The 576,716-nt window shown below is 35.8% G+C and overlaps 2 protein-coding genes and 2 pseudogenes across 27 annotated transcripts; 3 read left to right on the forward strand and 1 right to left on the reverse strand.

Annotated features, from left to right (window-relative positions):
• The first annotated feature begins 2,038 nt into the window (after positions 1–2,038).
• Positions 2,039–463,910, forward strand: RIMS1 (regulating synaptic membrane exocytosis 1). 26 transcript variants are annotated; one of them, XM_054698919.1, is made up of 34 exons: positions 2,039–2,208; positions 81,246–81,326; positions 205,368–205,581; positions 250,302–250,642; positions 253,846–254,705; positions 296,232–296,299; positions 296,779–296,889; positions 298,487–298,586; positions 302,648–302,771; positions 305,977–306,023; positions 309,124–309,236; positions 311,049–311,179; positions 312,012–312,183; positions 312,308–312,461; positions 313,586–313,657; positions 318,743–318,899; positions 319,635–319,760; positions 321,389–321,451; positions 322,751–322,759; positions 325,145–325,219; positions 325,516–325,629; positions 326,084–326,173; positions 332,793–332,876; positions 342,117–342,188; positions 347,817–347,999; positions 349,024–349,136; positions 364,157–364,269; positions 369,564–369,730; positions 395,726–395,961; positions 454,522–454,660; positions 457,037–457,149; positions 459,298–459,399; positions 459,878–460,017; positions 461,309–463,910. In XM_054698919.1, the coding sequence occupies exons 1-34, from the start codon at positions 2,045–2,047 to the stop codon at positions 461,525–461,527; spliced, it is 5,067 nt and encodes a 1,688-aa protein (XP_054554894.1). In that variant the 5' UTR covers positions 2,039–2,044; the 3' UTR covers positions 461,528–463,910. The 26 variants fall into 26 exon arrangements, with proteins under 26 accessions (XP_054554894.1, XP_054554890.1, XP_054554896.1 ...); XM_054698915.1 differs by lacking the exons at positions 81,246–81,326; positions 322,751–322,759; positions 325,145–325,219; positions 325,516–325,629; positions 347,817–347,999 and adding an exon at positions 352,830–352,859; XM_037519961.2 differs by lacking the exons at positions 2,039–2,208; positions 81,246–81,326; positions 205,368–205,581; ... (2 more) ...; positions 332,793–332,876; positions 347,817–347,999 and adding an exon at positions 274,234–274,423 and having other exon boundaries at positions 318,746–318,899.
• On the reverse strand, positions 284,725–285,010 carry LOC119252618 (ATP synthase subunit g, mitochondrial-like; annotated as a pseudogene).
• Positions 323,743–324,134, forward strand: LOC129146477 (cytochrome c oxidase subunit 7C, mitochondrial-like). Its single transcript, XM_054698931.1, has one exon. The coding sequence runs from the start codon at positions 323,795–323,797 to the stop codon at positions 323,984–323,986; it is 192 nt and encodes a 63-aa protein (XP_054554906.1). The 5' UTR covers positions 323,743–323,794; the 3' UTR covers positions 323,987–324,134.
• On the forward strand, positions 397,895–400,843 carry LOC119253118 (protein SPT2 homolog; annotated as a pseudogene).
• Positions 463,911–576,716: the final 112,806 nt, after the last annotated feature.

The following is a 576,716-nucleotide window of genomic DNA, read 5'->3' on the forward strand; positions in this document are numbered from 1 at the left end:
GTGTCAGGCACTGTTCTTGGTTCTTTACATGTACTCTTAAACACTGCTAATCAGAAAACCTAGTGAAAACACGTGAGTGTGTCCAGAAGCAGGTAACCAGAGTCACCAGACTTTGAAATCATGATGCACAACTACGGACTGACAACTGGGAAGGTTTACTCTGGAGAAAATTGCAGATGATGTGATAGCCATCATAAATATTTGAGACTTTTTTCAGGTAGAATAGGGTTTTAGACAAAAGACAGACATAAGAGGTAGTGAGTCCTCCACTATTGGAGTAGTCAAATAAATGTATTTATATGAAAACAGCACCTGTATTCAATGGGAGATCAAGCAGTTAAATCTTAGCTTCCTTAAACTTGAAGATTTTAGAATTAATAAATAGTATCTTCATTAATGAAGTTAGGTTTGGAGGGAAAAAATTAAGCTAATTCCCTTCTGGAACTATAGAAAGCGTTTGCCAGCAGAGAAACATATCAATTCTCTCATCACCATTATTACTCTTACCCCAGTGAAGGATGTCAGTGTTATTAAAGGAGATAGTCACTAGGAAATTGTTCAATTTGATTCATTCTCTATATTGATTCTTACATAATTTTATTAACAACGTGCTGTCTCCAGGTTTCAAAGCGGAGGGCATTTACCTGTTTGAAAGACTTCTTTATTTATTTCTGCCTTTATCAGCATGAGAAAATCATCTTTAATGGCTATTATTGGGCCAGGCATTTGGGCAGTAGCTTCTTACAGCAGGATATGGCCGGGTGTTTCATTATCTGGGTTTTCTTGAGAAGTACCTAGAGGTTAGGAAGTGAGTACTCTATGATGATACCAAGCACCATTAGAGGAATTAGAGTAGATAATCCATTTGTAAGTACCAGAAAAGTGTGATTATGTGATGTGATGGAGCTACCTAGATCCCAGAATGACACATTAAAGAGTTGCCTTACTGTGGGGCATCTCGACGAAAAACGAGGATAAATTGCACAACAGTCCTAACTGAGGATGAGTCAAGAAAGACTGCATACAATGCACCCTGAAAATCCAAGCTGTTGGAGGTGTGTGTATGTGTACGCGTGCACGCGCGCGCGTGTGTAAGCCTGTGTGTGTATCAAAATCATCTAAAAAATCATTGCTTTGGCTCCCAACACTTGCCTAATAAATGAGAAAGAAATGGTCACAGGAAAATCCAATAATGCATCCAAAGGGTGTTCCAGCCTACTGTTCCGAACACTGTGGGTGCTCAGATAATATTCACGCTCACCGATGAAGATGGTAGCGAGGATGATGGTGATTAATGCAACCCATGGAAAAATAGGGCTGGGGAGGATGACACAGGCGAGGGACCAGGAGAGGGAGGATGACTCACGGGTGAGGGGTACCTGGGGATAGAGCGGTGTGGTGTGCACGCTGGCGAGCGTGGGGGGAGCGGCTGGGGCGCGCGTGGCTCGGACCCGGGGAGTGGGCGGGTGGGCGCCCGGGGGCGGAGCGGCTGGGGACTGAGTGGCTGGCAGCTGGGTCTGCGAGAGCAGCAGCAGCAGCAGCGCCCGGGAGCGAAGCCTCGGAGACTCCGCCTAACTGACACCCCAACTCTCCCTCTCCCTCCCGCAGCCCCAAACTGGAGGCAGCGAGCCGGGGAGCAGCCTCCGCGGCGGCGGCCCCAGCCCCGCCCCCGCCCCGCGCGCCCAGCCCGCGACGCCCGGGTCGGCCGAGCCCCGCGCGAGCCCTCGCCCGCCTCGCCGCGCCCGCCGCGCCCCCGCCCGCCCGCCCGCCCCCGCCGGCCGAGGCTGGGCTGCGGGAGGCGGCCGGGCGGCCCCGCGCCTCGCCAGGGCGACCAAAACAAAGGCAGCATCCGGGACTGGGTGGATGCAAACAACCATGAGAGACTGGGTTCTCGCTCTCCCCGGCTCCGCTGCTGCCGCTGCGCCTCCTCCCGCCGCCGGGAGGGCTCCGCTGTGAGGGGAAGCAGGGGCGCCGCTGCCGGGCGTGCATCCGAAAGGTGAGCAGGAGCCCGCGAGCCCGAGGAGGGGGCGGGCAGGCCACGAAAATGTCCTCGGCCGTGGGGCCCCGCGGTCCTCGCCCACCCACGGTGCCTCCCCCGATGCAAGAGCTGCCCGACCTGAGCCACCTGACCGAGGAGGAGAGGAACATCATCATGGCAGTGATGGACCGGCAGAAGGAAGAGGAGGAAAAAGAAGAAGCCATGCTCAAGTAAGCCACCTCCAGCCGCGCCATCCGTGCGCCGAGCCTCCATCGGTCCATCCACCGCCCGCCCGCCCGGTCCTCGCGGCTGGGTGTGGGGGAGGGGCGGGCGGAGGCGCCCGCCTGGGGGCCAGGGGCGCCGGGCTGGAGCGGGGAAGGGTGAGGGGGTCAGGAGCGAGGCGGGGATCCCACCCCGCCGGGAACCTCGGAGCCCGAGAGGATGGAGGCGGCAGTGCAGAGGCAGATTGGGTGGACGGGGGCCGCCCTGGGGGTGGGATGAGCAGAAGCTGGGAAGGACTGATCCCACCCAAGTGGAAGGGCCCGGGGCCGGGAGCAGGTTAGGGGCCAGGGGCTGAGTGGAGGGACGAGGAGGTGGGTGAAGACATGCCAAGAAGGGCGCCTCTTCGCTTCTTGGAGTTGTTTAGCAGGCTGGGCTTACCCCAGTGAAGGATGCCAGTATTTATGTAAGAAAAATGCTTATTTTTAGTGTTCATTTTGGTACTCATTCATCAGATCAAGGTTGGGTCTTTTTTGGGCAGTTGCCATCTTTGGTAACCTGCCTCCCCAGCTTCTCCTTAACCTTTCATTCAGTTTTCTATACCCAATACCCGTGTGAAGACACATGTTCTCACCACATATCATACCATTGGCAATGCAAAGTTTGTAATAATGGGAGAAGCTGATGGGGACTCTGGCCAGAATAAAATAGAGCTTCCTCTTTACTGGTTTTCAGGAGATCTCAGGGGCCTGCTCAGTTCCTGCTGAAATCACTGTAATAGAGGGCTGGATATTTGTACACATCCCCCCTTTAAAACTCATCAGTCCTGCAAGAGATCTCTCTGCCCAGTGTCCCATTTTCAGTGACCTGAGGAGGGGATGGGTTTCAGAGCTGCTGGAGCAGGAGTGTGTGACACTGTGCTGTTGCTTGCTTTAGTCTCAGACAAAACTGCTTACAAGGTGCTGGCATCCAGACTGGGCTTTCGTTGTTCCTTATCAGCAGCCTTAGAGTGGAGCTGGAGGAGACCTCCCAAGGGAGGTCTCCTTGTATTCAGGAAACTTTTCAACTAGGGGTGAAGGAATGGAGAGACCTTGGCTGGGACTAAGACCTTGGTGTCCCTAGTTTAGGCCAGAAGGTATATTTGGGGGCAGAGGATTGACATGAAGAATCAAAGGGAACCTGTTGCATCTGGAGTTAGTTGATAGCAAGGAAGGGACAGGGCGGGAACAGGGATGACACCCAGACGCGGAGCACAACCAGGGTGGCCTCAGACTCCCTCCCTAGGTTTGCCTCCTAAAGAGAAGATGCTGCCATGGAAGGTTTCTTCCACCTCCCCTCAGTGCAGCAGAACCTCACAGGAGAAGTGAGGGAGGCTGCATTCACAGACTGCTGGGTCCCCACCAGTGTAACTGCCACCCAGATGGGAGAAGGGGTTATTAAGGGAGAGCTGTGGGTACGGGGTTACAGCAAAAGAGTAAGAATCCAGTCATTCCTGCCTTTAATTGTAGACTCAGAAAGGAGCCATTAACTTGGAAGGCCAGAGCTGGCCTGGTTCTATAAAGAGCAGCAGGTTTCTGAATTCCCTGCTCCTTCCAATCCAAAAAACAAATACTTTAAGCCTGCCAGCTTGAGGGAGGCAGCACCCTCGTTAATCTGCTGCCTGTCCCTAGTGGAATGATGATGTCCCTGGTGCTGCAGGCTTCCCCTCTTCTGAGATTGGAAGTAATGGATGGTGTCTGATGGTGCTGCTGTCTGTCTGTCTGTCTGGATGTCAGTCTGTCTGTCCTCACTGGTTGCAGCCCCTGCCACCTGTCCTGGACACCTTTTCTACTGGTCAGGATTTACAGGTTTCCTACTGTTTCATTTGGCATTTGGCCTCAGACAGCAGGTGGATGGAGGCCCCCAACAGCAGTGTAGAAAATTGGGGCTGCTGCTTCACAAGGTCCAAATAGGAAGGGGGAGGCACAGTGCAAGTAGTGGCCCTGGTGCCTCTTCCCTCTTCATTGGCTGTTTCAGGGATGGTGGAGAGTGAGAGATTTTAAGTGGGGGACAGTGACTTTTAGGATGGAATCCCAAACCTGCTAACTGCCTAAGGGTAACAATGATGAGCTCGTATGGGCTTATGTAGACGAATAAAAATGAAGATCACCAGCCAATTGCTCATGTCTAAAGCATCTTTCCTGCTGCTGTTCCTGTGACTGCTTTCCACTAGCTTGCAAATATTGTTCTTTTATTGCAAGGATTCGCAGAATATCACAGTATGTGAAGCTGTTATACAACAGCCTTCTATAATCCCGGACCTCTGCATTAACTTTATCAATCAGCCTCCTCTGCTAATGTCCTGGCCTTTTGTGCAGTAGCAGATTGGTGAATGCCTTGACACCCTACTTCACTTCCCTGTAAGCATGCCATATTGTCTGCAATTAGTGGAACAGTTCTGGACTTTTTTTTTTTCCCCCCAGGGCACTTTATGTCTGAAAAGCTGGGTAATGTAGGGGTATTTAAAATGACACGTGTATGGAAACTTAATGACACATAGTTATAGGTGGTGACCTTTTCTAAACTTTGCATAAAAAATAGATTGGAAACAGGATGTTTTTCACTGAACTTTGAAGTATTTGTTAAATAAGAGATAAGTTTTTGTGGTAATGCTTACTTGGTTCATCATATCACATATCTGAGAAATCACTTTCACAGCAAGCCTGACAAAGCTCAATATCTGGTAACAAATCTCTTCAACTTAAAATTCACTTTTGTCACTATTGCAGAACCATTACCATGAGCTATAGACTGTGCCACACTCTTTTCACAATGCATAAAAATGGGCATTAATAGAAGATAGGAAACTAATTGGTAAATATGCCAAAGAGACATTATAAAATAATAATTAAAATTCATTTGTGTAGTTTCATCAGTCTTGATTATAAGTTACTATTTGAATTTGAGCTTGATAATTTCTTTAAATATATATATATATATATATATGGAAGAAATAATCAAGGTTACTTTCAACTCCAGATTTAAGAAAATTTTTAATTCAAAATTGTAAGTGCTTTTTCAAAAAAATAATTCTTTTTTGTTGGCAAAGTACACCAATTTTAAATACCATTGCCATGTGACTAGATTTAGTTGACTCCTGCAAATAATTTTTTGGGGATGTGTATGTGCATGTGTGTGTGTTCTGGAAGCTTTGTAAAACCTAACTTTCTCAATGAATACTTCACTCCTGGTAACTCTCTCTAGACACCATAAGTCAATCAATAGATTACATGGGTTGAATACTGTGTTATCTGAGACCTAAATCAGAGAAGATCTTGGAAGACCTAAACTCTTAATTTCTTTATTATAAAGTCTTCATAGAGAAAGGAACTGCAGAATAGAAGAAAAAAATAGGAGAGTTAAACAGATAGTTTGAGTATGGGAATTTAGAACCGTATCAAAATATTTAATAAACCTAACACTTATTGAACAGTTGCCTTATGGTGGCCCTTATTCTTAGCTGTTATTGAATCCGATGCCAAATAGTTGAACTATGCTCAAGTTTGACATATTTGGATCCTCACAATAGACTATGTGGAAGGTATGTCAGCTCTATAATCCTCAAATCCTCATCCTACACAGTGAGTTCCAGTAATATGCTAAGCTGACTCATGCAACATGGCCTAACTAGAATAAAACCCAGATCTTTCATTCTAAATCCCAGTATTTTCTCACATACTATGCTGTTCTTCTACCAAGAAGAAGCTTTGATTTCATCTACTTTCTTCTTAAATTAATTTCTGCTCTTATCTTAGTTTTAGAAAAGTGGTTTAATAAAAAGTTACACTGATTCAGAAGATCAGCTATTGATTATAGACAGCCTGGAGCTTCACCTAGATCCTTCACAGAGTTTTCCTGTGGATGTAAAATTGTCTCCAGTTCAGGGATAACAAAAGGCATCATGCTGTATATAACATCCACCATGTTATGGTAGAAAGACTATTAACATTGGATCCAAGAAAATTTTGTTCTAGCTCTGTCACTTCCCCTGTAAATGCAGGCAAGGAAATTACATTTGGATTTAATAGGCTCTGTCTTTCTTAGAAATCCTGCAATTCATGATGTCAATTGATTAATAAAGAATATTTCTAGGGGGCCTCCGGGTGGCACAACAGTTTGAGCGCAGTGCTGTGAAACTGTCCGCAGCCTCTGCAGCACCAGTTCGATTCCCGGCCAGCCGGGGAGATTCCCAGGCAGACCTCTCCTGTCTGGCCTGCTGTACTTCTCAGCAGTGTACTTGGGTCCTTCTGCCTGCTCGGCTCCCTGCTCTGTCTCTGGTGAATTCTCTCACCCTCCGGTGCCTCTGGCCTGTACCCCAGTGCTTGTATAAATAAATAATAAAAAAAAAACCTATTTCTAGGAAGCTAATGTTAACTTTTCAAACATCCATAATAAACTACCTTCCTTCATGAGAAAAGAAAGGAGTAGAAATCATGTAACCTTAGCTTTTCTTTCTTCATTCTTATCTCCAACATTTATAACATTGTGGCCTGAAATGTATCCATGAGGTTCTATATGAGAAACCTCATTAACAACTGGGAAAAGAAGAGAAATGGAGGCAACAGGAGAGTAGTATGCATAGTTGCCCGAGTATGCAGGTATCATGTTTTGTGTTTTTTTTTTTTTTACAATATTTCCTTCCCCCCACCCCATCAGATTGAGTCCCCATAGAATTTCCTTCCCCAAGGCACCTGTGCACCATCACCACAGTCCCCTGTGCTCCTCCCTCCCTCCCTCTGATCCCTATGCCTCCTCCTCCCCTGCAGTATGTCTCTGATTATAATTGTCTGTTGTTGCTTTGTTGTGTTTTGTACTGTTATTATTTTTTTACACTGATGTCTTATTTGGTTCCCTTATATTCTTGCTATAAGTGAAGCCATCCGATATTTTTCTTTTTTCCTTCTGGCTTATTTCATTGAGCATAATTCCTTCTAGCTCCATCCACCTTGCTGCGAATGGCATGAGTTTATCTTTTTTGATTGTTGAATAATATTCCATTGTGTATATATGCCACATCTTCTTGATCCAGTCATCTATTTTTGGACATTTTGGTTGTTTCCAGGTTTTACCTTTTGTAAATAGTGCTACAATATACACAGGTGTATAGGTGCTCTTTTGAATCACTGTTTTTGTGTCCTTTGGATAGATCCCTAGTACTAAAAATGGAGCTACCATACGATCTGGCAATTCCACTAGTAGGGATCTACCCAAAGGTATCATGTTTTCATTGGGGTTTGCAAAGATTTTCACGTATTACACCCAAAAGTATCAAATTATATTGTTGAAGCAGACAATGGTGATAAGGAATGGGAAAAAATTGCATAGAGTAACAAGAAAAAGCAACTAAATCATGAGCACATGGCTTACCTGTTCTAGGATGCCGTGTCAAGTACAAAAGACTGGATGAGAAAAGTCACTGTTTTACACCAGGTCTAGTCTCCATACAGTTAAAGGATACTATTATATTTAGGGAAGTTTAACCCTGAATTCTGTAGTTTTCTACTTCAGCCAAAATTTATCTTAGTAAATGTGCATGGCCAATACTGAATTTCTAAATGCTCATGAAGAAAACAGAGAAAAGAGAAACCTAAGATGACATATGTGAAGAGGTATTAAAGAGAATATATACTAAGAGATATAATAATCATAGTTCACATTTATGCCAACTGTCTTGACTTTCTTTTAACTTGCATGCATACTTCTTAGCCAGAAGTGAGGGGGCACCATTGTTTAAGTAAATAGATTGCTAAATTTAAAGTTGAATGTGGATACCAGTGTGGGCTATATGTGCAGCTGCTGACTTGAATAGAAACACATCTTTGGAGTGTTATTTGCTTACCTTTTAAAATGAAGAGAACAATTTGTGTTAAACTTGTGCAGTAAACTTCCTGAAATGATATCAAAGATAAACTCCTGAAATAATATTCTCCTGTAATATACAGATGGATCAAGGTTGCTGTACTATGGATTATAAAATCCATTGTGTTGTACTTCTTTGATATTTGTGAGCTATTTTGTATTTTAAAACTCTTTTTTACATAAATTTTGTCTTGTGATATAACTGGGATATTTTAGAGCTGATCCTGAGAGTGGAAGTAAATTTTCCTGACGCACATGGCAACTAAAGTAATAGAATCCAAAACTCACATACACTGATTCCAAATCTTCAGAGTTCCTGAAGTCTTTAAAAGCACATCAATCTGTGGGGATTATGGTTTGTTTCTCTCTTTTGTTGGGGAAAAGAGAATAACATTTCTGCTTTTTATGTGTCAGGCTTTTGGCTGGGTACTTTATGTATTTTACTCTACCCTGAAGTTAGTGCTTGAAGAGAAGTCCATCTTGTTAGTATTTTATTAGTTTTCTAGTATTAGTGAAATTCCCATAATGGTTAGATACCATCCTGACACTTTGCTCGTGACATTTGACCCTGAAGTCCAGATAAAAAAACTTAAAAGGAACAAGAGAAGAATTTTACATGCCTTACTGGCATTTTCTACACCTTTCCAAGGATTCCTATCTCCAGTCTCTAGTTGACCACAGTAAAGACTCACCAAATCCATATGTGCCTGAGACTTTTCAGATCTATTTGCTCTTTTGCTGATGGGATTTGCTGCTTTTATTTTTCCACTTTTCTCCTGTGCCATGAGGTTTTCTCATTTCCAAACTATTGTTTTGAGTTTTATTTGCTAAGAAGGCTGTTTCTTAGAAAGCGTCATAAGCTATTCAATAATAAGATCATTGTTTCAGGTGTTAAAATTGGGTCAGGCATCAGGCTGTTTGGCTTAGTTCTTACCACTTTAAAACTGTGACGGCCGGAAAGAGAGGTGAACATCAGAGAGTCAGATAAAGCAATAGACTAGATTCTGGTTCTAACACTGCCACTTTCTATAGGTATGAACCTCAATAAGGTAACCCATCCAAGCCTCAGTTTCTTATGTTATAAAGTAGAATTGATAAAGCCTGCCCTTATAACATATAAGGCTTTTATGTGATAGTGGAGATATTTTTAAAACTTCAAATGCTGCCCCAAAGAAAGGTGTCATTGTTATTTGTACTTTGTAAAACTGTAGAAGAATTGCAAAATCATTTTTCCCATATTTATCATAGCAACTCAGAATCTCATGGGATGAGTTCTTGCAGAAGGATCCATCCATTCTATCATGCTGGCAGTGCAGTGTGGCCATTGCTGCATCTGCCAGTGTGAGATGCAAGGAGATGATAAAAGATAAAATGAATCCAAGGCTTGACCTAAGGTTATATTTTCCTTCTTAATTTTTTTTCTTATTAAATCGGTCATAAATGTCATTAGCACAAAAAGCAATGTGGGCAAAATGATAAAGTTCAAAGTGGCTAAAAGGCAACCCTAATTCAAAAATGAGAGGAGAAATTAGTGTTGGGTAATTTCCTCTTCTTTTATTAGAAAAAAAATTGGAGAAACTAACTAATGAATTTAGTGACATTGAACTTAATAAATTATTCATTTTATGAATTAGCTGTCAAGTAGTAGTTTATCTTTTATGTCATTCTACTTTTGGGTGACATGTTTAAGAAGTTCTTGAAGTTCTGTATTTTGTATGCCTAGGTTTTTGTATACACAATCTCACACTATTACATCAAGTTTATGTACATTTATTTTGATTTAGGTCAATTTTCTGTGGATTACAAAACAGGACTATACTGCAGAATTGACTTCAGATTTTCCTGCCTCTTTTGCTATTGTGTGAAAAATTCTCATACACATGAACATTTAATTAAAGACAAAATAGGATTGTTTAAAAGAAATGTGGCTGTTTGCCCAGGACACTATCTGTTTATGTCCCTTTGTGCTATAATTATGGGTAGCACACCTTCTTCTCAACTTTGAGTTTCAATCTGGATGATAAATTTTATTGTCTTCCTCTTTGTAAGTTTTTCTTATTGTTGCCCAAAGCATTTATTTAAAACTTCAAAAATCAAGCCATTAACAGTCAAAATATACCAATGTAAGTACTGTAAGCAAGTTGTAGACATAGAATCTTGAAAATCACTGTTTGGTAAATGAAAAGGCTTTTGCTGAGAATAAGGTGTTTTTTTTTATGGAGTCTCATTGGAATCCTACCTTTTACAACAAATTTGAATTTAAAATTTCAAAACATTTTTCAAATAACAGCAGCTCTGAGTTACAATTGCATACAGGACTCTATGAAAATTCTCCTTTGGGTCTTGCAAAGAGCAGCCTGCAGTTTAGAGAATATATTTTAATAGATTTTAGAATGCAGTGCCTCGATAATCTTCTGAAGCTTAGATAGTTAAAATAAGGTAATGTTATAGAAAATAATTTCATGCAATTTGAAAATAATGTGCGTAACTAAAATACTAGCCATTTTAAAGAACCATAATAAACCACAGATATTTTATATAACATGAAAGATAATATCTTGCTAATAATTTACATATTATTTAGTGTATATTTCTTGTACTCCCATCATTATACCAGGCGATTATTTTCTAGAAGATGGCATTATATTTACATAGCGAAATTATATAACTTGAAAAGCAATGAAGGTATCTGTGCCGTCATATAAATGTTTTATACAGTTTAACTTTTAACAGACTTTCATGCATGATAAACATATTCAGAAATGGGGAATAGTGTAGTAGTAATATTTTTGATGAAGTTTACTGACTGTATTTGCTGGACTTAATGTAGTCTATTTGATTGATTTCCAGCTTACATTTCTGTGCTTAAAGCATTCTAGATTGGTATTTATGCAGTAATGTTATTGTCAAGAATATCAAGTTATTATAAAGTGTGAGTAATCAGTACACAAGCATCATGTGCTGCATTATTGTTCTTGTTTAAAAGTAGCTCTTAAAAATGTAATAAGAAGCTCTTTATTTAGGTTACTGTCTCTTATGTTTTCAATTTATGGGGTTTACCTTTTAGGAAAAATTAGGCAGATGGTATATGAAATACCTAAGGTGTATATAAATCTATCAGGTTTTTGAAATATAGCATAGTGTGCATATATATATCCACATTTAGAAGTTGCATCCAGGTCAGAAAGATTATTTAGTAGAAAGAGATGAAAACAAAGGAAAGGTAACCAAATGGCTTTTCCTTTTATATTTCACACAGCTTAGCAGATTTGTCTTCCTTAGCTATCTCTGTCTTGTAATATATTAGAGCTTACGTTGTTTTCCCAACTCTTTTTTTTCTGGGGAAAAATGAATATATTTTACATCCTGGTTTTGAAATAAAGGGGAGAGATAGTGAAGTGAGATGCCTCACTTATTTTGGATATTAAAATTTTAGTAAAAGTAAAGATTGTAAAGACCTTTTACTTGGATAATCTTCATGATCATCATGACTATTTTCATAATGAATAATTTGGAACAGTAAAATACAGTAAAAATTTCATAACTAGGCTGGATATTTCAATTTGCAGATGTCTTCATGTTCTAGACTGATTCTTGCACCTAATAAATAGCAACCAGTAGTGAAAACTTGATACTAGTCTGGAAAAGATACTATTGTCTGAGTAGTGTTCCAGACACAAGCATTAGGAAGGTATTCCATGGTATTTGGAGCTCCAAAGGCTGAAGCTGTAATAGTTTCTATTGAGCAGAACTATGATGGATGATTAGTCAAGGGGTTATCTAGACCTTGCCTACCATAGAGACAGCATGGTTTAAGCTTTTTGAAGGCCCAAATGCAATAATAAAAAAGCCAACATAATGCCAGGCTACAAGGAGCAGATACTTTCCATGGTAAGCTAGTGCATATTAGTGTGTGTGTGTGTGTGTGTGTGTGCACGCATGCACGTGTGCATGAGAGAGAGAAAGAGAGAGAGAGAGAGAGAGACACTAGTACTTTGGGAAAAGATTAACATGTTAACAGTGCAAAATAGTGTAACATGCATGATGGTTATAGTAAGAATTGGAGGAACTTTTTGGAAATTTCCCTTATACTTCTAAAATTCCATTTCCTTTTGATTTGTCTTTTCTGATTCACTCTATTTAGTTTTCTCTTTACTCTCAAATATTGACCTCCCCATGGGCCCTACTGTCATTCTTCTACTCCTCCCGTTTTATATGTATTTTCTGGTCAGTCTCAAACACAGTCATAGTTTCAGTCATACTTACACATTAATGATACCTAAATCTATATCACTGCATTAGATTTTTCTACCAAATTCTGAATTCTTGTACCTAACCACCTTCTAAGTAATGTGTACCTGGTTGTCCCATAGGCACTACAGAGTACTTGTAACTGATCATAAATTTCTCGTCTTTCTGCTTAAACTTGATGTTTTTTTTGTAATTCTTATCTTTATGAGTAGCATCCATATTGAACTCCTTACTCAAGTCATTGTCTGATACTTCAGATTCAGTCTCCTTAAAATTTTTTGAATTTCTCCTTTATATCCTCTTCCATTGTCTTTACCTTAATGTAGGTTCTCATAACTGCTCATGTGGATGCTTGCAATAACCTTCTATTTCATTGTCATGACACCAGTCAGATTTCCTCCCATCTGTTTAGCACACTGCTGTCATAGTAATCTTTCTAAAATCCATCTAATCCTCTCTCTTCTTTGCTTCCAGAGTAAAGTTTAAATTTTATAACCTGTACCCCACTTGCTCACCCCTTTTGCTGGTCCCTGCTCATCTTCCTATAATAGCCATCCTGTACTAGTTCTCAAGATATCATCACTGCGCCACAGCTTGTTGACTCCAACTTGTGCGTTTCCCTCTGCCAGGAATTTCCTTCTTAGTCTTCCTAGTTTTTATGAAGTCTTTCAAATTAGTTCAAGTGATACCTCATCTGGTACATTTTCCCATACTTCCCAGATTAGCTTTGATATTTGACATCTGTGTTCATCTTTTGTGTAGCCTTCACTCAGTGGTCTCACTTCAGTATAGTATAAACTCCCATGGCAGGATAGTTCTTATTTGTGTTCCTCATATACATGTCACATAATGGATGTCTAAATTTTTAAAATTATGTGTAAGAATGAATAGATTCAGAGGATGTGGAGTGGAAGAGTCACCTAAGGCTGCTACATGGATTAGCAGGGTATGAGTAGGTGGATGGAGTGGGAAGATTATTCTAACCGTGGGAATTCTATCAGCAAATTCTGAAAACAAAGAATAAGCTGAGTGTTTTTGGCTATTAAGAGAACCAGGTTGGTCAGAACTTATGAGGAGTACGTACTGGACAGTGGCTATTACAGGGTGAAATTGAAATAACATTTTCATATGGCCAGTTTTACTCTTAATTTATCATTCATAGTTTTTTTTTTTTAAAGATTTATTTATTTATACAAGCACTGGGTACAGTCAGAAGCATGAGAGGGTGAGAGGATTCACCAGAGCCAGAGCGGGGAGCATAACAGGCAGACCGACGAAGTACACTGCTGAGGGGAGCAGTGGGCAGCAGGAGAGGTCTGCGCACCAGAGCAGAACAGGCAGACTGACAAAATACACTGCTGAGGGGAGCAGCGGGCATGGCAGGAGAGGTCTGGGCGCCATGTGGGGCCTTTGCCTGGCGCCTGGGGATCAAACTGGCGCTGCAGAGGTTGCGGGCATCCTCGCAACCCAGCGCTCAACCACTGCGCCACTGGGGAGGCCCTACATTCATAGTTTTTTAAGAGCAACGTTCTTTTTTGTGTGGTTCTGTTCAAGTATTTCCTTTTTTTTTTAATTTTTATAAAATTTATTTTATTTTATATATTTTTACATCATTTTCCATTTTTGTACAATGTATGCATTTTCATCTTGGTTATATTCCCCATACAATTCCTGACCCCCTTATTTTGACCCGAATCCCTCCTACACTCCCTCCCCCCCACCATTGTGTCTCTGGTTTAGAGTTAAGGGCAACATTATTAAAGTGTTTGAATGTCAGTGTGGGAGAACATAAATGATACATATTATTTTAATTTTTTTGTTTTTTAAATTGTTATTTTTGAGGAACATTGCATTATAACATTATATAAGTTTCAGGTGTGCATTGTTAAGAATCAGCATGTGTATATACTACTTTGAGGTCACTGCTAATAGTCCAAATCTAATACATTTTAAAAGTAATCCTCTAAACAGATATGCTTAATGAAAACATTTCCTTTGAGTTAAAACATCACTAACTTCAGTAAAAGTTTAAACCATAAGTTTACTGATTGGATACTTAGATCAGATGCATGTGATGATAAAGTACTGATTATATTTACAATTAAAAATATTCCCCTCAGTGAAGTCATCTTGTAGACTTAAACTCCTCAAAGGCAGGTATTTTCTCTTTATCATCTTCATATTTCCATTCCTTGACTCTATGACTGAAACATAGCAGGGCCTCTATGTGTGCTTGCTGACTTGAATTGCATAGTCGCTGTACCCAGGACATAAGAACTCTGGTCTTTGACACGAGGCAGCTTTAACATAACCAAGTACAGTTGAAGCATGGAATGCAGCATAGGGATAGTCTAGTGCCAGGCTGGCAAGTACTCTGAGTACAAAACTTCCTATAAATAGGGTAGCATCACTGATAAATGTTGTCTTCCTCAGAACCTTACTCAATGAAGTGCTCCAGGCCATGCACTGATCCACTGATGAGAGTTAGCAACCAAGATAAAACATTTCAGACCATGAAGATTTATTCCAAATACACTTTTAAGAAGAGAAAATGGAGGCCCATAGACTTTGAGGTTTTCATTTTTAATTAGTGAGAGACCTAGGTGTAGGACTTTGGGTATTTTGTCTCCTGGTCCAATATTGTTTTAGCTGTCACAGTCAATATGGTTTCATTTTAACTACCATCAAAAACAAACAATATTTTTCCAATTTTGGTTTGATTTATCTGCTCTATAAAATTATATCTTGTGATAGAAAACTCTAAGGAGTCCTCTAATTACTTTGTTTTTGAATTTGGTTATATTGAGTATTATTCAAAATACATGGATCATTGCCAGGGATTAAGAAATACTTAAAGATTCTCTTTGCAGTGATATTGGTTGCAAATATATTTAAACTATATCAATACTTCTTAATTGTGATAATTAAACATATTTTAATAGTTTTCTGAAAAATGTGTTTTTAATATTCAGTAACTTATGTATGATTCCAAATGGCTTTTGGAATTATGTATATATTAAAATCATATTTATTTTTTCATTTAGAAAAACTTGTTGATTTTTGTTCACTGTGAGAAGAAGAGCTTTTCTTGGTTCCCCCTTATTTGAAGTTTGGATTCAGCTAGACTGTTGGCCTGTGGATTAGTGTGATGGAAAGAAAAAGGAAGCTCACATTGATAGCCATGAACATTCTTGTCTCACCCATTCATCTACACATATAAACACTCATACCCACAGACCTGGAAACTTATTCTTTCTATAAAGTATAATAAGTCAGTTTTATCTCATTTATAGAATCTTCACAATCTAGATATGTCTGTCATTACTTTTTGTAACAATCTTCCTCTATAAATTTTGCCTCAGTGATCATTGTGGAAGATGTAGTCCTACATCATTATGATTCCACATTGGGCATAGATGATTGGATCAAAGATGGACATTTGATCCAATGCCAGAGGATTCATTGACTGGCCAAAATCTAACGAGATCCTCTTTCAAATTGAAGATAAGAAATGATCAGAGGGTCAGGGAAATGAATGATACCCCAGTCATTGTTTTCCTGGAACAAAAATGGATTGAACATTTATGACATGTCAGGCATTGTGCTAGAATTAATAGAACCACCTATCCCTTGACCTTTGTAGGATGAGGTACATTTATTTTAATAAAATTAAAATAGATGCATCGCAGGACAATATATGATATTTTCATAATATAAGCCAGGGATTTTTATTAAGAGGAGCCATTCCATTCCATTCCATTCCAGGAATGACTCTCCATGGAAATGACAGACCTGAGCTAAGATCTAAGGATTAGTAGAAGTTAATTGGACAAATAGGGAGTGAAATACTTTGTAGGAAGGAGATCAGAGAGCCTCTAGTGGGAGGAAGAATGGTGATCCTGAAGACATATTAAGACAACTAGCATTGTAGAAGAGGAGAAAGTTAAGAGAAAACCAAGAGGAACATGATTTAAGAGGAATTTGTAGAGTAGGCAGAGGCCTGACAATGCAGGATTTTCCAGGTCATGTTACGTTTTATCTTTATCCAAAGAACCAAAAGGCTTTCAAGAGAGATGTGATAAATTCCTGTTAGTATTTTTGAAATTCTGGCTGGAGTATCAGTATCAAGAACTGAGTGGATGAGACTGAGGGCATGTATGTGTATTGACCAACTGGGAGAAACTGCACAAGTCAGTTTGAAGCAAGGACTTTGGTGGTGATGGCAAAATGTTAAGATTTGAGAGCATTTGGGGAAAGAAAAGCTACACTTTTTTTCTTTTAATGTATTGAATATGAGTTGACTTCTGACTTGCATACCAGGTTGTAGGAGTATCTGGAGGAACTGAAGGGAAATCATCAGTTTCGGATTAGCCATTTGGCTTTAATAGGTGATAGGTTAGGAACTCAAAATAGAGGAATAGGTTGGAAATGAAAATTTACTGGCTCATCTATACACAGGTGGCACTAAAAGTAAAAGTGAAGCTGAGATGTTAGATTCAGAGAAGGAGAAAACCTAGGAAAGAACTCGAAGGAAACTTTGGTTTTTTGTATGGGCCAGGACCAGGGTTAAGCTGGGACTAATGTGAGGTGGCTCATGCTGTCTGACCTCCATGAGGAAACTTTACTCTAAAAAGTTGAAAGAGGACAACAAGCTTATAAAAGTATTAAAGAGAACAGTACTATAAAAACTGGGAGATCTTTATCACACCAAGTAAAAGGAAAGGAATATAAGCACTTTGACGATGATGTTTTAAACAAACAAAAAACTCACAACATCAGATACTGGTGAACTATGAACAATTATAATGCTTATAATGGTTTGGGAATGTATAATTATACATCCACTTTAGATAAACAATCATTTCTTAAAAAGTTAAATGTGCATCTATGCTATGACCTAGCATTCTCATTCGTTGCTATTTATAGTGGAAAAATGAAAGTATGTATTCGCAAAAACTTTTGTATAAGAATATTTATAGCAGTACTCTTCATGATAACCCCAAACTGGAAATAGCTCAGATGCTCATCAGCAGAAGAAAAACTGTAGTATATTCATCAAATGAGGTACTACCCAGCAATATGTAGGAATAAAGCCTGATATATGGACAACATAAAAAACACAATCTTGAAGTAAAATGTCAGACACAATAGTGTAGATAGTATGATTTCATTTATATAAAGATCCAGAATTGTCACAGCTAATCCATGTTTTTAGAAATCAGATTGATGTTCTTTTTTTATGGTAGCAGGTATGAATGGTTTACAGAACAGGACAGAAGACAATTTTCTGAAGAGATAGAAGCATTCTATATTTTGATAAGGATGTGTATTATACATGTATATGCATTTGTCAAAACTGATGAAACATCACTTAAAATCTGTGCATTTAACTCTATGTAAATTATATCTGAGTTAACAAACAAAGGTGATGTAATGCATACTGAAAAATAGCTATTGGATTCAGTGATAAGAGGATCACTAGTGACTTCAGAAAAAATCTTTGCTATGAAGCGATGGGGGCCAGAACTAGGTTGGAGTGGTTGGATCTAGTGAGAAGGAAGTGAATAAATACCTATATTAATATGGGTGAAGTTTTCAAGAAGTTTGGGAAGAGAGACATGAGGAGATAGATAGAGAAGAATGAGAGTAGGTTTGATGTGGACCTCTATTTAACTATAATTTAAATAGAATACAATTTAGAATGTTAAAAAATTTTTGGAAAAATATAGCGAAGATGGCTTGAATGAAAAAGAAAAGTACAAGTTTGTGGCTGGAAAGTTGAGAGATCTTTGCTCTAATGGTTTCATTTTTTTTTTTAAAGTAGGAATTGAATCATTTTCTGAAAGTAAGGGGAGATGGAAAAGGTATGTTGGGCCATGTGCAAATTGTGTCAACAGAGAAGGAAAGACAAAGACATATAGATGACAGAGGCCCATGAGACATCGAGGCATGAGTCTTTGAGCATGATCTACTAGCTTGAGCCACTGTGAGACATAACTGAACACTTTGCTGTGTAATCCTGATCTAAGCAAGTTTGAGTAGGTTTCTGTATCTTCTAACCAAAGAGGACCCTGAGTAGGACTTTGTGGTTATTATTTTCCCTACATATTACACAGACATTCTCAAGTTTGCATCTTGAATTTTCATGTTTAAAGTGAGAATATTTTCAATTCAATAATGAACACAGACACACACACATATACACACATATGGCTGCATGTCATAGATAACATGAATGCACATCTGTATACAGGAATGTGTACATACGCAAACACATATGAAATCTACATAAATTAGCACTTTGTTATCAAGTAAATTGTCCTCCCTCTTTCACATCTTTTCAGTTCACAAGTTTCTGTCCTCTCTTCCAGGATGCCCATGTTTATTTTAACTTGAAAGTGTTGGAGAATACAGAATAAAGAATGACACAATTTGCTTCAGGTCCTTTACCATGAGAGACAGTCTGGGATAAGCAATGTGATAGAAACCGCTCTGACCACTCTAGTTGACTTATTTCTCATCCTCATGATTGGGCATTGATTAAGATTTGTTGTAGATCAGATTTCCCAGAAGCAGACTCAGACTCTGAGATGGAGATTATTGTGCAAGAAGCTTATTAGGGAGTGCTTTCAGGAGTAATATTTGTGTGGAAAGGGAAGCAGACAGATTGGGAAATGGAAGAAGTTGAGCTATAGTGCAGGAGTAATAAGGCCTCAGTCAGCCCTTAGGACCGTGAAATAGTACTTGTGTTGAGCAGTCATTTCCTTCATGTTATTGGGGAAACAGGATCTCACCATTGGAGGGGTGGCTTTCCTCACCAGGGGAAGATTTCAGAGGTAGGGTGGAGAGCTAGGATTACCCCACATGAGTGGGGAAATAAGTCCCACAGTCTTAAAAGGAACATTTAAACAGCATCACAGGGCATCCACTTATTAATTTTAGTTGAAAAATACAATGATAGAATTGGAAATGTTAAGTAATAATGTTTTAAAAATTAAAGAAAGTCACAGGTTAAATATGAAGTCAACTAATAGGATGAGGGTAAATCTAAGATTTTTGTACAAAATTGTACAACAGTTGTTAAGTGTCCACATTGTAGGCCTCTTTTGGGGGTTGGAATTATCCCCCACAAACTAAATTATAAATTTGGCTGTAAAATATTTGCACAGGGCTGTGGGGCAAATAAATATGATTTGTAGAGTAGTGGCTTTACTTACTAACTGATTTATCATTTTTCCCTTTATTTAGTGGGAAAGGTAAGCTGTCGTGAAACCATTTGCTTTATAAGATTTCTTCCTAACAATTTTTTGTAAATAAGACAATGTAACCAGATTTCACAGTGTGAATGATATATAATAATGGATTTTAATTCATTCAGTGACTTAAGTTTCAGAGCAAGTACAGCATATAGTATTTAGAACATCTGTCATTGGGATCATATTACCCAACAGCCTTTACCTTCCCCCTTGGAGAGTGTGCACTAAATTCTGTAGACTCCTTGTAATGTTGGAAAATAGACGAGTAAAATTTCTTCATTAATATTATGTGTTTGTCAGAAAAATTAACACATGAAGCTTTAAATGATAATGGCTTAACATAATAAAAAATTTATTTCTTAGCTGCATTGTTCCATGTGGATTGAGAGGTCTCCTTATTTTCTCTATCTCAAACATAAAACTGGCTAAGAATGGGGGGGATGGTAGAATTTACATGTGTCACTACTGCTTTTGGACCATTGGCCAGGGCCAGTCAACCTTAAGAATGATTTGACATGTAGGAGAGCACATAGGATATTTGGAGAGCAATAATTTAGGAAATTTAAATTAGAATAATTTAAAAGTGAATGTTAACTAATTGTTTCCTAAAAGGACCTGTTTTCCTTTCTTTTATATAGAAATGATTAACTTATTGAATATTGAAGTCAGTATTTACATTCCTGGAATCTTATTTATTAATTCAATTTTTTTAAAGATTTATTTATTTATACAAGCACTGGGTACAGTCAGAAGCGCGGGAGGGTGAGAAAATTCACCAGAGCCAGAGCGGGGAGCAGAGCAGGCAGACTGAAGTACACTGCTGAGGGGAGCAGCAGGCGGCAGGAGAGGTCTGTGCGCCGTGTGGGACTCTCACCCGGCGGCCAGGTATTGAACCGGCGCTGCAGAGGCTGCGGGCAGCTTCGCAACCCAGCGCTCAACCGCTGCGCCTCCAGGGAGGCCCATTAATTCAATTTTTTTACACACCATAAGTAGATTTATTTTATTTTAAGAATTGGTTCATGCAGTCATAGATTCAGAAGAGGCATTAGCATCTAGATCAGGGGTTTCCACAGTGTATCTGATGGCACTGTCTTGGAGGGTTGGAAGGAATGTTGATGGGAGAAGAAGATATGATGGGCAGGGTGTAGGTATTTAGGTGCTGCACTGCTACTTCATTCTCAGCTCACTGCCTTTATCTGTTTTATATTTTGTAATTTTGGGATATCACTGGAAAAAAATGAGTTCTGCAGCAAAAGGCAATGTCTTAAAACGACTCATCTATCCCTGTACCCTTTTTTTAGAGCTATGAAGGTATGTACATTCATTTAGTCATTATTTTTAATGACCTGCTATATAGCAGGTCCTGCTTTAGATGCTAGGACCAGAGTCCCTATACTCCTAAAGCCTACACTCAGGTATGTCCCAGAGAGCTCTAGTGACTTCCCAGCATCAGTGTCCATCCAACCCATTTCCCTCTCAGTCCTGCCTGAATTGACAAGAAGATTGTTAACTGAGACTATTCTGATGACAACTAGAAAATCCTGGTGTGGAAATGACTGTCTAGGGAGTGTCTTCACTTTCATGGAGAATGATTTGGAGAAAAAGCACAGACCTCCTTGAAGTGTAAATGTTGGCATTGTTTGGACTTCCCTTTCACACTTCTGGTGTCTAATTGGACAATAAATTCTCCTCTCAGAGTATTGCATGTTTTCTTTATGCAAAGTATTATCACCAGTAACTAACATTTGCCCCATAGTGAAAGTGTTCATATGTGCACTACTTATTTATTCTTACTGTGACTGTATGAAGTCAGTAAGGCAGTCATTATTACTAGACACACCTTGCATAAGAGAAAATAAAGAAAAAAGTGATTTAGGTCAAGATTACTCAGCATGAGTTCTAAAAGTTCCATGGAAGTGATAAATGAGTATTATACACAGATACTAAAATACAGGTAATAAACAAGAATTTCTTTCATAATGCACAATTCTTTATAGTCCACTAGTAGTAATAGTAACTATTATGGAACGTAGGGAATGGTGTGCCTGAGCGTCTGATTGTAGAATCAAAGAGACCTAGGCTTGAATCCATGGCTACACCATTTACTATATAGTCTTGATTAAATCATTTTGCCTTTGAGTTGTTTGATCTGTGAGCAGGGATGGGTGGGAGGAGTAAATGAGGTAACAGTGGTTATGTAATACACTTGGCACAGCGCTTCATACATGGGCAGCATTAACAACTTTTGGATCTAATAATTGTTATTGTATAATACTATGAATTTAAATAGTACTATGTACTAACTATTCACTGTCTCTTTGAGTATAAAGACAGGTGCATCTACTCTATGTGAGCACTGTTCCATCTCAAAAGTACAGTACTTGCTGTGTTGATACTATATAAAGGAATTTTGAATCACAATTGAAGCTTTGGTTCTGACATTGTGTTAAGCCAGAATACTCCTATTCATTGTAGTGATTTTAGCACAGTGCAGTTACCTGAGCTTTAAGAACACAGAAGTGGGTGCTTTTTTTCTGTTGAACTAGGGTAATATCCCTATTTTAGCAGCACTTTGGAATAGATTTACCCTGCATTATGCTTACAGATTTAATTCTTTATATTGTTGTTTCACTGAGAAAACATTTTGACTCCCCTCTTTAGTTTGTAATCTTAGGTGAATGCCTAATTAAATTGTATATGTGACTCATGTGGTCTGTATTCAATCGAAAAGCATTCCCCATATTGAGTTTATAGCATGGAAGAATACCTGTAAATGGAAATATTCTCTTGATATAGGAATGTCTTATGAAAAAATTAACCATTTCCACATTGAATCAGTGGCATTTCTGAGTAAATAAACATAATAAATGCTAAATGAAATATAAAAAATTATCTTCAAAAACATTACATGTAAGTATAAACTAGACTTACAGTGGTGAACAGTTGATATAATGAAGACATTTTCACACAAAATTAGGGTTGATGAGGATAATTTTCTAATACTTTCAAAAGCCATGCACAACATAGCTCTGTACCTTGACTGAAATTAAATGTGTGATGAAAAAACTAAAAATTATCAAGGATATAATAGAAACATAGAACCATCACTACCAGGTTTTACCTCACAGCATGTATATCTTCATAATAGCATATATATATGTAAAAATTGTTGCCTTTAACTGATAAGAAAGTCAATGTGTACATAATAAAAACCTGTATTTTTCTGATGAAACTCTGATAATTTGGATGTATGTGAATATATATATTCCATAGTTTTTAATACTATTTTTTATAAGATAAAGTCCCTTCCTTTCCTTCCACAATTTTCTTTATAGCTTGGCTGTCAGTGACTTATAAGGATCAATGTAACTGAGGATTAGTCTTTAACGTTTTCCTTCAAATTTGAAATTAAGAAGCTGATGTATCATAACAGGCACTGCTAAATCACACCACATGGTTGGCAAGAGGGCTTGGTGTGATAAGAAAGGAAGGTGATTATGTTTGCATTTGCTTTTTTTGACTCTTGATTCAAGTGGGACTACTGTTCCTCCCCCAGCCCCTCACCACATGGTGCCCCCCAAAAGAGGGCACTCTTTGACTTTTAGTTTCTTTTTTTTTATTTCTTTAGTAGAGAAATAATGAGTAATTTGGGAAGAAATGTAGGTACTTTATCTTCTTTCTTCCCTTCTTCATTCTTACTTCTCTTCATTATAGGAGATAGAAATATACGGGCCTCAGTGGGGAGTTTTCCAGAAGAAAGAGACGAAGTATCCATTTCTTTATAGTGCCAGTCATTTCCTATTTCCAGGGAGAAGTGATTTTCCTTGTTTGGCTCTTGCACTCCACCCTGCTGGGTAAATCCAACTCTCTTCGATCTTCCTAAGCGTTGCTCTAAGGCAGAACTTCTAGAGGAGGTTGCTGGGCAGATAGCAGGGAGGCACTACTTCCTAAGAGCAGCTTCTCTTTGACCTCATCTTTTAGGTGAGTCAGCTGCTCAGGGTGAAGCCAGTATCTCTAACTATATGGGTGGCTGCATATGGGGTATTTAATTTACTTGTAGGCTCTGAGGCATTACAGACAAAACAGAAACTGTGGATGAGAGAGAACAACGCCTTTAAAAAGGAAGAGGATGCTGTGTTGGCTGCACAGTCATTGGTAAAGTTTGAGCACCCCTATTATTTTCCCTTCAGCATGATGTTACAATATGTTTTGTTCAAGCCTAAATGAACCTTTTCATCTGGTAATTAACATTTTTACAGTGTTTTTCCTACCACCATATATTTTTGTTTAGAAAATTAAGACCCACGAGCCAAAGTCATTGAGTAAAATGTCTGCTTTACGAAGAGTGTATATTTAAATCCTTGAGATGATTAGAGGCTGGAATGAGCTTAAAAATAATTTAATCTCAACTTGTTTGATTTCCCCAAATACCAATATTTTGATCCTACTGTGTTTTCAGTTTATTTCATACTTACATTTTTTAAAAAAAAAAGTTTCTGAATATTAAGTGATAACTATGTACAGCCACTAAGTGAATTTAGTGGCATGCTTTTTGTGAACTGCATTTTAGCGTATGTGAAATGTTAACTCTGAGTTTGTGAAATCTCTAGGGCAAACTGATATCCTAATCACAAGTTAACTGAGGAATTCCTGGATTCTCTTCTTGATTCAACTTACTCTAATCCTCTAGGGTCTCCGAGTTTTCAAGAATATTTCATTCATTTTAATTAATTAATTGCTTAATTAAAATAATGTTTTAGCTCTGCTTGTAGCAGGAAATACGGAGGTACACTAAAATTAACAACATTTATGTGATTGTGTAAGTTACTGCCGAGCTTATTAAACTTTCAGGAAGCTCTTTTTTTTTATGTACATGTCAGAGCTAGTTTTTAATTTACCCGAAGTGGCTTGTAATTATTGGTAATGCTGATAATAAAACTTATAGTATTTGGATCAGAAAAAAATTAGTATAGACTCAGTGTTTAATTAAATGCAATTTGGACTCTAAAGTGTATTTCCCGGCGCTCTTTGGATTATACGTGTCTTGCTTCCTACCTTCTCTTATAGAACACAAAAGCAGCCATGATGAAGAGTTGACTCATATTTTTCTAAACACTGATTATTTGCTGTAAGTTGGATGTTCAGAGAATTTCAACATTGCCATGTAGGTCTGTCTTTTGGAGTGCTAAACTGTGGCAGAGGGGAGTTAGTTTGTGCACAAAACAGAAGTTTTAAGTAGTAAGACTACTTAGAATAAATCAGAGAGAGGCATTTCTCTGCACACACATTTTCCTTGTTCAGAAGAAAATTAAAAATAAGTGTTCTTTTGATAGACTTTTAGACTGTCTGACAATTCAAGACTGGGTCATTTGAACATTTTATATTTTTAAAATAAATAATTTTAGAAGGACAAAGAAATAAGTAAAATAAGGTTTTCAGTGTATTTGTTTTACTGTGGAAGCAATAGAATATGGTGAAATATTGTGCCTTCTTTAACTGGACATATTTTAGTCAATGTGCTGACTGTGAGATTCCTGGACTGACAACAGGGTCTTGGCACAGTCACTGTTGGCCAGTTGGTGCACAATGTCCAGCCCATGAATGCATACTGGGCCACATTATGCTTACTAAACTCTTGGGATACTGTAACTTTTAAATCTGGCATGCAGTCTTATATTCTATATTGATAATATGCAGTTATCAATGCTATGGCATTTTCATATCCATTTCGAGTTTTTTATAAAATAGACTTTTAAGATTGTGAGATGGATTTATAATTATTAGTACCATGTTGGCAAAAATTCAACTAAATGCCTGCTACTGCCATTTGACTATCACCCAGATTTTATGACGTGTGCTTATTTTTGCCTGCTTACTTCCTCCACTTCATTCTGTAACTTTTGCAATTCAGGATTTCTTGTGAAGATACTTCATATGTGTTGATGATATACGGTGCATACAAAATTATTTTTGCATACATGCTCTGTGCCTTAGGTGATAGAATGCAGATATGGGGAACAAAGGATATTAATTGAATTTACTTCTAAGTGAATTGTATTTTCTAGGGATGTTGTGTAAAAGGTGCCCTCTGTGATAACTTGACAGTTTGCCTTCAGCCAAAGGTTAATTTTTTTTTTTTTTTACTATCTTTTGGTAAAAAGGATAGAACTTGGGAAGAACTATTAGCTTCAAAAGATGAAATGAATCTGTCAATCTGGTTCCAGGAGCCAGATCAGGATGAGAATTTTCCTCTAAAGCTCTGCAAGGGTGAATTTGACAATGGAATCAAATCTAATTCGGGCTTTAGCTTCTAAAGGTGGTACAGTAGGTAGGTGAAAATTTGTGTGTTGTTGACATTACTTTTCCAAACTCCTTTGGAAGCAGCCACACTGTAGGCAAACACACATCATGTCTGTTACACCCCACACAGGCAGTTTACCCTCTAGGATAGGAAGAGACAGCTCTTTTCAACACCAGATTATGTAGTTGGCTTGTATTTTTAGGTCCATGTTGGATAAAAAATAGTGTGTCTGTGTCATTGATTCATTGAATACCACACTTTCTCTCAATTGGAGAGGTCTTCTATGGAGGAGAGTCACACAGGAGCTGAGACTGCCCAGAGTCTCATGCTCACTTAGGGTAAATGCTTATAGAGAGAACTGGAATGGTGAGTGGATTACTGCCCACTATTTAAATGATTTTCTTATCTAACTCTCTGGCACATGCATATGGCTAAATTCTCATGAGTTAGATGTTTGCATGATGCAAATGAACTATCTTTGTGGTCAACTAGAAATAGCAACAGAAAGAAGCTTCCCCAGATCCTCACACTGTTTCAAACTGGTAACAAAAATAGTTATTGTAAAGATTTCTCTCTTTCTGTAGATTACCTACATAGAAATAGGCTAGACTTGTTCTCACAAAAATCTCATCATATCTTTGAAATTTGCAGAACTCTTGAAACCTTTGATTCCTAATATACGTCAATCTAAGGGTGAAGGATTGAAGGGCACTTATTTTTCAAAAATTTGTTGGCTCTTGAAAAAGTACAAGGCACCATCTGGATCTGGTGAGTCAGTATATGGGAAGAGACACATGTGACAGGCTTTTATGGGATACCCATTTGAATTTGGCCTTGCTATTTCTCTTACATTTAATATCTTAAATTTGACCTCATCATCTCTCTGTTTTAGACCCTTGGGAGTGGACTCCTGTCAGTGGTGCTCCTACTGAAAGGAAGAAATCCTTTCACTTCACTGGTATCAGAACTCTTGTTTTCACTTTCAAAAAGAGTGGCTGTATGTTCCCAAATTTTTTCTGCTCTCTCAGAGATAGAAGAATTTTTATTAAATCTTCAAATTCATATCCTGAAAGTAATCATATGATTCCAGAGAAGAATTTGGAATTAGGTATAGAAAAAAATCTAAGGATGAAAAAGTAGGCTTAAGAACAAGCACTCACCCTTGCCATTATATCAGAAGGAATATAAGAATGTTTTGAAGAGCAGGGACATGTAATTAGTTATGGAAATATTTGAAAAGAAGATATCTGATACTGAAAGTAATTATTTTCTTTCACCATTTCTTCTTTTCTCACACACTTTATTTCTTGCACCTTTGTGTCTCCAACAAAATAAGCATAAAACTCTGATATGTAAGAATTTAAATAGTCTAGCATTTAATTTCTGTCATCATAAATTCTATTAAATTGTAGTAAATAATATATTTGTTTAGTTTGAATAACTTATTTTTAATGACTCTTGTTTAATATGTTGACATATTTATTAAAATGTCATAGCATTATTCCCAAGGATGGTCCCTTAATCTTCCCTCAACAATGACTTGTTGCAATATCAGAAAACCTCTTTAATGGTATAAAGAAGATACTCAAGAGGTCTTGATGAAATAATTGTCAAATATTAGACCTGAGAAATGAACACAAACTTAAACATTCAATTTAATTGAACAAATATTTATTAAGTATTAAGTGTAGGTACTGAATCATACTGCCTGACAGAACAATCTATTAAAAAAATAAATAGAATTTTAAAGGAGAAATGTATTTGCTGTCTCTTGTGAACCCAGTGACATGGGAAAGAAGGATTTGCTGTTTTGGTATTATTTGGCAAACAAAAAGCAAATACCTTTATTACAAAATCCTAGGTAAAAAAAACAATGTGAAAATAGACTTTTTTCAAGCTTCTTGCAATGCGTTCAACATCCTTTATTCTGAAAACAATTGACTGCAATCACATATAGTTTGAAAATTTTAAAGGACATGGACTCAGACCCACTTTTTTTTTTTATTTAACCAAAAGCGACTTGATCTGATTACAGTCTACTATGTGTGAATGCCTTAAAGTAGCCACAAAATTTCTAACTTTGTATTATCTTTTTCATTAAAAAACATACTTATTTGAAATATGTGAACAATGTTATCATTTAAAAGATTAGTAATATAATTTTATATTGTGGTTGCAAAATATTTGTAACTAGGGTCTTATAATAAAATGTTCCCAGGAGAGTTAGGCCTGGGTCATCATCAATCTATAAGACAGATTGATATGGATGCTAAGGGGAGAGGTAGGAAGGAATGTTAGTTGGTAGACCACCAAGTTTATTTTGATAAACACTGACTTTTTAGTCCACGATATTGTTTTTGAGAAATCAGTTTATCTTTTTTATAATCTATTTAAATGTGCTTGAAGGATATATTCCACATCCTCTCCCCACTCCCACCCCAGTCTGTCTCTGTCTATACTGGGATTTTTATAATATAACACCTTTAAATAGAGAACAGTTGCAGCTAATCCTATTTAAATGGTTGCTAAGGGACTATTCATAGGAGCTTAGAAATGACTCAAGATCTCCCTGTAAGGAGTAAAGGAGAAAAAGTAAAGAAAATAAAATTTATAGAAAGAGTTCTGACATATGGGTTTATGTCATGTGGTTTCTGGTATTTAGGATGTTGGCATCCTTTCCCAATCTGTGAAGTACTGGGGCTTCACTGAGCCCTGAACTTTCTCCTAACATGCTGTTCTGAACTCCTGAGAATTCCACTGGGAAAATAACCTTTACACAGCTGAGTGTGTATGAGAGGGATACTTTCTTTCTTCATAGCTCAGGTATTAAGGCAAATGACCTTGTGGTAGCTTAAGTTTTGAGTCAAAACTCTAATTACCAACTTCTTTAGAAGAGGAGAGAAGAGTTACTGCTAGAGGTGGAGGGGTGGGTTTGGATAATCAGGTGAGCTCACCAACTATACTCAATTCTTTAAAACATTTTTTAGAAAACACAGATTCCTGTTTTATGGTGCTCTGTATTTCCTGATTCAGGATGAATGTGCAATATATATTTTTCCTTTCATCTGTGAGAGTGATTTTTTTATTACTTTTTGACTAGGAAAATATGAACCCCAGGGCTTGCAATAAACCAGGTAGATTATAGTTCCACTATAAGTATTCTCTTTCATTTTTTTTGCCAGTTGCAAATATTCAGGAGCTTATAAGAAATAATTTTGAATGTCAAACCAACTATTTTTTTTCCTAATAAACAGAAAGCTAATGATCTCTTTTGCCCACAAAACATTTCAGAGTAGCTACTTTGGGTAAATTAAAAACTACTGGCCAGATATTTAGAGCAAAGAGCATAGTGAGAAAGTTCTAATTGTATGTAAAAGGTTAGAGTGAATTATTTCTCAAAATTGAAAATGGAAATAAGATTAGGTCAAATATGAAACTGTAATAAGAATGGTGTCCATTTGTCCTTAGCTGTTTGTATTTAAAGTAAGAATAAATAGATCTGTTCATAATCCAATGCTAGCTAATATTTAGTGATTGTAAAATACATACCTGCTCTATAAAATGACTAAAACCAAGTGGGAAATTATAGTCTCCATTTTATTTTGTCAAACAGCTTTGCGATCTATCTCAGGCTTTATGATTCATTATTTGTTCACGAGGGAAAATCCTGACTTTTTAGGGAGAAATGGTCTCTTCTTCCTAGCCTCTCAAATCCAAACAAATATTAGAAACATAAACCATGCTACACATTTAGAGCCTCATTTGCTTGATTTAGGTTGCATGAGGGGCAGGGCCACCTAAATTGATATTCTTGGTGCTTCCTGTAGCACCTCAGACGGCATACCTTCAGTATAGAGGGCACTTAGCAAATATTTGTTGTTCAAGTAAGTTTAAGTATATAGCATTTGATTTAATCCTATTTGAGCTTGTTTTTTAATAATGGCAATACCAGTTACCACCAGGCAAAAATATTGCTAAATTATGCACATAGATACAAGGCTTCTTCCTCTTAGGTGTATTATTTCCTATTACTCTGAACCTCTGTCCACTTGTATATTCATAATGTCTCTATATTCAAGATATGTTGACTAGCATACTTGCAGATAATTTTTCCTTTCAGGACTTATTCTTTGATTTTCCTCAACCCAGTCACTTACGCTTTCATCTTTACCTCCACTTTCTCTCCAGACTATGGTCAAGCTGCTCCAGAAAAAAAAATCAGTCAAGTGACATATGAAGTAATCCGTTTTTTTAAAAACACAATTATGAACATGAAAGGTCAACATCATGGAATATGTTTGCTCTGTGTAGGTGGTCCAAGCTTTTCTCCAATTGTCCACATGCTTTCTTTTCCAACACCTGTGTCTTTCACTCAGGAATACCCAAGTCCTTTGCTCTACAAACACTGTTTCTTCTCCCTCACACAGTAGGACAGGGTGTAGTTACTGAGAATGTCAAAGGTGTAGCAGAAGTGGACAAGTCACTAAACCTATTTTTGCATTTTCTCTTCTCACATAATTTTAAGAGAATTGAAAATAATATTATAAACACTTAAAACAGAGTCAAGCACATAGTAAGCATTATTAAATTATTTGCTAACTAAAAATGGAAGAAAATTAGAAATGAGAAAAATTGTGATATTTGAAAAGGTAATAGAGATTCCTCACTTCTATTGCAAAGGGTATAAAATTCTCTGGGTTTGTGCCTATAGAAACTGGAGTGAACAACAGTTTTGCAAACTGATAGTCAAGTTGTTTTCTAGTAAAAGTCAGATTAATTAGCTTTCAAAAAAGTCATTTCATGTATTAGCATATTTGAGGGAGATTTTACAAACTGTTCGCAAAATTATAGATTATTTTCTCTCTCTTTTTTATTTTTTTTTTTTTTGTGGGACCCTCGCCGGTGGCGGGGGAACGAACCGGCCCTACAGAGGCTGCGGGCAGCCTCGCAGCCCAGCACTCAACTGCTGCGTCACCAGGGGAGGCCCTATAGATTGTTTTCTAATATTCTTCTTAACTGAACCCATCATCCCACTGAGCAATAATTAAAATTTATTTTTTCCGTATTTCTCCTAAAAATGTATTGCTCTTTTTCTAGGAGCCACTGGAACCAATTGATATTTGTATTTGTAAGAATTCACGCTGCCTTTGAATAATTCTAGCCTGATTCTTACTGCTTTGACTTCTGAACACATCGGTAATTCACTTCTGGCATCAGTCATTTATAGCATAACGAGGAATTCATTTAAAAAAAAAACTGAATCCAAAAAAAATTTTTTGGATTCTCATCCAAAAAAGAATGCTACTCAGCAAATTACACTTACGGATTTTACTCATAGGCAAACCCTTCGTGGTCTAGACAGAGTCTGTTGACTCTAACTTATTTAGGTTGTGATTTAATGAAGTAAATATAGGTTAGTTAATTTGCTATGTATTGCCAATTAGGATGGGAAAGAGGACATACTCATTTTTTTCATCCATTCACTAAGTATTTGCTGAGTGCCTACAGTTCAGGGAATATTACAAACCAAAGATAACTGGACTTAAGTTTTTGTCCTCAGGAGTTTATATTCTAGGAGTACAAATAAATTATTGGTGGAGTTGGAAGCAATTATATTCCAGTGATTGAGTAGAGTATAGACTTACATTATCATTCTGTTACTGCGTGACCATACCAAGTTTTTTTTAACCTCTATACTTCCATTTTTCCATATGTGAATTGAGAATAATAAAAATATTCTTTTATATTCTGAAGGTAAATGAATTAATATAGGTAAAGTAATTAAAATAATCCCTGGCACATAATAAATATTATGTGAGGATTTGATATTAAGTAGTTACACAGCACTGTATCAAGTAAGGGTATCAGCAGACCAAAGGAGGCCATTCAGCAGTCTATTGCTGAAATCCAAGTAAGAGGTGATTATAGTTTGAATTAGAAAGTAGTGAATAGTAGTAGATGAGTAAATTGAGTACAAGATATTTATCAAAGTTGGAGTTGACAAAAGCATCTTATAGATTTGTGGGTGTGAGTAAATGAAAGGAGTCAAGAATGATTCTAGTATTTTTTTTTGCTCTTTTTTACTCTGTTTTTTTTAGCTAAGGATAGGTGGAGAATTGCCTCATAATCTTTAACATTTAATGATTAGGAAATCTTCAAAATGTAGTTCTAATGGTTTCAGGGTATTTTTTTAAATAAATTATTTTATTTTATATAATTCTTACATCATTTTTCATTTTTGCATTATGTATGCATTTTCATTTTGGTTATATTCCCCATACAATTCCCACTCCCCTTTTCTGACCCTAATCCCTCTTTTCCTCCTCTTGCCCCACCACTGTAGTGTGTTTCTGATCTATAGTTGCTTGTTGATTTTGATTTTTACTTTATTGCAATTAGTCTTTTTTCCTGCTCTCTTATTCAGGTTTTCTAAATTCCTGCTATGAGTGAGACCATCCAGTATTTTTCTTTTTCTTTCTGGCTTATTTCATTGAGCATGATCTCTTCCAGCTCCATCCATGTTGCTGCAAATTGCATGAGTTTATCTTTTTTGATTGCTGACTAATATTCCCTGGTGTATATGTACCACATCCTCTTGATCCACTCATTTATTTTTGGGCATTTGGGTTGTTTCCATAGCTTAGCTATTGCAAATAGTGCTGCTATATACATAGGGGCGCAGGTGTCCTTTTGAATTAGTGTTTCTGTGTCCTTTGGTTAAATACCTATGTGTGGAGTTGCTGGGTCATATGGAAGTTCTATCTTTAGTAGGTTAAGAAATCTCCACACAGCTTTCCATAGTGGTTGGACCATTTTGCACTCCCATCAGCAGTACAGGAGAGTTCCTTTTTCTCCACATCCTCGCCAACATTTGTTCTTGCTAGTTTTTTTTTTTTTTTAATATGTGCCATTCTCGCTGGTGTAAGATGGTATCTCATTGTAGTTTTGATTTGCATTTCCCTGATTACAAGTGATGTTGAACATTTCTTCATATGCCTGTTGGCCATTTGCATTTCCTCTTTGGAGAAGTTTATTTTTAGCTCTTCTGCCCATTTTTTGACTGGATTATTTTCTTTGTTTTTTCTTTTTTTTGAGTCTCAAGAATGATTCTAGTTTTAAGCCTAAGCATTCAAATAGCTGAGAAGCTGTTTATTGGTTTAATGGTGGGGTATACTTGGAGAAGAAGTCTAATTGGATGAGTTCAGTTTGGAACATGATAACTTTGAGTTATTGACTACATATGCTGTTGTAGTACTGTTGCTATTACATGTGTCAAGAGAAGTCTCCTTGGAATGGTTAGGACCAAGACATAATTTGAATGGATTCAAGAGAGAATGGAAAATTGCAAAGGTGGATAAAGATTCTTTTAAAGAGTTTTGATATAAAGGACAGATAAATTGGATATTATTTCAAGAGGATGTGTAATTAAATTTCTCTTTTTTAAAGGGGGGTATCATCACAAATCTATATGTTATAGAGAATGGTCCAACCAAGAATTTAAAAGAGAAGTCTTGATGATATAGAGGAGAGGAGGGGCTAATTACTGGATCAAAGTCCTTGAGTAGGCGAGGAAGCATTCTTAGCTTGAGCCAAAATGAGGAGTAGACTATAGTTATGAGCCAGGACAGGTTTATCCATTGTAACTTAGAAGAAGTATATCAAATGGTTCAGACTCAGAAGATAGAGTGTGTGCAAGTTATGAGAGGATCTGAAGTTCACTTTTGACCACTTCTCTCTCAGAATCTGAGCACACTATGCATGTAGTGGGTATTGGAGAAGAAAGGAGACAGTGCAAGAGTAGTGTCAAAACTGGGTGAAAATATTTGTCAGAAAAAAAAAGAGTTGCCAACAATACTAAAAATTTATTTGAAGTCTGTGATCATAAACTTAATGTGAATTCAGTTAGCATGGGTATCAGATTTTTCTCCAGCCATGTTCAGCTGTTGTTCAAATGTTTGGTTGTAAGCATAGGCTAAGAGGAGAGTTGGATTTTTATCAGGGCTGGATTTATGACAAATGAGTGTGAACATTTAACCAAAGGGCAAATTTACTGAGGGTGGAAATTGCTCTGTGACTCTAGTGAATTATGCTCCATGAAATCTTAAGTGGATAAAGGATAGAATCAATTAGTTGTAGGTACTTCTAAGCTAAAGTATTGTGAAGAGGGATTTCTAGAGCAAATGAACACAAGGGAAAGTGATGAGCAGAAAAGAAAATTAGCAGGAGTAGAGAGTCATGGAAAGTTTTAAGTTGAGACTTGGTAATAGCAAGGTCTAGCATGTAATTGTGATAGTAGACAGTTGAGTTGTGGAAGAGAAACAGATAACTGGAGAGGTTGTGTGTCTGGTGACCGCTTAAAACACCTACATGTACATTGAAATTACTAAGACTGGTGTCTTAGTTTGGGCTGCTAGAAGAAAGTGATATAGACTGATAAATAAATGATAAATAACAGAGATTTATTTTTCACAGTTTTGGAGACTGGAAGTCTGATGTCATGGTGCCAGTATCATTAGGTCCTGCTGAGAGCACTCATCTAGATTGCGGACAGCCATCTTTTCATTATACCCTTAAACAATGGAAAGAAGGCAAGAGAACTTCTGGATTCCCTTTTATAAGCACATTAATCCCTTTCTTGAAGTCTCCATTTTCATGATTTAATTATATCTTCAGGCACCACCTCCTACTACCATTACATACAGGGTTAGGATATCAACATATAAATTTTGGGAGCACACAAGCATTTAGTCCATTGCAACTGGTGTCAGAAGTGATGATAAAGAAAAGACAGTTAAATCACTAGAGAATTCTTCAGTGATTGGGGATTTGTCCCAGGAAACACAGTAAGAGACCAAAGCCTATATAGGTTCATGGCATGTGCTTTGACGTTTTTAAGACCTTTCTTTTTTTTTTAATATTTTATTTTATTTTATTTTTTTAGATTTATTTATTTATACAAGCACTGGGTACAGTCAGAAAAACGGGAAGGTGAGAGAATTCACCAGAGCCAGAGCAGGGAGCAGAGCAGGCAGAAGGACCCAAGTACACTGCTGAGGGGAGCAGCAGGCGCAGGAGAGGTCTGCGCACCATGTGGGACCCTCCTCCGGTGGCCGGGGAGCAGCCGGGGATCAAACCGGCGCCGCAGAGGCTGCGTGCAGCTTCGCAACCCAGCGCTCAACCGCTGCACCACCGGGGAGGCCCATTTGAGACTTTTCTTTAAAAAAAAAAAAAAAGATTTATTTTTATTTATTTATGCATACAAGAACTGGTGTGTAGGCCAGAGGTGCACGGGATGAGAGGATTCACCAGAAACAGAGTGGGGAGCAGAACAGGCACGTCTGCTGATGGGAGCAGCGGGAGAGACAGGAGAGGTCTGTTGAGCCATGTGGGTTTGCTCCCTGGCAGGGGATCAAACTCATGATGCAGTGACTGGGGATAGCTTGATAGTGCTGAGACTTAACCCCTTGCACCTCCAGGCAGGCCTTAAGAGACCTTTCTTTAACACCTGTGATAGTAAGATACCTCAGGAGCTCAAAGATGAGCCAGACATTCATTTGAAGGAGTTTGAATTAATTTTTTTTTTGGGGGGTGGGGATGGGAAATATGCTGCAGTAATTTAAAATGAGGGATAAATGTGATATACAAAACAATAGAAGTATACCTGAAGCAAAGTATATTTAAGACAAAAGTTTACTTTCAGATGGTTCATAAAGGGAGCTTTTTTTGTAAGAAGTGTCTTTCAGGTAGACTTTGAATGCTGGAAAGGATTTGAACTTGGAGATAGAAAGTACTTCACACTCAGGGAGGAATGGAAACAAATGTGCGGAAATATGGAATTACAGGAAAGCAGCTTCCAGGATGTATGAAGAGGATGCCAAAGTGAGGGCTGGAAAGTTTTATCGGGGCCAAATGAAAGGAATCTAATGCCAAGCAAGGCCTTTCATTCCACAGGAGCCAGGAATGGAGCAAACTGTAAGTCACACTAAAGGCTTATGAGCAAAAGAATGATGTGGTCCAATGTGGATTTCAATAAGGAAAATTAAACAGTTCTATGTAACCTAGAGGGGAAAGTATCTTAGCTTAATAGCATTGGCAGGGAGTAGTAAAAAATAAAGTAATGAATTATTTAAAAATAATATAAAGTATTTGAACTAATTTAAAGAAATGATTTAAAAAATAAATTTATATTTGTTTTACAACTTATGAACAACTCATTTTGTGGTAATAGTGATAGTAGCATTGTAAAAGATGGGTGGGGATAAATTAAAAAAATCGAATAGAGATGAAGTCAGTAAATGTTGACAACAGGTTGCCTATAGTAAGAGGAGGAGAGACAAAAGTCAGGAAAATGATAAGGTTCTGGACTTTGGGTAATGTGAAGAAACATAATATCATAAGGAAAAACAGATATGAATTAACTATTTTTTATGAAGAATGGCGAAATACAAAAATACAATTTCATTTGTGTAAACCAGTTCACTTAGAACTTGGCTACTTAAGCTAAGATCTCAAAGTCATCTGGAAAAGGGAGGTGGCTTGAAGGATATTTTGTTCAGTATTACTGTGTAGTTTTACAACAACACCCCTTCATTTATACAAAACAACTGTGTAATAAGTTCATCCTCATAAATAAAATGTTGTAACTATAACTTACCTACATAAACAACAAGAGTTTATTCATTTACTATTGGGTTGAGAATCTTTTTGTATTGCCTGTAACATGCATAATTTGAGTTCACATTTTTAAAAAGTAAACTTTTATTTTGAAATAATTTTAGATTTTCAAGATGTTGCAAGCATAGTAAAGAGACTTTCTATTATCCTTCATGCAGTTTTAATATTCCATATTGCACTGCATTTTACATTAAGAAATTAACATTGGCATGTAACGTTTAAGCAAATGATGGGCTCTTTTTGCATTTCACCATTTTTTTTTACTAATATTCTTTTATTATTACCAGATCCTGTTCAGGACACTATCTTGTATTTAGTATCAGTTATTTTTAAACCAGTTTTTTAAAATGTGAATTGATCTCTTCTTAAAGACACGTTTCAGTATTATAAATATTAATTATGCTATAGTGCCTTGGGAGTTGTAATCTTTGGATCTTATACTAACTGGCTCCACAAAAGCTACAAATTTCAGAAATAGTCATGCTCATAGTGTTTTTTTCTATCTGTTCTCTCACCTTATTGCAAAATATTGCTCTTGTTTTGAACATTGTCAGCGTTGAAGCTTGTGATAGTGGTTATTTTCATTGAGGGTTTTTTGCTATTGTCCATCAGTTGTTATTTCCTAGTACAATATACAAGCGAATATTTTATTTTTCTTAACCTCTTTGGACCCTTCAATATAATGATATAGTTATTTCATTCTTTTAATGAATTTTATAGATTTTTTTTCAACTGCCAAAAAATATCAGAGCAATAGTTGCATCTTAACTTTACATACCACGTGAAACTCAGGGCCATACGCTATGTATACTTATCTGTTTTCCTATTCTTATTTCACTTTCATTCTCTCTCTATCTCTCTCACACACACACTCATACCACTGTTGCATCTATCTGTTTTTCCTCAAATTATTTTTCTTATTGTGGTAAAATAGGCATAACAATATTTATCATTGTAACTATTTGTAAGTGTATGATTCAATGACATTAAATACATGCATGTTGTATAATCACCATTACTGTCTATATCTAATACTTTTCCCCATCCTTAGAAAAACATTATACCCCGTAAGCAATAATTCTTCCTCACTTCTCTTTCCATCCCCTGGTGATCGATACTCTCTTTTTTGTCTCTATGAATTTGCCTATTTCAGGTGCCGTGTATAAGTCAAATAGTGTTTTCAAAGTTCATCCAAGCTGTAACATATTTCAAAATTTCATTCCTTTTTATAGATGAATAATGATCCCTCAAACCCATATTGCTACAAAACTGGATTAAAAGGAGAAGGAGGAAGAGGAGGGAAGATGGAGGGAAAAGAGGATGGGTAATTACATAAAATCTACTATGGGAATGTGCCTAAGCTAGAGTAGTAAGTGCACCACAAAAATAACAGATTGGAAAAGTATTGTTACTTTGCTGGAAACCAAGATCTATCCTTGGGGTCATTTGTGAGATATTGAGTTACCATTTAGGACTTTTTTCCCTCCTCTCTCAGGGCCTCTCTCCCCATCTCAACAACTTCTACTCTACCCTGCCACATTTCAGGACACCCCGGCCCCACTCTTACAATGCCCCACACCATTTCCATGATCAGCTTCCCATAGCTCTAAATGCTTGTGAACTGTTCATCCCTTCTTCAGGATTCAGTTCCTAGTCATCTTTTACAGGCTACCATGTGATTAGTTAATGCAATGGCATAAAACAATAACAACAACAACAATAATAATAGTTTAAACTAGTTTAAAAATTAATTTTTTTAATAGATTGAAAAAAATTTTTAAAAGATTTATTTATTTATTTATACAAGCACTGGGTACAGTCAGAAGCGCGGGAGGGTGAGAGAATTCACCAGAGCCAGAGCGGGGAGCAGAGCAGGCAGAAGGACCGAAGTACACTGCTGAGGGGAGCAGCGGGCAGCAAGAGAGGTCTGCGCGCCATGTGGGACCCTCCTCTGGTGGCCGGGGAGCAGCTGGGGGATCGAACCGGCACTGCAGAGGCTGCGGGCAGCTTCGCAATCCAGCGCTCAACCGCTGCGCCACCGGGGAGGCCCAAAAATTAAATTCTTTTTGTTTAATTCAAATTATTAGAGTTGTAATACTGGAATTACAGATCTCACAAATGTCCAGAGTGGTGTTGATGAGGTTGGGCACAGTAGTTCTCAATCTCCTCAAGCCATATGAAATGGGGCACTGTGTGATAGTGAGTCATCTTCATCCTGTGCTAAGGACAGCCCTGTCTTGTTCTTAATGGTCAGGGCAAGTTCCAACGCAGAACTTTGCACTGTACCTCTTTCTATGACTACTTAAAATGAGACTTGGGGATTCACATTACCTAGAAATACTTTCATGCTTTTTCAGCATAAAAATGGGAGACTAATTATACTCTTCACTCACTTGTATATGTTCTCCTTAAAAGAATTTCCTAACCTGCCTTTTTTCTTTTTTTTTTTTTTGGTTATAGTATCATTTGTTCCCTCACTTTCTGCAAAATTGTTGGGTTGTAGATTTGTCCTGTTAAGCACTTGTACCGTTCATACTTGAAGCAATTTTATTTTACTGCTGGACACATTCTACCATCAGGTAGCTGGGTGTTGAGAACTAGCTTAGAGTTGTAATATGAAAAGAAATACAGAACACTTACAATGTCCTCAGAGCTTTACAAAACATTTAGTGGACTGGGGCTCTAAGAACATTCATCATAAACAGACAATTTTCTGTCTTTGCCTCTAAGGAAAACAGTTGTTGGTGTCTGACCCAGTAACCACTTTGGCAATATGGTCTTCAGGGATCTGTTCTCAGGTTAGTTTGTTCCCATGAAGCGGCTTGGGGACTTAAAGTTTGTGAACGGATCATTTATTGCAAGTCAATAAAATACAGAGTTTGCTCCTGCTTCTGCATTTTCCCCTTTATTTGTTTCATAAACAAGAAAGTATTGGTAGAAATTTTTCTGTGGTTATTACCTTCAATAATGACATGGGTTCTTATTTTTTCATGCTAAATTTTCTCTTTTTGAAGAATGCTGTTCTAAGAAAGTCTGAGTTCCTCAATGACAGGGACTGTGCAGTTTTGCCCTGGCATGTGTGACCAGAACCTAGTAAGTGCTTAATGAACATTCTTGAGTGGGTGCATTAGTGTATGAATAACTGCTTATGGAAAATTTTAATGCACAGTATGTTTTTTACAACATTAATAGGTCAATTTGGAATAATTTGGGAAGATTACCCATTCCACTTTTGAGTTTTCTCTGATATCTTTCATTTTGGGATTATACATGTCAATAATTTGATGTATCACTAATTGGATGTGTCAATTTGGACAAGTTTTCATCTGTTTGAGCTTACCCTCTACTTATTTTCCCTCCCTGGCTGCTATGTTATGAAATAAGTGTGATAACTTCTAGATTAGGGCTCCATTTAAATTTTTTGTAAAATGAGATTTCATAGAGTTTCTATGAGTAAAGAAATCGGGAGAGGATTGGGCATCTGATAAGTTAAATGCTATTTTCCTTCTCTTTGTTTAAATGGAGAGTTATGGAGGGAAGATGTATAGGGCAGATGGTTGTCAAAATGCTGCAAGTAAGGAAATTAAGATTAAATGCAATTGACAAAAATGGTTTAATAAAGAATTGTTTTATTAAGTTGGAATATTTGTTTGAAGTGGCATATGAAAAATGAGTACTTAGATGAAATATTTAATAACTGCTGGTTTATATTATAAATTATAGTATCTTACATCAGAATTTCTGTATGATGAAAAGACACAAAATGGTCCAGTTGTTTATGACAATAACTGCACTTCTATATAATATAGTTAGAACAAATGGAGAAAAAATTAGATTCAAAAATAAAGTTAGGACTGTAAAAAAAAAATCTCAAAACTAAAGAATTAGCATTAGTTTGAGCAGTTATGACATTGGTTAGCCATATCATTTTTGTGCTTCTAATATTATTTTATAGGTTTATTTCTGTGGTTTTAAATCATATTTCTGAAGCATCCCTAAAGCAATGATAGGCTCCATTTTATGTTTAATCATTGACATGGAGAATTGGTAAAATGTTCAGTTAATTTAGCCAGCTTAGACATCTAACTTCAGATTATCCAAAACAAAATGTATTTCCCCTCTAAAGAATTCTTCCATATATATTGATATAAATGTCATTCTCAGTTTCACATTAATAATGTAGATGCAAATTTAAAGATCCCAATATCAAGTATGAAAGGATAAAACACACATTAAAAACACAACAGTAAGTCATGTACGTCAAGATAATGCAGTTTCCATATGTCCATCAGTCTCTGCTCAGCATTGGACAAACAAATCTGAACAGTTTTCTCATGTCATCAACAGAATCAGATACCAAATATTATTAGCACTTTAAGAATATATTTGAGGGGCCTCCTCGGTGGCGCAGCAGTTGAGCGCTGGGTTGCAAAGCTGTCCGCGGGCCTTTGCAGCACCGGTTCTATCCCCGGCTGCTCCCCGGCCACCAGAGGAAGGTCCCACATGGTGCGCAGACTTCTCCTGCCGCCCGCTGCTCCCCTCAGCAGTGTACTTGGGTCCTTCTGCCTGCTCTGCTCCCCACTCTGGCTCTGGTGAATTCTCTCACCCTCCCGCACTTCTGACTGTACCCAGTGCATGTATAAACAAACAAACAAATAAATAAATAAAACATGCCTCTATAAAAAAAAAAGAATATATTTTATATTCTTCAACTAAGTTCATGAGTAAACTTTTAAAGAATTGAAGATATAGCAGAATCTCAAGTTATTTTTAAGTTTAGAATCTGGCAACTTGTGTATTATTCATGGCCTGAACCTAACAACATAGATATACTTCATGTCATCATTTGACAAATGCAAAATATTAATATCAATTAAATACCACCTGGACCACCGAAGATCATAGACATTGTGCTGGATATATAATAAAATGATAAGTAAGCTTAGATTCATAATTTTAAATTATTAAATTTATTTCAAATATTAGAAAATTGGGTAATGCTCAAACACTCAACAAGTGGCAAACCAAGATATGGCCTATTCATCTACTTACAAAGTCAGTGTTCTATTTATTTTGCCATATTGTTATTCTAAGATATTCTCATTCCAGGATGAACTTTATCTAAACAGATGAGAGGTGAAAGAAGGAAGAGGAAATTTAAATTTAATGAATCACAATAAATAATTTATTTCTTTATATGTTCTACTTCTAAGATGGAGCAATGGGGGGAAAATACGAGTTTCTGTCACTCATTTATGTTCTGCTGTAGCCTTCCTTTCAGTAACCTTGTCTTTTAAACAAATAAGCATTGCTACTTATATATAAACATAGCAGAGTTACTCTCTTGGATAAAGACATTTAGAGTATTTAAATCTGACTGACTCACAATTTCTTGTTACTGTGCGATTTTGTGCAATGGTTTGTAAAATTATTACAACTAACTGCATAACATAATAAACTCAAACAATGTTGAATATGTATTAATGTATCCTGTGATGAATAAAGAGTCACAGTAAATTAGAATTGAAAGGTAGCTTGGGATGAATAAAGGCAGATGTTATTAATTGACTGACTAGACAAAATTCAGCAGAATTCTTAGGGCCTGCAGTGTGGTATACGTGACTGTGAGTGTATACCTATCTGGTGGACTTTTTTCTTTGATTGCATTGTAACAAAATATGTTGTTGAATAGTATTGGATAGTGTTTAATTGCTAGAGAAATCTCTATTTGTAATGACTGGCTCTATACCAATTAATACAGTTAGCTCTTATTTTTTGCACTAATGGAGAAATAGTTTATTATCACAGTCATGAAATCACACATAGTAAAATAAAAAATAGAAACCAATTTATTATATTAGGAAAATAGTAGATTACATAGCCAGATAAGCAGAACGAATTTATAAGTTGCCACTTGGCCAATTTTCTTTCTGAAACTATGTGGTCTTCCATAAAATTCTACGGTTTTCTTATGATTGAAGTTGTAGAAGTTTTTTCCATATCATTCATGAGTGAACAAGTTAGTGTACTGTGTAGAAATTGTTGAAATCAGAATCTTGAAGTTTTCAAATAAAAGAATACAAACTTATTCTTTTGAAAAGCTGACCATTGGGTAAGTATGTGAATAAAAAGTGGACCATATTGTGCAGTATATGATGTTTCTAGACATGGCTCTTTGTATATATATAAGCAAATTTACAGGTATGTATATACACACATCATTATAATGGAGAAATTATTTAATTCAAATTGTTCTGAAGTCTGATTTTTCTCCCATTTAACAGTGTATCCTGGACACCTTTGGATTTAGAATGTATACAATGACATTATTTTTTAATGTTATTATTTAAAATGTATACGTATAACAATGTTTACTTAACCAATTCCTTATTGATAGTTTCTTCTTTTCATTATTGGAAATAATGTTTAAAGTACGTATTTTCAACATATAACCCCTAAAGTGATTATAATTGGAATTGATTTTCTTCAACTTTTATCTAATTATCCTATGGAAGGTATATTAAAATCAATATGAATTTACTGAATTATGGAAAATTAGAAGAAATATCATATATAAACTAAAATATCTCCAGTGAATAACATTTACCTCTCCATATTCCTTATTAATCAAACATATATAATAAACCACTTAATATAGTTTTTTTCTTCATCAGGTCCTTGGAATTTTTTTGGAAGCACTGCATAGAACATAAAGCATTGCTTCTCAATCTTGGCTGCACATAAGATTTAAAATCTTTATTCCTAGGCTGCACCAATTAAATTAGGATCTCTAGGGGTGCAACCCATACTTCCTAAAGCCCTCCAGATGATTCCACCATGCAGCCACTGTTGAAAACCACTGAATCAGAGAGTAACTTGTTTTGTTTTGTTTAAATTTGTTTTGTTTTTGTTTTTTTAAAGATTTATTTATTTATTTGTAGAAGCACTGGCTACAGTCAGAGTGGGGGGAGGGTGAGAGAATGCACCAGAGCCAGAGTGGAGAGTAGAACAGTCAGAGTGACGAAGTACACTGCTGAGGGGAGCAATGGGCCACAGGAGAGGTCTGCGCGCCATGTGGGACCCTCGCCCGGCAGCTAGGGATTGAACCGGCGCTGCAGAGGCTGCGGGCAGCTTCGCAGCCCAGCGCTCAACCCCTGCGCCACCGGGAAAGCCTCAAAGAGTAACTTGTTTTGAATGAAATGTTTTTTGGACATAAATAGAAAGGAAGGAAGAAAATTTCCAACAAAGCAGTCTGTCCTGAAGCAGAGAAAAATCTTAGAAAAATGAGCCCACATAATACTAATTTTTAATAAGAAACTGAATGTCTCCATTTTCTGATTTAGTTTGGTTAGTGGAAGTGAAAGAGGAAATTACATCATCTTACTATGTACAGAACTAGTCCTATAGCAAGTTATAACTGATCCATATTTGTCACATTATTTATCTGAGTTGCATTTATATTTATTTTCATCACTCTTTAATTCATGTTTCTTTCACCTGGTAGAGGATAGTCTGGTAGAGAGCAGGGCATCCGGCTGTTTCAATTTAGGGCTACATTCCTAGGTTCAGTTGTGGTGCGGACACAGTTGGCACTTGATCAGTTAATGACTCTCACTTTGGTGCGACAGAGGAAGGTGAAAAGTTGTCAGAGTACAGGTGATAGTCATGGAGCAGACTGCTTTTGTTTTCACCCTTTAAAAGTCATATATGCCACATTGAGGACAAAGTACAGTTTACTTGAAGAGATATCAAATTGCATTTCCTTAAAAATGGATCTTCTTTAAGAAAAATGGTTTTGGAAAAAGGGGATTTTGCATCACATTCAAATGGAAAGTAAGAAAATGGTAATAAAAAAGACCACTAGCATGAAAAAAAAAAAAAACAAACATTGTAATGAATACCTTCTTCAGGAAGGCAGAAAACTGTCATGCTTTTCTACAAAGCTTGCCTTTTTAAAAAAAGATTTATTTATGCATACAAGAACTGGGGTGCAGGCCAGAGATGCGGGGGTTAAGAGGATTCACCAGAGACAGAGTGGGGAACAGAACAGGGCAGATCTACTGAAACACACTGCTGAGGGGAGCAGCGGGTGAGCCAGGAGAGGTCTGCTGCGCCACGTAGCTCCCTGGCCGGGGATTGAACTCATGCTGCAGAGACTGTGGACAGCTCCACAGACTGTGTCTTAATCTCTTGTGCCACAAGGGAGACCCCTTGCCTTGGTTTTTTAAGCAAGAAATAATTTAAAGGAGACTTGATATCCATGAAAATCCATTTCATCCAGAGGGAGATTTGGAATGGAATGAAGATGGCATCTAATGAGATTTGGAAGGGTCAGTTCAGCACTGGAGGATGGTTCTGAACTCCTAAATTACAAGAAAATGTTCTAAAAGTTCAGTTGAGACAAGATAGGAAAGTTATAGTGTTTAATGTCTAATATTAAAATTAATGGAGTAGACCTGGCACAGGAAAGAATAAGGAAGATTCTCTTGTGCTACAGGATTCTCTAAAATCTTGGTATGAAATATGTAATTCAATTGTTGGAGAAAAGAATGGAATAGGTCAGCTTTCCTTTGCAGATTTTTATTTATATATTTGAGAAATTTGAATAATATTTTATTGGACTCATTTTGTAGATGATAGCAAGATATTGTCAAATTAAGATAGACTTGATTTCACTGCTGTGTAAGTTCATAAATACACATGGAAATAAAAGTTTGAGTACATGAGGTTATAGATGTGTAACACAGGAAAGGGTTTTTGTATATTTTCTCTCATAATTTTGTTCAATAAATCATTTATTGCCTGTATTTATTTCTTAAACTTATATATCTGTACTTCCCAGAGCGGTTTGAAATTTGTCATCAGAATAAATGTGATGGTAGATTGAACTTACATTTACAACTTTTCCTGACCATTTCCCCCACAAAACCCAGGCCAATTTTATGCCACTACTTTTTTATTCTCATTTATTATTTTTATTATAAACATTTTCAGTTGTCTTTGTACTACTATTTCTCCATGTTATCAGTGTGATATAGAGGCCTCACTAATGTCTTTTCTCACAAAGGGGCACTGGTGGCTTCGGGTGACCACTTTATAACAGAATTTAAAGAGTGATACTGATTTGTTAAAAGTAATTGCCTTAATAAGAGAAAAATAAGCTAGATTGTCTATTGAAACACATGTGTTCATTATTGTTGTGTTTCTACTTCTAATACTTTTTCTCATCTTACTTAGAAGAGGACAGAAGATTTGCATTTGATAATCCTAAGTGATGGCATTAAGAAAAGTTGTAATTGCTATTTAGAGATATCTAAATATATATCAGATATCTAAAGATATATTAAATATATCTTTGTCTTTATTTAAGGGTACTTAGAAATTAACATAAGCCTATCATTAACACGAGAAAATTTTTGCAATAAAAAACAGGAACCCAATGAAACATGTTATGTTGGATATGATAGTTTGCCAGATTTTAGGGGGTATGAACATTTCATAGAATCAGAATTGTGTGACTGGTGGTTAACCCTAGAGATCAGCATCCACTGCCCTCTTTTAGAGATGAAAAATTAAGGTCCAATAGGTAGTTATGTGACTAGCTGTGAACAATGGCTACAATCAAAGCTCCCTTTGAGTCTTAATTTTTCCATGTCATAATTTACTAATTGTTAAGTTAGCAAGGCCCAGTATTTGCCCTCCACAACTTCCCTTTTCCTTGAAAACTCAGTTCAAAATTATCATCTTCCTCTACTTTATAACTTGCCTGAAAATGTATAAATGGAAATGATGTTAGCATAGTCCAAAATGTAAGATGTCTGCTGTAAGCCTTTAGATTATATTAAGGTAAAGGTCAGGATTGGAAAAGTCAGAATGGATTAGAAGCAAAACCAGTGTAAACACAAAGACCAGCATCCAGTAAATATATAATGCAAAGATTGGACACTTATGGGCCCTTTTTTTATTATGAAGCCACTAAAAGTGGAAAATCCCTCCCTATACAGTTGAATTGCATATTGTTGACGCTAATATTTTTGACATTTGGAATAGATTTCTGCAAAGATAGTTTCGTATATTCATGTATAACTCACATTCAAAATACCAAGCTCAAGTGCCTTGACCCTGAGGAACTTAATTTTCTCTATTTCAAATATTGGAAGTTCTGAATAATTTCTTCAGAAGGTTACTATGCTTGCATGAAAGGGCCATGTAAGACCTCAGGAGAAATACTTGCTAAATGTTGTATATTTAAATATAAGGAATTTGCATCAAAACTCTGGCTTGCATATGCTTATGAAATATAAAAGAAAGCAGAAAGTCTGACTGGAATGTATAAAGAATTGGTCTAAAGAAACTAAACCTTCTTTTACAATCAATAGGTCATACTATGTATAAAGGAATTTAAGGATAGCCATTCACAGGTAGGTTAGATAATCTGTCCTTTTCTAATGAAAATCATGAATTTATTATCAGTATATTTTACTCTAGGATACATATCTTGACATAAAAGCGTTCTGCAACATGCCTGAGTTTTTTTTAATCATTTATAGCTGGGAAGATTCTTAGAATAAAATGTTACAGGTTGTGATTGGGAAGTAAGTTAATTTTGTGAAATAAACTTGATAGAAGTTACATGTTTGAATAAAATAATGAAAAAAGGATCTAGGGCATACAAAGACTTTATTGGGCTCCTAATATTCCTTTTTAAAAATTAGTTACCAGGCACATATTTATGTATACACACTATTCTAGGCATTGGGAGATATAACAATGATCCAAACGCACAATAATTGCTGTCCTCAAGGATCTTCCATTCTAGTGATAGGCACTTATGGTCATAGACAGATCATTGGTACTCTAAATACTCAAAGAATGGGATAGGAGAGAGTAAGGTGAAGGGTAGAAAGGGGATAGAACAGAAAATTTGTTGAAGAGAAGTAGACTAAATTCTGGGCTGGTTCCACTGTATTCTTCTCTGACTCCATTTCTACATAAGATGTCTTCTCAAGTACCCTAGCAATGTCTGTTTTCACCTCTGCACTAATTGCCTCATTCTGTTTCTCCATATGTTTTCTTGCTTGTTCTCTCCACTTGACTCTGAACTGCTTTGACTCATTGATCTTTGTATCCCAGAACCAACCATGGTACCTGGCACACAGTGAGTGTTCTATATTTGTTCGATGAATATTTATAGCAGTTATCTTACTGAATAGTTGTTAGAGAAATTTTATAATGACCATCTGTGTTACATTGGAAATGGAAATAATTCTTTTTGACTAATAAATGCTGATTGAAAATGTCTTTACCTTTGAATTTTATAAGTCCAAATACTAGTGGCAAGGAAAAAAGGTACTCTGGGGAGATTTTAGCTCCCCACTTTCCCCAAGTAATGTCTGTCAGCTATTCCTCAATTACAGACAATTGGATTTTTAAAAATTATGTGAACTTAGCTTCAACACAGCTCCATAGGCCTAACTTCCAATAAGATTTCCATCCAATATAGTTATTCCTAGAGCTGCTATCATCAAGTTACTATTAGTAACAATCATAAATCTTAGGAACACTTTAATATGTCATTTAATTATCTAATAATATTTTTTTATTTTATATGTTTCTACATCATTTTTTTTCATTTTTGGACAATTTATGCATTTTCTAATAATATTTTAAAAACAATCTGAAAAACAAAAATCCCACCCAAACCTCTCACCTTGTGGACTTTCCAAGACATTTAAGGGACTGTCAGGTGTATTACGTTTGAAAATGTACTTGAATTTGTACCTGAAGAACTCTCCCGCCTCCTCAGGTTGCCATGACAAGCACTGCTTTAAGTTCTCTCTCAACTCTGTGCAGACAATCTGGGATGTGGGAGTAAAAGGGTGAGCAACAGTGTGTGTGTATTTCAAACAGTTAAAATTAAATTCCAAGAGTTCCCTAGAAGAAATTTGTTTCAACCTGACCCAGCATTACCTCTCGCGTTTGATTTGGCAAATCACTTAAAACATAGCTGTTGTCTTTGGTTTCAAGTTTATAGTCAGAGTGATTTGAAAAATACTGGCACTGAACATAAAATCCAGAGACAAAAATGGTATATTTTAACACTTAATATAGGTTGTGGTGAATCATAGTTTGTCAGCTTTCAAGTATTGCAGTTATCTACCTAAAAATACCCTACTGTACTCAATAACCTTCCTGAGCTGTTTACCCTGCTTGCCACTTGAAAAATTTCTAGTACTGTTGTGTATTTGTTTTTAGATTGTAATGTTAGCACTCTTCCATATTTTTCACTGAACTATTATCTTTTAATTGCTACATATTTATCTTTTGAGATAACTGTATTAGAGCAGTAATCTCACTAATTATGGGTGGACCTTGGTAGAATTACTGGGATTTATAGATTAGTCTCTGTGGGGTGGAGGGGGAGTTGATGTTAATTGGATTATATTAGTGCAGCTAATGGAAGAGAAAAAAAAAAAAATGTAGACTTTAATCCTGGTCTCTGAGTCTTTGGGATAACTATCAAATGACAGCAGATTTCTTCTATTTAATATTAAACATCCCAAACATAGTGCTGTTTTACACTCGTAATATCTGTCTGATTATTGGAGCTCAAAAGAATATGTGCTATTATTATGTTTACCCACAAAGGTCCTGTATTGTATTTGCACAAAAACAACCTTTCCTTTCAGAACTAGTTTGTGTTTGTTTGTTTGTTTGTTTGTGTGTAAATGTGTGATTGTGCCTAAGAAAAGGGTGAGATGGAACTAAAAGCTATGTAAAATTAAACTTGGTTTTCTAGGGCATTTTCTTGTAGTGCTGGTGAAACAAGAAATAACATAAAGAATGAACTTTTTAACCTCATTTCTCAGATAAACACTTCATTTTGTATATACTGAAAACTTTTGAATTCAAATAAATGTGAGGGGTGTATATTATATCAAATGAAATGGACTGACTGGATAAGTGGATTTCATCTCTACCAACTCTATGTCTTTTTCTATAAAATAAAAAAAAGATAATTTTTGTGCCATAAAAATATGTTGTACACAATTTTACCTGATTTAAATATTTTGCATTCTTTTACTAGTAATATATATTTTCACATACATGCTGTCATCATTTTCATTATATATAATATATATAATATATGTAATATATATAATGAATATATAATATATATATTATATATATATATATATAGAGAGAGAGAGAGAGAGAGAGACATAATTCACCTTTGGGGAAAATTGCCTTAAAGGGCATGTAGGTTTATAAATAATGTGCTTTGGTCTAGAAATACACAGCAAATGGGTAAACTATTGTGGCAAAACAGCTTACTCTTGCTGGGAAGAGAGAAGAACCACTTGGTAACATTCAGGTTACCGCTTTGGCCTCTTTGTATTGTCCTTCTCCTCCAGTTTATTGTTATATCTGTCCCATCTGACTTAAAACTCAGCCTGAATGCCATTAAAAATGTAAAGAGGTAGAAATTATGTCTTGGGGCTGCAAGAATTGACTTGATTTTCTTGTCCTTTTAAAGCCATCATACAAGTCTAAAGTAGATTCTAACTAACTGTAACAGAATTTTGAACTGTCCCTCTAATCATTTCTGCCCTTTCCTGTTTTAAATATTACAAAGGGGCAGTTCTTGTAGTAATGTCATAGTGAGCACCGATGAATAATAATACAAAGCATGAAATATTGAAAAATTAGTCTTTTTTATTATGCTGGAGACTGACCATGTAACCCTCCAATTTAAATCTCAGAAAGAAAATATTCCAGTGACAGTATCCTTTGGGATCCAATGGAACACTATCCAAAGTTTGAAAGGAAGGAAATTGTTTGGAATGGTTATAAGAGGCTAATAACTGAAGTATGAGTGAAAGAGTTTTGTGTGTATGAATTAACTGACTGCCTACCTATATTACCTAATGCAAAAATAATCAACAAGCAAGACCACAAAACACCCACACAAAGCAGGATATTTGGTTCAATTCTTCCCTTTGGAAATAGTAAAGTAGAACAATGAACAGAATTATCTTGAGAAGGAAAGCAGCATTTCCTCTATGGAAGCTGCCCTAGATTTTGTAGTTTGAATGAAGCTCAAGAACAGCTGAATATATAGAATTATACAGATTGGATAAGATCTGGAATGGTGTCTTTGACTTTGGGAAAGAAAATGCCTCCCAGCGGACACTCTTTTATCCAGTGTTATGTCCATTTCATATGACAGACTCATAATAGTGAGGCACCTTTGCTGAAGAAGAACTAACATATGCACAACAGATTTAGAAGTCACCCCCTAAACCTCCAGTTTGTGGCTCTCAGCTGGAAAGTTTGTAGTCTACTGACTGATGGCCAGAGAAAATTGAAGTTCCAGCTTTTGCCAAGTTCTGCCTTGGATTCTTGAATTTGGGGGATTCTGAGAAGAGATCTTGTTCTTTATATCACCTCTTTGTCCTCACCAGCTGATAATGGCTACTTCCTATCAGTTGATATAGTTCTTAGCTCCTTTGTTAGTTTATCTGCCCATGCTTAATGGAGGCAAGAACTTCACAAAGCATAGCAAAATGGTTAATAATGCTAACTATAATTTAATCTTCTGAAATAAACAACTCAGTTAAAATAATCACATAATGACAAACAGAACTATTGGGCCTGGGTTTAAATACCATTATCTGCTATTAACTCTGTGAATTTGCAAAGTTACTGAACTTCTCTCATTTTTAGTTTTCTCATCTAAATGGTGGTAATCACCATATTAACTGTGTTGCTATAAACATTTAATGAGGCAGTTTGTATGAATTATGGTGTCTATTCCTTAATAAGCACTCAAGTTATAGGTATCATTATTAATAGCTAAGAATTACAGTGGTGTAGGGTTTATGGGATAGCATTATAACAGGTTTTGGAATTCTCAATTTTAGTCACATCCATATTTCTGTTCTCCCTCCTTTTATAAGTATTTTTACAGAAGCATTCATAAAGTAAAATGTTACTTTACTACCAGCTGGGAGCATTTTTGGTATTTTGTTGGGAACTCTGGTAAATGGGACATTGGCACAGATTCCACTAAAATTCTGAACTCCCTGCAAACATGTAAATCATAGGAACTTACTACATCAGTTTGATTGCTTGGAGGGAAAAGTGAAGGAGAACATTTGCTTGCTAGTCCCAAGTCTGCTGAAGCACCCAATTTCAAGACTTGGGACAAAGCGAGTGCTTATTAAAGCAAATTAACTTGCCTATAAATTGTGATCTGCTGAAGAAAAGGTGCATTGGATGGGGTTGAGCAGGTCAGGAATACTTTACTCAAGACTAAGAGGTCAAGACTACAGCTGTAGTGGGGAGAGAGGGAACTAAAGTTCACTGAGACAGAAGGCAGGGCATTTTTAAACACTGGGATGAACTAATGGAAAAGTATTAGAGTACTTTAGAAGGAGGTTGGTCAATGTGTTTAGGCCATCTGTTTGTTAATTGACTCATCTGGAAGTTAGGCTCCTGTCTTACCACAGAGACTGGAAGAAAGAGCCTTCTTTGAGAATTATATTTGAGAGGAATAGCCCACCATCTTTCCCAAGGCCCTTGAAAAAGATCAAACTAGGGTGTAAAACTGACAAAAGCAGAAAAAATATTTACATCTCAAAGGGGCAGAGAAACAACTTTTACTGCATTGCTTATGAAGTACATACTCTAAGGAAAGGGAAATCAGAGGCCCTTAGCCAGGGAAAAATCTTTCTAAAAATCAGTCAAGCTGAGAATAACATGAAGGATGTCTTGGTCAGGCCAGTGATGCTGATGCTCATTCTTCTCATAGCACTACATGTCAATGTACCTGTTTTTTCTACCTCCAATACAAATTTGAGCTGTACTTTACTGGTTCAATAAAATTGTGTAATTACCCATTTATTTGTTTATGAATAAATGTATTTGTTTTCCTAGCTGCAAATATAATACCTACTGTAGAAAAATATCATCCCTAAACCAAGAAAAGGAAAATAAAATTCACCCACTATTCAGATATTACCACAGCTTGCATTTTGATTATATTCCCACCTTTTCCTAGTTATATACATTTTAACACAAATTTCCCTTATAATGTAAATTCATTGTCATCTGTTTTTTTTCATAAGAGTATATTGCAGTTATTTTACTATACAGTCTATGTTTTATTAAATATCTACACTTGTGCCTTATTCTGATTAATGCAGCCTTGCAAATAGGAGCAGTCAGTCAATACTCAGTGACTGGATTACTGATTATCAAGTTCAACTTTTAAAAACAGTTTTAATAATTTTATATAAATTATTGTTTAAGAAGTGTGCATTTTCTCTCATTTCCTCAGTTGGTAATAGAAGTCTTTGTGGAATTCGTTGCCATAACTGCAATCACAGCACATGGCAGACGTCTACTCTGTCTGTTTGCAGGCCCATGCAGCTTACTCCATGTCTGCTCAAAACTGTCAGACAACTTATTTTGTGTTTATTGCACTGATACTAACACAAGGGTTAGTAATAACCTTTTAAATTCTCCCTTGGCTAGAGTCCATAAGCAAGTTATAAATGATACCAAAAATTCATCACTCTAAAGTTATGATATATAATTTTTAATAGATGTTGCTCATCTTAGTTTATATATACTGTGCATGTATTTTGACAGTTTCAGTTTTTAAAGTTGAATGTGAACATTTTCAAACAGATAGTAAAATACTTCATTATTTTTCTGCAACATATTTTGTGTATGTACTATATATTTTATATTTATATATTTATGTTAAATTTAATTACAACATAAACAACAAACAGATACAGGTAACTCATAAGCTTGAAGGGCTTTTATATGTATATGTTGCTATATTATCAGAAATAATATGGTATTTTGTAAGGAGACATCAAAAATGACAAAGAAATACAGCTTAGACTCAACAATATGAACAGAATAGCAATTATAAAAATGAAATGCATATGAAGTATAATATTTTCTTAATCTCCATCTGAATATTAACATTATCAAAGGACAACTTATTTTAACATGCTTCCACTAATTTAGAGCACTACATTAAAATAATAAGTGTAGGCTAATAGTAAGTATAAATTTAGGTAAGTATTAAACTTGGTATTTAAAGATTTGTTTATTAAAAAGAAAAAGGTATACTAAAAGGAAAAAATATATGTATATAGATCAGAGGTGAACTTAAATCTTTATCCAAAAAGTAAATATAACTAGTATTTTATAATCTAGATATAATCCAGGTTATTTGTACATGTTCTCATATACTATAGTTACTGCAAAAAAAAAAATAGTATTGACATTGTTTATAAAATACAACAACAAAAGTAACCTACCTCTGAGTTGTAAATAATTAATTTTCACTGACAGCTGGAGCAAGTTATAGAGGGGCCATTGACCCTCAAATTTTAAACATAAATTTTGTAAATTTTAACTGTAAATTTTGAATTTCTGGCAATGTGTAGCTCTTTGAAATCTGATATTTGTGACCAAGCAGACAGAACGTGATTCCTTTAGGAATGATGTTGATTTGCCTTCTTTTCAAGGGCATGTAATAGGAATCACTTTATATATTTCTCATTGGATCACTCCAGATGATTTTTTGCCCACAGATTCAGCACTCGTGGAGGGTCAATTTCTGAGAAAAAAAATTTTCACAAAGATTAGTAGCCAGCCAGTCTTTTGAAAGGATAAACCTTCCTCTTTAATTTGCTTGAATTTTACCTGTGCTTAAAATCCTCACTGATGTAATAATCAATAATTTTAATTATGTAATGACTCTGTATCAAAAAACTAGTTGTTAATGTGGACACAGTATAATGGAAACTGGCTACTTAAGGGCAGTTCAACTTTTTTCAACGTGTACCATAGAATATAGGTAACAAGCAATTTTTTTTCCTTTTGAAAAACAGTAGCTTTATTATTATAAATATCAAAATTACAGTTGTCATAATTATTTTCTTCCAAATTGTTTGAGCATATCAACTTTCTGATGGAGTATTTGAACACCAAATATGTGATCCATTCTCTGAGTTGTAGCCCTCAGATGTAAAATTGCTAATTCAAATTTTTAAATGGCTTAGGTCTATTAAGGGGTCAAAAGTTGCAAACTTGTAGGCTTAAAATATTATACATTGCTTAACACATGGAAATAGACTATATGATTACTAATTTTAATGTATAATATAGGAGGACAAATTACTTAAAATATTTTAATTAATTTAAAAAAATTCTTGCAACCATGCCTTCATAAAATACAATGCATTAAAAAAAAAATTGATGCCTTTTAACCCTTTCAGCATAATATATTTAAGCATATATTACTTGGTAAAGTCTTATGATGAATACAAATTTATAGAGACATTGAGGTTTATTTTCATATTTACAAGGTATTTTATACAAAAAATTACCAAGTGAGACATTTCATATTTAAAAATAGGTCATAGGTGTGTGTGTAAGAGAGAGATTCTGCACTAAGACTTTTATGTGAATACTATATTAATATTTTAAAAAAGAAAGCATTGCTAGGGAAGAGATGCATGAGCATAGGACTGAGCAGACAAGAAAGGCACCCTTTCCTCTGTGGGCACAGCCTCCCACCTGGTCGATAGCGTAGGCAGGGAAGGCAAGCTGGCTTTCAGCCCCCACACTCTTCCTGGGCCCACACTTCAGGCAGGGTGCATACAGGCAGCTCAGCTGTTCAGGGAGGCCTTTAGCAAGGGTTGAGTTTATAGAAGATGTTGTGGAAGACATTGTCATTTAGGAAAGGTGTACTTAGTGTGGTAGTAGAAGAAAGATAAGCAAGGAAGGCCACCAGCCTGTGAGGGTCAAAAGAGCAATGAGACCAGTGTAAAGGGCTTCAAGTAGAGATAACAATGGGAAATAAAGTGGATAGTTTCTCTGAAAAACAGGTGAGAGGTTTAGTAACCATAGCAATATAAGCATACTGGACACACTGGACTTTCTCTATTTGAGTTACATCTAACACATACTGAACTTTTTCTATTTGAGTTACATAGAAGTCATGGGAGATGTATGGCCTGGTGATATTCAGCTAACATATAAAGTCTGTACTGGAATTCAGGTACTCAGATGATAAGTGACGTTCTTTTTCTATGATGTTCCATTGGCTGCTGCTGATGCATGTAAATGGCAACTTGTCACTACCTATAGAGAGAATCCTGCAGAGATTTTATTACTTACAGAAAAATCTAACACCTATGTTTTCTTTATTATCTGAGCATGGTGTGAGTTAATATTTAAGACTTCTACCTAAATTGTCTCCTATAACAGACAGCATGATAAAATAGGTAATTTGGAAAGAGTAATAAAAGGACTAAGTACTAAGATGCAGGCAGTGATTAGGACAGGCAGCAAGAGATGGTGAAGTAACTGATCCAGTAACTGTGTATGTTTGGGGGGGAGGCTTGGGCTCGGGGGTTTAGCTTCCATAGAGCTGAAGGAATAAGAAGAGAGACAGAGACAGAGCGAGTGCTTGCACTTTGTGGAAAAGGACAGATGTGGTGGAGTGCAGCACAGGGATGCTATCTGATGGGGAGGGTGCTGGAGAGATAAAGACCTCATCCAAATTCACTCCCCACCTTCCAACCCAGCACCAGAGAGGAAGGGATCACATTATGTAGTTCCAATATCTGAGCCTCCCAGAACATTATGGACAGGGGTAGACATTGGATCAGAAGGATCAAACAAGAGACATCCAGCACTCAGTTTATCCACCAATCACGCCTTTACAAAAATCTGACTTTATTCTCTTTTTCCTTTATGGCTCTTCTGCCCATTTTCCGTTTTCTTCCTATGAGAACAAGGATCTTGTCATTCTCATTCTCCCTTCTGCCTCAGTTCTTAGAGCAAAGCCCTGCCTGTGATAAGTGCTCTGTAATTTTTAGTTGAATAAGGAATAATCATGTATTATGTATACATTATATATCAATATTTTTGTATATATGAATAATATGTTCTTATAAATACTCTAAATTTCTTAGTAGATATGCATTATGTTCTATTAGTTTTAAACTAAATAATACCTGACACACTGGTTTTATAAGTAGTCTCATAAAAAACTTGTTATAAAATTATAAGAGGACATATTTAAGATGGCTCAATGACTAGATCAAGATTTTATGGTAAATAATGGGATTAATTTCATAAGATATAAATGGAAACCAGTATTAGCATATGGTCACAATTTGTGTTTTTGTAGATCATATGTTAAAAATATCCATTTAGTTCATTTATTCAGCATATATATTTTGATAATGCCTCAGAATATCAGAGGTGATCATTTGCGTTCATCAGATATTTCTCATTTTCTGTCTTTTGGGCACTAGCTAGGATTTTACACTCCATTCCCTTACGTTAAGCATGAACATCCAACTTGCATTGGCCAGTGAAATATGACATTTAGCACTCTGAATTCAAGTACTTAATAACCAGTGTTCAACATGCCATCTGTCCTGGAAAATTATGGTGCTAGTAATGGTAGTAGAGCTTGTTGGAATAGTACAATGTAATTTGGAGTAGCACCCTTACTCACTTGAGATAAACTTGCAAAATCAATGGGAAATAAACCTTTGTTATTTTAATTTTTTTAGTACTTCTTTTTTTAAAAAAGATTTAGTTATGCATACAAGAGTGGGGTACAGGCCAGATATGTGGGGGTTGAAAAGATTCACCAGAGACAGAGTGGGGAACAGAACAGGCAGATTGACCCAAGTACACTGCGGACGGGAGCAGCAGGTGAGTCAGGAGAGGTCTGCCATGCCATGTGGGTTGCTCCCTGGCTGGGGATCTAACTCATGCAGTGGCAGCTGCTGACAGCTTCATAGGTTGTGTCTTAACCTCTTGAGCCACCAGGGAGGCCCACCTTCGTTATTTTTAAACCACTAAGATGTAAGAGCTATGTGTCATGCAGCATAACTTAATTATTTTGGAATGATACAGCAAGGTAAATGAGATTAAGCTTTAGCTCTCAGTGATTTCATAGTTTAATGAAGGAGATGCTCTTAGAAGCAAATTGTAACCAGTAAATTCTAGCTAGAGACCACAGGAATATGGAAAATGAATCTTCTGTGTGAATTTGGGAAGGATTGAAGACATTGAGAAGCTAGAATTTGGCCTAGAGAAATTTATTTCTCAGGCCGACAAAATTAGAGAAGCATTCCAAGATGGGAAGCAAGTTAAGATGTAGTGGGTTTGTAGAATGACTAGAAACCTTAACTTCTGGGTCACACATATCTGTACTACAACTCTCAGATCAGATCCAAAGCTTAGCACCATGTAGCAAAGTAGTGGGAAGTTTAGCCTTTGGTATAAAATTGCCTAGTGGACCTTGATTGTTAAATGTTTCCTTTATGGTGCTGCGCAGCTTCTTTAAGATTCACTGTCCCCCATGAAAGTTAGAGATAATAAAGGATGCTATGAAGATTAAATGACATGATATTTTAGACACATTTAATGAATTGCTTGACACGTAAGTGTGCAAAATGTGTTTTGTAATCACTATTAGCAATGATATAGGCACCATAATAACCTCATGAATGGAGATGAGTGAAAGCTGAATAGTAGATTAGGCAGCTGACCTAAAGGAAAAAGTAGGTAAGAACACTGCAGACTGGCATAATCTGGGAACTCCTCAGGGATGTCAGAGTAGGGATGCCCTGGGAATGTGCAAAGATGCTGGATGTGGACCTTGTCAAATCATCTTCCCTTATATTTTTTTCTCTTTATACAAAAATGTAAGTTTACTCATCAAACATATAAATAGAGAGAGGGTATGAGCTAATTTAGGTCTGCAAGGCAGAAACCAGGAGCAATTATCAGGGCCGCCAGTACACCCATTATATGATCCCTGGTGAGACTTCTCCATGATGATGTACTTAGACAAGTACATTTCAAACTGTGCTAGAAACTTCTTTGTAGTATGAAAATTTGTCCACTTAAGTGCTTATGGGTATATTATTATGCCTTCCAATGCAATATCTTAATGCAGATTCAGGGTATATATAGAATAGAAATGAAAGAATGAGTATGACTTGCAGCTTTAATCGCAGTGCCCTATATTAGGATATAAGGTCATCTAAAGATTAGGCTATTAAATATATCCTCCTCACAGAAATACAGGGAGAATGAAAGGAAATAGGCAAAATCCCAGTCTCCAAAAATTTTAAATCATCAACTGAGATGGCTATGACTTCTCAAGTCATCAGCTGGTATTATATACAGTGAGTAATTATAAGGTTTCTGTTGAATAGTTAAGGAGTAACTGGAACCTTCCTTTACTGGTGGCAGGAATGTAAAGTGGTTTAGAAAAAACTGTCAGTTTCTTATAAAATGAACATATACTTGTCATCTAACTCAACAATTCCACTCCTAGGTATTTACCCAGCAGAAATGAAGATCTATAACTTCATAAGGAAGTTATACATCAATAGTCAAAGCAGTATTATTCATAGCTGGCAAAAACACTGGACACAATAAAATGGCTGTCAACTGGTGAGTGAATAAACAAGCCATATAGTACATCTGTAAGATGGAGTGCTAGTCAGCAGTAAAAAGGAACCAACTAGTGGTACATGTAACAATATATATGAATCTCAGAAAAATACTAAGTGAAAGAAGTTAGGCAGAAAGGGCTACATGTTAGATCATTCCATTTATTTAGCATTCTGGTAATGGCAAAAGTGTAGATATAAAAAATACATCACTGGTTATGGCATGAGGAGTTTGCAGGGGAGAAGAAGGGATGATATTGACTATTAGGAGACAGAAATTTTTCAGTGATAGGTATCTGCCAGAGTATATAAAACTACACATTAAATGAGTGGATATTATTTTATATAGATTGCATTGCAATTTTTGAAAACCTAAGGAAGTAGTTATAATGCAGATCTCTAGATATGGAGAACATCAAGTACTTGTTGAGAATTTACAGCCCAGGAGGAGAAACCAGGAATTTCCTTACCTATTATTTAGCCTCCCTAAAAGTGGAGACTTTTATATCTGTGCCTATCATCTAGATTTGCTAATGAATTAGGTCAAAATGTGAATTAGAAAACAACCTCTGAGAAAGCCGATATTTTCAAGTGTATTAGAATAATTCTAGAATTCCCACCCATAATTTGCATATGATGTTTAAGAATTATGATTTTACAAAAGTTTCAAGATTTGTTAAAAAAAAAAGAATTTGCTATCTAAGCTTTCAAAAAAATTTTCCCCTAAGATAACATCTACATTTATAGCCAGTTTTTAAGTGCTATAATCTGATGCATTTTAATCCAAAGTGATGAAATAACATACATTTCTTCTTTAAAAAAGAAAGTACAAAAGGGAAAAAAAGAAGAATGCCTGAAACATTGTTTTTGGGCATGCTTATTTTTGATGTTTGCGTATTTTATTATACTGCCTTTACAAAGAAAGGCAGAAGTATAACATTTAAAATGTGGAAACATACTGTAAGTAGCTGTCAAAATTGGCATTTAAATTCTTTCTTAAAATTAGCATGCAAATACCAGATATACCGTTGGTTATTTGACTGTGGTAAGATTGGAAGACCAATTCATTCTTGGATTGGGGACACCAAAATAATCATACATGAAGATTAGGATACTTTTTGTACTTTCTTCCCCATCTTGATCTGTAAGGGACTGTTTAGATCATGCTTCCTTCAGCAAATTGTTAACATGGTAATTGGATACTTTCTTCCTACCTAAGTGCTTTTTTGACTTCAGCCTATTTAGTTCCTTATTGTAGAGAGTTTTTTTTTTCCCTCCTGCTTTTAGAACCAGCTAGCACTGACCACATTAACATATCAGAAATGCTGTTGAGATTTAGTCAGTTAACATATTTAAATACAACAATTCTTATAACCTTTTAAGAAAAAAAGATTAATATTAAAATAGAGATTCATGGAAATTGCAGAAATAATACAGAGTGGTCCAGTTTCTGATTTCATCCAGTTTCACTTGATGATTATATTATAGTATATCAAAATGAGGAAATTGACATTGCTACAGCATGTATGAAGTAACCTTGGAGACTTAATTTTTTTTTTTCATTCAGATATCTGTCCAAGTTGTTGGGCTTATCAGTATTTCATTCCTATATAATATTCCATGGTGTGGCTACACCACAATTTGTTTAACCAGTCATCTATTGAGAGGTATTCACAAATGATGCTGCTCTGAACTTTTGTGTAGATGTTATTGTATGGACATACATTTTCATGCCTCTGGGATAAATTCCAAGGAATGTGTCATCGTTTCAAATATAAAGACTGAAAATATTGCAACATAACAGTACAACAAATAGAATAATGGTGATATTCATTAGCTTGCTAGATTACTACAAATGGCATTTGCCCTATACAATTCCAATTTCTAGCTATGACCCCTATAACCTCTTTATATTTACTCTATATGAATTTCTTGAGCAGAAACAATTTTGAAGTGCCTATATTGCCAATATAATATTTAGAGTAGGGTAAATAGTACTTTTTAAAAAAACCCTGTACAATTTATAGTAATTGAGTGTCTTAAATGCATTTTTACTTATTTATTTATCCTTAATTTTAAAAATTTATTTATGCATACAAGAGCTAGGGTATAAGCCAGAGGTGTGGGGTGTGTGAAAGGATTCCCCAGAGACAGAGTAAGGAGCAGAACAGGTGGACTGGCTGACATACACTGCTGAGGGGAGCAGCGGGTGAGGCAGGAGAGGTCTGCTGTGCCATGTGGGTAAGCTCCCTGGCTAGATATTGAACTCATGCTGCAGTGGCTGTGGATTGCTTCATAGTGCTGAGATTTAACCCCTTGTGCCACCATGGAGGCCCTACTCATCTTCAAATTTTAAATTATATTTTAGTGACGTAATAATACTTTACAACATTGAATAGGTTTCAGATGTATAGTTTCTCATCTCATTTATCACACCACATCTACCACCAAATGTCTAGTTACCATACACTACCAACCAATCATAGTACTTTATTTGCAGCTGCTAAGGAACCCTTCCAGATAGGGTCCAGCAATGTTATTATGCTCACTATGTTTGGTTATAATGAGGTGTAGAGATTTATTTGCCTAATAGTTTTCTAGTCAGAAAGTGACATGCCACGCCTAGAACTGTTCTTCTGACTGCTTGACCTGCTGCCCCACCATATTACTTTTCTAAGACAGTAATCTTTCTCCCAACTAAGATGAAAATTGGACAATTAGATTTGGGTATCTGGTTATGTTCTTCCATGTAGGTCTCATAGGGCGAGATCAGATGGAGCTAAGATTAATGGTCACATGGAAGTTCCATCATATGCAGAACTGATCCTTTAGTAATGATTATGTTCAATGCTATATACTGCCATGTGGAGTTGGGGGAAACCTATGTGAGATGATCTATGGAAGTCTAAGAGAATTGTGTGACCCTACTAGTTTTCTTCCATTGTCACCCAGAATTCCTTAGTAACTGTCTTTTGAGTGAATATACTAAAGATCCCTGTTCAATACAGTCATTATCTATACCAGAAAACAATGTTTCAATACATGTATTTGTATATTCAACAGGTATATATTCAACAGATATATATTGATTACCTATCATTTACCATTTAGGAACTAGAGATATAGCAATGAATAAATGAAGAAAATCATGGCCTTCGTAAGGATTTTGATCATTCTCATTGATATTATTATAATTTAGCTTTACCTAAAATCAGGAAAAGTTTTAGAGCCTTGGGAAACCATACTGAATGAGTATCAGTAGTTGACAGGGGAGGTAGGGTCCTATCCTCAGAGAATACCCTAGGCTAATTCCTAATAGGAAATTACCCGGATGCCTCAAAATGTGTATCATGGTAGGCAGAGGTTGACTTGCTAGTGTAGGAGGGATGTCTATCTTGAACTGTATATAAAGATATTACTCATGGGGTCTAGTAGTAATTCTGGAAGAAAGACGATGAATCAGGTATAAATATTAATCGGGATAAATATTAATACAGTAAAAGTTTATTTTTTCAGATGTCTATAAGTTTACTGGAGTGCCCCCACTGACATCACATGTTACTCAGGTTTCTACAGGTTGACTGGATAGAAGCGACTGATATTGGCCTTCACAATGGACTGCCTTCAGGCTGCATGTTGGGTCCATATTTGTTCCACGGGTTTCAGGTTTATCATGGTTTTGGAAGTTGAACAGGGCAATTCCTGATGGACAAATGGAGGAGCACATTTCAAGCTCTTCCTTGTTACATCTCAAACATACTATTGGCCAATGCAAGTCATGTGGCCATGCTCCAAAATCAATGGTTCCAAAGTACGCTTTGGTTACCATGATGCTAAACAAGTGACATAACTAAATGTAAAAAAAATAAAATAGTAGTAGTATGAGAGTGGGGAAGTGAGTATTTTTAAACATTCATTTAATCAACAGCAGATGAAAAAAGATCTTTAAGGACAGGGAAGTGGATCTGTTGATGTAAATTGTCTATGAAAGCATGTTAACACTAATGTGTTTCTCTTTTTTTATTATTTAATACATTGCCATTATACTGCTTTTTTCACTTTCAAATTAGTTTCTTTCCTTAATGTAAAAACACACTTATCTCTTAGAATAAAGGTACATTGAATAGCTTAAATTAGTGAGTTCAAGCTGACTCTCCAGGATTCCTGAACCATTTGGGGCTGAATTTTAGGAGTAAAACCAAAGAATGTGCACTTCTTGTTGAGTTGCAGCAACTCTAATAAGGACACAAGAATTACAGCTATGAGTCTGTGTTCATGCTTCTCTTCAACCAGATAGACTGAAGTTATAGGAGTACACTTTTACAGTATTTCCTTTGGAATCTTAAGCTATTTATGCCTATAGAAGAGGTCAATTAAAGAGGTTTGGTATATAATAATTTTTAACTAGGTTTCACATATGATTTTTTTTTTTTTTTAAACGCTGGCAGCCTGTGCACTTCATTTTTTGTTTGGCCTGAGGGGCCATTTCCATCAGCTGAGGTGCCAACTGCCCCTCTGCCATGGCAGAGCTCATTAAATGCACGGGCTGTCCTGGCCAGGTGCTTGCAGAGGCCAGAGAGCTCGGTGCTTCCAGAGTGGCCTGGCTCCAGCCCAGTCCGGGTGTGTGGGGAGGGTCCACCAGTCGTGCTTGTGCTTAATCACAGTATTTCACAGCTACACCTCCAGTGGGATTTAGTCAAGATGTGTCATGTGTTTTCAGAAAGTTTAACAAAAATCCAAAGTAATTGCTTGCCTAATTGGGTTGAAGTGAAAAATACGTAGGTTTCAGATCAAGACACACCTACGTAGATTTGAAAATGGTTCTGAGACACACTGGCTATGAGATCTTGGGTAAGATTTCTTTTTTTTTTCTTTTTTTTTTTTTTAATAAATTTTATTGTTATATTCCCCATACAATTGCAGCCCCCCCATTCTGACCCCAATCCCTCCCCTCCCACACCCGCCCCCCTAAAAGTGTCTCTGGTTCATAGTTTTTTGTTGATTTTGATTTTCACTTTCTTATAGTTATTCATTTTCCTGGTCCCTTATTTAAGTTTTCTAGATTCCTGCTATGAGTGAGACCATCCGGTATTTTTCTTTTTCTTTTTGGCTTATTTCGCTGAGCATGATCCCTTCCAGCGCCATCCATGTTGCTGCAAATTGCATGTGTTTATCTTTTTTGAATGCTGAGTAATATTCCATGGTATATATGTACCACATCTTCTTGATCCAGTCATCTATTTTTGGGCATTTGGGTTGTTTCCAAAGCTTAGCTATTGTAAACAGTGCTGCTATAAACATAGGGGTGCAGGTGTTCTTTGGAATTGATGTTTCTGTGTCCTTTGGGTAAATACCTAGGAGTGGAATTGCTGGATCATATGGAAGCTCTATGTTTAGTAGGTCCAGAAATCTCCATACAGCTTTCCACAGTGGTTGGACCAGTTTGCACTCCCACCAACAGTGCAGAAGAGTTCCTTTTTCTCCACACCCTCGCCAACATTTGTTGTTGCTAGTTTTTTTAATATGTGCCATTCTCACTGGTGTAAGATGGTATCTCATGGTAGTTTTGATTTGCATTTCCCTGATGACAAGTGATGTTGAACATTTTTTCATATGCCTGTTGGCCATTTGCATTTCCTCTTCAGAGAAGTTTCTTTTAAGCTTGACCACCACCTCACACCATACACAAAAATCAACTCAAAATGGATTAAAGAACTAGACATAAGACCTGAAACCATAAAATATATAGAAGGAAATATAGGCGAAACACTACGTGATTTGCACATCAAAGACATCTTTACAGACACATCACCCAAAGCAGTGATAGTGAAGGCAAAGATAAACAGCTGGGACTACATCAAATTAAAGAGCTTTTGCACAGCAAAAGAGACAATAACAAAAACAAAGAGAAACCCCACCAACTGGGAGAACATTTTTGCACCCAACACTAATGATAAAGGACTGATCACAAAAATCTGCAAAGAGCTGATGAGACTCAACAACAACAAAGAAAATAATCCAGTCAAAAAATGGGTTTCACATATGATTTTTAAAGTTTTAAGATTATATGTGTTCATGATTTTTTGCATTTTTCAAATGAATTTTAATAAACCTATAATATACAATGTTGAATTTAGAAATTGCAATTAATGCTCAGATTTTCTTAGAAAATAAATGTCATTTGTCTTATCATAGGCATATGGCATCAGACATATTTTCAGCTCTACATAGAATGCAGACCAAGTTTTTCAAAATGCCAATTTTAAGATATTTCCTGTTGTAAAAGTTAGTACAATTCTTAAGTAATATCCTTAAGAAATGTTGAAAGCAAATTCACCTTCTAAAGTCTACAAATAATTTATAACTAGTAATATTTTAAACATATATATTTCCATGGTTTGTCCTTTACCTGAACTCTATTTTAAAAGCTTCTTTAATATAGTCATATATATGTGATAATTCATATAGATGAAAAATATTCCTATACAAAACAAATTTAACTTTTACTGTATTAATATTTATCCCGATTCTGACATGATGTAAAGGAGTGAATTGTTTGCTCTGAACACACATGTATTAATTGTTTGACTTCCACAGTTATTTGTTTGAATTATTGTTTTCTGAAGTACATTAAATTGTATTGTTCTTGCATGAAAGATGACATATCTTTAAATTATGAGAATTTTACCTTCTTTCTTTTAGCTATCAGTTATTTTTCTTATTAGTTTTTACATTTTATTGAGCTATAATTGATGTATACAATAAAATATACAGCTCTGAAGTACTCAGTTTGATGAGTGCTGGCAATTGTGTATAGCTATGTTACCACATCTTAAAACAAGATATAATAGGATCCCATTATCCACCCAATCCTTCAAACACACACCACCTAGAGGCACTTATTTTCTGAATCTTGTCACTGTTGATTCCTTTTGTCCCTCCCTGAACTTGATCACAAATGAAGAACTCTTTTTGGTTTGTTTGACTTCTTTGCTCAGCGAGTTGTTTTTGAGATCTATTCATATTGTTGTACACATGATTCTATTCAATCAGTTCTTCTATTGATGACCACCTGGATTGCTTCCAGTTTTAGGCTATTATGAAAAGGACACTGAACATTCTTGAATAAGTCATTTTATGGACATATGCCTTGTTTTCTCTTGGGAAATTAGCTAGGAATAGATTTCTGGATCATAGGATAAGTTGATTTCTTATTGATTTTAAGAATTCTTTATATATTCTGGATACAAGCCTGTATATATACATCTATATGATATATAATGCAAATATTTCCTCTCAGTCTGTGACTTGAATATTTATAATTTTACTAGTGTCTTTGATAGGGAATAATTGTTAATTTTGAAAAAACTCCTATCTAAAATTTTGTCAGTGGTGAAGAATTGTTAATTTTTAACTATTTAGTGTCAAAACCTAAAATATTATTTCCAAAGTGGGTGGGTCATTTTGGGTTATATGCCAATACAGTTATTTTGTTATTAATTTGATTATATGAAGACATTGTCACATTTATATTTTCTTGCTAATCTCATATCTCTTTGGTTTACTTGGTACTTAATTTCATACAAAAAGGAAAACTAGAAAATTTTCACTAAAGTAATTACATGGCTTTAGAGAAAATGCCTCGTTGTCCCTTGAAATTTCTCTGTAGAAATAAGACAAAATAATATATATGATTATTTGCCTGAAAAAACTAATATGTATATGTATATATTAATAGTTGATAGGTTAAGAATTTATAACATTTCCTCTCTGGTATTAGGGTGACAGATACATACACTAATTACGTTTTTATTTCCCATATATTTAACTTTAGAGTTGCAAGAAGTTGATTAGGTTTTCTTTTCCTTCTTAGTTATTTCTATTAAAGTTTATGTGGGTACATTGCATGCTACTCATGTAAAAAACAAGCAAAATTTCTAGCCTTGCACCAAGAACTAAAAGTTTTTGGTGAGTTTATATTGGATTCTAAGTCATGAAAAACGTTTTAATATGTAATTCCTTTGTATGTTCTCTCTGAAATTAATGTGTAAGGTGTGAAAAAATATGTTCTCTAAAATTTTATTTTCTTACTTAGAAGATCTAAGAGTTGGATGTTAGACTAACATGTGAGGTACATGCCTATGTTAAGGAAAATATATTAATACTTTTAGACTGAAAGGCGAACAATTGAAAATAATTCTTACTGAAGCATATTATATCCTGTTCTGTGGAATCAGCTTGGATGACATAGCCCTTGGAGGATGCATATTTCCCATGATACAGCCATTTAGTGACACCACATCATTTTCCAAACTGAATACTATTTCTTGGAAAATGGTGTATATTATGCTCCTGTTTTAGAGGTGAACAATGAACACTAGCATTTTAATGAATTTGAAAAGCTATGCAGAAAAAAAAACTTTTTCACTTAATGTTTCCCTATTTTATGTAACCATGAAACCATGTCCTTTCCTGTGCCTTAACACTCATTTAATACCCATGGAGTGTTTCAATGAAACATTTTTTCTGAAATACTCATTTTTATAGCATTTCAACTTTAGAGAGATGTCATCATTGTAATAATTACCACTCACTATATGTCAATTAGATGCTAGGGGTATTTAAGACATATAGAACAATTAAGAACAATTGAGTCTCTCAAGATGTAAGGCTATAACTTTTCTTTCTATGTTACATTTTTCTCCTTTCAAAATAATTAGAGAAAATAACATAAAACCTTAGTAACTTTAAGTTGAAACATGTAGCCAAGAAAAAAATATCATAAGAGTTATTATGGTAAACTTTGTTTTCCTCCAAATTTCCTTGGAGGCTTGATCTCAAAAATCATGAAAAGTGTTTGTAATAGATAGGAATGACATTTTTGAGGGGTGCTGAATTAAAAAGTGGTGTGAAATGAATGTGAAGTTATATAGAAAGGACTCAAACCGATGTAATAGATAGTGACCTCACCATTATTTTATTCTAAAGGCAGAACAGGTTTCATACAGCTATTTCTTTTATCGACCTTTCATAAAAGCTGAGGGTGTAACATTAAAATGCATCTCAGGGAAAGATATTTAATGAGGGATTACGGTAATGTGGTCCAAGTTATGGAGACTCCTTGTGGTTTAGCTTCCCTAAAGGAAAAGACTCAAGACTGTCCAGTGGAGTGAATGAATGGCTCATTGCTCATCAGCAGTCCCTGATTACCTGCCTGGACATATTAGAATGACCTAGAGAAACTAATCATATGAAAACCCCTGGACCCAAACTCTAATTCTGCAGATCTGAACTGGGCCTCAATGAATTTTTCCCTTTAAAAATCTCTTTAAATGATTCTGATGTTTGACCATAGTTGGGAGCTATTCATAGATAATTTCCCTTGAATATCACTTCTGCCACTTGAACTTTTTACATGACGTGTTTATAAAGTTTGAGTTTGTATTCCTTAGTTGACCTAGAGTGAAAATACTGAAGGGAGTCGGTCTTTAAGCAGAGTTGTTAACAAAAAGAAGTGCAGCTAGAATGGACAGATCTCTGAAACACTTCCCTGATGAGAGCAAATTGAGGGATGACTGATGATAAAGAGAAAAAGAAGAGAGGATAAAGAGGACATAGGACCACTGAATTGAAATATATAAAGAGATAGTATTTTTAAAAGGAAGCAAGCTGTTCCATGCAGCTTTACAAGAACTGAGTTAGGATCAATATGTGGAAGTTACATAGAGGCAGATTTATATACACGCACACACACACACACACACACACGATTATGTATTCTATCCACTTTTTTTCATTAAGGCATTATTGGTTTATAACACTGTGTAATTGAAAGTTGTAAGTTCACACCTCACCAAATCTATGTTTTCACACCACTTGTACCAACAATGGTACCCATAGTCCTCCACCCATAGTACTCCATAGACTATGTAGTCTATATTTCCACCCACTTCCTCCCTATCTAGTAGTCTCAATTCTGAAGTCATAATCCTAGGGTTTTTGTTACAAAAAGAATATTTCAATAGTTATAAATAAATTAGCCATCTCATGGCTACTGAATTTTCTATGCCTTTAGGTTTGTCTACAGCAGAAATGTGAATTCTATAGAAGGAGCTAGGATGGAAGGGGTTACATATTCCAGTCTAAGAGTTTGAAACATCTAATGTCTTTTTATATCCATGGAACTACAAATAAGATATATATCTCTAGGCATGACAAGTTGGAGGGCTGAAAATGACACTGAAGGGCAAGGCAAAATTTAGTAATATACGGTAATGTAATTACATTTATTTTATGACCTCTGAGAACACTAAGTGACAGGCATGACAGTAGACATACACTTATTTATTTATTTATTTATTTATTTATTTATTTATTTATTTATTTATACAAGCACTGGGTATAGTCAGAAGCGTGGGAGAGTGAGAGACTTCACCAGAGCCAGAGCGGGGAGCAGAACAGGAAGACTGATGAAATACACTGCTGAGGGGAGCAGCGGCCACGGCAGGAGAGATCTGCATGCCATGTGGGACCCTTGCCAGCCGGGAATCGAACCGGCACTGCAGAGGCTGTGGACAGCTTCACAGTGTGGCACTCAGCCGCTGCGCCACCAGGGAGGCCCAGTATACATATACTTTAAAAGCAAATAGACTAGAATTTTATTCTTGAAAATTTCTATATATAACATTTGGAGGAGCAGACTTTCTTGCATTACTGATCTAGATTCCTACTCTTAATCTTGTTGTTTTTACCTGTATTTGAAGATTATTTATTTTCACATTTAAAAAGGAATAGCAATTTCTAAGAAACAAATTGGTATATCAATAGAGTCTAGGTTGTGAAAATAATATTGTGGAAACTTACACAGAATAGGTTTTGTAAATGTTAAGTAGTTTTCATTTAACTCCTACCACATGGATTTCTGAGCATCAAATGAGTTAATGCATATAAAGAGATTACAAGGGTCTCTGCCATGTCAATAAGTATAAGTTATCATAATTATTACTACCCTTATTAATAAATGGATCAATTTTCTTTCAGGGCTTGCTTCATGACACAAAGCAGGTGTCTTGTATTTTTTCATTGACGAAAAGATGTCATAAACATCAGGGCTTCCCAGCTGGGGTTTTGAAACTGCCTTCCATTTCATGTCCTGTTTCCCAAGCAGACACACCTTGAACTTTCCCCAGTATTTGAGCTGCTGCTATTGAATAATGTCTCTCCGCCTGTTTAAGGACCTATTTTTTAAGAGATGCTGGTGAAGGATTAATGAGTTCTTAGCCTGGAAGACTTCCTGGGTATCAGTGCATTTGAGTTGAATTTTGAAAGAACTAAACATTAATGGAGAGGGAAAGAAGGGAGGCAATTTGAAGTAAGAAAAATGGCCTGTGGAATGGTGATGAAAATGACAAAAAAGTCTCCTAAAAATTTGAAATAGATTTATGTGACTTGGGAAATGGGCTATGTTAAGAATTAAGAGAACGAGATTAGTAAATGAGGGAACATGTAGATGAAACACCGTGGAACTAGGTAGCTATGTGTATATTTGATATGATAGGGAATATTAAACCCTTGTAGAATCTGCGAATAGGAGAAAATAGAACTTGAGAAAGAGTACTCAAGCAGTTCATTCAAAAGAAAAAAAAATGAATTTAGAGTTATAGGCTAAATTAAAGAGGACAGTTTTAAGAGCTCCTTCAAAGGACGAGCCCAAGGACTAAATGAATTATTAGCCATTAGGAAGAGTGAGAGGTCGCTGTAGCATAGATATTGTGAACATCAATGATGAGAAGATATAATTGATTACTTTGTAATATTTGCAAGGTGTTTAGAGAGAAGGGATATTGAGTTCTGTATTATAATCTATTGAAGATCAGTTGTTACGAAGGCTTTAAAATAGATGCAGATTTAAAATCTGGTAGATGATGGAAAGTGAGGTCTTGAAATTAAAGTTCAAGAATCTGGCCCATTTGAAGCCACAAGAATGATAGTCTTGTCAAATTAGGAGAAAGAGCAATGGGTTTGAAGAATGTTCATGTGGTCAATGGAGGAATAAAATACCCTGTTCATTGGATTATCTTTCCATATATCATTACTTTCATCAATGTTTTCCTACATGTATGCTCAAATCATCATCAATTTAAATGAAGGAAATAAAAGAGCTTATTTTATAAGATTAATTTGTTTTTTTCTTGCTAAATATTACCAAATAAAGTAAAAAAATTATATGCAAGTATTAAAGTTCCCATTGATATGTCTAATTCATTTATTTTTAAATTTATTTATATATATATATTTTACATCATTGTTCATTTTTAAACATTGTTTGCTTCCCCCCCCAACCAGGTGTAGTTCCTATAAAATTTCCTTCACTAATGCACCTGTGCACCATCACCATAGTCCCCTGTGCTCCTCCCTCCCTCCCTTTGATCCCTCTCCCTCCTCCTCCCCTGCAGGATGTCTCTGGTTCATAATTGTCAGTCTGTTTTGTTTTGTTGTGTTGTGTTTTGTATTATTATTTTTTTGAAATGTCAAATTTGTTTTTATTCTTTTGTCATATTTCAGATAAAATAAGCATCTTGGTCTTTTAATGAAATAAATATGTATTTGCAGTATAAAATGAATGGTGCATATTTATTATATAGTATAATATTTATGAACAATTTATAGTCCACATATGACATATTTTCATATCTGATTGACTCTAGTTTCTGTTTAACTTTCTAAGCAGGTGAATCAATTGAGAAAGTAGTTCAATTAATTGAAAGCAATGCCTGAAATATTTCATTAATGCTTTTCTAAGTTTCATTTTCCCAGTTTATCTTATCTATTTAAAATCCATTTAATCCCACCAAGGAACTGTTATGGACCTCTTATTAGGTATTTATTTAGCTATCTGAATCCCAGATGAGGAAGGAGAATGAATGCTTTGTGGAGAAATGGCATACTTAGATACTACCCTAAAATCATTCTTCAAAGAGCTATGGTTTTGTGTTACAAATAAAGAAAAGAAAATCATTGGTTATAAAAAAAAACTGCAATCTTTACAAATCTTTACTATTTCTCTCTCTCCACTACCAAATTGTATCTTTACCTGGACATTTACATTATATAAAATCCTTTTCTGACCATTATCTGATGCTCTTGATGCTCTTCTACAACATATGATGAGGGAATCTGAGGTCCTTAAAACTTAAAAAAAGGTTCAGTTACAGTTGTATTTCTCTTGCTAATACTTGAATTACAGTGAAATAATTTATATGATAAAAATCAAGTACATCATGGCATTATGTGATTCTTGAGTGATGAATTATGCTTCTAAGAAGAAATTGTGGTATTTCACAAATAAGTGTGTACATTGGGTAGCACCATGCACAATGGATGACATATAACTGGATGACATGGATAAAGGCATGTGTGATGCTTACTTAGCACAGCCCCTGAACTGCTGTAGGCACTCAGAAATTATAGCTGATATGTTTAACTGTTATTTTCCTGTTTTCTTATAACAGTTCTCATATCTAAATATGTTTAAATTTCTTGGAATTCATTTTGTTTTGCTGAAATACTTTTTTGAATTACTATAAATTTTACTTATATTATTCTCTTGCAAGTATTAATATCCCTGTGTAATTTGTGTTATTACTGACAAAACCGTCTGCGACATTCTTACTCACATCAGTGATTGCTAAGATAAAGGGAGCATCAAGCAGACTTTGGACAGAGTCAACAGTTGAGGCCAACAGTCTTCAGGCAGGAAGACTCACGAGTTAGCTGTGAGGGATACTGGGAACTATTAATAAAATAGAAGTACTGAAAGCTGTAAATGGTTTCCTCTTTCAGATAGCCTTATGTTAGTCCCAAGATTATCCCCATAATTCTATCATTCTCACAATTTTAGACCAATATGTTTTATTCAGTGGAAAAGAAATGGGTAAGGTTTTGGTTTGTGCAAATTGGAACTGATGGTGATGTGTTCTGCACAGTGGCTGGACATGGACACGAGAGGAACAGATATGCTGAATTTACTTATCCTGGCTCTGTTTCCTTCTTTGACTAGAAAAGAATCAAACGTTTACTTTGTCTGATGTTCCCCCTAATTATTGTGTGTTATCATTCTCAGGTAAGATTGTGTTGTTGTTTTAACTCACTCTAATTCTAAAAAACTAAGTCTTCTGAATAGTCTTCAAAAGTATTTTACCTAAATAACTTGATCAGGCCGGAGTGAGAAAGAGACAGAGAGGCAGATAGTATTAGGGTTACGGCAGAACCACCCCACCCATGTAGGCCCTGTGCCTACTGTGCAGTGGATGATGACGGTGAGGAGGTGAATGTGTCCAATATTACCCCACCCTGGCACAGGCAGCAGTAGGGAAGAAGATTGAGCAAAACGTTCCACCTATAGGAGCTGAGTTAGAAGTATGAGAAAGAGAGAGATGATTTTCATTCTTCAAAATCCTTCCCAAAATGAATCTCACAGAAGATTATCCTGCAAGAATCTTTTGGGGAGAAAATGGAGATGGAAGTTAAGGGCAAATGAAAGAAGACATTTTGGGGAACTAATTTCCTACCTGTCTCTTGCCTCCCTTTCCATCTCACAGCAACTTTGCCTCCACACTAAACTCTTTCATTCCTCCTCTCTTCTGTCCCCATAATCTCTTCCTTTCCAACAGGCTTATTGCCTCCCCTAGAATTGTGCATGTAAGTACAAAGAAGACCATCTTATCGCTCCTCTTTTCCCCAAATTAGCTTTTGTCTATGTGGGCAGCCATGGTTTACATTCTTAATCTCTATTTGCATATTCCTTTCCCCTCATCAGCCCACTGCAATCCCACATGAGCCCCATCTCTTCTTACTCATGGAGAGCTCAAAACCTGATGTCAGGTCTCCCTTTATTTGAGGCCTTGCTACATTGCCTATATCGATTTTTTCCTCCCTCTGACAGTTTCTTACTTCTTACTAGAGAGGATTTTCCACCTCTGTGGAATAAACAGAAGTTCTGTCTTGCAGTCTTAGGAACAGGGAATGTCTGTTACTCTTGACATTTCTAAAGCTGTGTTGTGTTTTTCAGGAAGCAGGTAGCTTTTGGAGAAATCTAAACAGCTTAGTAAGTAGAAAATGTAAACGGGACACGTGGAGGGTGGTAGCAGTTATATATGCATAGGTTTGTGTACTATTTCAAAAATTGAAAAATGCAGAATGAAACTGTGTTTACAGAAGACAGGAGCTTGGATAAAAAGAGGTTGATTGCTTATATTGCTGTAACATTGGAAACAATGTTAGGACCTTGTCTGAACCAAGCATGTTAGCATTCTGGAGAGATAAAGGGTGATAAACTGGGGAGGATTGAATCATCCACAACACCAGAGGCTTGACTTCTTACCTATTATTTTCATTCTTATCAGCCCTTGAAAAATTTGCTTTTTCAAAATTTAAAATCACCCATTAAGCCCAATAGTGATTCTTTATCTTGTTATCACCTCTATTTTAGAATCCTATGCGTTTTTGTCTGGTTTTGTGAATAATTTCCTGGCCTCTTATGTGAGATACAGCAGCCCTCTCACTAATTGTGGAATATGACCAGCTGGCTTCCCTTTTCTTATAATTAGGATCCTTTATTGCCTGTCCTCCATGTTTTTTGTTTTTGTTTTTAATAAAAATTACTTTCATGTATCTTCTGAGGTGTCCCAGAATGTACATCAGAGATATAACACTCCGATGATTTGTAATTAGTACATCTGTTTTATCAAATACCAACTTTCACTTTCCCCTTCTGGTGTAGAATTTTCACTGCTCCATCTTCATCTTATGTGTGACATTATACTTATTTGTTCACTGTTAAATTGGCATGAATATGCATTTTTAATTTTTTAAAGATTTATTTATGCATACAAGAACTGGGGTGTAGGCTAGAGGTGCAGGGGGTGAGAGAACTCACCATAGACAGAGTGGGGAGCAGAACAGGCAGATCTACTGAAATACACTGCCAAGGGGAGCAGTGGATGAGACAAGAGAGGTCTGCTGCGCCATGTGGGTTAGCTCCCTGGTGGGGGATTGAACACTGGTTTATAAGATCTCTTCAGATCTATATACCATGCCCACCACCAGGTGCCCATAGTCCTCAAATAGTCCATTTGATCACCTCTGCACTTTGTTCCCAAACATCTGCCTCCCCCTCTGGTAGCTTCAGTTTAGTAGTCCGATTTCTACTAAAAGAAATTAGAAATATGACTACTATCTGAGGTTTAGTTTTGTTCATTCTCTTGTTTGTTTCTCTTTAATACACATGAGTGAAATCATTTGGCATTTGTCTTTCTCTTTCACACTTACCTCACTTAGCATAATCCCTTCTATTCATAAATGGCAAGAATGTATATATATATATATATATATATAAAATATATAAAATGTGTGTGTGTGTGTATATATATATATATATATATATATGAAGAGGTGTTATAAACTAGTGTTACCTCAATTTAAAAACACAATAAATTAAAAAATGAGGCAGTTTCTTAATAGCAAAAAGAAGTAATACCTTTTGATTTTTCTAAATAGACTAGAAAATAAGCCCTTCTGTTTCTTAAATATCACATACCCAAATATGCATAGCATGCCTCATTTAATTTTCATTGCAGTGAGATATGAATGTCCCATATGAATATATATATATATATATATATGAATGTAGCTAAGTATAATTTAATGAGATAGATGGATAGATCTCACATCTTTGTAATCCATTTATTTGTCTTTGGGCTTTTAGGTTGTTTCCATAACTTGTCTATTGTAAGTAGGGCTGCAATGAGTAGGGGGCAATGAGAGTGCATTTTCCTTAAAATTAGTGTTTTTGCATTCTTCTAGTAGACTTGCTGGATCATAGGGTAGCTCTATTTTTTTAATATTTTGAAAACCTCAATGCTGTTTTCCATAGGAAACCAGTCTGCATTCCTACCAACAGTGCACATGGGTTCCTTTTTCCCCACATCCTCACTGACATTTGCTGTTTCTGGACTTAATGATATGGGCCATTATCACAGGTCTGAGATATTACCTTGTGGTTTTGTTTGCATTTCTCTGGTGATAAGCGTGATGATGTGTATTTTTTTCAAGTTCTTGTTATCTGTCATAAATGATTATTTTGAAGTGTTATTTGATTGAAAAATCAGTACACCAGATGTTAAATATTATCTCACTGTTTAAAGCAATGGTTTGCCATTAAAAAAGAGTTTTTATTAACTAAGTAAGTCATTTGCTAAGATATACCTATTTTCTTGTTCAACAAGACAATGAATGCCAGTCAAAACATAAAAACAAATTCACTAGAGTTTATTCAAGTCATATTTTATAGAAATATGCTGAAAAAAGTATTATCTAGGTTCTACACTAAGTCATTGTTTTAATGTTTAGATTAGTTATGCAAGATTGAAGTCTACAAAATTTTCGCCTGTTCATTCATTTAGCAGATATATATTCATTAACTCTTGTGTCAAGCACTGGTTTTGACTCTTAGCATATGTCAGTGGACCAAATAGACAAATATCTTTTCTTGGACAGCTCATAGTTCAGTAGTGGGAGTCAGTCAATTTTAGTAGTATAGAAAGACAGAGGGGCTTAGAAGTATGTAGATGTGATGGGGGAAAGCATTTGTAGCAGCAAATAGAATGATCAAAGTAGGCATCATAAATAGAATAATCAGAGTAGGAGCAAAGACTAAAAGGAGGTGAAGGGATTGTTCATACCAGCATCAAGAACATTTCAGATAGAAGGAAAGGTTGGTACAAAGGTCCCAAGGCAAGATAATGCCTGGTGTGTTTGAGAAAGACCAGCACCGAGGCCACTGTGGCTGGGAAAGAGTTAGTTAGGTAAAGGGGAGAGAGTAGCAGGGGATGAACTCAGAGGTATGGGAAGCCAGATTGTATTCCAAGGACCTCCAGCATTTTGTTGTGTGTAAAGTGGGGAATCTTTGCAGGGCTTTGGGGAAAAGAGTCATGATGTAATTTTCTTTCCCAAGAGTCAATCTTGCTGTTGTGTTGAGAACAGACTAAAGGAGGAGGGCAAGGGTACATGCCTGGTTGGAAATCTATTGTGGGAATCTAAGTAAAAGATTATTTTGACCTGGACAGTATGGCAATTAGTGCAGGAGGTGAGAGATGGTCAGGTTTTGCATGTATTTTAAAAATAGAAACAAACTGGTGAATTGGAAACAAGGTATGAGGAAAAGAAGGCTTTGTCACAAATAGCTAGAGAATTGTTTAAAATCTGCTAAATTGAAAGTGGCTGCTGAGGATCAGGTTTGAGAGAAAAAAGATGAAGAATTCTGTTTTTGGAAATTGTAATTTTTTAGAGGTCCGTTAGAAATCCATGAAGATGTTGAGGGCGCATTTTGCTGTCTGGATAAAGAGGGGATCACTATGGGGGCAGGAATTTTGCATTTATTTAGGTACTTTTGACTAATAATTTGTGTATGAGGGCCTGGAAACACTAAACAAAGATTAGAAGAAAATGTCTAGCTACTGAACCCTTGAAATTTATTCTTGTCTATTTTCCCTTGCTTATGTGTATTTTTAATCAGTGATCAGCAAATCAGAAGACTGTGCTTTTGAAAAATATTTTATTTTCTTAAACTTATGTTATTTTAACTGCCTTTAATTTCTCTTATGACAATAGCAGATTAGTACAGTAACACTGGGGAAGTAAGCACACATATACTTTCCCCAGCACTGTTTGGATGTAAGTTGTCTCTACAATAGGAGAATCCTCAGTCAAATTCAAAAACCTTAAGATTGAGTAAAAAATTTAAGGGTGTTATAATATATATGGCAGCTTTAGTGCACAGTAACTAGTTTCCTGGAATTAGTTATAAAAGATAAAGCAATTTAGATAAAATGCAAATTGATCAAGTTTCACAAATGGTGTTTTTTTTTTTTCCCCTGCAGGTGGGGGGGTGGGGTGAGGGCAGGAGGGCTAGTGATGTAGTCACCAAAATGAAAACTCAAAAGAGAGAAAGTAATTATGTAAATTGTTTTTTGAAGGCTTTTATAATTTTTAATTCACATACTCTAAGTATCTGGAAGCATATTTAGTTCCTGTTTGGGGAGATGAAAGCCTTACCAGCCTCATCGGCAGGCTTGTGGCAATTCGAGTTTCTCCCGTGTGTACGTGCGCGGAAGAGAAGAGGCTGAGTGGGCAGTTGGCAGCCATTCATCGCATTGATTGCAGTCATTCATAAAACCCAGCAGCGCGGAGGGCGGAGTCAGGAGGAGCTTTCCCCTGAGGTGGTTGCAGAATGTCTTATTTGCATAAATCTTCAGAGTTGCTTGAGTGATGAGGGATTGCTCACTTGCAGCTTGCAGGCTATTAAGAGTTCATGTCTGATAAATCCTAGAGTAATTTAAGATCTTGCAAAGAATAGAAGGTCAAGCTCCTTGAAACTCCTAGCTTCGCAGTCCATAGTAATTCTGGGAAGTCGGTATTGTGGCAGCAATTGTGGTTTCCCTATGTCTGGCTGAAGGACTACTCCATGTATAGAGAAACACCCTGAAGAGTCACAGCATGCTGACATATCATTGCTGTGTTTATTAAAGGATTAAAGTCATATACTACAATAATTTTAATGTGTGGAAGATGGTAGAAAGTGCCACTTTCCCCTTTCCACACATTAGAACTGTCAAAAGTTATTAAGGTTTATCTCTCCGAACTGGGAAGATATGGCAGACACAAATTTTCAATTGTAATTTTAAAGAAATGTTATTCCACACAAACCAAAAATCTTATATATTTTTATGTACCTGAACTAAGTTTTTCTTATATCTAAAAGAAATTTCAGCTAAAAAGAAGTCAAATTAGGAAATGCAGGAATAGATATCACCATAGCGTAGATCCCCCTGAAATTGGTTGCATAGTTAGCAGTCTGAACCAATAGATTTTTCCTCTCAAAGCCCAGATTCAATAGGTACTTATTGTTGGTCAGAATATACAATATGAAAAATGTTTTCCTGTATTTTTAAATAACTAGAGTAATCAAGTATATTTTAAGTTAATTAAATATACATAGACTCTAAATGGTATTTTTGATTATTAATGTATTTTCATTATCCCATAAAACTTCAAGTTCAGAAATTCAGAGTTTTATTTGAACAATTCTATAACATGTGCAAAATTCCAACTATTGAAATTTTAAGCGCAAACCACTGGGTACTTGAGATTACATCAGAGTTTTCTTACAAACATGTGGTTTTCACTCAGAAGAAAAAAATATTTTGTTTAGAGACATCCCCTTAGTGCTGTGTGATCATCTATCCTTATTAGAAAAGTATCAGCTCAAAACATTTCAGGAAAACTCTTAGTGGCAGATTTGTTTTATTTCAAAACTCTGTACAGATACCTGAAACTTTAAAACGGAAATTAACTGAAGCAGAAGGTTACATATGGTTTCTCGTAGATATAATTCTTCAAACATTTTTCCAAAGTTGGTGATATTTCTGATATTTTCACAAACCAGCACATGTAGAATAAATATTCTGCATGTGCTATTTTCAGTGGAATGAGAATTGCTAAGGATTCTCCAGTGCTATGGAATTCAACTTCCTGGGCATTGTACCTTGCATAAGTTAGATTAAAATTTCAGAGTTGAGAAATCTAGTGTATTACTTCTCCCTAACTGTTACCTTCTTGAGGGTCCACTTAATCCCAATGCCTGAACAGAAGGGTTGGTGGTTCCAGTGGATGTTTTTAATTCATGTATCTTGACCATTCCATTAAGGGCTTAGCATAAAATTTTGACAAATACCACATTTCATTACCTTTATTCCAGGAGGGAAGTGTGTTGAGGCCTTGAAACAGCACCGTTTTCTTTTCTCGTCACATTACATATTGATTTCTCAGTCTTAGTTGACCTTGCTTGGAATGAGCAGTGTGTGTGTGTATGTGTGTGTGTGTGCACGTTTCTGTGCGTTGTGTCCACGTTTTCCTGTATCATTTCTTTCAGAAGTGGAGAATTTTGCCATGCAGCCTTTAACTCTGGGAAGACAGTTTACTACTGCTTCTCCATGATCCACTTCTGGAATAACATGACTGGCCTTAAGTATTAGCACTATAGTCATACCTCCAAGAAGTTTCCATGAAGGTTCAGAACCAGATTTGTATTTGAGAATTCTGGGTCTTAAGGGACATTTCCATTTATCAAATATAGGGGTCTCAGATTTGTAACAAAACTTCCCTATTGAGAGTAGTGTTTTAAAGCATTTGAAATGAAGGAATATCTGAGTCATATAAGTATAGCCTCAGATGGGGATATTTTCTAAGTTTTGCCAACAAATCTTTCCATCATTCTATAAGCCCTGTGACTTGAGGATAAGAGTAACTCCACCTGCTGCCCTTTGGAGCTACTTATATTATCCACTCTGCCTTTATTTATTCTATGATGGAGAATTTAAGGCACAAAAAACTTTTACTATTTTTTTTCACATCTTAGACATACAGACATACTTTATATATATATATATATATATATATATATATATATATACATATATATATGTATATATATATATATATATATATATATATAAGCATTTCCTTCTAACTCTTCCTCTTTTCTTATTTTGAAGGGGAATTTGAACAAGGGGAAATCTTGAGGCCTCTTACAGAAAAGACCTGTGTGGTGATGAATGGCATGGAATAAGTGTCTAAATCTTTCAGTAAAATAGATAAAGGCTGCACTGTAGATATAACAATAAAATTTATTAAAAATAGATAAAGCCATAGAAAATCCTGCCTATCTTTTAACATAATCAACGCAACAGCTGTTCTTATTTCTAATTTTTCAGATGTCTTCATATGATGAGGCCAAAGCTTTCAGTAGCATTTCTTCTGTGGGGAAAGAAAACTGCTGATAATCATTTTATTGGTACTAAGAGTAAAATCAAATACAGAGGCTAGCACAGATTTTTATCTGGGTGTAAGTGAGCTCTTGGAAGCCTGAGTCCAAGATTTTCAACTCTGAGGGCTTTTCCATGACCTCAAAGTTAATATTGAAGGGGCTTTAAAGACATTCCCTTAGACTGTTTTCAGTACCATGTTTAATTTCCAGATGTGTTCTACCCTTTTTATAATTAATAGTGCGTTGTGCTGTCTATCATGCGCCCCAGGTGTGTTGTCAGGGACATGGCGAAGCCTGCTGCCTGCAAAACACCAAGAAATGCTGAAAGCCAGCCCCACCAACCTTCACCGTGAGTATGGCATTGGTTTTATTGACTGAAAATGTCGTCTCTTATACACATCAATGGTTACAAGTTTATTATTCCCATTGCATGTGGAAGTAGATACTCTGGTGTATGTGTAATAAAAAGACTACTATTGCATTAGAAAATATTATCTGGACACATGGTTTTGTATTAAGTATCTTTTTAAAGTGATATTTCTAATGCCATATTGGAAATAGAAAACTAATTAGAGAAAATGGGACATATTCTAAAGGATCTAGAGTAGCAACAACTCTGTCTCTTATGAATCTAGAATGTATGTGGGCTAGCACCTAAGATTTGGGGGAAATAGGGAGGTGGTATGCAGTTGAATAAGGGTTGAATTTAAGGGAAATGCAAAGGTAGTCCATTATTCACTAATGCTATGTTATTTAAAGGTAACTACTTCATTTTGCTATTGTAACCTTAAGCGTAGATCCTAGCAAAGAGTTAAATGACCTACAAAAAAAGGAAGCAGGAGGTAGAGAAGAAACTAAATAAGTAAATTCTGACTTTCAAATATGAATTTTGATGAGATAAAAATGTGAAGAGTTTTAAAATTTTGCAGAGTAGCAGGATATATTCAGTCCTCTGAATAGATTATGCTCCTGCTAAGAAAAATTAAACATTTCCTTAAAATGTCTCAGTTGCAACAATACTCAGCATAACTATTACAGCCAAGTAGTTAACTAGTTGCAGAAATACCTTCATCCAAGGTTCTTAACAGAAGTCTTTGTAGAAATGTGCCCTAAGAATGATTTTCCATAGTTTTATTTAGCTATCTGAGAATTCTTTGAAATAAAACCAAAATAAAGTGAAAATTATAAAAATTCTATAAGAATAAAAGTAAAAATTTTTAACTCTTTCTATGATATTTTAACACTGGCAAAGACTGAAATTTTTTTGTTGTTGTATTTTGTATATTACACTTGTATTTTGTATTTTAAAGCACTTGTATTTTGTATATTACAAATAGCGATGTGACAAAATTATTTGTATTTTAGGATACAAAATTTTGGTAAATCTCAAAAATCTCCATAGGTGAGCTGTAGATTTAATTCAATATACATATTCCTGACTACCACATTCTACATTTAGTCGCTATTTTTAGCGGGAATAAAAATAATTTTATTTTAACTGTGGTAAGAATGACTTATAAGTACATTTAAAAAGTAAAAACTTGAAGGAAATATTCTTAATTATATTGCCATCTTTTTCTTTTTTTGGTTTTGTGTAAATGCTCTTACTGTAAAGCCATGTTCCTGTGATGGAACTTTTCTTGATAATTCATAGAAAGCCTATGTCCCTACTTCCCGTCTTATGTTCTAGGATTAGAAAACACTTATATTAAGATGCAAGAAATTTCTGGAAAAGTTATTTGAGGAATTAATATTGATTTGAAAATGTTATATTCCATTGAGTTTCCAAATCTAGTTTCCATTTTAATTGGCACCACTCATTAAAGTGTCCATTTTCATTTGGAATTATCAGATATGAAGAAGCCATTGTCATCCTTCTCAGTAAGGATTTAGATCATTTTTTCTTAGTTTGTTTTTACTTCCTGTTGACTTAAAGTTGTAGGAATATGTGGATCTTTCCCGGGTACCCCTCTTTGAGTATAGTGGCTACGAATAAGCAATTGTGGGTTCTTTGGGTCCTCCTTTCCAAAAACTCTTTGGTCAGCCTGTACATGAAAATTAAAATAGCAAATCTTTCTCTAGGTGTCTTCAAGAATTTCAAATTTGTAATTCATTATTTATTTTTACTGATTCTTAATAGAGAGTGGTGTTTGTTGATTGAGTGCTCCATAGCTACATAAATGTCTTTCTAGGTTGAGATGAAAAGGACAACAATAAATTGGTGGTAGTTATGAAGGATTTAACCTTTAAGTCAGTGTTTTTAAATTTGTAAGTCACACTCTATCACTGGGTCTAAAAATCTATAAAGGGTTGTTTTTTGTTGTTGTTGTTGATTTTGTTTTTTTTTTAAATAATAAATTTTATTTTTATATTCCCCATACAATTGCAACCCCCCCATTCTGACCCCAATCGCTCCCCTCCCCCCCAAAAAAAGTGTCTCTGGTTCATAGTTTTTTTGTTGATTTTGATTTTCACTTTCTTATAGTTATTCATTTTCCTGGTCCCTTATTTAAGTTTTCTAGATTCCTGCTATGAGTGAGACCATCCGGTATTTTTCTTTTTCTTTTTGGCTTATTTCGCTGAGCATGATCCCTTCCAGCGCCATCCATGTTGCTGCAAATTGCATGTGTTTATCTTTTTTGAATGCTGAGTAATATTCCATGGTATATATGTACCACATCTTCTTGATCCAGTCATCTGTTTTTGTTGTTGTTGACTTTGAATGGAATAGAAGAAAATAAAAAATGGAAGAATGTATCCCAGCTTAGTATTGTTGGATGAACTTAGGTTCCTATATGATAACTGGATCAAAATAAAAAAGATATGTTTTATTAATTTTTCAGTAATTTGTTTATCTATATAACTATATATGTAACTCTATTACATTTTACTCTTTCATATGTGGATCAAAATAAAAACTTTAATAATTACTACATTTAGTTGTAAGGATGCACTGATGGTATCAACAAAACTGTCTTCAATGATTCTGAGAAGTTTTAAAAAAGTAAAAGGAGTACACTAAGAGACTTTAATTGGCAGAAATGGAGTGAATGTGATATGGGAAAAAGTAAAGACAAGCAAATCAATGAAGAGAGTATTGCAGTAGCCCAGGGAGGAATGATAAGGTCTTGACCTGTTGGGATAATAAAATGTGTAGGAAGGAAATATTTCAACAGCTAAATAAGAAATGATATGGGTAGTGCTTAGTTTTTAGTTTAATATGGTTTGTAAGGATAGAGTTTAGGGAAACCATCATATTAGTGGCTTGGATGATTAAGGACCATCAACTGAGAAGCGGAAAGAATTAAATGAGCAAAACAGGTCTAGTGATAGGTAGACTGTGAAGAATTCAAATTTCATTATAAAGATTTTGTGGTACTTGAGTTTTACTCAAAGATTTAGGCCCAAAATAGTGCAGAAGAACCAGAGGCCAAAATAATAAAGGGATTCAAGAGGAATACTCAGCAGTATCAAATGGAATAGAAAAATCAATATATAATTAACAAGGACATAAGAAAAAGGTAATTCATTAAAAAATAAATTAATAAAAAAGAAAATCAATATATAATTTAAAGGATAAAAAGTCCTTTGGATTTGGCAATGTAGAGGTGATTGGTGGCACTTGCTATCGCAATTTAATATATTAGTGGAAATACTCTATTTCTATAGATTTTGAAGAGGAAAAGTGGGGTGGGTGTTTATATATCACATTTTCAAAATGCTTGATAAATTAGGGAAAGAGAGACAGAGAGACAGGAAGTAGGGTGACTGTACTTCTATTGCTTGGTGCATTCTATTTTGCAAGTCTAGATCATGTGTCAATATGCGTTATATTTTTTGATAATTGTATATATAAACTATCCAAAGATTCCCTTTCAGTTATTATTAAAATGTCACTCAATCATATTTTAAGCATGCTGCAAAAGTTGTCATCACTGAATCAAAGAAATAAACCTATCAAAATATTAGTGAGCTTGACAAACTAAATCTTATTCCTGTTATTCCTCAGTATAAGATATGTAGATAAATGAGTTTGAATTCTTGTCTGAGTATTCCCTCTCAAGTTAGGGTCTGTAGTTAGGTAATTGAAAAAGCTATAATGCTACATGATAAGTGCAACACTACAGTATGTTTAAAAAGAAAAAGATGATGTATTCTGTCTGGGGCTTACGTGTTGAGGGAATGGTTTATAGAGCATGTAGTAGTTAATGTGTATTTGAAAGATGACTGGTTCAATAGGTAGGCAAGTTAGGAGTAGTCTTATAGAAGACAATAGTTGCCCTGAAGTTCAGAACATTAGTTTATGGTGGGGTTATTTAAAGCTTGCACTCATTCTGGAAAATGAAAAAGAGAGGGAGGGTTGGGGAGATGAAGAGAGAGAAAATGGATGTGCATGTGTGTGTGTGGTTGTATTGGTGGGTAGGTGTTTATATGTGTGTGTGGGTGTACTGTGGAAAAGGAGGCAGGAAGTGGTACATCAGAATTTCTTAAAATTCACTTGTCTAATTTGGAAAAATGAAGCAACACATTTTGCCTAGTCCTTGGTTTTATGTTGAATACTGTATTTTGGAATTTGATACAATGTGAAATTTTTGTGCAATCATATATGTAAAAGTCTGTGAAAGGTGTAAAACGATGTAAAAATCTCGTCTATTAACCACTCTCAATTATTGATGGTCAAGGGAATAAGTAGAAGAGGGAGGGAGTTAAGGCAAATTTGAGAAAATTTTATATACAATATAATTAAGAGTTCAGTGATTTGTTAGATATGATAATATAGCAAAGACAGTAGATATCTCACTTTTGCACAAGAGATTAAGTAGATGTGATAAAATCAAGAAGCGAATTAGACCCTAAAGTAAGTTTAGATTTACTATTCAACTTGTACATCATTGACCAAAGAGATCTCCAATTAAATGATCCAGAAGACCATGACTGCCCATATCTCAAACTCAGTAGACTCAGATGAGATAGGCCTGTTTGAGAGCAATTTTTTATAATAACAATCATTAAGATGAATGAAATAGTGTAGGAAGAGGGTGTGGAGTTAGAAGGAAAGAATGTAAAAGGCAGGATAGAGGGTATTACCAGCACTTAAACAATGAACAGAGGAAATAAATTATGAAAGATCATATATAGATAAACTTGTTCCAGTTCTCCTGGGACTTTCCATGTTTCAGCAAAAGAATTTCTATGTTCTGAGATCCTCCCTCAATACTGGTAAACTGGCATATTGCTTTTGTGATAGTTGTTAAACTTTGGATTTAAAGATGAAAAATCCAGAAGATTGGAATAATTTACCTTTTTAACATGTATAATTTAGTGCTTTCCACAAAATTATGCAACCATCACCACTACGTAATTTCAGAACATTTTGATCATTCTATAAAAGAAATTTAATACCATTAGTAGACATACCCCTGCTCCCCTCAAAACCCAGTCCTTAATAACCACTAATCTTTATTTTGCCTCTATGGGTTTGTCTATTCTGGATATTCTTATAAATGGAATCATATAATATGTGAATGTTTGTTTTGTATCATTTAACCTGATAATAAATAGGCTCATTCTTGTTGTAGAGTGATTTGGTATTTAATTCCTAATATTTCTGAATCATATTCCATTACACACCACACACACACACGCCCCTATATATAAGGCTTTCTGTTTATACATCCATCAGTTAATAGACATTTGGATTGTATCTACTTTTTTGGATGTTATATATCAAGCTCCTTTTAACATCACTGAACATGTGTTTGAGTGGATATATGTTTTCAGTTTTCTTGAATGTAAACCTAGGAATGAAATTGCTGGGTCATGTGTGTTAACTGTATATTGACGAATTGTAAGATCTGTCAAGTTGTGTTTCAAAGTAATGCCGTCATTTTACGGTTCTACCAGCTGTGTGAGAGGATTTCACTTTTTCTACATCATTGCCAACATTGTTATTGTCAGTTATTATTATTTTTTATTATGATCACTTTTGTGTGTGTGAAGTATATGAATGACTATTTTGTTGTAGTTCTGATTTATATTTCCTTAGTGATGATGGTGAGCATATTTCATGTGCTCACTGGATATTTGTATAGCTTCTTTGGAAAAATATCTATTAAAATCTTTTGCCCATTTGTAATTGAGTTATTTGACCTGTTTTGTTGAGTTATAAGACTTCCTTATATAAAATGGATATTATATCCTTGTTAGATAAGTGATTTGAAAATATTTTCTCCCATTCGCTGCTTCATTGTTTTCTATGTGCATCTACACATTTACTTAATAAAGTGTATATATAAGTAGATAGATATTTGATCTATGTATAGATAAGATTAAGGTAATTTAAAGTATATTGCATGTACTTTGAAGTACAAGTTCTTAATTTTGATGAAGTGCAATTTATTAAATTTTCCTTTACTTGTGTTTGGTCTCATATTCTTACTAGTTTATTGTAAAATACAAATTTATGAAAATATACTCCTGTATTTTACGTGTTTTATAATTTTAGCTCTTACTTTTAGGTCTTTGATTCATGTTGAGTTAATCTTTATATATGGGGTATATTAAGGGTATGATTTCATTATTTTGCATGTGGTGTTTTTTTTAAAGATTTATTTATTTGTGCATACAAGAACTGGGGTACAGGCCAGAGGTGTGGGGGGTGAGAGGATTCACCAGAGACAGAGTGGGGAGCAGAACGGGCAGATTGATTGAAATACACTGCTGAGGGGAGGACTGGGTGAGTCAGGAGAGATCTGCTGCTCCATGTGGGTAGCTCCCTGGTCAGGTATTGAACTCATGCTGCAGTGGCTGTGGATAGCTTCATAGCTTGCGTCTTAATCCCTTGTACCACCAGGGAGGCCCACATGTGGTGTTTTAGTGGATGTTCGTTATTAGGTTTGGGTAGTTCTCTTCCATTTCTCATTTGTTGAGTACTCATGTCATGAAAGGGTGTTAAAAATAACTTTTCTGCCTCCATTGATGGGTTAATGTTATTTTTTGTTCTTTATTCTATTAATAGGGTATGTTGCTTTGATTGATTTTCTTTTTTTTTTTTTTTAAAGATTTATTTATTTATTTATGCAAGCACTGGGTACAGCAGAAGTGCGGGAGGGTGAGAGAATTCACCAGAGCCAGAGGGGAGAGCAGAGCAGGCAGAAGGACCGAAGTACACTGCTGAGGGGAGCAGCGGGCGGCAAGAGAGGTCTGCGCGCCATGCGGGACCCTCCTCTGGTGGTCGGGGAGCAGCCGGGGATCGAACCGGTGCTGCACAGGCTGCGGGCAGCTTCGCAACCCAGCACTCAACCACTGCGCCATCGGGGAGGCCCGTGATTGATTTTCATATATTGAACCATTGTTACCTTCCTGAGACAAATATCATATGGTTATTCATTTTATATGTTGCTTTATTTGATTAACTAATATTTTTGATGGTTTTGCACATGTATTTATAAGAGACATTAGTCTATAATTTTCTTGTGCTATCTCTGACTTTTTTTGATGTGAGGGTAATAGTGGTTTATAGAAATTTTTAAAGCATTCCCTGCTCTTATATTTTGGAAGAGTTTGTGAAGTATTACTGTAAATGTTTCTTCAAATATTTGATAGAATTCATCAGTACAGTCATCATTCATTTTTTCTTGGTGATGTTTTTTAATTAATTTCTATCTTGTTTGAACACATGTAGTGGTTCTATATGAACATGTATGCATGTTTTGGTAATTGTATCATATGGAATCCCTACATTTTCAGAAAATCTCATATTCAGATGTCAATTCTATATAGCTGTATCATGCATGATTTGGGGTTATTGATATCTTTTATTTCTATTTCCTAGGAAAATAACCCTGTGTGTGTGCACACACATTCTCTTGCATGCATATATTGGTATTTACAACCAATTTCATCATATAAAATTTTCCAGCCTTACCCCAGAGTTTGGGGTTCTGAGAAATCAAAGAGCCAAGCAGACAAAAATATTTAAAAGACCTTATAAGTTCTATAAAAGTGATGAGATTCTTTTATTTTGGTTCCTGTTTACCTGTAGAAAAATTGAGAAACTTGCTCTGATACGGTGTTTAGTTTTGTCTACTTTTCTTTTGCTTTGTTGATGAGTTATTTTTGTATCCTGTAATTATCAATTTTATTCATTGAACCAAAATGGAATATAGGTTCCAGGTAAAAATTCAAATAATGTAGTCCCAGGAGTTTATTTGGCTAGTCTCTCTTCCTCTTTACTTCATCTTTTCTAGAAATGATCTTTCTGTGAAATATTAATTCATAGCATTGACTGGATCATCTTGCGTACAATCTGCATTGAGATTTTTGACATGGGCATGTGGGTCTCTGTATTATACACACCCTTCTTTTCCCCTTCTTCACAGTTTCAGATGAGTCAGCCTTGAATTGACAGGGAGATTGCATCCACAATTTTCTTTTAATAGGCATACTTTTGTAGATCTCAAGTCCATGGCTTATTTTCACCAACTACAATCTTTGTTCATATTTAATTGTAATGTAGGGACTTCCCTGGTGGACCAGGGGTTAAGTCTCAGCACTTTCACTGCAATGGCCTGAGTTCAGTCCCCAGCCAGGGACCTAACCGTCACATGGTGAAGAAGACCTATCTACTCTCGCCCAGTGCACCCCTCAGCAGTGTATATCAGTAACTCTCCCTGTTCTGCTCCACACTGTATCTTTGGTGAACCCTCTCACCCTCATGTCACTGGCCTATACTCCAGTTCTTCTATGCAAAAATAAATAAATAAAATCTTTAAAAAAATTGAAATGTGGGTAATTCTAAGGACCAACATATATGGGACCAGAATGAAGTAAATCGTATGAGTATCATAACTTATATTAAACCTAATTTAAATTAGTTAAACTTGAGCACTAAAAATGTAATTGAGAAAAATAGATATTAAATTTTCCCATAGCACTTGTAAAATATACATATATCTTCATGCATGAAAATTTAATTTCTCCCTGAAAGTTACATATCTGCCATCAAAATTATATTAAATAACAAATGAAACAAAGGTATATCCTTGGTAAATTGTTAGATGGAAGCCCTTGCCACTATGTCTCTATACATTTAACTCTGTATGCCAGAGATGCTCTTCAGACTGTGTGTTCTAATGCTCAGAGCTCTATGTCTTGATGTAGCAGCAATGACAAAAGTACCATGGATGCCTACTGGACATCCCATAGGCAGACTATCTCCAATTCAGACACACTTCCCACATTGATACAGTGAATCTTCTCAAAAGCTTGTGAGAAGTCCTGTGAGTACCAGAATCTAGCCTGACTTTTGTTTTTCCTGATCTTATACTCTGTCCTCCCTGAATCACAAGCTGTTCTCTTGCTCTCTTTTAATTAATTTTATTTATTTATGCATACAAGAACTGATATCTAGGCCATTGGTACAGGGGGTGGGGAATGGGGGTAAGAGGATTCACCAGAGACAGAGTGGAGAGCAGACCAGGTGGATCTACTGAAATACATTGCTAAGGGGAGCAGCAGGTGAGACAAGAAGATCTGCTGTGCCATGTGGTTTAGCTCCCTGACTGGGGATCACCACCTTTGGTGGTGATAGTGCTGGACTTAATCCCTAAGCTACCAAGGGGGCCCTGGTATTCTCTACCTTGGTTCTGTTGATTTTCTATTCAGTCTTTTCCAAATTCTTCTGAATTCAGATATCAGCACAAGTTTCATCTACTTCTTCCGTAAAAACTTGTTAAATAAGCTTTGGATGAGAAAGTGGTGCTGAGTAGAAGGGAAGTGAACTTCTTCAACTGGCGGAAGAATACGTAGTGGGGGAAGCAGTTTACTGCTGATTTTGTGAGAGTCAAGTTTTTTATTCTCCCTCCAACAAAATGTGTTGGGCTGTACTGTTGCAGAACCCAGGTACCTGATATAAGGTGAACAAAGCAGAGTCCCTGTCCTTGTAGAACTTAGAGTGTGGGAGAAGATCTCAACAACAAAGTTAAATGATAAAAGTATTCATTTCTAACAGGAATCTAACTTAAATGCAGTGACAGAGAGTCACACGGGAAGCCGTTAAGAGGCGAGCTCACAAAGTCTCTGAGAGGAGATGGTACTTAAGAAGAGATTTCATCATTGAGAAGCTGACCTTGTAAAGCACCAGGGGAAGAGAATTGCAAGCAGGGAGGATGATCTCTGCCATGGTCCTTACATGGTTCTTATCAGAAGTGTGTTTGGGGAAGTAAAAGAAAGTAAGAGAAAAGTCCTGAGGAGGAAGACAATGGATGTGAGTGATGAGCTAAGCCAAGGTTATATCTTAGAGCCTTTTATGTCTTTGGATTTTATGAAAGGTGGTTGAGAAAGCCTTGAAGGTCAAATAAGTTTGGTTCATTGTGGTAAATGGGTGGCAGAGGATAAAAGGATATTTAGGATGCAATTTAGGTGGTATAGGCAAAACATAATGTTGGCTTGGATGCTGTTGGTGGCAATAAACAAAGAGCAAGTGGAATTCAGTCATGAAATTTTGGAAATAATGAAAGAGAAATGGAGCTTCTGTTGTGTACTAAAGGAGAAGAACTCCAAGTCATGTGTGCAATCTCTGATATCCTCAACAGTTCTTCTGTTATTTGAATACATGATGTATAGATACATGTTTTCTCATAAAGTCTTAAGGATCCTATTTTTTACACAAATATAACTTAAATGATGTATATAAAGAAGAAATTTAGAAATCTCAATTTTATTATTATAGGTAGATATGATAGAACTTCAGATATTAAAGGTAAAATATGAATATTAAAATGAGATAAAAATTAAAATGATTAGATCTTGTCATTTTATTTTGTTTTTTTAAAGATTTATTTATTTATGCATACAATAGCTGGGGTACAGGCCAGAGATGCAGGGGTGGGGGTAAGAGGATTCACCAGAGACAGAGTGGAGAGCAGAACAGGCAGACTGACTGAAATACAATGCTGAGGGGAGCAGCGGGCAAGACAGGAGAGGTCTGCTGTGCCATGTGTGTTGCTCCCTGGCTGGCAGGGGATCGAACTTGTGCTGCAGAGGCTGTGGATTGCTTCATATTGCAGTGCTTAACCCCTTTGCCACCAGGGAGGCCCAATCTTGTCATTTTAAACATATTTTTTATGATTTTTTTAAAAGTGTAGTCTGTTAGCATAGAATAATAATTTTGTAATGTTTGGATATACTAGCAGAAACAAATATTTAAAAATATGTATTAGCTAAAAATATTGTTCCTTTTAAAAGATGTCTAAGTTGCTAGGTAAGATTCAACCAAGAAGAAAGGGAATGTGTTTTCATATGCAGGAAATCATTTTGCTGTCTATTTTTTTATGCATTAGGTATTATTCAGAAACAGCAGAATATTCTGTACTTTTTTTAGCCAAGAGTTAATATCAAGATACAACTTTTATTTTTTTTAAAAATTATATACAATAAGAGCTGTTCAATGTTATAATCTATAGTTTTATTACCACCTGTAGTAGGGTCATACTGAGCAAGTGATAATAGGAAAATAATGATCCAACTTAAAAAATAAATGTTTTTGTCTTTTAGAATAAAGTCTGTACAATCAGTAACTTCAAATGAGAACACTGGGAATGCTGACATTTCCAATTCAAGGTTATAATTAGAAAGTGACAGAATTTTAAAAATGTATGGCTTTTATATTATTCATTCTCTTTACATGATTGCCGGTTTATTCATTCTATGCCAGTTCACAGACTTACAAAACCCTTTTTTTTCTGCTGTAACTATTTTGAGATAATATTGTGTTTATTTCTGAATGCTCAGAAGAGAATAACTTTTTTAGGTATTAAAAGAGTTTAGTTCAGTGAGAGTAGAGCTTTTGTAGCTTTATATATAGCAAGATGTCTTGTGGAACTTCGCTAGTTATTAATTACTTTCACCAAGTCTCTTGTTGCCTGAACTAGGGCCTCTATAATGATGCTGAGTATTTCCTATGTTGGTGACCAGACTTGAGAGCATCTTGTTTCTTCTATTTATTCTGTGTCCTTTGTTCCTGTGGATAAGAGGGGGTTTTAAACAAATGCAGGTCATTACCCCTTCCCCCCTTTAGAGCATCTGCTTTGAATCTTTCTCTTTATTACCTTGCTGATTCTATCAGGGAGTTTAAAGATAATTTTCTCCTTAAGCCTAAGGCCAGCTCCAAGCAGCCAGCTTAATATTTATTTATGCTTTCAGCTTTCTTGGGTCAATCTCTGACCAAATTATATCTGTCCATAGGAAGAAATAATTCTTTTGAGAAAGATGTCCTGAAGAAATGAAGGTTATACAAGAAAACTTTATACAGAAAACTTTTCATTGAATTCATTTAATGGCAGTTTTCTCCAAACCACACAATGGACAACAGTTGAGCTTTCCTTTTGTGTACACTTGGCCTACATCTGACAAAGAGAGGAATTAATATTGGTATATTCTTCTGGGTAGATATCTGGGAATGGAATTACTGGTTTGTATGGCAGATCTATTTTTAATCTTTTGAGAAAACTCCATACTGTTTTCCATTGCGTCTAGACCAGTGTAAATTACTACAGTGTAAGAGGGTTCCTTTATCTCCATATCCTCGTCAGCACTTGTTTCTGTACATCTTTTCGTATTTATTACTATTTCTTATTCAAAAGAGTTGTGGGAAAGGCATTGGGACATTTCAAAAAACAATACAGCTCACTTAACACTTGCTCATCTTGATCAAGTGCTCCTTACAGTGCATGTAATAAATTAGGAAATGTATGTATGGAAAATTTACCCACCCTATCCTGACCTACTCTCCTGATTTAAAGCCACAGGCATGCATTTATGACAAATCCACAGCCAATATTATTCTCAATGGTGAAAAGGTGAAAATCTTTCCTTTAAGATCAGGAATAAGACAAGGATGTCCACTCTTACCACTGCTTTTCAATATAATACTGGAAGTCCTAGCCAGAGCAATAAGACAAGAGAAAGACATACAAGGAATCCAAATAGAGAAAGAAGGAGTAAAACTATCACTATTTGCAGATAATATTATAATACACATACTAAAAACGCCACAGAAAAATTAATCAAAATAATCAACCAGTTTAGTAAAGTAGCAGGATACAAAATCAGCACACAAAAATCAGTAGCCTTCCTATATGCAAACAAGCACTCTAAAGAAGAAGAAATCAAGAAAGCCATCCCTTTTATAATTGAAGCAAAAAAAAAATCAAATACTTGCAAATAAGCCTAACAAAAGAGGGGAAGGACCTATACAAAGAAAATTATAAAACATTGTTAAAAGAAATAGAAGAAGACACAAAGAAATGGAAAGACATCCTCTGCTCATGGAGTGGAAGAATTAACATTATCAAAATGGCTGTCCTACCAAAGCAATTTACAGGTTCAATATCATTCCAATAAAAATCTCAATAACGTTCTTCAAATAAATAGAACACATATTGATGAAATTCATATGGAGCCAAAAAAAAAAAAAAAAAAACCCAAACAAAAAAAACCCTCGAATAGCCAAAGCTCTCCTGACTCTAAAGGAGGAGAATAAAGATATCACAACCCCAGACTTCAACTATACTAAAAGCCATAATAATTAAAACAGTATGGTACTGGAACAAAAAACAGACACACAGACCAATGGAATTGAATAGAAAACACAGAAATAAAGCCACATTTATATGGACAACATATATGACAATTCTTTGGCAGGGGAGCAAAGAATATGCAGTGGGATAAGGACAGTTTGTTCAATAAATGGAGCTGGGAAAACTGGACCACCACATGCAAAAGAATAAAACTAGACTACAGCCCCATACCATGCACAAAAACCAACTCAAAGTGGATAAAAGAATTGAATATAAGACCTGAAACCATAGAAGAAAATACAGGTAAAACACTAGATGACAAACATCTCAGTAACTTTTTAAAAGACTCATCCCCCAAAGCAAAGAAAGTTATGGAAAAGACAGTGAGATTACATCAAACTAAAAAGCTTCTGTACAGCAAAGGAGACATTAACCAAAATAAAGAGACACCCTACTGATTGGGAGAAAATTTTTGTACTCCATATTACTGAAAAGGGAATGATTACAAAGATCTACAAAGAACTCACATGACTCAACAAAAACAAAGTAAACAATCCAGTCAAAAGATTGGCAAAAGAGCTAAAAAGACATTGCTCAAAGGAGGAAATGCAAATGGCCAACAGGTATATGAAAAAAATGTTCAACATCATTTATAATTAGGGAAATGCACATTAAAATCACAATGAGATACCACCTTACATCAGTGACAATGGCACAAATTAAAAAAAAAAAAAACTAGCAACAACAAATATTGGTGAGGATATGGAGAAAAAGGAACTCTCCCACAATGCTGGTGGGAGTGCAAACTAGTCCAACCACTATGTAAAGCCGTGTGGAAGTTCCTCAGACAACTGAAAATGGAGCTAACAAATGACCCAGCAATTCCACTCCTAGGGATCTACCTAGAGGACACAAAAACATTAATTCAAAAGGATATCTGCACCCCTATGTTTATTGCAGCACTATTTACAATAGGTAGGATATGGAAAAAACCCAAATGCCCAAAAATAGATGACTGGATCAAGAAGATGTGGTACATATACACGATGGAATATTACTCAGCAATCAAAAAAGATAAACTCATGCCATTCACAGCAACATGGATGGAGCTGGAAGGGATCATGCTCAGTGAAATAAGCCAGAAAGAAAAAAGAAAAATATCAGAGGGTTTCACTCATAGGAGGTGTATAGGGGAAACAAATAAGAGATCAGGAAAAAATATAATAATTAATAAAAAAACAAAATTAACAGGCAACTATGAATAAGAGGCATTATGCAGGGGATGGGGGGAGGGAGAGGGATCAAAATGGGAGGGAAGAGCACAAGGGACTATGGTGAAGGTCTATATGTGAATTGGTGGTGTGAATTTTATGGGGACTATACCCAAGGCGAGAAAGCAAATATTGTACAAAAATGAACAATGATGTAAAATATAAGTTAATTAAGTAAAAAAAGCAAACCACTGGCATGTATCACTGAGATGCTCAGTGAAAAATGAAGATTAGCTAGGAGTGTAGTAATTCTGAAAATCAAAATTAATGTGACTAAATATTGAACTGGAGCTTTCTTCCAATTTTCACGGGTAGAGAGGATGCAAAGAGAAATAAATATTGGCAATATTATTGTTAGAAGTCACTGTGCCTCAGGCCTCAGCCTGGTTACTCTGTGAATCACTATTTCCTCTGCTGTTCTACAGTCTTTTGTTCAGGATGAGAACGGTTTCCCTGTGCCAAGAAAATAGATGTTGTGCAAAAAACAGGAAGCTTATAGCCAAAGGAGAATCTGTACCCACTAGCTACTTTGGCACTAATATAAGAAGGAAAATCTTAATAAAATGAAACAATCCTATCCAAGGCCTGGGGCAAACTATGTAGTGAATTCATGACAATTTAGTGAAAAATGATTTTGCTAAATAAATGCATATGCTAATCTATTATGTATACAACAAATATTAAGCATTGTGAATGTATCTAGGCTATTTTTAATGACTTTAGATGGCATTACTAGTAATATACAGTTGAGGTCATTGAGCAGCCAAATTCAGAAATGACATGCTGAAGCAGAACTTTTAAGTCTTTTTAACTCCAAGTAATGTTAAGAAAGATTAAAAAAAAAAAAAGAAAAATTGCCATCAATTGTAAGTGAAACATATATGTAACATATTTTGGCATTTACTCATTCATTTGTACTTAACTATTCAACAGATGTTGAGACTTATCAAAACTATTAGAGACATGTGGCTTAATTAAATTGACAGAAAAGCAAGGAGATCATTACAAAAGAGCTATGTAAGAGCTTACCATGAAAGTACAGAGAAATCTAACTCAAAAGGAGGCTCAGGAAAACACATTAAAATTAGTAATACTTGACATTATATTCTATCTGGTTATATTCTATCTGATTTTTTTGTAGTTATTTAAAAAATATTGAGCACCATCTATGTTGTGAATACTGTACTAAATTTAAAGATGAGAGAAGGAAGCCCTGTAAAATAAACTAGGTATAGGAACTGTCCTTGTAGTTTGTAACTTACAGAAAATAAGGGATGGATGGGCCAGTGAATGAGTTAATAGATGGATAAATTGGTGGCAATGTAGGTATATCTTACAATGCAAATAAAATTGCAAAAGTTAATTGCTTTTTAAAAATTTATATTGAGGGGCCTCCCTGGTGGTGCAAGGGTTAAAATGCAACCTATGATGCTATCCACAGCCACTGCAGCACAAGTTCAATCCCCGGCCAGGGAGCCACCCAAATGGTGCAGCAGACCTCTCCTGACTCTCCCACTGCTCCCCTCAGCAGTGTACTCAATCTGCCTGTTCTGTTCCCCACTCTGTCTCTGGTGAATCCTCTCACCCCCCGTGCCTCAGGCCTGTACCCCAGCTTTTGTATGTATAAATAAATAAATCTTTAAAAAATTACATTGAATTTCCAGAAGGGGGGAACATATACTATACATACCATATATATATATATATATATATATATATATATATATATCTGCATAGTGTATGTGTATATATATATATATATAAAATTGTGGCTGGGGTGGTATAGAGTCAGGAAAAAGATACAGAAGGAAATAAAGAGCTTTGGTTTTTCTTCAAGAATCAGATGGAATTAGATAAAAATGAAATATTAGGATATTCAAGACAAAGAATACAACATGGGTAAAAGTTCAGAAGTGAAAATAGAACATTGAAGAAAATAGAGCATTGAGTATGTGAACTGGGATATTTGGCAAAAGATTGGAAGGTTGAGACCATTTTATAAATGCTCTTATAATCCAGCCTTGGAAAACTGGTCTTACACTGAAGTAAGACATGAAAGTATCTGAGCATGGAGCTATTCAGTGAAAGCCTTTTTTTCAGGATGATGAATTTGTCAGAAGTATGCATGATGGATGATAATAGGGCATTAATGGAGAGAAAGAGACCAATAAGTAGATGACTAAAATAGACCAGACAGTTAATAATAGTAAGGATCAGGAAAGTGGTTATAGAAAAATGGATGAGAAAGGCATCTCTAGGCATAGAAAGGAGATTGGTGACAAGTGAATGTGTTAGAGAAGAGAACAGGGAAGAGCAAAGACTCCAAAAATGTCTAAGAATTGGAACCTGGGTATTTCCTTATGAAAGTTAATGAAAAATTATGGTTCTAGAAAAGGTATCTAACTCTAGGAAATTTTACAGGCTTCAAAATGTGCACTTCTATTCTGATGCCTTACGGAGCACCATAGAAAAGATGATTCTGTGGAACAGTAGAAAGAGCTTCTCAAAGAGAGAACATACATCTGAAACCCCTTATCAACCTAAGTTATACATAAGTTAGATCAGAGGAATGTCTAATTTTATCATTTTGTTGGTTTTCTAACAACTTTGGTGACAGTAACTACATGTTATACACTGTTTTATTGGAGGCACTTTACCTGCATATGACCCTTACAAAACTTTATAAAATAACATTGTTCTCTTCATTTTGCACATGAGGAAACTGAGCTACAAATTATTTGCATATTCACACACACCCACTAATAGTGAAGCTAGGTATTCTTACCCCAGAGCCAGTGCTCTATCTGTCCTCAGAGGTAGTCACTACTGTAAATCCCCTTTAATGGTCCAGGTGGGAATCTATTGAGGGACCTCTTTTTACTCAATCCTGGACTGTGTGCTAAAGGGATTAGAGGATAAGAATACTCTATAACTCTTGATTCAAAGAATTCACTCCAGTTGGGAATCTTACGGTTATATTAGGTGAGTAAGTCACATTCTCTGTTGTATTCATCCCAAGTGGGACTAAATTCATGAAGATTATAAAATGTGATAGACTCAGGAAAATGTACAAAACTTCTATCATGCCTTTCTGCATTTGAATTTCCTTATGTATGAAATAAGCAGTCTTTTATTTGTTTCACTTCCAGAATGTGGAGTTCTTATATTTAAAAATGATCTCCTTCAATACTTTTTGAAACTATACTCTCATCTTTGTCAATGAATTTTATGCTGACTTGGCACTTGTTTTCTTGGGTTGCCTAAATTGATACTCCAAAAAAAAAATGTGTCAGCTTAAAAAAGTTTCTTTTTGTATCATGTCTCCCCCCCCCAACCAATGTTCACTTTTTGAGGGTAAAGAATATGTTTTATGAATGTCCTTGTCTGCTACAATGTGTAATACTATACCATATCAATTTAATGTGTTATAAATTGCTTTTAAAAAATTTGAACTATAATTTTATTTGATTTCAGTTTATTCTGAATAGATTCTGTGATCCCCTAAACTGAGCTAATAAACATTAAGAAGCAGAAACTGAAGAATCAGAGAGGAAACTTTCTGATGCAACTTTCTTCATTTTGTCCCTTTGATTTTTCTAACTCTGCATTTCTATTAAATGCCAGAGAGCTCTTTCCACCATCTGTTATCTTTTAAAGCATTAAAGTATTAAAATAGTTGAGCTAGTCCTTTGCAGTCTCATGTGCTATAATAACTCAGGGGGTAGTCTTGAGCCATGTTTATGAGCAAAGTTCAAACTGGAAAAAGTGTGAGTTTGAATTATATTTCTTTCTGTGTGTGTGTGTGTATTTGCATAAATATACCACTTATATATTTTTCACAATTAATGGAATCTTAGTTCAACAAAATGGAATCTTAGTTACCACTGTGTCTGTATATGCCTGGCACAATGGCTAATACAGTGCCCAGTGCAGTACCTATAGGAACTATTAGGTTCTTTGGTCTGAGTAAAACAGAACTGAGCTCTGATCTGAATCGCCTTCCACATTAACACACACACACACACACACACAGAGTCACATACTTGCATTCTTCTTCACCTTCTCTCTTCTATTTATGCTAATTCCTTTCTCCCAGTCATCCATGCAGGAAACCCCTGAGTCATTTCCAGCTCCTCCTTTCTTTGAGCTTCCTACATGTAATCAGTTGCCATGTCCTGTCAATTCTAATTCTGAATTGTCGCTCACATCTGTTCCTTCTCTCAGTTCTCACTGTCATCTAGAGGCATGCTTTTATTTATTGCTACTGCATACAGTCGGGAGGGTGAGAGAATTGTACACTGCTGAGGGGAGCACAGGTCTGCGCGCCATGTGGGACCCGCCTCCGGTCCGGGGATCGAACCGCTGCGCCGCAGAGGTCGCCGGCAGCTTCGCAACCCAGCGCTCAACCGCTCTCACTGCCATCATCTTATTTCAGATTCTCTTTCCCTTTTCCTTGGAAGTGGAAACCTAACAGACTTTTTTGTCTCCTGTTCTTTGATTAGTCTAACCTGTCAACCCAGCTTTGGCCAGAGCAGCTGCCCTCTTAGAGGTCATCAGGCAAAATAGCCCTGAATAAATTAGTGACCCTGCACTCTCCAGCACCTGGTTGTTTTTCCTACCATGTTCCTCCCTGACAGCTGTTTGACAAAACCATGTTAGTCCCTACACATTAAAGAGGCCCTGCAATCCTTTCTGAACCTGGAGCATTTGGCCCTGCTGGTTTCAGTATCAGTTTCTCTCACTCTCCCCACTTTCATGTCTCTGTTCAAATACAATATTTTCCCAAAACTTGCCTGACCACCCTATTCTGATTTCTTCCTCTCTTGAATTTTGGTTAAATCTATCTCTACCTCTTATTTGTGTTTGTGTCTTAGATCTGTTATCAGCTTTGAGCTCTATTTTAGTTCTTTATTATTTTCCTGATTCTTGCAGAAGAGGGTCAAAAATTTTCAAGTGGAATTAGATGACAAAATGAAACCAGCTATACCGCTCCTGCACATGCACTTTTGTGCCTGCTCGCTCGTTCACTCACTCTCTCTCTCTATCATTTACATATTACACTTGAAGGCTAAGCTATACAACAAAACGATCAGAACAAAAGAGCTTTTGTTGTTATCCATGTGAACCTTTTTATTTTTCCTTTCAACACAGACATAGAAATTGTTTTTTTTTTTCTTTTTATGAAATTCGAAATTATAAAACTAGTCCAGCAAATTCTGTTAAAGGTAAATAAATTGCTGGACATGGGTTCAAGAAGAGTAAAGTTACAAAATACAGAGCAAGAAAAAGAACACTTTTATTTTGTGTTCCCCGCACCCCCCAGGCTTATTTTAAATGTTTGGAGAGGAACTAGTTTATATTTTCCTGCACAAATTTTATGTTTATTTACTAAACAAAATTTGGGGGCAGTAAATTATATACAAATTTTAAGTACATATGTGAAACTACTGTTTAAAAAAACAAGCTATATCTGTATGATAGTCTTCTTTAAATCCTATTAAATGGTTTTACACTCTGATCCAAAAATATATTCTGGCTTGCTATTTCCTATCAGGTTAAGCCTAAAATCCAATGTTTAGATTTCCTGGCATTTTCTTACCTTTATTAATTTCTTTTTTTTAAAGATTTATTTATGCATACAAGAGCTGGGACACAGGTCAGAGATGCAAGGGATGAGAGGATTCATCAGAGACCGAGTGGGGAACAGAACAGCAGAATAACTGAAATACACTGCTGAGGGGAGCAGTGGGCGAATCAGAAGAACTCTGCTGTGCCATGTGGGTTGCTCCCTGGCCAGCCGGGGATTGAACTCATGCTGCAGAGGCTGCAGATTGCCTCACAGTGCAGTGCTTAACCCCTTGGGCCACCAGGGAGACCCTCACCTTTATTAATTTCTATTATTATTTTCTTGCTCATAGGTTTCTTCTGCATGCTTTTTAAAACATTCCAACAGTCACAAGAGATTAATTTTATATTTTGGTTGATTGATTATAAATTGCTGCTTTAGCAGTTGTAATCGGAATGTATTAGAGAGGAGACTCCATTCATTATATAACATTGGAATTCTGCAATATGTTTATATCTCAGCTTGAGAAAAGGGCAAAAGGGCTTGAGAAACATCTTTTTGTTCTGTAAGTGTAAGTAATGCTTGGATGAGAGAGAGAGGCACAAAGGAATAGAGAGAGGCACAAAGGAAAATGGGAGGTAAAGGTTGTAAATGTGCCCGGAAGGGCTCAAAGCCAATGTTAACAGAATGATATTCGAGAGAATGGAGAGAGAAAAATATACAAGCTAGATTGCTGAAGTTACATCATAAGTAATAAGGTGTGTTTCTATCTTGACACAGAAGCAGCAGATGTTTATATGCCTAGAAAGACACATGGAATCCACAGTGAGAATGCTAGGAATTTTATCTAGTAATTTTGTATTTACAAAGACCTTACCATATTCATCCTCAGTCACTTTGTTCCCCAAAGAGGAAGATATTATCTGCTACTTCTTTGCTATGAGAAAACTGGTCATTAGTGAAGGATGGACTTATTACTCAGAACTCTGGCTCTAGGTGCCCCTTTTATTTCATAGCACCAGGGTGAGTAGGACACTTTGTAAGTTGAGGTGGTAGGTAGCAAGTTTTCACTGCCCCTCTCTCTTTCTCTCTCTCTCATAATCATCTCTGTCTTTTCTATCATAGTCATTATCTGTCTACCATGTATCTATTCATATATGCATATGTATGGTGACTAAGGTGATTTGAAATGTATGCAAGAGATGTCCTGTGACTACCACATATTTGTTCACAAAGCCATCTTCACCCTTCCTCATATAACCACTTTTATGCTCCACCAACACGGGCTTACGGTTCACTAAAATTCAGTGGTTTGCTTAGCTTATGAGACCTGATGTAAGTTTTCATTTTATAAGCTGTCTGTTTATCAGAGGTACTGTTAAAATTATATAGACTTTAATTAGGTATAGATATATTTTATTAAAACAAAGGTATAAGTACTCTAAACTCACTACTTCCTAATTATTTTGCTACATGGGACTATACTTGCTCTAGAGTTTTTCCACACACATTGTATCTGCATAATAAAAGCTCTATCTGATGGAAATACTTTTACCAACTCCATGTTTAAGTGACATCCTTTGTTATTTGAGACTGTCCTGTAGGGATAGTGACACCATGGAATTTGACAAACTCTGTAAGTGAATACTTTATAAAATTGTGTTTTTTTGGAGAAATAGTAGTGCATTTATCAGCACAGCACTGTAAACACATGCCAGTTCTATCCCCTGCCTGTACAGATGCTCTCTGCTCTGATTGGAATGCGCCTCACACATTGTTACACACATGCACAGTGTCCATCCAATAAGCAACTGTAAGTCACTTCAATTGGTGTCACTTTTTGGAAGGTCTTCTTAGACCTTCCAAATAGAATGTACTCTTCTCCTTTGATAGTTCTGTAATTCTTATATCTTTATTTTAGCTGATGTTATTACATTTAATATCATTACTTTAACAAATATAAATTTGAATTTCTAATAAATATATTTTAATGTAAGTGTGTCATTTGCAATATTGAGGGTATACTTGTACTAAAAACTTATTTATCAGTCAACATACATTCATCTTCAACGAGATGTCCTATACTTTCTCTGGTGACCCTAACTACTACAGTTAGACTTTTTTAAATGTTTCAGCTTCCTAAGTAAAGAGGTACTAGCTTCCCCCTCCATGGTGTCCAAATGTTCAACAAATAAAATAGCTCACAGCAAAAAGCTTTTTAAAAAACAGTATATGAACTCTTCTCTTATCTTTATACTTATCTTGCATACATTCTTATATATCTCTGTATATATATCTCTTGTATAAATCAGGAGTCATTTTTAAGAAATGTGAAATGACATAAGGTTTGAAATGTCAAGATTTGATAGGATTCATAGTGTATGTTAATATTTATAGCATGGTGAGAAAAAGTAAAAATAGGTAACTTTAGATGCAAGGTGAAAAATGGTTTAGAAAGTGAAGATAGTGAAAGTAGGCCAACCAGGTAAGAGGTTAAGGCAATAGTGTGTGAACCAAGGGACTAAGTGTCTTATAATAGAGAGGAGCACATGGATACAAATCAAAGTATAAAGAGAGAACCACTCAACACTGGATATAAATAAAGAGAAAATCAAGATTACTGCAGTTGTTTTCAGTTAATAGTGATGACATTGACTGAGAGAGAAATTTAAGATTTGTCTCACATTAAGTTTAGTAAGAATAATTGAGGAGTTCAGTTAGGGACATGTTAAATTTGATGTGCTGTGCCAGGAATAATATGAAAAATATTTAGCCATCAGTACAGTATGGGCATTGACAACTAAAATGTGATACCAAATAAATGGAATGACAACAGCTAACAAATAACTAACAGATTAAAGATTTGTTAGGGTACATAGGGATCATCCAGTACCTCTCTAGTTCCTAGAAGCTTGGCAAATAATCAAATAAACATATGAATGATTGATAAGAGAAAGCCTGAAGAAGTTTAATAATAATGTATGCCTTCTAGAAAAATGTGAGGGACTCATTATGACTAATTGCCCACATGGTTTCAGAGACTATGTTAAGTATCTTAATTAAGACATAAAGACTTTGTAGTTGGGGTTATAAAGGGTAGGTAAGTTAGGGAGGTTACTGGGGAAGCCATAGTAGGAAAAAAACATGCAGATTAAGCTCTGTCTTCTTTTTTATTGTTTTTTTATTTTATACATTTTTTCCATCATTTTTCATCTTTGCACAATTTATGCGTTTTCATCTTGGTGATAGTCCCCATACAATTCCCACCCCCTTGTTTTGATCCTACTCCTCCCCCTCCCCCCATAGTGTGTCTCTGGTTTATAGTTGCTTGTTGATTTTGCCTTTTATTTTATTATAATTAGGTTTTTTCCTGGTCCCTTATTTAGGTTTACTAAATATCTGCTATGAGTGAGACCATCCGATATTTTTCTTTTTCTTTCTAGCTTATGTCGCTGAGCATGATCCTTTCCAGCTCCATCCATGTTGCTGCAAATTGCATGAGTTTACTCAGCACTCAGAATTGGATGAAATTTTGAACCAATTAGCTATTGTAAATAGTGCTACTATAAACATAGGGGTGCAGGTACCCTTTTGAATTAATGTTTCTGTGTCCTTTGGGTAAATACCTAGGAGTGGAATTGCTGGATCATATGGAAGCTCCATCTTTAGCAGGTTGAGGAATCTCCACACAGCTCTCCATAGTGGTTGGACCAGTTTGCACTCCCACCAGAAGTGCAGGAGAGTTCCTTTTTCTCCACATCCTTGCCAATGTTTATTGTTGCTAGCTTTTTTTTTTTAAATATGTGCCATTCTCACTGGTGTAAGATGGTATTTCATTGTAGTTTAAGCTCTGTCTTCTTCACTGAAAGGAGATAAGATTAGGTCTTCCCCATACAAGTACTTACAAAAGCTTACATGTAAATATCTTAATAGCAATCTCCACTTAATCTTCTCAATCTTTGCCAAATAGAAATACTTTGGGGTGACATTATATGATATTTGCTTCCCTACACAATAATGCAATGCTTGCCATTCAGTAGTGATGCCTATTAGGGGATCCAACTATGGTCCAGTGCTCAGGAGAGATTGTGGGGTGGAAGATTAAGAGTATTTTTGACCCAAAAGTAAGGTTGATGTTTTGGGAATAAATGAGATCATCTGTAGAAAATTTAAAGAAGAGTATAAATGATGGACCAGTTGAGTAGGTTAATATTTAAAGAACTGGCAGAAGAAGTAAATATAGTTTTAAAAAGAGAGAGAGGAAGAGGGATTAGATTTTGTATATGACAGACATGATGGATTCCCTTATTGACAGTTCAAATTCTTCATATTTTTTTCTTATGAACCAGTTGTTATATTAGAAAATGAGGAGCTTCTGTAAAATACCAACCACCACAGAGATTAGGAGGCTAGACCTTTTTTTTTCTATGGTAAAGCTAACCCTTACTGGACTCGTTGGTTGACTAGGGATAGAGTGTCATTATTACTCCAGGAGGATTTGTTAGGGCTGAAAACAAAGATATTCAGATAGGGTGGAGAGCCTGTTTATTAGACAGGGACTCTGCTGATTGCTTCAGCAGCCTCTCTGGCTCAGTCTGTGACAAGAGAAGAAAGAGCTAGGAATAGGAAGTTGCCTGTGGTGTGTCATTGATTGTGTCCTTAGAGGGCTTTTGCTGTTGTTATATTTCTCAAACTTGATAATAGGAGCAATTTTGAGTTGATGAGAAAGCATTTGCATTTGAACAGTCAGAGTTGTTCTAGTTCTGTTACTCAAGGAGTTCCTGAGGAAACTAAGACTGCCAGAGTCCATATGGTCTGGAAAAGAACACCATGCTCAAGCTCAAATATGTGTGGGTCAGCAGACTGCTGTTTTTTTTTTTTTTTTTTTTTGTCCAATTCTGAAAGGTTGCTTAATCATTTGTCTCATTATCACAAATGTTACAATAATAATTATGAATGGTTCTGTGCTTCCTAGAGCAGCAAATTTAAATGCTTCCAATTAACATCAAGATCCACTGTAGCCTGCTCTCAGTAACCCCTTTTCCACAGCTAAGAGCCCCCAGATTAAAGCATCAGATCCCCTTTGTCTGAATCTCTGATCACCACATGGGCATTTTATGTTGTTTTCTGCTACCGTGTCTTTATCTCATTCTTTTCCTCAATTACATCCAATTTCTGCATTGCCTCTCCCGGTTCTTTGGAGTCCACAAAACCAATAATCACGTATCTCAGATCCTTTACTTGGGAAAAATTTTTAAACTTTGTAAACTCATTGACCCAGCAATCACTTTATGGGAATATTTCAGATATTTCTGAGAGTTATTGACAGAAAAAACTTAGCATTGTGACTGGACCACGTGTCATTACAGCCAACATAACATATAATGAAGATTGAGCATTATTTCTGCTATAATTATACTATTATTGTTGTATTATTCTGTTATTAGAAAACAATACATTTTAAGCAAATAAAATAATCTCTATGTTACATGTAGAATCCAGTTGTTAATACAGCAGCAATGTCGTATCTATGTGCCTAGACAGAACTGACTCAAAGTATTGCAGAATTACTATTTTTTTTTTGTGGGACCCTCGCCAGCTGCTGGGGAACGAACTGGTGCTGCAGAGGCTGCGGGCAGCCTCGCAGCCCAGCACTCAACCGCTGCATCACCAGGGGAGGCCCTGCAGAATTATTAAATACCTTGTAAAGCACAGGTACTAACCTAGCCCAAGGGCACCTGCTTCTGTGCAGCAGAATTGCCAACACCAGTTTGTAACCTACTCTATATAAACCCTGGACCAAAGTGTTAGTAAACAGTGGAGGAAGTATGGGAGGATACAAACACCATTGTCCAGAGTGATCAATGATATGAAAGGGACCAAACAAAAGGAAGAGGCAACTGTTTTACTTGAACACTGCTCTTGTTTGAACTGACATGATAGGCATATTTCACTTTTGTAGATAAATGACTGAAATTAAAAATTGTTTCTCTTATATAGTAACTAGCTCATAACAGGCTTATTATTCAGTAACCATTATCACCATCATTATGACTATCTCAAGTTCAATAAACTGGAAATCTTTAGCTATGATTTGAACCAGGGAAACACTACTGTGTGCATTTTATTTTTAATACATTTTATTACATGGATGAGGATTCATTCGTTGTGGCATTACTTATATGGAAGTTATACTTTACTCCAAGGGCATAGTATTTTCTAAAGCAGAAACACATTTTATACTTAACTTCCTATCAGAAAATCTAATTGCAAACAAAGTGTTGACACAATTGCAATGTTTATTCCAAAAGAATAAGCATTTATGAGCTATAGGTTCTTGGTTACACTTGGTGGTAATCAATGATTGATTCATTCATCCAACAGATGTATGTTTAACATCTGCTACACCAGTCACCTATACTGGATGCTCGGAATACAATAGTAACAAGACAGATAGGCCTGTCTTGTCATGCAATTTATATTCTAGGGGGAGAGGCACTGAAATGAACCAATGTAAATATATATACATATATATGTGTATATATTTGCAAATATGTATAAATATATACATATGTATTTGCAAATATGTATAATTAAAAATAGCGATGGAGCTAGGATTTAATTAACAGGGTGCTCTGATAGAGAATAACAACAGGCCCTACTTTAATATGAATATGAGAATTGTAGTCTCTGGGGGACATGGGAGCCAATGAATGAGAAGAAGCAGTCTTTGAAAATCTAGGATATAGATGTCTCCAGGAACAGGGGAAGGAGCATGTCCTTTGGCCCAGGATGACTGGAGCGCTTGAGTAGAGTTAAAAGGGCTAGGTGAGGTTAGAGGAGCAGATGCAGACCAGCTCATACAGGATACAATAAGGACTGGACTTCTTCCAAGTTTGATGTTGGTGCTCTAAAATAATAGCATCTATTAATAATATCAGGCCACAATCTCACAAGTCTTCATGAAATGTATTTAAAAGCAGTTAAGATAATGGCAGAATGTTGTCACATTTAAGAAAACATATCTAAGAATGCTTTGAAATATATTTCTGAACAAACTATTGCATGTTGATCATAAATAATGTTTAAAGAACTAAAATGAATACATAAAAATCAATGGGTCTTTTTGCAAAATCCAAATTACTAGCCTCACCTCAATCTATTTTATTTAGGGCTCTCATCTAAGTTATGCTAAAAGGAATGTAGTAACTTTTATTTTTATAAATTACTTTCTTTATATTCCAGACATTTCTAGATTGCCCCAAAACTATTTGAGTCATTTGTCTTTTTATATTAAAAAAACATTTAAATTTTAACAGCAGTTTAGTGTCAACTGACCCAGAACATCTAAACATGTTTTTAAAATGCCTAATGCTCTACTTAATCATTTCCTAGTTTTTAAAAAAATATATCCTAAAATTCTGATCCTTTGCATATTTAAAATGCAATTAATATCTTTAATGAGTAGCTTCAGAATGTAGCTTATTCAGCATTTATTCACTCAGCAAACAGAAGCACATGCTGTGCACAAAGCAGTAAGCTAAATATTGTAGCAGAGTCAGAGGTGGTACCAGACATGATCGCTGCCTTCCAGGGGATTCATTTGAATAGCAGATTTTCAATCTATACTTAAGTGAAAAGTAGGATCTATTGTATGTTGTGTTTAAAAAAGTTGACAAAAACACAGTAGGAGTTTAGGGAAGTCATAGATGGAGTGAAAGGAAGGTACAAATAAATTGTAATATGAATTTATGAAATGAAAAAACTACTTCTAGCCACTAATACACATACAGAGAATGTTAACCTATCTGTTATCCTTTACTCTTAAAGTAATGTTAAATAAAGAAGTCAGAAATTTATAGCTAAAGAGCTTTCAGGGATCATCTGATGTCACTTCCTTGCGTGAGACTTGACACTGAGGCTCAGAGAATTACCTGCCCAGTGCTACCCAGGGAGCATGTGGTATATTTGGTGGTTTTCCTGCCTGGCAGAGGCAAATGCTTTCGACCGTTGTGGAGCCATTGATGCCAGCTTGCAACAGCAATGGTACACCTAACAGCCAAGGCTTTTTCAAAGAATTTGCTTTATTTAGTTAGTTTTTTTCATTTTCAAATAATCACATTTTATTTTCAGTGGACTGCTAATTGGAATTTAAATGAGCAAGTGCATTTTAATCAGATTCTTCTTCTCTAAATACACAGAAGACACTTAAGCAGAAATTGGATTTAATAAAGTCAGTTGAGATGTTGATTAGTCATAGGTAAAAAACCTTTTTTTAATCCATATACATCTCTATATTTACATATTAGATAATACAAGTAAGGGGCACTGGGCTTTCCACTCTCCCTACCTCCACTTCTGTACATGCCCACATGGAAGTAGCAAGGGGCATTAAATGTGGTGGCTTTGGGAAGAGGATACCACCAGTCCTTGAGGCTTAGGGATACCACCAGTTCTTGAGGCTTAGAATTGTTCCTTTGGTGAAAATTGGGTGGTGTTTTAATGAGGAGAGTGGAAAAGGGCTTGCCCTGAGTCCCTATTCTGTGCCCTGTACCCTCTCTGCCCCCACATTTTAGTAGGGGGCAGCCAGTGCTCTTTGATGCCAAATTGCGGTGACTGTGGTAGACAAAGCAGAGCAGCAGAAGGAAATCTGATTTGGGACCACCAGAGTAGCTCAGGGAGGGCCAAAGGGAAGATAGGAGAACCTTGTCCTACCTAAAGCAGGAAGCCTGAGGGACGTAAGAGAAAGTAGCCAGATTAGCCTACTGCCCCATCCTGGACTGTCCAGGTCCGGGTTGGACACAGTGTTCATTTTATAGCAGTCAGTTAGGGGAAAGCCAGGCAAGAGGCAGAGACAGGCCCCCGGGAACAGAGGTATCTGCTCAGTTCTTGAGTGGCCCCAGACTGGAAGCTGGCTATCTCTAGAAGGTGAGCTCCTTCAGGTGCCACTTGAGCATATCATTCAGCTCTGTGTGGAAGGTGAAGGGTTTCCCGTTCACATGCTTATTCATTCCATCATAGTACTTCTCCAGGCAGGTCATTCCATCATAGTACTTCTCCAGGCAAGGGTGACCAAATATCTCTTCCTGTGTGATCCTTTGTTGGGGTTAAAGATAAACATCTGGTCCAAAAGGTTAAGATCTTTGGAATCTGGTTTGGGATAAAGCTTGGCTTTATCTAAGGGCCCAGTCTGTAGGTAGTCTTGGGTCTTTGTGTTAATAATATAATCCAGACTTCTGAGATGGGGAGCCCAGTATCCCCAAAATATGGTTATACTGCTCCAGATAGTGCTTGGAGAAGATGGGGCAGTTATAGTGCTCAGTTAGAATGCTGCTGTCTTGGGCCTTATATCAGGAAATCTGTGTGGTCATACTTAGGATTGGAGATACACAGCTGACATGAGATTCAGGTCTTAAGGTCCACAGGAAGTATTGATGAGCAGGTTTTGGAGCACATTGGCTGAGTACATACTTGCAACCCAGCAGATTCTGAAAGAGGAAGTAGCAGATGTGGAGATGTGGTCGTTACTTAGCTGTTCTCTTTTGAGCAGTTTGTGCAATCTTCTTCCATGATGTCCTGCCCAATGTAGACATCCCTCATGGCTTCCAGATGGGTGCTGCAGAATGTCTCAACTGCCGGTGACATTCTCATGGCAGAAGAGCGAGGATTAGATCTCCTACAGTGTATGCAGGTAGTAGGTCTGCTAAGCTTGAAGAGGCTTATTGTCTTGATGATCGCGCCAGTGTCCCACAGGCTTTTGTATACACTGCAGCTGCTCACTGCTCATAGCATGGGGTCAATGTCAAACAACTGCCCCTTTACTGTCTCCACTTTCCCCAGGGACCATCCAGGGGACCCCATCAACTCCCTCCCTCTCAAGTCTCAGCCACCTCCATCTCTACGCCTCCTCTCTGGCCTGCCCTACTACCCTTGGCCCTGCTAAAGACCCTCAGAACTGCTTCTTGATTTTAGGTGGTTATAACACTAGAATGCTCTGTAAAGAGAGGTTTTTGAGTCTTAGTTCCCAACATTTTAAATAAGATAAAAGAAAGACTTTTGCCTACGAGTGTCAAATATTAATGTACCATAAGGCCTCTCAAGGCCTTTTTGTTCTGTAACTTTATTTAAATTTTTGTCATTTCCAGAGCTTTGAGGGGAGGGAAAGCTCCAGGTGGAATCTGTGCTGACGTCTGTTTGTTCTCAAGCCCAAAGTTCATGACATGCAGAATAAGAACATAAACAGGAGCATTTCTATTTTGGTGTGATTGGCATCTTGACTTCTTGTTGACTGTTTTTTAAATGGGAAGACTTCCTGGGTATAAATCAACCATGGTGTAAAAAATCTCTGTTCCTTCTTCCTGTCTTTGGAATATATGGATAAAACAATCACAGGTTAGTCCAGCTCACCATATGAAGCTTCTGAAGAGTGAAGTTTTGCATGAATCACAGGTTGAATCTATATAAACCAGTTTTTCTTTTCCAGGTTTTTAGTTACTTTCAAATTATTTCTACAGTTTGGTGCACATGGGGTTACATATAATGGTGAGGTGGAGTATATTTCATTTTGGTTTTAAAATTTCGATTTTCTTCGAAAATTAAGGCACAGGTTAGCACATTTTTTATTTGTATTAAATGGTCACAAAATGACATTTCTTTACATTTTAATTAATTCAGTAAACACTGGTCAAGAGCTTTTGATAGTCAACATTTCCATTGTGATTCTTAGAAGTACTTTGTCTAAGAATGGTCCTTTAAGTTGCTACAATTCAAAGACATTAAGCCCTAAGACAAAATGAGTGAAGCATGATTAGTTATAGTTGTAGTTTGTTTTAACAGGATAGCTTTTGAAAGATAGTAACTGGAATTCCCCCAGCGACTTTTGTTTATTTTAGCTTCCCTTGACATTTTTAATATAGAGGATTTATGTAGGGAATTCAGTGTTATCTCTTTAAATGTGATCTGAAAGAAAAATAAACCCAAGCCACTTGGGGTTTGGCAAAACATTTTATTAGGGAAAAAAAGAGAACTTGTTTCCAGCAAATACATGTAGTAGAAACTCTCTGTTTCTTTATTTTGCCATTTGTTGACATGCCAAGTAAATCAGCAATTCAAGTAAAGGCTGTGGAACAATTGGAAGAATAAATGCACTGATAGAAAATATCTGCCCTTAAGAAACACAGAACTAAAGCTGTAGCATTTTATTGATAAAATAACAGTTTATAGTCTCTTTAGAAATGTTATTTGACAATCATAAGGATGTTTTGTCGTAGTCTAAATACAGATTTTTAATTGCCCAAGAAATGTGTTTTATAGATGCCCTCACTCACTCACTGAGTCTCACTCCATTCCTGAAATTTATGCCAGTGGGGTTTTTTGGACTTAGCTGCCTCTTAATGTTCCCCTATACCACAATAACCACATGAAGCCCTTCTCATATCACCAGCTATCCTTTAAATAATGGATGAACTCAAAGCCACAAGTTCTACTTTTAACAGTAAAATGCGTGGAGACTGCATTTTAAACATATTTGAATGATATACTGAAATTTCTCCCTTAAATTATGTTGACTTGCATATACCTCACTCCAAAGCTAAACCATGGTATTTAGTGCCCAGGGAAAGAGAAGGCTGGTCTGCTACTTAGTGCAAACATGCATTGCTCCTTTTTGTATGTCTCAAAGCTGACTCTTTTGATACTGTCTTTAACAGAGAAGTGATTTTGAAATATGGACTTTGTTAGAAAGAAATAAGTTCTCTGAATTATGTTAGGTCCATTAACTTATTATAAAATTTCTTTCATAGTATGAAACTGGTACTCTTTCTTATAGGTTGAGTCATAGTTTCCTGATCCTCTGGGAAGAATGGACAAACAAGGGGAAGTCTATTGAGCCATTCCTCGTGTATTCCTTTTAAGAGAGAGAGATGAGACAGAACTCTTAAAGACAGAGCACATAACTAAAGGGCATTGTCAAAAAATGAAAAGTATTTAATTTACAAATGATTCCTTAAAAATTGAATTTCTAAATTTACTTTCTTAACTATTTCTGGCTTAGACTATATATATTTTTGTGTTTATAATGATAAGATTATTAAATTATAAGCTTCAGTTTCCTCTTAGAGTAATGCAGTATGGACTTAGGCAAACTGTTCTGTCTCAAATGTTCAGTTTTTTAATATGAAGTATGTGTGTGTGTGTGTGTGTGTGTATTGGGTGTGTACCTGATGCTCCCTTCTGTTTTAATTTGCTTGCAGTGCCATAGCAAAATAACATAACTGGATAACTTAAACCACAGAAAGTTTTTCTCACAGTTCTGGAGGGTGGCAGTCCTAGTTTAGGGTTTCCAGCTTGATCATTTTCCCATAGGGCTCCTTTCTTGGCTGGTAGATGGCCCCCTTCTTGCTCTGTCCTCGCTTGACCTTTCCCTGTTGCATGTGCATAAAAAGAGTGAGCTCTCTGGTGTCTCTTATAAAGACATTAACCCTGTTGAATCATGATGCTAATCTTATGACCTCTTGTAATCTTATTTAATTTCTTAGAGACTCTATCTACAAATATAGCCACAGTAGGGGTGGTGATAAGAGCTTAAAGATGTGAATTAGAATTTTCAATATGTATTATGATGTTAAATCAATCCCATTTTTATTTAATTAGGTTGCCTATAAGCAGCTTTTATGTCTAAATTCAAAACCATATTAAAATATTATAATCTTATCTTTCAATTGATGCTAAATGCCTATTTTTATACATTTAGGTTCTAATATTTGTTGTGTTTTTGAAAATTATAGCTAGCAATTTTCAAATGTAGAATGAAATAAGAAAATATAATGTGCTGAAAGGGATTGAGAGGTAGCCCAAGAAGTACTATCAAGATATAAGGCTCTCCTTCATAATCTGTGCTTTATTCCCCTTTTTTCCCAATGGATATGTTTTCTCTGCCATTGTGTACATAGATGGCAGATGAGCCTACATTACCTTCCAGCCATAGTGCCACCAGCCACCTAACTGTTGTCTAGTGTCTTTATACAGAGGGGCTCAATGGAATAGAACAGGGGCTCAGCCTGGTACAAACCTTTGCAAGGAAGGCGATGGGATATAATAATGCAGAATAATCCTGGAGAGCCGCCATACTGTCGAGAGGTACTTCTCAGGAATAAAAAGGCTGTCTCTGCAAAGCTAACTTGATAATCTGTGTAATAATATGCACTCATTTAAATAATTTTTAAATTTGAATTAATAGGGCCTCCCCGGTGGCGCAGCAGTTTGAGCACTGGGTTGTGAAACTGCCCGCAGCCTCTGCAGCACTGGTTTGATCCCCAGCCGGGCCGCTGGGCTCGGGTCCCACATGGCGCGCAGACCTCTCCTGCCGCCCACTGCTCCCCTCAGCAGTGTACTTCGTTATTCTGCCTACTCTGCTCTCCCCTCTGGCTCTGGTGAATTCTCTCACCCTCCTGCGCTTCTGAATGTACCCAGCGCTTGTATAAATAAATAAATAAATCTTTTTAAAAATTTTGAATTAATAAAAACATCAATTTGTAGGTTTAATAATTGATAAGTAATAACTAATAAGTGATAGTAACTGGTTTATCATAAATAAAGTTAAAGTTTACATGTGGGAATGTTCATGTTCATCAGTGTGATGTTATTAGAATTTTAAATTTGTTTTGAAAAATCACTTTAGCTTTGAGCAAACATTTTGTCTGAAACTCTTTTCAGTGACTGGTCTGAATGGGAAAGTAAAATACTGAAGTAAATTAAATACTGTAGGGGGAAGGCAAAGTCCACTTACATACATTGTAGGAGATAAAATAAACCTTATATTAATGAAGAGTTCCACTACTTGCCCTTAAAATGATTAAACCTTGACATGAATTTACAAGTCTAGCTTCACTTTAGAATAATAGAAAATAATAGAAATAATAATAATATATCTGTAAACTCAGTGATAGTTATATGAAGCAAGGTTTCTTGGCAGAGAGATTCAAAATTCTTGGTTACAAAAAGCAAGCCAACTAAAATTCAAAAGGAACACAAAAGCCATGAAATAAAATAGCCATTTAAAATATTTAATGAAGTGTGAACAAAGCTCTAGTGCTTTAAATGGTTGTCCCTTTCATTAATTTCTTCTCTAAAACCTGAACAATTAGACTGGAATGTTAAAATCATTGCAAAGCTTAAATAGCACTTTAGGGAATTAGGTGTTTTGAAGGATGTGTTATTGCATAAGAATTGCAAACATGAAAATAATTTTATCTCATCACAGAAAACAAGGTGTGTATTCTATGTGGAATGGGTGAAAAGAGAAGAGGGAAATTTCTAAGTAATTATGGCACTAGAACCCTTACACATTTTCATTCTCTTACCAGGGAACTGGGTAATGTGAGCTACTATTTTAGGACTCAAGAGTTTTTTTTAATCCTAAATCGGTGTTTATGGAAATCAAAATGAGTAACATATTTTTAAATTACTTTTTTATATTATCCTTTTTAATTAGTGCTGTGACACTCCAGAGATCAAGTGAAAATTGATTGTCCTTCTTAAAATTGATTGTCCAACTTCTATTGGTGAAATAATATAAAAATATATAGGAATTGAAAGAAGATGCCACTTCTTCATGTCTAGAATAATGGGTGAGAAATATAACATCTGAAGTATTTAATGATTGCTGAGAAATTTTTGACTGCTCTCAGAGTGGGATCCAATGATTTCCTACCTCCCATGATTTTCCCAGCTCCCCTTTTCTGTTTGGTGTTAATGCATCAAATATACTTCCGTATGGTTTTGACACCTTCACTTATATTTGGAAATATTTTTAATATTTTTGTTTCTTATGTAGAATGTGTTTTGTGATCTGGGCTTAATGTTTTTTGTTTGTTTGCATAGAAGAACTGAGGTGTAGGTCAGGGGTGCAAAGGGTGATAGGATTCACCCTCTGAGGAGTGTAACAGGCAGAACAGGCAGATTTACTGAAATACACCTAAGCAGAGCAGTGGGTGAGGCAAGAGAGGTCTGCTGGGCCATATGTGGGTCAGGTTCCTGGCTAGGACAGGAACTCAGGCAGTAGCAGTGAGAGCTCTGAGACTTAACCCATAGATCCCCAGAGAGTCTCTGGGCTTCAGTTCTTTATCCTCCCCAGGAGGCAGGCTGGCCCTGTACTCATCTGTACTCATCAGGTTTCACTTCATCCTGTTCAGTTTTCACTTACTTGCTCAGCAAGCTCTTTCCTGGCGCCTGCATCTGGAGCAGCCATCCTCTTTACTCTTCTCACTATGCTATTTTATGATTCTTTATGGCACACATCTATACCATCACTAAATTGTGCATCTATCAATGATTTCTTTATAGCCTATTTTCTCCATTGAAACATAGACTCCAAGAGAGCAGGAAACTTGAATCTCTTCACCAGGGCTCCTTAATACCTATAATAATGCCTGGTAAATGATTGTTGCTCAGTAAATTTTTGCTGAAGGATTGGCTAACTAAATAAACTCGTATTTCCTCTGGTTGGAAATTCCACATTTATCACCATTCTATCTGTATATTAATGATTTTTAGAGTCTTCACATCAGGTGCATTTTCTGCTCGTATCATATTGTTATGATTAAATAACCTTAAAATATACTTTCTTATTCCAAAAAAGCAAACAGTTCCTCATCTCTTTACTATTTTAAATATATTCTGCCCATTCTCTATTTTTCCAGGATAAGCTGTAGATCAACTTCCAATGAGACTGGTTAGAGTTATGCTTCATTTGTAATTGGTTTTTAAAATATTAACTTCAGTCAGTTTCTGAGAATTGAGCCAGCCAATGGAAAGGAAGCAGTATAACTAATATAAGCATGCACTTTTACCCTTTCTTGGATATCAGTATGCAAAATGACTTCTTATACATCAATATTAAAAATGTATTGGCTTATAAGTAAAGCAGAAAAAAATCTTGGGATACAATATGAAATATCACTCAAACTCCTATTGATAATTTATTTTTCATTGATTGAAGACTCAGAAAATGTTCAAATTACATAAATATATTCATCCAGCAGATCTGGGAGATATTTTGAAAAATCAATGGTCAATAAGTTCATTGTCTCTAAGATCTGCTATAAGGGATGCTGCTGCATTCTTTTCAGTTTTTAAACTTTATAGAGTTCTTTTCTTTTCTAAAATAACCCCTTTGCAACCAACGAGTCCCCTAATATAGCCACCCTATTTAAACCATTGCTTTATCTTCTCCATCCTCCTTCAATGCCAGGTTCATCAAAGGAAGGAGCTTCTTCTGATGTAGTTTGACTACTGCCCTTGCTAGTACATTGAAACCAGACTCCTTTGGAAACAAATACATTTCCAAATTTTTTTGAAATTCCATTTTTTTTCATTTTCATAATTTTTGCTCAACTTTGGGCATTCAATAAGGTTGATGCTTTTCTCCTTTAGAAATTCTCTCGTGATTATTTTTACAGATACTAATCTACCCATATTCTCCTCAATAATCCTGTTTTTATGGTATTCTTCTTTCAACATCCTTCTACGCACGGAGAGATACATTATGCTTTGCATTCTATGACAGAACATTGGTATCTGTATATTTCTTGGTCATCTTAAATTTAGAACACCCAAACAACTCAAATGTTCTGCTTATAGTCAGTGTATTTACCAATGTTCATTAAAGTCATCAATTCTACTCACTTGGAAGTCAGAAATCTCAGAGTTAGCCTAATGGACGAAACTTGATCTCTTTAGCTTACCATACAAAACTCTTGACAGTCTGACCACAATCTCCATTTCCAGGCCTTCCACCATCTAATCTCCCGCCACACCTCTATTTTGCTTTCTTCTCTTAAACATCTGTCTTTCTTTTATGTCTATATATTTTGCTTTGCTCTTTCTTTGTCCCGAAATAAATTTTTCCATTCTTTTATGTGTGAAACGCAGCGCTCAGACATCAGAACACAGTTCAAATACAATTTCATCCCCATAATATGGATTTCTTTTTCTATAACCCTTAATAATTTGAATTCCCTATAGAAAGATAGGAAAAAAGTTAAACTTTCATTTCAATTGGTGGATATAGTCTAACACTGACTAATAATCATTTCTGTTGTATTTTCAGATATAAAGTCTAAATAGTATGGTTCTCTACACAAGCATAAATCATTTCTAGGGGTATATTATAATGAATTTGTACCCCTTGAGACTCTAGCACAATAACTTGAAATATCTCTGGGAGGTAGAACTTGAAATGAGCTCTGGGTGGTAGAAGGACCTTATTCTATCTAAAATATGGTGCATAAAATAAATGAATGGATGACAAGAAATTTGAAGTTCTCGGAAGAGCTCAAACACCCATTTTATTATGTTCATATCTCTGTGATGTAAGCTAGTCAAGTGACTTAAAATGATTAAAAGTCAAAATTAAAGACACAATAGGGAAGAAATTTCTTAAAGTTTGTCAATGTGTTAGCAAGAGTCCTTGAAATTCAAAATGATGCTCCATTTTTGTGACTCTCACCAACCCACCTTGCTGCTGTATGTGGCCTGAGTCACGATGCATAAACTTTCCTACAAATGGCAATAGGTTAAGATTCCAGAGAAACTATTTTCAAGAAATGTGGATTAGCAGGACTTTTTAAAAATTTGCTTGCATTCCATACTGAAAGGTACTGTCACTGAGGCTCCAACAGGGAAAAGAAATAATGTGACTAGAAAAACCTGCTCTAACATGTATAGAATATGAAGGGTGATATAGCACCCCTGGCACCATTATAGTCAGACTTGGCAACAATACCCTCAAAGTCTGGGAAGGGAATTTTAAAAAATAGGTTGAAAATAACATCCTAAAGATAAAATGTTTAAAAATACCTCAGTGGGACTGGTGAGAACAAAAGACAAAAGTTCCATGGGGTGGGAGTGCACAGAAACTGCTGTGGTGTACACAGAAGCACATCATCTCAGGCAGGGAGGCACGAGCGGCAGCCTGAGGAGGTGGCAGTGATAGAGTCAGATTTCACTGAGCAAAGGCAAAAAGCTGTGCACTCAGAAACAAGATCACTAGTAATGCCTGTGACCCAACAGAGCTCTGTGAACAGGTAACCCAGGGCAAAATCAGCCAGGATGCAACAAAAATAGGATTGGATAGGATAGGAATGGTTAGCTCATGAAGAAGTTGAAAGTCAAGAGTACAGGAAAAAATAGAACTCCCCTGGAGTGCTGTTTACCCTTTCATCCAGTGTAAGAAAATAACTCCATATCAGAAATCCCATAAAGGAATAAAGACCCAGTGGAGTAATTGTCCTTGCTCAGAGCAGGACTTGTATGTCTGAAGCTGTGGTCTCCTTACTTCTGTCTCTATGTCCAGCATGAAAAGGGTCACAGGTATGCTTTTTGGCTCCTAATGAAACATCTGCTTTAATGTTTTCTCCACAGCAGTCAGTCTACAGGTGGGCAGATCATAAGAGAATTATCACGATTCAGTGACTGAAGTAGGGACAGAGATGAGGGAAGTCTCAAAAATAGCTCCTAAGGTGATTATGGGGGATTGTGTAGGGGGCTGCATGTGGAGGGAATTATGTATCAACACCCCAGAGTGCTCTCTGATCTCTTCATGACTAGATCTTACAGCCTTTGTGACTGTCTCAGTTCCCCCTTAGTATTTCTGCAATACTCAACCGCCTTATCTAAACTTCTCCTTCTTGAAAATATCTTCTTTCCTGTCTACTATGGCATCAGGTTGCAAATTCCATAAGTGCTGTCCTGCTTCCTATAGCATATCACAGAATGCTTGTTTGCCTGATTGGCCTCCAACAAAAATGATCAAATAGCATTTAGATATATCCACTTACAATGATAGCCTTGTGCTTTCCATGAAGTATCATCAACGGTTGCTCTCTTTCTTCAATTAGGTTTTCAGCAATTTGAAGAATAGGGCCGCTATTCATCTTTCTCTTATTTAACACTTAGAAGCTAATACAAGGCTCATCAGTGAGTTTTTGCACATTAATCATTTGCTAGGAGACTTTTCACTGAACCTAGCTTTTCAAAAAATCATTTACCATTTGAGACTACTTCATTTTTGTTAAATTCAGACAGGTAAGTAGACTTAGTATAATCATTGGGTACAGAAAAGATAGTGGGTAATATCCCTCTAGCTCTGAAATTCAGGGACTGTTGTGCTAGTGAGCTTTTGATCACATCTGCTGGCTTATTCTTCTTCTACAAATCATTTACTGAGTGCCTACTCTGAGTTTCATACTGGGGTTAAAGTAGTCAACTAAAGTTGGTCTCTGCTGGCATGGGATATGTAGATTAGTGAGAGACAAAAATAAAAATTAGAAATAAGTAAATGAAAAAAATTAAAAGTTCAGTTCTATGAATGTTAAAATACAGAATACACTAAATGGAAAAACTGAGTTACTATTTTCAAGTAGTACCTGTTTGAAAAAGTACCTATTTTCAAGTAGTACCTCAACATTTATGTTGAGACTTGAAGGGTGAGTAACTAGCCATTAAAAACAAATAAGCAAAGAAAAACTCCAGAATTGAAGCCTTGCGGCTACAATAGCAATCTGGGAATGTGTTTTAATACGTGGAGGAGAGCCTGGTGTGTGTTAGAACCTAAGAGGAAACTCATCAATTTGACATATAGTGGTCAAGAGGAATAGGGCTTCCAGGTGTGACTGGAGAGATTTACACAAAGTCAAAACAAAATGCATTGGCACTGGTAAAGAAAATAGATTTTATTTAGAATGTGATATGAAGCCTTTTGAGACTGCTTCACCAAAGGAGTCACATGATCCAAATTATGTCTAAGAAAAGATTACTCTGTTAAAGTTTGGCATTATGAATAAGGCAATAAATTAAAAGTGTTTTGGTTAATTGTTGACAGCATATGTTTTATGAAAGCATGTATAACAGGGCTATTAGGACATGTTTTGCAAAGGTAGCGTTGGACTGGGGATCTAGACACCTGTATTTCAATAATATCTCTCTCTGTGCCTACAGGTGGTGATGTAAAGACTGCTAATTTAGTTCTTTATTTCTTAAACATTACGAAGGTGGATCTTCTCCCAATGACTCTTCTCCCAGTAACTCTTAGAGTCTCCTCAAGCTCTATAACTATATAAATCTATTCATGTATTGGGGGTCAGTAACACTTATATGTTGGGCCAAATTGTATTTGAAAGAAGGAGATGATCTACACAGTTTTGGAAAGGCATTGGTTGTACTTTTATGAACACAGAGTAGATGATGATATGATATGGTTGATAATTTAAATCCTTTCAAATGTCTATTATGCAGAAAATAAAACATGCTTGATAGTTACTGGGTGAGTATGTGCCAGTGACAGGGGACCCTGACAATTGTCACATAATGGGAGTTCTTGATTATTTTTGCTCTAGTGAGGAAATGCTAATATGTTCAGTTGAAGTTCAGTTAGACTTAACTGCAATATTTGATTTTATTAATTGAGTTGAGTCCACTAAATCTTTAAAAGATTACCTTTTGAGAAAAGTGTATTTGACAGCACCAACACAGCACTTAGGTGTAGTCATAGTAACATATATCACAGACATGAGTAGAGACGAAATATGTACACCACGACTGCTGTAAGAGAACAGGTTGTCATCTTCTGTTAGGGTTTCTTACCATCCCATTTTTAAAATTTCCTGCTCTGTGTTAATATTCAAATATTTTGATTCAATTATTAATACTTAATTTCATTCTAGTGGAAGTATATTAAGGCTCAGATATATTGCAGTCAAGCATTAGTGGTTGTAATGATTTGTTTTTTTGTGATTGAGTGATTCACAATCGCCTAATGGTAACCTATTAAAACTGTACATTATTTCTTGAGATGGTATTTAATGCCTTTTTAGATGTGATTCTTTCCATCTTTCTAAATGATGTTGAAAGAGCTAAATTCTGTTATTTTGTATAATAAAGTATATTACACAAAATCGAACACTGATATTAAAATTAGAAAAAAGCAAAAGATTAGCATGTACATATACACAGTACAACACTATCATTCATATATTAAAAATATAGGAGTACTTTCTGTGTCAGAAACTCTTCTTGATTCTGGGGTTACATCACTGAATAACATAAAATTCCTGCTCTCATTGCTTAGTTTCTATGGAGGTGAATCATAACAAATAGATGAGTTGTATACTTCATTGTTACTTTTTTAAATTGTTAATGAGAAAAATAAAGAAAAGGGGACAGTGTTGTTCTGAGACATTGAAATATGGAGAGAGACAGGCCAGGAAAGGAGTTAACCAAGAATGTGACATTTTATAAAAACCTGAAGGAATTGTGAGTATGAGCCCTTTTAGACATTGGCACTAGGGAACTGAGCCTGGAGTCATCAGGAAACACAGGGTGGCAGGGGGGGTGCGCTCTGTGCTTAGAGCAGATTCAGGGGCAAATGTAGCAAGATATGAGGCCAAAGAGTTTTCAAAATGATGGATCCTTGTCACTAGAGGACTTTGAATTTTTCTGTGTTAAGTAGGAAGATGTTACAGAGTTTGCAGAGAGGGAACATGACTTGAGGTACATTTTAAGCAGATCATTCTGACTGGTGTGCTGAGTAGGTTGTAGGGTTGGTTACAGGACAGAAACAAGGACATTAATTGGGGAGCTATTGAAGTAATATTGGTGAGAGGCAATGGCTTTGATAAGGTTAATAGCAAATTAAGTTTTAAGAATGTGTAGGATTCCATATATATTTTGGAAGTAGAACTAAAGGAACGTCCTTATAGACAAAAATATGTAGTGTGAGAAAAAAAAGTAAAAAATGACTAAAATTTTTTTTTGGCCCAACAAATATAAAAATGGAGTTTCCATTTATTGAGATAGGAAAGACTTTTAACAGAACAAATTTTTTGTGTGTGTGGAGTGGGGGGAAAGGCTGAAACATCAGGAGCTCAATTTTAGACATGTTAAATCTGAGATGCCTATGAGACATCAAGATGGAAATGTAGAATAGGCAGTTATAGACACATATCTAGAGTTTAAGAAGACATCAGAACTAGAAGTGTATGTTGGAAGACACCAGTGTACAGGCTGACATTTAAAGGATGAGAGAACTGGTAGAAAAAGAGCAGTGATGCCAGATATGAGCCCTGAGGCACTGCATTGCTTACAGGTTGAAAATAGAAAGAGGAGGCCTCCCCAGTGGTGCAGCAGGTTGAGCACCGCGCTGTGAAGCTGTCCACAGCCTCTGCAGCACTGGTTCGATTCCCTACCGGCCTGGGAGATTCCCACATGGTGTGGCAGACCTCTTCTGTCTCGCCCGCCGCTCCCCTTAGCAGTGTCTTCGGACCGTCTGCCTGTTCTGTTTCCCGCTCTGTCTCTGGTGAATCCTCTCACCCTCCCGGGCTTCTGGCCTGTACCCCAGTTCTTGTATAAATAAATAAATAAATAAATCTTTAAAAAAAAAAATAGAAAGAGGGACCCAGAGAGTATAGTGTCCTGACAGCCAAATGAAAAGTGTCTCAAGGATGAGAATGAGAAGATAAGGAAAAAAATTGGATTGTTTGCTTTAGCAACTGAGAGATCATTGCTTGGTTAGACAGTTCATTTCCTCAAAATGGAGAACTTAAAATTTCAATGAATTTAAAATTTCATTCTGTATTTCAGAATGTGGCTAAATATTTTAATAAATGATAGAAAGCATATGGAAGTGGAATTTATAATCATGACATCAGGCAAGAAGGCCTCTGTTGGCTCATTAGATGACCTTCCTGATTAGATAAGATAGTAACTAAGAGGGACAGTGTGATTCATGGTCTGTGTGGTTATGTTATAGAGTTCTAGTGTGAGACTACAAAATATGTGAGCGTTACTATAATGTAACATTGGAAAACTATTTCATAAATCCACATTTGATATATGTGAACTTTTTGAACTCATAGGATAAAAGTATGTAAATTTTGAGTGGAATCAGATGTATGCATGTTCATATAGGAAATGTGTATTTAAACTATTATTGTCCAAGATTCCATATACATTGCAGTCAACACAAACCTTGGTCAGCGTATGAGGTCTCTGAGTTCACTTGACAGTCCTGAACTGTGAATCACAGACACTTTATAAAGAAAAACATGAAATGACTTTGTTATATATAAAGACCTATGCATGTATTAGGTTGATTATTACATTTGTACATTTTTTACTTGAGGCAATCTGTGATATAGGTAATGCAAAATAGGGAATAATCAAAATGTTAATTTATAGTTTGGATATTGTAATGTAGTCTGAATGGTTGTTGACCTAATAGTGTAGAAAATTATTTCACCTTGATAATCTGACTAAAGAAGCAGGAAAGTTATTTAAATATATCTCTTCTCTTTTTTTTTCTCCTTGATTTCAATTTTCGTGGCTCTGTGGGAGAGAGTGCACACGATCTATTTTTATTTATTTATTTTTTTTATAGAGGCATGCTTTATTTATTTATTTGTTTGTTTGGTTGGTTGGTTATACATGCACTGGGTACAGTCAGAAGCGCGGGAGGGTGAGAGAATTCACCAGAGCCAGAGCGGGGAGCAGAGCAGGCAGAAGGACCGAAGTACACTGCTGAGGGGAGCAGCGGGTGGCAGGAGAGGTCTGCGCGCCATGTGGGACCCTCCTTCAGTGGCCGGGGAGCAGCCGGGGATCGAACCAGCGCTGCAGAGGCTGCGGGCAGCTTCGCAACCCAGCGCTCAGCCGCTGCGCCACCGGGGAGGCCCCACACGATCTATTTTTAAAGGGGAGTGAGAGTGGTGGTATTATGTCAGTTTAGTATTTGAAACCTAGTTTGTTATAGTCCCCTGTCCTCAAGTACCTGTGAATTTGAATACGTTTCCCAGTTCTTAGGTCCTGATGTGATGTTGTCCATTGTCTTCTAAGATCCCTAAGGGTAGGGGCATAACTTGTTTAAGTTTGTTCTCTCTGACACTGTTTATCTCTGTGCTGAATTATACTAGATCCCCTGTAAATTTGAAAACCAGTGTAATAAAATCCTGAAGAGCTGAAGTTTTCAAAAGAGTGAATTAGGGTTCAAATCCTGGATCCATCATTTCCATGACAGGACTCTTAACCACTCAGAGCCTGTTTTCTTACTTAAAAATGATAATAATTATATTTATTTGAAATAATGCCTTAAAATAAGTTCTTAATGTAGTTATTTTAATAATAAAATAGAGCAATCAATAAGTAGTTTTTAGCAATTAATATTAATAACTTCATGATATCATATGATTTAAATTACCCCCTCACCAGAACTCCTTTGGAGGCACTGGAAATAATAAAATTTCAGCATTGCAAATTCATTTCAAATAGTCTACACTACAGCTAGAGTAAACCTTTAAAATTAGAAAACTAAGTTTTCTTTGCTTAAAACCTATCAGTGATTTCTTTGGAGAAACTCTTCAATTGTCTGAATAGCCTATATTATTATAGGGTTATAGACATGATTATAGGATTTATAAACATGCTGTGAATCCCAGCCTTGACTACTTAGCTTCTTTGGCAGTTTTCCAGCAGCTCTGGCCCTCTGCTGCCGTCAAGTCTCACTCCCCTTCCTGCTTCCGTCACTTTACTGCTTGCTCTGGATCCTCTCTCTCTCTCTTTTTTTTTTTTTAATAGAGGCATGTTTTATTTATTTATTTGTTTGTTTGTTTGTTTATACATGCACTGGGTACAGTCAGAAGCGCGGGAGGGTGAGAGGATTCACCAGAGCCAGAGGGGGCAGCAGAACAGGCAGAAGGACCGAAGTACACTGCTGAGGGGAGCAGCGGGCGGCAGGAGAGGTCTGCGCGCCATGTGGGACCCTCCTCTGGTGGCCGGGGAGCAGCCGGGGATCGAACCTGCGCCGCAGAGGCTGAGGGCAGCTTCGCAACCCAGCGCTCAACCACTGCGCCACCGGGGAGGCCCTGGATCCTCTCTCTTTATCGCTTCCATCTACTGGTCCCTTTTTACTTCTCAGTTTTAAAGTACACTTGGCATTTTGATAGTGCTTGGTGCTGTGTGATTGGGGAAGTAAGAGAAGGCTAGAATCTTCTTCCAATGATGTTCCCAAGGAATAAGAATGCATACAAGATGACTGTTGTTCTCTTACTGGGCCAGTGTTAATTTACTAAGTTGAACTGAGGGTCAAATTAAAAATTATTTATTTTTAATTTAAATTTTTGGACAATACATGATTTCTCTCCTTAAGTGTGGTCACTGTAGTTCTTCTACCACCAAAGCACCTATAGTCCATCACCATATTCCTTTGTGCTCTTCCTCCTCTACCCTCCATTTTCACCCCTCTGGACCCCAGTCTCTTCCACTCAAGGACGCCTCATATCTATGGTCAGTTTTCAAGGTTTAGTCTTTGACCCTTTTTTTTTTTTCTATATACCACATATAAGTGAAACCATCTGATATTTATATTTTTCCTTTTGACTTATTTTGTTTAGCATAATCCCTTCTAGCTCCATCTCCATGTTGCTGCAAATGGTATGAGTTTATCTTTTGTGATTGCTGAATAATATTCTATTGTGTATTATATAATGCATCTTCTTGATTCATTCATATTTTTGGGTGTATTTATGTTGTTTCCATATGGTGGCTATTGTAAATAGCACTGCAATAAACAGAAGACTGCAGGTTTCCTTTCAGATTAGTGCTTTTGAGTCCTTTGGGTAGACTCCGTGTAGTGGAATAGCTGAGTCACATGGTAGATCCATTTTTAGTGTTTTGAGAAAATTCCACACAGCTTTCCAGAGTGGCTGGACCATTTTGCACTCCCACTAGCAGTGTAAGAGGGTTCCTTTATCACCACATCCTCGCCAGCATTTGTTTCTGTTTTGTTTTGTTTTGTTTTTAATATGGACCATTATTGAAGGTATAAGGTGATATCTCATTGTAGTTTTGATTTGCATTTCTGTCATAATAAATGATGTTGAACATTTTTTTCATATACCTGTTGGCTGTTTGCATTTCTTGTTTGGAGAAGTGTCTTTTTAGCTCTTCTGCCCATTTTTGACTGGGTTGTTTTGTTTTGTTTTGTTTTTGTTGAGTTGTGTAAGCTCTTTACAGATCTTTGGTATCAGTCCCTTGTTAGATGTATGGTGTGAACTATTTTTTTCCCATTCAGTAGGCTGTCTTTTTTGGTTATTGTCTCTCCTGCTTTACAGAAGCTTTTTAGTTTGATATAGTCTAAGCTGCATATCTTTGTTTTCTTTGGTTCTGGAGATTAGTTCTCAAAGGTGTTTCTGAAGTTTATATCACTGGGTGTTCTGCCTATGTTTTCTTCTATATAATTTAGGGCTTCAGATCTTACATCCAAGTCTTTTATCCGTTTTTAATTGATTTTTGTACATGATATGAGATAGTAGTCAAGTTTTATTCTTATGCATGTGGCAGTCCAATTTTCCCAGCACTGTTTGTTGAAGAGACTTTCTTTGTTCCAGTGTATATTCTTTACTCCTTTGGCATAGATTAGTTGACTATATACGTGTGGTTTTATTTTTAAGATCTCAAGTCTATTCCGTTGGTGTGTGTGTCTGTTTTTTTTTTTCCCCAGTACCATGCTGTTCTTATTGTTATAGTTTTATAGTATAGTTTGAAGTATAGAAGTATAATACCCCCATTTTTCCCCTTTTTTAGTCAGGAGGGTTTTCATTCTTTGGGGTCTTTTGTGATTCCATGCAAATTTCAGCAATATTTGTTCCATTTTTTGAAGAATGGCATTGATATTTTTATTGGAATTGCATTGAATCTGTTATTGCTTTAGATAGGATAGTAATTTTGATAATGTTGATTCTTCCTATCCATGAGCAGAGAATATCTTTCCATTTTTGTGTCTTCTTCTATGGTTTTTAAGAATATTCTATAATTTACCTTGTATACATCCTTCACCTCTCTTTTTAGGTTTATTCCCAGGTAATTCATTTTTTGGGAAACAATTATTAATGGAATGGTTTTTGTAATTTCTTTCTCTTCAAGCTGATTATTTACATATAGAGAGACAACTTATTTTTTGTATTGATTTTGTGACCTGCTACTTTACTGATCTGGTTTGTTGTTTTATTGTTTTAATTAATTTTGCCAAGGATTTTTTTGGCTCTCTCTCTCTCTCTCTCTCACTCTCATCATATGCCATCATATGCAATAATGTCATATCATCTGCAAATAATGATAACTTTACTTATTCTTTCCCAATTTGGATTCGTTGTGTGGCTTTCTCTTGCTTAATTGCTCTAATTAGGACTTGCAGTTCTATGTTGAATAGTAGTGGTGAGAGTGGGAATCTTTTTCTTGTACCAGTTCTTAGTGGAAAGACTTTCAGTTTTTCTCCATTGAGAATGATGCTTGCTGTCAGTTCATCATATATAGCTTCTGTTATGTTGAAATATGTTCCTTTTATCCCAAGTTCGTCAAGGGCTTTCATCATAAATGGATGTTGAAGTTTATCAAATGCTTTCTCTGTGTCTATTGATTTAATCATATGGTTCTTAGCTTTCTTTTTTGTTGATGTGGTGAAGTGGGTTGACCCACTTTTGGATGTTGAACCATCCTTGTGTCCCTGGAATAAATCCCACTTAGTCATGGTGTATAATCTTTTGGCACATTGTTGGGTTTTGTTTGCTAAGATTTTTTTAAAAAATATTTTAGCATCTGTTTTCATCAGGGAGATTGGTCTGCAATTTTCTTTTTGTGTGTTGTCTTTATTTGGTTTTGGTATAAATGTAATATTGGCCTCCTAAAATGTATTTGGAAGTATTCTTTCTTTCTCAGTTTTTTGGAGGAGTTTGAGCAAGATAGGTATTAGGGACTTAATTAGTGTCACAAAATAAGACTGCCAGTTTCAAATATACCTTCTGCTAATCTAGTGATAAAGAGAATGAGTAGATAAGTAGACATTTCCTCTGCCTTTGGCCATGGAGTGAAATGGAAATGCTGTTCCTTTGCTTCCCCAGACACTGGAATCTGTTTGTTTATTCACCAGGCCTTGCTGTATTGGTTTTACTGGCTCTCAGGGAAGCAGCTGCCAACACAGGTCTCAGAGGGGCTAAGTCCCCTTGAAGATTCCTACTCTTTTTTCCTATTAGAGATGGTGAACCAGCCAACACATTGTGAGTACATTCTGCCAACCACAATGCAGAGGATTTTGAAGTACCCCAATTTTCTTTCCAACTTACTCTTAAGGCAGCACAGCATTGACAGAAGTAGACTCCTTTCTCACCTGGGGTCCTGGTTTGACTCCTTTCCACAGGGAGACCCAGGAGTGATATCAGTAGAGTCCCTTTAGAAGAAGATGCCAAGATCGCAAGCAAGGGTATTATTATGGAATTGCCCATGTAAGAGAAAATACTCAGAAAAGGCTGAAGGATTTTTAGATACAAATGTGATCCCCTGCGAGGAAGGAGAGATAGAGGAGGTTGGGAGGAAATATTCTCGATTGCTATTTAGCCTAAAGAAGTTTCAACAAGGGCCTCCCCAGTGGCGCAGCGGTTGAGCGCTGGGCTGCGAAGCTGCCCGCAGCCTCTGCAGCGCCGGTTCAATCCCTGGCCATCGGGAGAGGGCATGGCACACAGACCTCTCCTGCTGCCCGCTGCTCCCCTCAGCAGTATACTTCGTCAGTCTGCCTGCTCTGCTCTCCGCTCTGGCTCTGGTGAATTCTCTCACCCTCCTGCGCTTCTGACTGTACCCAGTGCTTGTATAAATAAATCTTAAAAAAAAAAAAAAGAAGTTTCAACAAGGCTGTAAGAGAGCTTCTAAGTCAATATTGATGGTGAGGTGAGTTCCTTTTCTCCTAGCATCAAGTTTGCCCTGCTTGGCTTAGGGTTGGATTGGGAGCAATCATAGGAGGCATGGTATCTATATATATAAGTGGTGGTGGATTTTTTTTTTAAAGATTTATTTATTTATTTATACAAGCACTGGGTACAGTCAGAAGCACGGGAGGGTGAGGGAATTCACCAGAGCCAGAGAGGGGAACAGAACAGGCAGACTGACAAAGAAATACACTGCTGAGGGGAGCAGCGGATAGCAGGAGAGGTCTGTCACACCATGTGGGACCCTCGCTGGCGGCCGGGGACCGAACCAGCACTGCAGAGGCTGCGGGCAGCTTCACAACCCAGCGCTCAACTGCTGCATGGTGGTGGATTTTTTTTTAGAGCACTGAAGATAGGGTTCTTGGTCAGTTACACTTCCTATTCCCGCACATATCATGAGAGGCAACATAGCACTGTGGTAAAGAATGGAGCACTGGATTGCAACTATTGTGTTAATTTTGTTTATTTTTTTATTTTAGAGATTTATTTATTTATACAAGAACTGGGGTACAGGTCAGAGACACAGGGGGAGGGTGAGAGAATTCACCGAGACAGAGTGGGGAGCAGAACAGGCAGATGAACCGAAGACACTACTAAGGGGAGCAGTGGGCGAGGCAGGAGAGGTCTGCACACAATGAGGATTTCTTCTTGGCGGGCCAGGCCTGGAACCCACCCTGCAGAGGCTGCAGACAGCTAGCTTCACAGCTTGGCGCTCAACCTGCTGCGCCACCAGGGAAGGTCCTATTGTTTCAATTTTATCCAACTTTGCCACTCATTGACTGTGTTATGTTAGCCAAGTTACTTACCTTTATTTTGCCTCTGTTTACTCATCTGTAAAGTAAGAAAAATAAAACTGTCTAATAGTATTGTCATGATGTTTAAAAGACTGAATACATGTAAACAACCTTTAGAAGAATGCTTTGCTCATAGTAAGTGCTCAAAAGCATACTAATAATAGAAAGAATTTGTACAGTTTCTTACCCCTACATTCTCATTTTCTTCATCCACTGATGACAATGCACAACATGTGGCTGTTTTTGAAATTCAGTGAGGTCATTTTATGTAAAACTCTTCAAATATGCCTGACATAGGATAAGCACTGAATAAATACATAGGATATGTCATTATCATTATTGGTAGATGCAATATTCTCCCCATAGCTACCTTTTTTAACTCAAGGATAAAAAAATACTTTATAAAAGTATACTTTATAAAAGTAAAACCTGTCAGATTAATAACCATTCTTACAATGTGCTGTTATCGCATCCTTACTGTGTGTGATATTGTTTTTAGTACTGAAGCTGTTATATTGTTATTCCAAACTCCTTCAGCTCCATATTCTAATTAAAGTTGTGAATGCAATAGAGTAAATGATTTAGTCCCATCTAATTTGACTATACTTCTAAAAACATGCCCAAAGATACATAAAGGTTAATGATCTTGCTCCATCTTACATCGTAAACAACTGGGTTATTTTGGTTTGGAGTTGTCACCTAAATCTTCCTAAGGTTTTAAATGTGAGACCATTTTTTAAAAATGCTTCAGTAGATTTATTTCCTTCAGTTGAAAGTAAAGCATTCAGTATGTATCTAAATATCTAAAGAAATTATTGTTGAATGTTTTAGCCAATTTCAGGATGCTGCTATAGGTACTTTTGGTGTTGGAATTGACAGATTTTAATGAATAGATTTTGATAGTGATGTACTTAATATATGTAATGAAATTGAAAAGAAAATGTGCTTTCAGAAAATTTATTAGGTCTGTACTATTTTCTGCGTACTGGAAGAATGCAAAAGTGATAGAGTCCTTGCCCTTGAGGTACTTAATACAGTCAGATAGATAATCACAATACCATGTAGTACTCTATGTTAAGCTAAAGCCTAGGATGTCTGGGTCACAAAGAAAAGACACTGTCATTTCAAATTAGTATTACCTGAGAGTAATAGTAAAAACAATATACCTCAAGTGACAGGATCAAAGTGTATATCTTTCTCGGATCTAAGAAGGGTATAGTAATCAATGTGAGAGGTGTAGAGTGCCTCACAATATCAGGAGCTCAGGCTTCTCCTATCCTGTTTCTCCTCTTTGTATAGCTTTCTTTCCCAAGGTCACTCTCAAAGTTAGCTGCTGCATGCATTTATTTTGTTTTCATCCAGCCAGCAGGAATGAAAGGAAAGCATGTGGGACTCACCCTCACCTTTGAAGAATAATTTCCAGAAGTTGTATATAGTACACCTGCATTGATCCCGTTGAAAAGAAAGTGGCACATGGCCACACCTATGAGCTAAAGGATTTGGAAAATAAAGTATTTATTCTACACATTCATGAATGACAGAAAGATGGCTATTAGGGGACAACTAACCATCCTACCAAAAAACCCAAACCAGCTAGGTGCGGGAGTGGAAGGAACTGTTAAGAATTATTAATAAAATGACAATAATATTGTGTGACATTTTAATTTATAAAGTAGATTGACTTTCAATATGTATTTACAGAAAAATCACAACAAAGTTGCTACTGTGCAAATTTGTTATTAATAGCAAAAAAATTGAAGTTTTTCGCAAGTCAATATGGAAAATTTTGCAGTTTGCTTCAGGAGTATCTTAGCTGTTCTCGCTAGGATGGTGTTCCATGTTTACCTTGTTCAGACTTTTCAGACTCGTTGATCATTATATTAGTATCCTCTACAAATAATTAATGGTAAAATTCTTATATGAAAGTGGAAACACTTGTGAGGAAAGTAGGTCATCTGTCTTTGTAATATAGTCCAGTGTATTATGTACAAATATGTTCAGCACCTATCTGTAGCAGTATAGAAGAAAAACTTAGTGTTTGATGCTCTAGTGTAGTGGTATACTTCAACCAAAATATGCACTAATAAGTTCATTAGGCATTAATTTATTAGGTAACTGGTATCCTACACGTTATATTGTGCAGGAACTCTTGGTGGATTATGAATGTTGAAGAGGGTTTTCATCGTACTTGGTGAAATTGATTGGACTTTTTGATGAACTGGGGATGCTTTATTACTTGTTCCCATTTTAAATATTAGATAATAGATTCACACAATCTTAAAATAGATAATCCTACACATTTTCAGGAACACATTAGGTGCAGATAAAAATAATCTCTCCAATGAAGCCTGCAACAGGACAGAGTAGAAAAGAGACTGACTACAAAGGCGTACTTCTTTTCAATAATATATTCTATTTAGAAAAATACTGAAAGACAATTTTTATACATGACATTAAATGTTCATATGTACACACATCCACACCCAACTGGATACAAGTAAATGTGCTGATTTCAGTTCCTTCATTCATTTTCACTTGGCTGTATCTCATGCACGAAGTTCTCCCTCTATGGGAACAATTGGAAATTGCAGGTTATTTTTTTTTTAAAGCACTGAATTTGGAGAGACTTTCAGATTTTTTGGTTTTTAAGAGAAAGTCAACAAAGTAAAGAAAACAGTAGTTTAATCTTACCTGGGGCAGTGGTGTGGGGGCGCGGCGCAAGGGGTTAAGACACAACCTATGAAGCAATCCACAGCCACTGCATCATGAGTTTGATCCCCGGCCAGTTAGGGAGCAACCCACATGGTGCAGCGGACCTCTCCTGACTTGCCCACTGCTCCCCTCAGCAGTGTACTTTGGTCAGTCTGCCTGTTCTGTTCCCCACTGTCTCTGGTGAAGCCTCTCACCCCACACCCCTCTGGCCTGTACCCCAACTCTTGTATGCATACACAAATAAATCTTTAAAAAAATAATAATCTTAACTGGGGGGATTTTCACTGTGATTTAAGTTATCTTATAATTTAAAAGATTTTTTTAGATCCTAAAATACAAGAAAATATTACTTAATTTTTCATGTTGATAGCATATTAATTTTAAGTCTAATTTATAATGTAGAACATTATAATAATTATGTGCTGGGTATATAGCAAAATGTGTTTTTAAAGTAATAAAAGTTTTAGAAATATAGCTCTATATAATTTATTAACTTTTATCATAGTAATTTGTAAGTGTAGGGTTGTGGTTAATTTATCTAACATTAACTCTGAAAAAAATCCAGAGTTAGACTATATCCAACTGTAGGAAAATATAATCTGATTTGGCAAAATAAATCTTCTAGTCATTGTTAAAACAAAAGAGGGAAACTTCAGTGATTATTTTATTTGAAGTATGACATAGATTTTTACTTTATAAATATTTTTATTTCTTTGCTGTTTATATATTAGTTAACCAAGAATTGTATTAATTTGTATCAGACAAAATTGTTATATATTAGGAAATGCAGATGTCTTGACTGCAAAAATACTAAAGCCAGAATAATTTCACATTAAATTATCATGTATATACATTTACTTCCTATACTTAAATATACCTAAAATAGCATTTAATAAGAATAAATTGCTAGGCACAATTTTATGTTTCAGGCATTATACTAAAAATTTTATGTAAGCTAATTTGTTAAATGTTGAGCCTGTCAAATGTCATCTTCATGTTATAGATGAGAAGATTGTATATACATGCCGGGGAACGAACCGGAGCTGCAGAGGCTGCGGACAGCCTCGCAGCCCAGTGCTCAACAGCTGCGCCACCAAGGGAGGCCCAGAAGATTGTATCTTAGTGAGGCTAAGCCACTTGTTTAATAACGCATGTTTAGGGTCCCAGAAATTTATTTATCATAAAAATCAAGATATAAAACATGATCTTTATGTCTTAATAGGTTCATGTACCCATGAGTTTATGAAGAGAATTCACTTAATTTGTATTTCAGTTATTTCTCTTGCTGTATCTCTTTTTGCATATATACTTCTGATTTTTAAATCTTTCTTCTTGACATCTTTGTTCCGTATTTAAATTTAAGTTCATCTTCCTTAATTTCCTATGATTTCTTTACAAATTTCCTTTGTATTCTTATTCTAATTTTTTTTAGTAAATGAACTCCAGATTCTGAGTCAAATAGATTTGGATTTTAGCCCAGTTTTGCTCATGATCGTTCTGTCTTGGTTTCCCATTTGTGAAACAGATACAACCTTGATCTCATGTGATAATTTGAAAGTTAAAGAAATAATGAATGTAAAGTATCTGACAATTGAAGGTACTCAGATGGTATTTGTTAGTCTTGTTAATATCTTACTTCCATGACTTCAACTAATATATTTTTTAAGGATTTATTTATTTATACATTCAAGAAATGGGGTACAGGCCGGAGTTGTGGAGGGGTGAGATGATTCACTAGAGACATAGTGGGGAACAGAACAGGCAGATCTACTGAAATACATTGCTGAGGGGAGCAGTGGGTGAGTCAGCAGAGGTCTGCTGTGCCATGTGGGTAGCTCCCTGACTGGGAATCAAACTCGTGCTTCAGTGGTTGGGGATAGCTTCATAGGTTGTGTCTTAACCCCTTGCGCCACCAGGGAGGCCCCTAATATCTTTATTAATATCTACAGTCAGGACTGAGTTCTCAAAATCTACTCACTTTTCAAAGATCTGCAGATCTTCTCTATCTGAAGATCATTAAGATAAAAATGGTATACCTCCACCAGTCCTCAATTTAAAAGAACTAAGGAGAGTCACAGAAAATAATTTTTTCCCATTGAGTTGATGACTAGGACCTCTTAATTATTATCTGTTACTTCACTCATATACATTACCCCAATGGTCTGGTTTGTATTCACTGTAGTCATTTATTATCTCTCATGGTTTCTATGAGTGAAAATTTAAGAACAGTGTATGAGTTCCTTAAGCTTGGCTTCTTTCCTGGGGTTGCAGTCAGATGCCATTGATGTGACATCACTTTAGAATTGACTTGACTAGAACTCTAATATTCACTTGCAGCGTGACTCACTTATGTGACTGGCAAGTGGGTGTCAGAAGGTTGGTTCTCTACAAATGGATCTGTCCTTGAAACTGCTTGAGTTTCCTCACAACCTGGCATCTAGCCTCTATAAAAGCAAGAAATCCCAGAAATCAAGGTGGAATCTGCAATGCCTTTATGACCTAATCTTGGAAATCATATACTGTTAGTTCCTTTATATTCTACTGGTCATGCAGACTGGCTTCAGTGATTCAGTGTTGAAAGGAACAACCTAAGTGCTGAATGTCAGAGGTGTGGATTATTGGTTATTATCTTGGAGATAACAAGAGAAACAGTAGGTTTTTCCCCAATTATCCATAATAGTGAGACAGTGTATTATGTGTTTTTTTAATTTTTTAAAAAAAAATTTTATTTATACAAGAACCTGAGTACAGGTGTAAAGGCCAGGACTGGCCACAGTGCAGGTTTTCTGATCCCATGCAGACCGGGTAAAGGAGGAGTCAGAGTCCTCAGTAGTTTTGCAGGTTTTTTATTTGGGGTTCACCAGGCATATGGCAGGCTGGGGTGCAGGCTGGAGGGCTGGGAGGCTGGTAGGCCTCCCAGCCCCCAGCAAGTCTTCACTCTATCTGGGCTCTCTAGCGTTCGTTCTGCTGCTTTTCGGCTTCTCTTTCGGCTTCGGCTTCTACTGCTGCTACTGGTGCTGCTCTCGTCCCCCCGTGATGCCGCCCTTAAAAGCACAGTCTTAGCTCAGCTGAATCCCTTCTACCTATGCCCACACCCTATTCCAGGTGCCCGCCATCAGGCATGCATTCAGGACAAGGATCCATCATCTATCCTGATGGCAGAAGGACAGAAAAGCCTGATATTTTCTTTACCCTACAACAGGTCAGAGGCGTGGGAGGGTGAGAGAATTCACCAGAGACAGAGCAGGGAGTAGAACAGGCAGATAGACTGAAGACACTGCTGAGGGGAGCAGTGGGTGAGGCAGGAGCGGTCTGTTGCGCCATGTGGGTTTCTCCTTGGCCGGCCGGTAATCAAACCCATGCTGCAGAGGCTGCGGACAGCTTCACAAGGCGGTGTTTAACCCACTGCAACACCAGGGAGGCCTGAGACAGTGTATAATGAATGAAAGAGCACAGATATGTCAGATAGGACCCCTTTTACAAAACTTGTGGTTTTTCACTGCCAACAGAACAAAGTACAAATACCTTCTCTTGAAATTATAGGCTCTTCAAACTTCTATCTTTAATCCACTTTTTCTTTCCTATTAAGAGTTTTGATGGTAGAATGGGGTTAAATTTATCATTTTTTAAGAGAGATTTTTTTTTAATAGAGGCATGTTTTATTTATTTATTTATTTGTTTGTTTTTGTTTTGTTTATACATGCACTGGGTACAGTCAGAAGCGCGGGAGGGTGAGAGGATTCACCAGAGCCAGAGCGGGGAGCAGAGCAGGCAGAAGGACCGAAGTACACTGCTGAGGGGAGCAGCGGGCGGCAGGAGAGGTCTGCGCGCCATGTGGGACCCTCCTCCGGTGGCCGGGGAGCAGCCGGGGATCGAACCGGCGCCGTAGAGGCTGTGGGCAGCTTCACAACCCAGCGCTCAACCGCTGCGCCACCAGGGAGGCCCCAAATTTATCATTTTTTTAATAGCTTATCCTCCTGGTTTTCCTTTCAGAGAGAGAAGGAATGGGAATGTTTGCTCCAGTCACAGGACCACATGTCCTATTTCCACTATTATTTCCACTGTTCTTTTTAATTAAGGAATAATATACACATTTGGGACCGATTGTAGACTTCAGGAAGTCCTCAAACCTTAGGAATTATGTAAAATTGAGTATATAGGAATATATATGCATATTTTGCGTAGAAATTTGCCTACAGCTTGTACTGTTCCTTCAAGGAACAGTTTAAATATAACTTCTAAATGAAACCACATATACTCAACTGAAGGATGATTCTCATCTTCACGCTTCCCTTTTGCCCCTAAAAATGAGACAGTATTTTGTTTTTTATTATATAGTAGCACTTTTTGCATGATAACTTGTATCACCATTGTATGAGTCTGTGCTTCATCACTTAAAAAAATCACTAGTCGGACCTCTCCTGGTGGCGCAGCGGTTGAGCGCTGGGCTGTGATGCTGCCCGCAGCCTCTGCAACGCTGGTTCGATCCCCGGCTGCAGGCGAGGGTCCCACATGGTGCTACAGACCTCTCCTGCTGCCCGTGGCTTCCCTCAGCAGTGTATTTCTTCAGTCTGCCTGTTCTGCTCCCCACTCTGGCTCTGCTGAATTCTCTCATCCTCCTGCACTTCTGACTGTACCCAGTGCTTGTGTAAATAAATAATAAAATCTTAAAAAAAAAAATCACTAGTCTTTGAAGGTAGAAATCATTTCTTTATTATTTTGATTCTCCCAAAACTTTCATTTTTCCAATTCAAGTAAAATGTGCTCATATTAAAAATTTTGTAGTGTATGGAAAATGAGATAGGAAAATAATTCTAATCTATCCTCTGCAGTTTAAACTCTTTAGTTTTACGAGTAAATGAAGAACAATACATGAATGCATTTTAAATCATTTTGCATACAAGAATGAATAATTTACGATGTGTTCATATATTAATTCTGCCTAATTTATTTGGACAGGTGGTATTTTTTATTGTAAAAGGTGGCTTTCCACTTTTCTATATATTCTAAGACCAATTTGGTATTCTAAGACTAATTACTGGCTACCACACAAGTTCTATGTTACTTCAGAAATGTTCATGATGAACCTAGGGCCTGGTGCCAGGAACCTTATGGTTCATTAACCTGGAAACTTAAATTGCCAAATAGGACATGTGGCCCTGTGACTGGGGCAAACATTCCCATTCCCTCCCTCTCTGAAGGGACAACCAGGAGGATAAGCTATAAAAAAATGGTAAATTTAACCCCATTCTACCATCAAAACTCTTAAAGACTAATACAGCACATATAACCAAAAGCACTTGGGAGTGCCCTCAAATCATATATAATAAATTGTAATAAAAGAACAAAATAAATTAAAGCAGTTTTTTTTTTTAATTTCCTCTCACTCAGAAAATACAAATCGCTCCTTTTTTGCATGGACTGAATCCTGTCTCCCTTTCAAATTCTTAGGAATGAACTAAAAAGAGCTTGCACTTAGGAATTTACTCTTGCCTCATTGTTTATAAATAAGAAAATTCCTAAGTATCAGTCTCTTTAGCAACTATCCCTTGTACCCTAGCTAATTCAATGACCAATACTTCAATTATGGGGAGAAAATGATATATTAGAAACTCAAGTTTTATCAGATTTACTTTGCACAGGTTCAGATTTTGAGATTCTTATTATTTTTGTAGATATTCAAGGTAGCATCAATAATAGTGGTCTTGATTTTTATCTCCTACTGTGCTGTTTAGGCAGTAAGTGTACCAGAAACATCAGTTTTCATTTGCGTATGATTTTTTTTTGCTCAGTAAGAACAATATGCAAAATTACTTATCTTTAGAATTCAGATTAAAGGTTAAATAATGAAAAAGATAATACAAGGTGGCATAGGCTATTAAATTATTGTAAAATGGAGGAAAACATTCTGGATTCCAACTGTACATGATAAGTGCAGTGAGTATTTAATTTATTTAGGTAATGGTCAATAATTGGTTTTATCTAGTCACGCATAACAATTTAATAAAGGGAAACTTGTACACAACTACAATTCTTAATTTCTTGGCCATAAGATTTCCACTGTAATGTTTCTAGACAGATATGTAATGGACATTTATTGGTGAGCTTAATATAGTATGTATATGTTGATTCTCGATGCACATGTGAAAAATATAATGTAGTGCAATGTTGCATCAATTAAAAAAACAGACTACAGAAAAAATTATAATAAAATAAAAGGATATCTAATAAGCATTTAAATATGCTTGTCAAGTTTTTTACCTATATTGACCAGACAAATAAATGCAATTATTTGATTGCTGTACCTTAACCATGGAAAGACTTCTTTGAAATGTTTTCTCTTAGTATCTATATCTAACAGAATGCTAAAAGTATATTTTGTGATTTGTAATTTCATTTATAATTTGGGAATCTATGCAGACTTCCAGATAAGACAAAAATGGAAACTGAGTTATGTTTGATAATCTTGTCATTTTCAACATGATGGGAAATGAAATGAAACCTTTCTGTTTCTGCATTATCACATTGGTGATGAGTCAAAACAATTTTCTGCCAAATCCATTCCTAGCAAGACAAATGAGAGCATGGATATCTTTCAATTGTTTTAGTTGAATATGTATATATTAAAATAGGGCATTTCTTAAAATATTTTAGGGGCTTAAAAGTACTCAGAATGCACATTTCTCCTACCAAAATATAGAATTTTCAGAGTCAACTGGATTCTAATATTCTGTAAAAATAGAATATTAGATAATCATCCATGTATTGTCTATCTTCTCCATGCCCTCCCTCCCCTTTACTGGAATCACCAAACCAATCATAGAATGGCTTTGTTTATATTCAGAAATGTGTCGTAGTGGTTTTGAAGCACAATGGAGTTGTTAGCTTTTTGTTTTTTCACATCTGAGATAAAAATGCTTATTGTCATTTCCAAACAAATTCTTTAAAAAGTGAATGAACAGTCAAATCTTCACCTTGTTCTTTGCCTACAATAGTGATTTGATCTGCCACCTCTATTTCTGCATTTCACAAAGGAGAGGCTGAACAAAACTATGGAATGTTTGAAAAGTTTGGTCAAATGCAGAAAAAGGTGGAAACACTCTGATTATTATAAGTTGAATAAGTAGCTGTCATGCAGTTTTCATGTTGTTTTAAATAATAGAAGACAGCATCAAAACCTTTGAAGTAATAGAGTTGGGGCGGGGCATAGAGCGATACTAAAACATTTGTCCTGTGTTCTCGAACACTCTCATTCTGAGAATTTTATTTTTCCAATTTTTTCTATATTTCAGTTAAGTATTAAGCAATTCAGAAGATGAAACTAATGTTACCCCTAGCCGCATTTGCTGAGTGATGTCACAATTAGGCAAAACAGAAAGATACATTAATTAACATTGTCAAATAAATAGAAAACATGTGAATGGCAACTGAACTGCTATGTTTGAAGGACAAGCTGTTTGTAGAGAAATATCTAGAGGACATATATCAATAAGGATGTGGGATGCATGGAAGCACTAAAGGAAACTATCAATGTCAGACATCTACCAACATTAGGACATATATTAGATAATACAGTCCTTAAGTCAGGATATAATGAACCAAAGCTTTACCAAATTTAGTGTACATATAGATTGCCTAGGGTCTTGTTAGCTTGTAGATTTTGATTGAGTAGTATATGATGATTCCCAATATTTTGTATTCCTAACTAGCTTCTCATAGGGTAATGTGATGTTGGTTTTTGGACATCACATCAAATATCAAGGCTACATATTGCTAAATCATTTCACTTGATCCAGAAAGATTTTTGCTTCTGTTAGTTACTACAGATTCTTAGCTTAGAATTTCAGCAGAATATATTTGTGACATTTTATTTTAACTTAAATTGTTATGCTGTTAGTATTAACGTAATGGATGTTTGAAACATAATTTTGTTTCAAAACGTAATAGAAGTATATGTGTTAGGTAAATACTGACATCTTCATAGGATTTTTTTGCAATAATTTGCCAAGTATTTGAGCATCATTTAGATAATGGTAAAATAGTATGAATTTTAAAAGACATAATAATCAATAACATCTGAATTATTACAATAAATGTGTGCTTCAGTTTTTAAATGGAGTTTTAATATGGCTTATTCATTGATCTTAACCTCTTAAATAATGTAGAAGAAGCTTTGAATCCAAAATATATATGATCATTTTAAATACAATTATACTGTGAAGCTAGAAAAGCAAAATGTAAGAGCTATTACTTTTGAACAGGAATTTCTAATCCCTGTTACCATTATTTTCATTAAAATAGATCACAGATCAAAGAGAGGAGATGTAGTTCAAACTCTATTGTACAACTGTTTTATTGTTGAGAAAAGGAAGGGCATGTGAAGTAAAAGACAAAAACAGTTGAAATATACATTCACTGGATTTTTAACATTGATTCTGTTACTTACACACTATCCTTCTAACAGAATTATATGAAGGCTTTGAGGTAAGCTTTTTGGAATAAAAGCAAGTAAAATAAACACAATGAAAGGCATGACAATTATGGCAATTTTCTATCTTGTGATCATGGAAATTTCCTTGCAACCCTTTAGGCTACCTGTGATCACTCCCATGTGACCAAAGATTACACAGATGGCCTTAAATAGCAATAAGAACAAACTACAAGATGACAGCTTGAGGCTATATTAAAAGGAGTGCTAAAAGGAGAGCTATCACCTCTGATTTTCTGTCTCGTGGAAGTGTGGGAATTTTAGTTCTGCCACTTCCTCTATATATTTAGCAGTATGTAAATGATTAAATGATACTTATTCAAGAGCCCATACCCTATTCTTTATTTCCTAACTCATCTACCCAACAAAGTACTTTCATTTATGGACTAAAATAACAGTTTATCTATATGAAGTATAATTTGCCAGTGATTCTAAATAAGGAAGTGTTATTCTTGCAACTGGGATTAAAAATATAGAAAATGTTTCTGAATTGGGAAAAGTAATTTTAGAATTCAGATTCTCTTGAATTGATATAAACTAAAATCAGGGGAAGTAATTGGATAGGCAAAGCTTCTTATGGCTAAACATTCAGGAAGCAATAAAAACAAATTTACAGCATGATACACTCGTGGGGTACATAGAAGTAGTTGCTTGGCATAGATGAGACCTGCTTTAAATGTTAAGATGACACATTTGTGATGAAATTCTGAAGTCCTTAAATTTTAACATCTATTTCATTTAATCATATTTCATATCAGTCATTTTTTCACTTATTATTCAAATGCTTATTAGTTGAGCATCTATTGGGTTCATAACAACATACTCTGTTATTAAGGGAGAGAAAAAACAGTAGAAGAGAAAGGCTTTGCCTTTGAAGTTATAATAATAAAAATAGAAGTAAGCACATACACAAGAACTGTAATTCACAAGCAAATATGTGATAACACAGTCTAATGTACTGACTTTAAGAAAAAACACTGAAGAGTATATTCCAGAAAATCTCTTATAAAGGATTCTATTAGAGAGCAATATGCATGTGTATTGGAGGAGAGGAAGTAGGAAAAATTCAACATCTAGAGAATAATAAAAGCAAAAGTATACAGTGGTGTGTGTGTGTGTGTGTGTGTGTGAATGTGTGTCTGCAAGAGTGTGTGTTTCTATGGAGGTGTGTGAACATGGAAATGTGTGTATGTGTGAGCATATGTGTATGGCCTTAAACACTAGTGATCCTGACTTAATCAAAAATGGACTATATGAGAGGACTAGAAGTAAAGCTTAAAAATGGCTCTTTGTCAGTTAAGAATATGACTTATTCATGACCTTCCTCAGTTGTTTCTTGTATGAATATACAGAACTCTCCAGAAGGTGCTAACTTCTTACAGCTCTCTACAAAGTATAGACATTATACCCACACATATGAGTTTAGAGTCTTCTTTGTTCTAGAGAACTGGGCTCTTTCATTTTAGCTGGATATGTTGCCTAGAAAGAGAAGACAGGATAACTTAGGCCACTGTGGATTTACATTCATTCCTAAGGGTTTGTTTAAGAAGAGTTCTGTTTGTATATATCCTCTGTAAATAGAATTGTTTTTTTTTTTTTGTAATTCAGTCATATTTCACCCTAAATCCTTAAAAAGAAACTTACAACTTTTAAAAATAAAATGTGTAATATAAATTCATAATGTGAAGCAACAGCAGATAGAAGAGTAGAATTTGAATAAAACATCTTGGATATCAAATTGCATGGTCTTTGTCTCTGATTAGATCTATCCTCTCTATCACATGACCACTTACATTGTCATACATTCATTCAGAAGGGTCTGGTGAATTCTTATGAGTGGCACAGACCCTATTCTCAAATTGTCTTTGCCTTGTTGGGAAAAATAGGCATGTAAACTCTCCACTCAATCTAATAAGACACCAGCTGTGTGAGAGCAATGTTGGGTATTGGAGGAGCATGGAGTCAAGAAGAAACAACTGACCAAGGCTGTGGGAATTTGTGCAGATGTGGTAACAGATAGCTAAGGGAGATTTCCAGAGGAGAGATCCGGGATTTGGATCCAAAGAGATAAACATTTTCAGGAAATGAAAAAAAAAAAAAAAAGAACGTTCCAGTCTTGCCCAGCTCGTTTGCTTAGTAACTGACTGTTGCTTTTTTCAAGCAGTTGCTTACTTTCCTCATCCACTTTAATTCACAGCTTTTTAATCTCTGGCTCCTAGTTCACTAACAATTCAGACAGTCTCCTCATGGGGTATGTGTTTTATGCTGACTTTAGTGGACAGTAAGGGACTTTGCATGAATATGAGGCCCTTTTTTACAGCAAATCTAGTAACTTCATATTACCAGCCCTACCTCAGGCATGTAATATTTTTACGTTAATTGCCTGATCTTATGACATGGATTTCTAACTATCAGTCATGTCTATACTTAGGTGCTTTGGATCCTGTTTGTGTCCCTTTTCAATAACAAACTCATGGGTCATCTCTTCCTCCAAAATGATCAGAATATTTTTGGTCTTATTGATTATGAACATTTGCTTTCTACTGGTATTTGAACCATTGAGTAAAACCTCTCAAGAGTTTAAGGAATAATAAGAGATTAAAGAATTTCTGATTTATAGAAAAAGATATGGTTGAGGACTCTATGGTACAGGACTGTGGGTGCCTTGATGGTGGGTGTGGTGTGGTAACATTCATCTGAAAAGGTATGAACCTGTACCTGTGAATCATACAGTGTTGTGAATCAGTGTTACCTCAATAAAAAAATAAAAAAATAAGATTTAAAAAAGAAAAGATTTTACTGCCTGTAGCATGTTTGAATAATAACTAGAAATGCAATTAAGTCTTTTGCAATATAAATGATAATTTAGTATTGGGTAGGCACAAATGTCTGAGGAACAACAAAAATAAAATGATACCTTAGGCTAGCATTTCTCAGTAGCTCACTCAGTGATCCACAAGTTCTAATTATTTTCTTTTGGTTTCTTTTGTTTTCACCTTAATTGAGTGATTCATTTAGCAGTAGAATTGCCAGATAAAATACAGATGCTAGATATAATACAGCTAAATATAAATTTCAGATAAATGACCCATAATTTTTCATTATAGTACATGCACTAAAACTCATGTCTCAGTAGAACATACTAAAATGTTATTCATTGTTTATCTGAAATTCCAGTTTAACTGGGTACCCTCTATATTTATTTGCTAGATATGCAATTCTACTTATTAATAATAAATAATTTCTCTTTTATCAAGGATAATTCACAATTAAAAGACTTTCATAGTAAAATACTTGAGTTTTTTGAATGAATGTCTTGCAAACTGGGCTACTGCGGAAACATTTTTGCTGACTCTCAGAGATTACTTTTCTCTTGAACAGGTGTCTGCTCCTTATTCAGGTTTTAAAAACACTGCTTTTAGATGAGGAAACTGTATAATTGTCCTTCACTCTCTGAGTCATAAACAGAACAAATATCAAGAGAATACTGAATTCTAAGAATTTGAATCTACAGTGAATATTAAAGATCATTTCGTTTAAATGGCTTTTATTATAGTTTCGGAATCAAGCCACAGATTTTTATGTTAGTGGCTTATTAATAAATTAACTAGTTAATAAGTTAATAAACTGCAGTGGATTCTAAGGCTTCCAGCTTTTGGTCCTATGCTATGGGTTGATGAATACGAGGGTGTGTGCTTTCTCTTCTACAAGACAATTAAGGTGGGTAACTGTTAAGTAAGAAATTAATTGAACACAGTCTCTTTTTTTAATCCATTGACTTGTGTGTTATCAACCATAACTAACAACTTCCAACATCACTAATTGGTTACTGCACTCAACCAGTCATCCATTGCCTGTTGTTAAGAATCAGGAATGATATTGCTTAGTTTAAATACTTGCCTTCCACCAACAGTCTTTGTTTACTTTAGCCAACTAACCTCTCTGCCTCAATATTTTTATCTATAAAAAGGAGTTATAGTAATGAGGCTACATAAGGATTTTATGAGAATGTCTACACAGAATTTATAACAACAACTGACACTGGTAAGGGTCTAATAAGGGTTACCTATCACTATCTTGTTATTGTTCTTAGTAATTTTGATATATCAGATACATATAAATGGTGAAATTAATTTCTTTGTCTCTGTCAGAGTAAATAAATGTGATTAAGAATGTGATCAAAGTCTTAATTTAGATGTAGATTTTGTAGTGATCTTATGGAAAAGACGAAGACATAACATTCAACATTTTATAAGTTGATGCTTTAATAATTTTTAAAAGGCAGTGGAATCCCCTCCTCCAGTCTTCCCAGTGAAAGAACAATATCCTGGTTGCTCTCATTTTGCCTTCAAATGAGATTTGACCATAATTTTCAGTTTTCAAGATTAATCAGAAAAAATTTGCCCACAGTAGGACATTATTTGAATTTGTGAAGTTTTTCAATCCTTTTAGAGATTATTATTATTTTTCTAACATTCAGGTTCCCTCAGTGATTTCCCATTTTAGCATTCAGATTCCTTCAGTGACTTCTGAAGAGACTAAATTATTCACTCAGGGGAAGAAGAGAAAGAACAACTTCCTACAAAAGTTCTGATAATTCCAATTAGAGGTTTGTAACCAGAAAATTTTGAAAGTTTCCAAATTTAGTCACCACAGTGTGTTCTACAAATATCACAAGGCAAACTGACTATATTTACCTCAGTAATAGTTTCGGATTGAAAAGCAAGTAAAATCTTTGGGTCAAAAAGGTCATTTTTAAAAAATAAGACATCTCATTTAAATTTACTTAAATATGTTGACATTGTTATTCTGTAGATTCAAACCTAATATAATATCCTGAGAAGCACAGGAAAACTTGCATTTATTTTCCTGAAATACTCAAGTTCACAAAATTCTGCTAATGGTTTATGACAAGTTCCAAATGAACTTTTTTTTTTTGCTCTTTTATCCTATCTATGGCAAATATTGAGGAATTACGTGTTTCTGATCTTCTGTCAGATCCATCGTACCTGCCAGAGTCTCAGAAGTACTTTCAGACCATGAAATTCCATGTCCCAAGTTTGCGTCTAAGCAGGCTATTACTTGTTATAAATTTAAGAACTGAAATTTAGCTAAGAAGTCCTTTAATTTCTCAAAAAATGTTGATAAAAAAGAGCCAGATGAAAAAAGGGAGAAAAGCAATAGCTTCTTCTTGTACAATTATGTCAAACACATTACCTGTGGAAAACCTACCCAATCATTTTTCACCAGTTTGTATGTTTCCTCTATGAGTTCCTGAACTTATCCATACTTTCACTAATTGATCATGAATGAATTGAGACCCATGTATTATAATAGGTATCAGAAATAAATACAAGTGAGTTAAAGGTCTCTGCAACTTGTACTCTTCACTCTTGAAGTAATCAGATCTAGTTCCTCCCTCAGATCTGAAAGTCTGGCACTGAAAGACATCCAATGAAATCTTGGAAAAAAGATATCACCTGGTAATTGGACATTAGAACAAATTATAATCTCCCTGTTAACAGTGGCTACATCTTTAACACCCTGTAATCATTATGCTAGCAGAGAGCTAGCATACAGTAGGTAAGTCATTGTTTAAATAGGGAGTAATATTCAGATATAGTCTTCAAAAAGCATTATGTCTTTTAAGTTCAAACAAGCTGAAACTGTCAAACCTAAAGCACTGTTGTAACACATATAAAAAGCTTTTCTCAAACTAGAAATGAAAGCGGCCAACGTGAGAATTTTTAATGGGGCAGTGTAGTGGTATTACCACTGCATCTGCTTTTAGATCAATAAATATATCTTAGTCTGAACTTGCTAGCAATCAGTGTCTCTGAGAAAGTATCACATGCAGACCAGAAACAATAGCTGTGATTCATACAAAGTGGCATATTAAGAAGAGGAAGTACTACCCAGATCTCTGGCCCATAACCTTTTGCAGTCATAAAGCCCTTTTGTGATCTGAGCTGTGCTTATTGGTTTCTTCATTCCAAAGGCATTTTGAGGTTAGGGGGTGGAGTTGTAGCCAGCATTATATGTTGGCATGTGGTTGAGGTGACGGGAGGATTTTAGCAGTTCGTGGGTGGGTGTTCAGGGAGCAGGTGGTATTGGGAGAAGGAAGTGACTTGTCAGGATTCAGTGGCATTTGGGGGTGTGTATAGGCAGGCATAAAAAAAGGCTGGGAATTCTAAAAACACTTTGGTATTCTCATAATGAGAAATGTAATCCAGGGCTTTTAACATTATAAGGCACAGCATTTCCCTTTGTCACGCTATGTAGAGCTTTAGGAAGAACCCCAAGAGCTAAAGATAAACAGGAACAGTAATAGAATTGCAAAGTGTATACTAGCTAAGCCTGAATGATCATTTCAGTTTTAAGGCAATGCTTTGGTGGTCAGGGTTAGGCCTTTGTATGTTCTTATTTTCTCAGCGACTACAGGATTTTCACCTCAGCGATTTTGTTGTTAGTAGATTTGAGTGACCTCAGTTGTCTTATGAAATTTAGCTGTGTCAGTATGTTGTTGGGGTCACATCACCACTGGTGACCTTTGTACCACTTGGTACACTTGTACCACTTGGCATCATGTGGCATGTGTTCAGAACTGCACCTAGACTTGTTTGTCTCTTAGGAAATATGGCAGTTCTCCTCAGCTATAAAAAGATGAACTCTTGCCATTTGTGACAACATGGATGGAACTGGAGGGATTATGCAAAGTGAAATAAATTGGAAGGAGAAAGACAAACACGGGATAATTTCACTGATGTGTAGAACATAGAGAAACAAAACAGAGAAACAAAACTAACCCCAAACAAACCCCAACAATCAGACTCTAGAACTGAGGTATCAGAGAGGGAGGGCATAGTGAGTAAAGCTGGGAGGGGGCCCAATAGACCAAGATGGAGGAATATGGGTGTTTCTCTGGTGAGATGTGGTAACATACATCTAAAGGGGTATAAAGGAGATCTGGGCACCCTGACATGCATAAAAGAGATGCCTCCGTTGTTGATATGACCAGCCTGTGATCCCAGTCCCTTTGGGACATACATAAGGAGAATGTTCTGTGTTGAACAAATAAATGAAAAATATTAACTTCTTCCCTCTCAATTTCCAAAAAGAGTCAATGGGGAAACCATCAGTAAGGAAGATTTAACAATAGAGATATGAAAATCCTATATATACTAGCTTCAGTGGTATTACAAAGATTTTTCTCAAAATGAATAGTAAGTCTCTTTTTCAAATAAGCAGTTGGTAATCTGTGGCCATTTGTAAACACTGGCACCTCAGAACCATAAAATGACAGTATTCAAAACCTTTGAGAAAACTGCTTTTGAGAATTCAGTATGTTTCAAGATAAGAATATCCTTCAAATGCATGTGTCATTTTAAAGATGTGATATGGCTTAATGATCTTAAATTTATAAATTCAAGTTGAAACTTTGTCCACTGTACATTTATAAGCTTATGTTACAACAGGAAAACTTTAGTTAAAATAAATGTTGGCTTAAATACTTAATAATCAAGGCAATAAAGGAACAACAAATTGAGGTCAGTTATGTGGCAAATCAACAGTCGTGTGATGAGAGTAGTGTTGGTAAGAGAGAGCCCCAATGCATATTTTGTTTCTCAAAGGAGCAGTGTTTCAGAGTCAAGAACATTGGAACTAACGAGGGTATCTCTTGCTGTTTTGAGTTTTGCAGGAACCTCTTGGGAATTAGGTGTAGAGGGCTCTGATGTAGTTTGTGTTGGGATTTCTTCAAGTTACTCTAATGAGGTGTTTTCCAATTGCCTGGAGCGGGCTGGGCTATTAGAGAATTCTTACGCAATGATTATTCTAAACTGTCTCTCTCCTAGGTGTCTCCAAATATGTTTACATTTTATAACTTGAAATATGGTTTAATTAGCAGCGACATCCTAAGAATATTTGAAATATTTCACTGAGAATTCAACATGAAAATAATCTCAACTTTATTTCCCTGATAGTTTTAGAATGGCCTAGGACAACCCTTTTGTTTGTAATCATTTCCTCAGAAATCACCAATCATTAAATACTTTCCAATAAAACAAAACACCAGTATTTTCAAAGAAGTGTTGGTATGAGTTAGCAGCATATTTTTTTGAAAAATCTATCATGTTAAACATTACACTGTTATCATTGATATAATATTATTTAAAAATCAATTTAATAATTGTTACCTGTATGTTAGCGTTGAAAAGCAAAAAAGTATGTGGCATATTCCTTTTAACCTTGCAAAGAGAAAATGTTATTTTTTTTCTAAAGTGGGTTTCCTTTCTACCTGACATTCATTTTGACAGAGTGAAGAAACTAAAAATGAATTGATCAAAGTATGTTGACATTTTTGCAGGATTTAAATTGATTCTGGGTATTCAGGCAGAGATAATGTCTTCATCTGCAAGTAAGCCTTATTGTTAAAATATTGAAATACCATCCTACCATTTGGAAAAAATTCCCTTCACTAAGTGGCCCCAAAGTGATCCTCATTTAAAGTAGTTAAGGACAATATATTCTTTGTATCAGGTACTCTCTGGTTCTGTGATTTGAGCAGAGTTATTAATTTGCTTTTGTAAATTTATATTCAGCAATACCAATGAATTATGATTAATGTTAATAGCCCAAATGAAGTTTTAACCCAATGACTATTGTGTCAAATAGATCTGTTTAATATAAGTACAGTGATTCAAAGCATTCACATTACTTTAAAAACCTGGTATAACTAATACGATCTTTTTTGGTAGGCAGATTTAATGAACCCACTGATAAGGAAGGGTAAAGAAATATTGGATCACACAAATTGCTACCCTATTTCCTCTAACATTTTTTCCACACCTTTTTACGTAACCAAAAGATATAAGCCAGGATAGGTAGCTTTATACTCACAGACCCTGCAGATTAGCATTGTTCACACCTCATAGTTCTTAATGTTCACAAGGAATATTTAAAAATAGTATTTGGGATGCTTTATATATAGCCTCTGTGATATGGGGCAGAAGGTGTTTAATATCTATGGACTTTAGTTTTTTCATCTGCAAGATGAAGAGTAGAACTAGGTTATCTCTATAGTTCTCTATTGCGTTTTCTTCTCAAACCCCATCTTCACTCTCACATGGTTGGTTATTCTATGGGAAGACTAGTGAAGCTAGACCCGTTGTCCGCTTACTGTTTCAACCATCTGTTATTTGGAGCTACGTGTGTCCAATAACAGACTTAATGAATAATAGTCACAGACTTCCCTGGGCAACGTGACAATAATGTGATGTTTAGAAATGCCTGTCTAAATTTTGAATCTTAGCATCTAGGCCAATGGCTCCTTTTGAAAATATTAAGCTCTGAGAGATATGCCTGGAGTCATGTTAGAGAATTCCTTGAAATAATATTTAAAGCATTCATACAGAGATTATTTGGGGGGAATAGGTAACATTTAAATATGATACTTGCCCTCTTATACCATTATTACTATTATGTAAATAATATTGGTACTTTTGTGGGGTGTTTTTTTGGGGGGAGTTCTTTTCTATTGAGAAACACTTGGTATAAAAACATTTATTTTTGGTGTTCAGCATAATGATTTGGTATTTGTATATGTTGCACGGTGATTACTATAATTGTCTGGTTAATGTGCATTCCCAAACATAGTTTCCTCTGATGATAACTTTGAAGATCAACTTTCTTAGTAACTTGCAAATATATAATACAATTTTATTAACCTGGTATACATTGTATACCCATGACTTCTCTATTTTATAACTGAAAGTTTTCTTTTGACTCCCTTTACCCATTTTGCTCATGTAACCCCAACTCTGGAACCATAATCTGTTCTTTGTATCTATGCATTTTTTTTTGGTTTGTACATTCATTTAGAGTCTACATATAAGTAATGTCATTTCTCTGACGTATTTCACTCAGCATGATGCCCTCAGACCCATCCATATTATCACAAATAGCAGAATTTCCTCCTTTGTGGCTCAATAGTATTTCTCTGTGTGTGTGTGTGCACATGCACGTGTGTGTGTATATATTTTCTTTATCTGTTGTTTCCATGTCTTCAGTATTGTAAATCATGTTGTAGTGAACATGGAGTTGCAGGCATCTTTCAAGTAAGTGTTTTAGTTTCTTCTTTAAAAAAAAAAAAAAAAAGATTTATTTATTTATTTATTTATTTATTTATTTATTTATTTATTTATTTATTTATTTATGCAAGCACTGGGTACAGTCAGAAGTGCAGGAGGGTGAGAGGATTCACCCGAGCTAGAGCGGGGAACAGAATAGGTAGACTGATGAAATACACTGCTGAAGGGAGCAGTGGGCGCGGCAGGAGAGGTCTGTCGCGCCATGTGGGACCCTCGCCAGTGGCCGGGGATCAAACCCGCACTGCAGAGGCTGCGGGCAGCTTCTCAGTCCAGCGCTTAACCATTGAGCCACCAGAGGAGGCCCAAGCATTTTAGTTTCTTTCTGATGAATATTCACAATTGGAATTGCTGGATCATGTAATAGTTACATTTTTTATTTTTTGAGGAACTTACCTTCAAATGAATAATTTTGCATATGATTTTGCAGTCAGCCACAGAATTTGTCATGTAAAGAATGTCAGTACTGAATCATTAAATGAGTCCTAGGAAGCTAAAATGAATTTAATAATTATTTCCTCTCCATATTCCTTTTATATTTGTTGTTGCTTTAACTGACTTTCCTACTAACTAATAATTTGGTTCAATTACATTTTTTTAGAGTTAGACAACTTGACTTGTTCTTCTTGGATCTTATTTACCATCTAATAACAATTTTCTCCCAAGTCAACTTACTATATACTCAATAATCAATTCAGCACTGAAACCTATTTTTTTTTTGCTTTTTCATGACTCAATATGCATAGATTATTAGGTAAAAGATCATTTGATTGTCCTCCTTTACTTTGTGTATTATTTTGCCAGTGATAATATTAATTTAAATGTTACCTTTAATTTCATAAAATCCCTTTAGATGTGTAAATGCATGATTGACTTTATTAATAATAATATTGTTCTTTTGACTTTTAAATCTTTACTTCCCCCACTTGAAAGCCTATTTGTTATCTGGTGGTTATTTCAGTTATTTCTTATTGTCCTACTTACCTTATAGATAATACGAATTGACCTGTGATATACTTCTCTAGAGTGTATTTATTAACTTCATGCTTTGGCATGTGTGTTTGTGCATAAAGCAAGCAAGTTAGGAGCTCCAGTTGGCCTCATGCAGATGTTTTTTCAATTTATAAAAATGCAGATTGTTCTATCTGTCTTTGTAACTGGAATCATACTTTCTGAGAAGACAGACCAGTGTGTTTTGGTTATGGAAAGAAACCTGAATATATCTGGCTACGCTTGCCAAAGTCAACTGATATCATTTTGGGACCTATGCACTAATTCCTTTTTAAAAAAAAAAGAAGGGAATGGAGGCATTACACTCCCAGACTTCAAACTATACTACAAAGCCATAATCATCAAAACTGCATGGTATTGGAACAAGAACAGACATACAGACCAATGGAATCGAATAGAAAATCCAGAAATAAACCCACAGATTTATGGTCAACTAATCTTTGACAAAGGAGCAAAGACTATGCATTGGAGCAAAGAAAGTTTGTTCAATAAATGGTGCTGGGAAAACTGGGTCGCTACATGCAAAAGAATGAAGCTTGACCACTACCTCACACCATACACAAAAATCTACTCAAAATGGATTAAAGAACTAGACATAAGACCTGAAACCATAAAATATATAGAAGGAAATATAGGCGAAACACTACGTGATCTGCACATCAAAGACATCTTTACAGACACATCACCCAAAGCAGTGATAGTGAAGGCAAAGATAAACACCTGGGACTACATCAAATTAAAGAGCTTCTGCACAGCAAAAGAGACAATAACAAAAACAAAGAGAAACCCCACCAACTGGGAGAACATTTTTGCACCCAACACTAATGATAAAGGACTGATCACAAAAATCTGCAAAGAGCTGATGAGACTCAGCAACAACAAAGAAAATAATCCAGTCAAAAGATGGGCAGAAGAGCTAAAAAGAAACTTCTCTGAAGAGGAAATGCAAATGGCCAACAGGCATATGAAAAAATGTTCAACATCACTTGCCATCAGGGAAATGCAAATCAAAACTACCATGAGATACCATCTTACACCAGTGAGAATGGCACATATTAAAAAAACTAGCAACAACAAATGCTGGCGAGGGTGTGGAGAAAAAGGAACTCTTCTGCACTGTTGGTGGGAGTGCAAACTGGTCCAACCACTGTGGAGAGCTGTGTGGAGATTTCTGGACCTACTAAACATAGAGCTTCCATATGATCCAGCAATTCCACTCCTAGGTATTTACCCAAAGGACACAGAAACATCAATTCCAAAGAACACCTGCACCCCTATGTTTATAGCAGCACTGTTTACAATAGCTAAGCTTTGGAAACAACCCAAATGCCCAAAAATAGATGACTGGATCAAGAAGATGTGGTACATATATACCATGGAATATTACTCAGCATTCAAAAAAGATAAACACATGCAATTTGCAGCAACATGGATGGCGCTGGAAGGGATCATGCTCAGCGAAATAAGCCAAAAAGAAAAAGAAAAATACCGGATGGTCTCACTCATAGCAGGAATCTAGAAAACTTAAATAAGGGACCAGGAAAATGAATAACTATAAGAAAGTGAAAATCAAAATCAACAAAAAACTATGAACCAGAGACACTTTTAGGGGGCGGGGGCGGGAGGGGAGGATTGGGGTCAGAATGGGGGGGCTGCAATTGTATGGGGAATATAACAATAAAATTTATAAAAAAAAAAAAATATACTGATGTCAACCAGTCATCCTAGATTTTTTATGTATTTTTGGGTGGTTCAAAGAGATGTGAAAAAAATCATCTGGCTTCATAAAGTATTAATAATATAATATGGAACCCTAAAATATTGCCTGAATAATATTCCAATTAATATCAAAAGTAATAGCTTTTATCTTGATGACTTAAAATGAAAGGAGCATGTTTATCTAATAAAAATCAGAGAAATGAACATCTTCTTGATCCAGTCATCTATTTGGGGGCATTTGGGTTGTTTCCATAGCTTACCTATTGTAAATAGTGCTGCAATAAACATAGGGGTGCGGGTGCCCTTTGGAATTAATGTTTCTGTGTCCTTTGGGTAAATACCTAGGAGTGGAATTGCTGGATCATATGGAAGCTCTATCTTTAGCAGACTGAGGAACCTCCACACAGCTCTCCATAGTAGTTGGACCAGTTTGCACTCACACCAGCAGTGCAGGAGAGTTCCTTTTTCTCCTCATCCTCACCAATATTTGTTGTTGCTAGTTTTTTTTTTTTAATATGTGCCATTCTCACTGGTGTAAGATGGTATCTCATTGTAGTTTTGATTGGCATTTCCCTGATTACAAGTGATGTTGAACATTTTTTCATATGCCTGTTGGCCATTTGCATTTCCTCCTTGGAGAAGTTCCTTTTTAGCTCTTCTGCCCATTTTTTGACTGGGCTGTTTACTTTGTTTTTGTGGAGTCTCGTAAGCTCTTTGTAGATCTTTGTGATTAGTCCTTTATCATTAGTGTTGTGTGCAAAAATTTTCTCCCTGTCAGTGGGGTATCTCTTAGTTTTGGTTTCTGTCTCTTTTGCTGTGGAGAAGCTCTTTAATTTGATGTAGTCCCACTGTTTATCTTTGCCTTCACTGTCACTGCTTAGGGTGATGTGTCTTTAAAGATGTTACTGAGGTGTATGTCATGTGGTATTTTGCCTATATTTCCTTCTATATATTACTCAGCAATCAAAAAAGATAAACTCATGCAATCTGCAGCAACATGGATGGAGCTGGAAGGGATCATGCTCAGTGAAATAAGCCAGAAAGAAAAAGAAAAATACTGGATGGTCTCACTCATAGTAGGAATTTAGAAAGCCTAAATAAGGGAGCAGGAAGAAGACTAATTATAATAAAGTAAAACTCAAAATCAACAAGCATCTATAAATTAGGGACACACTACAGGGGGGAGAGAAGGGAGTAGGATCAAAACAAGGGTGGTGGGAATTGTATGGGGACTATAACCAAGATGAAAATGCATACAATGTGCAAAAATGAAAAATGATGTAAGAAATATATAAAATAAAAAAAAATCATCATTTAAAAAAATAAAGTGATGACCTTTAAAAAAAATCAGAGGAATGAGATTCCACTTTCTCTTTGTCAAGTGTCATCTCTACCTTATGACTTGATCAAACTTTAAGTATGACTTACCAACACCTTTTAAGTTATATTTTGCTTTTACTTTTTATTCTCTAATAAGATATAACCACATTCCCCACAATCTGGTTCTCCTTCAATGCACCCAAGTATGCACTTGCCAAAAAATAACTAAAGCATATGCATTAGTTATCCGACAGTGTGATTCCTAGCATTTATGTATTTTTATTACTTAGTGAGCACATACTGAGTGCTACACAAGTACAGAATATATATCTTCAAAATAATCCTATAAAATAGGTCCTTTGTCATTTCAGTTTAATAAATGTGGCAAAAGTCTTAGCATCATTTAGCACATTGCCCTAATAAACCAAGTTGATAAATGGCAGAACAAGTATTCACATCAAGGCATACCTATTCCCAGAAACCAATTTTCTTGTTCTACCCCCCCTACCCATGCTAGGAAAATTCCATTTATAGCACTGATAGCTTGGATTCCCAAGTATTGCTTTACATTATATTGTCTTCCTGTAGTTAGAGTGTTTCTTGGTATCATAAATACATCTTTTATAAGGGAGCTTAAGACAATATATATGGGATCATTAGTTTCATAAAAATTTATTAAACTTTTAGTCTATCGAAATCAGATATTATATAAAGGTAAAAAAATAATGTATTAGAAAGAGGTCAACTTTTAATGATTTCCACTGATTATTCCCAATATTTTAGACTTAAGTCTGTCTAATTAGGAGCTACCCTCCATGGAGAAAGACTACCTATATATTTTACAGAAATATTTTCCTGTAGTTGTTCCTTAATTTCTGATGCATTTCTACTAATGTTGTGTAAATTATTTTTGAAAATGATTAAAAAAAAGTAAAAATATTTAAATTAGCCTTAATCTCACCATCCACATGCAGTCATTTTAAAATGTATATAAAACAAATTTTATGTCAATAAGAATTTGTCTACCACATACTTAGCATCTAGAGAATATTCTACTCTGTACTTTTGTTCACTGTCTTTGTCACTAAACACTTAAATTGTCACCAATTTTTCCAAATTATTAACAATGTTGTATAAAACTTACTTTTTTCTTTCCTTTTTCTTAGTTTAGGTTAAAATACTGGATTAGGAGTGAAAAATAAACAATAATCTAGTCTATGTCATAAAGTATATCTAGTGAAGTTGTGTTTCCCTTCACATCACCAAGGCTTTTAGAATGGAGAATATATGTAGTAAAATAAATTGAGCCTATATATCTTCTCCAAGTTATATTTGAGTAGCAAGTCTATACAAAATAAAAGATAAAAATGCAAAGTAGAAAAGTTGAAATTAATTTTCATATGCAATTCAGGTATTGTCTGAACAATTCTGTCAAGTGGGTCCTGTTTAATTATTAAAGCTATATTTCTTTTGTATGTTTCAAATATTAAAAGAACATTGCCTTTTCCACTCATTAATAATATCTCAGAATACTCTTTTATTCATGTATTTATTTGGTGGCATCATTTTATATCTTATTAAAGTATCATTTGGAGAAATTTTGTGACCTATTTTTCAATATTTTATTATGTTCTTCATGTTAAAAGCCCATTGCAGGCCTTCCCTGGTGGCTTAGGAGTTAAGTCTCAGCGCTATCACCACCATGGCCTGAATTTGATCCAGGCCAGGGAGCTAAACCACCTATGGCACAGCAGACTTCTCCTGTGTCACCTGCACTCCCCTTAGCAGTATATTTCAGTAAAATCCACCTGTTCTGCTCTCTACTCTGTCTTTGGTGTATCCTCTCACCCTTCGCACCTCTGACCTATACCCCAATTCTTTTATGCAAAAATAAATAAATTAATCTTAAAAAAAGAGCCCATTACATGAAAGGGAAAGGCAATTCCATTAGAAATATTCTTTGAGGTAGGCTAGATTAGGTAATTTATTCGTAATCTCTAAACATAACATGTTAACCTCAATTGAATAAATAGGAAGAAAAAAATGTTGCATACAAAGAGGAAGCAAAAAAGTGTTTTATATAGCATTAGTCATAATTTGCAAAAATTGGAGATATGTTTTAAAAATCAGAAAGCCAAAAGCAAGCTTCAGATAGCACCTGAATTGACTATGAAAATGAATTTCAACTTTTCTACTTTGCTTTTTTAGCTTTTACACTACACCCACTTGGTACTAATTATAATTTTGCCATGTTTCAATTTATCCTAGAATCTGTGGTGTGTAATGCCACACTTATAGAGCGCGCGCGCGCACACACACACACACACACACACACAAGATCATTTACATCACTGATACTGTGAATGCAAATAAGAAATTCCTGAAAAGGCAAGTTCCGCTCTGCCAAAACTAGCACTTTTATAAAAGAAGAGAGAAAAAGCAAAATGATAAAGAAATAGAAGTGTTAGTAGTTGTCATTTTTGTCTTTCTACCTTAATCTAGGGAAAATCTTCCTAAAACAATCACTGTTACCTCTTGATAGTTTTCATGAACTAAGTGGTACTAGCAGAAAGTTCATGATGACCTGAATGTGAAACAAGTGTCAACATTAAAAATGATAACTTGGGTGTGATTTCATAGGGAATATCTATGACTAAATAAGTCATTGATTTTTTTTTTTTTCTTTTTAAGGATGTGTTCTATTGTGAACACTTGGTTTAACTTTAAAATTCTGAGTCTATTCCTTTGAGAACATTCAATTTAACAATGAAATTGTCAAATGTAATCTGATATTTCTTTGGGGAAATGGCTAAGTACTATTAACTAAATTTCTTTCACTTTTCTGACTAATTTGCTGCACCCCAGCTTTATTTACTGATATAATCATTTCTGCTAATTATAGATTAAACAAAGATCTAACTCTGAAGATCCATTAAATCAAAAATTCTCATGAAAAAATTTCAAAATTGTTATTGTAATTTACATGTACTTTAAAAAAGGAAAAATCAAACATGTTAAAGAAAATTAAAATTGGCTATAATATAATTAAAGCCCACTAACCTCTATGTATGTGTTTTGGTTCATAACACTCCTATATATACATTCGTTTTCTTTTCCAACATTTTTCCCTCTCATAATTCTGTGGCATTAATATTTTATTATATTAAATAATCTTTTTAAAAAGCATTATCAAAAAGATAGTCTATATTTCTGTGAAATATTAAATAGTGCTCAAAAATAAATAAGTTGTGTCATTGAGTATGGAAAATTTTCAAAAGTTGGAGAGTAATTCAGTCATAAATAATAATGATGCTGAAACAACTAATATGTAAAAGAAAAAACAATAATTTTGACTTTCATTTAAAGCACATATAAAAATTAAGTCAAAGTGGATCATATATCTAAGTGTAAGAACTAAAATTTAAAAACTATTAGGGCAAATATAGGAGAAAATATTTATGATTTTCAATAGGCAGATAATTTTTGGAATGCACATATAAAAGCACAATGTATAAAAGGAAAAAAATGGACAAATTAGATTTCATCAAAATTATAACCTGTTCTTTGAATGAAACTATTGAGAAAATGACTCCAAACCACACATTTGGAGGAACAGCTTATTTCTAACAAAGGATTTGTATAAAAATAATTAATAATATGACAAACCTCTAATGAGCAAAGTATTTGAACCCTTTGCCAAAGAAGATAAGCAAATGGCAAATAACACTTGAAAAGATGTGTAGCATCAGTAGTTATCAAGGAAATCAGAACCACAACAATATACTCTTTGCACTCACTAAAATGACTAAAATTAAAAAGACATATACAATTGTGGGAAAAGACTGAAATCTTTGATGCAACTGAAATTCTTATCCACACATTGTTGGTGAAATGTAAAATGACAAGACACTTTGGAAGAGTTGGGGAATTTATACATAATCATTATATTAACCAGAAATCAAATTTCTACTTATTTATTCAAGAGAATTAAAAGTTCATGACCTCAAGACCTATATGCAAATGTGTATGGCAGTTTATTTTCATAATAGCCAAAATCTGGAAATAAATGCCCATCAGCTAATGAATGAATAAACAAATCATGGTATATTTATGCAATGGAATAGTACTCAGCAATAAAGTGAAGCAAAAACAAAGGCAATAAAAAGGATACAACAACCTGGATAAATCTCATAAACATTATGCTAAATAAGACAAGTCAGTTTCAAATGTCTATATTCTGTAGTATTGCATTTTTATGAAATTCTAGAAAAGTCAAAAATAGCAAGGTAGAAGAAGAGTAGAAGTTGCCAGGGTCTGGGGAGAGAAAAGAAATTGAAAATAAGTACGAGGATAGATTTTAGAGGTTATGATAATGTTCTGTGTTGTGATTGTCAGAATGCATCAAACTTCACACTACTTGGATTAAATTGTATTGATTTATGGAAAAATGAAAAAGACAGTGAAACTCTACTTTTCTCCTGGAGATTCATGAAAACATTTATGTCTTAAGTGCTCTAAACTTTGAGTTAAATAATTTTTATTTAAATTTAATAGTCTAGGAAATCACATGCATGGATAAATGTTTTACTTTAAAGTACTTTCAGCATTTTGCAATTATAAAACAAGTATAATTTTATTAAAGCAAATTCAAATAAGTCTGTAAAAGTTTAACACTTTTGCTATATATTGACAAGTATCTCTGAAAAAGTTCTGCCAATTTTCACATTTCTGAGAATGACAGTTTCCACTGTCATTCTGCACAGGGCATTGTATGTTGCTAAAATCTGTTTTCAGCTTTATTGGTACAAAACGTTTACTTTTTTTTTCTTTCTTATTTTAACTTACGTTTCTTTACTAGTGAATTATGTGTATTTTACAGATGTTTATTGGCCATTAAAAATATTTCTATTCTGAATTTTCTGTACACATTCTTTGTTCCTGGTCCCCCTCTTGTGTTTTGGTATTCTTTGTTGATGTTTTGCTCCCAAGTCTTCTCTATATTGTCCCACACACACCCTTCAGCAACTATTGGTAGAGTGCTCCTAACCATTACTGGTTGATTGTTGCCTGATTCCAACAGATTTTTGCTCAAATAAACACTTGAAAGGGAAGGGATTATGCTAAGTGAAATAAGTGAGAAGGAAAAAGATAAATACCACATGGTTTCACTTACAGGTAGAATATAGAGAAACCGAACAGAGGGTTAGAGAAAAGACAAAACTTGCAAGCTGACCTTAGATCTATGGCATCTGGCAGGGGAGGGGAAAGGAAGGGAAGGGTCAAAACAGGAGAGGGAAGAGCACCAGGAGGCGACATGGATCTTAGGTGCTGTGGTGGTGAACTACAGGGAGAGACTGTACCTGAGGGGGGGATATCAAATACCGTCTAAAAATTAACAACAATTTAAGACAATAAATTAATAAATACAAATAAAAACCTTTAAAATATTGTGCTTGAATTTCAATTATTTTTTTAATGTATGGATATTTCCATTAATGTGTAGACCTTGAAATCATTTTAAGAGATATGATTTTCATTAAAAAAAATTGCTGCTGGGCCTCCCCGGTGGCGCAGCGGTTGAGCACTGGGTTGCGAAGCTGCCCGCGGCCTCTGTGGCGCCGGTTCGATCCCCGGCTGCTCCCCAACCACCGGAGGAGGGTCCCACATGGCGCGCAGACCTCTCCTGCCACCCGCTGCTCCCCTCAGCAGTGTACTTCGGTCCTTCTGCCTGCTCTGCTCCCTGCTCTGGCTCTGGTGAATTCTCTCACCCTCCTGCGCTTCTGACTGTACCCAGTGCTTGTATAAACAAGAAAACAAACAAACAAATAAATAAATAAAAAAAGCATGCCTCTATTAAAAAAAAAATTAAAAAAATTGCTGCTGCCAATGTGGAGAAAAAATAAAATATTTTGTTTCGCAGGTAAGTGGTTTGATAATTGGACCAAATGTCACTGATCAGTTTTCATGGCTTTTTTGAAATCTGAAGATGTTGTTGGACTCCAAAGCCCAGTTAGAGTGGGTATAAACTTCAGTTTCAGGTTCTGTATTCACCGTTATTTCTGTTTGGAAAGTGCTGCATAAAGGTATTTGCGTTCATTTTTGTGAGTGTTAGAGAGTGGGTTGAGAATGGGATAAGATGGAGGTTTATTGTTGGGGAAGGGAGATTACATGGAACAATTTTAACAGTCTTTAGATGCTCCAGTAAAATATTCAGGAAGAGTTTGAAGATACAGAGAAGGAGATTGATGGATGAACTTGCATTCCTGAGAATGCTGCAGGGGTCCCTGTGCAAGCGTATATAGAGAGACTACTTTGTTTGGAAGGAAATCATTACCAACTGAGGCAAGAGGGAAGCATGGGTACAGGGATGCAGCGAGGGTGGGTGGGTGGGTGGGTGGATGGATGGATGGATGGATGGATAGATAATTTATGAATGAGATGAAGCGACTTTGAAGGAGAATCCTACCCTATGGGAATCCCTGTCTTATCCTACTATCATTTTTATTGATTATTTAAGTGAGTACTTTTGCTATAAATTGGTGGCCTAGAGACAGATAGCAAATGAATGCTTTTAAAATTTTTTTCTGAGAAATGAAATTTTAGATTTCAACTTTGCATACAGAATTCTGAGGGAACATAGTTTATTGTTGTAGACTGTTTGCCTTGAATATTTTCTTAAGGCCCATAGAGCATATAAAATAGATATTTTAGGCCATTTTAACAATTTATGCTGTGATATTTTATACTTCTTTGTTCTTTAACTGTAAGCTATAGTTGTGCTATCTTCCTGTGACTTGAGTCTTTGCACAAAATAGCTATTTTTTAAAACTTCTTTAGGTTTAGGAAATTTTGACTCAGTAAATGCTCTCTATTAACTGAGTTACTTAAATACCGCTGTTCATTATAGGAAAATTCTTATATGTAGTTACCAAAATATCTGTTCTTATATAGCCTAAAATTATTTGCTTTGTAATTTGAAGTGACCTGTATAAAGAAGCAGTCGATATTTTGTATAGCAACTCCAGTTTCTCATTTTAGCTGCTTATTGCTTTTTTGTGTGACCCTACACTCTGCAGAGATTGATTTTCTATTTGTGCTCCCCACTGCAGTTTTGAGATTCTTTGAATAAGCTCATCAGACATAACTACTCACTAGAGCTTTATTTCTAAGAAGCAGCATTGTGCCACTCCACAACAATTCCAAATTAAGTGTAAATGCAAACCATGAAATTTTCAGTTTCATAATTTCTTTGAAGGCCTGGCAAATACTACAGAGAAGGGATTCTGTGACTGAGTAATTCTAGGAATGATTATCACTTGAGGCATTGCTGGGCTACCTTATTTTAATTTCTAATAACCAGACATAAGCAGTTTGTTTACTGCCTGAATAAATTCCTTGCAACTCCAAATATAAAGAGGTGAATATGATACATGAATATGATACATGAATGACAGAACAATAATGGAACAAAAGATAGCTTTTATAAAGTTTACCTGCCTATTCTACAAGCTATAAAGTAGTTTGCTGTTATTCTGACCTACTTGGCACTGTTGAAGGGAATAAATTAGAGAATGTTATAAACGTTGACTTATAATGCTTTAAAAGTTCCAGGTGTACAACTTCACACCTTGACATCTGTATATACCATGCCATACTGGGCACCAGAGGTCTGTCCTCCACCACTCAAATGGCCCTTTCTATCCTATCCATACTCCCCACCCCTACCTGCTCTGGTAACTACCATTCTCTTGTCAGAATGTAAGAACTGTTTTTGTTTTGTTCACTTGTGTTGATTCTGTATCTTCTACTTATGAGTGAAACCCTATAGTATTTGTCCTCCTCTGTTCTCTTATCATAATCTCCAGGTCAACCCATGTTGGTGCAAATAGATTCATCTTTTTCTTAATACATTTCTGAACAGTATTTCATCGTGTAGATAGTCTCATCTTCTTTATCCGTTCCTTTGTCAGTGGTCATGTGTGTTGGCTCCATAGCTTGGATATTGTGAATAGTGCTGCAATGAACATACACGGCAAAAAATATCTTTTTGAATTAGTGTTTTTGTATCCTTTAGATAAATACCCAGAATTGGAACTGCTTGCTTGTTCACATGGTAGTTCTATTTTCAGTTTTTTGAGGAACATTCATACTGTTTCCCATAGTGGCCCTTTTCTTCATTCTCACCAATGCTTACTGTTTTGTTGCCTTTTTGATAACAGTCATTCTAATAAACATGGGGTGAAAATCTCATTGTAATTTTGATTTGCATTTCCCTGACAATAAGAGGTGAAGAGCATTTTTTTCATGTGTCTGTTAACCATCTGTATGTCTTCTTTGGTGAAATGTCTCTTTTGATTCTCTACCTACTTATTAATCAGTTTGCTATTGAGTTGATGAGTTGCTTATATATTTTTGCATATCAATCTTTTTCTCATATGATTTGCAAGTATCTTCCCCCATTCAATAGGTTACATTTTTACTTTAAAGGTGGTTTCTTTCACTGTGCAGACACTTTTTGTGTTTGATGGATTCCCATCAAACTTATTTTTGCTTTCTGAATATTTTCTTTTCAAATACTAGTGTTAAGAGTTTTGAGACCTTAAAAAATCATGAGTAAAATGTAAAAAGACAGGCTGAGGGGGGAAAAGGGATTCATATTATGGTGCCAGTGGTTCCTATTCTACTTTTAGTAACCAGGAAGGCATAGAGGAGGCTATATTCCTTTAATTTAAAACATTCTTTTTTGAAAAATAAGGTTGTCTTACTCCTGAATTTTTAAAATATTCTGTTATAATAGGGTAAAATTCAGTTCAATTACTTAGTAATTCTTAACATTCTTAACTTGAAGGGAAATATGTGAAGTCTGTTTCTGAATATCACTGTTATATTGCTTTAAATTATCATCCTTATTTGCATATTTTTTGTATTAAAGGCATTCCCAGGAAAGAAATCAGTTCCCTTTATGAGGCCTTGAGTGAAATCTGCATAGTTCTCTCAGGACTTTTCCTTTTTTTTTTTTTTTTTTTTTTAAGAGGCATGTTTTGGTTTATTTATTTATTTATTGTTTGTTTGTTTGTTTTGTTTATACATGCACTGGGTACATTCAGAAGTGCGGGAAGGTGAGAGAATTCACCAGAGCCAGAGCGGGAAGCAGAGCAGGCAGAAGGACCGAAGTACACTGCTGAGGGGAGCAGCGGGCGGCAGGAGAGGTCTGCGCGCCATGTGGGACCCTCCTCCGGTGGCCGGGGAGCAGCTGGGGATTGAACCAGCGCCACAGAGGCCGCAGGCAGCTTCGCAACCCAGCGCTCTACCGCTGCGCCACCGGGGAGGCCCAGGACTTTTCCTATGATCTTCCTGAGGCTAGGAAGAATGGCCAGTAAGCTTGTGTCTGTCGCCCTGTGGTTAAAATAGCATATTTCTCAAGACAACTGAAATCTGTGATGATCCATCCACAGTGGTAAAAATATATGCATGTTCTTTGATATGGTGATTTTTTAAGAAGAAATGGTGGACAGTGGAATTAGCCATATTATAGAAAGTATTATTTGGGTTCACAGTATTAGACGTTATTCCTGCACTAGTGCATCCGAAGTAGAAGGATTCCCATGAAACACTTTAAAATAACCAGCTTCACTGGCATCTGGGAGCTTTCTTTCCTCTCAGGGCTCTGCCTGTGCTGGGACTTCAGCACAGCCTCTACTTGTTTCTGCCTGGCGTGTAGCATTCTCCTGAGCCCTGCACCAACATCATATTGTCCTTTAATGTGACAGTAATGCTTTTCCATTCACTGGGGACTTTCAACAAAATGTGGCCTAAATGTTGCTCTCTCAAGAATTACATGATAGATTTGACTATGTCTATAGAATGTAGAAAACAACAAAACAAAAAGTAAAACATTTGAGAAAGAAAAACCTATTTTTTTTAAAAAAAGAACAAACCTACATTTACAGCATGGTTAGTAGAGGAAATATTTCATCAACAGTCTTCTGTGGAATAGGATTGAATGTAAAATTATTAATGGAAAGGTAATTATCACATCAAAGTTATTTTCTTACCTGTAAACTTTAATCATGAGAAATTAGATTGACAGTGAAGAGTCAAGTGATTACTTATACCTAACATTAAGAAACTTAAATTTTCAGTGGAGTTTAAAATACTTAAGGGAGAAACCGATAGGTATGTTTCCTGTCATAAGTTAATTGTTAGTCCCTGGTCTGCTGTTGCCATACTGCCTGGCTAGTAGGCATGACCCAGGGGTGTTGGCAAGTGACACAGGAATGAAGGTAATGCTGCAAGCAAAGAATAGGCACTAGTGGGACAGTGGCTGTGGGGAGTGGATGGATTGCTGCTGCCACAGAGGAATGAGGGTATGGCTGGAAGTGGGGTGCTCTGGAGTTGAGTTCAGACTAGACCAGGCATACAAGAGGGAATGGAGTGAGAGCAAGACAGTGAGGAACACCAAGGACCAGCTTCAGGGAATCTAAAATGGAGACTAGGGCTCTATTTATTGATAGAAAGCAAGAGTATCAGAATCCTGGCTGCCAGACATCCCAATCAAGTTGTAAGAATCAAGAAACTGCTCTGTGGCGCCCTGGGGGGAGGGAGGGATGGTTTATTTATTTCCTTGTGTGTTTGTTTGCTGATCAAGTAGGAATCAGCCTTAACATTTCAGCTTGTAAGTTAAGAAATCACCACCCTTGAGAGTTTGACAGTGAAGGTAGAGGACTGAAATTTTTATTATAGAAGAATTCATAAGTTGTAGTTTCAATTGTAGTTTATACAATCTAGTTCATCTAATTGTATTTACAAAGCCAAGATCAATAGCAGTAAGACAGTGGGCATTCTAAATCTGTTCAGTATAGTATCAGGAAGTCAGAAAGTGGGAGGAATCAATGTCCCAGTGGAACTTCAGCAGCAGAGAGTGAAGGCCCCCAAATTGCTTAGGTCTGTGTACAAGGTAAAGTCAGCAAATAACAAATAACATGAAATAAAACATGCTGTTGCATAACCCCAAACCCTAAAAGGATCTTGGATGTAATTTTTTCCTTGTAGCCATATGGCCTTTATTTGGGGGAGAAATAGTAAGGAAAATATATAACGGAAATAGTACAGTATTTCTTAGTGCTTCCATTACTGATTCTTGCTATCTATTTTTGGCAGTTTATTTAATGCTTCTACATTTTTTCCCAGAGAAAACACTTACTTAATGCTAGAGATGTAAACTTAAACTGCGTGTAGTGAATGAGTAAATATATATTACTTATGTGACAATTACCTTGAGTCATAGTTCCCTTTTTTTCAGTATAAAATTGAAGAACTCATGCTAAAAAACCATGGTCAAAGAATTTTAAAAAATCAGTGACTACTTCCCCAAACTAAGAGAAACAATTCAGGTAAAGAAAAATAGTATTTTTAAGAAACTGAAAGGTTAAACAGCAATAAGGTCTTCTCAGACTTCCCTGGGTGCTGCAGAGGGACAGAGTGGAGCAGTTTCATGCAGTGTGACTTGACTGTCAAAGATCGCAATATCTTTTTTTCCTTAAAACTTAACATTTTGATTGAGACATTTCAACTCATGATGAGTAGACATCAAATTACTTCTCTGTTTTTATTTTTCAGTTAAAATTGCCTCTTGAGACTCTGCAAGGTTCTCTTTCCTGCTCTGAGTCCATCTCTCTTAAAGCCATCTTTGTCCAGTTCTGCCACTTTTCAGTCACTTTCACTTAAGAACAAACTGGTGTTTGGAGTGAGATTATCTACCCTCTTTAACATTTAAATTTCATGGGGCCTCCCTGGTGGTGCAGGCAGTTGAGCACCATACTATGAAGCTGTCCACAGCCTCTGTGGTGCAGGTTCGATCTCTGCCAGCCTGGGAGAAACCCACATGGTGCAGCAGACTTTCCTGTCTCGCCTGCTGCTCCCCTCAGCAGTGTATTTCATCAGTCTGCCTGTTCTGTTCCCCACTCTGTCTCTGGTGAATCCTCTCACCCTCCCACGCATCTGGCCTGTACCCCGGTTCTTGTATAAATAAATAAATCTTTAAAAAATATTTAAATTTCATAATTGACTCAAAGTTCCTTCCTTCCATAAGGTACTTTGTCCTCAGTACCTATGGCTGAGACTTCCCTTTGAAGGTGTGGGTTGAAGGGTGTGGAAGTGGTCTGCTCTTAGTCCTTTGCTTCCCCCTTCTCTGCTCTGGTCTTTTGGTACTGGGACTTGGAGGTGGGAGAGAGGCATTCTTCAGGTATATCCTGTGTGGGTCTGACCTTCCCAGGCTTCTCTCACTCACTGCTTCTCTCACTCACTGCTTCTCTCACTCACTGCTTCTCTCACTCAGATTGATTGACCCAGGGTTTCTCTGTGGGCTGGACATCCTGCCTTATAACAGGCTTTTGTGTTGGGTTTCTAGAAGGTCCTTAGGGAAATTGCATATGTATAGTGCTCCAGGGTGGGATAGTCAGGAAAGGCTCTGTTTATCCTCCCCCTAATTCTTCTTGCCAAAAAGATGCAAATGCAGTCTGTCAATACACTTTCTACTGCCCATTTTTCAGATGCCAATATCATTAAGTTCACTTATGAGACAAAACAATCGCCAGTCAGGCCTCCCTGGTGGCGCAGCGGTTGAGCGCTGGGTTGCGAAGCTGCCCGCGGCCTCTGCGGCGCAGGTTCAATCCCCGGCTGCTCCCCGGCCACCAGAGGAGGGTCCCACATGGCACACAGACCTCTCCTGCCGCCCGCTGCTCCCCTCAGCAGTGTACTTCGGTCCTTCTGCCTGCTCTGCTCCCCGCTCTGGCTCTGGTGAATTCTCTCACCCTCCCGCGCTTCTGACTGTACCCAGTGCATGTATAAACAAAACAAACAAAAAAATAAATAAAACATGCCTCTATTAAAAAAAAAAAAACTAAACTAAAAACAAACAAACAAACAAACAAAAAAAAAAATCGCCTGTCACCAATTGGTGGATGTAAGCGTCAGCCCCACTGATCTCGAATGTTAAGAAGAAAGCAAGGAAAGAGATTACTACCACTTTGTAAATGCAAATGATTTCCCCATCAAAGATACTTCTTTCTTGCCCCCAGAACTCCACTGTTTTGTTCTGACAAACTTCAATTGGTTTAGCTTCTTTTGCCTTTGAGTGTATGAAGAATAGGATTCACTTTGACTGTCACCCTGGAGGTTATAGTTTCTTTTTATCAACCAGACACCATATTTGCAGTCATCTTGCTCTGTCTTTTTTAAGGGGTTGGGAGTAATGGAAGGATTTCCATCATCCTAATAGTAATATGGAAAGTTTACTATGTGTTTGGGTGTGCTATACTAAAATATTTTAGAACTGAGGGCCAAAAAATTTAAATAGCTTGTCCAAAGTCCCATCGCCCTTACATAACAGAGACATAATTTAAATCTAGACAATATGGGAACCGGGGCTCTGTTCTAATCACTGTCTCTCCAGACTTGTTAGAGATGAGCCTGGCTGTGGGTTTGTTTAAGCAGCACTCCTGCGAAGCTTGGCTGTGAACCTTAGAGGACAAGTCTAGAACACTGTCCTCTTATAGCAAGAATTCCATGAATCATAACTCAATGAAGCCCCATTAAAATTTGGTGTCAGCTAGGGGACAGTAGCAGTCATGGACCCCAGGGATGATAAGATCCCAGTAAATGTACTTTTAATTTCTGTCCAAATAAAAAGCTAATTGAAACAAATTATAATTATTTTAGTGCTCTCTACTTTTCTAGTGGACTTAACATTTTATTTTGCAAAGTTTGGTATAATTTAGTAACTATTTAATGTACCCCAACGTGATCTCCAATAGATTTATTAGATGACCAAAGGAGGTTTTTTATTTTTTATTTATTTATTTATTTTTTTAATAGAAGCATGTTTTATTTATTTATTTTATTTGTTTGTTTGTTTGTTTGTTTGTTTATACATGCACTGGGTACAGTCAGAAGCGCAGGAGGGTGAGAGAATTCACCAGAGCCAGAGCGGGGAGCAGAGCAGGCAGAGGACCGAAGTACACTGCTGAGGGGAGCAGCGGGCGGCAGGAGAGGTCTGCGCACCATGTGGGACCCTCCTCCGGTGGTGGCCAGGGAGCAGCCGGGGATCGAACCAGCACCCCAACGCTGCAGAGGCTGCGGGCAGCTTCGCAACCCAGCGCTCAACCGCTGCGCCACTGGGGAGGCCCCAAAGGAGGTTTTTTTAATTAACAGTGACAAACCATTGGTTAATACAAGTAAGGGAAAAACAAATAAATAACTTTTATCCACCATAATTGATATATTACAGTTTATCAAAATTTTGCAATATATAGTGAGCCTCCCAGAATTCTGCAGCTATTTGTTAGCAAGATAGGGTTTACAGAGTAAGTTTCAAGTGGTTAAAACTATGTTGAATTTCTTTCCAAAATAGTTGCATATTCCCAAATGAAATGTTGACCTGTCTTGCTCAGCGTGAGTGTGTACCTCACAACTCTTTGGGGGTCCTGGAGCCTTCTAGCTGACTGGGCTACCAGCTAAATGCCTATTCAGTTGTGCTTGTGTGTGGTAGTGTTAAATGTCAGAGAATCCAATCTGGGTTGTTTACAAGATACTGCAGTATCTCGCAGAATTCTAGGAGAAAGATGGAGAAGGACTCTAGTAACAGTGAGTAATAGTTACTGGAGTACCTGAGGGAACCCTAGACTTATTCTCTACAGGCTACTTCCTTTGCTGCTCACTTCTTGACCCCCTCTTTTATTTCCTGCTCATCTATTACAATTAGAAATAGGAGCTCTGAAATCCTGAGGGTAAGGATTTCTATAGAAGGAAAGGGTGGTGTACTATCAAGATCTTAGTCTTTGAAATCTGAGTGACTGATTAGATTTTGCATTTCAGTTTTGCCACTTGAGGTTGTTACACTTTGGGTTAATCATTTCATCTCAGCTTCCTCATGTGTAAGAGTAACATGCAGTTTACTGGTGTTTAGTGAGAACTGAATAAGATGCTATTTGTAAAGATGTATTGTTTGAAGGTATAATTCTCTTCATTGTTGATTATAGCTTGACTAATAATAGTGTAGCACAAACATAGTCAGAGGTTGTACCTTGTTCACTTGGGTGTTTGAAAATTTACATTCGTACTATGAAAAGTGAAATGACAAAGGTTGCATCAACAAGCTGATAGAGAATTTGTTTCTGTGAGAATTCCAGTGCAATTACACTAGGTCTACTGTGTTAGACCAGATAATAAATTTGATTTAAACTATTTATGGTGGCCTGCTGGCTGGAGAGACAAGAAAAGTTGATCTTATGACCTTCCTCAAAGACAGCCTCCTACTTCCTGAAGAGAATACTCCAAATTTAGTTAGGTCCAGGAATCAAGGCTCTTTCTACAAAAGTTTTTTTTTTTTTTTTTTTTTCAGGAATTAGCCTGAAATCTAACCAGCCTTAGCTTAGTCTGGCTTCTCTTTCAAAATTGTTTCCAATCCATTTGTTCCCTCGGCACATGGAGAGACTTTAGATTTTCCTCTTTTTCCACCCATAGTTCAGACACACATATTTGTAGCTTTGTTCCACATAGAAATATTTGTACCATCATTTCCTTTGTTCTGCTGTTCTAGATGTCATAGCTATTGTCTATTCTATTGATGAAATTTCTAAGAATAAAAACAATCAGTAGACCCTTGACTTTCATGGTTTATTATGTTAGTTTCATTCTCTATGAATCATCCAACTAACCCAGTTCCTACAGTAATTTGTCATTTGTAGGCACAGATATGAATCACACAATGAGACGAGATGAAGATTAAACTGAGTAAGGGAGCCTTTCTGTCTATCCAGAATCTTCATAGCATCTCACTAAAAAGGTCATAAATTTTGCTCATAAAGGCATACCTAAAATGAGGTATATTTCATGCCTGTGTGAAGAGCAGCCCTGGAAATCAAGCAAACTCAAATAATGTCTCATCTTGGAAAAAAGAACATGAGGAGGTATATACAAGAAAATGTCCCAAACCAGGAAATAAATTCAGATTTGTGATAACTTAGCACAGAAAATCGAATCTTATAGTAGTTAATGTATGTGACATGGATAAGTTTTTTTTTTAAAGATTTATTTATTTATTTATACAAGAACCGGGGTACAGGCCAGATTCGCGGGAGGGTGAGAGGATTCACCACAGACAGAGCGGAGAACAGAACAGGCAGACTGACGAAATACACTGCTGAGGGGAGCAGCAGGCGCAACAGGAGAGGTCTGCCAAGCCATGTTGGACTCTCGCAGGCCGGCTGGGATCAAACCAGCACTGCAGAGGCTGCGGACAGCTTCACAACGCGGCGCTCAACCACCTGCACCATTGGGGGAGGCCCGAATAAGTTTACTGTATTCTCTAAATGTAATGAAGAAATGATAATTCATGAAAATATTTCAGTGAATTTTAAAATCAGTCACTGAGTTTTATTTTCTTCATGGTGTAGTAGAGGGACATGTAAGAATGGGGAAATGTACAGAGGTCTTAGGGTATAGCCTTCGTACTAAGAATTTCTTTTTCTGTCTTTTTAAAATAAGGGTAATATTTACCCTTTAATAAACATCTGTAATGCTCAGGACATGTTACTGGGTGCTCCTTATATGTTATTATATTTAGTTCTCAAAACAAGTACATGAGGAAAATGTTATTTTTAAGATGAAAAAACTGAGTCAGGGAGGTGATTTATGTTGTTCAAAATCACACTGTTGGTATTTCCATGAGTAGCCTAAATTCATTTTCAAAAGTACTGTGAGATACCCTGTGCATTATTATGCATAATTGAAATAGTTGCAATAATTTTTCTCCTCGAGGCCAGTAAGAAAAGTGACTTTTTTCCTTTCATATTTTGACTTCAGTAAATGAATGTTTTGCCAATATGCTTCATTCCAGCATGCTAGATATGAGTTCTGACATTTGTCCTATAATCATAAATATAAGCACTATTTCTAGAATGAGAGTATTTATATTAATTTCTAATTCATTTAGAAATTTTATGTTTACAAAGGAGTTGAAGTGCCTCACAAGTTAAAACATAACAAAATAATAAAATTAAGAATAAATAATTAAACATAGCATGGAAACTATATAGAAAGTAAAAATATACATAAGGAAAGGCTGATTTATACACCTAGCTTCTAAAATTATTCTCAGTTTTATAGCAGCGGAAACAAAGAAAATGCATTTCCATAATCTTTATTACCTTTTCTAATTACAACAAAAGCATTCCCTGTGATTTACAGATATTTTTCAAAAGTTAAAGAGAATTTTCTTTTTTAAAAAAAGATTTGTTTATTTATGCATACAAAAGCTGGGATACAGGCCAGAGATGCAGGGGGTAAGAGGATTCACCAGAGATAGAGTGGGGAGCAGAACAGGCAGGCTGACAAATACACTGTTGAGGGGAGCAGCAGGCGAGTCAGGAGAGGTCTGCTGTGCCCTTTGGGTTAGCTCTCTGACCGGGGATCGAACACATGCTGCTGTGGCTGAAGATAGCTTCATACTGCTGCGACTTAACCCCTTGCACCACCAGGGAGGCCCAAAGAGAAATTGTCTGACATACAAGATCAGGTGAGGCCTCCTAAACTGATGAATTTTGGTTGGTGCTAAGATAACATAGTCTTTTTTTTTTTTTTTTAAAGATCCATTTATTTATTTATACAAGCACTGGGTACAGTCAGAAGCGCGGGAGGGTGAGAGAATTCACCAGAGCCAGAGCGGGGAGCAGAGCAGGCAGAAGGACCGAAGTACACTGCTGAGGGGAGCAGCGGGCGGCAGGAGAGGTCTGCACGCCATGTGGGATCCTCGCCGGTGGCCGGGAATCAAACCTGCGCTGCAGAGGCTGTGGGCAGCTTCGCAGCCCAGCGCTCAACCGCTGCGCCAAGGGGGAGGCCCTAAGATAACATAGTCTTAATGCATTTTTTTTCTCTACCTCTAACCATATAACCAGTAAGCCAGCAAATATAGGAGAACATGCTCATGCCAGCAAGATTGTCAAAAATGTGAGTTAGAGGAGAATCTTTACAGAGGTAAATTCAGGCTCAATTTCATTGACTCATGACTGTTATGAAGAGGAGCTTAGTAATGAATAAAAGGTTCAGTGATTATATATTTTGTTTTTTATTCAAACTAGATACTTTTAAGAGAAAAAAGGAATACTAGTCACAATTACACCAAGATAAAAAAACATTACCAGAGATTGTTCCAGGAGATTGGTAATACAGAGACCCTAGGTAGAAGTAGTCTTGTGTAGGTAGAAAAGTTTCCTTACTGAAAGCTTAGAGTTTTAAAATAGAGTTATTAATTTTATCAGTCCTTTAAAAAGTGGTCATAAGGCTGGTGTTGGGACTATTGAGAACTATATATTCATTCTCAGGCACGCAGAGGCTGCTCAATATGGGGACACATATATGGATGCCTAAAAAGTAAATCAAAATTTTTTGGGCTTCCCCTGTCGTACAGCAGTTGAGCGCTGGGTTGCGAAGCTGCCCGCAGCCTCTGCAGCGCCAGTTCGATCCCCGGCCGCTGGGGGAGGGTCCCACATGGCGCACAGACTTCTCCTGTTGCCTACTGCTCCCCTCAGCAGTGTATTTCATCGGTCTGCCTGTTCTGTTCCCCTCTCTGACTCTGGTGAATTCTCTTACCCTCCCACGCTTCTGACTGTACTCAGTGCTTTAAATAAATAAATCTTTTTTAAAAAAAATTTCTTTACAAAATATTTCCAGCCATCTCATGGACTTGATTTCCCTGAAGATGGATCCTAAGTTTAATGGAATCCAGTAGTTACATTTTAAAAAAAAAAATTAAAAATTAAAATCAAATCATATTTGGGTAAAATTTATTAGGAGAAAAGAGTTTTTATAGCATGACTTTCTGATCCCAACCTTTATTATATCCCAAATCACCTTTCCTGTGGGATTTCTCATTCACCACCACTGAGAGCCTAAGACTGAACTTGGAATGGCTCTGAAGACAGGCTTTCTGGATGATTCCTCTTTTCAGAGTAGACCCCCCATCTTTATCATTAAGCAAAATATTGTAAAAGCTTCAGAATTTACAAATGGATAATATATGGAAAGTGCCAATCATCTCAGTAGACTGGCTAAAGAATAGAATTGAGTCACCCTCCTTTTGGAACCTTTTCTGGTCCTGTTGGAAGCCCTTCTGGTCTGGGCCTTCCTGCCACATTCTGGGCGCAGGCTGGGCACCTCCACCAGACTGAGTCCATTGTGTTCCACCTATATCTGGCTGGATCTCTTTCAGAGGTATTTGCCCTCCTAGAAATTTAGGCAGAGAAGAAGGAGGCCCAGAGAAAAGCAGTGATTCCTTTCATTTCTGCTTCCATCTCCTAGATTTTGGTTTCTCCCTAAATACCTATTTCTACATGATTGGCATCAGGACTGTGCAACCACTCAGAGACTCCCTGACTGACTATCTTGCCAATAGTGTCCCTAATTCTATGAATATACCTTATTTAAAAAAAATAACATGAACATAAAAGACACAAAGAAAGTTGCAGAAAAATCATTTTGCTTCATGTAATCCATGGATCATTGCCCTTCATCTGAAAATTGGTTGACCTCTTTTATCAGTGTAGTAAGTATTGAAAATACTTGCACTATTGAAATTTGCTGTGAAAAAAAGTTTCCTAGAAGGATGTTTAAAGGATTTAAATGGAACCATTAATTTAATCAGTCATGTTAATAAATTTATAGTATAATACATAGAATAGTCAGTACAACATATCTACTAACCATTCTGACTTCTCAACTTCTTATTTTCTTATTTTAACTTCACGATTATGACTGGGGCCATATATATATATATTATATGTATACATATATATAAACATATACATATATATGGTATATATTGGGTATATTGTGATTTGATTTGATGTAGCTATGGCATGGCTCTACCAGGTATTTCTTCCAATTCATATTGCCTTGGATTTGTTTACTACTATGTATTTTAAGCTAATCTGTCAATTGATTATAAGAAAATGGTTAAACATATAATAGTGCCTGCCATTATCCAAGCTGAGTCCTGACTAAGTCATGCTGAACTCATTTTAAATCATTGTTACTTGTAGCCCCACTGAAAGCTGGCAGCACATGGATGAAATTCAGCTTGCAATCGTCAATCAATGGGTCAATCAATAAGATGTTTCTTTTTAATTATTTGACATCTGTGAGTTTAAAAGGTCACATCACAATCTGGATTTATACCTTTTCTGGAAACACAATAATATTTGGCAGAATCAGACCTGTCATTTATTTTGGTCTAGAAGTCCAAAGATATCTTCCTGGCCTTGATTGTGCACTTGTGTTTGCAACCCCTGACCTAGACACTTTAAATTCGAGTGACTCCTACTCTCTACCTCTACACTAAACTCCTGATGCCATCACAGTAAGTGTGCACATCCCTCCTCCAAACTTTCAGGACTCATTCTTTTGACTGTGATGAGACTTAAAAGGCCTTCCTGTTCTGAAATGTTATCCCGATCTTCATCACTAAGTACATTGTTCTAGTCAAGTGGCATGACTTGTTGCCTGCCAGAACACAGTTTATACTTTCATACTTCGTCACTTTTCTGTTGCTTTTCTTTTCCCTCACATTTCTTCTTGTCCTTATTCATGTGTGAATAGCAATGCCCCACTTTTTTAGGATCAATAAAAAGATACATCATCTCTGAACAGTCAAGATGGGTAATGATTCTCCCTGCTCTACATTCATAGCACAGATTTGTCTGACTTTCAAAGTCCTGAATGTATACTGCTTTATATTAAAATTATGTGTGATCATGATTTATCTCAACTACTAGATAGAATCTTAATATTGTTTGCTTTGCCACACATATACTCCACACAACTCCTTATACTTTTTGGCACTCATCAGTTATTTGTTGAATGGGATAAGTTTCTTTGTTCCAGTATTCTTATATAACTAACCTCCTTTTAGGCACAGATGTCATTTATATTTGTATTTTCATAAGGTAGATGATAGATATGTAGATATAAAACATTGGGATTTTTTTGAATTATGTTATTTAAGCTCTGGAGCATTTTTGTATAATCAAATATTTGATCTTCTGCTTATTTTTTCCCAGTAATTACAATGATGTAGTTTGGTTCTTTATAGTACTCACTAAAATAATTCAAACAAAATTATGGAATACAATGATAAATCTTTCTTGACATTATAACAATATCATGGTCAAATTTTAAGAAAACCTGTTATCTCTAAACTGTATTTTGTTAAATTTTAGGTTAGCAGCATTAAATGCAAAAAAAATTTTCACTGAGAATTTGTGCTCATAAAGTTCTTTTCCGAAGGAGAAAGCCAAATGCCAGATGATTTTACTCCTAACAGTACAATAAAGGAGCCAGACAAAGAGTGAATAAAACTAAACCAAAAGAGACCCTAGGAATCTGGCTGCATATCTGAGACTACTAGGAAGATAAGTGGGAGGGAGCAAATGGAAAAGCCCACAACTGGCTATGGTGGAATATTGGTGCTTTGGCGGTGGGTGTGGTGTGTTAGCACACATCTAAAAAGGTGTGAGAATACAGGTGTATTAGTTTCCTTGGCGTGCCTCAACAAAGTGCCAAAGACTGGGTGACTTAAAGCAATAGAAATATTGTCTGACGGTTCTGGAGACCAGAGGTTGGAGGCAAGATGTTGGCAGGGAGCCTCCCCTGGTGGCACAGCGGTTGAGCACTGGGCTGCGAAGCTGCCCGCAGCCTCTGCAGCACCGGTTCGATCCCCGGCCACCGGCGAGGGCCCCACAAGGCACAACAGACCTCTCCTGCTGCGCCTGCTGCTCCCCTCACCAGTGTATTTTATCAGTCTGCCTGTTCTGTTCCCCGCTCTGGCTCTGGTGAATTCTCTCACCCTCCCGCGTTTCTGACTGTACCCAGTGCTTATATAAATAAATAAATAAATCTTAAAAAAAAAAAAAAAAGATGTTGGCAGGGCCAAGCTCCCTTTGAAGCATTGGGTAGTGTCATTCTTTGGCTTGTGGGAGCATCATTCCAAGCCTTTGTCTTCACATAACATTTTTCCTGTTTGTCTTCATAACCTCTTTCTTCTGTGTGTATCTATTTCTATGGTTAAATCCTACTTTTTTTTTTTTTTTGGTAAATTCATATTGGATTAGGGTCCATTATAATGACCTCAGTTTACCTTGATTGCTCTGTAAAGAACTGATTTCCAAATAAAGTCAGCTCTGAAGTATTGGGGGATTAGGACTCCAGCATATCATTTTGGGGGGACAATTCAACTCATATCAAGTAAGAGAAGGAAGACAAAGGAAAAACATAACTTTCATACAGATACACTGGGAACAAGGGTGAAAACAAAATCTCAATATATGGGATAAAGAAATAGGGGTGTAACCTGCATCAGTCATGGGGAGTAGTGTTAATTCCCCCTACTTCAGGACTATTCTGTACTTGGTGAGAAAAATCCCTTAGGCAATGAAATGTAGGTCTGGAATTTGGAAATTATATCTTGCAATGAAGTAGTAAGAAGGTCAACATGGATGGGATAGCAACAGCATTTGTGACAATATCTGAAACAATACATGAAAGTTCACGTGACCCAAACTGTACTAAAGAAATACATTGCAAGCTACCAACTGGAGTAGCAAATGTAAACCGAGTAGGGTTTTAGACGAATTTTCAGGCCCTAACGGAACTGGTGAATATTGTCAGCTAGTGGAAAAATTGATCAAGAAAACAGCAAGTGGGCCTCCCCTGGTGGCACAGTGGTTGAGCGCTGGGCTGCGAAGCTGCCCGCAGCCTCTGCAGCACCAGTTCGATCCCCGGCTGCTGATGAGGGTCCCACATGGCGCGACAGACCTCTCCTGCCGTGCTCGCTGCTCCCCTCAGCAGTGTCTTTCGTCACTCTGCCTGTTCTGTTCCCCGCTCTGGCCTTGGTGAATTCTCTCACCCTCCCGCGTTTCTGACTGTACCCAGTGCTTGTACAAATAAATAAATAAATCTTAAAAAAAAAAGAAAGAAAACAGCAAGACCTGAAGACTGAATAAAATAGGAATTAGTCTGTATATAATAAGTCAGAAGAGGGGCCTTCCATCCAGTTGTGGGAGACTTGCCTTTGTTTTAGGTGGAAGTCCATATTTCTTAATGTGGATTTTAATGATTTGGCCATTGTGTGCTTCTCAAATCTCATGTAGTTATTAGTTTGTGTTAATTTTATCTTTAAAACCTATTTCAGTTTCCTAGGACTCTAATTACAAATTATTACAGGCTGGGTGGCTTAAACAGCAGAAATCACTTTTATCAGAATTCTAGAGGCTTGATGTCCAGTGTGTTGGCAGAAATGATCCTTTTAGGGTCATGAGGAAAGAATATGTTCCATTTCTCTTCCATGATTTAGAGATGGTCATCTTCTCCCTGTGTCCCGTATTGTCTTTCTTCTGTACAGACCTATATCCAAATTTACTATTTTTATAAGCCCACCAGTCTTATGAGATTCAGATCCCCTAATGGCTGCCGTTTAACTTAATTGTCTCTGTGAAGACACTGTAACATTTTGAGAAACTGGGAAATAGGATTCTGAGATGAGAGTTTTTAAGGAGACACAATTCAGCCCATAACCATCTGACATCTCCCCCTTCTAGAATTCCTGTCCTTCTTACATGCTAAATACATTCTCCCCATCCCCTTAGCCCAAAAGTCTTGACCATTCTGCCTTCGACTCTTGAATCCAAAATCACACCTAAATTTTATCTAAATCAGACAAGGGTGAGACACTAGATATGCTTCACCTTGATGCAAAACTATTCAGCTGTCTCTGACCCTCTTAGACTTCCATTTTGCTATCCTGAACTTCTTTTTATTCCCTGAACTTGCTCACATCTTGGCCCTTGCACAGGCTATTCCCTCTTTCTCATGCTGTGTTCTCTTAGATTTTTACCTATTCGCCCATCAAGCAGATGCTTCCATGGGGGCATTTCCTCCCTATGTGACTCCCCTACACTTCTTTCAGGATCTCTCTTGCTTGCTCCTTTGGGAACCCTGCCTTTCCCCATGGTGACACACATCACACTTTATTCTAAGCAGCCCATTAAATGTTCTTACCACTCTCTGGGCAGGAAACCCTAACAGAGCAAAGTCTCCCAGACATTTAACTTATCTTTTGACTGTAGCCCTGGAAGGTGCTAGGAACAGAGGAAGCAGTAGGAAAATTAACTTTAAAAAAAAAAAAAAAAAAAAAAAAAAAACAAGGGAGGGAAGAGCAGGAGGCTGGGAAGGAAGGAATGCAAAAGAGAAGAGAGAAAGGGAGAGAGAAAGAAAGATGGACTGCATGAAGAGGAGGAGATGAGCCCACATGAGACTGCTCTGAATTCTGGCTGGGACAGTGTGTTTCTCATTATAGCTGGAGATGTCACTTTATTCAGGCAATTTAACTTTTTGGGTTTTATCTATCAAATAAAAGAGATTTTTTTTTTTTATTTTTACAATGAAGTTGTAACATTGTTTTTTCATCAGCTGAGAGTGGGTGTAAGATATGATTTGAGTGGGCTGAGCTCTTAAAGACCACTTGGGAGCCTCTCGTATAAATAGAGGTGTGAGGTTCAGTTTGAAAGTTGAAATGATGAATCTGATTTGGGTCTATGGTTTGAATATTCAATGCCAGTATTATGTTCCCGTTTGTACCAGTTTATGCCTTTTGGAGACGTGTGTTTGTGTAATACAGATATGGTATATGTCACTGTGATATATATTGTCATATCACAGGCACCTTCTTAATAACATAAACATTGTTGGGCCTCCCTGGTGGCACAGGGGTTAGGACGCAACCTCTGAGGCTGCCCGCAGCCACTGCAGCACAAGTTCGATTCCCTGGCCAGCCAGGGAGAAACCCATATGGCGCAGCAGACCTCTCCTGACTCGCCCGCTGCTCCCCTCAGCAGTGTATTTCATCAGGCTGCTTGTTCTGCTCCCTGCTCTGGCTCTGGTGAATCCTCTCACTCTCCCGCGCTTCTGACTGTACCCAGTGCTTGTAAAAATAAATAAATAAATCTAAAAAAAAAAAAAAACCCAGCATATAATTGATTCATGTAGTGTATAGAGAAAAAACAAACAATGAACTAAAGAAAACAAAACCAAACTTTTAAACTATAAGGCCAAATATTGTTACCAGAAGGGAAGGGGGTAAGGAGTGGGGTCCATGTGGTAAGAGGGGTCAGTTGGTTTTTTTGTGGTGATTTTAATGTAGTATACATATATTGATTTTTAATGTTGCATATCTGAAATTTATCTGGTGACATAATACAATGTCACTTCATTAAAAGTGTTTAAAATAATATATCTATTTATATTGCTAATATGAATATGCTGTTATAACCACTTGTCAATCATCTGTAGTTAGACAACACACCCCAGTGAAAAGGTCCCAGGAGCTTTTCTGTGGAGTCTCATGGAGGGACTGAGTAGGTTTCACTCTGACCCCAAGCCTGTCAGATTCTGTGGTGCCTCATGGATTCCACACTCTTGCCAAAGTTAATCTCTCAACTGCACCTGTGATTCCCAATAAACTTGTCGAAAGGAATTGTTTTATGTTCTGTTGAATCATAATATCCTATTGAGATCTCCTGAAGATATGTCCAAGAGGTTAAATCTGCCTAATTTTACTAATAGAAATTGCAAAAGATTTCTAAAAAATAAACCCTTTTACCCATCATTTTTTTTAAAGATTTATTTATGCATACAAGAGCTAAGGTGAGACAGAGGTGTGGGGGGTGAGAGGATTCAGCAGAGATAGAGCTGGGAGCAGAACAGGCAGATCCACTGAAATACACTGCTGAGGGGAGCAAAAGGCAAGACAAGAGGTCTGCTGTGCCATGTGGGTTAGCTCCCTGACTGGGGATAGAACTCATGTTACAGTGGCTGGTGAGAACGTGATAGTGCTGAGACTTTCCTTATGCCCCCAGGGAAGCCCAACTATCAAAATTTTTCGAGTGACTATTGTCAATAATTTTAGTTTTTGTTATTCGTTGTTTCTTGATTTCCTAGAGAAAAAGAGATAAAGGGCACATGGAAATAATAGTAAGACCAATAACAATGGCAAATATTTATTGATTCCTTACCTATGCCAGATAATTTATCAAGAGTTTTGCCTTTATTATCTCACTTAATCCTCATAGTAACGCTATGAGGAAGATTCAGTTATCTCCATGTTATGGTACAGATAAGTCACATGACTTGTCCTTGACCACATTACTGTAAGTGGTGGAGTTGAGATTCAAATTTCAGCTGTTCGAATCTAGAAACTATGCTTTTAACCAAACATGATATGGTTGTAGGAGTTGCTAAATAATGACCTGTTGACAAGAAAAAGGAAATGATGTCAAGTGAGAAACAACAGCCAGTGGGAGCTTGTTGTGTCTTTTTTTTTTTTTTAACTATGCAATGTTCATGCCTGTAAGAAAGGAAAAATTCCCAGAGAATAGGAGACTATTTTTTGATCTGTGGTATCTAACATATTAGAAATGTTCTAACATCCAGGATTATTCTAACATCCAGGGTTATTCTGCCTTTCTACCTCTGCCTCCCTAATACTGCCAAAGAACTTGTTTCAACTCTGTTTACTTTTTGACCTATGTTTGTAGCTTTGAATTTTTTTTTTACTGATTTTCAACATGTGGTATGGGTGGTTGTTATGCAAGCCTATTTGAAGTGATTTTTCTCACGTTTAAATAGAATCTTTCTTTACTCTTAGGCACTAATTATGGGTCTTCTGAATTTGTTCTCAAAGGCAGAAAACAGGTGTAGTTGAGAAAGCAGATAGCAAAGTAGATGGCGGAAGTGAATGCATGGGAGGTTGGGGCTTGTGAATGAAAGAGAAATAATTGAAAGGAATTAAATGATTGAAGGGCGGTGACCAGATCTGCAGCAGTGTCATAAATGATGAACAAGAAAAGGGAATGCCTTAATTAATATATGAAGTGCCATGAACCAATGAGATTGATGAAAGGAACTGACTGAAGCAAGCAGAGGAAGAAGAACATTCTAGCTCATTGCTCACACCTGATTGATCCATTCCATGCATGATCCAGGCACCAAATCCATGGGCCTCTCTACTGCCTGCAGCTGGAGGGAGCCATATTTCTCTTTCATTTACAACCCCCAACCTCCATGTGTTCGCTCCTGCCAGCTACATTGCTATCTGCTTTCTCAAGTACACCTGTTTTCTGCCTTTGAAAATAAATTCAGCAGACCCATAATTAATTGATGGCTGGTGGGGCCCCAGAAACTGCATACCCTGAGGTGGCGTTATAGGGGAAACACTGCCCTCTGCCATCATTTCTGGCCTCTGCCAGCAGCCTGAACCCAGTGGGGCCATTGGTGGCAAGTGGTAAAATGCCTATCACCCGCTGCCTCTTGCCCTGCCCACAGGCAGTTCTCTGGGGCCAAGCACTGGAGCCCCAGTGGCAGGAGAGAGGATGGGAATGGAGGGTGAAGGAGGGAGAGGGTCCCTCCTTTTCACCATGACTCTGCAGTTTAGTGTAGCAAAGATAAAATGAAAAGTGTGTTTCAGAATTTCTCAAAAGGATATAGTTGTTTCTGTTTCTTTTGAATATGCAAACCAAGACTCTATTTCCTGAGTAAGTGCATTGACACCATATGACTGCACCCTAGGATTGCTGCTCATATCCCTCATTCTTATGAAGTTCTGAGAGCAGCTGTCTCCTGTTCTCACAGTATCTTTGAGCTTGGGGCATGTCACATGAATTTTCACTAGTAAAGTGAGGCACAGGATTCTTCACTAGTAAAATGAGGCACTGTATCTTAGACTACAAGAAAGTCATAAGCTGTCTACTCCGTCTAAGTTTTCTCATTTTTGTTGTTTGGCCCATGGTTGGTTTAATTTGGTTTTGTATGTGTGTTGGGTGTCACAGGAGGATGTAGATTGTGATGCTCAGAATAACTGAATTTTCGCTTCCTGGAAAATATGTACTGAACTTTAATCATGTTTTCAAAAATGTCAGTATAAGTTTTATTTCCTTTTGTTTATCAAATCTTCCTATGTTCTCCTTTTGCACCTTGTATACAAGTCTCTTACAGTAATTTGTTTATCCATTTAACATACTTGAATATCTACTATAGATCACGCGTTTCTAGATGCCGAGAATAGAATGGTGAGCGCAGTAGTTTGTAGAATTGGACACAGTGACAACTTGTGATCCATTTTATAAAATAAGTTGATTTTGTCATTTAAAAATAAAATGGAAATGCTTATGAATTAATTTAATCCCATTTTATTCATTCACATTTACTGACCTCTATGACTAATAGTGTGGTATCAGCTTTAAGGAGCTTCTAGTCACCCTGAAGAAAGGTATTATAATAAATGATTTTGACAAACTAAACTGTAAGTCTTTAATGCAATCTATAAGAGTAGGTACTGTGCCCACCTTGTCTACCATTACATTCTTAGTGCCTCATCAAAAAATGTAAAAATCCTTGTTAGCCACAACAGAATCCAATTTTAGAATTTGTGATGTATGTTATGTAAGAAGCATCCAAGGAGCATTTTCAAGAAACACATTCCTGAGCCTCTTCCTGAAACACTGAACTACATTGGGGCAGGAAGTGGGGGAGGATAAATTAATACTTATATTCCTATTGGTTTTCAGTCATTACTATTGCTGTACCCAGTTATGAATGACTTGGAGAGCGATTTCTTGGTGCTGTGAACTGCCTTTGAGCCCCCTTATCCACAGCACTTTAAGGACTGAGATCACGAGTCAACAAATGATGCCCATGGGCAAATCCAGCCTGCTCTGTTTTTTTTTGTGTGACATGTGAAGATTGGCTTTTACATTTTTAAAAGATGAAAGAAAATATAAAAAAGAAAAATATGGTAATACATGAAAAGACATGAAATTTAGATTTCAGTGTGTACAGATGAAGTTTTAGTGAAATCAGCTGCCCTCATTTGTTTTGTATTTCCTCTGGCTGCTTTCCCACTCCAACATAGGTAAGAGTCAAGACAAAGACTATGACCCGCAGAACTTAAACGTTTATTCTCTTGCTCTTTACAGAAAAAGTTTGCCTCACCATGTGATGGTAATAGTCATTTCATATTTCACAAGATATGGATATAGGAGAAATAGAAAGTTAGAGGAGATATTTAGAATCCAAAGGTTCTTGTCACTATGGGTTGATGGGCCAAATCTAGCAAGACAAAATACAGTAGGTAAGATAGTAGCATCCTACATGTTGACCCAAAAGATTTGCTGGAATAATAGTGATCTATTATTCATTCAACACTTAATGAGTACCTACTATGGGAAACTACAGTGCAATGCACAAAGTTGCAAATGAATAAAATAAAGATTCTTGGCCTCAAGGAATTTCCAGCCCACTAACAGGAATATCAGTATCAGCACCTCTCTACAGAAGTTTAATTCCTGGGTGATTCACCCAGAAGATGAGTTATTGGAGATATCTTGGCCTAGCTCCTCCAACTGAAACAACTCATCACTCCCAGTTCATAAACATTTATTGAATTCTCCATTGTTCCAGCTCTTGGGGTGATCAGTGAACAAAACAGACAGAGCTCTCATGCTGACCAGAATGTAAGCTAAACATATTTTTGTTATTCCCTGGTTCTTCAAGAAATGTAAGGCATTATTTATGGCTTTATAGACTTTGAGAGGGTGAGATCAATAGAGAGTTATCTTTGTTGGTTTTCAGAAGGATATTGAGAACCTGGTGTGTGAAGAAAGCGGTGTGAAGTCCTCAGCAGTGTCTCTTTAAACCTGTGCTCCTTTCTTGAGCAGCACTGGTATTTTTGTCATCCATTCTATTTTGTTTTTGTTTTTTTTTAGCACCTGCAAAATTTAAACTGGAAATTTCATCCTTTGTGTCTCAGCTCTTGTCACTCTAAATGTCTCTTGTTGTGTGAATCAGTATTGGCTCTTCATACAAATAAAATGCAAATCATATCCTTACCAGAGCTAAACACTTATCTCAATGAAATCAGAACAAATACTTGAAGGTTAAAACTGAGATTCATTGCTTAGCAAAATAAAGAGAAAAACACTGAATGCAACATGAATTTTCCACTGAAATGAATTCAAAATAAAAGCCAAAAGCTCAGTAGAGATAAAAATATTTCTTATGCCAAGTGATAGATTTTGATAACTAGAGCCAAATATCAGACTTATTTCTGAGCTATTTTTCTTTCACAATAAATTAAATACTGAGCATCCGCCAGTCTCTCACTGTTGAAAAATGCCATATTAAATTTCACAAAGGAAAATGAGTTAACTCTGGTTTCCTGGTCAAATGACTGCCCAAAGAGAGTGGCTTCCCTGGTGAAACAAACAGAATTCAGCATTCTACCTACTGGTGAGCAAGTGACCTGGATTTTATTTATCTCTATCTTTCTCTGCCTTTCAAATTGACTTCCCACCTCCCCCACCCCCAATTTCATCATGTGTTTAACTCTATGAGTCTTTGAATCTCACTGTTCAGGTAGTTGTTTTGACCCATAAAATAAACACCAGGGCAATGTATTTCATTATTTAAAAAAAAAAATGTATTCTTCTTTATCCAAAAAGTTCAAGTGACCACACATATTATTATGTTATAAATTTGCTTTTCTTAATCCTCTGACAACTTTTTGCAGCATAATTGGTTCCTTTTAATTGTGTAAATAAGTTCTGATATATGCCTAAAAACATTCATCTATAGACAGTGAGAGCACGGTCCATAACACTAAAATAGTTTAAAACCTCCATACATCCTCCACAGATCGATGAAGGATTAGGGTGCTTCCTTCTACCCACTCTCCCTTGGCCTCTTCAGTTGTTCCCTTAAGAGAGAGGAAGGGACTGAAACAGATGCACTAAAAAGATTCGTGAATGAACGTATCCATGAAAAAAAAAAAAAAAAAAACAACATTTATTCATATAGTAGATTGAATTACATAGCTGTTATTCATAGTTTTTAAAATTTTCGTGATAAATATTTTGTTTGAAATCTAGGCCAAAAAAAAATTACTTGTTAGAAATCATCCACTATAGTGAAACATTGTTTCTTTTAGCAGGTCACCATCTTGAAGGTGTTTGAACTAGGGTAATGAAGTTTGTTGTTTCTGCAGTTTGGTAGCTAGTTATTGTAAACAATGCACACACACACTTCCCAAAGGCATAAACTGAGTTCTGGATGTAAATAAGCAGATATTCATCGCTGATAAGGTAGACATAAGGTCTGCTTAATGGAAACTATGCAGTTGTAGTTACACCTTTTGGTATTTTTTTTTTTTAAGTCTTGAGAGTGGAGGGTAAAGTCTAGTGGGTAAAGCCCACCCATTCAGAAATTATCTTGAGCAAAAATCCATGCTATCTTGTGGGTCAAAATATGCTATTTTATTTCATCATCTGGTAATGGTCAACTTGATTTTTTACTTTTTATGAGCTCTGAGGTGAAGGAATTTCATCCTGGCATCTCAGACTTAATGAGCTTAAAACGTTTCTTTTTTGCTTAACAAAGAATAGAATATAAGCAGCATGTTCATGAACCCTATATCTATAATTCTTATCAGTTCTCTAGAAATCCTTTCTGTAAATGGCTACATAGCACAAAAATCCACACAAACTACAAGTCTATCTCTGTTTTATTATTAAGGATGATTTTTATAGGCTTCTACTATGAAAGATATTCTTTTTAGATTATAAAGTCAAATAGAAAGAAGTAAGGCATTTATATACGAAAAACTTAACAACCAATAATTTAAAAATAGAATTAATATTGGTTACCCTCAAATATTGTGATGTAATTGCAGGGAATTTTTAATAATCCTCCAAGTTTCTTTGTGAATGTGTGACCTGTTTTTTTCTGTGTAATTGTATGTGACCTACATTACTGGTAATAGTAAATATGCTCTGGCAAACTTTAGGATGTTTTTAATTAATACTCCTTAGAATTAATCCTTACCTTAATCATTATGACTTGACAATATTTTAATTTACATTAATTATTGCTGATAGTTATTAAGCACTTTTATAGGTGCCAGACACTGTGCTGAGCTTTACTTACCTCATTTATGTCTCATAACATGGAATTTAATATCTCAGAGTTCTGGAAGCTGGATGATCCAGAACAAGGTGCTGGTCAGGTAGGTTTCCTGCTCCAGTTCCCATCTGTACTGCAAATGGCTACTTTCTCACTGTGTCCTCACATGGTGGAATGATCTGGAGCTCTGGTCTCACTTCTTCTTATAGTGACACTAATCCCAGCATGAGGGGCCCATTCTTATCACCTTATCTCAGTCTAATTGTCTCCTGAAGGCTCCATCTCCAAATACTATCACTGGGGGCTGGTGCTTGCACTGAATTTTGGAGGGACACCAACTTTTGCTTAAAGTAATAGAACTAATAAGTGCGTAAAGATGGAGTAAGACTTGCTACAGACTTACTAAAAATATTTTATATTGATGTGTGGTGGTCTTCCAGCCCCCTAAGAAGTAACTGGAAAGCCCTCTCTGTGATCCTGAAGCCTTGTGAGGTCAGTTGAGGTGAGCTTGTCTCCAGTCCCTCCCCTACTCTGCCCTGTCTTCTCTAACCTAATCTCTCTCTTGCCTGGCCTCTGCACACCTCCTCACTCTGCCTGGAATCCTCGCCTTCTTCAGGATTCCACTCCCCACTCCAGCTCCACTGACCATCCTTCCTTGGTAACTGTGCTCCAATCCTGTGCACCACCCCCTGTTCTTTTTAGCCTCATATCTGTCGTCATCGCCTGTGGTGCCACCTGATATACTCTGAGTTCTTTTGTTAGTGTGTTTTAGCACCTGCCTTTTCTTAGGTGAATGTGAATTTCCTGTGAATACAGATTTAACTGTGAACACCAGCATCTCAAACAACACCTGAATATAGTAGCCAATCAATTATTGTTGAATATACAAATTAATGAATGACATCTCTGTGTGGTCAAAGTTTATCACTCCTAGAGAGAAAAAGAAGCTGGCTCTAGGTATTAAGGGTAGTGTCTGGCAGTTCCCAGGATGTCAGTCAAATCAGGACTGAAAGCAATCTGTTAAAAACTGTAATCATATATTTTTAAAGCCAGGAGTGTTTATACATGAATCCTGCAATCTAATCGCTTGATGAAGCTGGGATGATGTGGTTAAGGTAGCCTTTTAAATGTCTTTTTACACAGATTCTATAGAAAGGTGAGCAGCAGGGTGTGCACAGAGACAAATTAGTGGTGCTCCTAAGCAGGCTGTTTAAATTATTTTTAGGCAGGAGACATACTGTACACACCAGGTTTTCGATGGCGGTAATTAATATGAAATGTTACCTCTCCCTTTGCCTGTAGACATGCTGAGCCTTTCTTATTTCTCTGTCTTCCCAGTTCCAGTCCTAGAATCTCAGGCATCCTCTCTTGCCGATTGCCTTTTGCTGTGAAAATTATTCTTGTTATGTTGGCAAAGACGTGTTTCCTTATAAACCGGTGATGGCTGCAGCATCCATGCTCAGTGTTCACAGTAGAGACCCCGTTGTTCCCCTGGTGCCCACCTGAGACCATGGCTCCTTTTATGTGATGGGTCAAAAGCATTTGTTTAGTTTCACTTGTGCCCACTTAGGAAGTTGGGACTGGTTGTTATAATGGGCCTTTTTTCAGCCCACTGACTATTTACTGAGACTCTCCATTAATTAGAAACTTTCTCCTAGAGTTGGGCGAAGCAAAAGCAAAAATACAACAAGATAAAACCAAAACCAAAGAACAAACAAAAAAAAAAACCCCAAACCAATATAAGGAATAATTCAAGGAAACATTTCCTTAGCATCGAAACAATTTCGGATTCCTTCCTTCTATATCTATATTTATAGCATTGCACAAGACCTTGAGGCTCTGCCGTTTTTGCACCATCTAGCAAGGTTTAATACACACACACACAAACTCATACACTACACACTAAGACATTTAATATATATAGAGAAGTTAACTATCAGAATACCACAGTTCAGGTTTCTGCAGTTACCTGAGGGAAGATGAACTTTATCACAAAGTCAAACAGAAAATATTATTTAAAAAAACATTAAAAATTAGTGCAGTTTTAATTCCCTCACAGAACCTATATTCTAATAACCATTTTATATAATCTCTACCTTCATGCGCCATGGACATGAAAGTTGTGACCTCTGGGGCTTGACACTAAAGCCAGAGAGATGAAAAGGAGTTAAGGGACCACTATTTACCTAAGATTTCCAGACATGAGATTGCTGTATATTCACATCCCCACACATTATTAATATAGCATATGAAATTTCTGGTAAATTTAAAGTGATTTAATGTATCAGTTCAGGTCTACCTTGATGCTTTAGTAAGTGCTAGGCTTTAGACATTAAGTAGGCTAGTGGGTACTTTATCCATGATGCCAATATATGTATTTGGGTATTTTTAACTATGAGATAATTTATCATCCTACTTCTGCATCTCCTCTGACTATGTGGTAATTCCTTCAGAGACAATTTTCTTTGGTGTCACCTTAGACGAAGAAACTGAACACATTTTACTGGGTGTGATTCGGTAATAATTTTCTTTAATGGTGAGAAAAGATGTACAGTATTAAATAGAAAATGCAATCTGAGAATTGGTTTTCAAAGAAAAAGAGAAACTATGTTACGATCATGAAAATAGAAATATTCATACCTGCAAGACTCTGGAAAGATTTAAAGCAAAATAAAAGGAAAAAAAAGAGATATCTGAGCAATTTTTACTACCTCCACCCTTGAGCTCTGGTTCAGAATTCTATCATCTCTGTTCTGGACTATTGCAAAAGCTCTGCTTTCAAACTGGCCCTCACCTGTTAAAACATAGATGCTGCAGGGATCCTGTGAAAATTTAAGTTCAGTCATCTGATAGCTTCATTCAGAATCTTCCAGTGGCTTCCCATTCACTCAGAGTAAAAGTCAAATCCTTATGATGACCTGTGACACTTACATAGCCAGCCTGCCAGTGTCCATCCTTCCTCCACCCTCACAGGGTCTGATGCAGGCACACCTACCACTTGCTTTCCCCTGCAACCTGCAAACAGGCTCCCACCCAGGCCTTTACCCTGGCTGTTCCCTCTGACATATCCACTCTTGTTCCTTACCTCTTTCAGGTCTTTATTCGAGTTTTACTACTTAGTCAAGTCTTCCCTGACTTCACCATTTATACTTTAAAAAGCAGAGAAATCATTAGTAACCAGACATTAGTTAATATTCCAAGTCATCCGATGATGATGATCATGACTCTCCATAACTACAATATTTTCATTATGCTACAACTTTTAACCCTCAGAAAAGCAAGGGCAATACAACTTAAAGAGACAGAGTAGTAGTACTCTTTCAGACTGACAAGGTACCCTTCTGGGCCACTCTACTGAATAGCTTCCTAGTCAGTTAAACTAATTATTCACTGATTGCTTTAGCCTGTAGAAATTGATGCAGAGTTGGATAAGAGAGGATGCAACTCTGTTTTTAATGTTAAGGTGATATCTCAAAGGAAATTAACTTAATATTCAATAAAAATAATAAAAAAGCATAAATAGGGTGTTGTATAGAAGTATAGAAAAACATTCTCTTTTTGACCAGTTGCTACAAAACTAATCAAATTGATAAGCTGCAATTAGATCATACTTAATTTGATGGGATCATTGCAGTGCCAAAAACTGCAACGTTTTCTCTCCCAGTTTCTGGCATAGTCTATTGGATTAAATGTAATTCACATTCAAAGTATTTTGATTATATTCAAATTTTTTCATAGATAATACAGTATTATGAAAGGTAAAATGGACTATTTCTAGCTTTGTGTGCACTGTGATTAGTGAAAACTGATTATGACACATTTTTAGTACCTAAATATAACATAAGATGGTAAGTTTTAAAAATAGACTTGATTATTTCCAGGCAGTGGCTGGTGAAGTTAGAAGAGGTTGTCTGGAGTTGATTAAATGGTGGTAAGGGTTCTGGGTCACATGGGGGTGTTATAGAATATATATACATTTATATAAACTAAAAATTCTTACATTCTCTAAACTTTTAGCTCTACATTCGCAAACCATTTGGATGGTCTGTTTTATGATCTCACTTTCATGGGATTGAAAGAATTTAACTTATTTACAGCACCTGTTATATTATTTAGATGATAGTTAGGTCTTAAATGCGTATTAACAATATATTTTAATTAAAGGATGAAAACAGATGTCACCATTAGCTAATATAATGGGAAGGAAATTACATCTTATCACTTGTCTTGAAATGCACTCCAGAATGACTTAGAAAATACTGTACCTAATGATGGCTGACTAATTCAGTATGCTGTGCAAATAAAATCCAGGAAGCTTGCCTTGCCCTGCTTTTAAAACTGAAAAAGAGGAAACCTTTTTAGAACAAATTCTTCATCCTCAGATATTCAATTTAGAATTTGAAAATAGGATATTAGTTGTTGCTTTTAAAAACCTAAACTCATCTGAGATACTTTATTTCATAATTCTAGATCCTACTTACCAATGATAGTCCTTTAAATAGTGTTAAATGTCACAAAACAAAAACAGATGCTTTATTTGATTGTTGTTCACTATTTTCTCTGTTATAAAAATAGCTAATTTTTTTTTACTGGTACTTACTAATATCCAACACCTACCTAACTGCTTTACATATATTACCTATTTTAATCCTTACAAACAATGCTGTAAGTATTGTTTATAGGAAGGTGTTAACCCCATTTCAGAGATGGAAAAGTGGGGTGATTGAGTTGTCAAATAACTTGGTGTGCTGTGAAGTTAGCGTAAGAAGACCCCGAGAGAAACTTGAACCAAGGAAAATTGACTTCAGCACCTCTGAGCACTGCTGTCTTCTCAAGTGATAACACACATGTGGGTTAAACCCCAAATCAAAGAAATACATTGGTGCCCTCACTCCCTGGGAGCAAGAAGCAGGTATAACACTTCCCTTCTATACCCAAGGAAGGATTGGCAGGTGTTCATTACCTCCTCTCTAGAGATAAGCCTGAGAGACAGGACCTCTGACCAGACAAGAATCTTATTGGTGGCAAAATAAATATACTAGTGACTGGGGTAGGTAAGCATAAGGTTTGACCAACAGAAGTATTTGTCTGTGAGATAGTCATCAGGTGTCTATACTTAATGCACCTACAGGGTATTCACTTCTCATGTACTCCTTGTGACTCTGGGAAACAAGTTTACAGAGTTTGGGGTGCCCATTAACATTTAAAAAATATTCTGACTAAATATTACAAAAGCAAGGTGGTGCTTATTTTTCCAAGCTACCACATCTGAAATCAGGTTTTTATCATTCATAAAGAACAAAAGCAGCAAAATTCACTAATGAAGATGTTTTCAACATACATAAATTTATTAGACACTAGGAATGGAAAGGAGAACAACTTTTGACCTGTTAGCAGCATTCTATGTATCATTCATCCATCCACCATTTCAGAGCATTGGGAAGACTTGGGACTGAGGCAGTCCACATTAGTTAGCCTAATAAAAATTTATATAAAAAATCTTTTTATTTTTGTGTGAATTTGTAGATACCATTAGGAATGCTGACAAGTTTTTCGACAAAATTATGTGTCCCCACTTGCCCCCGCCCTGGTTGTATCTCCTGGACTTTCCACAAAACAAATTATACAGGCGTTCACCTTTCTCTTTGACTTTCATCTCATAAGGTGATCTTTTTTCCTTTTCTTAGTGGTCTATTGATAAATGCTCTGTCATTCATACTGATACCAGTGTGCCAGGAAATCCTGCCAGTCATAGCTGCTTCCCAAAGTTATCAGCTAAGTAAGTATACTCAGAAACTTAAAAGCAAAGTACTTTCTACCCTCATGTATTATCCATGTCTGTATATACCAATGATAGCTAACATTTATTGAGCTCTAACCATGTGCTAGACACTGTGCTATGTACTTCGCATTGATTTTCTCAAGTAACCCTCCAAATGGTCCTATGAAGTGGCTGTTATTATCACCTGTTCATCAAGAAGGAAAATATAAAACAGAAAGTTGAAATAATTTCTTCTTGGTGATGAGGCTAAGAAAGTTAGGATTAGATTTGGTCTTGGGTAGTAGACCAGCCTCTTATTTGTGCTTCAATTATTATACTGAATTCTTCCCAAAAGCATCCAGTTGTGGAGAACAGTTGGTTTATTTTATTTTCCTCCCCAGTAATAAAACACAGCAAGTCTGGTGAAAATAGCCAATCATGTAGCAAAGGCAAAGTTTACAGTGTTTGTGCATTTCAGAAGATGCAGTCATGAATTGGATACTTAGCACTTGGGCTTGATCAAATGCGTACACACCCCCTTCTTCTAAACTGCCCCTACATGGGGTTTGCTCTTTATGAACTTGGTGAACTAGCATGGCCAAATATTGTATTGAATTGTGGAATGGTTCACATGAAACTTTGACTATTTTTTAAGATTTTTTTTTATGGACCTCCCTGGTGGTGCAGGGGGTTAAGACACAACCTATGAAGCTATCCACAGGCCCTGCAGCACGAGTTCAAGATTTTTTTTTCTTTATGCATACAAGAACTGGAGTGCAGGGTAGAGGTGAGGAGGGGTGAGGGGATTCATCAGAGACAGATTGGGGAGCAGAATAGGCAGAGCCACTGAAATATACTGCTGAGGGGAGCAGTGGCGATAGAGGAGAGGTCTGCTGCACCATGTGGGTCACCTCCCTGGCCAGGGATCGAACTCATGCTGTAGTGGCTGGCGATAGCTTGATAGTGCTGAGACTTTAGCCCCTGCACCACCAGGGAGGCCCAAACCTAATTAGACTTAATGTTGACCAGTTACATATTTATCGTATAGGTATCACCAACATTACCTGTGATTTGTTTTTCTAAAAATTCATTCCTTACGAAAATTTCATTCCTGATTAATACACTACTATATGTTTTCCTTTCATTTGACCTTCTTCTCTTGAATTGTTAGAATATTAAAATAACTCTTCTTGTGCCAGGTTTCAATTTTCATTCTCTCATATATTTTAAATATTGTAAATCAGTGATAGTGTCCCATAATCTAGAAACAATATTTCTAGGCTCTAATACTCAAAGCTTCTCTACATGCATTGCCTCACATCAGTCAGTGTTTCTTGGGAGGTGAAGTAGAGCAAAAATTTAAATGTGTGCTAGTGGGCCTCTGTGTCCTGAGATGTCTTCATTTAATGCTTACTCAGGAGTGGCCTCCTATGGTAAATTGAAAACGGAATTAAAAATAAATGCTTGACTGAAGTAACAGGCTATCAAACACTAATAGCTAATCATCAGCTATGCTCTCATTTTTCCTAAGTGTCATCTCTCAGTGCTTTCAGAGCACTGTAGGATGCTGATTGGATGAACTACATTTTTAACAATGCTAAATAGAAAGAGAAAAAAACAAAGAAAAATATACAACAAAACCTTTCATATGTAATTTTTAAAAGGGCTTGTGGAATGAGGATGCTGTGCAAAAGAAAAGAAATTGCAACACTATAAATTTCTCTTTTGTTCTTTTTCAGCCACCTCTGAAAACACATTTTTCTAATAATTTACACTCCCTGCTGATAGCACTAATTTTCTTTAACACGTTAGATGTTTTAAAGAAAAATAGTTTAAATCACTATGAGAGTAAAAATAAAATCTTTAGTGCCATCTCCTGGACATTTGCAATAAGTACATAGTATACTCATTTTAAACTAACAAGTAAATGTGATTTTATACACTGGCTGAAAAATACATTTTTTTCCCACTGCGGTAGTTAAGAAATATATTCAGCAATATTTTGAGCATAGTACTAAAACACTGAAATGTTTTACATATATAGTTATATAATCTATAATACATATTTTATGTGTGGTATGTAATATATTTTTATAATCTTTTGAGGGTAAACTTTTTAATAGACTTTGTTTTTCAGATAATTTTTTAAAAATAAGAAAAAATGAGAGGACAGTACAGCGTCCCTACCCACACACATACACAGCCTCCCTCATTATCAATATCCTGAATTTGTTACAATTGATGAAGTTACATTGGCAATCATTATTACCCAAAGTCCATAGTTTGTATCAAGGTTCAGTCATGATGTTGTACATTCTGTGAGTTTGGACAAATGTATAATGGCATGTATCTGCCATTTTCATATCACATGGAATAATTTCTGTACTCTACCTAGTCAACCCTCCCTCCCCCAAACCTTTACCATGACCATTTTATTTATTTATTTAGTTTTTAAAAATTATTTATTTGTTCATTCATTCATTCATTCAAGCACTGGGTACAGTCAGAAGCACAGGAGGGTGAGAGGATTCACCAGAGCCAGAGCAGGGAGCAGAACAGGCAGACTGACGAAATACACTGCTGAGGGGAGCAGCGGGCGCAACAGGAGAGGTCTGCTCGCCATGTGGGACCCTCGCTGGTGGCCAGGGATTGAACCGGTGCTGCAGAGGCTGTGGGCGGCTTCGCCGCCCAGTGCTCAACCACTGCGCCACCAGTGGGGCCCTACCATGACCATTTTAAAGTCTAAAATGCTAATGTGTAATATCTGTGATTCATACAATTGTAAGTATGATATATATGATAGGTATTGGCTTAAAATGTATAACAATTTTTAAATTTTTATTCTGTTTTCACATATAGTGTCAAACATTTTGCATTTATGATTAAAATTTAGTTATATGCTTTGGCACGGAAGTGGAACAATGTACTTCAGTAGCAATAAATAAGTAAAAATAAGTTAAATTTAAAAATAATAAAATTTAATTACCTGATGATTATTTTTATCAAGTGACAGGAAATATATACAAAGAGCCTCCCTATTCAACTTTAGCCTTACTGTATGAAGTCTCTGTTTTACTGTACTCCCCAGATAATCTATATTGACTACTTAAAAGACAGGTTCCTGGAACTAATCCTAGACTGACTGAATCAGACAACTGTAGGTAAGTCCAAGAACTTGAACTATAAAAGTTCCTTAGATAATTTTGATGTGTACTAAGTTTGAGAAGATGAAAGAAACCTTTTTCCCAAAGCAGTAACTTTCCATTCCCTTAGCCATATTCAAATGAGTATTCTGAAGATAAGATGGTGCAGTGGAAAGTTGGAAATAGAGTACCTAATTATCACAAGCTAGCTTTATGACCTAGCTGTAAGTAATTTAAAGCATGGGCCTAATTAGAAAATTGTACTCAGTGATCGCCGAAGTCCCACCTGTGACTCTTCTACTTTTCTAAATATTTCCTTTTGAAACCAGGTTTTGGAATATTTCCTGTTTTTTTTTTTTTTTTTCTTCACTCTGCAAGTGGAATTTAAATGATCCTAAAGTGATGAATCCCAAGTCCTAGTGAACAAATTTAATTTCTTAAATTTCAGGAATGCTTCACAGGGGAAGAAAAAAAATCAAATGTAAAGTAGGATAATTCAAACTTTTCTAAAGAAAGTTAACATGGTAATATGGAGTGTAGGGGCAGGAATGGACACAGGGCTGGTTTTCTAGGATCCCATGCAGAATGGGTAAAGGAGGAGTTCTGGAGCCCTCAGGGGTTTTGCAGGTCTTTTATTGGGGTTCACCAGGCATATGGCAGGCAGTGGTCCTGGGGGGCCGGGAGGCTGGTAGGCCTTCCAGCCCCCAGCAGGACTTCACTCTGGGCTCTCACTCTTCTCTCAGCTACTGCTTCTACTGCTTCTGCTGCTTCTTTCTCGGCTTCTCTTTTGGCTTCTGCTGGCGTCCCCGTGACACCGCCCTTAAAAGCCCAGTCTCAGCCCAGGTGAATCCCATCTACCTATGCCCACACCCTATTCCAGGTGCCCGCCATCAGGCATTGCATTCAGGACCACAGGGTTCCGTCATCTATCCTGATGGCGGGAGGGCAGAAAAGTCTGACATTTTTCCTTACCCTACATGGAGAAATAGCATATCATATTCCTACAGATAGATGTTAAGTGAAAAGTAAACCTAAGTAAATTCTTGGTAAGTTGTAGTTTCATAATAATTGGTAAGAATTCAGCTTGCAAAGGAAAGTTTGCTAGCTTGCAAAGGCTAAAAGGAAGATACGCTGCTGTTAAAGTAATTTCACCTGAATTATATAACTTTGCAATTGTGACTAGTTCCTTTGAAGAATATAATATATGCCAAACAACTGGAAAACTTGTATTTAATATAGGATTATATGTATAATATAATCTGAAAACTTTGCAAAAATACAATTAGCACATTTTAACCAAGGTTCATTGCTCCTCAAAGCAATGAAAAACTAATTTAGTCAACAGTAATAGCAAATCACAAACCTTCCTTACTTTGTGAGTAGACTAGAAGGTTAAAATAAATCATGTTTTATTTTCATGATGAAGTTTCAGTAGACTTTGAAAAGAAACTAATGTGTGTGTGTGTGTGTGTGTGTGTGTGTGTGTGTGTGTGTGTATAAAATGTGGGTGGGGGGATGATCCCTTATACAAAAGAAAAGAAATATTTTCTGATGGTGATCAAAAGTAATAAAACAAGTGAAACTCAATATCTTCTCATGTTGTTTTCTTTGTACCCCCAAGGTCTCAAGCTGCGCCTATTGTGCAGTTGGAATTCAATAAAGGTTTGTTGAGTTGTTTGTAAGACTCTATTGTGTTTGATAACTAGGAGGAAGTTTGATTCACTGGAGGTAAAGATGCCTGAGAAGGTCTGTGAGGGATGCTGATAGATGTGGAATGGAGGTTGCAGCAGCACACTCTAGGAGGCTCACATTCGCTCTGATGGTGGCTTCCAGATGTACTCAGCTAAGGTGGTCGGTTTCTAGCATCAACTATTTGCACAGTGGCTTTCTGAATCTGCAGCTCCTGATTGAGTAACTTTGAGTCACTGGTTTTGTACTTTTGTTAGAACCAATTCCTGTTCCTTACAACTTTGTAGCACAAATTCCATTCCTTCATCTTCTTGCTTAACAGACTATGGTGTTTGTTATTTCCAACTCAAACTCTGATACCAGAGATCATTATTTCCAAGAATCATTTAAAAAAAGAAAATAGTCACCATTAATATGCAATGGAATTTTACTGCTCCTCAGTTACAGAGTAGAATCAAAGAAACAGTTTCACTAAAAAAGGAACAATTGTATTTGGGGCCAAGAAACCATTTTTAAACTGCACGTGTTTTGCTTGACAATCAATGATGTGTGATTATTGGGCTGTCAATTCATTAGTACATACACAGTGGATGCTTATTTGCTGATATACACACTCTAAAAGGTAATCTGATTTCAAATACATTTCTGAGAAGTTTGGAAGCACCCACAATTATTTTATTATTATTTAACATGTTTTAATATCTCTTTAATACTTATATAAATACTACCATATGCTATATTTTTATTATATCATGGAATAGTCCAAGATTCAAATCATTTAGGAAGCTTTTTTTTTAACCCACTAAGCTAAAGAATTCTCCCTGATCATTTCACCTAGATTTATTACTCCTTTCTGTACAATTTTCTTCCACTCTTTCTCACTTGGCATATGTTGCCATAAACTGCTAATTTATGTTTACATATAACTTACTTCCTAAATAGACTGGACAGTCCTTGGTCAAGAACTGTGCTTTAGAGTTGCAATTACTGTCATTTTTTTTTCTTTTTTTATTATTGCATTAATTTTCATTGAGGTAATGTTGGCAAACAACACTGTATATAATTTAGAAGTACTTGTTCATACCTCTTCAGGTGTATATTACCACACTCCACCCACCATCAAAGCAAAGCACCATGATCTACTGCCATACAATAGAGCGATATCAAAACTTTTCAAAGCAAGCCTCCAACCTACCAGACTGGAAAAACATTTAATTTCATTCATTACTGAAGTTCCCTCCTGGACATCTTAGGTCTTTGGGACTCTCATTATTCTCAGAACTTTCCTGGCTTTAGTCTCCATGTCACTAACTTAATGGGCCCGCGATATTTCCTTGTTCTATGTTCCAAGCCAAGTTTGAGAAGGGGAACACAAACTATAGTTGCCATTTCCAGTACCCTGCCTTCCTGCCATGGTATACACATGCCAGCATAATCCTCCATTTTGCAAACTGTTCTCTGCCCCCCTTCATCTTGGGGAAAGTTCTCAGCTATCCATAGATTCTGTCCCTTAAACTCTTGAAACTTTGAAGCACTTGCTACTAGTCCTCTGGGAAAACCTGCACTTCACAAAGGAAAGCCAGGAAGAAGGATGGAAGTGTAATCTAGCTTTTGACCACTTTGGGAATGAAGAAAAGAAAAAAAACGCACACACTAGAAATCAGTGAGATGCTGTGCTGGTTTTGAAGATTTCACTGCATTCTGCTAGTGATAGTCACTCAGCATCTCTGTGTGCCTTGTTTATAATAGTATGTGATCAAGAAATACTTATTATGTGGCTGGACTATCGTTAATATTTTCTTTTAAAATCAATTATTTTGTAATTACAAGATTTTTTTGACATTTAAGCATAATATTTCGCTTTTTGAACATTCATCTTTATGTCCTTTAAATATGTGCCTTTATTTACCCAAATGACTTATTTACAATTGGAATTTTGGAGTTTCTTGAATTGAATGCACAGATACTGACATAATGTAATGGTTATTACATAGTGAGATAATGGAAGAAATCACATCAAATGAACAAAATTTCTATAATCATGTTTTTTGGATAGGATTGCATTTTTAATAACAATCTTCATTTTTATAGAGATAATTTAAATCTGAGATTTGTGATCATATATTTTGACAACCTCACTGATCAGTAAGAATACTTGTTAATTCTGAAATTAAAATATACAAATAAATTTCACAAAAATTACATTTGCAGTCCCACATTTACTGTAATACCATATAATAAAATATGTATTTTCATTTATTATTCAAACAGAACACTGTCACATAATTGATATGCATTAAAGCATTAAAAAACCAGATGCAAAAAACAAATATGCTGTTTATGATTTCACTACCAGTATCCTGATTCCAAAGGCGTATTTTATTATGAAGACAACATCTTGACTGCATGAGATATCTAGAGTAATGCAAGGGGAATACGAATTGAGAGAAGGGCATTAGGCTTTTGTGTTTAAAGAGATATTTCAGTAGAGCCATTGCAGAAGGTTACAGGGTAGGTAGATTTTGAGAAAGTGGGAGTAATGAATGCTTTTCTCTCCCTCCCCCTTTTCCTCTTTGTCTTTTTTCTGTCCTTTGTCCTTCTTATAATATATGCTGATAAAAAGAACGCCATCCGGGGAAATAAGTAGGAGTGGTTGACAGGGACTTGGGTTCACTTTTTCTGTCAGTGCAGAATAAGGGAGGCCTATCTACAAGTATCCTGAGAAACAAATGATTTTTCTTCTTTCATTCTATTCCCTGCTGGGGTGCCCAAACCAGTAGTATAAACATGGCCTAAAACCAAAAAGGAATGTTGAACACAGGTGAGAGGTGGATACAGGTTGCCAAAGGCTAGATTCAGGAGGATGGAAGTCCTGGTGGAGCTTGGTGTGATGCCTTTGTGATTGGTCTCCTGAGCTTAGGGTGAAGCACTTGGCAAAGAGCTGTTCCAGTACACTTAGGTACATCTCTCTGGAGAAGAATGCTGTCCCATGCTGGTGGCTGTCCTCCTTAGCAACTACTCTGTGGGCTGAATTTCTCTCCCAAAGTCAGTGAGACTGGAAAAGATCTCCCCTCTAAGAAAATGAGAACCTAGAGGCCTCAGCTCATATCCCAATCAAGTAATTCTATTTGACTTGACTTCTATTTTTTTAAATATTTTTTGCTTTATGTTATATATAATTCTATTTTTAAAATATTTCTATTTTTAATCTATTTTTGCTTTATGTTATGTATAATCAAGTGCAGAATTATCACATACAACATGTATTGAATACTTTTAATAGTTAGTTACCTTCTTATCTTTAGAATGATTTTTGCCTTAAATACCAGTTTTTGTTATTGTTTTTAATCTTTCCCTGGGATGCATGTTTTCTAGCCTTTTATCTGAAACATTCTGTTCCATTATAGTTTAGGTGCATCTTTGCTAAAGTACATTTAGTTGAATTTTTAAAATCTAAGGTAATGATGACTGCTGATGTGCTGGGTTGTTTTTACTGTCTCAGACCGTAATTCCTGATTTTCCTGCTTTATCTGTGTTTGTTTGTTTCAATTCTTCTCTTCTGTGTATTGATTTTTTTTCCAAAGCATTTTTTTTAGTGTTTATTTTTTAAAGCATATGATTTTTTTCTTTACTGGTTTGGATAGCATGAATTTTATTTCAGTTACTTTTTTGTGGTTACCAAACTAAAATTTCATCTTTTCATCTTTATTTACTTGCATGAAGATTAAAACTGAAATTCTTGGTTCATGGAGCCTTAGCACATAACCTGAAGGCAGCTGTCTGCTTCAGCTGTGTTACCATTAGAATTACTGCTCCCCATTTTATTTCTCTCCCTTGAGGATCCCCCTGCTTTCTCCCCAGCTCAAACATGAATTAAGTTACTCCTTTAAATACTTTATCCAGCATTTTCAGTGCTCCATGGCAGTAAGGTTTATCAGGATATTTAGTTCTCAGTATGAACTTGCTTGTAAATTTAGTTTTTTTTCCTCAAAATGAACTAAGAAAAGGGTAAATTATTTATATATGACTTTTCTATTTAGCAAATTATTATTAACTACTACTAAGGAGGTATCTATCTTAACTATCTTGCTGAACTGCATTTCTAAGGTAATTTACTGTTTGCTCAAAGGGAGGTATCCTATGTAAAATGGCAATAATACATGGTCCAAAAGATAAGTGACCAAGCGCAGTGCTGTGTGATTACAGTAGTTTCACCTCAGTGGTCAGTACCCTCATATATATATATATATATATATATATATATATATATATGCCCTCATATATATATGTACCCTCATATATATATATATATATTACACAGTTTTCCTGAAATAGGTGCCTTTTTGATTGAGCCCTTTTATCAAGAGAATCGATAAAAATCCTTTAAATCTGAATTTTAAAATAAAATTGATTTTAAATCATTAATACATATATTCTAAATCAGGAGTTGACAAACTGAGCCACAGGCCAAATCTGGCCTGCCATCTGTTTTGGTAATAAAGGTTTGTTACAACACAACCGTGCTCCTTAGGTCATTAACTATATTACTTTCATGCTGCAACAGTAGAGCTGAGTAGTTGCAACAGAGACTATGGGCCACAAAGTCTAAAATATTTACAATGTGGCCTTTTACTGAATATTTTGCCAATCCCCATACTAACTCATGTTCTGTATTACAAAGTAGGTGTACAGGATTTTTTTTTTTTAATCTTTCTCCTCTTCCTTTATATTTACTTAAGTAGAATTGGTGTTTCCAAATATTTATTCACACACTCTCTATTCTTAGTTTATTTTAGTTTATTTGATTAGAGATATTTTCTTGCTCTCACTCCTCTTTAATGATTATTTCTTTACTAGAAGCCTTAATATTTCCAATGATGTTTTATATGGTTACTTTCAAACAATCCATAATTACTTTCTATCCATTTGATACCAAACGAATGCTGCTGAAAATATAAAAATATTGTTGTACCAATCAGATTCTTGCATTCATTAAATATATCACTGTATCCGTCTATAAATTAAAATTGTTTGGCCTTAAGTTGGAAAGGGTTTCAGATTCTAAACTACTTAGTGTGCTAGATATAAGTGTTTTTAATTATGGAAATTAAATAGAGAAAGTGTCAATTGGCAAAGCAAGAAAGGGATTTCAGAATTTTAACAGTAATCATTAAAATTCTGCTCAAGAGCTGTTGATGTTAAAAGGAAATCATAATGAAATCCCAGTACTTCAAACACTATAGTGCTTGGAATTAACTTATTTGATTATGTTTCCAGGGAGTACCAGTTCCCCACAGTTATCTTAGATTAGAGCATCAAGCTAACTGCCTGAATTTAACAATAGCATTTGTGTACTCTGTGTCCTGGGGAATACCCACATGAAGCGGACTAGCACAGATACACAGATAAATTTGATTAGCCATTTCCCAGGAGTTTCTCTTTTGGTGTAATAGCCAGTGCCTATTGTGTAGGCCTGGGACAACACTCAGCTCTCATTTACATACAGAATCCTTTCATTGTGGAGTCACTGGATGTCAAAGTGTTCTATACAGAACAACAAACAGTTTCTATTTATACCAGTTTTAAATTGAGGGATAGAACTGTCAGGAGGGAGAATCAGATTAAATGTGAACTTCCTATGTGAAATGGTTTCCCTCAGCAACTGTCCCTTCACCAGTAGGTGTGACATGAAAGGACTCGCTAGCTGAAATATAATGTATAAAATAACTTTCTGTATTCTATGAAATCAGATATGTGGTGCTAAGTAGTAATCCCCAGGAATGGGGGTAAAGGGAGATATCTATTGGAAGACATTACCTAGCACAGTAGCTTAAACAGCAATTTTCCAGGTATGTACCATGCTCAAATAGCACATCATGGAATGAATTTACTGTGATTTTTAAAAAAATTATAGTCAGTATTAATAAAAGAGGATATGAGAGAAAATACCAGAGCACATTGTATATAGTGTAAGTATTTATACATGTTTTGGCTTCCGTTTTATACATACATGATTTTAAGGTGAGTTCCTGTCCAAATAGTTTGAAAGCCACCTGTTGAAGAAGCAGAGGCTTGTAGTGGGCTCATAAATTTTATTGCCATGGATGGTGATTATATAGAAATCTTCTTACATGAGTTAGTGCTTGTGAGCAAAACAGGCACTAGCACTACATATGAATGCATTTCTTACCTTTAGAGGTAAGATCAGTGGAAAAAAATGCTTTTATAAGGTTTGCTTCAGTTCAAATAACTATACCTCTCTTCCTTTAGGAAAAAATTGTGTTTCTGTCCTCCATCATTTACTTAATTTGCTACCATTTTCTTTTTTGCCCAGGAGATTGCATCAACAATTTGAAAGCTATAAGGAACAAGTGAGAAAAATTGGGGAAGAAGCCCGTCGTTACCAGGGTGAGCACAAAGATGATGCTCCGACTTGTGGAATCTGTCATAAAACGAAGTTTGCTGATGGGTGCGGCCACCTCTGTTCCTACTGCCGCACCAAGTTCTGTGCCCGCTGCGGAGGTCGCGTGTCTCTGCGATCCAACAATGTGAGTGTTTCGTGAGCATGAGAGGGGCCCTGCCTGTGGATAAGAACCAGTACTCCTCCCAAGCAGAAAAGAAGGGCGTGTTAGAAAGCAGACTTGTGCATGAATGTCTATATTAATATAGCCTCCCCCCAATTTCTTTCATAAGGTCCATCATAGTACAGCAGTGATGAAAATAACTCATAAAAAGACTCTTTCCCTGTGTGTATATCTTAGTAAATGATTCCTGTTCAAAACTGACAGATTACCTGTAGGAGTGAATAATTTTTCTGAGGAATGTAGTAAGTGTAGATTTACTATCAGGAATTATAAAACTCTTGAATTTTGTTATAGTGAATTTGTCTTGTTAAAATAGATTAGCTTTCATTTCTGAAACATTTGTTTCAGATTGAAATTATGTGGCATTAAATTTAACCCAAGATGGTAATGTATAAAGCAGTGATTAGCTCTACAAGAGTAATTTCATATTCACTGTCATGTTCAAGAAATAGTGCTAAGTTTAGCTCATGGAAATTACTTGAATATTTATCATGGCTATCTGAAAGTAGAACATTCCTATATGGAGAGCGGTGTCTGGGAACACTCAAAAATTTTCCATATAAATTAACAATGATAGTATTTTCAGATTCCAAAAATAAACTACCTAATCATACCGAACAGGTATGTTCTACTATTGGATACTGGGGAAACTTGAATGTCAAAATGCATTGTGGATGTGGGGGTGAAGATTGCACTTATTTTTTCTCTATGAGAGGTAATCTGGCCTGATGCAGTTTTTTGGTTTAAATAACAACTACTTTTCTAGAAAGCCAGGGCTTTAAATATATACATTTTTTTTGAGATACTATAGACACTAATATGCTAATAGGATTCATTATTATTTACAAAATAGTAAATGATTCTAATAAATATTTAGTTTAGACTATATTTTAATGGTATTCTTTATCACATTCCCTCTGTTAGTACCATAGAATTATTTATAGGATAGCTGGATGAGTTTTTCTTGTTATAGATATGCAGTGTTATATGAGGCAGTTAAGATTATCATACAACTAAAGAGTTCCCAGTGTTCCTTTAAGGAATTTCTCATATTACTAACCATGCATAGACTTCAATTTAATATAAAGTCATATTTTAAAATAGCATGTTTTATACACTCTTCATGTTTTCCTAGTTGGGAAAATTGCAGTTAAAAATTAAATGAACCTCTCAACCACCATTGTTAATTTTCGTAGTATTTCAGCTGTAAGTAGGTTATTCTAAAATCTCTTTCAGGAATGAAGACATTCAGTAAAATAGATATATCTTGTTTGTTAAAATGAACCTACTGTAATCTCTATCATCCTAGAGAGATAATTAAATTATCTGAACAAGAGATTATTTGTCGAAGAAACTGGATAGTATGATTGTCATGAGAATTAAATTTAAAATTTAAAATCTGTATCTTTATGATACACACATTTGATTGTTTTAAGGTTCCATTTTGATGACCACACAAGCTTTCTTTCATCCCCCTAAAAGTTTTTTGTTTTAGTTAACCCTCATATGTTACCTTAAAGTCTCTTTACAACAACCTTTGGTCAAGATAGAGTCTTGCCACATGAAAAGTGCACAAGAACTGTTTGTTGATTTTCCCTTCTTTACTGTTTCAAAACACACTATTTTGCAATTATTTCTCACCATGAGACTTGGGAATGATATTGAAAGTATTTTACAACCTCTGTGGTTAAGGCACTGTCCAGTCTGAAGAGGTGCTGGCAGTAAGCAACATGCCACCAACATCTCAGTGTTAATGATGGCCAAGTGCCTTGCACTGTTGAGTGCTTTTAGCTTCCCATCATAGATCCAAGGCAAGCTGGTGACAATACAGGTAACAATACAGTTAACTATTGATATATTAAAATTGTTAAGGTCAAGGTCATGTTTTAAAAAACAAAAGGGTGGGCCTCCCCAGTGGTGCAGCGGTTGAGCGCTGGGTTGCAAAGCTGCCCGCAGCCTCTGCAGCACTGGTTCGATCCCTGGCTGCTCCCCGGCCACCAGAGGAGGGTCCCACATGGCACGCAGACCTATCCTGCCTCCCGCTGCTCCCCTCAGCAGTGTACTTTGGTCCTTCTGCCTGCTCTGCTCCCCACTCTGGCTCTGGTGAATTCTCTCACCCTCCCGTGCTTCTGACTATACCCAGTGCTTGTATAAATAAATAAATCTTTAAAAAATAAATAAATAAAAAATAAAACAGTCTGTGTCAGCACATGGGAACTATAGTTCGAGTCACCTTTAAAAAAAAGTAAAAAAGAAAAAATAAATAAAAAAAGAAAAAAGAAAAGGGTGTTTAAAGGAAATTGAGCTAGGGGGTACTTTTGCTTTAGAGCAAACACTCAGGCCAATTGTAGTTCAACCTTCTTTATACTAAATCCATCCAATCTTGGGAAAAAATATTCAAAGAAACAAAAGAAGAGAAAGCACAACTTAAAGTACTTAATCAAAAGCAGAAGACAAACGAGTGCATAAAGGTCATTTTTCCTATGACATTGTAAATGTTCAAATATATATTACAAATAAGTATTGCTTATGAAATGAGTTATGACTAAAATAATGTATTTCTTTTCTCATTTTCACTTAGTACAAACATTTCCCATTCTTAGATATTTCTAAATCACAACTAACATATTTTAACAGTAATTTGAGAAATATATTCATATAATTCTATGCATATTAATGTCTTTTCAAAAATAGGTAAACTAAATATGGTAGTGAATTAATTTTCTGAAGAATGATTTACATGTAGATTTAATAACCTGAGTTGTAAATATTTCAAAATTTTAGCTCCCAAATTTTGTATTTAAGATATAACAAGATCCAAATATGTCCATTTTTTAATGTAAGATTGAACAAAGACTACTTTGGGGGAAGAATACACATCTGCTTTTCCAAATGCCTGGGTTTTAGCACTTTGAAGTAGCATGAAATTGTTTTCTTAAAATCTCTTTATTAATGTGTGCCTTATTTTTCTTTCTCTTCTTTTTCCTCTCTCTTTACTCTGCTTCCTTGGATGCTTTCCCAAAGGAGGACAAAGTGGTTAGAATTCATGCTTTCTTTTCTATCATTTTTAATAATGTTGTGAAATTTATTAAGTGTATGTTTTACTGAGGGTTGTTAATCACTATATTTCACAAAGAATTGATATGCTAGGAAGAACTCATTCCCAGTTCTTAAGGAAAAAGTAATAAAACAAACATCTAGCAACACTATAGAGCTTTATGGGAATAGGTAAAGTCTGGGCAGCTTGGGTTTGTGAGGATATTTTATATAATTTATATTATTATGAAATCATTTGTCCTCTTAGCTCTTAAAGTATTGATGATTCTATCTGCCTTCAGGAACAATAAACTTCAGTGGGCTCTTTCTCAGCACTTAGTAGACAAATCACTTAGGTGATTGGAAACTTTATTTCAGAATGCAATATACTGATTTAGTGTAGAGAAAGGATGAATTTAAAATTAAGAACTCAAAATGAAATGATTTTTCTATAGAAAACAGGTAGCAGAGTTCTCATATTGGACCACGTTGTGCTTTTCTTCCTCGTTTATAGAAATCACTCACTAGAGGAATGAAAGATCACTTTTAACTCCGATCAGCTACAGAAAGTACAGAGGCTATAGTCAGGAAGATATGATCCAAGTGGAACGGCCAGTCAGTCTGTCCTTTGTATACATTCATTTGGTATAACTATAATTTCCTCAGGCTCATTAATTTCCCAATATGAAACTGAGGCAATGAGTATTTTGGGTCCAATATATCAACTCAGCTGCCTTTATTCAACTGTTTCAAAGTTTAAATGATGTACTTAAGTGCATGAGAAGCAAGCATGACATTAAATTGAACATTAATCTGTGCTTTAAAACTTGATGCTAGCATATGTTCATCAGTTCTTCTATTAAAAAGAAATCAGGATGAAAATTACACAGGGTATTTTGTTTTCACTAAATATGTTTGCCTCTACCACTGGTGCTTCGTGTGAGATGATTTTAGGAGTTATTATTTTAATGCAGTTATGTTCTGCATTAGAGAAAGTGTTGCAACTAGAATATCAAACTTTTGATTTCATGAATATTATTGCTGTGGGTGAGTCTATATTTGAAGTGTAGACAATTTTTAATTCTTTTAAGTAATAGAAGTTTAAGTAAATAATGCTGGTGGTATCCAAACGTGGTGGCAAGACTTCAACTACTCCTGCAGGGCTGGCCTGATTCATTGTCCCTTTGGCAACACAACTTACAATGGCAGGTTATTTGTGTTCATTATGATTACTGACTGTGTAATGAGAATTCAGGTGGATTTTGTGGTTGTCAGGCTAAAAACAGAGTAGAGAGACCAATGAAATGCAATCACTTTCAATTACTTTCTTCACTTTGATTAGAAAGTATCTATCTACTGTTTGTTTTTAAGTACTTTTTCATACTTTCATTAAAACTCTTTATAGCTTATTGTAGTGGTTCAATGAATTGCCTTTCTCATCCAAAAGGACTGAAGCCAGATTTTGTCTCAGCTGTATTAAAGAGAGTAACTGAATATTAAGCAAAGTACTTGATTATAGGTTCTTTGTTTATTCCTTTTTATTTAATATGAACTCATTTCATTTGGTAGAGAAATTAAAATTTACAGGTGTGTGTGTGTGTGTCTGCATGTATGTTGGTATGAATATAAAAGGAAAGGTATGTAAAAAGAACTTTTGTATCAAAGCAATCTCCTTTTTTATCACTATAACAATAATGAATTCTACTTTGTCTATTAAATTGATGAATAAGTGTGATTGAAATATTAGTGCATATGATAGCCTTAGTGTATCTAAGAGTAGCTAACATATAAATTTTCTTTTTAATGACCATATTTTTGCAGTGTGACAATATCTTATTTTAAAACGTTGCCTCTAGCCTAAATCATATCTAATATTTACTTGAAAGATTGTATACTTGCTTATAAACATAATGGCTGTCATAAAGAATCATTTTTCTATTGACACATACTAGTTTATAATAGATTATTTATATAATTGCATATTCTCATAGGAAATACTATGACTATTCTCTTCACTTAAGCCTAAGGATATAATATATAGGGTTACTACAGAATTCCTCACAACCTATTTAAATTGCTCTTGGCTTTGCTTTACTCTCTGTTTGGTGGCACAGTATTAATTTTAGGTGACTTCTTTGATACTATTAACACTTGCTGTTAATAAACCAGCTAAAATTAATACTCCAAAATCATTGCCTTTGGAATTTTATGTAAATTTTCATCAGTATTTCTTTCTATTTTTTGGATGACAGACTGATTAGTTTATGAATATAGCAACAAAAAATGAACTTCCTACATTTCTAGTTAATCTTTATTTTCACAAAAAAAGGTACCAGGTTTTATAAGTTGAGTGTTTTGTAATAAATGTCAGCAATAGAACTCTACCATTTTCTTATTCTTTCAAAATACGGAAGAAACACTGTGTATAAAAAAAGTGTTTATGTCAAGCTACTAATTAATAAGGTACTAATTTTACAGATTTTTAAAACTGGCTCCTCATAGCTTTTCATTGGTGTTTGATTTTAGACATACCATGCTAAGTGATGTTAATGAAATAATTATCTTTTTATAGAAAAAGTTCACAAAAGAGGGTTGGCAGGTATGGGACAGTGAAACTGAGTTTGGAACCTACCTTATACTGTGTTATCTGTGGAGTGATTGATTCTTAACAACATAATGAAGAGCTTTGCTCTTCCAGACTCTCTAAATATCAAAATGATTGTCTTTACTCTCACTTGGGTTAAATAAAGGTTTGCAAGTCAGGAGATCATACCCATTTTTAAAAATGATTTGCATAATTGAATTAAGTATTTAGTCTTAGTATAAAAATTCTTCTTAGAGATACCTGTATTTAGTTCATGGCATGATGAAGCATATGATCATAAACTTTAGCCTTCAGTCTTTTGCAAACATGAATATAGGAGTTTGCCTGGACCTACTTTCATGTTCTTTTTTAAAATATAGATGCTTTGATGGTAGATTTCTCTGAATGAATGTTCAATGGACATTATTCCCCAAAAGATAATATAGCTCTAAATAGACAAGTTTATGAATACCGATAAACATAACAAAAAGAAAATGTTTGGTACATTAAGAGAACATTCAGTAAGCAATTAGCTGATTAGATTTCTCAAGGTGTCTCTTCACGTTGTGCTTATCCCAGAGGGCAATAAAACATAAGGTTATAAAAACCTCTGTTATATAATTTAAAAAGTTGTAATTTTTTCATTCATTCCAAGTCCGTTTTAGGAATTTGCTGCACCATATTTCCGGGACATGGAATTTTCATCTCTCTAAATGCTTACTAATGCACTTAGCATTGGTATTCTGGAAAGATTTTCCAATATTTAGTATCATGAGGAAATATGTAGTCCTGATTTTGTCCCCCACCCCCAATATATTGTCTGATAGATTTATACAATATTTTAGGGAATTCAAATTCACAAATCAGTGTTAAATACAGACACATAGTAGGACTAAGCAACTCTAACATGGTGTAGAATAATAGTCTCTTCTAGTACAAGGAAAGGAGATATGATGGGAACAGCTTTCACAGAGCTATTGACTGAAACCATGATCAAACACTCTGTTTTTTTGTAAATGTAAGTGTCCAATTTCCCGTTTATATATCTAAGGGTGGAATAGTTAGGTCATATTATATCTTGTAGATAACATTTTGAGGAACTGACAAAACTCTTTGTCCAAGCAGCTGAACAACAATATTTAAGTGTTTCAAATTCTCCACATTCTGATCAATATTTGTGTTTATGAGGTAATATGGCACTTCACTGTGATTTCACTATTGACTTTTATTTTTCATTTAATTTGTTTTTTAGCCAAGATTATCAAACTGGCTTGATAGCTCCAAGGATTCACTTTGTGTAGATTTAGATTCTAACATAAAAATGCTTCTAAGCTAGCAATTTTGGGGGAATGGGTTTTCTGAAAAGGCTATCATATTCAAAATAATACAGATTCTGTTTTCTTGACTGGGATTCTTTATGCCCCTTACAGTAGAATTATCTAAATACTTGCTAATCTATATAAATCACTTAGAACAGGCACTGTGTTAAATTTAAGGTAATTTGGTATCTAATATCTGTCTCTCTAGACTAACTATTCCTAAGGTGTACATAAAGAGATTTTTGTTATCAATTGAAAGTCAATTTCTAAACACACAAAAATAACTAGCAGTTTCAGTTTTGTGATTTAGCCATAGGTCCAAAAGTAACCAAAACTTAAGCCCAGATTTAAAGGACTGTTCTTTCAGTGTACACATTAAATTATATGAGCAATTGTTTTTTTAAAGATTTGTTTATTTATGCATACAAGAACTAGGGTGTAGGCCAGATAGGTTGGGGAAAGAGAGGATTCACCAGAGACAGAGTAGGGAGCAGAACAGGCAAATCTACTGAAAGACTCTGCTTGAAGGGAGCAGCAGGTAAGACAGGAGAGGTCTGCTGCGCCATGTGGGTTAGCTCTCTGGCTGGCCTGGGATGGAACTTGTGCTGCAGTGGCTGGCAACTGTTTGATAACATTGTGTCTTTAACCTCTGCACCACCAGGGAGGCCCTATATGAACAATTATTAAAGAAAATAGAATTAGGTTAAAAAAATATTTTTATAATACAAAATTTTTAAAGTGCTGAAGTAACACTGATTTATTTCATTATATAGATTTCAAGTGTACAACATAATAATTCAACATCTGCTTGTAGTACATTATGATTACTATCAAAAGTCTAGTTTCTATTCAACACCATACAATTGACTTCCTTTTATATCTTTCTCTGGTAACCAACATTCTGTTGTCAGAATCTAAGGGTTTACTTTTGTTTTGTGGGGTTTTTTTTTTTTAATTTTTTTCATTTGTTTTATTTCTTTATCTTCCACATAAGAGTGAAATACAGAATTTATTTTTCTCCATCTTATTTATTTCAGTTACATAATACCTTCAGGTTCTGTCCATGTTGTCACAAATAGCAAGATTTCATTTTTTTTAAACAATTGAGTAGTATTCCACTGTGTATATATTACCACATCTTCTTTATCCATTTTCCATGGATGGACACATAGATTATTTCCATATCTTGGCTATTGTGTATAATGCTGATAGTGAACAGTGATGCAGATATCTTTTGGAATTAGTGAGGTCTTTTTTTTTTAATTATTCAGTTACATATTCAGAAGTGGAATATCAAATGGTATACCGATGCTTAATTTTAAAATTTTTTCTTGAGAGATGTGAACATTTAGTAATGTGTAAGCAGAAATATATGCAAAAAGACTAACAATACAGATTTCCTATCATCTGTCACACAAATTTCAATATATTCCTGATGTCTGCCATCCAAAAGATTGTAATAGGTAGATTCTCTAACATTGCTACCATGTTGGGAAATAGTGTGCTGTCAGAAAAATCATGATACAATTTTGCTTGAAAAACATGACTTTTCTGACAGCCCAATATATTATTAGTCACAAACAAAGTCCACTTTGTCTGATATTGTTATAGCTACTCCTGTTCTCTTATTGTTGCTGTTTACATGGTAGTGTATCCCTTTCAATACTTACAATTTAATACTAATTTTATCTTTGAATTTAACATGTCTCTCGTAGAGAGAACAAATACTTAGGTCTTTTTTTTTCCCACTCCAACCTGACAATCTTTGCCTTTTGATTCTATTTTTAATGCATTTATATTTAGTGTTATTGTTGTTGATTATATTTATGTCTCCTGTTTTAATTTTGATTTTTATATCTCATATCTTGTTCTTCTGTTCCTTCTTTACTGCATTCTTTTTCATTCAATTGTTAATTTTAGTCATGTCTTAATTGATTTAATGATTTTTTTGGCTATGTTTTGGAGTCAGTTTCTTAGTGACTGTAGAGTTTCCTATATATCATATGTTATCAGAATCTACTTAAAAATGTCATACTTTTGGTAAGACACATGAATATAATTCTATATATTAATTCCATGTAGCTCAATTTCAACCTACCCTTTTTTGTGCTATTGTTTATATTTATAACACATTGTTGCAATATAACTTTATATAATCTCCTGTCTTAATGAAGTTGAAAAAAGAAATAAGACCAAGCGTATATCTGTATACTATATTATGTAATGTTCTTACTATTTTTAGTTCTCCTCATTTCTTCCTGTGGATTAAAATTACCATCTGGTTTCATTTCCTTACTCCAATGCAATGTTATTTCCACCTAGCTCCTGTGTGGTATTATTGCCAAATATATTCAATTTCTTTATTTTACAAGTTTAACAATACTAGTATACTAATATTGTTTAATGCTATGTTAAAACCATTTAAGTAACAAAGATATGAGATTATACTGTCGTATATACCCATATAATTATCTTTACCATAATTCTTTGGTTTTTATAAGAATTTATATTACTTTCTAGTATCACTGTCAACCTTAAAGAAATACTTAAGTAATTCTTAAGATGAAAATTCTTTTGTATTTCTTTAGTTCATTTCTAGAAATGAATTCTGTCAGCCTTTGCTTATCTAGCACTGTCTTTATTTTGCCTTAATTTTTGAGAATCATTTTGTTGGATTCTTTTTTTATAGATTTTATCCTTTTAGCACTTCAAATATATCAACACACTGCAGCTTGCCTCCATTGTTTTGAATGAAATGTCAGTTGTTAATCGTATTAAGATTCTTCATATATATGGATTTATTTTCTCTTGTTATTTTCAAGAATTTTTCTACTTTGTCTTTCAACATTTATTATGACATATGTGTGTCTGGATATGGATCTCATTGAGTTCCACCTAGTTAGGTTCATTGTTTCTTGGACACATCGATTAATGTTTTCCATCCAATATAGGGGCTTGTCACTACTTTGTTTTTGAAAATTTTTCTGTCCTTTTCTCTCTCATTAGGGAAACCCCAATTATACATATTTAAGTGCACATAAGGGTGACCCATATTTTTGTGAGGTTCTGGTCATTTTTCTTCATTCTTTTTTTCTCTTTTCAGAGGACTTAATAACTATTGATCCATCTTTAAGTCCACTGATTATTCTGTGAGCTCAAGTCTAATAATGGAACCCTCCGGTGAATTTTTCATATTGATTATTGTGCTTTTCAACTCCAGAATCATTTTAATGTTATTAATAATTTATATATCTTTATTTTCTCAATTTGATGAGATGTTGTCATAAATTCCTTTAGTCTTTGAGCAAGTTTCCTTTAATTATTTAAACATATTTATTATCACATTATCATAAATATGTTCAAATGTCTTTCTCTTTATTATTGCAAATGTGTTCAAATGTTCTGTGTGGTATATCTAATGTCTGGATGCTGTCAAAGAAGTGTTCTGTGGTTTACTCTTTTTTTTCTATAAATGAGTCACATGTTGCTGTTGCTTTGTATGTCTCATTATTTGTAGTTTATTACTGGCCATTTGTTTGTTGAGTTAGCTATACTGTTTCAGTGAAACCTATTTCCCCTGTACAGTGCAACTTCTGACAATACTACTCATGGACACATCTTTGGGCCAATATACATCAATCTGCTCTTCCTTCTCACCAGGCATAGCACTGTTTTTTTAATCTAGACTCTCTTGTATCAGCTCTCTCTTTTTCTGATTCCCTGTTAAAATATTTAGCTAGTCTTTTTATAATGGAGCCAGTTTGTAAAGCCTGCTTAAATTCCAGGTTCTTCCTGACTGTATGATTCCCTATTTCTTTCTATTAAAATTCTAGCTTGCGTTGTTTCATGTGTGGCTATCAGGTAGCTAGCAGCTCCTCTGATGACTCAACACCAAAATAACCATTGTTTGGACTATGGTAAAATACTGTGGGTACCTTGGTTATGGGTGTAGTGTGGTAAAATATATTTAAAGAAGGTGTGAATGTATACCTCTGAATTATACCCAGTGTTGTTTACCAATGTTATATCAAAAATAAATAAATAAAAAGTAACCATTGTTTTTGACAGTGCTGCTTTGTTTGAACTTTCCCATCCTCTATTCCAAATAAAAATTAGTTCCCTTAGGCAAAACTACAGAATTTTCTCTTCTTATAACTAGCCTCTTCCCCTAGTCAGAACCTCTGTGCTACTTATCTGGAACAGTGGATAAGAACAACAGTCTGCTTCTTCAGCTAGATAGTCTGTTCTATGAATGTGGAATGGGTTGAGGGCAGCAATCCCTGGTGTTCTTGATCTACTTTTCCTGGTATTGAGCCTCTACCCTATGAGAAAGATGAAATAAGGGTGATTGTAATCCAGGAATCTTGACCTGCCACCTCGGAGGTAGAGCTTCCTACAGTTGGGAGATGAGTGGAGAAGGAAGCCCCTAGCCACTCAAAATTATACTTGCCTACGATAGAGCCTTTGCAACATCAAGATGGAAGTAGAAAATAGCAGTGCTGGTTAATCTTCCCTTATAGAACAGAAATTGTAGCTCTTGGTTGGGAACTGGGGCTAGTGTGGGTAGAAAAGGGAGAACCTATGTTCTGAGTAGAACTACTATCTTGTTGAGTTAGTTGGAGAGAAGAAAAGGGTGGGTTGCAGATTTTTGTTATGGAAATTTTGTAGAGTTTCTTAAGTGAACATTTCTCCATTTACTATATACCCTTTGGATAATTTCCCAGGCACTTTAAATTACTTTTTAAAAGTAACTTTAACTATTTATGGTTATCTGAAGAAGGTGTTTGCAAAACATCTCATATCATTATTCTAGAAGTGCCTCTCAAATAGACTCTTTATGGTTATGTGTAAACTTCTATGAATTAACTTACTAATTCGTTTATTTATTCATAGATTGTTTCCCATAAACAACCTTATATATAGGTTGTTTATAGGTTATATATAACCTTCTTTTCTTTCAAAATCCTCTCCCAATCATCTCACAAATGCAATTATGATGGTTATACATGTCAAGATTCACTTTCTGTTTTATTTAAAATAAAGGTTTCTTTTATGAGTTTATTTTTAATATATTCAGATTAAAAGTATGGTTGTTTGATATGTATTGATACATAATAATTTTATGGAATTTTATGGTAAAGAAAACAGAATGTTCCCAGAAATAACCAATTCATGTACAAGATGGCAACTGTTTGGTAATTCTGTCAACATCCCTATGCAAACCTTTTAATGCCAAAACTGTCCATTTGCCTAATAGACCATGACCACCACTCATTCTGTTTATTAAAGTGGTTTTGGAAATCTCTTTGAAACACTGTAAAATATGTTCTGAAATCATTAAGTTAGTTTTGCAGATACTTAAAATATATTTAATATATTCTAAGTCTGGTTATCAAAACTTGAAGTTAGACACTTGGATCTTAAAAAGACTATTTTCATATATTCTTTTACTATGATATTTAATCAATAAATGTAGTCACTGAATAATTTGTTTTGTTGTTTTGAAATATGTATATGTAGTCAATTATTTTCATATAAAATTCAACAATACATGTTTTGTTTTAATTATTCCATTTGAATTGATTTATAATGGCAGAAAGAGAAATTTGTTCATTTAATTTATAGACAACTGCATTGTAAAATTTAATTTTCATAAAAATCATTCAAGTGTATTTATTGACTAATAATGTGCTGTTGCAGCAAATAATATAGTTGAAGTAGAAGACTGATCTTCCTTGGGGGAAATATTACACCTTTGGACTCTTCAGTCACTTCTAGTAAATTTGAAATTGTTTCTTTTAAACTACATAGAAATACAGAGGGCCAATAGTGACATTCATTGAAGAGAGTGTGTACAATTATGCTTTTTAGTACAAGTTAAGACATACACAACAGGAAGCAGACGGGCTTGATGGAATTCTAGGAGACTTTGAGGGAGGGCAATCAGTCAGTTCTCATGTTGGTGATTGGAACAGATAAATGTGTTTGAATGTGGTTGAAATTTTACTCACTCATAATTATTTGTTTGCATGTCATAGAACTACATCATTTCGAATCTGTATATTTTAGTTCTCTTTAAATTTTACAGTGGCTAAATCTGCCTAAATTGCTATTATATATTAGAGTACCATTTGTTGGGGGTTTTGTAGTGGACAGTCATGCATCAAATGCAGTTTGGATTATGTTACCAGTTAGCATTATTGTAAACTCACCTCATTATATCTTGTTCTTTTATTCTTCAGTAACTCAAAGAATCTGTAACAGGTCAGAGTTCTAATTGTACTAGTAAGTGGGGAGTAGACCATTAGGGAGGCCTCAGCCTGTTGGACAATTTTCACATCTTTAATAATCATCTCATATGTGCAAAATCCAGCTCCTGTTTTTATTTTTCAAACTAGTTTGTTTCTCAGTCTTCTTCACTGCAGTAAATGGCAACTCCATTACTCAGGTAACGCAAACCAAAAATCTGGGAATCTGCCTGACTTCTTATCTTTTCACATCTCATTTCGAGTCCATCAGGAAATTCTGTAGTTCTGTTTTCAAAATAAATCTAGAATATTACCTATTCTCTTCACTTTTACTTTTGCCAACCTGGTCCAAGATGCCATCTAATTAGAGAGTTATCAGTTTTCTAATTGTCCTCTTTTTTTTGATCCCCAGAATTCTACCCCCTAAGCTTAATCTCCACCAGAGCGATCATTTTAAAATGTAAAACACACAATGCTATGTCTGCTCAAACCTCTACAGTGACTTTCTATCTCATTCAGAGTGAAAGTCAGTGGTACCCACTCCAGGTGATCTGTACCCCACATAAACATCATCCTCCATCACTGGCCCACTTCCCACTATCTTCTGCTCACTACCTTCTTCATGTCCCTAGTTCACACTAAACACAAACCATCCTATGAGTCCTAGTATGTTCTTCTGGATGTATTTCTCATTCCATACTCTTGAAATCTCTTCTGCTGGTTGCCTAAACATTACTTTATCAAAGAGACTCTCTGTAATCAACTTGTATAAAGTTGTAACCATTCCTTATGACAGAATACCCTTTCCCCATAGTTATGCTTAATTTTTCTATATCGTTCTTTCTCTTTTCAGCTCTATGAAAAAGAGACTTGTTTTTATTCTCTACAACATTCCCATTGCCAAGAGCAATGCCATTCTCAGAAAGACACTTGAAAAATAGGTGTTCATATTAGGGATCTCTAAAGAAACAGAAACAATAATATAGACACATGCATGCACAGTTTAGTATAAGGAATTGGTTTATGTGATTATGGAGACTGAGAAGTTCCATGATCAGCTGTCTGCAAGTTGAAATCCCAGGACATCATTGGTGTATTTTCAGCCCATGCCAGAAGGCCTAAAAATTAGAGAAGCCAATAATATAAATCCCAGTGTGAGTACAGAAAACTAATTATTCCCCAGCTCAGGCAGTCATGCAGAGAGCAAATTTTTCCTTTTCCTGCATTTTTGTTCTATCCAGGGACTCAGGGATCAGATAATGCCACCTGCATTAGATCGGACAGTCTGTTTTACTCAAAATATCATTTCAAATGCTGATCTTATTTGAAAACACTTTCACAGATGCACCCAGAAGTAGTATTTAACCAGCTATCTGGGTATCCTGTGGACTGGTCTGGTTGACCCATAACATTAGCCATTGTAGTCGTAAATGCTTAGAAGTTAGTGTTTTTGGTGTCAGCTACATATTAGCACTTCTGTAATCTGCACAGTGCTCCCACCTTGACAAAGAGCCCTGCTGTATTTTGTGTGCTATATTTGTCATGTGAAAATAAGGAATAGGGGCCTTCCTGGTGGCACAGGGGTTAAAGACAGCACTACCAAGCTATCGCCAGCCACTGCAGCACAAGTTCCATTCCCTGGCCAGCCAGGGAGCTGACCCACATGGCGCAGCAGACCTCTCCTGTTTCCCCCGCTGTTCTCCTCAGCAATGTATTTCAGTGGCTCCTCCTGTTCTGCTCCCCACTCTATCTCTGGTGAATCCTCTCACCTCCTCCCCCACACCTCTGGCCTATACCCCAGCTCTTGTATGCATAAATAAATAAATCTTTATTTTTTAAAAAAAGTAAGGAATAAGGAATGAAAAAATCAGCACCCAGTAATCAGGGCTGATTACAGAGACATGGCAAAGTTCTTAAAAACTCTTTTTTCATGCAATGCCCTTGCTCTCAGATCATATGTTACTAATCTTAGGGACCTCAGGGGAACACCACTTCCCAATCTTCCTTTTTTATGTGTAGCATCATGAACTGATGAGTGTTTTCCTCAGCTTGACTCTTATATGGAACATGTTTTCCAGAAATTCCTCAAAGTGTCCTGTTAATGGCCCAATCCTTGTTTCAAAGAATATATCTAGGTTTCATTCTTACATTTGTATTTTTATAGCATTTATTAAGATTAGTCATTGCCTTACTGAACTGAAATCATTAATAATTTAAAATTTGAATTTTTAGATAAATAACATAAAACCTGACATAGAATTATCATTTTTCCCACAGTTTAAAAACTGCTAGTCTCTATGTTGACATAATGAATAATTTTTGAAGTTTATTTTATTCTAGTTAACCTAAAAGATTTTAAAATACTTGTTGGGATGACTATTTTAAAAAACAGTAATTTTATTTTCTCTCCTATAAACCCCCCAAATTTTTCTACTTAAATTCTCACTGGGTCAGTTATGCCATTAGGATAATCCATTAATAAGTTTGGAAAATGCACCCCAAATGTACAATAGTATTACAATATCAATGAAAAATTTTGAATTAGTTTTAAATTAGTGTTTAATGCTATATAAGTAAATACCTCATCCAAGACATGTTTTGGTCATTTCAGCCCTTCCCCTAAAACATATAGAAAGAGACAAAACAATGTCATCTGCAATATGTTTGTTTTTTAATAATGGGGATGTTTTGTAAAATATTACTTTATTAAACAACGAACAACTGAAGTAATTGTCTCTAATGTATCCTGGAATTATTTAAAGAAGGAAAATGTTTGGCTTATGTAAACTCATTGTTGAACTGATGCATTCTTATTGGTGAAATAAAGTATTCTAAGTGTTTGGGGAAATGAGGGAACTGTAAGTTGACTTGGCCCAATTAACTTAGTGCAAATAAACCAAAAATATACATTTATACTTTTTAGTATAGAGTAGACTTTTTGAATGTTTTGCAAAGTAATTTCCAGCTGCATTATTTCAAGGAATTATATGCATTCTGATTATGACATTTATTACAGTCAAAGTTCTTTATAGTTAGGGATAAAAGGTGTGGCCAGGAAATATAAAATTGACATGGTTGAAAATCCAGGGTACCCTCTGCAGAACTTATGACTTCTCATATTATGAAAGTTTCTACTGTTTATAACATATTTTAAGGGAAATATTAAATCTCATATTTGATTTTTGGGCATGGTTTAATCCCTTCACTTTACACTAATTGTTTGAATGACATGGGCAGTGTTTTCTTTTTCTTAGCACTTCATGAAATTTGAATGTAATGCGTTTCTCTGTATCAGATTTTCTTCAATTATGTTTTTTTAAGCTCCAATGTTTGAAACTCTAAAATAAAATTTTGTATTTTAGCATATATCATTCCTAAAGCAAAATCATATGAACTGCATTTAATATTGGATGGCCTTGTATCATTGAAACAAAGATGTCTGGCTTGTCCTCTATGCATGTAGTATGAGAGCTATAGTTGGCTCACTTGTTCCTTACACAGAGCTCTGGAAGATGCTTGAATTGAGTAGAATCAAAAGTAACTCTCCACAAGCTTTTGTTCTTAATCAAGTTCAAGCCTGAACTAACCTCAGTAGTCAGTGGCATATACATGTAAGATAGGAGCAGATAGACTTTAATGTTTTCAACCATTCTTTCAAGATTAGCAACTAATCGAATCTTCATTTCATAAATGCTTCTTCAACATATGCCTCTTCTTTTTTTTTTTTTAAAGATTTATTTATTTATGCATACAAGAGCTGGGGTACTGTCTAGAGATGCGGGGGGTGAGAGGATTCACCAGAGACAGAGTGGGAATAGAACAGGCAGACTGACCAAAATACACTGCTGAGGGGAGCAGCGGGCAAGACAGGAGAGGTCTGCTGTGCGATGTGGGTTTCTCCCTGGCCAGCCGGGGATTGAACTCTTGCTGCAGAGGCTGCGGATTGCTTCATAGTGCAGTAGCTTAACCCCTTGCACCACCAAGGAGGCCTCAACATGTGCCTCTTGACTTTATTATTAAGTGGAATGAATTATTTCACTTCCATTTGTATCTTTGGTAGGCATATGAGTTTGGTTGAAAGTCAAGTAGAGGTACTGAGATTTTTAGTCATACATAACACAGATAACATGTTGTTGACCAAGTGTGGTATTATTAGGCACTGATTTGGTCTGTTCTTTCAATTCACTCTTTTATAAGAGGAGCTTATTTTTAGAAGTATGTGGCCCAAATACATAATGTATATAGTATTTTTGCCATGCTTTATAGGCCAATTAAAATATACAATATCAAGTTGGATTTACTGTGATTATACTTGTTATAAACATTTGAGATTGTCTTATTTAGCCTTGTCAGTGCTATGTAATGTTTTTCCCCACTTAGAATTTTTGTTAGAAAATATTTGCATCAGAAAATAATTGAATACAAAATAGAATTTGGCCATAGTACATTTCTTCATATTTCTGTGATTTTAAAGGCTTTTTTTAAATTTAATTTTTTTTTTATTTTTATATTCCCCATGCTGATTTTAAACACTTTTTGCAGGTATTATTTGTTGTAAATTTTATTTCAAAAACTAGAACTGTGTAGTTAATTCTTCTACTTAAGTAATTGCCTATGGAAGCTATCTAATCTCTTACCCTTTATCTGACTGGAAGGTTAATGCTATTTAATTTACATTATACAATGTGTAATTTACTACAAATGCAACCAGAAAATCACTCATATCCTTAATTGCTTATATTAAGAGACTTTCTTTTGAATTTGATATTTTGTTTGCACTCACAGAAAGTCTTAAAAATATTATCTTTGAAAACTTAATTCCAAATTATGATACAAATATAAATACCATGTTTCAAAATATTTTAGAACTAGAGCATATGTTTAGCAGGAATAAATCTTTAATGAGGTTGCATATATATAATTGCTGTATGTTTTAGCTTAGGGACTGTATAAGTATTTTTGTAGTTCTACTTAATCTAATTTCTTGTGACATTACTGAGAGGACCACTGAGGCAGTGTGAACTCAAATAGAATGAATGCTAGAGAATCCGGTTTTGACACAAATCTACCCATCTTCTAACAACTGGCAACTCTCTTGAACTCTCTCTGAATCAAGCTTGTCCAAAGGCAATGCATAGTACCCAAGACCAATCCTTCCCCTTGTACTTAGACTGTGGGGATCCTAGTTAGGTGATGACAGAAGTCATCAGAATGTGTCAGTGCAGATGTTGGGGGAGGATGCATGTCTTAACAGAATCTGTAATTCTGAGCGTAGGCTAAGATTCTATAAAAAACAGATGAGTGAAAATTAAACCCAGGGATCATTATAAAAACCAAGAAAACTAGAAGCAGACTGAAAACAGTTTACTATGTTCTATACATATGCTAGAACACAGAATGTGGGCCTCCATGGTGACCTAGGGATTAAGTTTCAGTGCTATCACTGCTATTTGCCTGAATTTGATCCTTACCCAGGGAGCTAATTCACACATGGCACAGCAAACCTCTCCTGTCTTGCCTGCTACTTCCCTTAGCAGTGTCTTTCAATAAATCAGCCTGTTCTGCTCCCCACTCTCTCTGGTGAATCTTCCCACCCCCTCCATACCTCTGTTCTTCTACATACACACACACACACACACACCACACACACACAGAACAGAACAGAACACACAGAATGTATTTCCAAGAATTCATAACCATTCTAGCATTTCAAAATCTTCAACTAATTGCATTTTACACAATTTTCTGAATTAGCTTGCTCTACAGGAATCAGCAAACATCTATAAGAGTTCTTACAGTAAATGCTTTATATTTTTTAGTTCTTAGGTTCGCTATACTAAGAAATACTCAAATTTACATAAGTGACTAGATGTGGCTCTGGTCCAATAAAGCTTTATTCATGGCTATTGAAACGTTATATAATTTTAACATGCAAAAAACATTATTCTTTTTTTGATTTCTCTTTAATCATTAAATATATAATTGCTCTTTTTATCCACTGGGCCATTAAAAATGGTAGTAGACAAGATTTGTCCTGTAGGCTGTAAACTGCTGATCCCTTCTTTAGTGCAGTAGATCTTCCTTGTGATCAATATTACTATCAGCTTGGAGCAAACTAAAAGGAGTAATTAGCCTTATTGCATTATTAATTTTGTCTTTGTTTCTTATTCAATAAAAGTATGTGTGTGATAATAAAATCATTGGCTTGTAAACATTACATAAGCTAATTATATTTAAAAGTTATAGGAAAATATCTGTCATATAATTAGTTTTAATAAACTACATATACTTATTCAGTAATATATATACAATATTAATATGTAACATATATTAATTTTATAATGTATTTTATAAAGTGCTGAAAGAACTTATATGTATATATGTATGTGGACATATATGTATCCATTATTTTTATTGAATCATGGATTCATTATTTTATTAAATCATGATCTTACTCTTAAATTATTGAAATTTCATTAAAAAATTGATAAATTGTGGCATTATAATTTAAAAAGGACAGAAGTTATTCTGATGCTTTTAGGAAGAATCTTTTTGTATATAGTTAGAGTGTATTGTAAGGCTATAAATGCTAAATTCACTTCTTTTCTCTGTGAAGTGAGAGTTGCTTTCCAATGATAAAAAGATATAAATGATTCATATAAATGCTTTATTTTCTTACTACCTTTGACTATCAAGTTCCATCCATATATAGCATCATAGTAAAATTAGCATTATGACATTTATTAAAAACATAATTCTGAATTGCTTTGTCAGCTTTTATAATTTTGAGAATGAAGATGTGAAATTCTTTTTCAAAGCTTCTCTGTGTTCATGTCTTACACTCTCTAATCTATCAGAGAGGAAGCACCCATACAAATACGTAACACCCCCTTGCCAGATTTTTCCCATATACTTTAGTATTTATTAATTATATTGTCAACATTAATAGTTTATATTTGCCTCTTGTTAACAAAAAGCAAAAAGCTTCAGGCACTTTAAATTTATGAGATTCAATTTCACTTCCCCAACTGTGACCTGTATTCTTTCATGTTGTGAGCAAATTCCAGCACATGCTGTGAAGGTTTTCTTTCCCTTTACTTTGTGTGTTTTGTTTCACTTGCAGTTATTCTGATGACCTATATTCTATTTCATCACTTTTAGTGATATAAACTATATAATGAGTACATAAAGTCACTTGGATCATCTTAATTTATTTGCACTAGCTTATTTCTAAGATTCATCCTAGGAAACCAATAGGAAATTCAGTTTCAGTTATCACTGAAGTTTAATCCTTCTAACTCTATATTTTACCAACCTCCCTTCAGAAGTGCACCTTCTATAAACATTACCAAAGCATTGCAGAGGCTTGTCCAGCCACCAAGTTCATGTCAGCCATGACATGAACTTGGGAAGCTCTATCCCCTATTTGAAGCATGGCAATCTTTAATGAAGCAGAGGCTCTCTGCCTTTGGTCCTACTTTTGGGGTAACATAATTAAAACCAAAATCTACATTCAAATTAGAAATTCTCTCCACAAAGGTAGAAGAGAAAGAAAAAATGTTATTATATATTACTATTGAATAAGCATCAGACCACATGGAATGTGCATCAATGAACGATTGCAAAGATAGAAAGAAATTTCACCTTTTATCTAACAAACTGGTACAGTGCATTACATAAGTGCCCTCAAGATAAACAGTAACTAATGTGTGTCAAGTAAGAGGATGGGATAACACCATTTGTCACCACATATTTTTCATCCTAAACTCATCTGGTAATCAGGGTGACCATCTATGTTATATGTTAGCTCATTTGCTTTGTCCAAAGGTAAAATAAACTTCTTGAATCTTTATTGAAACGAATAGTTTTGCCACTTGGATTGAAGTGACTGAGTAAGTTTGACTTTTGTTCTCCCCCAGAAACTGATAGAAGAGCACAAGTATCCCTTGATGATTAGATTTAGAAGAGATTATTTCAGGTCCTTGGGAAAGACATTACCGGTCTTAAAGCTGGCAAGAGCTTATTTAGTTTTTAAAAGTATTCATATACATTTCAAGGAGATAGAGAAAGAATTTCAAAGTTTTCCACAGTTTTCTTAGAAAAGTGGGAGAGGGAAGTCTCTTCCCTTACTTTCCGTAGGGAGAAATAAGACTTTAAAATATACATATACATACACACACACACACACACACACACACACATAAAGTTTGTTTGTCCTGACACAGACTCCCTGCACTTACACACAGTCACCTTTTTAAATAAATTGGTATATGGGGCCTCCCTGGTGGCACAAGGGTTAAGACACAACCTATGAAGCTAACCACAGCCATTGCAGCCCAAGTTCGATTCCTAGCTGACCCACATGGCATGTCAGACCTCTCCTGACTCGCCTGCTGCTCCCCTCAGCAGTGAACTTCAGTTGATCTGCCAGTTCTGTTCCCCACTCTGTCTCTGGTGAATCCTCTCACCGCCCCCCCCAAACCTCTGGCCTGTACCCCAGCTCTTTTATGCATAAATAAATAAATCTTTTAAAAAATATTGACATATGCCCAAGTTATTACCAGCTAACCATGTGTGAGTCTCTTCTGTACCCAGTCCTCTACTACCTTCTTGATGACTGGAGAATCAGGATTTTGCCATAAAATCCAGTTTGTTTCTACAGTTTACAAAAATGGTCTTCAAAATAAAGAACTAGAGACTGATTAGCCTGATTTGACTATAGTTAGGGAATCCGGGGACGAAAATTACAGATTTTATCATAATAAATTACTTCTCCAATTTTCTATCACATCACTATCATTATTTTTACTCCAGTATATTTGAAGTGAAACAATTTGACTAGATTCTATTAACTGGAAGTGTGTGTGTGCTTGTGTGTGTAGAAACTCCTTCCATCTATAGTTTTAGCACTATATACTTCAATGGGGTCTTAATTTCTACTATGAATTTTTACTACAGTGTGCTCTCTTTAATGTTCCCATATTACATGTGATAATTTCAGATCATTTTATGATGTTAACTCGTTAGAGTCTAAACCATAGTATAATTATCGTTCCCATTTCATTATTACTATTGAAAAGTTATATAGATGTTTCATCCATGTTTGAAACTTCTAGAGATTTATTTTTATTATTCTCTACTCATCCCTCTCAACTCCATGAAGTCTGTGAATATTTATCATTCTTGATCTAAAGTGATCTTTGACAAATTAAACTTTCTGATGTCAGGTTCACATATGTTTAGACATCATTTTTATTTATCTGTGTTTAAAAGATTTCTATGAAGTATCACAGTATTCTAAAACTTCCACAATAGCTTATCAATCTGTGTTTACAAAGGACTTACGAATTTACTATGTAATACAGCAGATAACTTTATTAAATGTAGAAATAACCAAATCACCAGTTTGGGGAGGTGATAACAGTGACATATTGGGAGCAGGATCATCTTGATTTGAGTCGCAGCCCTCTGTCACCTGAAAAACTAAAAACACACTGTCTCTATATTTAGTTTTCTTGTTTGAAAGTGAAATTAATATTATTATATACTATCTACTGCTCAGAGATTTTGAACAGATGAAAATAGTAAGAAACTTCTAGTATTAGAAAACTATGTTACAAGTATATGTCTTTTTTATCCTTTCTTTGTTTTTTGTTTTTTGGTTTTTTTGGCATAATAGTTAAGTCTTACATTAAACAGAAAGAGCTAGGCAAGCATTCATGATTACTGTTCATGTAACACAGTTGGGTCCCTGTTTGTTTTTTCCTCTTAAAATTGATTAAATTGTTTTCTTTTACTCATTGCAAGCTGCTAAAAAATGGACAGTTCATCTCTGTTAGCTTGTAATATCTGTGGGAAAGTGGTAATTGCATCCAACCATGACTTTGTGACTGCTTACCCAGATAGTCTCAAGAATCATACATGAATTGTAATAAGTAAAACTTGGTCTGAACATCCACACTGCAAAGAGATTGTGTATATTATAATAAAGGAATTTTCTGTTATTCCTCCTCTACAAATTTTCTCTCCTACCCACATAATTTCATGATAAGAACATTTTGAGTCTTGCAAGTAATGAGAAAGAATTAAAAGCTATTTCTACAAGTTAATTTTACTTAGGACTATTTCCACAAATTTGGTTGTACTATCCTAGGTAAAAAGCTCATTTTTATTTCTCTTTTTAAACTTGTTTTGGATTTATAATTATCTTTTTTTTCTGCATTTTTTTTTTGTGTGTGTCAGCCCAATCTCTCTACCTAGGTGATTATTTCAGAAACTTTATTAGTTAATATGCCTGAATGACACTAACTTTGATGTGATATAAACATTTCAGGCTACTCTTTTTCTTGAATTTATCATTGTGTACATCAGATTTATTTTCCATAGAAAAGCATATTTTACTTTATTCATATATTCACTCCTTTACTGTGAGGTTTGATTATTTTTTGGTCAATATTTTATCAATGCTACTGCAGCAGTTAAGCATAAATTGTGTATATTCTCCTTAAATTTTTAAGTAAAATATCAAGGTAGATCCTATTTATGGAAGTAGGTCATAATGATGGATAATCTTCTTAGAAACATGTTTTAGGAATATTGTGCAGTTTGGTCCACTAAATTCTCTTACAGTATGTGAACATAATTCTGTCACTGTGCATTTTTAATCTTAGTGCTTTTATTATAGTTATTATTTATTCTGCTATAAATAAAACATTTTTTGTGGGACCCTCGCCGGTAGCCGGGGATCGAACTGGCGCTGCAGAGGCTGTGAGCAGCCTTGCAACCCAGTGCTCAACCGCTGCACCAACAGGGGAGGCCCTATAAATAAAACATTTTTAAGATTTATTTATTTATGCATATAAGAACTGGGTTGCAGACCAGAGGTGCAGGGACTGGGGGTGGTGGTGAGATGACTCACCAGATAAAGTGGGGAGCAGAATGGGCAGATCCACTGAAATACACTGCTGAGGGGAGCAGTGGGTGAGACAGGAGAGGTCTGCTTAGCCATGTGGGTTGCCTCCTGACCAGCTGGGGATCGAACTTAGGCTACAGTGGCTGGTGATAGCTTGATAGTGCTGTGTCTTTAACCCCTGTGCCACCAGGGAGACCCCAAAAACATTGCTTTTAAATATATTTGGAACACATATCTGATACCATTTATCTCATAGGGGCAAAATTCTGTTCCATAGACTTTTTGGGAAGTTTTATAAAAAGTTAAGGGCTTGGCATTTTTAATAACAGATAAAGAGAAAACAAGTCACTTTTGAAAATATAGCTTTGAGTAACTCCCTCAAATATAAAAATTTTCTATTTAGCATTTCAAAAAATTGCGTTTTGAAAGCAGAAAGTTAAAAATGATAGGGTGCTCGAAGAAGAAAATTGGAACAGACCAATTTGGTTTAGCAGGTACCAGTTAATTACCTAGGATGTTCTTAATCTGTATTTTTACTCTGCTTTTCTTCTGGTGGGAGAGAACTGTTCCCTACAATTGCTGATAATAAAAATTGTGATTAGCAAATTCATCAGTCTTCATTCTCATACATTAAGGGAGCTAGAATCATCCTCTACCGAGCAGAGTGGAAAGTGGCCCAGTTTCTCTTTGAAGATAAAATAGGAGCATGAGGCCCAAATGTGACCAAATTAGCTTAGTAAAAGAAATAATATCATAATGAGAATTTATTTGCAAAACATATCACTTGAAAATATCAATTGTAGAGACAGACACTTCTGGACTATGTGTGTTGAGCATATACTATTGTGACAGTTGGTGTCCTCTGGCATGCATGCTCATGTATGCATGTGTGTTTATTATATGTTGTGTGTTTGTATTTTATCACCTAGATAATCTTATTATTTTCTCCTTGTGGTAGATTTGAAAACTGTCACAGTGCAATTGCCAAGTAGTGCTAGACTTGTTTCACTTGGAGAAGACAGTTACTCAAATCTGGGCTTCTAAGAATCTAGGCAGTGCAAAAATAATCACTTGCGGGGCTGGTTTAAATGCAGATTTCTGGGCCCACTCCCAGACATTTAATTCAGAGATTTGGCATAGGGCCTAGAAATGTGCTTATCTAACAAGTTTTCAGGGAATGCCACTCCAGAGACCACTCTTTGAGTAGCACTGATCCAGACTACACTGATAAACTTTGTTGCATACTATCATATTATATCCTGAAAAACATGTAAGAACCAGGAGAAACAAAATGGTAATGTGGCATTTCACAAATAATTTGACAATGTCTAATCAATTAAGCCCATTTTCTTAATTTATTAAAGAGCCTAGTGTATCCTTAGTTTATTCCTAGCTCTTAAAAGCTATATTTTACTGTTTAGTCTTATACTTTGTAAAATTGCATTAGGAGTGAAAAAGTGAAGATACTTCCATTTAGCAAATACCTGATGAAAAATGCTGGGCAATTTCAGCAGCAGTCACAACTACAAAAACAGGTAAAAGACATCAAAATATAGCAGTATAGTTTATGATATGAACAGTCCAGCTAGCCTATGTGTTTAAATTGAACTTGAGCAGTTATGATTCTTGGTGGTTGTAGCATATGCAAACGGACCTGTTGCTTACACTGACTCTTGGGGGAGAAATGAAGATGGAATTGGAGTCAAGTAGAGTAGTTGCAAATTCCAGCTCCTCTGCTTACTGACTGTGGATGACACTAAGTTTTGTGCAGCTGTTTTCTCCTCTGTAAGACAGTCATAGTAATTACCTCCCTAAGTGGAGTAAATAAAGCAGGTGGGCAAGTTCCCTATCAGAATACCTCGGGCACAGTAGAGATCCAAGTCTCTCCTTTGCTATCCTCCAAAGGCATGAAAATCATTAGAGGGGGTAAGGTATGGATTCCGTCAGATGATGGCTCACATTCTGGCTGCATACTCATTAGCTACCTAACTTTAGATAGGCAATTTAAACTCTCCCAATCCCAGTTTTCCCATTTGTCCAGTGGAGTTAGTAATGTCTTTTGTTCTGGGTTAGTATAAAATTTATAGAATACATGTACTGCCTTGCATATATTAGACTTTTAATAAACAGTCATTGTAATGATTATATTTGGTATTTTCAGTATCTTTCTTCTAAGTCAATTTTACAAATGAGTTCATACATTTGGAAAGATTTGTGATTTGTGTATCATGTGGTGAAAATTAAAGTTAAACTCACAAAAAGCAAAACAAATTAAAGGTAAATCTCTAGTAGTTCAATGTAATTTAATTATTCATATCTTTATAGTTTTACTTATATATAAAGGTCATTTATAAGTCAATGTTTAAGTTTATTGTCACACATGAAATCAAATATATATGTTAGTATCTGAATTTTTCTTTAGTGTATATGTGTATATATACATATTACGGATTTTATTTTCCCACATACTCAGTATTGCACATATCTTTATATCATACCCTTAGAGCATTATCTTAGGTAGATTGAGTTTTTTGTTGGAAATTTGAAATATCGTAAGCCTTAATATTGATATTACTTTCTAGGATAAAACAGGAAAACATAATAGCTTAAAAATGTGACACAATTAAAACCCTTCTTTTATACTCCTGTGTTTTGCAACCTAAGATGATCTACTTAACTATACTGAGTCTCAGCTCCTCATTCATAAGGTAGGATAATACTCTCCTTGTTGTGGAGATAATTGCTGGCATTTACAACATGCTTTAACATGATGCACATTATAAATTCCTAATGATAGTGTTACATGTATTCATTCTGTATTTCATTGTCACACTTGGTAATGATAAAATAAAATTGGGCCACTTAAGTTTCAATAATTTAATTTTTTAAAAGTTTAATTTATTTATGCATACAAGACTGGGGTTCAGGCCAGAGGTATGGGGGGCAGGGGGAGCAGTGTGTGTGTGTGAGAGAGAATTTACCAGAGACAGAGTGGGAAGCAGAACAGGCAGATCTACTGAAATACACTACTGAGGGGAGCAGCAGGAGAGACAGGAGAGGTTTGCTGCACCATGTGGGTAGGTCCCTGGCCAGCGATCTAACTCATGATACAGAGGCTGCAGATAGCTTCATAGTACTGTGCTTATCTCCTTGTGCCACCAGGGAGTCCCTCAATAATTTAATTCTAAAAAAGAATAAAAATTACTGATATTATCCCCAGTGTTATCACAGATAATATATTTAATGGGCAGATAAATGAATACTAATGAGGATCATAGATGCTCTCTAGCTGTTCTGGATAAGTTAAAGTGTGAGAAAGAAAGGGAATGATAATTCAACTTGTGGAGAATATATTACTCTTTTATTGTTACTAAATCATCGGGGATCAAACACAAATCAAACTCTCATCTTTCAAAATTGATCCAGGAAGTATGTTTTTAATTACATTCTTCCAAATTATTTAATAGATTCCAGCTTAAAATGAAACCCTTTATTTTAGATAAGGTAAGAGATTTTTTTTTTAAGATTTATTTATTTATTTATATAAGCACTGAGTACAGTCAGAAGCGCAGGAGGGTGAGAGAATTCACCAGGGCCAGAGCGGAGAGCAGAGCAGGCAGAAGGACCAAAGTACACTGCTGAGGGGAGCAGCAGGCGGCTGGAGAGGTCTGCGCACCATGTGGAACCCTGGCCTGGAGGCCAGGGGTCGAACCAGCGCTGCAGAGGCTGCAGGCAGCTTCGCAACCCAGTGCTCAACTGCTACGCCACCTGTGAGGCCCCGAGATTTTTTTTTTAAAGATTTATTTATTTATGCATACAAGGCCTCAGGTATAGGCCAGCAGTGTGGGGGGTGAGAGGATTCACCAGAGACAGAGTGGGGAACAGAGCAGGCATACTAACTGAAATAGACTGCTCAGGAGAGCAGCGGGTGAGTCAGGAGAGGTCTGCTGCATCATGTGGGCAGTTCCCTGGCCGGGGATCGAACTCAGGCTGCAGTGGCTGTGGTTAGCTTCATAGGTTGCATCTTAAACCCTTGCGCCACCAGGGAGGCCCCAGTTTAATTCATATTTGTGTCACTGTCTTTAAGAGACATCAGCAATTATATATTAAGTATAACTTTTCCTATTGTTATATAGATGAAAACATGTATTTATAATTGTCATCTGTACTGAGGGAACATTGCTGTATGATTTAGTGGCTTAGGTTCACACCTATTAAGTGGCCTGTGAACTTCCTTTAAATTCTAATAATCAGGTAATAAAAATGTTTATAAGTTTCATTTTTCTGATAAAATATTTATCATGCTCTTTAAAAACAAATATAAAAAGTGACATTTGCACTTACTTTGATAGTGAATCTTTTAGTATTTTTATTATGTCTTAAAATAGACCACTGTTATTAAATTTGTGAACTGAGTGTGTGAGGAAAAATTAATTTAATTCATTCTCCCTCTGAATATCAAGCTCTATGCTAACCACTTTACATATATTACCTCTTTCAGCCAAAAAAAAAAAAAAAAAGGCAGGTATTGTTGTCTTCAATATAAAGAGGAGAGATTTAAGCCTAGAAAACTTAAGTTGACTTACTATATTTCAAAAAGTAGTAAATCGGGTATCCCTACCTCTAATGTGATTTTCTCCCACTGTACCATTTTATTTATTTATTTTTTTTAAAGATTTATTTTTATTTATTTATTTTATTTATTTATACAAGCACTGGATACAGTCAGAAACGCGGGAGGGTGAGAGAATTCACCAGAGCCAGAGCGGGGTGCAGAGCAGGCAGAAGGACCGAAGTACACTGCTGAGGGGAGCAGCGGGCGGCAGGAGAGGTCTGCGCGCCATGTGGGACCCTCCTCCAGTGGCCGGGGAGCAGCCGGGGATCAAACCAGCACTGCAGAGGCTGCGGGCATCTTCGCAACCCAGCGCTCAACCGCTGCGCCACCGGGGAGGCCCACTGTACCATTTTAAATGAAAATGTTATTTACACTTGGAATACTTTCATTTTCATTTTAAGTGATATTATGATGGAAAGTAGCAGATCATTAAAAATAATATGTATTTTAATAGGCTAGGCAGTAATAGCTTGTCTCTAAAATGAACAGCTTTCTATTACCTGAGAAAAGTAAATAATCATCTTTGTTTATTTCTAACGTCAATCAAAACTTACCTCCAGATCATATACAACAATAAGGAAAAGATTTTTTTTAATGAGTGGTTACAGACTTCTCGGTGTGAAATCTGTGTCAAATAACATTTTTTCCATTCTGTATACAGAAATGAGGTTAATGCCAGCTTAAAATTAAGTAGGAATCGTCTTGCAATGACAGGTGTTTCCGCTATGTTATATTATTTCCAAGGTAACTAAACAGTGCCACAAAGGAAAGATTATGCTAGCGGGTATGAAAAAAAAACAGCAGGAGAACACTATATAAAAACTTTGTAAGCTCTTGAAAATAGATGACATTTTTGGTAAACATCACAATCAGCAATAATACATATGGAGTTCGGGAGGGGATCAAAAATTACCCACTATATGAAGTACATGATGAAAACTAGGCCAGAGTTAATTCATTAGAAATGGGAATTTATGCAGTTTTATAGACTTTTTGGGAAAACTATGTATTTCATTATTGATATAAAGTGGCTTTACATCATTGTACATGTTTTGGAGTCTTATAGGTTTGTACTGAACGAATGTACACTTTTAAAGCACACTTTTGCTAAGCAAGCTCTTCTTTTGAGCTCTTTGATGCTCTTGGTGTTAGCTTCGTTAAGTTGGTAGGAATAGATAGACTTATGTGCAGAAGTCGCTGTGAATGATGCTTAATGGTATCTCTGTTTTCCTTTTAATTGAAACCTGTTTCAGTTTATTTTTGACATGTCAGCCATAAATTTTCTTGAATACAGAGTTTATCTAAAGACTTGGAGGAGAAAGACGTGTGATTTCTTTTTAGGTGTAAGACTGGCAGTTGTTTCTAAGAAATCAGTTGATTAATTTCTTTAAAGATATTTTTAAAAGCTGCAATGTGGAATTGGCCCTATTTCTCTTTGATTTTTTTATTTTATTTCTCTTTGAATTTAAGAAGGCATATCAAAATAAGAAATTGCTTAGATGTATAATTTTGGGGAAAATATAATCACATTTAATTGCTTCATGAGAACTGGTGACATAAATTAATTCCAAATCAAAATATTGGCTTACCAGGGTCTCCACAATATGGCTTGGTTTTTGAAAAGAGTAGCCAGTTTCAGAGGGTAGGAAAGTGTGGCGGAGGTATGGAGTCAAGAGGCTGTGTAGAAATGATGCCAGGTTCACAGCTTCCGTGCTCATGGGTTAAGACTCAGCAGTGAGGAGTAACATTGAAACCTTGGTGTTGAACACAGGATGTACCCTCCTCCCATCATGGTGTGGAGATGTGCAGCTGATGACCAGTGCTGCCCATGAAGCTCAAACCCCACCTTGAGCTGAGGATGGCCCCACAGGAGGGACAAAACCAAATTCTCATAGCATTCGATGCCTCTTCCATATTGTCATATTTTCACATCCTTTCTGCTAGAAGTAGGACACTAACAATAAATGGCACATTATTGGATAAGACCCTATTACTTGAATGAAAACACTGAACCAGTCAATTTGGCAATTAAAGAATAACATAGCTATTCTTCACTTTTGTGAAAGACAAAATAAAAATTAACTAAATGTAAATGTATCCTGGGCCACAGTTTTCCAGAGGAAAATTTGTAACTGCCTGATGTCTTCCACTCTAGCAGGAGATGCAGGTAGAATGCCTGAACCAGCAGATCATCAACCAAGTCTATTTATGGTACATCAACAACAAAATATGAGAACCACTCATTGTACATCTAGTTAATAGTAAGTCATTGATGAGCCTACCTTTATTTATTGAGATAACATGGGTTTACTGTGTTTACTCTGAAACACTGTGTGATTCAGAGACAGGATACAACTCTTAAGATGCAGGTCACCATACCACACCCACCCCTAAGGCACCCTCCGCCCTCCACCATAATACATTGTGCTCCCTCCCCATCCCTCCACATTTTACAGGTTTGTTATTAATTTGGTTTTGTCTGACAATTTTGTTTTGTTTCTCTATATCCCAGACAAATGCCAGTATTTGCCTATCTCTTTTTGTCTTACTTTGCTCTGCAAATCTCCTCCAGTTTCATACATGTTGCTGCAAATAGCAAGAGTTTGTCCTTTTTTTGTAGCTCAGTAGTGTTCCACTGTGTATGTATACCATATTTTGCTAATCCACTCATTTATCCTAGGACAATTAGGTTGTTTTGTTGCCTTGGCTATTGTAAATAGCACTGCAGTGAACATTGGATCGCATATCTCTTCAAATTAGTGTTTACAAATCTACTTTAAAACCATATATATTTTACAAAGATTAACAACTCAGTATTACTTCTCACCAATGTGTCAGTGGTCCTGAATTTCGGAAAAGTAGCTTTGTCAGGGAATAAAAAAGGAGTAAACACGATCCCTTCCAGCTCCATCGATGTTACTGCAAATTGCATGAGTTTATCTTTTTTGATTGCTGAGTAATATTCCATTGTGTATATGTACCACATCTTCTTGATTCAGTCATCTATTTTGGGGCATTTGGGTTATTTCCATAGCAGCAAAATAAGCCAGAAAGAAAAAGAATAATACCAGAAGGTCTCACTCATAGCAGGAATTTAGAAAACCTAAATAAGGGACCAGAAAAGAGTAATTATAATAAAGTAAAAATCAAAATCAACAAGCAACTATAAACCAGAGACACAGTATGGGGGGGAGGAGGGAGTAGCATCAAAACAAGGGGGGGGGTGGGAATTGTATGGGGATTATAACCAAGATGAAAATGCATGCATTGTGCAAAAATGAACAATGATGTAAAAAATATATAAAATAAAAAATGAAAAAAAAATACCAAAGTAAAACATAAAAAAAAGGAGTAAACATCTGCTGAACTCTACTGTGTAGAGTAGGAATTTGTAGAATAGGAATTTGAGATGATAACTCTGAAAGATGTGCCTTTTTTCCTCATGCAGTGTCAGAACACGAGGTAGTTAGGACACTGGAAACTGAGGCATGAAAACTTTTTCCTGTTTATGAGTAAAAATATTAAAGAATATTTACCCACATGACTATGCTTATCAAAAATACGTTTATGGTATAGTAACCTCTCAAGTGAATACAGCCAGAATCTTTCACCTTGCAAGTGATCAGATGTTCTCCATTTAATTTTAGAGGAACTGAAATAAACAAAACATGAGCTAATTATGTATTCCTTTTGTTTGCTCATCACTATTCATAAGTCGCATTTCCCTGAGCTCGATATTTCTTCTACTTCTCAGGTTTCCATTCAGGTTATTGTCCTCAAATTAAGGATATATATATCCTCCACTGTAATGGACCACAGGTCCATATTATGTTGTTGCCTTTGAAGCCCTTTTCTTCTTGTTAATCTTTAGGAACCTAACAATGACTGCAAAAAATTACTACTCTATCTGGTTCAGATGGACAGCCTTAAATGCAATTGAAAATCATTTTGATCTAAGATTTCAGAAGGCACTTGATGTTGGAAAGACATGTATTTTATTTTAATGGAAAAAGTAATCAGATGAATCTGGATAAAAGTTGAAGATGTAATATCAGTTTAGATATTACAAATAAGGAGCTTCAGAGGCTTTCTGATCAATTGTCCATGAGTTGCTGTGATTGGAGTTCTGAAATTACTTTGTGTGGAGGACAGAGTAATCTCCTGATGATCTCAGCTGTATTTATTTTGTCTTATTTTCAATAAATCCTTCTTATATCCCTGCCACTGCCATATAAACTTATTCTCTCTAATTCACTCTTCTACTGTAACACTAGGAACTAGTATTCTTTCTCTCTCTCTCTCTCTTTTACATATAAGAAAAGACTTTTTACATACAGAAGGATAGTCTGGTTTGGATGGTAAATGCACATTTTTAAACATCTTATTTCACTTGCTAGCCAAACATTTTTATAGCATTTATTATTTCTCAGGTATTATTCCAGGTACATTAGTATACCTATGTTACAGACAAGGAAACTGAATCACAGAGAGATTGCGTAACTTACCCAGAATCACAACTGCTGAAAGAGGGTTCCTCGTCATTATGCTATGCAGCTCCCATTCAATCTTTTGCATGTTCTTCTTGGCCATCTTTAATATAGTGATGTGGTTCTCTTCTCAGCAGTATCACCAACTTTGAATTTATACAACAGATACTCCTTAGGTTTCTGTGCAGTGTATCTTTAGTGTGTATGTGGAGGGGGGGGTGGTATTTGTATACTGTATGAGAATGTGTATACTGTATTTGTGGGGACAGTAGAATCCTACATTAGAAGGCAAGGATTATCTATTACCCCTCCCTCTCAAAATACCCCACAAAACTCCTAACTCACTGCATTGCAAAACCTTAGGCAATTCTTGACCTCTCTGAATCAGGTTATTCATTTGAAAAATACAGAGGTTGGATTTATTGCCTTTTTACATCTTTAAATTCTAGACCTGAATCAGAATTTATATTGATTTCTAAAGCAGTCAATAAAGGCATTTTTCTACAGGATCAAGTTGACCCCTTGACATCTAAATTAACTGCATCCCGAGACTTTAATAAATCCCTACGTTAGTAAGAACCAGAATAACATATCAATCTCATAATGAAATATACATAAAAATTTTGCATGACTATTTTCTAAAATACATTATTTCTAAAGATGCTGAAATAAATAGTTAACAAATGTATTAAAATAAGTTAAATCACAAAACCCATACTTACTTCATTACATGATAGAACTAATCAGGTAAAACCAGCAGCAACACACCTGTGGTCTAACAAAATTGACTTCTTTGCTGCACCAAGGGAGAACATTCCAGAAGAAACAGGAAGTTTCAAAGAAAGGGCTTGTGAAGTATATGTGCTAGGACTGACCAGTTTACTTTGATGTCATGATTATTTTGATACAAGGTACTGAGTATTTATAGATGGAAACTGCCAGTCTGTAGTGCTACCTTGTTAAATACATTATATTTGAAAATCTGTATTTTTGCTCCTGTGTACAGGTCCTAATGCTACAGAATATTTTTTAATGTTCAAATTTCAAAACATACAAGGCGTGAAAGGATAGGATTTATTTGCATGCCCACCAGCTGTAAAAGATGTGGGAGGGGATACTATTGAGAACCTAACTTTCACCTAATGAAGGCACAGAATTAATTACAAGCTTGAATATGCAAGTGATTATATTGCTTTATAATATCTTTGCTGTTCTGAGATGAATTATATCTGCTTGGCAGACTCCTTGATTCCTGGAAAGAAAAAAAAAATATTTTATTTGTGTGTGTGTGTGTAAATTTACAAGCTGGAAGGATAATTGCCCATGAAAAGAGTTATACATTTTTATGAAAAGTACAATCTTTCCTCTTTCCCTTTGCTTGAGATTTTTAGCTCTTACCAAGAAGCAGTATATTTTCATACTTAGTGATAACTGACTGATAGAGATATGTATTGATTATACAACTGTAGAATGCAAAGGAAACAAAAAATTAAAGAGAAATTTACTGAACCTCAGTTATACCTAGGGCATATGATAGCTGCTTTGCAAGAGAAAAAAACCTATCTTTCTAAGAGCTAGTTTAACAGAGATGATCACAATAGCAAACAAATAAACATGAGTGCAAACATACCAAAAACATCCTATGAGAAGTTACAAAGGAAAAACATTTGATTGATGTGAAAATTATCATACAAATTAGAACCATTTATCTATTTGTATGTAAAGTTTTATTAATCTATTTTTTGAAATAATTAAATTATTTGAATGTAAATCTACCAGTAAAATCCAAGACCTATGAGAATTTTTACAGATATCTTCTACTGAAATTTCTTTAGAATAGATATGAAGAGTGTGTAATTGACTTGGGAACACTGATGCTTTAAAAAAAAACAATCTGCCTCAGTCTTAAGATAAAAGAGTAAACACTGTGTAAGTCATTCTTCAGGATTGCATTGTTTTGGTTCTTTTTGAACTTAAGCGTTCCACAATAACTTTAAAAGCACCTTATGCATTGCCATAATAATTTAGTGGGTTTTTTTTAATGGTTGTTAGGGAGAGGATTGCATCACAGGTATGGATATCTTTAGAATCACACATTTACATATTTATTTTTTTGTAGTTAAAAGAGCACAGTTCTATTTATATTTATCTTCTATATACTTAGTGAGGTTTATTCTGCATGTTCTGTCAGCTAATACTTGTGATTTGCTTATTTTTTCTCTTTATTTGTCAAATTTTGGTTTATATATGTTGAGACTATTAATGTATATAAATAGATTTTAGTGACTTTTGGGTGGGTTACACTTTTATCATAATGAAATGTACCTTTTTATCTCTAGTAAAGTTTTCTTTGTCATCTGCTTTGTCTGATATCAGTATAACTCACCAACTTTCCTCTGATTTAGTATTTGCATGGTATTTCCTTTCCTTTATATTTATTTAATCTTTTTGTATCTTTATAGTAAAGAACCAAGTTTTCTTGTTAGATTTTTTAAAAGCCATTCTGATTTTTGTTTTCTTTTTACTTGGAGCATTAAATTTGTTTATGTTCAATGTAGTGACACTCTATTTGTGTTTAGATTTACCACCTTGTTTATAGTTTCTACTTCCCACTTTATAACTACTTTTAAATTAATTATGTTCATAGTTTTATCCTTCCATTAGCTTGGTAGTAATATATTCCTTTGCTATTTATTTGATATCCACAAAATTATTTATTATTAACGCTCAATGTATATTAATATATTTAATACTTCCTGGAAAATAAAAGGACCTTATACCACATTAACACAATTTATCCCCTTCAACACTTTATGCTACTATTGTAATTTATTCTATATGATAAATATTTTGTTATCTTGTTTGCCAGCACTATGTATTTAGATTTACTAACAAATGCTCTCTATTCTTTCTCTGTGTCTTTTCCTTCTGGCATTTCTTTTTTCTGTTAAAAACTTTCCTTACTATTTCCTTTGCTATTAATAAGCTGGTAAGATATTCTCTTTTTGCTAGAGTCAAAATACATCTATTTTTACAGAATAATTTTACTACTATAGAATTCCATTAGGCATTTGTTTTCCTTCATCACCAAAATGTAATTGTACTGACATCTAATTTACCTGTTGAGAGGTCAATTATCAATCTCATGGTTACTCTTTTGAAAAGAATATATCTTATTTTCCTCTGGCTGGTTTAAAAAGTGTCTCTTTGGTTTTCTGTAACATTATGTACCTAGGTATTATTCATAGTATTTATTCTGCTTAGGGTTTGCAGCAAATCTTAAATACATGTCATTAGTGTGTTTAATTTCTTGCTCCTAGAAACTAATACATATCATAATTTTGTTGGTTTTGTTTGTAATATATTTCTATAGGGGAGTAAGATCCACCTTGAAATTTATGTTATCAATGAGCATTTGAAATATTATATCACAAGGCCTCCCGGTGGCGCAGCGGTTGAGCGCTGGGTTGCGAAGCTGCCCGCGGCCTCTGTGGCGCCGGTTCGATCCCTGGCTGCTCCCCGGCCACCAGAGGAGGTCCCACATGGTGCGCAGACCTCTCCTGCCGCCCGCTGCTCCCCTCAGCAGTGTACTTCAGTCCTTCTGCCTGCTCTGCTCCCGCTCTGGCTCTGGTGAATTCTCTCACCCTCCCGCGCTTCTGACTCTACCCAGTGCTTGTATAAACAAAACAAACAAACAAACCAGCAAACAAATAAATAAAGCATGCCTCTATAAAAAAAAAAAGAAATATTATATCAGATATGAAAAATGCAAGTGTTATACAATGAGTATAACCATTTGGACCTTTAAAGAAGGTCAAAGAACTAGACACCTGGGACAAATTCTTGAAAGGACACAGTGCTCCAGCTCTCTCTGGAATATGGTGTGTGTTCAGGAAACAGCTGAGGTTGGAAAATTAGGAAAGTATGCCAACTAAAAGAATTATAATCCTATCATGTCATTTAAATTTTGGAACATGTGGAATGGTAGAGAGGATCTGTTGTAGAAGCAGTAAAAGGTAAGAAAATTAGTTCAGATAACATTTATAGAAATTCTGGTAGAAAAGAAATGGACTCAAATAAAACAATTCAGTGGGAAAGCAAGTTTAAGATTTGATATTCAGGGATCAGAATTAATAAGACTTCATGAAAGATCAGGGAGAGAAGGATCAATGAGCTTAAAGTAATGGCTTGCTTTACTGTCTGGATCGTGGTATTGTTAATTGAGACAATCAATATAGGACAAAAGCAAGTTTTATGGGAAGGATAATCACTTCTGTTTTGTATATTTTTAGTTTGAGGCTCCTATGTGACATTAAGTGGTTACATATTGTAAATAAGAAAAAATATGGATTTTGTTATTTTATGAGGTATTTCAGCTATATACTATGATTTTAGAATCAGAAGCTTATAGCACATAATTATCTATTTGGGTGTAAAATTAAAATTCTATTTGTCTCTCATTCTTTTAAATTTATTTTTCATGTGTTATAATGAAAATGCTATGAACATAATTTATATAAAAAAAACACATGTGTGTGTCAGTAATAGTTTTTTTAGAAGGGCTTGTAATAAAAATATACAGAGATTCTTTTTACATCCTTTTTACATCTGTCCTTTTTACGTCTTTTTACATCTATCATAGAGCCTATTACAGTAAGAAATGCAAGCAGCAAGAGTAAAGTTGTGTGTAACATCAGCATTTACCATGAGATTCAAGAAGGAAAATTTTAATAAGGATTATGAGAAGAGGTGAGACAAGTAAGGAGGAACTGAACAAAAAACAGTCATTAAAGTCCAGAAACAAACAAACAAAATAAAGATGGATAGTAATGAATTTCAAATATTCAAAATAACTCAGTAAGGGGGGCTAAAAAGTATCCACAAGTAAGATTAGCATTGTGCAAGGGATCCCTCATGTCTGTGAAAGATAAGTAAATATAACTGTGGGCACTGGAGTTATATTTCAAGGAAGGGAGACATCAGCGGAGTGTGAGAAAGTAGAGAGAGTACTAATCTAGTTTACTTTAAAAAGTAGTTTGGCTTTTGTTAACTTTCATTTATTTATTTTTAATGAGCTAGCTTTGGTTCATCATATTGTTCAGAAATACATGTATTTCAGATATATGTTGATTTTAAAGAAGATCAAGAAAAATGACTAATGGGAGAATGGATTCAATAGACAATTAATTTTACTGAAGGAAATGTCTTGATTATTTTACATGCATTAGCAGTTATATGCCAGGAGGGAAGGAGCAATAGAGAAAGCAAGTTTGAAAACACAGGAGAGTGAAGGTGCAGGGTTGGAGTGAGGCTTTCATTGGGCAGAAGGAATGGGGCTCTACGCGCATTTTCATTGCCTTTCAGTGGATTCAGGAACACCTTATCATGTGAGATGGGACACAGAAAATAAGGACTGACGTATACTTTAATGCCACTAAAACAGTCTCAGATTGGATTAAAAATGCAATTCAGTCCTTGTCTATTAAAAACAAAATAAAAGAGAGAGATGCCCCTCCAACACAATGACACAAAAAGATAACCTAAAGAAATGGGGAAACTCAGGCCTCCCCTGGTGGCACAGCGGTTGAGTGCTGGGCTTTGAAGCTGCCCGCAGCCTGTGCAGCGCCAGTTCAATCCCTGGCCGCAGGCAGGGTCCCACATGGCACAACAGACCTCTCCTGCCGCGCCCGCTGCTCCCCTCAGCAGTGTATTTCATCAAGTCTGCCTGTTCTGTTCCCCGCTCTGGCTCTGGTGAATTCTCTCACCCTCCCGCACTCTGACTGTACCCAGTGCTTGTATAAATAAATAAATAAAATCTTAAAAAAAAAAAAAAGAAAAGAAATGGGGAAACACATGGGAAAGATGAGTAAAAACAGCAGCATTAGAATTCAGTTCACAAAGAGGTCAAAATTGTTTTTCTCCATTTTATTCTCAACACAGTATCCAGTAGAATCCTATTAAAACCTAAGATATATTAGGTCACTTCTCTGCTCAAAACTTCCCAATAGCTCCCTATTACTCTCATCATAAAGGTCAATGTCTGCTGTGATTCACAAAGACCTATTGCATCTGACTCCTGTTGCTTTACTGAACCCATTTCATACTGCTCAACCCTTCATTTACTCAGCTCTAACTGTTTCTTGAAATCACTAGGTACAAGCCCCCTTAACACCCTTTCACTTGCTTTTCTTGCAGTCTGGCATGCTTTTCCCAGATAGGGGACAGATAACACATTCCTACTCAGATATCACTTTCTCAGTGCTGTCCCTGACCAGCGAATTTTAATTTGAATCCAACTGCAACATGAAATGTTCTGTCCATTTTCTCACTATCATGTTTATCACCATTTATCACCATTTATTTATCACCATTTATCATGTGTCATACATATGCTTACTCTTATATTTTGTCTTTGTTTTATTCTTTCACTGGAACATAAATTCCACAGACAAGATTTTTGTCCATTTCGCTTCACTGCTGTATCCCCAGCACCTAGAACAGACCCTCAAAATATATTGTTGAAATAAAAAAAAGTGTAGACTGTAGCACTTTATATAGCAAAAGATAGAATATTTGCCTCTACTTTCAAGACCGTATCTGCAGTGAATTTTTATGTGTTTACAATCATTGATATTTGTTGAGTGCTTTCTATTATGTATATTCTTTGTTTAATTGTAACAGAGATCCTATAAAGCTAACCTGTATATTTTATTTTATGAATGAGTAAACTGAAGTACAGAGAGATGATAAACTATCCTAGATAGCACAGCAAAAAGCTGGAAGAACACTGAGCGTGCTTCCTTCACCATCATTCAGTATTCTTTGCTGCACCTGACATGCCGTGACCTATACAGAACAAAGTAATAATCATCTTAGATATTTACAGAAACAAAAACAAGAGGCCTACCTCATAAAGCATAACACAAGAATTAAAAAGAAATTAGACTATATTAAAATGAAAAACATGACAGAAAAAATTAACGTATGGTAACTAACAATATGAAAACTATTGTCACAGGGTTAATAAATAAAATGTTAAGAAAATACTGTTAATTCAACTGATAAATATACATAACACACACACAGCTTTTTATACTTATCCTTTATGTTTAGATACTAAATATCTCAAGTGACTTATAAGCAAAATACTTGTGTTAATGTAAGAATTCTAGTAACCACCATTCTGTTTTTAGAATCTGAGAGTTTTGTTTTGTTTCTTCTTCCTCATATGAGTGAAATTAAATATTCATATTTCTCCTTCTGACTTATTTCATATAGCATAATATCCTCAAGTTCTACCCATGCTGCCATAAATGGCAGGATGTCATTTTTATTTTTCATAAATAATTAGTATTCCCTTGTGTGTGATATATACCACATATTTCACAAATCATCCTTCCATGGCTTTTCGGTCGGTTCCCTATCTTGTCTATTGTGAACAGTGTTGCAATGAATATGATATGGCAAATATACTTGGAATTAGTGTTTTCATGTTCTTCAGATAAATATCCAAAGTGGGATAGCTGGACCATATGCTAATTCTACTTTTTTCATTGTGATAGCTCCATATTGTTTCCATAGTTGCTGCACCGATTTGCATTTCCACCAACAGTGTACAAGGTCTCCTTTTTCTCTGCATCCTTGCCAACCATCAAGGGAAAGGGACTGGGTGTACATGAATGGTACAGATAGAGGGAATTGATTAGAGAGTGGTGAAGGGTGAAGAGATCTTTGGTGGTGGGGATGGTGTGTATCTACAGTTGTCAAAGCGTGAAGTTACACACCTGAAAACAATGTTGTGTCATTCAGTTATATATACCTATATGTGAGGATTTTCTTCTTAAAGAAAATCCATTTAAAAAAGAATTCTATACTTTATTGTCATGAATCACCTTAGTACTTAACATTCATTTTGTCTGGGTCTGCAAACATTACTTGTGAAGGCAAATATAAGGTTTCTCTCCTACTTGAAAATAATTTTTCCAGTTTTATCCATGGACTTCTTTTGATAGATTGATGGAGAGATGAATGAATAATTCATTAAGTAGAAAAGGTGCAATATAAAATGCTGTTAGAGCAAAAGGTCAGAATAATATTTTCAGATGTTTCCCATGTTTCTGATGTATGCTACAGTCATGCCATCCCATGTAACATCACAAAAATCTTTAATTTGAGTTCTTATTTGCTTTCTCCATGTCTGTAAATTGTTGAAGTGAGTTTTTACAGAACTGCTTTAGTTTATATTACTTTAAAACACCCCCCAGGGTATTTAACCAGGTTATAATACTGCAGAGCATAGTCTCTTAAAGATGTGTGTGTGTGTGTAAGTGTGTATGTGAAATAAATAGCATTTTTTTGTAAAAATAGTTATGAATTATCCTCCTTTAAAAAAGTCAGGTAAGAAAATCTTCCCACTCCCCTTTTATATAATCTCTACACAAGCACAATACTTAATACTAAATTCACAAAGAAAATCTTAAAACATACATAACTGTATCTGAGCAACTGTTTAAGAAATTTTTATACATGCCTGTGATGTTTGATAAGGAACTCTGTTGAAAGTATGATGGTGTTGCATATTTTTCTTTATAATTCAAATAAGCAATTTCTTTTTTATTTTTAAACTATGTAGCAAGAATAATTTATATAACTAACAATAGAAATTGAGAGCTAGTCTTAAAAATATTTTGACTTATTTTTTTTTTTGCTTTCAAAGTTGAGGAGCAACTGACTACACTTAGAATTAATTTTGAAATAGAAATCTAAAATTGTGGTGCACAAGGAAATAAGACATAAGAAAATTCTGGAATTAAACAATATTTTCCTTAAGTGTTAACAACAGACAAAATTAATGAATCATCTTAGACGGAAATGAATAAATAATATTTTAAAAATATATAATTAATTAAAATAACTGCTTCTACTTACCCGCTAGCTGTAACTTTTTGAATACATTTAAAATACAATTAAATGAATTATAAAATTTAAATGCTATAATTAATAACTGTTTATCATTTGCTTTTATTAACCTGTGGCAATTCTACAAACAGTTAAAATTTGGAACTTGACAAAAATCTCTAAATTTATTTTCAGTAACCCATTTTTGTAACACTTAAAAATGTGAAACAATCAATTTAAGATTGATTGTTTTTTCTTTTTTTTTTTGCCTTTTTGTTCAGCTTAATTCCATTTTGGAATTTTTAGAATAATTACAAATTTTACTGTGTTTTTCTGGATGATTTTTGAAGAAAATACATATTTACCCTAAATATAACTTAAGTAATGTTTTGTTTCTTAGTGTATTAAAGACAAGTTTAATCTGCTCAGTTGATGTAAAATAGTAAAATTTCCCACCATTCACCTTGAACTATAAGATTTCTGATCTTCTTATCTGTTTTGTCATCTAAAGAGGCGAAGAGAGAGGAAGCACATACTTGTCCCCACTCAAGGTCTAGGCAGAGGAGAATCAGTGTCTTTGTGCATAGAGTTCCTGATTTTAGGATATTGGCCTATACTACTGTCTCTGATATGCTCATGTTCAGTCAGGACTTCCGAGCAACTTTTCTTTGTGACATCAAACAGAAGGTGATACATCGTGCAGAACATAGCTTATTCGGCAACTCCTTTATTTTGATTAGGCTTATGCAATGCATTGTTCATTTTGTTGTACAGCTTCATAAATTGAAATTCTGTGACACTGATTATAATACATTATGTAGATGCTATACTTACATGTTTTTTGTGACCCACTACATTTTAAGACATAGGAAGGTGTAGAGGAATGAATTAAGCTACATTAATTTTAAAGTAAAATATTTCCTTCAAATGTAGTTTTTCCCATATTAATTCATTTCACTTTTAGTCCTTAGAAAGCTGCATTTCTTAACAGTTTATCTGCAATATTTTCCTTTTAAAAATGTACTTTTCTCACTCTTTTTCTTTTAAAGATGTATTTTTATTTATTTATTCATACAATAACAGGGGTCTAGCCCAGAGGTACGGAGGTAAGAGGATTCACCAGAGACAGTGGGGAGCAGAACGGACAAATCTACTAATATGTGCGGGCAAGACAGAAGAGGTCTGCTGCTCCATGTGGCCATGCGGCCATGTGGGCATGTGGGCAAGCTCTCTGGCTGGGGATCGAACTCATGCTGCAGTGGCTAGCAATAACTTAATAGGGCTGTGACTTAACCCCTGCACCACCAGGGAGGCCCTTCTCCCTCTTTTTCTTACTCTAATCTTAGCTTTCATTTTGTGTTATTTTATGGCTTCCGTCATACTTTTCTTCTTGTTCTTCTAAATGTTTACAGTAGTAGCTTTTCTTCTTTTTGTCCACTAAGCAGTGCTTCTTCTTTTACTATCTTATATCTTTTCTCACTTATGTAAGATTTATTCATCCTTGTATGATATTTTTTAGTAATTGTTGACCAAGTCATTATTGTGAAAACAAGGGCCTAGAGCTTAGTAATCACACTTTCCTAGAGGGTGCTGTTCTGAAATTTAAAGGAAATCTGAGATGTTTCAGAGAAAAGCAACTGAGGCAGTTAGGTAAAATCATGTCATGAAGAAGCAGAGGTACTTGGGATATTTAAAAAGAAGCAGAGGTACTTGGGATATTGGGTCAATAGGTGCCTGTTTTAGCTTTGTGTTTGCTGGCTGTTGCTATTATTATTATTATTTCTATTACTGTCATCCTCATTAGTGCCATCATGTTAAATGTCACCTAGAGGAAAGCAAATATATTGAAGTGGTGATACATCTTATAATTAATGGATATATTTCCAAAGGACAACAGTGGATATATTTCCAAAGGACTATTTCCAAATATGGTGTAGTGGAAACTATACTGGAGTTGTCACATATGGATAACCCAGCATCAGTAAATGTGTTCATAGAAAATTATATTCATCTCATAAAATGAACTTGACCTTAGTTTATTACTAATAAACTAGAGAAAATATACAACTTGACCTGTTCTTCTGTGCTTATCTGTTATTGTTTTTTGCTCCGTATTAATATACTTTTTATACTGGCTTTTAATACTGGCAATGGATGATTTGGGGGAAGAAAGGTACCTTTTAAATCCTTTGAGACAACATTTAATTATAGAGCTTCTTACAACTTTTTCCAAACATTCCACTACCCAGCATAGAACATTTTTTACTAAAAGGTATTTCAAATAAAACTTCAGAGGCAGTCATACAAAACATGATAGACACATAGTAAAGGGAAACTCAGAATTGTAGGATTCGAAATGCTAACAGCAGACTATTCTGGCTACCAAGAGGCACTGTGAGTTCAGATGGGTCCCACATCAGGCATTAATATACTTGACTATGACTTGTGCCACCATCATTTCCACAATGTACAATGATAAATATGAAGATGACAATGATTCTTTTTTCTTTAAAAGGTATTTTAATGTGGTGGGAATATTTCCAACTAGCCTAGAAAATTTATATTGTTTTCTCTTCTTCGAATAGGTTATGTGGGTATGCAATTTATGTCGAAAGCAACAAGAAATCTTAACCAAATCTGGGGCGTGGTTCTTTGGAAGCGGCCCTCAGCAGCCAAGTCAGGATGGAACCCTAAGTGACACAGCTACAGGTGCTGGTTCTGAGGTACCAAGAGAAAAGAAAGCACGACTCCAAGAGCGATCGCGGTCTCAGACACCCCTGAGCACAGCAGCTGCCTCCTCCCAGGACACGGCCCCTCCCAGGGCACAACCAGACAGGAGTAAAGGGGCTGAGCCCTCACAGCAAGCCGTGGGGCCTGACCAGAAGCAGGCTTCATCCAGGTCTAGAAGTGAACCTCCAAGAGAGAGGTAATAGTTCATTAACCCTGTGAACAAAAGACAAGGTCCTATATTGAGAGCAAAGTCATTTTCAAGAATTTATTTGCTATTAAGAGGAATATGTGGAGGTAGTACTTTTTAGGTCCCGCAGGGCAGCACCACCGGGCCTGAGGTGCTTTTTCTATCTCTAGACTCTTTCATTCATTGGGAACCTTGTTGAGCAGTTTTTCTTTCATATCCTTTGCAGATGTAGACAAGTCACCTGCCTAATTCATATGACAACTTCTAACTTCCAAAATGAACTCAAAAAAGATCTGACATTATTTCTTCACTTACAGAATTAGTCTTTTAATTGAAAGTGTGCTCAGAGAGAACTGATGGGGAAGTCTGATCTACTGGAAGGTGTGTGGGTACATCAGCAAAGCCTTCTTTGGCACATGTCTTTCACACTGAGCTATGAGGAGTAGCTAAGAATGAACAAGGTGAAGAGTGGGATGGATGTTGCAGGTATATATATGCAAAGGCATGAGGCCTGAAGCAACAAGGCCCTGGTGGATGCCCCCTACCAGAGTGCAGAGGAGAATGGGAGAGGTGGTTGGTGACGGCCCAGGCCCATATCATACTGGACCTTTCGGCCAGGTTACAGTTTATAGATTTTATCCTTGGAATAATCGAAAACCACTGAGGATTTTAAGCACTGGATAACATGATCAGATAATTTACTTCAATTGATCGATTGACTTCATTCATTTTAAAAACATGTATGAACAGATAGAACACCATGACTGGAAAACAGTGTCGAAAGGGAGGACATAGCCCTTTTCTTCATGAATATGGTGCTTTGGGGGGCCTGACCATCACTAGTACTAGGATTAACTGCTTTTGTGTATCCACTATCCCACTGGGTGGGAGAGTAGTCTCCAAAGAAGGTATTTCCTCCCTTTTCAAACAAATCCCATATAACATGATGAAAGATTTTAAAGAAAGGCTGATTTGATCAAAGCTGGAAAATGCATACAGTACTTTGGGAGCTGCAGGGAAGAGGAGGTGACTTCTGCATTAAGCTTTTTGGGATAGCCAGGAATTGTACGGCAGGTAGAAAAGAATAGAAGAGGCTATCATAGGCAGGGAGAATGAGTTCTCAAACCATGCAGGGAGGAGACAGAGCAGACACCAGAGATAACTCAGTGAAGGTAGAATTAATAGTAGTTGGTGACAAATTGTGGGTTAAGAAGAGATAAAAAATGTTAAAGGTAGTTTGGGACTAGTCAGAAAATGAAATCTTTAAATAAAATGGAGAATAAATAGAAAATAGAAAATGAGTCTTATTTTTGACATACAGTGGAAAACTAAGGAAAATTCAGGAATAAGGAATAAAAAGAGAAGTTTTCTTTTTACCTTTAGATGAAATTTGAAAAAGACTGATGAGGGCAAATACCTTACTGATTAGATAAATTATATACACACATGTGTGTATATATATATTTTCACACACACACACATATATATATATATATATACATACACACATACATAGACACACTTCAGGAAACAATGAGGACAATGGGGTGGGTGTGGGAGAAAGAAGAGAAATGGGTGGAGGTAAGGGAGAGACTTCAGAGAGGAAAGTGTAATGGAAAGAATGGAAGTCTTTTAAATTATTGAAGAAATCTTGATCATACTGTGTACACTTATCAGGACCTAGTGAAAAATCTAATGATTAAAGGTAGAGTTGAGTAAAGGTATCATTAGTGAAGCAAAGGATCAGAGAGACTGGGGAACTACAATTTGCATAACACTCCATGCTTTCATAAAGCATTTTCACAGATGTTTTTCCTTTAATCCTCACATGAACTCTACACAGTAAGCAATATTTTTCAGCATTTCAACTAAAGTGAACTGACTCAATATAAACTTCTAAGAAGAGCAACTATGTCTTTATGAGCTACTAAATGTTTGCAGTACAATCATAACACTTTTATGAAAACTATGTGATAATGATGGACATGTTCATATTAGAACCCTTTACATTGTAAAATTGCAATGCCACCTTCTGATGAAAATCCCTTTTACTTCCAAGGGCCTGTGTGATATAAATGCCTGAAGCAGAATTGACCATACTTCTGTTTTGCTTCCTATACCATGTGAAACCCTTTTACCCTTTCTTTCCATCATCACCAGCATCTGTGACTCCACAGCACATCTTAGTAACTAATTTGTTAACCCACAATAGAAATTACCCTACTGGTATTTTTTTTTTCACCTTGTATTTTTCTTGTATTTGTTCATGATGTTTGCTTTTGGACTTCCAGTGAAATGATATTCTTTCTGGAAAGTTCTTTCTATGGATCTCCAGATTCCAAAAGGAGGCTTAGGTTGCCTCTCTTTTAATTGTATACTAGATCATAGTGTCAGAATGCTTAGCCAAGGCACCTAATTTTTGTAACTGCTGTATGGTTGCTGGAACTGCTGGTATGGTGAAAGGGCTGAATTCAAAATCAGGAGCGCTCTGGTGTGCAGAGGAGGGCTGAAAGGGCCAGTGAATGAAAACAGTCAAAAATTGCCAAACCCCTTTCCTTTCCCTTTATCTTTGCCAGTGCCTTAACAGGAGCGATAAAAAGAGAACACAAAACTGTGTTCTTTCGAACCGTGTTCTGAAAGGAGGGTGCAAGAAGGAGGCGGGATAAATGAATAATATTTCAAATTTTCCATTTTTGATCAATGAGGGCAAACAAAAGCTAAAGCTGTTATTCATTTCCCCCAACCAATCCCTTAAAAATAAAAAAAGTGTTTGGGAGAAGACGATCTCCTTAAAATTACTTTCGTTCTATTGAAGTAGGTATACCTTTCAACTTCATATTTAGTATTGCACTGATGTGTAGTCTTTTTTGCCTGTTACTACTATTTTTATTATTTTCATCGCCAACATTTAAGTCTGATTCACAAGCAGATGATAAAACGTGTTCGTTTATGGAATTAACTGGTTATTTTTATTGATCTAATTTATCGAGCATTCTAAATGTGCAAACAAGTTTTCACAGCTCTGAATATATTGCAATCCAAAGGGTCCTCCTTAAGAAAGCTCATCAGCTCTATGGTTTCACTATGCTTCTTTATCTTGCTTTTAATTAGAGATCGCATTAGAGCCAATTATTCAAAAGGAGTTACATCCGGAACGCGAAGGCAAAAACTTCACACTGCGCTCCGTCTTGACGCTCCTTTGTGTATCCTAGGAAGAAGACGCCGGGCCTCCCGGAGCAGAATGGCAAAGGAGCCCCGAAGGGCGAGAGGAAGCGGGTGCCAAAGTCTGCGGCGCAGCCGGGCGAGGGGGCCCTGGACGAGCGCGAGCGAAAAGAGAGGCGGGAAGGCCGGAGACTTGAGAAGGGGAGGTCGCAGGACCGCCCCGACGTGCCGGAAAAACGCGAGGCCGGCGAGGCGGCTGAGGAGAAACAGAGGAAAGAGGAGGAGTACCAGACCCGGTATCGCAGCGACCCGAACCTGGCCCGGTACCCGGTGAAGCCCCCGCCCGAGGAGCAGCAGATGCGCATGCACGCCCGGGTGTCCCGCGCCCGGCACGAGCGGCGCCACAGCGACGTGGCGCTCCCGCGCACCGAGGCGGGCCCCGCGCCGCCCGAGAAGGCGGCCAAACGCGCGCCGCCCGCCGCCAGGGCCTCGCCGCCGGAGTCCCCGCGGGCGTACCCGGCCGAGAGGACGGCGGAGGGCAGGCCGCCGGGCGCCAAGCCGCTGGCGAACCTCAGCCCGCCGGCGCCCAGGCATGGGCCGGTGCCCGCGGACGCGCCGGAGCCCAAAGCCCAGGAGCCGCTGAGGAAGCAGAGCCGCCTGGACCCCGGCTCGGCCGTGCTCCTGCGGAAGGCCAAGCGCGAGAAGGTGGAGACCATGCTGCGCAACGACTCGCTGAGCTCCGACCAGTCCGAGTCCGTGCGCCCGTCGCCGCCCAAGCCGCACCGCGCCAAGCGGGGCGGCAAGAAGCGGCAGATGTCGGTGAGCAGCTCGGAGGAGGAGGGCGTGTCGACGCCGGAGTACACCAGCTGCGAGGACGTGGAGCTGGAGAGCGAGAGCGTCAGTGAGAAAGGTAAGGGGGCGGCGCCGGCCGCGCCCGCTGGAGCGCCGGGCCTGAGGGGGTGCTCCTGCGCGCCGCCTGGGGGTGCGCCCGGGCCGGCTCCTGGGCGCATGTGTGCCGGGATGTGGAGATGCAGCTTGTGATGAGGACGGGGGACCCCAGGGGAGCACTGCCTTTCCGTGTTGGGAAGGTGCAGAGAGTGGATCCTGAAAGTTTTCTTCTCAAAGAGGAGGAAAAGAAAATTTCTTGTATGTTAACTAGCCGAGGTGGATGTGAACTAAATGCATGTGGGGTCATCTGTCTGGATTATTTACAGTGACAGCAGATTTATGGAAGAAAAAACATCGCTAGTGGCATGGGTTATCTCTGAAGTTGGGGTTTTCGAGTTAAATTTCTCTGTGGAAATCCAGGGACATCACATGTGCCATTATTCATACACGCAGCCTTGTTTCTCTCATAATCTCTTTCTCAGTAACTGTCTTGAGTATACGCCAGCCATCGTTGTCTTGTTCTAATATTTAAACCAATCCAAACTCAAAATTTGTACAGTGAAACACTCGCTATAAAGAGAGGATTTTTAATCTGTGTAACAGACATTTTTCCCATTTCAGTCATCTGTGATATCTTTTCATGCCTTTATTACCTAACCCACCATTGCCTACCTACTAAAGGCTCTCTTGGAAACCAGCCATATTAATTTCCAGCATCAAGTGATCCTGCAGAAGTTGTTTTAACTTAGGTCTCAGCTTTGTTATTGGTACAATGGAGATAAGACTACCTACTTTATACAGTTGCTGAGTGGCATGAATGAAATGATTCATACAAAATAGGATGTTAAATTAGCATTCTTTCTATCTTGATTTTGCCTGTCGTTCTTACACCATAGGTATCTAATATGAGGATGAGTGCAAAATAATAATTTGTGGATATAATATGCAAGAAAAAGGCGAAAGAGCTATTTTTGTACTTTAGTGGGGTGAGAAGAGTGAGTTCAATAGAGATTTCTTAGGAGGAGGAGGATTCTGTATTATGAGTTTCAGTGGGCAGGGAAAGATTGAATAAAATTGAAAGGGCAGAGGGAGAAAGAATTTAAAATTTCACAGCACCTTAACTATGTCCCATGTATTTGCTTGTTCAGTTTATCAGTTACACATTTAAATTAAACATTTAATACTATTCCTGGCTCTCTTAATCCATTCAGGCTGCTATTACGAAATGCCACACACTTGGGCATAAACAACAGAAATACATTTTTCACAGTTCTGGAGTCTGGGAATTCCAAGATCAAGATTCAGTGCAGTGGTTCAGCAAAGGTCTTCCTGAATTTTAGTTTACTCCTTCTACCTGTTTCCTCACATGGTAGAAGAGACTAGGAAGCTCTGTGGGGTATCTTTTAGTGGAGCACTAATCCCTTTTGTGAAGGCTCCAACCTGACCTGAGTGCCTCCCCAAAACCTCACCTCCGAATTGTCTTACCTTTGGCCTGTGGCACGTCAACATATGAATTTTGGTGGAACACAAACATTCAGATCTTGGCACTGACATTTGGTAGGTAACTACTTAATGTATATGTATATACTATTTCTGTCATTAATAATTTTATTAAGCTGAGATGGTTTATAGATTTACTAGCAGATAAGTATTTAGTATTTTCCATGAGTAAGGTTCAAAAAAGATAAATATGTTCCATTCCCCTATAGAGTTTATATTCTGTTGAGAAATAAGCTATAAAGAATAATTACACTGTGAAGTACAATTTAATGTACAAAGTGCATTTCTTCCAGATATAGTGATATAAGTTAGTTGTGTTCAACTATTCAACAAAAAAAGATAACTTGGTCAAATGGCATCAGAATGACAAACACAGCCTTTACATGCAATATAATCATTTATGTATAGTGTTATTACAGACGAACATGCATATGTGCACACACACACACCCCCACACACTCACACACCCCAGGAATTAGCAGTGAGCCCTGTCTAATGTGCCTGTCTCAAAATCAAGGTCAACTAAATGTTCAAGGAAAATGCCGTTCATATTGCTATTGCCAACTGGCAAAAATTGGGCATCTCTTGTCTTAGCTTATAAATATTAATCTGAATATTAATATAAATCTCTCCATACAAAAGAGAAACCATGCATTGAATCTTGCATTTAAGTTAAGCAGTTGAATTAATTGAAATATGTAATCTAATCCATTGGGGCAAGATCTAGTAAAGAGTTGTGCCTACAAGGAATTGAGTAATCAGGCCTGAGACTATAGAAAGAGACCAAGATGGTGCCAGTGTGGAGGACAGAAATAAGTGATGCCACTTCTGAGAAGAAACATACACGTTTGCTGTCTTGATCAGGGGAGTAAGCCACTTATACTTGTGAGTGTAATAATTAACTAAGTTAATGACTTTTTAGGTCAACCTTTCTAATATGGACTAACCAGTCTGTTTGTAACCTGCTGCTGTGCGGTTTTGAACAGTCCTTTTAGGAACATATCACATCCGGATTACTTTAAGAAATGATACCTGTAAGAGAATCTAAGAATAATAGTAAAATAGGAATGATGGCCCTTAATAACAGGTCTGAATTTTTCTCCTTTAGACAAAATTTCAGGGAACAAGGGTGTAGATTGTGGGCAATGTGAATTGTTGACTATTAACTTTGATTACCTGATAATTCAGATATTAGGGAATCAGAAACAAGAGTTGGGAACTCTTGCAACAATCAGGTACTAAATTATTTGAATACAGCTTGTTCATTCAGTGCTTTGTATTATTCTTTCACCATTAAACTCTAAGTATAGAAAATATCCGCTTAGGACTTCAGCAATACAGTGCTTACTGCCTACATAATGCTTTCAGTTCTGACCAGAAGATGCTATTTTTCTGTATTGAGAGGCAAAAAAAAAAAATGCAGTTTATATCCTTTAGATGGCTCTAGACTTTTTCCTATAACTTTAAGAGGGTTGTCAATGAAAGCATTTGACTACCACTCATTTATTTAAGTATTAACTTATACATAATATACAGTCTACATGACCTTACACAAATTATCTATGAGACCCTACTATATTCCAGACATTGTGCTAGGTTCTAGTGGTACAGTGATTAAATAAATTAATATATACATGTGTACATAGAGGTAGAAAAATAGACAGATAGATAGATGGAGACAGTCATGTTTTCTTCCCTCATGACAGTTTATAGTTTCTGTCTAGAGGACTCATTGAGGATTTTACAGAGACGGATGCCCCAGGATGAAATCAGATTCTGTGGTAAGAACTTGACTGTGGACATTAAAAAATATATATATAAACTTAAACCAATTACAATTTAAAAGTGCCTCCTCTTCCAGTGGCTGCCCAAACCTAAGCATTTAATTTTCATATCACTTGAGCTCACATAAAAGTAAAGAGAAAGGGAGTGATCTAAGAGCAGCTAAGATGTTTTTGGAAAATGGAAAGAAAATAGTAGTCAGCTTTTGGACATCAAAGCCTGCCCAGTAAGTGGGAGGGTATGGTGGAAACGCTGCCACTAAGTACCTTTCAGATACTTAAGCATAGATATCAGATTAATTGGTGCTGTAAGTTGAAAGGGGAGCTTCAGATTAGTAGATTTATTTAGTATTTGTTAATATTCAATAGAACAAATGTCACACACTCTTCATTCCTTCTATCATTCCCACCCCCTTGTTACCCCTTTAACCACAGCAAAAACATCCCAACATTTAATTTTCAGGTAAAAATCAAGAATAACTTCAGTGAACTGCCTGGGGAGAAATCAGATACTGGAGTTGCTGCTCCCTCTTCTGGGTTTCCCATCCTTACCATGTTTTAATGTTGAGCTCCACATCTTACTCACCCTCAAGTGAAAGCCACCAGCTCACAAACTCCATTTATTCACAGATGCCAGAGAGTGTTAGTGTCCACTGGAGCAACCTAGCTAAACAGACCTGCATGGAAACAGTCACAAGCTATACCCCAAATCCATTCAGAATTCTAGCTTAAATAGGCATGAACAACATTGTAATGTTCTTTGAAGAACATTGGCAATATGACCTAAAAAGATCAGGATAAACCAATAGACAGGTTTACCTCAGAAGTAGGGAATAATTCCAGAACAGAAGTGTACTTAAAAAACAAACAGCAGGGCCTCCCTGGTGGTGCAAGGGGTGAAGCACCGCACCAGGAAGCAATCCGAAGCCTCTGCAGCACCAGTTCAATCCCTGGCCAGGGAGCAACCCACATGGCGCAGCAGACCTCCCCTGTCTTGCCCGCTGCTCCCCTCACCAGTGTATTTCAGTCAATCTGCCTGTTCTGTTCCCCACTCTTGTCTCTGGTGAATCCTCTCACCACAACCTCTCCACTCCGCATCTCTGGCCTGTTCCCCAGCTCTTGTATGCATAAATAAATAAATCTTTAAAAAAAAAAAAGCAAAATGCTATACATCTTCCCCCCTCAATATTCATATGCTTATTATAATGCATAAGCTATTTTATTAATAAACCATATACATTAAAACAAAAATTTAAATTAAAATTATGAGATGGAGAAAAGGAATTTAAAGATGTTTTTGTTTTCTTAAACAGAGGGCATTTATAATAAAGCCTTATTAATCACACTGTTTAGTGACAACATATAAGTGCAATTTTGAACAAATTATAATGTAGAAAAATACAGTCAGTGATGCATCATGTTTTTCATTTGGTTTGGTGAATCTCTCTTATTTTTGGTTATTTAAGCTTTTATAAATTGAGGTAATACTGGTTTACAACACATATATGATTCAGAGGTATAGGATGGCATTTCTTTAGATGTATGTTACCACACCACACCCACCATCATGGTACCTATAGTCTTCCAGCATAATCCATTGCTCCCTCTCCACACCCTGCTGTCCACCTTCCCCTGCCCCATTGGTAACCAGTTTACTAAATTCTTAAGTGCTTAACCTGCATCTCCAGGGCAACTTCCCCACCCAAATAACACAGGTTTTCTGTGTAAAATGTTTTTTGAAATACTAAAGTTATTAACCAAGCTCAAAGAGAAGGTTCTGTGTACTAAAACACATAGCTCTGAAGTGCTTTGTTAGGGGTACATGGACAAAATACAAAAGTATCCTACGAGTCTAAAGATAGCTAGCTTGCCTGCTGTTATGGTGTAATTTCCTTAACCAGGAAGTGAAATAACCTGATCCAAAATATTAAAATAAAAGCTGGTGTAAATTCTATAAAATCCTTAGTGTCTAGGAAAAGGCAACCATGAAACTGACCAATAAGGAAGCACCTATAACCCTGGGGATGCCCCGAACATGAAGTCAGATATCATAATTATAAAATATGAAAGATCAATGGCATTAAATATGCTAAAGAAAAAGATAAAAATCTATAGGTTTTAGGAGGTTAAAAAAATAAGCCAGGTCTTACATACAAGAGATAAACTGAAATTAAAATTAAGACTTCATCAGCAATGGATTCTAAATAGCAGCTGACCAGTGCCTTCAAATTCAGAGAGAGCCATTTGGAAAATACAATTCTGTGCACATCTAAACTATTAATCAGCTCCAAGTTCCCAGGAAACGTGTTTTGCAGCCTCCTTCTTATTTAAAGATGCATGCACTCAAGAGAACTGAGAATAATAATCAGCAGCATGGGATAAATGAGAGACAAGAAATAGTGGGCCTTTAACCCAGGAATACAATGCAGAGAAATGACAATGTGTACAGTAAGCAGTCTGCCCAAATTGAAACAAGATTATTTCCAGGAGGTTCTAATACTAATATCTTTGTTAAGAATTCCATGGATTCCAAGATATAGCCAATGTCGAATGAGTTACATGATGTTACTGACCTGGTGAAGAAAGGCCATCTCTTTTTTAAGCAATTAAAAAGTATATATCAAACATTGAGGGGAGGGAAAAAGCTGTTAAGGAAAGTCATGTTCAGAATATTAAAATATTAAACAAAAATAGGACATAATTTTAATTAATAGATATATCCCTTTTGACTATTACCCTGCATACTTTTTTCTCTGAATAAATAGGAACTCTGACAGGTCATCTGTAGGAAAGGAAATTTAATCTCTGCCTACTGTAGGTTTTTAGTTGGTTCTGTATAATTCACATGTAATAATATTGTAATGCATCTTATTGGGGCCTCATATATATATATACACACACACACATGCAGTATCCCTTGTTGATTATCAGTTTCTAGACTAACCCCTTTCCATGTTAAATTCTAATTTATTTATAACCAGTTGAATATAAATATTTTGCCCAAGTCAAAATAAAGGTAAAACTGAGAGATATGGGAGATGAAAGAATTTAGAGAGACTGGAGGAAGGATAGAGGTAAGCATCTTAATTTTCACTTTTAAAGTGTTCAAGAAGTAAATGATGCTGTTGAAAAATTTAGTTCAAGAAATAGAGGGTTAAAAATATTTAAATATAGAAACATATAGGGAGAACAAAAACTAAAGTATGTAAATAGTGTGAGCTGACGTCTCTAATAGGTTTTAGCTATAGGTAAAATATTAAAATTGGAAACCATTGGATAATAACCCAAGGTTAAGCAGTTGGCATGTAAAGGCAAATTATTTAAAAATTAGAATGCTTTCCATAAGAAGAACTATTTGTTTAAAAAATTAAACTAAGTGTTTAAAAATAAGGTTCAGAAATAGAACTCGTGGTGTGGGCAGAAGGGAAATAGGGAAAATTAATTATTTTGGCTACATCAGGAGCCCTGTATTCTAATTTTCATCATGTGTTCATTAAATTGATATATCCATTAAAACTGGAAACACAAAAAGTTGCTATTTAACACCCATTTGTAAAAAGCAACTGGTAAATTGCTGGTAATCAGTCATAGTGTGTCTTCTGGACTTTTCATAATTGGCATTTTAACTGCTAGAACCTCAAAACAGCAGTGGATTCACATAAAAGTGTAATCGCACTCGCTTCTCTTTTACCCTTTATATGTTAATCTTTCATTGAGTTTCCATCACATGACAGGTGCTTACTGGACTTTGGGAATATATTGAGTAGATCATAGCCCCTGCTTTTGGCTCTCTCAGAAGAACCCACTCAAATCTTTTGTTCTTTTTCTTTTTATGTACTACTACTTTGGCCATTTTCTCACAGAGGCTGATGTATACACTTACAGAACTCTTCTTCTACTTCTTAACCTTCAACCAAATATTTTGTTTATGTTCTTCTTTAATTTGTCCCCCTTAACCTGTGCAGAGAGACCGAATAATGCTATAGGACTGACAGTTGGACAGACTGACATTTTAGTACCAATTCCCAACAGTTTCACCTGGCCTTACTGTCTTTGATAATATAATGAGCAGAGGACCTCCCAGGTGGTGCAAAGGGTTAAGATGCAACCTATGAAGCTATCCACAGCCACTGCAGCAGGAGATTGATCTTCAGCCAGGGAGATGCCCTCATGGAGCAGCAGACCTCTCCTGTCTCACCCACTGCTCCCCTCAGTAGTGTATTTCAGTCAATCTGCCTGTTTTGTTCCCCAGTCTGTCTCTGGTGAATCCTCTCACACTCCCACCTCTGGCCTGTACCCCAGTTCTTGTATGCATAAATAAATAAATCTTAAAAAATATATATAAAGAGCAGAGAAGAGAATAGGCAAAAAAGAAAAGAGAGATCACTGCCTTGTATTGCTGAAGGAAAGATAAATTTAATTCTCCCTTTCAACTGTTGATCTAGAAAGGCATTATTTTAGGGTTTTTGAGGCTGCAGTTTAAATAACTTAGAGGGATTCAGAGAACTGACTTCCTCCTACAATGGCTATGGAATGGACATTAACTAATTTAATTATCTGTATAATTTAAATCTTAGAAAGAGATTGAGAGGACACAAATTGTATGTGTGAGCTAACATGCTAATTTCTAATTTCTAAGAATATGCATTAAGAAAAGTTTGGAAATAATTCTCGTGAGAGGCTGGATATTTCAGAGTTACAGTTTCTGCCTAATATAAATAAATGACTGAAAGTCCCCTTGATTCTAAAACTGGAGTTATGACTAAAGGAAGTGCTATAAAAAGAAAAGAAATTAAGTCAGTAAATCTAGCATGATTATGCCTAATAATATTTCTCCCAAATTAATCCATGGCTAGAAAAAATATTAGTCATTTAGTTACATCTGAAAAATACTCCTATTCTTGCATAACGAGAAACTAAATAAAATCTGGATTACATTTTTTAAAATAATCATATAAATTTATATGTAATATATGCTTACAATATTAATATAGAATGTTTTAAAAGATGTATAACTAAAGGTCATTTTATGGGAAGACATTTATGATTCAAAGTCCATTTAGAAAAAAATAGATATTGAAGATTCATTGCCACCTATTTTATCTCAGTAGGTTGTTCTTCAGTATCCTTTTAAAATGCAGAATCATACTGCAGTGTTTTTGACCCATTTTATTTGGGAAGTGAAAAGATTGTCCTTACTTTTGGTTCAATTTAACAGAAAAATGGAATCTTAGACCTGGAAGAGACTTCAGAAGCAAATAAAATCTCACCTTTCACACATTATTGAACAAAGAAGGAGATATTATGGATGTTAAGTCATACTGATTTTCTGCCCCCAAACCATTTTTTCCTTGCAACTGAAAGAGCTTGGAACTCATCTTGCCCCTCTAAGGACTAGCATTTACTCAGATTTGCCATTTTTTTGTGTCTTCAGTCTGGGCTTCAAATGTATTACCGAGGTTCCAGATTTTTTCCTAGTTTTAGTTATTATATCCATGTCCCTAAATTGGAATGACTGAGTCCAATTCTGTTACTCAAGTTCCTCTAGAACTAAAACTTTGCTTTGCCCTCAACTCAATCTTCTTCTAGAAATTAGAACTTAGATACTGACTTTCCTGATGCCAACTGCCATAATTCTTCTGCATACACATGGGCCATCTCTAATTCTTACTGCTGTTCTGGATTTAATATTATTACCTGTAGCCCTCTTTGAATTTTCTTTGCTACCTAATCTGAACTTCTTCAGTTGGGTCTTTTTAAACATACGTGTTCTATACCAAAGAACAGATCTAGCAGGTTCCAGTAATCTCTTCTGAGATTGCTGTAATTATAAGATGAGATGATTTTATTAGTTCCCTAGAGCTGCCTTAACAAAGTACCACTGATTAGTTGGTCCAAACAACAAAAATTTCTTTCCTCAGAGTTCTGGAGGTTAGAACTTCAACAGTAAACTGTTGGCAGTACTGGCTCCTTCATTGCAATGTGGCAAGGATCTGTTCCAGGCCTCTCCTCTTGACTTGTAGATGACCAGCTTCTCTCTAAATCTTCACCTTATCTTTTCTTTGTATGTGTCCAAATTTCCCATCATATTGGGTTAAGGGCCTCCTAATAGTCTCATTTTCATTTAATTATCTCAATAATGACATGATCTCCAAATATGTTACATTTCGAGGTACATGGGGACTTCAAATTTTTTTGGAGGGGTATACAATTCAGTTCATAATATTAATATTCATAGCAATAAGGAAAGAGACCAAGGCCTATACGTGCTTGTCTACATACACGATAAACACAAATGTTTGACATTTTCCTCCATAAGATCATCAATAATTTTATTGAAGGTATTGACATCTAAGTTCATGAAGACACTGATAGTTTTAGGCACAGTCAGAGAATAGCAACTTGAGTATGTTTCTTAACCTCTATAAACCTCAAGTTACATAATTTTAGTGATTAGGAATAATAATTGTACTTATCTCAAGGAGTAGTTGTGGGGAGTAAATGAATAATATGGTTTAGCCCCATGACACTCATTCCTGATATATAGCAAGTGCTTCAGAAACATTTTCATTTCTCTGATACCAAATAGAATGTATTGATAATACATGTTATAAGTACTAGGAGAAAAGCTGGATGCCCAAAGTTTCATGTTGGAGTTGAAGTAGAATTGCAGTAGAAAGAATCAGTATGACATTCCAGTCAATATGGCCTCAACAATGAGAGATGTTGGAGATACACATGGCTGCACTGAAATAAATAGTATGCTTCAGACCTGTGGAAAGAAAAGAGCACGGAGGTGGTTACCTTATCAGGAGAACAGTTTTAATCCCAGTCTTTCAAGAACTGCATTGCCATGGGCAAAAGAATGAGAGAGGTGATCATATCACTGGTCTTCTTACTTGGATGTACTTTAGAAGCCCCAGGGAACTTTTAAAAATTAAGTGCCAAGGAAGCACCAAAAGGGATTCTCTGATTTAGTTAATATGGAGAAATGTCCCTGTTCATTTTAATATGTAGCTGAATTGAGAATTTTAGGACTTGTTCAATGCCCATTATAATCACTCAAGGAGCCTCATACAGGAAGATACCCACACTATTGTTTTGTACCATCTTTTCTGGTAATTCCAGTGGGTAGTCAAGGCTTTGAAATACAGAGCTCCATAGTCTTCAAGGACTTTTCCAAATATCAGAACTGACCCTTTATAAATTATGAAGTGCAGTGCTGGTTTTCTTCTGGGAATTTTTACTCAGCATCATAATATCAGCTTCCCATAAAAATTGTTTATTACATGGGGGCACATTTGACTGGAAAAAAAGATTCAAAATGACTCAACTTATCATCCAGAATGACTCAACTTATGGTTTAGGGTTTTACATTTGTCTTTTGTATTTTTGAACTCTTACCATAAATAAATCCTTTATATTAGCTTAATTTGAATTTTCTGTTTAATATTCATTTCTTTTCTTTTTCTCTTTTCATGCCCTCTGTTGGAGTTGTTTCCTGAGCCTTTTCATTTACTTTAGAAGACACACACACAAACATACATCCTCTTCTCATTAATGCAAACCTCAACATTTTCAGGGCAATATTTAGTCTTAAAATTCTTGAACAATTTAGCAATTCTTTAGATTTACTAACATGTTCTACTAATTTCATTGTTCATTAATAACTTTTATATCTCACATTTCTTTCCCGACTTTTTCTTTTTCTTTCAACAAGAGTCTAGTAGTAGTAAAATGCCATTAGTTTATCTTTCCCTGAATGATACTCTACCTGTGTATATAGCATACATGTTTCTCTTCCTCTGCTTTGTCCTTAAGTCACAAGGGTGCAGCAATTTTGTGTCCATGACTTTCAGCCACATGAACTAGACTGAGTTCCTCTCTCCCAGTAGAAGAGGGTCTTGCCTGTCCTCCTACCTGGTCTTGGTTTCAGTGGACCAACAGGCCTTCAGTCCTGCTCACCACTGTGTTGTCTGTAGAGTCCATCGTTACATTCATCTTATTTATGCTTTGTAGTAAATTCTTTAAAATTTCGAAATATTTTATTGTGTTTGGACTTAAAGACGAAATATTATATATTTGTCTTTTTATCTTGGCCTGAAGCAGATGTATGTTAATTTTTAGTTAGAAAATTTTATTTTAATTAGTTGAGGGAGGAGTAAGCAAATCAGAAGTACTGTGGTCCGTTAGTAGTAGGTAAGTCAGAGAAGATACTGGCCTTTGTGTGATTTGGTTGGAAATTAAGTTAAGATAGAACTCAACTTAAAATTACTGTTTTTTTTTTTAATATCTTTCTTTTTTTTTTTAAGATTTATTCATTTATTTGTTTATACAAGCACTGGGTACAGTCAGAAGCACGGGAGGGTGAGAGAATTCACCAGAGCCAGAGCGGGGAGCAGAGCAGGTAGAAGGACCTAAGTACACTGCTGAGGGGAGCAGCAGGCAGCAGGAGAGGTCTGTGCACCATGTGGGACCCTCCTCCGGTGGCCGGGGATCAGCTGGGGATAGAACTGGCGCTGCAGAGGCTGCGGGCAGCTTCGCAACCCAGCGCTCAACCGCTGAGCCACCAGGGAGGCCCCCAAAATTACTGGTTTTGATCTGTTTATTTCCTAAAATGTTTTAAAGGTACTTCTAACAACAACAAAAGAACCACTAATAGGTAAAAGCAAATAGAAAAGGGAAAGGGGTATTAAAATAATGAATTTAGCCATCAGTTTCTAGATAGCAGTTAAGCATGTGAATCATGTAAATAATCTTTCAACTGTCATTGACTGTGTGCTTTCTTTTTTATCCTGCTGTTTGACATCTTGTCATGTATTACCTTACATTTCTACTTAACCTTTTCAATTAATTGATTACCGAGTGGGGAAATAGGGAACTATGTATTTGGGTTACGGTGAAATAAAGATGGCGTCATAACTCACCTGATAGCATTACTTGAATTGTAGTCCTATGCAGACAAATAAATATATCCTTTTCTTGGTTTTGGAATTTACCAATCAGCTACCAATACCACCATGTCCAAGGGGAAAAAAAAAACCCGCACACCATTTGAAATTACTTCCAGCTTCCAGTTACATGATTACCTGAAGAAAATAAAAACAAGCAAAATCATTTCCACTGCAAAAAATACCTATATGGGCATATCTCATTTTTTACACTTCATTTTATTGCACTTAGATAATTACATTTTGTACAAATTGAGAGTTTGTGGCAACCCTGGTTCTAAAAACGGCTAGTGGTGCCATTTTTCCAAGTGAGTATATGCTCACTCTTAATTTAATTATGTATACATTGTTTTATTTATTTTTTAGACAAAATGCGATTGCACATGTAATTAGCTATAGCGCAGAGCAAACAAAACTTTTCTGTGCACTGGGCAGAGAAAATAATTCATGTTACTTGACTTATTATGATACTTTATTTTGGTGGTCTGGAACAGAACCTATGTTATTGCTAAAATATAACTCTAAATAGTGGATAAACATTTATTTATTACATATATATTATATAATGTATATGTGACATATATAATATATATAACATACAATATATGCAAGATACACATAATTGAGGCAGCATTTGTTTGCAACTCTGTAAATGATTTAGACACATAAGATCACACCATCTTCTGTGTGTTACCAACCTAACAGCAAGGCACCCATTGTTCTCCATCATGATCTATTGTGCCCCCTCACCACTTTGCTTTTTCACCATTTCCTTCCCCCTCTCAGAGCATGAATTTTACAGTCAGATTTCTAAGGTTGGTTGTATTTGTCCCTTTGTTAAAAAGCATAAAAAAGCATGAGTTTGCCTAACGAGAAATCTCCAAGTGCTAGAAATGGAATGAGAAAAACATCTGTAAATAGGGAGAGTAATGAGTCAGGAATACCTTATTGACTCTTGACTTGTCTGAGGGCCTAGGTTTTTAAGCATCACAGGGCCCATGCATGAGAGGCAGGTAATTGGAACTGGCACCTGTGGGTAAGGCCAAGACCTGACCCTCAGAGTGCTTGCCTCACAATGAAAGGCAGCTTAATACTACACTTCACAGCTCAGATGAAATGAGGAACCTTATTTTTATCTCAATCCTGTGTTAAAAAAAAAAAAAAAAAAACAACAAAACAACTAAATCTTCTTGTGAGAAACTGAAATCTCATTGTGTTCCTTAGGTGGATTTTATAGACTGAATTTATAATGTGTCAATAATGTGATATAATCCCAAACCAAGGAATGAACATTGAATTTGATCCTTGGTCAATGATACTTCATTCTTTAATACCTTTCCTATCTAATTTCAAGTTTGAAAACGTTCCCATCTTATAATATATTGTTTAAGTCATAAAGAACATATAAGTACTAAGAAGTAGTACTCAGACAGCCAATATTTTGGCTTTATCAGTTGGATTTCTTCTTCCTTTGACAAGCTTTCTCTCTTTTACATAGAAGTACAATAATGGTTAAAACATTTGTGCCAGGTTTTAGGCTGAAATGGTCAATTTCCAGTTATCCTTTAATTATCTTAGTGCCACGAAACGCACTCACTTACAAATTGCTCTACTTTGCTAGGTCTCCAAGAAATGCGTAGCATCGGTCAGGTCCTATAAATTAGGAAGATGTTCTGTGGTAGGTAGATGAGTTAGGTTTACAAAATAATCACTTTCTATAATATCAATACCTTTACGCTCTCTCTTAAATCTCCCTTTCACATCCCAGTCATCTTTTCCCCTAACCACGTAAAAAGATCCCCTCTGAAAATTTCCTACTCCTCCCTGGCTCATATCTTTCCCATGTGGTTGGTTCACAGGCTTAGAAGAGAGTAGTAATCAAGGCACTTCATACTGACAAGTTCTCTTTGAAAACCCCTTTCACCCACACTTGTCCTGTAACACACCGCGATCCAAAGAATAACAACATTCATTGTACTCATTAATTTCTCTTGTAAATGCTTTCATTAGTACATTTTGAAAACAATTATTGTCATACCTGCATTTCAGAATTTCAGATTAGGGATCCAGTTCCCCTTGACAGAATCCAATTGTTTGTCTCTTTTACATTTTAAAATTTCTCAGGCTAGCCAGTTTATAATTACTAGCTATGCTAGTTATAGTCAAAGTTCCTTTTATAGGGTCCAGTACACACTTTGGGATATCTATAAATCCTAACACAAGATAGGTTGTGGTATTATGACTCGGGAAATTACAAATATGAACGAAGCTCACAATGTTAAAAAAATTAAACATTTAATTCCCCAAATCCTAATATTTTATTCATTTCCATGCCTTTAAAACTGTCCTTGCCTTTTCTTTAATGCTGCTGTTACCTCTACAAAGTCCCCCTAGTGGTATTTTCAATACTGATTTATTCTGTGTCTAGATATATATAATTAGAATTTCCCAAAATAGATCATTGGATTTTGTGTTTTGTTTTGTTTTTTTTATAGTAGATTAAAATCCTGCAGGTAGTTGGCTCAGTGTGGTTGTACAGAACTGAGTAAGTGGAAGGCCTTGCTACAGAAGCATCGCCACATGGATCAGGAAGGAGATAGCTGAGCTCGTGCTTTGTGGTAGCAGCATCATGCTATCCCAGTGACAGGGCAAGACATGGAACAATGTCTATTATTACATAAAGTACCTGAAAGAACAAATAATCCTGAACATCAACTCTGAATTTATAAAAGGAAATCCACTGCCTAATTCCTTTCTTTTTCCTTAGGCTACATTAACAAATCAGAATAAACAATATTAATGATGCAGCATTTTTCCAGTGAGCATTTCTGCAAACCTGTAATAGTTTTAGTAAATATGCTGCCAAAAGTAAATGTCTGTGCTCATGTAAGTTTGGCCAGTACTAACTTTAGCTAAAAATTTCCTTAATGAAGACCTTTTCACTACCTTAAATGTTACTGTACATTGTGATTGTTCTAGAAAATAATATAATATTAAGTTCTACATACATTTGACTAGGGTCACTTTTATTGTCAACCATTCGTTAATATCTCCAAAAACTGGTATGCTGAGGTCAAGACATGGCAGATAGTCTCGTCATGAAGGACCATCAGATACATTTTACTTGGTGATTTATTTTGCCCTGATCACAAACCACCATGAAGTAAATATTAGATACTTAGGTAGAAGTTAGCTCCCAAGCCTAAGGATGTTATGATGTAAAGCAGTTTTACCTTCATTTTTGTTATTATTGAATCCACTGACTGGATATGTCACTTATCCTCTCTAAACCTCAGTTTCCTCATCTCTGTGTGGGAATAATAATAACATTTAAAACGTAAAGCTGGTCTAAGCTTTCTTCTCTTCCCTTCAGTACTGAGTATTTTCAATGTTCAGAATTTTTGTCAGATGAAAAATTATGGATGTAAACATGCATGGATCATTTAAACTTGCAAAGACTTAAAGTCCAATGCAGAACTCTCCTTTTAAAAGCTGAAGGGAAATGCAAAACAATGAAGAAATCATTGTGGATTGGATTTAGTCATTGAAGTAGGGGTAGCCAGAGGAGTTAGTTTGAATTTGAACTTTTATTTATGTCATAAACTTTCACAAATATTGTCTTCTACTCCTGGTGGTAAAGAATAAAAACTTTTTTTTTCCCCCTACGAGGACATAGAGGTTCCACATGTACAGATTAAAAAATAATATCTTTACCCTCTTCTGCCCAGAGTTCCTCTTGCCTTTGCTTAAGTGCAAATTCAGTAACACAATATAGTGTGACTAACAATAAAGTCACTCAGTGCAGTAGCAAGGTGGTATTTCTACATAGACTGACTTCGCTCTTTAGCCTTACAAAGAATCAAATGTTTTATTTGTATCCCATTAAGTATTTATAATATAGCCATCATTATTGAAAATTATTTGGTATATTTGTCTATGTGGAAGTTTACTTTTTCTTTTCTATGAGACATGATTGAGAGTAGCAAAGAACATTACATAGATGAGTCCACTGTAGGCGAGTGAAAATGCTTTCCAGCTTTGAAATTATTAGGGGAGAGTTGGAAAATAATACATACATTTACAGTACTTCACTGCTGCTTTTCTTAAGATAGTGATGTTATATGGAACTTAGAAATTCAATACATTATTGGTTATTATCATGAGTAAGAGGTTTGTGAAATAATTTTTACATCAATTACTAGAACTTTGAGCATAAAGGCCATAATTTCTAGGGCCTTGTATGTAATTAATTTTTAACATTAACAGTGTTGGCCTTTGACTGTTACAAGTTTTTTCTGTATTTCTTAGCTGTTACAATAGCACAAAGTTTAATTTGAAAATAAAAATTTTGTACAGTGGTAGTGACTTAGAATCTAGATTCCTACAACCTAAACTTCCAAGGGCAGACAAGTTAATTAGGAAAATAGAAAAGTGTATGTGTGTGTGTGCGTGTGTGTGTGTGTGTATCTATATATATTTGGATGGAACTGGGTGGGATTGTGCTAAACAAAATAAATCAGAAGGAGAATGACAGATACTGGATGGTTTCACTTATGTGTATAATACAGAAATACAAAGCAAAGACTCACATAAAACTAAAGCAACAACAAACCCTTGACATCTGACTGCAAAACTGAGGCAACCAGAGGGAAAAGTGAAAAGTGATAGGTGGGAGTGTGGAGGATTATTGCATAGTGTGAAAACATACATTTGTAGATTTTCAAACCTGTAACCCCTAAAACAAATACAGTGGTGTATACCAACTTACCTCAATTAAAAAAAAGGTAAAATAATTTAGTTTCCAGAACAAGTCAGTCTTAGCACATATTCCATCTCTTATTTCTATAAATTGATGATTCTCCTGTAATGCTCTGCATCCTGGTTATCTCTCAGATTTGTTTTGAACATGACTGTACTATAGGATAGGAGGCATGGAATAAATGCATACGCATTATTTTTATTATTCACAACATCCTCTGTGTTAAAATCCAAAAATGTACTGATTATCCATAGAATGACATGTTTAAGTTAAAATTACATGTACCTGTTTGTTTTAGTGAAATTACAACAGTTATGTAGAGGAAAAATAGAATTCCTTTCCTCCCCATAACGTAGGACCATACATCCCATTAAAGACTGGAACTCTGGATAATCTAGAAATGTTACACTGAGTAGGAAAAAAAGTCCCAGTTTTACATATATTTGCATATTATGTGCATATATTTACCTCTGCCTAGAAAATACAAAAACAAAAGAAGTAATCTACCTTTAAAAATATATGTACTAGATAAGACCTGAAACCATAAAATACATAGAAGGAAATATAGGCGAAACACTACGGGATTTGCACATCAAAGACATCTTTACAGACACATCACCCAAAGCAGTGATAGTGAAGAGAAAGATAAACAGCTGGGACTACATCAAATTAAAGAGCTTCTGCACAGCAAAAGAGACAATACAAAAACAAAGAGAAACCCACAACTGGGAGAACATTTTTGCACCAACACTAATGAAAAGACTGATCACAAAATCTGCAAAGAGCTGATGAGACTCAGCAACAACAAAGAAAATAATCCAGTCAAAAAATGGGCAGAAGAGCTAAAAAGAAACTTCTCTGAAGAGGAAATGCAAATGGCCAACAGACATATGAAAAAATGTTCAACATCACTTGTAATCAGGAAATGCAAAAAAACTACCATGAGATACCATCTCACACCAGTGAGAATGACACATATTAAAAAAACTAGCAACAACAAATGTTGCGAGGATGTGGAGAAAAGGAACTCTTGTGCACTGTTGGTGGGAGTGCAAACTGGTCCAACCATTATGGAGAGCTGTGTGGAGATTTCTGGACCTACTAAACATAGAGCTTCCATATGATCCAGCAATTCCACTCCTAGGTATTTACCCAAAGGACACAGAAACATCAATTCCAAAGAGCACCTGCACTCCTATGTTTATAGCAGCACTGTTTACAATAGCTAAGCTTTGGAAACAACCAAATGCCCAAAAATAGATGACTGGATCAAGAAGATGTGGTACATATATACCATGGAATATTACTCAGCATTCAAAAAAGATAAACACATGCAATTTGCAGCAACATGGATGGCACTGGAAGGGATCATGCTCAGCGAAATAAGCCAAAAAGAAAAGAAAAATACCGGATGGTCTCACTCATAGCAGGAATCTAGAAAACTTAAATAAGGGACCAGGAAAATGAATATAAGAAAGTGAAAATCAAAATCAACAAAAAACTATGAACCAGAGACACTTTTTGGGGGGTGGGGCGGGAGGGGAAGGATTGGGGTCAGAATGGGGCGTTTGCAATTGTATGGGGAATATAAAAATAAATTTAATATTTAAAAAAAAAAAAAAAAATATATGTACTAGAGGGCCTCCCCGGTGGCGCAGCAGTTGAGCGCTGGGTTGCGAAGCTGCCCACGGCCTCTGCGGTGCCGGTTCGATCCCCAGCTGCAGTGCGAGGGTCCCACATGGCGCGCAGACCTCTCCTGCCGCCCGCTGCTCCCCTCAGCAGTGTACTTCGGTCTTTCTGCCTATTCTGCTCCCTGCTCCGGCTCTGGTGAATTCTCTCACCCTCCCGCACTTCTGACTGTACCCAGTGCTTGTATAAATAAATAAATAAATAAATCTTTAAAAAAAAAAAAAATATATGTACTAGAAGAAGAACGTTATATATAAAGAATATGTAATATGTTCAGAGTTAACATAATTTCAAAAGGTTTCTTCAGGAAGAAATAAAACATTTTATTTTCACAAACAAAGAAATAATAATAGGAAACACTCATTTAATTGATTTTAATGGTACTGAATGAGAGCAAAAGAGTTATGATTTAAGAAATCATCCTGTGGGCTAATGGCCATTTTGTTGTCATAAAAATCCTTTATTTAGCCCTCTTCGCAAATAAGCTCACAGCAGGAGAAAGGACACTAGTTAGAGTAATTTGGGGGATAAGTAAACAGAAGGAATGGCTAGGAGCATAGTGTCATCTGGCAGAGAGCTTATTTCCTGAATCCTGTGGATCTGGTTAAAACCCAACAGAGATGCCAATATGCTTCTCTTCAGTAAATGCTACCAGTCTCCACACCACCAGGCCCACTGAGGCTTGTGTATGCTATTTTATCCAAGTGATTCTTTGCATAGCTGCACATTGCCTGCTATGACCTGAGTCATTCATGCAAAGAGACTTTCGTATGCTTACACCAATATTTTCTTTCAGTTGCCATTTTCTGCTGCTCCTGACCCAAGGGTTGTTGCTATTGTTCAACTGTATGAGTGGAGTGATGGAGGAGACACTCCATGCTCTTCTTAGATAAGACTTTGACTTTGTTCAAAAACCAGGCTGAAAATCCTCAGGCTGGATTTCTTTACAAGATTGCTGGCATGTGTGCACCTGAGATACCTGTCTCTTCGGAAGGGTGGGAAGAAATGAGGTCTTTTGATTCCGAAGAAGGAACAATGGAGGCCCGCCCAGGAGGTGCTGGTAAGCAACAGTGAGTGAGTTTGGGGCATGAGAATCCCACTCCATTATATTTTCCAGTTGGGCACAAATCTATATTTAACACTCTCTCCGATTCTGTTTTTCCAGTGTAGAGACTCCTGTTCTGTGTGCATCAGGTTTGGGGTGATTTTTCTCCATTTTCTGCACAGAGTAAAGTTTCCAGTTACCAACTTTTTCTCTGAAAAGAAATTATTGAATTTATAGTCTAGCCCTAAATTTAGATTGTAAGATGATTAATCATAATTTATTTTTTGTGTAATAACCAAGTCAAGACAGATTTAAAGATTAGAAAGTCAGTGTTCTCTAAAGATAAGGAAAAACAGTAGTAAGTTGCTTAATTGTGCATGAGTTTTGTTTAGTAGTCAGTGTGTCCCAATCTTTGCTCTGTAGTGCTAATACCAAGAATGAGAAATATATGACAAACTGGAGTGACTATTTATGGGAAATCAGTCCCACAATAGGAAGTTTGTGTCATTTTTTCAAAATAATGGAGTCTGAGTTCTTGTGAACAAGCTGAAACCTTTCCATAAACACAAGCCCCGACCTAGAGCACAACCCAAGGTCAAATGGTATATGTGAAGCAAACTTAAAATGCAATTGATAGTAGGTTTTGTGTGTTCTTTCAAAGGGAAATCATTCTACTGGATTTTGAAGTGGTTGTGGATTTACAGCTGAGGATGAGGTTGTGAAATATGTAATCCCAAGGAATGAGACATGTGACTCAAAAGGAACAGAGTGGTAGAATGCTATTAATGTGACTTTTTTAATTTATGAAAATAAGTGAGTGATGTAATAAAATGATTCTTTTTTTCTATTTTTATATAGATATGACCTCAGTGGATAGCACTTACTGTTATAGATGGGATCTCTGAAGTATGTGGTGCCCAGAAAAGAGTGAAAGAATATTTTACAGTGAGGTCCAACATTACCATCTGCTCTTTCTAATATTGATTCTCTATGTTGATTGCATAGTTTTGAAAGCTGTGCATATACCATTGCAGAGACCTTACTTTGTTTATCAAGTATCTTTTATTATAAACACAATTTGTTACTTTTGATAAATTTCCTCATATAGAGGTACTCTTGAGAGCTCAAGTAATTATATCAAATTGATATAAATTAATGAGATAGAATAAGGGATAAGTATTAGATTAATAGCATTCAAAATTGTTTAATAATTTGAAATAAGCCTATAGTAAGTAGTAAATGAGAAAAAATAAGTAGAAGAGAAATACAAGTGTTTCAAAACTCATATATCTAGTACATTAAAATATTTTTAATTCAGTTGGCTTAGTCCTATAAAATCCATAGATTCTTAACTTTTGGTCCAGTAAAATTATATGGTGCCAATTTGCCTAAAGCAAATGAGTGAATTGGTTGTTGAAAGTTTTGGCTCTTTCCTGCTATTGGTTCTCTTCAGTGCCCTTGATGGACCAGCAGATCTGTCTCTAGACCATGACTTTTGTGTGTCTTCCTTATGATAGCGCCATAGCAAAACTTAAATTTAGCAAGTGTAAAATTTCAACCCCATAAACTTCTCTGAAAAATCCTAACTGGCTACATATGTGGGAAACCAAGGTAGACGATTATAAATCTTTCTTGCATCACCATAGTTTTTCACACCAAGTCACATGTACTTAACAAAATCTGGCACAACATTGAGGTAATTTACCAAATGAATTACAGTAATTCCTACCTCCCACAGTGTAGTGAAATGGTAATACATAGGCTTTAAAGTCAAAGTCAAGTTTAAATCCTAACACTATTCCTTATGAACCATTTGATCTTGAGCAAGTTAATTAGCTTTTCTGAGCCTCATACATAATATTGTGTAAGTAATATCAATTTTGTTATAGGCTTGTGAAAATTAAATGATTGAATAAAACTGACATAACACAGTGTTTGGCACAGTCATTCAATTAATGTTTATTTCACTTTCTCTCTTCCCAGCAACAATTTGGCCAGCAAACAACAGTATTTTACAACACTGTATAATTTGTGGGTAGTATCACACCTCTTCAGATGTATATCATACTACACCCACCACCTCAGTACCCATAGTCCTCTACCAAAGTCCTGTGGGCTCCCCTGTCCAAATTTTACCTTCTGGTATCTTCAATTCTGCAGTCATATTTCTAGGGTTTGTTTTGGTTTAGTTCTATTTCTTTGTTTTGTTTATCTATTGCCACATATGAATAAATAATCTTGTGTTTTTCATTCTCCTTCTGGCTTATTTCCTTTAGCATAATCCCCTCCAATTCCATCCATGTTGTCTCGAATAGCACAATTTCATTTTTTTAATAGTTGAGTAGTATTACATTATGTGTGTGTGTGTTTGTGTGCACATGTGCATGCATGCACGTGCATCACATTTTAATACATACGTCTGCCATTGGGTACGTAAGTTTCCGTAACTTGGTTATTGCAAATGGTGCTACAGGGGACTTAGGAGTGCACATATCTCAATTAATTAGTGTTTTTGCAAACTTCAGAAAGATCCCTAGGAGTAGAATTACTTGGATTGTAAAGTTGATCTGTTTTTTTTTTCTTCAATTTGAGAAACCACCAATCTGGTTTACTTTTTTTTTTTTTTTTTTTACTCTGACTGGTTTAAAGTATACTTGGAAGTTTGTGGAAAAGATAAAAAAAAAATTATAGTAGAGAGTAAAAATATGGTCTTTTAAGAAGAGAAAAAAATGTTCAAATTAGTTTGTTTGCAACTGATAGTTTGCAGTTGCTTTGGTGATGATGCGATAACCCCGGGTTCAGGGTTAATTGTTTTCTTTATCAGATAATATTTTGGCAAGCATGTAAAATTGAACAAGCAGTGCATTTAATTTAAATATTGAAAGGTGGTTCGTAATTTTCCCTCTGTTGTCATTTGATCATTTCATTTTCTAAACAAACTAGAAGCAGTACGTCTCTTCTTTTTAATAACATTCCCCAGTGAATTAAAGAACTGTATCATTGTTCATTGTTTCTGGAAACTCAATGGTTTACCATGATAAATATGAAATTAGGGGAGTGACATAATTTCAAATCAACTAATTTTGTTGTTGCTGTTGCCATTTGTTAGGTAATTTATGATAAAGGGGTGGATAAGGTAACTGTCGTTGGCCTTATGAGAGGATAATAATTATCATGAATAAAAAAAAAATCTATGGGACCATTGATTCTAAAGTCATCAAAGACCTGCTTCTTTAAAAATATCTGAAATATGAGACCCCACCCCCACCTCCCAAACTCTCTGACAGAACCTATTTGGGATTGTCCTTTTGCCCCCTGGAGATGAGCCATCATCAGCACTAGGCTGGACCGGAACATCCTGAAGGAGCACTTTTGTCCATGTTCCCAATCATCACTCCTGTGCTTCTGGTTTATGCTTCCCGGTGCCAGTTGTCATTGGGCTGAGTAAGAGCTCTCAGTTAGGGGAACTGCAGAGGAAATGATCTGTGACACAGGCCTTAACAGAAGCATGACCAGGAATTGATAATGGGACCAAATCAGTACAGGTGAGTTTTCCATGGACTGTAAGCCAGAGGGGTCTGCTCTGGTATTCTTGTCCTCTATTAATCTCAGTAAAATGCCACTGGGTAGTTAACAGGAGGAACTCTTCAAGCATTTGAGTCTTTTCTCCTGCGCTACCTTTAAGGGGCTAAAGCATTTCATGTCTCTGCCCACAGGAGGGTAGCATCTTCTGTGAATTGTTTCAGAAATGGTTAATTATCGACTTACCACAGTTTTCATGTTTGCTACAGTGGGAACCTCTTTAGTATAGCACAGAGCACTATGGATTAATGCGGTAATCAATGAGAATCTGTACACTGCAGAGATCTGTTTTGATGACAGCAGCACTTATGGCCTTGTTTAGTGTCAGTGTTGTATAATGTTGGACACTGCAGACTTTTTGGGTTTTGATTTAGAATGCAAGGACCACAGAGAATCTTATTTAAAATGTCTTTGTTATCTTGGTGGATTTTTATTGTGTTGTGGATTCGCTGTCACTGCCAGCTAGAATTTAGTGATCTGATGCCAGTAGCATTTATTTAACTACTCCGATGCTGCTGTTATGTTTGCTGGGTTTCTGCAGTTTCTACTACTTCATACATTGCACTCAGGAACAGGTAAACTAAGTTATAATTTTAATCTAATGTAAACTTAATGTTAATGGAATATGTTGTTTAATTAGCTGAAAGAATAAGATATTAAAATGTCTCATTTAGATTCTATCAGCAGTGAATAAAAAATACTTTGCTTTGAGCATGGAAGCTACACAAATATTTTAGAATGCAGTGGTTGTTATATAGTTGTCTTGGATGAAGTTAATTTCATGCTTTAAGTCGGTACTTGAAGTGTATGTTAAATTTTCTACAATTTAGTATTTAACTCTCAACTTGATATGTATATAAATATATAATAATTTCAGAAAGTATATATTTTCCCTTTCTGTTTGATCAAAGACAATTGTTTTCACTTTTTCTGAATTTCACTAAAACTGGAAGGTTCGGAGCTTAATCTTCTTAAAATTAGAAAGAGATAAGTTTCTATACAGATTGGTTTTTGAAGTGTTACACAAAGTCTGGTTGCTAATTGACAGACTAGATTTTAGAGCACACTGTGGAAATGATGTGTTTTTTTTTTTTTTTTTTTTTTTTTTTGTCTGTGATGCTAAACTGTGGACAAAAGGAAACACTGTTCAGATATGGGAAACAGGATCTAGAGAAAAAGAAGGAAAGAGAAATGTGATCCTTGAGGCCAAAAATTTAACTGTATGACCTTGGGTGAAAGAGTAACAACCTCTCAGTCCCTTGTTTTCATTTTGCCAGTTTTAAAAAAGACTACTCTTGTCAATAGGAAATGGCATGACATTTTTCAGGTGCTCAAGATCATCTGGTGGTGATTTCTACAGAGAAAAAGATACGTTAAAATGTAAAGGTGTGCAGTTTTCTTAATATAATGTGGAAACAGAGTTCTTTCTGTCTTTCCTTTGCAGTGTCTTAGTAGTTGATGCTTTTTGAAAGGGAGATTGTGGCTCTTTTTAAATGAAAACTGGCAAATCTCTTGGCTCCATTGTCACTATTTTGCTAAATAGGCTTAGTTCAAGTTTGAAATGTCCCGAGAGCACCTGCTGTTAGACTGTACTCCTTGGAAGGGGAAGAGGCATCACGCGTTATGCTGCAGCCGGATATGGCCCTGGATGCAGAGAGACTCTGGGGCTTTCTGAAAACCTGCCAGGATCGTGACTTCCTCCTGCCCCCTTGCTCCCTCTCAGGTACAGGGAGTGCTGGCCGAGGGCAGCTGGGGAAAGCTCCTGCCTTCTCTTCTCAGCAAATGACTTTCAAAAGTTCCACTTTCTGCTGAGGGAAAGCTTGAAATCAAAAAGATCAGGGGAAACTGTATGGCAGCAGCCAGGTACCTCCCACTTACAAAAGTATGAATCAGATCACTGCCTGTCAAATGCTAGTTAAAATCATGAGGCTGGACTAATTACATCTTTTTTTTTTTAGGAGAAAAGAGGGTTTATTATAAATTGAACTCTGTGTTTACAGAGTTCCTAATAATTGCTAGTTAATAAAGATCATGAAAGCTATCATTGTATTTATCCAGTCTTCTTAGCAATAGACACCCATTGTCATGAGAGAAGACTGAGGCAGTAATGGCTCAAGGTCTGACCCTTACACACACATGGCACGAAAGTAAACCAATGTGATTGATTTCTCTAACTAGCTCTGAGGAACCAATCTGTCTGATTTATAGTCTCTAGACATAAATATAGGAGGGCAATACCTGTATTAGTAAAGTGATTCTGTATCATACAGGAGATTGTCCTACCAATCAGGTCTCTTCCAACTTTTGGATTTTATGTGGTGCTGTTAATTATTAGGACATGATTGGAAAGGTCTTCAGATGTATGAGATATTTTTCACTTTAAAGTATTGACTATGAATATTTCTGAGAAGAGTTCTGTTAAAGAACTGGTGGAAGTCATTTGGAAAAGACAAACTTATCAATGAATATCAAGTCTGTATTCTTCTCTATAGTCCTTCTAGATAATCCGCAACTTTCATGAGCTAAAATAAATCCTTTTTACTCTTTTCAATTTTCTAAGACCAGGAAGATTAGGAAGAAGCACATCAAATTATAAAATTAGAGAAAGAAGTGAAATAATAATTTTCTTATAACATTCTTAAGAAGACTTTTGTAATATATATTACATCTGTAAATTGTAGGCTAGTAAAGTGGGTTTGTATTTTGGAGAGCATAATTCAAGTAGACCAGCTTTTTCTTTAAGATGGAAATTGTCGTAATCCCATAATGAATTGATCAGTTTGTTGCTGAAGCACAGCAAAAAAGTTTATATTAAATCACTGCCTCAAAGAAGTTTTATATGAGTTGTGTGAGTTTTAAAGACCTGGGAGGTGAATACTTATTCTAACTAACTGCAAACATTGAACAGATTTCAGAGCTGACTTCAGAAGAGAGACTATTGATTATAATAGGTAGTGGGTTATAACAAACATGTTTTCAATAGTGTAACATCTGTCATATATTTTAGATTTATTAATAGCTTTTGAAGTACTTCTTATAATGAGAAGCTATTAGCATTGCAATGTGTTTTTTCTCTCTCTAAAGAATGCTTAGTCCTTGAAGCTTGTTCTTAACTTCTAAGCAGGTTTAAATTGGGACAATTTCTTTCCACTTTGAAGTTTTACTTTCATTTCAAGATGATACTTTCTAATAACTTATTTAGATCATATATAGTTTGTTATTTTTCTGTTTTTTCCTCTTTATTGAATGCTTTTGAAATTGTTAAAGGCATTGATGTAGGAAGAGATACTAGCACATCTGTATGTAGCATTCCTCTTGCTTGTTGGTAGTAAAGGCTTCTAAAAATGTGATTCACACATACAATGCTATAAACCAATGTTGCCTCAATAAAAACTAAACAATAAATACATGAAAGTACTATTACACCCAAAAGTACATTCTGAGATGAATCCCTTTGCTTTTTTGTATGCTATCACGCATATACTTACTCTGAGTATGATTTCTTGATTTCCTAAATGTCTTGCTTACATAGGGGTCTTATTAAAATCACACTTCTTGGGCTTGAGGACCTACTAGAGAGGACAATTTTCTGAAAAAGCACCAAGGCAATAGAACAAGTCCCCTGTCTGAGTCACTCGTCATCCAGACTCTTTAATCATTTGTTCCTGATTTGGATGGAGCAAGATCATTGGGCCTTTCAGAGAAATAGAATTCCTTTATTTTACAGAAATAAAGCAATAGATTCTACACACACAGAAAAAATGCTTTTGTATTCAAAATGTTATGTACAGTCTTAAAGAGTATACTGATCTTCTAAACCTAATTATAAACCATGTAAATGAATTCACATAACTCAGGCTAGAAAACTTGCCTTGATGTTTACAAAAATGAAGTGCTTAACTTTGTTAAGTGGTACAAAAAGTCCTGCCTACATGAGGTAAACTGTTTCTCTTCCATAATGATTGAATAAGCTTAAGACCTGCTTCAAAATGCTTTTGTTTGAAACTTACCTGTTTGATAGTATCATGTTATAGCACATCATAGTAAAAAATCCACCCAAGCTTAACTCTCCAAAAAATAAATGATTACGTAGGTGACTATAAGTAAAAGGGTTTGATATGACAAAATTCAAACATAACCAAATTCTTTGACTTAGATGAGTTGGGGACTATACTTTATTTGCATCAATATTTTTCATCTTGAACAACATTCTGGGGCTTATGACCTCAGAATGGTTTGATAGACACTTGGTTTTTGTTTGTTTTTGACAAACAAAAAGTAAACTTCTTTGACAAATATGTTGTAACTCCCTGGTTAGAGGCTACTCTTGCTCTAGATGACACCTTTAGTTATAGAGATCCCTAGATATGGTTTATAGAGATCCCTAAGTATCATTTGTTAGTCTGTGTGATTTTACTGTCATCAGAACTATTCAATGAGGGCATGAAAGTGATGGGGGGGGGCGAGTGAGCACAGAATAAAAGACTAGAAAATATTTATTTAATCTGAAAGAGCCTTTAGAGTATTGGTGAGAAACATTGTAATGAGGAAAAGGAAATGTCTTAGAAGTTTTTGCTTGAAATTTTCCCTTTTTTTTGTTTATTATACGAAATCTTTGAATACATTATCTTTATTCACATTTTCCCCAGCTGATTTTACAAAGTTAAATTGTAGTGGGTACAGTTTTCATGCTAGTGAATTAACTGTATATCTTAATGTTTTATCTAAAATAAGATGCAATGATAATTAAAACGAGCAAAAATTGTAATAGATCCAAACAAAGATTAGGACATGAAAGTGATGGACCAGGTGTGTATATATGTGTTGGTGTATGTGTGTCTATTATTTTTTGTCATTTTAACTATTAGTATATCACTTTAGGAAACAAATAGAACTGTGGGGATTCTTGGTATTAAGTGAAATCTTAAAGGCTAGCAAGATGAAAGACGAAATAAACTATGGTGTCTTCTTAACATTAGAACTATTTCAAAAGTTCTTTTCAAAAGTAAAAAATGCAAAACAAGGGCCTCCCTGGTGGCACAAGGGATCAGTCTCAGCACAATGAGCTATCAGCAGCCACTGCAGCATGAGTTCTATTCCCAACCAGGGAGCAACCCACATAGTGCAGCAGACCTCTCCTGTCTTGCCTGCTGCTCCCCTCAGCAGTGTATTTCAGTCAAATCTGCCTGTTCTGCTCCCAACTCTGTCTCTGGTGAATCCTCTCACCCCCCATACATACACCTGTGGCCTATACCCCAACTCTTGCATGCATAAATAAATCTTTAAAAAAATGCAAAACAATTTTCTTCCAAAACCTTTGAAAACATATTTCATACATGAATAATAAATAGCTTTTAGCTAAAAGTAAATTCTGCTTACAGTCTTGACAATTAGAAAGAAAATGATAATACATTTGGAAGATGTTATTAACAGACTCATTTTGAAATAACAGAACATTGATTTAAAGTGTAACTAAAGTAAATATATATTTATATTTAGGGAAGGATTCAGGCTAACTATAGTGTCTCTTAATGTTAGAACTATTATAATCACTATAATTATTTGATATTTCTTGTGATTTTCACTCAGTTCCATAGCTTATTCTTGCCGTGATCAGTATATTATTGTAAAGATCATTGGAATTAGTCAATCTTAAATGTGTTCATATATTAGGAGAAATTATATAAAAAATATTTAGGATTGGCATTACCCAGTAATTCTGCTTTTTAAAGCTATGGATAAGCTAACACTAGTACATCAATTCCATTTTTTGAGAATGGAATATTTTGAGACTGATAGATGGAAAAATGTATTTTAATGAAAACATTAAATATACTCAATCTTAATTAGGAAAAAAATTGTTATGGATATATAAATTTGCATATAAAAACTTTTTCTTAACATTACTAAAATAATGGTGAATTTAGTATTTTCACAGAATGATTTAAAGAGTAACTTCACTATTCAGATTTAATGTTACTGAAAATTTTAGGATATGTGCCAATAGTATGCCAGTAGTTTCAATTTTTTCAGCAAATGTTTCACAATTTAGTGGAGTTATATCCCCTAGAAAAGATAGTTTGTTCAACATGATTTTGCTCTTACTTAAGAGATATTAATTTTGGTTAAGAATCGGTAGTAGAGGGCCTCCCTGGTGGCACAGTGGTTGAGCGCTGGGTTGCGAAGCTGCCCGCAGCCTCTGCAGCGCCAGTTCGATCCCCGGCTGCTCTCTGGCCACCAGAGGAGGGTCCCACATGGCGTGCAGACCTCTCCTGCCGCCGGCTGCTCCCCTCAGCAGTGTACTTGGGTCCTTCTGCCTGCTCTGCTCCCCGCTCTGGCTCTGGTGAATTCTCTCACCCTCCCGCGCTTCTGACTATACCCAGTGCTTGTATAAATAAATAAATAAATAAATAAATAAATAAATAAATAAATAAATAAAATCTTTAAAAAAAATATAAAAGAATCTGTAGTAGACAATTTGGCCACTCTTTGTGTAGGATATTAACTGCTCTGCATGCAAAGTGCATTTAGCCCTTATTTATCCCAATTTTTTTGTACTGCATTCATAAAGTGTCGAGAAATAAAACATTCAGTAGAAGAAAATAAAAAATTAATGTTTATAGTACATTGAATCCTTTATTTTTTGTGACACATTTTATTCAAATACCAGTCTGATCACATATGGTTCAAGAATACTCTTATAATACACCAAATATAATATTAAAAATTGATCTTCAAACATTATAGTTGATGATTCCATGCTTTCCTATGATCTCACCAACATAACACTACAACCATACCTCAGTGACGACCAAACCTTTCTGTAGAGATCCCTTAACTGTGAGCAACTTGAAATTACCAGTTTTCACACTATTGAGTATTTTCTTCAAGGTCTGAATCGCTGTAGGGATTTCACAGGGTTTAGTGCTAAAATGTGGTCTAATCAGGCCTCTCAAGTAAGTCACAACAGCGTTTTCCAGTTCTGGCCTTTTCCACCGGGTTGCCAACAAATGGGGCCATGGTTCTAGAATACAACCCTAATTTCACTAAACACTGAATCTAAAGAACTATCTATAAGCAGTTACTATTTGTTTCTTTCTGTTGTTACATTGATAGTGATTTAATTTTGTAATTGTAAATATTTAGCTTCTAATCCCTCTAATCTGAATGACTTGAATTTTCTAACATACTCAAATATATTTGCTAACCAATATTTGTAAAATCATTTTAATTAAAATCCTTCACATCATAATTGTATATTTCTCTACCTTTTTTTCTCAAAATAAAAAGGGTGAAAAGGAGATTCATTTTGTTTTCATAAAATTTTATATGCCATACAATAATTTTTAAGTTGTTTCATAAGAATGAATATTTGTTTAAGATCAGGTACCCTGTTGCTCATAAATAGTATGTTATAGAGATACTCACAGTATTACATTGTTTGGAACAGGTGGATTCTTGACAAATTTGTTTTATGTACTTTTTTTATACTTGAGCTTAGCGAAAAGGTCAAGAAGCAATTTTTAAAAAAAGTTTCCCTGTCCCCTTTCTTGTGAATTCTTATGGCTGTCAATGTACTTATCTCTACCAATGCTTTTGCTCTCTTATAATGTGCCTCTCATGGTCCTGTGGGGTTAAATACCAAAGAAACTTTATGATGGTAACTGTGAATTTATGAGCAAAGGCCTACTGAGTTTTTTGAAGGGATAAATTACTGGGTTTTGCCACATAAGAAGCCTTTTTCACTTGCTTTTTATTCTTTGGCAAGATTCCCAAATAGGTTTAGATAATTTGCTGTTTAATGTATTCTATTGATTGACTATGGATAAGGTATACCAGTACATCAATTCCATTTTAGTGATGGTTCCTATTGTATCAAGAATGTTTGAGGTTGATCAGTAGAGAAATCTGTATTTTAATGAAAACAATTATAATAAATATATTGTGCTTTGTGCATAATTAATTTTATTTTTATATTATTTTATTTTTTACATCATTGTTCATTTTTAAACAGTATTTAATTCCCCCCACCCCCTTAGATGTTGTCCCCATAGAGTTTCCTTCTCCAACGCACCCGTGCACCATCATCTCAGTCCCCTGTGCTCCTCCCTCCCTCCCTCTGATCCCTCTCCCTCCTCCTCCCCTGAAGTATGTCTCTGATTATAATTGTCCATTTTTGCTTTGTTGTGTATTGTACTGTTATTATTTTTTTACACTGATGTCTTATTTGGTTCCCCATATTCCTGCTGTAAGTGAAACCATCCGATATTTTTCTTTTTCCTTCTGGCTTATTTCAGTGAGCATAATTCCTTCTAGTTCCATCCACATTGCTGCGAATGGTGTGAGTTTATCTTTTTTGATTGCTGAATAATATTCCATTGTGTGTATATGCCACATCTTGATCCAGTCATCTATCATAATTAATTTTAATTCCCATTTTAAAATCTATTTAATACCTGAATAACTTCACATCAGTACCAAAATGTAAAAATGTAGCCATATGAAATGTCTGTATGTGTAGACATGACACAATGACAACAAGGGTAGACAGCAAGGGTAGAGATTACAGATATAAACATGAATATTATAACACACGTTTTAAGTACTATCAGCTATAAAATTTACAACTTCCATGACATAAAAATAAAACACTTGTTAAGTGCACACTGACTTTTCCTGATACTGGTACCAGAGAGATGTTTTTTCTATGTAAATTTCACAGAAATAGTCAGCAATAGCATTGATCAATGTAATCTGAGCAATATTATCACCATGATCCACACAATTAAGTTGAAGGACTGTACGTAGAAGAAATTAAGGGAGCGGTAAGGGAAAAAAGGACTGTGTGCAAATACAGAATATTCCAGGTATATGATTGTCTAATGGGTTGGATTAATTCAGTAATGTTTTAGAACATCTATATTGACTTACTGCATATCTCTCACAAAGTCCTCTATTTATGTTGTTGCTCTAAATTTAAAAAATGTCAAGGGATTGTTTATTCAGGAATATGAAACCTCTGAAATATGTTTTTGGGGTTAGTTCAGAGCAAGTAGGTAATAGTGGAGTCATGGATTTAAATAGCCAGAGACACTGGACATAGGATTCTCTTGCATTCCTGAGTAAAAGATCATCCTGTTCTTCCCAAGAGAACACCTATGACCAAGCCAAGAGACTAACATTACCTAGGCTAGTGAGACATCCTGATTATTTTTAAAGTAACCATTTTTGTTATGAAAATTTGATCTAAAATGAAGACATTTTGAAATTGCTACAATGGAAGCATAGTCTTAAACTCATTTATCCAAACCTTAATATTCAGATATTGTGGAAGAGAATTTTTTGCATAAGTCTTTCACCAACCTTAATTTGCTTCATGTTAAGTGTATATTCTATCTATATGCATTTGTGAATATTACTTTTTTCTTCCATTGCCTTTTGTGCTTTTTCTTATTTGAATTGTCTTCTGCCATATGGAGATGGAGCACAGTTGAAAGGAGATGCCTTTATACAGCGTGACTACTTTTGCACTGCGACAGAAATTTAGACCAGTGACCTTGCAGTGTTTTGCAACCTAGTTTCCTGTGGCTATAATTTTGAGGTTTATGAATATGGATACTTAGCAGTTTTTTCTAGAACAGTCGAGGCATAAAATATTCTCCAAATTCCTATGTGTAGTGATTTCCCACCACCAATCAAGGAGTTTTCAACTTAAAAATTCTTTTAATACATCTATATATTATTTGTTTGCATAGCCAAGTATTTTTTTAAAAGGCAAAACACAAAATAAAACAAAAAAGAAAGGAAAAATAACATTTATAGTAACTTGCTTTTAGGGAGCTTTGGTTTTTAAACATCTGTTTATGTTACCAAACATGTTTGCTAGAGTAAATTTATTTTTACTTTTTTATAGGTTAATAGTATATTATAAATGATAAGCAGTATCGATCCCTTCTAAGTACTTCCATTCTTTTCTATATAGTCTTAAAATCCTTCTTTATTAGCACTTGACTATAGTTATAACACTAAAATCAGATAATGTGTGGATCTCCCTATTTTTATTTCCATATTTGGGATATAGTGGCACAGGTAGAAATTGATTTGATATTCAGGGTTATTATTGCCAGTTAATATTGTTTTACTAGTGTTTTTTAGGTGTGAGGTCTGGCTAAAGACTAACATTTTCCTATATTAAAGATACTTACATCTAGAGTGCTTTCTTATAATGCTCTACTGTGAACTTGCCCAGCACTACAATTTCTTAAACCTGTGGTTAACATCCAGTCCCCAAACAATGAAAACAAATAAACCCCGATTTTTTCCACAGGGTTTCCTGGCTGGTTATTCCGAGGCTTTGCACGTGAAAACCTGTTCTCCCACGTGAATGGAATACTCAGTGTCAATGTGGAAGCCTGGTCAGTTGGAAAGTTGCAGTAAAATATTTCCCTCCTGTGTACAGCACTTCCCAAATTCTGAAGAGTCATGGTGTTAAAGAAAAGAAAAAAGTTTCCCTAGGTTTTGTTAATTTTGTTATTTGCTCTCCAGAGTGCATTACTATTCCAAATTTAGATTCTGGGGAAGGAATTCTTCAGTCATTAGAACTCAAACCATATTTACAGGTGAAAGTTATTCCTCTCTAAAATATCATGTGGAAATCTTATGCCCTATCATCAGTGACCTTAGAGATATTTCTTCAGATATACTTTTATTGTCATTTAATACTGATGATATAAATATAGTCTGGTCTAGATTTCTTGAAGACCAGGAATTATATTTTATTATCCTAAGGCACAAAAGGGTGTGTGTATGTGTGTGTGTGTGTATTGTTCACACTTTGGGGAATTTTAATGTATCTACTTCTTCTGTGGCCTATAGCATCAGGTCAACACAGAGGTAGACTGAGGATATCACTGAGTTTCTTAGTGTTTTGGGAGTGTTTCGTAGCCCTGAAGCTGCATGTTGTTTCAAAAATCGAAACTTACATAACATCCCCAACTAGGAAAAGTTAAACTGATAATGAATGATTACAATCTAGTATTTTATTTCTCAATATACTTTAACCTATAGTGACATATAAAGTTATCTCTTCTTTTCCCAGAGCCCCATTATTTATGGTGACCCTATTATATATTTCAACTTATACTTGTTTTCTCAGGACCATCAATGTTGCTATTATTTAAATTATTTTGCTATGAATATAAACTTTAAAAAAAAGAGTCTCGAGAAATTAGGAAGCATACAACCTGTTAGAATATAAATATTAAAAGCACAAGGGACTATTGTGATGGTTCATGGGTGAATTGGTGGTGGGAATTTTACGGGGACTACACCTGAAATGAGAAAACATGAGCCCATACATTGTGCAAAAATGAAAAATAATGTAAAATATATATATGTAAAATAAAATTCCATAACTAATGTTTATACCAAATTATTTTTAACGCATAATATGAACTGGTTTCAAGAAATATTTTAGATATATCTTGAGGCATCAGTAAAGATAGTAAAGGGATAAAAATATCCTATTTCTATTATGGTACAGAATAATTCAGTCACAGATATTTTACTTATGTACTGTATGTATTTTATTCTCCCACATAAAAATTTGATCATATAAAGGGGAATAGCAGCAGCTTATTTTTAGATTAAGGGCATATTGCAACCTGACTAAATTAATTACTTATTAGTCTAAATATTTTTGTTTAGGAGTTAATCTTAATATATCTTAATGTACATAGTCTGTTTAAAGGAACCAATTCTCTTAATCTCTTAGGCTGTCACTGTTTTGTGAAAATTGTGAAGATATTTGTTTATATGTGTGATGGATCTTTTTCTTATTCTTTAACATCAGGGTTAAGCAAATATTTATTCATTCTGAATATTTGAGCACCTGTTTTATACCAACCTAATTAATGATAATTTTTACAAATAGAGTGACTTTGACATTGTTCGAAACCTATTTCACAGTATATTTTGCAAAGATACCTCTTACTACATATATTTTAGGTAGGATTGCTATTTAAATTTAAATCATCTCTCTTCCATCATGATTGCATACCCTTAACCTCAATTTTATAATTAATTATACAACAAAATCTATTTAAAGTCCATTACAATTTGCAAAGCCAGCATATTTCACTTAATGCTCATGAAACCTTTGTGGGGAAAGTTATATTATCCCCATTTTAGAGTGAAGGACAAAGTTTAAAGAAATAAAGGGATCTTATCCAGGTAATATACCTACCATTGCCAAGTTAAGATCAGAGTTCCAATTCTTTAACCAAGTGTGACGTTCTTTTTATACAATAGCTGGCTTTATATATTTTAAAATAAGCAGTGCAATGGTAAACATCAGATAAAATTTTATACCACAACTAGATAAAATATGGCAAGACTCTGATTATTCAAGTTTTCAAATAAGTAAAGTGGCACAGTAAAAGAAATGTATTTTCTTAATTTTTACCCATTACAATTGACAGAAATGTTTATTAGCACTATACTTGTAAATACTTTTTATGTATCTATTTTATACTTTAGTAACTTGCATTTATGTGTTGTTTTGTAGTTAATAAAAGCAATTTCACATACATTATGCCATCCAATCCTTGAAAGAACAGTGTGGTACCATAGGAGTTATCTCAAAATTGAGAGATTATCTGAATGACTAGCTCAGAGTTCAGCCAGAAATTTTGATGCTGAATTCCATATAACTGCTTTGTGGAATTGTATGGTGGTAGGCTCACATCCTAAAACTTGGTTCTCAAATTCAGTAAACAATATACATATCACCAGAAAAAGTACCACCTCTACCAAATATGTTCTCCTTTCCTGTACCCTAAAATCATAAAACAGAGATGGCAGTACAGGCCTGCAAGCACATACTTAATCTCTAGTTCAACTCTGCATGTTCTATGAAGTGGAAATAATTTCTCAACACAAACATCATTGAACTTTACTTAATAGTAGTTGGTACATTTATTTGAACCATCAGATTTATATGCCAAAGACGGAAAGTGGTATTGTTACTTCTGTGATATAAGCAGAGCACATTATAACCAAAGGAAATTTTTTGAAAATGAAATTTCAAATGGCATTTAGATTAAGAACCAGTCTAATGAATCACCGGTGACTGAAAGCTGAAAATAAGCACAGCTATTCCAAGGAATGATAGATGATAGTGTGCGTGTGTGTGCGTGTATGTGTGTGTGTGTGTGTGTGTGTGTGTGTACAGCCTGTGCCAAAACCAAAGGGACCAGTGGTTTGGAGATGCGTCTAGCACTGCTTCAAGACTTGTGCTCCAAGGACATACATCTCTTGTTACTTTATTTGCAGCATTTGCCAGAAAATTATGGAGTGAACATTGGAACATTGGTATGGATTTTGAATGAAAACCAAAAAGTGCTTGAGGACCAGTAATTTTAGTATACTAGGAAATTAGACTGACAGCAATTCAATCATGAAAAACAATTTACTGATTTTGCATCAGTACATTTAGTATTTATTTATAGACTAATATTTCACAGATTATATTAATGATTAAATTTAGTAAGTTAGTTCCCCATTTCATTTTAATGCCTGGGTATCAAGTCCTATTGAATAATATTTGTTTCTTATCCCTGACTGTTAATTTAACTTAGGTGAAGTTAGGCTTTCTGTGACTTTGCTTTATAGCATATTGTTGCTGAATTATTCCCAAGTTATCTCTATTATTATACATATAATTCAGAGGTGGGAGTGAACACATTTGCCATCCATAGACATAGACTATCTGAAATAGACTTCTGAAACATGAAGACACTATTTCAAGTGATATTTTCATTATATTAATCAAAAGTTAAGATTTCTTTGGGTTTAATCCCTGTCCTTGAAAGAATGTCCTTATAAAATACTAAGATGAGTGAAATTTTTTTCACATTATAAGCAGCGAAATATTAACTAGTGTATTATGCTATTCACTGTTAAAAATACCCAACATTGTCTGAAATTAAAAACCCATTATTAAAACTGAGTTGGATTTTGTGTGTGCATGGCACATAGCCATTCAATTAACATATTTTTGCTCAGTATTTTAATTTATCTAAGTGCTGCTAGGTAATTAAAATATTAGAGTTCATTTAATTTTCTGCAATTACAACATATATCCTGCTGTAGAGAATAAACAAAAATAGGAGTGGACAAATTTTTAAGAGATACAGGTAATCTCTGGGAAGGCCAGTTCTTCTGATTATTGGTCTGAATTTAAACTTTTAATTTTTTTGAATGCTATCAATATAGTCTATATAATAATAGTTTATTATTTTGTGATGGCGTGTAGCATGATTATAGAGATGTATTAAGAATGGTGCAGAGTTACTGTAAATCAATTTTGTAATTGATTTGATTCCCATCTTCTGGGATGAGTGACATTGACTATAATGATGTTAAAAATATGTCTTTAATTTCTTCTGGAGATGGAGAAGTCCAAGTTTTCTAATACTTCAGGGCTTTGATGAAGATACCTTTTCTTTACCTCTGCATATTAGACACATATTCCACTTGGTCAAGTATAACCATCATGGAAATTGTTAAATAGATATTTAATGTGTGAAATTAGTTATAGCTATCTCCTCACAGTTTTAATATTACACATTCAATCATGTATTTGTATTATTTGGAAGGTATTTTTATAAATTTGACTTTGATGTTATTAGAATTCATTGTACTTTGACATCAGGCATCCTAAGATACAAAATTTTAGATCATGGAGATGCATGTTTATGTATTGTCACATACTCTAATTATAATGACTTCTGTTTACAGAAGGCTCACATGTCATTTAGCTGACTTTTATTTATGCAGTGACTGGTGTATGCTCATTTATCAAGTTTAATTACTCCACATTTTCACAAGGGATAGGATGAAAGTCTTTTCAAAGGCTTCACAAAAAATAATGCCCAAAATAACACTTTATTGAACTTGGCTATTTAGGAACTTAAACACTTCAGTAGACTAAAACATATGATATTATTTATTGGTGCTAAATTAATGATAATAAATTTGTTCCTTTATGGTTATATTGAACATTAGAACCAAAATACTTTTTTTCAATTACATAAGTAAATACCATGAATTTATCATTTTGTAGCTATGTCATGTGGCAATTAATATCTTGAATTACCTACTAGAAAACTAATCAAGGAAATCTTCTATGTTACTGAAACACTAGATTCTGAATATATTGGAAGGTAGTTTTTTGTGTATTGCTAATTTCATTAACAATATAGAAATGTGAGTTACAAAGACAAATTATAGTACTTAAGAAGTCAATATTTTTAAAACAGTAATTACATGAAAAGAAGAAGCAAATATGATTTAAAGCTACATATTTATATTTTAGAGTTTATGTTTTCTCTTTGAGCAAAAATCTTGTATTTTAGTAAGAGACAATTAATTTAGTGATAAGAAAACTGTAAAAAACTCTTTGATGTGAAGGAAGTGTAATTTTATCTGCAAATATGTACAAATATTACTTTAAATTATTGAATGTATTTTTTACACTTATATTTGCAATTTTTACTAGATATCTACAACACTATAACCAGAACTGGGGTGGGTGGGATTTAAGAAGCAAATTCTTTAACATTCAAATTATCAATGTCAAGGTAATGTTCATATTGAAAGCATCTGGCAAACTGTAATATTCCATCTTAAACCAATGAAAATTTGATTCTCATTCAAGATTGTCATCCTACAAAGCTTATAGGTGATTGAATGCTATTATTTGAAAGTAGTATTTTCATTATAAAGTGTGCTCATTATCATCACTGAAATATGTCAGAAACATTAACTTTCAGTTCTTTGCATATACGGAGCATGTTAGCAGAACTAGCATTCACCAGCTGTGTGCTGCATACATTTCATTAGGACATAGTGAAATGGTATTGATCCACTATGTGAGGACTTGGGGCTTGGGATCCAGAGGAGGATCCTAAGGAGTATAGTTCTTAAGACCAAAGTCAAGCTAGTGAATGATACAACAAATTGCCTCTTTTTTTTTTTTTTTTTGGTGTCTTTAGAATAGGATAGTTGTTTTCTCTTCCTTTTTTCATCATTTTTTAACTGTAAATGTCTTAAAGCAGCTCTCAGTTCAATGACCAATTTTTATTCTTCAAGTCCCACAAATATCTCAGTGTTTCTATTAATTTGTCTCTGTATTTCAAAATGGATCAACATTTAAGTCATTAGGCCTATTACAAATTATATGAAATTTTAGGGAGAAAGATTTATGAATGGCAATAATATTTATGAAATGCAATAATCTATTACTTAGCAGTCATTTCATTTTATTACAGTTTTTCTTTCAAGAAGAACTATATCATAGTACTAATGATAGAGTAGAAGAGGTGGGAGCCAATATTTCTGAATCGTATCCAGAACTTTAAACCAATGTTATCCTAATACAGGAAAAATATAAAAAGAAAAATAAGCTTGTTGAGATTTATAAGCAGTAAAAGTAAAATAGGAAAAAATTTCCCTTTACAAATTTTCTATATATTTAACTAACTAGTCTAGTAGAGTATTAGAAATATATACTCATTGCTAATAAGACTTTACATTTTAAAGTGTGCTCTTTTGAGAGAATATGAATTCCATGTGGAATAAATTTTAACAGAAAGTAGTATTTGCTAGTGCAATTTTTAATTTCCATCATTTTATAACATAAAATATACTGTTATATATATAATAACATTTTGAGAACATTTTAATATTGTAGTATGTATAACATTCTATAATCTTTTTAATATATTATGGAAAATAAAAAGGGAAGCAGCTACTAAGAAATTGAAGTATATGGATTTTTATGCCTGCAGGTTTTAAAAATTTATTTTATGTTACATTGCTTTTATTATATCTATATCTGCCATGTCTGTTATCTATATAAATTTCTCTACTTTTGACTCTCACAGATATCCAAACACATTGTCTCAACAGTTAGCTAAATATTTCACTATTAGGTTCTATGCATTACTCATTCTCTTAAATTTTTTCTGTCAAGATGCATGGGGAGAAAAATTTTCATTTATTTAATCTGATATTTTCAATGTAGTTATTCTCACATGAGTCACCCACTCTGGCCTTTCTTCCTATGCATATATGGAAGCACTACTGCCTTCCATTAATTTTTTTCAGATTTTTTTAGAATAATATTTTTACATCAAACAAATCAAAATTAGGGCCTCCCTGATGGCGCAAGGTGTTAAGTCTCAGCACTATGAAGCTGTCGGCAGCCATCGCAGCAGGAGTTTCATTCCTGGCCAGGGAGCTGGCCCACATGGTACAGCAGACCTTTCCTGTCTCAACCCCTACTCCCCTCAGCAGTGTATTTCAGTCCATCTGCCTGTTCTGCTCCCCCTGTTTCTGGTGAATCCTGTCACCCACCATACCTCTGGCCTGTACCCCAGCTCTTCTATGTGTAAATAAATAAAATTAATCTTTAAAAAAATCAAAATTAAAGCCTTGAAAATTTATGTTTACAAAATTAGGATTTTTTAAGTATCTTTCATGACCAGTAAAATTGAATACATTGTTATTTTGTTTATTACTCTTTTGTTAAAACTTATTTTTAATATTTAGCTTACTCACCACTACCTCCTAAAAATAAAACTTTTTGTTGAGTTATATCTCAGAATACCTCAAAATGTTATATATCAGTAATATAGCAACATGTTATATATCAATTATACCTCAAATTATTTGGAAGAGGTAATCACATACTATCAAAGAATAAAATATTTTCTTCAAATAACAAGAAAATATTTTATATCTTATTGTTCAGCTGATGAGGAGAATAATTTTGAAAGATAGTGATGTCTTCCAAAAGAGTAGAAAGGGAGACATTGAATCTAATATTTATCTCTCAGTTCAATGAATAAAATTTTAAGTAGCATCACTCAACAGTAGTCTGTTCCTTGGTATGGATAATCTTTGAGGGAAGGCAGGGTGGACTAACCCTGTTCTCTTTATACTTTTATGTGTATTTTTAGACTGATTTATTGAGCGGAGAAAGTAGTTCCCCTAGAGTCCGAAATGCATTTGTAACACATTTTTTCCAAGGATTCAGGTCACAACCTTTGCAATGCAAGTGTGTCATTATTCTTATGGTGTTTATAACCCTTTACTTTATAGATTGGCGAGATCATAGTTAAAGTAATTCATTCTCCACTTTAAAGCCATTACACTTTTCATTCTTCCTGTCGTACAGGTGACTTGGATTATTACTGGTTGGATCCTGCCACGTGGCATAGCCGGGAAACATCACCTATCAGTTCGGTAAGCGATGTGGGAAGTGAGTGAGTGGATTTCAGGGATAATGTGTCCTAGTCATTGTGTTTTGTCTTATGAGTGATAGGTAGTAATCTTATTCTGCTCCACTATACAATTTATGAGAGCAAACACTGATTTCATTTAAGACACTACGGTTTTGAAAACAGTTGTCACTGAATGATTTTAAAGTAAAAGCAATTATTGAATGTGTAAGAATTTATATTTTAAATGTTTAATTATTTTTCTTTTAGAACTATTTTTACAGGTATATTTAGTTGCTAACTACTTTTAGAATATTCACTGTGTAAGTTTCTACTAAAAATAAAATATAGTTGTAAATTAAAATTGTTTTAAGTAAAGGAGAGATTCCCATAGTTATAAGGAATTCTTTTAACTGAGGAAGTCACATTATGTTACAACCAATAATTATGTGATTAAAGGAAAGAAAATGTTTTTTTTAAAAAACTTCATTCATGTTTTAATAGCATCCCGTAACGTGGCAACCATCTAAAGAGGGAGACCGACTAATTGGACGTGTTATTCTTAACAAGAGAACAACTATGCCCAAAGAATCAGGTGCATTACTGGGTCTGAAAGTAAGTATGTTGGTTTAAAGTGTTTCTTAAAAGGTAAATTACAAAATGAATGGACTGCATTTTGCAAAATTTCTAACAGAGATTTTTAAATATCCTCTTCTCTTCTCCAAAATAAAGTCCATTTAGTGAATATATCTTGTTAATATATTAATTTCTTATGGTAGATTTAGTCTTTTTATGTGAGTTAATATTTTTAAATAATTTTATTAATATGACATCCAGTTATAATAGGAAAATGCAATAAAATATAGGAAAACTAATGACCTTTTATATGAATGTAATGTTTTGGGATGATTTTTGTATTAGAATAGTTTTAATGAATGTTAGTAAAGTTAAATAATGTGTACCTCATAATTTTATTATTTCTTGACAAGCACCCATAAAACATTAAAGACACTGTTTCCTAAGTGCAATAGAATTGATGGTAGTTCCAAAAGAGTAAAATGTCTCTTAAAAATATTGACTTCTCAAATATATAATGAAAAGTTAATAGATTTCAGGATATTGTTTCATTGTAAGAATATCTATTTATCTTGTTTTATTATGTGTGTGCATGTGTATATGTTCTGAATCATGAGGCTTTATTTGCATTCAGAAACTTACAGTAACATTCAAAGATACAACTTTAAATTTATTATTAACCAAGATTATATTACACTTGTAGCATAGTTTGATCACTTCAAAACCATTGACTATTAAAGTTTTTTCCCAGTTAATGTATTAATAGTGTCACCTAATTCATTATCATTAATTTCTCTTGCTATGAAATAATTCCAATATCTCCACTAGTAAATTGTTCCTAAGAATTATGGGCCAATTTTGGAGAATCTCGCTCCTACTTTTAATTATAGTTTTCCCCCTGCATTGGGAAAAATTAAACTTAGAATACAATACGTTCAGAATTATTTAATTTTAATTATGTGATAAAGCCAGGGGAAATGTTAATTATTGAGAAATGTAACTCCAACATTAAGTTCGATTCCAACACATATATTTCAAATGAGAAGTTCATTTACATGGTCAGTAACAGCGAGAAACTTAGACCATTACTGTTTGCACCATGGTGAATTGCTTCCCCAATATAGCCTGTTCTTTTCTTGAATCTTCATATCCTTCTGCTAAAAATATACAAAAGATCAAGGTGTATTGTGACAATTGGACAATATCTGTAAATAGTGTCAAACACTTGCTATTTGGTAGTTAAGTGGTTAACATCTGGCTCTTGTCTTCCCTGGGTTTGTTCTTCATAGTGCCGTCTTTTGTTAGGTTAGTATAAGTAATCAGTACCTAAACTTCCTTAGGACATATGGTCATTTCTAATATAGTGAGATGATGTTTCTTTTCAAAACTATCCTGCAAAGCTCCTTTAATCAGAAATCTGTTTCACTTCAGTGCCCCTTCATTCAGTACTAAATATATCATAAAAATTTGTGGGAATAGTTCCTTAACATGTTTCAGTTTGGGGGTGGGTGAGTGAAGCATGTGCACATATGGAGGAGTAAAATGTAACCCCATGATATATGGACATGTCAATGACTGGCAAGTTTAATTAAACAAAAATGAGTCTTGGGAACTTATAAATTTATAAATTATCCAGGTTGTTGGAGGAAAAATGACTGACTTAGGACGCCTTGGTGCCTTCATCACCAAAGTAAAGAAGGGTAGCCTTGCAGATGTAGTTGGACATTTAAGAGCAGGTAATGTTTCTTTTTTAGTATTTCCGTAGTGTACTCTGTGTTTGAGTTGTTGATTTACAATTCAGGGTAAGTTATATATGTCAATTAAGTAAATAATGTATTAATGCATGAATAAGGATGATTTTCCTGATATGAATACTTAATGGTTGCAAAAATACGTAATCTATTAATAACAGTTTTGATACAGTAAGAATAGGAATCTTTTATTTTTATGTAAAAATAAATGATTAATGCTGAAGGAATACTAATTTTTGTATATAGCCTCATAATGTTGCTATAAAAATCTAAAACAATTTAGCCTTATAAAAAATACTAGTCGTTAATTCTTTATGTTTTAAACAACAGTAATTATTAAATTTTCCATAGTGGTACTGAAAAATTCAGTAGCCATGTTTTTCATAAATGCAATCATAGTCCAATACTTTACACAGACGATGTCATTGTTTGTTCATTTAAATGTGACATATACTGATGCAGTAGTATGACTTTTGATATTAGGAAATTTACATTATGTTGCTCTGATGCCTTAATATCACATGATGAAATAATTTATTGTATTCAAATATACTATAGTAGCAACAACTTTAAAATATAATTTTGTGGATTGTCTACTTTTCATTTTATTTAATATCATATAAATATTTTTTCAGCTTATTTCAGGAGTTAGTGGAAGTCTTTGGTTAGCATGTATGTTTATGAATTAGCCAGACAATTGTAAAGAAAACAGCATAGGCTGAATGTAGAACTGAGGATTCATAACCATAGCACAGGGGAAAGAAGACATAGAGGAAAATCCTGGGCTATATTTTCAATTTTTACACCTTAAGTTTTTTAATTATAACCTAAAATTTATATAATAAGGTAATATTACTTAATTGCATTATAAATTGAACTATAAATAAATAAATTAGGAATAATCAAGAAAATAACTGTCAAAAGAGGACTATAAGGCTTCTTTCCAAACAATTTCAGTGACAAAGATTTGAAAACATAAATCAATACATGTAAAAATTTGTAATTAATGAGACCTTTAGAAAAATATTTTATGACTGTTAACAATATTTTTGTTGTAATTAATTACCCCAAATCATTCTAAATCATTTAAGTTTTTCTTTAATAGACACTTGTTATGCAGGTGTTATAGAGAGGAATAAATCCAAATCAAGAATTTTTCTCCATCTATTATGCATATATGTGACTTTGAAGATGTGTAAATGTATAGTACACTGTTGTCTGTTATCAGGAATATGTTATGATTTAATAAGAAAGTAATCAGGAGTTACCATCTCAATAAACAGAATATTCGCTTGTGTAATGGTTTAAAAAGTATAAGAATCCTTGGTTAACTACTCTAACATAACTTTAACTACATAAATCTGAATTTGCAGATCAAGTTATATGTATGATTTTTTCTTTTTTCTTTGTGTTTTAATAGATTACTTAAGAAAATGAAAGAATGGATTTTTCTATATAACAATTAGTGATTAATTTCATCGACAGCCATAAATACCTAGAGCCTGAGAAACTTTAAAATGCTAGAAGCTCAATTTCTATAACTGTAAAACATACAGTGTACTTTTAATTTTAAGCAGTTGCTGGATTTGAAAGTGTTTAAATATTAATAAATTACATGATATTCTGTCTGATTCACATTATACTCCAGCAACTTTTTTTCCTTCTATCTGTATATAAGCACCATTGGTCTATAATATTACAGTGCTATGTTTTTTATTAGTGTGCCTTTGTTCAACATTTGTGATCTCGTTTTAATCTTGCCATAGCTTTCTCTAATACAGCTGTCCCATAAATCCTTGCACTTCGCTGTTACTTGATTTAGTCATCAAAACACAGAATTGATATAAACTCTCCCTACTAAGACTCTGCAGTGTCTCCCAGTCATTGTTTGTGCAAGTGAAAACTCTGTAGTTTTGTCTTCTACTCTTCTGACAATTCCTTCCACACTGCCATTACTATTCACTTTACCCCCCAGAACTAGGCAGTCTACCTGTAGGTCCCTTGCACTCTGTATCCCACCTACCAGAACTGGTCAGTCTACCTGGTCACTTTCTGCTCTTGTGCTCTACCTGTTAAGTCTTTTCCATCCTTCAAAACTCATCGAACGTTTCCTTCATTCTGAAGTGTTTCCTGTTATCTCCCTGGTGCAGTGATTACTACCTGTCTCTACTTCTGTTTCTCAGATATACTCTTATTGCAAATACCATATTTCATTAAAGGTATTTGTTTTGATATAATTTCTCCCCCACCAACTTTAAGCACAGAAACAAGTCTTTTTTCTTTCATGTCTGTATCATCATAATCTATATCCTTACCTGACAGATTATCCAAAGATAAATGGATATTGTTAAAAGAGACCATCTTCTGCTTTATCACTTACTGATATGTAAATAAATAAGTACATGTGTCAAGTTAATTTGATATTAAACATTATACTTCCAGGTTGCTGTGTATAAAGAGGACAATTTTATATTGCAGTGTTTTTGCACAATGTTGATTGCAACTCATTACTGGGTAGTAAAACTGATTTAATGATTTGCATTCATCATTTAAAAAAAATCAAGTAAAACATAATGTAATAGAAAATGTAGGGTAAGTATTTCTTAAATTTATTTCATATACCCCCCACACATATGCACATGCATATATACATTCACACGATGTAAATTTTATTTCTTTTCTTGGGCAAAAAAAATTTGAAATACTCCTAATATATTTTAAATTTATAATTCTTTTGGATTTATTTTTATAATCAAGTATATTCATTACCTATTTGAGAAACTTTGCTGAGTAATTTCTTAGGTCAAACATTTAGATAACTACACTCCTTTGCTGGACCAAAAGAGCATCATGTGCTTTTAAAATACCTACTTTTTACTTTGAGTAAGCACACACTTAGGGAAAAAAGGACCATGTTAAAATAGTCTTAGAAAAAACTGATTTTCTTTTTTGAAAATTACCTAGGAAAAAATAAAGATTTTTTTTGTTTGTTTATAGTCAGCTTTAAAATATATAGTAATGATAGTGATCCGTTAGTTCAACACATTGTTTACTCAGGTACTAATCTATTATAGGTACTGAAAACAACAAAAATAAACAGAAGCACAAAAATAAATGAACAGCTCAGTGTCATGGAAACTGGGATAGTTCAAAAGAGCCTGCCATTGTACATTGAAGGGTACTGGGAATCTAAAGCTGCTCCAAGTATTTATGAAAAAAAATATTTTTTCCCAAATGATCTATGGTGAAAACTCTAGTTAAAATAACTAAATTTTTAGCTCGTATTTTAACATCATATTACTCTCCTTAATTTCAGAATACTTAACAAACTAACAAGTACTATAACTTTTTTTTATTATTTTATATAACATATATAAAATGCGTGTGTTTGAAACATCTGGAAGTGGGTTAACTGTCATGCAACAGTTTTACATCTGCTTGCTTTGTAACTTTGCCATAGCTACCTGTGTTACCCTATGGGTATGAATTCAAAGCCTTTCATGCATTTTTATTCTGTTATGCATCTGGTGAAAACAATGAAGCATGACTTATAGTTGGAAAATTCATGTTAACAAATGTTAACTGCTATTTCTACCAATAATAAAGCAGGATTTATTCAGAGTATAAGAATCTTTCACATATAGAGCCGCCTACATTTATTATATGGAGGGCATGCTGCTAATTATTATTTTTTAAATGTTTCCAAATAGGCTGTGCTAATTCCATCCCATAGCATGAGATTATTTTTATATTATTTCTGGTATATCTCAAAAAAGATAAAAGATAGTTTTGTATTGTACTGTTTCCAGTGACTAGTAATAGTCTATGGGGGAAAGAAAAAGAAAAAGAAAAGAAAAAAAGGGGAAAAAAAAGTGTTTACAAGGGCCATTTAGTTAACATATGGCAATCAATTTTCTTTTGAGAGCAGAAGGTAGACAATTAAACTATTTGTATATGTTTTGCATATCTTTGTTAAAAAAGAGAAAAGATAAGAAAAATAAACAGAATATATAAGATAAAAAAATACCCTTTTTTTTAAATTCAAGGGGATGAAGTTCTAGAATGGAATGGTAAACCCCTGCCGGGAGCTACAAATGAAGAAGTTTACAACATTATTTTAGAATCAAAATCAGAACCTCAAGTTGAAATTATTGTTTCAAGGCCTATTGGGTAAGGCTAAAAAAACTTACTTCTTAAGTTTAGTAAATTACATGTATTAGCAGGGTTTAAAAAGAAGTATATACATTCATACAGTACATGTTAACATGGATAGTTTTTTCTTCAATTATGAGCATACATTTTAGATTTTTAAATTTTAATTTTTTAAACTTGCATACTAGATTTTCTTCACTACATTTTAGAAGCTCCACAATTCAATAATGATCAACAAGTACTAATATGTATTTTTTTCAGAAGTGAAATAAAGTAAAAACTTTTCTTCTAATGTCAGAACTTGTTTATTTTTAGTAACTGATTTAATGAGTAGTATTTCCTTAAGGGGATCACAAATTCATTTTTCTGTCATATTTAAAATAGTAGTGATTTCATATGTTTACATGAACATTTATTATTCTACTTAAAATAGAATATTTTCCTATATTGTTACCCATGGATAATTACAACTTTTATTTAAAATCAACGAGGTATGAAATATTCAATATTTTAGTTGGTGATAATAATGTTATATTTTTAAAATTTCAATTTCCAGCACAATTTAATTATCTATAGCAAGTGGGATACTTTTTATATCTGTGTAGATTTCCCCATAATATTAGCTTCTCCTGACCAACCCAATAAGTTCAGAATGTTCATTTTGCCACTCTTTAATTTTTTGGAAGGCATTTTGAACCGTTTCATTATAATTGACTAAATGTTTGAAAGTATTATTGGAAATAATTCCCTTTTTTCCTTATATTCCAAAATATTATGGAACCATTTATTCAACACTCTTTATATTGAAAAAGTAGTAACCTTAGATGTTTTGTTATCCTGATGAATATCTATAAATGTAAAACCCAGCAGAAATTATAATTATCCTAATTTTCAAAGAACTAACAATACATGTATCATATATTCCCCAGAATAATATTAATATATACATATATAAAACTGTTAAATAAAGGAAAAATTATAGCCAATTTAAGTGTTGATTATTAAGAGTAAACATTAAAGATATTTGCCAGAAATACTGTACATTCCATGCAGATTTTTAAAAGTAACAACACCATGCAGTTGATGCTAGCTTTACATGATGTGTTCTAGTGCTGAGGTAAATGTAAGGCTGGAAAAGAGGTAAGTAAATTGGAAAAAGAGTCAAAGATATAAAAATTAGAATTTAAAATCTAGTATTATACACATTGCCAATTCCTTCAGATATATAGTGGTTTAAAAGTAATCTACTAAAATATCAGTGTTTCATACTAACTTTAACAAATAACAGACAATTAAAGTGGACTGGAATAACATTTTTATTATTTTCACTCTTGCATGAAAATAATTTTAAAAATCGTTATCTTTAGAATTAGCCTTAACCTGTCATGAATGATGGCATTCAAAGCAATATGGAATCCAAAGATTATATTTAAATAAGCATCAAAGTTGGCATTAGCTTTCTAGTTAATGGAAAATTTACTAGATTCTGTGGAAGAAAAATTCTAGCTCTAGTTCTATGATTAATTTAAGCAGAAAATAAGTATTTATTCATAGTTTAGTAACATAGTGATTCTAAGAATCTTTGACCAATATGGTCTAAGACATTTAATCATTTTGAGAGAGTGACTAATTTTGCCAGTCCAAATACCATCTTTTTGCTTGTTGTTGTTATTAAAACTGTTCTAGCACCTCACTTGTGAATAGAATTAAGACAACGTGTGTAAATGTCATGTGGAAATTTGTGCTAATATATTACTGAAGCAATTGCCATTAAATAAATTTAGATTTAACATCAATCACTTAAAAATATTTTATACAACTTTTCCATAATCTCCTTTCACAGACACAGTAAAATACAAAATTTGTACCTGTTTTTAGAATGCCAAATTCTAATTTTCATTATTGACTTTGAAGCTGATTTTCAAACAAGTTACTATCTAAAAAATTTGATTTTGAATTTTAAAAAATTTACTTTATTGGCCTTGATGAAATCAGAAGAAGTTAATGAAAGATATTTGGTTACTTGTGTCTTACATATTCTAAATTAATCTCTTAATTATTATATATTATTATATGCAAATTATTAACTATGCCAAAGTATGTTTTATAAAATATACAAAACAGGATATACCTTTATTTATAGAAGTATAAATTGTAGATGGTTATGAAAATACACAAAAAAGTACAAAATGTGAAATCAAGGAAATAGAGAAAATTTTTTATTTTGATTCACCCAGAAATGTAAGAATTTCAAAATGAAGTTAGGTTTCAAGGTAAGTGATTAGAAATTCTTAAATATTATTCTGATAATTCTGCCAGTATTATCTAACTCCAGTCTGCTTTAATATGTCATGTTAATACCTGCATATCGTTAATCTCCTTAAATTGATGCAAAAATACCTTGGAAAACAAGAGGTAAAGTAGTTTCGCACAGTCTAATTCCCAAACCAGACTGATCCAGGGTTTTTAAGATCACAGTGTTCATGGTTAAGCTGAGGTAATATTATTATTTATTCAGAATAATTTGCAAGTGTGACAGGAATGGGTGTTCTCACAAGTCACCTTCTAATCATGTAGTAAATGACCATATATTTAGCTAACCTCAGTATAGAGATATTAATCTCTATATAGGGCTATATATGTGTATATGAATTATATATTCACATATATAAACAATTTTGGCTTTTTTGTTGCAAGCTTGAATCATTTTTAATTTCCAAAGCAACTCATCCTTTTCATTTTATTAACTTTGCCCATGATCTTCACCACATTATTTTATTATAAAGATATGTTTTCATTCCTTTCATTCAGTAAACTCTTTCAGATGTGTTTGTAAAGCATATTACTGATTTCTAAAATATGTGTCATTTTGATTTTCTAGATTTGAAGTAAGATATTACCTTTAACATATTTTATTGCCAAAACCTGCTGTTTTGGTAGTAAAAATATTGTGGTAATTTTTGCCACAATATTAGCCTGATTGTTGTCATGTTACAGTGTTTTGCTATTAAATATATTAAAAATTTATTGCAGTTTTTTTGTGTGTGTGTGGTGTTTGACATTCATGCATATTAGTAATTGCCTGAATAGTAACTCCTGTCCATTCCCACACCTGTAAAAACCCAAAAGGATTTTTCACACCACTGAAATAAAATGTGGAGGCGATTGCCTCAAGCAGAATAGTTTGGCTAATAGAATTTTCACCATACCCTGTTTCTTTTAGTGACATTCCACGGATTCCTGAGAGCTCCCATCCTCCACTGGAGTCCAGTGAGTATAAATAAGATTTGTTATTACTAAATGTGTTGAATGAAAATGAAAAATAAAGATTCACCAATTCCCATATTTATTTGATATAAATGAATTGGTATTGCTATACTAAGGGAGTATCTAATTACATAAAAACTTGGTAACCATGGCAATCATTAGGAACACACGGAAATTCTGCTTTGCACCAAGATTATTTTCCTACTCTTTTTTGGCCTTAAAGTCTTCACTAGATGTGGTACATATACACAATGGATTATTACTCAGCAATCAAAAATGATAACCTTATGCAATTTGCAGCAACATGGATGGCGCTGGAAGGGATCATGTTCAGCGAAATAAGCCAGAAAGACAAAGAAAGATACCAGATGGTCTCACTCATAGCAGGAATTTAGAAAACCTAAATAAGTGACCAGGAAAAAGACTAATTATAATAAAGTAAAAATCAAATCAACAAGCAACTATAAACCAGAGACATACTACGGGGCGGGGGGGAATAGGGAGAGGAGGAGGGAGTAGGGTCAAAATAAGAGGGGTGGGAATTGTATGGGGACTATAACCAAGATGAAAATGCATGCATTGTGCAAAAATGAAAAATGATGTAAAAATATATAAAATAAAATAAAAAAATTTACAATATAAAAAAATAAATTAGATACAAATTTGTCTTGAAAAATAATTATAATATCTTTTTTCCTAGAGAGAGAGAGAAAATTCAATGAATTGCTATGTTGAAATTAGGCAATATAATTTGCAATATTTATCTTCCAGTGATGTTTTATTGGGCTATTAAGACTTAAACTTAAGGGCCTCCCCGGTGGTGCAGCGGTTGAGCGCTGGGTTGCAAAGCTGCCCGCAGCCTCTGCAGCACCAGTTCGATCCCCAGCCACCAGGCGAGGGTCCCACATGGCGCACAGACCTCTCCTGCCGCCCGCTGCTCCCCTCAGCAGTGTACTTCGGTCCTTCTGCCTGCTCTGCTCCCCTCTCTGGCTCTGGTGAATTCTCTCACCCTCCCGCGCTTCTGACTGTACCCAGTGCTTGTATAAATAAATAAAGAAATCTTAAAAAAAAAAAAAAAGACTTAAACTTAATTCAATAAATTATATTTTTAAAAAAAATGTCTTCACTGACAACACCCCTCTACCTCAGAATAGTCAGAACCTCCACAGAGCTCAATTAGTATGCCAATAATAATTCTGTTTGTGGGACATAACAGTTTATTGTATTGCATTATTCTGCTTGGCTGGTAATTAGCTCATGAGCAGTCTAGTGAAGGAAACAAGCACATTAACAAATAATTGTAATAATGCATGACAGTGTTGGCTATGATTATGGGAGTGAATGGGTGATGCAGAGGTAAAATTCAGTGGACATACAGGGGTCGGTTCCTTGAGACGTGAGACTAGAGGATTGAATAATCTCTGTGGGCTTTGAAGTCACTCCAGATTAGACACACAGACAAGAAATGAAATTTTCAATGAGAATATGGAAGTGACACAAATATACGCTTAGCAGTTGATCAGCACAAAATTAATAACTCTTGAGCTTGAGCAACAATATTGGGTAAAACAGCTTATAGAAATACAAAATATAAGGCTATTTAAAAGGAAACAAGAATGGAGGCTATAAAGAGGTAAAATATATATATGTATGGGTAGCCTAAACAAGGAACCAGAGATTAGGTTAGTATGTCAAATGCATGTCATCATAATTTGCATACTTGTTGGAGATGAACCCAGAACTGATTTTGGTTCCTAGAGACGTATACATAGTGGAAAATGGTACCAGTTGCATAAATCATGGTGCTCATACTATTTTTAAAAATCTCACTCATCAATACTAAAAATAAACTGGTTATTAGAAGCAAACATTCTCTTTTAATGAAACAAGAAAAAATATTCTAAGTTTTCTTGGTAAAAGAGACATAGCATAAAAGAAATATGGAAACAAAGAATTTTGTAGTCCTTTCTTATAATTAAAAGTCCTCTTTAGTAAAGGAGCCTCACTGGTAGTGCAAGTGGTTAAGATGCAGCACTCTGAAGCTATCAGCAGCTACTGCAGCACTAGTTCCATCCCCAGCCAGGGAGGTGACCCACATGGCACAGCAGATCTCTCCTGTCTCACCTGCTGCTCCCTCAGCAGGGCATTTCCATAGATTCACCTGTTTTGTTCCCCACTTTGTCTCTGGTGAATCCTCTCATTCCCCCATACCTCTGGCCTGTACCCCAGTTCTTATATGCGTAAATAAATAAATCTTTAAAAAGTCCTCTTTAGAGAGTTTACTAGGCTTAATTTGAGTGTGTGGGGAATGGTGGGGTGAATACATGAATGGCATGACCTCAGGCAATGCAACATTATTAGGATTTCTCAGTAAAGCTAAGTTTTGAATGACTGTGAGTTCAAAGGTTATATTGTTGGGGTAATAACATTCTAAAGAAATTCTGTACCTGTAATTGTCAGGGTATACTTCAGTAGCAGTTTAGGAAAAAACAAATAAATAAAAAAGGGGGGAAAAAATCACACTGAGTGGCGGAGTGGAGAGCCAGTCTCATCTTCATGATGGTAAAGCAAATCACTTGTGAATCACTAGAGATATCATTCTCAGACATTTAAGAGATTTGTTTGTAAGATCAAAACTGAGATAGATGGTAAATCCTATTTTAATGCAATGATGAAATCTAGGCACAGATGCCAATCAGAATTGAATTTATGTATGAATTCATTTTGATTTCAATACACGCAATTCATAATAGATGATCCCTTAGCAAGATAACTAACAAAACAGGCGCCATTTTTCTTACCACTAAAGCATGAAGTCTTTAACTATATATGAGGTGAAATAGGGATATCAATTTTTACAAATTGAAACAAATAAATACATTTGAATATATCATTTTCTATATCTTTAAAATAGGCAGTTAACCAAAGAAGACTAAATGATAACTCTCTACAAGTATTCCACTGAAATTAGATTCTACTGTTTTTATTGAGATTGAATTATTTTGTTTCATACAAATAACAGATGCTTTTAACATTTTATAAAAATTGTTTATTCCCTACACATGTTACTTTACTTAAACTTTTTTTCTTTTAATTATTTCAGGTTCAAGTTCCTTTGAATCTCAGAAGATGGAAAGACCTTCCATTTCTGTTATTTCTCCAACAAGTCCTGGAGCTCTAAAAGATGCCCCACAAGTCTTACCAGGGCAACTTTCTGTATGTATTTTGTGTATATGTTAGACACTGTTATTATTTACGCATTGTTTCATGTCTGCATTAAAAATATGTGATGTTTTTTATCATTTGCTGCAATGATGTACTTCACAATTTTTTCATGATTTTATTTGCCTTTATCCATATACTAATTTGGAAATATTTAGAGTGTTTGCTATGTGCCAGGTGTTCTGAACATCAAATGATAGGTTATAAAATATGTAAATGAAATGTCAATTAATTTTTGTGCTATATAAAAGTTTCAAAGGTAAATATTTGATGACATATAATAAACTTAGAAATTCATGTTCCATTTGCTTAATCTTAATGAACCTGGAGCATGAGAATCATTAATTTTAACTATTATTTGTAAATTCCCAAGATATTTGGTGAAACTCTTAATTGCTGAATCACTCTGAAAAAACTAGTTTTCCTCATTGTTCCTTTTATATCATCTGGAAGGAATTAGAGTAAAAAACTGTGGCCATTATAAAAAAAACACATCAATGTAGATTATAGTAGAATAGGACATTTGTATTAAGAACTAAAAAAAAAAGTTGCTTCAAATCGTTCTATAAATAATTGAACTTTTGCTCCCTTTGTAATGTGTGAATTTCTAGAATGCTTTGCTGTTCTTCTCTTAGTTTTATTTAAACAAAGAAGATAATTGTAAGTTTGATGTTATTTTTGAGTTACTTTTAAAATCTTTCATGATTTTAACTTCTCTTTTTCATAGATTGAATATCTTAGTATAGTCGCTTGTATTTATCTTCTCTGCCAGTGTTTGAGTTTCATACTATTCCCCTTGTTTTGTGGAATAAAAGTTTGTTAGTTTTATGAAAAACACGTATTTAGTATTTATTGAGAAAACAAATGGATTCATACATATCTGGATTTAAATCCTTAATATGCTTAATCTGCTTATTTTGTTACGTGACTCTTATGTCCTGAGACCTACTTATTAAACAATATATACTTGTTCAACCATTAAACCAAAAATGACTTTTAAATTAAAACAAATAGTGAAATTAACATTGTTATTTTATAATGGCATTACCACTGTCAGCCCTAATATTGTGTTGACTGTTAAATTTCTGGTTCTAAGTGTTAAGAAATGACATTTTTCCATTTTTCTTTTTCCAAACTGTTATGAATCTTGGTAAAGCTCATTTGGCCTTCACTTAATTTGAAGACATCATTTTTGTATTACACTGTTCTTTATTCTTTTTCTTTTCTCTTTTGAAAATTAACCTGTAATTATAAAAATGAAATTAGGAAAAATGCCTGGAAGTACCTGATATAAAGTAGACTAACAGTAAATTTATTTTCTCATCTTTTCTAGTCTCTGATATATATTCTGCCTAATGTCAACTACCTATAGTACTTCAACTACCTATAGATTTCAACTACCTATAGTATTTCAAAGCATGTTAATTAAAACTATAATCATTAAAACACTTAAAATCATCAAGCATTTGTTTTGAGCATTTAAAAACAAGGAAAATAATTTTGATATCCCTGCCTTCCCTTAGGTTTTTATAAAATTTTTATTATTGCTTTTATTTTCACAACATGATGTATTAGAGAATGTAAGTTAACACTGAAGGCATGACAGTTGTAAGTTATTTTTTAAATGTCTGAAAAGTCAGATCCTAAGTACTTTTAAACTGACATTCTTTTCAGAAATATCTGCCATTTGGTTGTATTGCAATTTAAATTTTCTTCAATTTCTTCAAATTTTCAAGGTATAATATTGTAAAATTATATTACCTCTTGCTTTTTACAAATAGTAATTTCTTTCTGCATTGCTCTTAGGTGAAGCTGTGGTATGATAAGGTGGGACACCAGCTGATTGTAAATGTTCTGCAAGCAACAGATCTGCCCTCCAGAGTAGATGGGCGTCCCAGAAATCCCTATGTAAAAATGTATTTTCTTCCAGATAGAAGGTAGTGAATAAGTTGGGACAAATATTCAAAAATCTTTTCTAAAAAAAGTAGAATTTCCTCTCCTTAGATATAGGTTTATTTACCTTTTAAAGCTTTATTGAGGTATAATAATTATAAAATATTGAACATATTTATTTGTATAAATTTTGATGTTTGGAAATATGTAATATGCCTGTGATACATTTTTAATAATAATAGATAAATCACAACTATCCCTGAAAAAAAAATCCCTCAAACCTTGTATTTCTTTGAAAAAATAATCATAATTTTTTAGTTTTTCATTACTTTGTTTATTCATATATTAGTCTTCAAAAGCTACATATTATGCAAAATGAAGCTTTGTGTGTGTTTAAAATCATAATTACTGCTTACATTGTAATTGAAATTAGAAACATTAAACTCTAGACTCTAGTAAACTTTTTATATTTTATACTAAAAGTTGTGAATTAAACATAGTAAAAATCCCAGTTCTGGGTCTCCCTGGTAGCACAGAGGTTGAAGTCACAGCACAACCAAGCTATGGCAGCCACTGAGGCATGAGTTCGATCCCAGACCAGGGAGCTAATGCACATGGCTCAGCGGACCTCTCCTCTCTCTCCTGCTGCTTCCCTCAGCAGTGTATTTCAGTAGATCTGCCTGTTCTGCTCCCTACTCTGTCTCTGGTGAATCCTCTCACCCCCCTGCACCTCTGGCCTATACCTAGGTTTTTGTGTGCATAAATTAAAAAATCTTTAAAAAAGAATCCTAGTAGTAGTAGCACTTGTAATCACAGTAGATGGCAGCATATACTAGCTTTTTGCTTTTTCATTTACAAAATATACTTATTTTTCAGTGATAAAAGTAAAAGGAGGACCAAAACAGTAAAGAAAGTACTAGAACCAAAATGGAATCAAACTTTTGTCTATTCACATGTACATCGTAGAGATTTTAGAGAACGAATGTTAGAAATAACTGTATGGGATCAACCAAGAGTACAAGAAGAAGAGAGTGAATTTCTTGGAGAGGTGATGTATATTGTAAAGATTTAAGTCAAATTAATAAAGTTTTTGTGATATGAATTCGTTACGATTATTTTTATATGATGTTTTGGTAAAGGTGCCTGATTTAATTTGAGAACTGCCCTTTCAGATCCTCATAGAATTGGAAACAGCGCTTTTAGATGATGAACCACATTGGTATAAACTTCAGACACATGATGAATCTTCACTACCTCTGCCTCAGCCATCACCTTTCATGCCAAGGCGACATATTCATGGAGAAAGCTCTAGCAAAAAGCTACAAAGTAGGTTTAATTTTTTTTTTTGTTACCAGAAGTAACTATGTTGTAATTATCTACTTAGAGATTAACATTTGCTGTATCTTTTAAGTGTTGTATTAGAAACCAAAAATATCAGAAAATAATCCATCTATGTAAAGTGTATTGGCAAAACTATTTACTACATTTTTCTTAGTGAAAATTAAATGCACACATATATGTAAATACATACATATATATCTATTAGAGTAATTCTAGAGCTGAAAATTGTAAAACTGAATTATACTTCTTTGCACTGTACTTATTTAGTTGTTGATTGGTTGACTGATAGAGTAATTTCTGTCATTATTGATGGGTTGCTACATGTAAGATTTTAATAACTTTATACTCAGGGTATTTTTTAATATAATTATTAATAAGAAAATTTTCTAAGTCAGCATTGTAAAGTATGTTTGTTGTTACTCATCTGGTGATTGGGACAAACTTTTCTGTATATTATTAATTTTTGAGTTACGACTAAATGTCTAATTGAATAACTGAAACATAGAAGTTTCATTTTGGTAATCTGGAACCAAATTGTTGTCTTCATATAATTGAATATTTAATGTTAGTGCTGCCCTGATCAATAATTTCCTCAAAATTAATGTTTAATGCAATATAATGGCTAATTTTGAAGGCTAAGCATAAATATTTTATAAAGGACCCTGGTGCCCTTTCAATAATGAGTTCAAGAGAGCACTAGCCAAGAAAGTTCTCTTTGAAAATTCTCTTTGAATGTTTCCACTCAGTCCCATTCTCCCTAAGCCCAAAGGAGGCCACTAAATTGGGTTCAAAATAATGTATGCACTTTGCGATGGCTTTTAGTATAATAATTATTTAATTAAGGGATAATTTGAAAACCCAGACTTACTCCATGAAGTCCCCTTGTTTCTATATCATCGGTGATTATTATCAGAAAGAATACTAAGAAAATGGTATCTTTGGAGAACAAGCATTTCTTTTAACATCAATTCAGCATTTACTTTGTAATTTTCTTGTTCAAAAGTATTGAGTAGTAATGTAATTAGCTTTCAAAAAAAATTTCAGCATGTCCTTTGCATTTCATAAACCAACGAGAAACAGAGGTATCTGTTTGCCTTACTGTTGTGCAGGATCTCAGCGAATCAGTGATAGTGACATCTCAGATTATGAGGTTGATGATGGTATTGGAGTAGTTCCTCCAGGTGCGTGGCTGAAGAGCATGGCCCTGCTTCCCTGTGCTTCTATGCTGTGATCACTGCCAATTTCCAGACTTTTTCAAGATACTGAACTGGAGATTTATAACACAGAGAAATTAGTATTATATTATTCCATGGTGACTGGTGTTCTAAATTATTACAAAAGTAAAAAATGGTGTAGTAACTATTCATTAACTTTCTACTTAATATAGTCATGTTCTTTCTTCAAAACATGGTTTACAATGTTAAAATCATTTCACAATGCTCTAAGCATCAGTGAAAATATAAATTTCATTTTGAAAGAATGTGGTTTATTTCCTCAAATAAAAAATTCTATCTCCTATGTTTTATACTGTATGTCTATGAATTTCTTTCATCTGTTTCTGAAAATAATGTAGCCTTCCATGGAATATATTGAGAAAGGTGCATGGCAGAGTTTAAAATTGCATGTGGCATGGCTTAACTTTTAGCGCTTTGTGATATGTTCATCACTAATTATACCAGAAATGTGTAACTGTGTCTTAAAATAAGGAAATGCTTTAGAAAAATTTGGTTGTCCCAGTCAGCATTTTTTTTTTTAGATTTTTTTTATTATTTATTTATTTATTTATTTATTTATTTATTTATTTATACAAGCACTGAGCACAGTCAGAAGTGCGGGAGGGTGAGAGAATGCACCAGAGCCAGAGCGGGGAGCAGAACAGGCAGACTGACAAAGTACACTGCTGAGGGGAGCAGTGGGCAGCAGGAGAGGTCTGTGCACCATGTGGGACCCTCGCCTGGCAGCTGGGGATCGAACCGACGCTGTAGAGGCTGCGGGCAGCTTCGCAACACAGCGCTCAACCACTGCGCCACCGGGGAGTCCCTCAGTCAGCATTTTTGGTCACTGGATAAGCTAGTAAAATGTTTGTGAAGTTTTACAGTTGAAATCTGCTTCTTTCCTGGTGCTTGTCAGAAAGTCAGCAAAACCCATAAGAAAAGACTTACTCTTTTGGCACAAATGCCTCACTGTTTTTTTGGTTTACTAATAAAAAGCAATGAAATATTCAAATAAGAAGAAATTAAAGAGAAAACCTTGTGACATACAAATGTGATTTATTATGAATTTCCTTCATAATAATTAAAGGTCATTTAGGACAATATGGACATATATCCTCTCAATTTTGCAGCTTCTTCAATGGGGCTGCACTTTATTTGAGGGCAATTATTTCTTTAAAGTCACTGGACAGATTTCAACCCAGTGACAAAGTTAACATATTGGAGAGATACATACAACTTCATTAAGGTTAGTAAAACATACTAGAGAATTCTTTAAAATTGGTTTCACTTGCTTTCTATAATTCAGAGGAATGATAGTCTTTGATTACTGTATAAAAGTAGAAAATATTCTTAAAATCAATAAACCTGGCTCTGTATGCATCTCTTCATACTTAGATAATACTCTCTGATATCAGACCTAGTGAGAGTTTTAAATAATAGCAAAATATATTAGATAGCATTTTATATTTTATCTCTTGTTTTTTATTTCTAAAAGGCTCATAATAATTAAATATATTTCCCCCAGAGATTTTCACATAAAATGTAAAAGAATATCAGTTTTTTTATGAAATTGAAAGGGTAAAAATGATTGTGTATTAAATGTAGTGGCATATTTGAATGGAAATCAGATGAACCCTGGTGTGAAAGTCATCAAGCCTGTCTAGCAAGAATCATGGGTATTAATCATCACTAATGTTGTCATTACCAATTCATCTAAAAATGAATTTACTTCTGTGAGTTGTTCTTACATTTTATTCACATCAAACTTTATATTTTTATGATGAACCAGGATAGTGGATGAATGAAGTGATAAATTGCCAGTTCCACTCTGTATGTACTAAAATGGTATTTAATAACTTTCTCCTTTTCCTGAGAGATCACATGGGCAACAGCCAAAAGTAGGAGTTAAGGGATCCACTATAAGTGCAATAGGTACTTTTGTATCACCAGAGAATACTGTATTACAAATATATTTATAATATACTGATATACTGATGGTATGGTATACTGATATACCATATCATGGTATTTGCAAACATATATAATCTATTCCATCACATAGAAGCAGTGTCTACATGCCATTTCAGATAAACTGTTGATTTAAAATGTAATGAGGCACTCTTTTAATAGACTATAACAAATTATGTGATCAATAAATATTTTTGTTTCAGAAGTCTACTAATAAATTAGTAAAAGAGACAATGCATTTGTTTATATTTTCAGCTGTACTCTGTATTGATCTAAAACAGATATATGGTAGCTTCTATAGATACAAAGCATCATAAATACAGTATAGCAAGTCACACAGTATACTTTATATAAAGAGGAAAGATAAGGCTTTGATAAAAATGAGGACAAAAGCTAAAGTAAAGTGAGGGAATAAGTTAAACAAGTGCATTGTACATTCTTACATACTTTTAGACATAGATTATAATTTTGCTTTCTACATTTCCTAGCGCCCAATGTTAAGAGAAATTTGTTTAGATGTGAAGTCCGGTTCTACATTTGTTCAAGGCACTCGGTAAATTTCCTGGGTGTATGTGTCCTGAAGAATCTCCAAAGCTTCATTTAAAGGTTCTACCGCAACCGGATCTTAAACTTTCTAAAAGTACATTGGCCTTTATTGAACCGCAGCCATCTCTGTCCTTGTTTAATGTATTTACTGCTTTTATCCATTTAGGAATCTAAGGTTCTGACAGCATTTGTGACGTTCAGAACCCTATTTTTCTAACTTTGTAGATACAGCCTTGCTATTTTTTTAGAATAATTCTAGTTGTATAAACAGCATAAAAATATGCTTTTTATAAAATGCCCTCATCTAAGGTTAGACATCTGGCAATCTCATTTTTCAGAGTATTACTGAAATACAGAAAATGGAAAAAAAGCTCTGAACTTCTAACTTTAGGCCAAATGAAATATTAAGATGAACATAAAATAATAGTTCCTACCCAGAATTTTCTGAATGTGGGGTTCATGTTGTCAATAAGAAGTTAAATGTAGGGGCCTCCCCGGTGGCGCAGCGGTTGAGCGCTGGGTTGCGAAGCTGCCCGCAGCCTCTGCAGCGTCAGTTCGATCCCCGGCTGCTCCCCGGCCACCAGAGGAGGGTCCCACATGGTGCGGTGCGCAGACCTCTCCTGCCACCCGCTGCTCCCCTCAGCAGTGTACTTCGGTCCTTCTGCCTGCTCTGCTCCCCGCTCTGGCTCTGGTGAATTCTCTCACCCTCCCGCGCTTCTGACTGTACCCAGTGCATGTATAAACGAAACAAACGAATAAATAAATAAATAAATAAATAAATTAAAAAAAAAAAAAAAAAGAAGTTAAATGTAATTTGAAGGAAAAAAATTGTTATGAAAAGCTGATAAAAAACTACAAAATATAAATTAGAACAGAATAGAAAGGACATTAATATCAATATAAGTTTAAAGAACCCAAGAAAAATTATACTTTTAACATCACAATGTGTAAATTCTCTAAATTTCGTAGTATTAATACCAAATCTGAAAGTTTTATTTATATATCTTCAGTAGTCATTGAAATTGTGCTCCCAATTCAATATTGATTTTCTATAATTATTGTACAATTGATATGAAAATAGTATTAAATGACACAACATGATAATTTAGAATATTTAATTCAAAACTTGGATTGATAATCTTTAAAAATAGCCACTGTTTTTTTAAAATGTGCTATGAAATAAGTTTCATTACCACATATAAATAAGTTTATTACCACATGTAAATTTAATTGAAATTTAATTTAATTTAATTGAAATTTAAATTTAATTTCTGGACTTAATGTTACAGTTTAGACATCTGAGCAAAAAATTTCTTTACATAAAACTCAAAATAATAGTTCAATTACTATTTTTGTTATAAAATGAAATTATAAGTTATAATAGTGATGATATTTGGTCCTTATACTAATGTTTTTAAAGAGTGCCATAGTTACAAGTTTCTTTGGTCTCAAATTGTCTCAAATTGCTCTTTATGAGATGTGTAAAGACCTTCCTTACAAGCTTAGTCATAAAATAATAGGAACATAAACTATTGGGGATTATTAGTCTGCCTTTAATAATGGTGTTTCATGACATATTTTAAAAATAAGATGGTGGTTATTAAATAAATGAATGACAGTTTGAGCTTTCCAATTAAACTTAATGTTTTAGGATTCATGTGCATTTTATGTAGTTGTAAATATAATATTTCCCTTGGCCAGAGTAATTTTAGTAATAAAATAGAATGATTCTTGATGAAAAAAATTTAATTATACTCTTACTATGGATTAGCGATTACTGCTTTAACTAAATCAGACATGATATATACCTATTTACCTCCAGGGAAGTTTATTTTAAGTACTTATTTTTGATTGTAATTAACTGTATTAATCATGCTACTTATAGTTAACATTTGTGGAGTAGATTTGATAACTGATTCTTTGGGAGGGTTAATTTTCTCTGCAGTAATGCTATAGTCATGTTCATTCATAATTATTTTCATTTGAAGTGTGAGTATTTTCTGTGCTTTGCAAAATTCACAATACTGGTTAATAGTGAGGATCATTTCCTTTTCTTTGTTAAATAAGAATGGTAAAATTTTTCATTTTCTTATTAGTGAAGCCATTTGAAATCCTACTTAAATAATTTATCCTTTCACAAAGAAATTAAAATAGCATTTAAAAAGACACCACATTTTTAAGCATTGACTTGTATATTAATATAGTTCACTGTCAAGTGCTTGATAATGTGTTTTTGAAAAGTCACTAATATTCATTCTTTAAATTACAATAGCATCCTGTAATACTGTCTGAGGCTTCAAACTGTCATTTCAGTATCTCCATGTTACTGCAAGCCAAACTGTAATCTGCTCTTCTGCATGTATATGTTATTCAATGTACATGTGTACTTAATCCTTTTGAAGATATGCTACTAATACTGATTGCATGGCATTTATTCTTTATTGGAAAATGACTGCTTTAGATATAATTTAATGTCTTCACATTAATATTTACATTATAGAAAAATACTGATTAACTTTTTGTGTGTACTCTTGCCAGTAGGTTATAGGTCTAGTGCTAGAGAAAGTAAATCTACAACATTAACTGTGCCAGAACAGCAAAGAACAACTCATCACCGCTCACGTTCAGTATCTCCTCATCGCGGCGATGATCAGGGAAGGCCGCGTTCACGTTTACCAAATGTGCCATTACAGAGGTAGGCTTTGAAATGGGTTTGGTGTCCCTGACAGTATGTTTTTATTATAATACTATGTAAATTGCCACAATACTAACTAAATGAGAAAATGGCTTGGTCAATCAAGTTATTTTCTTCAAAATCCTTTCTGGTAAAATTCCTTTATATTCATTACTTAACCTGTGAAACATTCTGTTCTTAATCTCAGCAATTTTCTGGGCAGAGGGGCGGGGAGTGCGATGTGAGGAGTCTCTGTTATAAACACAGTTTGAATAACTGTCTTTTATTCTGTTTGTTAGCTTTATTAATGTTAGGAACAATTATACAACAAACAGGACTGTAGAGAAAAGTGGCAAATACATTGTGAGGACAAATGTATTTTTAAGAAATATAGAAATTGTCAAAGTACTTTAGTGCTTGGAAAATGTATACAACATAATTAACTTGGTGCTTCCATTCATCTGATCTTGGAATCCACTTCTGAAATTTTAGTTAAATATAAAGATGAAAACTGTGGCTCTTTGTTGATAGAGGTACAAAAGAAGGATGGGAAAAATGCAGCAGCACAGGAAAATCACTTATGGAAAATAAGTACCTTTAACTCATTGATAAAACAGGTATTTGGTATTGATGCCAACACTTTTCAAACCATATCAGTGGTTAGCCAGTTATTGTCAGTTCTTCCCCATTTGTCCCTGTGCGTGTTTTGGAAAAAGGATAGACTTTGATGCATATGAATTTTTATAATCATTTTAGGAGTTTAGATGAAATTCATCCAACAAGAAGGTCACGTTCTCCAACCAGACACCATGATGCCTCCCGAACTTCTGTTGATCACAGATCCAGAGATGTGGATAGTCAGTATTTGTCAGAACAAGACAGGTATTTGTCCATATTATAGCTCAACATAAAATATTTCTCTTTCATCTTTTTAATATGTTAGATTTTATTGGAATAGTACATTAAAAAATAAAGGTATTCCATCACTTAAAACTAAACATCTCTCAAGGAAGAATTCAGCATATTCTGATAAAAATACAACACTAGGAAAAATTTAGCTATTTTTATGTTGTCATAATATATGCAATTTTTTGCCAAATCAAAATTAACATTTAGCCAGTTTTATATGTACAGTGTGTGGTTGACATAGATATGATATGAAACTAAATTATAGAGGAAACGTACATAAGCAAATTTCGAATTATTTATGTGGTTGCAATCTTTAGGTGTTGTAATAAGCCATCTGAAATCCAACATAAATAATTTTTTTTAAGTATGTAAGAATAAAATGGTTATTTATATAATTCAAGTATTGGATATATGTCATCTGAAAAAGTTATTATTACAGTTTCTGTAAGAGATTCAGTAATATTAGTTATATACCTGTGTTTCATAAAATGTGTTTCCATAGAATGTCTATAAAGCACAAAATATTGAGATGGATTCTTATATGGCTGTGTACTTAAATTTAGTTCTGCATTTATTTAGGAATAAGTATCAATACTTCCTGGATAGAGTTACTAAAAATCTACATTATGACTGTATTGTTCTACATGTCCACAGATTTCTTTTCAAAGTAATCACATATCTGCACAATATGCCTGACGATAAGCTCAGGATCTGATTTAAGGTTTTAAAATACTCATCATATTGAATATTCTTTTCTGGAAATTTGAAGTGGAGACACTTGCAGGAAGAAATAGGGAAATAGTAGTGATGCTACATCATTGATTTCTTTGCTGTGTAGTCAAGGGCACAGAACTAAAATGGAACTTCTTTCCTCCCTAATTGTCACCCTCATGTGAGCAGTGGCATCATGATCTTCATGGGATGGAGTCATAGTGGGTATTGGGGCAGGGAACTTCAGTTTGAGTTGAGTCACTTTGTTCAACTTTCATTGGGCCATCATGAATTTAGGTAAAGTGTAAGATTTCTTAAGCAGGGAATTCAATGAAGTACAGTTAATTTGTGTGTACACAAAGTATCAATTTTAAAATAAAGCAATCCTAATCTAGTATCTTTCTGGTTAATGAAGAAGCTGCATAATATGTGTTACTGCATTTCACTTGGCTATAAAAGCCAAGAAATCTGTCATGTTTTGAGTTGTTGAAAGCAAAACTTTCAGGGTTCCCATTAGTGTCAGAAAGGCCAGATTTTTAGGATTTTTAAAAGTTACTAAAATAGCCACATGTCAAGAATTGGAAATCTATTTCTGTGCTTCATTTGGGGAACGTTTATTTTTGTTTTGATTTAATATTCTGTAAAATTGCTTTGAATACAATAGCAAATCAGTAACAGGAATTTGACCATAATGTTTGTACTTTATTGTTTAAATTTTTTAAAATACTGTCATGTTGATTTTTTGTTTGACCTCTCAAGCAAATATGCTAGTGCAGACAATCTGGTTTCTTCCCTTTTCATGTTTTCATCGGCATACCATTGGCATAATCCATATCATTTAATGCTTCATAATTTATCTGTTCCACTCACCACTCATCCTGTCTGTGCAGTGAGCTTCTTATGCTGCCCAGAGCAAAACGAGGACGAAGTGCAGAATGCCTACACACAACAAGGTAAATACAGGGATTTGGTAATGGTAACTGTGTGTGATAACTCTTTCCATCCTACTATTCTTCTGTCTCTCCCTTAGTGTATTAATACCAATATGTAAAAACAGTATCCCAAGTATCCAAAATTTACTTTGACTTTTTGTGGAGTTTGTGGAGAAAGTTTCCAAATATATTTTATTTCTGATCCATGCAAACTACTTTTATATTTGTATATCCAAAATCCAGAGGCAGATGAGCCTCTTTGGAACTGTTTGCAAACTCCTAAAACTGAGGAAACAATTTCTGCAATTAAAATTCTAAATGCTCATGGTGTCCATCCTTCTCCAACACACACACACACACACGCACACACACCCCTGTCTAGTCACAAGAGGTCTGATCTTCTGTGCATGGCAGTGATATGTTTTAGTCTTTTGTTTCCTTTTGATATCTGTTGATTATGTTTGTTTGCTTTTAATAAAATCTTTGCCAGTCCATTTTTAATAGCTGGGCTTCAACTCATATTCTTGATAAAAAGTGAGGATATTTGACCTGTTAACTTCTAAACCTTTCTTTTCTTCATCCCCCAACCAGGTCAGAAATGCTGTAATGCATACTTTCTTATTAAAGCATGTAACAATATGATGCCTCTTTAAGATGAGAAGAAAAGGGGTTGTAATATTCTCCCCTAAATTGGAACTTAAAATCTGTTGCTTTATTTTCATCTCCTTGCATATTGAATTTCATATCTTAAATAAATAAATCCTCTTACAGATTACACTTACAATGCAGTTTGTAAATACTGATTGTTGGTTCGAGGTTAATAGAGGGTCAGGAAGTAGTAAGTCAAGTGAAACAAACCCAACACAGAGACAAACTCAAGTATTTTGTTCAGTAAAATTTAAGTAGGAAAGAGAAAAAAGAGCTTTAACTGAGATGCTTGTATTGTAAGAACAAATGCAGAATATATTGTGTATACATGGAACATGGCTCTACTCCGTAACACAAACATGTCTACACTAAAAAGAATTGATATTTACACATGTAAAATTATCTGATTGATAGCTACTATCATGTTTGCTGTACTGTCACAGGGAAAAATTAAGGAAATGTTAGATCTGCCTTTGAACTATTTGTAATATTGTTAAAATTAACTCAAATTCTTTATAATACTCAACTACCCAAGCTTACTGTTAGATGTTCTAGACAAATAGTTTGTTAAGGAATGACTTATTTACAAATTCAAAAAGTTTTTTCCTCATCCTATTGATGTGTCTATAACTATATTACAAAATGTAAAACAAATAAACTTTATTTTTCTAGGCATCTTTTATGTGCCAGGTACCACATGTGGGTATTTCTCACATAATTACATCAGTAGTCTCAACAGAATAAATACATTGCTTTTATCCATTTTTTTTCTTCTTTTAAATCCGAAGTATTGGAGTATACAAAGAATCATATACCAGTAGTTTCATAATTTTGCACAATATCTTCAAAATGCAGCATATTAGAAATTTTAAGAATGAAATTTGAAGATTTACTGCTTTATAGTAAACAAGGAAAAGGGCATTTGAGTACTAAACATAGTTTTAAATATTTAATTTACTTAATTTCCCGACAGTAGTTATATATGCTATGAATATTATTGCTCTCATTCTACAGATGAGAAAAGATGCTAAATAAATTTAATTAAATAAGTAGCAGAGCAAGTATTCAAAATCAGGTCTATTTGACATTTTCTACTAAAGTATTTTTTTCTAAAATATGTTCTGAGGTCCTGTGACATGTTCCATTAAAAGAAAGTTTGGAAGACAAATAGAATTTGGAAACTGCAAATTAAACCCCTCCCTGGAGATTTAATATGCACAAAATATTAAGTCATGTACTAAATAAATCTGTTTCATATTATTTAATTCATTTCCCCCAAATTATTTAGCCATCAAACCCATTTTTCATGAAACATGTCCTGAGAAATAGTATTGTACAGAAAATGTTGTAGCTGCCTTGCTGTGTCCTGGCTACTTTATATCTGATACCTCATTTAATTCTCATAGCATCCTGGTTAAGTAGATGTCTTTTCTCCCATTCTATAGATGTAGCAAAGGCTTAGTGGCTTGATCTGAATTACCAGGATCACACCCAGTGAGTGGCAAGCCTAGTATTAGGACTTCAAACTAGTATATATTATATGCTATTTTCCATTATGCTTCCCACTCTATCCTGATCCGTGCTAAAATATTTATGGAAAAAATCACTTTTGAAATAATTGTTTAGAAAAGTTACATAACAACCTGTTATTAAAAAAAGATTTGGTTTTCGCCCGCCTTCGGTCTCTGCGTCTTTCACAGAGCTCCCGACTGCGCTATGTTGGGACAGAGCATCCAGAGATTCACGACCTCTGTGGTCCGTAGGAGCCACTATGAGGAGGGCCCAGGGAAGAATTTGCCATTTTCTGTGGAAAACAAGTGGCAGTTACTACTTATGATGACTGTGTACTTAGGTTCTGGATTTGCTGCACCTTTCTTCATAGTAAGGCACCAACTGCTTAAGAAATAAGGACGTTTTAGTTCATCCATGAAACAGATATGAAGAGGATCATTTTAAGAAGTGCAATTTCTTTGAAAAGTCAAACTCTCAAACTCAACATACTAAATATATTTGTAAATAAACTTATGGCATGACTCCTTAAAAAAAAAAAAAAGATTTGGCTTAGGGTAGAAATTGAGAAGAGAACTGTTGCCTATAAGATAGGCTCAATCCTTGGTTTTAGTAAAATTTGTAGTCTGCTTTCAGACATTTTTAAAGTGAAACTTCAATAAGGAATTTCTGTTCATTTGACTCTAAGTATAACATGAGTAAGCCTGTAGTGTCTTTGATGCTTATTGTGCTCAGCATATGTTTTTTCCCTTCTCTGTCATATATTAATGTAGGCAAAATTGGACAATGGACTTTCATAGTCAGCAGTTAAATTTGTAAAGCCATCATTAAAACATTAAAAATTTAATTAACTGGACCTTGCTTGTCCAACCCAGAAATATTCAGAGATTTTAAAAACATTCAGATAAATTTTGGCCTTGTTTCTGTTATATTCTGCCAATTCAGAATTCTTATTCTGGTTTGCATCTAATGCTTGCTTTACCCAATTTGCAGATCTTTGGATTTGGATTCAGAAGCTGATAAATGAAAAGAATTTGTTCCTTTGTAATGACCTCATGGTCTTGCTTTGTCCTTTCTTTACCCTAATCCAGTACCATAATCAATCTCGTCACATAATCCTGGCTACTTCTTTTCTTGTTACTAATATATTAATTCTTTCAGCAATACCTAAATTTTCAAATTACGTAAAACATATGATTATTACTTTAAGCTATGAGTTGTTTACTTCTGTAGAAGCCTATACAATATTAAATCAGGGATTAAATAGTAAATTTAAATATTATTTAATTCATAGAGTTTACTTAGTAGTTCTTTTAAAATGAAGGTAATTAAATGATAATTTGGAGTATTTATCTTAATTATGATGTTAGGTGTCTTTGGGTCCATATTTTAATACTTCTGAAAGTCCTGACTTCAAATAATTACTGTCTTCTTCTGAGGGGGGAAAACCCACAAAGGTCCATCTTCATCTGTAGATCTATAGGCCCACTTTTTTCATATCCAAGAAAAATTTGTTTCATAAGTACTTTTCTGTTTTGTGTACATTTGTGTTGCCACACACCACTATAAAACATTCCCACCCAAGATGCCTTTATTAGAGAACAGTTCTCTTTGGGACATATATAGGGAAGAGTCAAAACAATGAGTCCCAGTTATAACTAATCCCTCATCCATTCCCTGCTAAAAATAACAAATGTGTAGCACTCTAATAAAGAATAAACATTTCTTGTTGAAATTAATAATATACACAGAAATGTTAAATATCTAAAGATAGTTTTAATTGTAAAATTTATTCTATCTAAATGATATCTTACTCAAATATCAGAATTCTAGTCGTTGCCTTTGTCATTTTTTGTTGTTGTTGTGTACTTGTTGATTTTAAGTATAATTAGTTTTATTTTATTTTTGGTTAATTTTAATTTGTGAAGCTCAGTTCTGCCTGCACATACTAAAATCAAATCAGTGACTAGACAGGACTTCCCTCTTCATCATGAATGCTTTAACTCAAGAGTTTGGAGATTTACTGATAAAATATTGGTTAGGTAAGACCATTTGGAAGTTATACCTTCCACTTCCCTTGTCTATTGTTGTGACCCAAAATAGTCCAGTTGTAAATTTTTTCTCTTCTGATGTCCTTCATTTTGTTTTGGTGTGGCATCTGTTCTTGGTAATGAAGTTCTAGGCATTTTGTTTTAGTGCTTTCTGTATCCAGTTTTTCATAAGTAGGTGTGATTTAGTCTCATTTTCCAATCTGAGACCCTTTGAAAAAATTATGCAAAGCAATTCAAGCATAAACTTTGTTTAGTTTCACTTTCTAAACAAAATTTTGCACTGTCATCCTGTCAGCTCTCTCACACCCTTATGAACTGAATCGCAGTGATTCTACATTTTATGTAAAGGGGACATTATTTTATGCTTTACTCTCTAACATGGTCTTCCTTTCTTTGTTTTCTTTGTCTTTCTCTTCTACCATTGGATGCAATGCACTGGCACTAGTGAACTGCAGCCCTCCCTTGACAGGGCTAGGAGTGCTAGTACCAACTGCTTGAGACCAGATACTAGTTTGCATTCACCAGAACGAGAAAGGTATAAAATAAAGACTTTCTTAATTTTCTATCATCTGTACTAGTGTTTTATTTTTTTTCAATCACTTTGTTTTGTTCCATGTGAGTCTCAGGTTTATACACTCATGTTCACTTTGCTAACTGTCTACATCTCCCCCTCCCCCATTATATGCGTGTATGAGAGATATGTGTATGTGGACAATACCAAGGGTGCATATACACATATTTCCATGAATGTTGTTGCAAATGATGTGAAGTAATTTGTAGCTGCTTCTGGCTGCTGCTTTTTCCCTTCTGTTGCTAATTAATAGTTTTGTTTGCAAACTACTACTCAGGGAGCCTTCAGTATGCTGATAAAGTTATGAAGTCCAGTGAGTTATCTGAAGAGGATGATCATTTCCCTGATTGTTCCACTGATAAAATGTTACAGGTGTACAGTTGGTTTAACAGTAGTTTTCCTATATACTCAAAGCAAAAACTCTGTTTACATAAATGGCTTCCCTTGTTCATCTTTATTTCTTTTACTCAACCTACTCTTGGATATAGACCATGCTTTACATTAAATTGTATTTTGATGACAAATGATACTGTATTTATCGTAGATTTCTTGATGACATAAAATGAATGCACATAATATGTATGTGTATACACATACATATGTATATAATTTTACTTAAAACTTTTAATTGATTAATAAGTGACTCACTTTAACTCAAGTATATTCAGTTATGTATTATACTGTCTCCTAATTGCATGCAGTTGATTTTTCCATTATGGCAGAGCTTTATATTCCGCGGCACTTGGTTATCTATAATTGTTACCTTTTTTCAATTAGAAGTCTTTCAGTGTACTACCCCTTACTAATTTTAAGAAAAAATATTTAGTTGTGCTCATATAATGAACTTATTCAGAGTCAACTTAAAGTGGTTTTTTTAGTCATCTTTCTAGTTTTATATTCCTTTCCTTATGAGATGTGGAATAATATAGCTATAGAGACCCATTTTTAGTATCTGTAAGATTCTGCTAAAAATCTGCTTTTTTCTCTTTTACATTTGTAAACTTTATCGTGGAAAATAATGAAATTTAACATATTTTGTATCCCTTTACATTTGTAAAGAAATTTTAGTTGAAATGACTATAGACTCTTCTGAAATCACAGTTGAAATAGTTTTAGGATTCTCTTATTACATATTACAACTCAAAAAATGTTAAGAGTAGCAAGGAAAATCTTAATTTTTAATATTTAGTTTTAAAACAAAAATAGATTTGCTTAAATCAGTGGAATCTTCTGGCTTTAATATTTTTCATGTCATCCATATCAGTGCTATCTAACAGAAGGACAATGCAACCCACATATGTAGGTTTCTGGTTGACATGTAGTCAAGGTGTAATTACTTTTAATATTTTAACCCATTCTATCTAAATTTATCTAAATTATTATCATTTTAACATGTACTAATTAAACACTGTGAGATACTTTGTGTTCCTTCTTTCTTAGTGCTCAATAGCCACATTTGCCTGTAGCTTCTGTATTGGGCGTAGTTAATTGATTCTTCTGCTGAAGTTTCTCTGGCTTGTGTTCCCATTAGACTGAAGCCATAGAATTTACATAGAAATATATATGTTGATGTATGGCAACATGCTTATCTCTCAGCTAGTACCCTTAAGCAGTTTAACCTATAGATAAATAACATGGCTACAGTTATTGTACAGGTCTTCATGAGTTAAAGTGACTTTAGGTAGAAGAAGGAAAATATGATTTAAAACCTGTAATCATTGTATAGATTGGATAAAAAGAAATTTTCCTCTATAATGAAAGGGGCAAAGGATTAGAGTTAACAATGATCTTTACTTTATTGGGGTCACTTATCTATGAGAAGATAAAGTGAGATCAGTTTGCATCAAAAAATTTACAAAAATTGTAGATGCTTATTGGGTTAGGGGATAAGGACCACAAACAGTATCAACAGTAGTAACTTTGTTCTCTGTGGGAAAAGCATTGAAAGTCCCAGATAGAATGTGCAGAGTTAGAAGAGAGAGGCTGAGAGGTTTTTCCAGAATAATTAATTTCTTTGATTAACCAGAAACCTCATCTGTTAAAGATTACTGTATACAGAGTAGATAATATGTTAGAGTAATTTTTCATGTAATTTTATGTTATTAAGATATTTCTACAACCTTGAGAACTATTAAGGTTAAATAATTTGTGAATCCCAAACCATCTTGATTAATATTTATATGCTGTTGTACCAACTTCATACCCTTTTCTGAAATGTCCTTACTAATTTTAAACAAATTAAGATTTTTATTAATACCAAGGATAAAATTGTCATAGCCTACTCAATAACCAGCACCATAATCATCATTCAAAAGTTAAGGAACACCAGGCATAGATGCTGTGCTCTTTCTTTTCCTGAAGGAGTCCAAAATCATCATCAGCCCCACCTTTGCTCCCTTATTAGGATGTTTTTGCCCAGGTTAACCAATAAATTTTGGGTAACGCATGTGTAAGTGCTGTTTGTGAAGACAGCTGTCTTAGTTTTGGAACTTGTCTGTTTTGTTTTTAATGTTTTACACAAACCACAAAAATATTTATGAGTTACTCTATTCTCTAGTCATGACCCATACATAAAGAAATTTGACTTTTATTTACAGTGAAAAGTCTAGAAAGACTAACTTTATCCTACTAAAGACATCTAATACATAAGAACTGTTTTTTATTTTTTTCACTAACAAATACCATAGCTGCATGTTTACAAGGAGATCTGGTCAAGGTCATAGTATTTTTCCTCCATTTTTACCAGGGTCTAATTGAGGCCATTCATTCCCTCTTGTTCTTTGGGAAAGAATGAGCTACAGGCCTGCTGGTACTCTTTCCTTTTCCAGACTTTGTAACAAATTATTGCTTAAATGTATAGAAACAATGATTTTTAGAGCCACTGAAGAATAATTACTTTTCTTCAATGATTTATCTCCTTTCATGACCTTTCACAGAAATAACCTTACTGGAGGCCTATCAAAGTGTAACCTAGGATTCTATATTGTTTCTTTGCTGTCTCTAGTCCCCTATTGACAGAATTATTATTTTTCATTTAGTAAGTGCCAATTGGGAGATTTTGATGACTTGGAAAATAGCCCTATTTTTCACTCTTCAATTTGATTCTGATGTGAGCTAGACTCAGGGGAACTAGAACTGGAAGACGGAGACCTGATTGTCACTGTAAATATAATGAACAAGTTAAAAGCCATGACTTTTAGTCTGTAAGCTTGCTAATAACTCATCTCAGAACCAGCGAGATTCACTGAACCACAACAGCCTTTTTCAGGCTCACATCTTATGACTGTCTAATAGGTTTGTTGGCTTTGAAGTTTATTGTTTGTAAGTAGCTTGAACATTGGAAAGAGTAAACCAGAAAGGATTAAGTCATTTGTGCCTGATTCTTAACACCAAGTCACTTCTTGTGTAAGCCACTCACTCCTTGAGTGAGGAAAAGGGTAGAGAAAGATCAAGAGCATCAGTTCCCTCCCCACCTCCACGTGGAAGTGTAAGACCTGAGGGAAAGGAGTTCCTACTGAAAACTTTAAAGTGAAATTAAATAAACTTTGTTTCAAAGTGTAAAATCCTCTATTTCAATTTAAAATAATATTGGGGAAAATGTTTTTAAAGGGCTGAAAAAGATAATGGGGGAATCGAAAGTAAATATAAATAATGTATGATCAATTATTTCATTTGTTCACTTTTGATTTCTAAAATATAATAGTTTATGAATATTTTTATTTGTGATATTTACTGAATTAATTATTTACATTTACATATAATTTCTCTCTTAGACAATTAAGCCATGTAGCTATATTCTGCCAAGAGATACACACCAATGAAAGATGTGTGCATATGTTAAGTGTGTATACCAATTGCTCATTTAAATACATATGCCCATATTTGTTTTAAAGTGTATTAGTGCCAGGGATAAGGAGTTATAACCTAAAAATTAGTTAATTGTTTACTAAGGCCTATCAATTCTAACTTCTTTATATCTCATCAGTGGACCCCCTTAGCACTGTTAATTTCTTAGTTACAGTTCTCATATATTACCTGTATTATTACCTCAAAATCTAGAGTCTTATCTCCTTATCATCTACTTTAATATTGACTAACATATATTGATTGTTTATTCTGTGCATAGTTGATATAGCTGTCAGAAAAAAAAAAAAAACACTATTGTTGCCTTTTGCAGAGTTCAATCCCCATGTTGACTTTTCTTCTATTCTGAGCACAGTGAAAGGGAAGGGTCCCCAAAATTTAGGTATTCCTGAATTAATGTGTTTGGATTACTGATATTAAAGTACTAATATGTAACTAATGTAGTTTGCAGTCTTATTTGGAAGGCAAAATCAAGAAGGGGCTGATTTAGTTCAACTTTCTGTTCAATAACTCCAACATAGCTTATTATAAGATGAAAATGGAAGTTGAAGATCTATGTAGCTCATACCAGGAGGATAAAGATTCTAATTAGGTGCTTTCTTCTGTGATAGGAGAAAAAGATAAAGTTGTACACACTTTAAAACATGTGAAATATATTAGTTGATTTGAAATTTACAAATGTATGATGTTTAAAGTTTTATTTGTTCTTTGAACTGAAATTAGTTATAAATGATTCTCCTCTCCTATCCACTACATAAGGGAAAAGGAAACAGATTTCTTACATTGATAGTATATATCAGCATATTCAGAAGGACTTTGAGTATACAGATATATATGTATCATGTTAAATATGTCTTTAAAAATTGTCTTGTAATAGTTTGCTTTTACATTTGCTTGTTTCTAAATGTATATCTTTCGCCTTCATAGCTTTTGCTGCATGTTTCATAGTTATAGCAATTTTATTTACTTTTATTTTTAAATTAAAAACAAGGACTGGAATTTTGCCTCAGGAAGCAGAGTTACTCATAATCCTATCGAGTTAATAATACTCTACAGAAAAACAAATTATGTCTTTTTTTTGTTTATTTTCAAAAAGCACCATAAGTTTTAACATGACTAAGTATATCATAATGTAGAAAACACTGTAATTATAACATTTAACTGCATGACTTTTTTATTTTATCAGTAGAACAAAAGCCAGTAAAGTGAAAGGTACAACATAAAGAATTCAGGTTGAATTGACTACTGTTTAAATAATCTAAAACATATAATTTAAATTAATACAATTTTTTTTTTAATTTCTAGAACATGTGGTACATGTGAAAGTATGTTCTACACAGTTGCCTGCTCAGTCCAAATGCTGCTCTCATGTAATGAGCATGATTTACAGCTTCCTCAAAGCCCTTCTTGAGTTATATTAAGTTTTTCTGTTTAAGGCTGGCCAATTAAACAAGACTTCAAGGGGCTGTTAGAAGTGAATTCCTGCTATCTCAACTGCCCTGGTCACATGTTGACCAGGGCAACACATGTTGACCCTTCCTGCTTTTGTACAGATTGTGTAATATATCCAATATACTGGGTTATGATGGCAAAAAAAATGAAACTTAAAAAAAATGTTACAGTTAGTCTTCTTTGGACAATAATAAAATCTTATAGCTAAACGTGTCCCTAAAGACCAGGTATCCCTTGTTATGTATGAGAAATCCCATATTCAGAGAAATCATGCTACTTAAAATGTTCATATCTTATATATAAAAATTTCCAAATTTGGCCTATTAAGTTCCTTATTACTGTCTTCTAATTTTTCAGCTGGATGTTTATAATTGGTTATTACAATTGCCTGTGTATTATGCACACTCTTTATAATTATAAGACTATATCCAGTGATTGTTAAATTGTAAAAATATATACAATGACTATAAATAGATAATCCAGCATAGTTTAGCAAAAGAATTAACCAAGTTTCAGACTTTGAATTGTTAATCATAAAAAAGTATTGTTTTAAATGCTAAAATAAAAAATGCAGCTCTTTAACCAATTTGGAGATACTTTTGAAAGGAAAGATTAGCAGAATTCTTTAAAGGGAATGCTATTTTATCATGGCATTTCTCTACTTACCACTTATATTCATTAGTGTTTTTTACATGCAATTTTAAAATTCATCTATTAGTCTTGTAGCTTCCCCAGGAAAACTTAAGACATCTCTGATAGCATTCACATGAATTATTCCTTCATATTGTTGTTTTCACATTGAAAAACACTTTCATTTCTTTTACTTAAACGGTATTTCTGCATTATATTAAATTCACTTCATCTTTCTGCATTAATTATATTAAATTCACCAGTATCAAATTAAACATTCAAATATAAGCCAGATTAAGGATATTTTTTAAAGTCATATACGTATTTATATGTGTATACATATGTACACACAGAGCCACATTTCAAAAAAAAACAAACAAAATTACACTTAATAGTTTTCAAACACCTTTCCAAATAAATTTTTTTCTATTCATTTGTATAAGGTTATAGATTTGATTTTCTTATGATAGTATAATTTATCTTTCAAAGACTTAGAAAGTGAAGAGTAAATTATGGAGCAAAGAATCCACACTTTGCCTTTTTGGGGTGCTTTTCCAGTCCTGCTGTTGTCCATGTATTTTATTTTAGGAGTTACTAAATGTCCTGTTTTTTCCTGTCTTGTTCATTGGGCAAACAGGGCTAGATGGTCCCCCTCCCTAGATAGGAGACGACCTCCTAGCCCCAGGATTCAAATCCAGCATGCATCTCCGGAGAATGACAGGTACTAGTCAATCCTCCTCACAGACAAGTGGCTTCCAGAGGCTTGTAGGCCACCAAGTGAAGGATACTCAAGAGAAATGTTACTTATGACATGCTTCCTTTTAGGGTCCAGAGCCAGATATGTTGTGTAATTCCATCAATATATGTATGTATCCACCGCTAATAAAGCACCTCAGAATGTTTACTGAAATGAGGGTAGCATGAAAATGCCATAGTTAAACATAGTAATTTCAAATCATTTGAAGAGTTCTGTTTCATTGAACATTTGCATCAGTGTTTTGACTTTCTGGAAACATTAAATGCTGTGTATTGTAAAATAAAATTCTCAGGTGCTTTAAAATATATTAAAATCTATCAGAACCTATTCTTTTGCTATTTTGGTTTGATCTTGGTTGTCTTGTTTTCTACATAAGTTTGTAAATTAATCAAGTTTAGTACTTAGGGTATATTATAAAATTCTGATTTAAAATAGCATACCTAATTAATATAGATTTAATGAATTTTGTCTTTTTAAAACAATATTGCCAAGGGTTAGGAACAGTCCACAAGGTAGGTTTTTAAAAATAGCACCAGTGCTTTTAATCCACCTCATGTGAATATGTCAGAAGTTCCACAGCATGTATTTTCCGTTGCTTATTAACTTTCTCAGTTGTAAATAATCCAATTTTCCTATTTTATAGTGTTCATTACATATTGTCCTAATCTTTGAATATCTTTTTACAACTGGCTACAAAAGATTGTAGGGTGTTTGGGGGTACTACTGGTATAAGAACAAAATCAGTAAACACTTTGGTAATATTTATTAAGTAGGTAAGAGTGGATAAGTATATGTGGTAGCTTAGACATAGAACTAGTCATGACAACATATAGGTTTTTTTTTTCTTTTTAAGTATGTGTGCATTTAGCCTTTGTTAAGACAGATATAATTTATTTTCTCTCTCTGTACATAGTTAAAATATCTTCAGGATTTTAATTTGAAAGAGAACTAAATACTGTCACCTCCCCCCCCAAAAATAGCGTTCTTTCATAATTGTTGGGGAAGACCACAAACTGATGTAGTAATATCTCATTTTTAAAATGGGTATATGCTATTCCTTCAATTTAATGCAAGTTAATTGTAAATAATTTATCTGATCCCTACAGTAATAAATTTAATGTTTTCTAAAACCTACTCTTAAATATATATAATTTCATATAAACTTTATGAAATCAAATAATGGAATTCATGTTTTTAAACAACAACTAATTTTGATTTATTCTCCATCTCATGTATGCATTTCTATTTCTATTTTGCTTAATCAGTGCCCAGATAAACTTGTATTTATATATTCATTATAAAACCACCATATTTACTTATTTTATAATTACATCATTTGTCAAGTTGAGGTAGCAGTAGTTTACAGAACTGGATATGATTTAGGGCTCTAGGTTCACCCCTCTTCAGATGTCTGTTACCAAATCACATCCCCCATCAAAGCACCCATAGTCCTCCATAAGTCCTTTGGTATCCATTCTCTTCTTTGTGGCTGAAGCCCCATCCTCTCCCTCTGGTAGCTTCAGTTTTACAGTCAGATTTTTTGTCTAGTAATTTGGAAAGTATCTGGTTGCTCTCATTTCCCATAGCATTAAATGTCTGTATGTGGTGTACCTGCATGCACATACAAAATGCTTAATGTACCATTTCTCCACAATTTTAAACATTTTTTATTTATTTTTAATTGAGGTAAAATTGTGCATCCCTGTCAGGAATTAACACCATAGTGCACCCACCATCAACTCACCCATATTCCACCACCATGGTCCATAGGGCTTCCTACCTCTTTGTTCTTATCGCTCCATCACCTCTTGCCCCAGTTGGTGCTGAAGTCAGCTGTCAAGGGTTAATTTTCAAGTTTGTCTTTATCTGACTCTTAGTTATCTTGTATTCCACATATTAGTAACACCATCCAGTATTTTTCTTTTTCCTCTGATTTATTGCACTTAGCATTCCCATTTCTTCATATTTTAAGTGATGTAATAAATTTGTAATTAGCATTAAAATAGATTGATCCATATCTAGGAATATTTCTAGAAGTTTTAGAGTATTTAAAACAATGATGAGGAAAATAATATAAAATTTATAGCTCCAGGGAATATTTCTGATTTTAAAATTATAGTGAAAAATTCCTTGTAGTTTTATTGCAAAAAATGTTAAGATTTTAAATGTCATTATTCCAGCAAAAAAGTATCTTTGTAAATATTATTTTAATATATAAAAGTAGCTTGAGTGCATACCTCTGTTTACTCATATCTATACAATTTAGATGTACTATGGCTTCAGATAGACCAAAATTTGTGAGTGGCAAGTTAGAGTACAAGTTTATTTTAATATGTACCTGAAGCATCAAGGGTTCTGAGTTTAGTGCTCATAGTGAATCAATCATCCATAAGTGTAATAGGCTAATCCACATCATCATCATCAGTATTATTATTATTATTGCCTAATTTAGCCTAAAACTATTTTGGTAAATGATTTTTCAAGTATATGTTCTTGCTTCATACATTTTGAGGTATATTTTAACACTTCATTAGTTTTAAATTACTGATTCCAACATTTTGACTGAGCATGGTTTTGCATCAATGCACTTATTTTTAAGGATGCAGTTTATTGCTGTGATTTTAATAAATACTTAAAATATTTGACTAAAAACTGTTTGCTAGAACTTTGAAGTAATGGGACAAATGAAGTTTCTTACTGTGTTTAAAATTAACTCCTTAATCATGCTACTAATGTAACTCTAATTTCTTCTGCAAGTAAGGAAATTTGTATAGTTTCCCTTACTTCTCACTTGTTACTTAGTAACAGTGACTTGCCAATAGGAAATTTTGACCCAGAGTTTCCAGTGGCATGTTTTATTTCAAAATGAATGACTCTTTCTTTAGCCAATCATACTGTTGCTGGATTGAAGAAATCACAGACTTTTTGACTTCCAAAATTCTTGGCAGTTGCCATGTAGATGCAGAGTTAATATAGAACTATTTATAAATTCAATATATTACTTATTTTAGTGTTCCATAGTGTCCTTTATTATCTGTGCTTTTAAAAATGTCCTTTATTTGCATGAATGAAATGTACATATACTTAGTCTTTTTAATAGCTATAGTGACACATGAATATTAATATACAAAATGATAAACGTATTTTAAGTTCATGAAACCATCTTCACGACATGTGAACATTTCTTGTTTAGGTAGATTCTATTCAACTTTAATTTTCTCAAAGCCTGTGAGGAAACAAGGTCATAGAAATTTACATATTCCAAATGTAGCCATCTAGATAGTCAATCAGAATATCTACAGATATCCTTTAATATGTGTTCATTCTGATTAAATGAAAATATTTTATGGTAGTTTTCTGTTATATTTTTCCCCTAAACAGAATGTACTGTGTTTTCATTTTATTATAGAACAGTCTTAAATAAAACTATCTTATGAATGTTAGTTTTATACTTTCACAGAAGTATAACTTAAAAAAACTGTTTACCAGTATCTTCAGGGAATTGCTCTAATTTAATTTAGTTATTGAGAAAGAAACAACAGTAGCACAGAAAACAGATTCAATAACTACCTTTATTTACATCAGTGTATTTATAAATCTTCAAACTTAAAAGAGAGAGAACAATTGAAAATGGAACTTAAAAATACCGTATTTGAATTCACCTCCACTTTTCTGATTATTACTATTGCTTTGATGTAACAATAAATTATTTGGATTTATACCTTATATTTGAAGATACCTTTATAAATCTTAAAGAATTCACTTGTATCCTGTTCATACAAAATGTAAGAGTAAAATCTTACAACTAAATTATATACAATGTTGTAAACAGTGTTACCTTATAAAAAACATAGTTATTATATTGTAAAGTAAAGGAGAAACTTTGGATTTTTGATTCTTGAAAGTCTAAATCAAAAACATATCCTTATGTGGGCATCCCTGGTGGTACAGGGTTTAATGCCTCAGTGCTATCAAGCTATTGCCAGCCACTGTGGCATGCAATAGGGAGCAAACCCACACGGTGCAGCAGGCATCTCCTGTCTCGCAGGGTGCTCCCCTCAGCAGTGTATTTCAGTAGATCTGCCTATTCTGCTCCCCATTCTGGTGACTCTTCTCACCCCTGCCCCTCGGGCCTGCACCCCAGTTCTTGTATGCATAAATAAAAATTAAAAAATATAATTTTAAAAGAATAGCCTTATAAACAGTAATAAAAATGATACAAAACTTAATAAAACAAAGCATATTGAAACCCAAAATAAATCAGACATCATAGAAACACTGTAATTCTGTTTTGTTCACTTCTGTTTAGAAACCCCTCCAATAAATAGCAAATAACTCAAAGTCATTGGTTGGCAGAGTGGGCAGAGAACCTAAGGACATGGGAAAATGGTAGTATTGTCTTCACTAAATAATTAAAGCCTATATTACCTTAAATTAGTCATTTAAATTTTCTGAGACTGTTTGCTCATCTGTAAATTCTGGTAGTTTTAGATAGATTAGCTGAATTTTAATGTCCCTAAGATTCTAAATAGTTGAGTATATGCTCCCTTTTTGTATTTTGGTAAACATACATTGGCCCAATAATAATGACTGATAGTTATTAAAAGCAATATCCAGAAGGTATTTCTTATTTATTTTATATTTCGCTCCAAACTCTATAAACTATGTGGTTTTATTTCTAAGTTTATGTCAGATGAATTTACAACCCTTATGTAACTTTACAGCCCTTATGTAAATTTTTACTTACAAATTTTTAGAATCTCAATTTCCAGGATAATACTGTAAATATTACCGGTTTAACCATCCGTGCAAAAAATACTCACTGAGGGCCTCCCCGGTGGCGCAGCGGTAGAGCGCTGGGTTGCGAAGCTGCCCACGGCCTCTACGGCGACGGTTCAATCCCCGGCTGCTCCCCGGCCGCCGGAGGAGGGTCCCACATGGCGCGCAGACCTCTCCTGCCGCCCGCTGCTCCCCTCAGCAGTGTGCTTCGGTCCTTCTGCCTGCTCTGCTCCCCGCTCTGGCTCTGGTGAATTCTCTCACCCTCCCGCGCTTCTGACTGTACCCAGTGCATGTATAAACAAAACAAACAAACAAGCAAACAAATAAATAAAGAAAAACATGCCTCTATAAAAAAAAAAAAAAAAAAAAATACTCACTGAGTAGTTACTATGTGCTCAACTTTAATGTTACAGTGATAACTTCTGACTACAAGAAACTTAGAGTGATAAAAGAACTTAGAGTGATTTCAATAGTATAGCATCTGAATATAGACCATCATTCTAACCTGCCTTGTTTTACATACCACAAACCTTTATTCCAGAAAATATCTGTTTAAAGCAAACAGTATATTCACAGCTATAACTTAGGATCTGAGGTAGAAAAGAGATTGTAATTTTCTCTTTTCTATTCTTGCTTTGCTCTGAATATTACAGTCAAATTTTTATCAATTTAACTCAATTTAAGGATTCTTTAAGTATTCAGAAAAATTGTAAAGACATAGCCTTTATAGAAATCTTTAGAAGGATCACCACTGAAAGTAAGTCTGTATGGCATATGAAGAGGACAAAGGATATTCTTAAAAGCAAAAAGTTATATGTGTGAACCCCTGCATGAATAGTTGTCATTCAGTTATAGAGTGCTGACTCCGAGTTTGATAGTCTTCTAGAAGAATACTAGTCATTACATTCAAGAAAAAAAAAATGCATGTTATTTATAATAAAGCTTTTAGAAGATTTACCTTTGCTATTTTTAGTAATGCTATGACTACAATAAATACTTGTTTTGTGTCATTTGTAAATAGTACAAATGCTGTCATAAATACTCCATAGTATTGAATATTTGCAATTAACAAATCCTTGAGGTGGTAGTAGTAGTAGTAGTACTTTTGCCATTTTGCTGGTGAAACAAAAAGAGATCCAGAGAGAGTAAGTAATCTGAAAAAATTCACCCAGATGGACAGAAACACAGCTTGGTTAAACCTAGACAATACAGCCCATGCTTTTAGTTGCCATATTCCACTGTCAGTTGTGCTACAGATGCAACATGTTCGTTGCTATTGAGATTATGTACACTCACTTCCGTGTTTAACATGTAATGACTGTGAGTTAAAGGAAATTATTTAGCCTTTCTAAGCACCAATCTCCTTATTCTTAAGAATTAGAGTAGAACCTACCTCATTGAATTGACAAGATTGGGTGAGATATGCAGCAAGTTCCTTGTAAATGTTGGATCTTATTAGTATCATCATCATCTTTATTGTCATCATCATTGAGATGAGATAAGGAAAAAGAGCTGAGAGTTTTACAGGGGGTGTGGAAATATTAGTTTTATGTGAGATCAGTTAGGTCTAGAAAGATTTATAGAAATTGATAAGGTTAGGACAAGTTTTTATAAATGGATATAGTCCTTTTTGGAGCGAGGTAATAAAGTTTATAAAAAGGTCTCTAGATTCTATACAGCCCTCGATCCCTATCCCAAGACTTTTAAGTCTCCTGACTTTTTGGTCTTCTTACTTTACCTTGAACCTACCAGGCACACCCTGCCTTAGGGCCTATGTGCTTGCTGTTTCTTTTGCCTGGGATACCTTTTCTTTAAATATATACAAAGCTAATTCCTTCACCCAGGCCTTTGCTAAAATGTTACCAATTCAATGAGTTCTGAGCACTCTCCTTAAAATTGCAATCTGTATCTATCCCAAAACTCCCACCTCACCCTTATATTTCTGATCTTCCTTACTCTGGTTTACTTTTTGGTATTAGCCTTCATTGCCTTTCAAGGTACTGTAAGGTACATATTTAAGTTATCTATTATTGTTGATTATTGTTAATCTTCTACTGATAAAATGTAAATTGTGTAAAGGTGGTTCTGTTTTGTTCACTAACAAACCCCTTGCACCTAGAACAGTGCCTGGCATATATACAAGCTCAAAAATACTGGTTGAATGAATGAATGAGTGAAAACCCTTAATAATAGTGAGTTTTATGAATTGACCTAAAACGGTGTGCTCTCATTCTGTTCTTACTCTGCTGAAGAAGAGAAAAGAAATGTTTGTTATCCAAGGTAGTTGTTATTCCGGAGCACTCTTGCAACCAAGCATAAATTTTCCATAATGATATACTACATTTTATGTGAAACTCAAATATCTACTAGGCCTACAGACCTTCTTGCTCTGCCTGTCTCCTCCTTTCTTCGGCAGCCTCTGCTACATGTATGCCTTTCCTTTCAGGGAACAGACTTCTTCCAACAACCATCCCCCACTAATTTCAGACATATGTTATGTACATGTGATTCCCTCTCCTGACCATAGGATCAACAGTCAATAAACTCCCTATTAATATCACACAGCCTTTTTGCTCTTTCCCCAGACCTTTACCAGATTTTATGTTTCTCTCACTCTTAAAGGTGCATGCATAAGGCATGCATCAGAATCAACCTCTCGTCTCTGTGCTGGGCAATATGTAACAGATTTTGGAGCCAGACAGACTTGCATTCTAATTCCAACTCTGGTGCTTAGCAACCTAGTGGCCTTGCCCTGAGCTTACTTCCTCACCTGTAAAATGAAAATGACATTTTCATTTTCATAAAAGTTAAGTAAGTCATTGTGGCCCTCAGTGCTCAGCATAGTCATCCTTCATTGTGTCTCTTTTTTCCAACTACTGGTTAAGGAAAATTGCAAGCGAGAGATGTTTCCCATCTCTGCCTCATTCCTTTTTTCATTGCCTCAAAAGTGAAATATCAGAATAACAGAAGACTGAAGAACACACTCTAGAAACCCTTAGTTGGAGGGGCAACATAGTATGAACCCATCCTTTGTAGTCACAAAAAATATGGGAAGAGAGAGGCAGCCCCCAAAAAAGTATAGACCTTGTGAAACAGACTTTATACTTTGACATGTTTCTGGTGTTGCGGGGCTTGACAGGTACTAGACTTCTCAGGTGGGATTTGTGGCATCAGTATATAGTGACAGACATGTGTCTCCTTAATTTTGTTGGATGGGAGGAATATCAAAGTATAAGCAGAAATTGTAGGGAATCAATTATTGAGATGAAAATACACAATTACTGAGGTAAAAATGAACATTATCTTTTGTTTTCTCTGTATACTTTTTTAAATAAGCTTTTTTCTGGACCACAGTGTTGTATATTTAAAAAAATATATTAATTCAGGGCCTCTCTGGTGGCCTAGGGGTTAAGTCTCAGTGTTATCACCACTGTGGCATGTGTTCGATCACCGGCCAGGGAGCTAACCCACATATGGTGCAGCAGACCTCTCCTGTCTCTCCCACTGCTCCTTTCAGTAGTGTATTTCAGTAAATCAGACTGTTCTGTTCCCTACTCTGTCTCTGATGGGTCCTCTTACCCCCCGCACCCTTGGCCTACATCCCAGTTCTTCTACACAAAAAATATATATAAATAAATGTTATATATATATATATAAAATTCCAAACACATTTTAGGTTGAATAGGCATGTGTAAGCTAACTTGGAGGAGATAAGCTCTCTCTTTGCAAATATTCATTATATGGGAAAATGTGTTTCTGATTCCAGGTACTCAGTGTACTTTTGGAACAAAGAGTAACCTGGGAACTTCATTAGCTTTTAGATTTGTGATATGTGATTGTCTTCTTTAGTTACATGATTTCAAATGCATTTTTATGATAACTTTGAACTAATGTTAATACTTGATTTAAGAAAGTTTTGCTTATGTCTAATTTTTCACTATAGTATTTTTCTTCTCTTCATAAGTGGGAGGGGAAAAAAAAGAAAAAGTATTTGTAGTACCAAGTTTCAACTTGCAAATGTGAGGGCACTTCACCCTTTTGTGGTCTTTCAGCACCTAAATCATTATTATCATCACATTTTTCACCCCTATATTTCCCCATTGAATTTGTTTACTCATTGGAAAAGGCAAAGTTGCTCAGCATGGATTCATAGTAGATCATTACCTTAGAGTGACCTGTCTAGACTGATGGAATGTTGGCTTTATGTGTCTCCTGTTGGGCAACTTGTGTCTTCCATACAGCGCCAGTTCTGATTTTTAATTTTATTTGTTTTTTTTTTTTATTTTTATTTTAGAAAATACTAACTGACAAAGCCATTTAGGTAATATGGTTACCATTTTTCATACCTTGCTTTGATCATTGTATGATAATACTGTAGCTTTATTCATCATATATTTTGTATTTCTTTAACATTTCATTCCACAGGCACTCCAGAAAGTCTGAAAGATCTAGCATCCAAAAACAGACTAGGAAAGGCACTGCCTCTGATGCAGAAAGGTAGGCTTGGTGTTGTGCTGTGCAGCCATCTTCTGTTTTATGAATATAGTTCAGGGGTTCCTGTACTCTTACTTTATATGATCAGTTTTCAAAACACAAATGCAATGTTTAAAGACATTCGTGTAAATGAATCTCCTGTATGGGAAGCATACAAAAAACAAAAGAAGGGTAATTTGAAGGCAGCCATAAATCTTAGGGCTTTAAGAAAATTGCATGCATTTCTCTAAATGGATTGTCTACACTGATTCCTATAGGCATATTAAGACATTAATATTTTGCTTCTGAGATTGTTTTAATATTACCAATGAATACAGTATCTGAAATATGCAAATACTTTGAATATCTGTTATTAATCTGAATGATGTCATCTTTCTCTAAGAATCTCCTTTCTACAAGTGGGTGATCTAAGGTTCTACTTCTATAATGAAATCAAATTTATTTGCTGAATTAGTGTAGGAATTTTAAGGAGTTACTGAACTTTTGTATTTTTAGGAGTAAGATACATTTTTTTCCATAGTTATAAAAAAGTCCTAAAATCCAATAAACATATATCCATCCATCCAGAAATTCTTGAGATCATATAGGGTGACAGATTTAAATGAATAAGTACATCTAAGTGCCATAGTTTTCATGGAGCTGTGTACCAGGTATAGTGAGAATAAAAATACAGGGGAAAGATTGAAGACAGACAAGATTAGGAAATGTTTCATAAGCAGGTAAAGTGAAATCCAGATATTAAAAGTAGATGTAAAAATTAGACTATTCCATGAGAAAAGAATCACTGTGAGCAAAAATAAATGACTGGTTCAAGAACATGTGGTATATATACACAATAGAATATTATTCAGCAATCAAAAAAGATAAACTCATGCCATTCGCAGCAACATGAATGGAGCTAGAAGGAATTATGCTCAGTGAAATAAGCCAGAAGGAAAAAGAAAAATATCAGATGGTTTCACTTATAGCAGGAATATAGGGAAACCAAATAAGACATCAGTGTAAAAATAATGACAGTACAAAACACAACAAAGCAAAAACAGACAATTATAAACCAGAGACATACTGTAGGGGAGGAGGAGGGAGAGGGATCAGAGGGAGAGAGGGAGGAGCACAGGGGACTGAGGTGATGATACATGGGTGCCTTGGGGGAGGAAATTCTATGGGGACTACACCTGAGGGGATGGGGGGAAGCAAATATTGTCTAAAAAATTTTTAAAATGATAAATGTTAAAACAAAAATAATAATAAAAAAAAATCACTGTGAGGAAACTGAAACTTGAAACATCCTCTTGAATTGGAGGAAATCATACCTATTTGGAGAGGAAGAATGGGATTCAGGAGATGCGAGACATTGTATACACTCCTTAGAGGGTATATTCTGAATGACCTTGCAGGACATACTACAGAATTTCAACAACTTCTTTCTTCACTCAGGAGCCATTGATAGACCTTAAACATGGGTGGTAGATGACTGATCTTGAGTTTCACAATTATTTCTCACTTTGGCATTTGAAAAGTAGATTGAAAGATCCAAGGTTAGATGCAAGGCTAGCTGTTAGGCTATCACAGTAGGCATGGGCAAGACAGAAACTCTGCAATTCACTGATTCTTTCAGTTAACAAATATGTGCCAAGGGCCTCCCCCGTGGCGCAGCAGTTGAGCACTGGGTTGAGAAGCTCCCCACAGCCTCTGCAGTGCCGGTTCGATCCCCGGCTGCTCCCCAGCCACCAGAGGAGGGTCCCACATGGCGCGCAGACCTCTCCTGCCGCCCGCTGTTCCCCTCAGCAGTGTACTTCGGTCCTTCTGCCTGCTCTGCTCCCCACTCTGGCTCTGGTGAATTCTCTCACCCTCCCGCGCTTCTGACTGTACCCAGTGCTTGTATAAATAAATAAATAAATCTTTAAAAAAAAAAAACAAATATGTGACAAGCTGTGTTCTAAGTTTAAAGTACAAATAGTGATCATTTGTGTAGATTTGTTTGATTGTTCTTTATTAATTTTTATTGGAGTATAAATTAGATGCCTTGTTTTAGAACTAGTTGTTGAATAGCTTGTTATAAAAAAGAATTGACCTGGATTTTATCAATTTACATTAGCTTTCAATTCTTAAGTTACCTTAAGTCAACATTTGACTGCAGGTGAAGCATAGTCACAGTATGAATCCTACTCCAATTCTTAACATTTAGGAGTTAACTTTCCCAAAAGAGTAATGCCACACACTGGCATTCCTTGGCTATGTAATAATCAAAATTTTGAAGCTCCTTTGTTGGTCTCAGCAAATTTGACCTTATGAGGAATAGCCTTGTAAGGAAATATTTTGAAAGATACAATGACCAGTTATGCATAGGAGAAAGGCAGAACTAATCTCTGACTTTTGTGCCTTGCCATTAAAAACAGTGCTTCACATTCTCTTGGGAAACTCCTTGTGAGATAAAAGCCTCGCTTTTCATTCTTTGTGAATTCAGCTATATGAACTGCTGGCACCATTTCTGCATTTGACTTTAGTGATTTCTTTTCTTGTGAAACATATATTCTGTGCCCCAACTGGGGGAGGGGGGTGGGCGGAGACAGGGACAGTGGGGGGTTTATCATAACTAGTATTTACAATTGCTTAATTTCAATTTATGTTGTGCTTGGGCTATTGGGAAGAGCTTGCATAGGCATATAATGGCCATTGCAGGAGGAATCTTTTGAAGAGTGGACCTTAAATACTACATATATGTCCAGCTTTTAACAAATTGTTAAAAAAAAAATTACCCATAAAACAAAAACCACACCATATTTTTAGGATATCGTTGAAGTGATTTACTGCTAGTTCATATGTAGCAAGAAAAATATATATGGCTTTGATAAGAAATATGTTTTACGTAAGCTCATTCAAAACATCAGTTTTAGGTAAAGATAATACACATGGATTGGACTCTGGTAATAATAAATATTCAGAATAGATTCAGACATACTTAGGTATGAATTAGAATTTTAATGAGAAGTTTTTTTGTGTATAAAGAAATTGTGAGATCAAAGGGCAGAGTATTCATTAAACAAAACTATCAGGAGAAAATTTTGTTTAGTGTTGCCAATTTGATAACTTGAAATAAATTTATATATTGTTTTATAAGATTAACAGTATACATGGAGACATGAAATTAGGTTTTTTTTTGGTCTTAAAGGGGAAAAAAACCTCTCATAGGCAGTAAAGAGAGCAAATATAAGAGCTTGACAGACCCTTGGAAATCCTGCCTTTATTACATGTAGGCTCATTGTCTTTTTTGAAGTCACTCTGCGAGCCTCATTTTTCCATCTATAAAATAGGAACAATAGCTTCTCAGAGTTATTGTGATAGTATTTATCACACATATACACACATACCTTCAGTGCCTGGTGTTTTTAGATAACTTTGTATTGATGCTTGTAAAGAATAGTTATTACTATCATTTTAATTATCCCTAACTCACTTCCTGATCCATTCTTTACTATGACTGTTCTTAATCTCATTCTTCTTACATCCTTATCTTTTTAGCACATCCCATTTCATTGAAAAGATCTAGGCTTAATAGCCTAGATTTTGTCAACATTTCACTCCCATATCTTAGAATTTCTTGATTATTTCTCCTTTCCTTTTGTCTGAAATAGACTCTACTTAGTTCTATTATATTTCATCTACAAAACTTTAACTCTTCTCTCTTCAAGTTCTACATTTTCATTCTCTGTTTCCTCTCTTTGAATCACCCTACTGCCATACCCCTATCTCTCTTCCTTAGGAAAAGTGGTTTTCTATGACTCCCTTTGGTCTATGCTTTCATACTTGGTATAGTTTTTGTCATTGATGAACTTTTAGTTTACTTCGAAGTACAGACAGGTCTTGTGCTAACTGATTAACCAGAAACATGAAACTTTGTTTGAGGCACTGTTAGCCTGTGACTTGGGAGATGGGAAAACTCATGCTTTTAAGCTATGTAATATTCAGCAATGAAGCCATTTATTTATCCCTGAAGGTTTTATTTTTTCCATATATCTATATTTTTTCCATTTTGTTTAGTGGCATATAAAGTCCACTTAGATTATTCACATATTCACAAAACCACATTTAAGTTGTCCTTCCAGTGCTTATGAATTACATTAAGGGATAAAGCAAGATTAGTGACATTGCAAGATCCATAAAATTTCTTAGTACTAGGGTGAAAACTATATTATTTAGTTTTGAAATCACATTTATAAAGTGCACTTTGGACAAGGCATGATTAAAGTTTATTCTGTTGAAGATTAATAGCTAAAATCCTACATATGTGATTGTTGGAAAGGACTTGCTCGCATAATTCTTTCCATATAAGTTGAAAAGTCAAAGTAGAAGGAATGAACAGTTTTAATATGTATTGCCCTGTTTGTCCTTTTTTGTTTTAATTTGGAAATCAAGGTGACAGTCTAGGTTTCAAGATCTGCATTAAGGTCTGATAAAGCATTAATCCATAACTCCAGAACATAAAATGAAATTTATTAAATGCCTAAGTTGTACCATTTTATCCTCAAGACTGACACTTTCCCATCTTATTCTTCTGAAGTAGAGGATATTCCATGAATCAAAATAATTATAACTGAAAATTTATTTTATCTAAAAGAAAAGTTGTCAATCCAAATACAAATTGGATAAAGCCCTCAACAATTGATATACTTTTTGTGATCAGCATATGTTCTTTACTCTCCCATACATGAATTTCTTCAATAAGTAAACTTTACAGCATTAGTTTAAAAAGTGAAAGATGTTACTTCATTGTTTCTATCACTGAGAAATAACTCATGTTAAATGTGCATTTGATATAAAATTTGCACTGGAAATAATGAAAAAGGCAAATGCATGTATTTTTTTAAACAAGTATATATGTAAGCATAAATTTTTAAATCTTAATCTTTAATTTGTAGACAAACTTCAAGAATTTTGAAAACTATATTAAGATTACTGTCAACATCAACATATGGACAAGTAACTTTTCACATTTTTTTATATTTTAGATGACATGGTTTATTCATATATCAGTCATATGCATTTAATCTGTTCAATAGTAAGCATTCTTTCATATTATATTATTTTAATTTATTGTTCGCCTTAAATTAACCTCAGAAGACATTTCTCTTTTACTACTTATTTGGTATAGACTTCCTTGTTGCAGGGTAAAAATATAAGCATTATAAAAATGTACATTGTTCAATAGTTCATTATTTCATCTTAAAGGCAAATGTGGGAAGTATATCTATATTCTTTATTCTAACTATATTCACTCATTCAGTCAAGTTATCTTTATTGAGCTCTTGTTCCCTGTGCAGCTTTGTTCTAAGCACCAGAGATACTGCTCAGTAAAGACAAGAGAAAGAAATCTCTGCTCTTAGGGAACTTAAAAGGTCTGTTACATTGGAGGAATATAGATTAGCCCTCCAGATACTACATGGCATGCACATATTGCAAAAACTTGTGAATTTGATGTGAATTCCATTTCAGTAATTGCGTGATGAGTTACCTCTGGTTTTTAAAGTCACTGTCTATAGGAGTAACCAACTCTTCCTTGGACAAATGTGTTGGTATCAAAGTTAATGTGAACCTGCTGACTCAAGATCTTTTTTGACCCTAATGTTTTAGGGTTCTCCCACCATGTCTTTCTAGAAGGGGATACGCAGCCCCAAGAGCGACTGATCATCCAGTCTTTAGGGGAAAACATCCCGCTCGCTCAAGGTCGAGTGAGCACTCTAGTGTCAGAACACTGTGTTCTATCCACCACCTTGCCCCAGGAGGGTCGGCGCCACCTTCTCCGCTTCTGACAAGGTCGCTATTCAGTGTCCAGCCCAGCATTCATGTCCTGCCTCCGGGTGTTGGTGTGGTGTTGTACCTTCCTGAGCACTCGATGCTTTCACTCATTATGACACCATGGTTTTTAATCCTTTCTTTGTGACACTTAAACCTCTCCCACATCCTCTATTAACTGCATCTATCTTCACTGTGCTGGTGGTATTCTATAGTTCCCACCAATTAGCTCTCATTGAAAATTAAATTTGGCTGTGTTATGTCCTTCCATCCGTTCGTGGCATATTCATATATGATTTTTTAATATGTGAAATTCTTTATAAAAATTATCTAGAATTAAATAAGTATTTGCTTTAAAAAGTAAGAGGAATTTATAAAAAAAAAAAAACTTGCATTTATGTTCAGGAAAATCTTAGAGTGTTTTAAATTTCTTCAGTTAAAAAAATGTTCAAGTGCCAGTAGATGGAGGTGAGCATCCTCCTGTGCAATACTAATGTATCTGCACACTTTTCAGACATTCTATTTGTAATTTTGATAACCATCCCAGTTGAAATCATCATATGTGCCCAAGGTGATATTTTAAAAATATCTCATTCTTTTCTATTTAAAAGTACCTATCAAGTGAATGGTAGGTTATAAAGTCTGCAGCTAGAACAAAAAATACGAGATACAAATACTGATTTAATAGTAGCAGTTTAGAGAATAGTCTATCTAGACTAATTTATCAATACAGATAATAAGATACAGAAGCTGTAATTAAATATTTGGTTTAGTGCTAGCCAAAATGAATAATAATGGAAAGCCACAACTTCAGAGAAAGTTGATGAAAGGAAGAGAGTCCAGTTCTACTGTTCAAGAGTTCAGTTTGTAGGACTGTGTGACAGACATTGCCCTGTCTCTTTTAGCAAATTTTGTATCATTCCCTTACATATATCAGAAGCATTTGATTTTGCTTCTGAAGGCCCAGTTTTAGGGGTTTAGTGTCTGTTGTCAGGCACCATTAAAGTTTCATCATTTATATCCCCCCTTTGTTTTTTGCTCACAGAATGCATCGACAAGGAAGTCCAACCCGGTCTCCTCCCACAGACGCATCCTTCAGCAGTCGAAGGGGAAGACAGCTCCCACAAGTGCCAGTGAGAAGCGGCAGTATAGAACAAGGTATCCAATAATCAGAGACCATTGTCCAAAAATCTTGGATTTGAAAAACACCTCTTTTTGTACTCCTTTTATTAAATGAGTAGTATTTTTTGACTATATGTAGTTTTCAAATCCTAAGTTTCTGTTCCTTAGAATTTGTTTCCCAACACCTAGTTATAATGGTTCATGGCACATACACTGTTCCTGCTGATGAGTGATGAATGAATTTTGGATGGTCAATTAAGAAAATGGCTTGAACTCTAAAAGCACCTTTTTTCAAGAGATCAAAGGAAACAAAATTTTAAAATTCTCAGTAACGTGGTATTTTACGTATTAGAAGATTTAACCCTTTTTCTAAATACTTGATCGTATTGAAATCTTTATTAGTTTTTTTTTTAACTTAACTTGCAATATGCTGTGTTTTTATGAGAGCACACATTTTGGTGGGATTTTAATAGCCAGTTTCTCAATTTCCCTTATTTTAAGCATGTACATATTGTGTTTTATGAAGGGGATGTGAGAGAGAGAGAGAGAGAGAGCGTGTGAGAGAGAGAACATGTTGTGTTTTATGAAGGGGGAGAGAGAGAGAGAGAAAGAGAGAGAAATGAGGTATCTTTGAAAACAGAAATTAAATTCACTGAACTACCAAGGAATGAGTTAAATACTGGGTTTAAAATAGTCAGTTTTGTTAATGTGACCAAATGTGTTAACCCATTTCTCAGTAAATGAAAGGATTGTTATCAGTATATGTTGTTACATAAATATTATCAAGGATTTGTTGCATAATTCACTATAAATGCAATGGATTTATATTTAAAACATGTATTGAAAATCGCTTCTATGAAAAAACTGAAAGGTTAACATTTGTTTTTTTCAACAGTGTTGTTTGTCGCTGATGTAAAATTTGTGTTTCATTCTATATTGAGAGCGCTGGGTATGCATTTTGCTCAATTAATTGAAGTGCTTTACTGAATATATCACAGAAATATTGAAGATAAATATGTTGTTTCAAATGGCAGAATTTGCAGGCAGAATACTTGGTTATAAAAAAATTGGGGTAGATTTTAAGTAGCACCGGCTTACTAATAGAGATATATGGCTGCAGTAAACTCGGGGTTTGTATTATTTTTAAAACTCATATATCCCATAGATCAATCACATTTTAATATTCCGCATTGTTATAAGGGTGTCAGGAAAAATCATTCTTTGTGAAACTCTGGCTTTCTTTTCTGAAACAATTCATTGAAATTTTCAATTCATGCTTTCTTTTTTTCTGGGAACATTTTGAGAAGATAAGATATAATTATTCTTATTAAGACTAGCAATAGCCATGATGAAATTGTTTAAATTTATATTTAAAAATAAAATTTGGTGTTTATTAATTATCTATTAATGACCTCCTGTTGCACAACTCAAATAACTACCAATATTGATATTTAGCTACAAACTCAGTGATACTTACCATGTTTTGTTAAAGACTAATATCTAAAGGTTACGTATTCCTAAAATTCTTTGCATTTCCTCTAGTTACGAAAACACTCTAGATTCAAAAGCATATAAGGGTACTGCATATACTCTCATAGTATGAAATTATTTTATTTCTGTTTAAGAATTGTTTCTACAAACTCAATCGGATTGTATACTGAATTAAAAAAAAACTCATTCTGTTGTTAATATGCACATTACTGTTTATGACATTCCTATTCACAGTTGTCTTTCAGAAAAATCATAGGATTGAATTGAGGTGGGAAGAAAGGAATGACTAAGGATGAAATTGATGGAGATATTTTGATATTTACTATCACAAATACACTTGTAAATTACTTCTTATTATTTGAGGTTCCTGAAATTTATGAGCTAAGGATCATATAGATATAGCCTTTTAAAAATGTCACAACTGATATGTATTGTATCTAATTATCATCTTCTATAATTAAAATAGGTCTGATTTACTTTATGGTGTTAACCTGTGCTTTGGGACTTTGGGAAATGATGATATTGTCCACCAATCCTCTTGTTATGGATCTGTTTCAAACTGAACAAACATTGCTATCTTTGTTCTAAAATGTGTTTTTTAAAGTAAACAATTAATTAGACTTACAAGTTAGAATTTCGCACATTCCACTTAAGATTGATTTCACTTTTGTTCCTTAGGGCTATCAAATTATGCTGTATTTTTTCTTTTGATATTATTTGTTAAGCTTTTTCTATGAAGATAAATGCTGAAATGCAGTTTATTTGCATATGCCCTTGACTTCTTTCCAGTCTTCCTTTTGTTTATTTTTAATAGAGGGTAGTTTTCTTTTTTAAAAAATTAAATAACTGAATTGATAGGCAATTGACTGATAAAAGCAAATATTCTAAATGGTTTAGACTTCTGGATGATAATACAACTTGATGAACTTATAAAATAATTTTATTCATGTACAGTTACTATATGCATGTTGATTTTAGGACTATTAGACTGCTACACTGAATGAATTTTTCCCCAGTTATTCAGTGTTAATACTCTCACTTTGTGCCATGGAATCAGTATACATTGTTTTAAAGACTAGTGTATCATTTGAAAATACATATTTATTTTAAGTTTTAAAAATTACAAATGCTAGCATACTTCATCCCTGGAATCTGACTATATTTAAAGAAAAAGAATGGTGATTGCAATACAAATTTTGAGATAAAGTTACTGAAAGATAGCCTTAAAGTTTGCATAATGCTAATAGTTTGTGGTAATGGAGAACAGAGTCATCTGAGAAATGTCTCTGGTTATGTTCCAATCTTGTATTCCAGTGTAGCTCTTATGCAGAATGAGTCTGAAAACAACATAATTGGTGTTTTTTTTTAGTTTTCTGAAACCAACTAGATGTTCTTTTTGTGTGTGCTCTACTGAATGTCTTTTAAAGAAGAAGTGTTCAAAGATCATTCATAAACTATACTTGGTGTGTCAGTAAGGTTTATGTATTCTTTTATTACATCTGCTATGTAAAACTCTAATGATATCCCCCTTCTGAAATACCTAGGCAGGACTAAATTACATCACAGTAAATAGTGTAGTAACAAGGAGGAAGATATAAATCCTTATAAAATGTCTAAGTACAGTCTCCAAAAACAATATCACCTTGAGATATTTTAATATAATTAATTTGAGAAGAAAGAAAGGATTACCTGAATTAGAGTATATTTTTTTCCATGTGGAAAATGTTATGGAATATTTTCCATGGTGAGAAGTAAATGACTACTATTTATTGATATATATTTATTTTTTATTTACTACATGTTTCAAATTTCCTGAAATTCTATCATTCTGAAAATGATAAAATTTTTATTTGTGAATATTAAATATACTAACTACATTTACAATAAAAAGTCACAGTGGACTAAAAAGAAAATGTTTAAGAATTGGTGGTAAAATATATGCATTCTTAAAATGCAAGAAAAAATACCATATTTTCAAATGCCAAACATATTAATTTCCCAATGGCTTTGTTTTTATTTAAAATCTTTAGATCATTGAAATCATTCTTTCTTTGATTAATTTTAGTGCCATATTTGAAACTTCCTCATGATTTGTCATTGCTATTTACCATGTCACATTATATGTTATACATTTTTATTATTCATGCCATTGTGTTGTTTGACATTTCTGTGTCTAACTATAAATTTGCTGATTTCTTTCTTTTGTTTCCATCATTATGTGCATTTAATTCATTGAAGAACAAGAAAAATATAACTCTTCCAGAAAAGGTAAATATTAATGTAACTTTTTAACCATTTAATATTGTTCCTTTTCTTTTATAATAGATGAGCTATGAACTGTATTTACTGAAAAAACAAAGAATATTATTTAACAATTTTTTCTGAAATTATTCCATAGGGCATTTTAGTATTCTTTTATGATGTAAGCAGTTCATATCAAAGAGGAAGAGATTACCTTACAATTAAGTGTATTTTTGTTTCAAAATTTATTGACCCACACTGATAACTGTTATCTTTGGAAAATAACTTTGTTTCATTTGTTTGTATTCTCCTCCTCTCATAGATAATGGGTTTAATTCTTATCTTTTGTTCAGTTGACATTTAGTGTAAAGGAGTAGAAAATCCCTGGACTTTTCCCACTTAGATGAGCAGTAACCTTATTGAGGATTTGGCCCCCACTGTATTATGCATCTGCCTAAATATTAACCCTCTCATATTCAATATTGATTTAATACTCATTAATTCTTCTTGTAGGAGTTAGAGGGAGAACTGTTTGGCCTACTGTGTTGACATATTGCTGACCCAAGTTTACTGTCTTTTGGGTCACATTTGATATTTGTAACTTGAGAATCAGCTATGTGCAGACCGCATTCCACTCCCATATGCCACCCACAGCATTTCCTACTCAGAGCTATTGTTGACCTAATAATTAAATATTGAAATGATTTTTCAGCCTGATGTTGATAGTACTTTTATATAATCCTATACAATTTAATAAAAGTACATTTCTCAGTATTTCAGTGTGGCTAATGATTGGATTAGTTTGTTGTCCATAGCAATAGTAAATGTTATTCCTGCTGGTAGCATCCTCCCTATTTTATGAAGGATGAAATTCAAGTTCACAGAGAGAAATAGATTTTCCATAGACACTGCTGGTGAGTAGTATACAAACCAGGTTTCTCAAACTCTTTATACTGCACTTTATTGTATCCTATTTTAATAGGCAGAAATTCCAAATATGTGAACTATAGCTCCAGATATATTGAGACATTTATTATATATCTCATTTTATATAGTAAAATTAGGAAATAATAATATTCTGTTATCTATTTCAGTTTGAATTTATAAAAATATAATTATGCTTAAATTTGGGCACATAAACACATAGATAGATATTCTGACATAGTGTCTGCAATACTGAGCAATAATCACATATTAATAAAAATAAAACATTCAATGAGATCAAGATGTTTGGGTTCCTAGATTTTGTATAAATTTCTAGCAACCCTACAGTTCTAAATCAGATACAAGAAACACAACTTTATATTCAGTAGTAAAAAAAAGAAACACACAATACATTTGTACTTAAATTTTGAAGAACTTACTTGGATTTGTGAAACAAATTTTAATATAATAAAAGCATTGAGATTTTATATTGGAAATGTGTCATGACCTAATTTATCCAAAGGAAAGAAAAATATAATTATCCTTCATTTAGTGTTCTTTCATATATGTAATTACTCAACAAAAGCTAAAATTACTTAATCAAAACAAAACCTTCAAGTGGTACTACTTAAAGTCTAGGTGATGTATGCACATTTATGGCCTCTTCACAGAGCATGTCAGATGATGATGATTGCCTTTTTATTTTTACATGTTATTGTGTCCTGGCTGAGAGATGTCACTCTGCCAAACCTTCCTTGGACAAAGGATGTGAATTATGCTTTACAGAAAGCACCACATATCTGAAAACAACCAAAGAGGAACATCCCAAATGTATTCAAGTCAGGAAGAGAACAGCTGATACAGCCCCTCTCCTCTGAGGTCAAAGGAAGGACAACTTCAACAGGAAAAAGCCCAGAACAGATAGAAAGCAGTTCAAGAAATGTCTTGAAAGTCTAATCTCAGGCTCACATACCCCAGAAGGAAAAAAAAAATAGTGGTTTTTGTTTGTTTGTTTGTTTTAAATAGACACCCTACTACTTACTGTAAGCTGCTCTTTTCTGGAATTTATCACATTGGAGCATGAGGTTATCTTGAGTGTCCTGGATAAATGAGGACTGTGACATACCATTCTAAGCTGAAAGGTTAAGGGACTTGTAGTGAGAGTTTGTTTTTGATGAATCATAAAAGAACTTGTAAGACAATCATCCCAGTTTGCCAAGGACCAAGAGGTTTCCTAAGATGTGAGACTTCTAGCATTAAAACTAAGATAGTATCCAACAACCTGGGATGATGGTTTATATTCAGTACCAAAGAACAGTCTATTAATTTTCCAGCAGGTATTTGTAAAGCATATGTTTGTAAAGCACATAAAGAGAAATGTAAAATACTATTAGCATTTTAATAATAGGTAGGATTTTGGAGCTCTTAGTCTTTTTTGCAACAAATTGAGACATAACTGTTAATATCCTCATTTTCCAACTGAGAAAGCTCAAGTTTAGAAAGACTGAAAACTTGGCTTATTACTCAATATTCATATGGTAAGTAGTAGAACAGGGAACTAGGCCAAAAACCTGGTGCTTAAACACTTTGCACTTCAGGCTCTCCAACAAGCAGAATTTACTGAATTCTTACTGTGCGTGTATTGCCTAATACTTCTGGTAACAATACATATGCAACTGCAATACATACGCAACTGCAACAATACATATGCAACTGTCACTTTGTTTTTTCGAAAGTAAGTCATTGCAGTTAGTGGAATGCCTAAAGTAACATAACTGCTGTGAAACAGAACCAGATTTTTACTCCACAGCCCATTCTGTCCCCTGTCCCCAACTGCTGTTACATCCATCACTCACACCAGGACCTTGGAAAGGCCCAGTAGAGGCTTTTCTAATGATCTGATTTTCCCCACTCAGATAAATCTTCTAATAATTGGGTTGTCCTTAAAATTACCATGCATCTTGCAAAAAACAAAACCAGTGTATCTCATCCTCAGGATTGAAAAGTTAACTGAGAAACCATGAATGTTTGTACCTTATATACTTTTTAGCTCGTACCTTCTAGACCTTTTACCTCCCTTTTGTGTTGAGAGCTGAGAGATCACATCATTGTAGGCTTCACAAACTGATGTATGGGCATATTTTCAATTATTTATTCTAAAAGTAAGCCAATTTTTCCCTCTCTGCTACATTTCTTGGACAGTTTTAACGATCCCATGAATGTAGTTTGGGGGCATCGAAATAATGATATAAGAAGATCAAAACAGAGCCAGAAATTAAATGACTTCAAGGTGAGAAAAAATGTTATTGTCATAATTTCTAATTTATATGCCTTTAGATAGTATGTCTTAAGTTCATTAACTTTTGAGGGTTTGGAAGCAATTTTGAATCACAACAAACTACATCATATTTTCTACAATATGAATTTTGTTTTTATCAAAAATGTGTAATTTATACACATGGAGAGTAAAAGACTATCAGAGTTCAAGTTACGAAATTATTTGGATAGGAATAGAGTGTAAATAACGTTTTTTTCCTTTTAGTTTTCCTATTTCACTAATAAAATATATCATGATTATTATAACCAGGTCAGAGGAGCTATTTAAGGGTTGCCTTTAGTCAACTGTATTTTAAAGTTGAAGGTTTCTATTTAAAAAATGCTCAAGTTAATAACCTGTAATTCTTTACATGTTGGCAAGAACAGTTTGAATACTGAGTAATGCAAAAGATAATATTTATGTTACTATTAGCATTAATCATAATTAGATGCAATTTATACAAAAAAGTAAAAAGCATTTTTAGTAATTTACTGTTATATTAGTCATTTATAGTTGATACTTGCACACTTATTTTAATAGTACACTATGGTACTAAATCATGTAGAAACACGTTATATAATGACTTTTGCTAAAATGAGTAAACTAAATCATGTGGTCTACAGTGAAGACTGTCTACAAGTGAAAACTAATTTCCACTTTATTTATATTTTCAGTATTATTCAGAAGATGTATGTTAGGCCTGATGATTCTTTCTTGTTCTTGTATGTTAAGATTTCAAGGTTCAAATTCTTTAATCTTGTAGGACTTTGCTTTTCCTAAACACATATTTATGAATGTGTCGTCAAAATGTTTACAACACCATTAGTAAAAGTTTATAATTTATGGGCCTCCCTGGTGGTCTAAGGGTTAAGTCTTAGCGTTTTCCCTACTACACAGCCTGAATTTGATCCTCTGCCAGGGAGCTAACCCCATAAGGCACAGTAGAACACTCCTGTCTTACCACTGCTCCCCTCAGCAGTATATTTCAATGGATATACTTGTTCTGCTCCCTACTCTGTCTCTTGATGAATCCTATCACTCCCTGTACTTCTGGCCTACACCCCAGTTGTTCTATGCAAAATTAAAAAAAAAAAAAGTTTATAATTTATCCATTTCTTTTTTTGCCAGAAATCCACAAATACATTTTGCTGATTCAAATGTGATTATTGTTAATAGTATTATAGGTTTTTAAAACTTCTCAATATTTAACACTTTCATCAGAGAGGCCTGTCCTTATAAGAAACCCCCAATCAAGGAGGAAAATAACTACTCCTCTTCCTGGAATTTGTAGGAAAGAAGCAGAGGAAATTAGAAGGCAGACAAATGTCTAGCCATAGATAGGCTCTTTGATTTTTTTCCTTCCAAAAAGCTGTATATGTCCCCTACATGTTGTAATTTTTAAAATTTTAAATTTATTGGCACACTGGTGGTGGACATTATGTGAGGACATACATTTGTACATTGTAAACCTGTAACTCCCAAAGACACAATGATATAAACCCACTTTACCACACTAAACATAATTTGAAAGGAAAAAAATTGTGAACATTTTCTTAAAAGTGAAGACTGTCCACAAATTGATGTTGAATATAACAGTTAATGCCACATTAAGCCTTTTACAATTATTCTGTTGCCATCAGTGTAAATAAAATAATGAAAGCTTATACAGGAATTTTGGTGGAGGGTGGGTGAAGTATGTGCACATATGGTTATGTAGACATGTAAGTGACTAACAAATTACAAGGAAAAAGAAAACTTAGAGATCACGTAAAGAAACAGGGCCGCTCAGGGTGTGGTTTTGTCATCCCTTTAGAGAAGCCTTAAGGACATGAACTTCTCTTCAAGGAAATGCCTTATAAAGTTAGTACAACTCACAAAACCTGAATATATTTTAATAACTTTTTTACCCTGTGTAACACAAAAGGGCTAGATAGAATGGAATATTATTTTATCTAGAGCCTGTCAAGTATGTGACTAGTATTTGCAGTCTTGCTCTGGAGCTTGGCAATTTTGAACTAGAACTAGAACTAGAAAGCCTGAGCTTTGTTTTAGATAGTTCAATGAAAATAAACATGTGCAAACAAGAGCTGGTCTTTTAGCTTGGCTGCAGTGAGATTTGAGTGGTACTATAAATTACTTGTTTTCATCTATGCCAATATTCCATTTCAATAACCTATACAAAATATAGATTCTCTCCTCTAAAATTCTTTGAAGGAAGGCAGTGTGATATTTTCACTTAACGTGTATTTATCTGTTGTACTTTGTTTCTCACATTGAATAGGTGTTACCTTTTATGTTATTGTTTGTATTATAGCATAATCCTTAACATCCCAGAGAATCCCATGAGGGCACAGGGGAAAAATTTGGAACACTAGTACCCTTGCAAATTCAAATGCATTTTCTAGGAAAATGACCCAGAATGTGGACATTCCTGCATAGCTAATATTATAAACATTTAATCTTTAAGTATACCTGTTTTGTGTGAGAAGTAGAGGTTACATAAGTGTTATATCAAAGTTATTTACCACACTGTGTGACTCCAAAAATAAGGGTGAACATTCACTGAATACATTCTCTTTTAAGGGGAAAAAAAAAAAAAAACACTCTAAAACAATAATGTAAAATACAATTGGTGAATTTTTTTCCCCTTAACATGTACAGTTTTGGTGAATTGATATATTAAAGACTACTGGAAATTAAGTAATAGAACAAGAGAGAAGCTCATTGTAGTTTTCCATTTTTTGAAAATGTGAAAAAAACTTAGAAATAATTTACCAATATCCTATTGAAATAATATGGAATTATAAACTACATTAGCCAAAAGTTATTATTCTAAGCAGTCTCTTCACTTTACAAATACAGGCTCTGTAATGAAGAGATTTATCAGGAATTGAACAAGACAACTTTGATGAGTGATTGTAGGACCGTAACCTATGCCTAATCATTCCCAGTCCTTGTACTATTTACCCACATTGCTTCCACATTTATGTAATTTTATCTAGTTTTCAAGTTGTATTGCTTCTTATATTTGAATTCCCACTATCAAAATTCCCACTGTTTTTTCTTTCAAAAACAAAATTCTTCAGAAAAGGAGTTTTTTTCAATTACTGCGACATTGTTTCATTAATATACTTCATTCTACCTGACAAGTCCAGATAAGTGGTTACTTATCATTACTTTCCCTATGACATTGCTGGACTCTTTTTATCGCTAAGCAGCAAAGAAGCAGAGGCATTAATTTTTCTGTTCATAAAGTGTGGTGCCATATTGTAATTGATTCCACAAGATTAATTATTCTGTCCAGATATTACATATCAGCTTTGACACATGTACGAGCTAAAACTTTGTTACCAAATACAACACTCAATCTTTTTTCTTTAATATATCTAATAACACAGACATTTTCATTATTCCTATACACTTTTACAGTTATAATTCACCTATAGAATACTAGAAAATATTACGAGGTTTAACAGTATTTTATATGGATTATCTTTTTTACCTATAAAAACAAACATTTTAAAAAGCAAATTCTTGTGAATTTCTAAATGCATAGGGGGAAATAGAAAGGAGTTGAGGAATTAAAGATCAGCACAAGTTCATCTGTATATACTGGTAAAATCATAAATAATTGTTTAAATTTATTTATGAAAGTTTAATATTGAAATTATATTGGTCCTAAATTACACATAACTTATTTACAATATTTTTTTTAAATCACAAATTTCTGATAAATTCAAGGAATTTCAAAAAAAATCACCTTCTCTTTGAAGGTGATACTACAGAAATTTTTCAGTGCTGTATTGGTTAGGGAAGATTTATTAAAGATTTTTAAGCTTTGTTTTTAAATTAGTTTTCATGAATCTTATAAAATGGATAGATCTAGAGAAGTACATTACAGGTACAAACAATGTTTGCAAGTATCAGCTTCTTCATAGGTTCATCAAAGATCATCTTAACACTAGATTAAGATTTCATAACAAGGTATGTGACATGAAAGGAGAAGTAATCATTTTAATCTGAATAGTTGTAGTAATATCTAAATACTTTTCATTAAAATTGTCATAAATTATACTATATAAATTGTTTTACTTATTTCACCTGATATGCTCCAGTCAGTTATTTTTGTTAGATTTAGGAGGCAAAAGTAATTTCATATGTATGAATTTAATTTATCCCCTAAATAAGTTCGTTTTATACTTAATTGTAATATTGAGTAGATTATTTTATATTTGCAGATTTTTCTAATAAAAATGCCAGTTTAAAGATAACAATTAACTGTATGTATGTACATGTATATATAAAAATATATATATAAAGTTGAACTAAAGAAAATAGATTATGTTCAATGAATATTTTAGAGAAATTTTTTTTTCAAAAAAGCACAATTTATTCAATATCAACGACATCATTGAGCTTACTAAAGTAGAGTAAAAAATTCCAAGCTAGGGCCTCCCCGGTGGCGCAGCGGTTGAGCGCTGGGTTGCGAAGCTGCCCGCGGCCTCTGCGGCGCCGGTTCGATCCCCGGCTGCTCCCCGGCCACCGGAGGAGGGTCCCACATGGCGTGCAGACCTCTCCTGCCGCCCGCTGCTCCCCTCAGCAGTGTACTTCGGTCCTTCTGCCTGCTCTGCTCCCCGCTCTGGCTCTGGTGAATTCTCTCACCCTCCCGCGCTTCTGACTGTACCCAGTGCATGTATAAACAAAAAACAAAACAAACCAGCAAACAAATAAATAAAGCATGCCTCTATAAAAAAAAAAAAAAAAAAAAAAAAAAAAATTCCAAGCTAAAAAAATACTTTTAAATAAAATTATGGTGTTAATTATGTGTTAGGTGCTAGGGGAGATAGATTAGTTACTTATATTCCTATCATACTATCTGTGCTTATTCTTGAAATACAGTGTATATAGTACATGCTCTTATCTCCTGACTGCATTGTATGAAAAGTATGTTTTCATTAAAAAACTAAATGAAATTGTGCCATGATTATTTTAATATAGAAAATGAGGGATATTTAACTCTGTAAGATGTGGAAGTTTTAAAGTTAAATTTTTTAATTCCTCATATTTTAAAATCTTTTGATAAAGGAACAGCTACTGGCATTTAAATAATTTGTTAGTTTGCAAAACTACTACCATTCAGAATGTTCATAAAATGTGAACTTAAAGCTAGGATTTGTGGAAAATTGGAAAATATTTTATTTCATCTTAATTTTGCTATTGGCATTAAAGTTGTTCAAATTATATAAACAATATGATCATTAACCATTCTTTTTGAAGTAAAATAAATAAACTTTCTGGGCTGTGAGTATTTTAATTACAGTAACATACTGGACAGATAATCATATGGCAGGTATTCAGTTCTCCATGGAATCATTACTAAGTATTATATTACAGTATAATCATGTACATTAATAGGAAAATATCTTCTGCTTCAAATTTGTGATACTCTATTTTAGTTAATAAATTTACCTACTTAGATTGACGTACCTATAATCCAGAAATGTTATTTTATCCCACTATATAAAGTCAAAAAATAAAGTGCAAAGTAAGCAAAATCTGTAAAAAATTAAAGAACTTCCAAATTTTCACTGAAATTTCTTTATTGATGTTTATGAAAAATATATATGGAAACATATCTTGCACAAACTGCTATTTGAGAATATGCACTAATTTTCATGTCATCAGAAAATGAGAAATACTAAAAAATTTGAGCATTGTGTGTTACCATATTAGTAAGTAAATGATAAACTATTTGCATTTTGCATGTATTCTTGGAATCTGAGAGCAATCAATGAGTATTGTATAGCAACTACACTTTTGCTGATAAAGGGATCTTCTGATGATTTTGAGCCATTAATTTGGAGATTTTCTTTCTTGGACAGATTAAAAGATGTCAACTTTTACTTAAGAATAGAGACAGAACATTAGTCATTTTCTGGATAGCAAAAAATAAGTTCTTAAAAAGCATTTGAAGATTTCTTTTAGTTATATTACCACTATCTTCTTATTTAGTTTTAGTTTTACGAATTAGAAATTTAAATACAATCATGTCATAAACTAAGTAATCTAATCTAAAGAAATGAGATGTTGCCCTGGCAATATTAAATCATGGCCACTATTTCAGACTACTTCAGGCCAGAAGCTCCTGGGAAATAGCCCTTTCAGTGTCTAAGTAATTTTCATTAATAATTACATGATAATAAAGGCAAAGCTTTCAAAAACTATGATCTGACCCCCATATCAAAAAGTTTCAAATAAAATTAATATTTTGTGAGAATAGTTAAGCTAACATTTAAATGTTTTTATTACAAGTATAGACTGTTTTGAATTGCTTTAAGATTTAATTATGGAATGAAACTGACTGCAGTTCATTTAAATTACTCAAAGCTTAAAATAATAACTGAGCAAATCAGAAGTACCCACATCATTGACACAAGGTAAAGAACAGATATTTGTACTTTTTTTATGTTTCATATGACTTATTATAAACATAACTCAATTTTTTAAATAACTCTATATCAATTTGTAACTAGCCTCAGGTAGTCTTTAGCTTTAGTACTTATGACTCCTTATATTTTGTCAGGTAATTAATAAATTTCCAAATGTCTTTTCTCAAACTCTGCTGCACCATCCTTTAATCATAATTGTCACTACTTATTGTTTCTGAAGTAAACATTTTCAAAACCAAGTATGTGTCATTGCTTAATTCCCATAACTGTGATATTGGGGATTAATATGTCTGTCTAATTTACTGAATTTAAACAAAACTAAACATCTGATAGATTGTTGATAAACTATGATTATAACATTGAGCCAAAAATTTCAAACTGTGTGTTTACTTCTTGGACTATTAATTTGCATTTGAACTCACAACAAAAACTACATATTTATTTTTAAAGGGTTATCAGTTCCTTTTATCGAAGATAATAAATAGGTCATGTTTAATCATTGCACCAGAAAAATTTGTCAGCAAGTGTCCTTATAAACTTCTTGTGAGAGGTGAAATTAACAGCCAGGTCAAAAAAGATATTTTAACATTTCCACTATCCTTTAAATCATTAGGTCTTCTTAGTAGGGTCTCAATGTATTAGTCACATACAAAATTTGTATTTTTCATTTGCATATGTATATATACATTTCAAAAGTTAATTTTAGCACTTGTTGTAGAGGTTCAGTAACCTGTGGAACTGACAAAAATTAAGTTGTAAAAATAAATTTAAGTCTGATATAACACATATAGAAGCTTTTGAAAAGTCTGCCCTGCACCCAACTGTACTCATCACTCATTTTTTCTTCTTCACTTGTAAATATGCAAAAATTTAAGGCAGGTCTTAAAGTTATGATAAATTCTGATTCTACTTCCCATCTAAAATCGTTCCTGCTACTTAGACAATTAATAAAATTTTACCTACAGTGCACTTCTTTGCGTATTAAAATTAAAGACTTGCAAGTTTTATGTCATATTATTAAAATTTATGATTTTTCAATATGTTGTCACACATAGCCATAAAAAATATAGCTAATCCTTTCTCTTAGTCTATTTTCAAGACTGGCAAATATTCAAGAAGATATTTTTAGAAATTAATGACTATAAAATTGCCTTGGAAGAAACAGATGTTCATTAATTAAAATATTTTTAAATGACTCTTAGCTGAAGATGTTAAGTGGGTGTGTGCATGCATGTAAGCATGTGCATATATGTGTGATGTGCTTAGTGTGCATATTTGTTTTCTCTATATATGTACATGCAATAACTAGTTGACTAGGTAGAAAAGATATTTTCACAATTAAGTTTGATTTCACGTAATAATTTATGAGTGGATTAGAAAATATTTATCAAATGAAGAAATAGGTGCTTCTGTTACTAACATTTGTGTTCCCCATTTTGTGTGATTTGAGTCATGTTCATCTTTAGATTAACAGTTGCTAGCATTGTATATTCTGCATTTTGTTTAATTTAATCATGTGTTACACTGAGTTTCATTTAATTGAACTTATATCAAACGCATTTAAATCTTATACCATTCAGTTCCTAAAAGGTGCTTCACATGTTTTAATAGGCTTCCATTGTGTGTTTTTGCAGCAAGCTTAGTAGTGGAGGAGCGAACAAGACAGATGAAAATGAAAGTGCATCGATTTAAGCAGACAACAGGGTCTGGTTCTAGTCAAGAACTTGATCGCGAGCAATATTCCAAGGTAAAACTAGTAGTATCCAAACAATAATTTCCCTATTAAAAATGTACAGTATGTGTACATGTTAGGACTAGTAAAAGGACCAAGATATATGAGAGGTTGTCATTCAAATGATAATTTTAGATCATACTTTCTACCAAAATTTGAAAAACCTCTCATTTTTTTAAAGATATAACTTTATTAAAATATTACTTATTCACTTGGATTGAATGTTTTTTGTAAAAAATTTAAATACTTGACATTAGGCCACATAATGATTGTCATTAGTCAATCTCACATAAATAGCAAGATAAATAAACCAATTTGTGGCTTGACTGCTCTCTAATATTGCATTTAAAATATCAAAATAAAGATTTATGTCAAATATGCTTGTATATTGATATTGAGATTTGCTAGTAAATAACATAATTCTGCAATGTGAGATTTCTTATTGTTCTGTCTTTAGTAACAGTACTAATTTAAGCCTTTTAGAACAGAAATCCACACTATTTCAAAATGTGAATAAGCATTTAACTTATGTTATAATTTATTTTTTATACACTAAGGCATTTATCAACTGCTAACCAACATCTAATAATTTTAATTAAAATATGCTTGAAATTTTATATATGATGAAGTAATTTTAAATATACTATCTGCTACATTGACTTTTTTTAGAATACAAGAGTGGCAGCAGTCAAGACCAGACAACCTGTGCTAACAATTTTATGTCAAGAAGCCCTTTGGAAGTAATGAGCTAGAAATTCAAAAGTAAATAAATAAAAACTATACTAAATCAATATTGCTAGTTTGAAATGTGGACCTGAAAAACCTACTTAATTTTAAGTAATGGAAGTTGTCTCATTTTAGGCAAGCATTCATAGATTCAACAAAAGTATAGCAGTATTTACAAAGTAGGATTTTTCACTAGACCACCATACATTCATGTCTACCACTTTACATCTTAGGTCAGATGCAAAAGGTTTTCCAACTAAGACAATGGCTAGGATCACTGTTCTTCTGTGAAGCCCAACACCTAGGGTTCTCAAACATTGTTTTCAATTGTAAAATCTTAAATAAAGAAAAAAATCAATAAGCAAAATATCTTCATGTTCCATAGAGTTACTGGTTCCAGTTCCCTATATCTTTTCTGTGGTTTATTCTCATGGTATTACCACTTACTCAGCTTGTTTGTCTTCTTTATGGAAACCATCATCATTTTTGTTTTTTAATATAAATTCAGTAACTGTGAAACAGGCTAAATTAGTTTTCCTCCACAATTTGATGTAGTTATTTGAAAAGGTTCCTTAAACTGTAAATGCTTCATTTAAGCTGGAAATGCTTTATTTCTTAGTGATAAGTCAGAATGAAATCAAATAGAATGCGAGCATAGTTAGGTAGGGCAAGAGTAGGAAGCAGGAAAGAGATATATCAATCAGGATAAAATAATGAAATCCTTTCCAGATCATTCTAAACTAAGACTCTATCCCTTAATGAGTATCCAAAATATCTACAAAGTACAGTGCCCTAGAAGTCTATGCCATCATTAATACTTAAATTCGCAATTAATTATTACAAAATAGGCTTATTGTGTTTGGGTGGTTTCAAATTCTCTGTCTTATAGAAATTTAGAACTTGAAAACACCTCAAAATTATCTTCTTTTCCAGCTCTTTTATTTAACAAATTTTTGAAAACAGGCTCAGAAGAACAGGAGGATTTACCAAAGCTAGTAAAACCTGTGGGGAGCCCTGGAACTCCTGATTTTAAATATCATTGTACATATGGCAGTAAATATTAGATCAAAGATATAACATCTTTAAAAACAAGAATATAGGTTAGGAAAAATATATATTAAAATAAAAAGATTTGGCTTATATTTTACTTTATATGTCAAGTAAAAGATAAATTATTTTTGCCATTCTGATTTCATATTATGTCATAATGTTTACAGTAAAAAATTTAAATTTTATCTTTTTCAGCCTTTTATCCTAACCTCTTTATAATTTACTTCACAAAAACTATTTTTCTTCATATAATTGAGAACAGTATTGTCATAAATTGATATAAAAGTTTGGGTTTTATTCTTTATTGAATTTTTTGTAGTATCTTAATATATTTGGCATTTTGGATAAAGCAATATACCATAATTGAAATTCTGCCAAATTAGAAACTGGTTAATCATTCTCAAAATATTTATAGCCAAACACTAGTTGAGCTAGTTTTTCTTCAGGGCAAAAACTATATAGAAGGCATATGTACCCAAACTTAGCACCTCCTTTAAAAGCTGATTAATCATAATATCAATCCTAAGTAAGGAATTATCACTAACTTTGCTTTAGAAAAAACACAAAACTTATTTGGTATTCCTGAAATGTGACACCCATGCTTTTTAAATTGATGTAATACAGAGTTGCATGCCTCAATGATGGGGTGAAATTCATAATTGGAAGCTAAATTTTCATTTAGGCACTCACCTTTTAAAGAGTCCTTATGTTTCTGTAGCCCAAAACAGAAATCAAGATTGATGTGATGGGTTTTGTAAGTAGCTGCTGAGTGTTTCTTATTATTTATTTACAAAATAGCGGCTCTATAATTAAGACCTCCCCTCACATTGATTACTTATTTCCTGGCTTAATGATTAGTACAAATTCCTCCTGAGGGATATTAAGTTTCTCAAAATGTAATTAATATATTTATATTAAAACATGTAATTGGGGCCTCCCCTGGTGGGGCAGGTGGTTTGAGCGCAGTGCTGTGAAGCTGTCCTCAGCCTCTGCAGCACTGGTTTGATCCCGGCTGGCAGGCAAGAATCCCACATGGCACGGCAGACCTCTCCTGTCTCACCCGCTGCTCCCCTCAGCAGTGTATTTCATCAGTCTGCCCGGTCTGTTCCCTGCTCTAGTTCTGGTGAATCCTCTCACCCACCATATCTCTGGCCTGTACCCCAGCTCTTATATAAATAAATAAATCTTTAAAAAAAAATAATCGCTAAATAGAAAATTTAGCAAATCATGCTAGATGGAAAGTCAAAGCAATTCCTTAAATTTTGAGCAGAGTTTGTAAAAATTAAATGAAGTTGTAAAAGGTGAATATAAAAGTCTTTCATTTTCTTCATCTCACCAATATATAGAAAATTGTCATCTCATTTCAGAAAGATGAATTTTTCTTTACTCCAATATATAAAGTTAAATAAATAACATGCAGTGTTTTAAAATCCCTTGTTTGACTCCTTTGCCAGAGTAGCAAATATCTATATGCAGTAAGGTTAAGGAAAACAATGGCTTGTAGAAAAGGAAAATTTCTTTAGTTGGAGAAATATTTCCATGTGCACTCACCACATAACCTTATGGTATAGTCAACACTGCTTTTTACTGGCATTTGTTCTGGATGTCAACACAATGTAAGAAAATCTACAATTAAATAAGTTGTCATTGTATTAGGTCCCAACATTTTCCTGTTCCCTCATGGGCAAACTTGTTGTTTCTATATGTTTCAAAACATTATAATAATTATGTAACTTACATGCTTAGAAAAGTAGTTTTTAAAGGAACTAACATAGGAACTATGTTTGTACCCCTGTAAATAGTATTAGCTATATGTTAATACATTTAATTTTAAACACAGCTTTTCTGTAAATAAACTGTTCTGATTGAAGTGAAATCATGTTACATCAGGATCATGCTATCAGATATAATAGAATTTGAATACATTATCTTAAATTATATTAATTTTAGATCAGGCATGAAGTTGTACAAATAGCGCAGTCTGGACATAATATATATGAATTTCCTTTTGGATTATAATTTAGCATATGACTTTCAAAAACAAATCGTGTAACTACAAAAGAAATCTTTGGAAAGATAATCTCATAGTTTTTATGCTTGATGTGAAGGTCTTTGCCTGATGGGTACATAGGAGAGATAAAGAATTAACACTGAAATATCTTAGGTTTAAACTGTTATCATGTGAGAAATTATTAAATAAGTGTGTCTCCCTTCTCTAGATTGTTAAAAGTTTATAGTATTATCATATTTCTTTTTGTATATATAGATCCAGATTTTAGCATTAGTTTATTTAGTGAACTTTAGCAAATAATTGTATATACACATTTTTTAAAACAATGCTTGGATTATTTTACAGTCATTAAGCTCATCTGATCCAGAGTATAAGAGGATGGATTTGTTTTTCCACGGGTTAACAAACACTTGATGTTTTCACCTCAACACATATAAATCTAAAACTAAGTTACTTAACAAGAACCTTAAATCCCAATGTGTAGTTTTGTGTGCTTTTAAGTTATATGTTCTCTAATGTAAGAATTTATATCATCTTTCTTACTAATAACTAAGAATCACTTATATATTAGTTTAAAATTATATATAATTACATATTATTTCCTATTTATTATAATTAGAATGCATATATAAATAGTATGTAATATAGAAAGCTATTCATTGTGATTCATTGCAATAAAAAGTACAAATAGAAGAACAGAGTATCTGCTTTGGCAACTTTGTAATTTTTAATCTTTTACCTCATGATTCTAAAACCTTAGGTATTGCTATTCCAAAGACAAATTAAAGACATATTTAAAGGTAGGACATTTAAATGTTTACATATTTACATATGTACATAGATATACTTACATATTTAAATGTCAGTGTATATTAAAATTTTAATAGGAATCCTGTTTTTTACTTTTGACACTGGTAAATAGTTGAAATTTGAAAATATCTATTAAAGCATAACAGAAAAAAGCTAAAGCCCAGTCTCTACCTCCCTGGCTATGCTGGTCTGTGGCTTAGCCACACTACTTTAATATCAGCCCTTCTTTGTGAAGGAATAAATTTATTGACGAAATTTGAAAGACTGATAGAATAGACACTGTACATCAACTGAATTGTTTTAGAACATATCAAGACACAGACAGATGGATGCAGTCTAAACCACAGGTAGAAGAGAAAGTGAATAAAACAGGCAATAATTAAAACAAGCGAGAAGCTGATGTACTAGGAAAAAATACACAATTTTGAGGTTGTAGTATATGCAAATAAAGTTCCATAAATTTTTCACCCAAGTATTTAACTCTTTTGTTTATAATTCAGTCTTCATAAACCATTTCTTACATTCAAAGGATAGAGGACTTTTATATTGGTAATAATATCTTTTGTTAGTGCTGGATTATTTTAGATTTTATACTTTTACAAAGGTACACTTTTATTTGGTGTGGATTAAATAGTCATTAACCTCACCATATATGTCTCTTTTTTCCACTATCTGATGATGGAGCTTACACTTTCTTGTTTTTAATCTTTAGTATAACATACATAAAGATCAGTACAGAAGCTGTGATAACGTCTCTGCCAAATCATCAGATAGTGATGTCAGTGATGTGTCCGCCATTTCCCGAACCAGCAGTGCCTCACGCCTCAGCAGCACAAGCTTTATGTCAGAGCAATCTGAGCGCCCCAGGGGTAGAATCAGGTGAGTTGGCAATACTGTTTATATAAACTGGGTCTGTAACATGGTATAAAAATGCACCTAGCTTCCTAAATATTCTTGCTAAAGTATAGCTTCTGTCAGGTAGCAGAAACATTTCATTAAAATAACTGAGTCTGGAGGGGGTTGAGCATTTATTAACTATTGTATAATGTCACCCATAGACCATTTGGTACTATCTACTATCGAATATAGCCTCCAATCAAAGTCATCATTTTAGAAATTATTTTGAGTCACATTTGAAGGAATTTCCTCCTAAAAAAATTAAATACACAACTAAATCCAAGCTAACTTTTCCTTGAGAGGGCAAATAGTAAATATTTCAGGCTATGCTGGAACATTTCTGTTGCAACTACTTTACACTGTCAGTGTAGTGCAAAGGCTATGCAAACAAATGAGCAAAGCTGTATCCCAATACAATTTTATTTATAAAATACAACAGGAAAGCTGCCTACATTTTTCCTAAGAAATTGTAGTTTGCTGACCTCTTCTTCAATCCCATAAGAATTGTAACAATAAAATACACAATCCTGGCTTATATTAGGTGAGCAGTAAGAAATTTACATGAAAGTTTAAGTCACAAACAGTGCCCTTGTGTTCTTAACAAGACAGATACTCTGCTGAAAGGGAAAAGGCCTCAGGAATCCAAGTCCTGTCTTAACTAATGCAAACTCAGCGTGGACAAAGCATCCTTTATTATATTTGTTTTTAACTAGTTTTTGGAAATAGAAGTTTCATTTGGGGCTTTATGATAAGAAGCCCAGTAAATATAGACGTTCAAAATAGAATCAGTTACCTTTCTTTTTTTCTGGAAGTTTGATGTTTTTGCACATTTAGAAGATATATAAGATATACAGCATTCATTCTTCTTGGATTTCCCCACGCCTAACTGAACATGTTGAAACAGATTGAGAGTGGTTATCTTATTGTTAATTAACAATGTAATGCTCCGATAATCTGCCTGAGCAATTCCAACTGATAAAGATATTGCTGGAACATGTTTTATCTCTTTCTGATGTTCACAGTATCTGGTCTTAATGGAACATTAAGTTCACTATATCTAAGAAAGAATTAGAAGAGATAAAGAATGTAACCATATGGAAATATTTAGGATCAAGGGGTAAAAATTATTCTAATAAATTCCTTTACATTGAGATACTAATAAGACACCGTTTCAAAACCAATTCAGTTTCTCAAAGAATACGAACAAGTACAACTTACAGATTTTTTCACTTTTAATCACAAAACAATTTATGAAGTAATTATAAAACCATAAATCTTAAAGTAATTTCTGTTCACAGGTAGAGCTAAGTACCTTCAACCCTATACTGTAAAGTATTACTAGGTAACATAATTGATATTACTAACCAATTACAAGAATAATTGGTAGATCCACTGTCATTCTCTTGAAAGAGAAAAGGATTTTCAGAAGATTATCTTCCATGAAAAAAATTGGCTATGTGAATTTTGGGAGGAAAATAAAGAACAGAGAAACTGTAGACCACTCAATAACAATGGACTATGATTTTATACAAAGAGGATTGGAAGAAACTGCATAGACATATTGGATCCTGTGTTACTTTGTGGAAAATGCACATTTAACAAATCCATCCTGTGTAGACATATTGGATCCTGTGTTACTTTGTGGAAAATGCGAATTTAACAAATCCATGCTATGGCATGATGAGAAGCAAAAGATAGAGGATATTTTGTCTCCTTGATTCTTAATGACTTTTCTTAGTGAAGGTGTTAGGGAAAGAGATGAGGGATAGACCTTAAAAGAGTTCCAATAAATGTCTTAAGGACAAATCCATTTTATATGGGTATTTCTCTGTTTTCTACTTCCTAGTTCCTTTCCTATAGTTTAGAATACATATGAACTGAGTAGTGTTTTCATATATGTGGATTATGAAAATTTAGGCATTAAAACTGATGGCTTAAACAAGTTTTCCCTTAAGCTAATAGTTACTTTTCTTATAACCCTCTATTTTAGGTCTGTGTTCACCTTATATGGTACTCATGTGATTTTATTCTACTTCTTCTATGTAAGAGAAGTAGAAAAAAATGAGATACAGGACAGGGCAGAACTAACCTCTGAATTTTAGTCTGTTTATCTTCTCATATACATTCTTCTCTCTATATAGCCTCTAGGTACAGTATACACACACATTCACGCAGTTTTTTTATGCCCATCACTAACCTTATGGTAAAACCCTGAGAAGGAGGGTTTGGAGTAGTTTAAAAAAAAAAGGAACAGATGACGTCAGTATAAAATTGCTGTGTCACTTATGTGGAACAGGTTACAGGCTGTTTATTTCCTGTTCTTATAGTCAATGCTGTGAGAAATGATTGCTCTCAAAGTATTGCTGCTTCTCATTTGTTTTTTATTTTGTTCTGTTTTTAGTAACTAACCTCTTCACAAGTTTTAAAATTCTTTTGAAGTTCATGGTTAAAAGATGAACGAATCTGATCGATTATGCTAATAAATTTGTGTCATAAAAAGTAGCAGCAGACTGTTGAGTTCCTATTGTGTTGAAACTTGTTTTCTTTAAGACCACATTAAAGTGTAATATCTAAGCCACAAATTCAAGGAAATTATAATCTATTTAAGAGTTTACACTTTACATTTTACTTTTTCAAGTTTTTGCTCAAATCATTTTTTTTGCTCAAATCATTCTGACACAGGAAATGTTTTATTATCCATTGCCTTGGATGAATTTTATTCAATGAAATAAATAAAATTATTTAGGAAACATCATAGCATTTAATAAAGAGTGATGAATATTCCAGAAGTCAACCTAGTAATCTGATAAGGGACCATAGGAAGAAACCATATGATGTAATCTTACCAGTATTTCATAAAACCATATTATGTAGGCACTTAAAATACCATATATGATTTTGATTTCTTCTATTCAGTTATATTTGGGGCCAAGAAACTGTCAAAGTTAGCACATACTGAAATGAGCAGTGGGTTCCTTGGCCTTCTGTGTGATTTGTATAGACCAGTGCTCTCCAACTACACATGCTGTTTCCCTGTTAATGATTCACATTATTGTTATTAAGGCTTTAAAAGTACTCTCTTAGAATAGCTTGTTCATCTTTCTTTATTCTAATGTATACAAAATTCATTTCTTTCTAGACTGCTTTCTTCATAAGGACATCTATTAATATTTTGTAGAATTGTTGAATGTCATTTGGGATAAGCTCTTTCAGATGATCAGCATCCCTCTGCCTAAAAGACAAAAGGTTGTAAAGTTATACAAAGCAATACAAACCTGTTTGGAGACAAAGAAATTAAGCACTTCTAAGATGTACAATGGTTGAATTATATATAAACATATTTGGATGATCAGTCTCTAAAAAAAATCATTTTCAAAGAGTATTAGGAATTCAGGGACCATGTCCTAAATCTTTTGTTTGGGGATAATTACTTTATAGCCAATACTTTATCCACTTCAGAATGCCACTAGTCCTACCATGTGGCAGTTCAGTTTGAATTTGAAAAGGGTATCCCTTCCTCCAGATACATTCTAAATAGTTCATTCAAAGTTGTCTAGACCATACCTCATGTTCTCAACATTTATGGTACAGGGAAGCTGTAGTAGAAAAATAAAATAGGTTATAATATTAGGATAAATGACCTATTTATAATGAGTTAAAAGTTATTCTTAAAAACTTGTCATAAATTAAAAAATATCTATCTTAAATTTAAGTAATTGCGAAGATGATTCTGAGAATACAGAATCAGCAATACTTCAAAATATAAGCATCGATAACGAGTTGAAGTTCCTAGGTTTTCAGATTTCTTCCATATATGCCCTAAATTTTAATTTGTTATTGTCTAAATAGTCTTCAAAGAATGTTTTCCCACCCAACTAAAACATATCTATTTTAATAGAGGCAGCGTAATTGATAATAAAAATGTATTTTTTACACTTGCATTCTAGAAACCAGAAAGAATATGTTGTTTCCGAATTCTCTGTTTATTTTCACTTCCAAACTACCAACAACAATGTAAACCTTTACCTCAATAAAAAATAAAATAAATAAAGATGTTCATCCCCAAATAAGCTGGATTTTCATGGTATAGTTTTGACTTTTTTATCTTTATCCTATATTTATTTCTTTCCAGGCAGACAAATTTCAGATGTTTTATACCAAACAAGCTTTATAAGAAAATGCAAGCACAATCCTATAATTGTTCTCTGTTGCTAATATAATTTTATACACTTTGTCAAAACCAACAATTTTCCAATGGCTTTCAAGTTCAATCTCCTAGTATAGAAAGTATTGACCTCTTTACCTACGTGAATTTTAGTCAACAAATTTGAAGAACAAATTTGCTTTTCTTTTTTTATTGAGGTAACTATTTACAACACAATGTATGATTCAGAGACACAGGTTCACTCCTCTTCAGATGTGTGGCAACACAACACACCTACTACCATGGCACCCTAATCCTTCACCACAGACCATGGGTAGTACCTACTGACATCAAATGTAATCAAAAGTGAGTAAAGGGGACTTTTTGAGTTATTCATACTTAATTTTGCATTGTACCTATGGAAAAGGTACTATTGAGCTCTGTAAAAGTATTGAAATGAAAAAGAGGAAAATAACTTGAAAATGTGCTGATGGGAGAGACTGAACCCAAAGACAGTGAAAGTTAGGTATTGAATATATGAGAAAGAAAATAATTTTAGTGATCTAGTGTCTACTTTCATAACATCTTAGCTCTAATCGTTCTCTATGGAGTCATCACCACTATTATTTCCTGTGAATAGATTAAAGCAGTAAAGAGATGGAAAGAATGTGCCCAATGCCCTTTAAAAAGACTATACCTTTATCATTAGTGTTGGGTGCAAAAATGTTCTCCCAGTTGGTGGGGTTTCTCTTTGTTTTTGTTATTGTCTCTTTTGCTGTGCAAAAGCTCTTTAATTTGATATAGTCCCAGCTGTTTATCTTTGCCTTCACTATCACTGCTTTGGGTGATGTGTCTGTAAAGATGTCTTTGATGTGCAAATCACGTAGTGTTTCGCCTATATTTCCTTCTATATATTTTATGGTTTCAGGTCTTATGTCTAGTTCTTTAATCCATTTTGAGTTGATTTTTGTGTATGGTGTGAGGTGGTGGTCAAGCTTCATTCTTTTGCATGTAGCGACCCAGTTTTCCCAGCACCATTTATTGAACAAACTTTCTTTGCTCCAATGCATAGTCTTTGCTCCTTTGTCAAAGATTAGTTGACCATAAATCTGTGGGTTTATTTCTGGATTTTCTATTCGATTCCATTGGTCTGTATGTCTGTTCTTGTTCCAATACCATGCAGTTTTGATGATTATGGCTTTGTAGTATAGTTTGAAGTCTGGGAGTCTGATGCCTCCATTCCCTTCTTTTTTTTTCAGGAGAGCTTTGGCTATTCGGGGTTTTTTGTGATTCCATATGAATTTCATCAATAATTTTTCTATTTCTTTGAAGAATGACATTGAAATTTTGATTGGAATAGCATTGAATCTGTATATTGCTTTTGGAAGGATGGCCATTTTAATAATGTTTATTCTTCCAATCCATGAGCAGGGGATGTCTCTCCATTTCTTTGTGTCTTCTTCTATTTCTTTTAACAGTGTTTTATAGTTTTCTTTGTATAGGTCCTTTACCTCTTTTGTTAGATTTATTCCCAAATATTTGATTTTTTTTGTTTCAATAACAAAAGGGATGGTCTTTTCGATTTCTTCTTCTTCAGATTTATTGTTTGTGTATAGGAAGGCTACTGACTTTTGCGTGTTGATTTTGTATCCTGCCACTTTACTGAACTGATTGATGAGTTGAATTAGCTTTTCTGTGGAGTTTTTGGGGTTCTCTATGTATAATATCATATCGTCTGCAAATAGTGATAGTTTGACTTCTTCTTTTCCTATTTGGATTCCTTGGATGTCTTTCTCTTGTCTTATTGCCCTGGCTAGGACTTCCAGTATTATATTGAAAAGCAATGGTTTTTCATGGAGTTTTTGGGGTTCTCTATGTATAATATCATATCGTCTGCAAATAGTGATAGTTTGACTTCTTCTTTTCCTATTTGGATTCCTTGGATGTCTTTCTCTTGTCTTATTGCCCTGGCTGGGACTTCCAGTATTATATTGAAAAGCAATGTTCAACATCACTTGTCATCAGGGAAATGCAAATCAAAACTACCATGAGATACCATCTTACACCAGTGAGAATGGCACATATTAAAAAAACTAGCAACAACAAATGTTGGCGAGGGTGTGGAGAAAAAGGAACTCTTCTGCACTGTTGGTGGGAGTGCAAACTGGTCCAACCACTGTGGAAAGCTGTGTGGAGATTTCTGGACCTACTAAACATAGAGCTTCCATATGACCCAGCAATTCCACTCCTAGGTATTTACCCAAAGGACACAGAAACATCAATTCCAAAGAACACCTGCACCCCTATGTTTATAGCAGCACTGTTTACAATAGCTAAGCTTTGGAAACAACCCAAATGCCCAAAAATAGATGACTGGATCAAGAAGATGTGGTACATATATACCATGGAATATTACTCAGCATTCAAAAAAGATAAACACATGCAATTTGCTGCAACATGGATGACGCTGGAAGGGATCATGCTCAGCGAAATAAGCCAAAAAGAAAAAGAAAAATACCGGATGGTCTCACTCATAGCAGGAATCTAGAAAACTTAAATAATGGACCAGGAAAATGAAAAACTATAAGAAAGTGAAAATCAAAATCAACAAAAAACTATGAACCAGAGACACTTTTAGGGGGGCGGGGGCGGGAGGGGAGGGATTGGGGTCAGAATGGGGGCTGCAATTGTATGGGGAATATAACAATAAAATTTATAAAAAAAAAAAAAAAAAAAAAAAAAAGACTATACCTTTAAAGTAAAATTATGATAACAGACTTCTTAATATATGACTAAATCTTTGAGCCGTAGTTATTAAATTATTATGCCATGCTTCATTCCTAAAATAAACAAAATATGACTTGACCTTTGAATGACACAACTGACTTGAGAATAGTTACAGAGCTCTTGGGACAGGTGAGTAGCTTTTCCTGTACAAACCATTTAAGACTGCTATTTACCTTTCTGCTCTGCCAAATCATTACAAGTTTGCTAACTTGTTTAGTTAAATTTTGGGGGGGTCAGTAGCATATTAAATAAATGCTTACTAGTAATAGACAATTAAAATGGCTAGTTATAAAACAAAGTTTTCAAAATTTCATAGAATCCAGGAATATTTTATAAAGATGGGGTTATAGGTGGAAATGGTCATTTGTAATTAGAGCTTAGTGATGACTTTACCTGTGTGGGAAAAATAATTATATACTGACCATAGAATTTTGAAAGTACGTAGTAAGATTTCATTATTGAGGGAAATAAGTTTCTGTTTCATGTTCAACCCTGGAATAGTTTTCAAAAAGAAAAAAAAATCTGTCCACAAAGTTCAAATGCCACTTCACTGTACAGTTTATGGCAGAGGCAGGGAACATTGTTTTTACTCCAGGGTCATGAATGATGTCTAGCAGTACCACCTTTGGGTTTTGTGCATATACGGAGTGTTCTGCTTTCATTAGATCAGGTTCAGGTACAAAAAACCAACTCTGCTGCCAAGAAATTGACTAACTTTGCTTCATGTCTATATAATTTTCAAAGCATCTGAAGTCATCTTCTAGGCCTACTTACTTAACCCTTTTGGTTTTGATGTGTTTAGTGTAATTACAACAGAGAACAGCTATATTAAGCCCAATGCTACAGTAGCTGTTTTGAGAGAATCTCAAATTATTACTATAATGTCATGCCAAAAAGTATATAATGAAAATCTAGCATATTCTTAAATTTAGTATTGAATTTCCATAATTATATTTGCATGTTGAAGAGCTAACTGCTGATTATAATCTTTAAGTACTAGTTAATTGTTTTAATGATCACTGGGCACCAACTTTTGTTCTCAATGAGAAATAACTTTCTTTGGGTAAATATTCACATTTCTATGTAGATTACCACATTATGAATGGGTATAATATCCTTTTACTCTGAACCTTTATGCTTCCTAAACTTCACCTGTTTCATATGTCACCTTTAATAATTTTGCCATAAATACATTATTTTTCTTAATACATTAAAACACATTATTTTTCTTAATGTATTAAAAATATTGCAATTTTTTTGCTGGTATTCTGATAGATGGTTTACATGCATTACTCTGATTGCTTAAGCAGCCTGTTGAATTCACATGGCTACTAAATGGTAGTTCCAAAATTGAGCAAGAGCTTGGTGTTTTAATCCTTTTATCACTATATAGTGAATCTCTCTAATATATAATTTTTTTTTACTTTAAAATCTATTTTGTTTTATATGATAGCATGCCGTGTTTGTATTTTATTGAATTCACATTGTTTTATAACCTTGCATACATTTCAGTTGTATAGCTTTAAGCTTCAACATCAGAATATACTACATTGTTGATCACCACAAAAAGTCTAGTTTCCATTCACTACCACACAGTTGATCTGTACTCCTTTTATCCTTCTCTCATAATCAATCCCTTCTGGTAGTAATCACCATTCATTCTATTATAAGGATCTAAGGTTTTGTAAGTGAGATCACCTGGTATTTGGCTTTCTTCATCTGACTTCTTTCATTTAGCATTATCCCCTCAAGTTCCATCCACGGTGCAAATGACATCTTTCAACTTTTTTTATACCTCAATGGTATTCCTTTTTGTATATATACCACATCTTCTCCTCACAGCTCAAGGAGTCCTTTCTCTGCTAGAATTCCTTCTTTTCCTTATTTTTCAAGCCTCAGCTCCTTTCACTCTACTCTCTGATTGTTATTTTCTCAAACATCTTAGAGATCACTGTCAGTTTAAGATCCAATTCTCTTTGCCTTGTCCTGGCATTTGCCCTCTAATTTTGGATGCAGTAAGCAAGTAAATAGTTTTGCCTTTACACAGCTATATTTTTTTCTTATCAATTTTGTTTTAAATATTATCATTTTAAGTGAGTAAAATTATAAAAAGAAAAAAACCCAAGAAAATAGTAACACATTAAACATGAACTTCGGGCCTCCGGCACAAGGGGTTGAAATGCAACCTGTGAAGCTGTCCACAGCCACTGCAGCATGAGTTCTATATCCAACCAGGGAGGTACCCACATGGCACAGCAGACCTCTCCTAGCTCACCCGCTGCTCCTCTTAGCAGTGTATTTCGGTCAATCTGCTTTTCTGTTCCCCACTCTGTCTCTGATGGGTCCTCTCACCCCCGCACCCCCTCACCTCTGGCCTGTACCCAAGTTCTTGTATGCATAAATGGGTAAGTCTTTAAAAAAAGTAAAATAAACATGAACTTCTATTTTTAGCATTATGTTGGATGAGAGCATCTGAAAGTCCTTTCACTCTCAAATACCTATAATGCTGTGAAAATCACAACAAATAACTGTTAAAACACAAACGTCAATTCATAAGAAAGAAATGCAAATTCCTCTAGCTAGAGAGGGGAATTGAAAACAGATTGCTAAGTTAATTATAAATGTCTTAGGAGGTTTTGCATATGACAAATTCAGAGCATTTGGTCCAGGCCCAGTGGGGAGTTAGAACTGAAATCCTTGTAATAGCCGTAAAGATCAAGAAAAAACATGGGTCACAATTAAGCCCTAAGGGACTATCACAGTGGCGTTTCTAATGCATATATTTCAGAAAAATGGAAAATACTCCCCCAAATTCAGGCCTAAGAGGCATGAATAGTGGTTAGCAAAGAAACTAGAAAATATGTGGGTCAGCATAAAGAAAGGAGCTGAGGGTTGAACAATAAGGAAAAGAAGTAATTTTAGCAGAGAAAGGACTCCTTGAGCTGTGTGGAGATATTTTAGTTGAGGGATAGAGAAAATAATGTGAAGGGAAAGATTATTTACAACTAAAACTAAGGAAGAGATTCCAGGAATTCACAGGATGTTGCAATTTAAGGGGGGAAGATTGGGTGGCCTAGGATTAAGGGAAGAGTTACTGATCATCTGTAAAGAATAGCTTGCAGTCAGAGTCCCCATGCCAGGACAGGGTGTCTTGCCAGCCTGTCTTTAGAGACTGTTCTCAACTCAGATGTTAGTCCTTGGTCCAGTCAGGTATAGCTAGGATAACAGGATACCAAACAGTTTAAGGTTCTTGAACTGGGAGATGTAACTGGGAGGCATATTCAATACAGATTGCTGACATGAAAAAAAAAAACAAAAAAACTCAAAGAATAAAAGCAAAACAAATCCTCTAACATTACATAGATTGATACAAAGCAATTTTTACACCTAGAATGATCACTATACTACAAGTAATTAGAATTTTGTGGACAATATGGTATTAGGGGTTTCTAGTAGTTATACTTGTAGCTACTATTTTACAACTGAATATATTTTGTGAAGTTTATTCTCAACTGTAGTAAATCTCTCTTTTAAAGATGAGGTATCTGAGATTTGAAGAACTCGTCCAGTTCCACAAATAGCAAATGATATTGTCACTAGAATATAGATCTTTCTTAAAGCTCATGGGTCTGTTGCTGTTATTTTTAACTCCACCAATCAGCCTGCTTTTAAAGAAAAATATTAGCAAAATTTTCAAAGGCAGCAGCAGAAAAAGTTATTTTCCACTGACCTAGCTTAATTAACAAGACCTGTGGATCCCAGGTCTTGCAGGATATTCAAGTAGTGGTTCCTTTCTGAGAATCAGTTATGAGCACTAGGGAAGTAGAGAGAGAAAATGGTTGACATAGTTCCTTTGTGATGCCTATCAGCCAAAGTGATGAGAAATAAACAAGAGAAACTGATAGATGGTATAACCAGAGAGAACATGTGAAATAACGTCACTGGTGTTTAGATGGCATCATGTTTTTCTGTGTGGAAAGTTCACTGAGTTGGCATCAGCTATTATCTTAAAACTCTTGCCTTCCTATCCAACCATGCCTTGAGATACTATTTCAGATTTTCAAATGCCTCCCTTATTTTGTGTTTAGAGTAATTGTTTTTCTTGTTTGTATTTTGTTATTCTATATGTCATTTTTTCTTCAGTACTTATTCAAATATCTAGTATTTTATTTATTTTTGGTTTACTAGACATGCAGATTCATTTTTTTCTCCATAACATTTTTGAGGTAACATTGGTTTAAACCAAATAATAAAAGATGTTTTTCAACTAATTATACTTCCACTATTTTCTTGCGATAGATCAATTCTGTCAATCATCAATTCAATCTACCAGGTGAAAGAAAATGTGATGTTATTACCACCTTAATGTATATCTATCTGATCAGCTATAAACTTTCATCTCTATAATGGGCAGTTACAATATACTGAGATAACTACAATAGAATTCAAAGCATCATCTTTCTTATTGCTTTATGACTAATTTAATTTTGAAATCTTACACCCCCCATCAAAAAGCTGCAAAATATTTCCAAAACACAAATATTATTTATTTGTTCATCTTCCCTTGCTGTAAGCTCAGTCCCTCCCTACTATGGTAAATTCACGGGTTTCTCAGTGGACTGTAGTTTCAGCTACTCTGTATTTGTCATTAGTGAATTCATTCATCTTATTTTGTTGTCCCTTTCCTAATTGTGTTACCTAATTTAAGTCAAAATTTAATCTCATCATGTTAACAATAGTCATACTTTTTATATTTTATCCTTTCTAAAAGTATGATAGTGGGAGATATGAGATATTAACCACATAAAGCCTTTTTTTTTTTTTTTGAGCATGGTAAGGATAATACTAGAAATCTCTGCACAATTCAAGGAGGCACTCTACCCTGGTAGAACTGGGATTCGTAAAATCTAAGCCTCTTACTTAGATCCCAGCTATGAATTTTACCAAAGTTGTAGTTTATATTTAATCATTGGAATAGATACCCCTTTAACTAGGAGTCTAATCTTTTATGTAAGCGGCCACATTAGTCAGAACTTTTCTGTTACCAAAACTCCTGGGCTCTGTCCCTCTCAAGTACATGAATTGAGAGCACTGGCTTTACTGTCTGTGCATGGAACCTTGGGACCTATTTCTTTGTATAGGACTTCTCAAATTCTCAATACAGATGAGGACAATTTTCTTTTGGTATGCAGAATTAATCTTGTTTTGCTCAAGATTAAAATCTTTTCATTACTGATACAATAAAACACTTATTCCCAGAGTTTGGCCCTTCTGGACTTTTTACAGGAACTCAAAATTGTTTATCAAACCCCTCTAACTATAAGAAACTTGAAGTCAATTTATTTCTGCTCAGCAATGGAATCTTGTCTCTTTAATCTCTCAGCTGCTGCCTTTTGTTTGGTCTCTTGTGTCTTTCCATGCATGCACACATCAGCAGTGTGCATGTTACTTATGGGGATATGTATTGGATGGGAGTCTTCCATTCAGTTTCCAACTTCATCAGTTCTGAATTGTAACATCTGTCTCCTCAGCCGAGTGAAACTTCTGTTCTCCTCTTAAACTCGAATTCCCCATATCACTGAGTTGAAAAATACCTTCAGAGGAAATGTATAAATTTGGCCCTCACTGCATGTGCTTCTCCTCTTTCAAGGATTGGAGCCCCTCAAATTTCTTCCTACTTTGAAACTTCTAAGTGCCTTCAAACTGCTTTTGTTCTTGTTTAGCTTTTTTAGTTTTATGGATGGGAAGATTAGTCTGATATAAGCTAAACAGTCATGCCAGGAATTAAAAGGACTATGTCAAGTTATTGCTTATTTCTGAATAAGGATAGAATTACCCAAACCAGTGATGTTATCAGAATCTCCATGTGGTTAGTAATGAAGATGCATGTGTGATAATTGTGCTGTATCTACTTATTTCTTTGCAAACTATACTTAACAACTGTTGCCATATTGACCCTTATATATTGCCCCTATTACCCTACTCTACCACAAGACTTCATATTTGTTGAGTTTTCTACCCAATTGGAGTTTTATACTCTGAGGTATTAAACATCATTTCAGGGTATTGCAGAGCAAAAGTTTTCCCTAGATCTCACAAATTCTAGATGATAATTTTTGATTGGACTTTTAAAGATTGTGCCACTTATTTTAGAGAACTCTACATTCTATTTATTGGTGAATGAGACAGCATCTACTTCTGGTATTTCTCCTCGTTTTAGTCCACATTTCACTGATTGTGAAAACTGTTTTCTTTAGTTTATAATAAGGATGTAGTTGTCTCCTACTTTCATTGTAGATGAAGTTTCATGTCTCATTTTTACAAAATTTGGGTAATTTTCAGTTGGCAATTACAGAGCAATAAAAGCTTCTCATCTCTGTAATATTCAGTCTGTGATCATGAGTTCTATTTAAGAAATAAAATCAATAAGACTTGATGACCCATTTGAATGTGCAGTCTCAATGGGAGTGATATGCTTCCTAAGGGTGATAACTGGCTCTTGGTGGAGACAAGATAATAAAAACATCTGAGATATTGCAGTGGTTTGTGGGCCTCTGAAGGGGCACAGTATAGAACAGAATCAATGTATCTGTGATCTTAAAATATCATATGGGGAGAGCAATTAGGAGAAGAACATCTAAAAGTCTCCTTAGGGGGCTGATAATGGTGAAAAGATTGAGAAATAATGCACTAGTAGGATTGGGAGAAAGTTAAAAATTAGGGTGGCTTCTGGTTTTTTGACTTGGGAACTAGGTGGATAATGGGGTAGAAAAAATTTTAATTACTTTTTCCAAATACCAAGCAGGACTGGTTTTTATATTTGTTCTAAGAAATGTTTAATAACTATAAATAACTAGTTTAAAAAATATAGCCTCATGTATTTCCAGCCCGTGATAGATACAATTAAATGTATGTGCACACACACACACTTCAAAATCTAATGTATGGCATTCAGTGAATACCAAAGTATTAGAAAATACTTTCTGACTGTCTTGGTAGTGGGTGTGGTAGGATAACAACACCTGAAAGGGGTGATCTTATACCTCTAAATCAAATGCAATGCTGTGAACCAATATTACCTAAATAAACAAAAAAAAACTTTCTCCATCGTGTATGACATGCAAAGTTCTATAAATGAATCACAAATGATAAAGTCATAAAATTGACAGTGGACACAAATTATTTCTTAATATATATTTTGATTTAGGTTTCAAAGTCACAAAGAAGAAAACTAGTTATTTCATATGACTCAATAATTAAAAATATATATATTTCCACTAATTATAGGAAGTTATCATATATGGCCTCTTAATAATCTTTTAACATCTGTATTTTCTTGATTGTACTGAATACGTAGTGTGTATTCAGTTAGCACATCTTAATTAATACACTCTTGGCTATCATATTGATGCTTTCAGACAACCAAGCTGAAATCCACATAGTCATACTTTAAAATGAATACAGAAACATAGCTTTAAATGATTTTTTCAACAAATAAAAAATGAAGTGAAATAGTAGCCTTTAAAATTTTTACTGTATGGTTTTAAATTTAACAGATACCAAGAGTAGTATAAAGTCTGCTTATTGTTCAAACTGAGCAATAAATGTATAAATGCAATCTATTCCTCCACAGAGTCGTATCATACTATAAAGCTAACATTACTATAGAGCAATAAAAAGTATTTCTTCTACTTCTTATGTCAAGTATATGATTAATAAATAGAATATACAATAGGGCAACAGACCAACTAAGCCCAATATAAGCCACATAGTCTCTATGTTTTCTTTTTCTTTGAAATTATTTTTTTTCCCTAATGTACTACACTAAAGACTCACAACATACCAGACAGCCGTTCAGCCAAGTCACAGTACTATCTGAATTAAAAACTGATTAATAGCTAAGAATTAAAACCATATCTTATACTTGAATTTTTTTCTTGCAAATCATAGTGCCAGAATTTATTGGCCACTTAGTGTTGGTTTGCAATGTCTTCCTAAAGCAGCAGTGCCCTCTTTCTTTTTTTCAGTAAGACATTTCATCTATATTCAGTTTATTAAACAAATACTAGTAAAACTGTTCTAATGAAAAGGTAAGGCCTGGAGCCCTGCAATCTAAGTATTCTCCTCATTATTTAGTTGGTTTGTTTCTTTCCAGTCTCAAATGTGTCTGCTTAGCAATTCTTGGAGATAGTAAGGTTCATCAGTACACCAACAGTCCCTATGAATGACTTTGAAAACCTCTATCCTTGCAAAATTGAACTACTCAAAGCCAATACTTTAATGGATCCAGTGCATTATAGATCACAATAAGTGGAAAAATACTCATTATCAAAGTCTAAATTCTGAAAGGTATTGTGCCTTACTGTATGGTAGTCATCTGGCTTGTAAGACATATAAGACTGGCTTTTTAAAAGTGTGAAATAATTCATTGAAGACTTCATTGCATGTATGGATAACTGAGTTATAGTTATGAATAGCTCTCTGTACTTTCAAAACACATCTCACACAGTCCTTTTGAGGTAGGTGGCAGGTATGGTTCTCATTTTTTAGAAGAATATATACCTGTACTATTAATATATATTAAGGTCCACTTAAAACCTGTAACCCAGGTATCATACCTATTTTACTTTACCCCATATAGTTGTCAAGTGTGTACCTGCATATAACAGGTATCCAAAAAATGACTGGTGAATAAGTGAATGAATGAAAGTCTACACAGAAAAATCAAGTTCTACAGAACTGTGTATTTGTAGACGCTCTCATTACTGGTTAGGAATAGTACCAGAACATCATATATATAATGCTTGTATGTATTTTCAGTTCTTTACTTAGTACTACATATGCTTATTAACTTTATTAATGTATTTCCTAATATATATGTATTACTCCTCCTTTTTTCAAAATTCTGCATCCCGCAACTTTCTTTCACTTGCACTCACTATGTCCTCCACTATCTTTTGTCATATTTGAGATTCGGGTCTGCTCTCTTTCTATTATAGTACTAGTAACTGTTCCTACACTTGGTAAAAATATTAGTTACTGTCGGTTAAATTAACACTGTAAGCTTGATGATGGAACTAAAGAATTTTGATTCTTAGTATGTAAAGCAAGTCATTATAATGAGATATATAGCACATATTTTTAACAATCTCAATTAAACATTTAGATGAGCCTTATATGTTTTGATGTAATTAAAATTAAGAATTCACACACAGATACAGAAAATTTCTTGGGCAGATTTATAATACTTTTCGTTGCATAATCACATGGTAGGTTCCAGTGGGTACCTTTCTATCAACCCTAACTAGTGCCTCATACTAGAATGTCAGTCAATCACATACCATTCTAAAGGAAGCAAAAATATAAAAAGATGCAGAATGAAACAAGCAGCCAGAAGACTATAGAGAACATTGCCAATAAGAGAGACTTTCCTAAGCTACTTTAAAGTATAACCATTCAGAGAATTCTTTTATCAGGATAATGTCTCCTCCTCATTGCTGTTTTCAGTTATAATAATAACACCTGTGTCTATGTATGTATGTATATCTATCTACCTATCTATCCTCCTATCATAAATTTATAAATTCTGTTTCCATTGTCACACTCATGGGCTTCCCTATCTTCATTTCCAGTGAGTTTTCTCCACACTTTGGTTTCCACTTAGGAAAGTACCTAAGTTGCTGTTAAGCATTACTCCTGCATCACACTGCATATATCTGACAGATGGTTCTGGGCAGCCATCTGTGGCTAGCTTTGCTTAGAATGAAGTCTGGGTTATCTCTTATAATGACTTCAGTATTTCCTAGAATATAAGGACAATAACTGAGAACTACAACAAACTATTAGTCTTATGCTTAGGGGTTTCTTTACATCACTTATAGTATGCTTAAGGCTTCAGAGAAAAGAGTAATGTTTCCCAGAAGTATTATCTCAGAGAGGTACAGTACTCAGTGTTATGGTTGACATTTATTCCTCTTTCCAAGGAGGATATTCAGACCCTTACATCCTAGAAGTTATTGAAACACCTCAGGGAAAGATAAAGAATAACATCATTGTATTCATCCCAAACATTTGATGAATAGTGTTCCTTCCACAGAACCCTTGCCCTCATCTGTCTTGAGAATTTGAGAGGTGATATGCAAAGGAAGAATATTTTTTATGTTGTACTTATACTAATCCTACAACAAACATAATGTTTTTTTTCTTTTTTTTTTTTTTTGTTTAGGTAACATTGATTTACAGCATTGCATGCAATTCAGAAACATTTAATAGTAAAATACTTAATACTTTCCCCTGAGTTCACTCAGACCACACTGTTGACTTCTCTTCAGCATTATTCAAGTCAGCGTAGCCAATGGTGGACATGGCACTAAGGGAATATAGCAAGATAAATATGTAAATGAAAATCTAAGGATGCAAGTAACAAATTTAAATTGTCATTATTTACAATTTATGCTATTGTGTATAAAAACAAATTCAAAAGAATCTATAAAGCAATTATGAGAATTAATAATTGAATGTATCACTGTCACAGACTATAAGGTCAATATACAAAATCGACTATTTTTGGGATGGCAGCAAATATCAGGAAATAAAATTCCATTAGCACAATATTATCAAAAAACTTTAAATATTTCAGAATAAATCCAATACTTTGGGATAAACTAACAAAATATGTGTAAGTTCTCAATACTGAGGACTACTTATATATAGTCTCACATAGTGCCTTCTTAGCGCAGTAGGCAGCGCGTCAGTCTCATATATAGTCTCACATATCCAAAAATGTGTTATGTATATATGAATGAAATTCAATAAGAATTGCACAGTTGTAGTTACTTCTAAAGGTCTGGTCTGTTTGAAGGGATTGAATATAGTGATCTAACTAGGTGCACCCATTAGTTCTAACAGTCGCCTATTGTGACAGTATGTTCCTGGGCACTCTTTAGGAGATATTTAATGATATAGTGATTATCAATCATCAGTTCTAGTGTTTTAGGTAATACAAAATAAAAGACAGATGCCTGGAGATGGTCTCTTAATGTAGATTAGCAGTTCCTATTTGTAATCACCATTTATGATTAGTAAATTGTGTATTGAACCAAATTAAGTGTAGTTCTTAAATAATTTAGGTTGACTTTTAGCACATTTGTAAATAGTATTGTGAGAGTGTGCATTATTGTCACCATCTTTTTTTTTAATTTTATTTTTATATCCCCCATACAATTACAACCCCCTTATTTTCACCCCAAACCCTCCTTTCCCCACCCCCACCCCCATAGAGTGTCTCTGGTTCATAGTTGTTTTTTGATTTTGATATTTTCTTTCTTATAGTTATTCTTTTTCCTGGTCCCTTGTTTAAGCTCTCTAGATTCCTGCTATGAGTGAGACCCTCCGGTATTTTTCTTTTTCTTTCTGGTTTATTTCGCTGAGCATGATCCCTTCCAGCGCCATCCATGTCGCTGCAAATTGCATGTGTTTATATTTTTTGAATGCTGAGTAGTATTCCATGGTGTATATGTACCACATCTTCTTGATCCACTTATCTATTTTTGGGCATTTGGTTTGTTTCCAAAGCTTAGCTATTGTAAACAGTGCTGCTATAAACATAGGGGTGCAGGTGCTCTTTGGAGTTGATGTTTGTGTCCTTTGAGTAAATACCTAGGAGTGGAATTGCTGGATCATATGGAAGCTCTATGTTTAGTAGGTCCAGAAATCTCCACACAGCTCTCCATAGTGGTTGGACCAGTTTGCACTCCCACCAACAGTGCAGGAGAGTTCCTTTTTTTCCACATCCTCACCAACATTTGTTGTTGCTAGTTTTTTTAATTTGTGCCATTCTCACTGGTATAAGATGGTATCTCATTGTAGTTTTGATTTGCATTTTCCTGATTACAAGTGATGTTGAACATTTTTTCATATGCCTGTTGGCCATTTGCATTTCCTCATCAGAGAAGTTTCTTTTTAGCTCTTCTGCCCATTTTTTGACAGGATTATTTTCTTTGTTGTTGTTGAGTCTCATCAGCTCTTTGCAGATTTTTGTGATCAGTCCTTTATCATTAGTGTTGTGTGCAAAAATGTTCTCCCAGTCAGTGGGGTTTCTCTTTGTTTTGTTATTGTCTCTTTTGCTGTGCAGAAGCTCTTTAATTTGATGTATCTTTACCTTCACTATCACTGTGTATCTTTGCCTTCACTATCACTGCTTTGGGTGATGTGTCTATAAAGCTGTCTTTGATAGGCATATCATGTAGTGTTTCACCTGTATTTCCTTTTATGTATTTTATGGTTTCAGGTCTTATGTCTAGTCTTTAATCCATTTTGAGTTGATTTTTGTGTATGGTGTGAGGTAGTGGTCAAGCTTCATTCTTTTGCATGTAGCGACCCAGTTTTCCCAGCACCATTTGTTGAACAAACTTTCTTTGCTCCAATGCATATTCTTTGCTCCTTTGTCAAAGATTAGTTGACCATAAATCTGTGGGTTTATTTCTGGATTTTCTATTTGATTCCATTGGTCTGTGTGTCTGTTCTTGTTCCAATACCATGCAGTTTTGATGATTATGGCTTTGTAGTATGGTTTGAAATCTGGGAGGGTGATGCCTCCATTCCCTTCTTTTTTTTTTTTTCAGGAGAGCTTTGGCTATTCGGGGTTTTTGGTGATTCCATATAAATTTCATCAATAATTGTTCTATTTCTTTGAAGAATGACATTGAAATTTTGATTGGAATAGCATTGAATCTGTATATTGCTTTTGGTAGGATGGCCATTTTAATAATGTTTATTCTTCCAATCCATGAGCAGGGGATGTCTTTCCATTTCTTTGTGTTTTCTTCTATTTCTTTTAACAGTGTTTTGTAGCTTTCTTTGTATAGGTCCTTTACCTCTTTTGTTAGATTTATTCCCAGGCATTTGATTTTTTTTGTTTCGGTAATATAAGGGATTTTTTTTTTTTATTTCTTCATCTTCAGATTTATTGTTTGTGTATAGGAAGGCTACGGATTTTTGCGTGTTGACTTTGTATCCTGCCACTTTACTGAACTGATTGATGAGTTGAATTAGTTTTTCTGTGGAGTTTTTGGGGTTCTCTATGTATATTATCATATCATCTGCAAATAGTGATAGTTTGACTTCTTCTTTTCCTATTTGGATTCCTTGTATGTCTTTCTCTTGTCTTATTGCTCTGGCTAGGACTTCCAGTATTATATTGAAAAGCAGTGGTGAGAGTGGACATCCTTGTCTTGTTCCAGATCTTAATGGGAATGCTTTCAGCTTTTTGCCATTGAAATGATACTGGCTGTTGGCTTGTCATATATGGCCTTCATGATGTTGAGGTATGTTCCTTGTATCCCAAGAATTTCAAGGGCTTTTATCATGAATGGGTGTTGCACTTTGTCGAAAGCTTTCTCGGCATCTATTGATATTATCATATGGTTTTTATATTTCTTTTTGTTGATGTGTTAGATAACGTTGATTGATTTTTGGATGTTGAACCGTCCTTGTGTCCCTAGAATGAATCCTACTTGGTCATGGTGAATTATCTTATGGATACATTGTTGGATTCTGATAGCTAAAATTTTACCGAGGATTTTTGCATCAGTGTTCATTAGGGAGATTGGCCTGTAGTTTTCTTTTTTTGTGTTGTCCTTGTTCGGTTTTGGTATTAGTGTAATGTTGGCTTCATAGAACGTGTTTGGTATTATCCCTTCCTTTTCAATTTTTTGGAAGAGTTTGTAAAGGATTGGCACTAATTCGTTTCTGAACGTTTGGTAGAATTCATTTGTAAATCCATCAGGTCCTGGGCTTTTGTTTTTGGGGAGGTTTTTGATTACCATTTTAATTTTGCTGCTTGTAATTGGTCTGTTTAGGTGTTCTATTTCTTCTTTATCTAGCTTTGGGTGATTGTAGAGTTGTAGGAATTTGTCCATCTCCTCTAGATTGTTGAACTTGTTTCCATATAACTGTTCATAGTAGTTTCTGATTATTCTTTTGATTTCTGCTGTGTCCATTGTGATTTCTCCTCTTTCATTTATGATCTTGTTTATTTGTGCTTTCTCCCTTTTTTCCTTTGTATTGTCACCATCTTTTAAGCTTTATGTTACTAGTTCCTTTTTAGGTATACCATGGAGTCATAGTAGACCCGTAGGTTCTTAGGGTAGGTTGAAGATAGATAGATAGGTAGGTAGGTAGATAGATAGATAGATAGATAGATAGATAGATAGATAGATAGATAGATAGAGTTTAATTAAATTTGTTATTAAGAATAGGAAGTTCTTTACACATTCCCTCTTATGCCTTTCCTCAAAGCATCCTTATATTCTGAAATTTTAACAACATATCCTTTCATTCTTTCTCAAACTTTTGTGCCAGCCATGTTACATTAGAATAGTGACTCAAAAGCTGGCAATGGAAGGTGCAGGTTTGTTTCCTTAAATGATGATTCCTTATGTATCTAAAAGTAATATAAAATCCTTCTAGTTTATTTTAGGAAAATGAGCTCATGATTTTTTAACTTTATCAGTCTTTTAACAAAATTCTTGTTTGAATTGAATTTCTAAATTGTCTATTATCATAATATCATTGATTCTAAGATGCACACTTGTTTGTAACTTACATGTGAAGTTAACATATTTTACAACTGGCAGCATGTCATATTTAATAAATGATTTTTTTAGGTATACCATGGAGTCATAGTAGACCCCTAGGTTCTTAAAATATATATAACATAATGTATATATAACATAATACATAACAAAATGTATCTTAAAAATATAAAAATATATAACATAATGTATCTTAATATTGATGGCATCTTTGATTTCAGTAAATACATATGGTTATCCTCCCACCTTTGCAATTTTATGGGGTGTTATATCAACAGGTCATATGCGTCATTTACAATGTGGGCCAAAGTGTTATCAGTGCCAGTCTCCATGTTACCTGTTAGTTTGTGGCCCCCAAAATTCTGTTCAAGTTCAGAATATGACCTTTATTACTACCTGTAGTTCAAAAATCTTATAAGCTATAGAGCAAAAACTAGACAAGTTTCCTATGCCAGTTTTGTAGGTATTTGTTCTACATATGAAGTATACAACTCTTTCCCTTAAGTGACTACCTTACCATTTCTGATTAAATAAAATTTGTTTCCAACTAAATATTCTAAGATCAATGAGTTGTTCTAACAGAAAACCAAATTCTAATCTTGCATGGATAAAATATGTGTCAGTAAAAAAAAAAAAAAAAAAAAAAAAGCACAGACCTTTCTTATAAATATTTCCATCAAATGCAGCCAGTTAGTTAAAGTTTTGGCTTTTCTTTTTTACTCTTCAGACTTACTGTTTATAAGTACAGTAAACCGGGGTAAATCACTTTTCCTCAGACCTTCTACTATTCAATGTATCCATCCAAGTTCTGTTTTTACTATCTTCACTCTTAGCTCAGATATCTTACTTACTATAAGAAACAATTTCTTTTCTTTGATAAATGGAAACATCCATTACCTTGAATATGTATTATATATTTTACTACTTTTGTGTCTAGTTTACATTCAACCATTCATATTAATAACAACTTTTAACATTAACTTCTAGTTCATAGAGAAAACCTACAGGAAGATAATTAAGTTTAACAGTCTGTCATATACAGTTTAGCATCCCAGTAAGTTACACAGCACACATAATAAAATACTCTGCACCCACAGTATGCCTTAGATGTTTTCTTAAACTTGAAAAATAAAGATAAAACAATAGAATGCAAAAATAAAGCTATTGTATAGCATGTAAAAATAATGATCTAAACTAATGAATTAATGCAAATATAGCAGAAATCAAAATAAATGCAAATGGATTGGCTAGTCAATTAATTATAGAGATTCTAAAGGGAGAAGAAAAAAATCTAAATCTAGTTTTATACTGTTTATAAGAAATATCATTAATACATATAATCACAGAAGGTTAAAAGATGGTTTCCATATCTTCACTACTGTAAACAGTACTGCTATAAATTCAGGAGTGCCGGTTTTCTTTCAAATTAATGGTTGTTTTCTTTGCATAGATACTTAGGAGAGGAAGGTTTTGAATGCACCCGAATTGTAAGAATGGTTTTCTAGACAATGGAACAGAATAAGTCAAAGGCTAAGAAACAGAATAATAGAAAGCATAGTTGTGCTAAAACAGTAACCACCTTGATTAAATCAAACTGGATGGTTAGATCCCCAAACCTCTTGCCTTAATTCATTAGGCAGAAAAATTGAAAATGCCTTAATGTTTTCTCTTATTGGATTCTTGATTCTTTCTTCTTTTTGTTTTTATAAACATAGCATTGATTTACATTGTTGTTTCTATATTGGAATACAGGACTTCCCACCTCATTGTTGTTACCACAACACATATACCACGAACGCACCCATAGTCCCCCACGATAGTCCATCGTGCTCCCCTACCTTGCTCTTTTGCCTCCCTCTTTGGTAGCAACAATTCTATAGTCAGCTTTCTAGGGTTAGTTCTTAGGTTGGCTTTATCTGTCCCTTTGTTTGGTTTCTCTGTACTTCGCATACAAGTCACTTTGTATATATTTTTCTTTCTCCTTCTGACTATTTTCAGTAGCATAATCCCCTTCAACTCTTCTTTAGGAAGACATGTATAGACCATAGATTATATAGGAATGCTTTTAAGCTTCTAAGCAAAATATTTTTTGCAGAAAAATCGTATCACTAACTCACAAAATCATTTTAATATAACGTAAACCATCCCTTCCCCAGCATTCACTTGCTGTACAGCTGTCTCTAATTTTTCAGAATTTCTCTGAAAACATTTTAGAGTGTTTCATTGGTATGATTAAATATTCATGAAAAAATTTGAATTTGCCTTGTTCATATTGAATAAATTTTCATGATAGAAATATTTTAGAAGACATTTTCCTTTGCTTTTAAACTTTTTTATAACCCAAAATACATTGTTCAGAATTTGACAGTAGTAATTTGGTGGATAACTTTTAAAATATGAATAGAGAATTCTAATAAAATTCCAGCTTCATGGAAATGATGAAGGGAGGGGCACGATGTATATGAGTTTATTCTTACTTTAAAGGTAAAATTAAATCACAAGAAAAGTTTTTGATAAAATGAGAAGTTGTGGATAACTGTGGTTAGTGTTCTGGAAAGGTTGATAAGAGATGACAAACTACTGAATTTTCAGTTACAGGTATTTATTTGAAGATGGGCATTAAGACTGTGAAAATGAGAAATCTTGAAATTCCTGCATACTCTTTGGCAGAATTCTGCAAGTTAAATAGCAGAAAAAGCAGGAACTTTTTCTAGATTTTCAGAGACTTTCTAGATTAGATTTTTCAGAGGTGAAAGATTTAGGAAATGTTTTCAAGTAAGTTGGTGAAGTAAGTTGGCGAAGACACTGAAAAAATTGAATGTAGTATTTACCATAAAAGAAGCTCTCTAGGAGTTAGAAATATAAGCCCCGCTGGAACTGGCTTTGCACTGGTCATGTATAATGTCGTTTTCATTAATGTACCGAAAAAGCAAATACAATTCTGAGCAAAATTATCAGATTTGTAAATGGCCTAAAAAATTGTGAGTTAATGAAAAGATGATTGGAATATAGTTAAAGAATATGAATATCTTATTATCAGATGAATTTTGAGGTGAACCAATTCAAGTAGTACAGCTAGGGATTACAAACTCCAAATTATTTCTTTCATATAAATATGAATAGTCTCAGTTTTTAGTTCACAATCCATGAAGGGATTCAAAAAGCCAAATAGTTTTATCTTTTTTCCATAGCATCTAAACCCTCCATGATCTTGCCCTCCTACCTTTCTGAAGTCACTCCAAACCAATTTCCCTTTGTAGTGAAACCACTCTCTGTGATCCCAAACATGCTATGTGACCCCAAGTCTCCTTTTTCTCATTTCTAATTCTATGAGGATTCATTCTGACTTGCTTATTAGGTGTCCTACTGTTGAAAGATGCTAACTATATTAAATAATGTATTTTGTCTTTCAAATCAAGAAATAAGTCACATAAGTAAATTTTTACAAATATGTTGCAAAAACATAAAACTTAGAGGATCATATCAGATATACTGCTAAGCCATATCTTCAATGGATCATGAAGAGCCAGTTTGGATGGATAACATAACTGCATAGACAGCAAATTTAAAAGATTCAAAGAATCCTAAAATATGAGCTTCCCACTTGCCTGCCTTATTTCTCCCCAACTCAGACACACATTTACTTTGGCAAGTAGAGAGAATTTTTTTTTCCCCACTGATCTTCAGTGGTTCCTAAGATTCTAGAAAATAATTTATTCATTTGGGAAAGTTCAATCTGGAAACAGAAACAAGTAAATTCTGATAGAAAATAACAAAAAAGAGAAGGCTTAGTCTAGAGCATGTGAGTGTGAAGTTCTGAAAGAGGAAAATGAGGTGAATTTTGTATAGAGGAGATGGAACATAAAGGAGACAGGGAGAAGGGAATTGAAATTTTTTTGTGGTCTGTTCAATGATCTTCCTAGATGCATTAAGTTTCAGATACCAAAAGAGATCACTAATGGTTGGAACCAAGGAAAATCTAAAAAAAAAAAAATTAAAAAATGCTGTTTTCATTCTTTAAACTTTATGTGGTAAATTCAGATTATCCATTTTTAATAGTATTTTTTTCCTCAAGAGTGTATATAAACTTCTCTTGGTGATTTGAGTATTTTAGTTTTTCTCTGAAAGAAATGTAGTGACTATTCACAAAATTGGTCATTAACATTGACCTTCCCTTGGATAGGATTGATTGCATTATTTATTTTTACCGTCTATGAAAGGTTTATGTAATCTGTGTTGAAATTGTGTTGTTTTAAGCTACCCCTAGTAAATATTGGAAGGGTAAAGATGTCATCTTAAAGTATATTTGCAGATGTGGGTGGGACTACTACTTAACTGGCATTTCCTCCTAAAACTTTTCCTGGATTATTTCACTATAGATTAGATTTAAAGTTTCAGTTGTGCTGACCTGTAATTTATGGATGCATATATGTTTTTACTTTGTAAATATAGTTCATTTACCCCTAAAATGCAAGGCAGACGGATGGGGACTTCAGGAAGAGCCATCACGAAGAGCACCAGTGTGAGTGGAGAGATGTACACACTGGAGCATAATGACGGCAGTCAGTCAGACACGGCTGTGGGTACAGTGGGAGCAGGTGGAAAGAAAAGGAGATCCAGCCTGAGTGCCAAAGTGGTTGCCATAGTGTCTCGAAGAAGTAGAAGCACATCCCAACTAAGCCAAACAGGTGAGTAAAGTGAATTCATCTTAATCAGCTCAAGTTGTTGCTGGAGAAACCACGGTTGATCTTCATGCTATGCTTATGATGAAATTGTAATGTGTATTGATTCCAAAGCAAGTATATTTTTCTGTCCTTTGAAATCTGTTGCATGCATGGGTAAATGTTTTTTTCTGTGCAGCTGTCTAACAAGGTACCATTTGTCAATCTGTAATGTGGTCAAATATTTTCCTTTAAGTTAAAATCAAAGCCATGTTTACAAATATGCAAGGAAATGCAAAGAAGTATTAAAGATCCAAATTTATTTATATGCAAGAAAAGCAACAGGATTCTCCCTTTCAAAATGTTCCATAATACAATTACTAATACTTTAGGCTTTTTCTACATTTTTTATAGAAAAGAAGGTCAGTTGTGCAACTTGAAATATAGTCTTAAACTTCCTGTATGAATGTAATAATTGAACTGTAAGTGTTGCAAGTAAAAACCCAGCAGTTATTTTCACTTTAAAAAAAATGGGTCAGTGAATTCATGCAAAGAATAATGTTTTAAAAGAAAATTGAATTTAAAATATTTTCTATTGCTTGTAATCTTAAAAGTTTTGTGTCCTCAAGGTATGTAGAAAAAGAAATCAAATGCAGAAGGGAGGATGGTTATTTCTGTATTATAAAATATAAAAAATTGCCTGAAATTATTGTAATGTTTGGTTAGGCATATTAAGTCATTCAGTGTGCTCGCTACTGTGGAAAAACAAAGGTAAGTAAAATATTAAACTGATTTCAATTCCCAGTACCTGTTTCTCCTCAATCATTGATTGTATTTCTTGTTCCTTAACAGCAAAACTCATGACTTAAAATTTGACATAAAATTGACTTATAACAAAAAACTTTCATAAAATCCTTTTTCTAGTTAACTTGGCATTCTGGAAAGAACCTATTTTAAATTGTATGTTTTACTGTGCATATTGACAAATTACAGGTAGAAAATATTTGAACCATTTGATAATTGGACTAGTGCATACAACCATCTAAGCAGAAGTTTTCTTTCTGAAGATAATAGAATGAAAAGTAATCTAGTTTAACTAGCATGTTTCTGTGATAGATCTGTTTCTATATCAAGCAGTAAGAAGAGCTGTTCATTGTGAGGGAGAATCAAAGGTCTATTTTGGGGGTCAAGTTTCTTCCTTAGCAGTAGGGCCTATTTTTCATTTGTGTTATTTCGCTTTTGGTATAGTGATTCTTGTTTTTCAGAGTTGATGTAATGGTGCTTTATAATGTAGGGTATCAATAAAGCTTTCACCACCAGATTCCAAAATACTTCATCATTTACATGAAATAAAGTTTTTTGTAGTCGCTTTAAGTAACTAGTGTTTTCTGTGTGAGAGACTATAGGTTCAGATAGTGGCTTAGCTGCTTCTCTTAAATTTCCACAATCTCTCTCATTTTATTTCTCCCTTAATGTAAGTTCCCTCTCTAACATTCACTAGGAAACACAGCAGTAACTTTAAAAAGGAAGTAGTCTTATGGCACATCTTTGTAGGTGATAGGTGCATATGATTGTTATTGAAACCCCAACCCCTTTATCAGTTTAACTTTTATTCCAGCTATGGACATTACTGAATATCAAATAATTATCTACCTTCCCAAAAGTTGAATTGTTTATAACTTCCATAAAATATAAGCCCTATTTTCAGAATTTAGATTGAAGTGTGTGGGAGCAAAAGGACATTGGATTACAAAGCAAACAAAATAATTTGTTTCAAAGTGACTCAGTAGATGAACTTTGACTTGTCTTTCTAGGTCTCATCTTTTATATAATGGGTGGGCTGGATTGGATGTGATCCTGTTAATTTTCCAGGTATAAATTGTATTTTTCTCTTTCTGTATCATAATTTTACCTTGTATTTGATAGCCTATTCTCATTCCTACTGATCTTTCTAAGGCTAATGACAAATGGCAACAAACCTCAATTTTTACTCCTCTTTGTTTCATGACCTGATTTTCTCCCTTTTCTGCAAATGATTTTTTCTGAGAAATCATCAAAAACCAGAATTTCTCATTCTAAGAAAAATTATTTTTATTGCTTCTACTTCTGTAGAAGCATATGACCATCGCATCTGTAATCCCAAATTCCTCTTCACCCAATATTATTCCTTAATATTAATTTACCACAGAAAATTACCCCACTTTAAACAAGTTTCTTATTTTCACACTTCTAAACATCCAGTGCTTCCTTTCAGTCATACCATAGTTTTTATATTACAAATCCTTACGATAGTTTTCTTCCTTTTTTAATTTTCCCTAAAATCTCTCCCAGAACCAACATCCCAGAAAAACATTCTGCCATTTATCTAATTTTAAGAAACACTATAGATTGTATAATTGATTTTAATGTCTTCATTATAAAAAATATTTATCTCACACTAGTGTTGAATTTTCAGGGGTCCTTCAGGAGTATAGATAATTAAGACATATTTTCTAATAATAACAATTGATCAAAGATTTGGAGGATTAAAACAGCATCACTACTTATTAAATCAAGTTGAGTATTCTTTGGAATAGAAAAGATTATGTTCAGGGCCTCCCTGGTGGTGCAGGCAGTTGAGTGCCACACTGTGAAGCTGTCCACAGCCTCTGCAGTGCAGGTTCGATCCCTGCCGGCCAGCGAGAATCTCACATGGCGTGGCAGACCTCTCCTGTCTCATCCACTGCTCCCCGCAGCAGTGTATTTCATCATTCTGCCTGTTCTGTTCCCCGCTCTGTCTCTGGCGAATCCTCTCACCCTCCCACCATTTGGCCTATACCCCAGTTCTTGTATAAATAAATCTTTAAAAAAAAAAGAATATATTATGTTCAAGGTAAATATTATGTTTCATGTAAAAAAGGAAAGACATTAATAAGGGCTTCTCTTGTAATGAGTCTCTTTGGGATCCACCCCCATGCATACTGGGTTACAGTTTCTCTCCCTTCTAACATGCAAATGACAGATAATCAGAAGAAATGTGAGGCACTTAGAAATAATACTTAGTGAGCACTTATAAAAATGATAGCTCTTGGACCATAGCTGGGCACCACAGTAAGACACAGCTCCACTCCTCTCTGAGAACCTGGCTATCAGTCCACCTAGGCCAACATGATTTCAAAGAAATTCTCCTGATAGTTTCCAAGGGACAAGATGTCATGAGTGTACCTAAAAGATACAGTTTGACAATGAAATCTCCCAAAAAAGACCCAAAAGTTAAGGATGTTGTATCAGCAGCTGTACAAGCTTTTTTCAGAAGAGGGGGAGCTCAGAAAAAAATGTCTTAAAGGAGAAAAGAAGATTTAGTGAAAAGTGAATTGGGCTGAAACATGATAAAAAAGCAAGAGCTGTGACCAAGAGGGCAAAGGATTATTTCCATGGTTACAATGGGAGGAAAAATTAAAGAAGAGGCAGACAATGGAAACCCACACTAGCCAGGGAACATATCAAGAGTGCAAGATAGAGGAAGAGGATGAATTCTTAAAATATAATCAAGCAGAATCAGAGTAGGATTATGAAAAAGAATAAGAACCTTGCAAAGCTGATAGCAAATCAGAGGTCCCCCACCACTCATGAACTTCACTGACCTTCTCAGACTGGCTGAGAAAAAGCAGTATGAACCAGTGGAGATTAAGGTAGTAAGGAAAATGATAGAGTGGCCTATGACTATAGAATAACTTAGGGAGTGATAATTCCTTGAATGAAAGCATAGGAAAAGGAAAGCTGAAACAGATATAAGAATGCCTTCAACTAAAAAGGTACCCTCTCAGAAAGAAAGTGTGGGCACAAACAGCAAAGGTTCCAGGGAGAAGCATCCTTCTTCCCAAGGCACTCCCCTCTCTCTTGCAGAGAAGAAATCCAGGACCATCACAGCCGTTGAGAAACATTTACGTTTGTCTTCATCCAAATCCATGCCAAGAGAGAAGACCAAAAGAGGACTTAGAAATTACTCTCAACCCCCTCTTCATGAGGGTCGTGACAGACCTCTTTTTGGTGAGATTGGAAAACCCCACCATAGAACTTATTCACCGAAGGTCCCAAAGTCTTCAGTTAAGGGACTCAGAGATCTGCTACTGAGCACAAAGCCAAAAAATCTCCTCCTAGGCTTTCCAAGCCTGTGCCTGTGGTCACCTCACACAGTAAGACTAAGTCCAGGTGTCAGGCAGCCAGGCAGCAGCTCTGGCTCAGCCCCTCAGCAACCCCGTGCTGGGTCTGTTGGGCCAATAGTTAATTCTGGCCCCATACCCAGGTGCCAGAATAGCAACTCCAGAGCTCAGGACTTGAGTAATCAGTCCATGGGATCAAGAGGCCAGCCAGTGGCTTAAATCCCTCTGGATGCACAGTCAGTAGTACAAGTAGCCCTGGATGACCTAAAAGCAGTTCAGTGGTCCTCAGTGACCCATCAGTGGCTCAGGTGGTTCTCACAGATCCATAAGCAACTCTGGGCAGCCTGTGAGCAGTCCACATGACCTTAGATGGCCAGTGAGTGGCTTAGATCCCCATTGGAAATCACTTAGTGGCCCTGGGCGATCAGTATGTGACTCAGTTACAGCTGGAAGAACTGTCAGTATTTCAGGCCAGTGACCAGTGAACAGCTTGGGACCCAGATGAAGAGTTATTAGTTCAGGTCCCTGCCTGAAGTCCATTTACACTGTTTTTTTAGAAACAAGTTCTTCTAAGAATATAATTAGCCAGTCCAGCAATGGACAACAGAATGGAATGAAGCCTTCCTTCCTTATCTGGCTGAAGATCTTCCTAAGGCCTCAAAGACTTCCCCTTCCCTAGTAGTTACAAAAGACATCGAAATACTGAAGAGGATGATGAGGAGGAGGAATACCACTCTGAAATGAAATTTTTAATTCACTTTTACTAAATTACCTAATGCACTTTTTAAACTAGAAAAGTGACATTAATAGGAAGGTTTCCAAACAATGATTCTGTAATGCCTTTGAGCAATGAAGCATATAGTTAAAAACTTATTCGATATATAGTAACTGAGTTTGATTAAGAATGCATGTGTCTAAGAGAATAAAACTAATATATTCACATTTCTAGGGATTTTCCCATATATTCTTACATTTAAATACAGGTGTATAATTTCACTCTGTTGGTCAGAACAAACTTACAATATTATTATTCCCATTTTGAAGTTGAAAAAACTAAGGTATAAAGGGATTGAGTAATTAGGCCAAGGTGCCATCATAAGTGATTGGACTAGAATTTAAACCCAAGCTTCTTGGTGCTATCAGGCACATCAGAATATAAGAGGGAAAATCGAATATAAATTCTCCATCTCAGAAAGTGAACTTATGCAAGTGTCAAAGTGGTAGAAAGAACATAAAGAAATGTGTGATTCATTCTCTCAAGCAGTCTTGAGAGGCTTCCTGGTAGAGGTAAGAACTGAACATAAACAAATAAATGGGCTGACAACACAGGGAATGACTTTCAGGGCAGATGGAACAGCATGTTGATTAAATGTTGAAAAGTGCATGTGGTATCTCCCCTGGGAAATAAAAAATAATCTCATATCAATCCAAAAATTATATGAAAGTTTTCTTTACTTTCAATGGAAACCCATCATCAATATACAAGACAGGTCATCATAGAACATAACTTAGATCAGATAATCACTGTTTCTGAGATTATGGTTTCTAATTAGAACTTTTAGCTTTTATGAAAAAAAAAAAATCTATAAATGTAAAATATCAGCTTTTAAAGACTAGAAAGTATTCACTTACATCATCTCATTTTAATGAATATATCTCCAATGCTACAGAAGCCACAGTGGGCATTTCAAAATTAGAAATATCATCCCTGGTAGATAAAAGCCATTAACACTTGAAATACACATGAGCCAAGGAATAAATGAGACATATAGAGCAAAATGCCAAAAATATTAAATACCTATTGCCTTTTTTGTGTTATACCAAGGAAGTACAAAGACAAATTGGTCAAAGTTCTCCCAGAGTGAGAGCGTATACATAACTGGTAAGTAATTGTGGTTTAAGCTTTGAACAGAATTACTATTTATTAAATCATTAACAGCTCAGGATACTTTATTAAATTAATGATTAAGATATTGATTTAATTATGAAAATTTTGCAGGACTTTTAAAATTTTCAAACCATGAAGAGTCAATTATGGGTTAAAATATACTGAAAATCTGTTTCCTTAATAGGAGATATTCTGTACATTTCCAGTATTTTTTTTTTACCATGAAAATGCTTTAAATCTCAAGATGCTTTAAATTCTCCAAGTTGTCCTCATATTTCAGCATTTTCCTGTGTCTTTTTCCTATAGATCTTTTTCCTATAGATCAAACTGTGTCATTCACTGTCCACTTGCTTTAAGCACAAAAGTTTTGGACTATTGCCATGAGCAAAGTAATAGGTATATATTTATTAAGGAAAAAAAATTCTCACACAGACAAGGATAATCAACAAAAAAAAATTACAGTGACTGACTTGAAGATGATGCATATTCCCTCTGAGTAGAGAGTCTGAATCTATATAAAAAATACCCTTCAGTTACATTAAGTTCCTGTGCATTTTCCTCTCTTTCTATGTTACACCAGGGTGTATGGAGCAGGGTATGGATCCATGTAAGCTTTTTCCTGACCAAGACACCCTGCAAAGCCGTTTCCTTCTCTCCCCAGATCTGGCACATTTAGCATTATCTATTTTAGAATTAAAGCATTTGCAAAAAACAGAAGAGTCACTACTGCTTTCTGGCTGTCTGTTTTCCTGCAGAAATCCCTAAAGCAAGAATGTGTAAAATAATTCTGTAGAAAGTATTAAAAAGCTAATAATTTTGTGGAAAAGGGATGGAAAAACACTAGGAGAAAAACATGTTTATTTCAATAGTTATTCCAGTCTATGCACACAATTTGGCTAAAAAAAATGTATAAGCTGGCTATAGAGGGAAATACATTTAGAATTTAATGTTAGGGGCTGGTTTTAAACCTTTTAAGGGACTTTGCCCATTTCTTGATGGGGAACTTTAAATAAATCAAGAGAGTAAAAGAAGCTAAGTTGTGTTCCTGCAAGCTCAAACTGGAAGCATGATGAAAAAAATCAATGAGGAAGCAAGGCAATTAGTTTAATGTAAATGGATATAATGAAAAATTATGGCATAATGATGTAGACATGTAGCTATGGAAATGGAAAATAATGAGCTTGCTTAGAAAAAAAGAGTGAAGCCAGTTGAAATCAGCAGGAAACAAGGCGAAATACCCCATTCATGAATAACTAGCAAACAGAGAAGAGAGAAAATGGATAAGGAAGAATGGTGACAGGATCCAGAATAAAAGTGAACATAAAAGGGGGGGAAAAAAATCACAAGGGAGGAGAAAATTTAAAAGAGAGACTGGCTAATCCACTGAAAGTCTGAAAAGGATAGGGAATGAGAATAGATCACTGCATTTGGGAACTGACCTTAAATTTGAATAGACTAATGAGGAAGGACTAAGCATAAAGTGTGCCTCAGCTATGGGACTCTTCAGAATGATCTGGAGCACATTTCACTCTCCATTATTGTTATTTTTATTTCTTACATCATTGTTCATTTTGAAACAATATTTGCTCTCCCCACCCCCAAATATAGTCCCCATAGAATTTCCTTCCTCAGCACCTGTGCACCATCACCACAGTCCCCTGTGCTCCTCCCTCCCTCTAGTCCCTGTCCCTCCTCCCACTGCAGGATGTCTCAGATTTATAATTGTCTGTTTTTGTTTTGTTGTGTTTTGCACTGTTTTTTTTTTTATACTGATGTCTTATTTGGTTCCCCTATATTCCTCCTATACGTGAAACCATCCAGTATTTTTCTTTTTCCTTCTGACTTACTTCACTGAGCATAATTCCTTCTAGCTCCATCCACGTTGCTGCAAATGGCATGAATTTATCTTTCTTTCTGATTGCTGAATAATATTCCATTATGTATATACATACATCTTCTTGATCCAGTTATCTACTCAAGAAGTGGGCAGAACTTAAAAGACATTTCTCCAAAGAGGAAATGCAAATGGCCAACAGGCATATGAAAACATGTTCAGGATCCCTTCTAATCAGGGAAATGCAAATCAAAACTACATTGAGATACCACCTTACACCAGTAAGAATGGCACATATCAAAAAAAAAAAAAAACTAGCAACAACAAAGGTTGACAAGGATGTGGTGAAAAAGGAACTCTCCTAATTGCTGGTGGGAGTGCAAACTGGTCCAACCACGATGGAAAGCTGTGTGGAGGTTCCTCAGACTATTAAAAATGGAGCTACCATATGATCCAGCAATTCCACTCCTAGGTATTTACCTAAAGGACACAAAAACTTTGATTCAGAAAAAAACCGGTACCCCTGTGTTTATTGCAGCACTATTTACAAGAGGTAAAACCTGGAAACAACCCAAATGCCCACCCTCATTTAATTACCCCTTGCCATTAGATTTTAGATGGGATTTTGTCATGGGTGAGAGGAACTGCATTAGCAGACCATGGATTGGGAGCTCAGTAGATGGAGTAAGAGGTTCTATAACGGGAAGGCTGCCCTACCACCCTAACGCCTAGGTGGCTAGGTGGCTGGTCCTGGAAAGTAGGGTAGAGTCAAGTATTATAAACTTCCTTTCAGAAAGCATAGCATTGAGAAGGAAAGAAATCAAGTGTGAACAGTCCTTCCATTCATTCCAGCAATACTAATTAAGAATTTTTCATGTACCAGACTCTGTAATTGAGGGGATAATAAGAGACACAAGGATACAAGCCAATTTTACCCCGATAAACATAATTTGTTTTTTTTTTAAGATTTTGTTTTCTTATACAAGAACTGGGGTACAGACCAGAGGGGCAGGAGGGTGAGAGGATTCACTGGAGACAGAGCAGGGAGCAGAACAGGCAAACGGACCAAAAGCACTGCCTAGGGGAGCAGCATGTGAGACAGGAGAGGTCTGCCATGCCATGTGGGATTCTCGCCAGCTGGCCAGGATCGAACCAGTACTGCAGAGGCTGCGAACAGCTTCACGGCACTGCACTCAACCCGCTGCACTACCAGAGAGGCCCAGTAAACATAATTTGAAGAAAAATGTGTGTATGTGTCAGAATGAAGGGGATCTGAGCATTTTTCCAGGGTGAGATGTAGAAAAAGCATCTGTTGGGCCTCCCTGGTGGCACAAGGGGTTAAGACGCAACCTATGAAGCTATGCACAGCCATTGCAGCACGAGTTTGATCCCCGGCCAGGGAGCAACCCACATGGCACAGCAGACCTCTCCTGACTTGCCCGCTGCCCCCCTCAGCAGTGTGTTTCAGCCAGTCTGTTCTGTTCCCTACTCTGTCTCTGGTGAATCCGCTCACCCCCACATTTCTGGCTTGTACCCCAGTTCTTGTATACATAAATAAATAAATCTTAAAAAAAAAGAAAGAAAAAGCATCTGTAGATGAAAAGATCAAAAGATGTAATGCAAACTATTTTCATTAATTGAGCAAAGCCCCAGAGAACAAGGGGATCATTCTAAGAAATTCTTGGAGAGAGGAGTAAATGATTCTTTCCCTGATTATAATAGAAAAGAAGAAATGGTTAAAAATCAGAGGAATTTTGGAATGGAAATAGCAAAATCTGAAAGAGCTTAACTCAGAGGCTTTTGATCTTCTCAGTGCAGATGAGGCAAAGCAAATGGAGAGAGAGAGATACAGGATGAAGAATGATGTAAGAAGTTAATTAGTATGAATAAAAATTATAGCTGAGCGGCACTGGTATTCCAGTTGTTTGGATAATGCAAAATCTCTGAGAGGTAACTTTTTAAAGAAATCTACCATTGTGATCATTACCTTGCAGATATCCAGTTCATATTAGCTATTCCTTTGTTTTTCAAGACTGTCATCCCCTGCCTTTGTGTGTCTCCAGTGTCCTCACCAGGATTTCTGAGATTATCAAGATCATATGATCAGTTTTTAAGATTATAGATAGAACTCTAGATTCTTGTACCATATGTATTTTGAAAGTTCTCGTCTTCAACGGCCATTTACTAACTAGCTTGACTCCTTCCAATGTGAATATTACTCTGGTTGGAGAAAACGGAACTTCTGCTCTCTTTCTGTTATCTATTGATATTACCTCTTCAGTAGCATTGTAGCATTTCTTTTTTCTTTCTAAGAATATGGTTCTGAAAGATTTTATTTTTACTTTGGCAATTTATTTCAATGAAGTTAGATAATTCTTTATAATCATGTGAGTGAAGCATTCTAGAAGTTCCATATATTTGAAAACTATAAGATTCATTATAGATTTGCATTATAGAATGCAAAAAAGAAAACCTAGAATGCAAAATTGAAGGGATATATACACTCCTGTGTTCATTGCAGTACTATTTACTATAGCCAAGATTTGGAAACAACAGAAGTGCCCAGTGACAGATTAATAGATTAAGAAAGTGTGATATATATATATATATACACATGAAATACTACTTAACTATAAAAATAAAATATGAAATCTTGCCGCTTGTGAAACAGTGAGTGGAACTGGATAGAGTTGTGTTAAGTGAGATAAGCAAGAATGAGAAAGAAAAATACCAATGATTTCACTCATATGGAGTATTAAAAAAAAAACACAAAGGAACACATAAAACTAAACCACAACAAATCTTAGAAATATGATAATAGAATAGAGGCTACCAGAGGTGAGGGGGCATATTGGGAACAAAGTGTGGACGGGGTCCATTGGACTACGGTAGCGAGTACTATGGGTACTTTGGTGGTAGATGTGATGTGGCAATGTACATCTGATACATCTGAAGAAATGTGAACCTATACCCCTAAATCATATATTGTATTGTAAACCAACAGTACCAACAATAAAAAAAACCAACAATAAAAAATTAAAAAATAAAAATAAAACAACAATAAAAAATAAAACCAACAATAAACAAAATGCAATTAACAATAAATATAAAGAAATCTTAAGTAGATTTAGAGATATATCATTTCAAAATAGCTTAAGAGTTTATTAATTTCCAAGGCATATCAACAACTTCTTAATGTGAATCATAGAAACTAGGAAAACTGTCCTTGTTGAACTGTCAATAATAATGAATGATACACAGTGATGAACTGTGACTGTAACCCACTTCCACCTAAAGGGATAGTGCTTAACTAAACTAATTTCCCCATGAGTTCAAGGCATTTTTTTAAAAATTCATGTTGTCCTTAAGCAATAATCATTCCAAGAAAATGTCCAAAATATTAAATACCTTTCTGCTAATCTTTTTCCAGTTTCTTTTTCAGAGCCCCACGGGTTAAGGAAGTCATAAAATAGTTGAGTACTAGCTTGGATCCCATACTTTATTTACCTTGAAATTAAGATCTTGCATTTGCCCTCAGTCTTATTTTATATCCATCCAAACTATCCAATTGACCAAAATGCTCTCCTTATTTTAAGTCAAGTACTGCTTTGTGAAGATTCTGTCTTTTTCTTTACAAAAGTAATTTATAGCTGCAAAGAAGGAAAGCTAAGATGATCTCTGAACATTCTAAAAAAAACTTTCTTGGCTCTGCTCATTGTTAACCATAGACGTAAAAAACATTGTTACAAGAAACGGGCACCCCCTTAAAAGTTTCAGAAACTTAAAGCTACTGCAGATCAAATCTTGCTGAAATCTAAATTCCTTGTCTGTGCCTCATTTATATGATTCATTTAATAGCACAAGAAAAACACGCTGAGGAACGTAATGTTTCATGTTCTTTGTTTCCTGAGTGCAAAATCATGGTGCCAGAAATGATTCTCAAGTCTGCAAAACCATCAAATGAATGTAAGCATGGGTTCTTTTATTTACTGTTGCTGTCTGGCTTAGGAATTCACTACTGTTAATAGAGATTCAATTCTGCTATAGTAACTCATCTTCTGAAGAGATGCCCTAATAAGGATTAGTATTTTCAAACATACACCAGCTGCTCTATTTTTGTTCTTTTCCTTCCTCTGAACTATAAATTTTGAGTTAAGCTAATATGTAGATATACTTTTAGGTCAGTTTGGCAGAAAAATTATTTGTTTGCATGGAATTTTTATAATTAATTTGTATTTTAGGATTTGGAGGAGGAAAGGAAAAGAACATTTATATAAATGCCTTCAAGGCACAATACTAAGTACTCAGTGCATATGGTGATAACTATTGTAAAAATACTAAGATAATTTTTAAGGAAAGTACATGTTATAAAATGTTTTGGGTAGCTGAAGATGTAATGAGAAACATATTTGATTGCTTTTACAGAAGATGCTGTAATTTCAATGCATTCTCACAGAGTACGGTGGTTTTATAGAGAGTTTTTTTATTCATTTATTTTACTAATGTTTTTCATATTTTTAAACACAGGAAAGCAAAAAGAAGATATATAAAACTTGAAAATCCACCATTAATTTGCAGATTTACTGTGAAAATATTAGTATATTATTAGCTAAACTTTTTAAATTATTTGTTATTAATGTTGCTAAAATAATCAGCAATAATATAGCTGTGATTTGTTGAGTAATTACCACATGCCAGCTAGTGTTTTATTTGATTTGTGTTATTTTCGCCACTCCTCAATATACAGCCATAAGGCGCTATTATTATTCCCATTATACATGTTCCAAAATTTACCAGACACCACACAACTCTTGCAAATTGAGGTAGAGTTTGTTCTTAGTCACTTCACTGTAATCCCATTCAGCTGCATGTACACACAGAGAGATACCTTTTTTGTATATCTTTCTCAAAAATGTTTTCAAAATATAGAACATTTTGTTCTATACTGTTGTCCTATTTTACTATTTAAAAAGGTGTATTTAAGAAGACCACTTAGGATACCATTGCAGAAAGCTTGTGTCAGAATGGATTTAGAAAATACTGGGTAGATATGTGACAGAGATAGATCTTAAAATAAACTGTAATTTGAAGAGTCTGTGGGCAATAAGAAAGAGGGAAATGTCAGGAGAAAAGATATATAAAGTTACCAATTTTTGAGAGTAATTACTAGGAAAGGTCATTGTCATACTTCTCCTGTTGATGTTGGGTCAGTCATTGGAAAGACTTCTTAAGTAATTCAAGGATTATGAACATAGAAATGGAAACTGAACTTAGAAATAGTAACTGAACAAAGAATTCGCTTAGGAAATAAGGAAGGCTATAGAATTCTATAGAAAATTTTGAAGAAAAGCAAAAGTTTAAAGTCTCGGTTTCCCCAACTATAAAATGGAATAATAAATGATAATTACCTCAAAAGACTGTAGTAGGGTTAAAATGGAACTTTATTAGCAATCTATCTATCATAAAAAGGGGGTCAATTAATAACAACAATGTTAATAATTCTGAGGGACCAAATAAAAGGGTAATAAGTAAAGAATGGATACCAATAACATCATTCATAAATTGCTATGACTAGGGAAGTTAATCCAGCCAATATTTGTTTCTACTTACTGTACATATGTGAAACCAATTGGATATATAATAGAAATATATAGGTAAAAGATGTCTTCTTTTTTTGACATGAGTGAATGATTCTTATTTCTCATCTCTCACATGTATAACTTCATTTCTGGCTGTACTCCAGCCAAATTTACCTTCCATGTGCATGAAAGCTTTACAAGTATTATAATCCCTCTATCTGAAAAGTTCTTAACTCTGTCTTGGTACCTGTTGAAACCCTTTCCTCCCAAGTTGCAACTTTCCTCATTACAGGCTTTGCCAGAGGTGATTCTCTGAACTCCTGTAGACATTTTTGGTTCTCATGTTTAAATACACCTTTGCCCCATAAATATCTGTTGAGGCCTTGTTAGATAAACTTTTAAGCTACCGAAGGAGGTATTATTTTGTCTTAAACACATGTTTGTGTTGAATGCAGAGGAATTTTGATCGGAGTCTATTGCATGGATGAATATGAAGCTTCCATATAGTATCAAATTCAGATGGTAATTAATTGATCACACTGTGGTATTTCATTTCGTACCTTGTGACACACATGCTTTTCTCAGTGGAAAAATTTTAAAGCCAATATGTTTCTGTATTAAGCTTTTTACTCCTAATATATCAATACATCTTTTTAAAATAAGCAGAAATAAGTTTTTTATTTTTTTCTACCCCCTTTTCCTTCTGTTTCTTCTTTGTTTATTTTGCATTTCAGAAGCACCTGGACATTGATCTGGATTCATTTTCCTGAATAATTCCACCTTTTTGCTTTATAGTATTAGCCTTTTTATAAGCAACAATAATAGATAATTATCCTTTTGCGTTTTGAGATAATCAATTGTTGTGATGGTAACTTCTTTACAATTCCAGTAACAGTCAACCTAAGTAACTTTTAAACACAAAATGTGAGAAGGTAAAAATATGCATTGATAATGATTGATAACCTACTACAGCTTTTAACATTCTCTTACATGTATTTATCTAATAAAGTTCAGTCTGTTAACTTTATGAAAATATTTAGGTAAGAGAGGCAAACTGTCCAGATTTTTTTGAAACCTGTCTTGTAGAAACAGCGGATCCCTGTGCATAATGAATGTACCATAACTGTTTTGCAGGTTAGCTAGTAAATTCATATGTGGAAAATAAACTTCTGATAGCAGGCCCGTACATTGTGATGCTTGTTACAAAATTACTTACATTGTTAGGATTCTTTTCTCATAACTAAAGAATGCAGTATGCACAATGATTAACCATAGTTTTAGCGAGGCTTAACAGCTTTCATGTTCTAAGACAACAGCAGAGAAACAGTGTTCCAGATTCGAATTTAGTACCATAGGGTGTTTTGTAAATGGAATTATTTTATTTCTTTAGCTTTTCACTTGAAACTGTAAAATGTCTATCAATTAGTCAAATAGTAAATAATCATGTTATAACAAGGAAAGTTTCAAATGAAAAAAAGACCATAAATCATATGTAATAGCTAAATAAATTTCTGTTTGTGAATAAACATAGCAGTATTGACATACTTTTCTATTACATAATGTAGAAGTATACTAACTGGGAAAAATCAAGTAACATCTTTTTTATTGAAGTAACATTGCATTATAACATTATGTGATTTTCACATATGCATCATTAAGAATCAACATCTGTATATACTACCTTAAGTTCAATATTGAAAATCCAATTCTATCCTTCGAGTAACATATTAAATGAATGTTTTTATCACTCTGATTTAAAGTGTAAGAAAGAATCTTTGATCTGTCTCTCTGTATTACAGAAACTGAAAATAGATGCAAAGCCTGTAATGAGAGAGAACTCTTAGAAGAAAAGCCTATTGATTATAAATCCACAAGAAAAATAAGTCAAAAATAATTGACTCTAGGTGATTTAGCTGTTGCTAAAAGTATCAATTTCCATTTATAACTTTTACCTCAGGAAATTCACCCAAATAATTATTCAGTTGTTTTTAAAAAGGAAAAAGAAAGAAGCAGAAAATGTCATTATAAGAAAGAGAAACAATTTTTAAAGAAAAATTGCAGAATTTCATAGAGAATCTATCTTCATCAGCAAATTATTGACCCAAAAAATATCAGTTAACATGTATATTGGAGACTTGGTGGTTGATGTGAACAGCCAGATCAGGGTAGGAAAATTTTACCTTCAAATTAAAACATTATTTTCACTGCAATTAAATATTACTGTCCTCTCATGGATCATTCTGTTTTGTCTACTTCAAAATAAAGACCCCAAAGCATTGTATTTTTGTGGAGGAAAGCCATCCCCTTTCATAAATCATGTAATTTTGAAAAGTAATCCAAATTTTGTGTTAGAAACATGAAAGATAAAAGACTGAATTCAAATATTTTAACACTGAATTAAATGCATTGAACTGAATGATTTAAAGGATTTTGTTCCAGAGATGGTGCTTGAATTTGGTTTGAGTACAATTGCAAGTGCTGAGTTTAATTTCTAAGATATGAGGTCTAAATTATGGGTCCCTTTGTGTGCGTCAATCAAAGTGGTTCTGTCATAACCAAGATCTGCCGGCTCCATTCTGCCGGGGGTGCTAAAGCATGGACCTCTGCCTATGCTTTTCAATTCATGTTCTGCATGTCCTAGATTCTCTGGCCCAGATAGCACAATTTGATGGTTTTGTACACATCCTTTTACTTTGTGAATGGTTTAGTGATGTTATTCAAAGTAATGCCAGTTGTCTATTCCTTTGTTCTGTTTTTATGCTTTTATAGTTGTCACTCAGGCATACCCTTTAGCATTTGAGAAATGCTTGTGCCCTTTAGAACTCTGTCCTGAGTACTCTTCATGTTACACAAGAAATGGAAAGCATTTTCCTTGCCCTCAAGTTTTTTACAGGCTCTTTCACTGAGCATTATTAAAACAGGCAAAAGAACTGTCCTGTCTTTTTAAAGAACTTTACTGAGTCGTGTTTACCATCTCTTGAGTGCAAAATTATATAAAAGTTTAAAAATACAAACCTGGTCATATGAAATATGGAATACATTAATTGAAAACTTCCTGAAAGAGATTAGTTTGAAGTTAATTATATGTTCTTTATTTCCCAAAGTTCCCATAAAATTTAGCATTTAATAATTCTTAATAATTTTACTTTCTATCCATGAAATAATTGTGAGAATCAATACAATTTAAAAGAACATGAATATTTATAATTTACATACATTATTACCTGAAATTTTAATTTTTTAAAGATTTATTTATTCATGCATACAAGAATTGGGATACAGGCCAGAGGTGCAGGGTGGGGGGGTGGTGAGAGGATTCACCAGAGACAGAGTGGGAAATAGATCAGGCAGACTGACAAAAATACACTGCTGAGGAGAGCCATGGGTGAGACAGAAGAGGTCTGCTGCTCCATGTGGGTATCTCTCTAGCCGCCTGAGGAATGGGAATCGAACTTGTGCTGCAGAGGCTTTGGAGAGCTTCACAGTGCTGAAGCTTGCACTCCCCTTGCACCACCAGGGAGGCCCTGCAATTTTAATTTTTAATAAAATCCTGTTTTCAGTAGTATGCATAATAAATTTGTCATGTTTATTCTCAATAATGTCCTACTCACTTTTCCAAAGTAAAAACAAATCTTTATTTTTGCTTTAGGCTTTGCCATTTTTTCCTACCATTAAATCTGTAGGTTATTAGTGCCTGAAACCACAAGTTATTCTCCACTGAGCTTAAGTGGGTACCAGTTTTATGCCCACTCAGCACCAGTAGTAATGTTTATATGATACCAAACATTTATCTCATTCACTATCCAGATATTTATTGGTGGTTATCAATAGCTAATAAGAATGGCCAATATTGGGCCTCTTCAGCGCTGGTCCGATCCCCAGCCGCTGGGCGACGTCCCACATGGTGCACAGACCTCTCCTGCCGCCTGCTGCTCCCCTCAGCAGTGTGCTTCGGTCCTTCTGCCTGTTCTGCTCCCTGCTCTGGCTCTGGTGAATTCTCTCACCCTCCTGCGCTTCTGACTGTACCCAGTGCTTATATAAATAAATAAATCTTTAAAAAAATTATAATTTAAAAAGAATGGCCAATATTATGTGACTAGCCCGGTGTAAAGCATTTGATGTGCATTATCACATTTACCCTTTCAATAATGCTGTGAGGTTGCAAGGAAAGCTTATGGCAGAGCACAGTAATTATCAGTGACTTTTGAAGAGAAATAAAGAGACTTTGAGAAGTTAAGTCACTGCCCAAAAACTCATCTAGTTAGTGACAGAGAGAATTTGATTGTCTCTCTGTCTGTGCCAAAGCCTCTGTCCTTGCTAGGAGTTCAATATTTCTTCCCCCCAGCCCCGCCATTCATATGTTGAAACCTATTGACGCAATATGGTTGTATTAGAAAGTGGGACATTTGGGGGATGGTTAAGTCCTGAGGACAGATCCATCAAAGTATATCACTCTTTATTAAAAAAAAAAAAAAAAAAAAAACAGAGACCTAGCTGCCCCTTTCACCTTGTGAAGTTATTGTAATAAGACCAGTATCTGTGAGGTAGTGTATCCTCGCCAGACACCAGATCTGCTGATGCCACAATCTTGAATGTCCTCACCTCCAGAAATGTGAGAAATTATTCATTGTTTATTTTTTTAAAGATTTACTTATTCATGCATACAAGAGTTGAGGTACAAGCCAGAGGTGTGGAGGGTAAGAAGATTCACCAGAGACAGAGCGGGGAACAGAACAGACAGATTGACCGAAGTACACTGCTGAGGGGAGCAGTGGGCGAGTCAGGAGAGGTCTGCTGCGCCGTGTGGGTTGCTCCCTGGCTGGCTGGGAATCAAACTTGTGCTGCAGTGGCTGTGGATTGCCTCATAGGTTGCGTCTCAACCCTTGCGCCACTAGGGAGGCCCAATAATTTGTTGTTTATTAGGACACAAAATTGGTGGTATGTTGTTACCTGAATGGACTAAGAGAGTCCTTAACCACTATACTGCATAGTCTGTGTGTATTTAAAGTGTTTGGGTATTACGTATACAGTAATCTACAACTATACAGGATAATTCCTGTCAGTGTTTATCATTTTTTCATTCTATAAAAGTTTTCATAACTAGAAAAACACTTAATTGTTATTTCATTTTCTTTTCTAATGAGAAAACTACTAAAAAATATATCCATGTAATTTTACACACTGAGACTAAGCTAAAGCACACTAATTTTTAATTCTTCAATGATATGCCTCACTTGTTATTAGTCTCATGTACTTGTCAGGAAAATGAAACAGAGAAAGGTTAAATAATTTGTCCAAGTTCCCACTAGTAAGGGCAGAGCTGTAATTTGACCCTAGCTGGAGGTACAGTCTGTACTGTAAGGTGATCTATCATTGTAGTTGTCCGAGGAAGTGACACTGTCAGCCAGATGTCTCACTCCAGGTCTGTGATGCTGCTTTGACGCTCTATGTCATGGACTCATTCAGAAATGCTATGGTAAAATGTGCAAAGACTCAAACACAGTAAAAATTACATTCTTGTTTATTTAACAAAAACATTTGCTGGGCGCGTGTGGGTTTAGTAAGTTCTACTAGATTATTCAGTGGAGAAGGGAAGCATATGAAAAAGGGATGATACCTCAAATTACAGTCGTTTCTCAAAGTAGTATGTGATACTCAGAATGGTACTGGGTTTTGTCTGTACCATGTTGCTGCTCTCTGAGGACTAGGGGGTTATAAAAAGAAAAGATTTTCCTAGGAAAACTGAGGAGTTAAAAACTGAGGAGTTGTACAGACCTGTGAGAGAGTATAAGTACCTTTGACCCATATTGTCTGAACTATGTATAGTAAGGCATCAGGCAAAAGAGTCATTCTATCTGAGAAAGTAATGTGGGTATAAGGAATGTATCAGGCAATTATCCTCAAAGGTCACCAAATAGTATCAAATGAAGAGCAAGTTATGGTTGTGTTGGAGAGAAGATGGGAAAGTGCTATCAAGAGTTTATTTATAGCTTGAGGAATGTCTCTGTATATCTACAAGGAAACTGTATTATTGCATTCTATTTACTTTTACCTGTTTTATTTACCCATGAGAATAAACCTAATTCTAGATATGAATGAAGTCTGAGTTAATTGTGTACTTCCTATGAGCCACTGTGGCATAATCAATTCTAGCACTTTATAGCAGCTACCATTATTGTCACCATTTTTTTCAATTAAAAAAACTCAAGCTCCAGAATATTAAATAATTTCCATGGTCACATAGTAAAAAATTGTTAAGTTCAGTATATTTGTGCTAGAATTCATGATCTTAGCCATCTATGTTGTCATCCTCAAATAACTTCATATATTAATTAAAATAGTTCTTCTAACTGCTGTGAAAATTGATTCTAAAATATATAAAAATTCAAAGTTAATTAAAGTATATTTATTGTTCATTTGACAATTTAAGCAGGTACTCATAGTTATCAGTGAATTCTCTTCCATGAAGTGTTTCAGGTACCAGGCTCCTTACATCTTATGTCCTTTTATTATCTGAATCCTTACATCAGAAGCATAAAATTTAAATGGAGAAGCATATCTACTTATTAAATGCCTTGCTCGAGAAGTACTATGTATCATTATTTTATTATTTCTGTTATTGACAATAGATCAAGTGACCATTCCTGTATGCTGAAAGGGGTACTGGGAAATACAGCTCCTGGATTGTAGCCACTTAGTATCAATTTTATATATTAGAAGGAGGCTAGCAGCTGACTAGCTCTCATACATGACTTAATATTTCCTTGTAATTACTGTCACTTGAGCGTTTGAATTATGTTTCAGACAGACTCCAAAAGCACTACTTCTTTCTTGTTATTGTAAGATTTGTGCATTACCAATGTAATCTGAGTTTAATTATTTTTTAATTGAGGGTAATATCGGTTTACATTATTGACTGTATTTTGAAAGTACAAGGTGCCCACTCCATCCCCGTTCCAGTGATGTTACCACCACCAAAGCACTAATAGTCCACCACCATAGTTAATCTGGGACTGTTCAATTCTAAAACTGGTCCCAAGATTTTATTTCTGTTTTAATTTGTCCTGGCCTCTTCTAACTCTTGGGCTCCAGCTTACTCTGTTCCATACCGTATAAACTTGTGAAACTAAGTTTCTTGTGAAACTTAGCCATTTCTTTGCTTTTCTAAAACAAAACAATATTTTTAAAGGTATTAAGCTATCATGAATTTTATTCATATAAACATTTTTTCCTTAGTAACCTTTTCTTTCAATTGAAGTAACAGTTTACGGCACTGCATTTGATTAGGACAGTAGGTTCATATCCTCAGATGTATGGTGCCACAACACATCTCCCATAATCCTTCACCATAGCCCATTGAGCCCTGTCCCCACTTTGTTCCCCGACATTACCCTGTCCTCTGGTAGCCTCAGTTCTGTGGTCATATTTCTAGGGTTTGTTGTGGTTTCATTTTGTCTGTTCCTTTGTTTTGTTTCTTTATATTCCACATATAAGTGAAAATATTCAGTATTTGTCTTTTTCCTCACTTATTTCACTTAGCATAATTTCCTCTCGTTCCATCCATGTTATCACAGTGGCAAAATTTTGCGTTATTTGGATAAATAGCAGAGTGGCATTGTTGGATCATATGATAGATCTATTTTTATTATTATTGGGAACCTCTATACTATTTGTCATAGGGGCTAATCCAATATACATTCCTTTTTGTCCACACTCCTACCAAAATTTTTTATTTATGGTGTTTTTGATGTGGGCTATTCTCACAGTTATGAGGTGGTATCTCATTATGGTTTGATTTGCATTTCTCTGGTGATAAATGATGTTGACTTTTTTTTAATGTGCCTATTGGCCATCTGTATGTCTTCTTTGGAGAAGTGTTTCTTTAGTCCTTATGACCATTTTTCATTTAGGTTATCTGCTTTCTTTGCTGCATTGTATGAGTACTTTGTAGATTTTATATGTTCACTCCTTGTCAGATGTATGATGTGCAAATATTTTCTCCCATTCAGTAGTAGTATGCCTTTTCATTTTAATGATAGGTTCTGTCACTGTGCAGAAGCTTTTTAGTTCGATATAGTCTTTATTGTTTATTTTTGCTTTTGTTTCTTTTGCCATTGGAGCTGAGTCCCCTAAGATATACATGAAGCCAAAGGCATGGAATGGTTTGCCTCTTTCACTCAGTCTTTAATTCATTTTGAGGCATTCAGTATTTAACAAGACAAAATTTTTTAAATGTGCATATGCCAGTGTTCATGAGCTCAGAAGATGGTGAAAATTATATTGAGAGCAGAGACTTGGAAGAAAGTGACTTAGGAAATGGTTCGTATCTCTAGTTACACAATATTTTGCCATCTTTATTTCTCTCTTACCTCTCTTCTCAATTATTTGTCCTCAGTTGTCCATATCTATAAATAACAGTCATGTATATTTGTATATCATTCTTCCAAGTTGTTTTGTCAAATTAATTTATTTAATGTTTAAAACAGGCCTGTAAGATAGGTGCTATTATCATTTTTCCACTTACCAGTAAATAAACTAAAATAAATAGATTAAGTTACAATTGGCAGAGTTAATATTGGACCAACCTGTTTGGCTGCAGTCTGTCCTCATAATCACTGAATTATTGTTATTCTGAGAATAACTTTTTCATTAAGGAAAATTCTGGGGCTAACTCTTAAGATAAAATTCTTTTATGTTAAATTTATTTCTGACATCAAGCTAATTATTGTAGGGTTTTAGTGTTGTTGTTGAAGATAGTTGAATTCTAATAACTGACCATATTATTCCTATTTTTTTTTTAAGATTTATTTTTTTATACAAGCACTGGGTATAGTCAGAAGCACGGGAGGGTGAGAGAATTCAGCAGAGCCAGAGTGGGGACAGAACAGGCAGACTGACGAAATACACTGCTGAGGGGAGCAGCGGGCACGGCAGGAGAGGTCTGCGCGCCATGTGGGACCCTTGCCGCGGCCGGGGATCAAACCGGCGCTGCAGAGGCTGCGGGCAGCTTCGCAGCCCAATGCTCAACCGCTACGCCACCAGGGGAGGCCCATGACCATATTATTCTTTTATCTGATTTATTTGCATTGTCAAAAATGAAGTAAAAATATTCATAGATATCTGACAATGATACATCTTTCCCCTTTTTTCTTTTAGAGAAGATAACACAAATTCATATTCAAGCAGAATTAGAATCTGTATATTATTTATTTTACCAAGATGTCTGAGTTAGAATTTCTTAGAGCAAAAAGAAATATTTAAATAATATTCTTGATAGCAATTTGAGGAAATTCCCTCAAATCAATAATTAATAATTTGGAAGGAATGGTGTTCTTCCCTCTTCAATATGACTTTAACTTCTGTTCTGAAATCTCAAGGCACCTTTTTCTGAAGACCTCGATCCAAAAAGATCTGAGCAGGGCCTCCCCGGTGGCGCAGCGGGTGAGCACTGGGTTGCAAAGCTGCCTGCAGCCTCTGCAGTGCTGGTTCGATCCCTGGCTGCTCACCGGCCACTGGAGGAGGGTCCCACATGGTGCACAGACCTCTCCTGCTGCCCGCTGCTCCCCTCAGCAGTGCACTTCATCAGTCTGCCTGCTCTGCTTCCTGCTCTGGCTCTGGTGAATTCTCTCACCCTCCTGCACTTCTGACTGTACCCAGTGCTTATATAAATAAATAAATAAATCTTAAAAAAAGATCTGAGCAACAATGGCTCTTTTTGGTTGTTGAATTACAGAAACTTCAGAATGGTTTTATCCCAATTATGTAGATTTGGGATCTTCCTTTTGTAGTAGTTGAATTCAATAAAAGTTTTAAGAGGCAATTAGTACGTTCCTCATGGAGTCTAAGATTCTCTCCCGGAGGCACATACTGATTCTTATGCTCTGGCTACAGGCTAGCCTAGTTTCATTCAACACAAAATCTTCCCAAGTGACTCAATGGGTGAAGGGCCCTAGACTACACCACTGACTGGAAATTGTCATATAGTCTGTCTGATGACTTCAAAGGTTGATCCTGTATACTACTAGAATTTATTTGTCCATATATTTTAGTTCATTTTATTAAAGTTTTTTTGTTTGTTTGTTTGTTTATACCGTATGGCAGCCATTTGTATAATTATGTAGAAGGTAGTTTTTATACATATACACAAAATTTTAAAATACATTGTTTTTGTAAAAATATAGTTTATTCTCTAAGATACATTTTCACTTATTTAGGAGTATAAACGTATTATTTGGATGTTTGTCTTTAGCAAACATGGGAGAAAATAATGATTGTACTATCTATCTAGTATTTACCAGTCTGTGGTGACTGCACTGCTATTAATCAGATACTTAAATAATTTAGTGTTGAACATGATGTTTGAAGAAACTTCATTTTTTTGTGAGTTTGGACCAATTATTCCTTACTTCAGTGCTGCCAGAAGCAGAATGGTCTAGGTGGCCCTTGCTCTGGGGTACTCTTGGGGAGAACATGAGGCTGTGAAGTGCTGGTATTGTCTCTGATATCTGGATAAGACAATATCCATGTAAACACTTGAGAGCAGCATGACCCCTATAAAAAAGACATCCCTGGAAATTGTCAGAGTGAATATGTATCCCCTGATTGTGAAGTTCATGGGGGAATGTAAGCAACATTACTGATAGGCAGTAGACTATTCTATATCACATTAGCAAATTTTTAATCTAATTTTTAGTACCTTCTGTAGTTAAAATAATTCTAATAACTACATAGCATTTCTTATACTTTAACAAAAAAGTAAAATGTGTTATGCAGCCTAACATTGGATAAACTAATACCTCATTTCTTAAATACTCAGTGTTCTTAAGAGTTGCTATTGATTATTTTTACTGTAGGGGATTTATTTGTAACTTTTCCTAGTATTCTTTTGATAAATGTATGTAGTTTAGTGTTGAGTACGTACAGAAAGCATGTAACTACATCCCAGAGTACTTGGCAACTTCTTAGTTCTTTTGATTTTGGGGGGATTTGCTATATGAGTAAAGGCTCAGAAGTTAGTTCAGAAGCCACCTGGGATTGTTGCTGCTATTACTTTGTACATAAAACCCAGCTGCCAATGTTTACTTTCATCCTTTTTTCTGAAAATGCATTTGTGTGCCCAGTGGCATGTTTAAATATAAAACATCTAAGGAGAGTTCATAAACCTGTAAAGTCAGAAAGAGGGGGAAAAAACTATTATTTGTTGTGATTGTGCACCCAAAGTGCTACCAAGCAGTTCCTATGATAAATAATACAATAGCGAAAAAAAGAATGAATGCTTTCGCTGTGCATATTTAGCTAAGCTTTTAAATGTTCGAACAATTGTTATTTATCACTTTATAATTTTTGACACCAAACACAAATATGAGGGAAAAAAAGACTGAGATTTGCCAGTCAATCTATGATGGATTTTATGCTGTGTATAAAGTTTACATAGTTCAGTACTTACACACATACATACCCTTTTAGTATGTTCTTTTTAAAAACTAGTTACTACAGAGGATACACTTAATGCAGATATTATAATTAAATCGTGACTTATCAAAACAAGAAAATATATATATTTATACTATAATTTCCTCAACAAAAATAACCCAACAGTCAATGGCATTATAATATATTCAGGTTCCAAAATATTTTAATATTAAAACTAATTTGTCCTTTGATTTTTTTTTAATATGCAAGAACTTAATTCTGTTTTTCTTCTTTCTATGCATAAAGATAACCAAAAACACCATTGTAGTAAGCAGTTAATTTTTCACACTGATAAGTTGTGCAACAGTTTATATTCCCAGAGACTGCCATGTCAAAGGACATACTTCCGGGGCCTCCCTGGTGGCACAAGGGGTTCATAAGCACAACACTATGAAGCTACCCACAGCCTCTGCAGCATGAGTTTGATCCCCGGCCAGCCAGAGGACAGCCCACATGGCACAGCAGACCTCTCCTGCCTCGCTCACTGCTCCCCTCAGCACTGTATTTCAATCAGTCTGCCTGTTCTGCTCCCCACTCTGTGTCTGGTGAGTCTTCTCACTCCCACACCTCTGGCTTGTACCCCAGTTCTTGTATGCATAAATAAATAAATCTTAAAAAAAAAAGGCATACTTCCACCACTTAGATTTCATTACACTTCATTTGTTTTTAAATTGTTTGGGGATTTTTTAATTTTTATTGATGTTTTATTGACATAATGATGGTTCACATTGTTGTATAGGATCCCTCCTTCGGGTGTTATTACCATAGTGCACCCAGCACCAAAGCACCATCATAGTCCTTTGTGCTCCTGCCCTACTTTGTTCTAATGTCTACCATCTCTGGCTGCCTAGTTAGTTGATTGCTATGACTAAACAAATCTTTGAGCTATCTGTTTATAGTTTCCATATATCATCAGTTCTAAACCCATTATTTATATTCATTTTTTCTCCTCCCCCCCAAAAAAAAGGGCAAGATGAGTGTAATCTTCTATATACTGATATGATATGACACACTTTTGACATGCTTATACACATAATAACTCCTGTGTTGATATTCAGAAGATTATGTTGGTATTATCTAGATATTTCTTTGGTTGGCTTAGACAGTCTCAGAACATACAGAGAAGATTGGATATCATTATTGGCATAATTCTTTATAATCCAGAAGGTGATCCCAGCCCACTATGTTAAGTTGACTTATGGGTTGACATTGTGTATTCAGAGAGTTGACATATTGATCTCTGAGATATGCCTATTTAATGCTGACTCCAGGCCTTAATGCTTTCTTCAAAACATAGTTGTCTTCCATCTGTCGATTGCATGAGCTGATTACACTCCTAATCATGAGGCCCTAAAATGATACAGAATTTTATCATTTGCTTTTTGTCATTTAAAACTATATTAAACTAGGGCCTCCCCGGTGGCGCAGCGGTTGAGCGCTGGGTTGAAGCTGCCCGCGGCCTCTGCGGCGCCGGTTCGATCCCCGGCTGCTCCCCGGCCACCAGAGGAGGGTCCCACATGGTGTGCAGACCTCTCCTGCCACCCGCTGCTCCCCTCAGCAGTGTGCTTCGGTCCTTCTGCCTGCTCTGCTCCCTGCTCTGGCTCTGGTGAATTCTCTCACCCTCCCGTGCTTCTGACTGTACCCAGTGCATGTATAAACAAAACAAACAAACAAATAAATAAAATTAAAACATGCCTCTATTAAAAAAAATAAAAAAATAAAAAATAAAACTATATTAAACTATATTCCTGTGATAAATAAAGACATGTTCCATGTTTATCAAACTTTTCTCCTGAAACACCTTCAGTGGTGAAGTGGTGATATCTCCAGAAGAACTGAAGGCAGAGCCAAGAACAGCTAAAGGGAAGAGGATTGTTTAAGTCTTGAGTTTTACCTTAAAAATTCATGAGACTTTAACTTTCCACTTACTATTTTCTCATGTTTATCTTACTAAAAAATTTTCCAAAATCTTCCAGTAAATATAGAACATCCTTCTCAAAAGTCCATGTTTATTCTTTATCTTCAAATTTCCTCTAAAACACTGCTTAATTACTCCCTGGAAATAATAAGCCAGAATCTTAAGGCTAGATGTCCATACCTGTGAGTTAAGCAGCTGAGATTTTCAGTGCAGGCCATAGCTATAAATCACAGTTAATTGAGCAAAAGACATATCAAACTAGAACTATAATCTAGCACTAAAATCTTTCTCTATTAATTCAGTAGTTCATATGGAGTTCACATTAGCCTGTAGGCTAACTGATAGCAAGATTCTTTTCATGTATCCTCCAGAGAAAAGACTCCTCTTTAGCTTTCCTAGTTCTCTGTTTCTTTGTTGCTTTGAAATATAATCCTCAAGGAGGCTCAATGGAGGGCCAGTGGAGCGAGCACTAGCTGAAAAATTCTAGTAACAGCCTGAGATCATAAGACAAAGCAGCCATTCTCTCTATTCAAAAGAGGGATCAGTTTTACTGCTGAGCAGTACACATACAGAGGGAAGTACAGCGGTCCTGGGCTGTGATACAATGTCTGGGTAGGTATTTTAAATGATAAATAGTAGACATTTAGGTAGTCCTGTGAGTAGGTTTACCTGTATTTGAAGAAGTACTGGCTGAGGGCCAGCCGGCCTAGATTTTGGGACTCCATCTTCATCTCCTTTATGTTTTACTTTTGTGCAATCCTGACTGTCCCACCTGTGATTGTCTTAAAGCCACTACCTGGGAGGAAAATGTTCATGTTCAGCAGTGTTGCTGACTTCACTATGCAGCACTGGAAAGTCCCCAGGCCATTTCTGTATTTGTGTAATCATACTAAGATGGTCTTCCCTTTTGCTCTTCATAAAGGTGAGTGAAATTCAGAGCAGAATATGCTAATACTGATGATAAGAAGCCTTGAACACCATAAGCTATAATTCAACAAGATATAATTAGAGGCTATGTCTAAAAGGCAAGGTGGAGTAATGATCTTTTTAATTCTGGTGTGAGGAACCATACTCAGAAACATTTCTAATCTTTTAGTATTTTTATAATGCACAGTAAAGCTTTAAGTTTGTAGGAGAAGGGGAAGAAATATTTTAAAGTGTCTGCCAAAATTCCAGACTTTCTGACTAGGAAAGACTGCTTTGGCTAAATTCAAAAGAAATTATTGTTTGCAAAAATATTCAACTTAACTAGAGTTTTTGTGGGGAAAGAGTAAGAGGAAATTCACCTAAACATTACTCCCCAAGAAAGGAACACTCAGAGTTGGAATGCAGAGTGTTATGTTTGCCAAGGAAGAGAATAGATTTTAAATACTTACATTCTAATGAAAGAAAAGTTTTAAGGTTAAAAAAAAAAAAATGGAGATACCATGGGCCTCCCCGGTGGCGCAGCAGTTGAGCACTGGACTGGAAGCTGCCTGCAGCCTCTGCAGCGCCAGTTCAATCCCCGGCCGCCGGCCTGGGTCCCACATGGCGCGCAGACCTCTCCTGCCACCCGCTGCTCCCCTCAGCAGTGTATTTCGTCAGTCTGCCTGTTCTGTTCCCCACTCTGGCTCTGGTGAATTCTCTCACCCTCCCGTGCTTCTGACTGTCCTCAGTGCTTGTATAACTAAATTAAAAAAAAATAAAAAATAAAGAAATGGAGATACCATGTAGTTAATAGATCATTATCCTTGAGAAACAAGTGGAGTCAGAGCCAGAAAACACCTTCTGGATCATGATAGTAGAGAAGAAAGAGGGAAAGGATGGATCAGACTGCAGCTACCTGTATGCAGCCTAAATCCATAAAGGTCTTCAAATAACCTGCCACTTTTAGGGTGCATAACAGAACCCCAGCCATTCATATCAAATCATATGAGATATCTTAAACCTCTAATCTGCCTTGTAAAGCCTCTAAGAAACCACCTAATAAAGCTCATTCCTACCATCCATTCATTGTTGCTCTCTGAGCTTCATCTCCACTTTAAGTTATGTCAGAAGGAAGCAGTTTACCTTCTCTGCCAAGGAATGACTTCCACAGTCAGTTACACATCTTTAATAACCCTCTTTTATATTAAACATTTCAGGCAGTAACATAAATATCAAGCTCATTAAGTTAACACTTAGCACTCATGGAATCACCAAAACCTCCCTAGGACAAGAAAACTTTTATATTTTGACATTCATTTCTTTAATCATTTGTAAAATAACAAAGTTTGCCTGTCTAGTTGACAAGAATTTTCTTACAAGGGTCATGCAAAATAAATAATGTACATAACCCATAAACTGCAAAAGCAAAGTACATCCCAAGCTTAGATTTCAAACAAAGTTTATTGTGTTTTAACTTTTTTCCATGAGTTCCTATCTGAAAAATTATTTAAAATCATGGAAATGACCCAACATATATTTGTTTTACTTAACTTTTGAGAAGCATCTTTTATCCCTCTATGTCAAACTTGACAATAGAGACTTTTATTGTGCAACAGTTTTCATAGATTTTTTAACACAAATTACATGAATTTTACTAGTTAGGTATATTTACTTTAATGGGGTAATGAGGCTAAAACAGAACAATTTACAACTTGGAATATTGTTCACCTGCCGAATTCAAATTTTATAGTCATCGCAGATCTCCAGAGGAGTATTCTTACTTGCTCATTGATCAGCTTTCTTTATTTCATCCCTCCTCACTCCTTAGTTTAAAAGCAACAAATAGTACCTATATTTCCCAATATTTTCCTTTGTGTCAAATAATAAATTGTAAAAACCCTTTCAATAGTTATAGTTGATGGTATTTTGATGTTCCCATTTGTACAAGGTTAATTTATGTTATTTGTATTGCCTAGCTTCTTGCCAGAGCACACTATCTTTTTCTTACTTACAAAATAGATTTACTAGCAACTGCTTTTGAGCATATCTAGGAATGTTTTTAGTTGAGGTCTTTATTTATGAGAAAATACAGAGGGTCTAGTACAGTGTTATACAGTGTATAAATCTATATATACCAGCTTAATATTGTATTAGTATAATAGATACTAGTCTCTTAGGTATCAAAGCTAGCCCTGGATGTTTTACATTTATCATTTGTATTCCTTAAAGCTAGTTTCCACTTTACATAAAAGGAATTTAAGATAAGCAGCTTTGCAAAAACTGTATCAGTGGCAATGGATATAAGTGTAGATTTGTGTAGTGTTAATAAGGCAAAAATATGTGTGTAGATAGTAGATGAACACATGGGTAGATAGAAAAACTTTTGTTTTTGTTTATAGTGCTTAATTATTTAATAGCTATTTGAATAAATATACTCTAATCACAAAGACTGTTTTCTATAGGTGTGAACATAATAGCATTGATAGTAAATTATGTTTGCTGGTCTTAGAAATCCTCTTTGTAAATGGTAGTTTTGGAAAGGTTATTTTCCATTGTTATCATGATTTGGATCATGAATCATAAATAAAAGTAAATTTTAAAGATGTCTCTTTTGTAGAGTAGTAACTTTGAGTAATCTGCTAGTAGGGATGGTGTTTTCATTTCTCATTGCTGCTATAACAAATTATTTTTAAAAATTAGTGGCTTCAAACAACTGAAGTGAATTATTTAACAGTTCTATAGGTCAGAGTCTAAAATGGATCACAATATAGGAAGAATTATTTTCCTTCTGAAGGATCTTGGGAAGAATCCATTTTCTTACCCTCCCATTTTCTGCCTTCAGTCTTTAGTTCACAGCCCTCTTTCATCTTCCAAGCCAAAATGGTGTTTGATTAGCAAACTTAATTGTACCTTCAACCATAGTTCCCCCCTTGCCATGTAATGTGGCCTACAATTCTATAAATTAAGACATAAGTATCTTTTGGGGTCAAGGAGACTGGGATTAGAGGGGATGAGAGGATAGTATTGTATTTACCACAGATTTAAATTTTGTAGGTTCTGAAGTTTATAGAAAACTATTTAAGAAAATAAATTGAAAAAATTACAAATACAAAAGTAGGGACTAAAAGACATTTTTCTTTATGATGAGAAAAAAAATGACACAAAATACAGACTTTTTGAAAGGCAAACTGCATAAATTTATCCCACTTAACCCAAACTAATTTTATCTTCAGTTGTTTATTATATCCACATATCAGAAAAAAGTAGCTTCATGATCATAATGCCATTCAAAATTTCCTTTTGTTTCAGCTAAATTAAAAATAAGTAGAATCCTTGCCAAAATTGTCTTTACTGGCTTCTAACTAGCTTTTTTGTTTTTTAATTGAGGTCACATTGTTTTACAACACTGTGTATGATTTAAAGGATCACCACATGCAGCCCCAAGTCACACTCCCAAGTCCTCCACCAAATTAATTCATTTTTATTTATGTCATTTTTTGCATTAGTTTAGTTGTCCAGTTCCTTGGGTTCTGGGAGATGTGATAGAAAAAATATATATATACATAGAATTCGGGACCAGAAAACCTTGGATCAAGTCATTGCTTATTTGTTTATTCATTTAATGTGTTCCAGGCACTGGGCTGGACCCAGGATAAAATAATAGCAGAGTAGGCATGGTTTTTGCCCACATTGATTTTACATGGTAACAAAATGACTCATATAAGCAAGGTCTTCTTTTTTTTCTTCTAAAGATTTATTTATTTGTTTGTTTGTTTATTTATTTATTTATTTATTTATTTATTTATTTATTTATTTATGCAAGCACTGGGTACAGTCAGAAGTGCGGGAGGGTGAGAGAATTCACCAGAGCCAGAGCAGGGAGCAGAACAGGCAGAAGGACCGAAGTACACTGCTGAGGGGAGCAGTGGGTGCGGCAGGAGAGGTCTGCGTGCCATGTGGGACCCTCGCTGGCAGCTGGGGAACGAACCGGCGATAAGCAAGTTCTTCTTAAAGACCTTAAATGTTATGAAAAAATATGTGATCCTATGTAGTCCTACAAGGGAAACCAACCTAGACAGGTGACATTGAGGTGAACTCCAGGACCTATGGCGTGAGGCAGAATGATCCAGACAGAGGAAATAGTGAAGGGAGATTTCAGCAAAAGAAATTGTGGACAAATACCTGTGATAGGAAAGCAGATGCTAATTTCAAGGAGGTCAGAGAAGGTCAGAATATTCAATATAAAGTGGGGAGAAATTGGGAGAGATTAAGAAAATTCTTGAGAGCAAGTTGTGGCCAGATTCGAATAGGGCTTACGTCTAAGCTTAAGATTTTGGTTTCATCTTAAATGCACTGGGATGCTATTGAAGGATTCTGCACAAAGATGTGGAATGATCTGATTAGCAGATTTAAAGCTTTTCCTGTTTGTTTTGGATCATGGGACTGGAAAGGGGAAAAAGGCAAGAGTAGCTGCAAGAAAAATGAGTTGGATGAATGGAAGTATTTGGAGTTGAGATATAAAGACTAGAGTTATTAACTACTTTGTTCTCTTCAAAAGGACTCTGGTTTGTGTGTGCCTTTTCACTGATGACTCCTTTTTCAAAAATGTTATTCATTAACCACTATTTAAAACGTACAAAAAAAGTAGAAAGCATACCTGATTGGTTGCTTTTATGCTGAAATGCATTTATAGTCTGTTTCTTTGACCAGGTGTTTGCATTTTTTTTCTAATTATATAATGAACATGATTTTCTTAAATACAGGAATTTTAGGCACAAACAAACTAGTTAAGGGGATAATTGGGGAGTTATAATGTTACTTCTCAAATCATGACAGGTCTTCTTTAGCTGATTCTGAAGATTGTCTGATTTAGTTTTTGCTGTTGGTTTGGGGATGAGAGACATCATCACCCCTAACCCTCACTCCCATTTTTGTGGGCTCAACACCCATTCTAAGACTTGCTGGTCAGGAAGGTGCCAGCTGCCTTCCTCACCAGATTCTGTGAAGCAGATCTTTGCAGGTTCATTCTGCTGACATTCCTTCTGCATTCCAGGTAGCTCCTTCTCCCTAATTAAGCCTGGTCATAGGTCTACCCATCACCCCTGCTTCTATTTTTTATAACTGCATTCTGGATCACCTATTTTTCTGCCTTCCAATTGCCAGTGACATAAATTATGTTTTCTGTATGGTTTTGTGCATCTTTGTCATGCTTTTAGAGCTCCTTCTGGTAATTTCTACCTTTGCTTGACAGATTATGACTAGGAAACATATCATTAGGATACATTCCTCTATTGACAGAGGTATAAGGACACCTTTAAAATATAGTCAAATGGAGAGGCTAACGCAGTACATTTCTCCCATGCTATATCTGTTGAATTTTTGTCTTTTATGTTTATGTCAAGTGAAACTTACATCACTCTAATCTTGATAAAATAGTAATCAATGACTCATAAAGAAAAAAACTTTCTAAAACAAAGAGAAAGCATTCTATATTTCCAAAATATTGGCTAAACCACTTAAACTTCCATTTGGCAACTGTGTTGGTTGAGCTTCTGAAAAAACAGACTAGAGACAAAGATTAGACTGCAGGTGGTTTATTTGAGAGGTGATCCCAGGAAGCACCAGCCTGGATTGTAGAGAAATTCAGGAAAAGATTGTAGGAAATGAGACAGTATGAGCTGTGTTATTTAGTAGATTACTGCTCTGGGCCACTGAGGCTTGACACATCAACGATCTATGTGACACATTATAGGGTATAGAGGTGTGTCCCCTGCGGGTGACAAAGCTAGCATTGATACAACTCCCAATTGTTAATGGCTGAGGACTACTTTCAGGCCCATCGGCTTCTTGGCACTTTCCGTCCCTTTTCTTTGTGGACCCAGCTGAACTGTAGCAATTGGAAGGCGCCTTCAACAGAGATCACAGGTTCCTGCCATGAGACATCATCACTCTAGGAGGAGCAGTGAGTGCCAGAAGGATATGGGCAGGGCACCAGTGGCTTCTGCTGCTGTAGCCTTGTACCTGGGAGACGTCTCCACCCAGAGTTGTGCAGATTGTTCTATACACAATGGCACCCCACTAGTGAAGAGCTCTACAGCACCAGCACCCCACCACTAAAGAAATGTAGCTGGTGCCACACCACAAGGTCTAGGAGATTATTTCCACTTTTCATAATTTCTCCAAATGTGCAGGATTTATTTGTGGAAGCCCTTTTTTTGGCCTCCTCCCTCTGTACCTTCTATTCTCAGTTCAGACCCGCTGTCAGGACTTCATTCTTGTTGATGGTCCCTCTCTGTCCAGGGCATTCTACATGGATATGGCTGCCCTCCTCTGTCAGCACCATCCACAGGCATTCTAAGATGCATAATAACTTTTTGATAATGTTAGTGTCTTTGTATTTCCAAACCCTTTTGATTACTTTTCTGTACTCATAATTTTTGGCGATCTTGTGTAGGCCCTCAGCTGCAAACTTGCCTGGTTCTACATGGCAGCAGGTGAAAAAATAGGTCAGGAAGCCCCTATGCCAAAGCCAAGAAGCCCCTATGCCCTAAGCCAAGAGCAAGTGTTTATGACAACAATAGATCTACAGGGGGCAACAGCATGATCCATCTTCTGGCCTGGTGGGAGCAGCACCACCAAGTGACGTGGGTAGCAGCAGCCTGGCCCCAGTGGTAACAGGCTGCTCAGGCCCTCTTGGGCTCTCTTGGCCCCCTCTTTCCTGGCAGCAGATTAAAAAACAAGTCAGGAAGCCCCTATGTGGGGCCAAGTCTTTATGACAGCAATAGGAGATCTACAGGGAGCAACAGCATAATCTATCCGCTGGCCTGATGGGAGCAGCACAGCCAAGTGACTTGGGCAGCAGCAGTGTGGCCCCGGTGGTGACAGGCTTCTCAGGCCCCCTTGGGCTCTCCTGGCCCCCTGATTCCTTGCAGCAGCGGCAACCAAGGCAACAATAGCTGCAGCAGTGGCTCATGCATTGGATCACCAGGAGCCCAATTAGATTTGATATGATTTTGTAAACAAAGCCAGCACAGGGCCAAGTTTAGACCTAACATACACAAATAGGTTTTATGCATGCGAACTATATATCAAGGTTACATGTTATTTACTGTTTTCTTCACATGGAAGACTATATCTCAAGGCTGCATGTTCTCTACTGGGCCACCTGTGCTAGACGGTCATGGGGAAAAACCATCTGAGAAACTGAGAGAACTCTGTTTTTCATGGACCCTACAACATGCACACATTAAAGAGACTTCTAAACTGCTTCATTGAGTTGTTAAAAGTTCAGATGACATCATGTTATTCTTTTGAGGGCAGTTGCATTTTGTCCAAGGGAAAAAGTTCTAAGGTGAGATTTCAGATGTGACACGCACCCTATCCATTATACCCAAAAGAATGAAATAGCTTGATGGGCCCCCTGCTAGTGAGGAAGTCTGCCCATATGCCTTTCTGTATTCTAGAGTTATATCATGGTTTTTGTCTTTGTCAATTACTCTGGCCCTAAGGTAACTTGCTTCACTTGTGCCAACAAAGGAAGTTCCACACTGTACATGTTTCCTAATGCTAAAAAATAGACCAAAACACAGATCAATCCATCAAGCTCTAAGCAGCACATACATTGTTTACCAAGGCACTACTCCACAAGGGATGGACTTCTATCCTTTGCCATTTCATGTTTAACAATAGTCTAATTGGAATTCCAAAATGTCAGTTGTAACTGTTCTGAGACAGGCTTAGTTTAACTTGTATTGCTCTACTGTCAATATATATTTGATGATATAGTTCATCATCCAAAATGGAATGTCTTTGAGAATAGAAAGGGGACACTATTAATAACATACTAGAACACAGGCATAAAACAAGGACTGTCCCAAGTTAACCAGAAAGTATGATTACCGTAGTGACTTTTCTTGTACTTGACACACGATAGAGTTAAGGGGAAAAGCAGAACACGCTGGACTCTGATTCCTCTGTGCCAGTGAACAGGCACCACAGGGAAAATGCTTTTTGGGGAAATGGTTCTGTTGCTCTCGTTTTCCCTCTCTCAGTATAGTATCGTGAAAGAGCTAAAAAGGTTGACATAGGTTTTGCAGAACATGAGCCTTAACTAGAATTTGCTTTTGACTGTGTGAGTGTGTAAGGGGGAGGAGTTGTTGGTTTTGCAGACAGTGATAGTTTCACCACTAACTGCTGCTTATCTCTTAAGTCCTAGTTCTCATAGTGTAGCAATACTAATGCCAGCAAATTAGGATGAGGGTTCACAGGAACGTATCTAAAGCACTGAACATTGTGCTTTTTGTATAAGCATAAGAAGTACTCAACAAAAGCCAGACCCTTTTGTGTTCTATGCTTCCCATTTCCCTTGCCCTACTGTTTATCCTCTGGCAGGAAGGTAGGATGTGACAGAGAGGAGTGAGAGCTGCTGAAACTGATGAGTGATTGAGTGCCTTTTGAAAGTGATCATTTTGTCAGCTTAAGTGTAGTAGATATGTATTATGAGTGCAAGAAATCTGTATGGAACTTCCTCTTGCCCATGTAAAAGCTCTTGAAAATAGGTTTATCTTGGAAATCATGCAATAATGCTGGGTCTACCTCTCAGATATTTCTTACATAATGTAAGGAGTTACATCGTATTTGATAACGTAAGCAGCATATTTTAATATCATTCGATTTAAGTGTATCTTCATTATATATTTTGAATAACATTTCTAACTAGCAATTTGCAAATTTATGAGATGATACATAGTAAATTTGCTTAGTGATTTTTCACTTCATGGTCTTATAATAAGCTATAGGAAACAACATCCTTGATAGAAGCAATTTAATCATACTGTGTGTCTGTGTGTGAGATAGTGAAAGGAGGGAGGGCGGAGGAGGAGTGAGGAGAGGGAGCGAGGGAGCTCTCGTCAGCCCAGGGAGCGCAGATATTCCACCCAGAGAGAAAGCAGAGTTATTTAAACCAGGTCAGAGCTTCTGTAGCCTTCTGTTTTCCCCTTGAGAACAATTTAATGCTGATTATTTTTTCCAAGAAAAATCAGGTAAGTCTGTGCTCTATGTATGTATTTTGTTAAGTCCTAAGAGGAGTTTGTTAGTTAATTTATAGCCTTTCATAAGTCTAAAACCAAAAAGCCAAATGTTTGAAGCTTTCAGTGGTGTGGTAACAGTTTTCAAACAAAGAGAGTGTTACACTTGACATTACTGATAATCAAATAACAGAGAAAAAAAATATGAAAACATCTATGCAGTGGGTAAAGTAGTTATAGAAGGATGTTGCTACAAGAATATTTATAAAATTATGTCTAAATATGATCTACTGTAAATCTAGACTTACAGGATTTTCCAGCTGAGTTTGAGATTGGGCAGTGATTCAATTCATTAGTACCAAAGCAGACATCTTAATGTTATCACAAAGTTATATTTTTCTTTAAAGCGATTTCATTTACATTTGAAATTGTAACTGTATTGCATATACCACACAGCCCTACAATCAAATGTGTAAATACTTTATATTTACTTGTAAAGTTCATAATAAAATTGCATTTCAAAATTATAAATCATATTTTTTTTATTTAGGCTCCAAAAACTTTACCTTTCATTTTGTTATGTTTAGGCAAGAACCAGAGAAATACAACTTTTTTTTGTATGAATTCCTTACAATAATTCATACTTACTGTGTTATTTAAGATAATTTGGACTTTTTTCCTAAAATCACCAAATTATGCTCTTTCCCAGCAGTATTTCAGAAAACCCAACTGAAATTCTCAGATAAGTATATTTTAATTATCTTTAGATCAGAATAAAACATACAAGTTAAGACCTTAAAGAAATTTCAAAAACAGGCTTATTTTATGCTCTCAGATAATGTGGAGAAGTAAAATCTGGTATTATTTTCCTAATTCATTTTTTTATTCATACATATGCTTATGTCACAATCTGAATGAAATTGGAGTATAGTATTGTCATCACTAGAGTTTGTGCCAAAGGCACTCTGAGAACCTTTTGGAAAAGGGTAGTCTTATTTAAATATATTCAACAGCAATGTTATTCTCCAAAGACCAAGCATAGAATATGTATGATAAAATCAATATTTATCAGTAGCTTCCTTTCTCTGCTTTTTCTGTAAAAACTCTAATTCAAAACTGATGAAGATACTTTTGCACATGAAAGGTTTTATAAATTACCAGAGTCAGAGTAGTCTACATATTGCTTGTGTTTTGTCTTTGCTTGCATTTTACATTCTGAACAATACTTGCCTGGAATTAATTCCTAATTTTTAGTTTCATTTAACATTTAACATTTTTAACTTTAGAAGCAGGGTTCATCTGTGGAAAGAAGGCATAAATATATTTAGGATTGCTGTAATACATTTGTGATTTATCTTTCCCTACCTTAATTCCCAGTTTAGTTTAAGTCATTTGTCTTAAAAGGAATCTTAACATCTGTTTGGTTTTATGCCAGCCTCAAGCTTAACCAACTGAGTGAAATGTCTCCTATTTCTTTTTGTCCGTACTTATTATTAATGGGCAGCACGTAATTACTTTTCTCCCTAAGTAAAAATCTTCCTATTTTTTTTAAATCACACTTTAATCTTAGTATAAGACCAATAGTAGAGAATCAATGGGGACTGGGATATTTTTTTACCTGGTTTACCAAGTAACAGGAACTTAGATACATACACAGTTAAAGTTCTAAGCTTTAGTTAACTAAGATCAGTCAGCAACTCACTGGATAAACATTTGCTGAGCACTACTCTAACAAGAAAGATGGAGAGCATACATATTCAGGTGAGAAGTTATATGCAAATGAAAGATTTTATTAGAAGTCTATTGCAGTTTGTTTTCACTGAGCAGCTCATAGGCAAAAGCTGGTTGATTTATAGGGAAATGATATAGGAGTTTAGAGAGCAATATCATTGCAACTTAGACATATATGACTGGGTTTTGAGAGATGCTTTGAGATGGTCCTGAAGATTGGTAGAGAGAAGACAGAAAGGACATTTCAAGTAGTGAGAATGGTATAAGGGAAATCTTGGAGGCAGAAAATGTCAATTCATGAAAAAGGAACAGGGTGTAATCATCTTGTTTGGAGCAGAAGTTTGCTAGCAGAGAGTCAGGAGAGGTAAATATGGCAGACCAGGTAGGAATAAAATAAGGAAAACTCATAAATGGCATGTAGACTATGGAAGAGCCGGTAAACTTGTAACAAGAGACCAACATCTTTATGGAAATTAATGTCATGGTTGCACAAAGCCAATGATAAAAAGCTCAATATGGGGAGACCAATTGAAACATGATGGAAGGACTTGGTGGAGGAGATAGAGCAGTAAGACTAATACTGTTGGTTATGTTTAGATAATGGAAAAATGTTATAGTATCTTTAAACAAAATGGAAAATACAAAAGCCATTTTGAGTCGATAAATGTGTACCAGTCAGAGTTCAGCCAGAAAAGCAGAATTTGTAATGTGATATATATTGAGATATTTATAACAAGGGGATAACTAGGCATGTCTGAAATCCATAAGTAGGGACAGGTTAAAGTCTCAGGTACTGGCTGAAGCTATGGTGCACAGGTGGAATTTCTTCTTCATCACGGAAGTTTCACTTCTGTTCTTAAAACCTTTCTACTAATAATAATCAGGCACATCCAGATTATCTGAAACAGTCTCCCTAATTAAAAGCCAATTGATTATGGATTCTGATCACACCTACAAAATTCCTTCACAGTAATCCCTAGATTTGTGTTTAACTGAATAACTGTGGTGCCTAGCCATGTTTATTACATAATAAAACTATAAAAAAAAAAAGAAGAGTTAATAAAAAACAAAGGAAGAAAAAAAATTAAAAAGACCATAGGAGCAGATAACGTGGTCCTGTTTTACTATACTTTCTCACTAGTTTCCCAGGTTTTCCAGAAAGCAGGAGCATAATTTTGGTCCCCCTGCTTTCCTCCTGTGTTTGGGGTATTGCCACCAGAGATCCAAACAGAATTTGCACGGAGAAAAGACCAGTGGTTTTTATTGTGAGTTTTGAAGATACAGTGAAGGTAGGTAAGAAACACTGTGGACAGATATATTTTCGATGTAAGGATAAAACATATATTCCAGAGAATCAGGAATTAGAGGTACAACTGTAGTGGTTATTTAATGAAGAGACTTTCTGGTGACTTCTGCTCCCACAGTCTTGAAAGTTCCTTCCCTTCCTCATCTGCCTAGGAGACTGGTATCTAACTGTTAAGGTATAGCTCAAGCATCTCTTCCATGGGAAATTCCTAACAGACCCCAGAGTTAACTTGGTCCATTGTCCCATCACCCACTTGGGCAAATTTTATACTTAGGCACATATTCTTATCCTACTGAAATACAATCGTTTATGCTTTTTTCCTCCCTCACCAGATTGTAAGCTGCTTTCCATTTTGAGTTCAAATCTGTCACAGTGCCCCATAAGTTCTGAATATACATTTGGGAAACAAAGGAGGATGATTCCATGTGTATGTCTGTGAGAACAGTGTGTAGAATGTCCATGGAAGAAGAAATCTTGAGAGATCTTGGAAGTAAAATTTAAAATTAAATTTTAAATTTTAAATTAAATTTGTTAAATTTAAAATTTTACAAATAGTGGAATTCTTTATCAGTGCAATAATTATACTCTGGGTTTCAGGAAAACCAGAACAAGGTGGAAAAGAAGAGGAAGGGAAGTGTCTGATAGCAGTGTTGCACCAGAGGAGGGGTCACACTCTCCCAGGACAGCAGAGGAGAAGGGGTTTGGTGGAGAGAAGGATTTATTTGGATGGGGGAAGGATGGAGGAAAATATCCTTGAAATATCAATGAAAATAAAAGACCAATATGAACGAAAATATGCCTTCTCTTAAGAGAGTTTTTTCATGTCAAAAACTTGAAAATTTTCATCTCTATTTGGTAACTTTGATCTAAAGTATTTAAAGTGCTTTTAATAATGAAGGCTGCTATTCCTTTTCTTTCTCTCTTTTTTCTGTGTGCAAGCACGTTCACGTTTGCAGTATTTGTGTGTGTCCTGTGGGTCTATAACAGGTGGTTCTTACACAGATTTGTTTAATTGACATATTGTCCCCTGTGCTATCCCTCTGTTGATTACAAATGCTTTTTAGCCAAAACAAGGTTTCCTCATCAACAAGTTGAACAGTTTTACAAATAGTGGAATTCTTTATCAGTGCAATAATTATACTCTGGGTTTCAGGAAAACCAAAACAATGACTTTCCATATCAACATTATATCATCTTCTTCTTAAGAAGAAAATATATGTGTTAAAGTACTATTATACATTCTACAATTGAACTTGCTAATGTTTATTTCTATGGTGCATAATATTTATGAAATTAGATGCCATTTGACATCAGAGCAGTTCCATGAAATTTCTTAAATTCTTGTCACCTGTTTCTTTCAAAATTCTATGTTAGGTTTATTTTTTTATGGATTTTAAAATTTTACCTACCATTTGCTGTTAAAAGCATAAAATAATGTTCCTTTTCTCTCAGATTAGTTTAAAATTTACTACTTATCTTTCAAGAAATATGAACGTATTTTGTAGAGAAATACAGCTGAAATCCCACTTACTAAGAATTTGAGGTTATCAGGGACATACAGTTCTGTTGAGAGTCTTTCACTACAGTACTTCAGAATAGACTTACAAAAAAAAAAAAAAATCTTCCTGTCTCTAAAGAGAATGGCAGAATTTAAGTGTTTTCTCTAATTGTATCTAATTTCTTTTCATTGTGAGGTCACTATATTTGACTGCATCCAAGTTATACCACCAATGTTACATTACAATTATTGTAACACAGAGAAACTAAAGTCACTGGAGATTGGACTTGACCTTTTAAATTGTGAACAAATGGAGTGTGACTATGTGTGTTCTACCTGAAATAAACAATCTTAAGAATAAAACAGTCCACTCCTTCAGTGCTTTCATAATGAGACTTCATTTTTCTAACAAGAGATGTTGAAGTGTCATCTGCATTAAGACCAGAGACTTTGAAGCAGAAAGATTCAAGCTCTAATCTTCACTGTGACTTTAAGGAGCTTTGTGACCAGAAGCCAAGGATTTAACCTTACTCACATTGGGTTCTTTAAGCAATTTGAATGAGATCACTTATTTTTAATCTTCCAGTGCTAAGTTTCAGATCTATTCTAAACTGGATCATTTAATTCATCTATCATTTATGTTCTATATTTTAAGCTCAAAGTTTATTTTTAGTAGTCTTTTAATTCCTATTTGATATGGGCTCAAAATAAACAGGAATTGCCAATATGAAATTATTTACTCCTTTAATACTAGATAAGCATGACAATGTGTTAAATACTTAACATTCTTATAAATTGACTTCTACTCTAATGGAAAATGTCAGATTTGTTTTTAAGTTATACCATAGCACCTTCCTTTTGGAAAAGTGTTATGAACTCCACAATCTTGACCAAGTTCATTTGTTCCCACTTGTTGAGGTATGTAGTATTTTAGTCTGTTCAGGCTACTGTAACCAAAATACTATATATCTGACAGGCTATAAAAACAGTATTTATTTCTCACAATTCTGGAGGCTGAGAAATCCAAAAATCAAGTTGCTGGCATGGTCAGATTCTGGGAAGGGCCTACTTTCTGTTTCATGGATAGCCATATTTTTGCTGAAACCTCAGATGGTAGAAGAAACAACCAAGATGTTTGGGTCTCTTTTATAAAGACACTAATCCCATTCATGAACTTCACCCTCATGACATAATCACCTCCCAAAAGCCCCAACTCCAAATATCACATCGGGTATTAGGTTTCAATAAGTGGGTTGGGGAGAAGAAAGAGGTATAGACACAAACATTCAATTGATAGCATATAGCTAAACCAAAATCAAACAGTTCATTTCCTTCTTTATATTCCCTAAGATACAGTTATATTCTCTAATACATTCCTTATGTTCTCTAACGCAGTTCTGGGAGTTGCTTACCTCCAGATTTTCCCTTGATCAGCACACAGTTCAGTCTTTTGCATTGCATATTTCTAGTTATCGTACCCCTAATTTTCTAAAGATGGAAGGTACTAGGGTGAAAGTTAAAGACTCAATGTGTTTAATACTCTGTTCTACCAGTTTACACCTCTAAATATTTTCTCTTTCTTTTGTCATGTTTTTTTCTCTTTTATTATACAACTTCATTTGGTTATTTAACACTTTTTCTAACCACAGTCACTGGGGAAGCAACACAACAGTTCCTAACTTCCTCAAGCATTCAGGTTCAAATTAACCTGCTTTTACATAAGTTATAATCTTCTGGGTCATGGACTCATTCTTCATCAGTGTCATACATCTCACCCCCAAGTTACCCTTAAGAGCTTTCTGCCATTCAGCTTACCATGGCCTAATTAATTTGCCTGTTTTCCCACTTGTTACATTCATACTCTGAGATGTGGTTTGATCTCAGTGTTAATGGGAAGTGAAGTCAGTGTGTTGCTTCTCAAGAACCAGCTAATCAGAATAGCATGTGCTGGTGATCCCCTCTTTCTTGTGGTCTTTGTGCCTAGGGAAAGTTGGTCTCTCTTTCTCTCCCTCCATTCCTCCCTGCCCCTTGTTGATTCATTCTCCTCTCTCTCCTCTTAGAATCTGCAAAATCTCTCTAATTTATTAATTTAACCCCTTCTATGCCTTCTAGCTGATCTGTATACCTTTTCTCTCTCTTAAACCATAAATTACCATTCTGATCATTTAGTGAAAAAAATCTAACTTTTTTCCCCAATTTTAATTTCCCTTTTTTAAAAAAAGATTTATTAATTTATTTATATAAGCACTGGGTACAGTCAGAAGCGCAGGAGGGTGAGAGAATTCACCAGAGCCAGAGCGGGGAACAGAACAGGCAGACTGACGAAGTACACTGCTGAGGGGAGCAGCGGGCACGGCAGGAAAGGTCTCTCTTGTCATGTGGGACCCTCACCGGTGGCCGGGGATCGAACTAGCGTGTGGGACCCTCGCCGGTGGCTGGGGATCGAACCCCCCACACCGGTGGCTGGGGATCAAACCTGCGCTGCAGAAGCTGCGGGCAGCTTTGCAGCCCAGCGCTCAACCGCTGCGCCACCAGGGAAGGCCCTAATTCCCCTTTTCTAGAATAGCTATGTCAACTGGTATTTGAAAGAAATTAAGGTGAAGAACTAACTTGCACCTATCAGATATAGTAGATAATCATAAATTGAAATAAACCTCCAATTAGGATATAACAAGCTGATGTGGAACATTTGCTGATAGAATATTTTGCAAGAGTGTAGACAACTTGAGTAGTTTTTGCTTTCCCAAAGTTGATATGCTTCCTCTACATTGGCACCCAGAATCTGTGGTTGTATGCAGGTCTCTAGCAGGAGTGGAGCAAGGGTTGGGTAAAATAGGTTCAGTGAACATAGTGTTTTGTAACTAAGATATCACAGAGATATGGGACTTCTGCAAGATTTTCTGGCTGCTGATCCTCTGGAACTTTGCTAGTGAACATGTTTGTAAGCTTTACTAATAGGATTGAAAGTAATCCATCTTCAAATAAAATTCTGAAAATCCTTAATAATTAGATGGCAACTGGATTAATTTTCAAAGTTATCTGTAGTGAAGATCTCTCTCTGACTACCTGTATTTCTTACCTCTTAATTTTATAAACAAAAAAGGAAAGAGGTGGCTGATAATGCATTTGAATTTACTTCTTCATTCTTAAAAAAATTCTAGCATTAAGAGACTATATAATTTCCAATTTTATAGTTTTAAAAAGATTAATACCTGTTTTTTTTAAATTTCTGCTTAAAGCAAATATTAACAAATTCTTTCACATTCTATTAAAAATTCATAAAAAATGTCAGATTATATGAAGGTTATAAGCCAGACATCACAATATGTGCTAGCCCATCCTGGTTTTAGCCTGTGAAGTATAAGTCTTTCTGCTGCCATGCTCTTACCCCACCCAGCTTCCTTTCAATAAAAAATAAGTGAATAAACAGAAATTTTTAAAAGTAAATAATAATGAGTTCTGTGCTAGGCTAACAAAACCTAAGTGAAAGGTCTTTACTTTCCTACCTTGACAAAAATCCTTCCATAATTTAACTGAAGGGGTCAAGTTTCCATTTAAAATACTCAGAGTTGTGTGTTTGAACCTGGCTTACCCCCATCTCCGGCTGAGATCTATCACCACCCTCTTCCCTCTACATCCATTGGCTCTGTCCTGCATCTCCTGGGGCCTTGCATACTTTCATGCGTTGTCTATACCTAGTTGGATTTTAAGACAAGCAGATAGGCAGTGGCCCTCATCCTCAGGAGGCTGGACCCTGGAAGGACACATGGACCAGCCCTGTATGTGAACTTGGAGTCATGGTGGCTGGAAATCCTAGGATCCAGGCATCTGGAGGCTCAGTTCAGAAGGGGGGACATCAGGGTGGGCACATCCTCTTGGTCTGAAGGAAAGGCTACATGCGATATGGAGGGCTAACCACAGAGGGGCAGAGAACAGCCCTTTAAGGAGGAACAGATGGTTTAAGGGCTGAACTAAGATTGTTACTACATAGTCTTGAATGTGTTCTTATTAACTCTAATGATTGATTAACTCATTTTGTGATTTGATGTTTGTCAAATTTTACTTTATACAGGCCCTTTATTTGTTAAGAAACCATGGCGAATGTTAACAATGTGTATAACAAAAAAGATGGGAGGGAACCATAAATTCCTGTTTAAAAGAACTTTACCTTTCAGAGATAGTCAAAATCATTTTATTCCATCCCTGTAGCATTTGTGTAGATAATATTTGTTGCTACTTTTTAGTAATTAGCTTGTAAACTGTTCTATATTTACACTTCTCTCCATGTAAATGTACACATATACACATGCTCTCTACCTCTCACTGCCAGGAAAATCTCGAGCCTTAATACAGCAAATGAATTCCTGATACATTTTGCCCCCAAATAAGAAACTGCCTGATTATCCCTTACCACCCACTATACAGAGTGCCTGGTGCTGGGACTATGCATTTCATTGTGGGGCGCTCCATCACTAATAACTGGTCATACATGACAAGTCTCTCCTATATCAGTTGTACTCCTATTTCAGATCTCCAGCAATTGCTGGCTGTGTCTGTAAGTTGCTCTGCTGGGTCTCCAAAAAGAATGTCATGTGGGCCAATCAGCTCATATCAGACCAATCCAGCGTTGATGAAAATCCACCCAATTTGTTTCAATAAATATGAGACTCTTAAAGGATCTACTTTGTTTGATAATTACAGGAAAAGTTTACTCATTTCCATTGTGATCTCAAATTCTTTTTCCTGCCCATAATAATGGTGCACTACAGTTATCTCCAATAATTAGAAACTTTATGCATGCAAATTTGTTTCAGGATATTAAACTAATAGGAAAGGATGCCTCTGTTTATTGTAACCTGCAGGGTACCTTATACAAAATGATATTTAATGAACATTATTTATTGCTAGGCTCTTCCCCTCTAGCCCTACATTCTGGATTTCATAAGGAACAAAAATTTCCATTAGCTCTGTTGTTAGATGGGGAGACATTCTTTCAAATATGTAACTGCAGAGGACAAATTCAATAACCCAAGCCTCCTATCTCAATTAGAATTAAGTGTACTCTTCACAGATATAGTGACTAGTGAAGAATCATATCACAGTCCGGGTGGATAGTCCATTCTGGTGCTGGTGTTGACTCCCTCATGTCAGGACCTAGGCTCTGCCAGCTTCAGCATGTGCTCCATCCTTAAGTCCAGAGTGGCTGCTGCAACTCCCACCATCACGTCCCCATGCCATCCAAAGGACAGAGGAAAGAGAACTGTGCTTGGTCCTGAGCTGGAAGGGTGGAAGGGGTTCCCTCACTAAGAGAAAAGGGTAAGAATGGATAGTGGGGCCAAGAGTAATGTCTTCAAAATGTTACAACTTAACTATGTTCCATTCTAAATAACATTTAGAGTTAAATGGGAAGCACAGAAAGATGTGCTGTAAGTAGAATGAGAATAATTAACTTCATTGTACTTGGAAACCTCATCTGTGCAAAATACTTTGGAGTGTATTGTGCTTAAACAGGTCACAGTCCTGAGAGATTTATGGGCATTACCTGACTTAATACTCAAAATAATCCTCTGAGTTACGTGGTATTCTCACCCAATTGCATAGATGAGGAGAATGAGGCATACGGAGGTTTAGTGAGCTGCTTGCAGACCCAGAATTAGTAAGTGGTAGTGCTGGTCCCAAACAGTGTGCTTCTAGAGTTCATTCTCAAAACACTTCCTGTCCAGCCAGCACTTAAAGTGTTAGACTCCCTTTTGAAATTAGTAGAAGAAAGATTTCCCAGATAGTAATACCTTGAGACATACATAAAACATTTGCTTTTTTCTGTGTTGTTTTATTTTTATAGTCAGGGTGGTAGAAAGTAAGGAGATATTTTAGGTTTATACACAATAAATGAAGACCAACTTCTAACATTAAATTAAAGAAGAAAAAAGCAATTGATCTAAATATTGTTATATACTTAGGCTTCTGGGCAAGTAAATCTGACATCTTATTTTCTGAAAGTCAAAAGCTGTTAATACAGACAGACATCTTTTTATTGCACTTCACTCCATTGTGCATCCCCGATGCTGTATTTTTTATAAGCCCTCACCAGCAAAAAGATTACGACTCCCTGGAGACTTAGTGACAGTGTTTTTTAGCAATAACATATTTTGTTTTTTTAATTGAGGTGATGTTGGTTTACAACGCTGTATATGAATCAGAGGTGTAGTTTCACATCTCTTCAGATGCATTTTACCACACCCCAGGCCTCAAAATCCTCCACCATAGTCGATTTTGTTTCTTTGTATTCCACAGATGAGTGAAATCATCCAGTAATTGTCTCTCTCCTTCTGACTTATTTTGCTTATCATAATCCCCTCCAGTTCCATTTATGACACAAAAGACATGTACATACTTTAATTAGTAATAAAGTACTTTTAATTAAGGTAAGCACATTGTTTTTAGACAGGATGCTATTGCACACCTCATACACTATGGTATGGTGCAAACGTAGCTTTATTTGCACTGGATAACTAATAAATTCATGTAACTCACAATGTTGTGTGCTCTGGAACTGAACCCAAAATATTTTTTCAAGTTATGCCTATAAATGATTTAGATATACCCATGCAATACCTCAGACCACTTTTTTAAAATATTTTATTATATATAATTCTTACATCATTTTTCATTTTTGCACAATGTATGCATTTTCATTTTGGTTATATTCCCCATACAATTGCACCCCCCCCTTATTTTGACCCTAGTCCTTCCTGCTTCCCACCTCTCCCCACCCCATTTGTGTCTCTGATTTATAGTTGCTTGTTATTTTGATTTTTACTTTGTATTAATTAGTCTTTTTCCTGGTCCCTTATTTAGGTTTTCTAAATTCCTGCTATGAGTGAGACCATCCGGTATTTTTCTTTTCTTTTTCTTTCTGACTTACTTTGCTGAGCATGATCCCTTCTAGCTCCATCCATGTTACTGCAAACTGCATGTGTTTATCTTTATTGATTGCTGAGTAATATTCCATGGTGTATATGTACCACATCTTCTTGATCCAATCATCTGTTTTTGGGCATTTAGGTTGTTTCCATAGATTACCTATTGTAAATAGTGCTGCTATAAACATAGCGGTGCAGGTGCCCTTTGGAATTAATGTTTCTGTGTCATTTGGGTAAATATCTAGGAGTGGAATTGCTGGATCATATGGAAGCTCTATGGTTAGTAGGTCAAGAAATCTCCACACAGCTCTCCATAGTGGTTGGACCAGTTTGCACTCCCACCAACAGTGCAGAAGAGTTCCTTTTTCTCCAAACCCTCGCCAACATTTGTTGTTGCTAGTTTTTTTAATATGTGCCATTCTCACTGGTGTAAGATGGTATCTCATGGTAGTTTTGATTTGCATTTCCCTGATTACAAGTGATGTTGAACATTTTTTCATATGCCCATTGGCCATTTGCATTTCCTCTTCAGAGAAGTTTGTTTATAGCTCTTCTGCCCATTTTTTGACTGGATGATTTTCTTTTTTTTATTGAGTCTCATCAACTCTTTGTAGATTTTTGTGATCAGTCCTTTATCATTAGTGTTGTGTGCAAAAATGTTCTCCCAGTCGGTGGGGTTTCTCTTTGTTTTTGTTATTGTCTCTTTTGCTGTGCAGAAGCTCTTTAATTTGATGTAGTCCCAGCTGTTTATCTTTGCCTTCACTATCACTGCTTTGGGTGATATGTCTGTAAAGATGTCTTTGAGGTGCATGTCATGTAGTGTTTCGCCTATATTTCTTTCTATGTATTTTATGGTGTCAGGTCTTATGTCTAGTTCTTTAATCCATTTTGAGTTTCAAACCACTTTTTAAACAAGGTAACCCAAAACAAATCCATCCCAGTATTTGGGGCTTAATTTCATCCTTAGCCATTTAGGTGATTATTTAAATTGCATTTAAATCATCGTGTTTTTTAAATAAGGTACCTTTAGAGTTTTAAAATAATAGTGGCTACTTCCTAGATCTGTTAGTTTGCTATGACTGTCATAACAAAATACCGCAGACTGGGTGACTTAAATAGCAGAACTTAAGTCTATATTCTTTCAGTTCTATAGGTCTAGGATCAAGATGTGGACACACTTTGGTTTCCTCTGAAGCCTCTCTCCTTGGCTTGCAGAGGGTCTCCCCTTGCTATCTTGTCACACAGTGGTCTGTGTGTCCGTGTTTTAACATCCTCTTTTTATAAGGACACCATTAGATGGGATTAGGATCTCTCTAGGGGCCTCCTTTTAACTTAATCACCTCTTTAAATGCCTTATTTCCAAATATAACCATTTTCTAAGGTACTAAGGTTAGAACCGCAACATCTAAATTTGGGTGGGGGAGGACCACTGGATACACTTGGAAAACACTGAAGTGATGAAAGCAAACAATTTGGAGGAGAACTTCAGCATTTTGAATGATCCCCCCCCCAACCCGACCATGCATACATCTTATATCCTTGCCTGCACAGGTGTTGTGTTTTATTGATCATAAATCTCTTTACTTAAAAATTTTTGGCAACCTTATTAGCCTTATTATTAGCAGATAGGACAGACAGGCAGGCATCAGGAAGCTCAGGACAGCATCAGACTTTTTACCAGAGAGTAACTGCTAGCCAGAGAAGAACTTGTGGGGAAGTCAGTGTTCAGCACCCAGAAATCCTTTTTCAAAAGTAGTATCCATAGAGGGCATCCCTGGTAGCACAAGGGGTTAAGATGCAACCTATGAAGATACCCACTGCAGTACGAGTTCCATCCCTAGCCAAGGAGATACCCACATGGCACAGTAGACCTCTCCTGACTCACCCACTGCACCCCTCAGCAGTGCATTTCAGCCAGTCTGCCTGTTCTGTTCCCTATTCTGTCTCTGGTGAATCCCATAGAGAACTTAAAGTGCCAGGCAGTAAAATAATTTTATCTACCTCCTATCTATCTAGATTATGGGAGTGGAATAAAAAAGGATTACTTACTTCATCACTGGAAAAGACTTCTTTTGAAGAAAAATTCAAGAGAATTTTTTTTCCATCACATAATAATTTCTTAACACTATAGAATTGAGAATAAGGAAATCCATAAGAAAAGGGAAACGAGAACAATATAAACAGTGCAATATAAACAATATAAACCTCATGCAGTTTTCTAAAAACAATCATAAGACCCTCAAAATTTTTATAAGTTGTACTGATCTGACTTGGGATGAAATATATCAAAAGCCTTGGTCCCACCAAGATAACATTTTGTTTGCTTGTCTAATAACTATAAAACAGAAATGATGGCTCTATTAGAACAGATACCTATAAAATTTTTCAACTCTGTGGTTACCGTGACATTGGAAACATATGACATCAACAAAGAACTGCTAAATATTTGCATTAATTATTGGAGAGCTATGATAATACTACTGTATCATATTGTATATGATACAAATGACACACAACTTTATGTGGACAATACAGGTTTTAGGAAGACCAAGACCTTGAGATAATAAAGAACAGATATATATATATATATATATATATATAAAACAGCTGTCCAAATAATAGGTAATCCTGCATCTTGAGAGTATTAGATAAAAGGACCTGCAATGTGAGTCCCCCTTGCTTAGTTCTCTGGCTTCAGGATCACTATCTTCACTAAACTTGCTTTCAACTCTGGGCATTCTGGAAATGTAGTTGTCTCAAGGGGCCAGGCTCTTTATTATCTTAAGACCTTTCAGAATCCTCCTCTTCTGCACTGAAATATAATTCATCTCCCTCCCCCACCTCCACTGTCTGCAGTCTCCCCCTTCACCATAACTAAAGGTTAAAATTCCATTGATAATCCTTCAGATACCAATATATAATCTCTTAGATTTTACAGTTTGGCTCCGTTATTGCTGCTTTGTGTTTACACCAGATAAAGTAGTTGGGGTTTTTTTAAGGCAGTTTATTTTAGAAATTATCATAAACACCAGAATTATTTTCAGGAACTGAAACACAGTTAAGAAAGAGATTTGCATTTCTCATCTCATGATCTCTGTGGCTTACATGCTTATTTGGTGACATACCAAGCACTGTTTATATTGTTCTCTCTTCCCTTTTCTTCCTCTCTCCACATTACTGCATTGCATAAGATAAATGCCTAAAGCTAACTACATCCTAAAATGCATCCTTTCAAGAGCACCTACACTTTTCATAAACACTTGCTTTTCAATCTCTCCTACTCAGTCATAAGATGATTGAAGGGCCTCTTTCTTTGCACACTTATATATATAGTATCGCATCTCAGAGACACAGGAATAATTTTTTGAATAAGTAAATATACCACAACTGTTTTTTTTTAAATAACTGAATTTTGTTATTATAGATATAAGAAAAAATAAATTTTAACACTGATCCCAGTTGTTGCTTTCAGAACAATCAAAAGGTTGTACTTACCCTATAGTTTTTGTGAGTTAATAGGACATGATTACATTAATCATTTGGGCCTAAATTGTTAAATCAATTGGGTGATACCCTTTTACTAACTCTTCCAATGAATTGGTGGACTTGACTAGTCATTTGGGCATTACAAACTGCTTTCACTGGAAGATGATTATCAGACAGTATATCACCCCTCTAACCAATAATATCAGACAAAAAAATGGGTTTTTTGCCCATGCATTTAATCATTGCCAGCTGCATAGACACAAGCATTGACATTGCACATCTTAAAAATAGCCTCCCCTATCCCAGCGTGGCTCTCACTTGGGTGACAGCAGACCCTTTCAGAAAGACACAGGGGCTGTCTCTGCTTACACATTTTTCCTTCTGGCCTCCAACTGTCCACTGCATCAGACTCCCCACCCTACTACTTCGTTGGAGTTATTTTCCTCAAAATTGGTGATCTCCTGGAAGTCAGGCGCTATCATTACCTCTCTGTCTTTTGCCTACTAAATTTCTAAATGATGATCAATACATTAATGTGTTTTGTTCTTGAAACAGTTTCTTCTGCTTTCTGCACCACCTGTACATTAAAAGGTCTTTTGTAGACTCCTTAACAGTCTTGAGTTTCTTTCTCATGAGTTTCTAATCATGGAAATATCCCAGGCCTCATTTTGTTTACTCTTTTTATCTGTACTGTATTCCTATTAATTTTAGTACTGTGCATTTTAATTCTGTCTGCATACCAATGTATCCTGTCTGTGTGTGTATCTATCTACCTACCTATCTCTGGCCCTGACATAGCCTTTGTGGTCCTGACTCACATGTACACTTCCCATTTTACCTTCACATACTTATTCAGGAAACCCCTCAAACATCCAAAAGAACATAATTTCTACCACCCACAACAAGTCCCTCCCACTTTGCAGTAAATAACATTAGCATTCAACTAGTGATCCTAACTAAATACCTAAAAGTTACCAATAAAGCAAGTACTCTCAGCTCCACTTCAAAATATAATCCAAGCCCACCCTGTTATTTCTTACAAAAATCTAAGCCACAATTTATCTCTTCTTACATTGGAAAGTAGGTTTCCAGTAATTCTCTGTTTACATTTCTAATTCCTACCATTTATTCTCTACACAATAGCTGGAGTGATCCTTCAGAAATGTAAAGTAGATCATGAGCGTCTCCTGGGTCTTCCCTTCAAACTGTGAAAAATCTGGGCTGTTTTCCCGTAGGTCCTACCCCACAGCTCATTCACTCTCTTCCACTTTATCTTTTCTCCCTCTACCTTAATTCAGCCTTCCATAGGCTCCCGCCAAGCCACGGCAAGTAAATCACTCAGTGTCTTGTACTCATTCTTCTACCTGGATCATTTTCCCTTCAAATGTATGCATGTCTGGCTACTTTTATATACTCTCACAATTAGTCTTTCCTGCCCAGTAATCAAAAGTAACTTTCCCTCTGCTGAGACAGTCTTTTCTGCTTTATATTTTTTCATGATACTTAAATCATTATTTAAGGTTACTGTGTTAATTTATGTTTTACTTGTATGTGCTCTCCTTATTGCTGGTGTAGCTCCACCACCTATAGCAATACCTATTCGATTATATCTACTTGGAGACTAGTGGTGTTTACAGAATGCATGAAAAAATCAATTGGGGTGGGGGAGATGTCTCCAAAAATAACATGTCTCTAAATATGAAGAGAAAGAATTCTTATGTAAATATGACACATTTTGGAACATTCCATGAGAGTTTGTTCTTCCAGAGTATGGGTAAAATATTGCACCCAAATGTTATGGATCTTAGTTTATGTTATGGAGCTTAGTTTCTCATGTGTCTGTGGATATTGAATATTAAAATATGCTAGTTTTCTAATCCTTTTGTTCTTCAAAGAATACTTGGGACAGACTTCAGATCACGGGTTTCAATTCATAATTTGATAGTAAACTTTATGACTTTATTATTTTTTCATCAATAGATATAAATAATTCAGAAGTGGTATTCTGACTAAACATGGTATTTTCTAATACTTAGTTATTTAATGCATTATATTAAAATATTATATGCATGGAACATGTATGCTATAATTACAGTATATATAGAGAGAGAAATACCGATTGTTTATGCATTTGTACATATATAGACTATTATGTGTTTTTATTTATTTTCATTTGTGGTAGCATTGGTTCACTGGCTGTGATTTGGGGAAATATGTTCACACCTCCTCAGATTTATTTACCACCCCACTCCCACCATCCATGCTCTCATTCCTTTGTTCTCACGCAGCCCTCCCCCTCCATTAGCCTTAGTTCTGCAGTCAGATATCTAGGGATTATTTTGGTTTAATTTATGTGGTTTTTTTTAATGTTTTTCAAAAGAACTTGTAAGCCCATATGACACTGTATACATGAAAATATCTGCATTAGTACACTATTCTATTTGTAAAATGAATAAGATCAGACTTTGCATTTTGCTAAACCGTAGTATAATGGAATGATCACAAATAAGAGTCAGAAAACCAGGTTTCTAATCCGGTCAGCTGCTAGTGTGATGCTGAGCAAGTCATTGTCATCACTAGAATGTACGCATGAAGTTTGGGCAGCGTTTTTGTCTGTTGTGTTCATCGCTCTATCGATAGCATCTAGAAAATGCTAGACCCAGTGTAAGTGTTGAATTGGTATTTGTTGTATGAATTATACTTCTTCAAATTTGTATTTTCCACAACGATAAAACAATGTTCCTTCTAAATCTTGATTTCAGATATTAGTTATTAATATTAATTATTATAATATTATGAATTAAAATAAGACAACTTTGTAGTTGGAACTCTTCATTCAGCTTTTACTAGAGCCTTTTCAAAATTGTTTAGGCTCTTTACATTGAATACTTATTAACATGAATAAGACAACAGCTTAGAATAAAACAGGGTATCAGTCCATGTTTGCCATTTCAGAAGGACTAAAACAAAAACTTAAAATTAAAACTGTAAATTTCAAATTGACGTCATCGAGTAGGTACAAAAAAACTTCAATGACAAAGCTCTCAAATGATGTTTTTCTTTTTTTTTTTAAAGATTTATTTATTTATTTAGACAAACACTGGGTACAGTCAGAAGCGTGGGAGGGTGAGAGAATTCACCAGAGCCAGAGCGGAGAACAGAACAGGCAGACCGACGAAATACACTGCTGAGGGGAGCAGCAGGCGGCAGAAGAGTTCTGCGCGCCATGTGGAACCCTCACCGGCAGTCGGGGATCGAACCTGCGCTACAGAGGCTGCGGACAGCTTCACAACCCAGCGCTCAACCGCTGTGCCACCAGGGAGGCCCAAATGATGTTTTTCAAAATGGGGTTGCCTTTATACTTTGGAAACTACTAAGATTCAAAACTTCTGTAAAAATTCAGGGACATTGTGTATATCTTATGTATACCCCTTTTAAAAACTATTAACTTTTAATTTTTTTTTAATTTTCACTCAATGAACAAATATGTAATGAATGACAACCATGGGAAGCTTGTTAAGAAATGCGAGAGAAATAGGTCTTAGCAGCCCGTGGTTCACCATCACCTGGACTTCCAGGCGTGCGATCTGCTGTCTTAGCATTGAGAAGAGTGGACAGGAATCCTGAGCACCTGAGTGCTACTGACAAGTCATGGGCCCCTCCTGACTGCCATTAGTCACACCTTTTTCACCACAATCACCAGGACCAGGACCACAATTCCATCGTGGGTGTTATTTCCCTGTTCCTTCATGACTTGTGTCCTTACTTCATGATGCTATTGAATGAGACGCTGACTTATTTTTAAAAACATTGTCGCTCTATCCCTGTCACTCTCTAACCCCCTTATCCTGTCTAACTTTTTTCCATAGACTTATTACCAACAGATTTTATATTTATTGGTTTATTCACTGTCTTTCTTGTATATACATATACTAAAATATAAGCTTTGTAATAGTAGGAAGTGTGTCATTCATCAGTGCATCCCCCACACTGAGAACAGTGTTGACACACAGTAGGTGCTCAGTAAATATTTGTTGCATGGATGGATGGATGGATGGATGGATGGATGGATGGATGGATGGATGGATGAAAAACTTGAAAAAGTATTCTAACTTGAACCTCTTTAATGCTGCTACTCTTAACTCTTTCTCCTCTAGTTTACAGCATCACCTCTTCATTTAAGTTTAAAGTTTGCTCTCATTTTTCTAGCTACTATCTTCATTATTTTTAACAAGAATTTGATATTCCATCCTGGCTTTATTGCCTCATGTTGCATTGGGTAAATGTTTGTCAGAATAAACTTGGCTCAATATACTCTGGTAATAGACTCTCGGGCTCTGCCCCTACCCTTCCAATGGAACCTGGTCAGTATTATATGCAAGAATGAAATGATGCTCTACCATGGTGACTTCATAAAGAAACTACATCTAAGAAGGAGGTACGATATATAATAAATAAATAACAAAACAGAACTAAATAACACTCAGAATGGTCCTAAATGAAGTCCCTGCCCTCAGTGAGTGTACATATTCCACAATGAGAAGTCAAGTGAGCAAGACAGGGACCAACAAGTGGAAAAATTGAGAATCTTTAAGCCTTAGGTGGGAAAATGGGTATCTCCATATGAAAGTTGGTAGCACTGTAAATTGCTACAATATTTCTAAGACAACCTAGAGATAGCTATTAATATTAAATGAATTCCTACACTTTATCCAGCATTTTAACTTCTAGAAAGTTATCCTATAAAAACTCTCCTGTCACAACTGGAAAGATACCAAATATTCTTTTTTTAAAAAAATATTTATTTATGAATAAATAAAGAGATGTAGGAGGTGAGAGGATTCACCAGAGACAGAGTGGGGAACAGAACAGGCAGATAGACCAAAGTACACTGCTAAGGGGAGCATCGGGCAAGTCAAGAGAGGTCTGCTGCTGCTTGTGGGCATCTCCCTGGCCAGGGATCGAACTCACGCCGCAGAGGGTGCAGACAGCTTCACAGCGCTGCACTCAACCCCTTGAGCCACCAAGGAAGCACCATATACCATATATTCATCAATAAGACATTTAATTATGTTACTACATAACCATGCAATGTAACAGTGTTCTCATTACAAAGAAAGTAGCTGTGTTTGTATTATGTAACATTAAATGGTGTGAGAAAATTGCACCTTCCTATGCATGGTGCAATCCCATTATCAAGTTTATAACACCACTGTAGATATTAGGGATAACCAAGTGGAAAATTTACAACATTCCTCTCCTTGTGTAAATTAAACTCTAACTGGAAAAACAACTGAAGTCTAATGGCATGTGGACCAGTGCTATGAGGCAAAATACTGCATAGCAAGGAGCTAAAGAGTAATAAGGACTAGAGAAAATGAGGTATTAACTTTAAAGCAGAGACCTGAATAAAGTGAGGGAGTGAGACAAGAAAATCAGAAGGGACAGAGAGTAAGAAGAAAGGCCTTAAGCATCATACTTAGTGTTCAAAAAATACAAGGAGGCCTTTCCCTTGCAAGTGTGACTGGAGAGCAGTGATCATGTGAGACGGGGTGAAGGATGAGATCATGATATTTTATGGGCCATGATGACAATTTTGGCTTTTCTTATAACTTTAATAATAAAGCTCAAAGATCTTGAGCAAAGGAGTAACATTCAGATTTCTTTATTTTTAAAGAATTCCCCATAGCTCTTAGGTAGAGAACATTCAACTTTGAGTCTATATAGCACAATGAGTTATATCTTTCATTAGACAATTTGCAAAAGGGTTGCAGTGACCAAAAATGACAGGGACCAAGTGTTGTCTTCCATATGATTTATCTAGGAGTGTTTTGGGGCACTTGATTCGCAGAAGTTTAATGGGGATTGAAAAAATATATATATTTCATGCACGTGTCGTATAGAAATAGACATGTAATGTATGTATGTAGTTATGTGCGTAGGTCATTGCTCATGTATTATGAATGGGTTTTAAAGTGATACAGTATGAAAAATAGAAAACCAAAAATGCAAACAGAATATGTAGGTATAAAAAGCATGGCAGACATTAAAAGTTTTAATGGCTTGTCTAATCTCTGAGACTGCTCAGTCTTGCAATCAAACAAATATTTTAGAATTTTGTCTCTCTACTATGACTAGAATGTTGGTTTGTGATGTCATAGGGGCTCGTGAAAATTGATCTTAAGAGTTTACCAAGAAAAAAAAAAGTTTACCAAGAAAATGATCAGGGTGTATAAGTCACAGTGCAAATCCAGACACCCCAAGATTGCCACTCAGAAGTCATGCAGCTGAGCCAAAAGGCCATGAGACAGTGATAAAAATTTGAAATTAAGATAATACCTGTTCTACCTACATGGGTAACCTATATGACATATCAAATGACATCATGAGTATTAAAGTGTTGCAAAAATCCTTGAATGAAGTATTACTGTTTCTCTTTATGAAGATTGCTGATCCATGGCAGTAGCAAAACTGTGCTATTTTTCATTCTTGGTTCCCAGTGCATCCTCTCCTTTAAAGAATATGATCCATCTTTCTAGGTCTGTCCATGCACGTTTGGAGAATTACAATTTAAGAGAAACCTATGAGACGGTTTATCTTTCCACATGATGTTTTTTCCAACGAAGTTGACAATGTCAGCAGCAGTAATAAGAGTTCATTTTGGTTCCCTGCGAACTATGACAGGGCCCACCTTCCACAGCTGCCGTGGGCTAAAGCACACAATCAGCAAAAAGATTTAAGAGATTATTCACACAGATACTCTTCCTGGTTAAAATTTTAATTATGTGCTTATTAACCATTGTATTTGCAGAGTCAATCAGTAATTGGGGAGACTGTCTAAATATAACTTAGTAGTTCTTTTAACTCTCTCCTATCAGAGTCGGGCCATAAGAAGTTAAAAAGTACCATACAGAGAAGCACAGAAACAGGAATGGCAGCTGAAATGAGGAAGATGGTCAGGCAACCGAGTCGGGAATCTACTGACGGCAGCATCAACAGCTACAGCTCTGAGGGAAAGTAAGTGGTGTCTGCACACCTGTGTAGCTTTCGAGGCAGGGACCTCTGGTCATTAGTGAAAAGCTAAGCCATTTGTGTTATGCAGCTGCTTTATATAATCCGTTTTATTTATTCAATCCATGTTAACACAGCCTGAGCTCTTATGATAAGCACGTGGTGAGCTCAGACCTTTCAAAGGGATGAAGAAATGCGGGGATAACATGCCTAAACTTTTTCCATCATCTGGAAAAGCTCAGAATTGTCCTTTGTTGGAAATTTAGTGTAGATATGCCACAATTAATGGATTCTTTCAAAAGGAAAACTCATAGTCTGATCTTGTCACAAAAATCTCAGTTCAAATTTAGAAATGAGCAACTATAATAATTTCCATTTTCTTCCTGTTCACCAATGTATTCTGAACTCTAAGTTGTTAAAAGGCTAACAATCTCATAGTAGCAACTTAAATACTCTTGCTTTCAAAACAAACTCATTTTTACCTCAGGAAATTAATTTTGGGGAAAAAAAATCACTATTTGTTTTGTTTTCTTGTTTTGTTTTGTTTTTTACCATTTTGTATAGATCTTGCACAGCACCTGTATTTTTCTGTGCTTGAGAATTTCCCTGGTAAAACTAAAATTTTAATGAGGTGATATATCTTGCAAATAAGTGATCATTAATCTGTAGTGAGTTACTTGAGGATTTACCATGAACAATTTTTTCATAATTATTTGATTACTCCCACTCAGATCTTACATTTACCAATCTAATATTGATAATTTCTTTTATTAGCATTTTCATATTTTGTTCAGAAATGATACAAAATTATACCATGTGAATGTTCATAAGCCTTCACATTCCTGAGGCTACTGTGTCCATTTATTTGATCAAATTATTGCTATGCATTGCTCCCAGCAAAATACAGATGAGAACAAAAATCAGCAGTCATGAAAGTTATGAAGATAAACTTGCTGACAAAATACCAGGATATAATGAAGTATTATAAATTAGTGTGCAAATAGAACATTGGAGACATTATTCTCCAATATGGAAACTAACAAATCAAATAATGTTTGTCTCCACTGTGGATAAGCCATTTAACTTCTCACAGATTTATTTTCATAGTCTCTGTATGGGATAAAAACATGTACCCTAAATCCCTTGGTTGTAAAGAAAAAATATGTATGAAAGAACATTGAAAGTAACAGAAAATTGACTTAAAAGGTGCAAAGAGTACACAAACTACATAACATAACAAACATGACTGTTGGTACCCAGGATACACAAACAAGGCACAGGAGCACAGACACTGCTCTGATGAAGCTGCTGGCTTAGGAATTTCAGGTAGGAAAAGACCTGTTAACCTATTCATTTCCATTTGAACTAACTAAAATCTCAAATAAAATAATAATTTAATTCATTCAAAAATGACTAAATTAAACATTTTGATTTATAAATGGAAAAGTTAGGTTATTATATTTATTCAGGATATTAGTGACCATTTTTTTAAAAATAATTTAATTCACTCAAAAATTACTAAATTGGGCCTCCCCGGTGGCGCAGCGGTTGAGCGCTGGGTTGCGAAGCGGCCCACAGCCTCTGCAGCACCGGTTCAATCCCCAGCCACTGGGTGAGGGTCCCACATGGCTCACAGACCTCTCCTGCCGCCCGCTGCTCCTCTCAGCAGTGTATTTCGTCAGTCTGTCTGTTCTGTTTCTGGCTCTGGTGAATTCTCTCACCCTCCCGTGCTTCTCACTGTACCCAGTGCTTGTATAAATAAATAAGTTAATTTTAAAAATGACAAAATTAAACATTTTCATTTATAAATGGAAAAGTTAGGTTATTTATTCAGTATATTAGTGACCATTTTTTTTAAATTTAGCATAAATGCTTCTTTATGTTCAGGGACAATTATTTATGTAAAGTTCATTATATAAAAACTTGCATCTTATATTTTGTATGTCAGTGATATGATATATTAATTAGGGGTTATACTTGAAAGAATCCAGAAAACTTAGTATATTAAAAAGTGTAACTAAGCCTTCCGGAATAGACAGATCATAGAGTGTTAAAGATCATAGATGCCTTGATGGTGGGTGTTTTGTGGTAACATACTTCTGAAGTGGTGTTAACCTATAGTTCTGAGTCATATATAGTGTTGGAATCCAATTTAAAAGTTATGGGAGGATATGGGGGGTATAATTTCCACTGGGAAAAAAAAGTTCAGACCTTTCCCCAATCAGTGCTTTGGATCATATGCTTTGTACAGAGGCAATGCAAAGAATAAGGAAACCAATTATCTAAGCATTGGTTATGGTTCATGAGCAAAACAATCAGATGAAAATTAGTGAAAAGAATATTAGGAGATCTAATGTTCTGATTTGGCCCTTTTGCTAACAGCCTAATATTCCCTGGAGTGCGACTAGGAGCAGACAGTCAATTCAGTGATTTTCTTGATGGACTGGGACCAGCCCAACTTGTTGGCCGACAGACGCTTGCCACCCCTGCAATGGGTAAGAATCATTTTATCCTAGGAAAATTAATGTTTCAGGTTGACACGGTCATTTAAAGCAGCATAGTATTAATACAAGTGAGAAGCAAGATTTTAGCTAGTTTGCTGCTGGTTTCAAATGACTATTTTAATTTCTAATTCATTTTTCTCAGTTGAGACATTTCTCAAAATGAATAAAGCTTGTCATGAATCTGAATTACCAGAAATCCCTGTCAAGACAGAGTCTACAATATATCCAAGTATAGGGTAAGGGTATTATTTCACAGGAGGAAAATAGGTCAATTATACAATAAAGAATGTTGGTACAAATGTTCAACTATGTGAAAAAAATTAATAAAATTATCTCTCTACTCCACAACTTAAAAAAATATTTTATACTCAATTGTAAAAATATAAGTAGATGTTTTTTAAAAAGACACTAATTAGGCTTAGTAAAAAAGAAGAGCTGTGCAAGAAATGAGAAGTAAAAATATTCACTCCACTATAATTATTACATAATTATAATATTAATATTGATAGGAATGAGTAACAGAAAATGTCAAGTGTTTGGGGAAATACAGTGAGAGAGATTGAAAGTAGAAGTCAAGAATAATAACTAAAACAAAAAATAAGAAAATAATTTATAATTATAGTGTTTGGAAATAGGGAGGCAAGTGCCAGAAAGCAAAAAATAAATCAGATCAAAATACTGAAAATTTTGAAAGCAATACCCTTTAGAAGGCAAGAAGTTGAGAAAAAAGGATGTGAATCTTTTATACAAGAGCACATTGTATTGAACAGTTTGATCCTTTAAACTATGCGTGTTTGTGACTTTTTAAAAAACCTTATAAACAGAATAAAAGAAAAATACAAAAGACCTCTAGGAACTGAGAGGTTTATAACAAAATTATAAAACAATGGATGACAAGGTTGGTCAATTGACCTGATTATACATAAAGAGAATTCAAAACTGAGAAAATGATAATTCAACTAACAATATAAAATAAAAATAATTCTGTTTAACATTTCCAAAGATAAAGTAGCATATCAATCAGGAAAAAAAGAACATCTTGATAGAACCTGACATGAGGAGTAAGAATTGAAAATATTTAGAAATTTATTTCACTTCCCAAATAATCCAGGAAGTGCAAATACAACTTTTAAACCATCAGATCAGCTAAAACTAGACATGTTGCTAATGCTACTAGCAGTGTGTTGTGGAAATGGGAAGACAGATACTACTGCTGATATTACCAATTGATACAATATTTTGGATGATAGTTGGTAATATACATAAGTGTGCATTAAATTAAACCCAATAATTAAAAATCTGGGATCTCATGCTCAAGTAATAATAGACCAAGTGTGCAAAAATTCTTTATAAAACACTTCATTACAGTGTTTCAATAACAGCAATTTTAATAACAGCAATATAAGTTACCTATATGTCCATGCAAGGATCTCGTTTTGGTTTTGTTTTAAGGATCTGATTTTTGAATAGATGACAGCATACCTATTTGTTGGCCCATGGAGTCAATAAAAGAAGGTATATTGCAGAGAGAGAGAGAAAGAGACAGCACAAATGCATGAGGGAGATTTTTACAAGCATATTTATGAGTGTTAGGATGTATTTTTTAATTTTTTTATTAATTTTTTTCTTCCATCATTGGAGTCCCCATAGTGCTCCCACCGTATCACCAGGGAACCATCATCATATTTCCTTGTGTTCTTCCCTCTCCTGTTTTGACCTCCTCCCTCCCCTTCCTTTGCTGTATGCTCAGATCTAAAACAAACCAAATGCCCCCAAATAGATGAATGAATGTTAGAATATTCACCACAATATTAGTGGGTTTTTCTCTACATAGTGGAAATGCAGATAATTATACTTTTTTATTAAGAAATATTATATACTAGATGACATAGAGCATAAACATTCTTACTAAAATCATTTAGATACTTTGGCATTGTCATTTTAAGTGATTTGTAAACTAATATGTACCATCATAAAATGAGTTACTAAAGAGAAACATTCTTAGACCGTATTTGGAGATGGGGAAGGAAAGTGTGGTCAGGGCTCACATTAGATCATTATTTGTAGTCTGCTGCAGGCCTTATTTATTTATTCACAAGTAACTGTGAACATGTATCTTTTTTTGCCACATGCTTGCAGGTGATATACAGATTGGAATGGAAGATAAAAAGGGCCAATTAGAAGTTGAAGTTATTAGAGCACGAAGCCTCACACAAAAACCTGGTTCCAAATCTACACCCGGTAAGGAATGGTGTTACTGAGCTTGCACAAGAGAATATTGCATAAGCATAAACCTCAAACCTTTGCTGCATTTAAATTTTATATGCTGTGTGTGTTTCTATGTTTTTTGAGTCTGTCAGAATGGATCTGATTTTTCCTTGAATGCTTATTTCCTTGCATGCTTATTCAAAAAGTATTATAAAGTGTATTATAATAAGAAAAATCCAGTTATAATTGTTTCTTAGTTTGTGTCAATTATTTTTTCTGTACATCTACAAGTGTAAAAAATAATGATTTATGGCTTTATGTATATTTACGGGAAATGAACATGGCGGTTAAGTATTGATACTATGGTTTTAAGAAATAGAATGTATGGAACACTGGAAATTTTCAGTGATTTCAGTAAATATTCTAGTTCTCTAAATAAAAGGCATTTTCTAATAAAGTCAGTTTAACCTAAAGGACTAACTTTTTCAATGTTAATATTACCTTTGTTCAGCTCCATATGTCAAAGTATATCTTTTGGAAAATGGGGCCTGTATAGCCAAGAAGAAGACAAGGATTGCAAGAAAAACCCTTGATCCTTTGTATCAACAGTCCCTGGTTTTTGACGAAAGTCCACAGGGTAAAGTTCTTCAGGTCAGTAAGAGCTTGACTTTTTACATTGTGGTATCTACATTATCCATATGAACACATTGAGAAAATGTAGGGAAACATGAAGGCAATAAAGTTCAGTAAAGAGAAATATAGTATATATCCAGAGTAGAAAAGAAATCAAATTATTAATTTACAAAACAAATAATGCATAGTGTTAAAATATCTGCTGGATCTAGTGAAAACCAAATTTTATTTTCTCTCTCTATTCTTTTGTTCAATTTCCTACTTTTGTTCAATTTCCCATATGTCATCTCTCCTCAGTAGATTCTAGATGATTGGCAGATAGATAGATAGACAGACAGACACATAGTCAAATGATGCTAGTAATGTTTTATTGAGCATTACTCTTCCACACATGGAATACAAAGAGGAAGAAAAGAAAGGAAAAGCATGCAGGGACCAGCAAATATGGAGTACTGGTTGAATGTCAGATGCATTGTTAGGTGCTAACATACATCACGTGATATACCATGTGCCATCAATATCATTGTAAAGATTATGTTTGAGGATCACAGAGATTGTGTGATTTGGCAAAACTTTTCAGTAATTGAAAATAGAGGATCTACCACCCTTGTCTGTATAAATCAAGAGAATGAAGTCAATCAAGAATCTTTACAGATGACTAAGGATTGGAATTAGAACCTAGGAATAAGTGTGATGGAACACTTGTCTGAAATTAACAGGAGTTGGCCCAGATTGTGGTCTTTGTTGGTGAGCTCACTGACTTATTAATCATCTGATCAAATCAGAATTGTCAGACAAATCCTCCGAAGGTGTCAGCTTACAATTATTTTTTAATCTACCCTTTCACTAACATGTTTTATATAGAATAAATTTAATGAATAATCTTTGTATGTACTCTTTCATATGCATTCTCCATTGTATATTGCATTGGCTTATTTTACCTTCCTGGCTTGTGCAAATTTTAATTTGTATATTTCTGTGCACATTGCTTATTAAACAGTTCCTAAAGAAGATGTTGACTATGTATATATAAATAAACATATATTTATTTGTTTAGCATAATTCATATAGATTATACCCCTCATTGACAGAGGAATAATTTGCTTGCATTCCATCAAATCTAAAAAGTACCATGGTATCTCTTTGGGACCCTTAATGTTAGAATCTTCTTACCTATTCCTTCTCCTTGGTGTTAGTTATATTCCTTTCCTTTCCTTCCTTAATGGGTCCACTGTTACAGAGTAGCTGCTCACAACTCTTCAAATGTGAAAGAGCAAGATCAAGTTGTATTGCATTTCTGTTTCTGCAGGTGATTGTCTGGGGCGACTATGGCAGAATGGACCATAAATGCTTTATGGGCGTGGCTCAAATCTTGTTAGAAGAACTTGATCTGTCGAGTATGGTAATCGGATGGTACAAATTGTTCCCACCGTCTTCACTGGTGGACCCCACACTCACACCCCTAACCCGCCGGGCTTCCCAATCATCTCTGGAAAGTTCAACTGGTCCTCCCTGCATTCGATCATAGTGAACTCATATCAGAGTCATTCCAATAAAACTCTACCATTCAGGATAATAATCTGAACCAGATATCTCATGATCAAAAGCATTGTTGGAGACAATCAACTTGTGTTTTGCCTGTAGTAGTTTTTCAATACTATGTCCCAATTGTTAAAACCTGGCTTCATATGACAGAACAAGGCAGTCTATCAAATCAGTTAAGAGTCGATGTGCTAGTGAGAGTCACTGATGCTTCTAACAAGTAGAAAAAGAGGAAACTTCAAATCCACACACACCCCAAATTGAACAAACTGGAAGCTCTCACTCTGTGAAAAGTTGTATTTACACATTTCTGCACGGACCACATCAGTGTTATTTCCCTGATGTTTTGAGTTTTGTTCTTTGTTTTGTTTATATGTGTGCTGTTTGTTGGGTTTTGTTTCTGAAGTTTTTTGTTGTGTTCTGGTTTTCACTGTATTTGTTATTCCCACTTGTTTTGGGCTGTGACATGACAGGCCTCATGATGCTTACAGAGACCCTTCCTTTCTTTTTCCAAAAGCACCAAAAAAGGGCTGAAGCAGTCTCTGTAGCATCTTCCCTACGTGTTCAGCTGGACAAGATGAGGCCAACAAAGGGTTCCACAGGCTTTCACGTTATAATTCTTTAAAGTCTTATGTTTGGAAACCCAGAAGACAAAAAATTAAATTCCAAAACAATCACAGAATCACTTTTTTCAATGAAGAGCATATCTGTTTGCATTCTAGAAATTTCATTTATGTTTTCCATTGTTTTGCATGGAAGACTTTTAAAGAAGTCAATCTGCAACTAATGCTGGGAACTAAAACTAACCGCATAATTGTACTTTGGAAACACTCCTTGTAATGCCTTTTCTTCCTGATACCCAAAAAAAAGTATATGCTCATGTGTATAAACCATACTTTTGACTTCCCAAAATGGTGACTAGAAATGGATTTGAGCCTAAGACACTTTCAGCTATGCCCAGGCTTCTCGGCCATGTCTCAGTGTAGAAACACCCATCTGCCCTGGAAAGAGCATGGTATGAGCTGTTCAATATTCCACTGGGAATTCCAGTTGAAATATTCTGCACTAGACTAATGTTTTTATCAAATTTTAGTTTACATTTCTTTGAGATTGATGCAAGCACAAAGCTTGATTTTTTTAATGCAAAGTATCTTACTTTTCTGGGAGGGGGGCAATAAACAAAGTCAAATTTCAATTTGCATTCTCTTCATTTGATTTTTTTCTTGGCCTTGAATTTCCCTTGTGACATCCTGTAAATGTGCTCCAAACTGCAGACTCTGCAGGTGCATCGATATGTCCTCCCTCCTTTTATGAGTCATTCAACTTTTGTGATTACGCAAATAGAGCAGCATGACTGGGAACTGTTCAAAGCTGCATGCACGTTTTGTAAAAAAAATAAAATAAAATTGAAAAAGAAAAGAAACAAAAGGTTATTTAATAATGTATGTTAGTTCCACATAGGCCAGCTTGTATGTTGCATGTACTTGTACAGTTTGCTCGTTAATTATTATACTGAAATAACCAAGAAATCTAAGCCATCCATTTTTGTTATAGACATTTTGCAGGTTTAGCTAGACTCAGTCTGTGAGTCTGGGGTGAAATGTCTATAGATGGACTTTATTTTTTACCCTCTGGAAAACGTGATGTAGTACGGACCAAATTCCTTCTAATAAATATTTTGGTGTAGATCCCTACTGTGGGGCTGTCACACGTAGACACTGTGTACACACTAGGTTTTAATCCATAGACATACTGCCTGCACCAAGTGAATTATTTATTATTATTTACACATGCCAGAATTATCTGCCCATCATTCCGCAGGGCACAGATTGACCACTGCTCGCCTTGCTGAGCAGGAAGAACTGAAGCATTGGTGCACTTCTACTAGATTCCGTTCTGTCTTAGTGGCCAACGATCAACTAATTATAATTGGGTAGTATCTTTCTATTTTGACCACTTGTCTTAACACTCCCCTGTGCTTTTAAATGAACTTCCAACTCATGTATGTAAACATGTTTAATAAAATTTACTTTTCATGTCAGTCAGTAGCCATCTGTGTTCTATGTTTTGCCAGATATCCATTGTGGGTTCTGTGGTGCAAAATGGGAGCTGGATTGTGGGGAGGGGAGGCTGGGACTTGTCTGCTGCGGGCATTTGACTTGACTTGTCACTGCACTATATATGTCTTAATCTATGGCCCAAAGGGTACTTTGCATCACATACAAGTTTTCACTTTGTCAGCCTGTCTAAGTGAGCACATGACTATACTTCTGAAAAGTGGCATTATTAAAAACAATAAATCTCAGTAAGAATCAAATGGAAGGTTGTTTTTCTGCTGCTGTTTGAGTGTGCTAATAAAGGAGACAACTCTACTGTCCAATTGCGAAATCATTTCAAGTTGTGACATATCAAAATAGTAATTCCTGCGCCTCTCATTGAAGCATCTCATTCTTCTTTCCATCTTTTCCTTCCAGACCCCTGACTGATTTGTTGAATCTTGCCTTAAAGTAGGCCAACTTAACAAACAAGCAATAAATTATATCATCTTCTCTAGAAAATAAGTTTTTAAAGTAATGTTAAGGCAGAAAGTTTAAGCTTGCTAAATGTAATTTTGTGGGTTCTTTCCTTCTTCAAAAGTATATAGCTATATTTCATAATCACCCCCACAAAATACTTGGTGAGCACAAATTTCAGTTGCATCGTAGTGGAATAGGTGTGGAGAGCTAGCCTCCACCTTGAAGACACTTAGCTTTTTATTGACCACATTGACTAACTTTTAGAGCAAAATAAACAGCTAAATCAACATCAAATTTAAGACATCACTACATCAGTTGCTTATAGCTCTTAAAGCAGTTGACTGAATTTTACCCTATTGAATCAACCAGTTATCTAAATGATCTACAAGACAAAAAATTTCTTTAGTCTGGGTCAATAGAAGGCAAAAATAACAAATCAGTCCCTTTTACAGCAGTCAGTTGTTTCATGCACATGCAGTAAAATATCACAGAAGGGGGGGGGGGAGCCTTTCAAGCCTGAAATGGGCATTAACTGAATAATTCTTTAGAATTGTTTATCTAGACATACACAACAGCAGAACCCTCTCTTCAAATCAGGTAAGCCTGACTTCAGGGCCTGCAGTGATAGAAAGGATGTAACTGGAGGAAACCCAATTTGCTAAGTGTTTGTGGTTTCTTGCTGATTCTGACAACATATGCTCTGGAAACCCCAAACTGAGATACCTGATTTGATAATATGTAGTAAGCATTATTAAGAGCTCTGTTGGGTACTAGATACTAAGTACTTGGGATGTAAAAACAAACAAAATAAAAATAACAAAAAGCAAAATGTCCAATAGCCAACTTAAAGGAACTCCCTGTCTAGTAAGAGAAATCACTATAAAAGAAACCATCAAAATGACATATATTTGGTTTGTGTACAGAGGCCTACAGGAGCACATTTAGCTCTCAAACAGCCCTGTGAATTAAGTCCTCATATGACCCCTGTAACAGGTCCAAAGTCACAGTGCTGGTTAGTGAGAGAGCTGAGTGGGAATCTGGAATCTGGAACCTGCCGCTAAGCATTCTGTATCCTCCACTGAGTGCTAACCATTGAGCTAGATCAAGAGTTTAAAACCAATTAAACCATTCTCCAGCCTTGAGCTCTGGCCACGTGGTCTCCCACTGCATGCTGCCTGAGTGATTCCACTATTAGCTTGAAGGCGAGATGGGCAGAGAATAGGTACAGGAAGCAGGTAGCCCTTCCTATCCTGTGAGCTGTCTTTCTATAGCTTTTTTCCTCTAACTTGTCTCTGTGTCTCACCATTTCTGTGACCAAACTTCATAAGCATATGCAGCTCTCAGGAAGAAAGTGAATGAAGAAGATAAAACAAAGTTGCTGAACCACAGACTTATCCTTGTTTCTAAATTAAATTTGTCTTTCGGAGAAAGAGGATGGATTATACATCCGTCACAAAAATTTGCCTGTCTGGGTTGGACTTGAATCCTCGCCCCATGCAGCTTTGCAGTCCTCCCAGAATCAGTTCTTGTGCCATCTAAATTATTTGCTTCCAAAGTAGAATCCAGAGGCCCTTCCTCAGCAGAAGAGCTCGGAAGTCATCAGTCCTTTGCACCATCCCAAACCCTCCACACCTTCTATATCCCACACCCTGTACTTCCATCCTGAGTCCCCTCAGGCACTAATGAAGAGGGCAAAACACATAAGTCTTCATGTTTCCTAAGTTTATATCAACCAAGTATGATCACTATTTTGGCCATCATAGAATCACATCTTTATTATAAGTTGATCTCACTCAAGTTACTCTAACTCAAAGCTAGGGACAAAGGCTTGGGGGTGGGGAGATGTCTTTTTTAATCACCAAAGAGATACTCTGGTGTCACTATCCAAATATATCCAATTATCCAAATTTCATAGCATTATTTTGAAGTTTAAGGTAAGTAATACATTTTATATTTCTGTGTGTATATATATATATAGGTGTATGTATAGATACGAATACATATACACCACATCTTTCAATGGGCACTTTATTTTTGAAGACGTGATGAACATAAATGATAGTTCAAGATATATGCAATAACTGTAATATAGTAAAATATCTAATTTTGACAGCAAGGTCAAAGGTACTGTTATGCTTTTGTGATTTTTATCGAGTGACAAGTAAAAGAAATGTTCAATTTAAGTCAGAGTTTAGGGGAGGAAAGGAGCAATTTTCCCTTATCGAATGTCACAAAACTTCCTGAATTTCTTCCTGAGTCTGTTATAGGGTTAGTACAATCCATTATAATGCCTTTAGGGCTACTTAGAGCACTGCTCAACAATTATCCTCTCCTATCAACCACAAGAGAAGCTCATGACTAGTGTATTTCATCTTCCTTTATATGCTTTATGCAATAGTATTACAATGAGATGCCGAGATGAAACTCTTTGTAAATCCTTTTGAAATGACTTGAGGAAAAATCAGCAGCATGAACTCATACCTCAGTGCCCAGCACATAGACTATGTATAAAAATCAAGATGGTAGAATGAATGAATGACAGGAAACCTGGGAATTATATGTTCTCCCAGATCACTTTCTCAGTCTATTAAAACTTAATCTCCTTTTGATAAAGATAAGAATTTCATCTCCTACTTCCAGTATAGTTATATTACACTGCTCAAGGGGTCCATAGCCATATTAAGTTGAGAAACAAAGTAAGTTCTACGTATTTTTGTTGCATCTAGGCAAAACTTTTCTCACATCCTATTTTCTTGTGTTCCAACAACACCATGAATAACAACAAAATAAATAAACTTTTGTTTTGATTTTCTTTTCCTTTATCTAATTGTATCATCATATCAAAGATACTATTTTGACTTCTCAAACTATATATGCCATTGTGGCGGTTTCTGCACTGGAAATGTAAGCATTTGGATCATGAAAATTGCAAGAATAACCAATTGGAAGTATTCTGTGATTGCAAGATCCAATAAGTTCCTATTAGATTTTTTCTTGTATTTCAAATTACAAATTGATTTAATTTCTATTAATCCACCACTACCATTTCTAGCAGTTGGTCTATTGGAGCGTTTTCCCCCACACATCTCCTGTTCCTCTGAAAGCACTACAGTTTGACTTCCAAGTCTTCCAGTTTTCTCTTTTGTAAATATATATAAACCCTCTGATTTTATTAAGAAAAGTGTGCATGTCTAGAGCAAAGAGGAGGGGAAAGAGCAACCTACTCCTAACAATTCATGTTCCTGCCCCATTGTGACAGCGGTAATTCAACAGTGACAGACTCTATCTCAAACTCAAAACACAGTTGTCTGTCATTGTTCCACTTCCCTTTTGTACACCATTGTTACAACTGAATTTTTCAAAAATGTGTGGTAAATCACTAAGATTGAAAAGAAATGGGTTTTAAGAGACTATTCTCTGTTTCCCTCTACTCCCTCCCTCTCCTCCAATTTAATCATCTCCCAAGTGCCTTGTCCCCCCCCACACCCACCCACAGACCCTCTTTTCTCAATGTCTTTTGTTTCTGTTCTGAAGAGAATGTAGATTTTCCTCCATTGTTCTCTACAGAAGAACCCACCTGCTGCTCACCCCTGTATTCCTCCTACTTGAGTTCAGCCCAAACCTGTCAAACTTCAATGCTGCAACACTTCACTCAAGACCTTATTAAAATGCAGAGTCAGTTTTAGAAGCCTGAGCTGAGTCTAGTGTAGAAAACCAAAGAGGTGTATAGGAAGGAGACATGGGAATTCAAGGAAGAGGAACTGGCTGAGACCCTGTGAGCCAGCCACAGAGCCATGGGTCCTGCTGTGTAACAAGTGCAGGGGTGTCCAGGTGGGGCTGGGCGGCGGGAGCGGGGGTTCTCTCTCTGCAAAGAAGGACCCTTGACACTTTGAAATATTTCAACAAATTCCCAGGCAGGACCTCTATATTCTAGAGAAAAAAGAAGTGCCCTTTAAGCTTGCCTGTAGATAATGGTAGAAAAGATACATGTTCCCAGAGCCTTTGATCTTGCTCCAAGCACAGCTCTGAGCTTGCATTTGCTTGGTGTTTTTACCAGAAGTTGGGAAAGTGGAATGTTGTTGACACGTGTCAGTCAGGAAAGTCCAAATGTCGTGTCATGAAGAGTTAGATGTAGATAGAGACTGCTATAATCCTAAGAACCACATACCGAATGTGACTCTGAGCTCTGTAAACCCTACTTTCCTAGGACACTAGGCCACAAAAATCCTAGCTATTAGGGAGTTAAACAACCTCATAAGTGTTCAAGCAGTTTGAGTTAGATGACCTCTCAATTCTAAATGTAACCGGAAACCCAGTGGCAGATTGGGTATTAGCTAAGCTTTGGAAATCCTGACTGTCATCATCCTCTCACCCCAGGGGCCTGCCTGTTGGCCATCAGTACAGCCATAGGGTGGGAGGGGATAAAGAAAAGAATTGGGAATTCAATCTAATAGATCCAGTGGTTTGTTTTCTCCTCCTAGGAGGCTGTGCAGTAGTTGTGAATTTCCACTGCTTTTGTAACAGGAAAACAGAAGTTGTATTATATGGTCCTTCTCAATATTCAGTTTCAAACCTCACCCTGCCACACCAGCTAAATACCAAAAAGTCAAAATTATAAACAAGGGTTTCAGTCTCCAGCCTGGGCCCATAATCCCTGCCCTCTGTTGGTGACAGCCGGAACCTTGTCAAACAAATGGGTGTCATGTTGCATCTCAGCCACAAGATGGCAGTAGTGCTTCATGCAGCTGGGGGACGCCCCTAAGCGCTGCCAGCCCTTCTGAGGGGCGAATGCCACCGTGGAAATCTTAGGACGATTTAGATTAGGGTTAACTAAACCTTAAGGTTACAGACAAAATGTGAGGGGGAAAAGGCCTTCTTCAAGGCATAAACATATCTGAAGGTATAAATATTTCACTATTAAAAACATGCCTAAGCTTTTCTATCTTTATCTCCATCAAGAATTAGTCAAGAGTTTTTATTTTGCTGAATGAATTCTGAGTTGTGAGTCACCTTCCTTGAGGGTACAGCAAGTTCACTTTCAGTCCACAAATGTGTCTGGTCAGAGAATATCTATCTTTTCCATTTATCTACCAGTTAATTGCCCTGCCCGTAGGACCAACACCATTATGCTCACCCACAGACCTACTAAGCTGAGGCTACATGTCTGGGGCCCTGGAACAGAGGTGAAGTGTTGGTGGTATTGAGGGAAGCTTTTCAAGTTTGGACCATCTTAACCACTGAAAGCTTGTAAGTGGGTGTGTATTAGCTTCCTGGGGTTTTCTTAAATTACAACAAAGTTGATGGTTTAAAATAGCAGAAATGAATTGTTTTTTCAGTTCTGGAAGCCAGAAATCTGAAATCACAGGTCAGAAGGGACACACTTCCTCCAAAGGCTCTAGGGGAGAATCCTTCCTTGCCAATTCCAGCTCCAGCTCCTTGGTGCCTCCTGGAGTTCTTTGGCTTATGGCACATCATTCTAGGCTCTGCCTCTAACTTCACTCAACTCCCCTCCCCGTGTCCTCATGTTTCTCCCTGTTTGTCTCTTGTAAGGACACCCATCATTGGATTTAGGGGACTGAGCTCATCTTGCAATCTTTTTTTTTTTTTTTTTGACAAAGATGCACAGGCAATTTATTAGAGGAAGATAATATTTTCAACACACAGTGTTCAAATAATTAGAGATCCATCTGCAAAAAGTAATTTTTTGACTAGTTTATTTTCTGTTCTGAATCTTTACCTTAATTAAAGAAATCTACCCTACAAAGACCCTTCTTTCCAAATATGTCCCATTCTGAGTTTCCTGGTCCACTTTTATCTAAAGGTAGGTCATTTCTATCTACTACAACATGGAGATGGGCTATTCCCTGAGGCCCCACCACCTATTCTCACCAATTATGGAATTTCAATCAATTTGGACAGACGTCAGTAAATACCAAGTAAACTTCATTTGATCCCGAATGTAGGAGTTCCTTCATGAAGATTCATGTAAAGAAAGCTCCTTCCCCAGAGATATCACTGTGAATCAGCCTATAATCTATGAAATAATTTCCTCCAAAATAGCCAAAATCCACTCAACATTTCAATATTGCACGTGTGCGGTTGTGTTTAGTAATAGACATCATGCTTTTCTAAATCATATACAAATGTTATAATAATGATAAAAGACCTATAATAATGACAAAATAATTTTTTGGATTAGACTTTCGTTGGCAAACAGACAGGAAAGGTTGGATCTAGAATCTCAGTAGCCATGTGTCATTGGGCAGAAAAATCAGGATTTATAACACCACCTACCCTGCTTGCCTAAGAGGAACATATGCAAAAGCACTTTAACATACAGAAAACTGTATGTTGTGCTTTCCTCTCTCTTCCACTTTTGTAGCATGTACAGGGCCATGCGTGCTCATGTGCATACAGACACAGAGCCCAAAGTGTGGCCTCTGGAAGCCCAGAACTCTGACCAGCCAAGCGAGTCAGCCTCACCTGGGCACCTCAGCACCAGCATAGCTGCTGGATCTGAGTGTGCTGTTAACAAGCCTCCAGGTGATTCACATGGACACTGGGGTGAGAAACCCCTCAAAGGATCCCTGTTTGGTATCTAATATAGTAAATCAGGGCTCATCTATATATGTTTTATTACTGGGAGCTCCTTAGGGACATGGCACATATGAGCAGCGCGTGTCCGGGGGAAGAAGGCACTCTCACGCCCTCTTCACTGACAGTCCTCAGCCAGCCAGATTATGAAGCAAAATCACAGCTCCTGGCGTGGACATCTGTTGGGTTCAGCTTTGATTACTGGGGAGGACTGACAGGGCTGTGCTGATTAGGGAACCAGGCAATGATCTGTGATCTTCACGCTGGCATTTTTGTTCAGCATTTCACAGGCAACTAAAAGAGTAACTGCAAGGGAGTAACAAGGACATTGCTCCGGGGAGAAAAAAAAAGATCAGGATGAAAGAGCCCATTGGCGAGTCCTTTGATTTCCTCACTCCTAAGTCCTTAGAGGAACTATGCGAATAATGATGAGGTTCATCTCAGCAAGGCAGGGCCCAGCCTGTGAAAGCATTCCTGCTTTGAGAGGCCCAGATGAAAGGTGTTCTTTGAATATAAAATGATGGCAGCTGGGCTGGCATTTTTGCAGGAGAGTCTCTCCCTGTGTTAGAGCGGAGAGCACACATCCACTCCTGCAAGGTTTCATCTGACCACTGTGGCTGGGCACTGGTTGCCACGGAAACTGCTACCAGAGAGACACTGGGGCGGCCTCCTTTTCATGCTTGATTGGTGAAGCCGGGATCAGATTTCACAGGAAAGGTTTGTATTATGAGTGACCAGGGCAAAAGCAAATGAAGGGTAATGAGAGGAATCACGCCCATCTTCTCCAGCAGAGAGCATTCAGATGAAAACTTTTAACAATGAGACAAGTTGCCTTCTCAGAAACAGAAAACAGAATGTAGAAACCTTAAACCTAGAGTCAGGTGCTCTGTGGGGAGCCAGCATCTTAGCCACTGCACAAGCCTCACCATTCCTTCCTCTTGCCGTGAAGCTGGAGTGCAATGCCTTGTCTGGTCATGAGGCCCATTAAAGTCCACAGAGAAACGCTGCTTTGCCATCTTCTCGTGCAGGGATGTAGGGCCTCAGTACAAGCCGGTTTCTCAATGGCAGCCGGCAAGGAAACAGGTCATGAGCTCACGGTGGGGAGGATAAACCATTCTTTACTATGAGGCAGCAGGAGAGACACAGGCAGCAACAATGGCAGCTTCCAGCAGCAGCAGCCCCCTCGGGCATCGGCTGCAGCAGTGGCCCCAAGAGTGTCCCAAGGGAGCCCCCCAAACCAGGAGCTCTATTAGCTTTTATATGATTTATAGACAAAGCCAGCACACAGCCAAATTTCAGCATTTTTTTAAAAAGGTTTATTTTATTTATGCATACAAGAGCTGGGGTGTAGGCCAGAGGTGTGGGGAAGGGTGAGATGATTCACCAGAGAGAGAGAGTGGGGAGCAGAACAGGCAGATTGACTGAAATACACTGCTGAGGGGAGCAGCGGGTGAAGCAGGAGAGGTCTGCTGTGCCATGTGGGTAGCTCCCTGGCCAGAGATTGAACTCGTGCTGCAATGACTGCTCATAGCTTCATAGTGCTGAGACTTAACCCCATGCGCCACCAGGGAGGCCCAAGTGTAAGCCTACTTTAAAGAATTATGTGTCCATGCATGCAAACTATACATCAAGGTTGCTTATTATTTACTGCTCTCCACACATGCAGTCTACATCTCAAGGCTGCAGGTAATCTACGAGGCCACCTATACTGGAAGGTCATGGCAAAAAACACTGAGAAATTGTGAGTAAACAGGCCCTACGAGGGGATACAGCATTTGAATATACCCCTTATTTGTCATGCTCGCCACATATCTGTGAACCCCTACTAACTGCTCCCAGATAGAATTAGCTGCTCCTCCATGCTCCTGAGCAGTGTTCAGGTTATTTATTTTCACATTCTACTCTAATTATTTTGGGGGTGTTTACTCCTTTTGCAACAGGGTGGTCCCCAGGAAAGGGGGAGGTTCCCTGCCCCATCCAAGGGAGGGTGGAGCTGAGCAGGAAGAGGAGAAGCTGCAGAAGAGACTGAGGAAGGAAGCAGGATGGAGCCAGGAGACCTGGAGGAGGCGCATGGAGCCTAGAGACATGTGAAGAAACTACGCTTGTCTTTTGGTCATGGACTGGGTGACACAGATGTGGGTGAGACCCGTGGGGAGGTGACAATGGCAGCTTTTATCTTGATGTTAATTTTGCTCTTTTCCTTCTGGGCTTGTCTGATTGTTTCTGACCCTTTGCTGTGGGTCCCCACTGGAAGATGCTTTAGACTCATGGCAGGCTTTGGGGCCTTGCTCTGGGCCAATCCCATTTGGATGGACTTTTACCCACGAGGGGATGGGTAACTTTGGTTGCTTCACTTAGAAACTAGACTCTTTGCCTTACCTGTATTGTTTCCTAGTTTTATTAAAGTTCCTTCCCATTAAAGTCTCCTATGTTTTGTGTTGATGCGGCGGATGGCAGAACCCATTTAGAATAGGCAGGTTTGTGGGGTTTGGGCTGCCCCTCTCCCTGTCCTATAACACTTTCACCCATCAAGTAATTTACTTAAAGTCAAAAGGATATTTCTAAGTTCTTAGTACAGGGTCAACATAATTGACCCCCAATAATTATTTGTAGGAATTACCCACACTGAGTGGTGACTGAGAAAAAGTGGAGTAGTCACATCCAAACCATAATGAGGTTCAGAAAACATTAGTGAAACAGAGATATCAGATTGAAGCTTACTAATTGTCAGCACTTTATATAGTTGATGCGTTTAATTTTCATGTTCCAGATGGAACTGGGAGGGATTATGCTAAGCGAAATAAGTTAGAAGGAAAAAGATAAATACTGGATGGCGTCACTTATATGTGAACTAGAGACCCCAAACAGAGGGTGGAAGACAAACCTTGAAAGCCGACCATAGATCTGAGAGAGCCAAAAAAAAAAAAAGGAAGAAGAAGGGGGGAAAGGATGAAAACAGAAGGGAGAAGAGTACAGTGGATTATGACTAAGGCGACCAGAAGGGGAATGTGTGGGTTATAAGCGAAGAGAAGGGGGTCAAGTGGGGGATTACGGGGGCTTCGTTGGCAGGTGTGGTGAAATAACACACGTGTGCAGAGGTGTAAACTTAAGTTCCTAAGACATGTACTGTGCATATACCCTGTCAAGTCAGGAACGGGCACAGTGCAGGTTTTCTGATCCCATGCAGACCGGGTAAAGGAGGAGTCAGAGTCCTCAGTAGTTTTGCAGGTTTTTTATTGGGGTTCAGCAGGTACGTGGCAGGCAGGGGTGCTGGCTGGGGGGCTGGGAGGCTGGCAGGCCTCCCAGCCCCCAACAAGTCTTCACTCTATCTGGGCTCTCTGGCGTTCATTCTGCTGCTTCTCGGCTTCTCTTTCGGCTTCGGCTTCGGCTTCGGCTTCGGCTTCGGCTTCGGCTTCGGCTTCGGCTTCGGCTTCGGCTTCGGCTTCGGCTTCGGCTTCGGCTTCGGCTTCGGCTTCGGCTTCTACTGCTGCTGCTTCTGCTGGCGTCCCCGTGACGCCGCCCTTAAAAGCACAGTCTTAGCTCAGCTGAATCCCATCTACCTATGCCCACACCCTATTCCAGGTGCCCGCCATCAGGCAGGCATTCAGGACAAGGATCCATCATCTATCCTGATGGTGGAAGGGCAGAAAAGCCTCATATTTTCTTTACCCTACATACCCTATTGTCTATCAACACCACTGAAACGGGGACACCCACATCACCCCCCGCCCCGCTTGTAGTCAGTGCAAGCAGCCGTGGACGGTGGGCATTTCACTGCCCGCTGGAGCTCAGGCTGCAGGCAGCGGCTGGCAGCGATGGAAGGCATCAGTGGTGCCCCTTCCATGCTGCCCAGGGCGTGTCGGCCCTAGTTCAGGGCTGCAGGGAGGCGCATGGGGCGCCATGGGGCCAGCTTAGTGCCGTGACTCCCTCCAGCTGCAGGCAGTAGAGAGACCGTGGATTTGGTGCCTGCAGGGCGGAATGGTCGATCGGGTGTGAGCTATGAGCTCATTCGTAAATGGTTCAATCGGCCATAGGACTTAAATGTACCAATCAGACTCGAGGTGGGACCCTGAAGAGGATACAAGGCAGGGCAGGAACTGGCTTAGATTCTTAGACCCTCTGACTCGAAAGGACGCTGTTCCTGGCCTCCTAGGAGAGACTCTGACTTTCTGTTTCTGGTCTCTGAAGAAAGAAGAAAGGAAAGAAGCTTCTAGCAGCTAGCAGCTGACCTCCAAAAAAAGAAGAGAAGCCAAAAAGCTTCACAGAGAAGCCAAAGAGCTTCGCAGAGGTTCGGGCAGCCACACCTGCCCCCAGCCTACCTCTGACACCGCCTGAAAGGAGCGCCAAAGGCTCCGGGCCCACAACTCACAAAGAGCTGTAATGCTGGTGTTTCTGGACGCCACCTCCTGGTGACTGGCACTACTGGCTGCTGCTGCCCCACACCGATGACCAGATGGACACTGCCTCGCGTGTTGCTACTTCCATGCTGTCTGGTCCAATAGCTGGTCTGGCGCTCTCCATCCCGACCTTCAGACTATCACTGCAGGCTGTGGCATAGCATCCTCTCGGCAGCCCTCCTGTGGGCACCTCCAGGGGCGATGAATTGCTCCTATGCCAGCTGCCATGTGCTCCAGGCCCTCATTGATGGGACTGCACCATCTTGGGCGAGCGGCATTTTGTTTAGGACTTCTGGACACTGTGGACACTATCTGGGGTGAGATAACTGTCCACTTGTGGGCTTGAGAGCTCTTTGTTGCCCCCATTTGTTAAATAAACCCCATTATTGTTGTTCCCTGAACTGAGTGTTCTTGCAATTGTGCATGCGGGTGAGAACCCACAGACAGTGACCTGGCCTCCACCTGGGCACTGTCCTTAGTCACGCTATAGCCCTGTTATAGCACGGATTCATTGCCTCAATAAACACAACTTTAAAAGATAATTTTCATGTCCCCACCATCCCGTTAGATGGGGTTCAGGGTGGGGGTGTAGTGCAAGGATGAGCACAGAGCAGGATCTCTCTGATCGGGTAGACGGGTGAAGGAGGAGTCCTGGAGCCGTCAGTGCCTTTTTCAGGTTTTTATTGAGTTTACCAGGTACCGGCAGGCAAGGGGGCCAGGAGGCTGGCGGGCCTCCCAGCCCCTGGTGAAACTTCACTCTTTCTGGGCTCTCTGGCGTTCTCTTGTGGCCTCAGCTTCTCCGCTGGTTCTCTTCCCGTCTCTCGCTTGTTCTTTCTCTCTTCTGGTCATTCCATTCCTGCTTGTTCACCTTCTGGTGGTTCCGTTCTTCCTCTGACACCACCCTTAAAAGCCCAGTCTCGCAGCCCAGGTGTACTCACCAACGTATGCCCTCACCCTACTCCAGGTGCCGGCCATCAGGCATGCATTCAGGACCACAGGGATCCATCATCTATCCTATCAATAATTTACCCAAAAGGGGTGCAGGGCGGGAGGATTCTCCACACTTAGAGAAAAGGAAAAGGAAGCGCAGGAAGGTTAAGTAACTTCGACATGTGTCACAACTAGTCAATTGCTGTGTCAATGTTTGCACCCAGGTCTATGGTGTGAAGCAATGTCTCAGCCATCACGTAAGACAGCTCAGTGTCTTTTAATGGATCACGTAGAGCTTCTCATATGGTGGTGAGCAGAGTGAAGGATCTGGAAACCATCGTGGTGGTGAAACCATCCTTGGTGCGAGGGCAGAAGGTAAGATGTGAGACTGGGGGTATTCAGCTGGGGCCTGGTGATGCTTGCACAGTGACACCCACACAGTAACAGACAAGGCACGCTGGGCGCAAATCCCAACTGCAACCATCACTAGCTTTTGTGGCCTTTTGAAAGTAATTTACTCTGTGCTTTAGACCCTTCAGCTCCAGACTGAACCAAACAATATTACTTTCTTCAAAGAGTTATTGTGAAAATTAGACAGTATGTGCAAATGTGCTGAGTACATCTCCCAACACATAAGTGCACAACAAATCACCAACCTTATTATAAATACCACAAGTATCAATTTTTGTTATAAATTTTTTTAAAAAGACTCGAGCGGGCCGCCCTGGCGGCACAGCAGTTGAGCGCTGGGTTGCGAAGCTGCCCGCAGCCTCTGCAGCGCCGGTTCGATCCCGGGCTCCTCCCCAGCCACCGGAGGAGGGTCCCACATGGCTCACAGACCTCTCCTGCCGCCTGCTGCTCTCCTCAGCAGTGTACTTCGGTCCTTCTGCCTGCTCTGCTCCCCGCTCTGACTCTGGTGAATTCTCTCACCCTCCCGCGCTTCTGACTGTACCCAGTGCTTGTATAAATAAATAAATAAATAAATCTTTAAAAAATAAATAAATAAAAATAAATAAAAAAGACTCGAGCTACTCATTTGCACATCACTTGAGTAGTATCATAAAATCACCTCTCTTTAAAAGCTCAGAGATGTAGAAAAGGTGCTAACCAAGAAAAGGGGAAGGATTCTGTCTGTTCAGTTTGGCATTCGCCTCACAACCTGCCAACAAATCATTGTGGGATTTGCATAAATCATTTGACGTCTTTTCCACATCTGTGAAAGGAGGTAGTAAAAGTGAAGAATACTTTTTGGAGGTGCTTTGAAAACTAAGAAATACATACAGAGGCTCTCCCATCTTCCACCCACATTCACAACACCATGTCTGTCTTTCCTTTTGAGTCTCCTCACCTACCACTGCCCTCGCCAGCTTGCCAGGGGTCAAGACAAGAGAGAAACATGTATTCTGTCCATGCAACTCACCTAGTAAAGATTTTATAAAGGTCAGAGTCTCACTTCATACTTCTTGGTAGCTTTCAATTTCTATTAATTCACTGTCTCACACTCATTTTTGCCCCTGTGTGGAGAAGACTCCGTGGCCTGGAGAAACCAGCCATTGAGTTACTTGATAGCCCAGATGTATACCTTGCTAGTTTCTCCAAAACCACAGACTGTCAATCAGCAGCCAAGCCAGGACCTATGCCCCCTGATCCCCTGGTTGCCTGTCAGTAGTATTTACTGCCAACGCTTACCTCCTCTTCAGGTGATCTGTCTTGGTCCTTCATGTTTAACAAGTAAGTTTATGTGGCTGGTAGTTCTTCTGGCTGTCATTGTGCCTCAGGTGCCACTGCAATGTTCATTTTAATTGGACTTATTGCAAACATCTCAGGAAAGTGTCTTACTTTCTCCAGTCTGATGGGGGCCTCCTGAGAGCTCCTTGGTTGCTGCCACTCAGATGCTTACTGGTTTTCATCCTGAATTGCTTATGTTGATCTGGTTTGCTTTTCTCTAAGTATCCCTTAGTCAATAGAACGCTTGTAAATAGACGTGTTCCCAAATATTCATGCATTTCATTCCATTAACACAACCTTTGTTTTGCAGTTTATCTGACTGTTAAGACTACAGCCCTGCTAGAGATGCCTCTGCTTCTCCATAAACAATTTCAGAAAGTTGCAGTTTTAGGCAGTGCTGTTTGAACGTGCTTAGCACACCAGGCTGTCTAGCTTTGAACCAAACAGGCTCATCTTGGCTTAGTAAAAGAAGCCTTAAACAGACACAGAAATGCAGTTCAAGCTTTATATTTAGCCTTGCATATGCTTAGGTCGAAATCAGCCTTCCAAAACAGCAGCGCCAGAAATCCAGGTTGACTCCCTAAATGTGATCACATGCTAAATTGCTAACACTAGCAGCACCACTCATTTGATAAAGGAAGTGCCCAGACCTGGAGAGATGCAGTGACCTTCTTGTGCTCCTAGTTGGTAGCAGACCAAGGACAGACGGGACTGAGTCTAGGACCACCACATTAGTATCTCTTAGTCTCTTGTATTTATTTGTGCATGAGAGTTAGTATATTATTCAATTGCTCACAGACCTCATTTTGTTGGTACACATGTGTGTTGATTTCCATATAGCAATCTATTAAGTGAAGATGGAAGCACCCCAAACTGATTTTCTATCCTCCACCTCTGGTGTTCACACGTCAACTGGAAAGCTCTCAATGTGGATGCACCCTGGAGATCTAGAAATGCCAGAAGTAACATATTTTCATCACAAAGGTGACTTTGCTCTCTTGTTTCTCTTCAACACAGACTCTGGGATTTAGAGTGATCTGAGCGGGCTCAGGAGGAATTATTCAGTGACAGACACAAAGGAAACAAGACAAAAAGACAACACAGCAGAGAGATTTGTTTTGGGAAGATTCTATTGCTTGTCCCTGGCTTTTGCTGACATTCAGTGGGATTAAAACAGAATGAAGAATGACTCACCCAGAAGCCCGCTCACTTCAGAGGGTGCAGGTCCTGTGGGCCCTATGCTGCTGGGGTGAGCAGGGGCTTGGGTAGAAGCGTAGGAAGGGTTGAGTGTGTGTGTGCGTGTGTGTGTGTGTGTGTGTGGCAGTCAGGCCAGCAGAAATACACCTACACTGAGGGAGTTCAGAAGGACTGTATTCCTGTCCAGCCTTATAGGAAACCGGGACAAAGCAGGTACCTCATCCAACCCTCACCTCAGACAATGAGGGTTAAGCCACATCAGTGACTTTTAAATTTCTTTTATTATTTTTACTATTATTATTGCTATTTGCAGCAGCATCTGGTTCATGTGTTCATCAAAGGAAAGCAAAAACCTGTTCTGTAAAGGAGGTTTTGGGACTGGAGTGGCTTTGGCTTTGCTGAGTGGGTAAAACTCCTCTGCTGCAGGCCTTGTCCTGCTAGGCCCCCAGAGTAGGTCCTGGGCACTCTGTGAACAGTCCGGAAGCAAAGAGCTGGTTTCTAAGGGTCTCTCATTTCTTAGTATTTTTATTCCATGTGAATCCAAGCTCTATGCCCAGGACCTTCTAATAAAGGGTGAGGGAATCCAGGAGGCTCATCTGATACTTTAATCCCTAGAGTCAAGTGAATGTGGTCCTCTGGATGGCACTGAGAAGAAACCCACCCTACCCCCAACCTCCTAACTGAGTGGTTTCTTTTAAGACTCATGGCAGACAGTTAGAACTTAAGGAGAATTTTTTAATGTGTATAAAATGCCTTGAAATTTCTAAGCACATGCTTGATAAAAGAGTATTCTAGTGAATAAAACATAGAAGCTATTTGTCAATTGACACAAGGTCCCTTTTAAAATAAGAATGATGTCAAATTGGCAAATTTCTCAGTTTCAGCTCATGTCATTTCAAGTACATGAGATTCAATGATAGAGGAATGGATTGGGAAGATGTGACATACACACAATGAGATACTTACTCAGCTATAAAAAAAAGATGAGCTTGTGCCATATGTAAGAAGTGGGCAGCTTAAATTGGATGAGAGGTTGAAATCCTGACTGTAGACAGGGCTGGGCTTTTTAAAAACTGGTTTGATAATTTCTAACATAAAAAATAGAAAAGTAGTATAATAAACATCCAGGTAGTCTTCAGACAGTGCAAACAGCTGTCATACCTACCCCCTTCTACACAGCAAGCTGTAGCAAAAGTACACTTGACTTTTAAAATTTAAATGTAACCACTCCATTTTGATGTTTGGCCACAGCGTTTAGGTCCCACTGAGAAGTCAAAAGAAAGCCTGGGTGCTCCCTCCCTTGACACAAACTAAGCAAATGTGTGATTGTACAGATTCCATAGTTTTTTCTTTTTTTTTTTCATATTGATAAATAGTCTTAGTTTTAGAGTTTTGTGGTTTCCCCATTAAGGGAGGGATCATTCCCACATTCAATATTGGTTTTGCTCTCAAGACTGATGGTGACACACGCAAAGGATGTGGAGAGGCTTATTATATAAGGCGACTTTCTGGGAAGAGTATGGCAAGCATTCAAGCCATTCTGAACTAGTTGAGCCAAGTGAAGAACAAGTGGTGTTGGCTTTTATTGTAGCTAGAGGGTGGGGACTGGGTCAGCTTTCCACTGCTCAGAGACACCTCCCCCCACACACACCAAAAAACCTCCAGGCATCACCTTAGGGTGCCCATCTGCCCATGCCTGTGCCCCTCCCAGTCAGCTGCTTCCGGAGCAGTGTATGAACAGAGAGCAGAGAGCTGCTGAGGATAGCGGTTCCTTCCAACAGAGCTTGTTCTGCCAGAATGCAGACCCAGGGTATGGTGGCACTCTTCCCAGTATCAGTGCTGAATGTACATCATAAATTATAGCTCTTCAAAAATGGGCTTCTAGGAATATTTTCCCCTATTTTTGTTTCTTATTCCATCCTACCATCGATGATAGATGGCCAGATGCTACAGGCCCCTGCCTTAATTTAGTAAATCACCAGGCAACAATGTCAAATATCCACCTCTGGCTTCTGCAGCTAGCTAAACTTTGGGATCAGCTCATAACATGAAAAATACTTAAGGTCCTCCTAGACTTTAGATAGTATATCATAAACTCTACTGGGGAACAGTGCTTCTTTGCAGATTCTTTTTCAGTAATAAGCCCAATATGCCAAAAATATCACAGAACCTAAATCTCTCAATCTTCAAAACAGTTTCCTTCTAGAATTTGTCTCTTCTCAACTACCAAGTGCCCATTTTGATAGAGGACAAACAGAGCATGTTAGAGTTGGAGCACACATGCCCATCTCTTCCCAATAGTTTGGTTATAGTATGTTGGCTACCTTGAAATCAACCATGATGAGAGTATTTAAACCATAGAAACTGGCAAATGCTGCAAATCAGGTCCTTTGTACAAGGGAGGTAGTTTTTAAGAACTTGCCAGCTCAGCACCAATTAAGGTAGAACTGGATGGAGGGAAAACAAATGAAACTTTGAAGCTTTTTTGCCAAAGTGTAGCAAAAATGTTTTACTTTTAAAGTGAAATGGCTTAATTCTCATCTACTTAATCATTACTCTTTCCATACATGTGAACAAAGTTCTGCATTGCAATGTAGTGCCATAGTTCCCAGATTGATGCATTATAGGATGTAGTATGATACCTAATTAAAAACCTGGGCTCTGAAGTCAAAATTCCAGCTCTGACATTTTGTAATTATTTGACCATGGACAATTTCACCAAGCTTGAAAATCTCAGTTACTTCCTCAGAAAATGTGGATAATAGAAGCTCTTAGTTTATGGAATTATGAGAAATAAATAATACCTGGCATATAGTGAGCAAACATTAGGTATTTTTTAAGTAAATGTTGTACGAATGCTTTTGAAAGAGTTTGGCAATGCTTGGCATAAACCAAGAATTGAATTAATGTTAAATATTATACAATTAATTTCATCGGGATAGTATTACCCTAACCATTAATTCATTAACTTTCTTAATTCTTTCCATAAATATATATATATATACACACACACACACATATACATACATATATATACCAGTCTCTCAAATGGTTACAAGATCCATTTTTGAAAAATTGACTACTAGCTCTCAAATGAAACAGCAGAAATTTATTTCCCTTTAAACAAAAATCCATTCACTGCCCAGGCAAGCTAGAAGAGGCTACATTAAGGGTGCAGACAGGAGTTAGTGACCCACATAAGACAGCTTGCAGATCCTGGGCATGCTATAGCATATTCTCAAATAATTTTTATCAACCACTCTTCCGTGCCTATTGCTTTATATATTTTGACAACATGACCTTTGAACACAATCACTGCAACATTCATTTTATATTAAAATTTTAAAATTCATCTAAGATGGTAAATGACTTTAGCTGTTGTAATGTTTAGTTATCTTAGAGATTTTTTAAATGCTAAAGAAGAGACTACAACCCATTGCATATGAAATTTAAAAAGCATGTGCACATCTTTTTTTTTTTTTTTTTCTTTTCAACTTTTTTTTTTTTTTAAGATTTATTTATTTGTACAAGCACGGGTATAGTCAGAAGCGCGGGAGGGTGAGAGAATTCACCAGAGCCAGAGCAGGGAGCAGAGCAGGCAGAAGGACCCAAGTACACTGCTAAGGGGAGCAGCGGGTGGCAGGAGAGGTCTGCGCTCCATGTGGGACCCTCCTCCAGTGGCCAGGGAGCAGCCGGGGATCGAACTGGCGCCGCAGAGGCTGCGGGCATCTTCGCAACCCAGTGCTCAACCCCTGCGCCACAGGGGAGGCCCTGCACATCTTTTTAATAGACTATATTTTCCAACAATTTTAGGTTTAACAGAAAAATTGAGCAGAAAGTACAGAGAATTCTCAGATGCTGCTTCTCCCAGTTTCCTCTATTAGTATAACATGTTACATTGGATTAGTGGTATGCACTTGTTACAGTTGATGGACCAATACTGATACATCATTGTGAAGTGTAAGTCTTTGGTTTACACTGGGGTTACTTTTGCGTGGTACGTTCTTTGTATTTTGAGAAATTTATAATGTTGTATATATACTTTTACAGTACAGTAGCATACGGAATAGTTTCCCTGCCCTAAAATGCCGAGTATTCCATCGATTCACCCCTTCTTCCCTCTTTTCCTGTGAACCACTGTAAACCACTAATCTTTTTCCTGAATCCAAAATTTTGCCTTTTCTCAAATGTCACATAGTTGAAATTATTTTCAGGCTGTTTTTTTCCCCACTTAAAATATGCATCAAAGCTTCCTCCATGTCTTTTCATGGTTTGATAATTCATTAAAATAAATAACTGAATAGTAACCCACTGTATGAATGTGATGACTGTACTAGTTTGTTTATCCATTTACATTTTGGTTACTTTGAAATTTTGGCAGCTGATATCTTCTAAAGCTGAAATAGTGGATCAAATGGAATGTCCTCAATTTCTTTCACTTACCTTATATAGCAGATTATTAACTCTTAATGCATAAAAGTGTGTAAATGGAATCATCTGTGGTCAAACAAGTTGAGATACAATTAAAAAATACAATTTAGCTTAAAATTGCATCATTTTAGATCTAAGTGTATCTTTCTTTGAGTGGCTGTCTGTTCTGATATTAGGGGTAGATTTATGTCTCCCTATAAAATATATTGGGGAGATTGATGGTGGCAATAACTGTTATAGGAAATAGAGACAATAATAACTATTTGCTTTGGTCAAAGAAGGAAAAATAGAAACAAATTGTAAATTCCATGCACTGGTAGTCAGCTGTTGAGAGAAACTGTGCTTTCATATAACAGTCAGTATATAGCAGCTTATAAATCATATTTAAGACAGAGAAAGCCTTCATAGGGAAAAAAACCTGAATTAATGGAGAGTTATATAGATTCCTTCCCTGTTGAATCTCTTTCACTTTTTGGGTCATCTCTATTCCCTGAAAACTGATACAAGCTCAAGTGTCAGCAAATGATTCTCACAAGTAGTTAACAGCCCATTCTGTTGGGAGTTTCAATTAATTAATTTGGGTCAATTCCTCACAGTGTTTCCCTCTCTGCTTTAGCAGACCTGTGGGACACTACAGCTCAATTATTAAGTATGGCATGTACATACACTGAGGGTTTTCTTGGGGTGAACTTTGCAAAAGTGTGAAGCATGGTGCTTGCAATCTACATAGGGAATAAAGACTTAGACACAAGCCACAACACTAAGCAACAGTGCACTGTCTATATTTATGTGTAGGCTATACAAAAGTCACCAGTTAGTGAAATAATTCAGATGAGAAGGAATTTATTAAGACTTTAGGCTATCCAAGTTGAGATAGAATTGAATTGAACCATCAGGAGAAGGTAATATTCAGATATTCATGGAAAATGGGAGACTTGGTCATTGGGGCAGAGGCAAAGTGCCAGCAATGAGAAGGCCAGGAGGATGCGGCAGGCACTAAGGACAAGCTACATCATCTAAATCTAGTCTTTGGAGTGAACCTATTCCAAAGAATAGTTCTAAAGAATGGAGTTTGTATCTCATTTCTTCAGCAGTTAGTTGATCTCTCTAATACTATATGGTGCCCCAAAGTGTTGATTTTTTTTTCTTATGACTTCTATGTACTTAAATATGGTTCTATTGGATTTAAATCATTTTTACCTCTGTCAGGTACCAGCTTTCAGTCGACAAAGGATGAACTGGAAATCTGTTCTGGCTAATTTGCTAAACCAAAATGCCCCCATACTATACTATTTCCTATCTGACTCTATAAGAATAAATAATCAGAGATATCCTTTTATCTCATATAACAGAGTAAATAAACAATAAGTTTACTTCATTTTAATGTATTTCTTTTTACTAAGTGTACGTGTAGAAAAAATAATGTCAAATCATGTAACCACTGGCCAATCCTGAAATATCCATAAAGGCCACGGTATGTTCTGCCAAAACCATATTCACAGTTGGTAGATATTAATTACAAGAGCACATCCATACCAGGCTCTTAAAAGCAATTCTCCTTTCCATTGTCAACCTAGCACTATATTTTCACAAGATAAGAGTGACTCAGGGTTCTCATTTGCAACCTCACAGGAAATATTAAAATGTTGGCTATAGTGACCATAACAAAGTTGAGAATATTGGTTTAAAACAGAACCAAGACTGTTGACCTAGACAGAAAAGGCAAAAGTCAAAAAATGAAAAATAAAATAAAAACAAGCTTTCATAGCTTATTGAGTTTTAAAGAAGATTTAAAAACAAAAGATTTGGGGAAACTTTACTTCATCATCTCTGCTCATTTAACAGATGGTAATTAAAGAAATTAGTTGAAATAGAAGGACACATTAAAGTGACAACATTTTAAAAGTCAAAAGGCTGTCCAAAATTTTAGTGCTTGCCAAATTTACACTTTAATTAACCTCTGTTCAGCCTAGTTTATTCCTCAGTTTCTTAGTCACATACTCACATTCAGTTGCACTCAGAATGACTCACTCAATGCATTTGTTTAATGTCTTGAGCAGTCTCTCACAAATCTTAAAAAACAGAAGTCCCAAAGAGTTATTCTCATATCAATTTTATATATATCATAGTTTATAGATATTATATGTGAAATTTCAATCTTAGCTTTAGCTACCTCAGCAAAAAATTACGAACAGGACAGGATTGTGGCCCCAATAATTGTAGTTTTTCTGGTGTCTAGAAGCCAAGTGAAAAGACCCAAGTGCCCAAAGCACTTTTAATTTCTACAGTATAACCCCCGTGCATCCCTAAGCGGCCAGTCCTGCTCACGTCCCCCAAGCTCATGCCACGGGCTCTTGCATTCTTGCCATCTCCTTCTGACGTGGATAGATTTCCATCTGTGCTGTTAGCCCTCCAGCTCCAAATTAGTGAAGTACCCCTTGAAGCTGTTAATACCTCCTAGGTTGTAACTCCTTCCTTTTAAGTTTTTGGCATGATGATACACTTTTCTGTCATGGTGTATGTCATCCTGAAAGCTGTTGAAGAGGCTTTGAGATCACCATGATTCCCAACCTTCCTCAGGCTCCCTGATGCTTTGTCATCCTGCTCCTCACAATGATGCCCCAGAAGCACATGGCTCCTTTGCCAGACATCATCATTATCAAGCTTCCAGTGTAATACAATAGCAAACCTATAAATCAATGCTTATACTGCTGTGTTTTAAGAAGCACTAACAAAAACACATAGAATCTGTTGTGGGAGGAGAGGGGAAAAGGCACCAGTTGTGCCAAAGGTATCAGGGGATGTGTGCATGCTTTCAATCTGAAAAACCATGTCAAGCAAGAGGAGGAGAGAATTGAAGACTTGTAACTAGTGGCTCATGATGTAGGAAAGTCAAGTAAGAAAAAAGGAGAAATGTCTTTGTTATTTAGAAAATTATTGGTGACTTTTGTGAGCAAAGGAATGATATAGTGTGGCAGAGACATGGTGGCAGGGGACTGAATAACAAATTAGAGATGAGAAAGTAGAAATATTGAGTCTAGAATGCCATAATTATGCTTTCAAGAAAGTTGTCCAAGAAAGAGTAAGATAAAATGGATTATATTACATTGGATTATTTTTGTATTTGATGCCAAAGCAATACATAAAAATAAATTAAAAGTTGAGGAATCTTTAAAAAGCATAGGTTATAGATTTTAGTAATATTTCAAAAGAAGTGGATATGAACATTTTATTAATAAGGAATCTATACTTATCTTAAAAAAGTAAAAGAAAAATAATTGATGAAAAATAGTTGTGAGGGATTCATTTTAGAAAGAAAACACCTCTTCCTATGAAATGGGAAGGAAACAAGCAAGAATTCGAGGGAAATTATTAGTTTCTTTTCACAAGGAGGAAGTGGGAAGACAAGGTCATCTGCCAAAAAAGATGGGAAGGGACTTGAAGTGAGGTGTGGAGTTGAAGGGTGTGGTGGGAAGTGGGTAAGGAATCTTTCCAAGAACAGGGAATTCAAAGTCACTGAGAAGGCTCAACTGATACTGAAAAACATTCATTTGTATAAACTCCAATCTAAAAAGTTTTGAGATTTTTCAAATCTTAAATAGATTTCTCAAGTCTTCACACAGGAGAAAGGTAAATGGATGATTAACGTAAAAGAGTAGCTTCACATATTAGAAAAGAAACACAAATTGAAAATAATTTTAACCATTGGGAAAGACAAGTTAAAATGGTTTGTTTGATCACAGTAAGCAAAAATGAGAAGGCAAACCAATAGGATATTGGTCAATTAGAATTAAATAGAGCAATCAAAGACCTAGAGATCTCAGTTAATTAAAGAGCTGATTTAATTAGAGTACATGAGAGACAGGAAGAAATCGGGTATAGTTGTAAATCGGAGTATCAAAGTCACTTTTTCATTTAACATTTATGAAAAAGAATATTGATTAATACTAATATAAAAGTAATATAATTTAAAATGATCATGAATCTTTGGTTTCATCTATGGGATGGCTTATTTCCTGTGAAAATTAAATTTTCCCGAGTGCATGGCTAGAGTTTGCGGGAAGAGGATGGCTGTGCCCGGATATTAAAACTGCCGAAGTATATGTCTCAGTGACATGAAGAACTTTACCTGGTTGGATTGTTTATGATCAGGAGATGGTAGGACTGTATAATTTATTGAGAAGTAATTCTTTGATTTTTAGAAAAATGTAGGAAGTTAAAGACCCCCAATAGGCAATGGAGAATATGTGATTGTCCTGAAAATCTATTTAGGAACAAGGCAGAAGATTACTGCTCTAAATCAAAATTTTCTGTTTAGGAACATAACAGTTTAAAATATACTGTTTTTTTTTTTTTAACTCAGGGGTATCATTTTTTAATTATATGTTCAGCATTTGGAAAATAAGTAGATAAAATAAGTCCTTAAATTTAAATATGAGGCTAATGAAGGCTTATTATCATCTAAGCAAAGAGACCTATTTGATGCTAGCATAGAATCATCCATTTATTGATGCTAGCATAGAATCATCCATTTATGGACAGAAGATATCTGTTCACTTATGGTTTACATACTATGTAAGCAATAGAGAAATATTCTTATAATTACACAAGGGTTGCCACCTTAGATTACTGTACATTTCTAAATGGCCTGGACTTAGAGGTAAGAAGTGACTTCCAGAAATTATTCATAAGATCAGGTATCTTTTTACTTCCAGTACGTCACCACTTCACTTGTTAGTCCCTTTGAAGTATTCAGGAGATGCATTTGTGGTAGGAGGAAATAAAATGCCAGCTCATTAAGGGTCACAAATATTGAGTGTCTATTACCAAAAAAGAAAAGTTATATGGTTGATTATAATGGATAGTCATGTTTTACAATTAGATGTTCAAAATATTAGGGGATCCTTAATAAATCATCGAAATATTAGGGAGTCACTACTTAGTGGAAAAAATTAATGGCATGGAAAGTACTCACTAAAAGATTAACAGAGGTTATCTCTGGATGGTAAAATTACAGGTGCTTTTTTCTTGGCTTCCAAATTCTCTATTATAAACCTCTATATTCTAGAAGACATTCCTTTAGTTCCTTCAGTTATTGACAAACTGATGCTAAATGTGTATTATTCCTCTTGTAATGAGTAGAAAGCAATAAATGCTATAAAGTAAATAATAAAAATTGATTTTTATACATATAATTATATATATTTATATATATATTTATATATAATTTACATTTATATATAATTTATATATATACATATATAATGATATAAAATTGGGTCAATAAGTAGAAAAGTTGGGGAAATGCAGAAAAAGTGTTTTAATATTTGGATTTTTTTCTTCAAATTGAAAAATCTGCAAGTATATAATAAAAAGAACTTGTTTAGTCTTTATTTCTCTCTGGCTCATCACTTAAGGCCCACCTCATTACATCTTCTCTAAGAACTAACTCAACATGTTCTCATCTCCTAGCTACTTGAATTCTTACTTACTTAATGTAGCACTTATTAAGACTTTAGAATTTGTTTATTTTAAAGATAAAATGTTAAATCCACATTTTCTTTCAAAAATACACATAGAAATGCGGTCACAATAATAAAGCCTTCTGCTCTTGTTGCTAATTGGTGAGACCAATTTCTTATCCTCTGCCCTGAACCTTGGGTTCTGACTATTATCTTCAAACTATGACCAGTATATGACTCTCTCTTGAGTTGGAAAGGGCTTTGATCTCAGTTCTCCAACGGAAAATTCAACACTTCACCTGAATAGCAGAACTTCTGCAGGGTTAGCTTACTAAAGAATTGGAAAGAGATCCTTTTTAAGAGAAGTCAGAAGACAGACCACTCATTCTGCCCAGATATTAGTGCCACCAAGACATTAAGAAAGAGATGAACTGTGATTTGACAGAACCAACTGGAATACTTCTAGAATTGCTGGGAGTAGCCTACTATTTATAGAATAAAATCTTTCAAGGGGATTAACTACAAAGCTTCTCCCTGCCCTAGGCCACCGATATACTAATCCTCCATAGACATTCTTTTAAACAATTTGACATAAGAATTGACAGTCTTTTTTTTTCCTTCAAGAAGAACAGAGTAACTTTTTACTAGGTATACAAGTAGTATTTTGTAAAGGAAAGGTATGGATTTGATAAACTTTTGCCTTTAAAGTCACTTTCAAAAGTATTAAGTTCTCATTTCTTGGCAGATATTTGGCATTTGGTTTTGTTGAGCTATTTAGTGGATAGAAAGGGGAGTTAAAAAACACTTTACCAGTTTAAAATTCATGTATATTACAGTGGAAGCAGAGCATTTGATGGACAGGTTAGAGAACAAGAAAGCTAGTAGGATGTTCTCTGCCTACCATGAACTGAGTTTGGAAACATAGTTGGGGGATAGAAAAGAGAAAACATCCCTCAGTATGTGCCTGATGAGATAACCTGGGACAGATGGGGAGAGATGCTTTGAAGCTGTTTTTTTTTTTTTAAGTTATATTTATTTATACAAGAACTGGGGTACAGGCCAGATGTGTGGGAGGGTGAGAGGACTCAGAGACAGAGCAGGGAACAGAACAGGCAGACTGACTGAAATACACTGCTGAGGAGAGCAGTGGCAAGACAGGAGAGGCCTGCCACACCATGTGGGTAGCTCCCCAGCCAGCTGGGATCGAACTGCACTGCAAAAGTTGCGTATAGCTTCACAGCGCTGTGCTCAACCACCTGTGCCACCAGGGACGCCCCTGAAGCTGTTTTCTGTACAACATGAACTTACCCCTGTTGACTGCAGTTGCAAGTGGAGATTTAAATTGCTTTTGAATCATCCTAGATTTCAGATTTGTATTTCCTTGACTGAAACTGCATATTAAAACTGGCTAAGATAACTGACTTTGTGCAAGTGATACCAAACCATCAACTGGGAAAAGAGTTCCAACAATCTGAAGTATGAAACATTAGGGAGGATATCATCTAACAGATAATGACCAGGCCTGCCCTTCTGTTGAGAAGCTATTTCTCCAGCCATGAATTTTACAAGTAAGAATTTCTGGGGCAGATGCAATGGTGAAAGGTCTTAAGAAAATATAACAGATGACACGGAGGTGTCATCCCACCAAAAGGAAACAAAGCAAAGGACTCTGCCCAGCCTTAGTGGCAGTTTCAGTTTAGCTTAAACTGAACAAGTAGATACAAAGGAGAAATCTGATGGATGAAAAACTACAAGTCGGGGGAAAATATTAACTCTCTGAGAACTGATCAGGTTCTATTTTGATCCAATGAACCCCATTCCTTAATTGTGTTTAACTGATATTGATTCTCTCCTGCTAGTCTATTGACACTTTTTTTACACTAACAGATAATTTCTACCATTCATTTGGATTTGTCCTTGCTATCCAGTGTTGATCATCTTTCAAGTCACCGAATCACTCATGTCATCATTGACATTTCCCACCTTACATGGCCTTGGGGCACACAGTGCAGTAACTCCTCAGGAAGTGACATTATGTTCCTCCATCCAAACCCCCAACTTACCTCTCTTTTGTCCATTTCTTTCACCAGAAGAAAAAAATCAATGAATTTTTCATGTAACTATTAATAATCCTGATCCCAAGAGTTAATTCTTTCATTGTATCTATATCCAAATACATTATATAAAAATGTATTTCTAAACTTCACCAACAAGGTTGCAATTCTGGGTTATTCCAGAAGATATATTGTTCTGATAAAAGTTCCAGTAGAATAATCAAAAGTTCAACATGAAGAGCATTTGCACAAATGACCCTTCCTTAAGGACTTCAGTACTTTCTGACAGAGTGAACAGTAAAAGAAATATTTCTAAAGAAGGGTGAAAATAAAATGAAAGTCATTCCAAAAGAGCACCATATGGCCCATAAGATGTGTGGGTATGGAAGGCTCATGTGCTGAGGGAATCACACAGATTCTGGAAATCAAAATTGAACTCCTCCCCCAAAGTAGGTCATTCCTCATAATCAGATTCCAAGACCAAACCTCAGCTGCATTAACATCTCAAACTTCTAATTTAGTTTACCTCTGTTGATATAATTGTGTTTTTTAAAAGTAAATTCAATTCTCACCTCAGCATGGTTCATATTTGTGGTATAGCTAAGTGGCTTGTCTCAAGGGTGATGTTACGGAGCATATGTCACTTAATTATAACATCATCTGATTTGAACAAAAAAAAATGTGCATCTGAATTCACTTTGGAAGCGTTTATATGCAAAGTTAGTATCCTTTCCAGAAACCAGTTAGCATTAGCACAAAAGTTGAAAGCAGGTTCAGAAGTATCAAAAAAATTGTGGTGGCTTCCATTAGGGCAGGGTTTCTCAACCACTGACATGTGGAACTAGATGATTCCCCTTGGTAAAGAATCAACTTTCTCTTTTAAAGTTGTTTGAGATTCATGGCAGCACTGGGCAGAAAGTACAGACAATTCCCCTATTACGCTTTGCAGCCATAATTTGTTTTGTAGGGAGCTGCTGTGTACATTGTAAAATGTTTAGCAGCGTCCCTGGTCACTCTACTCCAGATGCCAGTAGCATCTACTAACTGTGACAAATAAACATATCACAACACATTGACAAATGTCTTTGGTGGGATATTCACCCTTTGTTAAAAACTACTGCTTCAGATTTTTGCCTTATACCTACAGGAAAAACAGAAGCTTCTGGCTTGATGTTCTTCAGACGCATCATTTCTGAGCCCTGCTTGACTAATGCAGAAGAATCCGGCCTCATATTTTATAGGCATTTAACCTCTTCAGATAAAAACTCTACAAAATATAAGAATTTGAAAAAGCTAGGATAGGGTAAGGGGCTATGGCAAGGAGGCCAAATATGTTCCTTAGGAAAGAGTGCACAGTGGTAATCTCGGGTCAGGATTTTCTCTATCCCTGCTAGTCCAGAGCTCAATATACTTAAAGAATTATTTGAATGATCAGGTCAAGTTTTCAATTCCCAGAAACTGAGTTCACAAGAAATTATTAAATAGAACAACCATGACAATTTGTTAATTCACAACAAGAAATATCACTGTGAAAAGGACCAAAATCCCTATTGTCTGTATCTTCAATACAGATCTACAATAGGCTAGCTACTTAGAAACTGAGTTGTCGGAGGGTCTTTACGAGGTCTGAATCAAAACAGAGGAAGTAGGGCTTCTGATCTGACAGTCTAAAGGGCCCCTGGGATTGCTTAGTATAAAGCACCTTCTCCCCCACCTTCCTAGGAAGATCTCAGGAAATTCAGGTCTAAATTAATGCTTTCTCAGATAAATGGATAGAAGAATATCAGAGAAACTTGTAAAAATTCATATTCCTGGGTTCCTCTCTCAGAGATTCTGATTTAGTGAGGCTGAGATGGGGACCAGTGAGCAGCATTTTAAGAAAGTATCCCGAGGGCTTGTGAAATTTTGAATTGCAGTCACTGTTGTCTGCCTTTTAATTCTCTTCCAAAGGGCGCTGGCCAACACAGGCTTGCTCTCGACATGTGAACACCTTCAGAAATTGCAGGAAAGCCTGCCAGCCTAGAAAACTAGATCTCTGTAGGTGATGTTGAATCTATGGATATTGATTTTTACTCAGTCAAAATAGCACATCGCCCTTACTCCCTTCTTGGGAATGGAGGGAAGAAGGCAGAAGCACCAGTGTCAATTCCAGGTGATGCCAACAAGCATTTAACACTGTTTTCCATAAGATATTGGGGAAGGTAAATAACTTGAGGAAAGGCATTCTTGTCTTTTAAACTGGTTGAAATTTTTTGTTGTTGTTAGTTTTAGGTTATTGATTTTAGTGATACTACCCAACGGGAGAGCAGAATCTTTTACTGATTAATAGGCATTCCCACTTGTTTTCCAGACCCCTAATCACTAAACAAAATGTTCTGTTCTTCATATTAAAAATCCATCTGTCCACTCATTCTAGAAACATTTATTGAATATTTGTTATGGGACAGCTGCAGTTTTCACTCTTGGAGACATAAAATCTCTGCTCTTGGTGTAGAGTTGTATGACTGGGACGTGGGAGGGAGCAGAGACATAAACAAAGGGTATTCTGGGTAAAAGGCAGAAGGAAGCTAACTCAAATAGAGTAAGGTGTGCTTGGGAGGAAAGGGAAGCAGGCAAGGCAGGCTGTACCTTGACTAAACAGAAGGGAGAGGAACTCACTGAGCAGAGCTAGGAAAAGATGACACATTGGGGAATGCAACGGGATATGCAAAAAAAGTGACTTGTGAAAGCCTGGTGCATTGAGATTTCAGTTGCAGGCTTGGCTGGAAATTGGGTACATGAGGAAGTATAATGGGAAGTAAGCAAGGGCAATCACAACATAGGATCTTATACAAAATGCTGAGGAATTGAGGGATGATGAATCCTCAGGTGTTTTTAAGCAAGTAGAATGATGTGAGCCAGGGTATATTTAAGGAATATCTCCCTGTAACAAAACAGAAGCTTCTTGGAGTGATGACTTGAGCAGAGGCTTTATATTTGGCCTGAGGAAGGAGCCTGAGCAAGGAAAAGCACGGGATGTCAAGTGGTATTGAATGTCTTGCTGCAGTTTTAAACTTCAAGGCTTTGAAAAATCCATTTGCATTTTTTGGCAATGCTCAGAATTTCAGAGAAAAATGATGGTTCAATGAACTCAGAGTTGTCATGCATAATGTTTTTAGATCATGGGGGTGAGAATCTGTATGTTTAAATAAAAGTTGTGGTAGAAGAAGAGGATGGAGAGGGCATAAGAGGCAGAGTCAAGTATATAAGGCCTTAATGAATTTGAAATGCATGCTTGTAGTGATAATGAGGAAGTTAGAAAGCTGGAGAAATGGACTGTGATAGAGAGTAGAATATTAAAGAATCACATCTAAGAGGCAGAACAATTAGTGGATGCAGTGTATGGCCATGGTAGAAAATTCTTGCAATAAATACTTTTTTTGATATCTGCCCTAGTTTACTACTCAACCCCCTTCTTTTACCCATAAAACCACAGTGAGCCTGATGAAAGACCCTGTGTCCATACTGATGACACTCTATGATAACCCTGACTAAATGCATCTCTCAGTTTTTCATTCTTGGGGATGTAAAGTCAAAATATCATTCACTCTGTTTTGCTGGCGTTTTGGTGCCATGGTACATCATCATCTTGGCCATGTGCCTACTTCAGTAGAGAAAACTGCTCTGAAGAGAGAGAGGAGAGAATGTATGGAAAATGAAAGACAGGAGCACAGGGGATGTCTTTCCATTTCTTTGTGTCTTCTTATATTTCTTTTAACAGTGTTTTATAGTTTTCTTTATATAGGTCTTTCACCTCTTTTGTTAGGTTTATTCCCAAGTATTTGATTTTTTTTTGTTTCAGTTATAAAAGGGATGGTTTTCTTGATTTCTTCTTCAGATTGATTGTTTATGTATAGAGAGACTACTGATTTTTGTGTGTTGATTTTATATCCTGCTACTTCACTGAACTGGTTGATTATTTTGAGTAGCTTTTCTGCAGAGTTTTTAGGGTTCTCTATGTATATTATCATATCATCTGCAAATAGTGACAGTTTTACTACTTCTTTCCCTATCTGGAGTCCTTGTATGTCTTTCTCTTGTCTTATTGCTCTGGCTAGGATCTCCAGTATTATACTGAAGAGCAGTGGTGAGAGAGGCATATGAAAAATGTTCAACATCCCTTATAATCAGGGAAATGCAAATCAAAAACACATTGAGATACCACCTTACACCAGTAAAAATGGCACAAATCAAGAAAAACAAGCAACAACAAATGTTGACAAGGATGTGGTGACAAAGGAACTCTTCTGCATTGCTGGTGGAAGTGCAGACTGGTCCAACCACTATGCAAAGCTTTCTGGAGGTTCCTCAGTCTACTAAAAATAGAACTACCATATCACCCAGCAATTCCACTACTAGGGATCTACCCAAAGGACACAAAAACATTGATTCAAAAGAACACCTGTACCCCTATGTTTATTGCAGCACTATTTACAATAGGTAAAACATGGAAACAACCCAAATGCCCAAAAATAGATGACTGGATCAAGAAGATGTGGTACATATACACAGTGGAATATTATTCAGCAATCAAAAAAGATAAACTCAGGCCATTCGCAGCAACATGGATGGAGCTAGAAGGAATTATGTTCAGTGAAAGTCAGAAGGAAAAGAAATATCAGATGGTTTCACTTATGGCAGGAATATAGGGGAACCAAATAAGACATCAGTGTAAAAAATTAATAACGGTACAAAACACAACAAAACAAAAATGGACAGTTATAAATCAGAGACATCCTGCAGGGGAGGAGGAGGGACGGAGGAGCATAGGCGAATGAGGCAAGGGAGCACGGGTGCATTGGTGAGGGAAACTCTATGGGGACTATGCCTGAGGGGATGAGGGGAAGCAACTATTGTTTAAAAATGAACAATGATGTAAAAAATTAATTTAAAAATAAAAAATAATAAAGAAGTGAGTACAGTTATATCCATGACAAGAGACATCATTTTTCCCTCTGGCTTGAGTTCTCAGTCTATTTACTTAGATGTTCTACCTGGAATTGGTTTACCAATTCCTAAGGGAAATCATTCCTAAGGGGAAAAAACCTCACACTCATACATTAAATCAAATGTATATATTATTCACTTATTAGATTGACTAATAGGTTACTCTTCAGTAATAGCTTTAGTAAGGAAGTTGAGAAAAGCTAAAAGAAAAGTTGAGAAAAGCTAAAAGAAAAGCTAAAAGAAATCATTCCTAAGGGGAAAAAAACCTCACACTCATACATTAAATCAAATGTATATATTATTCACTTATTAGATTGACTAATAGGTTACTCTTCAGTAATAGCTTTAGTAAGGAAGTTGAGAAAAGCTAAAAGAAAAAGTAAAAAATATGAGAGAAAAAGTACTCTCATATCCACTTGGAAAGGAATATATATGGGAACCATCTTCTTGAAGGAAAATTTGACAATGTCTGTATTCATTTTGACCCAGATTCTATCTTCCATATTCTGAAATGTAGACAAAATTTTCTGTAATATAATTCTATCCATTACATTATTGCTTATAATATTTTCTAAAACAAATTGTGCATATCCACAATTGGATGACTGATAGTAAGTTTCATTTTGACATGATTTAATATTCTTACTATACAGCCCTCCAGTGGAATGAGATAGAGCTATATTTGCTGATATACAAGTATTTCTAAGAAATATCATTGAATGAAAAGGCAAGGCACTAAAGAGTTTACATAATCTAATTCCACTTATGTACATTTTAAAAGTGTGTATTTATATGCAGATATACTCATGATATTTTCTGACTAAATGCACAAGAAAATGATTAATTTGGGCAGAAGGACTTGAGTGGGCTCAAGGAGAAAGTTTTTCTTTTCCATCTCTGACTCCTTTCTGTACTGTTAGGTTTTTTTAGTATGTCCATATGTTACTTTGGCTTAAAAAATAATGTAAACCTGCTTTCAAGAACAAACCTAATACAGAACATTTATACCGGAGTTACTCAAACCATTAGTCCATGGTCAGCTCAAGTGCTTACGTCAGAATGTAAATCAACACTTTGTTCCTTCAGCAAAATCGTCTTCCTTAAAAAAAATAATGTCCGCTGAGCTGAACCGTGTGCTTAGTGATGCAGCTGATTTACATTCAGGCAAGCGTATCCCTCCCTGGCTGACAACACAGTTCTCATGTGGTTTTCAAACCACACTTTGAACACTGATTTATACTTTAATATGATCTTAGGAGAAATTCTCACTTCTCCCAAGTGTACTCACATCTTAAAACTCTTTTCTTGCATTAGAAAATAATAAATTTCAAGCTTGTGTCTCAGGTATTTTGTTGGACAGAATTGTGTTCTTAATGCTCCTGGTCCCTATTTCAGGGACGAAGCTGACAAAGGTGTCATCTTTAACAAGTGGCTTTAAGGGGAGCACTGTGTCTTAACATTGGCAAGAACTAGGATGCTCTCCTAGTAAGATGTACACCATTTACTGGACACCATTTCCTTGTTAAAAATCCAGTAGAGGCTAGCTTTTGTATCCCCCACTTGCCCAGGGGCATCTAAGGCAGTCAGAAAAAGCTTGTGTTGTGGAATTTAAGCAGTTTTTCCAGAATGGCAAAATGCCCAGATGCTGGACATCTCCCCCCTTACACTTTCACTCTGTGAAAGGGAAAGCGAATCTTGATGAGCTCTGTCATAGCAGCCTATATTATCTGTTTCCCCAGGGAACCGCAAAAGGATAGAAATCAAATGTGCTTGTCAAATAGCATTAATATGGGGTGATAATTCTGATTGTCAACTCTGAATACATCTTTTTTCATACATAAACAAACTGCCTTTCTTCACAAACTAGAATGACAATTGACATCATAACACTCCAGTATATTTAACTTGACAAAACAAGGTAACATGATAACTACCTGGTGATTTTTTTGATTAATGAACTATTTTACATCTTGGTTAATATTTTGGCAATATAGGATTTCTCCCCTTAGGCATGGTCATTGTAGCTCTCTAGCTGCTAATTTAATTGGACACAGGAACCTAACTTACTATTATGGTAAGACATAATTTTTAATCGCCTACCCAGCCTATTCAGTAAACAGCTCACTCACCCAAAGGGATGAATTCTGGAAAAACTGCTTAAATTCCACAGCACAAGCTTTTTCTGACTGCCTTAGATGCCCCTGGGCAAGTGGGGGATACAAAAGCTAATCTCTACTGGATTCTTAACGAGGAAATGGTGTAGGAATAAGTTGGGGCGGGTGTGTCAGTCATGTACACATGGAGAACAAATGTTTTATCAGCAAAGAAGAGACAGTAACAGTGACTCACAGAGTGCAGAGATGAGAAACTTTGTGGCCCTAGAGAGTGAGAATTACTGAGAAAGCGAGTTGTGTCTATGTCCTGATAGTTTTCTTGTCTGTGGCTCCAGTTCTCCTGAGGTTTCCTCTCCTCCTTAGATCCTTATGATTTTTTATGGTTTCCTTTTGTGTATCATAAGTTAGTTTGAGTAGGTTTCTGTTAGTTGCAGCTAGACTTACAACAACTGTTTATCATCCATTCCTTTCAAATTTCTTCTGCAAATCAGGGAGTGAGGAAAGTCTTCATGGCCCATAGAACTTGGATTTCTAAAAGTCTTTGAGGAGACCTGACTTAGGGCCACTACATCTGTTTTTTGAGCAATAAATACAGAGAGATCTACTTCTTTGTTTTGCTCGTGTAGTCTTTATCTCTTGCAAGAAAAGGTGGGAGGCATAAAACAATTGGTAATTTTTCCTTTTAAAAATGGATTTTCTGCTTTCTTATATTTTCATTTCACATAGCACTAATGCCACTAGTAGCACATTTTGTCCCCAACTCTCTGCAAGACCATACCGGCTTAAATGCATAGGTGTGTCTAACCCACACTAAATTTTTCATCTTCTGGCTTTCACCAGTGGTGGATTTACAATAAAAAGTTCTTAAAGCTTTTGCTTGAGCAATGGCCAAATACAAATTGCTGATTTTCATCCTGAAACCTTAACACCAAGTGTTGTTCCTTCTTGGGATACATTTATAAAGGAGCACAAATGTGTGAAGAGCAGCAATTTAAATGTGATAATTGTTAAGGATCAATTCTTTTGTACAATTTAAAGTACTGCAATTTTTTTCTTTAATCTACTTGCCATCCAGATGAGTATTTTTCCTCTAAGTGGTTTCATAGGAAATGCTTTTATTCTTGCTCCAGAGATGCATTGATGATCAAACATCAGTCTCATGACTTTATAATACAGACCCAAAAAGTACTCCTTCCATATTTCACTCAGTGGAGTTCTTCAGTTCTTCGTTCCTTTCCTAATCTGAATTCACAAGACACCCTACTTGTGCCCTGAGGGCCCTGGGAAGGAGCTGCCAGCTGTGGGGCAAAGCTGAAGTCAGATGCACAGATAAATCTGAAGTAGAAGCACTGTGAGGAGGTTTGATTGGCCTCTGCTGGTTGCTAGCCTGAGATCAAGATGTTAATGTGAATTTCAGAAGGAGCCTCCTTAGAAAAGGAGCTTTTAATCAGTATTATAAAAAGATGTGCTCCACTAATACTAATCCTTCCCAGATTTTCTTATTACTTCCCCGTTCACGATTATGGTGTTTGTATGTCTTTCCCAAGCGAACTCAAGTTTGGGTTAAATTTTAGAGGAAATCAGAGCTTCTGTTAAAACAAGAGCCAGAAAAGAATCAATCTACTTTGGCCATTAGCCTATTCTTTTTTATGATCTAATGTGGCATTGAGGTTGTTCAGTGTTCTTACCTTAGGTGACTTTTTTTAATAACAGGAAATATTCATCATCGAAGGAGGAAGTCTTATTTTCTCAGTGGCCTTTTTATGAATCAATAAAGTCTACCCTTTTCCTGTGGTTCCCAGCTATTCCTATCTCTTGCTTCTCTCTCTGTCTCTTCTCTCTCTTTGCTCTGCCTGATCTAATCATTGCAATCATCAATTGTTTTTCAGACTGTTTTGATGACCTGCTATCTCTTCCATCTGAAGATGTGCAGGCACATGAAGATACCATGTATAAAACAAATTTATTTATTCTCATAAGAACTTTAGAGGCTGTCATTTGCTCTCAATAGCATTCTAAGTGACATTAACTCTAAGTTCATAACTTCCTCCTTCTCCAAAGGGTAGTCTTCCCAGATTGCTAGTTCTCTCTACACTAGTGCTCTATACGAGGGTCTTTTGAAAGAGGTTTTTTACTCTTACAACAAATCTCTCTTCACCACTTAAATATGGTGATTATGTGCTTAATTGGTTGTTTTCCATCTTATATACACATTTCTAAAAAAATACTCAACATCATAACCATTTTATATTAGATAGTTTTAGAAAATTTAGGAAATACAGCAAGAGAGATTTGGGTTCTGAGTTTTCTCTCATAGCATCATGCTAAATGGAAAACCCCTGTTGTGACAGGGTTGTCCCCAGGAAAGGGGGATGTTCCAGGTTTCCTACCCCACCCAAAAGGAGGGTGGAGTTGAGTAGGGAGAGAAGAAGCTGCAGAGGAGATGTTAGGGGGAAATGAAAGCCCAGGTGGAGTCTCATGAGACCAACTCGTTCCTGAAGCCTACATGGACCGGATGTCAACAGTTCGCTCTGAATCCTATATGGAGTATTCCAACAAAGCCAGCTAAAATTGCTGCTTAGTTATTCTGCCCTGTGATTTTATGCAAAAATAGGCAATATGGTTTAAAGGTAGATTTAGTTTGCAAACTTTTGCTATGCTGTTAAAAAAATTTGGGATCAAGGTTAAGAGAATTTGTTTTTACATAAGTTGAACCATTTTAAGATTTTTTTTCCTATGATTTTGACATATCTGCTGTCTTGTTCTGGCTAATGCCTCCAGATGTTTTTCTTTCGGCTTGGACTGATGAACTGTTTTTCCAGGAATGGAGGACTTTTGCTTTCCACAATGGACAATACCCAGAGGGATTCGTTTTCTTTCAGACTGGAACCCTGGAAAATTTTCATCTGAGACTGTATCCCAGCATCCATATGTTTGATCTTCATCACCATGAAAATGGTGGCAAAAAGTGAAAGGGGGGAATTGTTAGGGGGAAATGATGTCCTGAGTTAATCCCATACAGGCTTTGTGGACCCCACCCCCACTCCAGACTAAAGCCATCAAGACATTGGGAAAGACAAATCCCATCACCACCAAAGGGAAGGTGGCTGGGACCTGAGGGTGGAGTTGGGCAGCCAGGTTGGATATAAAAACCAAACACGTGGGCCTTGGGGGACTCGCTATTGCTCGCCTCCTGGCTTCACTGCTCCTGGCTGGCGGCCAGCTCTTAGAGTGCCATTTTGGGATTCCTGATCAGCGGATTGGGTAGGACTCATTTAAAACTTTGTCTCCCACTTTTCTCCCTGAGCTGTACATTTCCTCATTTCCCCTTCCCTTGTAAATAAACCTTTTATTAATCTTTCGTGTGTGCCTGCAGTAGAGCATTGATAAGTCCTTTTAAGCGCGCGGGTGAGGACCCACAGTCAGGCACCCCGTTTTGTATCGGGGTTACTCTACAACAGTTACTGAGGAAGGAAGGAAGTAGGATGGGGAGGCAGAAGGAGACCTGGAGGAAGTACATGGAGCCAAGAGACACGTGAAGAAACTACACTTGGCTTTTGGTCGTGGACTGGGTGACACAGATGTGGGTGAGAGACCAGTGGGGAGGTGACAATGGCAGTTTTTGTCTTGATTTTGATTTTGCTCTTTTCCTTCCAGACTTGTCTGGTTGTTTCTGATCCTTTTCTGTTGATCCCCACTGGAAGATGCTTTAGACTTGTGACAGGCTTGTTCTGGGCCAATCCTGTTGGGTGGACTTTTACCCATGAGGGGACGGGTAACTTTGGGTGCTTGATTTAGAGACTATATTCTTTGCCTTTCCTGTATTGTTTCCCAATTGTATTAAAGTTCCTTCCCATTAAAGTCTCATATGTTTTGTGTTGATGCGGCAGATGGAAGAATCTATTTAGAGCAGGCAGGTTGTGAGGTCTCGGGTGCCCCTCTCTCTGCCCTGTAACACTGTGACTCATCTTACCTCTTCTATTATCTCCTGCTGGTTTTATTGGGGGGAAGGGATTTCCTGAACAAACTCTACTCACAGGTTTTATGGACACCACCCCCACCCCAGATCAGAGATCCAAGACACCAAGAACTACAAATCCCATAATGTCACCACTGAAGGGAGGATTGCTGGGAACCGAGGGTGGAGTTAAGCAGCCAGGTGTTGTATATAACTGGACAGGTGGGCCTTGTGAGGGTTTGGTTTTTCACCAACTTTCAGCGTGCTATTGGGGTTCCCGCTCAGAGGAACTGGTAGGACACATTCACCAATTTACCTCTGTCTCTTTCTCCCTGAGTTATTCTTTTCTTCATTTCCCCTTTTTGTAAATATACACTTCATTAAACTTTTCGTGTGTGCTTGTAGTTGAGTCTTGTTATAAGTCCCTTTTAAGTGCACCGGTGAGAACCCACAGTCAGACCACCCCATTTCACAATGGGGTTGCCATGTAACAGTTTCTTTTTTTTTTTAAGTTCTTTGGGTTTTATTTTCTTCATCTGGGAAATCAAGGCTATTTACTATATAGCTCATAATATCCCTTCTAACACCAACATTTTTGTCACTTTAATAGTAAATTAGTGGTTTTTCTTGTTGCAAATATTTTTAGAATTTCCCCCACCAGAGAGCTAACGAGGAATATGTGCGAAGATGGTGATTCATTATTCATTCATTTCACATAGGTAGAAAGAGATGTTTTCTTACATCCCTTTAAGAAGCTGCCATGTAAGATAGATTCTTGTTGCCATTTCATTGAAGGAATTATTTTTTTTACTACAGATAAATTGATAACTTTTCTGTTGTCAGAACCCAAAAATTTCAGCCACCCCACTCTCCCCCCATGAATTTCCTGGCTATAAAAAATCTTAAAGACAAACTCATTGTCCAAATGTTGTAAAATGTCAAATGACTAGCTGAGGAAAGTAGTTATTGCCTTTCTGATGGATTTTGTTCTCTATTATCTTCAAAAGCCTTACTTAGATAGAGAGTTTTAAGTTGTAGGTGTGAGCAGAATGCAGGATCTAAATTCAATTCATATTATAATCTTGAATTCTGTTCTGATGCATTTTTAAGTTCTTAGTTACAAATTCATCCACTTACCTCCCAACCTGTTGGCAGGAGCCATAAGGAAAGAATTCTCCCCTGTAGTTACTGTTTTTGAAAGACTGGAGCGTAAGAATACATGCAGTGCCATGGAGGCATTTATGGTGTCCAAAGTGGACAAGGTGTCCAGAGACTCTAGCAGTTCCTGCAAGTATCACTGCTCACCTCTGTTCTAAGAGAACTATTTTGCATAAACAGATCCTGTATGTTCCCCAAGCTTGCAGAGTTTCCAGTTTTCTATACCTAGAGGCCATTGCCAGTGCAGGATAAGTGCATACGTTTTTCTGCTGAGAACAGCACCTTTTGGTTCCTCTATACCTCTTCTTTCTGGACCTCAGAATTATGGTTTTTCTAATCAAGTCAAAGAAACTATGTCACAGGTTAATAGTTCTTTAAAGATGTCTGGTGCAAAAATCTACAAAGAGCTGATGAGACTCAATAAAAACAAAATAATCCAGTCAAAAAATGGGCAGAAGAGCTAAAAAGAAGCTTCTCTGAAGAGGAAATGCAAATGGCCAACAGGCATATGAAAAAATGTTCAACATCACTGTAATCAGGGAAATGCAAATCAAAACTACAATGAGGTACCATCTTACACCAGTGAGAATGGCACATATTAAAAAAACTAGCAACAACAAATGTTGGCGAGGATGTGGAAAAAAAGGAACTCTCCTGCACTGTTGATGGGAGTGCAACCACTGGTCCAACCACTATGGAGAGCTGTGTGGAGATTTCTTGACCTACTAAACATGGAGCTTCCATTGTTAGGGGGAAAAAATGTCCTAAAGCTAATTCCATACAGGCTTTGTGGACTCCACCCCCACCCCAGGCCAAAGCCAAAGACACTGGGAACTCCAAATCCCATCACCACCAAAGGAAAGGTGGCTGGGACCTGAGGGTGGGGTTAAGCAGCCAGGTTGGTATAAAGCCAGACACGTGGGTTTTGGAGGGGTCCCCCCATTTTGACTCTCCACCAGCTCGCAGTGTCCAGCCAGCTTGGAGAGTGCTTTTTGGGTTTCCAGGTTGGCGGATCGGGTAGGAAGCATTAAAAACTTTATTTCCCTATTTTCTCCCTGAGTTGTACATTTTCCTTATTTCCTTTTCCCTTGTAAATAAACCTTTTATTAACCTTTTGTGTATGCCTGTAGTGGAGTATTAATAAGTCCCTTGTAAGCGCGCGGGTGAGGACCCACAGCCAGGCAACCCGTTCAATATGGGGGCTGCCCTATAACAATATGATCCAGCAATTCCACTCCTAGGTATTTACCCAAAGGACACAGAAACATCAATTCCAAAGAGCACCTGCACCCCTATGTTTATAGCAGCACTGTTTACAATAGCTAAGCTTTGGAAACAAACCAAATGCCCAAAAAAAGATGACTGGATCAAGAAGATGTGGTACATATACACATGGAATATTACTCAGTATTCAAAAAAGATAAACACATGCAATTTGCAGTAACATGGATGGTGCTGGAAGGGATCATGCTCAGTGAAATAAGCCAGAAAGAAAAAGAAAAATACCGGATGGTCTCACTCATAGCAGGAATCTAGAGAGCTTAAACAAGGGACCAGGAAAAAGAATAACTATAAGAAAGAAAATATCAAAATTGACAAACAACTGTGAACCAGAGACATACTATGGCGGGTGAGGGGCGGGGAAAGGAGGGCTTGGTGTCGAAATAAGGGGGTTGTAATTGTATGGGGAATATAAAAATAAAATTTAAATTAAAAAAAAAAAGATGTGTGGTGCACAAACTATACAACCACAAACAGCAGCCTCATGGGGCATCCCCTGTCTATATCTTGTTCAGAACTCGGCTTGGCTCCCACTTGCAGATGAACTACTTACATTATTCATTTTTAAGTTTAAGAGTCTCATAGGAATACTCCCTATAGGCACATTTTGCAGTTGCCCCATATCTGAAGAATGTCCTATCTTCTAACTCCAGCACACATACTGAGTAATGGAAAAATATGTCCACTTTCTGAGGATGTTTTCCCCTTTACCCTTGCAAATGAGAAAACTACAGAAAGCTTGGCATTTAGCATCCCATTCTACCTGAGATTGTCCTCTCACTTTCTGCCATTCCATCTTGCTTCATTTTCTTCATAGCTTTTATCAATGTCCAATATGATTTTAACTATGTGTTTATAACCTGTCTTGCAAATGACGCTGCAAACCACAAGAGGGCATGGATTTTTTTTTACTGTATTTTCCATTGCTATAACCTGAACACTTAGAGTGCAGAGTACATAGAAGTCTCTTGTTCAGCAATTTTTTCAGAAGTCTGGTAAGATAGCAGCAAAGTGAAGACACCAGGTTCCCCTCCTTCAAACACACACACTAAAAACTGCTGTAAAAGGAAGCCAAGACCCCCTGAGGGAAAAACTGAAAACCACTGCACACAATAGGAGCATCCTCCTGGGATGGAAAGCAGAGCAGTAGGAAAAACTTTAAGTGAGCTTTGTTTAGAATGATAATAGTGCAATACAACTCCTAGAGGGAGGAGCAGCGCCCCTGCAGAGGTTCCTATAGCTATTGACTAGGGCACACACCACCATCTGGGCTTCTAAGACCCAGCACTACACTGGGTAAGGGGGTGCACAAGCTGGCACCTGGGATGGAGGGTGCATTGCTGGAGAACTGTAGGTAAAGGCAAAGACAGAGGCCTACAGACATGAGTCTGCAGCTTTTTACACAAAATAGCTGTAGCCTGAATGGGGTCAGAGCAACTGGGCTTTGCTCTAGAAGAGGCTACTACTTGAGCCTTGGCTCAGATGTCAGAAACAACTACCACTCCCCACCTATACCTCCACGAAACACAAACTAGAACTAGAGCACCTATCAACACTGAGAGCAGACATCCTAGGATGAGTCTCTGTGCTGGGAGGAAGAGTACGAATCCCAGCCTGTGACTTCATATCAACTGCAGCCCTGTGCCCAGGGCTGCATCTAGTGCTTAAAAATAGCCTAGAGTAGGTCACACATATACTGTAAAAGAGACAGCAACTGAGGAGCAGTCTGGAGGAGGGGATCCCTGTGAACCCCTACCACACAAATCTGGCATCCACAACCCAACAGGAAGTTCAGGTTCCTTTGTCTACTGGAGGGGATCCTCTACCACAGTCCTCTTTTATACCTACTGCCTGCCCCTCGGCAGTGCTGATCCAGTGATAAAAAGCTCTCTTTCTGCCCCACCAGATAAGCATTCCTATCTCCTTCATTTACCCTATGGGCTTGACAACCTTGTTTCTGTTTTACATTCCAAAGGATGTCTTAGGAAGTTAACATTCTGAATTGCTGAGCACCAGGTGATGGCAAAAGCAAGCAGGAATTGCAAGGGTAATCAGGCTGACCCTTGCCTACTCCCCCTTCAACTCCCTTAACTCTGGATAAATACCCCTGCCCTCTGCCAAAGAGCAGGACAGTGGTCTTGCAGGCATGAGTCTGTTGCCCTCTTCAGTTTGTCAACAAATTAAACTACTTTCCTTCTCCTCAAACTCTTTCCTTTAATTGACTGAGGGCAACTGAGACCTGCGTTTGACAACAGTACTAGTCTCCTCATTACTCCAACAGGTAAATTCTATCCCTATTAAAACCCATAAAAATTGAAAACAAGGAGACAGAAGAATACATCACAAATGACAAAGTGAAACAGCCCTGAAAGGAGTCCTGACTCAGCAGAGCTGTGCAGCATGACAGAAGGGAACTCAGAGCAATGTTAATGGAATTCAAGAAAAAGAATGGAGGATATAAAACAATAGTGTAAAGATAAGGGAAATATGAGGGTGCTACAGTTAGAAATAACAAAGCTATAAAACATTTCAGCTGATTGAAAAAATACAACTGAGGGCCTCAAATCCCTCTAATGCCCACAGTTTCTCTAAAGCCAGCCAACATGAATGGATATGTGATGGAGGTGACAGGGAAGTGTCATAGAAGTTTTAACTGACTGTGGTTAAATATTTCAATTAACACATTTTATGGATATATAATTATAATCTCATATCATCATGTTGTACATCATCATCATGTAACTTTGGGTGCTTGATTTAGAAACTAGACTCTTTGCCTTTCCTGTCTTGTTTCCTGGTTGTATTAATGTTCCTACCCATTAAAGTCTCATGTTTTGTGTTGATGAGGCGGATGGCAGAACCCATTTAGAATAAGCAGGTTTGTGGGGTCTGGGCTGCCCCTCTCCCTGCCCTGTAACAATGTGAACACTTTGTTAAGACATCTTCAGGTCCTAAAAGGGGACAGTACAAGTTTTGTGGTCTATATGTCTCTGACTATACTTCTATAATAAGATTTAATAGCCATTAGAATGTGTCTTTCCACTTATAATGATCTTCTCAAAATGTCTGTGTTATTCTTGGTCTCTTCATTTCCATACATGCTTATTCAACTTGTCTCATTTCACTGAGATCTGTGTAGGCAATTGGAGAGAGATTTAATTGGGCTTATAAATCAATGTTGAGAGAACTAGCATCTTTATTAAGTTTTGCTACCCATGTATATATCTCTACTTATTTACGTCTTTTTCTTAAACTTTTTTTAAAGATTCATGTATGCATACAAGAACTGGGGTACAGGCCAGAGGTGTGGGGGGGGTGAAGGGATTCATCAGAGAGAGTGGGGAGCAGAACAGGCGAGTCAGGAGAGTTCTGCTGAGCCCTGTGGGTTGTTCTGTCTGGGTGGGGATCCAACTCTTTAACCCCTGCATCACCAGGGAGGCCTACTTATTTAAGTCTTGAAGTTACTCTTTCTAAGAAGAAGTCTTATACATCTCTTAATTTTATGGATAGTTCTTAATATATTTTTAACAAAATATACTTTTATAAATTTAATCTTCTAATAGTATGGCTTTATAGAGATATACAGTGGTGTGTATTTAGTAATTGCTTTTTAAATCAAATTTTCCATATTTATTACTAAAGTATTGTAATTTATACTAGCTAAATGTTAAAATCAACTTAAATAGCCTAACAATAAAATTATTCAATAAATTGTAGAACATTTATACAACATATACTAAAAATTACATTGTGGAAGAATAGTTAATGGCATATGGTATTGCTTTGAATATATTAAGTGCAACTTTGCTAAATTCTCTTATAACTAAAAATTTATCTGTACATGAATTTGAGATTTTTCTTTCAAAGACTGTATATAAAAATAGCATATTCTCAAACTGGTCCAACCACTATGGAGAGCTGTGTGGAGATTCCTCCATCTGCTAAAGATGGAGCTTCCATATGATCCAGCAATTCCAGTCCTAGGTATTTACACAAAGGACACAGAAACATTAATTCAAAAGGGCACCTGTACCCCTATGATTATTGCAGCACTATTTACAATAGGTAAGCTATGGAAATAAACCAAATGCCCAAAAAATAGATGACTGGATCAAGAAGATGTGGTATATATACACAATGGAATATTACTCAGCTCTCAAAAAAGATAAACTCATGCAATTTGCAGCAACATGGATGGAGCTGGAAGGGATCATGCTCAGCGAAATAAGCCAGAAAGCAAAAGAAAAATACTGGATGGTCTCACTCATAGCAGGAATTTAGAAAACCTAAATAAGGGACCAGGAAAAGACTAATTATAATGAAGTAAAAATCAAAATCAGCAAGCAACTATAAACCAGAGACACAATACAGGGGGCAGAATGGAGTAGGATCAAAACAAGGGTGGTGGGAATTGTATGGGGACTAAAACCAAGATAAAAATGCATACGTTGTGCAAAAAATGAAAAATGATGTAAAAATATATAAAATTAAATAAAAATCACATCAAAAAGAATTAAAACACTGATGGTAAACTTAACAAAGAACATTCTTAGTGGGAATGTAGACTGGTCTAGACCATATGGAAAACAATATGGAGGTTTCTCAAAATAATAAAAATGAATCTACCAAAAAAATAGCATATTCTCACTGATTCTCACTTTTTTTTTCTTGCCTTATTACAATTGGTAAGATCCTCAGTTTCCAGATGAAGGAAAGTGGTTTAGTGACATCCTGAATTTCTGTTTCAAAGTAGTATACTTTTGAATATAATGTTCCTGTAGAATGTTTAGATACTCTTATCAACTTTAAGAACTTTAATGTTTTAAAAGCTTTCGTTATAGGGCCTCCCTGGTGGTGCAAGGGGTTAAGACACAACCTATGAAGCTATCCACAACCACTGCAGCATGAGTTTGATCCTCAGCCAGGGAGCTATCTACATGGCATAGCAGACCTCTCTTGACATGCCCGCTGCTCCCCTCAGCAGAGTATTTCAGTCAATCTGCCTGTTCTGCTCCCCACTCTGACTCTGGTGAATCTCCTCACCTCTCACACCTCTGGCCTGTATCCCAGATCTTATATACATAAATAAATAAATCTTTAAAAAAAAGCTTTAGTTATAAATGAATAAGAATTTTGTAAATACTTTTTCCAATAATTGAAATGTATTATGATTTTCTTCCCCTAATAACTTATTTTGAAAAATTATAGTCACCAAATTTTGAAAGTCAAATGAATCTTGAATTCTGGAGTTAACTCCATTTAGTCATATGTATCAGTCCTGTTCTATACTGCTGTATGCATTCAATACTTTTTAAAGGGTTTTTGTATCCACATTCATTGGTAACTTAGGTAGATTGACTTAGATAGTTTTGCTTCCCTGGTTTACTATCAACATTATGTTATCCTCATAAAATGACTTTGGGAGTCTAACCTTGTTCTAATTGGAGGAATTTTCGATAACGTTGGAGTTATTTCTAATTTTAATATTTGGAAATCCTCACTAACAAAGCCATTTGAGTCTGGAATTTTATGATAACTCTTTGATAGTTGTAAATGAATCATTCAGGTGTTTTTTTTTTAACAAATCATACCAATTGTCTTTTAATAAGGCCAAATTTTGACTCTTGATCCTGTCTATTATATGATTGTTTTTATTTTATGAATTTGTGCCGTTACCTCCATTTTTCCCCTTTTTAACTTTCTTTGCTTTTTTTTTTTTTTTTAAAGTCAAATGTGCTTTTTTTTTTTTTTTATTTTTTTTTATTTATACAAGCACTGGGTACAGCCAGAAGCATGGGAGTGTGAGAGAATTCACCAAAGCCAGAGCGGGGAGCAGAGCAGGCAGAAGGACCGAAGTACACTGCTGAGGGGAGCAGCGGGCGGCAGGAGAGGTCTGCGCGCCATGTGGGACCCTCCTCCGGTGGCCGGGGAACAGCCGGGACTCGAAACAGCGCTGCAGAGGCTGCGGGCAGCTTCGCAACCCAGCGCTCAACCGCTGCGCCACCGGGGAGACCTAACTTTCTTTGTTTTAATTTGTTCTTTTTTATATGGACTTCTTGAGATGATTGCTTACTCTATTTTCTACATTTCTTCTTTTCTAATGTGTTTTAGATTTAAAAAAATCAGCTAGGTTATAATTTAGCAGCATCTCATAGATTACCAAATCATATATTTTAATTATGATTTCTTCTTTGTATCAAATATTACATGATTATTAAATTTCCAAAAGCACAGATATTTCCTAGCTTTATGGTCATTTTCATTTACATAATTGCCTTGAGATCAGTTAATATAGCCTCTAATACATCAGTTCTTTAACTGCCTTGAGATAAGTTTTATGGGCAATATACAGTCTATTTTCTAAATATCAATGCTTGAAAAGACTGAATTCTGGAGTTAGTTGAATGAGTAAAAGAAGGAAAATTACTAAATCATGATGCTATTTAACACTATCAAATTTTTTTCAGTCAAATTATCCAGGTAGGATTCTAAATCTGTCTCATTCTTCCCATGCTATATGTATTCCTAGAGTTTTTTAAAGTAGCTGTTGGTGAGATGGAGAAGAAAGGGTCAGTGGTGTCTGGGACCACAACAATGTGGTTATGTCTAATATATGTTTTATGCCAAGAAGCAGCATATTTTTATTTTTTTCATATTTATTTATGCATATAAGAGCTGGGGTGCAGGCCAGAGACGCAGGGGGGTGAGAGGATTCACCTGAGAGAGTGGGGAGCAAAACAGGCAGATAGACTGAAATACACTGCTGAGAGGGGCAACAGACAAGACAGGAGAGGTCTGCTGCGCCATCTGGGTCACCTCCCCAGCCGGGGATCAAACTTGTGCTGCAGTGGCTGCGGATAGCTTCATAGAGCTGCATCTTAATCCCTTGCGCCACCAGGGAGGCCCTGAAACAGCGTATTTTTAGAAGCTCAAATGTCAATAAGTAAACAGTGCATCTGGGAAAGAAAATTTGCTCTTAGTTACATAAACCCTCTAATCTGTAATGAAATGAATGACTATAAATTCAATGTTGTTACTTAGAAAGGACTCTCAAGGGTTAATGTTTGAGATAGCAATTTTTTTTTTTTAACCTGGACATTCATTTTTAGCTTAACGCTATTGCAAAAATAAATAAATAAATAAAAAGTCAGTTTACTTTCCACCTGTCTACCATTCAAAAGAATCTATTACCTTTTGTATTTTTTGTATAATTTTTTATTAACATAGCCAGAGCAGAGTCATTTCAACACAAGAGTGCCATGTCAAAGGAAAGTCAAAAAATTGAATAACAACCCTCCCAAACACTGAATTTCCAGTGAAATTATATAACTAAAAATGCATAAGACTATTCACATGCTACCAATTGAAGTTCAATCAGCACAAAGTATAGTGACAGAATAAGTTCTTTTTGAATCTTCAAGTTCTCTAAGTTCAGGTAGAAATCCCTGAAGGCTGTGACTCCAGCCTATTAAAGTTTCTATTAGTTTGTATGAAAGGGTTTGAACAATATCCACTAAGATGGTGGTAATAATCAAGAGTTGGAAACAAAAAAGCTGAGTGGAAATGACTTTTTCCATCCTTTCTCTTGGTGGCCAAGTAACCTTGAAAATGGGACTTAATGCTTGTAGCCTCAGTTTTCTCATCTGTGAAATTAGAAAGCTCAAAGGAACATTGCGAAGTTGCTGTTAAGAGTTACACATGAGTGCTCCTATATGTGCTAGACAATATACACAGCACCTTGTGTGTGCACACTTTAAACATTTGATTATTAGCTTCTGGGAGAAGCAGAACCTATAACACAAGGGAGACTTACTGGTATTAAGAAGCAAATGGATTGAAGGCTTTTAAATACAGCCAAGTCTCTACTTATGGCTGCTTCCCAAAAGCAACAATTTCCATTTAAATCTTTGGAAATACAACAAGATGAAGTGCTTTTCAGATGACAAGGTTCACTCCAAGACACAAGTGGCTTTTACATAGAAAACAACTGGATCATGAAAACAATATTCAAAGCCTCCCGTCAGACATTATTCTTTTTGACAGTGATTTATTTTACATCAGGTATAGCTGCCTCAGTGTCATTGTGTGGTCTGGTTCCTTTTAGATATCCTTTCAGATAGAAAGGAAAGTGATATTTCAGATTTTCTCAGAAAGGAAAAGCCAAATGCAACTAATATATTTATGATTCTGTTTTGTTCAACTCAGCAAGTATATTTTTGAGCTTTGTTCCAGAAAAAAACTATATGGTTAACTTTACCAGAAGGATTTAAGAAGGGAATACTTTCTGAATGTCATCAAATAATTCATTGTCTTATTCAGGGTGAGCTACCACGTTAGCTTTCTGTCATTCTACCATAGGAAAAAAAAAAAAAAACCAGATAGTAATATTTATGTCTTCTTTAGGCAAAAAGAGACAGAAAAATGTTAAAACATTAATAATAGTAGTTGCTTTTTATTGATCACTACATATGAGCCAGGCACTATTCCAAGGACTTCATATGTAATTAATAATATTTGATTCTCACTATAATGCTTTTGGGAGCTTCCAGAATTATCCCAATTTTCAAATGAGCAAATGGAGTCACAGAGAGGTCAAATAAATTACCTAAAGTCACAAGACTAGTAAGCAGTTTATTGAAACCCAAACAGTCAGTCTCCTGAGTATACAGACATCACTGCTTTTACAAGGAAATTATAAATATACGTCCTCTTCCCTGCTTCCAAACATTTAGTGGTCTGCAGAGATGTGAAACTTTCAGTGTAGGAATTGTTCTATGAAAGCATTTTTTTTTAAAGTAAGGTATGTTCTTCATGTCTCAGGAAAAGATAGGTATATTATTACTTTACTCTTCTGACAAGAAAATCTGGTAATTTGTAATCATGTGATAGACAGAGCTTATAAATTTCACTGTTGTCCCACAAAAACTTGAGTTTGGTCTATCCTTTGGATCCAAAGGTTTTATTTTACATACCATCCCATAAACTTTTTCTTTTTGGTGTTCTATATTTATTTAAATATATTTTACATATTGTTTATATATAATTTATATATTTTAATATATTAAGTCATTATTCATAGATTTATTTCCACAAATGCATGTATTTATTGAAGTCTTCCAATCTGCTCAACATTGTCTTACACTCACAATCTCTGGCTTTCAAAACTAATCAGAAAATATCTCATCAAACTCATATGTGAATAAGTTACTCACAGATTGTAGATACATATATACATGCCCATACATATTTAGAAATTCTGATGAAAATATCTTCAATATAGCAAACATCTGAATGTCAAAATTTTTATCAACAATATTATAAAGAGTAGTAATAAGTTTTCTGTAGAGATATATAGCTGCAAAATTTTTGATAAGAAATTATAAATACTGTCTTTTCTAATCATATTCAAACTTTTTCTCATTATTTGAATTTAAGCTCCCTCATATTGAATAATCAGGTTATTTTTTTCCTGGAAGTCTTGGTTAAACCCTGAATTGCCGACATCTCAGCATTCCTCCTCCATATCCTTCAGGCCTCCACACAGCTAGTTTCAGCAGTGTAACAGGATTATCCCCAGGGAAAGGGGAGATTCCAGGTTCCCTGCCCCACCCAGAGGAGAGTGGAGCTGAGCAGGGAGGAGGAGAAGCTGGAAAGGTGGAGAGGAGACTGGGGAAGGAAGGAAGCAGGATGTAGAGCCTGAATGAGCCCTGGAGGAGGCACATGGAGCAGAGAGACATGTAAAGAAGCTGCACTTGCTTCTCAGCCTTGGACTTGTACAGGGACTTGGAGGAAATGGAAGAAGACACTTGAAAGAGTTATAGATGTGGGGGAGAGACCCTGGGGATGGTGACGATGGAAGTCTTTACCTTGGCTTGTATTTTGATTTTGCGTCTTTCACCCCAGACTTGCTCCTTTCCTCTAGTTCCCCACCAGAGGGGATGGGTAACTTTAGGTACTTAATTGGAAACCATTTTAACTATGTCCTTTCTCTTCTCTTTATTGCCACTACCGGTATTAAACTTCCTTTCCATTGAAGGTCTTATGTACTAGAATATGTCTTGTCTTGACTGCATTTCGAGTAGACAGATTTGGGGATCTTGGGGTGCCCCTCACCCTGTTCTGCAACACTTGCAGCCACTTCCACTTGGAATTATTTGACTTCAGTGGCACACACACAGTGCAAACAAGCCAGCTGAGGCAAGGAAGAATTGAAATTAATGCGACCTCACTTTTCTCTTTCTGTTACATTTCACATTGAGCTGTCAGAGTCATCTCTCTTGAGTATCAGGAAGTGTTATCGATTTTCACTTTTCTATCACAAGAAATGAAAGTATCACCTTCCTTCCCAGACCTCTGATCTGGTTTTGCCTTCACATCCAAGTTTACCCTCCTATTTCCAGCTGACTGGAATTCTTCTTTGTACCATTTAGGTCTCTTTTCAGATATTCTTTCTTAATTGCTCATTGGGTTCAATATCTGTTTCCTGCACACCTACTAGGTGCCAGGTGTACAGAAAAGCACTTGCAGGAATGACTTCTTTTCCATCTGTTTCTCAACCCCTTTTCATTCATTAATTCCATCCTTCCTCTTAACTTTGCTGGGACTTCTCCAAGACTCCGTATTCTTTTTTTTTAAGTTCTATTTTTAATTAATTAATTTATTTATACAAGCATTGTGTATAGCCAGAAGCGAGGGAAGGTGAGAGAATTCACCAGAGTCAGAGCGGGGAGCAGAACAGGCAGACTGATGAAATACACTGCTGAGGGGAGCAGCGGGTGGCAGGAGAGGTCTGCGCGCCATGTGGGACCCTTGCCCGGCGAGCCAGGGATCGAGCTGGCACTGCAGAGGCTGCGGGCAGCTTCGCAACTCAGCGCTCAAATGCTGCACCACCGGGGAGGCCCCAAGACTCAGTATTCTTTAAGAATTTAACTGTATCCCTTCAAATGAGTAGTAACTAGCTGCTTATAGGCTTTAGATCTTTGTATTCTTCCAACATGCCTGACAATATGCTACGTGAGCAAAAATCACTTGTTAACTTTAAAGAAATCCTAAGTCTTATTAAAACTTTACTCCAAAGAAGGTCTCCAACCTTTGCTTGGAAAGTGATGATAAATTGTTAGGAAACTGATGAATTATTATTACCATCTGTGCAGATGTAAGTGAGGAACATGGAGTCACTTTTGCTCTTTAAAAACGTATGGTGTTGATATGTGTCTGAGGACAGCGGGGGTGGATACAGGGAAAGGGAAAGAACTTATTTTCATCTTATACAACCTGGCCCAAATCCCTTGGTTTTTACCTCATTATCTTTCTACCGGTACAGACTCTTCCACATATCATAATTGCCATTTCTTTGCATTTTCTAAGCACTGTTTTGAATGTTCTTTCTTTTAGCACTAGAAATTATTCCAACACTCTGACCTCTGCCTTATACCATAAGATAGTACTCTATAGAGTTCTCTCTTTGTGCTAGCTTAACCCAGCTTTGCACACACAGTGCTTCCTTCATTTACTTTGCAGTATCTCCAGCTATTTCCAACATATTATCATACTGCAAGCTTTTGGCTTACTCATTTTATCAAAGCCTACTTTGTTAATTTTACTTTGTAATTCAGTTCTTAATGCGTCTTTTGCAGCACAATTGTTATGAATTTTCAATTTATTTTTTATCTATTTTTATAGCTGCCACTTCTACAATGTGGCAAGCTTCCCCCCTTAACTTTAAAAACATCATTTTCAAAAGAAAGCTGTTCTGAAATATGGCTTTTTCAGCAAAGTGAACACCCACACGATGAAGATAGAATGACAGAAGTTAGAGGTGGAAAAGATGTATAAGGTATATGGTCATCTTGCCTATTTTTTTTATTTTTAACAATAACAGATATAGGTACAGTAATGCTTGAGTCTATATAACTTAGCATGTTAGCTTAGAAAATGCCATTGACCCCCCCCCATTATATATTCCCTAACCTATGAGATTTGCTAGAACCATCTGAACATTGCTACTAGTTCACTTTTTATTTTGAAATCAATTTGCATCTTCATGGTAGAATGTAACTCTGATTGATCCAAGTTTGCCTTTTAAAGGATAATAACTTTCTTTTTACCATTTTCTCCTTATTTTCAGGAGTAGTGATTTTCTTATCAATGGAAACAAACCACCCCATAACCTTAATAATTATTTCTTCTGTTATGTTATAGTTAAGTTTTTATTTCTCATCATCTGGCAGGAAACCTGTGCTCAACTAAGCAGTTTTTATCCACTGTCCCTTAGTAGCTTCAATCAGATGCTGGTGGGGGCTGAAGTCTCTTAAAAGACTTTCTCATGCATATGACTGTTGGTTGGAAATTTTACTGAGGCTACCAGTCAGAGTAGGTATGAAAGGCCACTCCAGGTGGCTGGGCATAGCACTTGTCCCAAGGCAAGTCCTAAATTAGAGGAAGAACTGACATTGTCTCTGAAGTTACATAGCATCATTTCACCCAACACTCATAAGGGAACACCTAGGTTCAGTGGAGTGGGGGAAGGGCAGTTGAGAGTGAGCCATAGAATGGGTGGCGTAATAGACCTGGCCCTTAGAAGGTGAATGGCAAAAACAGTAGAATGAATTTCCATCTGTGGAAAATACTATCTTCCACAATTTTATATATATATATATATATATATGTATGTGTATATATATGTATGTATATATATCTTTATATATATATAAAGATTTGATCATTATATATATATTTTGATCTTTATATATATTTTATATATAGATAAAGATCATTTTGATCTTTATCTATATATAAAGTATATATATCCAACTGCTTATTATTTTCAAATGGATGGAGAATTAAGGATTTCAGTTTAGAGACCAGCTTCAACCTCTTTTCACACCAAATAACACATAGGTGCTACTAATAGATGTAATAAGCACAGCTTATTGCACTTATTTTGCACAGCTCTTCACTTATTTTGTCTTGGTGTTTCCTGATCATGCCCTTTAAGTTAGATAAAATCTGTGAAAAAAAAATTAGAAAGGAGAGGACAAGTGTTTGTTAATTTACAATCTGTCTTTGAACAATCAGCTCTACCCACGTCTTCAGGATCTGGGACTTTTCTCTGTGCACTCTGTGACCTATGCCAGCTGACTTCCCTGAGCTGCAGTGTGATTAAATTGCCCCAAGTTCTTTTTTAATGCTCATGTCCTAAAATTCTGACTCATATATTTGCAGATCTGAAACTCTATTTTCATCTGCTAAATAAACATCATTACCAGTCTCACTAGCTAATTATCTTAATGAATGTGCCTATGTTTATTTTTCTATTTTGAACCCCATGGAAAATCATGAAATCAATTCTTATCACATGCTCCCTCTTCACAAATTAAAGAATTATGTTTCTACTTGGAGTAGAGTTTATCTAAATTAAACATATTATTTTTCCTCTCCTTTTATCCTAGAATAGTCCATCAAGCCTCAGAACTTTTCCCATGAAAATAATACTATTCATACAATGTGTCCTTACTAGACTTCTTGATAACATTTTTTTCTCTCACACATGAATCTGTTAACATGATGAAATAAAAAATCTGGATTCTATCAGAAGCATAGAACTCATTAGGAAAGTAATAATTGGTATGTGGACCTGTCACAGCACAGCAACTACCCTTGATAAATTTCTGAATAAATATAAATTTAAAATACCCATTAACCCATATAAACCAGTGTCCAGCAGAGGTGATAAAACAATGATTAACACTGGCCCTGAATGTCATTTATCAATAATATTTCATTACTGGGCATAGTTAGTCTAAACAAATTTTTGAGTATAGAGATCTCCTCTTTCCCCATAAGCTATAACTTTTAGAGTTCAATTTCACCTATTGCTGCATCTCCTAAGAGTGGTTCTCTACCCTTCCTATCAACTGATTTTTCTCTATCTTACTATTAGCAAGATGATTTTTCTCAACTCCCATAATTTACTCTCCTCATTTTGATCTTGAAATCAATGAGTCCTTCCCACATCCTTTATTCAGTAAACTAGATCCTTTAACAAAATGTACTGTTTACTCCAATGTCTAAATCCAGATTACCACCATAGACCAAATCCCTTGTGAATGGGTCCACTTACGTCATGATTCTACTTACAAGCACATTTACTATCATGTAACTGGACTTTGAGGAAACAAAATTTATTTTCCTTTATTCACTGTCTCTTGGTAGTTTTAGCATCTGTCTTGACTGTACATATGAAATGACTTGGAGCTCAGCCAAGATTGACTGAAACTTTTTAGGCCTGGGAGTCTGGAAGCTGCTAGCCATATCGCAAGAAGACAATGAGGACGCAGGCTATAAAATCTCTTTTCTTTTGAACTACTATGACTCATGATCCTAAGGAAGAAAGCTGAAGGATTTACTGGCATTTATCCCCATCCCTCATGAGTTAGTAAGCACAGCATTGTAAAGGCAACTTGAGACTTAGGGGACAAAAGCCACCCACACTGAAAATACCACTGTACTTATCACACCTTGTCATCTAAATTAGCATTTGGAAAGTGGTTGGACCCAATACCCTACCTGTTTGCTTAATGATCTTATCCAGAAATATCTGGCCAAGGAGAAGGAAAATGTGGCTGCTCCAACACTATCACCTAATCACTTGCTATTTGGGGCAGCCCACCAGAACAGCAAGGCACTACACAGTGTCCTCCTGTGGAAGGTAATTCAGATGTCACAATGCATCACTGCAATGCTAAAGGTGGTTTTTCCTTTGTTGGAAAAAAAAATGCATGTTAACCATTTGTTAGAGAAAATACACTTCTCACTTATCCCTTAGAACAAAAAATGGTCTTTTCAACATACATCAAAAATATACTGAAATTTCATAAAAACCAGCATTTGCTCTTATGCTTCTTTTCTCTCATCCCCTCTTTGTTTTTTTAGTGAACAATGAAAATACAGAAATGTAATGTGTTCAAAATTTATACTAGAAATGTGAAAAGAATGCTTATAATTCAAGAATATTCTGTCAAAAAGAAAATATACATGTTTTCCCTAAGGAGCATGGTTAAATATAAGGAAAGAAAATGAGATGAAAGGTTTATATACAGCCTACACTGACCCTAATTAAAATTAAAATCAAAAACATATTGAAATAAACTAATATGTCTGGTTGACATATGTATCTGATATACATGTATATATATATATATATATACACACACATACATATCATTAGCTGTTTAGTGGCAGGGAATTGGAATTGAAAAGGCATTTAGGAGCCTGGGGAATTAGCTGTATTTCCCTATTGTCTCTTCTCATATAAAATGAAACAAGACTGTATTCCAGCTTATTTGTCTTAGGGTATGTGTCTGCCTACTATACTTATCATCTATATGTAGAATTTGAATATAATTGAAATTCTAATGTATTCGATGTGACCAAAATTTCATACAACAAATTTGGTCTTGAAAGTTGGTAACTATGCTATTGGCATTGTCTCCTTGGCAACTGTGGAGTGTTTCTGTGGTGGAGCAGTATACAGTGCAATCCACCCAGTCTACCCTATGCTATGAGCCAAATGAATGCCTTGTTCCCCAAAACTACCAGATCCTCAACATGGATTTGAGGTAGTAGAGAAGAGGCAACTACTGGTGCAAGCACACTCACACTCAAGGGCATAAATACCAGTTATGTTTGTGGGTAGCGTGGGAGACAGTATAAATGGACCTATCATAATAATCACTAATAATCTTCATAGCACTAAGAATACTTTGTGCAAACTTTAAGTGATTAAGAAGGGTATAATATTTACTTTCAAAATGTCAAAACTGCTAAAGTTTGTGTTCTTGAATAGGTCTGCATATTTCTATTTTTAAGCTAAAAACAGTTGACTAATGGATATTCGATAGTCTGTTATGGTTGGTAGGTGGAGAGCTTCTTATATGAGACAATTACACTAAAATGAGAATTCTGATCACCCAGAATTGAAATTAAATTTGACAAAATTCTATTAAGTAAAACATTAAATCACTGTATATTCTGGCCTATGGATACAAAGTTATGTCATAATGATTTTTAAGACCCAAACGTCCTCTCTCATGATGACACCATGTCAGCCTCTTCAGAGGGTTCAACATTTGTTAGAGTCTCTAAAAGTAGACTAAGCATGAAATCTAAACTATTCTGTCAGCTGAAGCCTATCGTAAATGTCTCCCATCTTGTTCTCCAGATCCAGCTCCCACTCTGTCCATTATCTTTAGCCATTAATCTCCATGGAGACTCACAGACATTGTTGACTGTAACCATTGTGAGGACACCATCATAAACATCAAAGTTGTGTATATAGAAGTTTCCAAAATTTCCATTCTTTGGGCTGTTGCAGTGATCTGAGCTCTGTGAAGAGTGTAGAGAATGATGTGCTCTCCTACTTACTTTCCTGTCAGCTTAGATTCCTTGAAAAATGTCACTCTGATACCATTCTTTTCCCTCTAAAGAAAATGTTTTTCTCCTCAGAGCCAGAAAGTCATGGCAATTTCCATTTTAGTCTTGAGTTTTCCCTTGCCTATGCCTAAACAATTTCCTTCCACACCAAAAAAGTAAATAAATAAATAAAACACTGTACTCTATTATCTTAAATAAAACATCTGAAGCCAAAGAGATTTCCAGACTTTAGCTCTTCTACATAGAAAATTACTGGAAATTTTCAAATTTCATGACTTAGGATTTTGTTTTATTTTTTTTTTCATTTTCTACCCAACCCCAACAAGGCTATGTATTTAATTAAAGCTGCTGCAAGATATTGTATACTTCTCAGTAATCTTTGATAATGTGTGGCCTTAAGTGAAGACCTAAATATTGTGGTGAGTATGGTGGTGGATTTCAAATGATGACTCCTTCCAAAACCCTCCACTAGAAATGATGGTCTTTTGATCTTATATATGCAAAATATTATACCAACTGCTTTGTAACATACAAAGATACCTATCTTCTATGGACTTAAAAACTGAAAAGATATATAAGATATGTAATGAATGGTATGTAAGATATATATACAATTCTATTTGCAATCTGTGAATAACCCTTGATTATCTAGGTAAAGAAGAGATTATCTTTGAGGTTTTAAGAATTCTTAGAAGATTTGACTTTTGACTTAGGCATTGAAAGATGAATGGTGTGTTTCCAGGCAGTTAGGAGGAGCCATGAAATAGTGAGATAGAAGGATGTATGCTGAGATGAGAAAGGATGAAGGGGAAGGAATATTGTCAGTATCAAAGGTGTTTAACTTGGACAATCATATTATTAAGAAACACTTGAGCAATTAACTAATATGTATGCAACTTATTCTTAAGTAAGAATAATATGAACTTTGGATTTTAAGGAAAATATGAAAACCAATGAGCTTAGAAGTTATTGATAACCATGAAGTTGAGAAAATGGGAGTGAAACAGGGGCAGAGTGACCTCTTTTGAGGGTTGGAGTCCCTTGATGGTTGCCAACTGAAACAGGGGCAGAGAGGGCAACAAAAGAGGCCACAGGGTCTCTGAGATCAGAGAGCCACCAAAAAGCCCCAAAAGGCCAAAAAGGCCAAAAACCAAAAGCTAAAAAAAGACAGTGTCCGATAAGAGGACAGGTCACCGTCTGTGGGTTTCACCTGTGTGCACAATTGCAAGAGAACTTAGACTCCAGGAACAACAGCATTGGGGTTTATTTGCAAACGGGAAATAACAAGCTCACTGTACCCACAAGTGGCAGCTGCCTCACCCAGGTACCAACAACAAACAGCTCTTAGAGGCACCAGGCCCAGGGGCTTTGGTGCTCCTTTCAGGCAGCATCAGACAGAGGACCAAGGGCCACTTGGTGGCAGAGTCCTTTGGCTTCTCTTCCTCCTCGGAGGGCAACTGCTGGATGCTTCTTTTCCTCTTTCTTCAGAGGCTAGAACTGTCTTCTTTTCTTCAGGGATCTGGCGTTGTCTCTTCTTCGGGGACCCTGGTTGTCGGCTCCTTCTTCCAGGGGCCCTCCTCATCGTCTCCTTTTTCTGGGGGCTCCTTTCTCCCTCCAACCCTGGCTTATATCCTCTTTCACCCACAAGTCTGAGTGGATCATTTAGTACCAATCAGCTCAAACCTGATTGGTCCGTTGCAAATGGCAGTTATTGAGCTCTGAGGAGCAACTGCCACAACTGACTGACAGTGGGGCAGTAGAGTTGAAAGGACATCACTGTCCTGCCAGCTCCCACCACTAAGATGGCTGGGTTCTGGTGACAGGAGGACAAATGTGTAACAGTCTGTTCCAATGTTAAAAGCAAATGATGTAGCCTATTGGGATTGCCACATGACACCCAACAATAATAACTGCTAATAAGAAATGGGTACTCATCCTTATGTAGGTCAAATTCAAATATCAATTTCTTTGCTTCTTGGGAAGAGAGCAAAAATGAATGTTGTCTTGAATTACATAAATAAATTCCATCAAGAAACAAACTGCCTTGGCTTTAGTCTGTTTTCCCTTAACTGTCTCATTGTTTATATAATAACAATCATGAATTGTGTTTATATGATTCCATATGGACTTATCTTTAGATACTATTTTCTTGAACCATATTGTGGAAGTCTGGAAATATTTTCAAAATTTTTATCCCTTAGAATCTAGAAATATTCCCACTAGCCGTGACCAGTGGGAAAAATTACAAATGAAATACATATTGTTATTCATAGAAATAATTAGGCTATTCATGCTGTTATCAAACTATCAGTCATACATTGAACTGCTCACTCCCTCTGGTGGCTTCATTATAGGACTAAGTCAGGAAGAAGACTCCTTCAGTAAAAATGAAGAATCCTTTCTCCTAAAATCAAAGCCATTGCAAGTGAGGATATAGAAATTGCTGATTCATTGACAAGGACAGTTTCACCTTCTTACTGAATTATCAGGACTATACAGAAAATTTGATTCCAAAACTTCTTCATAAATAATAGTCATTGGTTATCATACAAACATTGCCTAATAATTAACTCAGTAACCTTCAATAAAGAAATGCTGTTTCTTAATATTTTGTTATTAGTCCTCAGTTATGGTGGTGTGTTTATAGCTTTTTCACAGGAAACAAATGTTTTTTCCATAAGCTACAACATTGTATTACTAATGCTTTTGTATAGCATATACTATCTCGAATTGAGAAAAAACTTATTTATAGCATAGGTCAGTAAACTACAGCTCATTGGCCAAATTTGGCTCAAGACCTGTTTATGTAAGGCTACGAACTAATAATGGTTTTACATTTTTTAAATGCTTGGGAAAAAATCAGAAGCAGACTATTTCATATCATGTAACAGTAATATGAATTTCAAATTTCATGTTTCCATTAATTAAATATTATTGGAACCTAATCGCACCCATTCATCTATGTGTCTGCTTCTGAGCCCCAGCAGCAGAGTCCCTTACTTGAAACAGAGCCCAGATGCCCCACAAAGGCAAAAATATTTACTATCTGTCCCTTTGCAGAAAAAGTTTGCCAAAGTCTGGTTTACAACATTCCTGGAACAAGAAGTCAAGAGTCACTTAGTTGTTTTAAAGCCAAGGAGTTTTTTTCAAGAAATTATAGCTATCTAACAAGACAGCAAAACTTTCCTTTAGCAGAGATTTGGTTTGTGACACAATAATGCCAGAATTCTCACATGGGTAGCTAAAAGTCTATGATTTTGGACTATGCGGAAAAATGCGGGTAAGCCTGTAAAATAATACATGAAAGGACAGAGTGCAGGCCTGGAAGCCCTGCAAGGCTTGAGAAAATATACTGAGTTACAGAATGTGTGCCTGTTTGCGTTTCTTCCTGGCAGGCATGTAAAACTGAACTATTTTTAGTGAATCAGGCAATGGATGAATGCGTGTTAGCTACAGAATTATCTTAGAAAATAGTGAGAACAGTTCTTTGGGGGTGGGAGTCTACCTTAAATGAACCAAAATAGAAAAAGGGCAAAGAAAAAGAAGAACATGACACATATTTGAAAACATGAGTAGGCGTGGCTAACAATAGTCTAACATGAAAACTCTACTTTGATCAATTCTGAGGACTTTGCTGTCCCTTCAGTGCAGCTGGCACAGCCAGAGAATGTTTATGGTTCAGTCCTCTAATCTGCTACCTTAAATCTATTCCAACATCCTCAACTAGTGTTTTCAGCACCTTGTTCAAGGAAGGAAGTCATTTCTCTGACAGAACTGGGAACACTCCATGCAGACAATGACCAATTCAAAATCATAGCTTAATTTACACTTCTCAGCCCCCACCTTATAAAACAGAAGAGGAGGAAGAAACAACCTTTTGAGGTGTCTGCTCTCATTTGCTATTCCCTGCAGATCAAGAAATAGAAACAATCTAAATGATCTCAAGCTTGCATGGCAGCTTGTGGCATTTACCCGTATCTCAGTACAAATGAAATGAGCAAATCAAACGCTACTGCTGTGAAGGGAGGAGATGCTCAGAGGGAACCATTTGTAGTTCTCTGACAGGTTGCACAGTCCAACTTGGGTCTCTTGAGCCCTGGGGACTTAACAATTTGATCATATTTTAACATATATCACTAGAATCCATTTTTTCCTCTTTAAGTCAAAGGACCGGCTCTGTGCATCAGGGCACCCAGCTGTCTGAACAATGCCTCGGTGCAGGAGAGCTGGCATTACAGAATCAGAATTTGCTGCTCTCAGGGACAGCTGTTGCTTCAGGGCTGGCATCATATTATTGATTCATCAGCAAGGCCATTGGCTGTTCCACTACCTCAGCTTTGTGGCTTTATCTGGTTATGTTCTGATCGCCCTAAATTATACCTTCAGTTCACTGAATTTGAGTAGCTGCTCTTCTTGCTATCAAATTCTTGCTATCATTCATCCTTGCAGTAGCTCTTAATCTCCCAAATATTGAAAAAAGAAGCATTTTCCTTTTGGTCAAGCAAGTAAGTTGCTCTTAACTAACTGGCTGGGATTAATCTTACAGATATAATTTTCATATCTACACTTTGCCTGGGGTGATTCTACCATTATTTTGAAGTCTTGCTCTATTTTTTGCAGCAGTTTCCAGTAATTGAATAAACAACTTATTATAACTCAGCAATTCTTTTTGCTGTTGGTTAGTTTTTCCCCAAGTATAATCCCTCAAAGTATTCATTTCTCACTCATATGCCCAGGGCCTTCACTAAAGTCACATTTTCATGGTGTGAACCCTAAAATATTTTTAGCAATGTTGGAAAATTGGCCATCATCACCTAAAATGCAATGAAGATAAGAAAGAAAGCAGTGCTGGGAGAAGAAATAATTGCTAATGGCTGGCAATCAATGAAAGTACCAAGAACATCATTTGTGTCAAATACTTGCAAAAGTTGGTAGGGGAATAAAGAGGAAAATTCTATATCTATTGGGAACATTATATGAAATGTGAAAGTATGAAGCCTTTGACGGTGTGTCAATTTTACTCTAGAAACCCTTACCATATACAGAGATTTTAAAATATTGACCTCCATTTTATTAATGCACTGTAAGCTCAAATATAATACTTAGGTAGATTCTATCATTTTAACGAAATGTTCAAGACTGTGTTGAGACTAAGAATTAAATTACCTCTTTGTGGAAAGAGGAAATTCAAGATATTCAAAAAGAGTCATTACAAAATCTCTTCAGCTAATCAACTGAAAGTGTCTGACAGTGGGAATGGGTGACTGCGCCAACATACAGAGAAGCAATGTATAATGCTAACGAGCACTTCTTTAGTATTGACAGCCAACCTGTAAGCAAGAGCTGCAGGATTTGGAATAAAAGGGCTTTTATTTGATTTTGGACAAGTAACTTAAATTTACCTAATTTTAGGTTTTTTGACTTTAAAAGCAGGGATATAAATACTGGCCTCACAAAGTCCTAAGAATTGAGACAAACATGTACAAAACATGTTTCTCTGACCAAAACTTCCAAAAGTATGTTGAACAGTAGTGGTGAAAGTGTTTTGTTTCTTATCTGAGAGGAAAAGCTTTCTGTGTCTTACCATAAGTATGTGATATTAACTGTAGGTTTGTTATTTATGCTTTACCATTTTGTAATATATATAGCTTCTATTTCTGATTATTGAGTGTTTTTATCAAATATGGGTAATGAATCTTGTCAAATGCTTTCTACATCATATATCTGACAAGGATATATGAAAATATACACAGAACTCATACAATTCAACAACAAAGAAACAACCCAATCAAAAAATGGGAAGACATGAATTGACATTTCTCAAAAAAAAAAAAAAACATTAAAAAAGATAGTCAACAGGTATATGGAAAAAATGCTCAGCTTCACTTATTAGGGAAAGGCAAATCAAAACCATGATGAGATATGACCTCATTTCCATGAGAATAACCTATATCAAAAAAAAAAAAAAAAAACAGAAAAAAATAAGCCCTGGTGACAATGTGGAGAAAAATGAATTCTTAAGCACTGTTGGATGCAATGTGAACTAGTGCAACCCTTACAGAAGACAGTGTGGATATTCCTTTAAAAATAAAATTGTCATAGGATCCAGCAGTATTTCTCCTTGGTATTTGGTATTTATGCAAAGAATATGAAAACACGGATTTGCAAAGACATGTCCTCAATAACCAAGACATGAAAACAATCTGCCCATTGACAGATAACTAGATAAGGAAATTTATATATATATATATATATATACACTCAGCAGAATACTACTCAGTTGTTAAGTTAAATGAAACCTTGCCATTTGCAACAACATGGATGGAACTTAAGTGATTATGCAATGTGAAATAAGTCAGAATGCTAGAGACAATAGCTGGATATTTTTTCTTATATCTGGAATATAAATAATTAAGCAAGTGAACTAATGAAGCACAATAAATATGACTCTTAGACTCTGGAAAATATAGCGGTTATCAGAGGGGGAGGAAAAGGGGGTAGAAGAGAAAGATAAAGGAGGTCAATCTCAAAGCGGGAATGGCACTAGAACGTCGGTGGTGGAAGATGAGATGAGGCTTATATGCATATAGAGGTATGAAGCTGTACTCCTGAAAATTAAATAGTATTATAAATCAATGGTAAATAAAAACAATTATTTTTAAAAGCAGAAATTGGATTTTTAGTATACCCACAAATGTATGTAACCATCACTACTGCATAAATCCAGAGCATTTCCAGAACCCCATAAAGAAACCCAGTATCCACTGGTAGTCGCTTCCCTTGGCAACCAGTTATCTACTTTCTGTCTCTAAGCAGTTATTCTTAAGGCAAGACAAGTGTATCATTGCTTCTCATTTCACCTGGAATATTCTTCCTGTTCTCTTCCATTTTCTTTTTGTGACAAAATCATATTCATCTTTGAAGATTCATATTTTCTCTATCCCTGAAAAATTAGCAACTGTTTTATCCCTGCATAAGTAGCTACCATGACACAACATTTGGTTGCAACCATATTTTTGTCCTTAGAGATAAGCTCTTTAAATATACACTTAAAATGTAGGAAGTGTTTGTTCAATTTTTTGTGTTCCCAACATCAACTCTCACATTAAAATATACTCTTTGACTTTGACTCCCTTGTTAAACCATTTCTCTCAATCAAATAATTGACATCCAATAAGAATAGTATCAGTATTTTCTGTCCCTCATGCTAGATATGCATACTAATACCCAATATTAATACCCCAACTTGGTTACAAACCAGTTGGTAACAAAATTGATTGCAAATCAATTTTTGTGTTTTTTTTTCTTTCTAGTAATAAGTAACTGCCAATATCTAGCACTTACTGAGAGCTAAGCATTGTATAAAGTCATATACTTGCATTGATATAGAAACAGAAATTGTGGAGCAAGGTGTACCCATGGAGCAATGCAGGATGCTGCTGAAAGAGCAACATCCTTGCCTTTTAATTGATAGAATAATGATACAGCATCAATTATGTGAGATAGGAAAACAAAGAGAAAAAAGAGCGGGTGAAACTGAAAATGTGCTTATGTCTACTAGGGCTTCTGGGGAAGGTGAGTGTGCTGACCAGGTATTTTTTTATATTTGATGACCCAGTGTTGTCATGGAAACCATACCCCAGACCCCACGCCATGGTTCCAATCTTATCAACAAGGCATTCCACTGATAAATCTCTGGGATGCAAAGTCACACATTAGTCAACAGCCTGGAAGCTCCCAGTCATACTTCATGACCTCATGAATATTCCAGAATATTGTCCCAGGGCAATCAAACATCCTGTTCTTGTTTAAGGGTCTTATATATTACATTCTTTTAGGTCAGATAACTAATTGACCACTGTGTTCTGAACTTGTACTGGGATGTAAAACTTCATGTAAACAAGATGGCAGCTGAGCAGGCTGTTTAAGTCTAGCAGACCCTAGTGTATGACCTCATTTATTGTTTATACAAACCCTGTGCAATAAGAGCTACAGTGATCACTATTCCATAGATTTGCAATTTAAGTATTTGAGATGTTATGTAATTCCATTTCCTAAGTTACAAAGTTTGTAAGCAGAAGAGGTGGACTCTGAACCCATGACTTCCCCTCTTCATGGTCCAAGTGTGATCACTGGACTATACTGCCAGACACTAGATTAAAAGGAGAATGGGGTTCTATGCTGGCCTTCTACCAACTTATTGAGTAGCTTTTAAGACTAAGTAACTTTTTTTGGCCTTGGTTTTCTCCTCTATAAAATAGCAGTGGAAAGAGAACAGAAGGATTTCTTCCTCTGTTCAATTTCCTTTGAGTTTTCATGGCCTGAGGCAATCTTCAAATGTATAAGAATCATGATCCTCATATTTCTTCCACTTTATTTTATTTTTAGTAAAATGGACAGAGAGGAGAGATGGCTTGTCATCTCCCAATTTGAACCCCATGCTGAGTTTTGATTTGGAAAGTGCCATTGATTTCACACAGCCTGTGAAATAAATACTGATAGAATTCCTGACTCACTCTATACAATTGCTATCCTGGGTCCACTTAGGAATTAGTATAAAATTATGATGGTTTCTAGAAGAAGGATCTTTTAAAATCTTCTGGGCCTCCCTGGTGGCCTAGGGGATTAAGTCTCAGTGCTACCATCGAAACAGCCTGAGTTTGATCCCTGGTCAGAGAACTAACCCACATGGCATAGCAGACCTCTCCTGTTTCTCCCTCTGCTCTCCTCAGTAGTGTATTTCAGTAGATCCGCCTGCTTTGCACCCCACTCTTTCTCTGGTGAATTCTCTCACCCCCCACACCTCTGGCCTACACCCACCCCAGTTCTTTAAAAAAAAAAAAACAGAATAAATATAGAAGAACTTACATCAAATCTGTAAACTTTTCCCCCGATATATAAAGATTTGGATAAGAAGGAGAACAGTCACCATCTATTTTAATCATCAAAGTTGTTGGTTGGTGGTAGAAATGACACACTATACTTTTGCATAATTCCTCTTGGTATGTTCTTTAAAAAGTTTATGAAATATATATATGTATATGTATATATACACACATACACACATACAGGAGTATTATAAATATCTGTGTGCACACATCTTTCATTATAAGAAATAGAATATCAGAAGCACCTTAGAATTTCCTTGTGTTCCTCAGACCATCCTTCAGATTAGTTAATGCCTAATCTGATTTTTGTGTGAATTAGTCCCTTGCCTTTCATTATGATTTTTGCCAAAGTGTATATACCAATGATGTAATGTCTAGTTTAGCCTATTTTTGAATTTATGTAAGTGGAATAATCATACCATATGCATTCTATGATTTGTTGTTTTCTTTCCCCATTCTTTCTTTAAAGTTAAAATATGTATTTAACTTTGATTTTTTTCCTTGTCACTGATTAATAGTATTTATAGTCTTAAATATACCACAGTTTATGTATCCATTTTACTATTAATGGGTTGGTAAGTTATTTTTTGTTATTGTTTTGGTGTTTTGTTTCTTTTTTGGTGCGTGTGTATTTTTTGTTACCAACTATGAACATGCCCTTTATTCTCAGGTACACCCATACAACAGTTTCTGTAACAATTATACCTGGAGAAGAATTATCAGATCTTGGAGTATATGCATTTTAGCTCTATTAAGAGTTTGGCTTCATTTATATGTTTAAAAATTAATCTGTTATAAATATTTATCTTTCTGAAGCATGAAAGAAATCATAGTCTTGTTGAATTACACAATCTAGCTTCCAGATTGTACGCTAGGCATAATAAAAGAATACTGTTTTGTTTTGTTTTATCTGGGTGGCTCTAACCAAGATATTAGGAAAACCTACTAGAAAAACAGACTGTTACTCTAAGTTGGGTGCCTAAAATAAGGAGAAATTGTTCGTTCACCAGAACTAAAATAAACCAGCATATGAATGGATAAATGAAGCATACTGGAAACCATTTTAATTTATAGAAACCATTTTAATTTGTAAAGATGGACTGGCTTTGTTTCTTTTCTATTCATACTTAGATACTTAGTGCTATTTCAGTTCCCTGAAGATGACCGACTTCCCGTGAATTCCACATCAATAAATGCAAGCTTGCAAACTGGAAACACCATGTAAAGAATCGATGTAGAACTTACCTATCCTTTTCACTCAGACTTCTTCCCTCTTCCACACTTCACTCCCATCATTTTCATCCATTCCAGTTCAGTCATTGTCAGTTCCAAGAATAACTCTCTCTCGTGCTCTTGATGAAACTCCAGGACAGTCACAGTGCAGAAGGGAAAAACAGCTCCAAATTTTCTGAGTAACTGTCAACTTAAAGAATATGTTCTTAGGGCCTCCCCGGTGGCGCAGCGGTTGAGCGCTGGGTTGCGAAGCTGCCCGCGGCCTCTGCGGCGCCGGTTCGATCCCCGGCTGCTCCCCGGCCACTGGAGGAGGGTCCCACATGGCGCGCAGACCTCTCCTGCCGCCCGCTGCTCCCCTCAGCAGTGTACTTCGGTCCTTCTGTCTGCTCTGCTCCCCGCTCTGGCTCTGGTGAATTCTCTCACCCTCCCGCGCTTCTGACTGTACCCAGTGCATGTATAAACAAAACAAACAAGCAAACCAGCAAACAAATAAATAAAGCATGCCTCTATCAAAAAAAAAAAAAAAAAAAAAAAAAAAAAGAATATGTTCTTAGAAATATAAAAGACAACATAGAGTTCATAATTGTTTTATGAGTTGATGCTTTTTTCTATTATGGGATCACTTGAAAGTCATTGCAAATGACCTTCAAAAGAAATTGCTTGAATATCCCTCTACAGTAGTTCCCAGTCTGTGGACTAAGATCCCAGTGGGCACAGAAAGCTATTCCATGTGGACACCATGCATACAAATAACACGGTTGTTGGGTTAAATAAAGGATATGGTGTGTCTCAAACTTGTGTGGAAAGGTTATTGAAATTAAAATGCGGGTAGGTAATGTTAAGATTAGTAAAGAGCAAATGTATTTCACATCATAGGTTGATCCTAAATAGCACTTTTATCCTCTTCATCAATCAATCCATGGATTATAGCTATTAGCATGATGATGAAAAGAAAATTTGGGTATTACAAATGTTTTGAGATCTAAAATTTGAAGAATTACTGTGTAATATGTACTTTAAGCATTTTGTATGCTTGTGTATGCATGTGTATTTGGCTTTGTTTATACAAATACACACACACACATATCTCTAGATCAACACCACCAGAAACTTAAAAATTTTCCTGTGGAGATGTACCTTCTAACTTTCTGAAACATTTTAAATTATTAAACAGAATACTTAATATTTGTACTTCAACATTGTATTTAGAAACAAATTAGAGAGCACCATTATTCAACAAGGTATCTCACATTGCAAATGGAACAGAGGGTCCCTTTTAGTTGCATCTTTGTAAACATTAAAATCACTAAATACTTAATAGAGAGAGGATCAAAAAGTTTAGTTGATTAAATATAAATTGAAAATAAGGTAAAGCAAATTTTTAATAGTAGTATCTTTTTATATTGGATAGGTTTTGACAAATTTGGGTTCACCTTTTTTTTGTTTTGCCAATTCAGTTTTGCTACTCAAAAACACACAATTTCTTCCAGACAGCAGTTATTAGCCGCTCTGAATATACATGTGGATACATTTATTTTTTCTTTATTTGAGCAAGATTCCCTTGAGTGGAAAAAAACTGTCTTTTTAAAGTAGCATAAATGACACCCTCTCCTTACAACTCAATTTTATAATTGAACTCACTAAATGAAAATAAAAATAACAAGAATTATTCCTCACATGGCTAAAACTCAGCATTTCCTCTTGCTAACCCCCCTCAGAGAACTGTTATGGAAAATTACTAAACTGGCTTCTGACAGTGTTTTCATATTAAAATATAAATGACAGCATTTTCATTACTGCTAATAATGAAAATATTGATGTCTAAATGTTTATACTCCAGAAAAATATGAGACGAGAGCTTGACTAAATACAGCACGTGCTGATCACTGAAATACTTTTTTTCCTAATTATCAAACATCAGCATCTAATGTCCTGCTTGGGATTATATCTTCTCCCCAAATATTAAAACAAAATAAAGAGGGGGAAAATATGAAGCAAATATACAAACAAAATGATAAATTTTAAGAAAAATTCTTAATTAGATAATCCATGAAGTCCCTATTCTTGTTTATCCTCTCATCCCCTCACCCCTATTCCCACCCCCAGTCATTCAATAAATAAAATGTTTGAAAGAGCTGGTGTAAACAGTGTCTTGGCACCAGGGAAAGGTAAGATTAGCACAAAGTCCATGAATAGGTCTTGGCAGTCTCAGGGAACTGAACAGTTCTTTGGTGTGAGTTGATGCATAAGAGATTATGTGCAGAACAGTTTGTCCTTTGTATTTGCTGTGCTTACAGATGTGAAAATATAGATACTGCAGCATACATACAGATGAGCAGCCGTTTCAGAATATTTAAATCTGTTACTCTTTTAACACATGCATCCCTTGCTTTTTGCTCTTTAATGGAACTTTTCTTTTCCCATATGGAAACAGAATGTTGCCTTGTTGGGGCCTCCCTGGTGACACAGGGGTTAAAGACGGCACTATCAAGCTATTGCCAGGCACTGCAGCACGAGTTCCATCCCCAGCCAGGGAGCTAACCCATGTGGCACAGAAGACCTCCTGTCTCGCCCACTGCTCTCCTCAGCAGTGTATTTCAGTGAACCTGCCTATTCTGCTCCCCACTCTGTCTCTGGTGAATCCTCTCAGCCCCCCACACCTCTGGCTGACACCCCAGTTCTTATACGCATAAATAAATCTTAAAAAAAAAATGTTGCCTTGCAAAGGCTAGACAAATGAGTTAGTGTGTGCTGCTGCTTCCTGTGTGGAAATGAGGGCAGCTCTTGTGACAGTGTTTCCTGGCAAGCCCTATGTGCTAATAAACAGGGGACATTTACCAAGTCAGGATCCTTGTAAGAAAGTGGAACTGAATCTTAGTAGTAACCACTCCAGAGAAGTTCATCTATTTTGAAAGACACAATTTCTTTCAGAGCAGACCGTTCCTAAACCGTAATTATTTCTCAATAGAAACTCATCTTTCCATCCTAACACTTCCACATTCTTTCAATGGATCAACAAGAGGTTAGTGAAGGGATTTATCATAAGATACCAATCTAAAAGGAAATTTATAGCCTTTCATCTACTAGAATAAATTTATTTTCTCACCCAAAGCAAGAAGGTGTATCTTATATGTTCAAACTAAATTGTTCAAACTATTTAAACTATTGTTCAAACTAAATTGTTCAAACTATATGTTCAAATGATTTAAAAAAATTGTCAACTTTCTCATCATAGATTTGATTATACATAGTATCTACCAAGGCTGGTAAAGCCTTATTTATATTTTCTGAAAGAGTATAAACACACAAGCAAGTATGGGCTACTATCAAACTAATTCTCCTTGGCATTTGAGGTATTTAAGTTTCCCTTTGACTGATTCAAAACAACCATTCAGATTTGTGGCATAATAATTTAGAATTTATCCAAATACAATGCTGAATTGTGTAATTTCAAGACTTATATGTGGGAACAAGTCATCTGATTCAGTTGAATACCTTGGGTAGAAAGTCTGTATTAATAATTGACTTATTATACAGTATGAGGACTTTTGTGAAGTGATTAAAAAAGAACTTTCTTTCTTGGGAAAAAAAACAATTCCCCAAAAAGAGTTATACCTAAAATTAGAGAGTCCTCCAAACAGAGCATGTGAAAAATCTAAGAAGCGCCTTACAAATATCAGAGCTCTACTGAATTAATGAATATTTCATGTTGTCATGGTATAGATTTATTTTAATTTTTTTTCACTTTGAAAGCAGTCACTATTTATCAATGGACCAGATTACAAAAATAATCATTGCAGATGCCTAATCTTTTTACTAAGCCTGTTGAGCTGGTCTTCCCTGTTGCTACCCTCTCCATCTTCTACAAAATGGGTGGTCTTTTCCTTTATTCTACTTCATGGAGGAGAAAATTAGAAAGACCAGAGGAAGCTGTCCACCTTTTGGTAATGTTTTCCAACAGCATAAATCTCCTAAGTCAGTTCCTCCATACAGCTGATGCCATATTGCAATGGAACATTTGATGAGCTATCTCTTACAGCATTTTGTTTCTTGTTGATTCTACCAAGCTATGCTTGTAGATCTATTCATTTAATGCCTTCAGATTTGAGTACTTCTAAACAACATATATTCCTATGATCCTTAGCATGTTAGCTGAAGCCTCGTTGAGTTTAACAAAGGTAATATTGAAGATCAGGTAAAGGCAAAGAAGCTCTAATACCTTTTGAATTTTGGGGCCAGTCATTGATACCTCTGATTCTGATGACAGAATGGTTTCTGAAGGGATATAGAACTTGCCGGCTTTGCTTGCCATCCTAGCTTGTAATCTCAGCTCTGCACATCTGCCTATATTCCTTGCAATAGTGCTTAGCTTTATCACAGACAAGCGTCCTCTTTGCCTTTCAAAGAATCTTTTGGGCAACCTTCATTCTCAGACACTTGATCTTTAGCTCAGTGAAATTCTTCAGGCATTCTGGCAAAGCAGGAAAAATTTTTTTCTTCTGTACCCTCCATGTTTCCAGTCAGAAAACAGAACATGGTATAGATTTAACCTCTAGAACTCTTGAAAGCACCAGCATTAACACTCTGGGTTATATAGACTAAAACCTAAATCAAAAGAGATCCTTAAAAAAGATAAAAGTGTACCTCAATAGTTAACATAACTGGAAAGGTCAGGGAGCAGGACAGTTTCAAGCGTGCCTTGAGGCAGATGCCACTAGCTCTCACTAAAATGCTTCCTCTGGGCTGATGATGCCTCAAGTGGGTTCTTCCAAGAAAGTAAGACACTTGAACATCTGAACCTCACATCCTTCCAGTCTCAGGTCTAATGGAAAGAGGACTTAACCTCTGTCTCATCCCAAACTGAAAGCTTCATTATGTCTGATTGATGCTCCTCAATCAATTACTGTGACAAGGAGAATGTAATACAGTGTACTTGCTAGACTTGGACCCAAGTCACATGTTCCACTCTTAGAGCTGAGTATGAGTTAAAATGAAAGAGAATGGGGAAGAATGAACCTAAACTAAAACTGGAGCCTTTTGCCAAAAGGAGGATAATTATTGGGATCACAAACCACAAAATACACTGTACCACCCAACGGGGACACCTGCCATCGGCTTGTCAGACTCAAGCTCATTTGATATTGTGTCTTATATGTCATGGATGTTTAAAATTTCATAAATGAAATTATCTTTCATCTCTAATAGCTTATACTGTCTCATATGATATATAAATTTGTAATAAAAGTATTAGTTATATTAAATCCAATGTTAGCTATCTCTTATGTGGTTTCTTTCTATTGACATGCACAAGTACTTTAATCCAGAATACAGAATAAAATTGTATTTTATCCAATTTGAGGCAGAGTATACTAGCATAATTTATGGCTGCACACATGTAAACAGTCATTAAATTCTTTCTACCCTGACAAGAAGGCATCATATGATTCTGCATTTAACTTCTTTTATTAAAGACCTCCCAAAATAGGAAAACCAACTCAAAATAATATGAGTTGGAAATAGTAGATAATATAGAAAAAAGCATTTACTAGGTACAAAGCAAATTATAAAGATTTTATTAATATTATTAATCTCATTAAATACTTTTTTTCATGAATGAAAATGATCATAGAGATCATTTAATCCTGAAACCTCTTCATAAGGATATTTTCTCAGTGATTTGTCATTATTTTCTCCATAAGACAGGACAGCCAAGAAGACATATTCACATTACAGTGCAATAGATTAATTTGGGGTTGATAACATAAAGAACTCTCTGTCCAAGTGGGCACAACTATACCCCTAACTCAGTCAGTTACTTCATGGGCTTCATTCATTCCAAGTTCCACCAAGCCACCCCATGCTCTGTGCACTATGAGTGGGGCAGGGAGAAAATGATGAACAAGTTAATTGAAGCCCTTAGGGGCAAGGTGTTTCCAGTCCAGTGAGGTAACAAATATCATCATGTTATTATACAAAAACATTTATCAGTAGAAGCTGTAATAATCTTTATAAGGGAAATTTTCAGGGTCCCTGTTGTATAGTCTAGAACCTGTCTGGCCCAGTCTGGAGGTTTAAGGGAGCAGCTTTTGAGCAGAGACTAAGAATGAAGTCTGAGCTGCACCATATGCTGGTGGCTCTAACAACTGACCACCTGGTGGGGCACAGAGAACAAGCCAAGGAAATTACTTTGAGGACAGATCATGCAGGACTGGGTAAACTATAAATATTTTAATTTTTTCCTAAAATTTTAAGCAAAGGGGACATACTCAGATTTGCTTTTGAGAAATCATTCAGGCTAATGTGTAGACAAGGAATATGGAGGTTGATATAAAAAAGATGTGAGCATGGTTAGAAAACTAATAGAGTAGTGAGAGAGCACACTGTGATGAGCTGGTCCTAGAGTAGAACTATCAAGCACAAACAATGTGACAGATTTGAGAGAGAGAATGAAACACAGGTTCTCATCAAATTTTGCATCACTGAATGCCAGAAACTTTCTGAGAGGTCTGATAACCAGTTCAGTTTTCCTAGTGAGACTCAATAAAGCTACTCATTCAATGAAAACCACATCCCATCATTTTATCATGAGTTATAAATAACTCTAGGGACTCTAATGTCCACACCCTCTGGCTTTCCTGTTAGCGCAAATACCTTTAGACAGTTGCTTGTAATTTCCACACTTGTTAATTCCAGCCTATTCCTGAACAAACTAACTCACAGACAGGCACCTTGGAACTGTAAAGGCAGATAGTAATCCAAGGGGAGTGAGTATCTGTACAGTTTCTGAATCATATCTTAGGTTACAGATCTCCCTTCCTAAAACCTTTACCTAATATGATCTGGAGGACAGATGAGTTAAGATAACTGAACTGACATAATATACTCTATGGATATTAAACAAATGTTATGTCCTGCAATTGAAAGTTCACTTTTAGATCAGAATGATACTGGTGTGATCATTCACTTTGCAAATCTTTCATTTGTCTCTATTTTCTCCTTTTCCCTCTTTACCTCTTATGGTATGGTGTTCCCAAATCTCACTGCACATCATTTTCTCTTATTTGCAAAATATCGATGCTGTTCCCAAGTCTTCCACCTTCATGTCCAACTGCTCATATATACATTCAGTTAAATATTTTGAGAATTCTTTCTATCCCAACCCCTATTAAATATCTCCATGAGAAGATCCTCAAAACCACATTTCTGAAACTAAATTAGTTATCAGAGCTCCCAAATCTACCCCTTTCTTGTTCTCACTATTTCAGCAAGTCCACATAATCCACTTGCTTTAACTTTACTCAACATCTGCCTCTATCTGTGCCCTTACAATCCACCAACCCTCCAGATCTTCCTCGTAGTTCTCTTCAATTTCATTCTTTTTCTGTCTTATTTTCAGGGTTTCAATTCATACCATGGTCATCTCTACTATAGTAAACTCACACTGAATTTTCCTTATTCCCGTGGGGACCCTCTTGGAATTCAATCTCTCTAACCCAAGTCACTTGTTTTGAAAACTAATCTAATCATATCACCTCTGTGCCTGAAAATGTTTCTTCACAGCCTTTAAGATAAAATACAGGCATCTCTGTACAAGCAAATAGAACCCTGAGGAATGTGTTCTTTTTAACCCTGTACCTATATTCTAAAATCATCACCTGCCTCCCCAAAGGTTCTAGTCACAAATGATTTCTTGTTCTGCTGTTTAAAACACGTTCACATCTCTGCATAATTTCTTCTTTCTCTCTCTCTCTCTCCCTACCATTACTCTTTGTCTTCAAGATTCAGTTCTAAAAATTACTTCTCTGCACAGGATTTGCAGTGTCAGGCCTGCATGTGCCAGTGCCATTCTACTTTATCTATTACTGGGACACTAGATGCACAGCCCACTCTCATCACTTGTTCATGCATCACTCTCTCCCACTCAACCCTACCTTCTAGAGCATACATTATCTTTTCATCCCCTAGCATCTACTAGAGTGTATGAAATATAATATATGTAATATATGACCAATGAGAATTTCTTAACTGTTCCTAATTTCAATAATACTTAGAATGTTTAAGTGCTTAATATGTGCTAAGTGTTTTGGCAACTTTGGGAGAAAACTATATACATATTAAGAAAACTGATTTAAAGCATGAATGAGAGAATGAAGAGGTAAATGTAAAATACTGTGGGATTCCATGAATAGAATGATTTTAAAGTATATTTTCATACAATTAACTTTAAAAATGCATTTCACATCATATCCCCTCCACCATCCAACAATATGCAATAATGGAAAATTTTTAAAAATGCAAGAAAAATAGTTACTATTATACATAAGCTACCTTCTAATAGTTTTATAGAACTATTTTAATTTTTAATGTTGACCACAAACCACTAAATTTATTTTATGACTCATTTTGGGAAATATTGGTTTAGTATTTTTATCATGTTTGATTTATGCCAGTTTTCATTCAGATAGCTTCTGTAAATAATTAAGGCTGCATATAAAAATAAATAAGCAATTTCCTTAAATTTTACAACTACACAACACTCATTGATTTCCTAAATATGGGAGCCTTGCTGCCAATGCCACCACTACTTTGCAATGACAACAAATAGCTTGTTATGAGATTTTTCTGATACATGTCACACATTGAAATCCTGGAAAGCAGCCTGCGTGACCTGAAGTAGGACTTGCCATCACTGGAGTGGCCAGCTCCCATTTCACTCTTCAGTATTGAATCTGAGCATCGACTTACTGTCTCTGGTTGTGAAAGAGTTAAAGTTCTCTGACAGAGCTCCATTTCTAGTAGGTATGATTTCTTTATTTGATTTTTAATAAAATACTCTAGTATGAAATACAATTATGGAATAGTTTTGAAATGAAACTAGTGATAGGAATCAATTCAACATATATATGAAGAATTATTCCAGAATATTATTTCTTTTCTTTCCTATTTCTAGACAACTCTATTACTGTGAATAAATCACATAGTGTTCTCCTATCACCATGGTGTTTGGCAAGGAAATTTGCAATGTTTCTTCTTTAATCTTAAAGAGCACATATCTGCCAACTTTCATGTTGCCTCGTGAAAAGTAATAAATATTACACTTCATATGTCAGCATTTCAGTGCCTGGTAAAGGAGAGAGTGTTTATTGTTTTTCTAAATGAAGAGCAAAAAATTCAGAAAGATAAAAAGGTTTTGCCAGTGTTTTGCCATAGAAACACTTTTCTCTTAAAAAATATGCTGCAGGAACTATACCAGAAATGAGAATACTTCTCATTATATATGTTACTTCATGAATAAAGTTGTGAATATTTTTAAACCAAGATTTTGAAAAGCACACTTATCCAAATAAGTTTTGTTTTTTAAATAATTCATTATTCAAAGTAAGATTTGAAATGCATTGAGAAATTTGTCAAAATTAAGCTTCTATCTCTACCCTCCTGCTAAGTATAGTAGCACAGCTGCCATGGATCCTAAATGTGAATGCACAACTTTTCTAAGAGGGACTTAAAATGCCATTTCTCAAATAGAATGTGGGATACTTTTGATATGTTTCAAGGTCATGTTTTTCCTTACACATTTGGTGGTTACACCAATGCTGAAGTCTCAAAAGAGGTATATAGAGGAGGGAGGCTATGTGATCCATACTCATATAGGTATGTTTCTAAAAATATTTGATGAACTGGAAAATTGTTTAAATCAGAAAACATCAAGACCACAATATATATTGCCAATTTTCCATATTGTTTTGTGGACTGAAAAAAAAAAATGAAACAGGTTAGGATGTTATTTCCATAGGAGGGCAACCCTAAGTAGTGTGTGAGGGAGCAAGAAGGGTATTGGCTTGGGGTGAAGGTAGGTAGGGAGCAGCATAGGTGACTGTTGGTGTCTGAGCAGGGTGAGGTACAGGTGTGAGGTGAGGGAAGCATGTGAGGAACCGTGCAGGGGAAAGGATGATGATGGCCTGGTGGAGGTATCAGAGCCCCAGTGAGTTAGGAGGCATCAGTGCACTGAGACAAGGAATGGCAGCAAAGACCTGTGACTGGTTACATATAGGGGGTCAGAACAAAAAGAAAATTTATTAAGGCTGATGGGAGCCAGATTTCTCATGGTCAGAAAAGGGAAGGGCAGATATGGAGAGGAGAAAAGTACAAGCAGTCTATGATGTCAACCCAAATTGGAGATATTTGTTTGAACTCATGTTTTTCAACATAGACATAAAAATAGATATAGAGGTAAATATGTGTATATTAGTCAGGGTTTTCCAGGGAATTAGAGCCAATTAGATGCATTTGTGTGTGTGTGTGTGTGTGTGTGTGTGTGTGTGTGTGTGTGTGAGAGAGAGATATTTATTATGAGGAATTGGCTCCTCTAATAATAGAAGCTGACAAGTATCAAAATCTGTGCGTAAATGCTAGGGACCCAGGAGAGATAATGGTATAGTTCTATTCCAAAAGTGTGCAGACCCATGGCCCAGGAAGAGTTGGTCTTTCCACATGAGTTCAAAACCAGGAAATAACTGATGTCCCATTTCTAAGGCAGTCAGGCAGGAGACAATCTGCTTTACCCAGTTTACTGATTCAACTGTTAGTCTCATCCAGAAACACTCAACATCCTCACAGTCAAACACAGAGGAGTAACTGATCAAATATCTGGGCATCATAGCCCAGTCAAGTTGAGATACATAACTTACCATCAGTTGATGTGCTTGCTTATCTTCTTAAAATGCCTAGCACCCAGATTTTGGTTATTAAATATTATTGATTTTGGTTACTAAATATTATCCCCCTTTAAAAGGAATTAGGGTTTCTTGGAGGAAAGGTTTAATCCAAGATTCAGCAGAGAAAGAACAAGATGAGCCTGGAATGTCTTGCTGTGCCATACAAGAGTGCTTAACAGATGATGAGATGTGTCAGGGCACACAAGCTCCTGTTGGCCCAAAACAGGACAATTTGAGAAACCAAAATAAAAAATAATTAAAATAGATTATAACATTATAAAAACAGAACCCATGAACCCATTCTCATATTTAATTAATTGAAAGTTTGATGAGAGATAGCCTATTTGTATATCTCAAGTGTCAAGTTTATGAAGTCAGGGAAAGCTTGAGGATCTGTTCCAAACTGAAGGAAAATAAGAACTGTGACAACTAAATGCAACATGTCTTCTGAACTGGATCCTTTTGTTCCAAGATATTATTTTTATAGTTGATAAAATGTAAATGGGACTTGAAATTATGGAGGTGTAATATGTTTATATTAATTTTCTGATTTGATTTTTTTTAAAGATTTATCTATGCATATAAGAACTGGGGTACAGGCCAGAGGTGTGGGGGGTGAGAGGATTCACCAGAGACAGAGTGGGGAACAGAACAGGCAGATCTACTGAAATACACTGCTGAGGGGAGCAGCAGGTGAGTCAGGAGGGGTCTGCTGCGCCGCTGTGTGAGTTGCTCCCTGGTTTGATGGTTTGTAATAATCAAAGTTAATGTCTTCCTTTATAAGAAATGCTCATTGAAGTACGTGGAGGCAATGGAGTGTCATTTCATCAGCTTACTCTCAGATTCAGAAGGAAAAAATTTGTTGTTCTATTCTTGCACCTATTTTCCATGTTTGATACTGTTTCAAAATTTTAAAAAGTTACAAATTTATAATAGAATATTTTATTGCATATGGCAGTCAGAACTATCACCTGTTTCTTTAAGAATACAGTTATTTTGCTACATCCCTTTACCTGTAAGGAGCTAACCTTACAGCTGTAGTCAACAGAACTGAAGTATCCAGAGGGAAGAGGGGAAAGAAAAAAAGGGAAGGCAGCACAGTGAGCCATGGTGGGGGACTATGGGTAATATGGTGGTGGATGTACTGCAGCAGCAATACCTGATAGAGCTATCATCTTATTACTTCAATTAAATAATTAATTAAATATGAAGTTGAAAAAATATGATTCTGGGCCATGGTGGAGGACTTTTAGTGACTTGGTGATTGGTGTAGTGTAGTAACATACACCTGAAGGGTGTGATCCTCTAAATCATACACAATGTTTCAAACCAATGTTACCTCAGTAAAAGCAGAAAATAGAGAGCAAGAACAGCAAACAGGTTTTGGTGGTAAAATCAACTGCCTCAATGATTAATTGTAACTGAGAAAAGGAAAAGTGATAAAAATAGGATGTAACTTAGGCAGACATTTAGAGGCTTGGAGAAGCCAAGGGCTCTTATAGGGTGAAGGGACAATTTCAAGAAAATAATATATACAATAAGCTTTTAATAAACTAAAATGTGAGTGTGAAAAGAAGACTTGTAGTCATTGGGAGTACATTCCATATTTTCTCCTTGAATAAGTTTCTTTTGGAGAAACCTTTTCCCATATGGTAAAACCTTCCAGAAAATTCAATGAACTGCTTTAACAATTGTTATCACATATCTCTATTTTTGTTATTAAACTCTGAGGCCCATTATCAGTTCTCAGTGTCTCTGAAATATTTCACACTCTTGGTTTCTATATCTTAAATTCTCAAGTAATTGAGATTCTTTGACAAGGCCTTCTTGTAATCCTTCTGTTGCTCCAGAAATTTCTTCTTAGTGGTATTTATAGATTCTTTTCCCTCTGATAGTCTCTAAAACATGGGTTTCTGGTTATCTCAAAGTTAATAAGTATAACATTGAATTAACACCATCTCCCAGTCTCCCTTAAATCCCCACAACAGGCTTGGTAATCCTTTTTATTTCCCCCTTAGTGAAACACATGGCCATCTACCTACTTGCCAACCAGTCAACAAGATGTTTTCTTAGCATCCATATAATTTATCAGATCCATATGTTTCTTTCTCTCCCCTCCCAATGTCTTAGTTCAGGCCATTATTATTATCTTATCTCTGGATTACAGCCTCATAGTTGGTGTCCTGAACAAAGGTTTTACTTCTATTCATATTGTCTTCATGATATTCCAGGGAACACATGCTGAAGAACAAATCTGGCATGAAAATCTACTGATGGCAATTCTGTGTTTTTTTCCCATTGCCTTTGGGCAAAATTGCAAACTTCTTGGCAAGATGTGCACAATCCCTCCCAATCTGGCCACCTCTCACCTTCCACTCTCATCTTTTCCCTTTCTCTCTTATTCATACTGAGCTCCCTGCACTTCATGACAAAGTCACACTTTATCCAGTTTCCAGACTGGATTATGCAACATTTCCTTTCTCTTTCTTCACCTGTTTAACTGTCAGGCAACATGCTTCTCAGGGACCCTTCTCTGACAGTGCCACAGACACTTGGAAATATGTGATTTTGTCTTATGTCTAGTAAAGCATTTATCATGCTCTATCACTAATTTCATCTCTACCCTCATAACCACATCAAGTTAAAAAATCTTCCAATAACTTTGTATAACTCTCAGAATAAAATCCAATTTTTTATTCTGGTTCCCATAATTCTGTTCCCTGACCTCTCTCTAGATTTCCCCCCTCATCTGGTACCAGACTCTTGACCTCTCTCAATGTCTGCAAGTATTGCTGGCCTTCTCTCTGGTCCTTATGCATGCTGAGTTCATTTTTCATCATGCTTGCAATTTCTGGTCTTCATGTGGCTGGCTCCTTCCCATCATTCATATTTCACCATAAATAACTCACCAGGCTCCCTGACTACCCAATCTGCTGAGGCCTTAAGTCAGCCTATCTCTCTATACCATTTCAGTCCTCTCCATGCACTCATCACTGCTGAATGCTTTTCTTAATCCTTGACTTGGTCAGTTCTTATCCTTGTGCTTCTAGTCAAAAGGCAAACACCATCAAAGCACAGACCTTGTCTGTTTTTTTCTTTATATATGCCTAATGCCAAGAAAAATGTCTTAATAAATAATTAGTTGCAGGAATGACTCCCTACAAAATTATAGGCTTTCTGAGGTCAGTCTCTGCCTTATTCATTACTGTTTTTGTGTCATCATCCTTGGCATATAAAAGGTGCTACTACTTCTCTCAACAGACATTTCTCTCCATGGATAGTTATTAGCTATTTCTATATCTAAGGCAGTATGTGATAGATGCAAAATAAACAAAACAGACCACCAGAAAAGATCGTAAGTTTTCATGTGATATCCAATTTTCCCAACTTCCCCATCTTCACTTAGATTACATAATATAAAATTATTCAAAATCCATGCCAAGTCATCCATTGCTTACAATTCACTGGATTATGGGAGTGGTTAGTTTCAAAAGCTAGCTATTAACACTTGCCCAAAGTCCTTAGCCAAATCTTCATTCTTTGCCTTCATGTAGTCTAATTTCTTGTCACTATTTTTTTTTTTTCAAGAGAAAGTCCTTGATTATACCAGAAGTTATGAGACTGGCAACAGAAATTCCCGGAGAGGGCCTAGATTCTGTCCAGCAAGCTGTGTATAAGCCCAGGAGGGGACCAGAATGTGGAAGTTAAGAGAAAAGAGGGACCTCCCCTGGTGGTGCAGGCAGTTGAGCACAGAGTTGCCCACAAACTTTCTCCTCCCCACATACAAAAAAACTCCCCTTCTCTGTTCCATCAAACACAATCCTGATTTATGTAACTCATCTGTAATGAAGATTTGGTAATTTCATGGAAAATTATAATTCATAACAAAAAGAACTCTACTATTAAATACCTGTTCTATAAGTTCACAGATATTTCCCTAACAAGAAAGTTCTCAGTAGACTTCTTCCCCTTAGTCTCAAACCTGCCATTATATTGCTAGACCCTGCCTCAACCTACAGAGATAATTTTCCCAGAAAATTCCATTGTTTTATTATCCAGAAAAGTTACCTTCCTTGGCATCACATGTTCCCTTGTAAATAAGTCCACTAACCTCACTCACAAGGGGGGCACTAATAGATTTTTCTAAACAGGAGCTCTCTACCCACTTCTGTGAGGGAGTGACTCCATTTGAACAGAATAGTGTTACCAACTCCCTCACTTGAGATAATTGACTTCTATCAACAATGTCTAAAGTTATATTTAGTTTTATTTTTTATTTTTTTAAAGATTTATTTATTTATGCATACAAGAGGTGGGGTACAGGCCAGAGGTGCAGGGGAGGGAGGTGTGAGAGGATTCACCAGGGACAAAATGGGGAACAGAACAGGCAGACTGACTGAAATACACTGCTGAGGGGAGCAGCGGGTGAGATAGAAGAGATCCGCTGTGCCATGTGGTAGCTCCCTGGCCGGCCAGGGATCATACTCATGCTGCAGAGGCTGTGAATAGCTTCACAGTGCTGTGCTTAACCCCTTGCGCCACCAGGGAGGACCTATATTTAGTTTTAGATTAAGCACACTGCACAATTGATTCTTTGAAACTATTTATTTTTTTTAATATTTTTTTTAATAGAGGCATGTTTTATTTATTTATTTGTTTGTTTGTTTTGTTTATACATGCACTGGGTACAGTCAGAAGCGCGGGAGGGTGAGAGAATTCACCAGAGCCAGAGCAGGGAGCAGAGCAGGCAGAAGGACCGAAGTACACTGCTGAGGGGAGCAGCGGGCGGCAGGAGAGGTCTGCGCGCCATGTGGGACCCTCCTCCGGTGGCCGGGGAGCAGCTGGGGATTGAACTGGCGCCGCAGAGGCCGCGGGCAGCTTCGCAACCCAGCGCTCAACCGCTGCGCCACCGGGGAGGCCCTCTTTGAAACTATTTAGATGATACCGCTAAGTCTTTTTCTGAAGAGTTGCCTTTTGATTGCTTCTTTCTCATTTTGCACTTGTTTATTTGGAAGTTTGACCAAAGTACAGACATTTATCCCAGTTAAGTTTCATCTTATTATATTTGGCCCATCATTTCAGCCTGTCAAGATCTTTTAGAATCTTGGTTCTGGCATGCAATATAGTCACTCTCTCTGCCAACTTCATGTCAAATGCTACTTGCTTAAGTATGTTCTCTATCCTCGCATAAGCCACCAAAAATGGCTAATAGGCATGTGCTGTTTTGTTACAGGATTCCAAAAGCTAAAAAGAAGATAAAAATCAAGTGAAACATCTAAGGACAGATATCTTTAGATTTGGAGTGAAAGTCTTATGGGCAGACATGTATCTATTTTCTCTTGATAATTCCTATACCACTTATTTTAAAGTAAGGGTTATTTTGAAGAGGGGATGGGGCCCAGAATGGGTGGATGCCTTGAAAATATTTTAATGTGGCAGGACCAGGACTAGACTGGGCAAAAGAGAAGTCAAAGAAAGAAAATTCAGGGAGGCACTCACTCAGTGTCTCTCAAGAACAAGGTAAACTTTGCATAATCTAGGGAGTGAATAGCTCCTTAAATTTTGTGCCCCAGTTTTCCCATTTATCAACATAGCCAAGGTCCCATAATGAGGACCTTGACCTTGTCAAACTTTGCTCTTTCAGCCTGAGCACAAGTTGTCATATATCCACTTTGCTCATTGCTAGCAAAAAAACCCAACCATTAATGATCTTAGCAATCATCAAGTCATGCTTGAGTTGTCCTCAGTTCATTTCTCTAGTGATCCAAGACCACAATTACTGAGTGGAGTTCCAGGCATCAGAAATAATATGAAATAGGCTTAACCTATTTCTGTATTTGGAACATAGACCAAAAAGGTCAGTTTTGTTATTCAATACACTCTACATCATCCTTTGCCAGCCTCTGTATTATTTTCTTTGCTCTGCTTTCCTTATTTCCTTGAAGTTCGGTCCACAAATACCATCTGTTCCAGGAAAGTAAGGCTCAATTCTGGCTTACTTAGAAGGTGTTGTGGGGTTCTCATAGCAACCCTGTATTGGGGCATGCAATTAATTTGTTTTGTCCAGATCTGGTCAGTCACATTTAGGAGGGGGGTGTGTATTGTTAGTCTGTGTCCGATTTGCTGTTTCCCTGTTCTCAATACCTAAGGGATCATGTAGCTGCCGGCCACAGAACTCTTTTTCTTTCTCATCACCATCATGCAAGTGCAGCTGAGTACCTGTGGAGATTACATTGTTTATAAAAAAATCACACCTACCTTTGCCTTCGCTTTTTTTCTGTAGCTATGTACATGATTGAATACACACAAGTCCTAACTCTTTTGGTTTGTAATTAGAAAGTATTTTGCAATCGAATGATTGCATGACAGAACTAATGAGAATGAGCAATAGGCATTAGACTTTCAACATTCAGAAAATCATATAAATTAACTGAGCTGTTAATTTGTCCCCTAGTAGACAAGTACTTAAGGGTCAGGCAGAAGGCAGCTATGACATCTGGGGGTCATGAGGATAACTATTCCTCACCAACTGTGAGCATTGTTTTATTTAAGCAATCTAGTTGACAAAATCATAATCAACAAGTTCAAAGCCTACTGAGTAAAATTAAAAATAATAAAAATGGCATCATGCATGCACACATGTATACACAAGTAGATGTTCTGGAATAAGGCAAATTCTTTGCCACTGTTGCTTGTTCCAGTGTCACAATTTTCATTGTTCAAAAACAAAGCAGATTCTCAAAGAATCTAAAACAAATTATGTGAATTTCTGTAAGGTATATTGCATCCCTCTTTAATGTTTTAAAATTTGATCCTACTGGATTGAAGTTGGTTTTATTTTTGTATTGCACATTCCTTATGATGTTTTTTTAAGTTCTATTTGCTCTTTCAGCAATTTTATTTTAAGACATTACAATAGGCACAAAGAATAAGCATTGAAAACATTCACCATTCCTACCTTCATAGAGTTTATAAACTACAGAGACAGAAAGACTAAGTCTGTACTTAAGGAAATATTGGTTAAAGACACATTATATCTTATTTCCAAGCAAAGACTCTAGGTAAAATTTTCAAATATGGAAAAATTCTGGAAGAATGCACACTAAAACTTAAATATTGATAGTGTTTTCTCTGGAGTACACATTTAATTTTTGATTTTCACTCCTCAGTAATGAAAATATATTACTTTTATTAAAAAATATAAAGAAACATTTGACTTTTGTTGTTTGGCTTATTTTTAAGTAGCCTAAACATGCCATTCTACTTCCTTATCTTTCCATTTGCTCCACAATGTTCTTCCTATCTTGAGAAAAATTATAATCCATCAAGATAGTAAAGGACTCCTAGATGCAAAGATCAGTGGATACCTTTGCCATTATTATATTATTCCCATGTTATTTGATATTATTAGTTATTCTATTCTTTAAATTCTCTTTTCTTTTGCTTTCTTGACCCCACATAGTCCTATTTGCCTTCCTACTACTCAGTACCCAGGCTCTTTCGGGGCCTTCCTCCTCCCTCCCACCCTGCAGTTTCCCTATTTCCAGCATTCTGCCTTTGACCACTCTTTTCCAGAGCAATCCCATATATTCCCATGTCATTAACTACTATTTTTATGCTATTGATACTGTCATCTATATTTCCAGTTCACATTTCTCTCATAGTTTCAAAAGACTAATAATGTCAATCTGCCTACCAAATATGTCACTAGGATATGTAAAACTGGGTGTGTTATCTCCCTCTTTGCTTCCTTGCAAGTCTATTCTTCTCTATTTTAAATCTCCTTTGTACACACCAGTTTCACAAGTCAGATATCTCCACTTTGATTTCTCCCTCCCATTCAATTTACATGAGGTCAGTCTAGGACTCCTTCTTGCCATTCAGTTGGCTTGTCTTCATCATTTTTACTACCATTGCTTTTTGTATTGCTTACATTTCAGCCTCAGTGATGAAATAACTTCTAAGTGATCCTTCAGCCTCCAGTCCTGCCCATCTTTTTAAACACCTTCCTCCAACACACACACTGCAAGTGGAATGACATAACTAATCTCCCCTTTCATTCTCCTACTCATAATCAGTTAACCTTTCCTAATTCCCTCAGTAGAAATCTAGCAAGAGTGTTTGTACTTTGATCCTTTCTCTCCAGTCAAGCCTCATCATAGCCTCATTGCCTCCCTCTGTAAATACCTTTTCTCTCCCAGAAAAGATTTTCTCTCCCATGTGCCTTTATCCACCTGACTCCTCTTACTTATGCTTCTGGAATCATCTTGAACACTTCCTCCAGGAAGGCTTCTAGAAACCCCACAACTTGTAAATCTTTTTATTTGTAGTATCTCGTATTACATTTTGAAGTCTTAATGGAAGGAACTGTATTTTTCATCTGAGCAGTTTGAAATTGTTGTAGGCCATCTATTCCTTAAGTCATATATTAACAATTTGATGTAATTAAATTTGATGTATTCCAAAACTTATCATAATAGCTGGCATTTATGAAAGTGAATTAATGTTTTCCTGAAAGAAAGAACAGATTTACCAACATTGGGTAAAGCTGGAGGGATTGACTACTCTTGACATTTGGATCAGAGATTATTCTACATATGAATAAAAAAATGAAAATATAAAATCAATACTTGGTATTTTAAAATCAGAAACTAAACTGTCATATGTTTGGTTAGCAAAGTATGATAAATTAATAATCCCAGTGATATTGTTTTTGAAACTCAGTCACAAAATCCTTCTAATCAAGAAAGGAATCATTAATTGGACTAAGGGACACATTAAAAATCAGACAAAAATGTACTTAAGTTTGTAATATATAAACCAAACTATAGAGCTAGTTTTCTTCACATGATCCATATGAAGAGACTTATTTCTTCAGAAAGAGAGAAATAGATTTGTTATTGAATATTGTGTCTTCTGTCTCCCTGTGGTTAATTTTCAGTTAACAGTGTGTGGTAAAATCAAACACTTTTTTCAGTCATTCTGGGTTAACATGGATATTTAAAAGAAGACTACCCGCTGAATTGGAAATGAAAAGCTATTGATTGAACATAGTGAAATCAATTGGACCTTTTAGTATTTTACATCAGTTTGTTTTTCTCCTACTAACTTTCAAATGAGTTGACTGATTTTGATCAAATGTGCTGTGCCACAATTATATGTATCTAGTCCAAGGCCAATCTTGGGAGAAATCTTCCAGTAAATAAAATGTATCTTCAAGAAATTCCCAATCTTCAGGTGAGACTAGAACACATCATGATCAATATGTCAAAGTAGATCAAATATGCTTCAAATAACCTTACATTTTTGTTTTTTCCATTTTCTACCTTGTACCTCTTTTCCTTCCATGATACATCATACCCATTTCTAATCAGAAATGGAAAGCTCTTACTCCTGGCATAGGAAGTATAGGCTTCAATGACAAGAGCAAGATATATTAACAAAGACAGGCAGGCATTCCTTATTTTGGTTTCCATCTTGTTCCATGGAATATGGTACTATATTAATTTTAAAAATATTGGAAAATCTGAGCTCTTTTGCCATCTGAAAAATGAATGAAAGCATTTCCAGCTTATGTAAGAAACTGTATTTATAGCTCATAGCACAGTTCCTGACATAATGTGTGTTTGATAACTACTAGCTATTGATATAATCTATCCCCAAACAATATCTAACTTACCACCTAAAAGAAGCAATTCCAACATTTTAACTTTGGGGCCCTGTGTGCCCTTTACCCAGATTTCCCTAATTGTAATATCTTGCATAATAATTATAGCACAATATACAATGTGGAAAATGGATATTGTTAAAATCCAGTTATTAAATTTTATTTTTATTTTGTTAAAGATTTATTTATTTATGCATACAAGAACTGGGGTATAGGCCAGAGTTGTGGGGGTGAGAGGATTCACCAGAGACAGGGTGGGAAACAGAACAGGCAAATTGACTGAAATTCACTGCTGAGGGGAGCAGCAGGCGAGTCAGGAGAGGTCTACTGTACCATGTGGGTAGCTCCCTGGCCAGGGATCAAACTCATACTGCAGTGACTGTGGATAGCTTCATAGGTTATATCTTAAACCCTTGCACCACCAGGGAGGCCCACAGTATTTAAATTTTAATCAAGTTTATGTGCACATATTTGTATGTGTGTGCATTTGTGTGTGTATGTTTCTATAGCATTTTATCTTATGTATACATTTGCACAATCACAGCAGTAAAGATACAGAATGTATCACCACCAGGCTCACTATTCTACTGCTTTCTAACTTCACTCACTTTCCTCATTCTGCATGCCTAAACTTTGAAAAGCACTAATCTAGGGCCTCCCCGGTGGCGCAGCGGTTGAGCGTTGGGTTGCGAAGCTGCCCGCAGCCTCTGCAGCGCCGGTTCGATCCCCGGCTGCTCCCCCGGGCCACTGGAGGAGGGTCCCACATGGCGCGCAGACCTCTCCTGCCGCCCGCTGCTCCCCTCAGCAGTGTACTTCGGTCCTTCTGCCTGCTCTGCTCCCCACTCTGGCTCTGGTGAATTCTCTCACCCTCCTGCGCTTCTGACTGTACCCAGTGCATGTATAAACAAAACAAACAAATAAATAAATAAAACATGCCTCTATTAAAAAAAAAAAAAAAAAAAAAGAAAAGCACTAATCTAGACTCCCTCGTTATGCTGTTACTATTTCATGGATGTCATATAAATGGAACCACATAGTAAATTAAGTTCCTGGACCCCAATTTCCATTGTCTGTGTGGGGGCAAGGATCCCTGTACACACACAATAAACAATTCCTGGACACCAACTGGGTATTGGAGAATTCAACTCAGATTCTATCTTGCTAGGCCCTTTACTATTCCTTTGACTTGAAAAAGGAGAATTTTCTTAGGTATTTTTTTTCTTTATGTCTGCCTGCATTGGCATTTCCAAATTCTTCCTTTTCCAGAATATAGGTGAGAATACAAGATTCAGGGAACTCACACACAGTGTTATTTCTCAGATCCGAGGTATCTAACTGATCTCCATTCTCTCTACCTTTCAGATTCTTCCAGTGTTTATTCAATAGATAATGCCCAGATTATTTTAAGATCATTTTAATAATATAAAAACTCTTTTGTGACGGAATAAGCTGAGTCAAAGGACATGAACAGTTTAATATTATATATACATGTGTATTTGAAGCAATTATATATATAAATAATTCATATAATATATAAAAAAATTGTTCTGAAGGAATGGTATCAATTCATGCACTGAAAACCAAGGTATGATTGTTTCTAGCACAGATGTATTTTTAAAAAAACTTCATAAATTATGACAGGTAAAATGTATTTTAGTAATTTAATCAAAAGAATACTTTTTAAATTATATAGTTTAATATATTTCTATGTGATTATTAGCAAGCATTATTCAGGGGCAAAAAACTCCAAATGGAGATTAATACATTCAACAGTACCTTCTGAAAAGTGAATCCCATTTTCTGATCCCCATCCCTGATTCTATCCTTGGTTAGTCATCATTTTACACTTTGGTTGGATTTCTGGTTTACCCTGCAATAGAGAAGAGCCTCCAAATATAAAGCAATTATCCATCTCTATGCTGGTAAAGATACATTCTTCTAGGCCAAGCCCAGGCTCTCTTTTTCTCCCAATGGTGCTGTGCACATACTATAAAATTTTCTGGGAACCTCACCATATGGAGCCGTCAAGAGAGCACAGCCATCTTTATAGACTTGAAGTCTGAACAGACTCCTTCCTCTTTCTTAAACAGGAATTCTGCCTTAAGGTAAAGCCAATCTTTTCACACTGAAGAACAAGGGACAAGATAAAGAAAATTTTGCAATGGGTATCGGGCTTTGCATCTCTGCAGTGCTTCCTTTACAAGGAAGAGGTCAAATCCTTCGCTGCCTTCTTCTAGGATCAACACATCTTCAGGTTGGGATAACTTAGAACTAGTAGCTCCTCCTATTAAGAATAATTACATTTTCAATGCCAGTGACTCACTGTTCCTACTTTTATAAGCTCTATTCAAACTTGTGAAAGAACGGTAAGCAGTATCTTTATTCATTTAACTCACCCAGGAGCTCCTAAAAAGTTCAAAATAACATATTGTGACTGAGAGGAGTGGTAGGATTAGAACTAAATCACCAATAATATTCTCAATTCTCTGGCCTCTACATCTAATTTGAAGGATATATGACTATAAGACCCAGGTAAAATGACAACCTGGACCCTAAAAGAACTGGAACAGAATATCTCTGCTGACTACAAGGAATAAGGACCAAAAAATATATAAAACTAGGTGTTTTTTCACTAGAAACATCTCCAGTCTTGTCCCGGCCCGCGGGATTCGGAGGCACGGAAAGAGAAGGGCTGAGGATTGAAATGAGGGGCTTGACAACTTGACGCTAGCGTTTGCTTCTTTATTTTTCCTTTATCCTTTTCCTACTTTCCATGTCTTTCTTTTCCCTGACTTTCTTACTTCCCTGGCCTTCTCTCTGCTCCTCTCGCAGTAACCACCCTTGTCGTATCTCCTTACTGTCTCCTCGCAGTTCTCTCTCTCTCTCTCTCTCTCTCTCTCTCTCTCTCTCTCTCTCTCTCTCTCTCTCTCTCTCTCGCGGTTCCCTTCTTATACCCCGGTCGCTCCTCCCATCGTGCCTCTCAGTCTCGCGTGATTTACAGGAGAGCGCAGGGGTCTCTCCGAAGGCGAATAACCTAATTCATCGAGCACATGTGCAACATGGCGCATGCTCCAGGCGGCTCCGGACACAGTCTAACAATGTGTTTCTAGTCAGTGGATGAGATTAGAGTCCTATAATTCCAAAATATGAACAACAATGCAAACAAACAACTAAAAAACAGAAAAATATAGGGTTGGGCTGCTACCTGGGACTGTGGCCCTTCCCCTACAGAAGATGGGGCCTAGAGGGACCTTTTCTAACTCAAACTTTCTTCATTGCAATTTCTGAAAAAGATTCTTTCACACTTTCCTGAATTGAGATCAAATCTGTGGAAGCCAGGAGGGAAATTCAACAAAGCTTTAGTTGAGGGAAGTAATTAAAGCTTGTCCATCTCACTGGTGGTCAGACAAACCGGACTTGTTTTCCTGGATTGAGTGCACTTTATGTATATCTTAAAGGCTGCCTTTCGGAAAGGTGAAATTTCTTATATTGTGACTTTTAAAAAATGAAATATACATAAATTCCACAATGAATCTAAAAACAAAACAAATAGCAATGACAAGAAAAATACTGACAAACAGGCCCACCTAGACTGGCAGAGTGGATGAGAAACCCTGACCCACGCCACAGGGTCTCCTAGTGATCATCAGTTCAGCACATGTGAAGGACAGGGATCCCTGCTTGCTGGAGCACAGCCTGCCATTGGCTTGCAGTGCTGTTTGGCTTGCCAACTCTCTCCTGCTCCTCCTGGCATCCGTCCAGCAGGAGAGACATGTGAGGCCATGCAGCTGCTGAGGAGTGTGCCCTCTGCAGAGTATTCACAGGGAGGTGAACAGCTTCTCACTTCCCCAAATGCAAATGTCTCAACTGTTGCCACACTGTGTTAATCCATTGGAGAACCAAACGTGCAAATTCAGGGATGTGATTCCCACCTGCATGCCTCAGGGCACACTCCTAGCACTTCTGGGCCCAGTACCACTATGTCTGGACAGCAAGAACCAGAACATGATTCATATTAGTGAGCGTGCAGTCTTCCAGGACCATGAGGTATGGAAGGAGCCAGAATATCAGGAGAAATTTCTGAGATCTTTCAAGTCTAGTGACTGTGGCTGAGATCCTGTGAGGACAGGAGGGTGAGTTGGAGGGCAGAGAATTTATAAAGTTTAAGCCTTTTGAAAAAACAATAACCTTGTCCTTCTGTATCCCATCTGGTACAAGTAAAGCAATCTTTTGTTATCAGTTTTTGTTCATCTCTCCAACCTGCACCAAATTTGTATGTAGGGTTAAGGGGCTCCAGAGCATTTGGGGATCCCTTACCATCATATCTCTTTACCATCTGCAAAGTAAATGTTTAACAACTCTATTGCCCCTCTAGCTATATAAATTTGTCAGGAAGCCCAGGATCCCCAGTCTAAGCCAATGGCCTCTACTTTCTGAACTCTCCCCAAATCCAGGGTTTGTTCTTTTTTCTAAGCCTTACTTAAGAAGGTAGAACCCTTTTGGCTTTCAGATAGCTGCTGCCTGCACATTCCTGCTACTATATAAGACATCAAACCCCTAAAACTCAATAGGTTCTCTCTCTCTTGCTCTCTCTCTCTCTCTCTCTCTCTCTCTCTCTCTCTCTCTCTCTCACACACACACACACACACACACACACGTTGACACCAGGAGACGTGTTCACCTTCCCGAGGATAAGAAGGGAAAACATTGCAAAAAGCATTGCACACCTAAGTGACAATTCTAAGGGAGTCACTTAGTCCCAAGAGACTTCCCAGCTCAAGGTTGAGCAGATGGACTCATGCTAAACACTAAAAAAACAAAGTCTGTTCAATCTTCACCAGGTAATAAATTATCTTTTATCTTTGTCTTGGCTGTCTAAAACACAAATTATTCCCAATGAATTCAATCAAACACTTTATTTTGAGACAAATCTCTGAATGTGAAAAACTTGTCCTGGCAAGAGGCTTTTGATGTTCTTAGATATGGGTCAACTGAAACATTTTGTGGCTGTTTATGTACAGAACTGAACTAAGTGATACATGATTAGAAGGAAGTGACTGTGACTGACAGCAGTTAGCAAATACTGATGGAAAAAAATCAAGAATTCCCAAATACTTCCCTTGCATTTTCCTTAGCCTCTTGAAAAAGTTACAAAGGCAATCTTAGTATCTAAGATATTTGAGAGCAGAACATTTTGAAATATGACTTCTCAGAGGAATTGATTACTAATTGCTTTTCAGTCCAGTGCATTTCAGATAAGATTCCTAACAGCAAAGCTTCCTTTCCACTTACATGTAAGTGATCTTAGGTTCACCCAACTCATCTAAGTAACATACTACACAGAACCAGACAAGCTTTGGAATCAAAATATACCCTTGTGGAAGGGAACCTTGAGAGATTACATTGAGAAACTAACTTCTGGCTTCAGTGTTTTCCAGTATCTGGAACATTTCCTATTACTTTGTTTTGTATCACACTGAGTATTTCTCACTCAATTCCCTTAAATCCTCAGAAATATTTTTCTTTTTCTTCATCCTTTGGTTTTTCTTCCCTGTCAGAAAGAAACATAATTCCTACAGTTTCCTCCTTTTCTGTAAGAGTAGGGTTCTAAAATTCCCTTCATTGTGCCAGGTGGTGAGGTCTTCTCAACCTCCAAGGAAATGCTGTTCACAGACCTTAAGCTATTGTCGAAAACATTTAATTTACAGATTCCTCATTTGTAAAGTCAACTTTATTTTAATGATGCACCTTTTAAAAGTTAGTTCTAAGTTGAGTGTAGCTACTAAGTGTCACATAATGTTTGGGTGGTGAGGGAAGTATTCAACACAGGCCAAGAAAATGGCAGGATTTTTTTCAAAGGCTAAAATATCTACATGGATTTAAAGAAATATAATTGTGCCTTGCAAATGTGGAGGAAAAGTTTATTTACACAGTGTGATTATGGTCACTAACTAGATCAAAATTTGGAGGAGAGTGATTGTATGAAGGAAATACATGAAAGAGACATTTTCTCCTTAAATGAAGTTTGCAATTACCTTTTTTAAAAAGAATTTCCCCTTGAAGAATCCCACAGAAATTCAAGATGGAAAGACTTAAATAGATCCCAGATAAACCACATCCTTGAAAAATGATCTTTCAGTCACTTCTAACAATGGAAAACAACATTTACAAAGACACCCTTTTTCCTTGGATTTCAGACAGTTTTGGAATAACTTGGTACCTTTAAGTATAAACAAGTCAAATAACTGCTGCCCCCATCCAGGAAGTTGATTCCACATCACATACAATAATGCCCCACAGTGAGCCAATGTCTTTATCCCAAAACTTGGACTCAATGTTTCTAGTTTTGCTTTCTGATACCACACAAAAGAAACCTAATCCATCTTCTGTATAAAAACGCTGTGGTCAAAGACCACCCATCTTAGACACTCCTTCAATTCTTCATTCCTATAACCTAGCCTAAACCACAGCAGCACATTTCTTCACGAACATATCTGCTCTTTATTCATTGAGCTCACAGTTGGCTAAACCAAATATCCTCTATCCTAAAGCCATATCACATGACCTTTGAGCCCAAACATACAACTTTACACTTAAACTTCTCTTATTTCTTTGTTGTGCTTTCTCCTACATTCTAGCTTTTAAAGTGATTTTTGATTACTACTTCTTAAGGTAGCATACTAATCATTCTTCCTAATTTTGTTATCTCGAATTTGATTAATAAGCCATTGATATGTTTTTCTAAGACATTTTTATTTCAGCAATTGAATGGATCAGGTGAAATACAGAGTCTTTTATCATGTTCCTAAGAAAAATACCTAGATTAATGTCAATCCAATCATCTTTCCTATGTTTCTTTGGGCATGGTTACTCCTATCTGTTCTTCAGAAATGATCACGTATCTCGAAGGTTTCCTTTAAATATAAGAAGAAATATGAAAGTCTATCAGCACTTTACCACCTTTTTAGAGATATACCTACCACCATCGCCCCTTGGATACCCAAAGCCATATTGGCCTGCACAGTGGAGGATACAGCTGACATTGTTATTAATGATGACTTGACTAGGGAATGAGTACATATGAGGATTCTCTTCTGTTCCAATACACTTTGCATAGCATATCCCGTACATACATCATTCCAGCTGCTCTATACTTTGTATAACAAAATTAAATGCTCCATGTTTGACCCTAAACAAAATTTTATGTAGTCTAAGAATGTTAAGTTAGAATCAATGAGTCCAAGATTTAGGGAGAAAGATATTGATTATTATGAAGAATGACTAGATAATTTATACATAAGGCACTGCATTATTATAGGGAAAGGTGACAAGGCTTAGTCTCAATGCATTTTGTCTCTATTTTGTATCCCTCCTGGATCTACCTTACATCCAAGAAAATGAGTATCTTCTCACCCCTACTATACTACTATACTACTTTCTGAATCCTTCAATACCAGAAACTCCCTCTTACTCCAGACCTTTCTTTCTCTCCCACATATCCAAACAAGAGCATACAGATCTCTTAAAAAAGATTATTTGAGTCAATGTATAAATATTGATAATAAAGTATCAATTTTATTAATGTTTGCATTTTAGCAATAGTTATCAATTCCCTGAGCCAAAGAAGTAGATACTATGTATTATGAATTTAAGTATCTCAGCATCCTTTATATCCTGTCACAAATCAGCTACCTTCCACCACTGACATGCAAACCAACCTTTCAAATATTACCACCTTTGGGCCTCCCCTGGTGGTGCAAGTGGTTGAGCACAGCGCTGGGAAGCTGTCCACAGCCTTAGCAGCACTGGTTCGATCCCGGCCAGCTGGCGAGGGTCCCACATGGTACGGCAAACCTCTCCTATCACTCCCGCTGCTCCCTCCGCAGTGTATTTCGTCAGTCTGTCTGTTCTGTTCCCTGCTCTGTCTCTGGTGAATCCTCTCACCCTCCCGCACATCTGGCCTGTACCCTGGTTCTTGTATAAATAAATAAATAAATCTTTAAAAAAATACATTACCACCTTCCTGAGGCTGGTAAAACTGATTCATGTATAGGCATTCCACTGAACTAGAATCGGCTACTTTATTTTTATTTTATGTATTACTGGGCAGTCCTATTATTCCTCTTTAGTTAGAATTAAATCCTTTTATTTTAAAACTTGGCTGGTTTATAAAAAGTTTTTTCTCCAAAGTTCAGTTTTCATGTATATTTTTAAAGTATCCTATCCTAATTGAGAATAAAATGTCAAAAAGATTTCAAAAGCAATGCCCAAAAAGCAATTATCCACAAAAACAGCAGTACTGATACCAATATCACCAAGGAATTATAGCAAACAGCCTGGAATGTCAGCTTTCATTATAAAAGATCTTGAAAACTACCACGGAAGCTGCATCCCATCTTCACATTAAAAAGTAATCAAGTTTTTAAAACTGTCATAACAACATCTGTTCACAAATAACAATTTACCAGATCTTGAGTGTTTTATGATATGTTTCACCCAATTTAATTGAAATTAAACTACTTCATTGTATGTAAACATAAATGTACATTTTTGGATTGCTTACAAGAAATTTCCATCAAAATGTTATTAGTCTCTAAAATTTCTATGTCAATCCTATCAAACTTTTAGCTATAAAAGGGCTTGTTTCAAGGATTTGCATCAAGTTGTTTTTTTAAAGAAAAATTATCATTAAAAATTTATGACATCATACAGTATCATAAGGATTTAGAAGGGATTTGTAAAAATTATCTTAAACTATTAACGCTATAGGTTTAAGCCAAAGCTACACTAAGATGAGTAGCCATTCTCTTTTTTTTTAATACTTAAAAAAAATCACAACCAAAAACTTCCATGGTGTCATCCCCTCTTATTTAGAATAAAAAAAAAAATCTTAATCACTGATAGAGACTTCCTGAAACTCTTCTGTTGGTGGGAGGGGAAACAACAACTCCCTTTAGGATGATGAATAAGGTATTCAAAATCTTTTCTTACCTTACCATGTATTATCTTTTTCTTATCCTCAAATTTTCAAATTCAGTAGCGATCCCAGAGAAAGTGAAGAAATATTTACAAGTTTTTACCCTCCCAAACAAGTTTGTTTTGGAGTCTAAGAGTTAAATTTGTTTGTAGAACCTCAGCAAGTCTTCATTTAACTACTGAATATGTTTTACAGTGAAATTACTGACTTTTACAGATATTCTAAGTTGGTTATTATCCCCATTTTGTGGGAGGGCAGTGCATAATAGCAAGGATTAGAGAATCAGATAGTGTGATTATTAACTGTAATACTGGTTAATTTGGCAAGTCACTTTCTTTTTAAAATTTGTGTTTCTTCATTCTAAATAAAGATGATAATAAGATTAATGTGATGAATCAATAGCAAGATGAATGAGGCTTAGCTGTTTCTCAGCATGTTGAAGCACTTCAGAAGACCTAGTTTGTTCTTCACCTTTGTCATCATTATCTTCTTCCTCAGTATCTTCTTCATTATCATCACTATCATATGGTAATTCTCATCATGGTCTTCATATTTTAATTAAGTAACTTAGCCAGGTCACAGAGTAAGAGTTAAAGCTAGATTCTCTGTCTTTAAACCCAAGCTTTCCCCCCCATATTATATTGCTTCTATTATACATAACTTTGAACTATACAAGAAAATGTCAGAACATTCTTCAAAGAAATAGAACAAATATTGATGAAATTCATATGGTGCCATAAAAAAAACCTCAAATAGCCAAAACTCTCCTGATGAAAACAAAGGAGAATGGTGGTACCACACTCCCAGACTTCAAACTATACTACAAAGCCATAATAATTAAAACAGTGTGGTACTGGAACAAAAACAGATACATAGACCAATGTTACTGAATGAAAGCCCAGAAATAAAGCTGCACAATATGGGCAACTAATCTTTGCCAAAGGAGCAAAGAATTTTCAATGGAACAAGGAAAGTTTGTTCAATAAATGGTACTGGGAAAACTGGACCATCATAAACAAAAGAAACGAACCTAGACTACTACCTCACACAGTGCACAAAAATCAACTCAAAATGGATAAAAGATCTGAACATAAGAACTGAAACCATAAAATATGTAGAAAAATGTAGGTAAAACACAAGAAATATATCTCAGTAACATCTTTAAAGACTCATTCCCACAGTAAAGAAAGTGAAAGAAAACATAAACAGCTGGGATTACATCAAACTAAAAGCTTCTGTACAGCAAAAGAGACATTAACCAAAATAAAGAGACAACCTACTGATTGGGAGAAAATTTTTGCACTCCCTACAACTGATAAGGAACTGATCACAAAGATCTACAAAGAACTCACATGACTAAACACAAACGAAGTAAACAATCCAGACAAAAACAGGGCAGAAAAATTTAAAAGATACTTCTCCAAAGAGGAAATGCAAATGGCCAACAGGCATATGAAAAAATGCTCAACATCCCTCATAATCAGGGAAATGCTAATTAAAACCACACTGAGATAACACCTTACACCAGTAAGAATGGCACATATTAAAAAAAGTTTAGCGGGCCTCCCCGGTGGCGCAGCGGTTGAGCGCTGGGTTGCGAAGCTGCCCGCGGCCTCTGCGGCGCCAGTTCGATCCCCGGCTGCTCCCCGGCCACCAGAGGAGGGTCCCACATGGCGCGCAGACCTCTCCTGCCGCCCGCTGCTCCCCTCAGCAGTGTACTTCGGTCCTTCTGCCTGCTCTGCTCCCCGCTCTGACTCTGGTGAATTCTCTCACCCTCCCGCGCTTCTGACTGTACCCAGTGCATGTATAAACAAAACAAACAAACAAACCAGCAAACAAATAAATAAAGCATGCCTCTATTAAAAAAAAAAAATTAAAAAAAAAAAAAAGTTTAGCAACAACAAATGTTGGCAATGATGTGGTGAAAAGGAACTCTTCTACACTGCTGGTAGGAATGCAAACTGGTCCAACCACTATGGAAAGCTGTATGGAGTTTCCTCAGACTACTAAAAGTGGATCTACCATTTTTAGTATTCCACAACCTTTGGGATATACCCAAAGGACACAAAAACACTAATTCAAAATAATACCTTGGAACAACCCAAATGCCCAAAAATAGATGACTGGATCAGGATGATGTGGTATATATATTACACAGTATAATATTATTCAGCAATCAAAAAAGATAAACTAATGCCATTCTCAGCCACATAGATGGAGCCAGAAGGGATTATGCTCAGTGAATAAGTCGGAAGGAAAAAAAAATATTGGATGGTTTCACTTACAGGAGGAATATAGGGGAACCAAATAAAGCATTAGGGAAAAATAATAACAGTGAAAAACATAACAAAACAAAACAAAAATAAGCAGACAACTATAAATCAGAGACATTCTGCAGGGGAGGGGGAGGGATCAAAAATGAGGGAGGAAAAAGCACAAGGGACTATGGTGATGGTGCACGGGTGAACTGGTGGTGTAAATTCTATGGGGACTACACCTAGGAAAAGAAGCAAACATTGTAAAAAAAAAAAAAAAGAAAAATGATGTAAAATATAAATAATAAATACTAGTAAGATAGTGAGATATGGGGCAGGGAGGGGCCCAGTGGGACATGGTGGAGATTGTTGGGGCACTGGTTATGGGAAGGGTGTGAAATCATACACTTGCAGAGTTCTGAAGCTATAAAGCCCAGAGAAGATATAAAGATGTAAACCTACTTTACCTCAATAAATAAAATTTGAAATTAAAAAAAAGAAAGACAATATCAGAAGATAAATCAAGCATCACTGGAGGAATCTTTAAATTAGTAACTGAAAAGCATGATTGATCTAGACCCATCATGGTCTAGTTAAATGATTTTAGTACAATGATACCAGGTCATCATTTTATCAGCCACATTGGAGGAAAGCCTAAAATATCTAATACCGACTTCTTGTCTAACCTTCACAATAACCTGTGCATTAGACAAAGCTGGTAACACTATCCTTGAACACAGGTTCAGAGAAATTAAATGTCTGCTCAGATCCATGGCTACTAAATACGAAATTGGGACCCAAAGTCAAGTCTCTGGCTTGGCTTCAAGCCTGAAATTTTCACACCCACCTATTATTCCCATTTCTTACCAAAAATTATTTGCTTGAAGCCTCACTTTATTTATATTGTTTTGGGCATTCTTCACAGAGTATGTTGACCTGAGTAAGTAGAATGGATTCATTTCATTTCTCAGAGGAAGCCAGCATACATGTATAACATTAATGGTTGAGAATCTTTCCCCCATTTCATATGAAAGAAAGGCTGTTGATTTTTATGCTGCCAGTGAGTTTTTAGTGGATCCTAAATTGATTCTGTTAACATTGGCCTTACCATTGATCACGCTAAACTTAGCTGGTAATTTATTAGATATACAGCCCTGGCATCATTTTAGTTCCATACTTCTGAGTCTTGGCCATAGTTGTGAATTTCCTAAATAGTAACTATCTGGCTGAGTGCCTTTCAATATAGTTGGTTGAGTCTAGACCACGCTGATCAATCTTCTTGCTTTGCTGCCTTTAGCAATCTGTGTTTACAGTACTGTGCCACCCTCAGGAATTTTCTATTAGAAAAGAGTTGCCTATATAAAGATTTTATAAACCTAGTAAAGTTGAATCTTGGTACAAAATCAGATTATATTAGAGACATATGTAAGAGTGTTCACAAGTGCATTTATTAATATTTGATGCACTTAAAAAACCAGAATGGGGAGGGGTAGCATCTGTGGTGAGATGAACATATGTAGCAAGTTGTTCATTGCTTGTTTGAGACTGTTGATCTGTCAATATATATACAGGGTAATTACTCAACTTATAAGTGTTAAATCTGAGGGATCTGCTAAGAGAAGTACAGTAAAACAGAATAACTTAGTATCCAATAATAGAAACTACTAAAATATGTGGGAAAAGATGTTGTCAACTCAGTTTGTAGTTACCCTTGTTCAACCATGGAAGAAACTATGGATATAAATCATTTTATTGAATAATTAAGAATTCGCAAAAGTACCTAACAGTGAGATAATGTTACCAGATCTGATGACAAATGCTTCTTAATGAATTTTGATGTTAATCTCTAAATAGTTCATGCACTGTCATCAGTTTTGCAAAGTAAAGAAAAAGTTATAAGTGCATTAGAAGCAGAATGCACCAGATATGGAAGCAAATGTCGAAGAGCCACTTGGGTTTTAGGCTGAGAAGAAAAGTACACGTGTATCTATTTACTATTACCTGCACTTAACAGAGAGCTGATATTTAACTAGTCTGAGGAATGTGCCTGCACTTCAAGGCTGCATTTGGACTATAAGCTACCTAAAAGTTTGGTTTTCAAATCCAAACATAAGCCCACACTAGCAACAACTCCATCTCTCAAAAAACATTATTATATAAAATTTCACTTTATGCCTAGATATTTTTAGAAAAACTGCATCCTTTGCCAACATCATATGGAGTGATTATTTAGTTGCTTTTAAGCTTTTATGTATTCAACCAAAGCGTTGCTCCTGTGCAAATGTATTGTAATTATTCTAATAGACTATGTGGCTACTTTTCAAGATACTCTATTAAACCAATTACTCATGAAAACCTTTATTGGCTCTGTCCTCTCGACAAGTGGGAGGCAATTGGAAGTATATCACTACCAGATGGAGTGGGAAATATATGCCCAGTCTGGGTAAAGCTACTCTGACATGAAGAAAAGTTTCCAGAAACTCTCTAACAATGGAGAAAAGTGTTCACTTTCAAATTATTACTGCTTTTTTTGTCTTCTTGATAAAGATTTCAAAGGGGGCAGCATATGTAAGTAACATTTCCAAGCTTACAGTCCCTGAGCAAGGGATAACAGCAGTGCCATGTGAGCAGCAGAGATCAATGTCAGGCCATCCCTCCCTCACAAGTAGACTCCCCGCGGTTCACAGCAGCACCCTCCCTGGCTATACACCCTGCCAATTCTCTTGCCACCAGGGAAACCCTCCACCTCTGCCCCCAATGTTGGAACTTCTCTGCTTTTTAGCTATGCAGTTTCTAACTGTTGCAGTGGCCAAGATGAAAGGCGCTAGGGAAGCCATCCTCTCCCCTAGCCCACGACTCTACCACCTCCTAGTGTTTTCTCACCTCTGCCTGTCACTGTGCTGACACCTGGGCACCTGGCTGCAAGGCCTTCCTCCTCAGTTTGGGCCAGTTAGGCCATTGTCCATGTCTAGGCCATTGTGCTGAATGTGACTTTGGCCCTAAGGCTGCCTCAGAGAGACTGCTTCTTCCAATGACTTTGGGGCTGTTAGAGATTCACTCATCATTCCTCCCCCCACATTTTAGAGATTACATATCCTCTCTACTCATGAAGACTGGGAGGAGCCCTCCATCAACATCACCCTCAAAATTTGAAGTGACTGGTTCTTCTCATGTTTCTGACTGGTGATTATTTTCCATTACTTTTTAAATGTCTTCTTACAGCTCATCAGCATCAAATTCCTAAATGTCCTTTATGTTTCTCTCATGGATTTATATATTTCATCGGAAATGTAAAGTGGAAACACAAGGACAAATTAAGTTGATATTAGCAAATAGGTAGCAAAGAGTGAGAAGAAAGGTGATGGCAGGTGTTTTCTTTTTTCTTTTTCCAGTGCTTTCTTTAGAGTTGACAACTAAAATTCCACAGCCAAGCATAGAAGTTTTGGCTCATATCTGTCTGGTTCCCAGAACCAATGTCTGTCTTCCTTCTACCCCAATGTTCTACTGTATGACTCAAGCATCCTCCAGAAGTGTGTTACAGAACAGGCCCCTCTGTATTTTAAGTGTGAAGCAAGTACCTCTTTTGATCTTGCAGAAGTCACCAACTGGCATCCTGTGAGTGACTCAGCATTGCTTAATAATCTGAATTTAATGCCAATAGACAGAGAAGATTTTGTCAGGTTGAAAAAATTCTTCACCATTTCTTATTGCACTATCCTTCACTGGCTTCACTTATTGCATGATCTGAGTTTGGAGCCTCTATAGACTATGCCCCAGGAAATCTTAATGGTCTTTTTCATAGCAGAATCATTAGTAGGTTAGTATAGTGCCTAGCCCTTAACAGACACTCACTAAGTATTACATTGAATAAATGAAAAAAAGCATTTATTGAAAAAAGTATGTGTGGGTAAAGAAAAAGATGCAAAAATATAATAAAATACATACTTTGCTGCAATAAGCTATGCTAAGACATGACTATGTAGTAATATACACAATAGACACCTCAGATTACCATGCTTGCCCCAGTGCCTTGCCCAATGGATAGCACCTCATACCTAAAATTTAGTCCATGCCTAACTATCAGCATGTTCCCCCATCCTGATTCAACTATATGTCTCTAATTTGTGCTCCTTCCCACAGTGTCCTCTTCTTAATGCTCATAGAATATAACATGTACTGTATTACCCATTTATTACCTAAATCCTCCATTAGTCAGTATCTAGCTTTATCTGTGTAGTAACCAGCAAAATGCCTAACTGCCCAATTCCTCAATGGCTTACATGAATATTTGTTGAGCAACTAAATGACTTTGATTAAAAACCTTTCAGAGTTTTACCCCCCATTTTATTTTCTTCCCTATCTCTTTAATATTGAGAAAAATAAGTCAAAAATATATCTTAATTAAAATATTTGAGGAAAAGTTCTGCCATCCTAGTAATTTAATATTCCTTATATCACCTCCAAAACAATGAGAGATGAAGTCAAGTATGTGGGTTTGTGCATGGAAAAGAAGGAAGGGCTGGAGGGAAAACTGACTTAAGGAGAGGAATTGACTACAGCTTGCCTTTGAGGGTAATGTCTCAGCTTCTATGCTGGGAGGTGTGCGGGTTTGTCTAGGGAAAGACTCTTCCGTAACTAGAGTCATCACAATCCTTCAGGAAGGGTCTCCTCACAAAAAGACTGGGAGGGATGGCTCCCTTATTCTGAGTAGTCTTTCACAGTTTTTATCTTTTTAGTTCTGGCAGAAGCAGCTTGTTAGTGAATTTAGCAAAGCAATTTCCCCCTCCCCTACCATATGATTAACTTTATTCTGCCTCTTTGATGAAATCCCAGATGTTCCTTTGAACTTAAGGACCATCCTAGGGAAAAGGATGAAATTTCTATGCCTAAATTCCTATAAACCTGCTGCTCTCAACTCTGTCAAATGGTTGTCTAATATTTCTCCCAGGAGAGATTTTGGGCAGACATAAAGACAGCTTAGGAGATCTACTGAAGTAGTGCTGTCACATTATCTTTAGGTCCACTGAGGTGCTGAGTAAGAAAATTTGGACATTAAATTGCAATCTCCAGTAAGACTTTATTATGGAACAATAAAGAGGATGGATTGACAAGGAGATAGAAGAAAGGAGGGTTTAGCAATATTCTAAGTAAAACAGGATGAAAATGTAAATAAAAGCAGAGGCTGTGCAAATGAAGATATATTGGGGCGACATCTGGATATGGGGCTAAACTGATCACTTTTATTAACCATTAACCAAGTTCAGGTCTTTGTTGTCTGTCTCCAGTCCCAGGTTGTGATCCCAGAGAACCCAAGTTTCAATCTTAGAGCAAAGCAGCCAGCAAAAAATGAATTTAATTTTTACTTAAGGTCTTTATTAATTTATCTCTAAAACCATGAAGAGGGACTAGATATATAGAATTCAAGCAGCATATTTAGATCCCATGAGTCCTGACCCCTCCCTCACACCTTGCTGCACTGCTTCTATATGTCTCTCCAAATTCCCCCAAATCCCTTGCCTGTACCTCTCTTCCTAGCCCTGGTCTATCCCTTGACCTTTGTAACCCTCTACTGTTCTTATTGTTCTGGTTTGGTCTTTCCTTGTTTTCTTTGTTCTTTCACTACATGATTTGGAAAAGCTACGTCAGATCATGTCTCAGATTTTGAAGGAAGAAGAATAGCTAACAGATAAAGTCAAAACCTCCTTTTGCAGGTACATTGAGAAAGCAAAGCAGGATTCAGAAATTTTGTCCTGACTGGACAACCAATCTCCCTGCCTCCCGTCTTATCAAGTTTAGCTAATGCAGAGTGGGGAAAGGTGATGAAAGAGAGGCACAAACAGGATTACCCATATGACCAGAAAACAGAGTATCTGAACTAATAAATGTTCTAAATGTGGCCCATAGTACTCCACTTTCCATCTAGGACTGTAAACAATAAGGAACCTGAATCCTTGGCTCTTGGTCACTAAACTGAGAACTATGGGAATCATCACAAGTCCTGTGTCTTTGGAGGTATAAGCTTATGTATTTTCTTTAGTAACCATTACATTTCTGTCACTGTGGCTAAGTGGAGAGACTTTCTTGGTATAAGGTTTGTATCTTTTTTAAGCTACTTGTAACACTCTGAATATAGCATTGACTTTTCACTGCCTGGATTGTTGGTAAGAGCGCAGAGGAGTGCATGGTATTGGTGTCATTCTCCCTATTTCTACCCTGACTTGAATCTGCCTAGTGGTATAATTATCTGTACAGTCATGGGTCACTTAAGTACATTTCAGTCCACAATGGATTGCTTATATGACAAGACCCCCAAGTTATACCATACAGCCTAGGTGTGTTGTAGGCTATAGCATCTAGGTCTGTGTCATGACTCTCTATGATGTGTGTACAATGACAGAATGACCTAGCAACACATTTTTCAGAATGTATCCCCAACATTAAGCCAAGCATGACTTTACTTTTCATTGTGTTTTGTGCAATGTGTGCATATGCTTATCAAGAGTTTAATCAGTCTAAAAGACTTGTAAATGTTTACTCAATAGTTTCTGATGATCATAGAACACCCTGAACATCTGTCTTTTGAGACCAATGCATTTAAACTTCAATAACTATAACTAGATTGCATTTCTCTTCAGCACGGCAAACTTGACGTTCTTTGACACTTGTTTATAATTTCTAATGCCAAAGAAAATTTTATGTGGATACCTGCAGCACACAGTCTCTCTACTCTTGAAGATTTTTTAAGTTTTTCCAAGGGCCTCCTTGGTGGCGCAGGCAGTGAGCACAGTGCTGTGAAGCATCTACCACCTCTGCAGTGCTGGTTCGATCCCCGCCGGCCTCGGAGCAACCCACGTGGCGAGCAGACCTCTCCTGTTTCACCCGCTGCTCCCCTCAGCAGTGTATTTTGTCAGTCTACCTGTTCTGTTCCCTGCCCTGTCTCTGGTGAATCCTCTCACCCTCCTGTGCATCTGACTGTACCCTGGTTCTTGTATAAATAAAATAAATCTTCAAAAAAAATAAGTTTTTCCAAAAGTTGCAGAAAGTTTCTTCATGATTACTGTAGTTTATCACTTCAGTCCTAGTTTGTCAATAGGACACCAATATCTTTGTGACCTTATATTTTCAAAACAATCTTCTCTTAATCGATGGACACATTTATCCTAAGTGATAATGTAAAATTCATATTATCACTGAACTTTCCAATTTCAGGCCTAGATCAAAGTTGTGTTTGTATGGTGAATACTTTATTTTATTTATTTATTTTTAAAGATTTATTTATACAAGAACTGGGGTACAGGCCAGGTGCGCAGGAGGGTAAGAGGATTCACCAGAGACTGAGTAGGGAACAGAACAGGCAGACTGACAAAATACACTGCTGAGAGGAGCAGTGGGCACTACAGGAGAGGTCTGCCCCTCGCCTTGTGCGACCCACGCCTGGCCTGCCAGAATCTAACCGGTGAGGCAGAGGCTGCGGACAGCCTTCACAGCAAACTGCCTGCACCACCAGGGGAGGCCCTGGTGAATACTTTAAACTTTGCATCCCACAACATTCATACAAGTCTCTTTTATTAATTAATCTCAAGTCACAATCCAGCTTCTATGTGAGATTTATTTGTGATAAACTTATCTTAAATTGTATTTTGAGTATTCATTCATTCCATAAACACAGCTGCTACTTTGTGATATATTTCTGTGATTTTGGGGTAACATATACTGAATTGTGAAAAAGAGGAAACCAAAAAAAATCATTAGGAAAATAAGTCATCCTAGGAAGCACTTAAATGTTTAATGAGGCATATTTTAAGAACTATACATTTATTAGCCTACTTAACTCTCACAAAATCCTAAGAAATAGACATAGTCATTTATATGGTCCTGGAAAAAAAAAAAACTTGAGCTTTGCAGAATTACAGACTAAAAATAGCAGTTTTTTGTAACAAGGGTTAGGACAGTCAAAACCTACACACCACAGTATTATGTACATTAATTAGTTTCAAAGACAACTCGGATGACCAGAAAGTTAGTACTGAGTGCCTGTCTGTGGTGGGGTATGCTGGCTTACTGGAAAAACAGATAGACTTGAATACCTGAGACAGTATGGTAGCATTTCAAGTAGGTAGAGGAGGAAGTATATCCTGCAAAGAGCCAAAAAAACATGCAAGTCTGTAGGGGTGTTAATGAAGTAAACTAACCTAGAGTTTTCCTTCTGAGAAACTTTCTGATTATTATGCAGCCTCTACTTTTCATAGATTTGTACAGTTTGTCTGTTTCTATTGAATCAGTAAGAGTTTGTATTTGTGATTTTGTAGGAATTTGTTCATGTCATATAAATTATCTAATTTTCTGGTGCATATTTTTCATAGAATATCTTTACCTTACCATACCTTTTATTTCTGGAAGATTGGTAGTAACATTTCATTTCTGATTTTAGTAACTTAATCATCTCTTTTTTTATCACATTAGTTTATAGTCTGTTGAGTTTTTTTATCTTTTTTAAAGAACCAAGTTTAGAGTTTTAAAAGGCATAAATTAGAATTGGGAATCAACATGGTGGCAAGGAAATGCTGCGAGTAAGATCTCCCATTAAAAAAAAAAGTTAATAGGGAGGAAAATTGACAGGTCCCAGTGAGAACTGGGACACAGAAGATAAACGGGCGACTCCAGCAAACTACCCAAAGAAGAAAGTTGCCATAAAAGAGGACTAGAAGGGAGGAAAACTCAGAACCCTGCTACCCTCCCCCACCCACAAAATCGCCACTCTCTGACCAACAGAAAGGAGGAACAAACAAAAAAGCTAAAACAACCAACAAGAACAAACTACGCATCAAGTGGGACTTTGAGTGGAAAGATTTCAGCCACCATACCCCGTGAACTGGAGCTGTGGAGAACCCTGCAGGATTCGCCACAGAGGTGAGCGAACTGTTCCAGGCGCCGTTAGAGAAAAACAAAGACTCCTGGAGACCAACACACAGCCCCGGGCCAGCCAGTAAGCGTGTGCAGAAAAGCGGCGCGCTTGAAAAGGATATGTGGATTGTGGCTACCCAGGTCCCAACGCCTGCAGCCTAGCCTTTCGGGGAGATGCTCAGGGGCCCTCACTGAGGTGAATGTCCCTCACTGAGTAATCAGAAACCAGGCACCCGACGCGGGAGCCAGGTGAAAAAGGCACCATTACTGCGGACACTGAACTGGGCTACAGCCCGCGTCCTGGACCTGAGGGCTTTGGAACTGAGACCAGGGGCATGAAATTCGGGGTGTGGGATCTCCACGACAGTGGGGCACAAGGCAGACACAACACCCCAAAGCTGTTGAGGCATTCCCCACCACTCCCACTCTGTTCCCCTGTCCCACAGGGTAATAAAAACAACTCCCCAAGGAACAGCTATACTTATATCAGATAAAACAGATTTCAGACTCAAAAAGGTAAAAAGAGACCCCAACGGTCACTATATTATGATCAGGGGACAATACTTCAAGAAGAAATAACACTCATTAACATATATTCACCAAACGAAGGCACACCAAAATATATCAGACAACTATTATCATCTTTGAAAACAGATATCAGAGAAAACTTATGTAGTGGGAGACTTCAACACACCACTATCAACAATGGATAGATCAACAAGACAAAAAATAAGTAAAGACACTACAGCTCTAAATAAGGATCTAGAGCACTTGGGCTTAACAACATCTATAGAACACTAAACCCAAAAAAATCTCAGTACACATTTTTCTCAAGCACACACGGATCATTCTCTAGGATCGATCACATACTGGGACCCAAGACAAACATCAACAGATACACCAAGATTGAAATCATACCAACCATCTTTTCTGACCATGAAGGCATCAAACTAGAAATAAACCATAAAAAGAAGGCAAGGAACTCTCCTATCTCATGGAGATTGAAACCCACACTACTGGAAGACCACTGGACTAATAAGGAGATCAAAGAAGAAATTTAAAAATTCTTTGAATTGAATGACAAGGAGGATACCAATTTCCTAAATGTATGGGATGCAGCAAAAGCAGTAATAAGAGAAAAATATATAGCAATAGAGGTTCACATCAAGAAACAAGAAAGAACTCAAAGAAACAACCTAATCTCGAGCTCAAAGAACTAGAAAAAGAACAACAAAAAAAACCAAAACCAGTAGAAGAAAAGAAATAATAAAAACCAAAGCAGAAATAAATGAAATTGTAACTAAAAAAACAATCCAAAAGATCGATGAAACCAAGAGCTGGTTCTTCGAAAAAATAAATTAAATAGACAAACCCCTAGCCAGGCTCACAAAGGAAAAAAGGGAGAAAGCACAAATAAACAAGATCATAAATGAAAGAGGAGAAATCACAACGGACACAGCAGAAATCAAAAGAATAATCAGTAACTACTATGAACAGTTATATGGAAACAAGTTCAACAATCTAGAGGAGATGGACAAATTCCTACAACTCTACAATCACCCAAAGCTAGATAAAGAAGAAATAGAACACCTAAACAGACCAATTACAAGCAGCGAAATTGAAATGGTAATCAAAAACCTTCCCAAAAACAAAAGCCCAGGACTTGATGGATTTACAAATGAATTCTACCAAACATTCAGAAACAAATTAGTGCCTATCCTTCACAAACGCTTCCAAAAAATTGAGAAGGCAGGGACAATACCAAACATGTTCTATGAAGCCAACATTACATTAATACCAAAACCGAACAAGGACAACACAAAAAAAGAAAACTACAGGCCAATCTCCCTAATGAACACTGATGCAAAAATCCTCGATAAAATTTTAGCTATCAGAATCCAACAATGTATCCATAAGATAATTCACCACGACCAAGTAGGATTCATTCCAGGGACACAAGGATGGTTTAATATCCGAAAATCAATCAACGTTATCCAACACATCAACAAAAAGAAATATAAAAACCATATGGTAATATCAATAGATGCTGAGAAAGCTTTCGACAAAGTGCAACGCCCATATATGATAAAAGCCCTTGAAATTCTTGGGATACAAGGAACATACCTCAACATCATAAAGCCCATATGACAAGCCAACAGCCAGTATCATTCTCAATGGTGAAAAGCTGAAAGCAATTCCATTAAGATCTGGAACAAGACAAGGATGTCCACTCTCACCACTGCTTTTCAATATTATACTGGAAGTCCTAGCCAGAGCAATAAGACAAGAGAAAGACATACAAGGAATCCAAATAGGAAAAGAAGAAGTCAAGCTATCGCTATTTGCAGATGATATGATAGTATACATAGAGAACCCCAAAAACTCCACAGAAAAACTAATTCAACTAAGCAATCAGTTCAGTAAAGTGGCAAGACACAAAATCAACACGCAAAAGTCAGTAGCCTTCCTATACACAAACAATCAATCTGAAGAAGAAGAAATCAAAAAACCATCCCTTTTATTATCAAAACAAAAAAAATCAAATGCTTGGGAATAAATCTAACAAAAGAGGTAAAGGACCTATACAAAGAAAACTATAAAACACTGTTAAAAGAAATAGAAGAAGACACAAAGAAATGGAAAGGCATCCCCTGCTCATGGATTGGAAGAATAAACATTATTAAAATGGCCATCCTACCAAAAGCAGTATACAGATTCAATGCTATTCCAATCAAAATTTCAATGTCATTCTTCAAAGAAATAGAACAATTATTGATGAAATTATATGGAATCACCAAAAACCCTGAATAGCCAAAGCTCTCCTGAAAAAAAAAAGAAGGGAATGGAGGCATCACCCTCCCAGACTTCAAACTATACTACAAATCCATAATCATCAAAACTGCATGGTATTGGAACAAGAACAGACACATAGACCAATGGAATCGAATAGAAAATCCAGAAATAAACCCACAGATTAATGGTCAACTAATCTTTGACAGAGGAGCAAAGAATATGCATTGGAGCAAAGAAAGTTTGTTCAATAAATGGTGCTGGGAAAACTGGTTAGCTACATGCAAAAGAATGAATCTTGACTATTACCTCACACCATGCACAAAAACCAACTCAAAATGGATTAAAGAGCTAGACATAAGACCTGAAACCATAAAATACATAGAAGGAAATATAGGTGAAACACTCCAACATATGCACATCAAAGACATCTTTACAGACACATCACCCAAAGCAGTGATAGTGAAGGCAAAGATAAACAGCTGGGACTACATCAAACTAAAGAGCTTCTGCACAGCAAAAGAGACAATAACCAAAACAAAGAGAAACCCCACTGACTGGGAGAACATTTTTGCACACAACACGAATGATAAAGGACTGATCATAAAAATCTACGAAGAGCTGATGAGACTCAACAAAAACAAAGAAAATAATCCAGTCAAAAAATGGGCAGAAGAGCTAAAAAGAAACTTCTCTGAAGAGGAAATGCAAATGGCCAACAGGCATATGAAAAAATGTTCAACATCACTTGTAATCAGGGAAATGCAAATCAGAACTACCATGAGATACCATCTTACATCAGTGAGAATGGCACATATTAAAAAAACTAGCAATAGCAAATGTTGGCGAGGTTGTGGAGATAAAGGAACTCTCCTGCACTGTTGGTGGGAGTGCAAATTGGTCCAACCACTATGGAGAGCTGTGTGGAGATTTCTTGACCTACTAAACATAGAGCTTCCATATGATCCAGCAATGCCACTCCTAGGTATTTACCCAAAGGACACAGAAACATCAATTCCAAAGAGCACCTGCATCCCAATGTATAGGCAGTACTATTTACAATAGCTAAGCTTTGGAAACAACCCAAATGCCCAAAAATAGATGACTGGATCAAGAAGATGTGGTACATAAACACCATGGAACATTACACAGCAATCAAAAAAGTTAAACACATGCAATTTGCAGCAACATGGATGGAGCTGGAAGGGATCATGCTCAGCGAAATAAGCCAGAAAGAAAAAGAAAACTACCGTATGGTCTCACTCATAGCAGGAATCTAGAAAACTTAAATAAGGGACCAGGAAAAAGAATAACTATAAGAAAGAAAACATCAAAATCAACAAACAACTATGAACCAAAGACACTCTACGGGGGTGTGGGGGGCAGGGAAAGGAGGGCTTGCGGATAAAATAAGGGGGTTGTAATTGTATGGGGAATATAAAAATAAAATTTAGATTAAAAAAATTAAAAAAAAAATAAAGAACCAAGTTTAAGTTTCATTGATTTTGCCCATTTTTCCCTATTCTCAATTTATTTTGATCTTCTTATTTTAACTCTAATCTTTATTTTCTTCCATCTGTTTGCTTTTTTCCCCTAGTTTATTTCAAGAGAAAGTTTCTATTGATTTGGGTTTAGTAAGGGAATAGATAGAATGCTATAATTTTACCTCTGTACCCGGTTTTGTCACCATTTCCTAAGTTTTGGTGTGTTGTGTTTTCAATATATTTATCTCAAACTATTTTCAGATTTCCCTTGTAGTTTCTTCATTGACCCAAGGGTTACTTAGCCTGTGCTTATTGCTTTCTACATATTCATTCTCAACTAAAATTTTTCTTCTGTTAATGCTTCCTAATTTGATTCCATTGTAGTCAGAGAACATACTTTGTGTGATTTTCATCCTCTTAAGTTTATTGAGATTTGGAGCCTAACACAAGACATATCCTAAAGAATGTTCCATGTGACCTTGAAAAAAGAATATGTATTCTGCTCTTGAGTGGACCTGTATGTTAGACCTAGTTGGTTTATAGTGGTGTGCAAGTCTATTACCTGCCTGATCTACTGTGTAATTGTTCTATCCATCTTTGGCAGTGAAACATTGAAGTGCCTAACTATTGCTGTTGAATTCTCTGCATTCTCTTTCAGCTATGTCTGGTTTGCTTTATGTACCCTGGTTCTATGTAGTTAGGTGCATATATGCTTATCCTTAGCATATCCTTTGGGTGGATTGAGTCTGTTATTGTTATAGACTGCCTTCCTTGTCTCTAGAAACATTTTTTTTTTTAATTTCAGATCACTTTATTTTGAAAATAAGTCATAGCGTAAGCTTTTGGTCCAGTCTGCCAATGCACAAGCTATAAACACCTGCTCAGCTGTTGAAGGCACTCTTTACTAGCTTGTTTGAAAAGTGAATAAAAATCCATGTAAAGCAAATATTCAGATAGTTTCTATGAAACACAGATAAGTATGGTTTTAATTCCTAGTCTTCCATTTTACTACATCTGTGCCA

The sequence above is a fragment of the Talpa occidentalis genome, unplaced genomic scaffold (assembly GCF_014898055.3).
Source record: "Talpa occidentalis isolate TD23 unplaced genomic scaffold, MPIMG_talOcc4v2.1 talOcc4.2, whole genome shotgun sequence".
NCBI lineage: Eukaryota > Metazoa > Chordata > Mammalia > Eulipotyphla > Talpidae > Talpa > Talpa occidentalis.

Coding starts and splice junctions, on each gene's coding strand:
- RIMS1 (XM_054698919.1), top strand. CDS start 2,045: ATGTCCTCGGCCGTGGGGCCCCGCGGTCCTCGCCCACCCACGGTGCCT. Junction 349,137..364,156: donor AAGCGGCAGTATAGAACAAG/GTATCCAATAAT, acceptor GTGTTTTTGCAG/CAAGCTTAGTAGTGGAGGAG. Junction 460,018..461,308: donor CACAGGGTAAAGTTCTTCAG/GTCAGTAAGAGC, acceptor CTGTTTCTGCAG/GTGATTGTCTGGGGCGACTA.
- LOC129146477 (XM_054698931.1), top strand. CDS start 323,795: ATGTTGGGACAGAGCATCCAGAGATTCACGACCTCTGTGGTCCGTAGG.